Source organism: Artemia franciscana, chromosome 1 (assembly GCF_032884065.1).
Source record: "Artemia franciscana chromosome 1, ASM3288406v1, whole genome shotgun sequence".
Lineage (NCBI taxonomy): Eukaryota > Metazoa > Arthropoda > Branchiopoda > Anostraca > Artemiidae > Artemia > Artemia franciscana.
The window spans coordinates 39828075-40404790 of NC_088863.1; the positions used below are offsets into that span (position 1 = coordinate 39828075).

Genomic DNA, 576716 nt, shown 5'->3' on the forward strand with positions numbered 1-576716 from the left:
CCAGTGGCTCACACGAGTAGAGATACCCAAAGTCTATCACTGTCTTTAATCCTGTGTATAGTAGTTTGCTGAGGACGTCAATATTGAGCAATGCCATGGCACTGTTTACTAAGTCTAGAAGGTGGGAAGAATGATATGCAGGACATCTCGTTAGGTTTAGTTCCCTCAACCGTTGTTTATCTTTGTGGATTGAGATCTTCCTTTCACTTGAGCAGGTACACAAAACGAGCCCTTTTTTTTTCCTATAACACAATTCACGTTGCTAGACTCATCAGAAATACCCAATATGCCAAAAATTGTTTACCAAGCTCCCTCTTTAGAGCTACTTTACATTTGTTTATTTTTTCTCAAATATTTGCAGAGACAATTTCACATGAATTTGGTTTTGCGAGATCTTCTCGCAAAATCTTAGCTTTTTAAAAGAACATCAATTTCTGAAAAACATATTTGAAACAGAAGTTCTATAAAAACTCAATAGGAAAAAAGTATTATCACAAAATTAGTGTTCCCTATGGGTTATTCAAGGACATATTTGGCATTGTTAAAAAGTATTTGCATCCATTCACACGGCGTCAATTTACATAAATTTACCGGCTGGGGCAACAATGTACTTTTTCATAATCTAGGAGACAAGGCAGTTTTGATGGTTTTCCCCTTTTTTATATGAATATGCCAAAAAAAGTTAATTTTCAAGGTAAATAAAGAAAAAAATTTCAAAGTCAAGGGAGGGACAAATACTCTCTTCCCACAATTGATGCCAGTGAGGAGAAGACGAAGAGCCATTTTTTCTGAATGTTCAGCGTATTTCTGTAGGGACTTACCCAGAAGATCCAAAAGGAACAAAGTTTTCAACCAAATACCCGCACTGATTATAATAGATTATAAAAACCTTTTGGTTTTGCAACTAAATCTTATCTGACAAAGTGTAAATGGAAAACAGCGTAAGCTGAATATATCAGCTGAACCTCTGTTTGAGAAATTGAAAAATAGCCTTGACGGAACAGCCCCCCTCAGAGAGAATATTCCCAATAGATGGATATCTTCAAACTAAGCTAAACACGCGGCCTTAAACTTTTCTCAAATGGGTAGTCAGAACAGGGTATTTTCCAAAACATTGGTATTATCATCTTGGAAAACGGTGACACACAGTTATATACATAAAAGATGCCTGACAAATTTAGCACTCAAATAAAAGCATTACATAAAAAATAATACGAGTAAAAGCACAGGAATAACAAATAGCCTATTGAAACCACTAAATTATAGTCCGAACATAAAACTTTACATTAGATACTCTATTCTGTGGATATGTAGATTTTCACTAGAAAAAAAAATGCAAGATCGTAAAAACCTAAGATTGGGTACGCATAAGTCAAGGCAGGAATATAATTTAGTTTCGCGGCAAGATTTAAGTCTAATGGCGAGTAGGCCGTCCTGCTTAAACAGCTTATATTATAATATTCTTTAATTCAATAAAATATGTGAAGCAGAATAGACACATAAAAAACGCACTCAACAGCAGGATTGTAATACTAAATGCAAGATATTTAGCGAATAAAGTCATTTAATAAATTGACAATGAGGCACTTCTTACACTTAGTGCAAACAAAATAAAAGAAATTGCTAATGAAATAAAACAATTATAGTCCTGAATTAACGTAAGGTTCTAGGCGATATAGAAAAAAAGTTAACAGAGACTTAATTTTTAACAGCTATAAGCTTGACTTTTATCATTTTCACTGTGTAATACTGTTAGTTACTATTCTGGAATTTTCGATAGATCTTGCTAAATCTTGCTTTCATTCACGTACAAAGTATTTAAAATTCCTATCCCAAAATGTTACTAAGGCAAACATCATCCACCAGAACAATTCTTTAAAAAACAGAGTGGAAAAACATAGTAATTATCTAATATAGATTTTTAAACAATTAATAAATACTGGTTCTGTTCCTTTGGTATGTCCTAAGTATAACGCAAAATAAATAAAATGCCGAAGTACAAATCCCCCTTCACCTCCCTCACATCCTAAAGCAAATTAGCTTATCCGGCGAAATTAAATTCCATAATTTACATTCATTTTTTTTTTTTATAAAAATAGAGAAAAGGTAACTGAATATAAACCATGGACGTTCAACTAGCTAAATATTCTATAGCTAGATATTATATATATATATATATATATATATATATATATATATATATATATATATATATATATATATATATATATATATATATATACATGTAATGTATATATGTAAAATTAGAAGCGACAAATCAAATAATAATATACGATTAAACACAATCTTAAGGATAGGTGCACACAGTACATAAATACAGCCATTATACAAATTAAACCCCATCTATAGTCTCTGGATGACAGATCCAGCTACGGTAGAGACGAAAGAATTGGTGTTGACTAAATAGCTGAACCATATTCAGAAATTGGAGTGTAGCCTCGTCTTCGTATTGCTCTGAGTCTTCCCCATGCGACCAAGCACGCGATCAAAGCGACAACTAGCAGAACAAACAGCATGCCAGAAACAAGAACAGCTGAAAAAGAAGGTGCTAATAGTAACTAGAATCAAGCCTAGACACCGGAAGTGTTTACTGCCAGTACTGCAATCGAAAAACCAATCAGCATACAAAGTCAAAATTAGAATCAATTAAGAAAAAAAAGGTGCAGAGTCAAAAATATTCCAATGATTGCTGATTCTGCAACAATTCTTGTTTGACTCAAACATGAATAAAGGGGGGGGGGTAGAGATGGTTTAAGGTACCCAATCTCTGTATTCGACTTTTTAACGCTTTCTCTCAAACAGTAAAAATTGTATCGCTTTTTATGTTCCATCATTACTCCCGTTTGTTTATATTTTTCCCCCCTTTTTTTGAGGGAGTGATGCTATTGAACTTACTTTTGGAAGTCTCAGGAAATTTGGAAGAGAACACATTTAAAAGAACCTTTTTAGACTTAATAGCCTTCCATCCTGAAGTAGCAAAAGACATCCTACCATGACACTGTCGTTTTCCATGATTTTGTGCATGGAAACAGCATTTCTGGCTTAAAAAGTACCGAATTGACATTCGAAACAACAAACATAATATGAAATCAAATTAGATTTTCTAGGGCCGTTTTCAATTGTTTCACAATTCAGACAGCAAGCAACCAAATGGTAGCATTTTTTATCCTTAAAATTAAAACAGGAATCTATCAAAAGGATGAGTTGACAAGCCTAAAACTGGAAAGCTTATATTTAGAATTTAGACACGTAAAGATTAAGGCGAGGAGGATTGGCAACACTTCCGCAGCAGAAAAATCTGTTCTTTCACTACTGTGACAGAGTCTCTGATAAATGTTCATAAATGTGTGCCATACTGATTGAACAAGAAAAGAATTCGTTCCTCTTTGGCCCGAAAAGGAACTTTTATAGGGCAAAGACTTGCATGCATTTTTGTGATATAGAAAGAAAAAACCTTTTACGTTGGAATTATGAAAAATACAAAAAATATACAAAAATATACATACAAAATGTGTATACAATTTATATACAAAATACAAAGCAATTGAAGGTAATACGAGGAAAAATTCTCTAATGTTAAAGGAGGCTGTAGACCTCCAGCCCTTCAGAAGTAAAATAGAATACAACTATGTCCTCTTTTCAAAACACCGCCATGAACAAGAACACAAAGACAAATAGCGGCACTTGAATCATAAATAAGCCTTTGGTAAATGGTGATCTAGTGTATACTCCCAGGCATTATATTTGCCTGGTGTGGCAGCCCCCACTTTATTATTTAGTATATTTTGCTCGCTGAAGTTTTAAGCACACTTTACTTGTTTAAAATATAAACATTATTATATTTTCAAATTCAATTGTCAAAAAGAACGTTCAGATTCAAATTTGGTTGAAAAAAAAATGTGATCATATATAAAAACAATTTATTATAAACATCGAATGAAACACAAATATTTAACAAAAAGCCTCAAGAGTGTAAGTTACTGTCAAAGCAAATATCATTAAGATTATTATTTCAAACTTGTTGTTATTCCGAGCACACACATAAAAAAAAAAAAAAAAAAAAAAAAAAAAGAACTAACAAATCTTTGCTTTTTCAATTTTAAAAGTTTTGTTTTCTCAACTACAAATTTTTCAAAGTTTTCAATACTGCCGATATTCCTTCGCTGACAATGCCCAATCTATAAAGCAATTTTTAACGAAAATAAAAGACAAAGGTAAAAAAAAGACAAAGGAGATCAAAAAGGTAATAATTTAGAGGCGAACAATTTAGCTGCTGATCCATTCATGAAAGTTGTAACTTATCTAGCTTGACAGCTTTTGATCTCAATGAAGAGCTATTATGCTGCCATTCTACAACACACTCCTTCATCATCACGGCCTAGCAACAAAGAAAAAGTCAAATAAAAGTCAACCTAGATCAACAGAGGATCAGTCAAAAATCTTTACCGACCTTTAGCGAGAGAAAGAGGGAAGAGAGAGAGAGAGAGAGAGAGAGAGAGAGAGAGAGAGAGAGAGAGAGAGAGAGAGAGAGAGAGAGAGAGAGAGAGAGAGAGAGAGAGAGAGAGAGAGAGAGAGAGAGGGAGGGAGAGAGAGAGAGAGAGAAAGCAAGAAAGTTCTTCACTCAAAATACTGGAGTTCAAAGGCAACCTTAGAAGTTTAGCAGCAAACTGGTAAGCAATTATTTATTGAAACTTTGAAACGTAGGAGATGGACGTGTTTTGGCCATGTCCTTCACATGTCCGAGGATCGACTCACGACTGCAGCTTAGCTCTGAGACGTCTGGCGAGATTTTGTAAACACAATATGCGCCGTTCATGGCACTGGAGGGTCAAAGGTAAGGATTATAGAGTTCCAAATCATTTCAATTTGAGACTTTGTTTCTATACGCACTTAAAATATCTTAAAAATACATCTTACCGATAAATTCTATCTTGGATAAAGCCGGAAACAAAGGTGTCGGTGTGGGTGCAGTCTTACAAAATTCGACATAATCATCAATCACAACACCTTGGGTCAAACGGAGAAAGTCGTCAACGGGACAAAGCGGGCGACATCCAGGTAGAATCAGAGTGTACATTTCCCTCGTCTCCCGTGTATGATTCTTGTAGACGATCTACATGATAATTTATGTTATTACAGAGGAAAAACAGTCCTGGCATTTATTTAAATGAGATAATGAGAGACTAGTACAAGTAGTGAGATAGAGAGACACTTACAAGGTTTACGGACATTCAAACAACCTTTTCACGGTTCAATAAAGAGTTTCTACCAATAAACTCTTCCTACGCAGCAATTTTATTCTCAAATATTAACGATTCTTTTGTATTTGTCGTCCGATTTTTTTTCTTTGCCATACGCATAGTTGAACTTTGCCAAAATTTGAAAGGCAGAACGAAAGTCTGTTTAACGGAATATATTTAGAGGACATGAGAAAATTTGGAATATAACAGGCCCACATTTTGATAAGCACAAAGGTGTAATTTTAACTGAAAATAGTAAATCATCGTTCGTGCAAAACAACAAATATTGACTTTTTCTTTCTACTGAGTACCTACGCCATTTACTCTCAGTCGGGCGACCGGATCATTATGCAGGATTTCAGTTCAAAGGAATATGGTGTTCAAGTTTGAAACTAACTGAAACATGTTGTACACAGCAAAAACCAAGGAAATTAAGAATTGAGAAGTCGCGTGACTATATCCTAATCAAAGAGTGGCTGACCTTTTTTGATTTTGGTTTTGAATTTTTTCTTACCTGTTAGTTTTTTCCGTGCTGTAGCTTTTAAATTCTTCCAATATCGGTTTCAAATTGATGTCAAAGTTGTTTGTTTTCTTATTTATTTTATCCTCTTTTTTTCTTGTCTGAATCGTTCCCATTTTCACTCATAAAAAGTAAACTAGGTTTTTTGAGACTTTCTCTAATAATGCCGAAGAAGGGAAGCAGTAGTTTCCTCGAAACATTTGCTTTTGTTGCATCCAGTATTTTTGCTGATCTTATAAAAGTCTATTTTCGCTTTTCTTCTCTTTTGTTTTTTTAGTTAAAATTATATCTTACAATATACTTACATCTTACAATATACAATAAATCTATATTGGTAAAAATCTATATACATAAATCTTCATTGGTATAAATCTAAATCTATGGGGTATGGAGGCCTGATGGAGTAAATAGCACTTCCGTTAAACATGGTTTGGTTATAACAGAGAAGTTTAGCTAAACTACTAACTTGAAATGTGACAGCTAGTAGAACCGTACTATCGCTAGAGTACCAACTGCTCCAGATTGGGTCTTTCCAACAGAGCTAGGAGCAAGAAGGCTCCAATAGTCAACTTTCTTAGTGTCCTTCTTTCTTTTTTTAAGTGAGAAGGTTGCCCTTACTTTATTACTACCCCATGTGACGTATTTAAGTTACGATAACAACTATTTCTTGAATAATTAAATTTTAATAATTAGATTCTTGAATTTCTTGAGTAATAATACCCAAATATTTCTCGAGCATTATAATAAAAAGCTTATTCCTATCTATATCTTTAAAGAACAAAAGAAGAAAATTTATATGACAAGAGTTTTTAAGTAATAAGAGGAGAGTAAATATTTATTTTGCATCATGAATCTTAAATATACTAATGGTTTGCAAGTTAAAAAACGTGGGAAATATAATCATCCAGGGATTTCAGGTAGACAAAGCAAACGAAAAGTCGTCACAAGAAAGGTCTAGTGGTACGTGAAATTTAGCACGAACCAAGTTTGATACTATTAACCCCATTTAATTCATTGTGCGATTTAAATCATTTTCCTAATTGATGTGGTACTGTACGACAAGCCCGAAGCTCATTAAAAATAAAGAATAGAAGAAAAAGGAACTGATACTTAGTGAAATACCAAGATTACAAACCATATAGCTCTTATACATAAATTGGCCAATTTCCATAAGACATTCCACGCAAAGACAGATTACAATATTTGACCATCAATTATATTTGATACAAATATAATTGATCATCATATTGAGCATCAAATGTATGGAACAAGAAAGACTGAAGCCAGAAGAATCAAGAGGGGCACAGCAGAAAGTCAAAGATCAGTAACAAGCATGCGATACCAATCTTTAATTTTGTTTAGAGCATCAGGATTATAAATTACGTATAGCTTCACTGTAACATGTTCCTAGACAGATGTTAGCATTGGATGAAAAAAAAAAAAAAATAAAAAAAAGCCATCATGATCTACGGAAAATTTAAAATTGTAAAATCAGATCGGCACTAGGGAAACGAGAGGAATTCAAGTAACTTATCCACATAAAACAGGACCAAAGCGAATTACAAGCATCTAGAAAAAAAAATACTAGTTGTATTTGCTTATTTATCGACTTATTTACTTTTGTCTTACATTAAGTGGAAGACAAAAGATTCAATTGTTCAAAAGACCACAATAATTATTCTTGCGTACATTAAAAAGGCTATGTTCTGCAGACTAAGCTAGCCCTATCTATTTATAATCCAAAAAGACTTGAAAATAGACGAACATGCTCATATTCAGGACATATTCAGCAGAAGTTAGGCCTTTGATTAATAGATTTTCGGAGAATTTAGATCGAACTCAGTCTAAGCTTGTCATAGACGTTTCATAATTTGCTGGCTAGTGTTTCATAATATGTTACTTCTTTTGAACACAGGCACAGTTACAATTTACCATATCCACTTTTCAAATCATGTGAGTTGTAATTCAAAAATTGATTTGAACTCATAATTGCAACATAAATTAGTCTTGCCGTATTGACTATTAATGCGAACACATTAAGGCTTCTAAATAAACTTAATAATTAAGACTTGTGTCTCCAGTAACGGCAGATTCACAATGAGATTTTACGAATGCTGAGATTTTGCTACCACTAATTTGAACCAATCAAATTTTTTCATTGGATTTTTAACCAATCAGAGAATCATACGGAAATTCTGATTGGCTCAAACTAGCCCAACCTTAGTCTCGGTATTAATAAAATATCATTGTGAATGGACCTTAAGCAGGTCCAACCAGGAGGTGATTAATTACAATGGACAAAAATAAATAGTCCTCATAGATATATCCAAGGTTTATTTTGTATATTGTGGGAGAAACTATTGTGCTATAAAACCGAAAATTGACTGTTCAAGATTAGATCTTAGTTGGAAATCCCACTATTTTTAGCTGAATTTCCTCGAATTAAGCGTCATTCTCCAATTACAGTCACAGACAAATCATCGCAGACGACGGTTACTTACTCAAAAGAAACATGCATATTCATGCTAGTCATAGGTTAAATAGTCTTTAATGGATTTCCGCAACTGAAAAACCTTTAATAGCCAAAAACAAAATGCAAAAGTCTCAGTTAAATTTTAGCAGCAATGAAAGTGATACTAGTTCTATTTTTCTTCTACAGTGCATCTTTAGCATTTCCACGCTTTAGAATTTGTCCCACGGAAACACAGGAAACGTCCAAGTACTCAACTACCAGTGAGGAATCTTTTGTCGTAGAAGAATCAAAAACAACAGACGAGCCAGATATTAGCTATGAACTTATAGAGGCAAGCAAAGAACAGACAGAACATCTTGTTACAAAAATACCAATTAATGTCAGTCATATAAATAACTTCCCAGTGATAGCCTGTCCAGCAGGGCAATTTCGCGATAAAAATGGTGTGTGTAGAATAAAATTTAACGGATAAATATTATCCGAAGAGGACAAAGTATTTCATGACACAGATTTTTACCAAGAATTCAAAGACTAGTATTCATCACTAACAGTGAAGATGTGAACATAAGTCGGTCACGCGCTGCGAGTTTTGAAAGGTGGTTGGTACTTTATGTGTTTCGCTTATTTTATTAAAGCTTAATTCATTAAAATTATATTATATCTTTGTAATAGAAGCGCAAATATATATTATATTGCATACTCGAATAGTCATAATTTACCACCGATAGGGTGAAGCAACTCAGACTATTGTCAGGGGACACTCTCTTTTATGAGGAGTCTAACACGTTTCAGGAGAAGGAGGATTTCACCAATGGAAACGATAGATATTAGCTATTATATAACAAAACCTACATATATTAAATATCTCGAGAGATCTTTTTTTCTATACCTTTAAAGGCAAAAAAATACATCATTTGAAATATACAAAGATCATTTCATTTTACTGGTTGAATAGGAAAAAATGGCCACCCGTACTGTCCCAATCTATGAGAGAAATTCACTGCCACCTACAATCCGACGATAATGTCTACCAGGACGTAAGTTCACCAAGAATTTATCAATTTTAAACAAAAAATTAATTGAGTAAGAAAGAGTTAGGCATACAAAAGAACAGCCATGATATGTGGCAATCAGTGTTAACAGGAACTCGAAACATCGGAAATTTTTATCGAAAAAGCTCCAATCTTTGAACTGCTATAATTTCAGCCTACTGAAAAATAAATCAAGACATAGTTAGGGCTGTTACAGAAAGACTGAAATTTTCTGGAACTTCCCGTCTACAAACCTTGACCATGAGTCAGGGGAAATTTATCGAATAAGATTTGAAACTAGGACAAAGCTTGATGTTGGCATGAGGGAAAACGTGACTTTTTTTTTTTCAAGTGATGGAACCTGAGATAAAATATAAAGTTCTTAGGCCCTTTTTTCCTACAAATACTTCAAATCAGAAATGAGAGTTAATATAGAAAAAATTCTTTTTTTTGTACAGAGAAATCGGAAACCTAAAAAAAAAAAATATCTTCCCACCTAAATATACGAATATCCATTTTTTGTGTGTGTGGAGATTCCTTGAATAATCAAAGCAATTTATTAGTTGAGTTAGCACAAAAAAAATATATATATACGTAACTCTCTAGAGATTCCGACTTTGAAACCTGAACAGTATGAGAGGAGGCAAAAATTCAACTCCGAGACTTTTTGTTACTTTTATTTCAGTACACGGCACACACGAAGAGTCAACATAAGCAAATTTTTAGCTTTGGCTCCTATCCCTTAATGCTACTTCTTTGAGTATATACTCGACACGAAGTTGAACAACCCAAAAGAAGATATAGATAATATTTTTCTTGCAAAATTCGTTTAACATCGAGGACGTCTTTCAGCATTCATCACCCAGGACTAAAAATCTAGAGCACACTTCAAGTTGAAATCCGTGATCATTGTGATAAACGACTCTTTATGAAGTTGTTAAAACATTATCTGAAGCTTCAATCTGTGGGAGATTATATTTGAATGTTCTTTACTTTGTGTGTGTGACTTTTTTTTTCTTTTTTTGTAAGATGAATTTAGTTAAAGGCCGTTTTTTTCTCCGTTTGTGTAATATTTGCGGCGCTGAAGTATGCCAGCAGGCACGGGTATTACTGTCTGTGAAGCTTGTATGTTATATGCTAGAATTTAATTAAAAAATGTTCTTCGTTCTACTCCATCTCTCTTTGTTTAAAGCTTTTTTTCGGACACACCCAAGAAAATCCCAATTTTTTGGTTTTCTTTTATCACAATATTTCTAGGCCGGCCTATTCTTATGGGCTACTTAGTAAAGCTACACTTAATATTTTGCTACCCTAAGAAGTGCTTTCATGATGCATACACTCGGGTACATCAACAAGCCAAACCCCTCGGTATGGAGTTTTCCCGGCAGAGCAGATGGGGTTATATGTAAAAAAGGGATAAATTACATTTTTAGGATGTAATGTTTCTGAAGGGAGGAGGAGGGGATTCAAAAGAGTCTCATGGCATCGCCCTCTCCATGTGTGAATTTGAGAGCATAGTAAGGGGATTTAAAATTTTGGAACAATTATCAATGGCATTTAAGAACACGTTTCCATACATGATTCGTATCCAAGATCAATACTGGCTGATTTCGTATCCAAGATAAAAATCTGGCTAAACCTATATTAATATACATTTATTTTTCAAATGTTTCTAAAAGGTATCTAACATCTTTGTGCCACTACAGCATTATTGTATATTATGGCGGTAAAAAACTTGCCTCATCCGTCTCTTCACATTCAAAATTAAACATCGCCATCTACAAGAATGTAGTGTCACAGATGGCTACTTTTATTACTATCATAGGCTGTAATTTTTATTAAAAATGATGGATTTGGCATGGAAATTCCTGTCAAGTCGGCAAAGCATAAAAGCTGTTTAAAAAAAGAAATATTACGTACAAATAATGAATGATTTTTGGCAATCAAAATATCTGAATTTACTGGATTTGACATTACAAACAGAAACTTAGTTCATACTGTTTGATCACATCTGTGCGATGCTGGAGCTGCATTGTCAATTTGGAGAAGCCCTTGAAGATTGCAGTATATAAGAATATGATGAAAGCGTAGTCTGGGGTACCTGACCTTTCTCTTATCCCCTTGTTGCCTATTTAATAAAATTATGCTAGGGATAAGGGCTTGAGTATTCTGAGGAATTTTATTGTCAATTCACTTTTTCTGGGCGAAAATATTGGGAAGCCTCGAGATAATTCATCAGCGGATAAATGAGATAAAATAAATAGTCAGTATCCCCATTTTATTAGGACCTACTTTCACAAAATGCCTCTCCAGTTCATCCTTATGAAGTTCGAGCATCACTAAACTTGCATACGGAGGCTGAATCCCATTAAAAATGTCTAAGGACTGCAGAAACATCGCAATCGTAACGTCATGAGCAGAGTACATGAAGAAACGTCGTTTCTTTGGAAATAACTTCCCTTGAATCTTCATTTTAATATGTTCTCTAATTTCACGAACAAGTGGACCTAAAAAAACAGAAAATAATTTTATATGTACGAGGTATGTCCAAATGAAAAGGTTAGCCTCCACGCAGCCCTGATTTATCAGTCTTTTTGTTTTGCTATTTTGGTTAAAGAGGTTCTCAATATGTGTTGACACGGATTGCCTTTTGCATTTTTAGTTTGTCCGTGACATATAAAGGGTTGACCTACTCTTGCGTTCTTGGCAACTATTCGATTAAAAAAAAAAAAAAAAAAAAAAAAAAAAATTCAAGGATCCTTATTAAATTTTATGCAGAAAATAAAATTCAGTAATCTAGTGTGTTTATAAATGAAGAAGACTCTTCACAGAAGGTTGAGAAGATGTTAATAATCACGCCCATCCTGCATGCACCAGTAATAAAATACTAAGAATAATTATCACAAAAAAAAACTTTTAAAGCGATGGTGACAACCTAGCGTAAGCGGAGCATCCTTTACGAGCTTCGCACAAAGCCAGTCTAAATCAGCAATAACAGCAGTAGCAAAATACTCCGGACGAATGCTAGGACGTCGACTCTCATTGATAGAAGAGTATCGCCAAGTATTGAAACCATGTTGTGACTAAGATGGACCCAGGATTACACAAAGCCTCCATTCAACTGGATGTCCCATTTACTTCTTGCTGCCTGGTTATAAGCCGGCTTAAGGGCTTTATGTAGACCTGAGAAGTAGTAATTAGGTTCTAACTCAAACTGATGGGACCCATTGTTTTTCTTGAGGCCAAGACAATCTCAATGATTTAAATAATACGAAAATTACAACTTGGAGCGCTACAGCATTACAAGAGGCTATTCACGTTTTAATGCACTATCCAGGAATTGTGTATTATATTATCTTCTGTAGGATAAAAAAGGATAAAGATCCTCCAGAGCCACGGCTGGCGCATAGGGCGTAAAATCGACGTTTCAGTTGCTGGGTGTTTTTTACAGGGACAAGTAGCAAGCTTGTCGCCCAACCTTGCTGTGGCGGGGATCGAACCCTGGGCCCCGTATTCCCAAGGAGAACATCAAATCTCCTGTAGGAAGATTCAATATTTGTAAAGATTTTCAATTTTAATATTATGTTTTGTTACTTACAATTTCAGATTGCAGCGGTCGCTAGCACCCTAGTAAGAGTTTCTTACAAGAGGCAATTGATATTACAATTATCTTCCAAACGAGTCCTTACACATATCTCCATGATTATTCAGTCCTCCACTAGTGGTAATGAAAACAAAAGAAGTGACAAAAGTAGACACGTCACTATTTCTCATGCGAAAAATTGAATTTTCTTGTTGCTTAAGGTGGGGAACTGTAATTCTACTAAACAGGATTTTCAGCTATGATGATTCAAATCGTGCAGTTTTTATTTCGATCCGCATCATTTTTGATGGTTTTCTGGCTATTTTTCTAAATTCGCATAAGTTTGGCTTCACTATAAACTTTTATCATTAAGATAAATTGAAATAATAGATACCACTCCTGAAACAGATACAGATGGCGACCTACTAACTTGGCAGTTTTTTTTCAAACAGGACTTTAAATTTCCATTTACTGAGGGCTGAACTTTGCTCTTTACTAGGTTGCAGCAAATGCTTCAACGACGATGGTATATCATTGAAAATTCTTTTGTATTTTATCCCCCCATTCGCTGCTTTACCTCCAGATATGAAAAAAAACCTTTGTCCCTTTCATTACAGACAAAAAACAAACAGAATATCCCAGTAATTTCTCTTTTCTTATTGGATGGCAGTGCTGCCCAGGTTTGTGTATTTATTCGTCTGTTTTGCTCTCCCCCCTTTTTTTAGTGTCTTTTTTAACTTTTTTATATATATTTATTAATTTTTGTTTAGTTTGACCAGTTTTATCCTTTTGACTTTTTAATTGACGTTTTTCAGTTAAATTATTGACTGACGAATTATTTATTCATTCTGATTTTTCTTTTTTCGGTCTAGGTTTGGGATTCTTTGCCGGTTTTCCGGTTTTTTAATGATATTTTAAACTCAAAATTCAAGTTCGGCCCTTCAAGGATCCTTCTTGCATTGAGGTAAACTTTTCCATGCAGGAAATTACAGGAAAGATATTGTTGGACTAGCGAACAACACATAGAGATGGGGCTCTCAAGACAAAAAAGTGATAACGAAGACACATTACTTGACGTAGAAATGCTTGAAAAGTCAAATTTATTCGAAAATAGAGAAAAACTGAGATACATAGCAGAAGGAATTATGGTTCCTATGGAATCAAACACGGAAGAAGCTATAAAAGTGTTAAAAGTGACTCTTGATGATATGGTCGAAAAGCCAGTAAAAGATTATGTTATCAAATAAAAATCACAAGTAAACCTCTTGATACCCAAGAGGGCTGATTCGCCGGACATCAAGTAAACAGAACGTGGCTTGATCTTCCAGAGGTTCTTGGTTAATACAAAACGTTCGATCATACCAGAAAGAGAATGCTTCAAATACGAATCATGTACTGTTCCTTCGTCACTTTTTGACGACGATGGGCTCATGAGGAAACTAAACAACCCTGATCTTGCGAAAACTTTATTTGAAGCTTGTAAAGACGAAGATAGCCTGTGCTCAAATACGAAAGAACTAACAAAACCCCACCTCCACGTTTAAGACGGTGGAGCTCTTCTTCATAGATTTTAATAGAAGATTAGAACCAGCTTTTCAATGATAATGAACCAGTACTTGTCATTTATCGAAACGTAGCACTCATACCCTACAGTGGTTTTCGACAGATATGATGGAGGACCTGCAACAAAAGACCAGACACCTGAAATTTAACGGAAGATAACTGCTGTTTACTGCAGATACAGATCTTCAAATGCACAAAATTCTATTCAATAGAAAAAAAATAATAAGGCGAGGTTCATCCGCACGCTCCGTGAAAGCTTATAGGAAAGGGTGATATTCACGCAGAAGACGAAGTGGATGATAAGATCGTAGAACTGCTGTTGACAAGTAATATATTCTTCCTACTGTGCTAGTTGATGATGATACAGACTTACTCGCTCTTTTAATGTTTCATGCAACTTACGATTTCAAATAGATATATCATTATCATCAGATATATCATCAAAGCGAAACAAGGCGGTATAAGTGTTGTGTGGGGTGTACAGATAATGGAAACTAGCTTGGGAATAGAACTCTGCTATTCCAAATATTTCTATCTTGGCTGCAATACCACTTTCTATACTTGGCTGCAATACCACTTCCTAAATACATAGTGTTGGAAAAGGGAAGGCTGTAAGCCTATTTAAGGAAGACGAGGCGTTCTGAAGAAGTTCTCAAGTTTTCCTGAAGGTCAGCACAAAGGGGGAGATGGTTAGTGCTGGAAAACGTGCTTTATTTTCGATCTATGGATACAAAAGTGATGAAGACCTAAACAAAATCCTCAAATTTGAGCATCTTAAGAGTCTTACCACCCACACGTCCATCTGCGAAGTTTTACTTGCTGCGCTTCCATCATCAGGTCCAAAATTGGAGTGAAAATAACAGTCTCGAGCCTCTTCAGTAGGAGGCTCAGGAGCAGATAAACTGTCTTTATTCCTGCAATGACTGATTTATCCCCCACTCAAATGCAGCTTCTGAAAGTTGTGAAGTGCTCCTGTAAGTCGAATTACTGTGATTCAGAAAAACACTTTTGCAAGAAGTTGGATCTGGATTGCTCGATTGCTTGCAAATAGTGCAGAGAATCCCTTGCGAGAATCCCATGGAAGCTTAAGACAATGAGACTGCCTTAAATAACAATGACTTTTTTAAAGTTCTATCTTTTTATATTTGACAAAGTGAAACTAATTGAAAACAAAATTACCTAGTTCATTCCATAGTCTTTATATGAATAGATTTTGCTATATTGTTAATAAACCATATTTTATATATCTTGAAGCCTTGGAAATTTTTTTAAGCAAGATATTCGATTAGGTTATGTTTTATACCTTAGTTCCGTCTATTCAATCTTAAAAAAAGACTTTCCTCAAATTAGGGTTTCAGCAAAAGTTATCCAACTCTACAGAAGAAGCATATATATATATATATATATATATATATATATATATATATATATATATATATATATATATATATATATATATATATATGTATATGTATATCGTATGTATATGGTAAAAATATCATTTTGTTAAGAATACATTATTTTGAACTACTGCCATCTACCTGGACACAAACAACCGCACAGTATACTGATTTACTATTGATAGCAAAAAAAAAAAAAAAAAACTTTTTTTCTTTCACCTTTCGAAAACTGAGAGACAGAACAAGCAAAAAGCTCAAACATAGGACCGAACGGTACCGAAAAAAAACAAAAAAAAAACAGCAATAGATAGAGATTTCCTTTCAAAATCTGAAAATAAGATTTTTTTCAAGAAGAACAGGAATTAATTGATTTTAACCAATTGCATGACCGACAAACGACATGTCATTATAGACGAACGAACTTACCTCCTCGTATTTTCTTCATTTCGTTTGTGTACGCTTTCATACCAAAACTAAAATCTGAAACCTCCTTTAATGGTTCTGGGTAAACACTGTCCGTCCAATTGGGAAGTGTAAGGTTGAAACGTGTCTAAGGCAAAAGAAAAACATCAAAATAAAAACATTTAAAGATAACTAGCTATAATAAAATTGAGCAACCACAGAGAAAGTATCACAAACATAATTAATGAAAAAAAAAGGAATTTGAAATATTCTACCAATATTCCAAAATATAGGCAGAATATATGATGCAGAATGTCTTATAGTATTTTTTTTTACATTTTTATTTTATTCTTATTCTTTTTTTATATTGTGAAGGTTGAGTTATCATAGCAGGGTAAGATCAAGTTTGACATTGAAGCTGTTGGAGTGATATAAACCCTAAAGGCAAACTTATTAGACATTCCAAAGTTTTGAACAAAACAGACGTATCAAAATTTGATTCGATATCATAGGGGTTAGAGGAGGGCCAAAAAGCAGAAAAGGAACCAAGAGGGAGGCCGATTGCCCTCCAGTAGATTCCGACCTCTAAAAAGAATACAAGAGCTTTCAATTTTCAACCGAATGATCCCCCCAAGTTTCTAAAATAGCCCCTTCCATTTGAACTGGGAAGCAAAAGAATTTTGGAACTTTTCTCGTCGTTTTATGGGCAACATTTTTAGGGGCAGGGATTTATTTTAATTTTTCTTCTGCCTTGTGGTCTCCAAGGCGAAAATTTCATATAAGTTTCAGGACAATCGGAAAGATTTGTCAAATGAAAGACCAATCTTCTGAATAACTTTTCTACATTAGCCCCCTTGGCCCAAGGACTTACGGCTGAAAGTTTCAAATTGATAATAAAAAAGTTTTTCTGGCTCATTTCAGGGTCCCTAGCCCTTCCGTTTTCCCACAGCAAAATGTTGATGGTTTTTTTTTACAAAGACAATAGTCAATGAAACTTTCACGCCACTAGACTCCCAAGATCCAACACGTTTCCCCCTTTTTTACAATAAAATGTATCTGCAAAAAACTGATAGTTCACAAAATTTGCGACCCTTATCCCTGGGTATCTGGGTTATGTCATCCTTACATGGAAATTTATTGTTATTTTCAACTATTCTGAGCAAAATGGGCACCTCAAAATGTTGATCAGATTCCCTAAGGAATTACAAAAAGACGAAATATAAAAAAGTCTAGGAATTTACCCTCCCCCCCCGCACCACGGAAAATACCCTGGATATGGCCCCCGGGATTATATACTAATTTCTACCTCAACACTCCCCTTGTCTCTTAGAACTAATTTTGTACTTATGTAAATTAAAAAAAAAACTTTACAATAAGCTTCCTCTAGGGATGATCGTATCAAAACAAGGGTCTTAAAGACCGGGAGAGGGCTCACTCGAACAAAAAATTAAAAACTTAAGTGCCTTTTTAAGTGACCAAACATAATGAAAAAAACAGCCCCTTTCCCTTTTTCGGGGGGGGGGGGTTAAACGCCAGCTCCCCCCCCCAAAAAAAAAAGGTTCATGGACAGTAAATTGTTGCTCTTCGAACATTTTTTACTTTTAAAAGGCGCAAAAATTATCAATTTGCGATCGAATGAATTTTCTCCGAAGTTTCTATGGTCGCAAAGGGGATGATAAGGGGGAGTCCCCTCCTATACGGAATATACTTTGCTAATACTAGAATTGAATATTACGCTTTACTTTCATAACAAAGGCATACACAAGAAATATTCTCGGAATTCAAGAGAAATTAGATATCATTGTCTACCCCCCCCCCTTCCCTAGAACTTTTAAGGAAAGGGATTTCTATATTTATCTGAAAGCTTAATGATAGTTAGGGTGTTTTGGAATTAGAACACACTCTTTGAAGCAACTCCCCTGTCCCACCTATAAAATGATCCTCCACCTCTGCTTCATACGCACTTACACATCATTGCATATAATTTTGTGAAAGATGAAAAAAATTAGCTTAGTTAAATGAAGCTTTTCTTAAACACGGTTTTGCATACTGGAATTTTGGACTCAATATCAAGTAAATAAGTTCAAATATCAAACAGTTAGTGGTAACGAACTGTAATAAGGAGCGACCCGGCTCAATAGTAACCGAAACTCTAAAAAATGAAATTTTGATACCAGTATTTACATCAAAACAATCGCTGATTTTAAATATATAAGTTTCATCAAGTTTAATTTTGCCCATCAAAAGTTACGAGCCTGAGAAAATTTGTCTTATTTTAGAAAATAGGGGGAAATACCCCTTAAAAGTCGAAGAATCTTAACGAAAATCACACCATCCGATTCAGCGTATCAGAGAACTCTACTGTAGACGTTTCAAGCTCCTATCTACAGAAATATGGGATTTTGTGTTTTTTTTTCCGAAGACGCATCACGGATGCGTGTTTATTGGTTTTTTTTCTTTTCCCCAGGAGTGATCGTATCGATCCATTGGTCCTAGAATGTCACAAGAGGGAAATTAAAAGTTCTAGTGCCCTTTTTAAGTGACCAAAAAATTCGAGGGCACCTAGGCCCCCTCCCACGCTCATTTTTTTCCCAAAATCACTGGATCACAATTTTGAGATAGCCATTTTGTTCAGCATAGTCGAAAAACCTAATCATTATGGCTTTCGGGACGACTTAATCCCAGACAGTCCCCGGGGGAGGGGTTGCAAGTTACAAACTTTGATAGTTGTTTACATACAGTAATGATTATTGGGACGTTTACAGACATTTTCAGTGGGACTTTTTCACGTTAAAGAGGGGTCAGGGGGAGGGGGTTACGTGGGAGGATCTTTCCATGGAGGAATTTATCATGAGGGTAGAAAATTTCCTTGAAGGGGCCGCAGGATTTTCTAGCATTATTAAAAAAACAATGAGAAAAAAAAGTTTTATCAGGCGGAAGTAAGGAGCAGCATTAGAACCTAAAACGAAAAGAAGCTATAGCGCATATAAGGGGGTTCGTCGCCTCCACAATACCTCACTCTTTACATTAAAGTATTTTTAGTAATTTCAACTATTTATTCTACGGCCTTTGTGATTCACGGGTTATTCTTAAAGAATTGGGACCTAATTGAAGCTTTAGTGTAAAGAGCGAGGTATTTGACGAGGGGAAGAACCCCCTCATATGCGTAATAAAAATATACAAAAAGTTCTAGTTGCCTTTTTAATTAAAAAAAATTGGAGTGCAACTAGGCCTCCTCCCCCACCCCCTTTTTTATCAAAATCGCCCGATCAAAACTATAATAAAGTCATTTAGCAAAAAAAAAAATTAAAATGCAAATTTCAATTTAATTATTCATATACGGTGAGCCAAAATCAAAACATACATTAATTTAAAAACGTTCAGAAATTAAATTAAAAAAACAAACAAGTTTTATAACTGCATTGTTTAAAAATTCAATTATGCTTTAAATCAACGGTAACCTATACAGGCAAGGGCATATCCAAGATTTTTGTTCGAGGGAGGGGTTACAAAAAACTTTAAAAACGCATCCTTTTCTTTTTTAATTCACTCAGGGAAATCAGTTCAAAAAATAGGGTTCCATAGCTTCGGAACCCTATTTCCAGCACACTGTTTGAACACTACTTTATTAACATCTAATTTCAGCCGAAGCTCCATGAAGATTCTCTACTGAAAAAAAAAGAATGGGAGGGAGAGTGTCCTCTAAATAAAACCTTGTATCCATTCAAGCAAACCATGGCTCTTTCAACTGATGAAGGAATATCTGGTTCGTAAATATTACAGTAATTATTTTAGTTGAATGTTTGTATCAGATAAGTTTTTGAGCTTTTTTTGCATAAAACTTCCTACCCGTAACACAATTTATGCTGATGGCCTAGTTTCGCAAGATGGAAAAATCAGTTCCGAGTTTAATTTAAAACACATAGGAAACTAATTTTCAATTCTTTTCCTCAGAGGATAGGTAACAATATTAATCTGTCAATTTTCTTTATAATATACAGGTCATTATTAGGGGAATGTGAAAAGTAGTTGGAATATTCGTACTCCCGCTGTTTTATTGGTTATCTTTGCTTTTATAATTAGAAGCTTGTTAGCCAAATATTAATAATTTTCAATTTAATTTTATGGGTAAAGTTACAATTGTAGCACACAGTCATGCCATTTCGAGTGCGCTATTTTTTCGAATTTTTATAGCGTTTATTATACTTCCAAGTATACAAAGTTTCGGCTACTACTTCTACTCTTAAGAAAAGCAGCTGATGTTCTTTTTTACAACCAGAAACTCCAGGAAGTGAAAGATAGCAAACGATCTCCCCCTTTCTTATTTTTTACATTTGTCCAAGGCTAAAATACGCCTTCACAGGCGTAATACATTCACAGGCTAAAATACGATCTTCTCGGGCTCTTAGAATGGGGGGGGATTAAAACCTCGATGAAGAGTTTTCGAACGTAGTGGTTCCAATGATTTTCATATCAGTTTTTTAACTTTTCGCTACTATTGGCTCTTTGGTACGTTCTTTATCAGGTTGCCCCTAAGAGGCAACCAGGACCACCGCTAATTTTGAGATTTCAAGCTCTTTATGGTAAAATGTTCTCACTGCACAGTTTCTTTTTTTCAAAACGCCTTTTTAAAAATCTCGGCGTCCACGGGCCATGGCTCGCTCTTTACTAGGTTGCCGAACTCATAATTTGATGAGATTAAGCGATTAGCCTGGTGTAGGGTTTATTTAAAGAGCATAAAACGAGTCCTACCTCAATAAAAAGCGTATCATAAATATATTCAGCATCCCTTGCATTATTAACTTGTTTCCCTGATTGTTCCGTTAGATATCTATACAATTCCATATGCTCTTCATTGAATCTCTTGATTTCAGGTAAATTGTCCAATTCAATAAGCATCTGATTGTAGCGAGGGCAAAATGATTCTGGACTTAACAACTGAAAAGAAACAACATAATATACCTGGTGCAGTAGATTTATTTTATTATATAGCAAGCAAGACAATAGGGATTTTTCTGCCGTCCAACTGTTGGCTGCCAATGTTAGCTAAAAGGTATTTGTTTGGATGGCGAAAACAAAATTGGTACCTAACAAAAACAAATTCTTCAAGAATTTTCTGAAACAAGTATTCGATTTGTTAAAGATATTCTCTAACAATGTTAGCTAACAGATTTTAGTTGGACAGCGGAAATAGTGCATGAAAGGACTTTAAAACATTTTATGAAACAAATAGGCATCAGCATTTGGGACTAAACAGATTTATGTTCCAATTAACCGTAATGTATGCTTTTTTGTTCTGAGAACGGCAATGTTATTTACAAAAAAAAAAATACAAGGAAAACACTAAGGCCAAAGTTGCAAACTGTTTTAGCACGATGTATTCACTTTAATTCGTACAAGGACAATTCTACAGTCTATTTCCTAAAAAAAAAAACATTTAAAAGTCGAAGCTTGAAACCATTTGAAACTCTACTTGTCAAGTTGTTTGACAATTAATTTTACGATTTTTTCTACTCTAGTCAGTAAAAAATGGAGGAAGGCCAATAGAACAAGCACTTCGAAGTGGCAGACAAAAAAAAGAAGAAGATGTGTTTCTGTTGGAAGTAAATAGGAAGATCAAAGCTTAAAATGAAAAAAAGGTACCGATTTTCAGATTATGCAGAGGCTTGAAATTTACATCTGTAAGTTCCAGGGACTCAACTGAACAACCAATACCAGCTTGATACATGAGCCTACAAAACAACGGCCAAATTATTTCCCAGGAGGCCATGAAACTTATATCTATGAGACAAAGGGCCAGGGAGGGTCCCACATGCGCGAAACGACTGACAAAACTATTTGCTTCTGATCTCATCAAAACTTTGATTTGTGAGACTGTAGGACAAGGGGGACTGAGTGTGTCATAAATATTTTAGATTGTGGCACGGGTCCTCCAAATAATAGATCATAAAAACATTTTTGTTAGCCACTTTGACCTAATATTGTGAACTCCTCGTACCAAGGGAACCCTAATACACACAAAAAAAAGAAAACCGTCACCAAGTTCCTGGTCCAAAGAAGCCCCAATGCACAAACAAAACTCAGATTAAGGACCCACGAGTCCCTTGAAAATGGTCCGAAAACCCCTGGTCAGCCTGTAACTAGGCCTATTACCTAGAAGCCCTTTTTCAGCAGCTTTTTTTAATTGGCTTGGAACTTATATTCTTAAGTCCCTGAGCTAAAGGGAGTCAAACGGGGGAAAATATTGTGAATATTGATTTGCCCCAAATTAGGCCCAAGAAAACGGTATTTTACTGAACAGTTTGATTCACCCAGAACTCACGATATTTTGAATAAGCCCAGACCAAAAGGATTTAATTAACTCAGATGTTTTTGATGATTCCAGATCAAAAGACTAATTTTAAAACAGATTTCCTTAGAGGAGTAAAGAGTAAAGTTGAAACTTAAAACTAACAAAAATTATTGCTTCGCAGGTTATGCAAAATATTTCTACAAAATTAGCTGACTCATAATATTTTCTAATACCTATAAAATTATCTGGGCCAGCGCTTTACAGAAACAGATAACAACGGGTAGAAATTGATTTATAATTCCCAGGGCCGTATTCAGGACTTTTGTTTGGGGGGTTAGAAATTTTTGCCCCTCCCGTGGGGAGGGGCAAAATAAATAAAAAAACCATCAAGATTGGAGGGCAACTAGGCCTCCTCCCACGCCCTTTTTTCCAAAATCTTTCGATCAAATTTTTAGACAGCCATTTTGTTCAGCACAGTTGAAAAACCCAATAACTATCCTTTTGGAGTTAACATGACCCCCGCAGCCCCTGGGGAAAGGTATTTAATCTACAAAATTTGTCCATTATTTACGTATAGTATTTGTTATTGGGAAGTATGCATACATTTTTCGGGTGATGGACGAATTTTCTGCCGGGGGGATTTTCCATAGGGAGAATTTTTCATGGGGAGGAAAAATTTCAGGGGGAGAACGTTTCACTGGAGGAATCTGCCACAGTTGCTATACAAAACTATTTTTATATGTCTTGATTTCTCTTTGCCGACTTAATTTTACACGTGGAGATGTTAGGGATAATCGTCCGGGGTATATCTTCACCGGGATCGAATTGTATAGAGGATATTTTCACGGGGGGATTTTCGCGGACGTGGAGACAGATTTCCTGGCATCAATTAAAAAACGTTCAGAAATTAAATAAATAAGACACGTTTTTTCAACTGAAAGTAAGGAGCAACGTCAAAACTCAAAAGGAACAGAAATTATTACATATATGAGGAGTGTTACCCCCTCTTCAACACCTCGCTATTTACGCTAAAGTTTGAGTTTGTCCGAATTCTTTAAGAACGACTCCTAAAACACAAAGGGTCGTTTAGTTAGAACAATGGGAAGCTTTTTTAAAAGTACTAAAAAACTTTAGCATGTAAAGCGAGGTGTTGAGGAGAGGGCAACACCCTTTATATATGTAATAATTTCTGCTCGTGCTAAGTTTTGATGTTGCTCTTTACTTTCACATGAAAAAAACTTGTTTCTTTATTTAATAAATAAAAGAAAAATACTATTTTCAAGTCTTTAAGACCTTTAAAATAAAATTATTTGCTGACAATATATATCTAGGGGACGTTAATTTAAAGATCCCTAGCAGCTGCTCATCAATACACCGTAGCATCTATTTTTACAATTTTATTTCATTTCTTTTACCGTGTTTCTGAGGGTTAACTTGTCACAACAGAATAAGATAAAGGTTAACAGTGGGGTTGTGGAATTTTTTTTTTTAAATTAATATTTGAAAAAAAAAGAATTTGCAAACGGTGTAGAATTACATACGGCTAATTTATAGGCTATATACACAATAGGCTATTGTGTTTGAGTGGCATTGGGGAAGACTTCAATGGGAGTTGACTTAAGAAATAGAACAAAACAAAGTTTTTTTTACCATGCACTCCAAATGTAATGGGCTATCTTACAAACTTAGGATGGAGCTATTTCGATCGGAAACTGAAAGTTCCAGTGCACTTTTTAAAGATTGGAAGCTATTGAAAATCAATTAGACTCCTTCTCGGTTGGTTTTTTTGCTATCTGGCCCTCCTCTAGCCACCATGATGTCGAATCAAAATTTTGATAAATCTATTTTGCTCAAAACTTCGATATCACCCCTACAGCCCCAGAGTTAACCTTTATCTTAAATTGGTATTATAACTCACGCCCCACTAAAAACACGAACAAAAAAACAATCAAGATACAATAAAAGGTGCAAATAAATACTATATAACACAAAGGTTCGCCAATTTTTCTTGGCTACGGGTCAACATCACCACAAGGTGAATATTAAAGGGATTTCATTTTAAAATGCACTGGGTGCATTTAAAAATTCACCCTTTGAGGCATATGTCCCATCCTTACCTACAAAACGATCAGGAAACACTATTGTGGAGGTTTCATGCTCTCATCTACAAAAATTTGAAATTTTGTATTTTTTGCCAAAAAAGGATCACAAATGTATGTTGTTTGTTGTTTTTATTTCTTTCTTCCTGGGATGATCGTATCGGATCAAGATTAAACAGTTCGTGGTAACGAACTGTAGTAAGGAGCGACCCGGCTCTCTAAAAGTACCGACCGAAACTCTAAAAGATGGAACTTTGATACCAATAGTTACATCAAAACAATCGAATTTTTACGCTGATTCTAAATATATAGGTTTCACAAAGTTTAGTTTTACCCATCAAAAGTTAAGAGCCTGAGAAAATTTGCCTTATTTTACAAAATACACCCCCTAAAAGTCAAAGAATCTTAACGAAAATCACACCATCAGACTCAACGTATCAGAGAACCCTGCTGTAGAAGTTTCAAGCTCATATCTACAAAAATGTGGTATTTGGTATTTTTTCCCAGATGACAGATCACGGATGCGTGTTTATTTGTTTTTTTTTTGTTTTTTCCCCAAATCGTAACGACCCAGTGGTCCTAGAATGTCGCGATAGAGCTCATTCTAACAGAAATTAAAAGTTCTAGTGCCCTTTTTAAGTGACCCAAAAAATTGGAGGGCACCTAGGCCCCCTCCCACGCTCATTTCTTTGCCAAAGTCACAGGATCAAAATTTTGAGATGGCCATTTTGTTCAACATAGTCGAAAATCCCAACAATTATGTCTTTCGGGACGATTTAATCCCCCACAGTCCCCGGGGGAGGTGCTGCAAGTTACAAACTTTGACCATTGTTTACATAAAGTAATGGTTATTGGGACGTACACAGACGATTTCAGGGGGACTTTTTCACGTTAAAGAGGGGTCGGGGGGAGGTGGTTACGTGGGAGGATCTTCCCATGGAGGAATTTATCATGAAGAGAGAAAATTTCTAAGGGGCCGCAGGATTTTCTAGCATTATTTGGAAAGAACAATGAGAAAATAAATAAAAAAAGTTTTTTTTCAGGTGGAAGTAAGGAGCCGCATTAGAACCTAAAACGAACAGAAATTGTTACGTATATAAGGGGTTTTGTCTCCTCCACAATACCTCACTCTTTACGCTAAAGTATTTTTAGTATTTTTAATTATTTATTATATGGCCTTTGTGATTCAGGGGTCATTCTTAACGAATCGGGACCAAATTGAAACTTTATTGTAAAGAGCGAGGTATTCACAAGGGGGAGAATCCCCTCCCCCGTAATAAACGTAATAAACATATACAAATATAGAATTTCGTTAATTCATGAATTAACGAAAGTTAATTCATAAGTTACGTATATTTATTACTAATAAATACGTTCGTAAAAAAAAAGTTCTAATCGCCTTTTTAAGTAACCAAAAATTTTGGGTGCAACTAGGCCTCCTCCCCCACTCCTTTTTTTATCAAAATCGTCCAATCAAAACTATTAGAAAGCCATTTAGCCAAAAAACAATTAATAGGCAAATTTCGTTTTAAGTATTCATGTGCGGTGTGCCAAAATTAAAACATGCATTAATTAACAAATGTTCATTAATTAAATAAAAAAAAAACAAGTTTCTTAACTACAAGTAAGGAACGACATTAAAACTTAAAACAAACACAAATTATTCCGTATATGAAAGGGGTTGTCCCCTCCTCAACACCTCGCTCTTTACACTAAAGTGTTTTTTTATTGTTTAAAAAAAAAAGTAGTGAGAAAGAGTCACACTTTAGCGTAAAGAGCGAGGCGTTGAGGAGGGGACAACGCCTTTCATATACGGAATAATTTCTGTTCGTTTTAAGTTTTAATGTCACTCCGGGAAAGGACTCACTCGAACAAAAATTAAAAGTTTTAGGGGCATTTTAAGTGATCAAACAGACTGGAGAGAAACTAGCCCCCTTCCAAAGTCCTTTTTCCCCCAAAGACATCCGATGGGAATTTTGAGACAGCCGTTTGGTTCAGCATGATTGAAAGGTCCGGTCCAATGAATATGCTTCTGGGAATAACATGACCCCCCCCCCCCAACACATAGGGAAAGGGCTGCAAGTTTTGCAATTTGTACATTGTTTACACATAGCATTCATGCCATTCATTTTATCTGTTATTTTGTTTTTACACACTTTTAGCTTTTTAATTTTTCCATTTTGGGTTTTTGTTTCTTTTTACTTTCCGTGTTGTCTTTTTATTTTTATCTGATTTGTTTCGTTGTTGTTTTCGCTCGGGAAATGTGAACATTCCTTTTCCTTCTTAAGGAGACTTTTAGTTTTTTTTTTTTAATCTTTATAATTTGGGTTTTACTTCTGTTTGCTTTCCGCGTTGTCTGTTATATTTTCTTTTATTTTATTTGGGTTTTATTGTTTGTATTTTTGCTCAAAAAAAAAGTGATGAACGGTTTGATTCCATTCATTTTTTTTTTCACTTGTGTTACTGAAAAAGGCATGTTAAATTTCATTGAAAAGGCAGACATCTGGCCCTTTTGTTACCCCTTAAGACGTCTGATCGGCATTCCATTTTGTACTTTCTTTGTGGCTACTCAATTTTGCATGGAGGTAGGGAATTTTCCGTAGAGGCAGGGGATGTATTCAGGTGGAATTTTAGCGGAGGTAGGGCGTTCCGTGGGTATTTTTCTGAGGTGGGACGCCTAGCACCCAGAAATGGATAGTACTATATGGTACTCTGTCTAATATCTTCTGCATGGTTATAATATCTCGCCGTGCGGATTAAATAAAAGAGCTAGAGCACATTAGTAAAAAAGTAGATATGGGCTAGAAAGTATTGAAGGAAACAAAACGAGAATGAAAACAAAAGAAAAACTGTATTTTTTTCGGCATTCTACTTTTCTATGCTTTATTGCTTGCACATTGTCTCCTCAAAATCAAAATTCCAATACTAATTGTATTCTGGATAAAGAGTTTATGTGCTTTTTTCATTGAATATTTGCTCTATTTTTGCAATTCTTAGAAAAAATCACTATATTTTTTCAAAAACAACAAAAAATCACTAGAAAAAAATAAAATCCATCGCAAACAAAACCAGTCGTAGCGATAGTTCACTAGTGCTGGCAGCCAAGGCTTATCCAGTGACATAGTTGGCAGTCATGGTTTTGGTTAGGCAGACTCATTCAGAGAGGAAATTATCTGGGGAGAGTGAGCCCACCACCACCTTATTATTGTTATTATCATTAATACCATGTGATATTAGGCTAATAACAATAACAACGATAACAACGTACAGTGCACCTAAATCATCAAGACAAATATTGATAACAATGGTATTAAACAAATATCATGGTTGCAGCGGGAGCCAGCTTTACTCCCCTAAAAATACCCCCCCCCCCTCCTCCCCAAGGAAAATAACCCACCCCACGGCTGGTTGGTCTCCAATCACTTTCAACTTATAAAAAAAAGAATAACTCTAAATGTCTGACGTATTGGGCACCCTCCGAAGTTTCTACGACCATAAGATGGAAATGGGGGTGAGGAAGGGGTAAATCTCCCTCCTATGCGGATTAAATTCTTCTCATTTTGGGGTTTAATGTTACTCTTTACTTTCATAATAACAGCGTAAACCAGAAATATTCCCAGAAATCAAGGGGGAATAAAATTCAATTTCACAGTTTGACATATTTTTAAAAGTTTTCTTTGTACCCCCCCCCCTCCTAAAAAACAACCCCCCCCAAAAAAATGACGGATACAACCCTGGGAATTATATATCTATTTATACCTCCACCCCCCCTCGTCTCTCTCTTGGAATTAATTCTGTATTTGTCTGAAGGCTCAATGGAAGTTGGGATGTTTTGGTATTAAAATGCAATCTTCGAGACATTCCTTGCCTCCCTAACTACAAAACAATCAGAGAACCCCATTGTAGAGGTTTAAAACCCTTATATGCAAATTCTTGACATTGTAAAACAACAGGAAATTTACCTAAGACAGGGACACTTGTTTGGACATTAAAAATATTCCGTAAATAAATGGAATTGCCCCTTCCTCATCCCATCTCCACCTCATGGTCGTAGAAACTTCGGAGGATGCTCATTCGATCAGAAATTGAGAGTTCTGGTTTTTTTTTTTAATTCAAAAGTGACTGGACTAACCAGCCGCGAGGGGTATTTTCGATGGGTAAGCGTCAAGCCCCGGTTGCAGCAACGTAGTAAAGAGCAAACTCTAACCCATGGTCACCAAAAATTCAAAAACTGAAAATTAAAACCCCATTTATGGGAATTACAGTCCCCATTATTGAACAACAAGGAAAGTTTCTTTTTCAAATGGAAAGCAACGATGTTTCTCCCTTTTCGTCTTCTTCTTTCCCTGGTAGTGGGGCACTGAAACGTCATAAAGAGATGTTTAAGAGCTCATTTAAAAGCTAACTTTTAAACCCAAGTGCTCAAGCGCTCATTAAGATAAATGCTAATTAAAGATTATCAAATAATTAACGAAGACTCAGTGCGACTAACAAAGCGTAAAAACTAATTAATCTAATTTTTGACAACTTACAAAATCCTGGGAAACAGGAATGGTATGGACAGGGATTGGTTGCCAGGTCAAATTTGCCCATATCTGATCCCCTATAGGTAGGTACAATCCAGCCAAATTAGATTCTGCACTCATCAATGTCCTGTCAACATCTGTGCTCCTAACGACAATCTCATCCAAGTTATAGGACGAATTCAGAAAATTTGAATATCTCTCCCTTAGAAACTGTCCAAGGCGGTAGTGTCTTCTTTTGCCTTCCTGAAACGAAAACTTTGGGTCACTACAGAAAGATGACCCCCTGCTACATCAGCAAGCATTGGGTAAGTTATGACAACAACAAAAAAACCGCATCAGTTCCAAAGATATAATTATTATTTCACCGAGAATGGCTAAAAATCACTTATTTTGAATGGACTCCTAGAGATATTTGATTGAGTTGCTTTTCAAGGTAGAAAATGTTCCCTAAGGTGCAAGAAAGAACAGTTCTCCAATACAGCCATCTATAAAAAAAAGAGTCCGGTTCTCACGAAAGTAGTCTCGGTTACATTCCTGCATTCTCAAATTCCTGTCTTAAGACAGTTATTTCAAGTCAGTGGAAAGGTTAGATTGACAATATATGCAAAAATACCCCCAACAATATTTCATGACCTAAATAACACTCTTACAATCTTATAAATTACATTCGGATAAGAATATTGGCAAATAATACAAAAACTTCTTCATTGAGAAGTCCTCAAAGACTTGACCGGTAACACCTAATACTAGTGTTTACATGCGATGGCTAGCTTTTCATCAAATAAAATATGTCTAATACTAAAAAAAGAGAATGCTTTCAGGTCATCCCTGAAATATCACGAATTTTACATTTAGTTGAATATTTCTATACATTTTTACCAACTTTTACTGTTTTCGAGTATTTGAGCCCCCTCTTCCCAGAAAAACTCTTGCATTCCTACCCATTTGGAATTGAACAATCCTAAGTTCAAGATAATCTAAAAATAACTTACAATTCTACTATGAGATTTCTTTTGAAAAATGCCCCCAAATTCAATTTGAGGATTCAAACTTAAATTCATTTAATTTAGAAACCCATTGATGAATTCCACCTTCAATAAAAAGTTTCTTGTTTTAAAAACAAAAAAAATAGGTAAATTTTTACGTATTAGCTACCCCCCCCCTTCAGCCCCAAAATAATGTTTATGGTTTAATGATTTACGGTCACGCGTAGAATAGCAATAAATTCAAAAGCTTAACTGACAACCATGAGAGAAATTTCCGTTCTGACAATATATTTCAATAAATATGTATTTTAGAAGTCGCCACAAAAAAAAGCAGGAGTAGGAAAACCGCACTTTTAGCAACAGAATATATATTAGTAAATAGTATTAACTATTTGCTAAAAAGTAAGTAGTATTTAATTGTACAAAGCAATAAAAAATTCTGTAACTATGAACATGGAGAGTTATTTTTCCCGTCTACAGACGAGAGATTTATTGTTGCATGAATTAAATAAATTGTTTTCATTATTACACAATCTAAAAATTGTTTAAATGACCGCCCATGACATGATAAGAATAGAAAATATGCTTACATTTGTTAACTGGCCCCATCCCATAGGCCAATAAACTGGATCTTTGTATGGATCATTTGGATATGGATTTATAGGTGTTCTGTCACCATGTCTGAAAAGCTGAAAGAAAAAGAAAAGGTTATCTACTAGTCAACGAATACGCCAGTAAAATTGTTCTTTCCTGATTTTTTTCTATTAAATTAAATTAAAAAAAAACAAGATTTTTTAACTGGAAGTAAGGAGCGAAATTAAAACTTAAAACGAACAGAAATAGCTCCGTATATGAAAGGGGCTTTTCCTCCTCAACACCCTGCTCTTCACGCTAAAATTTGACTCTTTCTCTTAAATCTACTTTTTAAAACAGTAAAAAACTTTAGCGGAAAGAGCGGGGCCTTGAGGAGGAAAAGCCCCTTTCATAAACGGATTAATTTATGTTCGTTCTAAGTTTTAATGTCGCTCCTTACTTTCAGTTAAAAGAAACTTGTTTTTTTTAATTTAATTTCTGAACGTTTTTGAATTAATGCATGTTTTGATTTTGGTTTTCCGCACATAAATAATTAAAACGAAATTTGCATATAATTTTTTTGGCTAAATGGCTTTCTCATAGTTTTAATCGGAAGATTTTCAGAAAAAAGGAGCGAGAGAGGAGGCCTAGTTGCCCTCCAATTTTCTGATTACTTAAAAAGGCAATTATAACTTTGATTTTTTACGAACGTTTTCATTAGTACAAAATATACGTAATTTACGAATTAACTTACGTAACAAACTTCTATATTCGTATGTTTTTATTACGTATATGAGGGGGTTCAACCCCTCGTCAATACCTTGCTCTTTACACTAAAGCTTAAATTTTCTCCCATTCCTTAAGAATGACCCCTGAATCACAAAGGCCTTAGAATAAGCAGTTGAAACTACTAAAAATACTTTAGTGTAAAGAGCAAGGTAGTACGAGGAGGTGAATCCCTCATTATGCGTAATAATTTCTATTCATTTTAAGTTTTAATGCTGCTTACTTTCAGTTGAAAAAAATTTTCATATTAATTTTCCATCGTCTTTTTAAATAATGCTAGAAATTCCTGTGCCCTTTTCATTGAAACGAGAAATTCCTCTATGGAAAGATCCTCTCACGTAACCCTCCCTCAACTTCTCTCCCCTACCCAAACCAAAAAAATTCCCCTGAAAACGTCTACACTTCCCAATAACCATTACTATATGTAAACAATGGTCAAAGTTCGTGACATGCAGCCCCTCCCACGGGGACTTTGGGGGAGTAAGTCGTCCCCAAAGACATAGTTACTAGGTTTTTCGACTATGCTGAATAAAATGGCTATCTCAGAATTTTGATCCGGTGACTTTGGGGAAAAATGAGCGTGGGAGGGGGCCTAGGTGTCCTCCAATTTTTTCGGTCACTTATAAAGGCACTAGAACTTTTAATATCCGTGAGAATGAGCCCTGTCGCGACATTCTAGGAAAACTGAGTAGATATGGTCAACTCTGGGAAAAAAACAACAAAAAACAAATTAACACGCATCCGTGATCTGTCTTCTAGCAAAAAATGTGAAATTCCACATTTTTGTAGATAGGAGCTTGAAACTTCAACATTTGAGTTCTGTAATATGCTGAATCTGATGATGCCATTTTAGTTAAGATTGTATTACTTTCAGGGGTGTTTCCCCTCATTCTCTAAAATAAGGCAAATTTTATCAAGCTCGTAACTTTTGATGGGTAAGATTAAACTTGATGAAACTTATATATTTAAAATCAGCAATAAAAAGCGATTCTTTTTATGTACCTACTGGTATCAAAATTCCGTTTTTTAGAGTTTCGGTTACTTTTGAGCCGGGTCGCTCCTTACTACAGTTCGTTACCACGAACTGTTTGATAACTTATAACAAAAATTATAGTAAAGTAAAATCCTATAGCAATGCAATAGGGGAGCGGAAAATGGGGGGGGGGGAGTCAGTTCCTCCTAAATATATACAATAGTTTTTTTTTTATATTCTAATTTAAAAATCGTAAGAACCTTTGCTCCCTCCCCTAAATTTTCGTGGATTAGCATCACTGGTAAATAGGCACGAATGGTAAGGGACAATTACGTACTCATCTCGTCGTATCTGGGCCTAGAGTAGTTGGTGAAAAATCTGTCTATGTCTCTATGTCTGTCAGTCTCTCTCTCTTTTGAGGTCTTCTGACCTTTATTTACTTTATCAAACAGTTCGTGGTAACAAACTGTAAGTAAGGAGCAATGCGGTTCAAAAGTAACTGAAACTCTTACAAGAATCTAATGTTGAAGCTGATTCATAATATATAAAATTCATCAAGTATAATGTTACCCAGCGGCTGATCCAGGGGGCTCGGACACCCCCCCCCCCCCAAAGATTTTTTCCGGCCTTCTCATTCCATGTTTTTTTTTTCTTTCTTTACACTCTTTTTTTTAGAATAAATTTGTCAATTTGGTCAATTATTGTCACCTTTGCCACATTAGGCTTCCCAACATTTTGCTCATTGGCGCTCTTGTGACATCGGGCATCCCCTAAGATTTTGCTCTGGATCCGCCCCTGATGCTACCCATTATAATTTACGAGCCCGAGAATATTCGCCCAATTTTCGAAAAAGGGAAAAACACCCCCAAAACATCAATTAATCTTAATGAAAGTCACACCAACGAAATAGCATATCAGAGTAGTATACTATATATGTAGTGGTTTCAAGCTCCTATATACAAAAATTTGGAAAATTTACCTCTTTTGCCAGAAGAAAAATCACAGATGCGTGTTTATTTGTCATTAATTTTTTTATTCCATATTAAAAGAAATGGTGTTCAATTGAATGTTATTTACTTAGTACTAGTGAATTTGAATGTTTTTTTTCTAGCTAATGCTTTAATTAAAGTATAAAGCTTATCATTATTATTACAAAAGAGCAACTAAGTTTAGAAATCCAGGCAATTTGCTACTGACAGAAACAGTAAATGCAGTGGTTACCATAAAAGCAATAAAATAGAACAAATTGAGAACTGTGTTGCTTTTAAAATTACATTTCACTCCTAAATTTCAAACAGCAGCCCCTATAAAATGCTAAACATTTTAAATGTTTGGAGAAAAGATCCTGGTTTTGCAAGATATTTTTTTATATGACAAAATAATTGTGAAAAATGAACGTTTGGACAAAGTATACTGTTTGCGAATTTGTGCAAATCTGAGGTTTTGGATAAACTTACGTCAAATTTTGATGAACACCTTCAAAAATTAAGCAGCGCAACATAAAAAGTCACTTTACTGTTATTTCAAGAACGAAGTACCTTTAGCCATCAAACACCTAATCAAAAAATAATATATATATATATATATATATATATATATATATATATATATATATATATATATATATATAATCTATGACCAAACTGAGTCCTTGACACCTTCCCAAATACCGAGATGGATCTATAATTTCTTATATATTTCTTATAATTCACCATTTTGGAAAGTTGTTCTCCCTCCCTTGAGAAAAAAAATTACACGAGTATGCGGGAAATTTATCAAACAGTTCATGATAGCAAAGTGTAAGTAAGGAGTGGCAAAGGCTAATAGTAGCCCAGAACTTAAGAAAAAAAGTTTTGATAACAATGCTCAGACAAAAATTGTATTTAATGGTGATTCCAAATATATAAAATTAATCTAGTTTAAGTTAGCCATAAAAAAGAGCTAACAGCTCATATGATCTTGTGACGAGGCCAGAAAAGCCAAGAGCTCATATGGTGTGAGCTCTAACAATATTCTAAGTATCAATAGGCTATATATTGACTTAAAAGGAAAATCAGAGGCTTAATGCCAGTCAGGATTTAAAATAAGAGCTCTGAGTCACGATTTCCTTTTAAATATCAAAATTCATTAAGATCCGATCACCCACTCGTATGTTATAAATACCTCATTTTTTCTAATTTTTCCTCTCCTTTCAGCCCCCCCCCAGATGGTCGAATCAGGGAAAACGACTTTATCAAGTCAATTTGTGCAGCTCCCTGACACGCCTACCAATTTTCATCTTCCTAGCATCGTCCAGAAGCACCAAACTCGCCAAAGCACTAAGACCCACCCCCTAACTCCCCCAAAGAGAGCGAGTGCAGTACGGCTACGTCAATCACGTATCTACGATATTTGCTTATTCTACCCACCGACCTTCATCCTGATTCCTCCACTCTAAGCGTTTTTCTAAGATTTCCGATTTCCCCCTTTAACTCCCCCCCCAAAGACAACAGATCTGGTCGGGATCTGAAATAAGAGCTCTGAGACATGAGTTACTTCTAAATACCAAATTTCATTAAGATCCGATCACTCATTCTTAAGTTGAAAATACCTCAATTTTTCTAATTTTTCCAAATTAACGCCCCCCAGCACCTCCAAACAGAACGGATCCGTTCCAATTAAATCAATCCCGTATCTAGAACTTGTGATTATTTTTCCCATCAACTTTCATCCCGATCGCTCCACTCTAAAGGTTTTCCAGGATTTCTGTTTCCCCCTCCAACCCCCCATGTCCCCAGATCCGATTCGAGTCGAAAATGGAGTATCTGAGACATAAGATCCTTCTATACATCAAAGATCCCATCACTTATTCGTAAGATAAAGATACCCCAATCTTCACGTTTTCCAAGAATTCTGGTTTCCCCCTCCAACTCCCCCCCGCCAATCTCACAGAATCTGGTCGGAATTTAAAATAAGAGCTCTAAAGCACAAGATCATTCTAAATATCCAATTTCATTAAGATCTGATCGCCCGTTCGTAAGTTACAAGTACCTCATTTTTTCTACTTTTTCCGAATTATCCCCTCCCCCAACTCTACCAAAGAGAGCGGATCCGGTCCAGTTATGTCAGTCACATATCTTTGACTTGTTTTTATTCTTCCCACCCAGTTTCATCCTGATCTCTCCGCTTTAAGCATTTTCCAAGATTTCCGATCCCCCCAACTGTCCCCCCAATGACACTGGATCCGGCCGGGATCTAAAATAAGTTATCTGAGTTACGAGGTCCTTCTAAATACGAAGTTTCATGAAGATCCGATCACTCCTTCGTAAGTTAAAAATAAGATATTTTTTCTAAATTGTCAGAATTACCCCCCCCCAACTCCCCCAAACAGAGCAGATGCATTCCAGTTATATCAATACGTATCTAGGACTTCTGATTATTCTCCTCACCAAGTTTCATCCCGATCCCTCCACTCTAAGCGTTTTCCAAGATTTTAGGTTCCCCCTCCAACTCCCCCCCCAATGTCACCAGATCTGGTCGGGATTTAAAACAAGGGCTCTGAGAAACGATATCCTTCCAAACGTCAAATTTCATTAAGATCCCATCACCCGTTCGTAAGTTAAAAATACTTAATTTTTTCTGGTCCGGTCCCTGATGCGCCTGCCAAATTTCATCGTCCTAGCCTACCTTGAAGTGCCTAAAGTAGCAAAACCAGGACAGACCGACAGACAGACAGACTATATGTTACTTGGTTAATACCAAGTGCCATAAAAAACTACAACCCTAAGAAGATTTGGCTGATTTTTGAAAAGGGGGAAAACATCTTCCAGAAGTGATATTGACGAAAATCACAGTTTGAAATTCAGCCGATTAAAAAAAAACTTATTTTATAGGTTTGAAGCAGATCCAGATTTTTCTTTAGGGGGGGGGGAATAATAGGCTGTTAGGATACCCGCAATTTAAAGGGAACCTCGACAATTATGCGTCGTAGGTAGGTAGTGGAAACGGTCGTAAATTTAATTTAAAATCTGGTGAGGGCTAGAGTTCTAATAAATCATTTGAAATTAAAATGGTATAAAAAATACTGATACAAAAAATAGTAAGTTATAAAAAGCATCCCACAACAAAAAAAAAATACAAAGCTGTTGACCATCTATAAAAAATGATATTCAATTTTTTCCGCATAATTTTTTGCCTTTGCACTTCTGACTACTACAGCGAGTCAGTTAAGCTTTTTACTGTAAAAAAAAAGAAAATGTCTTGAACCATCTTATGAGGTCCAGTTCTTTTAGGAATGTAACAAGAAAAACAGAACGAAGAGATAGAAATGCATACAAGACATTTAAAACGAGAGTTTTAAGTATAAACAAAAAAGTATTAACTAATCACTGTTTCTTTTTAAAAATAGTGTTTTAATAAACAGTGTCAACTGTGATGAAATCTCAAAAATTTACAAATCAAAATTTTACTTTTCATAACAACGTAGCGTATCTTTCCACGTTTTAAAGTTCGATATATTTCGCTTAAATTATAAAATTGATAATTTTATAAGAAAAAGTCTATTTCTGTATTTCCACTCGCGCCATATCTATTTATTACACGGTCAATGTCTACTCATAAATATTTTGGTGAATATTTATAATGGCTAGTCCTGACAGTCTATTTGGATATGTCAATGGCGAGTCCTGTTAATTTAGAGCTCTTAGCTAGTATTTACTCTTCTATTCATCCTGAAATATTTAAAAAAAAGACCAAAATCGTCAGAAAAATATGAACTCTTTGTTTTTGTGCATTTGATAGGTAAAGATTGGTTATTTAAATTCTCAGGATTTCAAGCTGTGGTAGATTTCTAATTATTATTATTTTTTTTTAATCTTGAGATTTTCAGATATTCATTTCAAGCGTTTAAATCTCGATACGTCTTTCGAGCAAAAAAATAAAAATTTGAAGTTTGACTCAGGTTTAGCATTGATTAAGAAAATTGTACTGAAAAAATTTTGATTTATAAACAACTAATCGTGGAAATATGATTGGATGGTAAGTATTAAAATAAATATAAAAATCTTCAGCAGTATATGTGGCAGTTTAGACAATTTTATGGACAAATATATGTAAACCCTATACAAAAACATAAATATATTTTATGGCTGGCTGGTATTGAAAAAGTGAAAAATTCTGAAGTAATATTGTAGTTGCATTCCGTTACCGTGGTTAACTCAAGTTTTGGGAATTTCCACTTTTTATCAACATTTTATTAGTAAATATTTGAAAAAAATCGATGCCATTCCACTGATTTAAACTGAGAACTTAGAGACCCATCGATACCAGCTAGATAAAAAAAATAAACACATAATTTTTTGGCTTCTTTTATAAACAATTTTTCGAAAATTTATTTTTCTTAAATGATTGTTCCGACCTTGGAAGAAATATTTCGACTCGTATACTTAGTTTTAAGTATATACTTATACGAAGTTTTATTAAAGTTTTAAAGAGTTTGGCCTTTATTTTAATGTTTTAGGATGAACAGAGGAGGTGATATGTCATATAATGCAGAACTTTAATTAGATGAAAATAGGCAGTAAAGTGGCCATCATTTCCTCACCAAAATCCAAAACTTAACTAAATAATTTTTGCACTTCTCATACATTTACTTTCTATTATACAGATCCCCTAAAAAAACAAAAATGTTGTAAAAACCATCCAGCTTCGCACAGAAAGCAATCCTCCCCCCCCCCAAAAAAAAAACAGACACCACCGAAATACGATTTTTCTCCAAGGAGGCCCAAGTTGCTAGAGATTGAAAATTCTGAGACAGTCAATCGGTTTAAAAGTATCGGGAAACTATGTAGTATAGACCTTCCCAGTTTCAAAGGATATGTGCTGAATAGTGGCGCATTCTTTCCTAAAATGTCCTGTAGTCCAGACAAGATAAATGGTTAATATACACAATTATTTTGAAGATTCAATTACTAAGCCGATTCACACAATACTTCATAAAATTGCATGCGATGATTTATAATTGGGCATCAGCTATTATGAAAAGGGTCGTGGGTGTATTATTCTCTAATTTCTACTAATTTGCACTAAGCCTGAATAAGGGTGCTGCGGAGTGTTAGTTCTCTTGCTGATCAAAACTTATGAGTCGAAGAAAAAATCCCCAATTTTCAAAAAAAGGGGGAAAAGCAGCTCAGAAGGTGAGTGATTTTGATGGTAATTACTCCCTTAAATTCAGCATATATGACGACTCTACTCTAGAAGCTTCAAGCCCTTCTCTATAAAAATATAAAATTTTGTGTTTTCCCCTGAGAAGGATGGTCACGAATGCGTGTTTATTTGTTGGTGTACCTTTTTTGGGGGGATGATCATATCGAGCCAATAGACATATAATATCGAAAAGAGGCTAATAAGAAAAAAAATAATGTTCTACATATCTTTTTAATTACAAAAACATTGTGAGGAGACAAAGTGGTATTCTCCACCATTTTGTGGCGCAAAACACTATACTAGTCCTAACGGTGCTAGAAAGCTATCAAGTGGAGATGCTGAGATAAATTATCGATTTAATTTTACCCAAAAATTGTATATTGAGCTTTCTCGCCTCAGAGACAGTAATCCCTCGCGCTGCCGTATTCTTTCCTACGCACTCCCACGAAATAAATGTTTAACACAAACATTTCTTTTAAAGTTTGAGTTTGTCGAAAAAAGACAAAACAAGAAATGCATCGCTGAATACCAAAATCACCGGTAAATTACACATAAAAATAACAAACACTTCAATATATTCTGCCCCGCAAGGTTCTTTGGCCAGGAAAAACAGGGGAGAAACAAAACTAAAAAAATATAAACAAATACATTCATTAAACATTTTCTAAATAACAAATTCACATCACCAAACCAAACAACATCCGCCCCACCAAAAAAAAACTATCTAAGCTAGACAAGGGAGTAATACATGAATCCACCCACAAAAATGAAGTACAAAACCAATCAGGAGACATCAACCCGTCGGAGAGCCGGGGAAAAAATTAATTATTTGCAAGAAAATCTCTAACATACTAATAAAAGTCGATTGCTCGGGAATAAGAAATATATTATTCATAGCACAGCAGGAAGCTGGCCATGTAACCACAAAAAAATAGAAGAAGCACAAGACAGAAAATAGAGAGATCTAAAATCAAGCAAGGGTTTAAGTAGGAACAGTTAGTATACTGTATAAGAGTCATTGCTTTATCAAATAGTTTTGAAAGTGGCTTCAGTGACGAGGGAAAAGTTGTCATCCAAATAATATAACAGTATGAAACATAAGGCTGAATTAGGCTCTAGAATACGAACATAAGAATTGACCCTGGAAAAATGTGTTTCAATTCTTTAAGGATCCCGAGGCTTCTGGAGACTTCCATTTTAATGAGGTCAATATGAGACTTGAAAGACAGATTTTCATCAAGCAAGATGTCTAGGAATCAAACGCAATGATCCTTCGGCCTGTTAAGGGAACCCCTCGATACATGTATTAAATTTAAACTAGAACAAGCTCTTGAAACTCTTGAAAAAAATAAGAAAACATGAATTTCCAACATTTAAGGCAAAATAATTAACATCAAACCACTAAGCAACTCTTTCAAAAAGGGCAATCATGTTTGAACAGAGATTGGACTCAGTTCTAACGGCTGTGCCAAGAGTACTGTCATCCACGAAAGCTATAAGTGTATCAAACAGTTCGTGGTAACGAACTGTAGTAAGGAGCGACTCGGCTCAATAGTAAACGAAACTCTAAAAACTAGAATTTTGATACCAATAGTTACATCAAAAGAATCACATTTTAATGCTGATTTTAAATATATAAGTTTCATCAAGATTAGTCTTACCCATCAAAATTTACGAGCCTGAAAAAATTTGCCTCATTTTATAAAATAGGGGACGACTTACTCCCCCGCAGTCCCCGTGGGAGGGGCTGCAAGTTACAAACTTTGACCAGTGTTAACATATAGTAATGGTTACTGGGAAGTGTATAGACGTTTTCAGGGGGATTTTTTTGGTTAGGGCCGGAGAGTTGAGGGGAGGGGTTACGTGGGAGGATCTTTCCATGGAGGAAGAGACTTTCAATGGTGGGGGCGCAGGATTTTCTAGTATTTTTTAAAAAACAATGAAAAAATAAATATGAAAAGTTTTTTCTACTGAAAGTGAGGAGCAGCAGTAAAACTGAAAACGAACAGACATTATAACACATATGAGGGGTTTACCTCCTCGTAATACCTCGCTCTTTACGCTAAAGTATTTTAGTAATTACAACTACTTACTCTACGGCCTTTGTGATTCAGGGGTCATTCTTAAGGAATTTGAACAAAATTTAAACTTTAGTGTAAAGAGCGAGGTACCGACGAGGGGCGAGCCCCCTCATATACGCAATAAAAACATACGAATACATAAGTTCGCTACGTAAGTTAATTCGCAAGTTACTTATATTTTTTACTTATGAAAACGTTCGTAAAAAATTTAAAGTTAATGCCTATTTAAGTAATCAAAAAATTGAAGGGCAACTAGGCCTCCTCCCTCGCTCCTTTTTTCTCAAAATCTTCCGATTAAAACTATGAAAAAACCATTTAGCCAAAAAAAATTAATATGCAAATTTCGTTTTAATTATTTATGTGCGGAGAGCCAAGATCAAAACATGCATTAATTCAAAAACGTTCAGAAATTAAACAAAAAAACAAGTTTTTTAAATGTAAGTAAGGAGCGACATTAAAACTTAAAACGAACAGAAATAACTCCGTATGTGAAATGGGTTGTCCCCTCCGCAATCCCTCGCTCTTTACGCCAAAGTTTTTAATTGTTTTAAAAAGTAGAATTGTGGCAAAGAGTCAAACTTTAGCGTAAAGAGCGAAGGATTGCGGAGGGGACAGCCCATTTCATATACGGAGTAATTTCTGTTCGTTTTAAGTTTTAATGTCGCTCCTTACTTACATTTAAAAAACTTGTTTTTTTTTGTTTAATCAGAGAAGGACGAACTCCTGTCACAATTAGTGATAGTTGCAGGTTGACAAAGGCGACAGCAAGTTTGATATAACTAAATTTATTTATTTTAGGCTTGATAGAATTATGTAAAATGCTATATATTTGTGCTTCAGCCACTATGAAGAAGGGCCAGTGAAACTTGTTGTAGACAGAGGGAGTGTGTCTAAACCCTCAAAAATAGGCCTTTACGCCCAAGATTCCTCTCACCAAGCCTTCATATAAATATAAAACGAGTTTTAGGGAAGGGGTTTTAGAAATTGATCTCTCATCCCTCTTGATTCCCAAGAATATTTTTGGTCCACCCCTTTAATATTGGTGCTTATGGTGGTAGCACCCCTCCCACTGCGAAAATCTTTTTCTATCTAGCAAAAAAGACTATATTCACATCCCCACCAGCACAAAGGTGAAAAGTGAGGGCTGGACATAATAAGCATTACTAGGAAATACCTTGGGGGGGTGAGGGTCGACATGTACAAGTAGGAGTTTAGTTTTAACCTAGTGTGAAAGTGAATATTTCTTATTTCCTATTTATATAAAAGATTTAAGGTTTTCTAGCTTCCCGCGGGGTGTCTCTTCCCTACTGGAGTCCCTAGGAATATCCCCACAGAAGAGGTTAGATCAAAGAAATCCCCTTTGAAGCCATGGGAATGACTACCTTATCAATAATTTTTAATATTCCAAACTCCGCCCTCCTAATAAAATTGAAGGGGTATTTTTGTCCACTGAAGATAGAAATTCTCCAAGAAATGTTTTACATGAATGTAAAAAATGGGAGTTGAAGGAGGGAGTATTAGCTCTCCTTTACTTTTAAGAAAGCCATTGGTCAAACAGCTCATGGTAACACACTCTAAGAAAAGAGCCAATCTCGTCTATAAAATCCGAAACTCTTAAACATGTCTCAATTAATAACATATGCAGCTAAACAATTTATTATTCATGCTAATTCTGAATACATAATAGGCCAATGTGTTAATTTTTAAGTTACTCATTAAAAGGTAATAAAACATGAAAATACGCACAATTTTAGAAACAGGAAATAAGCTCTCCAGAAAGGGTAGGATAAAAACTATGCAATGATATTCAACATTAGTCAGAGACCCTAAAGGCACTATCTGCAGTATCGGAATTTTTTCTTTTTTCTTATTAAGTCAATGAATATGTGAATGAATAGCATTTAAAGTTCACACATATACATATATATATATATATATATATATATATATATATATATATATATATATATATATATATATATATATATATATATATATATATATGAAGCCTATTGCTGACTCTAGGTGGGAAGACGGGGCAAGTTAAGCCTGGAAATTTCTGCGGCGATGGTAGAGTTATACAAAGCGAAACTAGAAAGCGTCCTAGGTAGCATAGTAAATCCGTCAGGACACCTGAACGTGGTGAAGGGATGTAAACATTACTAAGGTTCACGCCGAGCAAGGTGACGGTCAACACGCTTCAGGATGATGTTGAAGAGTGGTGTTTTTTGAGGAAGTTAAAGCCTAGTAAACAACATGGAATTTGTACTGAATTTTGACTTACGGATTATTCTTTCTGAATTGGTATATTTTGGTGGACATTTTCCGGCTGAAAAACTTCTTCCTAGAACCTATTTAAAAAACCTATTTATCTACTATTTGAAAAACCTATTTATCTACTATGGGTTGTCTCCCTGTAGTAGCGTAACATGTGTAGGCATGAGAATATAATGAGTCAGAAGTAGTAGGTTCCAAATTTTCTGTACAGGATTTCGACTGCTGTTGATAGAAGAGCATCGCTAAGTGCTGAAAACCATGTTATGACCGAGATGTGCGAAGAATTGCACAAAGCCTCTATTCGACTGGAGGTTCCAAAGACTTCTTGTTGTCCGGTTCTATGCTCGCTTAAGCGCTCTGTGGGGACTCGAGAAGATGTGTTAGTCCAGATCCTGCAATGGTTCTGGGACCGTTGCTTATCCGGAAGCCAAAATAATTTCATTGGTTTAAAGAATACGAAAATTGCAACTTGAAATGTTTCAACTTTGAAAAATACCTATCGTACCAACATTTGACTGACGAATTCAGACGCTTCAAAATGGATCCCAGGACTAGGAAACATAAATTTAGGATATATATCTATACATATATATATAAAATATATATATATATATATATATATATATATATATATATATATATATATATATATATATATATATATATATATATATATATATATATAAAATTTATTTACTCATGCAAGAAGATGCGGTGTTAATTGTGTGTTAAATGTTAATTAAATGCGGTAATTAACAAAACCACTATGGACAAGCAAAGCCGTATTCATGAAGAGGGTTTAAGAGGCATAAACGCCGAATTTTTGTCCAACTTTTTATTGTAAGAACGTAATAAAAAAACACATTTTTAATGAGTTTCAAAGTTTTTTGTACCCCTCCCCCAACCGAAAATCCTGGATATGGCCGTGCATACAGGAGTTTGGCTACTGCCTCCTTCCCCCTCCCCAAACTGTAAAAGTCTAAGTCTATTGCGTCATTTGTTTTCAACTGAAAGCTATGTGTCTTCAAAAGTCCACGGAAAGAACTAATAAAAATAAACTAAACATCCAATACATAATGATAATAATTGGTGAAAACTCGAAATTCAAGGCTTTATTTAATCGTAATTTTTATTTTTCAATGTTGTCAATATAAAAGAAAATATTTGTGATATTTTGGAACATTAAAAATAATTTGTAAATATTTAGTAAGCACAAATAGCACAATAGGCTTTAAACTTTTATGTTTGGGGGAGGGGGGGGGAGAGAATAACTGAGTAAGATAGCGTAGTTGGGGGGGGAGGCTGGATGCACTTCTAATACTGTTGACTCGTAACAAGAGGACTAAAACTGTCTATTTTCGATCAAATGAGCCTCCTCCAAAGTTTATTCAGCCACCCCTTCTGTAAAAACCTTATATGTTAAAAATCAACAGCTTACATAGGCTACAGTCTTTGGCCTGCAGGCTTGGGGGGTGTCAAACCTGAAGGCATAATTATTCAACCTTTGGCTTATTCTGAACAAAATGTTTATCTTAAATTTAATCATATTTATTTGGGGTAAAGGGCATAGGAGGGGGGCTGGTTTGATTTCCACTCAAAAGAGCCCTACTTAAGTTTATACACCCCCCCCTTTCCATAAAAACTAATATGTTAGCAACACGCAACTTGTATAATTTACAGCCCTTGTCCTGGGGGCTGTGTGGGGTTTGTCAACTCAGGAGGCATAGTCATTTTCCCTCTGGACTATTTTGAAAAAAAATGGCTGTTTTGAAATTTGATTGTATGCATTTGACAAGAGAGTATGGGGGGGGGGTGCCCTCCAAACACTTGATTCTTATAAAGGGCACTAGAACCTCTGATTTCCGATGGAATGAGAACCCTCCAGACTTTATACAACCACCACTAAAAACCTTATCTGTTAACAATGAGCTACTTGCATCACTTACAGCCCTTCCCCTGTTGGGAGGGGTTATCAAACCTGAAACCACAGTTATTTGATGTTCAGATTATTTCAAACAAAATGGCTATCCAAAAATTTGGAATGAAAAAATTTGGGTAAAAAGGCAGAGGGGGGGGGGCTGGTTGCACTCCAATCACTTTCGACTCTTAAAAGGGGAGCTAGAACTTCCAATTTCATATCACAAGAGCTTCCTCCAAAGTTTATTCCATACAAATATTATATGTTTATTAACGGGCAATTTGCATTACTTATAGTCCTTGCCCTAGGGGATGTGGAGGGTTTTCACCCTCCACAGCCAAACCTTAAAACAAAACACAAACCTAAAATAAGATGACCCTTTCAGAGTAGCAGTGAAAGGGGAACCCTCTGTTATTGATCTTATTTTAGGTTTATGTTTTGTTTTAAGGTTTGGTTTTTATATTTTATCACTTTTATTCTGTACTGAGGACAGTCAAGCAGAAGTCTTGACCAAAATATTTGCATAATTTTGTAATTTTTTCACTGGCTGTTATTGTCTTCATTTCCTCTCTTCTTTGTAATTTTATGTTTTGTCATGATTAGCCAGTGTGGTCTCTGAAATTATTTAACAACAATGAAATAGTTTAAGACCACTGGTAGCTATATGCATTTATTCCCATTTGACCTATATAATAGGTTCCTTGAATAAGACTTACTTATATGTCAAGAAAAGTCATATTTGAGCAACACACAATATAGGTCAAACAATAATAAACTCCTGTAGCTACCAGTGGTCTTAAACAAACAATTTTACTGTTGTTTGTTGCCAATTTCCCATGCTCTACCATGGTAACATTGAAAAAAGGCTAATGTGTGCTCTTCATTTTTCTTAAAAGTATGCTGCAACTGTTGCTAGCTACAAAATCCTAGCTACAAATTTTATATCAAAGAAATAGGCTTCACTATTAGCTAATTTAAATTTTCTAACATTTGACCAGCTTAAGGCCATATTCTTAAAAAGTCATTCAAGGTACCCTGCCCTAGTGCTCACTAACTACACTAAAATTCAATTCTTGACAATGAATTTGTACAATATTTAAAAGATTATGTTACTAGAGCAAGAATTTAGGGGACAAAATATAGACAGGTCAATTCCATTTGCAGTTTGTTTGCTTTTTATCAGATGCAATGCTATAATGTGAAGAGTCAAAAGTCATCAGAGGGCAACTAGCCCCCTTCCCATGTGCTTTTCCCCAAATGCACATTTTCAAATTTTTGAGGTAGTCACTTCAGTCTAAATAGCCCAAGGGTCAAAGAAGTATGCCTCAGGGTTGACAAAACCCTTCACATCCTCTGGAGCAAAGGCTGGAAGTTATACAGATTGCCTATTGTTAACATTTAAGGTTTGTATAGAAGTGGTTTTGTATAAACTTCATAGGAAGCTCATTCAATTTTATATTGGAGGTTCTAGCTCCCTTTATGATAGTCAGAAGTGATTGGAGGACAACCAGTCCCCCCCCCTCACACATTTTTTCTCATATGCTTTCAATCAAAATTTTGTTAAAAATAGTCCACAAGTTGAATAACTATGGTTCTGGGCTTGACCACCACTTCTCCCCAGGACAAGGGCTTTGAGTTATGTAAGTAGATCATTGTTAACACATCTGGTTTTAATGGAAGTGGTGATTGTATAAACTTTGGAGGGGGCAGATTCTATTGGAAATCAAATGTTCTAGAGCCCTATATGAGAATCAAAATTAATCAGAGGGCAACCCCCCTCCCATACCTTTTTCCCAAATGTATAAGACCAAAGCTTTCAGATAGCAATTTTGTACAAAATAGTCTAAAGGGAAATTAACTATGCCTCCAGGGTTTGACAAACCTCCACAGGGCAAGGGCTGTAAATTAAGAAAGTTGTCCATTGCTGACATATTAGCTTTTTGTGGAAGGGGTGGTTGCATAAACTTTGGACAGGGCTCATTTGAGTGGAAACCAAAAGTTCTAGCTCCCTTTTTAAGAGTTAAAAGTGATAGAAGGGCCACCCCCCCCCTATGCAAAATCCTGTCAAATATATCCAATTGAAATATTTAGATAGCCATTTTGTTCAGAATAGTCCAAAGGTTGAATAATTATGCCTTCAGGTTTGACATCCCCCTAAGCCTGCATGGCAAGAACTATGACCTATGTAAGCTGTTGATTATTAACATATAAGGTTTTGATGGAAGGGGTGGATGGATAAACTTTGAAGGAGGCTCATTTAATTGGAGATTAAAAATTCTAATTCTATTTTTAAGAGTCAAAGGTGACTGGAGGGTAACCCCTAGGGCAAGGGTTGTAATTTATGCAAGTTTTTTTTATGTAGTGTATTTACCTTATTGATATGTCAGTTAGGAAATTTTGTACGTGTTTACTGTAAAAAAATGTTGTAAAGGTGGGTGAGTAGGCTATATACATGATTTGATAACTGACAGAGATAAACTAAATATACCACTCAATTCCTTTTGGTATGCTTTCTCCAAATAGAATAATCAATTCACTTACAAATAATCCTCCCTCCTGATTGTCCCTTAAATAGTCTAAGGGATATATAAGTACAAAAAAAAAACTATAAAACAACACAAATTTGGTAAATTAATACATATTCATATAATTCAGATAGGAAGAAAGTGAATGCATCACTCAATCCCTTTTTTATATCATTTCTTAATTCAACAGTTGTTTCAGGGGCAATTCCAACTTTGGGCTCTTCATAGGGCTCAAAACAGCCCATAGTAGCTAAGAGTTAAAAAGCATTTCTAAAACAAACTGTCTAGTGAGAAAAAATTGTCATTTGTAGCTGATTCAGTAATAGTATTTATTACTTCTGTTAGCCTTAACTGTATATAATGTTATTTTTTAAATAAATTTATGGGAAACAAGAAAAAAGCCTGAAACCACTTATATTAGGCACTAAAGACAATTCGTGCACTATTGGAACTAAAATTATTGAAAACACTATACAGAAAAATTACAGTCTTTACCTTAAACAACAAGGCCAACACATGGTAAAATTCTAGTTAATTGACTTTTCACTATCTTGGAAAAGGTTTTTTAAAGTACCCACCTCCACCCCTTCTCTCTCTAGAGGGCCCAGAAATTTGCCTACATGACAGGTAGGCAAAAACCTATTGAAATTTTAACAAAACAACATTTTACCTTAATTTTCAGACACTAGTTGCTTTTTCTCTGCCTTTAGTTCTGAAAATGCATTTCCTGTTATTTGAGTAGAATTTTGAGCCATATCAATGTTTTTTTTTAATTTAGGAAATGTATTTGCATATCTTTAAAACCTTATAAAATGGAATTGAGCAAAGATTTGAAGCTGAAAACAATTTTGTTGCACTTCATTCAAGCAAAAGATCTATTTTGCAAGGTTTCACTTTTATAACACACATATTTTTAAAGGTCAGCAAAGGTCAAGGCCCTCTAGAGGGAGGAGTGGAGGTAGGTACTTCAAAATACCTTCCCAGGACATACTTTAGCCTGTAAACCCATCCCTGAAAGTTTCATTTTCCTAACCTAAGCCCTTTCCAAGATAGCAAGAAGTCAATTAGCCTAACTAGAATTTTACTAAGTTATCTTTTGGGGCTCAAAAATGGAATGTATCTCAGATGTAATTAGCCTATTGAATTTGGAAAGAGCATCAAACAATTTATTTACTTGCTTTCTAACTTCCTATGTGAATATTAATAAAGTTAAGCTACTGATAATTCCTAGGCCTATTTTATAAAAGGTCAATCCAAGATGTTACAACTAATCAGATTATTATATTTCTATCTATTTTCATTTCAAATAATATTTTGCTAAATTATAAGGGCTACTCAATCACACAAGGAAATAAACTGCAGACAAAGGAGGTACCCAAATAAATGTAGGTCTAGCCTAGGATTTAGAAGATATGGCTGCATTGATGTAACAAAGAAAAAATTATTAAACCTCAGATTATGTATAGAACACTCTGGTGGGATAGGGTTGTGTTTGCAAGTGAATTGATTAATATATTTGGAAAGAGCAAACAAAAAGGAATCTAGTGGTAGGCTATGTCTACTTTGTCATTCACGAAATCTTGTGAATGTTGACCCCAGATAGCACCTACAAGGAATGAATGCACTTACAATATGAACTAATTCCAGCGTAGAAGTGTCATTTTTTTCATAGCAGCAGGCAGCACATAACATAAGAAATAGTATCAATATTCTTGAATTAGACATGGGATCCATTTTTAAGATCCGTAGCTCTTAAGTGCTACACTGTCAATGAGTTCCTATCTCTCACTATCAATAAACCAAACTCCGGCTCTTCAGCTGATTTTGATCAGCGTTGACGTCACCGGGTTTCTCAATGTTTTCATAGATTTGGCTAATTTTAATTTTCATTCTTTCTCCATTGATTGTTAATAGCAAATCGCCGATTTTTAATTGCAAAAAGAAAACACGTCTGGGAATTCAGCTGACAAGGAAACACCTTTTTGTTGACAAATAATATATTAAATAATAATAATAATGCTAATAATTTTATTTTTGCCCGCTCATACAAAAAAAGAGAAAAGGGGAGCAATACAAAAGAAGAAAAGGAAAAAACAAGAACATTCAGCAACAAAGAACAAGGTTAAGTAATAACATCTTCATTCGCACTCGTAGATCAGTTGTAGAGACGAAAACTCGAACGATTTTTCCAACGCCTTTCTTCTGTGCTTGTTTCAGTAAACGGCACAACAATAATTGGATCTGCCACATTTTGAGATCTTAGAACAAAGTTGTTTCTCTCGTGGAGCGGGTATCGAAGCAAAAACTTGAGGTATTTGCAGTATAAACATCGGATTTTCAGTTTGTCAGTTTATATGAACCAGTCCCATAGCGGAGATACATAAGGCAGGTGAGGGAGAGCAACTGCTGAGTAAAGCTTTGTGAGAATCTTCCTGTTTAAGCTAAATTTCAGAGAAACAATCTTCCCGTAGGTTGAAAAAACTCTCTTCGTAGTTTTCTCGATTATTAGTAAACGAGAACTTCTGAAATCATGACCGTACGTTATTCCCAGATATTTCTTGGGAAAATTTTTCATTTGTTCACCCGTCACATATATAGGGCCACTGTTTCGCTGCATGCTTGCTGAGGGACAAAATTCAACAAACTCCGTCTTTAGTGCGCTGACCCTTAGATTGTAACGCTTTAGATTTATTTGATCAGGAGGTCAATAGTTTCTTGTAGAGAAGTTAGGTTGCAGCTTAACATCAGCAGGTTGCCAGCATACGAAAGCAGGCTGGGGTCGCACAGATTGATTCTGAATCCTCCAGCAACGTTTTTTGTTATTCCGGAGGTTAAGGTATTAAACAGGATGGGGCTTAATACATATCCTTGACAAAGACCTCGAACAAGTCTAATCGGTCTTCTCAGGTGATCCCCTGTCAGTATAACTTTCACAAAACTGCCTGAGTACCAAAAAGATAAGAACGCTATGATATGAGCATTCACACCATACTCGAGTAATTTCAGGAGCACCTGAGACTGCACAGCTCAATCGAATCCATTTGAGATGTCTACGCTGCACATAAGAAGTGAGGATCTTATTCTGTGGGATTTATCATTATTTTTCTTTAAAAGCCTATATAAAAACGCGCAACTCAGGTTTCGATGGAATCCGAACTCATGATAATCCAATCTACACTTCCCCAAAATAGCTGGAAGAAGAAGTAGCTCGAGGACCTTCAAAGAACACTTGAAACGCTAACTGGTCTATATCATATGCACCGATTTTGGTTTTCCCTTTTTTGGAGATATTTAACACAGCACCAGCACAAAAAGAGATGCGGATCACACTTCAATCGACACAAATCTCAAACAGAATAATGATATGCTCAAATAAAAAGAGAAAACCTTCCAAAGTATTCTGTCAAAGGCCCCGATACTGAACAAAACTTAAGACAATCATGTATTTTTTTTTAGGGTGACTAACTAATGCTGACATAAATTTTAGAAGCCAAAATGATGACCATAGCCTATTTGATGAATATTTATACTATTATATTTATACTATTAGATATTTATACTATTCATAGAATATTTAGAATATTATATTTAGAATAGAATAGAATATTTATACTATTCATACAGTTACTCAGGAATCACCACTCGCGAAGACCAGAAATAATAATGTATTAAGAATCAATATGAGTTATTCTTGACAATTTCCTGGTACAATATTACAATAAAAATGTTTCTGTTATTTCTCACTTTACTTACAAAAAGAGTATTTCTAACGCTGAATTATGAAAAGCAGTTAAAACTACGTAGAACAAAACCCAAACATGAGATGATTTCCGCCTAAAGATGCATCAATTAAACCCCACTGCTCCCTTTGATATCTAAGCCATAAAAACTGAGAGGATATCGCAGTGCAAGAGAGTTAAGAGATAGTTTCTTGTATATATCAATATTTAGTCACTGTAGTAAATAAATATTGCTAATGTATAGTTCAGCAGCCATGACACAATGAATTGCGTTTCCTTCCGGCGCAGTCATACGTCAGTAATCAAAGAGAAAAGTAGCAGAAAAATATTATACGTATAATCATACCTCTAGCAAATACCAAGTAATTAGCTATTTTATAAAAGAATGTTCTTGTATTAACCGCCATAACACCATAATTAGAGGTCTAGTAATAATCTTTAAGATATCGCTGATTATGTATTATTTACCTATCTTATGTGCTATTTTTTTTAATGAGTATGTGATTCTGCCAAGAAATTTTTATTACAGAAAGTGGCATACTATGGCAACGACCGACCACCCATTATGGTCAAAAATCAAACAGTGAGTAACATCTATTGTCATGATTTATCAACCACCGAAGAATTGCCATAAAACAACACAAACGATATTTCCCAAGCCACAACGATCAACAAAGACGAGAACACATCGATAATCCCAGTCATAAAGCAGAAGATTCCAACTACGATTACTTCAATAATCACCTTCAATTCATATCCTTAATACCAATACAGCAAGACCGACTCAACATAAGAAGAAAACGTATACAGCTGAATACATGAGCTCGTGTCAAACTAAAAATTTCGGATAACACTTGAAGCAGTAACTCAGAGAAGCAAGACATCAACCACACACACGATAATGCTCAGACAAGAACAACCAACAGATCGCCTCTAACCCAAGCTACAAAGAAACCAAAAATTGCCAACATCATCAACAGGAATGAAGTTAAGAATTGCCCGACGTAAGCTGCAATATTATAACTTATGAATTGACATATCCATGTAAGGTTTTGATAACTTTCTGAATCAAACAACCTTTCAAAGATAAAAATTAGAAGATACTCTTTGAATAATTTAACGAATTTTGTAAGGATTATTATAAACTTTAACAAATCTAGGGATTAGTTTAAACAATAAAAGTAGTGCGAGGTGAAAGTGGGAAGGGGAAGAGCTAAGAACTTATATTAATAAGGATGAACAATAATTAACCCAATCAAAAAGTAAAATAGGCAAATGACACGATTAAAATTACGGTATAGATGTGAAAAAAAGAGACATAAAAAACTTTGTGATGAATTATAACAAGAATATGCCAGTTGTGATTTGCAAAATATTATAAAACAAACTTAATGAAGTAGTAATCAGAATATACCTGTTGTGATTTGCAGAATATTATGAAACTGACAATTGTTTTAATTGTTGATGTATATTCAAACCGACTATTATGCTTTAATACTTTTGAATACCTTGGATCAATTGGAAAGATAGTTGAATTAAAATCAACTTTAATAAAAATAAATAAGACTTAAAAAAAATTGAAACTAGGTATTCACAGTGTAAACCTGTATTATATTATCGTAAGGTTTAGGAGTATAAGCTTTATAGCGTTAAATTACGTCATTAATATTACTTTAATAATCACATTTCTAGGTGCAAGAATAAAAATAATAAACAAGAAAAATACAAAACTGAACATGTAAATCAATAACCATTCCGCGGTGAAGGAAATACAAAAATGAGTTTAAAAAAATTAATTAACGATAACAAATTTAAAAAAAAATCAAAATAAACTATTATATAAACGGGAGATTGGTCTAAAGGATGAAGACATCATTCTATGACGGAAAGGGGGATATGTAACGTAAAACACTAGGATTCCCTTTCAATCCATTATGGGTTTGAAAATTGTTATTTTGCAACCCAATTTCTAAATAGTCAAAATTAGCCAAAAATGATCCAAAATGTAATAAAGACAAAAAACATGATAAAAAAGTAGCCTTTGACTACTTCGTGACTCCAACAAAGTTCATAACCGATTTCAAAAACAAATGTTAATTACATGTTGAAAATTTGTTCAATAAATTTGAATATACGTCCGATAAATTTTGAAATTATCTCCCTTAAGTTCAAATATGAGTCCACCTAATTTCATGAGAACACAATATCTCATCAAGACAAAAAAAGTAATGTTTTGAAATTGCGAAGTCGCGAGATCCTGGTTTAGAGAAAGGTCAAACATCCCATAACCACGGAATATATACAGAAAAACTGATGGTCTATGGGACAGTCAGAGTTTAACTTTGAGAGGGTCAAGAACAGGGAAAATTTTATCTCTGAACCTGATTTTATGCTTTTCGTTTCTTTGTCTGGATACTCGATCTATTGATGTGTATTATCAGACAATTTGTATGTAAGTACCGAAATAAAGCTACTGTTTGTTATATTGTCTTTGCTTATGAACCCAGATACCAGGTATTATTCTGTGGCACGAATAATAATTCATTTCAAGTGACACGTGGCCGTATAAGTATTTGTTGTTATCTTTTAGGGGTTAGACCCAGATTAGTGGAAAAGTAATCGGGAAAAATGAGCACGGCCTAAATTGCCAACAAACATCTAAGAAGAAACAGAAGAACAAGATCAAAACTAAAAGCTGGGGTGTGTTCCAGCTGACGATTTTTCAGTAACTGCAGTAACTGCGCGGTAACTGCCCATTTCTAACTGCGGTAGAGCCAGTGGGAACGGCACAGTAAGCTGACTAGCAGTAGCGTCATTTTCGAATTAAACGCACGTGTTTAAATTTAAGCGACAGTTTAATGCTGATTAGTATAATTCTTTATTCCTTCTGTTTCAGAGCATTTAGAGAGGTTCTAAGCCAACCATGGGCATTTGGCTGTCACAAATGATTTTGCTCAAATGAGCTGGTGAAAAATAAATAGATCATATACTTTTTCTCTTTTTTATTATTTGAAGACAAGAATATCACATAACTAAGCATTCAAATAGCTTGATTGTATCTTAAGCATATACAATCCCTGATGGAGTTTTGTTGATACCTGTCTTAAATTGATTTGTCTAAATAAAATGGGCCTATAGCATTTACAGGATAGTAGTGGGACAACTATAGCAATTTTTTTTCAATATTCTACTTTTTTTAAAATAATTATTGTTCTCTGGTCAAATTTGTGTTCCTTGCTAAGTGGTAGGCACTTTGGGCTGGAATGCTTTGTCCAAGGGGTACAGGTTTAATTCCTGGCATTGTCAGTTTATTTTGTTTTGGATAGGGGTTGGTGATATGACTAACCTCAGCTAGAATTGGCCTAACTTTAAATGAGTACAGATGGAAATCTAGGGACAATAGGAAGGAAGGAAGGGCATGCAAGAGCATAGGCTGGCTGGTCCCTAGCTTCCTATTGCACTACCTGGCTAAAGGACCACCAGGTCCTTTACTGGCCTACTGACTTAGCCATAGAAACTTTCTTTCAAACCCATTAAATATAAGTAAAAATGAAGAATACCAGTATGATGGTCCTTCTATTTCCCTGAAATGTGGATGTATGGACAAGAGTGTGGGTCATGAGAGACAGCTTGTGAATATAATTGGGGTGAATGTTCTGCAAGATTAAAAAAATTTATGACTGTTGCTCAGGTTGGCAACTGAACACAGAAGTATAATTTTGTTATTTGTTTTTCTTTGTGACTATCATGCTTATTTAATGTCCAGTATTTTAAAGTTAATCTTCTTTAATTTGTCTTTAATTGCCATGGCCCTAGGGCTTAAATACAATAAAACCTACTTATATCCATTGATTTTCTTTAAATAGATAGTAGCTCTATGTTTCCTAGCTTCAGTAAATTTAAATGTAATTGTGAGACCAGGGATTACAAAGTAGGTGAAAACTTGCAAATGAACCTCTGGTATCAATAAAAATTTGTAAGAAATGGATATCAATTTAAAGATTAAAAAACTGTTAGAAAATAAAGAAGACAAATGAATAAACAAAAGTACCCCTTTGCAACCATTTAATGAATTGTCACAAATATAGGTCACCCTTAAGATTGAAATGAACAAAGCTTCAATTATGAATCCATTTTCCTTTAAACAGACTGAAGGGGCAAACCTCCAAGCTTTGACAAATTCAATCTCACTTTTGGGCATTCTCACCTTTCCTTTTCAAAGGAAACTTTCTTTGGATGTTTCCCATCCAACTAAAAACAACACGGATGGCATCAGGTACAAGTGACCTTCTACTTAGCCTACATACCAAAGGGAAAAGCATGCATCTCTATACTGTAATTTACCTCCAACCTGCCTAAGGTGCCAATATATAGCCAAAATTATGTAGTTCCAATGTATTCTGTCACCTGTTACCTTTTCCCCCATTCTTGCTTTGTTTACAGTTGCTTCAATTAACAGGGAGTTAAAGGTTGAGGGATAGATTGGCAGAATCAATGGGAAACATGTAACTTCTGCTATAAATATTTTTGAAGGTCATCAAAGATCAAGGCCCTCTAGAGCAAGAATGAGTAGAGATGTGTACCTTGAAATACCTTCCCAGGACATACTTTAGCCTGTAGACCCATCCCTGAAAGTTTCATTTTCCTAACCTAACCCATTTCAGTGATAGCAAGAAGTCAATCAACTAGAATTTTACTGGATAAAATTACCATCCTTTGGAATAGACTCTGAATAGTCTACCCTAGCCTACTTCTTCAATAGGATTAAAGACAGTCACAGAATAATGATTTGGCAGCCCATAAATCCTCAACTTATCTGTAATACTTCACCTAGGCCTGTTTACAGAGCCTAAAAGGAGTTAATGCTTAAAATGCTACCATGTGGCAATTTAATGGAGCCTCAATGTTACCTGGAAGAAGTCAATCCTTAGAATGATTCCAAATGGCAATTTAAGGTAATAATTTTGCCTGGATATGCCAGAAAACATTGAAAACTTAAATTAAATAATAAGTTTTTCATTAATTTAACCTACTTGCTAATAGATAGCCTACTACTCAGGGTGTCCTTTAATGTTGATCCCAAAATATGGTGATTTACTAACCTGGCTCAGATCCCTCTTTCTTTTGCAAAATCACTGTCCCACCTTCTTCCAAGCAAATAACTTCATATTCCATTACTTCATTCTTGTCCATATTTATTTTTTGTTGAATGAGATTTTTATTGAAGAAGGTGAATTATGTACTTACTGCGCTAACCATTCTTTTGAGCACGGTAAGAAAATCACTTACTGCGGTTACTGCCGGCAGTAACTATTCTCGTTCCCAGTGGGTTGGGCAGTAACCAATTTCTCGCTAGGAACGGAAATAGTAACCATTCGGTTACTACAGTAAGTCCCTGGAACACACCCCTGGTCTTCTTGGGAAAGCTGGGGAAGTGAAGACTGGTCTGTAGAAACTTCGGACAATGGAAGACTATGAAAGTATAATTTTAGTGAAAAATGAAGTGTTCGTTTTCAAAATTCCACCAAGGCAAACAAATAGAGGATATAGGTAAAATAAGCTAGGCATATTTCAGTTTTTTCTTAATCTCTTTCAGGGTAAAATTTTAGCTTAGGAGCTTATTGCTATCTGTAGTGAGCCAGGTGAATGAGACCTTCAGGAATAAATCCAAGCCTTAAAGTAACTTGGGAACTGGCACATGCTCAGGATTTTTTTTGGGGGGAGGGACCCCCTCCCAAAATACCTTGAAAGGTATTGTCAAGTTAGGCTACTAAATAGCCTGGCCTATATCCTATTTTTATTTAAAAGGCTGAGGATTGTATAAATAGCAGGTTTTTTAATAAATAGCAGACTTCTGTCTGAATTTGTACAAATACATTTTACTATAATTTTAGCTTTTAATCTTTTGATGCATGAATATTGAAAGAAAAGAGGAAAAAATTCTGTGCCTGTTTTTGTGCTTTATTTAAAGTCATTCCATGACAAAAATGTCAAGAGAAAGTTTTTGTAGATGAAAGTGAAGAAACTGCAAAATGGTTCCCAGAGGCAACATCTAGCACTAACAGCACATAGCTTAGTCCCATATTGCTTTGCTAGTTTGGTTAGATAGGAAACATTTTCTTTTTTGCATGAACCATAAAGCCATTTTCACTTCATACACTTCACCATGTAGTGAGTTTGAACACAAGCTTGGTACCTCTTTTTGTAGCCTGGCCAAGGCAAACACATAGAGGATTTAGGTAAAACAAACTAAGCATTTTTGGCTTTCAGATTTTTCTTAATCTTTCAAGGACAACAATTTTAGTTTTGGGGCTTCTTGCTATCTGTAAAAGTAGTTGAACTAGGTGAATAAAACCTTCAGGAATGAATCCAATCCTAAAAGTCTAACCTGGGAAGTTACTATGTAGCCTGACCTATATCCTATTTTTATTTTTGGGGCTGATGATTGCATAAATATCAGGTCTTACTTCTTATAACTGTCTGAATTCTTACAATTTGCCTACATTTTACCTTCATTTAAGGTTTTAACCCTTTGATGTCTAAATATTGAAAGAAGAGAGGAACAAATTCTGTGTGTTTTTTTTGTGCTTTATTTAAGGCTGTTCCACAACAAAAATGTCAAGAAAAATTTTTATTACAAAATTGAAGAAACTATAAAATGGTTCCCACAGGCAACATCAAGTACTAATAGCATTTAGTCACACATTGCCTTGCTAGTTTGGTAGCATAGGAAATGGTTTCTGTTTGGCATTAAACACAAAGCCACTGCACTTCATATCCTTCACCTTGTAGTGGGCTTGAACACAAGCTTGACACCTCTGTTTGATGTAAAGTTCTCCTGGCCAATCAAGTCTTGTTGAGCCTGATGAGTGGCAACTATACTATCTTTTGTTTTGGGATGGAGCTTTGTTGAGTGCTGCAGTAAGTTCAAGGGTTTCTTTCCAACAGGAAGGCATCTGCAATACAGGATCCATCAATTTACTATGGAAAGGCCAAACTAGAAAAAGAAAATTTGTATGTATGACTTGTTTTGAGACTTAAAATCAATTCTGTACAACTCTATCAGCATATTGGCAAGATCAATGCTGCCCATTAAGCTATTGTATTCCTTTACACAGTGTGGTCTCTTCATTTTTGTATACTTTTTTTGCATGCCATCCTACCTCTCACAGGTATCTTCAGGATCCACAGCTACATAGGTTGATATCAAGTGAACCAGCTTATTATCATACCACTTCACCACTACAACATTCAATTGCAGTTCCACCTGCCAGTCATACAAGCCTCTTCCTTTTGCTTTCATTTTCCTATCTAGTCCCAAAGCACAGTCTTTTAAACTGTTTACCCTAGCTATAGCCAGTGTAAGTATATCCTGGTCATTTAGGGTCTGCACCAGATCTAGTGATGAAAACCAGTTGTCCTAAAAGAGCTTGTGGTTCATGTGTTTGAGATTCCTCTTGCAAGTCAGAGGACAAATCAGAACCAACTTGCAAATATCTTGTATCAACTGATTACTTGCCAGCAAATATTTCTAAATCATACAAGTTTACTTATTCCTGCTCTGGAGATGAACTTGTATCCCCACTTATTTGTTTTTTTGGCAGGGGGATTATACTGCTTCAGTGATATTTGCTGCTTTGTTGGAACTATTTGCTCATCAGTGACCTTGCGTTTTTGTGCATATATCTTCATGAAAATGGCTCAAACCTTCTCTATCAAGGGACAAGTTTTATGAATCATGTGTCAACCAGGGCTATCTGGGGGCTTCTGTGACACATTATCATTGAAATGCAAATGTTTCTGTATCAGTTATCTGTCATGTGACATAGCATCAGCTATCATGGAGTAACAAGTTTCATTTGACCAGTAGCTACAATAGGAAGGCATTTTCACTATTTCTGTAAACAAAAGGAATCCTACAAGCTGCTCAATATCAGCCAAAGGATCACCTAACTGCTTGTCATTGTTCTGAAGTGATTCTGTATGTGGCTTATTACATAGTTGTCAAAAACAATCTGACTCATTTCTGTGTTGACTCAAAGCTGATCTTTTCAACAGAGTATCTTGTGGGATCAAACCTATTTTCTTCCTAGCAATGTCTTGTCATATCATTGGTTTGGCAGTAGGAATACTTGGAGATTGTTCTCAGATTTCATCACCTCCATTAGCTATATACTCATACTGACTGTCACACTTCTTGACTTCAATTCAGCTGGTTTCTATTTCAGATTTGAGCAGTTCTTCTAAAACTTCATCTGGAGGAACATACTGTGGATCAGATAGGTCTTCATCTTCACTTGGCAGGTCAGGAGTATTATCTGGACCAATTTTGTCTATAGAAAATTCAGTAATTTAGCAATAGAAAGTTTAGTATTTTACTATTGACAGTGGCAGCCAAGCTCAGGTTATTTTAGATGATTCCTCAGAGCTGCAGAGATACATTTATTTGGCAGAAAAGTTCCTGTTTCTGACAAATGGTTCCTCTAGGAACCATGATTCTTTGGTCCCCTCCCTTCCCTTGCTTTTTATACTATCAATGCAAACAACATTTCATTTGAACTGTCAGACCTTCCTCTATGTAAGGCCTGGAAATAAAAACTCTAGAAGAAATCATTATGTTGTCAATTACAAAAATACATGCCCACCTTTAAGAAAAATCCAAGGAGGCAAAAAGTACTTTGACTGTGATTATATCACCTTAAGGTGGACAATCATAAACTGAGAAAAAATACTGGGAATAGAGCTTGTTGACTATCACACAATGTTAGCAACCCCAAGGAGTTAGCTTGTTTAGATTTGATAATAAGATATTTGTGAACTTTGTGGTTCTTGAGGGAACCTTCAGGTATCAAAGGGTTACTCTCTTTTTCATTAAAACAAAGGCTATTCACACTTCTCCATCCCTATCTATTCTAAGCCTCCCTCTTTCCCACAAGAAGTTCCAATTTTCCATAAATTTTTCCAAGTCATAAATTACTGGCCAAAAAGGATGATTTTTGGCAATCTGAATATGCCAAACATATCTGAGCCATTTCAACCTTTCTCTCATTAATTTGATGTTTGGAATGATAGTGTGTCTCAGAGCTCTTATCTTAAATCCCGACCGGATCTGATGACATTGGGGGGAGTTGGAGGGGGGAAACCTAAAATCTTGGAAAACACTTAGAGTGGAGGGATTGGGATGAAACTTGATGGGAAAAATAAGCACAAGTCCCAGATACATGATTGACATAATCGGAACGGATCCGCTCTCTTTGGGGGGGGGGGGGGTAATTCTGAAAAATTAGAAAAAATGAGGTATTTTTAACTTGTGAACGGGTGATGAGATCTCAATGAAATTTGATGTTCAGAAGGATATCATGTCTTAGAGCTCTGATTTTAAATCCTGACCGGATCTGGTGACATTGGGGGGGGATTTGGGAGGGGGAAACCTAAAACTTGGAAAACACTTAGAGTGGAGGGATCAGGATGAAACTTGGTGGGAAAAATAAACACAAGTCCTAGATGCATGATTGACATAAACGGAACGGATCCGCTCTCTTTGGGGTAGTTGGGGGGGGGTTATTTCTGAAAAATTAGAAAAAATGAGGTATTTTTAACTTATGAACGGGTGATCGGATCTCAATGAAATTTGATATTTAGAAAGATATCGTGTCTCAGAGTCTTATTTTAAATCCCGACCGGATCTGGTGACACTGGGGGAAGCTTGGGGTGGGGGAACCTAAAATCATGGAAAATTCTTAGATTGGAGGGATTGGGATGAAACTTGGTGGGAAAAATAAGCAGAAGTCTTACATACGTGATTTACATAATTGAAACGGATCCGCTCTATCAGGGGGGGGGGGGTTAATTCTGAAAAATAAGAAATTTTTCTTATAAGAAAAGGATCTCAATGAAATTTGATATTTAGAAGGATATTATGTCTCAGAGCTCTTATTTTAAATCCTGACCGGATCTGGTGACATTGGGGGGGGGGTTGGGAGGGGGAAACCTAAAACTTGGAAAACACTTAGAGTGGAGGGATCGGGATGAAACTTGTGGGAAAAATAAGCACAAGTCCTAGATACATGATTGACATAACCGGAACGGATCCGCTCTCTTTGGGGGGGGGGGGTAATTCTGAAAAATTAGAAAAAATGAGGTATTTTTGACTTGCAAACGGGTGATCAGATCTCAATGAAATTTGATGTTTAGAAGGATATCATGTCTTAGAGCTCTTATTTTAAATCCTGACCGGATCTGGTGACATTGGGGGGGGGGATTTGGGAGGGGGAAACCTAAAACTTGGAAAACACTTAGAGTGGAGGGATCAGGATGAAACTTGTTGGGAAAAATAAACACAAGTCCTAGATACATGATTGGCATAAACGGAACGGATCCGATCTCTTTGGGGTAGTTGGGGGGGGGGGTTATTTCTGAAAAATTAGAAAAAATGAGGTATTCGTAACTTACGAAAGGGTGATCGGATCACAATGAAATTTGATATTTAGAAAGATATCGTGTCTCAGAGCTCTTATTTTAAATCCCGACCGGATCTGGTGACATTGGGGGAAGTTTGGGGTGGGGGAACCTAAAATCATGGAAAATGCTTAGATTGGAGGGATCGGGATGAAACTTGGTGGGAAAAATAAGCAGAAGTCTTAATACGTGATTTACATAATTGAAACGGATCCAGTCTATTGGGGGGGGGGGGGGTTAATTCTGAAAAATAAGAAATTTTTCTTATAAGAAAAGGATCTCAATGAAAATTGATATTTAGAAGGATATCGTGTCTCAGAGCTCTTATTTTAAATCCCGACCGGATCTGGTGACATTGGGGGTGGGGAGGTGGGAGGGGGAAACCTAAAACTTGGAAAACACTTAGAGTGGAGGGATCAGGATGAAACTTGGTGGGAAAAATAAGCACAAGTCCTAGATACATGATTGACATAACCGGAACGGATCCACTCTCTTTGGGGTAGTTGGGGGGGGGGGGTTAATTCTGAAAAATTAGAAAAAATGAGGTATTTTTAATTTACGAATGGGTGATCGGATCTCAATGAAATTTGATATTTAGAAGGATATCGTGTCTCGAAGCTCTTTTTTTAAATCCTGACCAGATCTGGTGACATTGGGGAAGTTTGGGGTGGGGGAACCTAAAATCATGGAAAACACTTAGATTGGAGGGATCGGGATGAAACTTGGTGGGAAAAATAAGCAGAAGTCTTACATACGTGAATTACATAATTGAAACGGATCCGCTCTATTGGGGGGGGGGGTTAATTCTGAAAAATAAGAAAAAATTACGTATTTTTAACTTACGAAGGAGTGATCGGATCTTCATGAAACTTCATATTTAGAAGGACCTCGTAACTCAGATATCTTATTTTAAATCTCAACCGGATCAAGCGTAATTGGGGGGGGGGGCAGTCGGGGGGACAGGAAATCTTAGAAAATACTTAAAGCGGTGAGATCAGGATGAAACTGGATGGGAAGAATAGAAACCTGTCTAAGATACGTGACTGACATAACCGGACCGGATCTGCTCTCTTTGGTGGAATTGGGGGGGGGGGTAATTTTGAAAATTGTGGTATTTGTAACCTACGAAAGGGTGACCAGATCTGAATGAAATTTGATACCTTGAAGGATCTTGTGCTTTAAAGTTCTAGTTTTAAATTCCGACCAGATCCTGTGACATTGGGGGGAGTTGGAGGGGGAAACCGGAATTCTTGGAAAACGTGAAAATTGGGGTATTTTTATCTTACGAATAGATGATCGGATCTTAATGGAATTTGATTTTTAGAAGGAATTCATGTCTCAGAGCTTTTATTTCAAATCCCAACCAGATCTTTTGACATTGGGGGAGTTGGAGGGGGAAATATTGGAAAAACACTTGGAGTGGAGGAATCGGGATGAAGCTTGGTGGATAGAATAAACAAATGTCCTTGATACGTGATTGACAGAATCATACTGGATTCGATCTCTTTGGAGGAGTTGGGGGGAGGGGTTCAGTAATTTGGCGAGTTTGGTGCTTCTGGACGTGCTAGGACGATGAAAATTGGTAGTCGTGTCAGGGAGCTGCACAATTTGACTTGATAAAGTCGTTTTCCCAGATTCGACCATCTGGGGGGCTAAAGGGAGAGGAAAAATTAGAAAAAATTAGGTATTTATAACTTACGAGTGGGTGATCGGATCTTAATGAATTTTGATATTTAGAAGGACATCGTGACTCAGAGCTCTTATTTTAAATCCTGACCGGCATCAAGCCTCTTATTTTCCTTTTTAAATCAATCTATTGATTCATAGAATTTTGTTAGAGCTCATACCATATGATCTCTTGGCTCTTAGCTCTTCTCGCCTCGTCAGAAGTGCCATATGAGCTCTTAGCTCTTGTTTCTGCTGAGCTTAACTTCAATTTGGCTTTTACTTTTTATGAAAAACTTATTTTTGCAAAATCTGAAAAATCAATTTCTGTTTGTTTTGGTTGCCAAAGTTTCAAGTTTTTCAATTTTTTTTTTTATACGTTAAAGTTTCAACAAATTATTAAAACTAGTATCAAAGTAGGAATATTGAAGCAACAAAGTATTAAAATAAAGAAACTATAAAAGTAAACAAAGCATCAAAGTAAAAAAAGTATCAATGTAAAAAAAGTATCAAAGTAACAATATGCAACTTGCATAACTTACAGCCCTTGCTACATAAATCCAAGTTGCCCTGTAAATCAGAACTAGATAAAACCATTCCCCCCCTGGTTGTGGAGAGTTTGTCAACCATGGGGCCAGTTATTTGGCCTCTGGATTACTCGAGCAAAATGACTATCTAAAATTTTTAATTGGATACATTTGGGAAAAGAGGGCATGGAGGGGGGTGGGTCTGGTTGCCTTCCAATCACTTTTTGCTCTTAATAAGAGATAACCAATAAAATCAAATGCAATAAAAACCAATATAAACCTTACATGTTAACAATGGGCAACTAGCATAACTGACAGCCCTTGACCAAGGAGCTGGGGAGGGGTTGTCAACCTCATAGGCATAGTTATTTGGCCTTTTGACTTTTTTGAACAAAATAAGAATCTCAAAACTTTAATTGGATGTTTTTGGCAGAAAAATTGGAAGGGTTGTGGGAGGGGGGCTATCTTAAAATTTGAATTGGATAATTTGGAAAAAAGAGGGCGTGGGAGGGATATTGCCCTCCAATCACTTTTAACTCTAGAAAAGGACCCTTAAACCTTATATGTAATCAATGGGAAACTTGCAGCCCTTGCCCTGGGTTTGTCAACCTGTGAGTTTTCTTTTTTTGGTTTGGTCGAATGCATTTGAGCGAGGAAGAGCGTGAGAGGGGGGGGGGCTGGTTGGTTACCCTTTGATCACTTTTGATCCTTAAAAACGGAGCTAGAACTTTCACTTTTCAGTCAATTGAGCCTTTTCCAAAGTTTATACAGCCACCTTTTTCATTAAAACTTTGCATGTTAACAATAAGCAATTAGCATAACTTATAGTTCTTGCTCCAGGGACTGGGGGTGTCAACCCTGGAGGCCTAATTATTTCAGCTTTGGACCATTTGAACAAAATGACTTATCTCGAAATTTTGATTGGATCAATTTGGGGGAAATGGATTCAGGGGGGATGGTCCTCTTATCACTTTTGATTCTTAAAAAGGGAATTATAACTTCCAGTTTCCAATCAAATGAGTCTCCTCCAAAGTTTATACAACCTCCCCTTCTATAAAAACTTTATATGTTAATACTGGGCAACTAGCATAACTTATATCCCTTGCCCCAGGGACCACGGGTGCGTCAACCCCAGAGTTATAAACATTTTGCCTTTAGACTATTTTGAATACAATGGCTATTAAAAATTTAGATCAGATCTATTTGGGGGAAAAGGGGGCTGATTACCCACCAATCACTTTTGACTCATAAAATGGAACTATAACTTTCAATATCTAATCAAATGAACCTCCCCAAAGTTCATACAACCACTCCTTTTATAAAAGCCATTAATGTCCCAGGGAATAAATTAAAACCTTAGCTCTCAGACTCTGAAGGGTTATGTCAACGCTGGAGCATTGTTATATGATCTTTGGACAATTTTTAACAAGATGGTTACCAGTATTTCAAAATTTTAATTGGATGCCTTTGGGGAAAAGAGGGCATGGGGGAGGATAATTGCCCTTCAATCACTTTTGACTTGTAGAATGGGAACTAGATCTTTCGGTTTCAAATTAAATGAGCCTCCTCCAAATTTTATATTACCAGCCCTTTCATAAAAGCCTAAATTTAGCCACTGTTGGCTACGGTATGATATTTGCTAGGCTCCAGCTATTGCTTTAACAATGTGAAATTCCACTTCCAGTGGCAATATCTCCCTTACTGTTCGTATGATAAAAATAAGTGCAGTGAACTCATTTGATGGGTAAGGCCACCCAAGAGTGAAATTCAATGCTAATGGCCCAGTCATGGCGAATTGGCGTTTTTTACGGACACATAGTTATGTGCCATATTTAATAACACAACTGTTGAACTGTTTACATCATTTCCAATCGCCACAATTTTTGTATGGAAATTTGCCTTGAAGGCCGGTGGTTATCCTTAAAACAAACTACAAATTATTCTTAGAATCTAAGCTAGAAATACCATTACTAATATAATATAATACAAGACAAGAATATAGTCCCTAGGCCATATTAAGAAGAAAACTTTTGTAGTAAGTGATTTTATCATTTATGTAATGACTGCCACCTTCTCAGTCAAAGCTAAGACTGCGGCTAGTACAGCCTTAAAAAAAAGGGATCAAGCACGTGTTGAAACCAAAGCACACTTTGATGATGGAATAAAGATACGCTTTTCTTATCTTGCGTGTTTTTGGAATAATGTGTTTTGGTGCATAACAGGCTAAAATAGGCAGAAAGAAAAATAGCACATTAAAAGTCCACATTTATTTTACATACGGTAAAATCCAGGACTGAAGTGCCCTGTTCACAGTCAAGGAAGATGAAAAAGGTGTAAGATACACATTAGCTAAGACAAGCTAAACGAACATTAGCTAAACGAACGCTCTCGAGAACAACTTGTGACAATCCTTTCTTTTTGGCCCCAAGCAAAAATTGTATACAGCTGTCCAAAATGCAATATTATTTTAATTAATACGACTAGAGTCCTAGATTTTGCGTGAGATATTAAAAAGTTAATTTTAGGCTTAGTGGTATCAAACACTTTGTGGTAATGAACTGTAAGTGAAAGTAACTCGTGCTAAGAGTTACCAATATTCTTAAAAATAAATTTTAATAACTATATATATATTATATATATATTACCACTGTTTATGGTAACCCTAAATATATGAAGTTCATTAAATTTAAAGCTGAGGTCAAGTCCATTTGAGGTCATTAAGACGCTTGAAGTCTTGGAAAATGTGCTGTGTTTTAGAAATAGGGGTGACCACAGAAGAGTAGTTTATCTTGATGAAAATTACAATGTATTGCGGAGGTTTCAAGCCTCTATCGACAAAAATGCAAATTTTCATTTTTCTAATACGAACAGTTTCTTTTTTTTTCTCAAGGGTGGTCGTATTGAATCAATGGTATTAGAACATCGAGAGAAGTCCCATATGAGCGGAAATTAGAAGTTCTACTGCCTTGTCTAAGTAGAGAAAAATATTGTGTCGCATCATTTCTGTATTTTGTCACACAAAGCATCAATTTTGCCAATCAAAAGAGCAAGAAGAAACTACATTAGATGTAAAATTCTGAGATAGTCAGGTGACTTAAAATTATCAAAAAGTTTTATGAAGAGCATTGCCCTGCGGTGGCGCATTCAATCCTAAAGATGCACACAGTCCATGAAAATGCTTAACGCGTTTATTTTATAGAGTCATTTCACTAAGTTGAATCTTTGGAGACTTGATAAAATCAAATACAATGGTGTATTCTTTCTTATCTGCTTTTGGGGAAGAGGGCTGGTGAATATCTGTGTCAATGTAGGAGTATGCATGCTTGAGGCCTCAAAAGTGCATTTTTATGCCCAGATTTTCCAACTTTCTGTTGGCCTTCATTTAAAAATAGAAGGATGTTTGGGGTGAAATTGATCTCTAACCCTATTTTATTCGTTGGAGTAATTTTTGATAAAGGAGTGTAACCTGTTTAACATTTTTTTTTGTGTAACATGAAATGTTGTATTAATTTGCTTGTAGGCACAAAATGGGGAGACATGGGGAGGACTGTCAGTGCCGCCTATGTATCTCACTGAGGAGAAGGATAAGTACTAGAAGGAGTTTCTTTTTAACAAGATTTAAACAGAAAATATTTCTATTATCCTTCTTACATAGTAAAAAGTAATATCCTGTCTCCCTTTATTCCTGGAAATAATTTTGGACTAAGCTTATAATATGGGTGCTGCAGGTTGATATCTCTCCTCCAATTGAAAACGAAAAAGTATTTGCAACATAAAAGGATTACATTACTGTGCTTACCGATACAAATGATGGAGAAGTCATCATAGACAATGCCTGAAAATTTCCCAGGAGGGTAGGGGGAAACTGGAACCTAGAGTGATGTTTTCACCAAAATTTAAATGTGAATATTTCTCATTGTTCTATTCATATATAGTTTGTAGTGTCTTCTTATGTCAACGGGGGTATTGACCACCTGATCCTCCTGATATTTATGGAGGACATCAATGTAAAAAAAAGTTCGTTTGAAGAAGCCAGAAGGAATTGTTGAGCAGGAAGGAATGTATCTTCAAACGTGGGTCCCCTCTCTGTATGCAATTTTTACAATTTTTCTGCAGTACTGTATCCTTATATTTCGTAAAATCCTTTATTTTTTTACGTTTTGCTCCTTTTTACTTTTACTTTCTTGTTCCTTAGCAATGATTTGAAATACGAAGGGAATTGTCTGAGCAGTATGTAGAAGCTACTAGTGTCTTTTTTTACATGTTAAAGATTAAACAAGTTGATTGTTGTTGTGTTTGCTATTATTTCTTCGTAATTACCCAGTAATTTGTTTTACATCACTAGGTAATTCTAATTTCATTGATATCTTTCAATTATGCTTACAGAGCAGCAGATTGGAATTTGGCTGGACCAGACTGGTCTGGAAGATTGAGGCTTGTTGCCAAAGGCCAGAGATGTGCACTAAAACTTGAAGACAAAAATAATGGTGAACTGTTTGGTCAGTGTCCTATAGATCAGTACCCAGGTCCTGCTATTGAAGCTGTCAGTGACTCTTCTCGATATTTTGTTATTAAAATTCAAGATGAGAATGGCAGTAAGTGATTGTCAATATTATTAGTATGTCCTCTCTGTCACTGCTTCCGTATGTTTCTATAGTACAGATGACAAAATATGCACCAAAATTAAAGCCTTTGTGGAAGAGAAAAAATAATCAATAGGTTTTAAGTGCCCATCCCTCCCTAATAATTGCCTTTTTTATTTACTTAAGCATCTATTGTAACTCTTTGTCTTACTAGAAATTCATTTCTCGCTATCACTTATCCAAAAGTAGGAATCAGTGTTATCACAATAGCAATGACATAATGAGAAGTGATATGTCTCCGATGTGTGATTGTTTTTGTCAATTTACAAAGAAGGAGTCCCTGTAAAAACCTGGAAGTTCCAGTATTCCTTAATTGCCCTTAGTCTCTCTTGTCACCCTCTTCCTCCCTATGTTATATTTGAAATTATTATTTTGCTCTGAATAATCGAGAAGTCTGATTCTTTCAGGAATGACATGATCTACACAGCCATAGGGCCTAAATTGTGCACATTAGTCTTTAGTCCAGAGATTGATTTTAATAAACGGGCGTCTTCGGTCTTAGCTATCCAATCTGCTTGAATAATTAGAAATCCTTCCGTTGGCTGAATCAACCTCAAATTTTGATAGGGGGGGGGGGGGGGGCTTTTAGGGGGTCCTGAGAAGAGTTGGATATTTTGACTTAGCATGTAAGTTTTGTCAAAAAATTTAGTTGCAATCCAGTATTTTAGTTCTTAAGAAGGAGAGCCGAAACAACATTACAAATATTTATACAATAAAACGAACAGAAAAGGATTTTTCAAAAAAATTTCTCAATTATATTTTTTAAGTAGTAAAGAATGACATTAAAACCTAAAAGTAAAATCAATTTCTTGAAACAAGTCAAACTTAAAAATTTCTGATGTCACCATTCATAAAATTGAACAATTTAAAATGAGTAATCGGTCAAACTTAAAGTGAATAAAAATTTTGAAAAGAGATTTTGAAATTCTGGCGCTAACACCCCTAAAATGTTCCAAAGTCTAGAGTTCCATTTGTGCATTAAGCAAACTAATGTGTATTATCTAAAATTTGTTTTTTATTTGTCAGAACATCCAACTACAAAAAAAGCAAAAAAAACAGACTCACTAAAAAACTTTACTGCAAAAAAAGAAACTTGCAGTAAATGCATTTCGACTTTCTATTTGTAAGTTTTTGATAGTATTTCTCATTTTCTTCTTTAGAAAATATAAATACAAGATGCCAAATCAATTCTTTTGAAATCCTAAACAATAATTTGAAAGTAATTGCTGAAGCAATATTTAAAATTGGGGACTCATCAAATGATTCGTCAGCCCGATGCGCATTTTTACATTACTGTAAATAATTTTATCGAGCCTCAAATGAAACATATTGTTTAAAGGAAGCTTTAAAATAAATATCTATTATGAACATTTATTTTACACGGAGTAATTACCTTTAGGACCAAATGTGCTGCCATGCTGCATTACTGCCTTTGCAACTGGTGAGCTCAGTATGTAATTTTAGATCAGTCGGCTATATCAGATTTTTCAGCCGATAGCTATTTTAATTGGACCATTGGTTCCATACGATCACGCCTGGAAATTTATTTTCATGGATTTTGGATGTTTAACAGGGTCTTATCTGTTCTCCTGTCTATATGCTCATCTGGGGACCGTTTATATGATTTCATTAGTGTATTTCCAGAGCCAAAACCGGCATCATTGGAACAATAGACATGAATATGAAAATGCCTTTTTTTTAACGAGACCAAAGTTTAAACTTAAAAAGAAACAACAAAAAACTAAAACATGTGTTTTTACGTGGATTTTACAATGTAAGAGAATTGCCATTTTACAAAGATTCACTAATGTTGACTATTATCTATGTTAAGCCGAAAATTAAAAGTAATGATGATAATTAAATGTGGCAATGGATCGAAACAAAAATCTACCATTGAATTCACCATTTTGAAATATTTGATGCAATCGAATTATTATAACCGGAGGTGTTCAGCTTTCCATCTTAACGATTGAAATCCTATTTTTAGGTTGGGTTCGACTAACTTGTTCTTTTCGTCCTTTTTTTGTTAGGGCGTTTTGCAGGGAATTGTAGCATTTTAGAGATTGCTTAAGGGCTCATTTAGCTACGTACGCTATAAAAAAATTTCCTTGATAGTATTCGAGTAAAATGCAATGTCCCGTGAAAATGCGAACTTTTTGGTGTCATTTCCACAGTAACTCTTGGAAATGACGATGAATCACCGTAAAAAGTGCAACATTGGGATTACCATGATCAGGAACCCACGGATGGAGTTTTTCAGCTCCTCCTGCCCCTTGAAAACCTTTGAAGATCAAGTTTCAGCCTATGTATTATTGACGTGTCTCCTTTTTTCCGGTACTAGTCTTAGTAAAGAGCAATAGATTAAGTAAAGTGGTTCGCTCTTTACTAGGCTCTAGCTAAGAAAAGGCCAAAGACTTTTCTCGTGTCTTATATATTGATAAGTAAAAACGGCTGCGATAATTCTCGTAACATCTATCGCTCTAAAATTTTTTATACACAATTTCCCTTCCTTCTACCAAGCTTAAAGGCTTTTGAAAACGTTCCTAACTTCGTTTGTAACTTTCCTCCCTATGCCATCTCCCAGTGCTTGGCATACTATCTTCTTAAGGTCAGTCTACCCATCTTCTACATTACCAAGTTCTAGACCTTCTAGTTTCGTATCCTTTGCTCTTTGGAGTCTCCTCTCAGTGTCTCATCCATGAGTCTATTAACGAAATAACTACCTATTAGGTACTTACTCTGTACATTGCATTCATTGTTTTTACATTAACGTGCCAAAAAATATATGGCATAAATTGAACCCTTAGGTTGGTACAATCATTCGTGGGTATGGTTTTCTAGAATTAATTTGAAGAAACTTTCCCCTGCAAAGACAATGATAAAGCGACCATACGAATATTTTTGCTTTGCATTACGATGTTTTTATATTGCTTTGTTATGTAATACAATGTAAGATAAATTATGTAATACGATGTGTAACCGCTTTTTATTTAAATACGAAAAGGTTTGGCGTGTAACCAGTAGCCGCCCTTGGCAGAAAAAAAAATCAATGAAAACTATTAAATTTATAACGCACAATTATTGTGCAATTATCAATGGTAAGGTTCATTTTTTATATGGCCTTTAGTTAATTTTATTTTTTTTTTAACTTGGCTACAGCTTAAACAGCCGAACTATTTTTATAAACTAGTTTCTTTGTTGCTGCTTTGGTAGAATAAAATGGTTAATTTCTTGCAACTGCTTTGTTTAAGTATGATGAGAATGCTGCATATTCTTTGTGATTAGTTAGGTTCATCAACGTTATGACCCAGAGATATTGCTTTCAAAGAAAAACACATCCACAAATGATTGCATCCACCTCTGGTTACAGTTCCCAGATGGCAAAGAGAAATTTTTTTCCAAAATAAAAACATCCTTAGAAGTAAGTCGTTAAATACCGGAAAAAACTGAGAATATCTATGAAATATGCTGTTGTAAAGGATTACTTTATTATAGTTGCACATATGGATTATTATAAAACTTCTGATTAATAATAGTGCACTTTTTTTGACGTACTAAACTATTAAAAAAAAGGAAGAAACAAGCTGATTTTGTATTTAGCTATGGATCACGTTTGAATATCTGAAAAAGGTTGTTCTCTTTAGAAGAAACAGTTCGGCTTTGTTTATTTTTTTAGCTTCCAAATAAAAGATAATAAACATAATTTTATTTCTTTAAATTTAGTACACAGTTGTCTTGTTTAAGTTTTTTATCTGTTTTATTCTATAGAAGAGAAATATAATTTTTTCGATCATTGGTACCAAAAATAGCACTTTTATCCCCCCCCCTCCCTCGAACGTTATCCGATGTACCTACCCCAAAATGCTTGTTTGAATATTTTTATTTAATACGAAAAATAGAAGACCGGATATCTGAACTTCCTGGATATTTTGGAACCAAAATTTTTGTCGTATCGATGCTGACCTTCAATTCCCCTAGAGCCAATTTAACTATTTTCAGCACCCTACAGTTTCTTTTCTTTTAAGGTCGATCAGCGTTTATTGGTATTGGTTTTTCTGACAGATCCGATAGTTTTGATTTAAATGTAGCTTTGCAAGATCATTTCAAGTGGCTGAAAAAGTCAGATGAACCACAAGATTTGCAGCCCAAACTGGACTTGGGCTTTAAAGATGGACAAACTATCAAAATCAATATGAACATAGCTGTAAGTAACAAAACGTTTAAAAAGATATTGACTATTCCTGCACAAGGGTAAATAGAGGAAGCTCCCCAATTTGATATGAGTAAGGACTGCCTGTCTCCTCCAGAGACAAACATTGGAAAGAATTGGGCTACTCGAACCTGAGAATGTATTTTATTTTAAGGTTCTAACTGACTGAAATAACCCCTCCTCTCGGAATGCTGATTGATGTTGATGTATATTTTCTGCCGAGTGTTTTTCACTAAGCTATGTAGTCAAGTAAAAAAAAAAAAAAAATAGTGCGCGCCATTGCTGAATAGGCTGTAGCTTCTAATGAAAAGTTTCTTTTTAAAGTTGCACAGATCTTTGTTAATATAAAGCTATTTTATTATTGATTTTTGTAGGAGCCCTACTGGCTTTGTCGATTTATCTATTTCCTGCTTTCATGATCAGTGGTTTTTAGCTCGGAAACTGTAAGAGGTAAAGAATTGAAAATTTTCCCTGATTTTTGGATCTCGTAACGGAGAACAACGATTGACTGAAGTTTAAAGATATTAAATTTAAAAAAATAAGTTTTTTCAATTGAAAGTAAGGAGCAACATTCCATCTTAAAACGAACAGAAATTATTGCGTATATGAAGGGGATTGCCCCCTCCTCAACACCTCGCTCCATGCGCTAAATTTTTGTTTTGTACTTTTAAAAAAACTTATTGTTCTAATTAAACGACCCTTGTTTTTCAGGAGTCGTTCTTAAAGAACCGGGACAAAATTCAAACTTTAGCGTGAAGAGCGAGGTGTTGAGAAGGGGACATCCCCTTCATATACGTAATAATTTCTGCTCGTTTTTCGTTGGAATGCTGCTCCTTACTTTCAGTTATACAAACTTTTTTTTTTAATTTCTGATCGTTTTTTAAAAAATGCCAGGGATTCTGGCCCCACTTCCACGGGGAAATCCTCCTCCCCACGGAAATTTCCTCTCGACAATTCAATACCAGTGAAAAATTACCCTTGACAATCACCCTTAACAAATTTCGTGCGTAAAATTGAGACGGAAAAGAGAAAGCAAGACATATAAAAAGAATTTTGTTTAGGAATTCTGGCAAATTCCCTCAGTGTATAATTTTCTCTCATAGGTTTAACCCCTGAAAACATCCCTTCCCGTTGGAAACTCCCCCGTGGGGAAACACCCAGTGGAAAATTCGTCTCCCCACACGAAAATGTATACATACTTCCCCATAACAAATAATATGCACAAATACTGGAGAAATTTTTTAACTTAAAGACCTTCCCCCTGGGGCTGCAGGGGGGTCATGTTATATCCAAAGGCATAATTGTTGGGCCTTTCAATTATCATGAACAAAATGACTATCTCAAAATTTTGATTGGACAATTTTGGAAAAAAGGGGAGGGGGAGGAAGCCTAGTTGCCCTCCAATCTTTTTAGTCACGTAAAAAGGGCACTAGAACTTTTTAATTTCCGATCGAATGAGTCCTTTCACGATATTCTCGGACCACTGGCTCAATACGATCACCCCTGGGGAAAAAAAACAACAAAAAATAAGAAATAAACAAGCATCCTTGATCTTTCTCTTTTTTCGAAAATCCAGCAAATTTTCTCAGGCTCGTAGCCTTTAATAATTGAGACTAACTTTAATGAAACTTATATATTTGAAATCAGCATTATAAACAAATTCTTTTGATATATGTATTAGTAACGAAATTCCGGTTATTAGAGTTTTGGTTTGTATTGAGCCGGATCGCTTCTTACTTAAAGCTCGTTACCACGAATTGTTTGATTTCTGCAATTTTAGGAAAATGGGAAACATTTTTATTTTATCCTAAATGAAGTAACTGGTACTATTTATACATTTTAGGTGTTAATAACCGGTTCAATCCAGGTGGAGGTAAAATGTCTCTAAATTTATGTCGTAAACAACTACGGTCTAGTTGTGCCTTTACGGAGACTTGGTTCCAATCTGTTTGCTTATTCAGAATGTGCTAACAGAAGCAAAAGTAATGTGTGACCTTATTGGTCTTTATTACAATCCTATTAAAATTAAGGCGCGTTTCACACACGCAAGATTGCCGTTTTACAGACGGTCTATAACATACAAAATTGTATTGGACTCTCATATTAGCAATCAAAAAATACTTTTTTGGATACGAATAAATTAAAAGTAGATCTCAGTGTTCCTATCTTGTAGTTGCTTCGTGCATGAAAGTTTGATGTCACGTTAATAACGTGGAATAAGATCATGGAAGTTTTCTTCCTTTTTAGGTATTTTTCTAGCCCTTATATCACACAAGAACGTGTATTTAAAAGGTCGCAATTACTTCACTTTTAGGTCTTCTTCTAGCCGTCTTCTTCTTCTAGAATGTTTATTTAAATGCAGTTTCTCGCAATTTTTTTGAATGAGGGAGGGGGGGGGTGAATACCCCGACTCCCCTCCTGTATTCAATTGTTTGCCAATCAAAAAGGGTATGCTGTTTTTCGATTATTGAATTATTAACGAGAAAAGAAGAGAAAAGAATATTTATTGAGCTTTTTGTTTTGTATGGTTCAGATATTGTCTTGAAATTTGTGTTTTGTTTGGTAGTTGAAATACATTACTCACGTAATATTTTTGTCTTTAATTTATAAAAAAAATCATGCTCCAACTTAAATTAATGTGTAAAGTTTCCTTTGTAATTATGAACCAAAAGAATGAAAATTGTACCATAAATTCATTTAATAGAAGAAATTTGATTTTTTTGTGTATTTTTCTCGCATAGAAAAGAAGGAAAAATTGAGCTATTCTGCTGGGCGATGTATCTTCAATCAAACTTTGATCTACCTGATCTGCCGATCCTCCCTTTGCGAACAATGTAGCAAACGGGTTTTGGCAATTATCTTGGAAATTTGAAAATGTGAAATCTATCCTTTAGGCATGACAACGATGATACGACATTTCCACGAATTGCAGCGAAGGCTTTACAACAAAGCGTCAACTTTTTGCTCTTTTTCAATTTGGATTTACTTCAGTATCCCCAGGTTGTTCGCTCTATTAAATTTGTAAAAAAGATTTCTACTAGTAAAAAACACACACATGACTATTTTTACGATACGTTAAAATAGTTTTTAAGACTTTGGCCTTTCGGCCGTCATATTCCATTTTGTTTTTCTGGCTATTTTGAACAGATAGCTCATAATTATAACATATAAGGTGAAATTTCTTCCAAAGCCGATCCTTCAAAGAAGAAAGGTAATGAAAACGCTTTGAACCGTTTTAGAGTGTCTAAAGAGTAGTTTTCATCAGTTGAGAGTTTCACCATTTATGGATTTTCCTAAGAGTCTGCTTAACACTTTTTTTTTAACATGCTATGATTGACTATTACGAGAATGATTAGCTTATATATATACATATAAAGATTGGGATTTACTTAGCGTCTTTTTTTAGTGTATATTTGTAACCCATGCTCTTAGATAACAAGAAAAAAATTGGAAAAACAAAACTGAAGTAAGTTTTTTGTCTTCTAGAAAAAAGAGGGCACTTCTGATAGCCCATCTCGTGCACGGACCAAGCCCGTTGGCACAGGATTTCTACCCCCGCCTCCCTCTGTCGGATCTCGGATCCAATCTTCGACAAAAGCTATCAGAACTAGTAAGTAACTTCTAGCTGACCAAAATTATTTATGAACCCCCTAGTAGCAAAAGGGCAACATATCTTTAAATTCATAATTTACTAGGGAAAGAAAATAGTTTTTTATTGACAATTTAAATTTTGCAATTCAGCCAGTCAAATCTCAGGTGTTGCTTGCTTAAGGTCCTGTTTTATTTCTCGTTTTATAAACAAAACGAAAAAATGGATTGAGTCATGGAAAGCCCAATGTTCTTGCCCTTTTATTTGCCGACTTACTTGCAGTTTTATCTGTCAAACGGGACTTCTACATAAATGGACCAAATTTTATTTAGTGAAGGAACAAATAAAAAAAAATTCAGAATAAAAATGTTGCTTGTGATATGAAATGATATGCACGCAACAATTGAAGCAGTCACGTGGCATCATGGTCTATTTGGATGTAGTTTTTCCAATTTGCTAAATTGGCTAATTTGCTAAAGCCTTTAGTGGGCCAATCTCAATCAATTTATTTAAAGTTAAATGCTCACTAGAATAGGTCAATAGCTTTGAAGATCGATTGCCAAGAGCAAACTAGCCTTTTGTCGCTATTTCCGTATTTACAATATATGGAGCAGAGTTAAATGAAGTGATTGTGTAAAGTAACGGGTTAGATTTTGGTTCAGAAAGGCAGAAACCTTATTTCACGACTATTCAAGGGGGCTAATTTGCTGGTGTAGTTTAATGAATTTAAAGAAAAACATTCTGAAGAATGTGATAAACTCTTGGGTATTACTTTTCGAAATACGTCATTGTTCGTTTGTGAGGACGTATTTTTATTTAAATCATTATAATCTGTTCTCTGGAAGGGAAAGTTATTTTGGCTGAAACCGAAAATGGAAGGAAATCCTTTTTTTACTGTTCAAAGCTTGTGAAATTATTCTGGAATAATTAAAAGGTATTGTTTTCTTTGTATTGGGCTCTTGGACACGCGCCACCACTGTCCTTGCTTTATTTTATCTTTTCTTGTCTTTTTGAGGATTTTTTTTTTTTTTTTTTTTTTTTTTATCAAATCTGTTTCTTTTTAACCTGCTGAACAACAGGAATAAAATTTAAAGCTGCACTGGAAATAATCATATCTGAAAGGTCCTGTGGTGGCGCAGTGGATTTGGCCTTAGCTTGGTAATATGGGACCCAGAGATCGAATCATGCTGCAGCAACGCACTGCAGGGCCGACGCAGGGACCTTAGTAGTCAAGAAGTGTCGTTAATCTGATACAATACAGTACAATATCTGAAAGTTAATGACGCAGTTAACTACTTTACACAATGATAAACTACAGTTTATGGGTTGTTAGTCGGTCAGTCAAAAAGTGCTTAAGGCTCTAAAGTATTACTGTGTATTACTTTCCTAGTTTTCACTACTGCAAAAGCATTTGTTTTCTCTTAAAAAAACTGCAATTTTCTGTTTCTTGAAACAAAAAAGAAAAAAGTTAACTCCTTGTATCCCAGCTGCTATCTCCTTTTTCTGTTTCTCCAAAGAAGCAGAAAACAGAAACTGACTACTTGTCTGTCCCGTTTGTTTTAGTTTTCTTTTATGTTTTTCAGAAAACGAGAAAAATCGGTGTTGTTTAATTTCAATCCAAAGTTGGAAGTCATAGTGATTAATACAGGGTTCTTCTCTAGTGTGAATGATTCCGAATATTCTTTTCTCGTTATTGTAAAATCGACTTTGTACATTTTTGTTCAATAGTTTTTATAAGTACTTTTAAGTACAAAAGTAAGATTCATAATCACACCACAAGGAAAAGCCCCTATTTCCCAGCAGACACTTCTAGGAAGTAGAAAATTGTATCTAATGTTTTTATGAAAAAGTAAAGTGAAGATCTGATTTTTGTACTCTTTGTATTGTGATTTATTTTTTATTGGGGCATTAGCCACTCTGGTCCATTGGGTGTGGCGTTACTACTCTTTTCAGCAATCTAGTTAATCGGGAATTCAAATGAATTGTTTTGGTAAAGTTACTCATAATTATAGTTTAATTTAGGATTAGTACAATGATTGATTTATATTTGATTTTTTCTTCTATTCGAGCAAAAGATAACAAATTTAACTTTATTTAAAAATAAAAAGGGAGAAAAAATGTACAACAGTAATACAGTTCTCTAAGCATTGATCTTGATTTGGACTTGTCATTTTCTTTCGGAAAATCTGATAAAAAGACATTCAATTTCATCAAGATCCGGTTAAATATTAAGAAAGATTAATTAAATTTCAATCTGCCTTGTCGCGAAGAGAATGGTTCATGCCTAGTGTATCACTGACTGATACAGTGAAATATCACAAAAAATAGTTCATTAACGATGATTGGTAGGAGAAAGTTACGTACTTACTTTCACTCAAAGTTCTACTGTTTTTCCGTGGGGAAGAATAAACAGTCAAAAGCCAGGATTATGATAGGTTCGAAAATATAACCGTAGCTTGGCTTGGAGCTTCGTTTTACTATGTAATGTTATTGAGCTCTATCAGCATTTATTTGTTTGTTGATTTGTTTTTAGGTCCAGATGAATCTTCCTTATTTGACGTTGGGGTTGACAATGGTGTATCTCAGGGTAGCTCAGATTGGGGTGATTTCACTGGTATAACTACTTCTTCAACACGGTAAGACATTAATAGACTTTTCTCGAGAAAGTAACTAATTTTTATAATTTTATCGGGTAAATAAAATGAGTAAGAAGTTTCTTTGTGGCAAAATGTAAACTTAAGGTGTTTATCATTACAATCACGTTCTTTGTCATCATCTTTACTCTAGATGCGCCATTTTTTCTTTCTTTTCCACATCATAAATCGTGACAACCCGATGTGCCTCTAATATTGTCCCAGTTTTAAGGCTTAACTGGGAGGAGTTTTTTCTGAATGTTTGGTATTGCCCGTACTGCAGTCTAGTTGTGTAGTAACTTCTATTTGGACTAGTGAGCATTGGCTAAATATAAAGTTCAAATGATTATGATATTGAGGATTTTCCAACATCATGGCTGGGAATATTGATTGTTACCAATGAACCCTACTTTAGATTCGACTGCATAGTCACTAATTTAATTATTCCTGCATATAGTTTAGTTATCTAAGTTTTGCTTTACTCATATACAGTGCTTAAACATTAAGCTAGTTCAAATGGTAAGCACATTTAAAATTGTGCGCGGGTATGTCAATGATCTGGAATGCATATGTCCAGCTAATTAGGACTTATTGCATGTTATATCCCGAATAGTGAGGAGGAAAGAGAAGAAGAATAATAGAAGCTTGAGTACCAAAAGGGTTCAAAACACAGCAAGAACAATGTGAAGAGAATGACAAATACATACAGTTTTGTATTTGTTTTTGGGGCTATATTATATATATATATATATATATATATATATATATATATATATATATATATATATATATATATATATATATATATATATACATATATATATATATATATATATATATATATATATATATATATATATATATATATATATATATATATATATATATATATATATATATATATATATATATATATATATATATATATATATATATTGATTTTACTGATTAGACTATGTTTTTTTTTGCAGTAAAATAATATTTACAACAGACAAAATCAAGATAGCTAGAGCTCATTGGCAATGGTGATATACTGATGACATAATAAGGGGCCTTTAAGCCTAAGCAGCCGCTCTCTCATCTTGAAATACCCCAGTAATTCCGCATTTTCCTGTAATTTCTGACATTTTTCTTATAATAATGTCTGTTTTTTTTTTTTTTTTTAACACATCTACAAGAAATATTGAATTAAGACATTTGGGTGACAAATGTGACGCACCAATTCTGCTTGTTGCCTAGGGTTTTTAGAAAATGATATATAACTGAAAATTATATAAATATATAAATGAAAATTGGGATTTGGCTAATTATCATTTTGTCAGAAATCAGTTTGGCTAATGACAACATTGATTGTACATGAACATTTTAGTTTATGTTAACGAAGAAAATAACTGAAAACGGCTAATTAATGAATATTTTTCGCAGTTGAATTCACTGCTCTCTAGTAAACGCTATCAAATAGCTTCGTAATGACCGGCAATTTTATCGGTGAGAACGACGAGCAAGAGGTGGTGATATATTAAATGCACTCTTTCGCCACACCAAAGTCCTGAAACATCAGTTTAGAGTTGTTGTTTTGTTATTATCGAAGAGTTCGTGGTGACGAAGTTCAAGCATCTGAAACTCTAAAAACAGAATTTTATATCAATAGATCTATCAAAAGAATTGTCTTATTATGATGATTTTAAACATATAAGATACATTAAGTTTAGTTTTACCGATCAAAGGCTATGAGCATGGGAAAATTTGTCTGATTTTCGAAAAAAAGGGAACCATCCACTAAAAGTTAAGGAATCTTAATGAAAATCACACCATCAGATTTAGCATATCAGAGAACCCTTCTGTAGAGGTTTCAAGTTCCCGTCTTCAAAAGTGTTGAATTTGGATTTTTTTTTGCCAAAAAGAAAGATCACGGATGTGCGTTTATCCACAGATGATCGTATCGAACCAGTCGTTCTACAATACCAGGAGAGGGCTCATTTGAACGGAAATTAAAAGCTCTAGTGTCCTTTTTAAGTGACCAAAAAGATACGGCAGCTAGCCCCACTTCCACCCTCCTTCTTTGCTAAAATCTTCCGATCAATTTGAGATAGCCACATTGTTCGGCAATGTTGAAAGGTCCAATAACTATGGCTTCGGAGATAACATGACCCCCCAGCCCCTTGGGAAAGGTCTTTAAGTTATAAAATGCGCCCGTTGTTTATGTATAGCATTTCTGATTGGTAAGTGTGCATACTTTTTTCGAGTGGGGGAGTGGGAGGGGTGGTTTGAATTTTCTGATAGCGGGGGGGGGGGTTCCACTAGATAATTTTCCATGAGGAGCGAAGGAAGTTTTTTTGGAAAGGGGGGGGATTAAATTTTCAGGGGAAATTGGCACTGGGGAACTTTTCCAGGATTCTTATAGGAAATCCTTTTATTTCTCTTACTTTCTCTTCGCCGACTCAATTTTATATGTGGAGATGCTAAATGGTGATTGTCCGGGGTAAATTTTCACCGGAATTGAATTGTCTAGAGAATCCTTCTGTAGAGGAGCCGGACTTCCTGGCATTATTTAAAAAATGATCAAAAATTAAATATAAATAAAACAAGTTCCTTTCAACTGAAAATAAGCAGCAACATTGAAACTTCCAACGAACAGAAATTATTACGTATATGAAGGGAGTTGCCCCCTCCTCAACACTCCGCCCTTTACGCTAAAGTTTGACTTTTTGTGCTAACTCTTCAAAAACTCCTGAAACAAAAGGGTCGGTTACTTAGAACAATAAGAAGAGTTTTTATAAAGACTAAACACTTTAGCGCGAAGATTGAGGTATCGAGGAGCGTGCAACCCCCCTCATATCTGCAATAATTTCTATTCGTTTCAAGCTTTAATATTGCTCCCTACTTTCGGATGAAAAAATTGTAAGTTGCAATCCAGAACTTGTAGAAACCAAATCCTCAGTCCAATTTATAAGAGTTTCAGCGTTAAAAAGTTGATTTGCAGCCTGTAGATTGAACTGTGACGATAAGTAGTTCAGTTTTGGATATAAAACAAATTTGCTTAAAAAGGAAAAAAAAAATATAATCAGCTAACCTACATAATTTCTTTTTTTTTAGGGTTCCTACAAGCACTTCCTCCAACACTAATTGGGTTCAGTTTTAACGCACTTTTGGATCTGCTATTGGTTGTTTACTTATTAACTTATAGAAGTTTGGAATACATTCCCCAGTAACTTAGATTGTATGTGTAAGGATGGTGTTTTTTTTATATATACTTCAATCACGTGTTGTTCAATTAAGACTGCGTTCAAATAAATGCTGCTAGTGTAATTTTCTTTGAAGTATTTTCTTTTGATTTGGTGCTATCTTATTTGCTTTATCCGATTTATTTTACCTAGTAACTGTAAAGTGGATAAACAATAATTATGAGGGAGGTTCAATATTAATGAGAGGGCAGAGCAAATTAAAAATGAATGTTTTGTGACATTTTCAGTTTAAAATTATTAAACGAAAGTTAAAAGTAAAATCAAGAAAATAACTTTCAAGGAATTAGTCCCCAATTTGACTAAAACTAATTTACTTCCTTTTGCTTACAATTGTAAAATTTATTTATTTAAAAAACGTCACACACAAAAAAAATAGGACAGAGCAATAATAGAAAAGAGAAGAACAAAAGGTGAACACATTAAAAGCAAAAATTAAACATTTCATAATATATAAAAACTTCAACTGATTACTTAGTCAGTACCAATGTTTAAAGACAGTTCAGTTTTGATAGACGAAGATTATACGTAGAGACTTGATTTTCCATGGGAGTAATGTGGTCCATTATGTTAAATTTTCTTAACATGATGAGAATTGCGGATCCTCGAGGGGAAATATAAAATATGGCGGGGGGCGAAGGGATTGAAAAGTTTCGAAAGAAGACAGTTGTTGAAGTTCCGTCATTTGATAGTCCGAATCAGTGATCAATGTTAGAAGTTGTCCTGTAAGCTTTATAGACGAACCAATTGAGAGATCAAGATTAAGTTATGTGATCAGCTGTCTTGATCTTACGAGGGATGCACACTGGTGGCTTTTGCTTTTAGTTAAAAAAAAAAAACTTCAGACTTTTGGGCATTGGACTCGAGGCTAAGCTTCACCCACCCAGATTATAGTGACGTAAAAACCACGCTAATGTGCTGAATAGTACGATTCAAATTAAGAATATCGTCAGCATAGCAGATGAGCGACAAATTAATACCGGCAAGGATGATGAAGGAGCAGCTAACTTCGCATCGAAAACTGCTTTGTCAAAGAGGTAAGGGGAAGAAATATCACCTTGACGGGTACCTTCCTCGACATCGATAAAAATATTAGAAGTGGTTGGGTAACGAGAAACAGTATAAAACATGTGAAGACCGTTAGCTTTAGATAAAGGGTGAATTATAAAACAAACTTTAAGACGAGAGTACATTTTCGTATCTCGAAGGACTTTAATGTAGTAAGGGCCTACCACACGTTTATGGCTTGAAGTAACATAGTGGCGTGAATTGCCACTATTCTTACGCACATCATGACCGTCCGGCACGTGACTTTTGCCTGACACGTCAGGGTCAATCATTACGTTTGCGACAGCAAGCAAAGTGTGGTAACAGCCAAAGCGAGGTTGGAATTTGAATCGAAAGGATGCAACATAACATCACGTATTCATATAGTTAATGAAAAGAAGTTGAAAAAGCTTGCAAAATGTAATAGCTACTGTTTTAGGGTGGAATGACGAGCATTCATAGGCGAGTTTGCCTTTTTTGGAATTGGGGTAAGATCTCCAGTTGTGACGGAAGAAGGCACATTCCTTTTGATATTAAGAATCTGCATTAGAAGACTGACTTGTTTTACTGGTAGCTTTCTACTATGGAAAATGCGAAGAGCACTTGCCCCATCAGTACCAGAAGACCCCTTCGTTTTAAGCGTAGGATCGTTTGCATTACGCAAAAGCTGACGCAACGAAGTAGTCGGAAGAACAACCAGATAGGAATGCAAGTTCTCGTCAAATTCAGCGTATTTAGAGGGAATAGTCAATCTGGACGTGTCCCAGTTAAAGATAGGACGGAATCGCTATTTGTCGCCACTAATAGTGATAAAGAAAAAGTTAAAGAGAGATGGGCAGAACATTTTGAGAATGTGCTTAACTGGAATAGAGGTACCGGAAAATATATAGAGGAAAAATTAAAGTTTGTGATACCTTAGATATGAAGGAAGGTTTATTTTGTGAGGAAGAATTAGTGACAGTACTAAAAGGATTAAAACATAATGAGGCCCCAGGTGCTGATACTGTGATGAATGAGTTTTTTAAATATGTTGGCTATGAGGTTAGGAATAAGTTACTGAAAATTTAAAAATAAATTAAAAAATAAAATTTTATAAATTAGAAATAGAATTTAGAAATAAGTTACTGAACAAGGGGAAGTACCTAGCTGTTTCAGGAAATTTCCAGTTAAACCCCTCTATAAGAAAGGTAATAAGAGTGAGTGTGGTAATTATAGAAGCATTAGCCTGGTTTCTGTAGGTAGCAAATTACTTAGTATGATGATGCTTTTTAGACTTAGAGATGATATAGATAAAGTTTTAAGAGAAGAAAAGTGCGGTTTTAGGATATGTTGACCGAGTTCTCGCTTTTAGATTAATAGTTGACAAGTGCCAGAGTTATGAAATACCCTTAGTCCTCAGTTTTGTAGATTACGAGCAAGCGTTTGATTCAGCTGATGTAAGAGCTTTAGCAAAGGCCTTATCCTTGTATGGAAGACCAGACAAATACATTAAAGTGATTAGTGTTATGTACGAAAATAACATTGCTGTGGTTAAGGTAGGAAATGTGGTTAGTAGCTGGTTTCATATTAAATCAGGAGTTAAGCAGAGTTGCGTTCTATCCCCGTTTACATGAATTATTTTGATGGACCTTGTCGTAGGGAACACAGTAAAGGCAATGCGAGAACACGGAATCAAATGGGAAATTAAAATTCTACTGGACTTAAATTATGCTAATGATTTAAACATCCTAGATGAAGGTGTTGGCAAAATGATTGAAATTTCAGAAGTTTTGCGAGTTCAGTGAGCGAGAATAGTTTTTGAAAATTACTGTTAAGAAGATGATGTCGCTAAGACTGGGAATAATTAAAGATGAAAAATTGATGTTGGGTAACGAGAAGATCGATCAAGTGGACACCTTAACTTACTTAGGTAGTACTATTAGCAAAGACGATGGGTGCAGTAAAGATGTTAAAAGTAGAATAGCCAAGGCCCTAGCATGTTTTTTGCAGTTGAAAAAAGTTTGGAAGAATAGTGAGATAAGCCTGCAAACTGAGATTGGAATATTGGAAGCTACAGTAATGACAGTGGTGTGAAGTATGGTTCTAATGCATGGGTGCTCCGAGAAACGGAGGAAGATTTGTTAGATGTTTCCCAGAGAAATTGCCTACGGATTGTTCTGGATACCAGACTGAGTGACCGTATCACAGGCAGTAGGCTGTATGAAAAGTTCGGTTCAATCTTGCTTTCTAAGGTTATAATGAGAGAAAGGTTGAGATGGCTAGGGCACGTTCAGCGGATAAAGGATGAAAGATTGCCAAAGATTGTCCTTTTCGGTCAACAGTCTGGAGCCCAACGGAAATCAAGTTGTCCCCAGTGGATTGGGAGGATGTCATAAAGAAAGATTTCAAAGAAATGGGAACTTTCTGGGAGGGCGTTGATAGATTGGGATCGAGGAGGAGTAGGCAGATCTATGTTGTTCTCAGGCGGCTTGGTGCTGCACTGAGTTGTTAGTAGAATTAGTTTTCCATAATTTTTATTTCTTTTCTTTAAAGGAACTCCACGAATGATCAAAAATACCCAAGGAGACATGGTATCACTAAAAGTTACTTCTGTCGATGATTCAGTTTTCTGTGAAGAAAAGGTGTTCAAGAGTTAGAATTGCTTCGAAATGGGTTAAGATTAGTTCAATGAGACCACGGAGATGACTGGTTGTCTACATGTAGCGATTGTACTAAAACATTTTTCTAAAACAAAGCAGAAATACCAAGATTGAGATTCCGATATTTTCACATTAAAATATAGTATAAGATAAGTCTTACTTCTGTTTCTAAAATAAGAAGCAACAATCACTTTAAGGAAATGTCTCTTTATTTAATGTCTAAGACGGTATATTCCTGGAATTATAGTAATGTCAGTTGGACTGTTTGAAAAATGTTTTTTGCTTAATGATATCATTAAACTCAATTCTGTTATTAAACTTGTCATGTTAAACTTTCTGACTAATAGTAGCTGTTGTGCTTCTTCTAACAAAGAAGTGCTGAAGTAATAGTCTTTATACTAATCTTTTTTTTGTCGTTTTTTCATAAGCCCTCTTTTTCATATTATCTTCAACTGGTGACCAATTCGGCTGTCATTAAACTAACAAGGCCTTACTTCTCTTATAAAACATAACTCCTTACTTTTTAACTACCTGCAGTTAGGCTTTTGCTCTAAGGCAAGAATAGAAAAACTGAAAGAAAGAGCTATTATCTTCAACTGGTGATCAGTTCGTATGGGTTAATGGGTTAAAGAAGAAATCAGGTGGTTGATTCCACCAGTCAGGGAGAAGAATGGCCATTTCCTTCGCACCAGAGAAGGGACGTTTTCGGTGAAGCCAAATAACGATTATCATTTAACACGTTTGTAGTTAAGCAATCCTATCCGTCGTTTTTACCACGTTTCACTTAATTTGCTGATTTTGTCCTCAAAATGCTTATTTCTACCCCTTCCTCTTATCTGATTTGGCTCAAAATTTGTTTACAGCTTTATTTTACTTAACATTTTAATATTCTGATATACTCAAAAACATCTCAAACATTCATTGGGCAAGCATTCTTGTCTTTAAGCTATTTTTACGTAGGAGCAGTGTGCCCGGATAGTCAAATACTAAATATAGTATGTATTGAAGAACTAAGTAGGTTCAGTTTACACAATTGAAGAATAAAAAGGGTCAAATAAATACATTATAAAATAAAATAATAAAAAAACACGGTTTACAAATGGCTAAAAAAGGGAAAACATTTTTTTTTTTTTAAAGAATACATTTGATGTACAAACTTTAAGCATAATTTAAACGTGGTGCGCATTTTAATTAAATCAACAACTGTGAATAGTTAGAATATCAATAGATAGTTGACTGAAAATGCGCGACACGTTTAAAGTATTTATATCAAAATTGTTCTCTAGAATCGAAAAAATCAAGAAAGAAGTTACTCAATGGTAGTTTGATAGATAAACATGGTCAAATGATTGGATCAAATGTTTTATTGAACCTATTTTGTTGGATTATATTCCTTTTAAATTTGAAGTACAAACATTTTTGTTTGGTGTCTTCTATTTTCTGTCTTTCATCATACTTTCAGACTGCAATTTTTGTCTATTGAATTATGTTTTTTTTCTTTTGTATATGCCGTGGTAATGATCCTCAGTAAAGAGCATCGTTTAGCAATAATTTATTAAGGAAAAGTAATTTATAGGGTGGTAGAAAGTGAGGATAATTTTTTCTATTCATCGCCCAAATTTTTCAATTCTGTCATGATTATCAATAGTCTGCTGAAACGAAAGTACAATTTCTAGAACAAAGAAGAAAACTGGATACCAAAAAATAAAGAAATTAAGTTGTTATCCCTGTGACTCTTTGGGGAGGGTTTGAGAGGGGGTAGTGGATCAAATGAAAATTTTGAGAATCCAAGTTCAGTTTAACTATCCTTGGAAACTTTTCTCTTGCATGCACAGTTCCCAAGTCCCTTTGATATCGACACCTGTAAAATCACAAAATACAGGCTATAACCCAAACATGCACAATACAGAAAAGCATAAGGGATAATTTTAAAGTCTGAATTTTAAGAGGTGAAACTATTTTAAAAAATTGTAACCAGGTATGATTTAGGAAAAGACGAAAAAAACAGTTAGCCTGCAGACACAATACAAAAACCTCCTAAACGATTATATTTAGGTTTTCATTTATTTAATTGTTTATTTTTCATTATAGAAAATTCTAGCCAGATACGATTTAGAAAAAGAGGAAAATAACAATTAGCCTGCAGGTACAATAAGAAAACCTATACAATTAAAACATGGGACTCGCAATCGTGCAAAATCTCATTTATGAAGAAGCCGTTATGAAATATCACAACAAAGAAATGAAATCTCACTCGCAAATAGGTCTTGTTTTTTTTATTATTAGTGGATGGACAAATGGTATAGTTTTCCTTCGAAGAAATAGGCTCAAAAGGTCCCAGAATTTGACTAAAATGCCGACATGAGCAAAAACATTCGCAAAAATCGTTGTTCTGCATTTAAGATTCAAAAGTAAAACAACGCGCACAAGAAATTTCAAACTTTCTTGAAAACAATCTCCAAGAAACTGTCTTATAAACACAGAATTATACACGAACTTTGCCGAGCGAAAGTGTTATAAGTGACAATTGAGCACACAATTTCCCCTTATTCAAAAGCTAAAAATGTTTTCTCCAAAAACGCGAATCTTCCTGATCCACCTTTAAAAACAAAGAGGAAAAAAAGGATCTGCACACTCTTAGCGTATCTAAGCGATATTTAATAACTAAAACTTGTATTTTAGGGAACAAACCTTTAAAAACCTAAATAATGCATTATCTCGTTACCTAGCATTACTATTGGAAAAATAAATGTTTATTTATTTGATTTTTAATTACAGATTAGTAAAACAAGAACTTAGAAGCTGTGAATCCGGGTCTAGGGTGTTGAGTGTTCGATTACAGACTGTATTTTGAGTATGCTTCACGATGTGAATAATTCCCTTCTTTTTTCACAATGTGAATAGCCCTTCTTTTTTAAGATACATATTTCATTTTTGAGAGTTCACAATTTCCTTTAGAGTTTCACTGTGAGTAGACGTCTAGTTTCTGGTTACTTGAAAAAAAGCTACTACTTGTTAAAATCTCATCCTCTCTCTTCAGCAACTATTTAGCACATTCGAACACTGACTCTACTTTATTTTTTATGGTACTAACTATGAAGGGGAACTATCATTCCTTTATCTTTGAAAATGCTGGTTTTCTTTTTATGAATTCACAATTTTCGATAGAATATCACTGTCAGTATAATGAAACCTTACACGACCGGTTTTTCTGACATCTCTGGGAAGGGTGTATGGCCTTGGGGACACTTCCCTTTCATTCATTTCTAAAAATGTAGGATAAAGCAAATCATGGAAAAACACAATAGAGTTGTCTTGAAAAAGATTCGTTTCACTCTTGCACTTTTTATGAGGTTGTAAACCATTATTTACTGTAGTCAATTCGTCACTGTGACGTGAAAGTTTTTTATGGCAGCGACGTGGTAATATTGAAGAAGATGGTGTGCACTTGGGAGGTCTTTTGACGAACATTGGTGATGGTCTTGTCTGTAATGGTGGCTTGGGAGGGGGTAAACGGGGCATTGCACTGGGTTTGGGCTTGCATGCTGTTACTTCAACTTCTGAAGAATGCTCCCAATCTGGTAGTCTATCCTCTTCACAAGTTGTTTCTTTTGACATTGGACCTGCAACGCGTAACAAACTCAAGAATTTTTTAATGCTACCCTTGGCTTCTTGTAAAGATTTTTTAGGTTTTCGTCCTAGTGTAGCTAAATGACTTTCGGTGTGATTCTTTTTTGGAAGCGGCCGTTCTAATGTCATACAGAATCGGTTATGCATATGTTCTTCTACATCTTTCTGAAGATCAAGTGCTGACTGATATAGCAAGAAGTCACGGGAACATGCTCTACTCAGTTTCCTAAGGGTGGAACATAAGACAAATAATAAGAGAAAGCGAAAATATAATAGAAAAGCCAAAAAACAGAAATAAAAAGATCATTATCAAATGCTTTTTCGCATGCAAAATTAAGCGAAAAAAAGAAAGCGAAAAACAAATATAACCGCTAAGGTTAAGAAAAAGGAAGAATTTGGATTTTAATGCTTATTGCACAAAATAATAAAGATAAAAAGGGTTTAATTTTGAAAATGCGAAGAAAATAATTATTAAAATTTCAAAAATTTAATGAACTTTTGGCCACCTCCAATTTGAAAAATTGCCCTATTCCAGTGTTTACTGCCATTATTTAAGAAGCAAAGCAAAGACTTCTACGCCAGTTTAGTAAAAAAAAAACGAAAAAAAAAAAAAAAAAACATAAGAAATTTAAAAGGCAAAAAAAGCAAATGCATTCATCGGTTGAAGTTGTTCTGTCCGTCTGTTTGGCCCTATACTGTTATAATACAGCTAGTGTGTCAAACATTTTGTATAATACTTATTGTACTTCTGAAATATTATATAGAAATAATATTCTTGGATATTACTTGTGAATAAAATGTGAATTATCATATGTGAGAGATTATTTGCGAATAATATCGTGTAAAACGAATATTTGAAGTAAGATGTTTTCAAATGATTTCTTTCTTTCTTTTTTATGAATTTCTTTTTTATGGAGCTTGCCGACTGGGCTAACAAAGACAGTATCTATGCCTATGAGGATTATTTATGAAGCACAGAGAAGTTAAAAAAAAAGAACATCTCAAAAAAATTAAAATAAGAAGATATATTAGTTTATGACGTTTTTTTCATAATTTCTCGTTTTCCACAATAATTTTGAAGACCTATCGTCAAATATTTTCTAACATGAAATGTCCAAGGTTTTTAAACAGAGCAACAACAGTATAACACAAATCATAATCAAGTAATTGGGAGATATTTTGGACCTACTTCCATGCCATCTTATGTGCCGAAACCGGAAATAAAGGGAAAACTAAATCAAAGCAAACTATAGAAAAAGGAACTGATGAACGTGAGGACCTAATGATGAATACTAAAAACAAAAAAAGATTACTTAACTTTACCATTGAAACTATAATTGAATTTTATATAACCGTAATTGGATATTTTCTTAGCTTTTGAATTCATTTCTTTTATTACTTGGGTTTTTGAAGTGAGTTAAGAAAGGAAACATAAACTTTAGAAATTTCGCTGGAAGATTAAAGATCAGAGCGCATAGCTAAGTAACATAGGTAATTCTTTTGTACAGTTTGCGAAATTATTTGAGGTATTTGTCGACTTACTTAGAGGCTGTCTTGGAATCAGATATTATAAAGTGAATCAGACATGTGACTAGTGGCTAAATATTCACTAGTAGCATCTTCCCAACTTTCTTACTAATTGCCTTGGGATCGTAGACTAGATTCTTTAAGCAATACTAAAACTGTTAATAATAACAGGTCATCGCAGTCCCAATCCCCTTAGGCCAAATCTTCTGTGCACAATCCTCCCACACTCCAATATTTTGGAAGTTTTTGGTAGTTCTGGAATGGTACCATCTAGTTGTCTTATGCTTATCGATAGCTCTTTGACGCAAGTTTTCCCCCTTTACAATCCATAATGGAATTAGCTAGATTTTCCATTTTCCTTTTTGTTGCTGTTTTTTTTCATACCTAATTGTTGTGATATAATTTGTTTTTTGATATAAGCATTGATACCCAAAAAAATTATTTGCGAACGTTAAAAAAAGGCTACATTTCAGCATGACGTTTTTGAAAAATTTTTCAGTTTTACCCTTTAATGAGTCCCTAAATTAACAACAACAAAATTAGTAACACTGAAAATGAATTTGGAGCCTCATTTGCAAGGTATTAGGATATACCAAATTCTATTCCATTTTTATATTGCCTGAGATAGATGAAAAAGCTTAGGAGCTAGCTCTTTCATTTCAAGGGTTTGCACATACTATTTGAAAGTGTCATGCCATAACAATGATTCTTTTGAATCTTCTCTCGGTCTTTATATATTTAAATTTCTGACAATTCAATAAAACTACTTTCCAACTTACTTTCCTATTTCATCGTTATTAGCATAATCTACTTCTGTCTGGGGAACATGACCATCTAAGCTAAAACCACTATCGTCACTGTTATTGAGGCTTGAAGGAGGAGGAGTTGGGTCTGGTGGCAATATCAGACTTCTACCTTCAGGTTCCGCCAAACTTCCATCCTGAGAAACAAAGTAAATGAGCGAAAAAAAAAGGCAGAAAGGAACTCGTTGGTAATAATGATTGGTTTTGTGTGTTTGTTTATTTAGAAGCTGAGTATTTAACTGTGATTTCTGAGGGTGAATACTGGTTGGAAGTAGGCCCTTACACAGGGAGGGTGAGATCTTCGGGCCAGGACTCAGATGTGAAATCTAAAGCTTTACTATCATTTATTTTATAATTGCGTGTTTCTTCACACTATTCTTTTGCTGATTATTTTTTTAATTTTCTCCGTCAAATATTTTTATTAATGTATAGTCCATTTTAATAGACCCTAGAAGAAAGGGATCCCAGTAGCCGTAGAACCTTATTTTAAAATAAATTGCCGTACCAACTGGCTTTCCAAATGTTTAGTATCTTCCAAAATCTTCGTCAACATTTCAACTTTAAAAAGTCCCTTAAATCTGTCAACTTAGTTTCGAAGGAGCATTCTAATAAAAAGTAGAGAGACAGGTGGGTATGAAAGTAGAGTGGGTATGAATGAAAAGTAGAGTATGAAAGTAGAGAGAAAGGTGAGATATCTCCTGAATTCAATTGTCAAACCTGTTGTAAGTAGACTTTGTGCTCTATACCACAGGAAAACACAAGCTATTGCGTATTATAGTCTTTTTAAACTATTTCGCTTGTTTGCTATCTGTGCACGTTTCGGTTGATTTCTACAAAGTTAAAATCGTCAACCAATATAAAAAGTAAACCCTCTCAAGTTCTCTACAGTATAGTGTTATATCAACAAATTATAGGAATATTGCAGCAAGGTCCACCAAAATCAGTACTTTTGTACCCTCTCAGTTTCTTATTATTAGCAAAATTAGATGGCCCATCCTCTTCATAGGTCAGTCAACATTATTTTTATAGTATAAACAGCTCCAAAACGCAATGATCGATTGATTTAAAAAAAACGCAGTGCCTACTTGTGAGGAAACAGTTGCGCGTGCAAGGAATGTTGGGGGACTTTGAGTCCCTACCCCTTCAGAAATTTCAATAGACATATTCTTACAATCGTTCACTTTTTTAGATTCCCCTTCACCTCCCAAATAAATTATTGCGTACTATATGCCTCCACTTACTAATTCTTATAAATGCTATAGCTCTTTATGAATATTCAAAAGTCAGTTGGAATTGCATTAATTTTAAGCTTTCCTTCTGTTAGAGTCGAACACAAAACTTTTTCAGCGGCACAGATTTCTTTGTCTTTCCCCCTTTTTTACGAATTGTAATGTAAAAAAAAAATCCTACATCCCTCCGGTTCCCTCCAAAGAAACTTTGGTATATTTTCTTTTCTTTTCTGTAACTTGTGACATTTTAACGAAAATTCAGAACTACTACGTTATGCTTTTTTTTTAATTGATATCTTTGTTCAACAACTAAGTTAATGTATTTTTCTTAGCAATGGAGAGTAATTACAAGTTGTTCAAATTTCCTAGCCGTATTTTATTCTATAACCTAACTCACTGATTTATTAACAGGTTTTGGCTTGCAAGAAGCTACGAGGATCACATCACGGAAAATAAAATTAGACGAATCAATAGACTTGAAGCCTTATAATAGAAGCCAAAACTGAACTATTGCCTGAGTTATAAAAAAAAAAAAAAAAAAAAGATCCGAAGGGAAACAAATGAAGAGAGCTAAGATTTCCTTGTTTGATCACTAAGTAACATCGAGGGGAAAATGTTTTATAATATGGATCATAATGGATTAAAATGTATCACAAAATGGTAACTTGAACAATGCGATGTCAAAAGAAGAAATCAGGCAAGAAACTATTTTATTCATAACACAAAATAAACAAAGCAGAGAGTTTTATTGAACTCTTCCCAAAAGTAAAATCACTACTTTATCCCCAAAACAAGATATAAACCTAATTTCTTTATTAAATAAAAAAAAAACAGTTTTTTCAACTGAAAGTAAGAAGCAGCATTAAAACTTAAAACAAACAGGAATTATTACGCACATGAGAGGGGTTGCTCCTCCGCAAAACCTCGCTCTTTACGCTAAAGTTTTTTAGTACTTTTAAAAAAAGCTTCTTATTTCTTACTAAAGAAAGAGTTTTCGGGACTCATTCTTGAGGAATTGAGACATAACTTAAACTTTAGCTTAAAGAGCGAGGTGTTGAGGAGGAGTAACCCCCTCATATACGTAATAATTTATTTGTTTTAAGTTTTGATGTTGCCCTTACTTTCAGTTGAAAAACCTTTTTTTCATTTAATTTATGATTTTTTTTAAGCAATGCCAGGAAATCTGGCTACACCTCCACGGATAAATCCCTTCTCCCTATGAATTTATTCTTCTTTTAATTCAATCCTGGTCAAAATTTACCCCGAACAATTACCCTTTTTCACTCCACGCGTAAAATTGAGTCGGCAATGAGAAAGCAAGACACAAGAACAATTTCGTAAAGGAATTCTGGCGAATTCCCCTAGTGTAAAATTTCTCTTGAAAAATTCACCCCCTGGAAATTTCCCTCCTCTTGGAAAATCCCCGCCCCCTGTAAAATGTATGCATACTTCCTAATAACAAATACTACACGTAAACAATGGGCAAATTTTGTAACTTAAAAACCTTTCTCCACGAGATGTAGGGAATCATGATATCTCCAAAGGCATACTTATTCGGCATTTCAGCTATGTTGAACAAAATAGCTATCTCGAAATTTTGATCGAACAACTTGGAGAAAAAAAGGGGCGTGAGAGGGGGCCTAGTTGGCCTCCAATTTTTTTGGTCACTTAAAAAGGCACTAGAACTTTAAATTTTCTTTGAGCCCTCTCACGATGTTCTAGGATCACGGGGTCGATACAATCACCCGAAAAAAACAACGAACAAACACGCATCCGTGATCTTTCTGCTCGCAAAAATACAAAACTCCACATTTTTTCAGATAGGAAATCGAAACCTCTGCTGTGGGTTTTTCTGATATGCTGGATCTGATGGCGTGGTTTTCATTAAGATTCAGGGACTTGTAGGGGGTTCTCCTCCCTTTTTCTAAAATCAGGCTCGTAACTTTTGATGGTAAGACTAAATCTAACGAAACTTAGATATTTGAAATTCGGATAAATTTTTATGGCACTTGTTTTTTTTTTATATATATTTACTGGTATCAAAACTCCGTTGTTAAAGTTTCGGTTACTATTGAACCAGGTCGCTCCTGACTAACAGTTCGTTACCACGAACTATTTGAAATGAGCAATAAATATAAATTTATGTATGCACACATATACATATTGGTCATTATGATCATAACGAGCTATATAGGTCAGAAGTTTCAGAAAATTCATTAAGAGCCTTAATTTTCGAAAAAGAGATTCATGTTCGAGATGTCATATTTATTTATACATGCGAAAAGCATACATACGTCATATTTGCCTAAGTAGAGGGTGTATTGTTTTCAGTGTCTATGATACAGGCACAATTACACAAGTAACATATGATTGATGGATAAGTATCGTCCATCCGTCCATACATCATTAGTAGGGCAAAACTGAGGTAGACAGTCTGACTTGGCTTTTTACAATTAGCTTGAATTGATGCCCGCAACTACTTGATTTAATTAAAATCAAGTAGTTGTGGGCATCAAGCCATGGCTGATTGTAGAAAAAGTTAAGAGAGATAGTGCGGGTGAGAGGTCGAGGCCGAAGGCCAAGACCGAGTAAGTTGATTTTTAATTAAAATCAGGTAGTTGCAGGCATCAAATCATGGCTAATTGTAGAAAAAGTCAAAACAGATAGTCCGGGTGATAGGGTGAGATAGTCCGTTGATTTTTAATTAAAATCAAATAGTTGCGGGTATCAAGCCATGGCTGATTGAAGAAAAAGCCAAGATCGATAGTTCGGGTGTGAGGCAAATTTGGCATAAGCCCTTTTTAGGACTGTATAAAAATGATGTCATTTCACTCGTTGATAGATGCGTCTATCATCCATTCGTCCATACATCATTCCTTGGGCAGAACGAAGGTTATGTTAATTAAAATCAAGTAGTTACGGCACGCTGTTTTGAGAATTCTTTGTCTAAGCGGAACGGGTTCGATCCCTGGCATAGCCAGTTATTTGGTTTGGGACGGGGGTCAGTGGCGTGACTCTGTAAGCTCAGCAAGAGTCGACCCAGCTTTAAATGGGTACCTGGAGATATGGGGGGAAGGTAAGCAGGAAGGGTGTGCGAAAGCACAGGATTACTGGCCCCCAGCCCCCTCCCCATTTCCCTTCCTGGCTGAAGGGCCACAAATGGAGATCAGCGCCTTTGGTTTGGACCTTGAGGATCTAGTGCCGTCATACTTACTTACTTACTTACTAGTTGCAAACACCAGGCCATGGCTGATTGTAGAAAAAGCCAAGACAGATAGTGCGGGTGAGAGGCAAATCTCGAATTAGCCCTTTTAAGGATTGTATAAAACTGATGTCATTTCACTTGTTGATAGTAGGTATATCATCCATCCGTCCATTCATCATTCCTAGGGCAGAACTAAGGTAGATAGTAATAGAACTAAGGGCTAAAAGATCGGATTGATTTTGGGTTGACGCGTGACGGAAAATGACAACCGGACTTGTATGCAAAAGGGGGGTACATAATATAACAAAGGAATATAAAGATGAATTGATTAAAAAAAAAAAACCTTTAAACGGTATTAGTACCATCGACAGTTTATGAACAGATACAGGCAATGAACCCAATAATACCAACGATGAAATTCGTGATGAGATTGTGGCTGGAACCATGTTAATAGTCGTCTGTGACACCGAAATGGAATAAGTTTTCTTCTCAAGAGAAAACATGATGAAATTTTTTGTGGAACGATTTCCAAAGCATTCATTTCTTTATGATGATATTCTACATGCCACTATTTCAATAAAAATAATTTATTGCATTACTTTGTTATGTTGCCATTATTTTTCTAGGGTACGCTTGCAATTCCAACGTTCAGAATGTTTATTCAAAAGTCGGATAATCTTCGACTAATCTTCAATATGACATCATGTATGCAGCCTTTTTTGTTGTAGCAGGACGTCTTTACAATACTGATGATGAATATGACGTCGTTTAAATAAAAAAAAAAAATGTTAAAGAAACTAAAGCTCTAAACAAATTTTTTCGAATTTGTGGATCATCTTGATCATAGATCGGACCCTGGCACTTGGCACGCGGCAGGCTTGTATGTATTGATTCTTGTTGTCGCTTGTCTTCTAACTTAAGATAATGCGAACTTATTCCTGATATCACGGATTCGGGTTAGATTCAACGTAACCCTCTGGGAAAAATACTAAAAAGGCATGTAATTCTAATAAAACAGATGTTTTAAATAAATACACAGTTGCTCGTTTAAAGGGAGTAAATGTGTTCGTTATTCTTTTGTTTTAAGATATGAGGTGTTAACTTTCTTTAGCTGTTCAGAATCATTCGTCTTTTTGTGTGATTTTGCTCGTGATGTGTATGCTTCATCGCTTTTTCCGGTTTATTCTATATATATATATATATATATATATATATATATATATATATATATATATATATATATATATATATATATATATATATATATATATATATATATATATATATATATATATATATATATATATATATATATATATATATATATATATCTATATATATAAAAATAAGTTGTCTGTGTGTGGATCTGTGTGTGGATCAGGTGACGTCATGTTTGTCCGCATATGACGTCTGAATTATTTCACACTAATACAAAAGAAGAAAAAAACTAAAAAAGGTAAAAACTACAAAAAAAACTAAAAAGAAAAAAAAACTAAAAAAGCTAAAAAACTAAAAAAAACTAAAAAAAGGTAAAAATCTAATAACTAAAAAAAAACTGAAAAAAATAAAAAAAGGCAAAAACTACAAAAAAAATAAAAACTAATAAAAAAACTAAAAAAGCTAAAAAACTAAAAAAACTAAAAAAAACTAAAAAAAGGTAAAAAAAAAAAAAACTAAAAACTAAAAAAGAAAAAAACTAAAAAAAAGGAAAAAACTGAAAAATAAAAGAGAAAAAGAAAACTAAAAAAATATGAATAAATATATATAAAAATAAGTTGTTTGTGGGTTATGTCTGTCTGTCTGTCTGTCGAGTGACGTCGTGTTTGTCCGCATATGACGTCTGAATTATTTCACACTAATACAAAAGAAGAAAAAAAACTAAAAAAGGTAAAAACTACAAAAAAAACTAAAAAGAAAAAAAACTAAAAAAGCTAAAAAACTAAAAAAAGGTAAAAAACTAAAAACTAAAAAAAAATGAAAAACTAAAAAAAGGCAAAAACTAAAAAAAACTAAAAACTAATAAAAAAACTAAAAAAGCTAAAAAACTAAAAAAACTAAAAAAACTAAAAAAAGGTAAAAAACAAAAAAAAACTAAAAACTAAAAAAGAAAAAACTAAAAAAAAGGAAAAAACTGAAAAATAAGAGAAAAAGAAAACTAAAAAAATATTAATAAATATAAAAAATATAAATATAAATCTATATATATAAAAATAAGTTGTCTGTCTGTCTGTGGATGGATCAGGTGACGTCACCTGAAAAAACTGGATCAGGTGACGTCAAAACTGAAAAAACTAAAAAAAGGCAAAAACTACAAAAAAAACTAAAAACTAATAAAAAAAATAAAAAAGCTAAAAAACTAAAAAAACTAAAAAAAGGCAAAAACTACAAAAAAACTAAAAACTAATAAAAAAGCTAAAAAACTAAAAAAACTAAAAAAAGGCAAAAACTACAAAAAAAACTAAAAACTAATAAAAAAAATAAAAAAGCTAAAAAACTAAAAAAACTAAAAAAACTAAAAAAAGGTAAAAAACTAAAAAAACTAAAAACTAAAAAAAACTAAAAAAAAGGAAAAAACTGAAAAATAAGCTAAAATAAAGGTAAAAACCAATAAAAAACTAAAAAAAAAAACTGAAAAAACTAAAAAAAGGCAAAAACTACAAAAAAAAACTAAAAACTAATAAAAAAAGTAAAAAAGCTAAAAAACTAAAAAAACTAAAAAAACTAAAAAAAGGTAAAAAACTAAAAAAAATAAAAAATAAAAAAAAACTAAAAAAAAGGAAAAAACTGAAAAATAAGCTAAAATAAAGGTAAAAACCAATAAAAAACTAAAAAGAAAAAAAGGAAAAAACTAAAAAAAATTTTCATCTAAAAAACTAAAAAAAACTAAAAAAGGTAAAAACTAAAAGAACTAAAAAAGAAAAAAATAAATGACGACACTCAAAGAGAAAGCGACCAGGACAAAAGGAATGTTCGATTAGCAATCAACAAAGCACCGGGACACAGGGAGTATAAATGACGACCAGGACATAAGTAAAAAAAAAAAACTATCTATATATATAAAAATAAGTTGTCTGTGGATCTGTGGATCGTGGATCAGGTGACGTCACCTGAAAAAACTGGATCAGGTGACGTCAAAACTGAAAAAACTAAAAAAAGGCAAAAACTACAAAAAAAACTAAAAACTAATAAAAAAAATAAAAAAGCTAAAAAACTAAAAAAACTAAAAAAAGGCAAAAACTACAAAAAAAACTAAAAACTAATAAAAAAGCTAAAAAACTAAAAAAACTAAAAAAAAGGCAAAAACTACAAAAAAACTAAAAACAAATAAAAAAAATAAAAAAGCTAAAAAACTAAAAAAACTAAAACAACTAAAAAAAGGTAAAAAACTAAAAAAACTAAAAACTAAAAAAAACTAAAAAAAGGAAAAAACTGAAAAATAAGCTAAAATAAAGGTAAAAACCAATAAAAAACTAAAAAAAAAACTGAAAAAACTAAAAAAAGGCAAAAACTACAAAAAAACTAAAAACTAATAAAAAAAGTAAAAAGCTAAAAAACTAAAAAAACTAAAAAAACTAAAAAAAGGTAAAAAACTAAAAAAAATAAAAAATAAAAAAAACTAAAAAAAAGGAAAAACTGAAAAATAAGCTAACATAAAGGTAAAAACCAATAAAAAACTAAAAAGAAAAAAAGGAAAAAACTAAAAAAAATTTTCATCTAAAAAACTAAAAAAGGTAAAAACTAAAAGAACTAAAAAAGAAAAAAATAAATGACGACACTCAAAGAGAAAGCGACCAGGACAAAAGGAATGTTCGATTAGCAATCAACAAAGCACCGGGACACAGGGAGTATAAATGACGACCAGGACATAAGTAAAAAAAAAATTAACAAAACTAAAAAGAAGGTAAAAACTACAAAAAAACTAAAAAGAAAAAAAAACTAAAAACTAATAAAAAAACTAAAAAATCTAAAAATCTAAATAAACTAAAAAAGAAAAAAAAAGGAAAAAAATAAAGGAGAAGAACAAAACTAAAAAACGAATGTATATACAGACCGGTACACCGGGATACAAATGACGACCGGGACACAGGGAATATAAATGACGACCGGGACACAGGGACACAACTACAACGGGGACACCGGGGGAAACAGGGGGATATAAATGACGACCGGGACAAAAAAACTAAAAAGAAAAAAAAACTAAAAACTAATAAAAAAACTAAAAAATCTAAAAATCTAAATAAGCTAAAAAAGAAAAAAAAAGGAAAAAAATAAAGGAGAAAAACAAAACTAAAAAACGAATGTATATACAGACCGGGACACCGGGATACAAATGACGACCGGGACACAGGGAATATAAATGACGACCGGGACACAGGGACACAACTACAACGGGGACACCGGGGGAAACAGGGGGATGTAAATGACGACCGGGACACCGGGACAGGGAATGGTCGATTAGCAATCACCATCAACAAAGCTCAAGGGCAATCATTAGAATCATGAGGTATAGATCTGAATACAGATTGTTTTCCCATGGACCATTATATGTTGCATGTTCAAGAGTCGGTAAACCTGACAATCTATTTATATGCAAAGACAATGGGACAGCAAAGAATGTTGTATATTCGCAAGTTTTACGTAGTTAAAACAAAAATAAAGGAGAAAAACAAAACTAAAAAACGAATGTATATACAGACCGGGACACCGGGATACAAATGACGACCGGGACACAGGGAATATAAATGACGACCGGGACACAGGGACACAACTACAATGGGGACGCCGGGGGGCACAGGGGGATATAAATGACGACCGGGACACAAGGAATATAAATGACGCCCGGGACACTCAAAGAGAAATCACAGACTGGAACACCGGGACACAAATGACGACCGGGACACAGGGACATAACTACAAAGGGGACGCCGGGGTGCACAGGGGGATATATAAATGACGATGGCGACTGAGGGAATGGTCGATTAGCAATCACCATCAACAAAGCTCAAGGGCAATCATTAGAATCATGAGGTATAGATCTGAATACGGATTGTTTTCCCATGGACCATTATATGTTGCATGTTCAAGAGTCGGTAAACCTGACAATCTATTTATATGCACAGACAATGGGACAGCAAAGAATGTTGTATATTCGCAAGTTTTACGTAGTTAAAAACATATATATATATATATATATATATATATATATATATATATATATATATCTATATTCACAGGTGGGACATAGGGACACAACTACAATGGCGCGTAACTAATATGGCGCGTAACGACTTACGCGCGCGGGGGGGCTTGGGGGGGCGCGAAGCGCCCCCACCAACTAGGTGTTGGGGTGGCGCGAAGCGCCACCCCAACAGCTAGTATATATATATATATATATATATATATATATATATATATATATATATATATATATATATATATATATATATATATATATATATATATATATATATATATATATATATATATATATATATATATATATATATATATAAATAAGTTGTTTGTGTACTGACGTCATGTTTGTCGATTGTCGACTGACGTCATATTTGTTTATCGACTGTCGTGATGTTTGTCGACTGTATATGACGTCATTATAAGTATATAAGAAGGCCTTTCAAAGAGAAATTTTTATAGGCTTTCTATATGACGTCATTATAAGTATATAAGAAGGCCTTTCAAAGAGAAATTTTTAATATAGATCTTAAAATGACAGAAGAACCTATAATGGCAGAAGAAACAGCCGAGGAAGCCGCTCAAAGAGCTAATGCCAAAAGGCTTGCGGCTAATAGAGAAAGTAAGAAAAGAAAGCGTGCCGAGGAATCACAACAACAGCGTGAAAACAGGCTTGCGGCTAATAGAGAAAGTATGAAAAGAAAGCGTGCCGAGGAATCACAACATCAAAGAGAAACTTTTAATATAGATCTTAAAATGACAGAAGAACCTACAATAAAAAAATAGGTAAAGGATACGGCATTAGACTTTACAGTCCTTACCGGCGCTGCTGATCTCCGTTTCTTGGCCCTTCAGCCAGGAAGTGCAATGGGGGGTTGGGGGCCAGCCATCCTGTGCTTTCACACACCCTTCCTGTTTACCTTCCCCAGATTTCTCCAGGTACCCATTTAGAGCTGGGTCGACTCTGGCTAAGCTTACAGAGTCACGCCACTGACCCCCGTCCCAAACTGAAGAATTGGGTAGACTGGGATTCGAACCCGCGTCCTCTCAGACAAGGGATCCCGAATCCAGCAGGACGGCTTGATAGGTTCTGGACGGCCAGAACCTACAATGGCAGAAGAAAAAGCCGCGGAAGCTGCTCAAAGAGCTAATGCCAAAAGGCTTGCGGCTAATAGAGAAAGTAGGAAAAGAAAGCGTGCCGAGGAATCACAACAACAGCGTGAAAACAGGCTTGCGGCTAATAGAGAAAGTATGAAAAGAAAGCGTGCCGAGGAATCACAACAACAGCGTGAAAACAGGCTTGCGTCTCAAAGAGAAATCACCAAAAGAAAGTGAGCCAAGGAATCACAAGAGCAACCTGGACAGCGAGAGTCAAAACGCATCAAAACTGGAAATGATGGCGATGATGATTGGGTTTGGGATTTTGACTTGGATAAGGTCATCAATGCCTACCAGATTTTAGTTAAAAAAAACAAAGGTTTGGCGATATGTATTTCATAGTAACGAAAGACAAATCGGGGTAAAACAAACCAAACAACTTGAAAGTGATACCGATGATAAGAAAAAAACGATGTTGAAAGGACTATCGTTTCCCAATTGCAACATCTTTTCCACATAAATAATAATTTAGTGCTTCTGTTCAAAACAGCAATTGAATTGATGCCTACTGATACGCAACTATCAACGAAGTGGCAATCGTTATGGTCGGTGATTTGTATATGACGTCAAAGGCTTTGTATATAACGTCATTATAAGTATATAAGAAGGCGTTTCAAAGAGAAGTTTTTATTAAACTCATCGATGCTACGATGCTCTACAATATCCTATCATTTTTTGGGATGGAGCTGACGGCTATCACTTTAATATTAAATTGATAAATCCAGCCACTAACAAAGAAATGGATAAGAAATGCAGCGCAATGAAATATTATGCCTATAGATTAATGATTCGTCATTTATTACATTTATATATAATCCATTTTGGGATTAGATACAACAGCTTTTACATCCTGGACAATCGCCGGTTCATAGACATGACATTACGACCCGTGTCTTCTGGCAAAAGTTGCTCTCCTTCATCTCCTAAAGAGGTATGGGAGAAATACAAATCGCAAATGACCGATAATATACTCCACCGAATACGGCTAGAAAGGTTAGATATGACCTTGGACTTTACAACAGAAATTTATAACTGCACTTTTGTTATGATTGAAGATTTGTGCTTATCTATTGCAAAGAAACTTCTTAAGCATTTGGGAATGCCTTCACCTAATCGTACTGCTTCTATTTCTACATGTGTAGAATGGGATCGTGAACATAGTTACAACACAATTGATCTATTGTCGTATGTTACAGACCGGGATACCGGGACACAAGGAATATAAATGACGACCGGGACAGTCAAAGAGAAATTACAGACCGGGACACCGGGACACAAATGACAAGCGGGACACAGGGAATATAAATGACGACCGGGACACTCAAAGAGAAATTACAGACAGAGACATCGGGACACAAATGACGACCGGGACACAGGGAATATAAATGACGACCGGCACACAGGGACACAACTACAACGGGGACGCCGAAAGGGCACATGGGAGATATATAAATGGCGACGGGGACACAGGGAATATTCGATTAGCAATTACCATCAACAAAGCCCAAGGGCAATCATTAGAAAAATGCGGTATAGATCTGAATACGGATTGTTTTCCCATGGACAATTATATGTTGTATGTTTAAGAGTCGGTAAACCTGACAATATATTTATATGCACAGACAATGGGACAGCGAAGAATATTGTATATTCGCAAGTTTTACGTAGTGAAAAACATATATATTTCTATCTATATTCACAGGTGGGACACAGGGACACAACTACAATGGCGCGTAACTAATATGGCGCGTAACGACTTACGCACGGGGGAGGGCTTGGGGAGGGCGCGAAGCGCCACACCAACAGCTAGTTTTCAATGGATTTACTATTTAATTACATGCAATAAAAGATCAGATATAGATAATAGTTCAGTTTCTTATAAGACAGAAAACCATATTAGTAAGTACACGCTCGCATAATGATTTAAGCATGCTTATTAAGTTTTTAATATTACTCTTTCACGTAATAAACTATTTGTAGTTTGAGAACGGGCGAAATTTTATACTATTAAATTATACAGATGAGTCGTCACCATTAGTATGACACTGCCCACGGAGACTAATTTTTTGCCAAAGCCAGTGACAACTAAGCTGTTTTTGGGTTGCCTAGGGATTAATAGATATTTGCTTAAATAGGGCATCGAACGGCATCTTAATGTCATTTGATCCAAAATTCCTTCAAAAGTGCCTTAAAAGTAATTTCATGTGCATTTCCTACAGTAAATTCACTTATTAGAAAGAGAATGATTAGCCTCTTCTAAAGTTCAGAAAATGACACTAACGACAGTTATTGGCATCATAAAACTTCAGAATATGAAAACTGGAAAATAACAAAATGTAGATGTAACATTTACGACCCTGAAAAAAGTTTTGAACTTAAGCTCTTTTGTGTTCTTATTTGGACGATTCAGCATTGACTACTACTACTACTAGTAACTCACTGCAGCACCAAGCCGCCTGGCCGCCTGAGGCCAACAGCTACGCTTGCTCCTCCTCCAACCTAATCTATTTAAGACCTGCCTCTTTACACTCTCCCAGGAAGTTCCCATTTCCTTTGAATCTTTATTTATGACATCCTCCCAGCCCAGACAAGGACGACCTGCTTTCCGTGTAGCCCCGAACAGTTGGTCAAAAAGGACAATCTTCGGCAATCTGTCATCCTTCATCCGCAGAACGTGGCCTAGCCATCTCAACCTTTCTTTCATTATAGCCCTAGAAAGCGGAATTGAACCACATTTTTCGTACAACCTACTCTTTGAAATACGTACAGTCAGACCCAGAACAATCTGTAGGCAATTTCTGTAGAAAATATCTAGTAAATTTCCATCTGCTTTTCGGAGCGCCCATACTTCAGACCCATATTTGACCACTGTCATCACTGTAGCGTCCAATATTCTAATCATGGTTTGTAGACTTATCTTTCTATTCTTCCAAATTTTTTTTTACTGTGAAAAAACACCCTCAGCCTTAGCTATTCTACTTTTAACATCTTCACTGCTTCCACCGTCTTTACTAATAATACTACCAAGGTAAGTGAAGCTGCCAGCACGATCAATCTTTTCGGTATCCAACGTCACCTTTTTATCTTCACTTATTCCTAGTCTTAGCAACTTAGTCTTCTTCACATTACTTTTCAAGCCTATTCTAGCACCCTGAACTCGCAAAACCTCTAAAAATTCATTCATTTTGCTCACACTTTCATCTAATAGGCTTAAATCATGAGCATAATCTAAGTCCAGGAGCGTTTTTCCTCCCCATTTGATCCCGTGGTCTCCAATTGCCTTTCCTGTGCTCTTAAGACGAAGTCCATCAAAATGATCAATATAAAAGGGAATAGAACACAACCCTGCTTAACTCCTGATCTATTACAAAACCAGTTGCTAACCTCATTTCCTTCCTTAACCGCAGCAATATTATTCTCGTACATAGCACAAATCACTTTAATGTATTTTTCTGGTATACCATATAAGGATAAGACTTGCTAACGCTCTTCTATCAACAGAATCGAAAGCTTGCTCATAATCGGTACAACTGAGGACCATAGGTGTTTGACAGCGAAGAGACTTCTCAATTGTTAACCTAAGAGTGAAAACGTGGTCGACACATCCTCTATCTTTTCTAAAACCGCACTATTCTTCCCTTAAAACTTTGTTTACAGCATCTCTCAGTCTAAAAAGTATCATATTACTCAGTAATTTGCTACCTACAGAGACCAGACTAATGCCTCGATAATTACGACACTCACTCTTGTCACCTTTCTTATACAGTGATTTAATTAAGGTTTTCCTAAAATCATTAGGTACTTCCCCTTTTTCAAAAATCATGTTCATAATCTTCAGTAGCTTATTCCTAACCTTAGAGCCACCATATTCAAGAAACTCATTTATCACACTATCAGAACCTGGAGCCTTATTATTTTTTAGTCCTTTTAGTACCTTTTAGTTGCTAATTATTCCTCACCAGACAAATCTTCCTTCAAATCCAAGGTATCACACACTTTTTCATTTTCATCTATATCTTTTCCTGCAACTGTATCTCGGTTTAGCACATTCTCAAAATGTTCCACCCATCTTTCTTTGACCTTTTCCTTATTACTAATTGTGGCCCCATTTCTATTTTTAACTGGGACTATCCGGATTGACTACTCCCTTTCAATTTATTAACATGCTAGTATAATACTTTACTATTATGCCGTCTATCCGCATCTTCCAGATCCTCAGCAATTTTATCCATCGCCTCCACTTCACATCTCCTTAGTTCATATTTTAATGCTTTCTCCACTTTCTTTACATTCCATCAGCAACTTCATAAATTGTTTTTCTAAAATTATTCCATTCATCTTCAACAATGTCAAATTTTAAATTCTAAAGCTTAGTATTCAACTGTTCCTGGAAGTTTTTTCTCAAATTTTCATCCTGGAGTCTACCAATATCATAACTTTTGGGGAAGTAGTTACCCTTTCGAAATTTCAGCTTTAAATTAACCTTAGACACTACTAGATGTTGATCTTTACTTTTAACATCAATAACAGCACTCCTATACACCCTAGTATTTTGTATTGATCCTGCTAGTCTTCGGTTTACAATAACATAATCAATAAGGTTTGTTGTCTTACCATCACATGAATACCATGTCAACTTATGGGCCATTTTGTGACCAAACACCGGATTGGTTATAACTAGGTTGTTATACCAACAAAATTGCAAAAGTCTGTAGCCATTTCTGTTTTCTTTTCCTACATCAAATTTACCTAGGCTAGGATACCATCCATCTCTATTTCTACCAACCTGGACATTAAAATCTCCTAGCAAAAACACCCTATTTCTACCTAGTACCCTGTCTATTTGCTCCTGTAACTGTAAGTAAAATTCTACCTGTTGAACCATCAGTTGGGTCAACAGGGGCATATACTACTATAACTGATACCCTGGACTTTTTAGTCATAAAATGACCAATTAATATTCTATACCTTCCCAGCCTAAACAAGACTTAGCCGCTTCCTTATTCATCATGAGCCCTACTTCCTGTTTATGTACCCCATCCTTCATGCCTGAGTAAACAAATTCTATGTCACCTAATTTCATGCTTCCTACTCCTGGGATATGAGTTTCTGAAACTCCTAGTAAATCCAGTTCAAACTGCCTGAATTCGTCAGTCAAAATGTTGATGCGATAGTCATTTTTTAACGTTTTAACATTCCAAGTTTTAATTTTCATGTTCTTTAAATCTTTGAAATTATTTTGGCTCAGGAAAAGCAATGATCCCAGATACCAGTGCAGGACGGTGACCAACATATCTTTTCAAGTCTACACTGAAGCACTTAAGTTGGCTTAGATTCGGACAGCAAGAAGTCCCTGGGACCTCCAGTAAGTTGGAGGCTTTGTACAATCCTGGGCCGATCTTGGTCACAACATGGTTTTCAGCACTTGGCGATGCTCTTCTATCAACAAGAGTCGAAATCCTGCACAGACAGTCCCAAGCCTATTACCTCCGACTCATTATATATTCATGCCTACAAATATTGTTCTACTACGGGGAGGGAACCCATAGTAGATAAATAAGCTAGGAAGAGGTTTTTCAGCCCAAAACGCACATCAAGACAAACCAAGCCCAGAAAAATATCCAATAATCAGAATCCCATGCGAGTGCTGTGCTGCTTACTAGGCTATAATTTCCTCAAGAGGCGCCACTCCTCAAGTGGGAAAAGTTAACCGCAAGTTTCCCAATTTTGCAGGTACCCCGAAAGGATCTAGGCAGCCGTTTACAGAGGCCGTTGTCCATAAATCTGGATCTTACGCCCTGTCGCAGTTGTCCTCCTATAGAGGATCCTCCCACGATGGTGTTCCGCATCACCATGCAATTTAACCCATTACTGGGAGAAGGTTTGTAACTCATGTGACGCGTGGACATGCCAGTGGACCCTGTTGAGTGTACATTTGAGGGGACTTCTTCCTCCTCCACCTGTATTTATCACCCCAGGAGAGGGTGCCCCAGTTTCTATTATGGACCCCCAGGGACAAGGTCCTTCTAAGTCTGTGCCTCCTATGGAGGCACTCTGCATATCTGTAGGGTATTCCCCGATCTGTCCTCCTCTATCAAAACCTAGCATGATTATCTAATAATTGACTAACTAATTCAACTAATGAATAGTTTCAGTAAATTGCAACCTTACTTTTAATTTAGACTATAAAGTAAAGGATAAAGATAACACATACAATCTCTGTTGTCCTCTGCTAAAACCTAGCACGCAAACTAATAATTAAATAACTAATGCAACTAATTCATAGTTGTAATAAACTTCAACTTTCCTTTTAATTTGTACCCTAAAATAAAGAAAAAAAGAAAACACAAAAAAGCTTTATTGTCCTATATCAAAACCTAGCATGCTAACCAATAATTAACTAATAAAAAGCCAATTTGGCCTGTTTCAAACATCTCACAAGCCACACATTATAGAAAACACCTTAGAGAATTCAAATTAAGTAGAATACTTATTAAAAACAATGCTAGTAATACAGAAGTAGATCTAAATAGCCAATTTGGCTTGTTCGGAACATCTCACAAGCCACACCTTATTGAAAACACCTTAGAGAATTTTAATTAAGAAGAATTCTTAGCCTATTAGAAACAATGCTAGTAATACAGAAGTAGACCTAAATAGCCAATTTGGCCTCTTTGAAACATCTCTCAAACCAAACCTTATAGAAAACACCTTGGAGAATTTAAATTAAGAAGAATACTTATTAGAAATAATGCTGGTAATACAGAAGTAGACCTAAATAACCAATTCGGCCTGTTTCACAAGCCACACCTAGTAGAAAACAGCTTAGAGAATCTGAATTCTGTGGTCAGCATTGAAGTGGTAATTTTAAGACACACTCACTGTTAGAAGTGTGATAAGTCACTCAACAAAGAATAACAAAAGTACGAGGCTAAATGAATTTCCTTTGGAATTAAGGAATTATATTATTTCATAGCAACTGCTTGAACGTCGCTACTATAGCAAATACTACAATTTAAATCCATAAACCCACTCAAACTATTGGTTTTTGCCGGGCACGCACGTTGTGGGCATGGGTTCAGATCTGTGCCAAAAATCTTGTGGTATTTACTGCTTTTCATGTATTTCTATCTATATATAATTCACATGTAGTTTTGTGTTTTTCAAAGTTGAGCGTCCCCCCTTCTCTCTTCAATCTTAGGCTGCTCTAATACATGGCCCTGTAAACGTGCCTGAAATCTTCAATGTCTGGGCATCCAAAGTACCTATTTCAGCCCTAGAACAGAAACTTTATTTTTTCCAAACAATATTTTACAAAATTGAGAACGAATAAAGTGGACATTGCGAAACAATAATTTTCTACATAATTTCAAACTAAAGTGAGATAGTCATTTTCTGTAGTATTTCAATATTAAGTAGTGTTGATTATGTCTTGAACATATATTCTTAAATATATAATACATATAATTTTAAATTAAAATTATATTCTTGAAAATATATACCAGTATATATGTAGCACAATAAGATTTTTATGCACCAAAAACTATATTTTGTTTAAAAAATCTGTAGAAACTTGACTTATTAATCTTTTATCAAGCAGGTTATTACAATTATAGGAATATATTTCTGCATATTTAGACGTCATATTTATGAGAATATTTCAAGAGCGTAAATTACATCATTTCCATCCCACGAGTGGTCGCATTGTTTTTGTATTTATGAGACACCAGTGCTACTCAGGCACGTTCTCGGGCCGATGACGCTTTGGTCCTAATTCGAGTCAATATAGTTTGTCCTAAATTGTTCTGATAATGCAGAAAATTTCTGCGATACCACCCCCTTTCTGGTAAAATTCATTGCCTCCCCTTAAAGAGGTTCTGATGTACTGGCTTGGTATTATTCTAGTAAATTTGAACTTTGGATGGGCTCAAGTCTTTAGCTTTGCCTTTTTAAGCATTGCAATTTCTTAGCTGCATAATCAAGGGGTCTTCAAAGTTAGAAATATCAATTTTAGAAATATAATTACCTATTCCCGAAAATTTTCTAACTTGAACACAAATCGTTTTCTCTATTCCCAAATTTCACACAAAAATACGTAAGAAAACGAACAACTTTTTTGGTTTGATTTTGATGTGTTGGTTTTTCTAAACTGTTAAAAGATTTTTCCTTTAACAAGAATCCATTTATATTCTATCATACTACATTTTATTTATTTTTTTACAATGAGAGAGACTTAATAGGTTCCGCTGATTGTGGCTGTACGAGTTTGCCCCATTTGGAGTTCCCAATTTCAAACAATATCCAGTAAAATACATCCTTTATAAAGGGGCTTTTCCCAGACAAATCATCCTTGCGTAAATTTTCGCAAGGAAAATGTATTTTTATTATTATTGAGAGAGAGAGAGAGAGAGAGAGAGAGAGAGAGAGAGAGAGAGAGAGAGAGAGAGAGAGAGAGAGAGAGAGAGAGAGAGAGAGAGAGAGAGAGAGAGAGAGAGAGAGAGAGAGAGAGAGAGAACAGAAATCAAGATTGAAAAAATTACCCTTTTAGGTCAGGACTGAAGCTCTTGAAACTCTCAATTTTTTTTTTCAGTTGGCCCAAATTCAGTAGAAAGTGCTGAACAACTTTTCGTGAAGTTTTTCATTTTTATACATCCAAATCCCTCGCTTACCCCTATTTACCTGATGTATATTTTGGTAAAACGACAGTTTTATTCTTGGATTATATTATCCCTCTAAAACATTCCAAAGACAGTAAGATTTGATTTTGGAAAGTTCCTTCAGACTACATACCTTATTTTTCACCCATTCTCTATCCAGTATTAGTTTGGCCGGACTTTCTGAGGACGATAAGGAATTGTACTTGCTTCCACCATCTACGTTACCAGGTGTCGGAAGAGGAACGGGTTTTGGCGCTTTTGGGGATCTGGAAGAGGTTAGGGGAAGGGTACACGTTCTCTGACATATTAAAAGACTAGGTACTGGGGTAATGGGGGAGGCGGGGGTGGTTTTTCCCTCCGTGGAGCTGGGGTGCCGAAGCTCCGATAAGAAACAGTGCTCCTTGCTGGACTGCAAAGAATGCGACTCACGAAGCTAGAATTGAGAAAAAAGGGTTGATTTAAGAAAAACAGGTTATGAAATATATGCTCTTCACTTGTGAAATTGCTTAGCTTAACAGAACTAACTGTACAAACTGATTATGCGAAAAATACATTCAAATCAAATAATTCAGTCAAGAGACACTTTTGGTGCAGGCTAGTGTGTTTAGTGCGAAAAAAATGTTTACGCCCACTAGTAGATGAGGTTCGTGAATAGGATTTTGTAAAAAAATCAAAAAAAATCAATAAATATCGTTAAACGGCAGACATTTCAAGGGTGAGGCATGTGCTTGTATACGACAAGCTAAAACATAATAAAAATAAAATGTGAAGCTTTGTGAATGGCTAATGTGCATTTGCAAATGACAATTTACTATATGTTATGTTTTAAATTGTTTTTGACATGTTTTGGTCGATCGCCTGTGATTATTCAACGAAGAATGGAAGGAATATTAACGGAAGACGAACTCAAAAATATATTTTATTTTTTAAATAGGAAGGAACCTTCTGTTATGTGGCAACTGACCACTATCTCGTCAACAAACTTTGCCAATTTATTCAGCACGTTTAGTGTGTTGATAAAACTGCTATTTCATCTTTTTATTCAAAATTAAAACTGCTATTCCCTCCTTTTCTGCCCGATTACCAGCCTAGAAGAAACAGAAGTCACCAAAACCACTGTTAACTGCCTCGTTGGCAATCAATCTTGGACTAACACTTACGTTATCTTCCAAGGTTGTTGGGTTGCTCATTAAATACTATAAACAGACATAAAACCTTGGTATGTGTTGGATTCAAAAACTCCATACTGTAAATTATGATGTCTGATCCCAGTGTCAAGGATAGGGGATAAGATATACAAAGATTTCGGAATTACTATAAGCACACTTTACTTTTCAGCAGCCTTATAACAGTTTATAAGTTACCCCTTCCAACCCTCCATCCTACCCCGAAAAAAATGATTTTTAACAATGTACATTCCTCCCATAAAATATTTCAACGTAGCCTAGAATTGCAAAAGTTATATCGCTGGCATCGTTGCTTTTTCGCGTGTAAAATAAAAAATTAACACCTGAAACAACATAAAAAACTATGCTGCTTATTATTGTAAAAGATTCTACAAGAAATTGCAGAGTTAAAAAAAAGTCATATGAAAAATATAGCCAGTTGCTTAGATTAAGACAGCATCTATCCTCGTTCAAAAATCAAAAGGAGAATCTTAAATTGTCATAATATGAGGGGAAGTTATACTTTCCTCGAAAAATTCAAGATCACCACGTGTAGCTAGATAGAGTAGTTTTATTTTGGTATCTGATAAAATAAGAGTGCGGCTGTCCTCTGCCAAAACAAGTATTCGTATTTTTTTTTGTTTTGAAAAAATTGCGAAAGAACGATTTTTTTTCGGTTTTGGACTTGACGAAGAAGATGAAAACATAGAACTTCATCTGCCGTTTTTTTAAAGTTGGTTTTTTCTCTGTCTTTGCCACATCTTTTTTGCTGGACTTAGATACAAGGTCTTGCTGACCCAGTCGTGACGAGTTTTCCCAATGTCTCATGAATGAAAAGCACCTCATCAATAGTGGGGGGTAGATGGGTCCAACAAATACAACAATTGTATGTTCCAACAGATACGCCTGAGTTACCAAAGTCTATATCCTAAACCCTATTGCATATACCGTAAACCTCGTTAACATGTTACAAACGGGAGATCTGATTAGCATATTCTGAAAGATACAAAATTTGAGTATCCCAACAGATACACCTGAGGCTCTAAAGATTATACCGTAGACCTAATTGGCATATTACAGACGGGACATCTCATTATCATATTCCTGTCAGAAGAAGATTAAATTCACTGAATAAGAAGAATGACCAGTTTGAATATTCAGGTCATGCTACTCAAAAGATGCAGATAATACGAACCGAATTCTAATGAATCAAAAAGCGAAAGGTTTGTTGACCTGAGCTTATTGTAGTCAAGAGTGCTTTTATTAAAATTTTAATACTCAGTCAGCAACTAAGACACTGAGTTTACCTGCTAGCCAAGATTGTTGTATGCAAAAGTGTTATTTATTAGTTTTTTATATTCAGTAACCAGTTTAAAGACTGGAAATTTATTAAGCAGCTGAGTTTGTTGTCTAAAGTGCTTTTATAATTTTTTTTGTTCTCAGCCAGCAAGTAAAACACTCGGGAAATATCGACTACCTGAGTTTATTGTAGTCGACAGTGGTTCCATTAGTTTTTTATGCTCAGTCAGCAACTATGACACTTGGAATTTGCCTAGTAGCTGAGTTTGTTGTTTGTAAAAGGGCACTTTTTTAATAATTCTTTTTTTTGGTACCCAGCGAACAACTAACACTCGAAATTTATTAGCTACCTGAGTTTATTGTAGTAAAAAGTGCTTATATTACATTTTTTATACTCAGTTAGCAACTAAGACACTCTTTTTTTTAATTTGTTTTGATACTCAGTCATCAATTAAAAGACTCGAGAACCACCAAGTAGCTGAGTTCATTGTAGTCAAAAGAGCGGTTGTTTGCTTATCTTTCTCACTCTCTGTGTGTCCGTGTGTCTGAGCGGGTGTTTCCTAGTCTCTGTGTCTGTCTTTGTGTGTCTGACTCTTTGGGTTTGTATCTGTTTTTATCTCTCTCTCTGTGCCTGTGTTTTTGCTCAAGCGGTTGTTTGCTTGTCTCTCTCTATCTCTCTCTCTATCTGTTTGTGTATCTAAGCGAGTGGTTGCTAGCCTCTCTCTCTCTCTCTCTCTCTCTCTCTCTCTCTCTCTCTCTCTTTCGCTCTCTAAAAGACATAGTAGTACCTAAGTCTTTGAAAATTCCTTTTCTTACATTACTGACTTTTTAATAAAGATTCCAAACGTTCGAATCGCTGGTGTACCCCAAAATAATGGAAACATTACAAAGTAATACGTAGATTGTTTTTATTGCAATAATGTCATGTTGAATATCATCATAAAAATGAATGCTTTGAAACCATTCCATAAAAAAACTTCATTTGGTTTTCTCTTGACAAGGTACTTAATCCATTTTGGAATCTTTTATAAGTTGTTGAAAAAGTCACGAAAGCGTTGTTTCTGTTTGATTCGTTCGTATTATAAAATACACCTCTTAAGTAGCACGACCTGAATATATAAACTGGTCTTCCTCTTATTCAGTGAAAGTTGAATAATATGTTAATCATGTTCTGACAGAAATATACTAATGAGATGTCCCGTCTTTAATATACTAAAGGGTTTATGGTATAATCTTTAGAGCCTTAGGTGTTTCCGTTGGAACATGCAAAGGTTGTATATGCTGGAATATGCTAATGAGATGTCCCATCTGTAATATGCTAATGAATTTTAGGGTATATTCTATGAGGTTTAGGCTATAATCCTTAGAACCCTAGGCATATCTGACGGAAATATTGTATCTGTTGGATCCATCTACACCCACAACTTTCATCAAGTACAATATAGCAGTCGAACTTTTAGAGGACCCTAACTCAATTACGAAAAGAGTTCCAGATATTAATCTTTTAGGCTTGACAATACGCATACTCTTTCTATTCACTGGGTGACAAAAAACATAATAATTATATAAAAGAGACGTTAAGGATCCTTACCTTCCTCGACTTTTGTGAATTTTTTGAATTTCCATTGAAACTCAGAGTCTCTAGTCGATTCACAAACGGAGAAGAGCCATCAGTAGGGACACAAAGGGCTTCAGAATTACTTGGGTGCCCAATCCTAACAAACAGGTTATTTATCATTACCAAAGGGGGCAATCCTACCAAACAGGACACACACAAAGTCTGAAGAACTAAAGGTATTACAATAAAGGGTAATTCACAAAAACTAGCAATTTAAAGTAAAAAAAATTCTCACTTTTATGTTGGTTTTCGTTAGATAGTGCTGTAAAGATTATTGTTCGAATGACAAAATAAAAAGTCCAGGACGATATCAGATAAGTTGACGGGGAAAATTTTAAATTGTTAATTTTTAACCAAGATGAAAAGTTTTGTATTTCTATTTTAATCATCGAATTGTTTCTGGATATTAAGCGACATCGTCTTTAACCTGTCTGCTGTCATCTCCCAGGCTCCCTTCTACCAAAAATATGTGTAGTAATGCTCAATACTATCTTGATATTAACATAAGTGCCCTAACCAATACTTTGGGGCTAACCCTTTACTTTAGGTATTGGCTTGATAACGAATATTCTTTGAAATTGAACACAGAAAGGCAAGCACTGTAGTTTATAAAATATTTGATTTTGTTTAATTTCCATGTATAAAATTTGAAAGGAAACTGACTGTAATAATTGCTAAATTTCTATTTTAAGATGATGAGTTTGTAAGGTTGCACAAAATGTGGAAAAGACAGACCAGGTGAATATAGACCTTGATTTCGACATTTGTCTCAATTTGATAACATAGGAACAAATATTCTATGATTTTAAATTAATGCTTTACTGACTTAACATTTTTTAGAGGAACATGAACTTACGATGATAGAGCATGTCAGTGAACGTGCCCAACATGTACACCCCTATTTCTTCGGATTGCGATGTATTTGGGTATTAAAGTCTGACACAAAGAGCACGGAAAGAGATGAAGCATAGAGTGAAGATATGAAACTGAGGATCTTCCTCAGCAAAAGAAGAAACAATATACTCCTTCTAGCATTACTTGCAAAGATTATGAAGCTAATTATGAGAACCCAAAGAAAAGTAATAACTGTAATTATTTTGTAATATTAGTAATAACTAATTTCACAAAAAAGTTTAGACCAAAAGATCTGCCTACTTTCAAAAAATCACAAGTTGGATTTACAGCAATATAGACTTCAAATTAAAACCCGAGTTTTAACCGGTAAAAAAAATCTAGACTTGTTTCGAAATTTTCAAAAAATGCTGGGTAATGCTGCATTTTCTATAGCTTTAGAACTTTTTAATTACCGTCGCGTCCCTAGCCAAAAAATCTTTCTATTAACTTTCATATTTTATTTGACTTATTCCACTCATACCTGGGCCTCTTCTTTTAGTAGGACCCACATTTTAACTGACATCTCTCTGGTTCAAAATTTTATGTTATAAAGGAAAAGTCTGCAGTAATAGTAAGGACAACTCAAGTGGTAGAAGCGTAGCAATAGAGGACTCTTACCCAGAATCCATGTCGTCAGTTTCAAGGACTTCAATGTATGCAACAGGAAACCATCCTCTTCTTCCTGTTCGTGTATTTTCACCATATTGCCAACCTTTGTTACGATCTCCTAAATAGTTTACTTATTACTTTGGGATTTCAAATTTAAAAGAGAAAAAAAGAACACTTAAACTGTCTGGAAAACAGGGTGGAGTGGTGAGTGTACTGATCTTTCCAAATGCTTTTGTAAATTTCCTCAAATTTCAAACTGTATAAATTGATGCCAAAATTTATTTTGCCAGAATTGTTGGCAGTAATTTCGCAAAAGAAATACTTCATACATGCAGATCTTAAGGGTGTGTTGTGTGCTCCTGTTTATCCTTCATATGGTGAGTGTTGACAAAATTAGTACATGTGCTCAATAGTAGTTGGGAATCAAAATTATATTTCAACTCTACTAATCTTGCTTATCGCTTATAATCGTTCATATAATCGGTGTTTTCAAGTGCCCAGGGTTTTGTAGGCTATTTATTACAAGTTCCAATTAGGTTCCAATTAGTAACTAACTAATAAAAAAAGAGAAAGAAGCTGAAAAACACTGCCAAATATTAATTTTCACCTGAAATCTTTACGCTTATTGAAGGTGGTTAAAGAAGTGTACCATGAATAAATACAGGCTAAATGAACCGCAATTTTTTTCACAGTAAATCTCTTTGTTTCCTTTTCCTTTTTTTATAATAGAGTTCTTATCGGTTGGTAACCAAATTATAAGTAGTAACCTGGGAAACAAGGACTTGAGGCTGTTAAATGTTAATCCGAATTATGAACTCGGTAAAATATTAGTTATCACAGAGTTTATTGTAGTCATCATATATAATTACCATAGTTGTCAAACAACATTTATCATAAGTAGTATACCCGCTGTGACTTTAAGCGGGTCCATATCCCCTACTCTTTTCTTCCTTTGAGGTTTAAGAACATGAAAAAGGTTAACTATAGTTACAGATGATGTCAAGTTTTTCTTTTCTAACGACAGGTTTTTTAACTTTTAAGCAGTTTTCCAATGATTGTATGAAATTTATGTGTGATATATGAATCGAACGTGAGGCAAATTATTTCTTATGTTAAAAGAACGACACATTACACGACTTAGCTAACAAGTCATTGTAGATATTATCTTCTTAGAAAACATTCTAGGCAATCAATGTATTGTTTCTGCAGCGCTGCAACAAGTACTCCAAATTTTTACTTAAGTAACAAGTATCAAGTACTCATTATTTTTTTTACTTAAATATCAAGTAATAAGCACTTTCCAAATTCTTACTTAAGTATCAAATATCAACTACTTGCCAAAATTGTACTTAAGTATTACTTCAAGTATTTATTCTATATATATATATATATATATATATATATATATATATATATATATATATATATATATATATATATATATATATATATATATATATATATATATATATATATATAAATATATTTCTGATATAAAGCCCATGCTACCTTTTTTAAAGCCATTGTGAAGGCTTCTTAGCCCCTTCCCTTGCATATAAAATGTCCCCTGCCATTTCTCTCTCTTGGAAATCTTAATCAAGAACCAGAATTTCCGTTTTATCGTTGTTAACCGTTTCCCCTGTTCAGCTGGTACACACCCAATGAAGTCCAAGAAAATAATCTTAACCAATTTTCTACACAACGGCTTGAAAGGAAAAGACTATCAAAACAATCAAGTGCAGTCAAAAAACTGTTCATTAGATCAGACATATCACATGAAAGGATTAACAGAGTGCAGGTAGAGTTGAACTTCTGGCGATTAGTGTTCAATCAAATCTGGCACGTTTGAAAAAATACAGAGTTATTCTGGAACATGTGGGAATGATGGAAAAAATATTCAAAGTATTGTTTTCCATTGTTTGGCTGGTACACACCCAACGAAGTCAAAAAATAATATGAGCCGATTTTCAACACAACGGCTTGAAAGAAAAAGACTATCAAAACAATTAAGCGCAGTCAAAAACTTCTGATTGGATCAGACAGATCACATGACAGGATTAATACAGTGCACATAGAGCTGAAATTCTGGCTATTAGTGTTCAGTCAAATCTGGCAAGTTTGAAAAAATACAGGGTTATTCTGAAACATGTCGGAATGGTGGAAAAAATATTGACAATAGAAAAATAAACTTTGGATTGGCTTCAAAACGGATAAAAGGTAATAAAGCAGTTCATTCTCTGAATCAATAAGTAAAAACCTTAGCAACAAAAAACTCAAATTTAAAAGTAAGGAGCCAAGTGAGTCAGTTGCAGACTTTTTAATAAGCGAAATCAAAGCTCTTTAAAAAGGAGTAGCAAAAATCCACACTCTTAGCAGCTAGCTGAAGGTCGCTGGTTCTCAGCGTGCTGAAAGAAAAGAAGAGTATGAAAATAAAATCTTAATTCAAACTTTGATGTCATGTCTCAACCTCGGCACCTTTACAAGGAAACTGCCTAAAGTTTTCAAGTTAAATTTCAGAAACGCAATGAAAATGCATGCCATCTATATCCTTTGGTTGGTTTTCACTCAAGCAAGCCGCATGCTGTGTAGTCAATTCAGATGGTCGGTAAAACTCCCTGCAAACATATATTATAAAATTAAGGGCCTGCAGCAAGCCCGTTGATTCAGACGCATTCCATACGGCTGGTCAAACTGCAGAATGAATAAATGAATCAATGAATGAACTTTATTATCCATAAAAGTATTGAAAAACCACAAAGTACGGAGTATTATAAATAATAAAACCAAAAATGATAAACAGAAAGAAAAAACTCAAACTAACAAAAGACAACGTGGATTAATTAACCAATATCAATATAGAAAAAAGGCTGCAGAGGGTCGTAAACGTGAATAAAGTAGATAGTCTTTTTACATAAATCATCACTGGAAGACCGAATCCAAGAGGGCATATCCACTAAACCAACTCGAGCAATTATTTTTCTGTTTTGGTGCCATCTAGGAAGCCGGAGAAGGAATTTGCAATACCTGAAATAAGCCGCACGTAGAGTATGGCGATTTTTCTTACGAAATAGATGAGCCATGCCTGATAAAAACAAAAGCACAGGGGCGCAATAAGCGTTATCAATCATGCACAAACCGTTGCGGTTGTAAGGGCTTTTGTTTGGGGATATTTTTCCGTAAGCGACGCGTAGGTTTCTCACGGCTTGATTCATTAGGGATGAAAAGGTAGTGGAAAATGTTGGACCGAAACACAGACCAAGCCAACTAACTAAAGAAGAACATTGCAGAATTGCAATCCAAGCAACAAATGGAGCGACCACATAAGGGCTATTAAAACAAATAAACTTGCATTTAGACGCATTAATTGACAGTAAAATCTTAAATAGTTCATTGATTAATATAGTAAAATTGGAAAGCAATCCACGGCGAGTCCGAGGAACAAGAAGAACGTCGTCTGCATATGCAACAGAAGACAAACCAATATTACCGTGAAAAAGAGAACTTTTAAGGGGACGCAGGCACGCTCCAAGCGCACATTAAATATACTAGAAGACAATACGACGGAAGTTGCAACCTATCTATTTCTAACAGCAGTTTTCACACCATGAAGTGGCAAAAACCATGAGATTAAGTCGAAAATCTATTATTGTAATTGTACTATACACATGCGCTATAGTATTGCGTCAGACCCAGGTTTGCGCAATACCGTCTTGAGAGGTTAGTACCTCCAATAGTTTACCCCCTATGGCTCTGCTTGAAACCAGTGAGACATCACTACTTATAAAATTTGGCAAACTGATAATTTAGGTTTTCTATATGCGCACCTCGTGATCTAATTGTGCATTGATCGTGACGAGATGATAAAATTAATGTCACACTAATGACTGTCCAAAATACATAGCCTAATTTTTCGAAAATTCTGGGTTGGGGCAAGGTATTTTTTATTGCTCAGGATAATGTTTGACACCCTTCAGCTGTGTTTTCGACAATGTGGAAGTATATCTGCCTCCTTGCCTCAATGAACTAGCAACCTTATATAATCCCTTAGCGACAAGTTTTCTCTATTGAACTTACACTTTGCTATGCCAAATAATGCTCTTATTTACGCAAAAATTAAACAAAAAAAACAAGTTTTTTTCTACTGAAAGTAAGGAGCGATATTAAAACATAAAACGAACAGAAATTACTTCGTATATGAAAGGGGCTGCTTCCTCATCAAAGCCCCGCTCTTTACGCTAAAGTTTGACTATTTCTCTCGACTCTTGTTTAAAGCAGTAAAAACTTTAGCGTAACGAGCGGGGCATTGATGAGGAAGCAGCCCCTTTAATATACGAAGTAATTTCTGTTCGTTTTTCAGTAGAAAAAACTTGTTGTTTTTTTTATTTAATTTCTGAACGTTTTTGAATCAATGCGTGTTTTGATTTTGGCTCTCCGCAGAGGAATAATTAAAACGAAATTTGCATATTTTTTTTGCTAAATGGCTTTCTCATAATTTTGATCGAATGATTTTGAGAAAAAAAGAGCGGGGGAGAAAGCCTAGTTGCCCTCCAATTTTTTGGTTAATTAAAAAGGCAACTAGAACTTTTAATTTTTTACGAATCTTTTAATTAGTAAAAGATATACGTAACTTATAAATTAGCTTACGTAAAGAACTTTTTATTCTTAAGTTTTTATTACATATATGAGAGGGTTCGCCCCCTCGTTAGTACGTCTCTATTTACACTAAATCTTAAATTTTGTCCCAATTCATTAAGAATGACCCCTGAATCACAAAAGCCGTAGAATAAATAGTTGACATTACTGAAAATACTTTAGCGCAAAGAGCGAGGTATTAGGAGGAGGTGAGCCCCTCATATGGGTAATAATTTCTGTTTGTTTTAAGTTTTAATGCTGCTCCTTACTTCCAGCTAGAAACACTTTTTCATATTTATTTTTTCATTGTTTTTTTTTTTAAATAATGCAAGTAAATCCTGCGCTCCCTTCATGGAAATTTTCTTCCCCCATGACAAATTCCTCGATGGAAAGTTCCCCAAGCATTTCTGACTCTTCTCAAACCCTCCCTCGAACCAAAAAATCCTCCTGAAAACGCCTGTACACTTCCCAATAACCATTACTATATGTAAGCACTGGTCAAAGTTTGTAACATATAGCCCTTCCCATGGGAACTGTGGGGGAGTAAGTCATCCCTAAAGACATAGTTATAAGGTTTTTCGACTACGCTGAATAAAATGGCTATCTCAGAATTTTGATCCGTTGACTTTGGGAAAATAATTAGCGTGGGAGGGGGCCTAGGTGCCCTCCAATATTTTTGGTCACTTAAAAAGGCACTAGAACTTTTCATTTCCGTTAGAATGAGCCCTATAGTAACATTCTAGGACAACTGGGTCGATACGATCACCCCTGGAAAAAAAACAAATAAACACGCATCCGTGATCTGCCTTCTGGCAAAAAAATACAAAATTCCACATTTTTGTAGATATGAGCTTGAAACATCTACAGTTGGGTTCTCTGATACGCTGAATCTGATGGTGTAATTTTCTTTAAGATTCTGTGACTTTTAGGGGGTGTTTCCCGCTATTTTCTAAAATAACGCGAATTTTCTCAGGCTCGTAACAATTGATGGGTAGGACTAATCTTGATGAAACTTATATATTTAAAATCAGCATTAAAATTAGATTCTTTTGATGTAGCTATTTGTATCATATCTATTAGATATTGATATCTAAAAAATTCCATTTTTTAGAGTTTTGTTTACTATTAAGCCTGATCGCTCCTTACTACAGTTCGTTACCACGAAGTGTTTGAAAAGAAAAAAGAAAAAAAACCACCCAACTGACATCGTTTTCTGCGCCTAGTAACTAAGTTTTCATTTTTTCCTTAATGAAGAATTGAGTAATTGTTTTAAGAGTCTCAAAAAGTAATTGGGGTTGAAGTGAATTTATTAGTAAATAAAACATTTTTGAGGAATGGAAAAATACCATTCCTCGTTGAGAAGAAAGTCAAAAGTATTGCATATCAAATTCATTAAAACAGTATACTTCCAATACGCTTTACAATCAAAGCATCTTAATTGACCCTAAATTTATGTATTTGTAGGGACCTAGTAAGAAAAAAAAAAGGTTTAACACCCTGCACCTGATTGATCAATAAATTCTTAAGTATTTAATACTTAATAGACGTGCAGTATTTATTATTGGTCAGTAATACTGACCAATACATTCTATTTAAAAACAATTTTGAAATAGCCTTTTTCTTAAAAATAGTTCAAACATCAGATAATGAAACTTCGAGGTCGACGCATACCCCCAAATCGACACAAACGCTTTTCTTTCTTAGGTAAATCGGAAAGCGGATGTAGTAAAAAAAAGGTTTATACCCTGCACCAGAAAAAGAGAGCTGAGTGACCAATAAATTCTTAAGATTCAATTTGAGTAACCGGGCTTTAAATCGCCTCCCCAGAAAATTTTTCTCCGGCTCATAAAAACGATAACAGAAATGCGTAAAAACAAATTTTGGTGCATTTTATAACCTCAAACGAAAATCCTCGGTTCACCTTAGGGCACAAGGTGTGTTTTGAGCATTACCCTAGGGCACAAGGTGTGTTTTGAGCCTTATTCTTTTGAGGGGATTGGATACCATAAAGAATCAGCCTATTTCGTTCATTATAAACTTTTTAGTTTGTTTTGCCAAACTGTTTAGAATTGATTGAACGGTCTTGGCGCAACTTGGAAGAGCTTGGATAAGCAACCCGAATAAACGGTAGAAAACTAAAAGTCGACATCTAATTTTCCTGAAATCTTATAAAAATCTTGTAACTTCTCCTGTTTTGTGCCAGAGATAAAAGTTCTAGTATACCAGCTAGGAAAAATGTCAAAAGTCATTTCAAAAGAAATGTCATTTGATCAATTTGAGGGCTCCTCGAATTTTATGTGGTGCAATCCGCTTCGATTGAAAACTTTGGCGACACAATGGCTTTGTCTTTTCGATCAAATGTCATAGTCAAATCTCAAATTCTCAATAGGTTTCAACGATAAGTGTTCTCTTGGAAAAATTCGCTAATGGTCCCTTTGCCTTTGAGACAGTCAGCCGACGTTGAGGCTCACAAAATGATTTTTAAGGTACTGAATCCTCTTAAGAAGTGTTAGAGATTCGAAAATATATTTCTTGAATCTAGGAAACAGGCTTTAACATATTATGTCCCAGAATTAAATGTATGCATATTCCCAAAATTAAAAGATGGTAGAAGAAGGAAACCACCGGGTTTGTGCTATGAAATCGAGGCTGACAATATATTTGTCTAGTCACCTTCCTCCATTTTTGTGTAGCTAATGAACTTAAAATTTAACTCATCAGACGTACATGGAAGGTATACAATTTGTAGTAAACAATTTCAAGAATTGAGTATTTGCTGATGAAGTTTACAGGTTGCTCTTTGCAGGTTGCTCCCGCCGGTCCACACAAGTAACAACCATGGCATGTGGATCATGCTCAAACGAGAATGCTTTTAAATCCATATTTTTTGGTATAGAAACAAGCAGCGTGGGGAGAATGTTATGCCTTCTACCAAAGAATTGGAAACATGCATGATAAATCAGTTTCCCGGATGTCCTCCATTTACTATTCTATCTTTTAAAGGTGAGTTAAATTTAAAGAATAGACACGCTATAATGTAGGCGTCGATGTAAGTTTTCAACGTACATCTTTTCATATTAAGTTCAGAAGACTTTTTTTTTTCAAACTTCTAAACCTCAATAAACGAATTTATGCTGGTACTTGTATGATGAACCCACTACCGCTCTCAAGTTGTTTATTCATTGACGCATTATAGAACCGGTTTTTTTTTTGTTAGTTTCTTTCAGCTTAGCGTGAGACAAGACAAAGAAAAGTGCCAGAAAAAATGGAAAATATATAATTTGGGGTATATATTTGCACATTAAGGGTGGGGTTGGGGTAAATTATTTAGACAGTGTGAAGTTAGAAAACAGTTTTTACTACATAATATGTAGAATAATTGTATCTAACACAATAGGCATGTAGGTCCGTTATACTTTACCCCCACTCCCGTAATGTCCAGATATATAGCCCAAATTTGTTTCTAAAGTATTATATTTTTATCTTACTTTGGTATATTTCATTAGGATTGAGCGTCAGAGAAACATATTAGAAGAATATTAGGTAGGTGGTATATCATACAAAGTACCTTTATGCATTTTAATACGACGTAAATTATTCAAAACATGTTCGGTTTTTTTGAGGTCAATTTTACTTAACCCTCTTGTATTTTTTTTTAATTATTGTATGTGTTTCAGTATGTAATATATTTAGACTGCCTATGTTTCCGCATAAGACCGAAGGCTGGTGAAGTCCACCATTTCTAAGAAACTACCACTAAATTCTACGGTTTCCTGTTGAATCTATGTTTGAAATTATATAGAGCTTATGATAAACCTTTCTATGGTCTAACACTGACCACAGCGAGGGGCTGATGCACAAGAAATAGTTTATCTGCTGGCCGATGATGGCCGAGGCGCAAGATTAGCAAATCATTTTACTAGTGTACATACCCACTGCACATGCCTACTTGCTCAGTAATAGCTTCCCTAAGTTATACATGTGTAGAGTATGTGCGCGGACAAAAGCATTTCTCGTTTTGAATTTTACTGATAAAAGATAGAAGCGTGATTATTTACCATTTGTATCAAATTTAATGTCAAAAATCCCCAATCTGACTAAAATATTCTATTCGTGTGGTTGGTATCTTTTAATGTAATTTTCTCTGCTCAACCTTCATATGCAAAAAGTCCTTGTATGCAAGATGTAAACCACTTTAACCACTTAACTGGTTAAGTGAACCACTTAAAACTTAGATTTATTTTATTTATTTATTTTTTTAATGTCGGTCCGTAGTATGGACCATAAGCCTTCAAACATGTAAGCTTTAATCATTGATGCTTTTAGGTGGTTTTCATGGAAGAACACTTGGAGTACTATCAACAACCCACTCAAAACCTATTCATAAATTGGATGTCCCCTCCTTTGATTGGCCTATAGCTTCTTTCCCTAAATATAAGTATCCTCTTGATGATTTATTGAGAGAAAATGAAGAAGAAGATAGACGATGCTTGGCTGAGAAAATTCTCTTTGAGGAATTCATTTTCTTGTCACAAAGTCTTATTATTACACCACCATATACTTGTCTTGTCTAGGGGCTAAGACAAGACAAGAACACTGAAAGGTCTATTCTGCCAGGTCTAAGAACAAGTTTAATACAAGGAACCAAAAAAAAAGCTACTAAGTTATAAGAAACAAACACCTGGTGGGCTTTGCTGTAGGAAAATGGATGTGAATTAGAATTTTTCGGCGCAGGAGTATGCGCATGGAGGGGGTACATTTTTTTCTCTTGTACTAAATATTCCTTATAGGTTTTCAGAGGATATTTAATTAAAATAGGGATTATTCTACTTGTTGTTCTTTGTTTTAAATAGAGATTGTATCTAAGTAAGAAAACCGTAATGTATACTATCTCCCAGAGTGAACAAGCAAACGCAACTCATCAATATCATATTTTCCTTGAAAATCTTATTTTGTATCCAGGGCAGCTGAAAAATCAACAAAGCAAGAGGTGTCGCGCTCTTCACGTAATTAAATTACATGTTATGAATAAATGGAGAGCCAGAAGTTGACGAAAAATAACGCTATCATCTATGCACACTTTTCTTTCATTATTTGTTTTAAGTTTCAAAGACAAAAACGAGAGGAGAAAACCCAGAAGCTCAAAAATATTAAAGAATCCTAGTGAATGTTATACCAGGTGATTTTTTAACAAAAATTTATCAAGTTACATATAAAGAATTAATATTGACGTTTCTTCTGTGTTTAAGAGTGTCATGTTTAAAAGTTCCTAGATAGAATACCATACCATACTAACCATAATGTGTTTTTTTTTTTTTTGCTTTTTCTCCAACTCTTGAAAATTGTAGTTGTATGGGAGTAAATGCCTCTTTCATCAATTAAGGGAATTTTCGCAGTTCGGTGTCTTGTGCTGCAATCTTAAGGTATTGAGCTACTATAAAATACTTGAATATTAGATTTATCAGAGGGTTAAAGGATTCGAAAAGGATTCTTTATGGAATTATGAGTCACCTAGATAGTTACCTATAGAGGAATAGCTTCTCCATAGGTGCAATTTCCAAACAATTAATCCTCTCTCTTATTATAGTAAGTACGTGTTCAATATGTGTCCTGGCAGCAGAAAAAAATTAGATGTGATAAATAATGATTTGCTCTCTGAGTGTAATGAAGCAGCGTCTTAAGTGTACAATGATCTTTATTGCACAGTGAGAGCACGGGGGGGGGCATAAAAGGTGAGATTAGTTGAAATTCACTGATTCCATCTTATAAAACCGAGAAAAAAAGGACAGTTTAGTGCTACCCTTGCAAAAAAACATTTCCCTTGTGGTTCAAGGTGGGGGGCTGTAATTTTTTTTTCATATTAGGTTTCCGGCAATGGCGATTCCAGTGGTGAAATTTTCGTTTTGATGTTCAAACCATTTTTGAAAGGTTTCTGGCTATTTCTCGAAATTTCCATAAATTTGTTTTCAGCATTACATTTCACCATTAAGACTAATCTTTTTAATAGATGTCACTCCAGAATCAGTTACAAAGGCAATTTGTTCTAACTAAAAATTTGTTCTCATTCACAATCACCAAGCACATTTTGACTCACGAAAAAAAGCAAGCAAAAAAGTATTTTTCTTTTTAGACGATCTAAGAAACAATTAAGATAGAAAGTGAATTTATGTCCCAATCACTAAAATCAGCATCGACTGCATGCTTAATATCTGGTTCATTGGTTTAGGAGCATTATTGCCTACGTCGTGACTATAATATTAGAAAATATTAATATTAGAAAACTAGCTGTTGGGGTGGCGCTTCGCGCCCCCAAGCCCCGCACGCGCGTAAGTCGTTACGCGCCATTGTAGTTGTGTTCCTGCGTCCCACCTGTGATATATATATATATATATATATATATATATATATATATATATATATATATATATATATATATATATATATATATATATATATATATATATATATATATATAAAAATAAGTTGTCTGTGTGTGGATCTGTGGATCAGGTGACGTCATGTTTGTTCGCATATGACGTCTGAATTATTTCACACTAATACAAAAGAAGAAAAAAACTAAAAAAGGTAAAAACTACAAAAAAAACTAAAAAGAAAAAAAAAACTAAAAAAGCTAAAAAACTAAAAAAAACTAAAAAAGGTAAAAATCTAATAACCAAAAAAAACTGAAAAAAATAAAAAAAGGCAAAAACTACAAAAAAAATAAAAACTAATAAAAAAAACTAAAAAAGCTAAAAAACTAAAAAAACTAAAAAAAACTAAAAAAAGGTAAAAAATTAAAAAAAACTAAAAACTAAAAAAGAAAAAAACTAAAAAAAGGAAAAAACTGAAAAATAAAAGAGAAAAAGAAAACTAAAAAAATATGAATAAATATATATAAAAATAAGTTGTTTGTGGGTTATGTCTGTCTGTCTGTCTGTCGAGTGACGTCGTGTTTGTCCGCATATGACGTCTGAATTATTTCACACTAATACAAAAGAAGAAAAAAAACTAAAAAAGGTAAAAACTACAAAAAAAACTAAAAAGAAAAAAAACTAAAAAAGCTAAAAAACTAAAAAAAACTAAAAAAAGGTAAAAAACTAAAAACTAAAAAAAACTGAAAAAACTAAAAAAAGGCAAAAACTAAAAAAAAAACTAAAAACTAATAAAAAAACTAAAAAAGCTAAAAAACTAAAAAAACTAAAAAAACTAAAAAAAGGTAAAAAACAAAAAAAAACTAAAAACTAAAAAAGAAAAAACTAAAAAAAAGGAAAAAACTGAAAAATAAGAGAAAAAGAAAACTAAAAAAATATTAATAAATATAAAAAATATAAATATAAATATAATATAAATTAGCAATCAACAAAGCACCGAGACACAAATGACGACCGGGACACAGGGAGTATAAATGACGACCAGGACATAAGTAAAAAAAAAAAACTAAAAAAACTAAAAAAATGGTAAAAACTACAAAAAAACTAAAAACTAATAAAAAAACTAAAAAATCTAAAAATCTAAATAAACTAAAAAAGAAAAAAAAAAGGAAAAAAATAAAGGAGAAAAACAAAACTAAAAAACGAATGTATATACAGACCGGGACACCGGGATACAAATGACGACCGGGACACAGGGAATATAAATGACGACCGGGACACAGGGACACAACTACAATGGGGACGCCGGGGGGCACAGGGGGATATAAATGACGACCGGGACACCGGGACACAAGGAATATAAATGACGCCCGGGACACTCAAAGAGAAATCACAGACTGGAACACCGGGACACAAATGACGACCGGGACACAGGGAATATAAATGACGACCGGGACACAGGGACATAACTACAAAGGGGACGCCGGGGTGCACAGGGTGATATATAAATGGCGATGGCGACTCAGGGAATGGTCGATTAGCAATCACCATCAACAAAGCTCAAGGGCAATCATTAGAATCATGAGGTATAGATCTGAATACGGATTGTTTTCCCATGGACCATTATATGTTGCATGTTCAAGAGTCGGTAAACCTGACAATCTATTTATATGCACAGACAATGGGACAGCAAAGAATGTTGTATATTCGCAAGTTTTACGTAGTTAAAAACATATATATATATATATATATATATATATATATATATATATATATATATATATATATATATATATATATATATATATATATATATATATATATATATATATATATATATATATATATATATATATATATATCTATATTCACAGGTGGGGCATAGGGACACAACTACAATGGCGCGTAACTAATATGGCGCGTAACGACTTACGCGCGCGGGGGGGGCTTGGGGGGGGCGCGAAGCGCCCCCACCAACTAGGTGTTGGGGTGGCGCGAAGCGCCACCCCAACAGCTAGTATATATATATATATATATATATATATATATATATATATATATATATATATATATATATATATATATATATATATATATATTTTTAACTACGTAAAACTTGCGAATATACATCATTCTTTGTTGTCATTTTGTCTGTCCATATAAATAGATTGTCAGGCTTACCAACTCTTGAACATGCAACATAATAATTGTCCATGGGGAAACAATCCGTATTCAGATCTATACCGCATTTTTCTAACGATTGCCCTTGAGCTTTGTTGATGGTGATTGCTAATCGAACATTACCTATGTCCCAGTCGTCATTTATATATCCCCCTGTGCCCCCGGCGTCCCTGTTGTAGTTGTGTCCCTGTGTCCTGGTCGTCATTTATATTCCTTGTGTCCCGGTCGTCATTTGTGTCCCAGTATCCCAGTCTGTAATATCTCTTTGAGTGTCCCTATCGTCATTTATATTCCCTCTGTCCCGATCGTCATTTGTGTCCCGGTTCTGTAATTTCTTTTTGAGTGTTTTTTCTTTTTATTTTTTTTTTAGTTTTTTACCTTTTTTCTTTTTTCAGTTTTCTTTTTCTTCTTTATTTTTCAGCGTCAATATGAAATACATATCGCCGAACCTTTGTTTTTTAAACTAAAATCTGGTAGGCATTGATGACCTTATACAAGTCAAAATCACAAACCCAATCATCATCGCTATCATTTTTAGTTTTAATATGTTTGGACTCTCGCTGTCCAGGAGGATTTTCATCTAACTGCGCAGTTTTGCGTTCTTTAGCCGCAAGCCAGTTTTCATGCTGTTCTTGTGATTCCTCGGCACGCTTTCTTTTCTTACTTTCTCTATCAGCCGCAAGCCTGTTTTCATGCTGTTCTTGTGATTCCTCGGCACGCTTTCTTTTCTTACTATCTCTATCAGCCGCAAGTCTGTTGGCATAGACTCTTTGAGCACCTTCCTCGGCTGTTGCCATTGTAGGTTCTTCAGTCATTTTACAATTAGAAATTTCTCTTTCAACAATCTTCTTACAATTAAAAATTTGCCTTTGAACGATTTTCTTAAATACCTGTGTCCTGGTCGTCATTTATATTCCCTGTATCCCGGTCGTCATTTGTGTCCCGGTATCCCAGTCTGTAATTTCTCTTTGAGTGTCCCGGTCGTCATTTATATTCCCTCTGTCCCGGTCTTCGTTTGTGTCCCAGTCTGTAATTTCTCTTTGAGTGTTTTTTTCTTTTTAGTTTTGTTTAGTTTTTTACCTTTTTTCTTTTTTCAGTTTTCTTTTTCTTCTTTATTTTTCAGCGTCACTATGAAATACATATCGCCGAACCTTTGTTTTTTTAACTAAAATCTGGTAGGCATTGATGACCTTATCCAAGTCAAAATCCCAAACCCAATCATCATCGCTATCATTTTCAGTTTTGATATGTTTTGACTCTCGCTGTCCAGGTGGATTTTCATTTAACTGCGCGGTTTTGCATTCTTTAGCTGCAAGCCTGTTTTCTTGCTGTTCTTATGATTCCTCGGCACGCTTTCTTCGTCATAACAAACATGACGACAACTACCTTCATGACGACATGATGACATGACGTCACTCGACAGACCCACAGACTACTTATTTATATATATACATATATATATATATATATATATATATATATATATATGTATATATATATATATATATATATATATATATATATATATAGATAGATATTACCTCTAAACATTAGAGGTGGCAAATAATTGCCACCTCTAGTAATTGTAAAAAAAAAAAAAATGTTATTAATGTCTCAGCCATCTGGAAAGAAATGACAGACGCACTAAAATTTTTTAAAATAACTTGTTTTATTTCAATTGTATACTAGAGCTACAAATTGAAATCTATTGGGTTTTGGATCAATGGCTTATATTTTATAAGAATAATTGCCAAGGAATAAAACAAGAGCTAAGAGCTCATATGGCATGAGCTCTAGCAAAATTATAAGAATCAATAGATTAATTTTAAAGAAAAATCAGAGGCTTAATGCTGGTCGGCATTTAAAATAAGAGCTCTGAGACACAAGGTCCTTGTAAATATCAAAATTCATTTAAGAAAAATCCGATCACCCACTCGCAAGTTAAAAATACCTATTTTTTCTCATTTTTCCTCTCCCTTCAGCCCCCCCTCAGATGGTTGAATCGGGAAATCAACTTTATCAAGTCAATTTGTGCAGGTCCATGACACGCCTACCAATTTTCATTGTCCTAGCAGGTCCAGAAGTACCGAACTCGCCAAAGCACTGAACCCCCTAACTACCCCAAAGAGAGTGGATCCAGTCCGGTTTCGTCAATCACATATCTACGACATTTGCTTATTCTACCCACCAAGTTTCATCCCGATCTCTCCAATCTAAGCTTTTCCCAAGATTTCCGGTTTCCCCCTCCCACTCTCCCCCAATGTCACCAGAACTGGTCGGGGTTAAAATAAGAGATCTGGACATGAGTTCCTTCTTCATATAATATTCAAAAATACCTCACGAACGGTCACCCTCTCTCAAGTAAAAAATACCTCAAATTTTGTGATTTTTCCGAATTAACACCCCTTCCAACTCCCCCAAAGAGAGCAAATCCATTTCGGTTATGTCAATCACGTATCTAGGACTTGTGTTTATTCTTCCCACCAAGTTTCATCCTGATCACTCCACTCTAAGCGTTTTCCAAGATTTCCCCCTACCCCCTCGCAAATCCCCCACAATGAAACTGGATCCGGTCGGGATTTGAAACATGAGATCTGAGTTACGAGATCCTTCTAAATATGAACTTTCATCCGTTGAAATTCAGGGTCCGATCAAATGAAAGTTCTTAAGCCGAACTGGCCAGACATGACAATAAACAACCAAGAGAGATAAAACTCTACAAAAAGAAAACTTCAAACGAGACGACGGCCAGTAGAATTGAAAGACTAAAACAACACGGATATTTCGCCTGAATCCAAACAAGGCGTCTTCAGAAAACGCCTTGTTTGGATACAGGCGAAATATCCGCGTTGTTTTAGTCTTTCAATTCTGCTGGCCGTCGTCTCGTTTGAAGTTTTCTTTTTGTAGAGTTTTATCTCTCTTGGTTGTTTAAGGTCCGATCACTCCTTCGTATGTTAAAAATACCTCATTTTTTCTAATTTTTCAGAATTAACCCTCCCCCCAACTCCCCAAAAGAAAGCGAATTTGTTCTGTTTATGTCAATCACGTATCTAGGACTTGTGCTTATTTTTCCCTCTAAGTTTCATCCCGATTTCTCCACTCTAAGCATTTTCCAAGATTTTAGGTTTCCCCCTCCATTGTCACCTGATCCGGACGGAATTTAAAGTAAGAGCTCTGAGAAATGATATCCTTCTAAATATCAAATTTAATCAAGATCTGATCTATTTTTCCAAATTAACTGTCCTCCCACTCCCCCACCCCCCAAATGGTCGAATCGGGGAAACAACAATTTCAAATTTAATCTGGTCTGGTCCCCGATACCCCTGCCAAATTTCATCGTCCAAGCTTATCTGGAAGTGTCTAAACTAGCAAGACCGGGACTGACAAGACAGACAGACCTACAGAATATATGATCACTGTATGCCTCTTGGTAAATACCAAGTGCCATACAAAGTAATTTTTCTCTGGGGATGGAATATTTGGTTGAAGGTTGGCTTCAGTATGACTTATTTTGGAAAAGGGTTATTTCCAGGCTTTGGGCAAGCCATGAGTGGAAGTAGTTATAGGCCCTACTAAACTTAAGGAAAACTCGACTTTCTTAAAACTTGAAACCTCCTCCCTCTCGCCCTATTTTAAATAAGGCTTGTGATATCAGAGCTCGATTTGAGCCCTGATCCTAGTCATCTTTGGCCTAGCTTTCATTTGGGTCCGTTGCTCCATTCGCAATTTATACTAAATTAAACCAAAAGTTTGACTTTTTCAGCACTTAAAACCCACTCCCCCTTGTTCTATTTGAGCCAGGGTTTTCATCTCAAAACTTGATGCCTGTCGCGGTCTTAGGCACCTTTGGTTCAATCTTCACTGAGATCCATCAATCTCTCGCAAGCTACACTGAATTAAATGAAAAACTCAACTTTTAATTAAGCTTGGGTCTCCATCCCAAAACTCAATGCATATCATACTCTTGGGCATCTTTATTCAATTTTCATCGAGATTCATCTCTATGTGCAAGTTGCAGTGAATTAAATGAAAAACTTGAATTTTTTTTAACACTTAAAGCCCCATCGCTCTAATTAAGCTCAATTTTAATCTAAATAGTTCAATTTTAATACAAATCTGACTGGCGGTTCTATACTCGATTGCACAGACGGGCGGGCAGACAGACAGATCTCAAAAACCTATATTTTCCACTATCCAAATAGGTGATGATATCTGGATGATGATATGCCATTGTTTCCCTTTTTGGATCCAATTAGCCAACATGGCTACCTAAGACCTTGCAAAGTCCGTCCGTCCGTCTGTCTGTCTGTCCGTACGTCTGTGTAATCATGTATAGGGGGAGAAACGCTGGTATGATTTGGATGAAAATTTTGATGGCCAGATTTGGTGCCAAGGATCATGAGACACATCAAGTTGAAATATGAAGACCCTAGCTCAAATAAAACAGGGGGGAGAGGGCTTTACCTGCTAAAAACAGTTTTTCGTTTAATTCAGAGTAACTTGCGACTGGGGTGATGGATCTGAATGAAAATTGAACCAAAGAGGCCTAAGACCATGACACATATCAAGTTTTGAGATAAAGACCCTAGCTCAAATTTAACAAGGGGAGTGGGTTTTAATTCCTGAAAAATTTAAGTTTTCTGTTTAATTTAGTATAGATTGGAAATGGAGTAACGGATCCGAATGAAAACTAGACCAAAGATGCCTAAGATCAAGGCTTATATCAAGTTTTGGTATCACAAACCCTACCTCAAATAGGGCGAGGGGGGAAGGTTTCAACTCTTAAGAGAATTGAGTTTTCCTTTAATTTAGTAGGGCCTTTAACTTATGAATGGAGTGACAAATCTGAAGTCAAATTCGTCTGAATACCTGAATTTGCTGGAATGAATTTGACAAAATACCACTGCATTGTATCCAGCTAGAATTCCCTAGACTTGTTTATTGCAGACAGCATTTAGATGGGCAGAGATTCATAGCTTCATTAGTTTTACCAATAATATGGTCCTGAAGAGGAGGAAATGGTAGAAATCTGGTTCAGTTGACGAGATGACAAAACTTAAACATTAATATCAGAAATATAAGCCCAAATGGACTACAGTATGCAACATTTAGCACAAAACAAGGATTTTAGCTCACTGTCGACCAGTGAACTGTGAAATAATTTCAATTTTCTTTGTTATACAACTTTTAAGAAAAAATTAAACCAAGTGTTAATCATACTATAATTTTTTTTCGTCATAAACAAATACCTTATTTCATATCAAAATATAGGGCATGGAGCTATATCTGAATTTACTCTAAATCTAAAGGGTGATGTTTTCTTGTACACTGCCAAAGCACACACACACAAAAGCTATATCTGAGTTTGCTCTAAATCTAAAGGTGATTTTTACTTGTACATTGCCAAAGCATACACACACAAAATGTTCGTGTCAAAGGTAAATTATTTGAAAAAGAAGTACATTAAAAGTATCTTAAGTAATAAGTATTTCGTAATCTTACTTAAGTATCAAGTAATAAGTACACCCTAGAGTTTTTACTTAAGTACAAGTACATGTAATGGGAAATTTTACTCAAGTAGTACTTCAAGTAAAAGTACTTCAAGTAAGTGACAGCACTGTGTTTCTGGGATGATGGCCAACTGATGCGGAGCGTCACAATATCGTAACAAGTTAATTGCGCCATCAATCTGACAATTGGATTTGAATTTTTGGTAAATGCCATCAGTGATTTGTTTCCAGGCACCTTTTTTGCGATCATTCTGAGAATATGCATACCATTGAGATTTGAGAGACATATTCTACTGATAGTTAGTGAAAGTTGTTTCGATCTCCAAAAATTGAAATGGCTACAACCAAGTACGTGTCATTTTTGTAATGTAATGGCCCTGAGACCATCTGTTTTGCATTACCAGGGCTTGTGCACGAGTTCGGGTCCATAGATTTCCCTACAGGACCCCAGGTCCCCCTCTAGGCTCTAAGTCCCCATTTAGGGCCCCTTGTCCTCCTTCAGGACCTAAGACCCCCCCATGGCCGCACGGCTGCCTCCAGGGCCCAAGTCCTCCTCCAGGGTCCCAATGCCTTCTCCTCCAATTTTTTTCAACTTTGAGATTGTTTCAACTTTTTCCTCAACAAAATTTTCTTTTACATAATTTCTTGGGATCAGAGTGCATCAGTCTTAGCAACTCGAATAGTACATCTGAGTATGGGCTGCCAGAATATCTGTGTCTCAAAAGACTAGATGTGGGGGCTGTCACATGATGTATTGAATTTTAAGTCCCCAATGAAAAACTGTAAATTTCATAAATCAAAGGAAAACTGCTAAGAAGCTAAAAACGCTGTTGACTCAATTGTTACTTAAGCAGACCACATGTGAGGGCTGTTACAAGATGTATTGTGTTGTTTCACTGACAATATGAATGATTACGCAATACTAGTTAACGCATCATTCTTGAAATCCTCGAAATTATACCAAGAAATTCTAGGTGTCCCAAAATAATTCTCCCAAAAAATTTTAAGTAAAAAAATGAAAAAAAGTCCCGTAAAAAATCATATATTTCATTAAATCAGGGGAAAACTGCATCATTCTTATGCGTCATAATGCATATATTGCATCATTCTTGAAATTCTAGGAAACTTCACATAACATTCTTGAAAACTAGGATGAATATTCTTGGAAAGATGCCAAAAAGGTACTAGCAGCTCCATTAGTACTTCAGAGTATTGGCTTCCACGGTATCCATGTCTCGTATGACCAGATGTGAGGGCTGTCACAGGATGTGTTGTTTTATTTCACTGACAACATGAATAATTACACCATATCATAGAACGCATCATTCTTGAATTTCTTGGAAACACAACAGGAAATTCTCAGTGTCCCAAAACAATTTTAAGTCCCCAAAAATTATAGGTAAAAAAGTCCCGAAAACCTATAAGTTTCATAAAATCAATGGAATACTGTTTAGAATGTAAAATGTGGTTGACTCGGCTATTATCTCAGAAGACAAGATGTAAGAGCTGTCAAGAAGACAGGATGTATTGTATTCTTAAACTGACAACATGAATGATTACGCAATACCAGATAACGCATCATTCTTGAAATTCTCTGAAACATACAAAGAAATTGTCAGAAGCCAGGATGCATATTCTTGGAATGATGTCAAAAAGGTATTAGCAACTCCAATGATACATCGGAACATGAACTTTAACATTATCTGTGTCTGAGAAGACCAGATATGAGGGCTGTCACAGGACTATTGCTTCAATGACAATATTAATAACTGTGCAATACCGGGTAGCGCATCATTCTTGAAATTATCGGAAACGTATCAAGAAATTATCGACGTCCCGAAAGTTCCTATAAAATTCTAAGTTTAAAAATTATATGTTCCAAAATAATTAATCCCAAAATGTTGTCCCAAGTTGAAAAAATTTCAAAGTTTGAAAAAATAGGGGGGGGGGGAAACTTCGGGGGGAGGGTATTGGGGTCATGGAGGGAGACATGGAGCCCTTTATGGGGACTCGGGGCTCTATAGGAGGAAATGGAACCCTGGAGGGGAATCTGTGGACCCAAACTCATGGACAAGCACCGGTAATGGAAAATAGATATGCTCAGGACCATTACATTACAAAAATGATTCCTACTTGGTTGTAGTCATTAACATTTTTGGAGATCGAAACTAAGTTCATAACTTACAAAAGAATATTTCTGTCCGCGAGCATCTAAAACCACCATCGTATGCATATTCTATGAACGATGCCGAAAAAGGTGCCCAGAAGCAAGCTACTAATTGCAATTACCAGAAATGGAACTCCAATTGAGAGATCGACTGCGCAATTAACTTGTTATGATATTGTGATGCTTAAATTCAGTTGGCCAGCGTCCTAGAAACAATACATTAATTGCCTAGAACACATTTCTAAGAATATAATATCATCAAGGATTTGTTAGATCAGTCGAGCAACGTATCGTTTTTTTACTATAGGAAATAATAGGTTTCAAGTTCGGTTCATACATCAGACATAAATTCCATAAATCAATGGAAAACTGCTTACAAGCTAAAACATGTGCCATTTGAAAAGAAAACATGTAGCCATCTATAACTGTAGTTAATAACAACCCCATCTATAGTTTTGTAGATGGCAGTATTGGGACAACTGCCGTTAAACCTTCGTCATGATCTTAAGCCACTAAGAAAGAAAAGAGTTGGGGATATTGACCCGCTTAAAGTCACAGAAGGGATATTACTATCAAAGTGTTTATTTTAGCTATCATAGTTTTTTAGAGCATGTTCTTTGGATTTTACCTAAGGTGGTGAATATGTTGAATATATATTCTTGAATATGTCGTGTCTTATTCATTTCCCGATAGCTCACCCTTAACTGTTTTAGAGATGATTTGTTTTCCCAGCACATTTTCTTTATATTTGAAACACATTTAGTAAAATCAAACTTATCAAACTTAGTAAAATTAAACTAGATCTATGTTTAGTAATTCGATTTATTTATAGTATACATCACTATATGAAAAAGTTTGTATCTAATCCTTTTGAGGAGAGTGTTTTCTTATAAAATATAATTATGTTTGATTTGATGGAAGGTTAAGACTGCTTTAAGATAAGATTTTCAGGACTAGCAGTAACATCAAATATGAAAATATAGAAACGAGGGAGTCTATAAAGGCTTGTGCGATGTCTAGAAGTCTTTTTTCATATCATAATGTCGTATAAGCAAGTATTTTGGGATTATTCGTAGTTAGATTGATAAATCTTCCTTAGGGGCTGGGGGGCTGCTCCAACAACATTGCTCAGAATAATCCGACTTTTAATTAGTTTTATTTTTTCGTCAATTTTTTTCTCATGCTTCCTCAAACATCAAGTTTAAATTGTGCAATCTTTTGCTTGTCTCTGATAACCTAAATTAAGTCGCATCAACTGTGTTATATGTATTACTTGGTGTTGCTGTGGTGTAATTATTTTTGAATAAGAGCTATCCACTTTTATTTTTCAGTTTATTGTATCATAATTATTCTCTTTTATTACAGCTGTTGTTATGCTTTTTTTTTAAGTATACAACTTTACTATCTGTCTTTCATTGAATAACATCATATAAAACATTTGTGTTTTTTAGAGAAAACATCCACGTAACTGTGAATATTTTTAGTCGTTGACATATCTCGACACCATGCTGATTGCATAAGGCAGAAAACGGAAATCGTTAAAGACACACGTGCTCCTAGTAGTCTTTTCGGTTATTTGGAGAAAAGCTTGTTTTCATCTGCTTTATTGACCTTTTTTACTAATTGATTCCAACTTACTATTTGATATTTAGTTAAAATGCACCTTTATAAGGCCTTGAAACCCCAAAATGACTTTCATATGTTTATTATTATAATTTGGTCTCTATATAGACTAACGTAAACAAACTCAAAACTTGCTTCTGCTACAGTCTGCTATCATAACGCTATTCATATAGACAGAATCCCTATCAATATGTTTAGTTTTTAGGCCACAAGAGTGAAGAAAACAGCTGGCAAGTGCAGAAAGGTTGAATCTATAAATAAAATAGAACTGTATTTAATAACAAATACAGCCTTTTGTAACAAAAGCCAAAGGCTGAATATCTCAGCTTAACTCTTTATATTTTACTTTTATCAACAAACCCGGTTAAACAGCTAAAAGACAAATAAGAATAGCATAAGCAGACAAAAAAAAAAAAATATAAAACAAAAAGACAAAAGGAAAAAACAAAACAAAAATGGTTTTAAATGTGAATTTCCTTTTGCTATTTCACATTACTAGTGTTATTACTGTTTAACATCACATGGGAGCCTTTGAATGAAAAAAAGATTATACTTATTATGATAACTTTAAATCAATAATGATTGATTATCATTTCTTCGATTTTAACTGGAGAACATCTTCTCGACTCTAGTAAACTGCATGACACTAGTGGAAAGTGGGGTTATAAATATTGATATAAATTATACGTGTTCGATATTAGGTATGTCAGGGCGAGTCAACACTGCGAATTTAAAGAGTCATTACAATCATGGATATAGATTACCTAGTAAAAATATCGTATCGTTTTCGAGAAAGCTTAGCTGATTTTCACCACTGGATAGATAGGCGTAGAGAGCACGAGCAAGTCCTTTACCTCCGGGATCTAATGCCAAAGACCTTGGTCGAGGATGTCGAACTGTGCTCTCTGTTCCTGAAAAAAAAAGAGGAAACTCTCATCATATATCACTTAATTTTCTTACAATACTACAAATCTAAGAAAGGAACAGTTATCATACAAATACATTTTTTCTGCACATTATCAAAGCAAGATAGTCTAGTTTAGGATTTTAGGCGAATAAGCAAGGAACAGTATTATTTTGAACTATATCTCTCCGAAAAAAACAAGGATCTTCCATATAAAAAAAGAGCCAAGAGCTCATATGGCACTCGTGACGAAGATGGAACCTAAAATTAGACTCGGTACAAGAGTAATCGACTTTGCTATTCGTCGAGAAGGACTGAACTCACAAAAACACTGGAAATCTCCCCCTCCCAACTCCCCCAAATAGATCGGATCTGGTATGGATCTGATCTATTGGATCGATCCATCACGTATCTAGAACTTGTGCTTATTCTTCCCAACAAGTTTCATTAAGATCTCACCACTCAAAGCGTTTTCCAAGATTTCTGGTTTCCAAGATTTCCGCTTCCCCCCACCACCCCCCAATGTCTCCGGATCTGATCTGAATTGAAAATGGAGCATCTGAGACATAAGATCTTTCCATATATCAAGTTACGACTGTGTTACCACGTGTTACCAAGTGACGACTGTTATCAAGTCAGTTTATGCAGGTCCCTGGCACGCCTACCAATTTTCATCGTCCTAGCACGTCCAGAAGCACTGAATTCGCCAAAGCACTGGAAATCCCCCCCCACAACTCCCCAAAAGAGAGTGGATGCGGGCCAACATATCTAGGACTCCTGCTTATTCTTCCCACCACGTTTCATCCCAATCTCTCCATTCTAAGCATTTTCCAAGATTTCTGGTTTTCCCCGCCAACTCCCCTTAGTGTCACCATATCCGATCGGGATTTAAGTAAGAGCACTGAGACACGAGGTCCTTCTAAATATCAAATTTCAATAAGATCCGACCACCGGTTCGAAAGTTAAAAATACCTCATTTTGTTTTACTTTTCCGCATTAATCGTCCCTCTACTCCCCCCCCTCCAGATGGTCGAATCGACGAAGCGACTATTTCTTATTTAACCTGTTCTGCTCTCTGATACTCCTGTCAACTTTTAGCGATCGCTATATCGATCGCGTATCTAGTTTCAGATCTTCTTCTTGTAAAAATTGAAACCATCCAGGATTCGAACCCAGGACCTCTCCCAACCAAAGAGAAAATCGTACCACCAGACCAACGAGACAAACGTATGAACAACAATCATTCGTTTCATCGCAAATAAAAATTGCTGCTCAATTATCTCGTTTGCTCGCCCCCCCCAGATGGTCGAACCGGGGAAGCGACTATTTGCAATTTAATCTGGTCTGCACCCTGATACGCCTGCCAACTTCCATCGTCCTGGCCTATCTGTAAGTGCCTGAACTAGAAAAACCTAAACCGACAGACAGACAGACCGACGGACAGAAATTGCGATCGCGATATGTCACTTGGTAAATACCAATTGCCATAGAAAGAAAGCTGGAGGAAACCCGAAAGTAAAAATACCCAAAGGACTCTTTATCCTCTCTTTATCCTTTATTGCTCTTTATCCTCTCTATTCTCTCTCTCTCTCTCTCTCCCTCTCTCTCACTCTCTCTCTCACTCTCTCTTATCGCTTATTGTCTTTCTATACGAAATAAACAAAAACAGAACGTTTTCAAACAAAAGTCGAGAGTGATATTCAATTTAAAACAAACAGAAATCATCTGGTACATACCCCCTCCACTTTCGTATATATCACAGTATATACACGGTATGATTTTTGTGCTCGTTTTAAATTTAAATTTTAGTTTGTCTTTGAAAAAAGATGAAGAAAGTTCTTCAAAAAATTCTTTTTTATAAGAGATGTCCCCCCGTCTTCTATAAACACCACAGGTATTCATATGAATTTAATCTTCTATGTTGCAAAATTAGTTGAGCAATAAGAAGGGAGCCGCCAAGGTTGAGTTCAAATTCCTCAGAATGAAAGAACATAATCGTTCCCACGAAGGTTTGATAAAATGACATCATAACATCATATCTGAAATATCTTGAGCATATGAGATAAATGGGTACATACCGGAGGACGAAAGTAAATTATAATCTGAACGAGCTCTAGACATTCCAGTATATGTTGTTGGATTCGAGGTTTCCAAGATAAGTCTTTCTTCTTCATGGTCATCTAGACAAGAACTGGCATCTAATGAGCGACTCTGAAAAAGAGAAAAAAAATGCAACATATATGTCTGATATTAACTTCGAATAAGTAAGGTTTTTATGTTTCAAATTACCGGATGAAAAGTTGTTTCCTTCGAAGGAAACGCCTCTAAAAGGTAATTTAATCTCGGTGAACGTCTCATCATCAAATATGAAATGATCAAAACTCAAGAATAAAACCACCAGCCGCATATCTACAAAAATAATCCAAAAGTAATAAGGACATAAGGACGATCACGGGGGAGAGCTTTTCCTTCCCTTTTCCTCCAAAGCTGACCGCTTTGAAGAAATTATCATATATTTTTGCGGGAGTCTTTCTTCAGAGACCATTTTAAGCAACGAAGGAAATTGTGTAACAACAAGGTGGAAAACACAAGTTTTCCACCTTACATCACTGAAATAATACTGAGTGTGGATCCTAAAATAGTTAATTGGCTTAGAACTATTAAAAGTTGTGATATTTTTCCTCATCTTCTTGAAATATTTGGGACAATCAAATTTATAGATTGTTCAAACTCCCCCAAACATTCCTTTTGGGGTGCATCTTTTTTCGGCAGTGGTCATACCAAGGGAGTTAATAGAAAATACTATTACTAAACGAAAACGAAACGAAAAGTACCAAAAGTATAGTTCTTTTGCATTATTTCCAGATAACAACAAAGATTGCGACTAAAAGAAAGAAAATAAATGCAAGAAAAAAAGAAAACAATAGATGTGATAGCTCAGCCTTTCGAACTTAACTTTTACAGTATTCCTATTCAAGCTCCGTTTCTATGAAATGTTTCAGACAGCCTCCATTACTTTCTTTTGACAGCAACTGCTATATACCCTAAGCTTCATAAAATGCGGAAGTTATTCCAAATTACATACAGCACTCTTTCATAACAAAAGAAGTTACAAAAGAACAAATAACGGCAGCAAAGCTTTGGTGCTCACGACGGAAGAATATCTTATCCGAAGTTTAACAGTTATCCTTTGTTTTTTAGTCAAAATCGATTTCTCGTAAAGGATGAGGAATATTATTTATGTAAGCATCAAGAGTCATTTTCATGAGAGAAGGGAGCTAAGTAGAAAACTAATTATTTCCCATGATAGAAATTTAGGACCAAAGCAACAGCACAGTTATAATATTTCCCAACGGATGTTACGAAAAAGTGTCAAATAACCATTTTCAAGCAGTTTGATTTCCTGATGGTGAATAGTCACTAGCTGTACAATGTTCCTAGTCTTAGCGACTTAGTTTTCTTAACATTAATTCATATCTCTTCTTGCACCATGAGCTCGCAAAACTTCTAAAAGTTCGTTTATTTTGCTAAACAGGCCTGGCATAACCTAAATCAGCATAATCTAAGTGTGAGAGAGTTTTACTTCCTCTTTGATTCCATGTTCTCTCCCAAGGTCTTTACTGTGCTCCTTAGAGCAAAATCCATCAAAATAACCCAAATAAATGGGGATAGGACGCAACCCTGCTTAACTTCTGATTTGATAAGAAATCAGCTACTAGCCTAATTTCCTATCTTGACCGCAGCAATGTTATTCCCGTACACAGCACTAATCACATCGATGCGTGCTGATTAGTGTTAATAATCGATGTATTGATAAATTTATAATACATTTTTTAATAAATTTATTTTTTAAGGAGAATTTAATAAATTATCTTTTAATAAATTTATCTGGTATTTATCTGGTTATCTGGTATAAACCCGGATAGGACCTTTGCTAAAGCTGTTTGATCAGCTGAATCAAACGCTCACTAATCTTGCTTTGATGATTCAGTGCTTGCAAACGAAGACTGTTTGCACACCTTCTTGCAAACGATGACTGCATAAAAAAAGATTCACCACAGCGTGAATTTTTTTCTGTTACGAATTTACACGTAAATATGCACAAAAACATGACCAATACATAAATTTTAACATCTGAATTATTTTGGAAATGCATGCATCGATATTTTAGTCTTTAAAAATTAGAACTGACTGAACGAAAAAGAAATTATGTGTTATGACGTATCGGAGCTATAATAATGATGGAAGAAAGAAAATGTAATTTAAATAAGTTTAGCCTAGCTATTTAAGCATAGATTAATTAAACCATAAAACCAAAAATCACTAGTAAAACTACTTCAAAGCTTATAGATTTACTCGTAATGATGTTTTTTTTTATTCAAAACTTGTCGTACTTGAAGCCTTTAATTTTGTTATGGCTTTGTATGGAATATTTAAATAAAAAGTCGTCAATGTAATGATGCGAAGAAAAACTAAAAGTGCCATTACATTCCTATGATTCTGGTCTATTATTTATTGGCTGAGTTTGAGATTAGTGCTCAAGAATCCCCTTCTAAAACAAACAAGGTAAATAGTGTCGTTTTGTTCACTAATGACCGTTTATTACATTTTACTTAATTGCTTTTTTCCAAGAAAAAGTAGAATGTGAGGCGTTTAAATTTGCTGAAACAAGTTGAAAAGGTAATGTTTTTTCTAATTACTTGGCTGTCACTGAAGTCCCATCACCCCCAAAACAACTTTGCTTCATTTTTGTTATGAAAACAGCTCCGGAGTAAATAATTGATGCACAATACTAGTTATAAATCATAAGAAGATCTACAATTTTTGGGACAAAAAGTGATAATCATTGTTGACATGCCTTATTGGAGATCCAGTCACATAGAAGAAAAAGAACTAGTTTGTCAGAGTTCCTTTATCTATATTAGTAATACTTGATTACTCTTGATGCTGTGGGAATTTCATTGCTCCTTGGGGTAAGGGTTTAAATAGAAAATGGAATAGAAGTCCGTATCTAAACTAACTCTTCATGGGACATGCGTCGGAAAGGATTATTTATTTACCCATTGATAATATATTGAATTAATTTTTTGTTTTTCTTCCTATTGTTTTAGTGGCTTTATTTGGAGAAGGGGTGAACTTAAACTAAATTAATATTAATTAATTTCAACAAAAGTGCTAGAGTTAGAAATTCTGTACTGCACTACTTCGTATATTAAAAGACGGATATTCTTCATAAAGATGGCTTGCATTGAAGTTAAAATGAGGGAACCGTGCTTTGATCGGTGAAAAGAAAGACAGTTTTGCTTAAGAATTTTAATTTCATTTCATTATATTCGGCAAACTTTTTGCATATTTGCACCGATAAATTGCTAATACTGTCGACAGTAAAATTAAGTTGTAATGTGTTTTGTAAAATATTTAGAACAGATATTAATCTTCAGTAAAATTTATTTTGACTATTTGTGGATTCCTTCATATAAGAGATTTTGGAAAAATTTGAATGCGGAAAACGTTCCAATGAAAAATTCTACTGCTGTAAGAATCGATCATTCGGTCTTCTGGAAGTCCACATCACAATCTATTTCACTAACACTAAGCAGGCTTGTAAACAGTAATAAAAGAAACAAAATGAATGTAACATCATTCATATGAATAATGTTTTCCGAAAACTAAGGTGCTAAATCTTGACCTATCTAGATCGTTTTTACACCGGAAAATAAACACTGCAGAAGTAGCAATTGCCCTACAAAAGTATCGTCAAAATAATCTAATGTGTGAACATTAGATCTGATCACGTCTGAATATCATAAATGTCTGAAGATCTCTATTTCCAAAAGACGTTTTAAGCAGTTTCATTAATGCCTATAGAACAAATAAACAGCCTAGACCAAGAAAATTGACAAGACCAGTCAAAGCATCTAAGCAGCTAAAAATGTCTAAAGTAACAATAGACGAAAGTGAAGAACAATAAACAAAAGTGAAGAACAGTGAAGTATGCGGTTACAAAATATGCCACGACGACAACAAAGAAATATGTGACTTTAAGATAAGTGGCAGTGAGAATTACAAGGGATACCGAGTAAGCGAGCATCAGAACGAGTTACAAACGAAAGTAAAGAGGAAAGAACATTATATCAGAAGAACAACGCTGTCACAATCTTCGACACCAATCTTCGATCTTTAATGCACATCTTCGACGCCAATCTTTCATACACAATCTTCGACGCCAACAAAATGTGGCACAAAACCCAGTTCAAACCTACAAAGATGCCATTAACTACGCAACAGTTGATTACACTAAAAGCACTAAAACTGACAGACTTAGAAATCCTTCACAAACTGTGATCCTAAGAAAACAAATGCATTAATTATTCTTATATAATTGGAGTAGATCGGAAGTCTAAATAATAAAAGAATGAGAAATTCTGATCTGAATAGAGGAACTAAGAGATCTTCACTGAAACTATTACTAATAACTCAGCACAGCACTAAGCGACCTGAGGCCAACACAGCTATATACGCTCCTCCTCCAACCCAAAGTACTCAAGGCCTCCCTCTTTGCACCCTACCAGGAAGTTCCCATTTCCTTTAAATCTTCGACAATATGTCACCCTTGATCCGCAGAACGTGGCCTAGCAATCTCAACCTTTCTTTCATTATAACCCTAGAAAACGGGACTGAACAACATTTTTCGTACAACCTACTGTTTGAAATACGGTCTGTTAGCCGGGATCCCAGAACCATCCGTAGGCAATTTCTCTGGAAAACATCTAGTAAATTTTCATCCGCTTTTCGGAGCGCCCATGCTTCATTCGATCACTGCCATTACTGTGGCTTCCAATATTCTAATCTAGGTTTGCAGACCTACCTTCCTACTTTTCCAAACTTTTTTTTAACTGTGAAAAAAAAACCTGAGCCTTGGCTATTCTACTTCAAACATCTTCACTGCTCCCACCGTCTTTATTATTAATACTACCAAGGAAAGTGAAGATGACCATCTGATCCATCCTTTCGTTACCCAACGCACTCTTTTCGTCTTCTCTTTTTCCTAGCCTTAGTGACATAGTCTTCTTAAAATTAATTTTCAAACCTATTCTACACCCTAAGCTCACAAAACTTCTAAAATTTTATTCATTTTGCTCAGACTTTCATCTAATATGCTTAAATCATCAGCATAAACGGCGTCCAGGAGAGTTTTTCCTCCACATTTGATTCCGTGGTCTCGAATTGCCTTTCCTGTGCTCCTTAAGACAAAGTCCAACAAAATGAGCCATATAAAGGGGAATAGAGCACAACCCAGCTTAACTCCTGACTTAATTAAAAACCAGCTGCTAACCTCATTTCCTACCTTTACCGCAACAATATTAATCTCGTACATAGCACAAATCACTTTAATCTATTTGTCTGGTATACCATATAAGGATAAGACCTTTGCTAAAGCTGTTCTATCAACAGAATCGAACGCTTGCTCATAATCTATAAAACAGAGGACCAAAGTTGTTTGACAACGAAGGCACTTCTCAATTATTAACCTAAGAGTGAAAATTTGGTCAACACATCCTCTACTTTTTCTAAAACCGCACTGTTCTTCTCTTAAAACTTTCTCTACAGCATCTCTCAGTCTAAAAAGTATCATATTACTAAGTAATTTTCTATCTACAGAGACCAGACTAATGCCTCGACAATTACGACACTCACTCTTGTCACCTTTCTTATACAGCGGTTTCATAAAGGTTTTCCTAAAAATCATTAGGTACTTCCCCTTTTTCAAAAATCATATTCATAATCTCCAGTAGCTTATTTCTAACCTCAGAGCTACCATATTTAAGGAGCTCATTTTCCACACTATCAGCACCTGGAGTCTTAGTATTTTTTAATCCTTTTAGTACTGTCAATAATTCTTCTTCGCAAAACAAATCTTTCTTCACATCCAAGGAATCACAAACTTTTTCATTTTCATCTATATCTTTTCCTGCAACTGTACCTCAGTTTAGCACATTCTCAAAATATTCCACACAGATATCTTTAACTCTTTCCTTATCACTTATTGTGGCCCATTCCTTTCTTTAACTGGAACTAGTCCGGACTGACTACTCCCTCTCAATTTATTAGTATGCCAGTATAATATTTTACTATTTTGCCGTCTAGCTGCATCTTCCAGATTTTCGACAATTTGATCCATGGCCTCTACTTCATACCTCCTTAGTTCATATTTTAATACCTTCTCCACTTTGTTTATATTCCTTTTGTGCTCATATGATCTATCACTAAGATAATTCTTTTACAAACCCCTTCTACTCTGTATTAAACATAAAGCTTTTTCACTAATATTCCTAGCTACAGTCTTATCTTTTTTCCCTAAGACACCATCAGCAAGTTCAGAAATTATTTTTCTAAAATTATGCCATCCATCTTCCACATTGTATAATTTTAAACTCTCAAGTTTAGCATTCAACAGTTCCTGGAAAGTTTCTCTCAAATTTCCAAACTGGAGTCTACCTACATCATAACTTCCCGGGAGGTAGTTACTCTTCCAAAATTTCAGCTTTGAATTAACCTTAGACACTACCAGATGGTGATCTGTACTTTTAATTTCAATAACAGCACTTCTATATACGCTAGTATCTTGTATTCTTGTATCTAGTATCCTGTTAGTCTTTGGTTTACAATAACATAATCAATAAGGGTTGCTGTCTTACCATCACGTGAATACCATGTCAACTTATGGGCCATTTTATGACCAAACACCGTATTAGTTATAACTAGGTTGTTATGCCTACAAAATTGCAAAAGTCTGTAGCTATTACTGCTTTCTTTCCCTACACAAAATTTACCTAGGCTAGGATACCCTCTATCCCTATTTATACCAGCCTGGGCGTTAAAATCTCCAAGTAAAAACACCACATTTTACTTGGTACCCTGTCTATTTGCTCTTGTATCTGCAAGTAATATTCAGCTGAGTCACTAGTATCTTCGTCAGTTGGTTCAAGATGGTCATATACTAGTATAACTGATACCCTGAACTTTTTATTCGTAAAATGAGCAATTAGTTTTCTAATATTAATACCTTCCCAGCCTAAACAAGACGGAACAGCATCCTTATTCATCATGAGCTCTACTCCCTGCCTATGTATCCCATCCTTCCTGCCTGAGTAAACAAATTCCTTGTCACCTAATTTCATTCTTCCAACCCCTTCTGAAAATTCTAATAAGTCCAGTTCAAACCGTCTGAATTCTCAAGTCAAAATGTCGATACGATAGTTATTTTTAGCTTCGTAACATTCCAAGTTCCAATTTTCATGTTCTTTAAATTATTGAAATCATTTTGGCCTCAGGAAAAGCAATGATCCCGGATACCAGTACAGGACGGAGACCAACATATCTTGTCAAGTCTGCACCAAAGCGCTTAAGCCGCCTTAGAACCGAACAGCAAGAAGTCCCTGGGACATCCAGCACGGTTGGAGACTTTGTGCAATCCTGGGCCCATCTTGGTCACAATATAGTTTTCAGCACTTGGCGATGCTCTTTTATCAACAAGAGTCGAAATCCTGCTCGGGCAGTCCCGAGCCTATTACCTCCAACTCATTATATATTCATGCCTACAAATATTATGCTACTACGGGGAGGCAGCCCAGAGTAGATTAATTAGCTAGGAAGAGGTTTTTCGACCCAAAAACACACATCAAACAAACCAAGCCCAGAAAAATATCCAATAATCAGAATCCCGTGCAAATGCTATGTTGTTTACAAGGCTATAATTTCCTCGAGGGGCGCCACTCCTCAACTGGGAAAAGTTGACCGCAAGATCCTCAGTCTTGCAGATACCCCGAAGGAGTTGAGGCAGCCTTTTACAGAGGCCCTTGTCCATAAATCTTGATCTTACGCCCTGCCACAATTGCCCTCCTATAGAAGATCCTCCCATGATGGCGTTCTGCATCACCACACAATTTGACCCATTACTGGGAGAAAGTTTGTACCTCATTGGACGCGTGGACACGTCAGCGGGCCCTGTTGAGTGTAAATTTTAGGGACCTTCTTCCTCCTTCACCTGTATTTATGGCCCCGGACGAGCCTGCCCCAATTTCTATTATGGACTCAAAGGGACAAGGTTTCCCTTGGTCTGTGCCTCCTATGGAAGTACTCTACATATCTCTAGGGTGTTCTCCTATTTGTAGTCCTTTACCAAAACCTAGCACAATTATCTAATAATTAACTAACTAATGCAACTAATTAATAGTTGCAGTAAATTGCAACTTTACTTTTAATTTAGACTGTAAATTAAAGGAAAAAGATAACATATACAATCTCTGCTGTCCTCTGCCAAAACCTAGCAAGTAAACTAATCATTAACTAACTAATGCAACTAATTAGAAGTTGTAACAAATTGCAACTTTCCTTTTGATTTAGATTCTAAAATAAAGAAAAATGATTTTGTTTGAATACAAACAAGCTCTATTATCCTCTGCCAAAACCTAGCATGTTATTAATAATGAACTAACTAATGTAACTCATGAATAATTGTAGTAAATTGCAACTTTCCTTTTAATTTAGACTGTAAAATAAAGAAAAAAGATAACACACACAAGCTCTTTTGTCCTCTGCCAAAACCAAGCATGTTAACTAAAAATCAACTAACTAGTGCAACTAATTAATATTTGTGATAAATTGTAACTCCTTTTAATTTACACTGTAAAATAAGAAACAAAGAAAGCATATACAAGTTCGGTTGTCCTCTGTCAAAACCTAGCATTTTAAATAATAATTAACTAATTAATGCAACTAATTAATAGTTGTAGTAATTGCAAGTTCTGTTTTAATTTAGACTGTAAAACAAAGAAAAAAGATAACACGTAAAAATTCTGTTGTCTTCTGCCAAAACCTAGCATGTTAACAAATAATAAAATAAACTAATGTGACTAATTAATAGTTGTATTAAATTACAACTTTAATTTTAAATTACATTGTCAAATAAAGAAAAAAATAACGCATTCAAGCTCTGTTGTCCTCTGTCAAAACATATTTCTAGTATTTCATGCCTACATCTATTACGAAGCCTAAATCTACTTTGTCAATCTTATTATCTAAATCTTAAATCTATTATATCATGCCTGAATCTACTATTTCAGACATAAGTCTAATATTCCAAGCCTACATCTATTATGTTAAGCCTAAATCTACTTTGACCATCCTATTATTTAAATCTTAAATCTATTATATCATGCCTGAATCTACTATTTCAGACATAAGACTAATATTCTAAGCGTATATCTATGATTTTCAGCCTAAATCTACGTTGTCAATCATATTCTCTAAATCTTAAGTCGATTATATCATTCCTTGATCTACTATTTCAGACATAAGAATAATATTCTAAGCCTACATCTATTATGTTAAGCCTAAATCTACTTTGTCAATCATATTCTCTAAATCTTGAATATATTATATCATACCTGAATCTACTATTTCAGATAGGAAAATAGTCCTTCTTAAAGAAATTTTAGAGATTTATTCTTAGAGAAAATATAAACTTGTTCAAAATATAGAAAATTTGTTAGAGATGTTGCCCTAGAGAATGATACAAAATTGTTCAAAACATAGAAAATATTCTTCTTAGAGCTTTTTATTAGAGATATTTTCTTGGAGAATGATAAAACTTGTTCAAAATATGGGAAAAATTTCCTTCTTGGAGAATTTTAGAGATGTTTTCTTACAGAAAGATATAAACTTGTTCAAAACATAGAAAAACAATTCTTCTTAGAGAATTTTTAGAGATGTTTTAAATAGAATAATATGAACTTGATGAAAACATAGAAAAATCATCCTTCTTAGGGAATTTTTAGAGATGTTTTCTTAGAAAAATACTATAAAATTGTTAAAACATTGAAAAATAATCGGTTTTAAAGGAGTATTAGAGATGTTTCTTAGAGAATGATACAAACTTGTTAAAAACATAGGAAAAATAATCCTTCTTATTAAAGATTTTTTCTTAGAGAATGATATAAACTTGTTCAAAACATAGGAAAATAGTCATCTTTAGAGAATTTTCAGAGTTGTTTTCTTAGAGAATGATATAAACTTATTCAGAACATTAGAAAATAGTCCTTATTATAGAATTACAGATGCATTTTCTTAGAGAATAAGATAAACTTGTTCAAAACGTTGAAAAAAAGTCTTTCTTAGAAAAATTTTAGAGAGAAAAATTCTCTTGGAGAATGATATGAACTTGTGCAAAACATAGGAAAATAATCCTTCTTAGAGAATATTTAGAGATTTTTCTTAGAGAATTATATAAACTTGTTCAAAACATAGGAAAATAATATTTCTTAGAGAATTTTTAGAGATGTTTTCCCAAAGAATGATATAAACTTGCTCAAAGCATAGGAACAAGATCCTCTTTAGAGAATTTTTAGAGATGTTTTCTTAGAGAATGATATAAACCTGTTCAGAACATTAGAAAATAGTCTTTCTTAAAGAATTTTAGAAATATTCTCTCAGAGAATGACATGAACTTGTTCTAAACATGGGAAACTAGTCTTCTTAAAGAATTTTTAGAAATGTTTTCTTAGAAAATGATATAAACTTGTTCAAACCATAGGAAAATAATGCTTCTTAGAGAGTTTTTAGAGATGTATTCTTAGAGAACGATACAAACCTGTTCAGAACATTAGAAAATAGTCTTTCTTAGAGAAATTTAGAGGTATTCTCTTAGAGGATGATATGAACTTGTTTGAGACATAGGAAAATAGTCCTTCTTAAAGAATATTTAGAATTGTTTTCTTAGAAAATAATATAAACTTGTTCAAAACATAGGAAGCTAATGCTTCTTAGAAAGTTTTTAGAGATGTTTTCTTAGAGAATGATACAATCCTGTTCAAATCATAGGAAAATAATCTTTCTTAGTGAATTTTTTTGAGGTGTTTTCTTAGAGAATGATACAAGTTAGAAGTTAGAAGACAAGTGACAACGAGAATCGGTATATACAAGCCAGTCATGTAGCCGTGCTGGGGCCGTACCGTGTCTTGGGGGATAGGTCTGTGGACCGTGGAAAAATATTTGCTGTACTCTGTTTACACATTTCTTTTCTCAGTTTTTATGATATTAGTTATTTTACCAGAGTTAATGTTATTTTAATTTCCCACATTTAAAGCATATAATTTAATTTGAACACTTAGTATGAATTAAATTACATGCCTTAAGTATGGGAAATATAACTGTCACCAATAGATTCTTGCAGTTACGATTGAAAGCAGTTGAACTCCTTTACAAAAGAAAGGCCATTACCAAATCAATAGATGGGTCATACGTCCGAGATAGACGTGGACAAAACTCTGTGTTTACGGTACTGTATATGACTTTAGGATCAGCAGCAAAACTCTTTGAAATCCTGAGTAATATATCAAGTACAAATTAAGTACAGTAACATGTGAGAGCAGAAGCTAAGATAGCCAAGTGATTGCTACAAGTTAAATTTTTGGTGCATGCAGACCCAATATACCAATTAAGTCAACCGGTGCTTAACCATGTATCAAGTTCATAACAAAATCGCGATATAAAGGGAAGAAAATAATTTTCCTGACAAGCACCACTTGGTAAAAAAAAATATTTGGTTGTGGACCTGTACAAACCGTAATGCACTTTGTCCTAAAACAAAATAAAGGACAGTAAGGTGGGAAAGGCCATAACGAATGTTTAGAATACCAAACAACTTAAGATGATCGAAACAGTTAAACATAGCAACAACAAACGCATAGACAAAAGTCGACAGTAATTCTCAGTACCAACACGCATAACAAAAGGAGTGCGGATAACTCAACACGTGTTTAAATAAACCTAAACTCTAGGCTTGTTCTTCCTAACCCCCCACTAAAATAAACTCCTGCTAAATTCAACCCTCGTATTGCTCAACTCCCGCTTAATTCAATACTATTTAACCTGACCTCTCTTGTTAGACAGGTTGAACTGAATTAGGATTTAGTTGAAAAGGAGCTGAATTGAATACGTGTTGAGCTAAAAGGAGCCTGGATAACCAGGGGTGAGTTAAACGAGGGTTGAGAGTAGCATGAAAGTTGAGTTAAATGAGGTTTAAATAACATGGGGATACGGTGGTTGAATGAAGATAGAGCTGCCTGGGCATTAGTTAAACGGGATTTGGATTCAATGGGGTTCATTTGAATGAGAGTCAAACCAAGCAAGAGTTGAGTTCAATGGTCATACTTTAAAGGGGCTGGGTTAAACAGCAGTTGAGGTATATGAAACAAAAATAAAAGTTTCTAATTCTACTGAAAGGCTTTTTTAGCAAACTGATTACTATTGGCATGTAAAAGAGATTCCAGAGGAACTAGTAATACATGTTGAATTAGTTTTGATGCAGCCAAAGCCAAAGCTATCGAACACAAATTTTATGCCTTGCAAGTATCCTGGTTGCCCTTTTCTGCATGAGAATCAGAGTAGACACCATTGACAGAATAAGTATCCCGCAAGCATGGAACCAACAATCGTGTAAAGGCCAGAAACCACATCAAGCAGTTTGAAGATAAACTGTCAAAGCTTGAAGCCATGCTTGGCTTCAGCTTACGAATTTGAAGTAGAATATCTGAGGCGGAGAATTACATCAAGTTATAAATAGCTTTAACTCTATTACAATCAATGCAGTACTTAAGAGTTAATTGACCATTAAGTTTACATGGTAGTTAAATAATGGTAGAATCCTAACGTTGTTGTCTATGTTATTTCGAATTGATAAATCAAAAACTGTCAGGATCAATACCGGACACCAGGGTAAGTAAGAATTCTTCTATTGGTCAAAATTAAAAAGCAAAAACGTAAAAAATAGCAATAAAATAAAATACACATAAAGATTTTTCTATAATATACCTTTCTAAGATGAGAGACCATACTAAATCTCTCTTCCATATCCAATTCCTCTGCTGTTGACCTGGAAGATGATCGCTCAATTCCTCCATAAAGACTTTGGTCCTCAGCCTGCAATACAAGAACCAAAACTTTTGAAAAGAGATCGTCTTGATTTGATTATTTAATGCTTGATTTTCCTCTTTTGTTCGATGTTTGAACAGTTGAATAACAAAAAAAACTTAACATAGGAAAGGATTCATAAAAAAATAACATTTGTTCACTTTCACCATTAGATGTGAGTAGTATTGCTATAATGACAACGTACAGAACACCTTATTTGGGAACTAAATCTTGCCTTTATTACAGCAATACAGACCTTTATTTGGGCTCTAAATTTTACTTATACTTGAGTCGTTAACCTACTTACAAGACCAGTCGCCCAGAAAGGTATCCAACGCTTTTGGGTGAGTGACCTCCCTTGTCTTTGGACCTAAATTTTTTATGGACTTGGAATTTTTTCCCTCAGAATTTTCGGACTTAGGATTTTTTTAGGCTCATAATTTTTGGATTTCGAATTTTGAATAAGTGCTATGTCAAGAATAAACATCATGAAGTATTTTATGAAACGAATTAAAACCGTTTTTTTATGATGTTATTTGACATGTCGTTATTTCAATAAAAATATTTTATGCATTACTTTGTTATGTTTTCATTATTTTTAGGTATACTAGTAAGTCGAACGTTTAGAATGCATACAAAAAGTATGAGATAAAAGAAAAGGAATTTTCAGAGAAAAAGATACAACTAGCGGGCTAATAGGGGATTTATTTAAATCTGAGATAGGTTAACAGGGCTTTTGACAGAGTTGCAAACACATACGCAAAAACAGGCACACAGAGAGGGAGACAGAGAGAAAGAGACAGAGAGAGAGAGAAAGAGAGAGAGAAAGAAAGAAAGAGAGACAAGCAAACAACCGCAGCTGCTCTGACACACAAGAGAGAGAGAGAGAGAAAGAGAGAGAGAGAGAGAGAGAGAGAGAAACAAACACAAAGAGTCAAACACATAAATACACAAAGACAGACACGGAAACATGCAAACACCCGCTAAAATACACAGGCATATCGAGAGAAACACCCAAACAGCGGCTCAGACACCCAGGCATACCTAGAGAGAGATAGAGAGAGGGAGAGAAAGAGAGAGACAAAAACGAAATATTTTTATGCATTACTTTGTTATGCTTTCATCATTTTTGGGGTACGCTAGCAAGTCGAACATTTAGAATGCTTTTTGAAAAGTCGGAGATGTAAGAAAAGGAATTTTCAGAGACATAAATACTAGTAGTAAGCTCGTAGGAAGAATAATAGAATCTGAGAATAGTTAACAGGGCTTTTACCAAAGTTTCAAACACTCAGTAAGACACACAAACACGTAAAGACAGGGACATGGAGAAAAAGAGATAGAGAGAGAGAGAAAGAGAAGCAAATATCCGCAGCCACTCAGACACACGGGCACAGTGAGAGACAGCGACAAAAACTCACAGAGTCAGACAAGCAAACGCACAAAGATAGACACAGAAACAGGCAAACACCAACTCAGACACACAGGCATAATGAGAGAGACAAGTAAACAGCCGCTCTGACACATAGGCATAGTGAGAGAGACAAAAAATACCAACAAACACACAGAGTCAGACACACAAAAACTCAAAGATACACACAGAAACATACACACACCCACTCAGACACACAGGCATAGTTAGACATACAAGTAAACAGCTGCTCAAACACACAGGCGCAGTGAGAGAGAGGGAGGGAGACAAAAACACCTACAGACACATAGGGTCAGACACACAAAGACAGACACGGAAACATACAAAAACCAACCTGACACCTTCTCAGATACCTACACAGGCATGAGTGTGTGTCAAAAATACAGACATGGAAGAATCCAAAAACCTGCTTAGATACGCAGGTATAGTGATAGACAAACAAACAGCCACTCAGGCACAGATCCATAGTGAGAAAGAAAGACAAAACACCTACAAACACACAGAGTCAGACATACAAACACACAAGGACAGACACTGAAAAAATAACACCCGCTCTCATACACAGGTAGAGTTAGCGAGGCAAGCAAATAGCCACTCAGACACACAGGCATATGAGAGAGAGAGGGAGAGAGAGAGAGAAAGAGAGAGAGAGAGAGAGAGAGAGAGAGAGAGAGAGAGAGAGAGCTGGTGTGTCTGAGCGTGTGTTTGAATGTTTCCTTGCTTGTCTTTGTGTCTTTGTGCGTATGACTCCGTGTTTGTTAGTGTTTCTCTCTCTTTCTCTCTCTCTCTCTTTCTCTCTCCCACTATGCCTGTGTTTCTAAGCGGAAGTTTGTTTTTTTTTCTCTCACTGTGCCTGTTTCTCTGAGTGGGTGTTTGTCCTTGTGTGTTTCTGTGCCTGTCTCTGTCTGTTTGTAAGTGTTTTGTCTCTCTTTCTCAGTGCGCCTTTGTGTCTGTTTGGCTGTTTGCTTGTCTCTCTCACCATGCATGTGCATCTGAGCGGGTTTTTGCACGTTTCAGTGTCTTTCTGTGTGTTTTTGCGGTTGAATCTGTGTTTTTTGTAGGTGTTTCTGTCTCTCTCTTTCTCTCTCTCTCTCTCTCTCTCTCTCTCTCGCTATCTCTCTCACTATGCATGTGTGTCTGAGTATGTGTTTAGGAAGGGTGTGCGAAAGCACAGGATGGCTGGCCCCCAACCCCCCATTGCACTTCCTGGCTGAAGGGCCAAGAAACGGAGATCAGCACCGCCGGTAAGGACTGTAAAGTCTAATGCCGTATCCTTTACCTTTACCTTTTTACCTCTCTCTATCACTATGCCAGTGTGTCCGAGTGGCTGATTTCTTGTCTCTATAACTATGCCTGTTTGTCTGAGCGGGTGTTTGCATGTTTCCGTGTCTGTTTTCGTGTGTCTGACTCTGTGCGTTTGTAGTTGTTTTTTTCTCTCTCTCACTATGCCTGTGTGTCTGAGTGGATGTTTGTTTGTCTCTCTCACTATACCTGTGTGTCTGAGTGGGTGTTTGCCCATTTCCATTTCTGTCTGTATGTTTTTGTGCGTCTGACTCTGTGTGCTTGTAGGTGTTTTTAATCTCTCTCTCTCTCTCTCTCTCTCTCTTCTCTCTCTCGCCCACTAGTAGTATTAATGTTTCTGAAAATTCCTGGTCTTACATCTCCGACTTTTTAAACGTTGTATTTACTAGCGTACCCTAACTATAACAGAAGCATAACAGAGTAATACATAAAATATTTTTATCGAAATAACGATATTTAGAATACCATCATAAAAACAAAAATGAATGCTTTGAGTCCATTCCATATGAAACTTCAATGTGTTTTTTCTCAAGATAGCACTCAAAAATTTTACTTTCAAAAAATTGTGAGTGCAAAAAATTATAAGTACAAAAAAGGGGCGACAAAAGCTGGGGAGGAGACATTGGGATCCTTTGAAGATGAATCATGGATGACCAAGAGCTGTCCTAGCATTAATTCAAATAAATACGACTTTATTAATTTCGACTTCATGTATATCCCCAGTACTAAGTAATACTTTCAAAAAAGACAAAAAATGTATTGATATATTTATCATGACTTGAATATTAGTATTATAATAACTGGTCACTCGCTTTTATTCAGTGAAGATCTAATATTTGTTACTCATGTCCTGACAGGAATATATAGGTCATTCACCCAAAAGCGTTGGATACCTGTCAGGGCGGCTGGCTGTATAAGTAAGCCAATGACCCAAATATAAGCAATCTTTAGAGCCGAAATAAGGGTGTATATTCTGTAGTATAGGCAAGATTTAGTACCCAAATAAGATTTTCTGTCTGTATTTATTATGACAATACTACTAATGTAACATTATTTTATAGCTGCAAAGAAACCCACCTGCTATAAGTAAGGCAACACTTTTTCTTATGCTATCACAAGACTTTTTTCAAAATTTAAAACTAATTTATTCTAACTAATAGCTAGTCTTTTGAAAACGGCATGTACATCGATGAAAAAGTCACTTCGAAAAGGTCTACTTCGAAGTTTGAGTCAAATTGATATCTACAGCGGCCAAGAATAGTGTCATTGTCGTTTATTTTAGAAGTCTTCATTCCAATAGGCATAATAAATTGGTTCTTTTTTACAGCCTGGATGCATAAAGTGTCTTTTGATTTATTTTATTTTTTCCTAAGCACTCCCTAATAATTTCCAATTGGCGTATTTAGCTTTTCCTGAGATATTGCAAATAAACTAATTTACCAACCATTATGAGCTTTTTAGTCTCTCGATTTAGTTCAATATCCCTCTTGACATTTTCTGCAAATTTCAACTTAATACCCTTAGCCGTTCCTGAGATATTTCAAATGCACGTCTTTTGATTTGTTCAGCAACTTTCTCACTACTCCTGATAGTTTCAACTTAATACCCTTAAAAGTTTAATTTATCCTGAGATATTGCATATATATAATTGGATCTGGATAAGCACTGAAAGTTTCAAATTGATGCCTTTCATACCCTGATGTTATGCGGATACATCAATTTCACTACTCGAATTCAGAGAGTGTCTTTTGCTTTAATTCAAGATTCCGCTGGCATTCCCTGAAAGTTTCAACTAAATGTCCCAAGCCATTCTTGAGATATTGCAGATACGCCTATTTGACAAGCTGGATGCACATGTTGTGTTCTGATCAGATACAACATTTCCTAAGCATTCCCTGAAAATTTCCAACTGATATCTATGGCATTTTTTGAGATAAAGTAGATAAACCCTTTTGACAACCAGGATTCACATGGAATATTATAAAGTATTCCAATATTCTCCCTCAACATTTTGTAAAAGTTCCAGTTCCTTCAAGTATTCCTGAGATACTGTAGTTAGGTAGTTTTGGCCATCCTAATGCGCATAGAGTCTTTTTCTTCAGTTTAACATCCCGCTCAACGTTCATTAAAGTTTCACCTTAATACCTTGAGTCATTTCTGAGATATGGCAGGCATGCTCCTATGACAAGCTGGATTCACATAGTGTCCTTTGATTTCATTCAAACCGCCTTAAGGTTTCCGCCCTTAGCTGTTCGTGTGATTTTGCAGATATGCCATTTCCAAAATATGGACCCATCAAATGTTACTAGCCTTAGAAAATTTTCTTGATTTTCGAAAAAAGGGGGAAACACCCCTTAATAGCCAAGTAATCTTAATAAAAATTTTACCATCAGATTTAGCACATCAGAGAACCCTACTGTATGAGTTTCAAACTCCCACCCATAAAAATGTGGAATTTTGTATATTTTTTTTGCCAGAAAAAAGATCACCGGATGCGTGTTTATTGGTTTGTATGTGTTTTTTCCAGGAGTCATTGCATCATCCCAGCGGTCCTAGAATATTGTAATAGGGCTCATTCGATCGAAGTAAAAAATTCTAGCACCCTTTTTCAATGACCAAATATTGGAAGGCAACCAGGCCCCCTACTCCGCTCTCTTTTTCCCAAAATCGTCCGATCAAAATTTTAAGATAGCCATTTTGTTCATAATAGTTGAAAGGCCCAACAACTATACCTTTGGGTATAACACGACTCCTCCCCCAGAGCCCCAGGGAAAAGGTGTTTAATTTATAAAAATTTTCCCATTATTTACGTATAGTATTTGTTATTCGGATGTATGCGTATATTTTCGGGTGGGGGGAAGTTTTCGGCTGGGGTTTTTCCATGGGGGAACTTTGTTTGGGGTGGGAAGTTTCCGGGCAGAGAACTTGTCAGGGGAATTATGCACTGCGGGAATTTTCCAGAATTCTTATACAAAATCCTTTTTATATTTCATGCTTTCTCTTTCCTGTCTCAGTTTTACGCACGGAGTGGTTAAGAGTAATTGTCCCTGGTAAGTTACCACCGGGATTCAATTATCTAGAGGATGTTTTCATGGAGAAGGGGTTTCTTTGTGGAGGTTCGCCCAGATTTCCTGGCATTACTTGAAAACAATCAGAAATTAAATAAAAAAAAGTTTTTTTTAGCTAAAGCAAGGAGCAACATGAAAACTTAAAACGAACAGAAATTATTACTTATATGAACACTCCTCAACACTTCGCTCTTTACGCTAAAGTTTGAATTTTGTCCGAGTTCCTTAAGAATGACTCCTAAAACATAAGAGGAGTTTAATTAGAACAATAAGACGCTTTTTTAAAAGTACTAAAAAAAAAACTTTAGCGTAAAGAGTGAGTTTTTGACAACCTCCTCAATAGACGTAATAATTTTTGTTCATTTTAAGTTTAATGTTGCTCCTGCTTTCAGTTGAAAAAAATTGTTTTGTTTTATTTAATCATCCCAAAGAGAGACAAGATATCATCGATTGAAATTCTAAGATAGCCATTTGGTTTAAGGTAGAAAAACTGTATACTGATATACGCTTATATACACTTCAAATATACAGTGATATCAGTGTATATTTCAGAGGTAGTAATACTGGGTGGTGGCGCATTTAAATAGGTTAATTTACATAGTGCTCGATCAAACTATGTACAGTGATGTATAATTGCAAACTAGCCATTATGCACACTAGCTATCAAATGCCCTTAGGGGGAGTATGCTTTAGAGCCCCAAAAATTCTGCCTTTATATCTGAATTTCCTAACTCCGTGGGTTTTAGATAAACATAGACTGCGTTTTGGGAGTAAAAATTAATTTATAACCCACATCAACTCCTGGGATTGGTTTTGGACTAGCGTGATTTTTGCGGGTGGGGTAGGGGTAATAGTGCTTCTTTTATTGCTGACAATATTTTTCTATTTGTCATAAAATATTATATTACATTCGCATGCCTACCGACACAAGGCTGGAGAGGGAGGTCTCAAGAGTAGGGACGCATCGCCAGCATTTTATTGGGGGGGAGGGGATGCAATAACTTTATTCGAGCGCTACTGAAGAAAAGTTAACGTATACCGAAGGCGCTACTAGGTTTAATTCAAAATGTTACACAATACATAATAAACAATAAACACACATTAAATAAACATAAAATTAAGTGATCAAGCTTTTACTAAGATTATCAACAATGAGTTGCTGCAGGCAGAAGTAGTACAGTTTTAAAAAACTTTTACGTAGGCTAAGGTGGATCTCAAATAAATTCGGCTTTTTTTCAGCAGATTTCAGCACTAATGTTGCAGAACCTATTCCTTAGCCTCTCATCCTAGCACTGTTTTATATTTGAACCAACCACCATTCTAACAGCCCCATGTATTGTGCTATTCAGTTGCACGCAATTTTCAACAGATTTTCAACAGAGACTCTGTCAGATTAAATTTATTGTGCTAAATTTCTACTATGCTTGATTCATTAAAATATTATTCATGACTTCTTTTTTAAATTGATGTGATAGTATGTTCGCTGCTTTATATTAATAAACTAGCTGTTGGGGTGGCGCTTCGCGCCACCCCAACACCTAGTTGGTGGGGGCACTTCGCGCCCCCCAAGCCCCCCCCCGCGCGTTAGTCGTTACGCGCCATTGTAGTTGTGTCCCCGTGTCCGACCTGTGATATATATATATATATATATATATATATATATATATATATATATATATATATATTAACTACGTAAAACTTGCGAATATACAACATTCTTTGCTGTCACATTGTCTGTCCATATAAATAGATTGTCAGGTTTACCAACTCTTGAACTCACAACATAATAATTGTCCATGGGAAAACAATCCGTATTCAGGTCTATACCGCATTTTTCTAAAGATTGTCCTTGAGCTTTGTTGATGGTGATTGCTATTCGAACATTCCCTGTGTCCCCGTCGTCATTTATATATCCCCCTGTGCCACCGGCGTCCCCGTTGTAGTTGTGTCCCTGTGTCCTGGTCGTCATTTATATTCCCTGCGTCCCGGTCGTCATTTGTGTCCCGCTATCCCAGTCTGTAATTTCTCTTTGATTGTCCCGTTCATCATTTATATTCCCTCTGTCCCGGTCGTCATTTGTGTCCCGGTCTGTAATTTCTCTTTGAGTGTTTTTTCTTTTTAGTTTTTTACCTTTTTTCTTTTTTCAGTTTTCTTTTTCTTCTTTGATTTTCAGCGTCACTATGAAATACATATCACCGAACCTTTGTTTTTTTTAACTAAAATCTGGTAACCATTGATGACCTTATCCAAGTCAAAATCCCAAACCCAATCATCATCGCTATCATTTTCAGTTTTGATATGTTTTGACTCTCGCTGTCCAGGTGGATTTTCATCTAACTGCGCGGTTTTGCGTTCTCGTCATTTATATTCCCTGTGTCCCGGTCGTCATTTGTGTCCCGGTATCCCAGTCTGTAATTTCTCTTTGAGTGTCCCGGTCGTCATTTATATTCCCTCTGTCCCGGTCGTCATTTGTGGCCCGGTCTGTAATTTCTCTTTGAGTGTTTTTTCTTTTTAGTTTTTTACCTTTTTTCAGTTTTCTTTTTCTTCTTTATTTTTCAGCGTCACTATGAAATACATATCGCCGAACCTTTGTTTTTTTAACTAAAATCTGGTAGGCATTGATGACCTTATCCAAGTCAAAATCCCCAACCCAATCATCATCGCTATCATTTTCAGTTTTGATATGTTTTGACTCTCGCTGTCCAGGTGGATTTTCATCTAACTGCGCGGTTTTGCGTTCTTTAGCCGCAAGCCTGTTTTCTTGCTGCTCTTGTGATTCCTCGGCACACTTTCTTTTCTTACTTTCTGTATCAGCCGCAAGCCTGTTTTCTTGCTGTTCTTGTGATTCCTCGGCACGCTTTCTTTTCTTATATATATAGATAGTATTGAAACATGCGGGCCACATAAAGGAAAAAGCAGAAATACAGGATAATTCCAAGTTTTATTATAAATTATTCGAAGTCTAATATTACATTGTAACCCAAATCTTATGATATTTCAAAACTAGACGAATGTCCATATAAAATAAACCTACAATACACACAGATTTGTAACGAAAATTGTAGTCGCGTATGTTTTCTCTTTCAATTGCCAACAGTGCAAGTGAAGATAATCTTTCTTGTGCCGTGGTGTTGCAGCAGTACGTCTTCAACCATCCAAGGTAAGAAAAAGGTCTCTCATACGACGCAAAATTTATAGGAATAATGACGTTCTGTTTAAAAAGATCAAATATAAGAGGAAACACACATTTCAAGTGTTCAGATGCTCATTCTAGAATGTTTTTGTTTTTTGTATCATCAACTCCGTAAAAACACTGTAGCTCAGACATACAGCGTTCAAAATCGAGCTTATAGTATTTACACACAAAGCTTACACTGTCTTTGTCCATTTCGTTTGCACCTAGCATTACAATTAAGTTATTCAAAACGTCCAAACTGTCCTCTTCTGGCCTACTTTCAATCTCTGTAGTTAGAACATTAAGAACAGGATACAACAATGTATTTTTGAAAAACTTTCGCTGTCTCACATGGAACTATTGTACCCCTACCTAGTTTCACTGAAACTTCACGTTTCCGAGGCAATTCAGGACCTCTAAAATCACATTTATTAGCTAATTCTGAGCTGTGAAGGTAATCATAAAGTGTGATATGACGACACCAATAACATGTAGTTTGGTTTATAAAAACTCGGTTTTTTATTTATCTTTAATATCCTATATATTTATTATCTTTTTTATTTAATTTCATGGGTTGAAACAAGAATGACCCTTGGCAAAATTGGCAAAGTGGGAGTATATAATTTGGGTTATATACTTTCAGTCCAGGGGGAGGGGGGAGTAAACTAAAGTACAGCTGCAGTCAAAATGTGTTAACGACAATTATTCTAAAAATTATGAAGTAGGTCGAAGAATTGTTTTTTAATATATTTCCTTTTCAACCGCCTCAATCATATACTTCTAAAAAAATTAAGGAGGGGGCAATTTTTTCTTCTTTTTTCCATTAAAATACCAATTAAAAATTTATTTTTGAAATCAAGGGATGGGGGGAAATCCAGGAGGCAAATACCCCCCCCCCCCCACAGTGATTGGCACCACTTGAATTACTTTCGATATCAACAAACGCGTAATAACATTCAATACTCGATGTTTTCGGTTCTTAGATATCTGTAGGTCTGAATTCCTTCGTCCCTGTCCCATGGGATTGCCTAGACTAAGTATCAAATAATTGCTTAATCTAGCTTAAAATGCAAAACTAAAATACCACAGTCTGATTCAGATACTGAAAACAGTCGAACTTGTTTCTCACTATACTGTATTTCAAGCACTAGACCTGCCACCAAGAGCGAAATCCTCCCTGGTTTATGTTACGCTGAGCTTACATAAGAAGTAGATGACCCATTTCCTTGAAGATAAGACTTCAAAGGTGGAATATTTGTATAAATATTAATGAGGAAGCGGAATGAACCACTATTTTTCGCGTGTTTACATTAAAAATTACCTGGGATTAACTAAATTAAAATATCTGGTCGAAGTAAAGAGTGAATTTGAAGCTTAAAACGAGCAACAGTTTTAAAGTTACTTCATGAATTATAGTTTTTTCTCCAGGGGGGACAACTACCCCCTTGTCCCCCCAAACGACGGCGCTGCTCAAGAGCACCACCAGGAAGTTTTGTAGAGAGAGGAACAGCTCATCATAATAAAAGAGTTTCATCTTTATTACAATAAATTCACTTAGAAGTTACCCGATTGGCTATTCATTATTCATTTCAGGAAAATTACCATCCTGTGAATGACAGTCTCTGGAAGGTTCTTGCGAACAACACTTAGCCGCCCTACTTCAGTCAATACCAACCGCTTAGATGCAAAGCAATGAATTAGGCTATGAGAAAAATGTTAATTTTTAAAGCATTTTACTTTACTAATTACTACCTTTGTTCCCTTTATTCGAGTCTTTTCTGGAAAAGAATCACATGAATAACTACATTCTAGAAAAGCACCATGATAAACCAAAAATAAACTTCTTATGTAGTCAAATGCCTCTTTATGCATACAATAAACGAAAATATGTGGAATAGTAGTTAACTGAGAATATATAGCAATATCAAATGCAAATAGTGGAGCTGAAGAGGGGAAGGGTATAACCTCCAAGTCCTTGGTGGCTTCATTGTACGTAAACAAGGTAGAGCCTTCAACCCCTCCCCCCAATCATATATCGTAGTTTTTCAGTTATTTTTTAATATCCATATAATTTGTCAAGTTTACATATTTTTTTCAAAGTTACTACATCATTTAAGTGTTTACCTTCTCTTCAGAGACAACATAATTGGTAATCCCTATTCGATATCTAATATTTGAGCTTCAGATGACCTAAAATATGGAAAATGAACCAAACATATTTTCAAGGATGTTTTGTTTCTTCTGTTATTTTGATAGGGAAAAATCGGACTGAAAAGCTAAGTATGGTCTTTTCTTTGCAAATTCTATTTAGAGACTATAAAGTCGAATGGCAGAAAAATTCAACTTTATGTAAGAAATTAGCCTTATTATCGTGGTAAACTGTTTTCTAGCAAATGGGAACAAGTATTTTGCTGATAAGTTAATACCAACCTTCTTGTCAGCTCCTCATAATAAAAGAGTTTCATCTTAATTACAACAAATTTGCTTAGATATTATCCGATTGGTTATTGATTATTCATTTCACAAAAATTACCTTCATGTGAATGATAGTCTCCGGAGTATTCCTGTGAACAATGCTTAGCCATCCTACTTCAGTCAATGCCAAACGCTTGGTTGCAAACAATGCATCAAGTTACAAGACAAAATGTCAAATTTTTAAAGTAATTTACATAATTAATTACTACCTTTGTTCTATTTATCAGAGTCTTTTCTGGAAAAGTATCACGTGAATTAGCAGACTCCAGCCAAGTACCAAGATCTCTATCATAAAGAGCAGATGCCCTTGAATGCATTGACAGCCAGTGTCGAGCTAGAGAGCACTGTCGCTCCAGAATAAAACCATACCGTCTTCTTTCCTGATACATTGCCTGAAAAAGTAAACGTTTGGATTTCATGTATCAAGTTAACACCTGGACGAAATAAAGGATGTTCAAATGCTCTTGTTACTAAATCCATAAAACCTAGGCGCCTGCTATCCCTTTGTCTCCTCTATAGGGTTCTCCCCATAAAATAGGGCTTTTTGAAGTCTTTCAGAGGTGAAAATTTTCAGTTTGCGGTTTGGGATTTTTAGAATTGTTCTGGATTTCCTAGGGATTTTTAGGATTTATTTTTTTGAATTCTTTAAGATTTTCTCCTCGTAATTTATTATTCAGTCTTTGCTTCGACGGTGTTCTCAGTACAAGGTTGAGTGAAAAGCAATCGTGTCCTTACTATTCTTAAACGTTCTGAATCTGTGTTAATGAAATCTGTATGCAGCGATTATTTACTAATTAGCCCCCTTGCTTAGTGCTGTGCAGCAGGCCAGGTCAAAATTAACTTTGACTGACAAAAGCAAGAGAGTAATCAGTTAGAACTTTAACATTTAGACATATAGAATTCAGCATATTGCTATTTTGGACTGGAGTTTCAGTTGAATAAATTGGTTTCTTCAATGTTGTTTTCGGGGGCACCAATTCACTAAAATATGTCGGGAGGAAGGACATTTTTTTATTTCTGAGTGAGCAAACAAATAACGTATTTCGATGGTGAACGGGAAACCACTGTCTAGTCTCTTAAGCGAGGTGAAGCTGAAAGAGGTGAAGAATTTTTGTGTCTCTTCCAAATGTTAACATTAATATAATAGCTTAGAGTGAGAAGAGAAAAATATTGGTATTTCTGATATGTGTGAAGCTGAATGTTCGTTTGTGTTTGAAAGTAAAAATTATAAGATTTTATTTTAGAAAGAACACTTTTTTAGCAGTCTCATGGTGTTTGAGCTTTTAACTATTTAATTGGCTGGTAGGCTGGGGCTCATTTTAGTGTTTAAGATGAGGGAAAGGAAGAACAAGAAGAAAGACTTTTTTTTGTTGATTTTTGTTCGTTTTAGAAGGAATAATTACAATTATTATGACATGGGAAATGGTTAGTTACAGTTACATAACAAACTCTTATACAAGTTTTGTTCCAGTAAAGATATTCGAATGGATGTTTAATGTGGATGTCGTAGATTTTGAGTTAAAAAAGGAGCCCATTTAGGGTTTACACTTATTGACACACTTATTGATGCAACAGGCTTTGCCTACTGATTATGTTGGTCGCTTTTCTTCCTGATACAACGAGACCCAACATCGTGACTTACACACAGGAAAATATTTACTGTCAGTAAAAACAAGAATAATGAAATATTTGCTATGTCTTTTTGTGACCTAATGAGGATATTTGACAGGGTAAATCCACTTACATTGCCTAAATGTAGATGATTAGGTTTCTTGAAATCTCTCTTAAATGACTGAAAAACTCATAGGAATATAAATACTCATATGAAAAAACTCATATGCATAGGGAATCCAAATTATTATTGAATTTTCAGTATGACTCTATTTTTTCCATGCTTGTAGTTCTAAAACTTTTTTCATAAAGGGATAGTCTTTGATGCATTTGATTTTGTTAAGTTTTCAGTTATCCACGAAATAATTGGTTCGCTCTCTCTCAAACATCTTATACATCGGGTGGCACGTTATGTGCAGTGCCAAGTGTTTTGGGGAGTCAGCCAAGCGTGGAGAAACTGACCCAAGCGTGGCAGTGTTGTGCGGCAAGCGTTTTGAGCTGTACACTTGGTGACGGGAAGTCACCCCTTTCGGGATTTCCTGTTACGTTTTTTTTTAATTAGAACAGCTTTGCAAATACTTCAGTTATTCTATCATAAAATAAACCAAATATCTCATTTGTGGATGCATTTTTTTCCCTTTATAGCCGTAAATCCATCAATCTCCAGTTCAGCATTAATTTTTGAAGCACCTTATTGTCAATTACTGCTACTGTTCAACCTTTAACATACTGCCTTAGACAACCGTCATCTTGCCTTTGGATTTGAACTGATATCATCATGCCAAAGAGGTTTAAACCATCGTTAATTATAACTTCTGAGGCATCACTCGTCTAAAACCGCAAACTAGCATGTTGTCAAGAAACTACATTTTTTTACAGACGCACTCAAAGTCTTGGCAATGATTTGATTCCTAAAGTGCCCTTTTTTTCTCAGGTAACTGACTAAATCGAGCACTCTGGTAACTCCTAACATGGCTACAACGTATGCCAAGACATGTGCAAAATAAAAATCTTGCAACGAAACTTATTAAAACATATGTAATCCAATGTGTAAAGGAAAAACCTCCTCCTATTTCTTAGCTAAAGTTTAACTTTTTCATATCAATGCTTCAAGTATAAATGTTCTTATCCAAGAGTAATGTTATAAAAGTTTTTTTTTTCTTTTTTAAATCACAATGGTTTGAGATCCATGAGTCTTGTTTAGTTTGACTTTACACAGTAAACTGTCAGTTCTAATGTTTTAAAAGGGAATTGGTACATACAATAATTTGGATAACAGATCTTGGACGTCCTAAAGTCAAAATAAACATTTTAATTTGGACATTTTAAAATGCTTTCAGGCAATCATTAGTCATACTTGGACGTCAGGGTTGGGGGAGTAGAAGAGAGGGGATGGGAAAATCGGAAACCTTATTGGCTATCATTCAAAAGTGATAGAATAGTAAGTTGTCTTAACATAGTCTATATACATATAAATAAGTTGTCTGTGTGTTATGTCTGTTACGCCGGATTATATCTTCTATCTATATAAAAATAAGTTGTATGTATTTTTGTGTTGAGGGTTTAAATGTAAAAACTGGGAATTGCATAAATATTTCGAAATATTTTGAAAATAGATTAATGTAATTTGAAAACCTTAAAAAAGATACTTAAAATTATGAGGTTTATTACAAATTGTTGAGGTTTAGCAAGCTTGGCACGTGGATATTTCTCAAACTGTCAATGTTATAGAATGTTACCAAAAAGCAAAACCAGGCTTGGAGTTCAAAGAGAAAGGGCCAAATTAGGAATGTGCAATTTACGTCAACGAAGGCGTGTCGAGGAACTACCAGAGCAACGCGAAACCAGACTTTCTGCTGAAAGAGAAAGTAAAAAAAGAAGGCGTGTCGAGGAATCACAAGAGCAACGTGAAAACAGGCTTGCGGCTTCAAGAGATAATGCTAGATTAGGAATGTGCAATTTACGTCAACGAAGGCGTGTCGAGGAACTACCAGAGCAACGCGAAACCAGACTTGCTGCTAAAAGAGCAAGTGAAAAAAGAAGGCGTGTCGAGGAATCCCAAGAGCAACGTGAAAACAGGCTTGCGGCTTCAAGAGATAATGCCAAAAGAAAGCGTGCCGAGGAATCACAAGAGCAACGTGAAAATTATCGCATGGCATTCAGGTACAGCCCAGTCGATGATTATAGTAGATGTGTTCAAATCGGGACTATGTCTAAAATTTGTCCCTACTGCAAGGCCTTGAAATTTAATGGTGAAACAATGGGAATGTGTTACGCCTCAGGGAAAGTTAAACTTCCTCTACTGGCTGCACCCCCAGAGCCATTGAAGACTTTGCTTCCTGGAACTACGTCAGAATTTAAGTGTTTTTTATCAAACATCAGAAAATATAACTCATGTTTCCAAATGACGTCGTTTGGTGCCCAAATCGAAAATCAAGATCAATGTATGCCTACTTTCAAGGTAAAAGGGCAAATTTATCATAGAGCAGGGTCCCTTCTACCTTTCTCAGGCGAGAATCATAATTTTTTACAATTGTACTTCATCAGTGATAGAAATTCTGAATTGAATACACGTTGCGAAATTTCTACCAACGTTGAAAGGACAATCGTTTCCCAATTGCAACATCTTTTCCACGAAAATAATAATTTAGTGCGTCTCTTCAAAACAGCCATCGATTTGATGCCTACTGATACGCATAAAATTGCTATTTCCGCTGACAAAACGCCTCCTGGCCAACATGTGCGTAGATACAATGCTCGAACTATCGACGAAGTGGCAATCGTTATGGTCGGTGATCAGTTTTTACCTCGAGATATTATTCTTCATAAGCGAAACGCTCAGTTGGTAAGAATTGCTGAAACTCATCGGTGCTACGATGCCCTACAATATCCTATCATTTTTTGGGATGGAGCCGACAGCTATCACTTTAATATTAAATTGATTAATCCAGCCACTAACAAAGAAATGAATAAGAAATGCAGTGCAATGCATTATTATTCCTATAGACTAATGATTCGGCAGGATGAACACAATTATATTTTAAAATGCCGTCAATTGTTTCACCAATGCGTCGTTGATATGTATGCAAAAATTGAATCAGAACGTTTGCTATATATCCGTCTGAATCAGACCAAGCTCCGCTCTGAACAATACATTCATTTGCGAGATGCAGTTGTAAATGACGGTAATACCACAAACGTTGGAAGATTGACGATTTTGCCTTCGTCATATGCTGGCAGTCCCCGTCATATGCATGAATATGCTCAAGATGCTATTGCGTATGTTCGTCTCTATGGTCGTCCAGATTTATTTATTACATTTACATGTAATCAATCTTAGGACGAGATACAGCAGCTTTTACTTCAAGGACAATATGCGGTTCATAGACATGACATTACGGCCCGTGTCTTCCGGCAAAAGTTGAGATCACTGATAAACTACATAGTAAAACTTGAAGTGTTTGGGTCAGTGCGATGCTGGATGTACTCAGTGGAATGGCAAAAACGGGGTTTGCCACACGCACATATACTAATCAGGCTACATAATAAAATTACTTCTAACGAAATTGATGATGTGATTTCCGCTGAAATACCTGATGAAAATGTCGATAAGGGGTTATATGATATTGTTGTAAAAATATGATACATGGACCTTGCCGTGCACTGAACAAAAATTCACCATGCTTGGCCAAAGGAAGGTGCACGAAGCAATATCCTAGACTTTTAGTATCCAACACAATCACTGGCAATGATGGTTACCCACAATATAGAAGAAGATCTACTGAAGATGGCGGTAAAACAGCAATAATAAAAAAGCGTAACGGTACCACCATCGAAGTAGATAACCAGTGGGTTGTTCCATATTCCCCATTATTATCAAAAAAATTTAATGCACACATAAACGTTGAATACTGTAACTCCGTAAAGGCAATTAAATACATATGTAAATAAGTCAACAAAGGCAGTGACATGGCAGTTTTTGGCTTGCAGTCCGAAATCAAAGATATCGACGAAATCGTACAATATCAGGCTGGAAGGTGCATAAGCAGTAATGAAGCTGTTTGGCAAATTCTTTCATTTCCGATACATGAACGTAGTCCAGCTGCTGTTCACTTAGCGGTACATTTACAGAATGGTCAACGTGTTTATTTTTCGGAATCCAACGTGTAACAAAGAGCCCTGAATCCACCGGATACAAAGTTAACTGCTTTCTTTTCGCTATGCAAAAATGATTCTTTAGCAAAAAACTGCTGTATACTGAAGTGCCTTCGTATTACACGTGGAATACTAAAAATAAAGTATTTGAACGTCGAAAACACGGTAAGTCAGTCGACGGCCAACCTACCATCTTCATATATACCACGATAGGAAGACTCTACACCATTCACCCCAATAAACATGAATGCTTCTTTTTACGCCTGCTTTTGGTGAATGTACCCGGTCCAACGTCCTTTGAGTATTTGAGAACTGTAAACGGTACTATACATGACACTTACCGTAGTGCATGCCAAGCTCTGAATTTATTGGAGAATGACCAACACTGGGATAACTGCATAAATGACGCGTGCGAAACGTAAACCCCAAGTCAAATTCGTGCATTGTTTGGCATCATACTAACAACTTGCTCTCCATCAGCTCCTACAGAGTTATGGGAAAAATATAAATCAAAAATGTCCGAAGATATACTCCATCGAAAACGGTTAGAGACGTCAGATATGGCTTTTGGTTTTACATCAGAAATTTATAACTACACTTTAGTTATTATAGAAGATTTGTGCGTATGTATGGCAAACAAACCTCTTCAGGATTTGGGAATGCCTTCACCTAATCGTACCGCTGCTGTTTCGACATGTGTAGAATTGGATCGTGAACAAAGTTACAGTACGAGTGATCTATTGTCTTATGTACAAAATAACATTTCCAAGTTAACGTCGGAACAAAAAGACATTTATGATACGATAATGCATTGTGTCGATAACAACGTTGGAGAAATTTTCTTTTTGGATGTGCCAGGAGGTACTGGTAAAACGTTTGTGGTAAGACTGATTCTGGTATCAATTCGATCAAAAAATGATATAGCATTGGCAATTGCGTCGTCCGGAATAGCCGCAACGTTGCTGCCTGGTGGAAGAACTGCTCATTCCGCTTTGAAATTGCCTCTGAATTTGCATTCTACAGAAACTCCCACGTGCAATATTTCCAAATCATCTGAGATGGGTAAAGTATTGCAGCAATGCAAACTTATTATTTGGGACGAGTGCACAATGGCACACAAAAAATCGCTTGAGGCTCTGGATCAATGTTTGAAAGATTTGCGAGGGAATTCGAAACCCTTTGGCAGCACATTAATATTGCTTGCGGGAGATTTCAGGCAAACATTACCTATAATACCTAGATCAACCCCTGCAGACGAAATGAATGCTTGCCTGGAAAATTCTAATTTATGGGCACACGTAAAAACATTAAAATTAACTACAAATATGCGTGTCCGATTGCAAAATGATGACTTCAATTGCTGGCAATTGGAAACGGAAAGCTCCCAGTAGACTCAATTTCAGGACGTATACAACTACCTGCTGAATTCTGTAATTTAGTGACGTTCAAAAATGAATTGATTGAAAAAGTATTTCCGAATATTCTAAACAATTATAAAAATAATAAATGGCTAAGTGAAAGAGCGATTCTTGCACCCAAAAATATAGACGTCCACGAAATCAACAATATTGTTTTGACCAAGATTCGAGACCAGGCAGTCCTTTACAAGTCAGTCGACACAGTTTTGGAACCAAATGAGGCGGTTAATTATCCATCTGAATTTTTAAATTCCGTGGATCTTTCAGGGTTTCCACCACACGTGCTACAACTAAAAATAGGCGCACCAATAATACTGTTAAGAAATATCTTTGTTAATACTGTTAAGCAAACCCACCAAAGCTTTGCAATGTCACGCGACTTGCCGTAAAAAAAACAATGGAAAACGTAATAGAGGCCACAATCTTGACAGGGCCTTTCGAGGGTGAGGCTGTTCTTATTCCTCGCATTCCCATGATTCCAACGGATCTGCCTTTTCAATTTAAAAGATTGCAATTCCCAATTCGATTAGCATTTGCAATCACCATCAACAAAGCTCAAGGTCAATCATCAGAAAAATGTGGTATAGATCTTAATACTGATTGTTTTTCCCATGGACAATTGTACGTTGCATGTTCGAGGGTCGGTAAACCTGACAATCTATTTATATGCAGCGACAATTGGACAGCGAAGAATGTTGTATATTCGCAAGTTTTACGCAGTTAATTTGTATTGTATCTATCTATCTATCTATCTATATAAAAACGAGTTGTGTGTATGCATGTTTGTTTGTTTGTAAAAAGAGCGTTTGCATATGACGTCATCATTAGTACATAAGGCTTTGTATATGCACAGACAATGGGAAAGCCAAGAATGTTGTATATTCGCAAGTTTTACGTAGTTCAAAACACATATATAAATCTATCTATATTCATAGGTGGTACACAGGGACACAACTACAATGGCGCGTAACTAATATGGTGCGTAACGACTTACGCGCGCGGGGGGGCTTTGGGGGGGGGGGCGAAGCGCCCCCCAACAGCTAGTTCGTTTATATTAATAAAGAAAAGAAAAAGCAAAAGCAAAACATTAATTTTGAAGATTATGTGATCAAAATTCCGTTTATCTGTTTGTTTATTAAAATCTCTGACTACCCGCACACTCATGGGAACACCATTTAACAAACCTTTCGGTTAATTTATATGAGTTTAGGAACAGGCTTGAAAATTGATGAAACTTAATCTGAATGAACGGAAATCCTCCTTATAAAGTCACAAGTGCCGTTAAAATTCTTCTGGTGTATTGGAGAATGAAAGGTATCTGACATTTGACTAGACTTTGTTCAAGGAAAAAGTCTTTCCAAAAACATAAAACCCAACATCCAAATTCTATATATATAAATCCCTCTTTAGTCTCCAAAAATATTTTGTTTAGTGTTATAAAACCTTTCAATTCTGCTTGGAAATTGTTTAAAATGTAAAACTTCTTGCTGTACTTACGGTCTTCTTGCTTTGTTCACAAAAGCCCTCAAGTCTTTCTTTCTCCTCCTCAAGTCTTTGAAGCTCCTGAAATAAAATACACATTTGTTTGTACAAGTCAAATCAAAGTAAAATGAGAAACAAGTCTTTTCATCTTTCCTTCATGAAAAGTATTACCTCAGGGGTCCTAAAGAAAATGAGAATTATTCATGTCTTTCAGGATTTTTTTCTTGTTGGTCTTTAGTTTGAAGAAAGATATAGGCTATGAAAAAAACTAGGGCGTGGAGATTTGGAAAGGAATTACCATTTTAGAAGGTATTTTCTCTTTTGCAGAAAATACCTTTTCTTAGAAAATACCATTATGCAGAAATAAAGCAGAGTAAAAGCTCTACTAAAGGTAAAAGACATGTCTCAGTTTGTATGTTCTGTTGTAGGTGTTTTCCTTCATCTTGTAATGTCAAAGGGTCTTTACTATTTTAGAGGTGCTAAGTTGTGGAAATCATTATATGGGGATATGCTTTGTGTTGTAAGTGAATTTGAAAGGCTGTTGAAAGGCTCTTCTGAGGTTAATGCAAATTATTTTTATTTTTTGTATTTGTTTGAGTACCGTCATCCTTCATATCATGCCGTACAATTTGGAGGGGATTTGGTTAAGTAAAGATTTTTGTTAATAATTGATATTAAATAAATTGATTTAAAAATTTAATTTACAATCTAACCTATAAAATAGAGCATAAAAAACAAGAAATCTGAAAAAAGACACATAGCACCAAGAAATACAAAAAAAAAACGAAACAGGCAAAATCCACTAAATTGTAGGTACGTAAAAAAGCCTGAAAGAAAAGAAAAGGGGAGAAAAAATTACTTTTAATAGAAACTTATAATATAGAATCTTTTCGTTTCATTCAAATATGCTAAAACTGCGTGCCAAGCGTCTTTAATTTACCAGAAACCTAATATTAAATACATTAGGATGCAAAAACTTTTGTAATTTGATCTGTAGCCCAATACTTTTGTTTTTGAATGATAACGGCTCTAAATCGTTCTAAAAAAACAAAAAACAAAAAAAAACAACTTGTTTTACTTACAAGATCCAGGGACGATTTATAAATAAGGTTTTTATCATTTGAAAAGATCAGTGTGATCATTAAAAAAATTAAGGTCCATGACTTAACAGCTTGTGAGAATAACTCATACCTCTTCATATATATGTTTTTGTGTAAAATTTTACTGATTTTGTTTAGATTATTTGGAGCAGAAAAAAATTACCGAATATATTATTTATTTGAGAATCTATATGATATGTCAACTCATTTAATTTACGATAATTTAAATTTATTAAGGGTGGCCAGTAATTAGGCTTTCCTTTCATTAGATGTCTGATGAGAGCTATCTCTTTGGCTCTAAAATCAATAGGAAGGCAACCTGCTAAAGCCGTTATTGTCTCATTTTTAGCAGATTGAAAGGCTTTAGTAACTAAAACCATTGGAATTTGTTGGAACGTAAACGAACTTATTTTATAACCTTATTTTGCTCAGGATTGACAAAATGGTGGATTCAGTTGCAGTTTTGTACAAATTTCCCACGGCAAATGTTTCGAGACCCCCAACGCTTTGGCTTCACATAAAAGTTTTGTTGAAAAGTTTTGTTGCCAGACTGCTTTCACTTCATTTTCAACACGGGGATTCCAAGGTAATTTTCTATCCATAGTTCAGTCAAAGTATCTTACTTTACTACTTATTTGTATTCTATTATTTAAAACCTAAGACTACTTTAGGGGATAGCTTGTTCGTAAAGAGAATAGCTTCGCATTTATTTATGTCAAAATTTAATTTATCATCTTCAACCCATTTTTCATAGTAGTTGCAATATTATTTGGGAGTATAATCCAGGTTTTTCATATCTTCATTAGATATTATTACACATTTATCACCAGTACACGCTTATTCTCAACAGTATCTAAGCAAATCTGATCGAAGCCAAACTTTCACATAAATAGACCAAATATAAACGGGAGATGTATACTGCGGTGTGGGCATGATTTTGGAAAGACACATGTTGTATTTACCAAAATTTTACCTTAAGAAATCGATCAATCAGATAGATAATAAATGAAAAAACGTATTTTTCAACTGAAAGTAGGGAGGAAAATTAAAACTTAAAACAAACAGAAATTGTTACGCATATGAAGGGTGTCGCCCTCGTCAATACCTCACTCTTTGCGCTAAATAGAATAGGCCTTAACGAAAAATGTGGTTCCATCCCACTTTCCAGGGCTATAATGAAAGAAAGGTTGAGATGGCTAGCGTACGCTATGCGGATGAAGGCTGACAGATTACCTAATATTGTCCTTTTCGGTCAACCGTGTAGGGCTAAACGGAAAGCAGGTCGTCCTCGTATGGAGGACAGGACATCATAAAGAAAGATTTAAAGGAAATGGGAACTTCCTGGGAGGGTTTAAAAAATTTTTTTTTGAATAGATTGGGATGGAGAAGGAGCGTGCGTAGCTGTGTTGGCCTCAGGCAGATTGGCACTGCGGTGAGTTGGTAGTAGTAGTAGTAGTTAGGCTAAAGTTCGAATTTTGTCCAAATTCTTTAAGAATGACTCCCGAATCACAAAGTTCGTTTAATTAGAATAAATAGGTCTTTTAAAAGTACTTAAAAAAACTTTAGCGTAAAGAGCAAGGTATTGACGAGGGGGCGACCCCACTTATATATGTAATAATTTCTGTTCGCTTACCCACCCCCACAAGAAAAACTGCCCCTGAAAACGTCTGTATTCTTCCCAATAACCAATGCTATTTATAAACAATGGGCAAAATTCGCAACTTATAGTCCTTCCCCAGGAGATTGTGGGTGGGGGAGGGGGGTTAAATCGTCCTCAAAGAAATAGTTTTATAGGTTTTTCGATTATACTGAGCAAATTAGCTATCTCAAGATTTTGACCGGGTGATTTTGGAGAAAAAATGAGCGTGGAAGCGGGTCTATCTGCTCTTCAATATTTTTGGTCACTCAAAAAGGGCCCCAGAACTTTCGATTTCCGATAAAATGAGCACTCTCCCGATCTTTTACGATGACAGGTTCGATATGATCACCCCTGGGAAAAAAACACGCATCCGTATCCTTTTTGTCTGGCAAAAAATGCAAAATTCCATTTGTTTGTAAATACAAGCCCAAAACCTTAACAGTAGGGTTCTCTGGTATGCTGTATATGTTTTCATAAAATTGGTCACTCCAAATATTTTTGGTCATTTAAGATGGGCACTATAACTTTTGATTTCCGATCAAATGTGCCCTCTCCCGATCTTCTAGGATCACTGGTTTAATATTATCACCCCTGGGGGAGAAAATAAACAACAGCAACAACAAAAAAACAAGTAAACACGCATTCGTTATTTCTTCTGGCAAAACTGCAAAATTGCCCATTTTTGTACATAGGAGCTTGAAACCACTACACTACGGTTTTCATGTATGCTGAATCTGATAGAGTGATATTCATTAAGATCACTGATGTTTTGGGGGTGTTTTTCCCCTTTTCCAAAAATTGGGCAAATTTTCTTAGGCTCGTAACTTTTCATGGGCACCATCAGGAGCGTCCCAAGCCTCATTTTATCGGGGGGGGGGATCCTTCGTAAATGTTACCGAATTACAACCTGATTGATACCAAATTTTCCGCAGAAATAAGGAATATTGCTAAATTTCTGGTGAACCTTTCATCTTAGGTAAAAATTCTACCGAATGCCAAAAAAGTTTGGTGGGGGTCAGTGCACTCCTCCCCAGCCCTCCCACCTCAAGACGCACCTGGGTACCATTAAATTTGATGAGTTTGACATATCTTGAATAAGCATCAAAATTCGATTTTTTTTTTTTTTTATGCATCTTTTGCTATCAAGACTGTTTCTTAGAGTTTTGGTTACAACCGAACTGCATTACCCCTTACTCACAGTTCCTTACCACGAACTGTTTGAAACTTTTAATCAACATAACTAAGGAAACGGACAACCCAGATTTGGTATCTTTTTAAAATTCTGGGGGGTCATACATTGTCAAAAGCAACTTCGATATCAAAGAGTAGAACGAGCGTAAACTTTTTAGTCGTGTATTTTTCTTCCACTATTGTGACGACTTGGCTGAGAGCATCCATCGTTGACTTACTTTTAACAAATCCCAACTGATCTTTAGAAATCTGACAACCGCTATTATTACTTAAATCCTTCAAGATATAAAATTCTTTCGAATATCATTTTAAAGACTGGGATCAAGCTGATGGGTCAAAATGAAGACGGTAAACCGTTGTAAATATCCTTCGCTTTGGAGTTAAGCCTACTATAAATAATACGTGCATTTTTTTCCAATTCTTTGGAAAATACTCGACATTCAAACATGCATCACGAATATTAAGCAAAGTGAAACACATGTTTCACTAATCAAAGTAAAAAAAAAACATGAAAGTTTTTTTTTTTTAATAACTACCTTGAAATTGCCGTCTAAGTGAATAGCATCTATGAAATTTGAGAGGATTAACTCGTTCTTAAAATGTATCGAGGGCTATTGGCAACAATCTATCTCGTTTGTTATCTAACACGGATTTGATTTGTTATCTAACACGGATATTATCTGGTGATATACAAAAGTTTCAGTGAGCCATTGCCAGAAGTAAAACATATGTCGGATAACACTTTCCCCACTTTCTTGGTACGGTTCTGTGTAAATACCATCGTCTTTTATGATTTGAATTTGAGAAAGAAAGAAAAGGCAGTTGGAGCAGATTATATGCATTGTCCGGCCATGATCTAAACTACATTTATCTTTTCGATTATTTTTTTTTATAAGAATCCATAGTGGCTTTTTATTCGTATGTCGGAGAAACTTTTTCAACAATTCTTAAATCCTTACACAAAATGTGTTGTTTAATTTAGTTATATACCTCCTCAAGATGACCTGAAAAATAAAACTTAGCACCATTGCCAAGAAATTCTATACATGCACTTTGACAACCTCGATACTCATACATTCTTTAGATTTAGTTAAACTGTAAGAGCAGAAGTTTTAATCGTAATAGCCCTGAAAGTTTCAACTTAATAACCACAGTCTTTCTTAAGATATTGCTAAGATGTCTTATTGGTAAGCAGGATACACACAGTGCCTTTTGATTTAGTTTTGAAACAACATTAAGTTCTAAAGTAAAATTTAGGCTTTGAAGTTTCTACGACAACTTCTTCTATACGAAGTTCCCTGGTCTGAAAAAAATACATTGTACCCACATCGCTCTTTACTTAGGCAATACTTTTGCGCTGTCTACGATAGATCCTGCATTTAAGAAATGGACAAATTGTATAATTCACATTCTTTGCCTCGAAGGCTGCGGAGGGATCGAATCCCAAGAGGCAAAGGTATTAAATCTCGTGACAATTTTGAATAAAATGGCGGTTTAAGGTTTCTATCAGTGTTAAGTTTGGCGCCCAAATGGGCAAGAGTGGAATGGGGCTGGTTCCCCCCCTCAACATGCCTTTGAAGTTTAAACTTAAAACCCTTAGCCATTTCATAACTATTACTGTTGCGTCCTTTGTCCAACCCCACGTGTATACAGTGTGTTTTTATTTTATTTGACGTCCCCTCAATATTTTCTAAAGGTTCTACCTTAACATCCTTAGCCTTTTTGGAGCTGAGAATCAAAAACGCCCCTTTTTCCCAATTAAATAAAAAAACATTTTTTTTAACTGAAAGTAAGCAGCAACATTAAAACTTGAAACGAACAGAAATTATTCCACATCTGAAAGGGGCTGTCCACTCCTCAACACCCCGCTCTTTACGCTAAAGTCTGACTCTTTTTAACACCTCTACTTTATAAAACCATAAAAAGTTTAGCCTAAAGAGCGGGGCGTTGAGGAGGGGATCTTTCATGCAAGGAATAATTTCTGTTCGTTTTAAGTTTTAGTGTCGCTCCTTACTTTCAGTTAAAAAATCTTGTTTTTTTTTAGTTTAATTTCTGAACGTCTTTGAATTAATGCAGGTTTTGAATTTGGCTCACCGTGTATGAATAATTAAAACGAAATTTGCATATTAATTTTACTTTTTTTTTAACCAATAATAACCTTATATTGTTTAAGAATGCCTCCTGAATCACAAAGGCTGTTTAATTAGAATAATAACCTCTTTTAAAAGTTGAAAAAGAAACTTTAGCGTAAGAGCGAGCTATTGAAGAGAGGCAACTCCCCCTATATACGTAATATTTTCTGTTCGTTTAAGTTTTAATGTTGCTTCTTATTTTCAGTTGAAAAAACTTTTTTTCTTTCATTGCTGATCATTTTCTAAATATCGTCGGGAAATCCATCTCCCCCCCCCCTATGGAAAATTCCCTTCCCCCACGAGAAATTTCTCCATGGAAAGATTCTCCCACGTAACTTAAATTAGCGATATTTGCGGAACTGGTTTTGTAGCAGAACGGCTAAAGTGGTCAAAACTATTATTATGAAAATGAAAGTCACAAGTTGATGAATTCTCAAATGACTGAAATAAATGAAAGAAAAGATCTTTAAAAGATATACATAATAATTTATGCTCGTTTTAAGTTTTGATGTTATTCCTTACTTTCAGTTGGAGAAAAACTTTTTTTTTATTTAATGACAATCACAAGCCGAAGAAATACAATATCTTTGGTTTATTATGACATAAAAATCATAGTTATGAAGCTGCTTAAGATAAAGTTAAATGCTAAAGTTGGCCAGAAAACAACACAAACAAATTATTGCTTATATCGACCATTATTTGACAAAATTCGAACTTTAGCGTAAGAGCGAGGTATTGACGAGGGGGCGAACTTCCTCATATTCGTAATTTGAGGGGGTTTGCCCTATCAACCAATCCCTCACTCTTTACGCTAAATTTCAAATTCTGTTCCAATTCCTTAAGAATGACTCCTGAATGACAAAGGTGGTTTAAATAGAACAATTAGCTCTTTGGAAACTACTAAAAATACTTTAGCATAAAGAGGGAGGTATTGACGAGGGGACGAACACCCTCATATACGTAATAATTTCTGTGCAATTTAAGTTTTAATGTTACTCCTTACCTTCAGTTGAAAAAACTTGTTTTTGTTTAAATTTAATTTCTGATTGTTTTTAAATAGTGCTGGGAAATCCAGCACCCATTTCATGGAAATTATCTTCCCCTTGAAAATTCCTCCATGGAAAGATTCTCCCACTTAACCAGATCCCCCAGACCCCCCATCATAAAAAAATCCCCTGAAAACATCTGTAAACTTACCAATAATCAATACTATATGTAAACAATGGGCAAAGTTGAAAACTTGCAGCCCTTTCTCCGGGGACTGTGGGGGATTAAGTCGTCCTCATGGACAAAGTTATTAAATATTTCGACTATACTGAACAAAATCGATATATCAAAATTTTGATCCGGTAACTTTGAAAAAATATGTGCGTGGGAGGGGGCCTAGTTGACCTTTAATTTTTTTGGTCACTTAAAAAGGGCACTAGAACTTCTAATTTCCATTCCAATGAGCCCTCTCGCGAAATTCTAGGACCACTGGGGCGACCATCCCTGGGGAAAACACACAAAAAAAACACAAACAAATAAACACGCATCCGGGATCTTCCTTCTGGCAAAAAAATACAAAACTTCTACAACAGGGTTCTCGAATTGGCCAAATCTGTTGGTGTGATTTTCATTAAGATTCTATGACTTTAGGGGGTTATTTCCTCCTTTTAAAAAAAGAGACATTTTCATAGGCTCGTAACTTTTGATGAGTAGGACTAAAGTTGATGAAACCTTTTTATTTCAAATCGTCGTACAAATCCTACTCTTTTGATGTATCTATTGGTATCAAATTCCGTTTTTTTTTAGATTTCTTATTACTATTGAACCGGGTCTCTCCTTACTATAGTTCGTTACCACGAACTATTTGATAATAAGAGAAAAGTTGAGATGGCTAGGGCACGGTCTGTGAATGAAGGATTAAAACTTGCCAAAGATTGTCCTTTTCCTTAAACCATCTAGGGCTAAGCGAAAAGCAGGTCGTCCTCAGTTTGGGTGGGAGGATGTCACAAGAAAAGATTTGAGGGAAATGGGAACTTCCTAGGAGGGTGTAAAGAGGGAGGCTTTGAAAAGATTGGGATAAAATATTCAGTAATTAGTCCCACCTAATTCAGGTTTGTTAGGTGTTTACTATTTTTTTTTATTAACTTAAAGTTTTTGGTTTTAAGCTTCTCTTCTTGTGTCATACTTTTCATCTACTTTTTCTTGCTTTTGCATGTTTCCAATTCTTTAGTTTCCATCTATACAAAAGACGCCTAGTTTGGCAAAACAAAAAATTCTAATTTTTTTACGATTTTCTCGTCTTTTCCTCTGCCTTAAACATGCTCCTTTGCTAGAATTTTTCTTCTATTATTTGGTATTACTGGTCATTTGGCTTCTGATTTGAATGTGCATCTTAATTAAAGAATGAAAGATGAAATAAAGCTGACAAGAAATTTGCTTCTACCAGCAAATATTGTATATCATATCTGGTAAGACAATTGCCCCTCCCCTCCTCGGATTGGTGCCCCTAAAATTATGGAAAACTGAAACCATAGCTAAAGCTGCTGGTACAAATCAGTAATTAGGCTGATGATAAAAGTGTTTGGAAATTAAATACCCCAAATAGGGCTGGAAAAGGAGGAAACCCTAAAGAGGCACAATATCGAGCCTAGCTCTTAATTCCCACCGAGTTTAGTTTGGATCTATCGTCTCTTTTGGGAAGACGGGCTAATGACAAAAATTTAGCAGTCGTTTTATCGTTTTGTTATACGAGGAGACTTTAACCAAACCAAGAAGAGTTGGTTATCATCTTATTTGTCTTTAAAACAAGTAGTACACATACCCACCCACTCTTTGGGGGGCATATTGGACCTTATACTCACAAATTGTGATGATTTTGACTCCCCTCCCTTTTCTCTTGGTCCCGTTGGCATGACAGACCACAACACAATTCTTTGGAAAGCAAGAGAGTCTTTACCAATCGGCCATCTGTGAATACGGTCGATGGATTGGCACATATGACTTCCCCGAAGTGTACAATACCGTGCTCTTGGAAACCAAGGTATCCGATTTCAATGCCACGTTATACAGTCAATACTTAAAGATCTTTACAACAAAATCATTTGTTGTTAGTGAATACGACAAACCATGGATATCTCCAGCTATTAAATCACTAATAAAAGAGAGGTCTCGCCTCGAAATCAAATAGTCTGTTTGGTAAAGAAAGCCAAAGCTCACTATGGTCGTGAAACCATGCCCTCCCAATTACTTTCTTCAGACCCCAAAAAGTGGCACAACGCTGTGAAAAAAGTGGTCGGCCAAGCTTTTGACAGCAGTGTAAAGATCAGCAATGATGGTGGGTCCTTAATCAGTGCAGAAGAGGTGAGTGAATTCTTCACCAAGATCTGCACTACCTATCCAACTATTACGGCTCATGAAAATTCCACCATACTTGAAAAATGTGAGCCTGAGGACAACACAATAGTCAGTGAATTAACGTTTACACGGAATTACGGAAGATCAAACCGAATACATCTTCATACCCTGGTGAATTACCTGCCAAACTGCTACGTGAATATTCAGCATTCATAGCATTACCACTGTCCAGTATCATTAACGAGTGTTTTGCTTCTGGCTATTTCCCGTCACAGTGGAAAAGGGCCTATATTAGAATTATTCCAAAAAAGCGCGCCCCTAGTGCATGCGACGATTTCCGCCTGATCTCACTTACACCTTGTTTGGAAAAAGTAACTGAGGCCTTTATACCCAAGTTCCTTCTGAAACAAATTCATGGGCGTATTGATAAATTCCAGTACGGTGGACTCCCCAAGTGTAGTACTACAATCAACCTAGTACGGATGTTTGACTGTGTCCTCCAATGGCTTGAAAAAGGTAGTTGTTTTGTTGACATTTGCGTAGTGGATTTCCGAAAGGCCTTTGACCTAATCCACCACCTGACTGCAGGCATGAATCTCCAGGAAATGGGGGCCAAACGACGCACCCTTGGCCTTGTACTTGATTTCTTAACTGGCTGAAAACAAAAAGTCTTTGCACTCCACGAAAACGATTCGGATTCATCATGGTCAGATACTTCTTGCGGGGCCCCACAAGGCACGAAATTAGCTGGAATAATTTTCCTGGCTGTAATTAATTCCCTGCTTAATCATCACGACGACCGTTACAAGTTTTTAGATAATCTTTCCATAGTGCTCGCTTACCTGGTCGAAAACACAATCATAACAAAGCGGTTGTCAGACCAGTTATTTGATTAGCTAAAGACCAAATGCTCAAGTCATGATCTTACCATTAACGTAGCCAAGTCGAAGATAATTCGTTTCAACCCTCTGAAGCGGAATATAGATATGCCTCTAGTCCCTTTCCCGATTGTGAACGAAATAAAAATCTTGGGAGTAACTTTCACTAGTGACTGTAGTTTCAGTGCCCTTATTAATTTAACCGTCCATAAAGCTAATGCAAGCCTTCAGATACTTACCAAAATGAGGCGTTTTGGGTGTGATACTGAAAGTCTTCTCCATGCGTACATGTGTTATGTTCGCCCGTTGCTCGAGTACGCGTGCCCGGTGTGAGGTCCATCTGCTATCCACACAGCGTACCTATTACGCAACATAGAGTGCGTCCAGAAAAGAGCAACAAGGATTATACTCCGAAACCGTGACATACCCTATGATCAAGCCCTCGCTAATTAAATTTATCTCCACTTAAGGTCCGGCTTGAACACCTTATTCAGCAATTTGGAAAATCCGTCCTAGCCAATAAGAGCCACCGATCAATAGTACCCGAACCAGCCCCTCCCAATAGCCGAACTTGGTTACAAAATAAACTTGTACCCCCTAAAGTACGAACTAGTCGTTACGCCAACTCATTTGTGCCTTTCTTCACATCAATTTTTAATGCTGAGTTGTAGTGTGTGATTTTTGTTTAAATGTATAATTTTTGTGAGAAAACTGAACTTAGCTATGCTACGATAGTTTTTAAACATACCGATCTCTCTCTCTCTCTCTTTCTCTCTCTCTCTCTCTCTCTCTCTCTCTCTCTCTCTCTCTCTCTCTCTCTCTCTCTCTCTCTCCTTTAAAGAAGTCGGATCAAAACAGGACTCAGAAAATGCATTACTATATCGAACTCATTCCCACTACAAAGATGTGATTAAGTCTTATTCCTGAAAAGGCTTTGCTTGGAGATACTCTCTGACTCTACGTCAAGCATTGTTAAAATTTGCCGGCCCTCTCTCTCTCTCTCTTTCTCTCTCTCTCTCTCTCTCTCTCTCTCTCTCTCTCTCTCTCTCTCTCTCTCTCTCTCTGTCTCTCTCTCTCTCTCTCTCTCTCTCTCTCCTTTAAAGAAGTTGGATCAAAACAGGACTCAGAAAATGCATTACTATATCGAACTCATTCCCACTACAAAGATGTGATTAAGTCTTATTCCTGAAAAGGCTTTGCTTGGAGATACTCTCTGACTCTACGTCAAGCATTGTTAAAATTTGCCGGCCAGTTTTGGTAAAGTTCTGATTACAAGAATTAAGAGAATCTGCCACCACCTCCCGCTGCATAAGTCAGACCGTGCCTGGCCACCCAAAAGCCGCACTTAGGACATTAGTTGATGGCAAAATTATAGCAAATGCCCTTTCTCTACTTCATCTGTCTGTTGAATCAGAACCGTTTTGTATTAGTTTATATCTGGCCAAAAGCTTTACATGCATTTCATCTTCAAAGAGTTGAATCAAATGATAACTTAAAAGGCAAAAGAGGGGAAATTGCGCCTCTGATTTGGGACTATGGCAATTGAGAATCCGCGGACACAAAACATCTTCTACGCTAAATGAAGTTCCTTTTCCTGAAAGTAAAAACCTTTTATATCTAAACTGGAACACGTCTTGACCAAATCTCAAAGGTGTCAAAAGAGTTTTACTACATCCTTATCTATGTTTCGGTTTAAAAATTCATTCCAGTGACACCGCTATTAGTTAGGGTAAACACAAAACTCTATTAATTCAAATTCCGTGCAATGTACTTAGTTTTTACTTTATTTTTCCAGAAGCTTAAAGGCCCTTTCCTTGTATTGGGTACCAGGGGAAGATTTGTTGTGCAAAAAAGGGGCATGCTTGGGAAGTACAACCTAGCGTGCATGTACCCAACCGAAAGATTGGCTGCTATGGCTGCAAGATCAGTTGTAAAGATATGTTTTTAACCGCAGTTTGACTTATGAACTAAAAAAAAAAATGCTACGTTATATCAATGGCTAAATTACAAGACCAATAATTTCCTGAGAATTTTGTAAATAGTGATGAGTTGAGGCCGCTTGGTTGTACTAAATCGGTAAATTTAAAAACTTACCTTTATTTCCTTGTCAATGTTGGTGCGGTTTCTGCTTGCCTTTGAATGTTTCTTGCTGAATTTTTTCACCACTGTTGCTGCACGCTGATATGATTCATGGTACTGACGGTATGACTGAACAAATTTTTTCTGTTCGACCTTACGGAAGAAAAAAAAGTTAAAGAAAATCAAATGATCAAAAAATCAAATAGGACAACAAATAAGCTATTCAGATCCCTAAATTATAGCTGATAGAACACAATCTAGGAAACAGAAAACTGAAACGGAGTCAGAACTATAGACCTTTCACTGATCAGAATTTATTCTATAGTGTTGGTTTCATAATTGAGGATGAACGCCAATAACATCATGAGTGAAGCAAGGACACCACAAGCGAGGTTCAAATTTTCCAACGTAAGTGAAATGACAACCATGTCAGCGCGGCCTTGCTGGGCCCAATGTCTTCTTTAATTTGGTATCTTTTTTTTAATAAAGAAAAGGATTGAAACCCATCCAAGCATCATTCCTATAGCAAGAAGAAACACCACAAGTTTATTATAAATAACTATATGCCTACTTAATAAAAATTACCATTTTCAAAAAAGCCCCATCCTTGAACCAGTTTACTTCGATCAACTTTTAAATTTATGAATAAGAATTAGACTATAAATAAACCACCAATGACCACTTCAAATATATATAGCAAAAAGCATAGCAATATTACTTTATATGAAAAAGAAAATCCTTAGTAAACATTTCCGTTTCTGCCCTGCAATAAAGTCACATTAAGATGTCACATAACTTTTATTTGTGGGTAACCTCGAGGCATATAAGTGAGGTTTCATTGACACATAAAAAGACAAATGTAAATTAACTCCTTTCAATAAAACTTATATGTGTATAAAAACTCTTTTGAATAGTATGTTTCTTTAGGTAGAAAACGAGAAATTGAAGGTTATCAAATTTTAAACAAATAATAATAGAAGTGAAATAAACATAAAAGCTCGCATAAGTAAACTAAGAAAATTGAGCTAAATGTATTCTAATGTCTTAAAAATTAATACGAAAGAATTGACATGGTAATCAAAACCTCAAGTTAGTTACTAGTCGTTAGAAATTAAGTTTAATATTGTCACCGTCATTGCTAAGCCGAAAGGACATCTTTCATTATCATAATCAAACAGTTCGTGGTAACGAACTGTAGTAAGGAGCAACCCGGCTCAATAGTAACCAAAACACTAAAAAATGGAATTTTGATACCAATAGCTACATCAAAAGAATGGCATTTTAATACTGATTTTAAATATATAAGTTTATGAGTTGATGAGGGCTGCTTCCTCATCAACACCTCGGTCTTTACGCTAAATTTTTTTACTGTTTTAAAAAATAGAGTTGAGAGAAATTGTCAAACTTTAGCGTAAAGAGCGGGGCGTTGATGAGGAAGCAGCTGTTTTCATATACGAAGTAATTTCTGTTTGTTTTAAGTTTTAATGTCGCTCCTTACTTTCAGTTAAAAAAAAACTTGTTTTTTTATTATTTAATTCTAAAGGAGAATGATAATAAGCTTTGTAAACTCTATTGGAGAGATTTTTGGAGATTTTTATAAGAAAAATTTTGCTAGTAAGTTTTTAAGAACAGCTAAGCAATGTTTCTTCATTTAATTATGCTTAAGTGTATACTTTAGCTATTATGCTTAAACTAGCAATGCACAGATTGTCTGTGATTCTGTTCTCTCCTTGATGCCGTCTGTCTCTGATGCCGGTCTACAAAAGACTGACTAGAAGTCTTGGATTATAGAGGAGATCAGTCAGCTCTGCGTTGAAAAGCGTAATCTCACCAAAAAGTAAGATAGGGAAAGCAGAGGATGACTTGAAAAACTCAAACGGGCTGTAAAGAAAGCCATGCACCTTGCTCACTGTGCCTTTATAAAAGAAAAATATGAAGGGGAAACAAGCCGTATAGGAAGGAAAGAGGGCCAGATGATACTAAGAAAGAAGAGAGACAGGATTGTAAATAACGGAAAATAGAGTCGTATACTTCGAAATGAGGGCCAAATTCGACCAAGAAATCCGAAAAGAACTAAAGGACGTTGGGTGTCGGTAAAGACTATAAAGTCAAAAGGCGTGATAGATGACTTAAAAGAACCAAACAACGTAGGATGGTTACAAAGGACTATAGGAAGTCAAAAGGGGCTGAAGGAACTAGTAAGGGACTATAATTGTCAGAAGGGATCGAGGAAGGTCAAAGAAATAAAAAAAAGTTTAGGAGAAATTAAGTAAAGTCCAAGCGGATTACATAAAGCCAAAATAAACTAAAAAAGTTAGAAAAGACTAGCGGAGTCTTAAGGAGACCAAACGAACTTGGAGGGTAAGAAAGGACTAAAGAAAGTTGAAGGCAGTAAAGGTAAATGAAAGGGACCAAAGGAGCTCAGAAGAAACTAAATCAAGTCGGTAAAACTATGAATAGCGCGCGGAGAACAATGTGCTCGTAGACATCCGGTCACCATTATGTGGGAATGTTTTTTAGTTTATTAACGTAACTTTTCTTTTGTAGTATTTACCATTTGTCACTCTAGTAAAAGCAAGCGTATATAAGGCTGGACTTGATGGATATTTAACCGTGGTTTAAAAAAGAATGTGTCTTCGTCGAAACTCAAAGAAGCAAAATTCCGTTTCTTGACGAAATTTCCATTAGACGAGAAATTTTTCCCACTCAATCGCAAATGCATGTTTCCATACTCTTATATGGATGCATTTCATTGTGATGAAGAAAAAACACTGCCAGGCAAAGAAGCTTTTTACAGTCATTTGATAGAAACGGTGATTCAAGACAAAGACTAAGAATTGGATCATAAAGTTTGTAATAAGTTGAATTGCAGCGAACTATAGAATTACACTCAAACTTATCTCGCCTCAGATTTGCTATGCCTCGCGGATGTTTTCAACAGGGCTTCCACTTTTCGGTTTCAATTTTCCCTATTTTTATATCAATTTTCCCTAAAATTCTTCGTCTTAGGTATGATTTCTCCCTATTTGTCTCCCTAGAAAAAAGAAATATTTTGTCTTAGATTTCCATACAATCTACACGAAAAACGTAACATAGATTCAAAGTGTTATTTTTTACTTTAGATAATGATAAACATAAAATCTTTTACACCATCGAGAGCACATAATAAAGTTCAAGTAAGTGTCATCTCCAGCACTTCATCACCCGTAGTGTTTGCTTTCGTCTTGAAGCCAGCAACAGCTTTTGGTATGCTGACTGTTGATGAAGTTTTATCTTCGTTATTCAACCAGTAACTGACTCGAATAAATAAGACTAGTGTGACATTCTCGAAACTATTTTGGATGTCTGTTTTGATTAATTTCATGAGACTAAACAAACGTTCAGCTGGTACTCCGTTTTTTGGACGCAACACCTTTCTGTTAGAACAGGAAATCTCGCAAATAGTGGCCTTAGAGATTTTGGCTTCAAATTTCTTGCATTCTTTGGTTCAACCAATGCCATAATGTCTAAAATTTCGTCTTCAAACTTGAAACGGTCTTGAATCTGCTTGATTAGGACTATATAATAATTTCGACAAGATCGGTAAAAGAGATCAACATTATCATTGGCTCTCGATCATCTACGAGTTTTTGCATTGGATCGATTGCAGCTATTTCCACATGTGTCTGGTTTAAAGGCAAGGACTCACTTGAAAGGTAAGGATTCAGTTCGGTAAACAAACCAAAACTGCAAATATAGTCTAGTTCCATGAAGTTAGACGCCACATCATTCACAAGTTTGATGACACTTGCCTTTAAGGAATAAAAAAGTGGAAGCTCGGATTGAAAAACTGTGTTGAAATCATTAGAGAGGCCAAAAAAGTAGTCCATAAATTCAAGGTATGGCTTTGTAAACTCGCTTTGTAATGTCGGCAAGATAAGGTCATTGGTTATAGTTGGGTCGTCAAACGTGGTTTCTATGAAATAATGAATAGGAGCAATCCGGTGCTAAATAAGCCTCTTTATGCAGGCCTGAAGGGACATCCAACGGGTCTGTCCTGGTGCAAGAATTGAGAGTGCTTTGCATCAAAGAACTTCTTAAATTTGGCATACTTATATCGCCTAGAAGCACTCCTGGAAAAGTAGGCATAGATATTTCGTGCCTAGTCTTCTAGTGTCTTGGGAAGTGACAAGCATGTATAGGATGAACATAAGCGAATAAGATGGCACGATCATCTCACATTCAAGATATGAGGCACCATGGCTTTCATTAGCGTTGAAGCTGATCTATTGGCTCCTAACATGACTTTAGTAGTATCTGCATTAAATCCAACAATATTTCGCCAGGGAATCGAGTTTTTTTTTAATGACTTGTTTGTTGAAGTTAGTCAGACCCTCGGCTGATCCATCACTACACTTAACCATGTCAAACTGTGCACTTAACCTTTCAGTGAAATCAAACTTTCACTGAAAATCCTTACTTTACCCCAGATTTTCCTGAAAACCCTTACTTTACTCCAGATTTCCTTTTGTCCCTGTATTCAAATAAGCGTCCCTAAAAGAAGTGAATCCTCCCTAAATATGGGTAATCTCCCTACAAGTGGAAGCCCTGGTTTTCTTGGAATTTAGTAACACCCTCTTGGAGTTGTACCAACTGCAGCGTATTTACTGCTTGAGTAAACCTTCTTTAGCGTACAGTATCAGAACGGAAATGATAGAACCCATCGTAATTAGAGTAATTATGAATTAGGACAACTAAACCTTCATAGAAAGAGCTATTTAATGTGGGTTAGTATTCTGCAACAAGCGCTATACAAAATGCAATCCAGATAGCCCTAAAATGCTAGACACGACCTCTGCATCGATGCAATTGTCCTCTATATTCAATGTATAACCGCTTATCCTATTACCAAACACTACACTACAAGAAACATGTCATTCTCCCTCATTTAAACTTGAAGTGGATCATTAAACCACGATTTCGGAGCGGATATTATAGACGAGACAGGAATTTTACATGAAGACCTACATAGAACATTTTATAGAAAAGAAGCTCAAACAACTTCAAAACGAATAGCGAGCTTTATCCAGAATGTTCAAAAATCAATTTTTGGCTAATTTGAAGAGAAAGAATGGAAACGTATAACGTATATTGCGACAATTAGCCTCAACAAACTGCATTGTATGACCTCAGGTTCAAATTATACCATATTCTCGAAAAATGGCGCTAATATGAAAATAAGACGCATCTTTCGCAGGGAAAATACAGCGTCCGATGCTTCAGTTCTTTCGGTATCTAAGAAGATTATGAGGGAACCTTTACTGGTTCGCTTAGCTGCACATTTTGAGAAAGCGGGTGGTACGATATGAACAAAGTTAGGGTACATGGACACACATAGACCTAGTTTAAAGATACACTAAGACAATCTACTAGCAGACTAGACCTCACCCAAATTTCAACTTATCACGAACTTTTCCAGTTGGGATCGAGAAAAGTGTTTCTGCTGGTCAACAGTAAAAATGAAAATAAATTACTTATGTTTAAGAATGAACTTGGCAGCGACTACTTTACTGATTTTTTCCTTGGAGCCCAAAATCCTTCAGTCTCTCTAGCTGTCTCTAAACTGAACAGCGATAGGTCCCACTAGATTAAGAAAGTTTTGACCGCTGGCAAATTTGAGGATGCAATTTTTAGAAGTCATATCCTGAGTAAATATCAATCCGAACAAGAAAGAACAAATACGTTTCATACAGGCATATATATGAAATTATAATAATCATTTACAAATGAAAATTACGATAGAACTTTACAAATATAAGTGCGAAAAGGTACCAGAAGCTGTCATAAATGTAGTTACTTTTGTAGCCACTTTTAGAGACCCAGAAAAAATAAAGCAAATTTGGGAGAATGTTCATTAGTTCCAAAAAAAGGATTATGATTAGTAATCCCTGACTTTATTTTAAGCCTTTACTTTATTTTAAGTTTTTCCAAGTTGATCGTGTTGTCTTTCCATGAAAATTTTCTAAAAAATATTGGTTTTCTTACCTGAATGGCCTTTCCATCCTTTTCCAAATTTGCTTCAAGAGGGACTAGTAGATCCAAGTAAAAGGCTTTCAGCTATAAATAAAAAGTGAGATAACCAAATCCTTAAAAAGGTGTATGCAAGGAAAACAGCAAAATGGCCCCAAATATTTTTTTCTAAAAGTGAAAGCTTGAGAGAAAGCAGTCTTTAGTAACATCGTAAAGATGTTTCAAGGTTGTAATAATTTAATCACTACTGAGTCTTTTATTCATTCACGAAGATTTCACAAATATATGGTTTCACAAGAGTTTGCTTTTCTTATTGGACATTACACGACTAATGAGCAAACGGTTTGTAGTAACAAATTGTAAGTAAATAGTAAGTGATGCTAATAGTAACTGAAACTCAAAACAAAGTTTTGATAGTAATATATCATAGTTCCACCGGCATCTGCAGCCTAGTAAAGAAGCAACCACGGCTCAAGGTAGAAAAAACTTAAAAAACGCATTAAAAAAAAAATAACTAGTGAAAAAGATTGTCATTTGCAGCTGATTCAAAAATGGTGTGGTAACTATTAAATCGATTAGTCTTGACAGTAAAATGTTATTTCAAAAATGAATTTATGTTGAATTTTGAAAAAAATAACCTAAAACGGCTAGAAAATGGTTTCAGATCGAAACAGAAAGTCCACCATTGAAATGCCATGGGCTGAAAAGCCAATGCAGGAAATTGACCTTGCCCTGGCACGAACAACAAGGGAAATAACTTCTTTGAATTGGTAGCACTGTTGTGTCCTCTTTGTTTTTCTTTTGCCCCAGTGCTAGCGTAGCACTGGAACACCCAAGAGAGCTTTTTAAGCGCTCATTTGAAAAGAATCTATATCTACATATATAAAAATAAGTTGTCTGTCTGTGGATCTGTGGATCAGGTGACGTCATGTTTCTGTGTAGACTGACGTCATGAAATTAGTTGTCGTCATTTTTGTTATGACGATGCTTAGTATATTGTAAAACACATTAATTTGGTTAATTATATACCATTTAAAACACCAAAATGAACATGCTGGAGTAGTCACTCGGTGAGAGAGGGTGTCAGAACGGAGAATGAAGGTCCCAGGTTCAAATCCTGGTTAGGCTAAAAAAGGTAAAAAACTAAAAACTAAAAAAAAACTGAAAAAACTAAAAAAAGGCAAAAACTACAAAAAAAACTAAAAACTAATAAAAAAAAATAAAAAAGCCGAAAAACTAAAAAAACTAAAGAAACTAAAAAAAGGAAAAAAACTTAAAAAACTAAAAAAAAACTAAAAAAAAGAAAAAACTGAAAAATAGAAGAGAAAAAGAAAACTAATAAAATTAAAAAAAAAAATAAAAAAAATAAAATAGATAAAAACTAAAAAAAAAGTAAAAAGAAAAAACGAAAAAAAAAATAAAAAAGCTAAAAAAAGATAAAAACCAATAAAAAACTAAAAAGAAAAAAAGGTAAAAAACTAAAAAAAAATTTCATCTAAAAAACTAAAAAAAAATAAAAAAGGTAAAAACTAAAAGAACTAAAAAAGAAAAAAAAACTAAAAAAAGGAAAAAAACTGAAAAATAAAGGAGAAAAAGAAAACTAAAAAAATATAAATAAAAATAAAAAAACTAAAAAGATAAAAACTTCAAAAAAAAACTAAAAAGAAAAAAGAAAAAAACTAAAAAACCTAAAAAAGGTCAAAACCAATAAAAAAAAACTAAAAGGAAAAAAAGGGAAAAAATTAAAAATTTATTTCATCATATACCAATTCAAAAACGAATGTGTACCGGGATGACGACCGGGACACAGGGAATATAAATGACACAACTACAACGGGGACGCCAGGGGCACAGGGGGATATAAATGACGACCGGGACACCGGGACACAAGGAATATAAATGACGCCCGGGACGCTCAAAGAGAAATCACAGACTGGGACACCGGGACACAAATGACGACCGGGACACAGGGAATATAAATGACGACCGGGACACATGGACATAACTACAAAGGGGACGCCGGGGTGCACAGGGGGATATATAAATGACGATGGCGACTCAGGGAATGGTCGATTAGCAATCACCATCAACAAAGCTCAAGGGCAATCATTAGAATCATGAGGTATAGATCTGAATACGGATTGTTTTCCCATGGACCATTATATGTTGCATGTTCAAGAGTCGGTAAACCTGACAATCTATTTATATGCACAGACAATGGGACAGCAAAGAATGTTGTATATTCGCAAGTTTTACGTAGTTAAAAACATATATATATATATATATATATATATATATATATATATTCACAGGTGGGACATAGGGACACAACTACAATGGCGCGTAACTAATATGGCGCGTAACGACTTACGCGCTTGGGCGCGAAGCGCCCCCACCAACTAGGTGTTGGGGTGGCGCGAAGCGCCACCCCAACAGCTACTATATATATAAAAATAAGTTGTTGGTTGACTGACGTCATGTTTGTCCACTGACGTCATTATAAGGATTGAGCATTATGACGTCATGTATGTATTTTGTATGTTTGTATATGACGTCAAAGGCTTTGTATATGACGTCATTATAAGTATATAAGAAGGCATTTCAAAGATAAATTTTTAGTATAGATCTTAAAAATGACAGAAGAAACAGCCAAGGAAGCTGCTCAAATAGTTAATTCAAAGAGAAATTTTAGTATAAATCCTACAATGGCAGAAGAAACAGCCGAGGAAGCTGCTCAAAGTGTTCATGCCAAAAGGCTTGCGGCTAAAGAACGCAAAACCGCGCAGTTAGATGAAAATCAACCTGGACAGCGAGAGTCAAAACGTATCAAAACTGAAAATGATAGCGATGATGATTGGGTTTGGGATTTTGATTTGGATAAGGTCATCAATGCCTACCAGATTTTAGTTAAAAAAACAAAGATTCGGCGATATGTTTTTCATAGTGACGAAAGACAAGCCAAGGTAAAACAAACCAAACAACTTGAAAGTGATACCGATGATAAAAAAAAAACGTTGAAAGGACTATCGTTTCCCAGTTGCAACATATTTTCCACAAAAATAATAATTTAGTGCTTCTGTTCAAAACAGCAATCGAATTGATGCCTACTGATACGCAACTATCAACGAAGTGGCAATCGTTATGGTCGGCGATCAGTTCTTACCTCGAGATAATATTCTTTATAAGCTAGGGTAGGCTGGGATGGAGCCGACGGCTATCACTTTAATATTAAATTGATAAATACAGCCGCTAACAAAGAAATGGATTAGAAATGCAGCGCAATGAAATATTATGCCTATAGATTAATGATTCGTCATTTATTACATTTACATATAATCCATCTTGGGATTAGATACAACAACTTTTACATCCTGGACAATCGCCGGTTCATAGACATGACATTACGGCTCGTGTCTTCCGGCAAAAGTTGCTCTCCTTCATCTCCTACAGAGTTATGGGGGAAATAAAAATCGAAAATGGAAGAGAATATGCTCCATCGAATACGGCTAGAAAGGTCAGATATGACCTTGGAATTTTCAACAGAAATTTATAACTGCACTTTAGTTATGATTGAAGATTTTCTGGTCACGGGACGCCGGAAGGACACATTGGGGATATATAAATGACGACGGGGACACAGGGAATATTCGATTAGCAACTATCACCAACAAAGCCCAAAGGCAATCATTAGAAAAATGCGGTATAGATCTGAATACGGATTGTTTTCCCATGGAAAATTATATTTTGCATGTTCAAGAGTCGGTAAACCTGACAATCTATTTATATGCACAGACAATGGGACAGCGAAGAATATTGTATATTCGCAAGTTTTACGTAATTAAAAACATATATATCTATATATATAAAAATAAGTTGTCTGTCTGTGTGTCTGTCTGTGGATCAGGTGACGTCATGTTTCTGTGTTGACTGACGTCATGAAATTAGTTGTCGTCATTTTTGCTTTGACGGTGACGTCATTCAAGATATTTAAGACATATGTTCACGTAGAAATCTATTAATGTTTAAGTTTACAATGACTGATGAACTTACCATGGCAAAAGCCGATGAAGATGCTCAAAGAGTCTATGCCAAAAAACTTGCTGCTGATAGAGAAAGTCAGAAAAGAAAGCGTGCCGAGGAATCAAAAGAACAGCAAGGAAACAGGCTTGAGGCTGATAGAGAAAGAAAGAACAGAAAGCGTGCTGAGGAATCAAAAGAACAGCAAGGAAACAGGCTTGAGGCTGATAGAGAAAGAAAGAACAGAAAGCGTGCCGAGGAATCAAAAGAACAGCAAGGAAACAGGCTTGAGGCTGATAGAGAAAAAAAGAACGGAAAGCGTGCCGAGGAACTACCAGAGCAACGCGGAAGCAGACTTGCTGCTAAAAGAGAAAGTGAAAAAAGAAGGCGTGCCGAGGAATTACAAGAACAGCAAGAAATCAGGCTTGCTGCTGATAGAGAAAGTAAGAAAAGAAAGCGTGCCGAGGAATCAGAGCAACCTGAAAGTTATCGCCTGGCATTCAGGTACAGCCCAGTCGATGATTATAGCTTGAGTAGATGTGTTCAAATCGGGACTATGTCTAAAATTTGTCCCTATTGCAAGGCCTTGAAATTCAATGGTGAAACAATGGGAATGTGTTGCGCCTCAGGAAAAGTTAAACTTCCTCTATTGGCTGCATCAAGGGAGCCATTGAAGACTTTGCTTACTGGAACTACGTCAGAGTCTAAGCGTTTTTTATCACAGATCAGAAAATATAACTCATGTTTCCAAATGACGTCGTTTGGAGCCCAAATCGAAAATCCGGATCAATTTATGTCTACTTTCAAAGTAAAAGGGCAAATTTATCATAGAGCAGGGTCCCTCGTACCATTCTCAGGCGAGAATAATAAATTTTTACAATTGTACTTCATCAGTGATAGAAATTCTGAATTGAATGCACGTTGCGAAATTTCTCCCAACGTTGAAAGGACAATCGTTTCCCAATTGCAACATCTTTTCCACGAAAATAATAATTTAGTGCGTCTGTTCAAAACAGCCATCGATTTGATGCCTACTGATACGCATAAAATTGTTATTTCCGCTGACAAAACGCCTCCTGGCCAACATGTGCGTAGATACAATGCTCCAACTATCGACGAAGTGGCAATCGTCATGGTCGGTGATCAGTTTTTACCTCGAGATATTATTCTTCATAAGCGAAACGCTCAGTTGTTAAGAATTGCTGAAACTCATCGATGCTACGATGCCCTTCAATATCCTATCATTTTTTGGGATGGAGCCGACGGCTATCACTTTAATATTAAATTGATGAATCCAGCCACTAACAAAGAAATGAATAAGAAATGCAGTGCAATGCATTATTATTCCTATAGACTAATGATTCGGCAGGATGAAGTCAATTATATTTTAAAATGCCGTCAATTGTTTCACCAATATGTCGTTGATATGTATGCTAAAATTGAATCAGAACGTTTGCTATATATCCGCCTGAATCAGACCAAGCTCCGCTCTGAACAATACATTCATTTGCGAGATGCAGTTGTAAATGACGGTAATACCACAAACGTTGGAAAATTAACGATTTTACCTTCGTCATATGCTGGCAGTCCCCGTCATATGCATGAATATGCTCAAGATGCTATTGCGTATGTTCGTCTCTATGGTCGTCCAGATTTATTTATTACATTTACATGTAATCAATCTTGGGACGAGATACAGCAGCTTTTACTTCAAGGACAATCGGCGGTTCATAGACATGACATTACGGCCCGTGTCGTCGGGCAAAAGTTGAAATCACTAATAAACTACGCAGTAAAACTTGAAGTGTTTGGGTCAGTGCGATGCTGGATGTACTCAGTGGAATGGCAAAAACGAGGTTTGCCACACGCACATATACTAATCTGGCTACATAATAAAATTACTTCGAACAAAATTGATGATGTGATTTCCGCTGAAATACCTGATGAAAATGTCGATAAGGGGTTATATGATATTGTTGTAAAAAATATGATACATGGACCTTGCGGTTCACTGAATGAAAATTCACCATGCATGGCCAAAGGAAGGTGCACAAAGCAATATCCTCGACTTTCAGTACCCAACACAATTACTGGCAATTATGGTTGCCAACAATATAGAAGAAGATCTACTGAAGATGGCGATAAAACAACAATAATAAAGAAGCGTAACGGTACCACCATCGAAGTAGATAACCAGTGGGTTGTTCAATATTCCCCATTATTATCAAAAACATTTAATGCAAACATAAACGTTGAATAATGTAACTCCGTAAAGGCAATCAAATACATATGTAAATACGTCAACAAAGGCAGTGATAGGCAGTTTTTGGCTTGCAGTCCGAAATCAAAGATATCGACGAAATCGTACAATATCAGGCTAAAAGATACATAAGCAGTAATGGAGCTGCTTGGCGAATTCTTTCATTTCCGATACATGAACGTAGTCCAGCTGTTGTTCACTTAGCGGTACATTTACAGAATGGTCAACGTGTTTATTTTTCGGAATCCAACGTGTAACAAAGAGCCCTGAATCCACCGGATACAAAGTTAACTGCTTTCTTTTCGCTATGCAAAAATGATTCTTTTGCAAAAAAACTGCTGTATACTGAAGTACCTTCGTATTACACGTGGAATACTAAAAATAAAGTATTTGAACGTCGAAAACAGGGTAAGTCAGTCGACGGCCAACCTACCATCTTCAAAGATACCACAATAGGAAGACTCTACACCGTTCACCCCAATCAACATGAATGCTTCTTTCTACGCCTGCTTTTGGTGAATGTACACGGTCCGACGTCCTTTGAGTATTTGAGAACTGTAAACGGTAATATACATGACACTTACCGTAGTGCATGCCAAGCTCTGAATTTATTGGAGAATGACCAACACTGGGATAACTGCATCAATGACGCGTGCGAAACGTCAACTCCAAGTCAAATTCGTGCATTGTTTGGAATCATTCTAACAACTTGCTCTCCTTCAGCTCCTACAGAGTTATGGGGAAAATATAAATCAAAAATGTCCGAAGATATACTCCATCGAAAATGGTTAGAGGCGTCAGATATGACTTTTGATTTTACATCAGAAATTTATAACTACACTTTAGTTATTATAGAAGATTTGTGCGTATGTATGGCAAACAAACCTCTTCAGCATTTGGGAATGCCTTCACCTAAGTGTACCGCTGCTGTTTCGACATGTGTAGAATTGGATCGTGAACCAAGTTACAGTACGAGTGATCTATTGTCGTATGTACAAGATAACATTTCCAAGTTAACGTCGGAACAAAAAGACATTTATGATACGATAGTGCATTGTGTCGATAACAACGTTGGAGAAATTTTCTTTTTGGATGCGCCAGGAGGTACTGGTAAAACGTTTGTGATTGATATAACCGGAACGGATCCACTCTCCTTGGGGCAGTTGGGGGGGGGGGTTAGTTCTGAAAAATTAGAAAAATGAGGTACTTTTAACTTACGAATGGGTGATCGGATCTCAATGAAATTTGTTATTTAGAAGGATATAGTATTCCAAAGCTCTTATTTAAAATCCCGACCGGATCTGGTGACATTGGGGGAGTTTGGGGTGGGGGAGCCTGAAATCATGGAAAACGCTTAGATTGGAGGGATCGGGATGAAACTTGGTGGGAAAAATAAGCCGAAGTCTTAGATACGTGATTTACATAATTGGAATGGATCTGCTGTATTGGGGGGGGGGGGGGTTAATTCTGAAAAATTAGAAAAAATGACGTATTTTTAACTAACGAAGGAGTGATCGGATCTTCATGAAACTTCATATTAGAAGGACCTCGTAACTCAGATCTCTTATTTTAAATCTCAACTGGATCCGGCGTCATTGGGGGGGGGGCGGAAATCTTAGAAAATACTTAAAGCGGTGAGATCAGGATGAAACGGGATGGGAAGAATAAAAAACCTGTTTAAGATACGTGACTGACAAAACCGGACCGGATTTGCTCTCTTTGGTGGAGTTGGGGGGGGGGGCTAGTTTTGAAAACTGAGGTATTTGTAACTTACGAAAGGGTGACCAGGTCTTAATGAAATCTGATATTTAGAAGGATCTTGTGCTTCAAAGCTCTAATTTTAAATTCCGACCAGATCCTGTGACATTGGGGAAGTTGGAGGGGGAAACCGAAATTCTTGGAAAACGTGAAAATTGGGCTATTTATTTGAAATTTTTATTTAGAAGGAATCCATGTCTCAGAGCTCTTATTTCAAATCCCGATCAGATCTTTTGATATTGGGGGGAGTTGGAGGGGGAAATCTTGGAAAACACTTGGAGTGGAGGAATCGGGATGAAGCTTGGTGGATAGAATAAGCAAATGTCCTTGATACGTGATTGACGTAACCGTACTGGAATCGCTCTCTTTGGGGGAGTTGGGCGGAGGGGTTCAGTGATTTGGCGAGTTTGGTGCTTCTGGACGTGCTAGGGCGATGAAAATTGGTAGGCGTGTCAGGGAGCTGCACAAATTGACTTGATAAAGTCGTTTTCCCAGATTCGACCATTTGGGGGGATAAAGGGAGAGGAAAAATTAGAAAAAATTAGGTATTTATAAATTACGAGTGGGTGATCGGATCTTAGTGAATTTTTATATTAAGATGGACATCGTGACTCAGAGCTCTTATTTTAAATCCTGACCGGCATTAGGCCCCTGATTTACCTTTTAAATCAATCTATTGATTCTTAGGATTTTGTTTGAGCTCATACCATATGAGCTCTTGGTTCTTAGCTCTTCTTGCCTCGTCACAAGTGCCATATGAGCTCTTAGCTCTTGTTTTTTTATAAGGGAGCGGCCTGATATAAATATGAGCTCTTAGCTCTTGTTTTTTTATAAGGGAGCGGCCTGATATAAATAGGGCCTCAGAATTATATTTTCAGTCTCATTTTTATGGCACTTGGTATTAACCAAGTGACCTATATCAATCGCAAATTCTGTCGGTCTGTCGGTCGGTCTGTCTGTCGGTCCCGGTTTTGCTACTTTAGGCACTTCCAGGTAAGCTAGGACGATGAAATTTGGCAGCCGTATCAGGGACCAGACCAGATTAAATTAGAAATAGGCGTTTTCCCGATTTGACCAGATGTGGGGAGTGGGGCCGGTTACTTCGGAAAAAATAGAAAAAATGAAGTATTTTTTAGCTTACGGACGGTTGATCAGATCTTAATAAAATTTGATGTTTGGAAGAATATCGTGTATCAGAGGGGCTATTTTAAATCCTGACCTCACTGGTGACATTGGGGGTATAGTTGGGAGGGGAAAACCTAAAATCTTGGAAAATACTTAGAGTGGAGGTATGGGGATGAAACTAGGCGAGAAAAATAAGCCCAAGTCCTAGATATATGATTGACATAACCGGAAAGGATCCGCTCTCTTTGGGGTATTTGGGGGGGGGGCTAATTCTGAAAAAGTAGAAAAAAATGAGGTATTTTTAACTTACGAACGGGTGATCGGATCTCAATGAAATTTGATGTTTAGAAGGATATTGTGTCGTGAAGGATATTTAGAAGATACGTGATTGACATAATTGGAACGGATCCGTTCTCTTTGGAGGAGCTGGGGGGTGCTAATTTGGAAAAATTAGAAAAATTGAGGTATTTTTAACTTAAGAACGGGAGACCGAATCTTAATGAAATTTGATATTTTGAAGGAATTCATGTCTCAGAGCTTTTATTTCAAATCCCGACCAGATCTGTTGACATAGGAGGGAGTTGGAGGGGGGAATCTTGGAAAACGCTTGGAGTGGAGGAATCAGAATGAAGCTTGGTGGATAAAATAAGCAAATGTGCTTGATACGTGATTGACGTAACCGTACTGGATTCGCTCTCTTTGGGGGAGTTGGGGGAGGGTTCAGTGATTTGGCAAGTTTGGTGCTTCTGGACGGGCTAGAACGATGAAAATTGGTCGGCGTGTCAGGGAGCTGCACAAATTGACTTGATAAAGTCGTTTTCCCAGATTCGACCATCTGGGGGGCTAAAGGGAGAGGAAAAATTAAAAGAAATGAGGTATTTATAACTTACGAGTGGGTGATCGGATCTTAATGAATTTTGATATTTAGAAAGATATCGTGACTCAGAGCTCTTATTTTAAATCCTGACCGGCATTAAGCCTCTGATTTTCCTTTTAAATCAATCTATTGATTCTTAGAATTTTGTTAGACCTCATGCCATATGAGCTCTTGGCTCTTAGCTCTTCTTGCCTCGTCAAAGGTGCCATATGAGCTCTTAGCTCTTGTTTTTCATAAATTTTGTGAGAAGGAGTTCACATGAACATAATAAATACTAAGATTGATGAGGATTTAATGCATGAATTACATTCGTATGGAAGACTATTTATGTATATATATGGATGAACATAAGATGAAGAATGCAATAAAGGCGCTGAGAAATTAAAGCTGTTAAACAAACATCAGCTTTCAATGGTAATTTTATTTTTCTCAGTACATAGAGGTGGAAAGTTGAGCTTGAGTGTGAAGTGCAAAGTCTGAAGTGTGAAGTTTTCGGCAATGGGTATTTCAATGGTATACTTTTGTTACGATCCACTGTCATTTATAAGGAACTCCAGCAAGGCCATATCCAGCGGGTGGGCGAGAGATTTGACCCAAAGTTCCGGTAATTCTTTTTCTCCGACTCGTAAAACCGTAACAGACTGCACATAATAAAAGATAGTATCAAAATAAAATGCATTTTTTTTTTACAAAAAATGCATCTTCATACACAAGATAATGTAACACGATATTTTCTGTTTAAAAGAATATTTGAGGGATATATTCTAAATCAATTAGAAAAAGGTAGCATAGTAAATAGCAAATTTACATTAAGTAAATAAAACCTCTTTTAAATGAATGGGCAAGAAAAGTAAACTTACAACATTAAGCTGAAGAGCCTGTATCTCCTTTTGAACTTCGACGACCTCTTGAAGATGTGTTCCTGCAAAATAATCAATCAAACAATAAAAGGCTACAGAAACAAAGGATTTGCCAAGGAAACACAAACGGAGAGAGAATCTTTTCATCCTTGAATGATGCCAGTTTCTGATTTGATTTAAGACAAGAAGACACAACAAAACTTGTGACAAGGGCAAGAATTAAGTTGGGGGTCAGATTTGCCTTGGGATGACGGAAATGCATACAAAGTACGAACATTTTGAACAAAATATTTTTTTTTTAACAAAAAGAAAATCTGAAGCATTCTGTCATAAATACTATTATTACTACTACTAAAAACTCACTGTATCATCCAGCCGCCTGAGGCCGGCACAGCCACGCACGCTGCTCCGCTATCCCAATCTATTTTAACTCTCCCTCTTTACACCCTCCCAAAAAGTTCCCATTTCCCTGAACTTATTCCTTACGATTTTCTCGCCTCCCATTCGGGGACAAATCGATTTTTGTTGGTCCCTAGACCAGTGGTTCTCAAAAGATTTTTGGCCATGCCTAACCGAGGCATTTCTAAAACCCTGATGCCTTTCTCGTGATATATAAATTGTTTTATTCAATAAATTAGGTGTATTCACCTGAAGAAGGCTTAAAAATATTAACTTAGTACCCTTTTTCGGTTCGTCCTCTAGGTATATCATAGCAAGTATATCATAGGTATATCATTACATGTACTTAATTTCCGAAGAAAAACTTTGTTTTTTAAATGATTAATTTCAGTGTTGACATACACACAAAGTTAGTTTCTTTTCTGTCATCTCAGAGGACTTCATGTCGAAAAATTGTAACAAGGGGGTAGTGACAAAACCAACGGGTATAGCTCATACTTTTTCCGAAACCAAATTCTAGTGCTTATAGTGACCTTGCTTCCCAGAAAATTCAGAGTGGCCCTCTAATCAAGGAAACTGATCGCGTGTCACAAATTTCCATGGTACACAGGAAAAAGTCTAACTATTTAAAGTATTGGAGAGAAAAAGTTTGCTGCTGAATCATTCAATTCCAAACTTCTTCTTAAGTTAGCTGTATAAGACGTTTTACCCAGAAAAAATGTTTGTCGAGGAAAACAAAAAGGCAATATTATAAGCTAAATTTAGCATCAAATAAGTTAGATCATAAGTAAAACTTTAAACAACCAGAAAATACTGTGAGTGAATATAACTGACCCAGAACAAAAAATAAAAATAATCAATTCAAACTTAAAACTAACAGAGATTCCTATAAATGAATAAATGACTCCTTAAGCGAACATAAATTAAAACTAGATTTAAGCAAGCAAAGCAAAGTGAAGTGTTGTAGCAACCCTTTATCAGCTTTACCAACAAAGCATTACAAGAGCAACTTTTTGGTCAGGATTCTAAGAAAGGAATTTAAAAAAGTTATTATTGACTTTGCAGATAGTTGAATCTTAAAAGCAAATTACATTAAAAAAAACTAGTTTTTTTAACTGAAAGTAAGGAGCGACATTAAAACTTAAAACGAACAGAAATCACTCCGTATATGAAATGGATTGTCCCCTCCGCAATCCCTTGCTCTTTACGCTAAAGTTTTTAACTGTTTTAAAAAGCAGAATTTTGGCAAAGAGTCAAACTTTAGCGTAAAGAGCAAGGGATTGCGGAGGGGACAATCCATTTCATTTACGGAGTGATTTCTGTTCGTTTTAAGTTTTAATGTCGCTCCTTACTTTCAGTTAAAAAAACTAGTTTTTTTTTTAATGTAATTCCTGAACGTTTTTGAATTAATGCATGTTTGATTTTGGCTCTCCACACATAAATTATTAAAATGAAATTTGCATATTAATTCCTTTTTTGGCTAAATGGCTTTCTCTTAGTTTTGATCAAAAGATTTTGAGAAATAATTTTGAGAACTTTCAATTTTTAACGAACGTTTTTATTAGTAAAAAATATACGTAACTTAAGAATTAACTTACGTAACAAACTTTCATAACCTTATATTTTTATTATGTATACGAGGGGGTTTGTACCCTCGTTAATACCTCGCTCTTTGCAATAAATTGTAAGTTTTGTCCCAATTCTTTAAGAATGACCCCTGAATCTGAGAGGCCGTAGAGTAAATAGTTGAAATTACTAAAAATACTATAGCATAAAGAGCGAGGTATTTATCTCCTCCTAAATACCTCGCTCTTTATGCTAAAGTATTTTTAGAACCCCTCATATTCGTATATAATCTCTGTTCGTTTTAAGTTTCAATGCTACTCCTTGCTTTCAATTGAAAAAACTTTTCCATGTTTATTTTTTCATTGTTTTTTTATAGTAATTTTAGAAAATCCTGCGCCCTTTTCATTGAATTTCTTGTCCCTCATGACATATTTCTCCAAGGAAAGATCCTCCCACATAGCTCCCTTCCCTCAACCCCACCCCCAAAACCAAAAAAAATTCCCTGAAAACGCTGTACACTTCCCAGTAACCATTATTATATGTAAACACTGGCCGAAGTTTGTAACTTGCAGCCCCTCCCCCCGGGACTGTGGGGGAGTAAGTCATTTCCAAAGACATATTTATTGTGGTCTTTGACTATGCAGAACAAAATGACCAGCTCAAAATTTTGATCCGTTTGGAGAAAAATGAGCGTGGGAGGGGGCCTAGGTGCCCTCCAGTTTTTCGGGTCACTTAAAAAGGGCACTAGAACTTTTCATTTTGGTTAGAACGAGCCCTCTTGCGACATTCTAGCACCACTTGGTCGATACGATGACCCCTTGGAAAAAAACAAAAAAAAACAAAAAACAAATAAACACGCACCCGTGATTTGTCTTCTGGCAAAAAATACAAAATTCCACATTTTTGTCGATAGGAGCTCGAAACTTCTTCGCTCCTACTACAGTTCGTTGCCACGAACTGTTTGAAAGAAAATAATTCGGTATTTTGGGGCTTCTGACATTATTACTCCTTTGCGGAAGTTAGGCTCAAAATTGGAAAAGGATCATATTTTTTCTCTGGGCCCCTTCCACCTCTTAGTTCGTTTATTTTCCCGTTAGTTTTCACCTGTTTTCGCTTTATAGTTGTGTTATCTCTTAGCAGTTCTTTCGTTAGTTGAGTTATGGTTGTGGTATATATGCTTTATCGCTCGTATAGTTGTGTTATTTTCAAATTATACTCCATAATAGAGAGGCTCCGAACACCCAGCATTGTATATTAAGTTATGAATTTGACATTTTTTTCTAACGTGACCAGATTCGTCCTGCGCCCTTTTCATTGAATTTTTCTTCCCCCATGACATATTTCTCCAAGGAAAGATCCTCCCACATAGCCCCCTCCCCTCAACCCTACCCCCAAAACCAAAAAAAAAATCCCCCTGAAAACGTCTGTACACTTCCCAATAACCATTATTATATGTAAACACTGGTCGAAGTTTGTAACTTGCAGCCCCTCCCCCAGGGACTGTGGGGGAGTAAGTCATCCTCAAAGACATAGTTATTATGGTTTTCGACTATGCTGAACAAAATGGCTATCTCAAAATTTTGATCCGTTAACTTTGGGAAAAAATGAGCGTGGGAGGGGGCCTAAATGCCCTCCAATTTTTCGGTCAATTAAAAAGGGCACTAGAACTTTTCATTTCCGTTAGAATGATCCCTCTTGCGACATTCTAGGACCACTTGGTTGATACGATGACCCCTGGGGAAAAGAAAAAAAAAAAAAAAAAAAAACAAATAAACACGCACCCGTGATTTGTTTTCTGGCAAAAAAAAACAACAAAATTCCACATTTTTATAAATAGGAGCTTGCAACTTCTACAATAGGGTTCTCTGATACGCTGAATCTGATGGTGTCATTTTCGTTAAGATTCTATTAATTTTCCTAAATAAGGCAAATTTTCTCAGGCTCCTAACTTTTGATGGGTAAAACTAAACTTGATAAAACTTATATATTTAAAATCAGCATTAAAATGCAATTCTTTTGATGTAGCTATTGATATCAAAATTCAATTTTTTAGAGTTTTGGTTACTATTGAGCCGGATCGCTCCTTACTACAGTTCGTTACCACGAACTGTTTGATCAAGCAGACTACGGCAAATTGTGATGTTTTAAAAGTTTTATATACGCTTCAATACTTTGTAGTTTTCGATCAAATGCATGCAAAGGACAAACAGTGAACCAAAAAATTTCCTTTAAAAACCTAAAAATGAACTGAAAGTAAAAAACGCACTTGTTCAAAGTAACTATTTGTTTGTTTCTTGTTAATTCGATGTACATTTAGATATTATTATGCTAAGATAAAAAAAAAAAAAACTGGTGAAAACATCAGTAAAATTAGACTTGGATACTAAGCTAATCACCTTCATTAAAATGCAAATGAAACTCTAGCGTTTGGGTTTTTGAAAGGGTGGTAGTCATATTTTTTGTAATATTTTCTGTTCGTTTTATGTTTTACCTGTCATATAGCTCAGTTTCATCTCGTTTGAAGTCTTATTTTTCTTACTTTGGTTTGGCAAACCTTGTTTTGAAAACGTTTTTCAATTATAAAATAATAAAAACAATTAGCTGTTTTTGCATAAAATATTAGTCTCTTTGTGTTTATAACCCACACTATTGCGTTGATTACATAAACTCAGAAACTAATTCTAACTTGAATATCTTCAAGACATGATCGAAATACTTCGGCTAGACAGCTGATTTTGAAACCTAACCTTTAGAATAATTATTCTGATAAGCACACTCAAAAAAAGTGCTTCCAGACTGAATGGATCTGACAACTCTTAACATTCACCGTAATCACCGATGAAAAGAATAAAAATACGAAAGTCACATATTGCGTTTGACAAAGTAGTGGGAAATCAGATTGCTGGGAAACTAGTGGTAAATTAGAAAGATACTGAACTGAAGCAATTAAACTTAGCCCAAAAAGTAAAACAAAAAATAAGGCTGAAACCAGCAAATTGATACTCAGTCGCATTAAACTGCAAAAGTTCAACCAGATACGAAATTTTCGAGCAGTAGCATTATAACAACATAAAATGATGAGAGCCTAGTTCTGGGCTGTTTCGTTTTTCTAGATAGGGCTATTTTGTTTTCCCCTGTGACGTTACATTAGAGTCTTATTAAATTTAAAGAGTCCTTTATTTGAATTTCACTAAAATATAGCTAGGTTGTGTATTGTTCTCTTCAAATTACTGGGGCCATTGCTGTTCCCGAGGCCAAAATAATTTCATTCATTTAAATAATATGAAAATTGCAAATTTAAATGTTACAACGCTAAAATAAAATCGCTTTCCGATGCCTTGACTGGACTAATCAGGAGTTTCACAAACTAATATACCAGGTTTAGGAATCAGGAAATTAGGTGGCATCGAACTTTTTTACTCAGGCAGGAAGGATGGGGTGCATAAGTAGAGAGTAAGGTTAATGAGGAACAAGAAGCTGCTAAGTCTTGTTTAGGTTGGGAAGGTATTAATAATTGAATGCTAATAGCTCATTTTGTAATTAAAAAGTGCAGAGTGTTAGAGGCAACACTATAGTGTTTCCTATAGTAATGGCCATAAGGCTTCAATGTTTTATTATTTACTTATAAGTTTTTTCCCTTAGGCATTTCAAATGGAAGGAATAGTCCTAAAACTTGGAGGTGGCACATTCCATTGTAAATTAGAAGTTCTACTGCCCTTTTTAAGTCAAAAGCGATCGGAGGGCAACTAGCCTCCCCACGCCTTTTTCCCTAAATGTATCCGATAAAAATTTTGAGATAACTATGTTTTTAAAAAAAAAATTCTTCAAAGGCCAAATAGCAAAAACTCCGAGGTCGAAAAACCCAGAGATCCCGGGGGCAAATGTTGTAAATGATGCCGTGGGGGCATATTTGGTTTCTTATGGAAAGGGCGCTCGTATAAACTTTAAAGGGGGCTCATTCGATTGGGAATCGGAAGTTCTTGTGCCCTTTTTAAGAGTCAAAAGCGATTGGAGAGTAATTAGCCTCCCCCGAACCCCTTTTCCTCTAGTGGATCTGATCAAATTTTAAGATAGCTGTTTTGTTAGAAATAGTCCAATGAACAGATAACAAAAATTTCAGGCTCGACAAAACCCCCTGAAGCCCGGGGACAAGGGTTATGCCCCGGAGGAATATAGTGTTTTGTGTAAGGGGTGGTCATATACACTTTGGAGGGGCTCAAATGATTAGAAATTGGAAGTTCTAGTTCCATTTTTAAGAGTCAAAAGTGATCAAATACAGGGCCAGATTTAGAGCTTTGACGCTTCTATTCTCAAGACTTTTCATTTTATTTTCAATGTTGCAACAAGTTCAAAAGAAAATGTTTGGAATATCATATGTTCTCAGTGAAGCACCAATGACGCAGTAGGTTTTGGACTTTGTCAGCAAGGGAAGGAGGCAGTATCCAAACTCCTGTTTGTAGTGATTCTTGGTCGTTTTAAGCTTGATTTGCATATTAAATTTAAGTTTTGCTCGTTTTAAGATTTATTTATTCATTTATATTAGTACCTGTTTTAAGTTTGTTTGCAATGATTATTTATTTGAATATTGTTCGTTTTGGGTTTTATTTATTCTTTAATAGTAAAAGATTTTTTGTTCGCTTAAAGCTTGATTTGCATATTCAATCTAAGTTTTACTCGTTTTATGATTTATTTGCACATTTATATGGTGTCTGTTGTATGTTTGGTTGCTATGATTGATTATTTAATTTCTGTCCGTTTTGGGTTTCATTTATTTTTTAATAGTAATTTCTGGTCGTCTTGAATTTGAACTGTGTGCATTTTATTTTTGCTGATCTTAAGTTTAATATGACCATTGCTTTTCTTTGAAAAAATTTTTTTTCCGGAAAGTTTTTCAATTTATCAGACATAGCAGTTTATGCCCGTGAAAAACCAGCTGATGGAGACCATAGCCACTCAGATGAATTTTACTCACAGCATAGAAACAAATAGAGAGGTTTCCACGTAGAAATATGGTGTTTTTACAACAACAACGGGGCCATAACCAGTGAAACAGAAAGAGTTAAAGGGAGATAGGCAGGTTATTTTGAAAACATGCTAAACTGTGAAAAAGTTACAGAAGGTCCTATCCTTGTATGGCATACTAGATAAATTTATTAAAGTGATTAGTGCTATATACGAGAATGACATTGCTGCGGTTAAAGAAAGAAAGATTTGCAGCTGGTATCCTATTGAATTAGAAGCTAAGCAGGTTTGCATTCTACCCCCATTTATATGGATCATATTGATGGATTTTATCCTAAGAATCACAGAAACGTCTTTGGGAGAGTATGGGACCAGGTGGGGAAGTAAGACTCTATTAAATTTTGGTTACACTAATGATTTGAGCGTCCTAGGTGAAAATCTTAGCAAAATAATAAGACTAAGCCATTGAGACTAGTAATAAATGAATGCGAAGATGTGATTTTGGGTAACGAGAAGAACTAAAAAGTGGACAGCTTTACCTACCAAGGTAGTACGATTTCTAAAGACTGTGTGTGTAGTGAATATGTCAAAAGTTGAAATTGTTGGCAACAAAAGTTGCCAAGGGTGTTTTTTCCCAGCCGAAAAAAGAGTTTCAAAGAATAGTAACCTGGGAACCAAGAATAAAATATTGAAAGCTGGTCAAGTAAGTTTCTGAAGTGGGGGCGCTCCAAAAGTCTGAGGATAAGTTATCTAGAAAAATTGTCTAAACATTGTTTTGGATACTTTTTCTGACTGGCCGTATTTCAAACAATAAGCTCGACGAAGATTGTGGTTCAGTATGCGTTCTAGGGCTATAGAATTGTTTAGTAGTTGTCCAGCATTCTGAGATAGTTCAAAAAATCTTCAAAATGAAAAAAATTCGAAATTTTGTAAACTAAAATCATTTTCTGAAGTGAGTGAAAAACAGATTAACCGAAAGAAAAATTATGACAATCAGACAATAAAAAAAAAGTGAAAGCACTTGAGCACACGAAAACACTGGCTTTAGTTGAGTGCACTGGTCGTGAATTATTCCTTTTTGTCAAAGATTTTGACAAAATTCCTAATAAACGTGCTAGCTCAAATGAACCTCGAAGAAGTAATAATAACAGAATTATTTCTTGTTACTGTTCTATAATTTGTCAGACCAGGAGTAAACGGCTCAGGAAGCTTGAAAATAAGCGATCTCTTCCCTCAGTAATTGACATTCAAGTGCAACAAAGGAAGTAAAACACCAAACATATATTATTTAATACTGCAATTTAAAGAACGATACTGACACTAAAAACTAATTAATCATCATTACGACTACACCTATTAGACGAGTAACAAATGATGGCAAATTCATACCTGTTTCAGTACTAAATTGTTTTTTTTGACAAGGTATTGTCCAAGCAAGTTGTTATTATAAAATAACTGACGGGTCTAAATCTAAAGGAAAGCGTTACAGCACTTGAGGTCAACTAAGGAGTTTACTTTTTTCTTATTTCTTATGTTTTATTTTGTTCTAGTATAAAACAAATCTTCTCAAAAACTTTTTTGCATAACAATCAGACCCAATTTTTCCTTTTCGGTGGAGAAATACTTTAGAATAAGTATTGATATGCAACGAAGTTATTTTTAGTTTATGAGCACAGTTAGTGAAAACGCGGTGAGTTAGTGCTTCTTTAACTTCCAGTAATTCGTTGTGTTTCTATCAGTAAATTTGTAACAATAAATTAAAGCTAACACGTGATAAAGTTTCATCAATAGTCTCATCTTTAAAAAAAAAAGTCTTTTAAATGTATTGAAAACACCTGACTGAATTAAAATCTCATAGTAAACCTATTAATTTAGTTTTCAGTATGACACCAAGGACATCCTATACTTTCGGTTGATAAGGGGAACGGCAACATCACGCTTATATGTGGCAAGTTTCTCAACATAAATACTTGTGTCAATTCATTTAGATTTACCGTTTAAAAATGACCATATTTTCGTTTATGTTTTTCTTTTGAATCGCTTTCTTGTAAAGGCACAGAAAAACCATTGGCTAAACAAAAACTTGAAGCAATCTATTCAGCTTTCAGCTAAGCGTAAATGTTAAATGGATATAGATCGACGATACAGCTGCTCCAAAAGTTTCTAGGAAAACACAGAAAGTTCTGCATTTGAGATTCTTGATAGAATCACCTCCCAAGGGAGGAATGGAAAAAGGTCCCTATTGCTATTCTGATTTGGTGCAAGACGGAATGACGTAGGAATGTTTTTCTACAATCTTTTTACAATTTTAATGTTTAACTCAACTTCAAATTGTTTCATTCCGTTTGAACCTCAACTCATCTCTTTTTGATTTGTTTTTTATCTTTGACAATTTTTTTCCTTTTACTGAATATTTAGGTTTTTATGTTGTTTATTTTGTATTTCTTAGTTTGTTTCTGTTCTTTTTTTCTTTTTCTTGTATTGATTTTAATGGACATACATTGGTTTTTATTCACTTTTAAGCTTGTAATTTTTTTTAAATTGAGGGGCTGGGGGCTGGAAGTTCCTTCATATGTGTAATAGGTTTCAATGCTGCTCTGTACTTTTTTTGTACTCACACTATTGAGCTCGGTCTTAACTGACGAACAATTTCTGATAAGCTAAGAAGGAAATAAATCCATTCACTCATTGAAAGCCACTGGAGGAGGAGGAGGCAGGCGGTAACAAACATTTTATACACATTACGGATATTTGCAAAAAAATTTATGATTTAAAGCTGCAGTTAATTTTGGAGCCACATTCAAAACTTAAATTCACAATTTTGAATTATAAAAATTTTTCATTTGATAAGAACTAGCTGCAAAAAATATTTACCTTGTTTAGTTTTGTAAAACCTAAGCCTTATCTATCTATCTATATATATAAAAATAAGTTGTCTGTGGATCTGTGGATCTGTGGATCAGGTGACGTCATGTTTGTCCGCATATGACGTCTGAATTATTTCACACTAATACAAAAGAAGAAAAAAACTAAAAAAGGTAAAAACTACAAAAAAAACTAAAAAGAAAAAAAACTAAAAAAGCTAAAAAACTAAAAAAAACTAAAAAAAGGTAAAAATCTAATAACTAAAAAAAAACTGAAAAAAATAAAAAAAGGCAAAAACTACAAAAAAAATAAAAACTAATAAAAAAACTAAAAAAGCTAAAAAACTAAAAAAACTAAAAAAACTAAAAAAAGGTAAAAAACTAAAAAAAACTAAAAACTAAAAAAGAAAAAAACTAAAAAAAAGGAAAAAACTGAAAAATAAAAGAGAAAAAGAAAACTAAAAAAATATGAATAACTATATATAAAAATAAGTTGTTTGTGGGTTATGTCTGTCTGTCTGTCTGTCGAGTGACGTCGTGTTTGTCCGCATATGACGTCTGAATTATTTCACACTAATACAAAAGAAGAAAAAAAACTAAAAAAGGTAAAAACTACAAAAAAAACTAAAAAGAAAAAAAACTAAAAAAGCTAAAAAACTAAAAAAAACTAAAAAAAGGTAAAAAACTAAAAACTAGAAATAAGAGAAAAAGAAAACTAAAAAAATATTAATAAATATAAAAAATATAAATATAAATATAATATAAATTAGCAATCAACAAAGCACCGAGACACAAATGACGACCGGGACACAGGGAGTATAAATGACGACCAGGACATAAGTAAAAAAAAAAACTAAAAAAACTAAAAAAATGGTAAAAACTACAAAAAAAACTAAAAACTAATAAAAAAACTAAAAAATCTAAAAATCTAAATAAACTAAAAAAGAAAAAAAAGAAAAAAGGAAAAAAATAAAGGAGAAAAACAAAACTAAAAAACGAATGTATATACAGACCGGGACACCGGGATACAAATGACGACCGGGACACAGGGAATATAAATGACGACCGGGACACAGGGACACAACTACAATGGGGACGCCGGGGGGCACAGGGGGATATAAATGACGACCGGGACACCGGGACACAAGGAATATAAATGACGCCCGGGACACTCAAAGAGAAATCACAGACTGGAACACCGGGACACAAATGACGACCGGGACACAGGGAATATAAATGACGACCGGGACACAGGGACATAACTACAAAGGGGACGCCGGGGTGCACAGGGGGATATATAAATGACGATGGCGACTCAGGGAATGGTCGATTAGCAATCACCATCAACAAAGCTCAAGGGCAATCATTAGAATCATGAGGTATAGATCTGAATACGGATTGTTTTCCCATGGACCATTATATGTTGCATGTTCAAGAGTCGGTAAACCTGAAAATCTATTTATATGCACAGACAATGGGACAGCAAAGAATGTTGTATATTCGCAAGTTTTACGTAGTTAAAAACATATATATATATATATATATATATATATATATATATATATATATATATCTATATTCACAGGTGGGACATAGGGACACAACTACAATGGCGCGTAACTAATATGGCGCGTAACGACTTACGCGCGCGGGGGGGCTTGGGGGGGGCGCGAAGCGCCCCCACCAACTAGGTGTTGGGGTGGCGCGAAGCGCCACCCCAACAGCTAGTTTAATATAAAACAGAAACACTTTGATGAGAAAAGAAAATTATAATTCATTTCCTTATGAAAAGTCCATCAACTCACTTTCCGAAAAAGTTTTAACTTCCCTTGCTTTTATGGGAAACTAAACTTTTCCTTGATTTTCTGGTTTGGCAATTTTAAACTTGCAAGATCAAATGCAACTATTTATTTCATATCCATTTGTAAAAAGTAAGTTGATGAAGATTGTCACAGGATTAATCCAGTTGCAGTCATCCAGCAACTCCTACTTTTTCTAGACTAAAACGAAGAATAATTTCTATAAAACTAGTGCCATATTTGTACCAAGGTTAGTATAATTTTCAGCGGTCGATGATGTGTTGATATGTACAAAGTTATTGTTACTGAACACAGGTCATATGTGACGTATCACGTTTCTAATATAAAAACCTTTCTTACTGCTTTTCTTATAGGTGAGATAAGCAGAACAACGCATGATCAATTACTTTTTGACGCCCCTGATTTACCTTGCCTGACTAATCTTTCAATGAGGGCAGCTTAGCAAATATTTTTTGTTAATAATCCTCGGAGTGTTCAAACGTTGGATACGGCTTTTTTTTACACGTCACTAAGGAAATGGATTCAGACTTGGTACATCATAAGAAACTTACTAGTCGTCAAAGACGCTTTAAGTGGGCTGGTTCTTTACAGATTAGCAACACCAATAAAGAAATTGTATTTCTGTAAAATCGTCACATTGATTGTGACATTAGCTGTCCCCTTTAGATATTTTTGGCTCGTATGTTGGGAGGTCTTATCCTGAAACCTAATCGATAGAAGTCATAAAAATGCCAATAAAAGAGTAAACTACGAATGTTACAAATTGGCACAATCCCAGTGGTTTTTATTTGGCAAAGATTTTCACTATAAAAACTTCTTTAACAAGATGAAAGCCGGGATTCTACTTCTGAATATATAATCATTGCTTAGTTCATTATTTCTTAAGACTTCCCTCATCCAAAGAACAAAATGAACAGAATTTGGCTTATAAATGTCTTTGATTTGAGAAATTTCCTCAAATTTGCGAAGGAAATTTTCTGTTATGTTTGGAAGAATCTGCTAAATTCCTTCGAAGATCTTTAGTTTCCACTTCTTAATTAAAAATAGAAAGTGACATGTGAATTTTATTTCAACCACCACTGTCCTCTGCAACAACACTGGGAAAAAATACTAAAAAAGTATTTAACAAAAAGATGCTTTAAATAAATACACAGTTGCTCTTTGAAAGGGAGTACTATATGTATATTCGTTATTCTTTTGTTTTAATTCATGAGGTGTCAAATTAGCAATTACAATTAAGTTAAGAAAGACTGCTGTGAATTCAATTTCTCCTTCCTTTTAATGAATGAAAGACCCATCCATTTTATAGAATTTATTTTCTTCTGGAACTCGCTGTGATTCTCTCTGTTGCTTCTCTTCTAGCCGCAGATTTCATTTATGATTCGATGTATTCATTGTGATACTGATTGTCAAACTTATTCAAGCAGGAGGATGGCTTGAGCTTCATTTTCGTGCATCATCACCCCATACTTTTTTCCATGCCTTTTACTTTAGCTGTTCAGATTTATTCAGAATCATGTGTTCCCATGCCTATACCCTTTTGAAATATCCCACATAACCTTAAGGACGAAATCTGAATTTTGAGGAACAATTTGAACCACAATGAACCCCATGGTGGTTGTATCAAACCTATGTTGACAAATTTTACGTAAGCTTTCATAATCGAAACATTATTAGGCACTAAAATAGAAAAAAAAAGTGGAGTTACCAATGTTAGATGATGACTGGCTGGTGGTGCAAGTTTGAGACTCCTTTGCAATCTTCTTTAAGGCCTCCAAGTACAAAGTCTGAGCGGCTGAAGCTCCTAGAAAATAGAGAAAGCTGTAGACATTTAACAGTGAAATTTATTACAAGACGAATACATAATGAGGTAGTTAGAAAAGGTTACACTTCGATCGCCAAGAAATATTAAGAAGTGTTAAGTACATTCTTGTGAAGATTTTACGCATAAAAGGTTCCACCTCCCTCCCCTTCAAAGCCCTCTTAGTAAATTTTCACGCTGTCTGAAATTAGAAAACCCTCAACGCAAGTCCTTGGCAGTTTCTTCTGATCCCATTATCTAAATTTTCTGGATACTTGATTACAGGGTTAGTTAATTAATAATTCTATCATACAAATACTTATAAAACTATAAATTTCTTTTTCACAAATTCTTTTAATTCGATGTTCATCAGTCTCAATGATTTGGTGTTCAACCCAATTTTTCCATTAAATTTTGAATTAAAAAAAAAACTATCACTATTTTACATCTGGGGAATATTTTCCAGGAGGAAATTGTTGGTCAATTTTTCGGTTTTCTCCCCCCCCCCCAAAAAAAAAAAATATAGGATTCTCCATATTTAAATGAATTCAATGTGCATATCTTTTCCAGCTTTTTGCATTAGTAATCAAAATAAATTAATTAGGTAATTTGTATAAGTTTAGAGTAAAGGAAACTTTATTAAGTCTCGTATTAACTCTATTGTGGAAAGCGTGCAATTGAAAAAACTCGATGCACGTCTTTGTTAATTCAGTTTATTGTCATATTTTTGGGCTCGATTTTCCAATGAAGGAGAATTGTAGAGGGAGGGATTTCCACAGAAGAGTCTTCCCCAGAAGGGGGGGAAGCTCTGGATGGCGGGAACTTCTCTCTTAACTATACATCTTAAATATATACAGAACTTGCTGTTGGGGTGGCGCCACCCCAACACCTAGTTGGTGGGGCGCTTCGCGCCCCCCAAGCCCCCCCGCGCGCGTAAGTCGTTACGCGCCATATTAGTTACGCGCCATTGTAGTTGTGTCCCTGTGTCCCTCCTCTGAATAGAGATAGATATAAATATATGTTTTTAAATACGTAAAACATGCGAATATACAACATTCTTCGCTGTCCCATTGTCTGTGCATATAAATAGATTGTCAGGTTTACTGACTCTTGAACATGCAACATCTAATTGTCCATGGGAAAAACAATCCGTATTCAGATCTATACCTCATTATTCTAATGATGTGTGCCTGTGTCCCGGTCGTCATTTATATTCCCTGCGTCCCTGTCGTCATTTGTGTCCCGGTGTCCCAGTTTGTAATTTCTCTTTGAGTGTCCCGGTGGTCAGTTATATTCCCTGTGTCCCGGTCGTCATTTGTGTCCCGGTGTCCCGGTCTGTAATGTCTATTCGAACAATCCCTGTGTCCCGGTCGTCATTTATATATCCCGCCTGTGCCCCCGGGGTCCCCGTTGTAGTTGTTTCCATGTGTCCCGGTCGTCATTTTTATTCCCTGTGTCCCGGTCGTGATTTGTGTCCGGGCGTCCCAGTCTGTAATTTCTCTTTGAGGTTCCCGGTCGTCATTTATATTCCCTCTGTCTCGGTCGTCATTTGTGTCCCGGTCTGTAATTTCTCTTTGAGTGTTTTTTCTTTTTAGTTTTTTTTTAAGTTTTTTACCTTTTTTCTTTTTTCAGTTTTCTTTTTCTTGACCTTATCCAAGTCAAAATCCCAAACCCAATCATCATCGCTATCATTTTCAGTTTTGATATGTTTTGACTCTCGCTGTCCAGGTGGATTTTCATCTAACTGCGCGGTTTTGCGTTCTTTTGATTCCTCGGCACGCTTTCTTTTCTTACTTTATCAGCAGCAAGTTTTTTGGCATAGAGTCTTTGAGCAGCTTCCTCGGCTGTTGCCATTGTAGGTTCTTCAGTCATTTTACAATTAAACATTTTTCCGTGAACGAATGTCTTAAATACCTTTAATGACGTCATCGTCAGACAACTTATTTTTAAGACAGACAGCTTATTTTTATATATATATAGATTTTTGATAACACTTTTTAGTATGACGCGTCATTGCAACGACAGCATAATCATCATTTGAAAATTGGATAGCCGGAACTGGACGACATTATGTATTTATTTCTTGAGGGGATAAGTAATTATTATTAAAATAATTACACTCATCAGTTCTTATAGCAGGGGCATGATACGAGCAATTCTGAGAAGGGAGCCTATACCCCTCCAAAAAGAGGACAAACTTAGTAAAAAATCGTTTTTGTAGGAATTATTTTGGTACTTATGTCCTATAGCGGCCGCGCTCAAGTTCTGTTGAGAAGCGAAGTTTGGTTATGGCTAATGAAGTAAAACAAATATGATAAAAACATAATGCTTTATCAATGAAATTATGAAAACTGCAACAAAAATTGTGGAATGGGGGCTAACCAGACCGTATTATATTAAATACGTAACCTAAACAGACCAAACCTAACCAAAATACACACTAATTATTTAATTAAAATATAGCTAAAATGTAGTTTCCCACCGACCCGAAGCTAATATTGTCTAGTATAAAGACCATGAAAGCCGGTTATTGTCTCAAGTTCGCGATACAAGATCATGAGGGTGGTAGCTATAAGACAAAAGTACCATTCTTTTATTCAAAAACTTGTATGTGCGGGCTTTTAAACCCCGAAGCCAAAAACTATCGAAAATGATATTTTAATCGGGAATGTTTACACAGAACATCCTTTTGAATATCTTGTTTTTATAAATCGAGAAAGAGCTAACGCAACTGAAAGTATTGTGTTCTGCAAAGTTTTGAGACGAAAAATGCATGCACGTTGTGATGCCATTGCGAAGAAAGTAGTTCTTTTCAGAAATCGATAGAGCTAGAGAATCGAATATTAAGTAATCAGATTAAGAATGCTAAAAATTGGGCCATTTAAAAGGAAGTCTTCTGTAGGCCTATAACAAACTTTTGCCGAAAACAAAATGAAAATGATAGTTGGACGTGTCGACGCTATCATTGTAAAACAGTTCAACCAGAAATGGCTAAACCGTTAAAAGATCTAATGCTAAATTTAGGCCATATAAAAACCCTAGAATGAAAAGAACCTCCACTCTTTTACTTACAGATTAGGTTAATATAGCCCCTCATTCCTTCAACTTTTCCGCCCATCACAGGACAGTTATTGTGCGCTTTTTTGGCTTAAGACCAGATAACAAAAAATTAGAAAAGTGGTAACTCAAAAGTCATCAAATTTTGTGACAAAAATTTGAGAGTGGCCAGCTGCATTTTCACTTCGATAAAAACTAAATTTGCAAAACTGGTTGAGCTAGAAAATTAGATGCTTTGTTATTATTCTTGATTGTATTGTTATTTGATATTCCTAAAATATTCAAAGGGTAGACATACAGCCTCTACGTTCGGTTTCATGACTTAGGCCTTGAGTTCCGTTGACAACACAACCTCGTGAATACTCGTATCTTTCACAGTAACTCCCCATAAAGTAGTTGTGTTCGGAATATTACAAGAAAACAGACTGTTGCATTAGAGAATCTGAAGGTAATACGAAGGTACTTTAGGATCACTAAAGAGGTAGATCTATTTCAACAATCCTTCCTAACACAGTTCTTGTTCAATAGTAGTGGTGCCTTATTGGATCCGGCCACTGCGCCTTCGAGTACCCACAGCCAACTGGCCGCTGTGCCCCTCACTCATTTTTCCAAGACGCAGGTGTTTGAGATTATTGGTCTATTACGCACAAGTGATTTTTACGTAATAGTTTAGGAGATATTATTGTCTAATTATACTAATTTATTCAGAGTGACGTAATATTGAGGGTCTACGACACTTTTTTTTGCTAGAGCTTACGCAAATCTTGCTAGAGTTTTGGTCCACTTACCTCAGTATTCGAAAATATTTCAGAGCGTCAACATTGTGAATATTGATTTTTGTTTATAGAAAAGCCTATTTTTTATCATTGGATATGAATGGTTTTACTATGTTGGAAGATGGAATTGCTAGCAGCAGTGACATGAAACCAAGAGTACCCAATGTTGCAGCAGAAATTATAAGGGGTTCTCAGATAGCCATTGAATGGGATGAGATGGTTGCATGATATGTGATATTATTGAGCAAATTCAAGTTGGAGGAAGAGTTATGTTTTGCAGCAAAAGTGAATATAATGCATATACATAGACTACAAGATACTTTGAATACATTACTTAAATATATTGAAGACAATGATTTGATTCACTATAGGAAAAACGTGCAACATTGTTACTATTCTGTTTTGAAAACAAAAATGTTTCGAAATCATAAAAGTTTTTTCTTGTTAGATATTTTACTAGGCTACCACTCCTCTTTCTAGGGAACCAGTATCAGTCGAGGGGGTAATCGTGATAGAAATAATCTTCATAAGATGTTGGGCTTCGAGCCTCCTCCTGCAAAGCGAAGACGTAGGTCCTACAAGACCTGAAACCCCCAAGCAAGGCGACAATGCGGAGATAATCAGTCCTATCAAAAGTAAAACTGCAACTATTTGAGACTCACAGATAAAAAAAATTAACGAGTTATGCCTTAAAAAAGTTTGGGCCCTTTTTTAACCAGGACTGCGTGGTATTATATTTTAAAATCCTCAATTTTATGGTGTTCTACTCTTTTCAACACGCTTCAAGACACACATAAAGACGTTTCACGATTATTTTTCAGACCTTTTTCTCCAAAAATTTTTCCAAGACGCTAGTCAAGTGGGGTATAGTATTATCTGAGATAGATGAACAGGTTTTTTTTCTGACGATGGAAATGAGTAAACTGAATTTTTCCAAAGTCAGAGACATGTCATATGGAATTGAAACACACTTCTTTTGCTGGTCAAAGACGTGTAAATAGGAATTATAAGAAACATAGTCACTACTATTGGGCCCACAGGGGGATCTAATAGAGTATTTTCAGAAGGATTTTGATGAACGAACTGAATTTTTTCAAAGTCAGAGACATGTCTATTGGAATTGAAACAAACTTTTTCTAATGGTCAGAGACGTATAAACAGGAATTTGATAAGACATAGCCACTACTATCGGGTCCACAAAGAGATCTGTTGGACTCTAAGATAGGTAAGCCGGGCTTTTTTTTACTCAAGTCGGACATGAGCAGAGTGAATTTTTCCGAACTCAGAGTAATGTCTTTTGGAATTGAAATATGCTTTTTCTAATAGTCCGAGACGTATGAAAAAAATACCAAAGGTAAAGTCAAGGAAGACGTAAATATATTTTAGCAACACAACTGGCTTAGCAACGGGACTTAGACTTTTAATTGAAAATTATGTTATAGGTAAATCTAAGCAAATTCATTTACAGAAAGGAAGACAGAAATGTCATTTATCTAAACAAAAGAAAAGAAATAGGGGTGAAACCTCAACAGTCTTATTTTGCAGCAAAAGTGAATAAAATACATTTACGTTAGCTACAAGATACTTTAAATGTATTAGACAATGATTTGATTCAGTATGTGAAAAAAAATTTAAAAATAAAGATGTTTCTAAACCGAAATGCTTTTTCTTATTAGATTCTTTACTATTCAAAAGTGTTTGATTTTGAAGCTCTCATTTATAGGATTGGCTAAGGTCAACTTAGGGTCCGCCTCTACACAAAGTTCTTTCACAGAAATGGTGATTTTGTCTTAGCCCATTTTCAGAATTTGTTTAGTTCGTGCCTAGACTGCAAAGTCTGTTTTCAGAGTTTATTGATATATGGTGTTTGTTAGAGTGACCTATGGAAGAATACAAGTGAGTTATTTTCTAAAACCGTGATTATTTTCCCAGAGGCCAGGCAGTGTAGAAAAAGTGTCCGTGAGAAATACCGTCATCAGTATATCGGTAGGGGGTGGAAGTTCGTTTACTCTCCAATGAAATAGCTAGAGATATTAGTGGTATCACAGGTTGTGGCATCCTTGGCCAAGAGTTTTGTCCTTTTGAGCATTCAATCACTTTAGCATACCCTAACGAAACCACCAACGGTGCTGGTTTGGCGTTTGAGCACAAATAGTGGTGCCAGTGTTGGTCCCATACAAAATTGTAGTGCAAGCGGTGGATCCCATATATTATTTTCCCAGATTTTCCATGATTATTTTCCCAGAGGCCAGGCAGTGTAGAAAAAGTGTCCGTGAGAAATACCGTCATCAGTATATCGGTAGGGGGTGGGAGTTCGTTTACTCTCCAATGAAATAGCTAGAGATATTAGTGGTATCACAGGTTGTGGCATCCTTGGCCAAGAGTTTTGTACTTTTGAGCATTCAATCACTTTAGTATACCCTAACGAAACCACCAACGGTGCTGGTTTGGCGTTTGAGCACAAATAGTGGTGCCAGTGTTGGTCCCATACAAAATTGTAGTGCAAGCGGTGGATCCCATATAACAATGACTGTTCCTCCAACTTGAATTTGCTTAATGACATCACATATCTTGCAAACATCTCATCCCATTCAAGGGTTAGCCAAGAACCCATTTCAATTTCTAATGCAACATTGGGTACTCTTGGTTACATTTCACTACTGCTAGCACCTTCAACTTCCAACAAAGTAAAAACACAAAAATTGATATTTACATTGTTGACGCCCTGAACTCTTTTACAATTGAGTTAAGTAGACCAAAACAAGTCTTGTGTAAGCTCTAGCAAAACAAGTGTCTTCACCCTCAAAATTATGTCATCTATGTATATAAAAATAAGTTGCTTGTGTGTTGGGTGTTGACTGAAGTCATGCATGTTTGTCGACCGACGTCATTATAAGGATTGAGCATTATGCCGTCATGAAATTGTTTGTCGACTCACGTCATGTTTGTTATGACGTCAAAGGCTTTGTATATGTTGCCATTAAAAGTATATAAGAAGGCCTTTAAAAGAAAAATCTATATATAAAAAAATAAGTGGTTTGTGTGTTGACTGACGTCATGCATGTTTGTCGACTGACGTCATTATAAGGATTGAGCATTATGCGGTCATGAAGTTATTTGTCGACTCACGTCATGTTTGTTATGACGTCAAAAGCTTTGTATATGACTTCATTATAAGTATATAAGAAGGTCTTTCAAAGAAAAATTTTAATGTAGATTTTAACATGACAGAAGAACCTACAATGGCAACAGCCGAGGAAGCTGCCCAAACAGTCTATGCCAAAAGGCTTGCGGCTAATAGAGAAAGTATGAAAAGAAAGCGTGCCGAGAAGGCTTGTTGGCTAATAGAGAAAGTATGAAAAGAAAGCGTGCCGAGAAATCACAGGCTAATAGAGAAAGTATGAAAAGAAAGCGTGCCGAGGAATCATAATAAGAGCGTGAAAACAGGCTTCCGGCTAATAGAGAAAGTATGAAAAGAGAGCTTGCCGAGAAATCACAACATCAGCGTGAAAACAGGCTTGTGTCTCAAAGAGAAATACCAAAAGAAAGCGTGCTGAGGAATCACAAGAGCAACCTGAAATTTTCGCCTAGCATTCAGGTACAGCCCAACGTCGTTTGGTGTCCAAATCGAAAATCAAGATCAATTTATGCCTACGTTCAAAGTAAAAGGGCAAATTTATCATAGAGCAGGGTACAACTGTACTTCATCAATGATAGAAATTCTGAATTGAATGCATGTTGCGAAATTTCTCCCGACGTTGAAAGGACTATCGTTTCCCAATTGCAACATCTTTTCCACGAAAATAATAATTTAATGCGTCTGTTCAAAACACCCATCCTTTTGATGCCTACTGTACGCATAAAATTGTTATTTCCGCTGACAAAACGACTACTGGCCAACATGTGCGTAGATACAATGCTCCAACTATTGACGAAGTGGCAATCGTTATGGTCGGTGATCAGTTTTTACCTCGAGATATTATTCTTCATAAGCGAAACGCTCAGTAGGTAGGAATTGCTGAAACTCATCGATGCTACGATGCCCTAAAATGTCCTATCATTTTTTAGGATGGAGCCGACGGCTATCACTTTAATAATAAATTGCAAGATCCATCCACTAACAAACAAACGGAACTAACAAACAAACATATATATATATATATATATATATATATATATATATATATATATATATATATATATATATATATATATATATATATATATATATGTATATATATATATATATATATATATATATATATATATATATATATATATATATATATATATATATATATGTATTATATATATATATATATATATGTTTTTAACTACGTAAAACTTGCGAATATACAACATTCTTGGCTGTCCCATTGTCTGTGCATATACAAAGCCTTATATACTTATAATGACGTCATATGCAAACGCTCTTTTTACAAACAAACAAACATGCATACATACAACTTATTTTTATATAGATAGATATATAGATAGATATACATATACAATACAAATTAACTACGTAAAACTTGTGAATATACAACATTCTTCGCTGTCCCATTGTCAGTGCATATGAATAGATTGCCAGGCTTACCGACCCTCGAATATGCATTAACTTAATTAACTTTTTAATTAACTTAAATTAACTTTTTTCATGGGAAAAACAATCTGTATTAAGATATATACCGCATTTTTCTAATGATTGCCCTTGAGCTTTGTTGATGGTGATTGCAAATGCTAATCGAATTGGGAATTGAAAAGGAAGATCCGTTGGAATCATGGGAATGCGAGGAATAAGAACAGCCTCACCCTCAAAAGGCCCTGTCAAGATTGTTCAACAATATCATAAAACCCCTTATTGACATTTTCATCTGGAATTTCAGCGGAAATCACATCGTCAATTTCATTAGAAGTAATTTTATCATGTAGCCAGATCAAAATATGTGCGTCTGGCAATCCTCATTTTTGCCATTCCACTGAGTACATCCAGCATCGCTCTGACCCAAACACTTTAAGTTTTACTATGTAGTTTATCAGTGATTTCAACTTTTGCCAGAAGACACGGGCCTTAATGTCGTGTCTATGAACCGCCGATTGTCCTTGAAGTAAAAGCTGCCGTATCTCGTCCCAAGATTGATTACATGTAAATGTAATAACAAATCTGGACAACCATAGAGACGAAAATACGCAATAGCATCTTGAGCATATTCATGCATATGACGGGGACTACCAACATGTGACGAAGGTAAAATCGTTAATCTTCCAACGTTTGTGGTATTACCGTCATTTACAACTACATCTCGCAAATGAATGTATTGTTCAGAGTGGAGCTTGGTCTGATTCAGACGGATAAATAGCAAACGTTCTGATTCAATTTTTGATTACATATCAACGATGTATTGGTGAAACAATTGACGGCATTTTAAAATATAATTGTCTTCATCCTGCCGAATCATTAGTCTATCGGAATAATAATGCATTGCGCTGCATTTCTTATCCGTTTGTTTGTTAGTGGATGGATCTTGCAATTTATTATTAAAGTAATAGCCGTCGGCTCCATCCTAAAAAATGATAGGACATTTTAGGGCATCATAGCATCGATGAGTTTCAGCAATTCCTACCTACTGAGCGTTTCGCTTATGAAGAATAATATCTCGAGGTAAAAACTGATCACCGACCATAACGATTGCCACTTCGTCAATAGTTGGAGCATTGTATCTACGCACATGTTGGCCAGTAGTCGTTTTGTCAGCGGAAATAACAATTTTATGCGTACAGTAGGCATCAAAAGGATGGGTGTTTTGAACAGACGCATTAAATTATTATTTTCGTGGAAAAGATGTTGCAATTGGGAAACGATAGTCCTTTCAACGTCGGGAGAAATTTCGCAACATGCATTCAATTCAGAATTTCTATCATTGATGAAGTACAGTTGTAAAAATTTATGATTCTCGCCTCAGAATGGTAGAAGGGACCCTGCTCTATGATAAATTTGCCCTTTTACTTTGAACGTAGGCATAAATTGATCTTGATTTTCGATTTGGACACCAAACGACGTTGGGCTGTACCTGAATGCTAGGCGAAAATTTCAGGTTGCTCTTGTGATTCCTCGGCACACTTTCTTTTGGTATTTCTCTTTGAGACACAAGCCTGTTTTCACGCTGATGTTGTGATTTCTCGGCAAGCTCTCTTTTCATACTTTCTCTATTAGCCGGAAGCCTGTTTTAACGCTCTTATTATGATTCCTCGGCACGCTTTCTTTTCATACTTTCTCTATTAGCCTGTGATTTCTCGGCACGCTTTCTTTTCATACTTTCTCTATTAGCCCCAAGCCTTCTCGGCACGCTTTCTTTTCATACTTTCTCTATTAGCCGCAAGCCTTTTGGCATAGACTGTTTGGGCAGCTTCCTCGGCTGTTGCCATTGTAGGTTCTTCTGTCATGTTAAAATCTACATTAAAATTTTTCTTTGAAAGACCTTCTTATATACTTATAATGAAGTCATATACAAAGCTTTTGACGTCATAACAAACATGACGTGAGTCGACAAATAACTTCATGACCGCATAATATGGTAGGGCAGCGACCCTTCTCTGGCTCCAAGTACTGTTTTCCATAGTATTTCGTACAGAATTGATTCCAAAAGACTGGCGAGCGGGCATCATTCTGCCTCTCTGGAAACGGAAAGGAAGTCGCAGAATCTGCTCCAACTATCGTGGCATCACACTCCTCTCTGTGCCCGGTAAGCTCTTCGTTATGACCCTCCTGGGCCGCTGTACCACTTTCCTCAGAAGCCAACGAAGAATTCAACAGGCTGGCTTCATGCCAGGAAGGTCCACCGTGGAGCAAATATTCATAATGCGGCGGCTGATAGAAAAGACTCGAGAATTTCAACAAAAAGCATATGTTGCCTTTGTGGATTTCAAGGCTGCTTTCGATTCTGTCGACCGGCAATCACTCTGGCTCATACTGAAAACAACGGGACTACCAGTGAAGTACTGCAACCTGTTCGAGCGGCTCCACGAAGGGACTGAGATCTGCGTGCAAGTCAATGGCAGACGCAGCTCATCTTTTAAAATCAATACTTGAGTCCGCCAGGGTTGTGCTGCTGCCCCAGAATTATTTAATTGTGTCATCGACTACATTATGACTCGGACCATAAACCGCCTCCAGTTTGGGTTGCATTACGGTGATAGAGTACTTTCAGACGCTGACTATGCCGATGACCTTGCTCTTGTCTCCGATTCACCGTCGAAGCTCATAGAAGCCCTACAAATCCTTGCTAATGAAGCCTTAAAGATAGGGCTGTTGATTAATTGGCAGAAGACAAAAGTGATGTTTGTTGAACCCCGTAACTCGCCGAGTCCCCTGCCAGTCCTAATGGTCGGTGACAAACTAGCTGAGATTGTTGATGAATTTACATACCTTGGCTCTATCCTCTCAAATGACGGATCAATCCTTAAAGATCTAATGCACCGAATTGATAAAAGCCTCATCAGTAGTGGGGAGACTAAGTGCCATTTGGAGGAAACCTTCTATCAGCCGTAGGACCAAGATGCGTATATACAATGCTTCGGTGGGATTCATGATTCTTTACGGAGCCGAAACTTGGCCAGCCACTCAGTCTGTTCTTAGCACCGTAAATATAGCCCAAACAAAACATCTTCGCCACATTGAAGGACTACGCTGGCACGATTTTGTTAGCAACGAGAACCTCCTGGCGTTAACTGCTCAAACGCCCTTTTCAGTCTAACTCGCCCAACAAACACTACGCTGGTACGGGCATCTCCTTCGCATAAACCCTGACACTCCCACACGAACGATTTTTGACTTTGATCCCGTGCTGCACGGTGGGAAACGCCCAAGAGGTCGTCCCCCAACCAGATGGAAAAACACGACAGGTGCCTTCTTAGTCGTGGCAAATATTCAGGAGGATGTCCACATCCTTGCAAGAGACCGGTCCAAATGGAGGCACCATGTAGCGTCACTCTCGACGCCGGAAGCATTTCGGCAGGAGCATTAAGTCAAGTAAGTCAAACTACACAAAACTTCGGTAATTTTAAAATGTTTGCTTGTCATGCTCGCAAAAGTACGCATATTTTTTTTTTTGGGGGGGGGGGGTTAGTTTCAAACCTTGGCTTGTTCATTAGCTCCTCATGTACTTTGGGAAGCACACAGGGTATTTCACCAGAATAATATTCGACATTCGTCGGTGACTTTTTTTTCTTTCTTTTTGTGCGGATTGATGTACTTGTGTTACTTGTTTGTAGGTTTGAGACATACATTTTCGTACTGTAGACCGAAGAGGGTATTACTTCGGAACAATCGAAGGTTTTCACTAATATTGGATGTTCGGTACGCACGCCGGGGCTCTTTGGGATCTAACTAAGATAGTAGCTTGCTAGTTTCATGACAAAAGTATATAAAAAAGCTGGGATGACAGCTTGTAAAGTCTGGCCACCTGGTAAATCCAATAAATAAATTAGATCGTGTGGTTGAATTTCATCGATGTATGGAGCTCTGTTTACTCCTTGGGGACTAAATCAATTAAATAATTTTTCAATTACGGCTTGGTTTTGAACTTCGTGCTGAGGGATAGAGCCTCTAAAAAACTTCTTCCTGTATTCTTTTTTAGTTACGGCAACACTGAATAGTTTATTGCAAACAAAAAAGTGACTTTCTTTCATTATTTATTTTTTTAGGGGGAAAGGGTGGAGTAAGTAATACATAAACTTATATTTGCTCCCTGTTTCCTTCCATCTATATTGCTGAATTGTGTTCCTCTATAAAAACGGCTTTTGCGAGTAATTATCTATTTAGTACCCTTGACATACGGTTATATTACTGCAGTTTTCAGACTGATTTTAGTTATACATCGTAGTACCAGCATTAGAAATTGGCACCCTCCCCTTTAAACAGCTTAAAATTTCTTGTGTGCCAAAATTAATGATCTACAGCCTCAGCTTTTGATATATAGAAGTACTATCCCGGGCGTCGAAGAACTGACTTGTAGTTTCATCTCAACCTCATCTGAATCCTAACTGATCTCTACAATAGTCGAAGCTAATAAAACACTTGACTCGCTAAGGCTATAAGTGTATGCTGCTCTTAGAATATCTTTTGCACGTTATTGTACTCCCAAAAATATCCAAGGAAATTTTCTATGCTTTATCCCGTAGCATAATGTTCACAGTTGAGCTTGTGATTGGTGTGGCTTTGGTTTTAGTATTATCTATAAGCTACAGGATGGTTGGCCCCCAACCCCCCATTGCACTTCCTGGCTGAAGGGCCAAGCAACGGAGATCAGCACCGCCGGTAGGGACTGTAAAGTCTAATGCCGTATCCTTTGCCTTTTTTTGCTTTTTATGTAGCTAGAACTACTTGTTCCGCCAGCTAGCCCATGAAAAAATGCTTGGAGTTTATTTTGTGACATCTAGCAGACCAATGCGATCTACAGGGTACAAGTCCTGTTTTACTGGGGGATATAAATGACGACCGGGACACCGGGACATAAGGAATATAAATGAATCAGAAAATACAACTCATGTTTCCAAATGACGTCGTTTGGAGCCCAAATTGAAAATCCAGATCAATTTATGTCTACTTTCAAAGTAAAAGGGCAAATTTATCATAGAGCAGGGTCTCTTCTACCATTCTCAGGCGAGAATCCTAAATTTTTACAATTGTACTTCATCAGAGATAGAAATTCTGAATTGAATGCACGTTGCGAAATTTCTCCCAACATTGAAAGGACAATCGTTTCCCAATTACAACATCTTTTCCACGAAAATAATAATTTAGTGCGTCTGTTCAAAACAGCCATCGATTTGATGCCTACTTATACGCATAAAATTGTTATTTCCGCTGACAAAACGCCTCCTGGCCAACATGTGCGTAGATACAATGCTCCAACTATCGACGAAGTGGCAATCGTCATGGTCGGTGATCAGTTTTTACCTCGAGACATTATTCTTCATAAGCGAAACGCTCAGTTGTTGCGTTTGTTTGTTAGTAGTGAATATAGATAGATTTATATATGTGTTTCAAACTACGCAAAAATTGCGAATAAACAACATTCTTGGCTTTCCCATTGTCTGTGCATATGCAAAGCCGTATGTACTAATAATGACGTCATATACAAACGCTCTTTTTACAAACAAACAAACATGCATCCACATAACTCGTTTTTATATAGATAGATACAATACAAATTAACTGCGTAAAACTTGCGAATAAACAACATTCTTCGCTGTCCAATTGTCGCTGCATATAAATACATTGTCAGGTTTAACGACCCTCGAACATGCAACGTACAATTGTCCATGGGAAAAACAATCAGGATTAAGATCTATACCACATTTTTGTAATGATTGACCTTGAGCTTTGTTAATGGTGATTGCAAATACTAATCGAATTGGGAATTGCAATCTTTTAAATTGAAAAAGCAGATCCATTGGAATCATGGGAATGCGAGGAATAAGAACAGCCTCACCCTCATAAGGCCCTGTCAAGATTGTGGCCTCTATTAGGTTTTCCATTGTTTTTTTTTTACGGCAAGTCGCGTGCCATTGCAAAGCTTTGGTGGGTTGATATTTCTTAAAAGTATTATTGGTACGCCTATTTTTAGTTGTAGCACGTGTGGTGGAAACCCTGAAGGATCTATGGAATTTAAAAATTCAGATGGATAATTAACCGCTTCATTTGGTTCCAAAACTGTGTCGACTGACTTGTAAAGGACTGCCTGGTCTCGAATCTTGTTCAAAACAATATTGTTGATTTCGTGGCTGTCTATATTTTTGGGTGCGAGAATCGCTCTTTCACTTAGCCATTTATTATTTTTATAATTTTTTAGAATATTCGGAAATACTTTTTCAATCAATTCATTTTTGGACGTCACTAAATTACAGAAATCAGCAGGTAGTTGTATACGTCCTGAAATTGAGTCTACTGTTTGACCAGAGTCATCGTTTTGCAATCGGACACGCATATTTGTAGTTAATTTTAATATTTTTACGTGTGCCTATAAATTAGAATTTTTAGGCAAGCATTCATTTCGTCTGCAGGAGTTAAACTACGTAAAAATTGCGAATATACAACATTCTTGGCTTTCCCATTGTCTCTGCATATACAAAGCCGTATGGACTAATAATGACATCATATGCAAACACTCTTTTTACAAACAAACAAACATGCATACATACAACTCGTTTTTATATAGATAGATAGATAGATAGATAGATAAAATACAAATTAACTGCGTAAAACTTGCAAATATACAACATTCTTCGCTGTCCAATTGTCGCTGCATATAAATAGATTGTCAGGTTTACCGACCCTCGAACATGCAACGTACAATTGTCAATGGGAAAAACAATCAGTATTAAGATCTATACCACATTTTTCTAATGATTGACCTTGAGCTTTGTTAATGGTGATTGCAAATGCTAATCGAATTGGGAATTGCAATCTTTTAAATTGAAAAGGCAGATCCGTTGGAATCTTGGGAATGCGAGGAATAAGAACAGCCTCACCCTCAAAAGGCCCTGTCAAGATTGTGGCCTCTATTAGGTTTTCCATTTCTTAAAAGTATTATTGGTAGGCCTATTTTTAGTTGTAGCACGTGTGGTGGAAACCCTGAGAATAATATCTCGAGGTAAAAACTGATCACCGACCATAACGATGGCCACTTCGTCGATAGTTGGAGCATTGTATCTACGCACATGTTGGCCAGGAGGCGTTTTGTCAGCGGAAATAACAATTTTATACGTATAAGTAGGCATCAAATCGATGGCTGTTTTGAACATCCTTTCAATGTTGGGAGAAATTTCGCAACGTGCATTCAATTCAGAATTTCTATCACTGATGAAGTACAATTGTAAAAATTTATGATTCTCGCCTGAGAATGGTAGAAGAGACCCTGCTCTATGATAAATTTGCCCTTTTACTTTGAAAGTAGACATAAATTGATCTGGATTTTCAATTTGGGCTCCAAACGACGTCATTTGGAAACATGAGTTGTATTTTCTGATTCATTTATATTCCTTATGTCCCGGTGTCCCGGTCGTCATTTATGTCCCCCAGTAAAACAGGACTTGTACCCTGTAGATCGCATTGGTCTGCTAGATGTCACAAAATAAACTCCAAGCATTTTTTCATGGGCTAGCTGGCGGAACAAGTAGTTCTAGCTACATAAAAAGCAAAAAAAGGCAAAGGATACGGCATTAGACTTTACAGTCCCTACCGGCGGTGCTGATCTCCGTTGCTTGGCCCTTCAGCCAGGAAGTGCAATGGGGGGTTGGGGGCCAACCATCCTGTAGCTTATAGATAATACTAAAACCAAAGCCACACCAATCACAAGCTCAACTGTGAACATTATGCTACGGGATAAAGCATAGAAAATTTCCTTGGATATTTTTGGGAGTACAATAACGTGCAAAAGATATTCTAAGAGCAGCATACACTTATAGCCTTAGCGAGTCAAGTGTTTTATTAGCTTCGACTATTGTAGAGATCAGTTAGGATTCAGATGAGGTTGAGATGAAACTACAAGTCAGTTCTTCGACGCCCGGGATAGTACTTCTATATATCAAAAGCTGAGGCTGTAGATCATTAATTTTGGCACACAAGAAATTTTAAGCTGTTTAAAGGGGAGGGTGCCAATTTCTAATGCTGGTACTACGATGTATAACTAAAATCAGTCTGAAAACTGCAGTAATATAACCGTATGTCAAGGGTACTAAATAGATAATTACTCGCAAAAGCCGTTTTTATAGAGGAACACAATTCAGCAATATAGATGGAAGGAAACAGGGAGCAAATATAAGTTTATGTATTACTTACTCCACCCTTTCCCCCTAAAAAAATAAATAATGAAAGAAAGTCACTTTTTTGTTTGCAATAAACTATTCAGTGTTGCCGTAACTAAAAAAGAATACAGGAAGAAGTTTTTTAGAGGCTCTATCCCTCAGCACGAAGTTCAAAACCAAGCCGTAATTGAAAAATTATTTAATTGATTTAGTCCCCAAGGAGTAAACAGAGCTCCATACATCGATGAAATTCAACCACACGATCTAATTTATTTATTGGATTTACCAGGTGGCCAGACTTTACAAGCTGTCATCCCAGCTTTTTTATATACTTTTGTCATGAAACTAGCAAGCTACTATCTTAGTTAGATCCCAAAGAGCCCCGGCGTGCGTACCGAACATCCAATATTAGTGAAAACCTTCGATTGTTCCGAAGTAATACCCTCTTCGGTCTACAGTACGAAAATGTATGTCTCAAACCTACAAACAAGTAACACAAGTACATCAATCCGCACAAAAAGAAAGAAAAAAAAGTCACCGACGAATGTCGAATATTATTCTGGTGAAATACCCTGTGTGCTTCCCAAAGTACATGAGGAGCTAATGAACAAGCCAAGGTTTGAAACTAACCCCCCCCCCCAAAAAAAAAATATGCGTACTTTTGCGAGCATGACAAGCAAACATTTTAAAATTACCGAAGTTTTGTGTAGTTTGACTTACTTGACTTAATGCTCCTGCCGAAATGCTTCCGGCGTCGAGAGTGACGCTACATGGTGCCTCCATTTGGACCGGTCTCTTGCAAGGATGTGGACATCCTCCTGAATATTTGCCACGACTAAGAAGGCACCTGTCGTGTTTTTCCATCTGGTTGGGGGACGACCTCTTGGGCGTTTCCCACCGTGCAGCACGGGATCAAAGTCAAAAATCGTTCGTGTGGGAGTGTCGGGGTTTATGCGAAGGAGATGCCCGTACCAGCGTAGTGTTTGTTGGGCGAGTTAGACTGAAAAGGGCGTTTGAGCAGTTAACGCCAGGAGGTTCTCGTTGCTAACAAAATCGTGCCAGCGTAGTCCTTCAATGCGGCGAAGATGTTTTGTTTGGGCTATATTTACGGTGCTAAGAACAGACTGAGTGGCTGGCCAAGTTTCGGCTCCGTAAAGAATCATGAATCCCACCGAAGCATTGTATATGCGCATCTTGGTCCTACGGCTGATAGAAGGTTTCCTCCAAAGGGCACTTAGTCTCCCCACTACTGATGAGGCTTTTATCAATTCGGTGCATTAGATCTTTAAGGATTGATCCGTCATTTGAGAGGATAGAGCCAAGGTATGTAAATTCATCAACAATCTCAGCTAGTTTGTCACCGACCATTAGGACTGGCAGGGGACTCGGCGAGTTACGGGGTTCAACAAACATCACTTTTGTCTTCTGCCAATTAATCAACAGCCCTATCTTTAAGGCTTCATTAGCAAGGATTTGTAGGGCTTCTATGAGCTTCGACGGTGAATCGGAGACAAGAGCAAGGTCATCGGCATAGTCAGCGTCTGAAAGTACTCTATCACCGTAATGCAACCCAAACTGGAGGCGGTTTATGGTCCGAGTCATAATGTAGTCGATGACACAATTAAATAATTCTGGGGCAGCAGCACAACCCTGGCGGACTCAAGTATTGATTTTAAAAGATGAGCTGCGTCTGCCATTGACTTGCACGCAGATCTCAGTCCCTTCGTGGAGCCGCTCGAACAGGTTGCAGTACTTCACTGGTAGTCCCGTTGTTTTCAGTATGAGCCAGAGTGATTGCCGGTCGACAGAATCGAAAGCAGCCTTGAAATCCACAAAGGCAACATATGCTTTTTGTTGAAATTCTCGAGTCTTTTCTATCAGCCGCCGCATTGTGAATATTTGCTCCACGGTGGACCTTCCTGGCATGAAGCCAGCCTGTTGAATTCTTCGTTGGCTTCTGAGGAAAGTGGTACAGCGGCCCAGGAGGGTCATAACGAAGAGCTTACCGGGCACAGAGAGGAGTGTGATGCCACGATAGTTGGAGCAGATTCTGCGATTTCCTTTCCGTTTCCAGAGAGGCAGAATGATGCCCGCTCGCCAGTCTTTTGGAATCAATTCTGTACGAAATACTATGGAAAACAGTACTTGGAGCCAGAGAAGGGTCGCTGCCCTACCATATTTCAGCAGTTCTGCAGGGATACCACAGACTCCTGGGGCTCGGTTGTTTTTCATCCGTTTCAGAGATTTCAAGATTGCTGTAGAGGTGAAAGACACAATTGCACACGGGACCTCAGGGGTGTTGGATGCAACTTGAAGAAGGTCAGGGTCGGGCTGGCTATCACAGCCCAGGGTTAGAAGTGAAGAGAAGTGTTCCTTCCAGTCAGAAAATTAAATAATTGGTGTTTGCTAAAACACATTTTCTTAAAACAAATTTACACCTAGAACATGAATAAAATACTAATTAGGAATATCTGGAAAGAGTTAAGTAATGACAACTCAAATTGTAGATTTCTGCTATTTCCCAAATACATTTAAATATCCTATCTTAGAATTGTAGATTTCTGCTATCTGCCAAATATATTTAAATATCCTATCTTAGAATGCTGATTTTAAATATATAAGTTTCATCAAGTTTATTCTTACCCATCAAAAGTTGCGAGTTACCAAATACTTGGAAAGGTGAATTTTCTCATGAATACTTACCATTCTCGAAGGAATGTTATATAAATATTAACCCTGAATGTGAAAAACGGGGGTTGCCGGAGGGACTAGTGGCCTCTCTCATAGCTAAGAAAGCCTTGGATCAAACGACTCGTAATAACAGACTATAAGTGAAGAATGGCCCTCTGTCAATAGAAACAAAAACTCTGAAAACAAATTTGTATGTGCAGTGACAAAATCTATTTTTCAAGTTGATTTTAAATATGCAAATTTGGAAGGGAGATAGTTTAGTCTTTTTCGAATTTAGGAGAACCCTGGGTACACTGTAAAATGTATACATAAAGTAAATGGAAAGTCTTCCAAATGAAATTAAAGAGAAACATTAAAACTAAAATAAATCATTCCGTAAATAGGGGACCTCCTTCCTCAAACCCACGCTCTTTTATAAGTTTGACTTTGTGTCCCAAATCTTTCAGGAACGGTTGCTCAAACTCAAGTGTTAGTGAATAGGGATATGAGTAATTTTTAAAGCATTATAAAATTTTACCGATAAGAGTAAGGGTTGAGAAGGGGGCAGCCCCCTCATATACCAAATAATATAGGTTATCTTAAGCTTTATTTCCACTCTTCAGTTTAAATAAATTAAAGAAAACTTTTTTTTTATATTTAACTCGGAATAAGACCGAAAATGATACATAATAGTTACATGAATGTTTATTATCATTTATTAAGAAAAGTTTTTTTATTGCTACAGATTGTGAAGGACTCTTTCCAAAACTATTATTAATGTTCAAAAATTTAAACCGAACGATTTTTTTTTTCAATCAATCACGAAAATCTCAAAAATGAAAGCCATATTTATAATTTCACGGCTGTATGCGAAAGATTTGACCTTTCACAGTAGGTAATTCCGCGAGTGTTTCCGTAACATCTCAATCTCAATTAGTAAACTCTGAGGTCAAACCTAATGATACCCTGAGGGATGGGCTCAAAAATTCTAATATTTACAATGTGCCGAGATTATACCTGATTGATGACTAAACTAATGATCTCGTCAAGTGAGGAAAACAAAGATTTGTGATAATATAATTGTTTGATTTCTTGCGACTTGAAGGGCACAAGTTGAAATTTGGTTTAGCAGACATCAAATTGGCCCATTTCTTCAGGCATCCTTGTTGTGCGGCTAAAATACATACAAAACAGTGTGAGACTAAGTCTCAAGCTATTTTTCGTTCATCATCTAGAAATAAACCAACACTAAAAAGCTCCTCGGTTTCAAAAAGTAAGGATTAAGAGCTCAGTAAGAAATTTGAGCTTTTTGGTGTACCAAGGTAAAAACGAAGAAATGGAAAAAGACTAAATTCATTCTTTCTTCTTCAGATAGATGAAGCAACACGGTAAAATTAAGAAATCTAAAGGCAAACTGACCTGCCATGTTAAAATTACAAAACATTTTTTTAACTTAATTTTAATCTTCTTTTTGAATTTTCGGCTTTCATCTTCTTGATGTATTTCATTTCTTTTAATTATGCACCGTCTTTTTTTTGTTTTTTTTTTCTTCTGTGAATTCAACTAACATCAAACCCACATTTTAATTTTTTTTTTGTTTAAGCTTAGTGAAATTACTTGACTATCCGAAAGTATTCTGATGTTCATAATATGCATAAACTACACGGAATATTGGATACTATCAGCAATGTTTTTGTCAACAATGAAAGATATATACTACTAGTGAATTATTCGGTCACCTTTCTGGGATTTCGAAAAGTTCTAGTTAGATCAAAGCGATTTTTAAATGTTCACTTTTAATCATTTGGGGACAGTCCTTAAATACTTACAGCATTTTGAGTGGAGAAACGATACCGCTGGCAATTCTTATAGTTTTTTTTTTTTTTTTTATTAGTGTTATTGTAAACACAAGCTGCTTCAGAGTAAATCCTTGGAGTTAGGCGGGAGTGCTTATTGTCACCACTGCTATCTATCCTTATAGTCGACTACATACCCCAAACTATAGTAATCATGGCATTCAAAAAGGAAACAAGAATTAGGAACAAGGGCCTTGTTTGATGACATTGGGTAGCTTGAGTCATGCAAGGAAAAGCTCAAATAATATAGGAATTGCATAGAGAAGCCTGCAGAACAGTTTGACCTGGGAATAAACGTTGACAGAACAAAGAGTATTGCGATCACTGGCTTAACCCTGTACGACAATTAAGGCTTTAAAATCGTTGCACAGGTTGCTGGATTCAAGTAGTCTGCTTAGGAAGCATCATTCAAAATGCCTAGGACTTTGAAGACAATGTAAGGGACACTGTATTTAAAGCCATTTTTCAGGCCGACTACAAATATATACAACAACAAACAAACTGAAACATGTAACACCCGACTTTCGAATAATAAGACCATTCCGCACAAGATTTCCAACTGCTACTATATTTACTTTTGACGTCAACTTCAAAATTCCAAGAAGGGGCTCACAACCACTCAACCCAAGAAAGCTCCTTCTTACCTCTTTTAGCCCCTGATACCTGAAAAGACAATGGTCAAGTCCATCAAAATCACCGCATATCGGGCAAGTATGCCGCATTTCGGGGTAACACCTTTTTTTCCCCAAACACTATAAAGAGGGAGACAGTTTGTTTGCATTTGCACCCATGACCTCAGGGATTCTTTTGGCGATATGTGTTGCACTTTATATTGTTTTAAATAAAGCAGTATTGAAAGTTTCATATAAAGAGCTGAAACCGTTTCATAGACAGGATAATTTCTGTTCTCTTAACGCCCCTTGTTAATTCAATCTAACGCAAATTAGTTTTAAACTTTATCTGGTGCAAGTTCTTATCAGGTTTTTCAAAATGTCTAGAATGTTTTGGAATTACCTTTTTGCTGCATAGACTTCCCTATGACTCAAAATTTGTACCTTTTCGTGAAAGACTAATGATAATAACAAACTGACAAGGAAAAGGAGTCAACTAGGCTAAGCTTCGGAAAAGTTATTTTAAATGTGTAAAATAGCAAATGGAATGGGCAAATTGATAAAAAGATAAGTCAATAAATCAAATTTGCCAAACATTTATCGTCCATTTTCCACAAGCACGAAAGAAAAATAATCAAAACACAAAATCTATGGCCCACCCTTGATATACCTTAGACTGAATATCAACCTTTCACAAAAGGAAAAAATAGGTTGCGACAACAGATCTACAATATTGCGTACCTTATACATAGGAATGCTAATATTAAATTTTCTCTAACACATATGCGTTTATAGACAAAAGTTTGTTTTGTTTTACATATGAGGGGAACCACGACAAATATTTGGTTATTAACTCTTTCAAAAGAAATTTATTTGACATTCCTTTAGAGCCAAACATTTTTCATTAGATACTTGGTAATACTGTAGAGGATAAAAAATCCGCCTATTAAAATCTTCTGTTGTAAACGTATTAACAAAACTTGTCTTTAAAGCAATCTCAAAATATTGGGGATATGTCCAAGCTGAAACCTTATTTCCCCTTTTACGTAGTTAGAGCAATTTATTTCTTTTATTATATCTATTCTATGTTACTGTACCTCCACTTTGACGTGTAATTTCCCAAGTTTCTATAACCTTTACAAAACCTACAAACAATAGAAATTAAAGTTATTTTCAATTTATCTTGAATCTCCATCCTATTTGAAATATTTAAAAAGTTGTGTGTTCTAAATGTAACACAAATCCCGCATCTTGCAATTTCTTGTTTTTGTTGCAATAAGCGGTCCTAAGGATCGACAATGAGGCTCCCTTACTGGCTGGATTTTTTCATATTCCAAAATGTTGAAAAAAATATCACGATAAGGGTCTATAATAAAGTTAGCTAAAATTTTAGCACTAGCTAAATTTTTACAAAATTCTTAAACATCGAAGGTTCGAAGGATGCTTACAATCCTTAATAGACGGCAACAAAACTTTTCTTCTTTCTTTTTTTTTTCACACAGAACAGCCAAGACCAATGAAATATCCGCCTTTTAAATGACTGTAGCATATGGCAGGTGGTCAATAGCATCTTTTCTTTATTTATTTTGACATGATAAGATTGTTCTACACTTATAAGTGAAATATTTTACAAATGTTTCAAACAGTTCGTAGTAAAAAACTGTAAGTAAGGAGCAACGCGGCTCAATAGTAGGCTAACCGAAACTCTAAAAAATTGAATTTTGATGCCGACAGATATATCAACAGATTCAGCTTATTATGCTAATTCCGAATATATAAGCTTCATTACGTTTAATTTTACACATCGAACGCAGCGAGCCTGATAAAATTTGCCTGATTTTCCAAAAAGGTGAGAAACACCCACTAAGAGTAAAAGAATCTTGCTCAAATTACACCACCAGATTCAGTGTATCAGAAAATCCTGTTTCAGAGCTCTCAGCCTCCACTGAAAAAATGTGCAATTTTATATTTTTGCCGAGAGGAAGATTACGGATGCGGATTCATTTCTTTGCTTTTTTCTTTTTTGTTTGTATTTCCCAGGGGTGATCCTATCGACTCAGTGGTCCTAGAATATCGCTAGAGGGCTCTTTCAGATATAAATTAAAAGTTCTAGTGCCCTTTTATGGCACTTGGTTTTTATCAAGTGACATACAGCGATCGCAAAATCTGAAGGTCTGTTTGTCCCGGTTTTGCTAGTTTAGGCACTTCCAGATAAGCTAGGACGATATCGACCATCTGGAGGGGAGTGGGGGACGGCTAATTCGGAAAAATTTGAAAAAATGAGGTATTTTCAACTTACGAACTGGTGATCGGATCTTAAAGAAATATCACATTTCAAAGGATATCTTGTCTCATAGATCTTATTTTAAATCCCGACCGGATCCGGTGACATTGGGGGGAGTTGAAGAAGGAAACCTAAAACTTGGAAAACTCTTAGAAACCCTTGGAAAACTCTTAGAGTGGAGGAATCGGGATGAAACGTGCTGTGAAAAATAATCACAAGCCCTAGATACGTGATAAACATAACCGGAACGGATACTCTCTGTCGTGGGAGTTGATGGGGGGGGGTTAATTCTAAAAATTAGAAAAAATGAGGTATTTTTAACTTACGAAGGAGTGATCGGATCTTAATACAATTCCATATTTAGAAGGACCTCGTAACTCAGATTTCTTATTTTAAAACCCAACCGGATCCGGATTGGGAGTGGGGGACGGTAAATTCGGAAAAATTAGAAAAAATGAGGTATTTTTTAACTTACAAACTGGTGATCAGATCTTAGTGAAAGTTCATATTTAGAAGGATATCGTGTCTCAGAGCTCTTATTTTCAATCCCGCCTGGATCCAGTGTAATTGGGGGGAGGAGTTGGAGGAGGGAACCGGACATCTTGGAAAACGCTTAGAGTGGAGAGATCAGGACGAAACTTGGTGGGAAGAATAAGCAAAAGTCCGTGATACGTGATTGACATACCCAGAAATGATCCTCTCTCATTGGAGGAGCTGGAAGAGGGGGGTTGGGTAATTCGGAAAAAATTGAAAAAATTATGGTATTTGTAACTTACGAATGGGTGATCAGATCCTAATGAAATTTGACATTTAGGAGGATTTGTGGTTCAGAGCTGTTATTTTAAATCTCGACCAGATCCGGTGACACTGGGGGGAGTTGGAGAGGAAAGCCGGAAATCATGGAAACCGGAAACAGAAATATTGGAAACTGGAAATCTTGGAAAACACTCAGAGTGGAGAGATCGGGATGAAACTTGATGGGAAGAATAAGCACAAGTTCTAGATACTTGATTGACATATTTGGAACAGATCAACTCTCTTTGGGAGAGTTGGGGGGGGGGGGAGGTTCCAGTAGTTTGGCGAGTTCGGTGCTTCTGGAGGTGCTAGGACGATGAAAATTGGCAGGCGTGTCGAGGATCTGCACAAACTGACATTGACAAACTGAGGCATTTTTAACTTACGAATAGGTGATCAGATCTTAATGAAATTTGATATTTAGAAGGACCTCCTGTCTCAGAGCTCTTATTTTAAATCCCGACCGTATCCGGTGATATTGAGAGAGTTGGAGGGGGAAACGGTAAATCTCGGAAAACACTTAGAGTGGAGAGATCGGGATTAAACTTGGTGGGAAAAATAAAAAAATAGTCCTAGAAACGTGATTGGCATAACCGGACTAAATCACCTCTCTTTGTGGGAGTTGGGGGGTTGTAAATTCGGAACAATTAGACTCATTGAAAATTGAGATATTTTTAACTTAAAAAGAGGTGGCCGGATCTTAATGAAATTTGATATTTGTAAGGAACTCATGTCTCAGAGTTCTTATTTTAAATCTCAACCAGATCTGGTGATATTGGGGGAGTTCGATGGGGAAACCAGAAATCTTGGAAAACGCATAGAGTGGGAAGATCGGGATGAAACTCGGTGGGTAGAATCAGCCAATGTCGTAGATACATGATTGACGTAACCGGACTGGATCCGCTCTCTTTGGGGGAGTTAGGGGGGTCTAGTGCTTTGGCGAGTTCGGTGCTTTTGGACGTGCTAGGACGATGAAAATTAATAGGCGCGTCAGGAACCTGCACAAAATGACTTGATAAAGTCGTTTTCCCCTTTCGACCATCTGGGGATAGAAGGGAGAAGAAAAATTAGAAAAAATTAGGTGTTTTTAACTTACGAGTGGGTGATCGGATCTTAATGAATTTTGATATTTAGAAGGATCTCGTTTCTCAGAGCTCTCATTTTAACTCCCAACAGGGATTGAGCCTCTGATTTTCCTTTTAAATCAACCTACTGATTCTTAGAATTTTGCTAGAGCACATGCCATATGAGCTGTTGGCTCTTCGGACCTGGTCACAAGTGCCATATGACCTCTTAGCTCTTGTTTAGCGACCAAAAGTGTTGGAGGTCGACTAGGCCCACGCCCCTTTCTCCAATACCGTCCGATCAAAATTTTAAGATATCCATTTTCTTCATCTTAGTTTAAACGTCCAATAACTAAGCCTTTGGATATAACATAACCCCCCACAGCCGCAGAGGAAAGGTCTATCTATATATATATATATATATATATATATATATATATATATATATATATATATATATATATATATATATATATATATCTATATATATAAAAATAAGTTGTCTGTCTGTGGATGGATGGATGGATGTGTCAGGTGACGTCACCTGAAAAAACTGGATTAGGTGACGTCAAAACTGAAAAAACTAAAAAAAGGCAAAAACTACAAAAAAAACTAAAAACTAATAAAAAAAATAAAAAAGCTAAAAAACTAAAAAAACTATAAAGGTAAAAACCAATAAAAAACTAAAAAAAAAACTGAAAAAACTAAAAAAAGGCAAAAACTACAAAAAAAAACTAAAAACTAATAAAAAAAGTAAAAAAGCTAAAAAACTAAAAAAACTAAAAAAACTAAAAAAAGGTAAAAAACTAAAAAAAATAAAAAATAAAAAAAAACTAAAAAAAAGGAAAAAACTAATAAATGACGACACTCAAAGAGAAAGCGACCAGGACAAAAGGAATGTTCGATTAGCAATCAACAAAGCACCGGGACACAGGGAGTATAAATGACGACCAGGACATAAGTAAAAAAAAAAAACTATCTATATATATAAAAATAAGTTGTCTGTGGATCTGTGGATCGTGGATCAGGTGACGTCACCTGAAAAAACTGGATCAGGTGACGTCAAAACTGAAAAAACTAAAAAAAGGCAAAAACTACAAAAAAAACTAAAAACTAATAAAAAAAATAAAAAAGCTAAAAAACTAAAAAAACTAAAAAAAGGCAAAAACTACAAAAAAAACTAAAAACTAATAAAAAAGCTAAAAAACTAAAAAAACTAAAAAAAAGGCAAAAACTACAAAAAAACTAAAAACTAATAAAAAAAATAAAAAAGCTAAAAAACTAAAAAAACTAAAAAAACTAAAAAAAGGTAAAAAACTAAAAAAACTAAAAACTAAAAAAAAACTAAAAAAGGTAAAAACTAAAAGAACTAAAAAAGAAAAAAATAAATGACGACACTCAAAGAGAAAGCGACCAGGACAAAAGGAATGTTCGATTAGCAATCAACAAAGCACCGGGACACAACAAAGCACCGGGACACAGGGAGTATAAATGACGACCAGGACACAAGTAAAAAAAAAAATTAACAAAACTAAAAAGAAGGTAAAAACTACAAAAAAACTAAAAAGAAAAAAAAACTAAAAACTAATAAAAAAACTAAAAAATCTAAAAATCTAAATAAACTAAAAAAGAAAAAAAAAGGAAAAAAATAAAGGAGAAAAACAAAACTAAAAAACGAATGTATATACAGACCGGTACACCGGGATACAAATGACGACCGGGACACAGGGAATATAAATAACGACCGGGACACAGGGACACAACTACAACGGGGACACCGGGGGAAACAGGGGGATATAAATGACGACCGGGACAAAAAAACTAAAAAGAAATAAAAACTAAAAACTAATAAAAAAAACTAAAAAATCTAAAAATCTAAATAAGCTAAAAAAGAAAAAAAAAGGAAAAAAATAAAGGAGAAAAACAAAACTAAAAAACGAATGTATATACAGACCGGGACACCGGGATACAAATGATGACCGGGACCCGGGACACAGGGAATATAAATGACGACCGGGACACAGGGACACAACTACAACGGGGACACCGGGGGAAACAGGGGGATGTAAATGACGACCGGGACACCGGGACAGGGAATGGTCGATTAGCAATCACCATCAACAAAGCTCAAGGGCAATCATTAGAATCATGAGGTATAGATCTGAATACAGATTGTTTTCCCATGGACCATTATATGTTGCATGTTCAAGAGTCGGTAAACCTGACAATCTATTTATATGCAAAGACAATGGGACAGCAAAGAATGTTGTATATTCGCAAGTTTTACGTAGTTAAAACCATATATATATATCTATATTCACAGGTGGGACATAGGGACACAACTACAATGGCGCGTAACTATTATGGCGCGTAACGACTTACGCGCGCGGGGGGGCTTGGGGGGGGCGCGAAGCGCCACCCCAACAGCTAGTATATATATATATATAAATAAGTTGTCTGTGTGTGTGTGTGTGTGTCGAGTGACGTCAAGTTTGTGTGTCGACTGACGTCATGTTTGTCGACTGATGTCATTATAAGGATTGAGCTGTATGCGTCATGAAGTTGTTTGTCGACTGACGTCATGTTTGTTAACTGATGAAATTACATACCGGGACACCGGGACACAAATGACGACCGGGACACAGGGAATATAAATGACGACCGGGAACCTCAAAGAGAAATTAAAGACTGGGACACCCGGACGCAAATCACGACCGGGACACAGGGAATATAAATGACGACCGGGACATAGGGACACAACTACAACGGGGACGCCGGGGGCACAGGCGGGATATATAAATGACGACCGGGACACAGGGATTGTTCGAATAGAAATTACAGACCGGGACACAAATGACGACCGGGACACAGGGAATATAAATGACGACCGGGACACTCAAAGAGAAATTACAAACTGGGATACCGGGACACAAATGACGACCGGGACACAGGGAATATAAATGACGACCGGGACACAGGGACACATCATTAGAATAATGAGGTATAGATCTGAATACGGATAGTTTTTCCCATGGACAATTATATGTTGCATGTTCAAGAGTCAGTAAACCTGACAATCTATTTATATGCACAGACAATGGGGCAGCGAAGAATGTTGTATATTCGCATGTTTTACGTAGTTAAAAACATATATATATATATATATATATATATATATATATATATATATATATATATATATATATATATATATATATATATATATATATATATCTATCTCTATTCACAGGTGTGACACAGGGACACAACTACAATGGCACGTAACTAATATGGCGCGTAACGACTTACGCGCGCGGGGTGGCTTGGGGGGGGCGCGAAGCGCCCCACCAACTAGGTGTTGGGGTGGACACAAATGATGACCGCTACACAGGGAAACAACAACAACGGGGACGCCGGGGGGCACAGGGGGATATATAAATGACGACAGGGACACAGGGAATGTTCGATTAGCAATCACCATCAACAAAGCTCAAGGGCAATCATTAGAATAATGAGGTATAGATCTGAATACAGATTGTTTTTCCCATGGACAATTATATGTTGCATGTTCAAGAGTCGGTAAACCTGACAATCTATTTATATGCACAGACAATGGGACAGCCAAGAATGTTGTACATTCGCAAGTTTTACGTAGTTAAAAATATATACATATCTATCTATATTCACAGGTGGGACACAGGGACACAACTACAATGGCGCGTAACTAATATGGCGCGTAAAGACTTGCGCGCGCCCGGGGGGGCTTGGGGGGGGGGCGCGAAGCGCCCCCACCAACTAGGTGTTGGGGTGGCGCGAAACGCCACCCCAACAGGTAGTATTTTATAAAATTTGCCCATTGTTCACGCATAGTATTTGTTATTGGGGAGTATTCATACATTTTTGGGTGGGGAGAGAGAGAATTTTCTGCTGTTTTTTTTTTCAAGGGGAGTTTTCCATGGGGAGGTAAGTTTCCAGGTGGTGAACTTGCCAGGGGAAATTTTACACTGAGGGAATTTTCCAGAAATCCTAAACAAAAATTATTTTTGTATATCTTGCTTTCTCTTTTCCATCTCAAATTTACGCGTAGAGTTGTTACGGGTAAGTGTCCGGGATAAATTTTTTACCAGGATTGAATTGTCTAGATGATATATCCCTGGGGAGGCGGATTTGTCCTTTTTAAAAAAAAATGTTGAGAAATGAAATACGACAAACAAGTTCCTTCAACTGAAAGTAAAGAGCTACATTAAAACTTACAACTAACAGAAATTATTATGTATATGAAGGAGGTTGTCCCCTCCTCAACGCCATACTCTTAACGCTAAAGTTTGAATTTTATGATTCTTTCAGAACGAGTCCTGAAATAATGGGTCCTTTAATTACAACAATAAGAAGCTCTTTTAAAAGAACTAAAAACAACTTTAGCGTAAAAAGCGAGGTGTTGAGGAGGGGGCAACCGTTTTCCTATTCGTAATAATTTCTGTTCGTTTTAAGTTTTAATATTGCTCCTTACTTTCAGTTGAAAGAACATGTTTCTTTTATTTAACTTACACTTAAGGTTCGCCATATTCACCCGCACGCTCACCGCTGGGACGATTTAGGGACCACAGATGTTTCTTTCACCTCAATCTATTATTTAACGACGATTTACGGATCATAGACGTTCGTTTCAGCTCAACCAACTATTTATGAATCATGGAAGTTCATCTCAGCTTAGTCAGAAGAAAGAAAAAAAAAACACATAAAAGACATGGTTTTGTGATATTGGTATTGCTGCGAGTAATTGAAGACACCAGCCTTTTATATTATGAAATTAAAGAAAAAAAAAAACAGTTTTTTTACTGAAAGCAAGGAGCGACATTAAAACCCAAAACGAAAAGCATTTATTCTAATAACTTTTTTGTTGTTTCAAAAAGTAGAGTAGTGATAAAGAGTCAAACTTTGGCGTAAAGAGCGAGGCATTGAGGAGGAGACAGCCCTTTTCATATAAGAAATAATTTCTGTTCGTTTAAAATTTTTAATGCCGTTCCTTACTTTCAGTTAAAAAACCTCTTTTTTTATTTTCTGAACGTTTTTGAATAAATATAGGTTTTGAATTTGGCTCACCGTGCATGAATAATTAAAACGAAATTCTAATTTTAATTTCATCTTTATTGCCTGAATGGCTTTCTAAAAATTCTGATCGGACGATTTTGGGAAAAAAAGGACAATAGAACTTTTAATTTATGAACGTTTTTATTAGTAATAAACAAACGGAACTTACGAATTAACTTTCGGAACGAACTTCTATATTCGTATGTTTTTATTACGTATATAAGGGGGTTCACCCCTCGTTAATACCTCGCTCTTTACGCTAAAGTTCGAATTTTGTTCCAGTTCTTTATGAATGATCTCTGAATCACAAAAGGTTTAATTAGAATAAATAGCTCTTATGAAAGCTCTAAGAAAACTTTAGCGTAAAGAGCGAGGTATTGATGAGGGGGCGAACCCCTTCATATACTTAACAATTTCTGTTCGTTTTAAATTTTGGAGTTACTCCTTATTTCTAGTTGAAAAAAAACTTTTTTTTTCTATTTAATTTCTGATCGTTCTTTCAATAATACTGGGAAATCCGGCTACCTCTACATGGAAAATTCCCTTCCCCATAAAAAATTCTTCCATGAAAAGATCATCCCACGTAACCTTCTCTCCAGACCCTCCCCCCCAACCAACAGAAAAATCCCCCTGGAAACGTCTGTATACTTCTCAATAACTAATACTATATATAAACAGTGGACAAAGTTCACAACTTGCAGCCCCGGGGACTACGGGGGGTTAAGTCATCCTCGAAGACATAGTTATTCGATTTTAACTATGCTGAGAAAACTGGCCATCTCAAAATTTTGATCGGGTTACTTCGGGAAAAAATTAACATGGGAGGGGGCCTAGGTTCCCTCCAACTTTTTGACCGCTAAAAAAGGGCACTAGAACTTTTAATTTTCGTTAGAATGAGCCCTTTTGCAATATTCTAGGACCACTGTGTTGATACGATTACCCCTAGACAAAAAAAAATTAACACGCATCCGTGATCTCTTTTATGGCAAAAAACACAAAATTCCCCATTTTGTAGATAAGAGCTTGAAACCTCTACAGTAGGGTTCTCTGATACGTTGAATCTGATGGTGATGATGAATTCTTCTTTCTCCAGTTATGCGAATGCCTGCAGCACATTAAAGACTCTCACATCTAGTATTGAGCATCTGGCATACTAGTGGGTGCTTATAGGTGACCTAAACTGTGACATTAACGTTTCGCGACACATGTGGAAGCGCTTTTTCAGTGTCTACTCTCAGTATTTAAGGTCCTAACGACAGACCTCAGTTTTACATATATCCACTGTAGTGGTTCTGTCTCAAATTTGTACCACTGTATCTGCTCTCCTTCATTATTAGCTTCAGCAGTACATTTCGATGAAGATGAGAGATATTATGATCATTTATTACTCGAACCAACCATCACTGTCGCAAAAGAGCTTTGAAAAACGTGATTGGTCTAGTGCGAACATACCTCTTTACCTTGCTACAATTGGAGCTCTACTGTCCACCGTGTGTGTCCCTTTCCATCTTCTTTGCACAGACGCGTACCCCACTATTGACAATGCTCGTGCTGATTTGAATTACTATTACGGTGACATTATCTCATGTATAAAGCAAGCCGACTGCTCGTAAAGTGTTTGCAGCAAAAAGTAAGTTGGCAAAGTCAGGTGTATTTGTTTTAGAAAACGTAACTAAAAAGCGTCGGGATCTATTAAACGCGGCTCGCAGCACCTTTGGCCCAAGAAGTGTTTGGTCTGATCATGGTCAAATTCTAGCCAAAGTTACTGGTGAAACTCGTATACGCAAAATAAATTATTTGCATGAATGTATTAGTATGTGACTGGTTAATATTTTCTTGATGCGTATCCTTTCCTAAGTCATTCTTTTTTACAGTTTCTTTTTATTTCGTTTCATTTATTTATTTATTTTTTTTTATTTTTTTTTTTTCATGCTCATGGTTCATCCCAATAGTACCTTCTGTGCTATTAATTTTTTGTGTGTTTATAATCCTTTGACAGGTTTTTCTTTCGTAATAGATTTAGGTAAAGATTCTTTTTTGTTCATCTGGTGATTTAAATGGACTCCAAGTAAAACCTGCTTTTGTCAATATTTTAAGTCGTGAGAGACGCCTTTGCGAGCTTGAAAATAATCCTTTTGATCTAATTAGTATTGTGAATAATTCTGCGGGTCAGGTTAATCAAAACCTGACTAATACAAACCCTGTTTGTAATAGTAAATATGTTTCGGAATTGGGGGGAGAGGAGGTTACCAAAGGAAATTATTCTCTGACTGCACTTCAGCTTAACATTCAGGGTCTTTCCTCGTCAACAGATAATTTAAGACAAATAGTTTCGGATGGACAGCCTGATGTTGTTGGTTTGTGCGAGACATTTTTGGATTCTGGCAATGAAATGCTATTGGATATCCATGGCTACAAAATGGAACATATAAACCGCTGCAAGATGGCTAAAGGAGGTCTTGCCATGTATATATCTAGTAATTTGCATTATTGCTTACGGGATAACTTATCAAGGAATTTTGAAGGTATCTTTGAGTCACAATTTATAGAAATTAGAGTTAATGGTATTGATCTAATCATAGGCAATATTTATCGTTCTCCTAGTGGCGCGGTTTCGTTGTTTCTTCGGAATCTTGAGGAAATACTTGACATAATATTGAAACGTCCGTGTCAGTTAATCATAATGGGTGACTATAATATAAATTTGATGGATTCAAATTCTTCGGCTTCAGTTGATTTTCTTTCAACCATACTTGCCGCAAGAACTCTACCAACTACATCCATCCCCACACGAGTAACTAATGTTACAGCTTCTTTGATTGACAATATCTTCTCTACGCTTTGCTTGAAGGAAAACTCAATTTTAGTTACTGATATCTCCGATCATTTTCCCATAGTATTGGTAATAGTATCGCTTCCACAGCTACTTTATCTCGGTCTAAGTCGGACTTTAGATCTTACCTCGGGCCGTCTTGTGTTAAGTCTATGTTTCTAGAGCCAGTAACCGAAATTGAAATTACTAAAATTGTTAATGGCTTGAAAGACTCATCTTCATCTGGGCCAGATTCTATTCCTACTAAGGTAGTTAAATCTATTCTTCCTTCAATAGTTGTGCCTCTTACAAAACTTGTTAATCTTTCATTTAAATATGGGGTTTTTCCAGATCCTCTTAAGCGTGCTCGGATTATTGTTCTGTATCAAGGTGGACCAAGAAATGATCCAGCAAATTATCGACCAATTTCAATTTTATCAGTATTTAGCAAAATCTTCGAAAAGGCTATGCTTTCTCGTCTGCTTAAATTTCTAAAATCTAAAGAGTTTCTTCATGATTTTCAATTTGGTTTCCGAATGAAGCACTCCACTGAGCATGCCTGTATGACCCTTTTGAATTTTATACATTCTGAATTGGATTCGGGATTAATTCCGGCTGCTATATTCCTGGATATTCGCAAGGCATTCGATTCCTTAACCCATGAAATTCTTCTATCGAAGATGTCTCATTTTGGCATTAGGGGTAATGTATTTTCTTGGTTTCAATCTTATTTGAATGATAGGTTAATTTCTGTCAATCCACAATTTAATTTCTGTCAATCACAAGTGAATTTTGGCGCCCTCAGGGATCAGTTTTAGGGCCAGTGCTATTTTTGATTTATATAAACGATCTTTTTTACGCAGTAAAAAAGCAGAAACCTATTCATTGCTGTAGACTCTGTCATCCTAAACCTTCCCTTGCCCATAGTGCCAGCTATAGTTCGCCATCTTCTGATGTCCTTGTTTGTTTTGCTGATGATAGCACACTCGGCACTTCGGGGAACTGTGAATCCGAGCTTCGATTAAACTTGGAATACTTGTTTGAGAGAGTAATTTCATGGCTTGATGCTAACTTTCTTACCCTAAATTATTCAAAATCCAATTTTTTGATATTTTCGCATGTTTCACAGATTTATCCCAAGTTATCAGAAATTCATCAGCCAAATGGGATAATTCACAGATCTAAAGATCGATATGTTCGTTTTTTGGGCATTCTTGTTGATGAAAACTTGTCTTTCAAGCGTCACATTGATTTGATTAAAATGAAGATATGCAGGAGTCTCGGTATTTTAAAGAAACTCAAACATATTTTCCCTGGATCAATTTTGGAAATCCTTTTTCACTCCTTGATCCGATCTTACGTTTCCTACTGTCCAATAGTATGGATGTCAACCTTTCCTTCACTGTTAAAACCACTTTCTGAGGTTTATAATAAATCTAGAAACCTCATTGAGGAAACTAACCGTTCAAGAGTTATCCCATTACTTGATCTCGAGTCACTGTATATTCTTTCGTGTGCATGTTTTACTTTTTCTCAGCTTCATGGTGACCTCCCCCGTCCCCTAAGTGTTCAGCCATCTTTCACCTCTGATCAGAATAATTATAATCTTCGCAATACCGAAAATCATATTCAAGTTCCTTTTACTCCTTGTGTAAGGTCAGACTTTAATCCTTTAATTGCGAGTTATATTGTACGGAATAAGTTGCCCGAATCAGCTCGAAGGTGCCACTCATTCGGTTTGTTCAAAAAAAATTATTAAAAATTCATTGGCTTCTTAGAAATTATTTTATCTCTTTTTATATGTGTATTTGCGTGTATGTATGCATATATATATTTCCTTATTATTTCATTGGAGTCTATTTTATCTACAGATCTACACAATTAATTTAGTCTATTCAATCTATTAGTCTATTTAGTTTTGTTTTCTATACTTTTTCATTTTATTTATATTTTCCTCTCTTCTCCTTTTTGCTCTTCTCTCTGTGAGTAAGTGATTATTTTTTTTTCTTCTCTGAGTAAGTGGCTCGTTCATTTTCCCCTTTTTTACAGGTCAAAGAGCGTTTGGGGAAATAGTAAAATGTAATATTGTATGTGTGTTTCGTGATGAATAAATCTTATCTTATCTTGATCCTATGCTGAAAAAAAAAATCAAGAATAAGGCCAAATTCTGGTTAAGAATCTGGTCTGCCTGTGGTTGACCTTCTCGGGGTACTGTGTTCGATCTAAAACAAAAGACGAAACTCGAATATAAGCGCCATCTTCGCGCCGTTCGTTACTCCGGTGAAACTTTTCCGAAAAGTAATAGTGAGTGGCGAAAAGTGATAAATTCTGCCAAGTTTCTGGATACAAGTTCTAGTGATGTTATACCTCGTCCATCATGGATCGAACATTTCACGTTTGCGCGAAAAAAATTTGCCGTCACGTTTAGGTCAGAGACATGTGATTCCAGTTGAAAAGTCGGCTATTGTTAAAGGTATTAAGGGATTAAAATCAAAATCTTTGGATCTTGATGAGATTAGTGTTTTGAATTTTGTTCCTAATTCTTTTGGACTGGTATCTCATCTCCAACTTCTTTTTTTTCAAATGTGTTTTAGTAGTTCTTGTGTCTCCAATTCGTTCTTATGCGGTAGTGTCACGTCACTTCTAAAAAAAGGAAAAAAACCGGTATCTTGCAGTTCTTAAAGGCCCATAACGGTAGCATGAACTCTTAGCAAGCTTTTTGAATGCCTCCGGCTACCTTATATCACTGAGCTTGCTCTAAATGATGATAATCAATTTAGTTTTAGATCTGGCGGTAGGCTGTCAGCATGCTCCGTGCTTTGACTTCTTTGGTAAAAGATGTCATTCGCACTCGTCGCGTACTTCATTTCGCAACCCTAGACTTGTCTAAAGCATTTGACAGAGTTTGTCATACTCAAGCATGGACAGCGTTATGCCAGAGAGGAATAAATCTGTCAGTAATTCACGGGCTTCGTTTTTGGTACTCCCATTCTTACCTTCGCCTTAAGTCATTAGATAATTCTTATTTTGGTCATACCCCTATTCGTTACGGAGTAACAAAAGCGGGAGTTCTTTCTCCAAATAGTTTCAATGCTTGTATTGAAGATGGGCTATCAAAAACATCAACTACGTACCTACTGGGACCATCTGATAGCTCGTATCTGGCTTATGCGGATAAACTTCTTCTGATTAGTCAAACTGAGTCTGGTCTTGCCCGTTCAGTGAAGTCAGTTACTTCTGCTTTCCGCGATATCGGCCTGTACCTAAATATTGACAAGTGCAAGTTTCTTGTTTTCAACGGTAACAATTGTTCAGAATCACTTTACTGCGGTGGTTTTAGTATCCCCCTGTTAAATCGTTTCGCTGGCTTGGCATAACAGTTTGCGATTTTATGAATGCTCTCCCATCTCGTGTTGTCAAAGACATTAGTGATAAGCTGATGCTCGGTTACTCTAAGATTGTAGCAAATCGTGAACACTATAAGAGATTAAATAAAAAAAAGTTTTTCTTAACTGAAAGTAAGGGGCGTTGAGTTTCCTCCTCAACGCCCCGCTCTTTACGCTAAAGTTTGACTCTTTCTATTAACTCTACTTTTTAAAACAGGAAAAAACTTTAGCGTAAAGAGTGGGGCGTTGAGGAGGAAAAGCCCCTTTCATATACGAAGTAATTTCTGTTCGTTTTCAGTTTTAATGTCGCTCCTTACTTTCAGTTAAGAAAAACTTGTTTTTTTTCTTTAATTTCTGGACGTTTTTGAATTAATGCATGTTTTGATCTTGGCTCTCCACACATAAATAATTATGACGAAATTTGCATAGTAATTTTTTTTTGGCTAAATGGCTTCTTCATAGCTTTAATCGGAAAATTTTGAGAAAAAAAAAGCGAGGGAGGAGGCCTAGTTACCCTCCAATTTATCGATTACTTAAAAAGGCAACTAGAACTTCTGATTTTTACGAACGTTTTCATTAGTAAAAAATATACGTAACTTACGAATTAACTTACGTAACGAACTTCTATATTTGTATGTTTTTATTGCGCATATGAGGGGGTTTGTCCCCTCGTCAATACCTCGCTCTTTACACTAAAGCTTAAACTTTGTCCCAATTCCTTAAGAGTGGGAGAATTAAGGAGTTCGTTACGTAAGTTAGCTTGTAAGTTACGTATATTTATTACAAATAAAAAAGTTCGTAAAGTTCTAGTTACCTTTTTAAGTAGCCAAAAATTGGGTGGCAACAAGGCCTCCTCCCCCACCCCTTTTTTTTATCAGAATCTCCGATCAAAACAATGAGAAAGCCATTTAGCCAACAAAAAATCAATATGCACAAATAAGAAACAAGTTTTTTTTAACTATAAGTAAGGAGCGACATTAAAACTTATAACGAACAGAAATTATTCCGTATATGAAAGGGGTTGTCCACTCCTCAACGACTCGCTCTTTAAACTAAGGTTTTTTATTGTTTTAAAAAGTAGAGTTGTGAGAAAGAGTCAAACTTTAGCGTAAAGAGCGGTGCTTTGAGGAGGGGACAACCCCTTTCATATACGGAATAATTTTTGTTCGTTTTAAGTTTTAATGTCGATCCTTACTTGCAGTTAAAAAATCTTGTTTTTTTTATTTAAAACTTTATATAAAACTTGTTTATAAGGGTGTCTTAGAGCCATTTGTGTCAGTTCTAAGATTTTGCATGGTTGAAGGAAAACTTTTTACTCAAAAGTATTAAATTAAAAAACTATTATTCAAAGAAATTTTAACTTCCTTAAAGAACATAAAAAATTTGATGATATTCCCTCTTTCCCACCAGATTTTCAAACAAAAAATGAAACTTCAATAAAGGGAATAAACTAAATCTTGACATGATTTGAAGACTGCGGGGGAATATATTTGCAGTTCATAACAATCAATAGGGATAAGAAGAAAAAATATTGTCCCTTTTTGAGAATATTCTTCCTGGTGTTATTTGCATAAAACTTTTAAGATCCCTATTCAAAAGGAAACATAACTTTGTTATATAGGTCGATAGTTTCTACGACTCTTAGTAAAAGCTAGAAAAACCTTTTCTCGTAAGAAAATAAATGCAGATGAATGAGAAGCTATTGGAAAGGGAGCTGGAAACGCTATGCAAATAGTGAAAAGCTTACCATGAAGTGCTTTCAAATACGCTTTTCCAGCCGAAATCAACTGCTTTGCTCCGGGGTTAAACTTATCCAATATGTTCTGGAATAAAAATAAAAAAATCAGGCGTAAAAATAGAAAAATAAATTAGACATTTTTTAATTTTTATGAACAGGTTACATGTTTTTGAATCATATCCATCATGCATGGAGATCAACGTCAAAAGTAGGGGCATCAACGAACTTGAAATTAAGTGTTCTTGCCAATACTCATTTTCCCCTTAATTAAGAATCACACCTTTTCTCTACAGGAACATATTGAAGGTTTTTGTTTGTTAGTTAAAAGATGTTGATTTTAAAAGACCCTATTGCAAGATTTATTTTTTAACCTAGGTTGACGCGGAAAACAAGAAAGAGGTAGAATCAAGAGAAAATGAGTAAAGTAGGTAGCAGAATTGAAGTTGCATGAAGGGTCAAATGACAAGAAATCAGAGGCAACGCTATAGTGTTGCCTATATACAGGCCATACGGCGCCAACGTTTTGTCATTTAGTTATAATTTTCCCCAGAGGTAATCTACATGGAAGGGTTCGTCGAATAAACTTTGGAGGGGACCCATTCGATTGGAAATCGTAAATTTTAGTGCTCTTTTTAAGAGTCAAAGGTGATAGAAGGGCCACTAGGCCCTCCTACGCCCTTTTTCCCAAAAGTATCCGATGAAAATTTTGAGAAAATCATTTTGTTAAAAATAATTGAAGGGTCAGATAACAAAGACTCCGGTGTCGAGACAACCACCCTAGGCCCAGGGGCAGGCGTTGTAAGATATGCCCTGGTGCCATTTATGGTTCATATGGAAGGGATACTCGTAAAAACTTCAGAGAGGGCTCATTTGATTGGAAATTGAAAGCTGTAATTTAGTTTTTGAGATTCAAAAGAGATTGGAGGTAGCCCCCCCCCACACTTATTTTTCCCCAAATGCATCCAATGAAAATTTTGAGAAGGCCATTTTGTTAAAGATAGTGGAACGGTCAGATAACAAAACTCAGGTGTCGACACAACCCCCTAAGGCCCGGTGGCAGGAGTTATGTCCTGCGAGTATTTATGGTTCTTATGGAAAGGGTGCTCGTATAAACTTCAGAGAGGGCTCATTTGATTGGAATTTGAAAACTCTATTGCAGTTTTTGAGATTTAAAGAGATTGGAGGGTAAATAGACCCCCCCCCCTCCACACCCCTGTTCCCCCCAAATGCATCTGATAAAAATTTTGAGAAGGCCATTTTGTTAAAAATAGTTGAAAGGTCACATAACAAAACCCAGGTGTCGACACAACCCCCCTCCCCCCAAGGCCCAGGGAAGGCGTTATAAGTTATGTTCTGGGAGCATATATGGTTCTTATAAAAGGCATATATGGTTCTTTTGAAAGTTTCTTATGAAACTTCAGAGAAGGGTCATTTGATTAGGAATTGGAAGATCTAGTTCCCTTTTTAAGAGTCAAAAGAGATCCAAAGGTAAATAGCCCCCCCCCCTAAGCCCTTTTCCCCAAACCCGTCCGATAAAAATTTAGAGATAGACATTTTGTTAAAAATAGTTCAATGGTCAGATCAGAAAAACTCCGGTTGCGATACAGCCCCCCATGGCCTGGGAGCAGGCGTTGTAAGTTATGCCCTCGGGATTTGTACGATTCTTATGGAAGGGACGCTCGTAAAAAGTTCAGGGAGGGCTCATTTGAGTGGAAATTGAAAGCTTTAGTTCACTTTTTTAGAGTCAAAAGAAATCGAAAAGGAACTAGTCCTCCCATGCCTTTTTTCATATCTATCCGATACAAATTTTGCGATAGCCATCTTTTTAAACAGTTCAAAGGTCAGATAAAAAAATCTCCCGTGTCGACACAATCCTCCAGGGTCAGGGCTAGCCGTTGTAAGTTATATCCATGGGGCATATAGTTCTTATGAAAGAGATGCTCGTATAAACTTCAGAGAGGGCTTATTTGATTGGACAATAAAAGTTCTAGTTCACTTTTTAAGAGTCAAAAGAGATCTAAGGGCAACTAGCCCCTCCACGCCCTTTTCCCCAAAGCCCATCATATAAAAAAATTTGAGATCACAATTTTGTTAAAAATAGTTCAGAGGTAAGATAAGAAAATCTCCGGTGTCGATGCAACACCCCCCCCCCCAGAACCGGGGACAGGCGTTGTAAATTATGCTCTGGGGGCATATATGGTTATTATGAAGGGATGCTCGTATAAAATTCGGTGAGGGCTCATTTGATTGGAAATTGAAAGTTCTAATTCATTTTTAAGAGTCAAAAGAGATCCAAGGGCAACTAGCCCCCTAGCCCTTTTCCCCCAAACCCATCCGATACAAATTTTGAGATATCCATTTTTTCAAATAGTTCAAACATCAGATAACGAAAACTCCGAGGTTGACACAGCCCCCTAGAGCCCGGTGCAGGTGTTTGAAGTTATGCCCCGGAGGCGTATAAGGTTTTTGTGTACGGGGTGTAAGTCGTGTAAGGGGTCGTCATATAAACTTCAAAGGTGTCTCATTTGATTGGAGATTGAAAGTTCAAATTACCTTTTTGTGAGTCAAAAGTTAATGGAAGGCATCTACCCCCCCCCCCCCCACCTGACACAAACACCCTCTTTTCTTCAAATCCATCAAATGAAAGTTTTGAGGTAGTTAGTTCGTTTGAAATAGTCCAACGATAAGATAACAAAAACTTCGGGATCAAGTTTTCCCCCGAGTCCGGAAGCAAGTATTTTAAGCTATGCCCGACGACATATAAGGTTTTATGTAAGGGGTTGTCGAACAAACTTCAGAAATGGCTCGTTTGATTGGAAAGGGAAATTGCTAGTTACTTTTTAAGAGTCATAAAGATTCATCGGAGGGTATCTACTCCCCCAAGACCTTTTTCTCAAATGCTTCCGATAAAAATTTTGAGATAGCTATTTTTTCAAAATAGTCCAAAATTCAAGTTAATATAAATTAGGGGTTAAGACATCCTCCATAGCACCCGGGATAAGAATTGTAACTTATGCATGTTGTAAGTTTTTAAGAATGGAAAGTGACCAAAAAGTAACAAGCCCCACACCCTTGTGCCTTTTTTCTCCAAATAAAATCTTCCCTAGCCTCTGGGGCAAGGATTGTAACTTACTTAAGCTATCCATTATTAGAATATAAGGTTCTGTGGAAGGGGTGGTCGCATTAACTTCGGAGGGGGCTCATTCGATCGGAAACTGAAACTTCTAGCCTTTTTTTAAAAGTCAAAAGTAATTAATGACCATCTAGTCCATGCCCCACTCTCCCAGAGGGCATCCGGTAAAATTTGGAGATGGCCATTTTGTTCAAAACAGTTCAAAGGCGAAATGACTATGCTTCCAGGGTTGACCCCACCCAGCCCCGGGGAAATGGCTCTGAGCTATGGAACTTGATTATTGTTACTTTCATACTTTTTTTTACTTTGATGCTTGGATTTAATGATTAACGGGGTAACTTCGATTTACGGTGCAAGGGCTGTAAGTTGTGCAAGTTGCTTATTGTTACTTTGATACCTTGTTAGCTTTGATCCTTTCTTTACTTTGATGCTTTGATATTGTTGCTTTGATGCTACTATTGATACTTTGATGAAAGTTTGATGTTGAAAAAAAATCTTATTTTGAAATAAGAAGTTTTTTTAAAAGCTTGAAACTTTTTGCAATCGAGAAACGAACAAAAATTAATGAAAAAAACTTTCGAAAGTCATTTCCCCAATTTCTTCCGAAAGAATTGGGGTTATGCACTTCTTATGGTTGGTGTCTTCACTACAAACAATAGTATGGCTATTGCCTGTTTCCCAAACTGTAAAAGTATCATTATCTTACTTAACTGGCTGCAAGGTTAGTTTACCTTTTTTTTATTGTAATAATTGGGAAAACAGAATTCAAAGACAAATGAGAATTGGATTAAGGATTGGTTGTTAGACCACGGTCGTCTTCAGGGAGTAAGGGTTATGTACTTCTAATGAATAGTGTTGAATTAAGGATTGGTTATTAGACCGCAGTTGTTTCCAGGGAGTGGAGGTTTTGTACTTCTACTGAATGGTGTCTTCACTACAAACAAGAGTACAAGAGTATTTGAACAAGAGTGTTTGTTGCCCGTTACTCTAAGGGTAAAAGTATAAGGCCTGCTATGTATTTGACGCTTTACTAAAGGAACTATTTTGCAAATATTTTCTTTTGTTCTTATTAAAACAGTGAAAATAAAATGAAAATTACAGTGAAACCAGACCAGAATTTACCAAAGGCCCCCTAGGCCCTGTGGCTTTCACTATTCCTGAACTTTTCGGGATTTTCCCTAAAATATCGCAAAAACGCTTGAGTATAAAGGCGTTAAAGCTTAAAAACAGACCCAGGCGAAACAAAATCTTGATCTGGTGACCATTCATCAATTAATTTTATTATATATCCAACATTCAGTTTAATTTATTAATTCATACCAAAACTGTTAATTTATTTTGGAATTAAAAGAAATGTTTTGAAATAGGGAATTTTGCAAAGCTTGAAACTTTGGCAACCAAAGACAAACAGAAATTAATTAAGAAAAAACTTCCCGAAAAAGAAGTTTTCTAAAGAAAAGTAAAGGATATTAAACTTAAGATCAGAAACCCACAATAACTCAAACTCAAAACAACCGGAAGTAACTATTAAAAAATAAATGAAACCCAAAATGAACAGATATTAAATAAACAATCATAGCAAAAAAAACAACATGCAACAGGTAGGCAACTAATATAAATGAATAAATAAATTTCAAAACGAGCAAAGCTTAAGTTGAATATGCAAATCAAGCTCAAAACAAACACAATTTTTTTTTTTATTGAGGCATAAATGAAACCCAAAACGAACAGAAATTAAATAGACAATCATAGCAAACAAGCACACAATAGTTATTAATATAAACGAGTAAATAAATCTTAAAACAAGCATTGAATATGCAAATCAAGCTTGAAACAAACAAAAATCTCTACAAGGAAGAGTTTGGGTTTTGCCTCCTCCTTTCACTATAAAAGCCTAACACCTACTACGCCATTAGCACTTTATTGAAAACGAATTATATTACGATTACTTTCTTTTGTACTTGTTACAATATTGAAAATGAACATAAAAATTACAGTAAGATTAAATTTTGAACTGATGAGCATTCAGCAATTAATATCATTATATATCACATATTTAGTTTAATTTCACTAGTTCTTTTCAAGACTGTTCAAGATAAATATAGCTTCACTGCAAACAAGAGTTTGCCTACTGCCCCCTTCACTAGCTGTAAAAATCTAAAGCCTGCTACGTCATTGGCGCTTCACTTAAAACGAATTATATTACAAATATTTTATTTTCCAGTTATTGCAGCATTGAAAATGAAAATAAATTACAGTGAAATAAAATCTTGAACTGATGATCCTTCAACAATTATTAGCATTATATATTAAACATTCAGTTTGATTTTATTTGTATTTTTCAAGACTGTTCAAGACACATATAGTTTTCAGTAAAGCGAAAATGACGCAGTAAGTTTTGGACTTTTACAGTGAAAGAAGGAAGTAAAACCCAAACTCTTCTTTGTAGAGATTTGTTTACGTTTCAAACTGGATTTGCATATTAAATTTAAGTTTCACTCATTTTAAGATTTATTTACTTATTTATATTAATACCCATTGTTTGTATGTTTGCTATGATTGTTTATTTAGTTTCTGTTCGTTTTGGGTTTCACTTATGCCTTAATAGCAAAATCCTTCTGTTTGTTTTAAGCTTGATTTGAACATTTAACTTACTCGTTTCGAGATTTATTTATTCATTTATATTAGCATCTGTTGTATGTTTTTTTCCTATGATTGTTTATTTAATTTCTGTTCGTTTTGGGTTTAATTTATTCCTTAATAGTTAGTCCTGGTTGTTTTGAGTTTGAACTATTGCAGGTTTCTATTTCTTCCTATAATAAGTTTAATACGGCCTTTACTTTAAAAAAAAAAACCTTCTTTTTCGGAAAGTTTATTTTAAATTAATAAAGCAAAGACACTTCGAAATGAGAGTACTGACTTAACCTCTATATTTGATTAAATAAAAAAAAAAGTTTTTTTTTTAACTGAAACTAAGGAGCGACATTAAAACTTAAAACGAACAGCAATTACTTCGTATATCAAAGGGGCTGCCTCCTCATCTTGACTCTTTCTCTTCACTCTACTTTTTAAAACAGTAAAAAACTTTAGCGTAAAGAGCGGGGCGTTGATGAGGAGGCAATGTTATATACAGAAGGAGTGATTTGTAATAATTCTGGAATGGTCTTATTTGATTGGAAATCAGATGTTCTAGTGCCCTTTTTAAGATTTAGTGAGATCGGAGGATAAATACCCCCCTTTACATCTCGTATTTTCCCGAAATGTATCTGATAGAAATTTTGAGATGACCATTTGCCGTCGTAGAAAATTCGAAAAAAAAATCTTAATGGATTGGAAACTGAAAGGGCTAGTGCTCTTTTAATAGTCAAAAGTGATTGGAGGGCAGCTAACCCCCCTCCCACGCCCACCATTTGCCTAAACACGTCCAATCAAAATTTTTGGATAGTCATTTTGTTCAACTTAGTTGAAAGGTCCAAAAATTATGTATTTGAGGATGACGCCCCGCCCCACACCCCTCAGGCCAAGGGTTGTAAGATATGTCCTGGGGGCATATAAGGTATATACAAAAAGGAGGATCGTATAAATTTCGGAAGAGGCTCATTGGATTGTTAATCGTAAGTTCTAGTGCCATTTTTAAGATTCAAAGCGATCGGAGGGTGGATGCCTCCCCTCCCAAAGGAATCTGATAGTCAAAAGGGATTGAAGGACAACTAACTCCCTCTCAGACACTTTTCCAGTAAAGCGCAGATTGTGTTCTGGTCTTGAGAAGGCATGGGGGTGATCCGTCCTACTCATCCTAATTTTGTTCGTTTTGAGTTTGACTCGGCTATTTATTGCAATTTCTATTTGTTTTAAGTTTCATTTATTTATTGGTAGTGATTTGTAGTAGTTTTACGCTTGGAAGATTATTTGACTTAATTTTTGCTCATTCTTGGGTTAATGGAGCTCTTTACTTTCTTTGGAAAACTTGTCTGGTCTAATTTTTTTTTTTAATTACTTATTGAAAAGAACCAACTTTGTCAGCAACAAACGAAACTTGCATTACATCACACGGTCAATGCCACTATTGAAAGTGCAGTAAAAATCCTAATTAAAACTCTTGAACTAAAGAAAGACTTTTTTTCCTTTGTGCAAGCGGTCCCAAGTAAATATGAAAAAACTATAAAGGATTCTTGAAAGTTTTTGTTACTGTCTCTTAAGGGCTGTCCATCAACTTATCATTCTAACGAAAAAATAGGAAACAGAATAATTTTATTCTTTTCTCTAACAACTGTAATTGTGTACCCTCCATTCTTTGGTCTGATGGGAAAACTTTCCTTTACTCTTCGGCAACAAAAACAAAGAGGAAAACTAAACTCGGAAACAGAAAGGAAAATAGAATGAGATGGCTACGTTATTCATCATTATTCAGAGTGTTATTAAACTAACAGTCGAAAATATGTCGCTCAGTTTCTGTTTGACTTCTATTTAGGATTTTTAGGTAATGTGCTGACGATTTTGAGCCAGACAAAACTTAAGCCTATAATATTCATACTTGCAAAACCAAAATTGTAAAAGCGGCTTTTACTACAATATACGTTTTATTTTTAAAGATTAAGTTATAGCTGGGCTACCTTAGTTACACTCGCAATTGTAGCTAACCGGCAGTTGCATCTTATGCAAATGCCAGGTATGTTTAACCTTTTCCTTGTAGAATACACCCCTTTCTTAAAGGTTGGTGTGGCAAACTATTATTGTTCACATAATATGCAGGAGTAAGTTCAACGCTTCACTTCAATGTGATATTTTAGATATTAAATTGAATAAATTGAGGTAAGTTAGCTTTTTGAGAGTTAGCTTTTTAAACTTTTTAAAGTTTAGCTTTTTAAACGAAGTACTACCAAAAAGAAAATTTGAACAGTCATAAGGTAGACTAAATCTTTAAAGTTTCATAGAAATAATTGAGAGGCATATCTCCTAACACTAAATTGTATTGAACGTAAACTACACATTTCGAATAAATATTTCTAAAGTATGATATTTTTACTTTATAACTTCAAGTTAAGTCTGTTACAAAAATAGCGCTTCAAGTAACTTGGGAATTATCTAATTCATATAGTTGATTTTGTTCTTTAAGGTATGGAACAAACTTTTATTCCTCCATGGCTTCCTTGCATCAATCAGGAGAGTCGTAAAGTAACTTTAAAAGCAAATCCCAAAGGTTTCTGCAAAAGTTCCGTCAAACTTGACAAAAGAGATTAACCAGGAAAACTAACAAATGAAAAGAATTTCTATAGCTTACTGTAAGCAGAAATTGTACGAAGTTGTTTTAGCAGGACACGTTTACCCTTGGATAACAAAGACACTTTAAGGATTTTTTGCATGTGCCGGAGGTTAAACACTCTTCTTTGACGCCCTGGGTGCCTCTAAAGGTACAGGAGGATCAAGTCCTAAGATAATGCCAGTGTAGCGCGCGTTGAAATATGTAACTGTTAGTGCTTTACCGAAGAATTCAAGACTAAAATATCACATTGATACCAGATTTTCGCTTAAGAAACAATAACAAAATATTCAATATGCTTGATTTGTTGCGCTCAAAAACATTACCTTTTTTATGTTCTTACCACTTCATAGACTAAAACACAGATTAAATTACGTTTAATAATTCCAGGATGTTAAAAGCCTCAATTGGGGGGGGGGCTATGGAGAATGCTTGGAATGCTACCACTCCTCAATACCTCGCTTTTTATGTTTAAGTTTTTGCTACTTTAAAAAGCTTCTTATCGTAATTAAGCGGCCCCTGTGTTTCAGGAGTCGTTCTTAAACAACTGGGACAAAAAGTCAAACTTTAGCGTAAAGCAAGGTATTAAGGAGGGAATAGTCTCCTCATTTACAAAATAAGTTCCGTTCGTTTTCAGTTTTGATATTGCTCCTTAATTTCAGTTAAAAAAACTTGCTTTTTTAGTTCAATCTCTGATAGTTTTCCAAGTAATGCTGGGAAATCCGCCACCTTCCTCCACGGAAAATCCCCCGAAAAAATTCTCCTTGTAAAGTTACTTCCATGTAAAACACCCCCTGGAAAATTCCATCCTCGCTAAAAATTCCCCTCCCCCGCCCGAAAACTTCCAGCGGACAATCCTGCTTGAAAAATACACTTTAGCCTATTTTCATTTGAAAAAATGTTTTATTTTTATTTTACTTCTGATAGTTTTTCGATTTATGCCGGAAATCCCCTCCATGGAAATTTGTTCCCAGAATCACCCCCACCCCCAGTGGAAATTTTCGCTCACGGAAAAGTCTCCTATAATTTCTCTTGCTGATAATTCCTCTGTGAATAATTTCTCCTCAGGAAAATCCCCTCTCCACCAGAAAAATCTCACAGACAGTTTCAACCATGCTACAAATTTCTCCCAGATAATTTCCCGGAGTATCTCCAATGTAAAATTCAATTGCCAAAGAAAAAGTAAGACAAATTAAAATAATTTTGTATTTGAATTATTGCTAATTTACCCTGGAAAGTTCATTTTCTCAGGGTTGTTGCTTTGGACAGGGGCACCGTTTTGGGGGGAGGGGGAATTTGGAAACAGTATAAGAATCCAATTCTTGTGATTTATCCATTTTTATCAAAATCCCGTTTTTTTAGAGTTTCAGTTACTTTTGGCTGGGTCACGCCTTACAGTTCCTTACCACAAACTGTAAAATATACAAAAAATTGTAATTAACACATTTTGAAGGCACTTTACTGTGCTTCACAGTTCCCTCCCCTAATATGCAACTATATAGCCCAAATTACATATTTGATAAGTGTTTTTTCCGTTTCTTGATTTTGTCAGTGTCGATACACCGGTACACCGGTTGAAATATGAGCGACCCATGGAAAAATACTTGGAAAATATATAAACAGGGCTATTTATTTGCGCATTAGGGGGGGGGAGTTGGTGTTAGTGCTAAAGTATGGTGGAAATGCCTTCAAAGTGTAATAACTAAACTTGTTTGCGTATAATGAAGTAAGAATCGTTTTCTTAACACTTTTTCTTCACAATAGCCGCCAATTGTAGGCTGACACTTGTTATTTATTTGCTTAGAAAGCTGCACTTTTGTGTACTTTGCGATTTGCAGGGAGGGAGGACTGAATCCCGGTCATATGGACACCATTGCATCGATTCACTAAAGAAAGAAAAATAAGTATAGGAAAAGAAGGAAAAATTCACCTTATAAACGGCGTCTACAAATTTGAAATCTTCCTCACTTTCCATCTTCCAGTTATTTCAAACTAATATAAGACACTGACTCTTGTCAACTGTTCAGAAAATACTTTCCTTTTTTAGGTTGGAGTCTTGCGCTAAGAGAGAATCGGAAGCGGTCCGTAAAACAGACAAATATCGAATGAGCATTTGATATATTGTCATGTTCTTCTGCAAAAGATTGATTTGATTCAAGGCTAGTTATCGAAGCACGAGGGCGGATAAATAATATTTAGACGGTATTGACAAATATTAGGCCTGACTTAAATTGTGAAGCTGTAGTCTAATTACGTGGATGACTTTGATTACTTTATGACTATTATGAATTCAGGTATGAGCATTGTATTTTTCGAGCGATTATTGAAAAATAACAGGAATAAACACGACCTTGCGCTAATTTTTCATCCTGTATAATTAAATTCACAAAAATAATAGATGTAAATTAAAAAGGTTCATATCAGTAGATATCCTTGGGTTTTTGCGGAGACTATCACGATACCTCGTTAGAAAAAGCGGAGCAAGTTTTCATTCACCAAAAGGAGCAAAGAATGAATAGTGCTAATTATTGTTGCCTTTAGATGATTAAATAAAATACAGTTCGTTACCATTAAATACAGTTCGTTACCACGAACTGTTTGATCGCATATCAATAACCCTGTTCAATTTTCAAACAGTTCACAAATCCAAACAATGAAGAGCGTTTTATTTAATTTAACAATTGTGAAATTAAATAAAAAAACAAGCTTTTATCACTGTAAGTAAGGCGAGACATTAAAACTTAAAATGAACAGAAATTATTCTGTATATGAAAGGGGTTGTCCCCTCCTGAACGCCCCGCTCTTTACGCTAAAGTTTGACTCTCTCACAATTCTATTTTTTAAAACAATAAAAAACTTTAGCGTAAAGGGCGAAGCGTTGAGAAAGGGACAACCCCTTTCATATATGGAATAATTTCTGTTCGTTTTAAGTTTTAATTTCGCTCCTTACTTGCACTTAAAAAAACTTTTATTTTGTTTAATTTCTGAACGTTTTTGAATTAATATACGTTTTGATTTTAACTCACAGCACACGAATAATTAACAAAATTTGCATATTAATTTTTTTTCGGCTAAATGGCTTTCTCTTAGTTTTGATCGGACGATTTTGATAAAAAAGAGGGGGTGGGAGAGGATTTCCAATTTTCGGTTACTTAAAAAGGCAACTAGAACTTTTATTTTTTTGCGAAAGTTTTTATTAGGAATAAATACACATAACTTACGAATTATCCTATGTAACGAACTTCTATATTTGTCTATTTTTATTACGTATATGAGGGGGTTCACCCCCTCGTCAATACCTCACTCTTTAAACTAAAGCTTTAATTTTGTCCCATTTATTTAAGAATGACCCCTGAATCACAAAGGCCGTAGAATAAATAGTTGAAATTACTAAAAATACTTCAGCTTAAAGAGCAAGGAATTGTGGAAGAGAAGAACCCTCTTATATGCGTAATAATTTCTGTTCGTTTTAGGTTTTAATGCTGCTCCTTATTTCCAGCTAAAAAAAAAATCTCATTGTTTTTTTTTTAGCAATGCTAGAAAATCCAGCGACCCCTTCACGGAAATTCGCTTCCCTTATTATAAATTCCTCCATGGAAAGATCCTCCGACGTAACCCCCAATACCCCTCCCTCAACGCGAAAAACCCCTGAAAATGTCTGGAGACTTCCCAATAACCATTACTATATGTAAACAATTGTCAAGATTTGTAACTTGCAGCCCCTCCCCTGGGGACTGTGGGGGATTAAGTCGTCCCAAAAACACATAATTATTAGGTTTTTCGACTATGCTGAACAAAATGGCTATCTCATAATTTTGATCCCGTGAATTTGAGAAAAAAAATGATGGTGGGAGGGAGCCTAGGTGGCCTCCAATTTTTTGGTCACCTAAAAAGGGCACTAGAACTTTTAATTTCCGTTAGAATGAGCCCTTTCGTGATACTCTAGGACCACTGGGTCGATACGATCATCCCTGGGAAAAAAGAAAAAGAAAAAAAAATAAACATGCTTCAGTGATCTGTATTCTGGCAAAAATACACAATTCCACATTTTTGTAGATAGAAGCTTGAAACTTCTACAGTAGGGTTCTCTGATACGCTAAATCCGATGGTAAGATTTTCGTTAAGATTCTATTACTTTTAGGGGATGTCACCATCTATTTCTAAAATGAGGTAAATTTTTTCAGGCTCGTAACTTTTGATGGGTAATATTATACTTGATGACGCTTATATATTTGAAATTAGCATAAGAATTCAAGTCCTTTGACGTAACCATTGATACCAAAATTTCATTTTTTTAGATTTTCGGTTACTATTGAGCCGGGCTACTCCTTACTATAGTTCGTTACCACGAAATGTTTGATAGGTAAAGTAGAAATTACGTTACAGATTTTTCTTTTGTTTTATATAAATCTCGTGGTGTCGTTTGTGTTAAAAAAAATATAATACACATATTTTGACCGCAATGTTTTCTTTGCTCTTTACTCTTATATTTTTTCGCCAAAGAAATTGAATTTTATAATCCCAGTCATAATAATCATCGTGTTCCAATGGGTCAACAATTTAATGTGTATTTACGATTTACGGGAGACTATTTGCTGCTGTCAAAATCTTTATAATTTCTAAGGAGAGGTGTAGGTAGTTTTCTGTCCACAATACACGACTGCAGGTTTTACTTACAAAGAAGAAGGCAAAACACATCGCCATACAACTGATATTGAGCACAATTGACTGCATGATAGTTCGTCAGTCTGTTGACTCACAACTCTTCATTCCTACAACCATTTTAAAAAGGTTATAGTGAATATTGCCTTTTACACAATTAATTTAAAAAAAAACTTTTTCCGCAAAAGAAGTTTTCCAAAGGAATGAAATGGCCTACATTAAACAAAAGATGAGCAGCAAGGTGAGTCAAATAACATTTCAAGCGTAAAACAACTCTTAACCACTATCAATAAATAAATAAAACCCAAAACGAGCAGAAACTAGGAAGAGTAGGGCAGACATCCCCCAACTTTTTAAGACGAAAACATAATTTGTACTTTACTGCAAAGAATCATTACTCATGAGCTCATCTCATGAGCTCAAGCATAAGTCATAAAAACAAAGAAACAAAATTCTTGTCATAACCAAATTACTGAGAAAACAAATGAACGTGGATTGACAGTTTAATATATATACCGATATTCATTCCTGAAAAGTCTTGATAATTTTTAATTTATTGAAGTTAAAAAAGAGAAAATAATTAACATATATTGGTTTTCAGTAAAGGGCAAATTATATTCTCGTCTTTAAAAGGAAAGGGGCGTCCGCCTTGCTACTCTTAGTTTCTGCTCATTTGGAGTTTGACTCGGTTATTTATTGTAAATTCTGTTTGATTTGGGTTTCATTTATTTATCGATGGTGATTTACGGTAGCTTTACGCATGAAAATTATTTGATTTAATAATGCTCATCTTTGGTTTAATATTTGGTTTAGGGTAGTTGCCAAACTCTTGTTTATATTATTTCTATGCAATTTAAGCTTATTTTAGTATACACTTGAAGGTCTACTCGTTTTAGGATTTATCTATTAACCAATTTAAGTATCTGTTATCTTCATGTTTGATGTTACTGTTTATTTTAATTTCTGTACCATTTTGGATTTCATTTATTTATTTTTTGATTGTAATTTCTGACCATTCTAAGTTTGAATTATTATAGGACTTTATTTTTGCTACTCTTAAGCTTTAATATGAATCTTTACTTTTCTTTGAATAACTTTTTTGCGGCGTTTTTTCTTAAATTAATTAATAAAAATTTACCTAAAACAATTTTTCAAAGAAAAGTAAAGAGCCATATTGAGCTTGAGACCAGCAGAAATAAAAGCCTGTAATAATTAAAACTCAAAACTACCAGAAGTTACTACAAAAGAATAAATGAAACCTAAAATGAAGAGAAACTAGACCTCCGTTGCCTGTGCAACGGGAAGTGTTGCAGCAACTGTGCCCTGTTCCTTAGGGCACAGTTGCGGAGCAACACGTGCAACTGTGCCCTACGGGACACAGTTGCTATTTCCGGGAAATCTGAAAGAGATACGGAAATAACGTCTTATAGTTTTCTGCTTAACTTTTGATGGTCTAAACTAGGAAAATATAAAACAAACCAAATTCACCAAAAAATTTAAATTGCCCCGAGGGCATGACAAAACTTCCAAATAGAAAAAACCAAAGAAGGAATTTTATTTCGGAGAAACTATTGTAAGCTCCAATTGTTAGGAGATCGAGACCTGTCGAACCGCGTTGGAAAAAAAAATTCTAGCTGGTCGAGAACAGAAGTTACCTCTAGAACGTCGAAACTTCGGAAATTATTTCTTAGAGAACGAAGCAACTTGGTATATAGAACACTTCACTTCTTCTTGCATACTTTTCATAGCACTACTCGATAAAAATATAAGAAACATCAAAATCGAAAATTTGAGAAAATTCCAAAAAAAATCGGAACGAGATGGACTTTTCCGGAATTATTTCCGGGAAATCTGTAAGAGCTACGGAATTTTGTGCTCCGGTTCTCGAAGAGACAAATGAAAGTTCTACATGAGTTCAGCATAACTGTATTTCTAACAAGTTTATTTCCGAAGCTAGGGTCGTCTTAACTTGACGCCAAACATCGAACGCACAGTTTCTAAGAAAAAAACCGTTTTATTTTTTTTTATGGAAAACTGTTAGAAATTTTAGGAACTTCTCTGGAACTTTTTTACTCTGTTTCACGTTTCCCTTCCCTCTGAAAAATCTCAAATTTTTAACTCTTACCACTTCGGAGCTACACGGTGAAAAAAAAAAAAAAAAAAAACTACGAAAGCAGTAGTGTTGCTCCGCAACACAATTAAAAGAAACAATCGTATCAGCCATAAAGATAACATATGCTTATATATATGAATAAATATAAAATTCATTTTTTATTGTACAGGAACTTGAAAATTCTGCTCCAAGCTTCTAAGATAGCTTGAATCTGGGGGGGGGGGGGGGGTATTTATCACCGTCCCCCACTTGTTTTCCGACTTTTGCATAGATTATGCGAAAAATCTTCTTATATATTTTTATGGGTAACTTTAACATTAATAAATTTCACTTATTTAAAATCATAAAAGAAAGATTCTAGAATTGTTTTAAATCCATATAGATCTTGATATATTCACACAGAAATTGTATTTAATAAAGTTTTAGATACTTATTTCATGTAGAATTCAAGCAGCCTTTTTTTTTCATAGACACTGTCAGGAATTTTTCCCAGAGGGTCAAGAGCTACGAGGATTTTTTTTAGCTTTTTTTTAACAGTTCTGCATTAAAGGAATGGTCAAGAATGCATACAAGTAATGTTAATGCCACAAATACTGATACTTAAATACATTTTTGTTTTTTATCGAGTGTAAAGACAAGGCTTTGGCTCCGAGAAGAATGACTGGAGACAACCAATATTTAATGACGCTACCCTTTCATACAATATAGATTAACCCTTTTTAAGTATTCTTTGATAACAAATTCCATCTTTCGCTTCGTCTTCTTAATTAATTATCTCGAATAACCCAGATAGATTTTTCTGAAGTATTTCCGAGGACGAGGCAAAATTGAAACAAAGTTAGTTAAATCACGTTAACAATTTTGTCCAAAAAATAATGAGAACTGTCAAAATGCAAACAAAACGATTTCTAGGTTGAAGTGACCCTGTCTTTTGGCATCGTTGGGGTTAGCCTTCTCTATATAATCCATGAATGCCCTTCCCTGATACAGTATTTAATATAACTCATTAGAGAGGAAATACTAAAATAATGCAGATATTTCGCCTGTATCCAAACTAGGCGTCCTCGGCACAAGATAAAAAAAAAACACTAAACTAAAAACAAATATAACCACCAGCAATAATAATAAATACAATTGTCGCTACTGATCCACGTAGGGAAAAGAAGCTATTAGAGTTACTTCAATAAGAACATCAAAACAACTGAAGTTGCTTTGACAAGCAACTGAAGTTGCTTGAAGTTACCTTCGAAGCACTTACACGTGGAGACTTGAACATTAAAGGCTCACCGAAGGCATTTTGGGTCTTATTGCTGTTTAGTGTCACAGATATACGTACATCCCTTAAACTAAAAAATAACATATTTTATTAAGCTTTCAGGTGAGCTTTTACTTTCTATTGGCGGCAACCATTTAAAAGTAATTACCTTCCCCGATAGAATATGACAATACAAAAACAGCAAAATATCAAATGATTTCAAAATGAAAACAGATTCAGGTGATAAAATACAATATCAAAAACTTAATCTACAGGCTTTTAACTATTATTCTGACTTTTTAGGGTGCTTTTAGTCCTCAGTAATTTAGTCTGAAATTCCATTGTATGCAACTAGATCAGAAACTACACAAAACGATAGTATATGTTAATGCGTCTTTAGTGACATTACAAAAAAAATCTAGAGGGAATGTTTATGAAATTATTGAGCAAAAGCTTCAACTATTTAACAGAAAACAGTTTTACCACCTCTAGTTTCCATTTTCCCAAGACCCAAATACTCTTAGCGAGCCTTTAGATCCGTGATTCCCAGCGTGGGGCACAGGCCCTACCGGTGAAACATGGTAATATTTTGTTGGGTCATGGGCGAGACGTACACCCTTTTGCTGACTATACTTTAGAGCCTTAATTTTGAAGAAAAGATTTTTCAAATGAATGACATCATATCCATATGTCACATTCAATGTTATCTTTTTTAAAGTGGGTTCAAATACAAAGGAAATAAAGCTATTAATTGAAATGAAGGCTCATATTTTGCCACTGGGCCAAAGAAGTAAGATTATTGGGAGGGAAAGGTCTAAGGCTGGTCCATATTTTTGTCTTACGCGTGGAGGTTTCAATGAAAGTGTCTTTCACTTGATGGGTGAATGTGAAGAACTGAATGATTGGAGGATTAAAGTGTCTGATAAGGAACATTTTGATTTTGAGTCGCTGCTGATAGTGAGTGTGGATGTAGGATTTAACAGTGCAAGAATTTTGGCACGATTCTTCCGTCTCGCGATGGATCATATAGCTAGGTTTCTGTAGGATTATGTTTGGATTTTTGCAATTTCTGTGTAATTGCTGTTTGTTTTATACACTTTTACATGGCCTATGGTGTTTAAGCGCAAATAAATTCTATTCTATTATACATTTAAATAGCAAAAAATATACATAATAGCATTGCAATACAGTGATGCATTGTATAAAAGGCGTTTTATGCAAACAATACGTTTCATTAACATTCAGTATGCTTTGAGGACGACCAAAAAAAAGAAAAAACACACAAAGTTTATGCCCTTTTAAAGGTTCCTTCAGATGAATACATGTACGATTTTGAACAACAAAACTCAAATATCACTGGGAGTGGGGCATCAGGATTTTTGAAATGCCTACGTAGGGTAGGGCCTGAAATTGGTTGAGGGCCACTACTTTAAAGCGATAATTTCAAATTTCAATAAACAAGCTATAAACGTGTAACTACAACAAGAAAATCCAGGATTCACCGAATCGCTCTAATTCCTTACATGGCAGCAGCCTACTTCCATGAGTTTTTTGTTTATTGTCTTAACAGATAATTATCGAGTTTTTCATCAACTGGTCTCTGAACCGTCTCGTACCAAAAATAAAAGTATTACCGACAATGTATAGTTCAACCTTAGTTTCGATTAAATAAAAAAAACTAATTTTTTTAGCTGAAAGTAAGGAGCGACATTAAAACTTAAAACGAACAGAAATTACTCCATATATGAAATGGGTTGTCCCCTCCGCAATCCCTCGCTCTTTACGCTAAAGCTTTTAATTGTTTTAAAAAGTAGAATTGTGGCAAAGAGTCAAACTTTAGCGTAAAGAGCGAGGGAGTGCGGAGGGGACAATCCATTTCATATACGGAGTAATTTCTGTTCGTTTTAAGTTTTAATGTCGCTCCTTACTTTCAGCTAAAAAAATTAGTTTTTTTTATTTAACTTCTGAACGTTTTTGAATTAATGCATGTTTGGTTTTGGCTCTCCGCACATAAATTATTAAAATAGAATTTGTATATTAATTCTTTTTTGGCTAAATGGCTTTCTCTTAGTTTTGATCAGACGATTTTGAGAAATAAGGGGTGGAGAAGGAGGCCTAGTTGCCCTCCAATTTTTCGGTTACTTAAAAAGGCAACTAGAACTTTTAATTTTTAACGAACGTTTTTATTAGTAAAAAATATACGTAACTTAAGAATTAACTTACGTAACAAACTTTCATAACCTTATATTTTTATTATGTATACGAGGGGGTTTGTACCCTCGTTAATGCCCCGCTCTTTACACATAAATCGTAAGTTTTGTCCCAATTCTTTAAGAATGACCCCTGAATCAGAAAGGCCGTAGAATAAATAGTTGAAATTACTAAAAATACTTTAGCATAAAGAACAAGGTATTTATCTCCTCCTAAATACCTCGCTCTTTATGCTAAAGTATTATTAGAACCCCTCATATTCGTAATAATATCTGTTCGTTTTAAGTTTCAATGCTACTCCTTCCTTTCATTTGAAAAAAGTTTTCATGTTTATTTTTCATTGTTTTCTTATAGAATGCTAGAAAATCCTGCGCCCTTTTCATTGAATTTTTCTTCCCCCATGACAGATTCCTCCAAGGAAAGATCCTCCAACATAGCCCCCTCTCCTCAGCCCCACCCTCCAAACAAAATAAAATCCCCCTGAAAACGTCTGTACACTTCCCAATAACCATTACTATATGTAAACACTGGTCAAAGTTTGTAACTTGCAGCCCCTCCCCCAGGGATTGTGGGGGAGTAAGTCATCCCCAAAGACATAGTTATTATGGTTTTCGACTATGCTGAACAAAATGGCTATCTCAAAATTTTGATCCGTTGACTTTGGGAAAAAATGAGCGTGGGAGGGGGCCTATATGCCCTCCAGGTTTTTGGTCACTTAAAAAGGGCACTAGAACTTTTCATTTCCGTTAGAATGAGCCCTCTTGTGACATTCTAGGACCACTTGGTCGATACGATGTCCCCTGGGAACAAGAAAAAAAAACAAAAAAACAAACAAATAAACACGCACCCGTGATTTGTCTTCTGGCAAAAAATACAAAATTCTACATTTTTGTAGATAAGAGCTTGAAACTTCTACAGTAGGGTTCTCTGACACGCTGAATCTGATGGTGTCATTTTCGTTAAGATCCTAAGACTTTTAGGGGGTGTTTTTCCCTATTTTCTTAAATAAGGCAAATTTCTTCAGGCTCGTAACTTTTGATGGGTAAGACTAAACTTGATGAAACTTATATATTTAAAATCAGCATTAAAATGCGATTCTTTTGATGTAGCTATTGATAGCAAAATTCAATTTTTTAGAGTTTTGGTTACTATTGAGACGGGTCGCTCCTTAGTTCGTTACCAAGAACTGTTTGAAAGCTCACACATCTCGCAAGTTTACTTTCTTCGATTTTTTTTTTACTTGATTCATATAAACGCTGAAATGGCCAGACAGAACCGGGAAAAATACGTCATATAAAATGAGTGAAGGAAGCAGGGTTCGGACAGGTCGGTTCGTTTCAAATTATAGGCTCTGTCCTATTTTTATAGGATTTCCCAGGCCCAAATATAGGCTAAATATAGGATTCGCTAAAAATATCTGTGGTAGATGGCGTGGGATGCCTGATCACATAAATTACCAAGTTTCATCCCGATCCCTCCAATCTAAGCGTTTTCCATGATTTCAGTCCCCCCAAATTCCCCTCAATGTCAACAGATCCGGTCGGGATTTAAAATAAGAGCTTTGAGACCCGATATCCTTCTAAATATCAAATCTCATTGAGATCCGATCACCCGTTCGTAAGTTCAAAATACCTAATTTTTTCTAATTTTTCAGAATCAACCCCCTCCTCCCAACTACCCCAAAGAGAGTAAATACGTTCTGGTTATGTCAATCATGTATCTAGGACTTGTGCTTATTTTTCCCATCAAGTTTCAGCCCAATCCCTCCACTCTAAGTGTTTTCCAAGATTTTTGGTTCCCCCCTCCAAACTCCCAATGTCACCAGATCCAGTCGGTATTTGAAATAACAGCTCTGAGACACGATATCCTCCCAAGCATCAAATTTCATTAAGATCTGATCAACCGTTCGTAAATTAAAAATACTTCTTTTTTCTTTTTTTTCTGAATTAACGGGCCCCAAACTCCCCCCCAGATGGTCAAATCGGGAAAATGACTATTTCTAATTTGATCTGGTCCAATTCTTGATACGCCTGCCAAATTTCATCGTCCTAGCTTACCTGGAAGTGCCTAAAGTAGCAAAACCAGGACCAAGAGACAGACAGACCGACAGAATTTGCGATTGCTATATGTCACTTGGTTAATACCAAGTGCCATAAAAACACTATGCTACAATGAGATTAACCGAACAGAAGGGCCAAAGGATGATGAGGCGATAAACGATAAAAAGCTGATTCCGACAATCTTCCATACAGGAGGGCCAACTTTGCACTTATATCAGGGATATCAAATTTACGAATTATCTTACCATTGCTATACCAAGGGGGGAGATAAAGTAAAAATTTACAATATCAGAAATAAAAAGTCCGAATCTGATTAACATCATTTTTCTTTAGAAGGTATAAAGACCAGATAGATAAAGGACAGGTTGATCACAGAATGTAGCATATAGCCTACCCAGTGCACGTCTATTATACTTCCCTCGATTAGCAACTATCTTAGAATAGCCCATTTGAATAACTGGGCCGTATTCACATCAGCCAGCCAGCGTTCACCCAGGAAACACATAAGTCGCAAGAACTCCAGTCTCATTAAGCAGAGACTGCTAGCCTATATACTGATCTTTGCTCATTTCGGACAGGCCCAACATGACAAAAAACAAAACATAGGCTACTAAGTCAACACAACAGCATAGCCCAGGCAGAAGCAGCTTACTAAGCCCTACACAAAGCATTAGTTAAGTTCAAAAAGTTCAACAGTTGTGATTAATTATCAATCTACACCAAAAGGCAGAAAATTGCAAATCATGAGCAATGTTCTTAGTGCTCTTCAGCCGAAAATATAGGAATGATAGGATTTTAGCCACGATTTATGTCGGTTTTACAGAAAAGAATCGCTAATGTTCACTATAAAAAATGATCTGAAATCCCTCGTTACCGAAGTTAAACCACGGATTATAAATCCACAATTTGCCCAAACTTCATCTAGTGGATTAGTTGTTAACCAAATGTATATAAGCTATTTTCAGTCGTCAAGAGAAATATATCAAAATCCCATAGAATATCGAATAACTGCAATGGTTCAAAAGGCGGAAGATAGAGGCAGTAAATAATTTTTATTTAATTACATTAAAATATGACAAACAAACCCAACTAAAACAAACTACAATGACCGAATTTCAAAGAAAAGCATTTCAAATAAGATATACTTAGACCAGGGAAAACTACAAAATAACATAGTGCTGCCGTTACAAACGGATTTTAATCTCATCCAAGATTCCGTATATAGCTTTTGCATTAAAACGAACAGTACAAACAAAAAAGATATAGTTGTGGTAAGAGATTATGGCCAAAAGGAATATTCCGCTTTATAATCTGAAAGGTGTTCAGTCACTCGAAAAGTCTTTAGGACCTTTATAGCGAGGTTTTTGAATTTTTTATGTTTTAAAATTATTTAGCACCAATAGGAAAAAAGGTTAATTAGTTTTGTCGCTTCGGAAAATCTGATGTTTCCTAACATACGGCGTGCGCGCAACAACGGATATAAATACAAATCAGTGATAATCGGAAATTTATGACACTGACAGATATATCTTTTCAATTTGGTTTCCACTAATGTACGTAAATTGATACCAAGAAAGCAATCAAATAAACTAGTCGGAACACATAGCCTAGAGATACAGATTCTAAATTGGACACAAAAATAAAGCAAACACTCAACATTACAGTAAAGTAACAGCACAAATGAAATCATAGCCTGTCTGAATCATTACCTTACGAATAAAATCATAGCGAAAATCGTTCCTAGTCGAATTATTAACACCGGTATCATAAGACAGTTTGGGTCTTAATAGTAACACCAATATTTGTGGTTAAGGAAGTGTGAGGGCTAGGGGTTCCTTAGAACCATACCAAAAGTAAAAAAAACTGCAAAAAAAACTATAAAACTGGAATATATATATATATATATATATATATATATATATATATATATATATATATATATATGCGCTTATAAACAGTTAGGATAAAAATACCCCACTCAAAGAAAAACTGAAAACCCTTGAAGTTTTGATTTTGTAGGGGTTAGGGGTTGGCATCTTAGTGACCATCCAAGAGCCCCACAAAAACTGTTAAAATAAAAGTAATGGTGAAATGTGGAAACATTTTTACTACCTAAAAGCACAATTATATATAAAATAGCAGATACCTCCCTCCTAAAGTAAAAATAAAGACAATTCCGGAGGTTTTGACTTTGCGCATCAGCATGCGTCATTAGGAGAAGTATTAGAGCAACCTTCCACAATCTGGTCAAGAATAAATCGACTACTCAAAATAAAAATAGCATTCGGAACGCCATCACAAATTTAAGTCAAATTCGTTAGCAATGCTTACTAGCCCTGATGGCTCAATTGGTCAAATATTTGAAAGTTCTATATTATCATTTTCCATTATTCTGTGGTGGCGCAGTGGGTTTGACCTTAGCTTGGTAATACGGGACCCAGAGATCGAATCATGCTGCAGTAATGCACTTCAGGGCCGACACAGGGACCTGAGTAGTCAAGAAGCGTCGTTAATCTGATACAATACAATCATTTTCCGTTTATTCCATTTCAAAGACAGATTTTGGTTTCACATCAAAGGATCCACAAAGCTTCAAGCCACTTCTTTTATAACTTGAAGTAATTATCGGAGTATTTTCACAGCTTCATTTCTTCCACTAGGAAATACTGGCGGTAAGAATCAGAAAGACTTTAATAGAAAAAAAAACCCCTTGAAATTCTTATTTGGCAATGCCACTATTTCGCAGGGAATATAATTTTGATTTTAAGAAAATCACCTCAGTAACAATATTAAAATGTTTTATTGAGCTTCATGTTTATCTGTAATTTTTATGTTAATCATTCTAAAACAGAAAATACTTCAGAGATATTTGTAAAGACCAGAATTATTCACAGAAACGTAACTACTTGAGATAATGGAAAAGTGACAACATATCTATTCACTAACCGAATCCGCTGTCCCCTTTCAAAAAGCCCACTTCAGGGTCTTTTTGAAAACGCCAAGAAAGAGAAATAAAATATTGATGAAAAAAAGGTGGCTAAAAATTTTATACAATTCCTAGTTTTCAATTTGCCTTTGAAGAGTAGCTGGTCACATTAATTTTTAAATCGAAAATGCAACAAGAGATAGATACGGAAAAAATCATCAATGTATATGCTACACATGGAAGTTTGTAGCACTTTAATACAAAACTGAAACCACTAAAATATTAAAAAGCAATGTACCCCAAAAACAATTTAAATATTGATTATTCAACAGCAAAAGCTCATAGAAAAATCGTATCCATTAGCCTTAAGCAGACACATTATGGAAATATGATGTTGTTTTCACAATATTATACTATGGCTACAGCCAAAATTATATAGAATATATGAATGTTTCTTTTTTCATAACAACAAAGAAGAGAGAAAAAGAAACTTATCCCTTCATTTCTTTTAAAACTATATTCAACTTGTCAAGGAAAATATCAGCATGCTCCGGTCTAAAAATAAGCGCCGGTCGGAGACGTACAGACTTTTCACCACATCCGCCTGAATGAACACCTAAAATATGATTCCATAATTAAAAGAAAATCAGAGAACATTATGGATGTTTGCCCTATTCTTTGACTTTTTCTCAAGACAAACCACAGAAAAGGATTCAGAATAACATAAACTACATTTATTTTAATACTGTACAGAACAAGTTACTTATTTACTATCACGTAAGAAATTCCGTTCTTACTGTTCTATGATGCTTTATCCAGCTTTCTGATTTCAACTTTGGGAACTTTGGCATAGCACTCATCATTCCCGAACACAGGAAGGGTGAGACATAAAGACAAAATTTTTGTTTGTGTGTTTTTATTCTCCTCTTCGCAAACCATTGACTACCAAGACTCATAACTATAGACCAAAGGCAGATATGATTATCAAACTAGAGCTCTGAATTACTAAAAAACAACTCTGGGTTTAAAAAAAATATTATTCAAACAGATATATATACACAAAGAAAAGCTACGAAAAATAGGGGACAGATCGAATACCATATTGTGAAACGACATCTAATCATACAGAAAAAAAACCCAGAAAGCTGGGTTTGATCAAATAGTTGCAAAGAGAAATAATTTTACCTATGCTGCTTTGTTTTTAAGCCCATTTAATTTTGTATGGATCAAAAAATTAAAATAAATCCATTATGGAATAACCAAGACATTCTAAATTCCTAACAACTATATTGCTTAATAATAGTTGTTTAAAAAAATGTTGCTTATAAAAAGCTTTAACAAGATTATCTTGGTTTTCTTCTAAGTTAGATACCACATAGTCACATTTGTATATATTATTCATTTTGTGATGCTCATCGATCTGCTATGGCACCCATAAAGATATGTGTAGAACTTCAATCTATATTTCAAGAGAAAAAAAGAATAAAAACTTCTTTTAGTGGGAGAGTAGGGTTGATCTTTGCTTACCCAGAGTTTGAACTCACCGGCAGCAACCTAACGTGGGGCTCTGAATTTAATTCCTATGATGGGACTATGCAAAAGTGTCTCCACACTAATCCAATCACAAAAAAAGAAGAAGGAAAAAAAGTGCTACCAGACTGAACATTCCTAGCCAATGGACTTAAAGGCATATACAGAATGAGATAACAAAAAGCCATGTAGACGCATGCAACTGACTATTGCTCAAGTGCGGGGAGAAAGAGACACCCAACGATAGTATTATTAGATTATAAACACCTGTAATTTCGGGCAATTTCAAATTGCCATGTAGCCTCGAAAAGAAAAGGAGCAGGAAATTGCACTGCCTCAGCAAAATAAAGCAACAATCTGTCGTACGTATGGATTGGAAATCCATGAAAAATCAGGGACTGGAGTAGTGACACACTAGAAGACCTTTTATTTGGATGGAAAGATAAAAGTTATCTCTTAAGTAAACTTACAGCGATCTTTCAGGCTGAAATACTAGGAATAGAAAAGGTAGTAGGAGACTAGAGCAGTTGAAAAGCACAGGTAGGGAATGTATTTTACCTGATTACCTGACGTGTCTTAAGGCTGTTGAGAACATCAAGAGACTGTAAAATGTGAATTGGAATATTACGAAGCATTGAACAGACCGGCATCCAAACGTAACGGTACAGCACCGATGTGAATCCCAAGACATTCTGAGATAACAGGTAACGAATCGACAGACGAAATAGAATTAGTACGTACCAGAACCTTTCATTATCATGTCTCAGAATTGCTGGAAACCAGATATAGGGACTACTACTACTACTACGATCACTAAACTACTGATATTACGACTATCACTACTAATAGTAAAAAAAAAGACCAATAAAACAATTTGTAAATTAAAAACGAGTAACAAACAATCACGCAAACTTTTTACACAAAAAAAAGTTTTCTCAAAGAAAATTAAAGAGCTACATTAATTCTTCAGATGAGAAGAAAAAACTCAAGCGTAAAACGAGCTTAAATCACTATCAATAAATAAACAAAACGCAAACAAATAGGAGTTACAAGAAGTAGTCAAGAGAAACTTGAAACGAAGAAAAATTACTATAAACAGGCTTGTCGTTACTCGTAACGAAATTTCGGCGGAATTACTTACCGTCGCAGTCTCGTCTAGCCTGCCTAACATTCAAGCAAAGATTATAGGCTAGAAAGAGCTTAGAGTTACTTGAGGTATTCCCAATGGTGTCTCAAGTGATAACCTTAAATCAGTATTTGTCAGGGTTTCTTATAGTGACTCACATTGAGCTATCTTGGGCTTTCTGGTTACAGTCACTTAACTTTGTTGCCCTTGATGTCGCTATTACTTCTGGTTTTCGTCATGTATTTGAGATTCTTTGAGTAGTACGTACAAAGAAATACCAAGCCGTTGTCTCCAACGCCAATCTGCTGCTCACTTGTTTGCTAGTTGCCCTCTAAAGCCCCCCAAAATAAGGTGCTCCAGACGTTCTTGCCCCCCGTACGAACACTAAGGACAATCCAAGTACCGCTTGTCAAAATATTGAAACTGCGGGAAAGACCAGGTGTCCTACAGCTTTAGATGTGAAATGCTAAAGATAGCAATGTCCAGTGCCTCAAAGTGATTCACCCTACGCATGCAAGCTTTGTGTATTTGAACTCAAACGGTATTAAGGAAAAAGATCTGTTGCTTGACGAACTGTTATCTCACGATATTATTTTTCCGCAAGCACACCTTCAAACGAAGGTCAATATCGCTAGTCTTAAGCAATCTCTTTCCCCCATTATATTGCTCACGAGGTAAGTGAAAGAAATAGCTTTCCATCCAATGATCTAGCAATTTTCTTCCGCGGATTGTTAAAGCCATATATGTTACATTCCAACAATTAAAATATATTAAATACATACATCACTTAAGATTCGCTTCTCAGTGGATATCATACTGCGGTGGAAAAACAATCATTCACAGATATTCACGATAGAGGTGGATACAAGCCTAGTCTTGATCACAGGATCGAATGAAGTGCGTTATTGATCGGCTCAGTCGTCAACGCCAATGAAGAAATAATTAATGATGACTATCTGTTTCTGAACCGTGTTTTGTTCTGTCCGACAACAGTCCAACCTCTTTGATCAAAGCTAGAGTGGTTCAAAAAGTATGACTGGAGACGTGTTGATATCCTGGTATATTTTGCCACTCTTAATGCATTGCTATTGGCAATTAAAGTACCTTACCAATTGCTTCAAGTTTGTGCTCCTGTTCAAGCTAGTCGTATCGATTTAAAGACTTATTATTACTAGATATCTGCTCATATAAATGCTGCTGTGCCTGTTGGGAGAATTTGGTCTGGTCCCAGAAAGCCTTTATGGAGTACTAAGCCTGAGGTATAACCTCTGAAGTCTAAAGCAATGTTTTGGTAGTGTCTTTGAATCGCCTGGTCATTCGCTTTCTATTGCTGTCTTTAGAATTGAACAGAAATCTAAGTGCAAACATAAAAGTAGGTTGTAACGTTAACCCCGTAGGACACAAAAAATAAAGCTTCTTGGGGGATATAATTAATAATGAAAACTACACATCAGTCGCTGATTCTGATTTGAACTTACTTGATGTTCTTAATTACTATAAATCCGTTTTTAGTGTTGTGAAGAAGACCCCCCCCCAAGCAGCATTTATTGCAAAATTACGACCATTTTTACCAAATCATATACGGCAATCTGATGTTCTACACGTCTCACTGGATGATATCTGGTTTGTACTCAAAACTCAAACAACCCACTAATCTGGACAATAATGGTATTTGTTTAAGCCATTTTTCATTCAATTAACCTAATTTTTTTAGTCTTTTGCAACCGCTATTCCAAGAGTGTCTAGCTTAATCTATTATACCAGATACGCGTTTAATCGATAATTATAGCTCTATTCTAAAGCGTGGAAAGGATCCTGAAAATCGCAGTTGTTACCAGCCAATTTTTAGCTTTTTAGCTTTTTAGGTTTTTTTTTTTTTTTAGCGAAGTATTTAAACATAAATTTCTACCAGAAACTAATTCTAAACGAGACTGTACATCTTTGCAGGTTGGTTAAGATGGTGCTTTTTCCTACTCGCAGGTTCGTCATATTCTCACGTACTTTATGAAACATGCGGTTAAAACCAAGGATCCATTTTATTGCCTAACAGCGGATATCTCTGGAGCGTTGGATTATGCTGTTCACCATAATGCCCTACATTGCCTTGCTTTATCCGGAGTAAATAATTTACTCCTGGCAGTTTTGAGGTAAGGGGAGCTTTTAAACTCCATTCCCATTTGTAAAAGAATTCTTCAAAACACTGTTTTGTCTCCCAGTATACGTAAATGTGTATTAGTTTAATGCCTACGATCTCGCCAAGTTTCGGTGTTTTATGGTAAAGTTGATTTGTCATACATTGTATATGCTGAGGAGCCTAGATCAGAATTTTTCTATACTTAACTCAACCTTGCTTCAGTTAATCTGTCAATTAACGCTTATCAATGTGAGTTTATTTGTTCGCAAATTTAGATTTTTTCACATTAGATATGGAAAATTACTTCTCTTCCTTGCTTTAATTCAGTGCATTCATTGCCGGAAATTTCGTTTGGCGGCTTTCTTTTTTCTATGCGTTCAATCCTGACAAATATAGCAGTTAAGAGCCTAAGGGTAGGCTATGGGAAAATTTCTCCCAACAAAGGAAGATATAATCGAAAGGGTTTTTGTAGTTTGTACTCCAGTTTTAGTTCCCCAAGTGTGGCATATTTCGGACACTGTAATTTTTTGCAACATTTACCATGATGGTACCGAAACAGTGAATTAATGGACAAAATGAACCTTACTGATATACCATCTAAAAGAAATGGTCTTAATGAAGCTCTATGTGTGAGAACTTTGAATTTCGTTTCTGAGCATGACCTTCTTTTGCATTTTTCCAAAAGGAGATTTTTTTTTATAGCGTTTGCAGTCATTTTTATGTTAATTTCTGTTCATTCTATTGTCATTTGTGCTCCACATTGCTGTTTTGATTTTTGTTAGAGAAAAAATAAATAGCCAAATAAACAACCTGTTCTTTCAAACAGGCTAAGTGTGAAGCTTGCAAAGGTTGCTACACTTAAGCTAAGGTGCGACGATTGCCTTATAAGTCTTTTGGCGTAATTGCTCTTAGTATTTTATTGGTTGATGTTTATTTTTTTGTGTTTAGTTTCGTTGCTGGTACTTTTTTTTCTTTCTTCGAATAATTCCACGAGTGTCATATATTTTTTTAGGATGTGGGTTATAAAAAATTATTATTATTATCGTTTCTGAGGTATTACATACACGTCCTCTTGACCAACTGGCTGCGAACAGTATCCTTTTAGTTAGTTCAAAATCCACATCAACATTCCCTGAAAGTTTCAACTAAATAGCCAAAGCCATTCATGAGGTATTGCTAATATGCCCTTTTGACAACCTGGATGCAAATAGCGTCTTTTCATCTATTCCAATATTCCCCTGAACATGCCCTGAAAGTATCAACTTAATACCCTACAGTATTCATGGCATTATTAGCAGAGGATTTAAGAATGAACACGGAGCTCACTAAAAAAATTGCACTTTAGAGTTTGATCCCCATACTATAAAACTGTTTTCAATATGTGGGACTCTAAACATCATGGTTTAGGTCTTAGACTATACAAAACGATTCTTCATTTTAAAATTTCCATTCCCCGGCATTTTGACCCTCGTTGAAGTATACAAACACAAAAAAAGTAGTTTTTTTGTAAAATATCACATTTTACTTTAATCCAATCATTTTTGAATCACTTGAACAACCTTGATACGATTAAAGATTATTTATTCAATCTCCAGAACATATCAGATGTCAGAGAATAAGGTCATATTTCACAATGATATTAACCTATCTCGCCAATTATGACTTTACAGAAACAATACGATAAAAATAAGGTTAAACCATTTAGAATCAAGATGGTTCCTAATAAGTAATAATTTCGGATTAGATGGGGGAGGGAACTGTCTCTGGAAAAAGAGGGTCATGCACTAAATTTTGACATGTTTTCTTCACATTATAATAAAAATCATCCTGAAAATTAGGTACAACAAGTTGTCTAATCGTGTATGTTAGTTATGTAAAGGGAAAAATACAAGGATTTATTTTCTTGACATTTCAAAGCGTTGATAATACTGAGCAGATTGAAGTAAATAACAACCCTTGCCAACAAACATAAGAGACAAAACCTCACGTAAACGGCGCTATGATAACGAGAATCTGCTTTCATCCCCACTTTAAAGATATAAAATACAGTTGAGTTGTCGATCAAACCTATTGACAAAAGAAAATTAACGTAAATTCTGGATAAATAGGTAACTACTCCTACAAGACTCTGGAATCTTGATGGAAGATTCCTCAATCATATTCAACATGTCTTTAAACCTTTCAGAAGAAGTTTTTCCAACTCCAGATTGATACAAAAATTTATGTATTTATATCCTTGAGGATATATAACTGTTCAAACTGCTAATGATAATAAACGGTAAGTAAAGAGCAGTCGTTCTGAAACTGTATAAAACAGAATTTTGAGTAAAATACATATATCAAAAGATTCTATTCCTTATGGGGATTCTAAATACGCATAAATTAATTTATTAGCAACAGAACATTTGAATGGTTTTAAAACAAGAGGGAAAACAATCCCGAAAAGCAACTTCACTATATATAACAAACTAAAATCCTTAGCTTTAGTTTTTTCACTGGAATCTGTTAATTAAGTGCTCTTGTGCAAACATCATTAGCTAAAAACTAACGTATCAGGCACTGCATAAATAATACCCGCTATGATTTATCAGTAATAAAAAAAGAAAAAAAAAAGGCGCATATGAATAAAACCAAGAAAAAAGAAGTTAAAATTAATAATCTCATCAAATATAAAGATGGCCGATACTGCTACAGATTAATAGATGAGAGCTAAAACGAACAGACATTGAAATGAGCAAACAAGGCACCCTCTAAAGGCCAGAGCGTCATTCATGCTTTACTGAAAACCGTATGGATTTTTAACAGTGTGTTTTTTCTTTGTCAAAATATCAAAAGCATAAAAAACTACGATCATAATTAAGATTATAAGAAAGAAAAAATACAGCTTAGAAAAATTACATTTGCGAATTTCAATTTGATTTCATTATTCTGAAAAGACACTTTTCTCAAAGCTTTCTTTTTATTCTATTTTTTACAAATAAATATAAAATTGAGGCCTAAACAAAACTTTTCAAATGAGTATCTGCCAGTCTCGAAGCAATGTATTTAGTTTCTGAAAGCAATAGTTTGAGTTTACAAATTAATGAATGACTTTTCAATATTATAATGGTAGAAGAGGAACTGTTTAAGATACGTTTTATTGTAAGTATTCTGCAAATGAACCTATGGCCTTCAGAGGGTTAAAGGGTGGTGGCCCCCTAAAATTCTTATTCATATGGATCGAAAATCTACGTTGTTTCTGGTCTTTTATGGGTCTGAAGTCACCCTTCAGATTGACTTGAAAACATATTTATATTGATCCTCTATTTTATTAAAACAGTCTGTACATGTGCTAGATAACTTCGTTTTGAGTTTTACTGCTGATGATGAACACTGTATATGTGTTCGAAATATCCAGTTAAAATTTTTTTTTTTCTGTTCACTGTCAATTAAAAGGTTTCATCCCTATCTTGAACTGTTATACTTTCGTACATGTTCTATCTTGTTGTAATAGCTTGTTTGTTTAAATAAATAACAGGCGTCACGAATCAGTACAACTCGATTTGTTTTCTTATTTTTGTTTTGTCTTAATGGTGGTTCCCTTGTCACTGGGTACTTGTCGTGTAAAAGGATGCAAACAGCCAGAGAGGAAACAAATTTGACACCCATTTTCAGTCATCACTAATCGATACGGCCAGAATGATCTCAAGTTATTATCTGAATTCTGTCTCAAACACCCTTTTTTATTGCTTTTTCTCAGTATTTAAGACTTGAGAGGATTTATTTCAGACTTGACAAGATTAAGCTTAGTTTTGCATCTTTAGTAGATTCAAATAATCGCAGCTTGAACTTGCGTCATTTTTGAACCGACGAAGAATTTTAGAGCTTTCATTCAAGTATACCTAATATAAATCATATTTTGAGAACAGGCCACATTCCACTACATACGGAATCAAATATTTCAGGTTCCAAACCAATGAGGGACAAATAGTTTTATGGCCCATTTCCAGGCCCCATACACTCTCACCTTTCAAACATAATTTGCGGCCCCTTAACCCAGGCAACAATCCTTGACAGATGCAAGCCAATCGGGAGACAAAGATTTCGGCTTTATTGCTGCACAACTTACGAAATAGAGACGGGGGTGGATCATCAAATTAAAATTTGTCTTGTACATAAGGTTAATCTTAGGTCTAGCCCTTACGGCTATATGTTTCAACCTGCAAGTTTTTTGGCCCATTTTCAGACCTCTGTATGCCCTCCACTCTCCCTGAACAAAATGCTTGATCTTCTTGGCTCAGAGTTTCGAGCTTTGACAGTTTCGAGCCAATTGAACGCGCAAAATAAAAAATCCTCCATCTTCCCGTTATAAACCTATCTGTAAAGAATCAATGACTAGTATAATTCACGTCCTACATCCTTTAGAGGATGTGGGGATCATGTCACCCCAGAGGCATTTTTATCGGGCCTTTCAACAATTCTGGAAAACTGGTTATCCCAAATTTTGACCGGATGTCTGGAGGGATTTCGATGGAAGAACTAACTGTCCCTTAGCAAAAGAGGCACGGAAACCGGCACTAGAACTTTCAGTTTCCAGATGAATGAGCCTCCTCCCAAGATTCTACTATCACCTGTTCCCTACAAAGTGCCCAGGTAAAAAATAAAGATTGAAGACAAATGGCTCTTTTTTATAGGTAATGTTAAACCACTGTCTCTTATCATGCAATCAGAAATCACTTTGTTTTCTCACAGTTTATTTGGCCCTTTCTTTCCTTTTTCTTTTTAAATAGAAATAATCAAACAACTGGAGGAAACTAATAATTACCTTGCATGCGCAGATTGGCGCAAATATTATCCCTCTTTTCAGGTGAAGAGGCGTCAAAAGCACAGAATGTTCCCAAGCCACGAATAGATGAAATATGTTGAGGATAAATCTTTCCCAAGTCGCTTAACCCGGCCATTAGCTTTTCACCACATGCCTACAAAAAAACAAAAACAAAAAAACTCTATAATCTTCAGAAATCCTCGAAACACATTTGTGGACCTTGTAAAATGTTGGAATAAAAATTAAATACAGCGGCCTTAGTATTGAATTTCTAAATGCCCTAATTAGTAATCCCAAGAAACGACTAACCAAAATGCGGCACGAAAAACATGGCAAACAGCCTCGACTAATTTATCCACTTAATTGGTATACACACATAAAAATGATTACACGATACAAAATAATATAACGAAACAGCCCACACCATAGCTGCTTTGTGCATACTTGTTATAATATAAAAACTGAACACTTCAGAAGGGGATAAAGTTGGCAAACATAACTGGGTAGATTTCCAGATCTTTATTAGATTAAATAAAAAAACAAGTTTTTTGAAATGAAAGTAAGGAGCGACATTAAAACTTAAAACGAACAGAAATTACTCCGTACATGCAAGGGGCTTTTCCTCCTCGACACCCCGGTCTTTACGCTAAACTTTTTTATTGTTTTAAAAAGTAGAGTTGCGAGAAAGAATCAAACTTTAGCGCAAGGAGCGGGGTGTATTAGCATAAAGAGCGAAGCATTTATCTCCTCCTAAATACCTCTCTCTTTATGCTAAAGTATTTTTAGAACCCCTCATATGCGTAATAATCCCTGTTCGTTTTAAGTTTTAATGCCTCTCCTTACTTTCAATTGAAAAAACTTTTTCATGTTTATATTTTCATTGTTTTTTTTTTTTTAATAGTAATGCCAGAAAATCCTGCACCCTTTTCATTGAATTTCTCTTCCCCCATGAAATATTCCTCCAAGGAAAGATCCTCCCATATAGCCCCCTCCCCTGAACCCCACACCCAAACCAAAAAAATCCCCCTGATAACGTCGGTACACTTCCCAGTAACCATTACTGTATGTAAACATTGGTCAAAGTTTGTAACTTGCAGCCCCTCCCCCAGAGACTGTGGGGGGGTAAGTCATCCCCAAAGACATAGTTATCATGGTTTTCAACTATGCGGAACAAAATGGCTATCTCAAAATTTTGATCCGTTGACTTTGGGAAAAAAATGAGCGTGGGAGGGGGGCTAGGTGCCCTCCAATTTTTTGGTCACTTAAAAAGGGCACTAGAACTTTTCATTTCCGTCCCCAGAGACTGTGGGGGGGTAAGTCATCCCCAAAGACATAGTTATCATGGTTTTCGACCATGCGGAACAAAATGGCTATCTCAAAATTTTGATCCGTTGACTTTGGGAAAAAAATGAGCGTGGGAGGGGGGCTAGGTGCCCTCCAATTTTTTGGTCACTTAAAAAGGGCACTAGAACTTTTCATTTCCGTTAGATTGAGCCCTCTTGCAACACTCTAGGGCCACTTGGTCGATACGATGACCCCTGGGAAAAAAACAAAACAAAAAAACAAACAAATAAACACGCACCCGTGATTTGTCTTCTGGCAAAACATACGAAATTCCACATTTTTGTAGATTGGACCTTGAAGTTTTTTCTATAGGGTTCTCTGCTACGCTGAATGCGATGGTGCGATTGTCGTAAAGATCCTGTGACTTTTAGGGGTGTTACCCCCTATTTTCCAAAATAAGGCAAATTTTCTCAGGCTCGTAACTTTTGATAACAAAGACTAAATTTGATGAAACTTATATATTTAAAATCAGCATAAAAGTCCAATTCTTTTGATATATCTTTTAGCATCGAAATTCCGTTTTTTAGAGTTTCGTTTACTATTGAGCCGGGTCGCTCCTTACTACAGTTCATTACCACGAACTGTTTGAAAATAGATACAAGTAACAAAGCAAAAAACTCTGGCCCACATTGCCGCCCACAAGACTTAATGGCTGGCAAATAGGGCAGGAGTCAAAAAAAGGAAGGCCAACATTTCATAACAACAATAAAGATTTAAGAATACTTAATAAAGGAAACTAAAGGAAACATAAAACTTAATAAAAAGAGCATCAGAACAAAACAAGGAAAGGCGCAAAACTAATAGCAATAATAATGAATAAAAATCACACGTAAACCAAAAGTTTAACATTTTTTGAGTGTTTCCAAATGAGTGACGTTTTCAAACCAACCCCAGTAGAGTGTTCCTAAAAACTCGACAGGTATTCAAAGGATGAATACCTGACGAAAGTATGAGGATTTTAAAATTATTTGAATTATAAACATGGTAAGTAGGCTGATCAGATATAAGAAACTGAGTTCACCTAAGGGCCTCAGGAAGATCATGGGAATATGGATGTGAGAGAATATGAAGGGATTCTAGATGAGCGTTGCTCAAACTTTTCAAAATGTGTTCTCATAGCGGTCCGTTTAAAGTTATTTGACGGATTAGGATCCTTTCAGTGAAAATCAGCATTGTTTTATAAAAACCGAGGCCACGAACTAGTTTCCAAAGAGTAACCACATAACTAAAGTACGGCACGAAACACATTTAAAGAAGTTGTATATGTAAAATATTCTTGGTGAAAATTTGATTGCAAAAAAATTATTGATTCAATAAATACTAAAAAAAAAATATTGAAACTCTTTTATGGGATAGACTGAGGCTTTGCCTGATTTTATATGTTTAGTTTTTGTTGTTGTTTTTTTGCCAATGCAGCTCGTGCGTCTTTTGTTGTGACTGATCAGTCTAAGGCTTTATTTTGAAAGTAAGTAGCACGGAAGGAATCCATCCCATTTATAGGTGGTTTAAAAGAGATCCATCGCTCACAGGACTTTTTTAAACCATCAGAATAGGACTGTGCCAGTTTGATCAATCCTACAAAATTCTTTTAAGAAAAAACATATTTGCATCTCAAATTTTAATCAAATCATTGAAATATTCATGGAGTAAATTATACTCCAAAGTCAGATAACTAATGGAGTACAAATGGGCAATTTAATCAAACGATATACCAAGAGACAGATATCGCAAGAAATGTTTCCTGCAGTAATTACAATAGCACTAAAACAATAGTAAAAGCATGTGTTATTTTACAGTCCCAGTAAAAGCACACTGTGGTCCTAGAACCACTTTAATTTGAAAACCACTGTTCCAGAACAATTGATGGTTTAATGGTCAAACGATTGGTTTCCGTGGTAAGATGTTTTACTTCACCACAAACCTTTGAAAGATTTAAAAAAAGAAAAAACTTGACATTCATCAGACAATAAGAGTTGAGCAATAAGAAACTGATGACAGAATTAAACAGAGATATAGAATTCTCGGAATTGACCCAGAACAACAAAAAATTAAGCTTCCTTATTATACCAAGACTTTGGAATTCCTTCAGTTTGCTCAATCAATGTTTTCCCAAAAGACAAAATTTCCAGATTACAATGCCAAATAATCATACATAATGGAAAAGGGACTTGTAAGCATGGCTTTAGGCCAGGATGACAGTCCCTCCAAAGAATGGAGAAATAGTAAGGCCTCATTGAAGAACAGTCTCACTAAAAAAAAGAAAAAATTAATATGAACTTTGGAGGTACCCTAAATTGTAGTACCCAGTAATTTCGCGCATTAATCGATACCTCAGAGTGTATAGGAAGACTGAAAGATGACAATCAAATTCTCATTTGATTCAGAAACATAAAGTTACTGATCATATCTCTAAGAGTGATACTTGGACACTGTTCTTCCAGAATTGCGTAGCGAGCTGTTATCAGCAAAAGAGACAAAAGCATCCAATGAAGGTAAAATATTGTTAAAAGCTTTAAAGGATGACTACAGTCAAATATATCTTTCTCTTTTCCCTAAGATTGCACCTTTTGAGACACTATAGTCAACTACTGACGGTGAATGGAAAGTCAGAACAACAAAAGTTATTCTACCAAATAAATAATAATTAAAACAAGACAACGGACTTGTTCTTGGGCCAAAGTGCGTGAACTTTGATAAAAAAAAGTTACGTTAGACAAGAATCGGTAATCTTTAAGAAATCACATGAATAAAGCAGAAGGGATCGATCCTGACCTTATATCTGAATCCAGAAATTTCAAAAAAGGTTGAACAAGTATGCTCTGTTTTGTGTTTCACAGGAAAACCCAACTAAAAATCATTTTACAAAAATTTAGTACCCCAGAAATGCAAGAAAACGAAGAAGTAGAGTCTTAAAAAAATGAGAAGATTGCCAAACACAGACAACAGGGATCATTCGATGAACCACCATTTCATAAAGCAATAACTGAGTCATGTTTAAAATTGGCGTAGGAAAAATACTTGAATCAATGTCAACGCAGTAGCGTTAGCCACTGTGTACAGAATGGATAAGGGTAAAAACTTGAAAGGGGAATAATTCGATAAGAAACAGAATATTCTACTGCTCTAACAAGGGCAAACCTGATCAGAGGGCAACCAGCCCTCAACATTGGATCAGACCGAAATCCACAGAGACATTGCACTAAGAATGGTAGAAAACTGCAAAATGTTATTTTTCAGGGGAGGGGGAGATCAAGCACACAGCCCCAGGCGCAAGAGCCCCAGGTTATGCAAGGATTAAGTCATCACAGCTATTTTATTTTAAAAAAATGGGGAAGTTATACCTTGTTAAAACCAGAATAATACATCCTTTCCTTTTATTAAGGGTAGGCATGTTGCACATAGTTTGAACTAGAATGATACAGATATTTTCAATTTTGCAGTGGAAGGACAAATGGTGACCTGTAGAAACTTGGTACAAAAAAGAATATTATTTTTAAATTGTTGCCAAGAAAATGTAGCTTTTAGCTGCAGACTAAATCCATTGAAAAAACGGGCTGAGTTGAAACATGGAAATTTTACTGTACTGCTGCACACCGAATCAGAGTAAAAATGAATTAAGTCTTGTCACCATGCAGAAGAATAAGAAGTTAAGTTTAGAATCAAATTAGAAAAGAGCCGACTCTTTGCAAAAACTAGGCGGGTCCAGGCTCGGTGTCGACGCGTACTAGGTCCAAAACATTCACTCAGTTTTTCCTAGTAAACAACTAGAACTAAGCTTCAATCAACAAGCGGTACAAAGGAATTATCAGGCGAATACAGAGGCAAGACAATACAGAAAAATGATTACATTACGTACCAACGAATTGGAGAAAACAGAAATATTTACAGTACAAGCACCACAAGCGGCAATGCAGTCGCGTGATAAAGCAGAGTGACAAAAAAGGCTGAAGAAAGACACCTCCAAAATATTTACTGGTGTCATGAAAGAAAAAGTATATAGAGCTCACAAAACTCATTCTGTATGTAACCTATTATAAATCACACGGTGGTAACTCACCGAAACATTTATCTCCAAAGTTGGAGCGTTAGGTAGCCAATGGCTCTTACTCACATTGTGATTACTTTCATAGCATGCCTTCTTTTATTATCCTCCTCCATTCCCTTTTGAGGCAATGTTAGAAGCAGAATAAATTTATTTCAGATAAACCAACCAAAATACAAGACTCAGAATAAGATAAAGGAATTGTTAAAAATTGAAGTCTATCACAACTTTTATCAAGACAACATTCTAGAACTTAAATCTTGCAAATAGTATGTTTTTTTTGAAAATAAAAACATTAGTTTTTAACGCGACTATGACTAGATGCAAAAACTAAAATATGATACACAGCAAAAGAAAAGGGGGGGGGGGGGGACAAAAAAAGAAAGATAATACAGAGACAGAATAACATTGGGTGTAACAACGAAAATGGTATCCGTTTTTAAACTTGTCTATAATAAACTGTAACTAGACTGTAAAAGTTAATGAAAAAATAGAAATCAAGAAATAGTTTCAACCCGTTCTTACCTGGACATTCTGCAGAAGATTATCCCTTTTAATAATGGCAATAATTTTTTCGAGGAGTAGAATCTTCGACGGTTCACCCATCCAAGTGTTGAAAACTCTGTAGGCTTGTGGTGCTCTATCACAAAATGAAGCAAATATTAACTTCTTTTAAAGCGCTTAATTTCCATAACAATTAAGAGCTAGTAATGTCTTAACATATACCTTATTCGTGTGCGGCAGGTTGATGGTTGAATATTATCAGATTTAGAAACAAAATTGTATATAAAGTGACGATGGTATTCTCATATGAATGCCTCATGTTCTAGTATTTATCTACTTTTACGTCTATCTGCAAGATTCAGGGTTTTATAATCCTGATTCAGGTTAAGCGTCATATCGTGACTAGCACGCCAATGGTACTTATTTTAATGGCACCAGGGAGCTCCACCAAGCCGGACTGAGAAGTCAAATGTTCATTTTCAAAGGAAATAGAAGTAGTCAAAGGAATTTAAAATAAAAAAAGGTAAAATGTGTTTACCCTGCAATGCTAGGCCTCCCAACTTATAAGCCAGCTGGGCGGAAAGAAAAATGAAATAAAAAAGTGGTGCAATTAGGGCTCATATTGAATAATTATTGCAAAAAAAAGAAGATGAATTTTTTACTTTTGATTCTATTGCCCTTTTTATTTGATGTCCACGATAGATATCTTTGTCTGAATTAGTCTGGAAAGTGCATCTGTGTGTAGTTAGCACCCACTGACACGCACAATTCAGTGCTTTACCTGAAATAACAAATCTCAATAAATGTTTAATCATCGAAATAGGCTTTACCATCTCAAATCTAGTGACCAAACTCTAGGTAGGTTATTTTGAGTCATTACAGGCAAATATAGAGCCATCTGTACAATTTTAAGTATAAAACTACGTTTTTTCATAAGTAGGTAGCACTGCCATCAAAACGGTGCACTAAGCCTTATATAATCTACCACAAACTACCGGCGGTGATATAAAAAATGGCTAAAAGATACCTCGAACTAAAACAAAATTAAAAAGTTTCAAAATTTCAGTTTATTAGTTTAATATCCAAATTAACGAGTGACAGAAACAGGAAAAAAGGAATGAAGAAAAAGTCCTAAAAGAACAGTGAGGAGAAAAAATAAAGTTAAAAGAGTTGACTACTGAATGATATAAAATAGTGCAGTAGTAGAAATAAAAATGAAAAATGAAACGAAATATTAATAGTTATTTCGAAAGAACAAGGTTTACAAACAACAGAGCAGCCATAAGCCATCTCTAAAGATTAATGTTGAAGTTAAATCCTCTATAAAATTGGTAAAATATTCATCTAGCACAAGGATAAATAAACTGGTCCTTCTTCTATATCTTTCAAAATCTTTAGCAATAGCTATAACAGGCATCATTAGCTAAGGTCACCTGATTAAATACCAATTTTTTACCGGAAGGATAAAAGTAAAAAAAAAAACTGCGTGCTTGTAAGAAAAGTGCCACTATTTTTTTAATATTCAAAATTATAAAGCTCGTGCATTTTGATCTTACATGGCATGGACAGCTGCTCCCACGATATTTCTTTTGGGCATCCTTAATAGTAATACAGACCACTTGAGAATTCGGTCAAAATTCACAGTCAATGAAGGATTTCTTATTACTTCAGCTAATATGTTTCCGGTCTTTGTAGATTCTAGGTCAAACAAACTTACTTTTGATATTGCTCTGTATTTGTAAAATTTTGAAACAATAGGCTTTACTCAGAACAGAAAATCCACCCAAAAAATTGGATGCTGTTTTAGGAGTAGAAAAGTACATAAATTGTCTGCGAAAATGAAATACCAATTTCTAAATTTTTCAAGAGTTTTTTTTACCAGGCATGATATACAACTGTTAAAATACAACTAAAATTCTATGAGAAACTAAAGTAATTTGGTACTTTTATTCACTTACAAATCTCTTTGCACAACTGACACTTTTTTTTCAGGCTTGTAGACACGGGACCCTGTAAACACAACGACTGAAGTAATTCATAAGGTGTTATGTGCTATTTTTTCAAAGACGTGTTCACAACCCATCTTTTTGAACGAAACGCCCCTGATCGATTAGTGAAATTTGCGTTTATATATCCTATTCAGATTTTGAGATACATGGAAGTTTCCAGATTTTCTCCCGATAGCAAGAACTAGATAGAAGCCCATACATATCTCACAATTTAAATGATATTTTTTCTTGCAGAAATTGAAATAATTTATTTATTTTTTTTTTATTTTTTTTTTGGAAGAACAATCCCGGAACTATTTTTGGTGCAGCCGACAGAAATTATTATTGGCTTAAATACCATTGTAGCTGACAATGGTCACTAGGGTGGATGTGAATTGCATGAGAGATGAAGCCAAACAGTAACGATTAAGTAAGCTTGGAACAATGGTAGCAACTAAGCACCGGATATACAGATAAACTAGAACGTTATTATTATATATGTAGTCCCCACTGATTTTTCAGCAAGACTGATAGTATGTGTAGATAGTATGTGTTTTTTATGTTATCAAGCAAATAAATGAAAGGCAACAAATATACAAAATGTTGAAGTAAGGAGATAGAACAAACCTGAACTCCGGGAGATTATAGAAGCCTCCTGTTTGCATTTTTTTACTGAAAGTGACAAGATCTGCAGGATAGTCAAGATTAAAATGTTCATGGCACCACATTTTCCCAGTAGGGCCACCTCCGGTTTGCACCTCATCGATTAACAGTGCTGAGCCGTACTGCAAAATTAGTGGTACATTCAGTGTTGTAAAAAAAAAAAAAAAAAAAAAAAAAAAAAAAAAAAAAAAAAAAAAAAAAAAAAAAAAGTTGAAATTGTTTAGTTGTGAGGTCGTGGTCCAGATTAGGATGTGTAACTCGCATCAGTTCTCTTATTATTTACTTTGTCTTGTATTATTTCAGTGTATTTTTGTCCCCCCACCTCACCCCTAGGAAATTTCGAAGACCAGCCACACTGTCTATTACGATAGATAAAAGTTCGAATAGGGATAAATCCTTTTATTAGGCAGTGATAATTCAAAAAATACTGCATCATAAATATTGAAATACCGAATCATCCAGTATTTTTTGTGAATTATCACTGTCTAGTAAAAGGATTTATCCCTATTCGAACTTTAATTGAAGTTATCCCTTAATTACAATATCACATTAACCTTAATCAGTTGATAGCAGTATGGGACAAAAACATTATGCTTCAACTTCCAACTCATAACTATACGATTCCAATTCATTGCATATAAACCTAATTGGAATTCATTTTCTTTAGAGTATACAAGTGCGTTTTAAAGCATCCTCTGTTGATATTTATGAGGCCGTTGATGTGAATAGCAGCGCTCCCACCAAAATTTTAAGGACCAAAAATATAGAGACAATGTAAATTTCTCATCCTCCAAATAAACATGGTTCTTTTGTTGGGAAAAGACCTATTTTGAAATCCTTCCCCTGGTAAAATTCTAAAGACCTGACTATCTCTAATAGAACTTATGTTAATCTCTTCGCGTCTTCTATCCTATCATTATTGTTGGTCTTATTTCAGAATCAAGAGAATTAATAATTTTCTTATTACACTAAGTACTTGAGCTGCTCAGTTAGATTCAAAATATTTTCCACACAGTCTCAGCAGGTGATACATCAAGCTTAAAACTTTTATGACTGGCTGACATAACCTTAATGAAATTACAACAGTATTTGCGAATATGCATTTTACACAGCTTGTCTTTATCAATATTTTACGTTCAATTTGTTTTATATTACTCGAGGCGATGAATATGGCCCAAAAGTTTCCATTGCGTAGCCTCCCGGTCTTGCTATAATAGGTCAGTGCATTTGCGCCCTGTGAAGATTTTAGGAACTGTACCAAACACCCCAAAATTGTAAATTCTGTTATCTTCTATGATCAATAAACATTCATTTTCTTACTTTTTATTCTTAAGCTCTACATGTTTTCTATAGGGTTTCAGGATTTAGATAGAAAGAAAGCTTGACTTTTCACAGATATACTAACTTTGACTATAAGTTTATCAACTTCTCTGTTATTAAGGGACAAGAATAGATATGTGTATTTACATTTAACGAAAAAGAAACATATTTTTTACGCTCCTCTTCAATTACCGCAAAGTTTTCAACGGGCACCAGGCTTCATATTGAATGAAAATATGGCTTTTCTAATGTGTATACAATTTTTGACTACAGGTTGCCTCTCCCTCTTCTCGATGGATAAAACGCAACAAAAATGTCAGATTCAAAAACAAAAAGATACACCTTATGGGAATCAAACGCTAGCCACACCCGAAGCAGTTGAGCATTACCACAGGACTAGGGGTGATTAAACGTAAAATGGCTGTTTCTAAATACTGTGCGATCAACTGAACTTGTCGTAGATTTTGACATTTTTCCTATTTTATTTTATTCATCAAGGAGAAGGGGTGGAGGGCTTATATCCACATTTTCACACATGAAAAGTCGCAATCTACCTGAAGTGTGACACCCATTAAAAACCATTAAGTAACTTGAAAGGAAAGTAAGAAAAAGAAGATTGACTACCAAAAACATCAGGAATTCACTGGACGTTTGTTTAGACCCTGAGATGTTGGAAAGTTTCTAAAGTCTTCACAGTGCACAAGCACACTGTTCAGGGCCGTACCCAGGATTTTTCTTCAGGGAGGGGGGCTTACAAAAAAATTCATTAAGAAACGCATAAAAAAATTGTTTATATTCACTTTTGTTATCTTTTTACGAGTCAGACAAACACTTCAGGAGTGACACCCTTCCCTTTCCCGGATATACCCGAAACTGGTCAAAAATAGCTGAACCGGGTGGTTACTTCGTCAAAATGACTGTGGGACACGTGGACCACATTCATCACTCTTTAACTGTAAAGGACTGTACTGAAAACGTGTATTATATATTACCACTATTACTGACAACTCACTGCCGCAACGTACCCCCTGAGGTTAATACAGCTACATACGCTATCTCCCATCTCAATCTATTCAAAATCTCCCTCTTTACGCTCTCCCAAGAAGTCTCATCTTCCATAAATCTTTCCTTACAACCTCCTCCAGCCCCATTCGGGGATAACAAGTTTCGTTTGACCCTAGACGGTTGGCCAACAAGGACAGTCTTTGGCAATCTGCCATCTTTCATTGGCAGAACGTGTCCTGGCGATCTCAACGGTGCTAAAATGACAACCAACAAACTTGTAAAGAGCGTTAAATCGAGAGAATCAAAGAAAATTAAACATTAAGAGAACTCAATCAGTATTCTTTAATATATTATAACTAAATCCGAGTCAATGGGCACTCTTTTTCTATCGATCCAACCGTTTTCAACCTTGAACTCTGTAAAATATTCGAGCTGGGGATAACTTTTTGGTACAACTTAAAGAGTAAATGGCAGGTTCAAACAACGCCTAGAGAAGATTTTATTTCACCTGTTGAAACCTTGTGCCTTACCAGAGTATAATTAGTTTGTTAACCTCTTCGTATACAAAATGGTTAGACAAGAATTAGCCCTGAATGCAGATTAAGAGTGTTTTCTAATTCAGTTAAATGAGGAAGGTGCAACTTTTTTCATTCTGGAGCTGAAAAGTATGCTCAAATTAACGCTCCAATGAAAATTAAATTAAAGTGCTGAAATCAAATCAATATAGTAAAATTGAATGAAAATTGGTCGTGTCTCAACTGTTCTTCTAAGGATACTTCTAGCATGCAGGTAAACCCCTTAGAGTCACCTGTTTTTATCTTCTCTTCGCACCCATCCGTCTATGGATCCAAGATTTAGGATGCTCAGTACCATCATGGGGATTAATACCGAATCCCCACTGACCCTCTTTTCATAGAGGTTGAATTCATTTCCCCCAACCTCCATTACTAAGAAACATTCCCCCCCTTTGCAAGTGACATGTCAGACACAAAGCATAAATCCAATTTTCGTAGACCCCTTTTTTACTCTCAGCAACCCCAATGATAACTTTCACCCCACTTCACAAGGGGTGTCAGTTCAGACAAAATTAAACCCGCCTGCCTACGATGCAACATGTCAGAATGAGAGATTCAACATGAGATTCGCCCTCTAAGAGCCAGCTCCCCCTAGGGCTAGTTAAGGCATGCCAGACGGAATTTACCACGATAAAATCTTAAAATCTCACACAAGTTGTCGTGGCTTTAGGAATTAATTATCCAGACTTATCCTTTTTAATCATTAATCCCAACGACATTCCCCCTCCCTTCCCGGCAAGCAATGGCGTCCCCTCAGTGGATGCTAATAATTCAGCAGTAACTAATCTGGCTGAGCAAATAACCCAGTCCAATTCATCCAAAGAACTAAAAAATTCAACCAGTGTCCAGTCAGGTTAGTGAGAAGGTTACCGATAGTCTTGTCTAAATCATAACGATGATGAAAAATCAATTATTTATGCATCCATTAAAAGCTTACAAAAAAGAAAACATTGCTAATAATGACGAAAAGTTGCTGAGCCCTGGCCTTTCCGAAGTGACATTTCCTTCAAAGTTTATAAAACAATTCTTAACTGATAATTGTAGATATAATCACAACAGTCTGTTGAATGCATGTACATATTTTATCTTTGACAAAATATAGTCAGCTCGAGTGCAATTTCAATCATGTAAATATTTGTAGTTTTTTTTCCTGTGGTCGCTGTTTTGGTTGCGCTGACACTCATGTTAAGGTGTCTCCTTCTTTTTGTCTACCCCCAGTAAGAGAATCACACCAGTTTGTAAAAGACGAAAATTGTAAGAATCATTCCTCCCTCTTTACTCAGTGCACCGTATCTGTGAAAAAATCTCCCATCGAAGGTCTTCAAACACTAATCAGTAATTAACAAAACCATCATTAATTTTTCCAAAATTTTTTAACCAGCTCCCACCCTCCACGCTTCGACAGAAGGTATCCTTCTTCTTTGGAAATTATACCCAGATTCTTAAAAACATCAGTCCTACCCATCCTTCCCTAATTAAATAAAAAAACAAGTTTTTTAAATGAAAGTAAGGAGCGACATTAAAACTGAAAATGAACAGAAATTACTCCGTATATGAAAGAGACTTTTCCTCCTCAACGCCCCGCTCTTTACGCTAAAGTTTGATTCTTTCTCTTAACTCTACTTTTTAAAACAGTAAAAAACTTTAGCGTAAAGAGCGGGCCGTTGAGGAGGAAAAGCCCCTTTCATATACGGAGTAATTTCTGTTCGTTTTCAGTTTTAATGCCGCTCCTTACTTTCATTTAAAAAAACTAGTTTTTTTATTTAATTTCTGGACGTTTTTGAATGAATGCATGTTTTGATCTTGGCTCTCCGCACATAAATAATTAAAACGAAATTTGCATATTAATTTTTTTTTTTTGGCTAAATGGCTTTCTCATAGCTTTAATCGGAAGATTTTGAGAAAAAAGGAGCGAGGGAGGAGGCCTAGTCGCCCACCAATTTTTACGTAACTTACGAATTAACTTACGTAACGAACTTCTACATTCGTATGTTTTTATTGCGTATTTGAGGGGGTTCACCCCTCGTCGATACCTCGCTCTTTACACTAAAGCTTAAATTTGGTCCCAATTCCTTAAGAAAGACCCCTGAATCATAAAGGCCGTAGAATAAATAGTTGAAATTACTAAAAATACTTTAGCGTAAAGAGCGAGGTATTACTAGGAGGTAAACCACTCATAGCGCAATAATTTCTGTTCGTTTTATGTTTTAATGCTGCTCCTAACTTTCAGTAGAAAAAACTTTTCATATTTATTTTTTGATTGTTTTTTTTTAATAACGCTATAAAATTCTGCGCCCCCTTCATTGAAAGTCTCTTTCCCCATGAGAAGCTCCTCCATGGAAAGATCCTCCCACGTACTCCCCCCCCCAAACCAAAAAATCCCCCTGAAAACGTCTGTACACTTCCCAGTAACCATTACTGTATGTAAACACAGGTCAAAGTTTGTGACTTGCAGCCCCTCCCACGAGACTGCGGGGGAGTAAGTCGTCCCCAAAAATATAGTTATTAGGTTTTTCGACTATGGTGAAGAAAATGGCTATCTCAGAATTTTGATCCGGTGACTTTGGGGAAAAATGAGCTTTGGAGGGGGCCTAGGTGCCCTCCAATTTTTATGGTCATTTAAAAAGGGCACTAGAACTTTCAATTTCCGTTAGAATGAGCCCTCTTGCGACATTCTAGGACTACTGAGTGACACAATCACCCCTGGGAAAACAAACAAACAAACAAAAAAACAAATAAACACACATCCGTGATTTGTCTTCTGGCAAAAAATGCGGAATTCCACATTTTTGTAGATAGGAGCTTGAAACTTCAACAATCAGGTTCTCTGATACGCTGAATCTGATGGTGTGATTTTCGTTAAGATTGTATGACTTTTAGGGGGTGTTTCTCCCTATTTTCTAAAATGAGATAAATTTTCTCAGGCTCGTAACTTTTGATTGGTATTATCAAATATTATATTTTTATTTAAAATCAGCATTAAAATGCGATTCTTTTGATGTAACTATTGGTACCAAAACTCCATTTTTTTAAAATTTCGGTTACTATTGAGCCGGGTCGCTCCTTACTACAGTTCGCTACCACGAACTGTTTGATTATGGCAAACCATTCACCTTCTTACCACATACTTCCTGCCACATACATAGAAGGTCCTTATACCGTCCACACTCTCCCCAAAACCAACGATTTCTTGAGAGACCTGAATCATCATTCCCGCAATAGCAGTACCAAGTATCGGCCATTTAGTAGATTATCCCCATGCCGCTACAGTTCCCTGCCAAATTAACAGTACCTCAGAACACGTCCCTCTTAAACCGCCACCATATTCCTGCTTCAAAAACGGAACCCGGCTTTCATCCCCAAAAGATGGCTCTTCCCTCATAGTTTTAATTTCCTCTTGTTGCCTTCTGGCTCCCACATCTAAGAAAAAGAAAAAAAGTGATCGTTTTTGCAATCACTTTACTTTCCCAAAGTTCCTTGTTACAAATGACGGTAGCTTGAATTTTGACCAATTTAATGAACATGAGGCTCGGTCTCAGGTACAGAAAATTGATGTAAATGCCATAACAGAGGTCCAAGCACAGAATCCTGACCTATAAGAAAATTTGCAACCAGCCACAATTTATAACAATTCATCTTCATGATCACCCCCTAGACAAAGAGGGAGGCGAAATATTATTATTTTTCCCAAATTAATTCATACCCCCAACCTTTAAGATTATGATTAAATCATATGTGCAAGTGTAAGACCCAAAATTTTACCATGTTCTTTCAAATTGATTGTGTTTTGGTTGTTTTGCTACCCCCAAAATTAAAACACTGCACAAAGACAGCAATTCTACCAGCAACTACATAGTAGTGCTGACTTTGACTTTGTCTACTATATTCCCGAACGCTGTTTTTTTTTCTAGTAGGTGATGTTAATGAACTAAAATTTAATTTCGTTTTGTAATTCCCTTAATTTACAACAAATAATGAAAAAACCAACAACCCAAGGAAATTCTAACCTAAATTGGATTTGCAGAAATATGCATACTTTTTGTTGCCCAACAGCCCCACTACCTCCTTTAGGGGAAGTCTATAATCTTTGTTTATTAATGAAACCCCAGTTTTAACCAAAAATTTTCTATTACTGAATTCTTATATCAGCCAGTTTCCAATATTTGCCTTGGCAATTTTGGATCTTGGATCACATATAAAAACTGGCTCTCTCTTATGGGAAACAACGATGTTAATGATTAATTCGAAATACATAGACTCCTTCCCTGAGAAAAAAGAAAAAATATGTTCTAATGACAAACCGTACAATAAAGCTAATTGAAAAATTAATTAAAATTAAACTGAATCTCCATAACCATGGGAAAACGTCCGAAGCAAAATCACTGCGCAAACATATTAAAAATCAAATGCGTAATAATGCCTCTAAATATTATAAGTATCAAATAAAAGGTTTGCTTTCTACAAACCAAAAACAATTGCGTAAATCCCTAAGAAAAATTGTTGGAAAACAAAAAATAATACTCATTTTCATCTCCAAGAAGAGCCCTTAGATACAGCCAATAACCTGAACAAATCCTTTTACTCCCTCCGCTCACTTTCGACACTCCTTATAATTTCCTCAATTTCCCTTTTATTTTGCTCTTAGATTTGGAGACAAAAATTAAAAACGTAATAACAGCGTTTATAATATTTATATTAATATTTATAATATTTTATATAAAAATATATTAAAATATTTTAATATATTTGTATTTATATTAAAATATTTTAATATAAATACCTTATAATATTTATATTAAATATAATAATATTTAATATAAATATTATAATATTTATATTACATTTTTCCGCTTGATACTCCCTAGCTTCCTAACTGTTACAAATTCAGTTTTATTATTCCCATGAAAAAAAATGTAACAAGCAAGATCTCATGGTGTCCAAGCCATTACACTTACTACCGTTTATCCCAAATTACATGAAAGTTCTTGCTAGCTAAGTGGTTGAAAGTAAAGACAATCCCAAATATTAGCCGGAAGCACTTCAACAACCCATGCTCTAGGTTCTCAAGACCGAGAACTTAGAGCAAACCGTGTTAACCAAGAACCTATGCTATGCTACCTGGCTCGATATGATAGCAGTGGACTTATAAAGAGCTTTTGATTTAATTAGCCACAATACACCGGTAGAAGATCATTAAATGAATTTCATGTTGACCGCTTTTTAATTTGAATAATTGCGTCTTTCCTCACAAATAGAAAACGAGTTGTCGAAAACCTTAGTGTATAGTTTGATGTCCTTCCAATTTACAACAGTGTGCTACAGGGTTTTCTCTTAGACCAGTTTTGATTCCTCGCAAAGATAAATAGCCTCAGTGTCGATTTCTCGGATAGACGGAGGTTTGTTGATCATCTAACTAACTTAGAGACATGTTTCAAAAGTTTAAAACATAGCCCAATGGATATCCTGGAGTAGATATCAGATGACGGTGTTACTAACGAAATGACAGTCAGCCTTTTGAAGTCAGATTAATTATATTTCGTGAAAATTGTCCCATACAGGCATTGGCGCTGACCACGATACAAACTATTTTTATGTTTTGGGGTTAATACAGCAGTTTCCAAAAATTAGGGATTTTTCTCTGGTTAAAATATCGACAAATTATCTGTTATATCTGATACACATAGATGAGTCAAAGTGGGAGAAAGCAAAAAAAAAGGAAAAAAAAATTTTACGACTTAAGCTCTTCTCAATTATTTGCCTTTACTATTTTTTTCGTCATGAGTGCCAAGGGAGAGAAAGTCTTTCTATGAAGTATTCTCCGCTTCGATATGCAAAAATGTGCAGAATATGTATGTTCGAGAACAATGAAGTTAGAGAGAATAAAAAAATAATCAAATTGAGTAGACAAATTAAGGATAAAATTGAAGAGCAAAATGGAACCTTTTTAGCAATTCTTTGCAGATTTCTGAAAAACTCGGGCGAAGCATGATTATCTCCACCTTCAGCTTGGATTGGTTCCACGATGATTCCTGCTACTGGCTTATCGTTTTTGTTATATTTCACAATTGATTCCTCAACCTATCAGAAATAAACGAAAAAACACATTAAAAAAAACAAGGATTAAAAAAAAAAAAATAAAAAATACCAACAAAGAGCAATGCCTACCCACAAAGAGAATATAGTAGATATTCAAAACCTTATAATACTATTGACGCTAAACATAGTTATTTTAAACAATTTTAGTGTGTCTGTCATTTCTTTCCAGATGGCAGAGACATTAATGACATTTTATTTATTATTATTATTTTTTTACAAATATAAGAGGTGGCAATTATTTCCCTTCTTACATAGCTTTCTGAACTACAAACAGAAGCAGGTCCTTGTTCAACTTTATCAGAAGCAAGCACCGGAGCACGGGCACTGGAATTACCAAACGTCAAGACTATTTCACTAAACTTAAGAATTACATGAAAAATACAATATTAGAGCCAAACGTAACACAATGTAGCGCATTAACTCGCTATAAGCTATTTTGCCATTCCTTTTCAATTATAGAAATGTAATCCTCAAGGGACCATGCATTAAAAAATACACCCCCCCCCTCTAATATTGTAAAACAAATTATTCAAATAGACTCCTTGAAGGGCAATTATTCTTATAAAATGTAAGTCATTGATGCCAATCCAACTAGATTTCATTTCGGAGGTCTAGTATACCCACCAAATATTAAGTATCCATTCGATGCTGTTTTTACCGATTGGGACCTAAATTCACTTTCTATCTACACTGTTTGTTAAATCGTCTAAAAAGAAAAATATTTGTTTGCTTGTTTTTTTAGGGTGTCAAAATGTGCTTGCTGTTTCTCTCATGTTTAAAATAATACTACGACCTATAATCATGGTATCCCCAACAGGGGCAACCTAGTAAAGAACGAACCACGGCCCATAGTAAAAAAAAACAAAAAAAAAACACATGTTAGAAAGAAACTTTGTAGTGAGGACAAATTGTCTTTGTAACTGATTCTGGAGTGACACCTATTAAAAAGGTTAGTCTTATTGGTAAAATGTTTTGCTGAAAAAAAAAATTCATGGAAATTTCGAGAAATAGCCAGAAACCTTTCAAAAATGGCTTGGACATCAAAACGAAAATTACACCACTGGAATCGCCATTGCCGAAAACCCAATAGATAAAAATAATTACAGCCCCCCACAAACCGCATGGAAAATGTTTTTGTGTATGGGTAGCACTAAAATGTCCTTTTTTCTTGGTTTTATAAGATGGAGTCAGTGAATTTTGAATAATTTCACCTTTTATACCCCCACCCGTGCTCTCACTGTGCAATAAAGATCATTGTAGGCTAAAGACGCTGCTTCATTACACTCGGAAAGCATATCAAAATTTTATCACATCTAATTTCGTTTCTGCTGCCAGAACACATATTGAACATGTATTTACAATAATAAGAGAAAGGATTAATTGTATGGAAATTGCACCTATGGAGAACCTATTCCTCTATAGATAACTATCTAGGTGACTCATAGTTCCATAAATAATCCTTTTCGAATCCCTTAACCCTCCGATAAGTCTAATATTCAAGTATTTCATAGTAGCTCCAATACCCTAATATTGCAGTACAAGACACCGAACTGCGAAAACTCCCTTGATTGATGAAAGAGGCATTTACTCCCATACAGCTACAATTTTCAAGGGTTGGAAGAAAAAAAAACACATTATGGTTGGTATGGTATGGTATTCTATCTGGTATTAAACATGCCACTCTTAAACGTCAATATTCATTCTTTACATGTAACTTGATAAATTTTTGTAAAAAATTACCGGGTATAACCGTCACTAGGATTCAATATTATTTCTGAGCTTTAGGGTTTTCTCCTGTCGTTTTTGTCTTTGAAACTTAAAAACAAGTAATGAAAGAAAAGTGTGCATAGATGATAGCGTTATTTTTCGTCAACTTCTGGCTCCCCATTTATTCATAACATGTAATTTAATTACGTCAAGAGCGCGCCACCTCTTGCTCTGTCGATTTTTCAGCTGTCCTGGATACAAAAAAAGATCTTCAAGGAAAATATCATATTGATGAGTTGCGTTTGCTTGTTCACTTTGAGAAATAATATATGCTACGGTTTTCTTATTTAGATACAATCTCTATCAAAAAGTTCGTGGTAACGAACTGTAGTAAGAAGCGACCCGGCTCAATAGTAACCAAAACTCTAAAAAATTGAATTTTGATATCAATAGCTACACCAAAAGAATCGCATTTTAATGCTGATTTTAAATAAATAAGTTTATCAAGTTTAGTCTTACCCATCAAAAGTTACGAGCCTGAGAAAATCTGCCTTATTTAAGAAAATAGGGGGAAACACCCCAACTGACTGGCTCCCCATTTATTCATAACATGTAATTTAATTACGTCAAGAGCGCGCCACCTCTTGCTCTGTCGATTTTTCAGCTGTCCTGGATACAAAAAAAGATCTTCAAGGAAAATATCATATTGATGAGTTGCGTTTGCTTGTTCACTTTGAGAAATAATATATGCTACGGTTTTCTTATTTAGATACAATCTCTATCAAAAAGTTCGTGGTAACGAACTGTAGTAAGAAGCGACCCGGCTCAATAGTAACCAAAACTCTAAAAAATTGAATTTTGATATCAATAGCTACACCAAAAGAATCGCATTTTAATGCTGATTTTAAATAAATAAGTTTATCAAGTTTAGTCTTACCCATCAAAAGTTACGAGCCTGAGAAAATCTGCCTTATTTAAGAAAATAGGGGGAAACACCCCCTAAAAGTCATATAATCTTAACGAAAATCACACCATCAGATTCAGCGTATCAGAGAACCCTACTGTAGAAGTTTCAAGCTCCCATCTACAAAAATGTGGAATTTTATATTTTTTGCCAGAAGACAAATCACGGGTGCGTGTTTATTTGTTTGTTTTTTTTTTCCCAGGGGTCATCGTATCGACCAAGTGGTCCTAGAATGTCGCAAGAGGGCTCATTCTAACGGAAATGAAAAGTTCTGGTGCCCTTTTTAAGTGACCAAAAAAATTGGAGGGCATAGGCCCCCTCCCAAGCTCATTTTTTTCCCAAAGTCAACGGATCAAAATTTTGAGATAGCCATTTTGTTCAGCATAGTCGAAAACCATAATAACTATGTATTTGGGGATGATTTACTCCCCCACAATCCCTGGGGGAGGGGCTGCAAGTTACAAACTTTGACCAGTGTTTACATATAGTAATGGTTATTGGGAAGTGTACAGACGTTTTCAGGGGGATTTTATTTTGTTTGGGGGGTGGGGCTGAGGGGAGGGGGCTATGTTGGAGGATCTTTCCTTGGAGGAATCTGTCATGGGAGAAGAAAAATTCAAGGAAAAGGGCGCATGATTTTCTAGCATTACTATAAGAAAACAATGAAAAATTAACATGAAAACGTTTTTTTTTAAATGAAAGGAAGGAGTAGCATTGAAACTTAAAACGAACAGAGATTATTACGCATATGAGGGGTTCCAAAAATACTTTAGCTTAAAGAGCGAGGTATTTAGGAGGAGATAAATACCTCGCTCTTTATGCTAAAGTATTTTTAGTAATTTCAACTATTTATTCTACGGCCTTTCTGATTCAGGGGTCATTCTTAAAGAATTGAGACAAAACTTAAGATTTAGTGTAAAAAGCGAGGTATTAACGAGGATACAAACCCCCTTGCATACATAATAAAAATATAAGATTATGAAAGTTTGTTACGTAAGTTGCTAATTTATAAGTTACTTATATTTTTTACTAATAAAAACGTTCGTTAAAAATTAAAAGTTCTAGTTGCCTTTTTAAGCAACCGAAAAATTGGAGGGCAACTAGGCCTCCTTCTCCACCCCTTATTTCTCAAAATCGTCTGATCAAAACTAAGAGAAAGCCATTTAGTCAAAAAAAAGAATTAATATACAAATTTCATTTTAACAATTTATGTGCGGAGAGCCAAAATCAAACATGCATTAATTCAAAAACGTTCAGAAATTAAATAAAAAAACTAATTTTTTTAGCTGAAAGTAAGGAGCGGCATTGAAACTTAAAACGAACAGAAATTACTCCGTATATAAAATGGGTTGTCCCCTCCGCAATCCCTCGCTCTTTACGCTAAAGTTTGACTCTTTGCCACAATTCTACTTTTTAAAACAATTAAAAGCTTTAGCGTAAAGAGCGAAGGATTGCGGAGGGGACAACCTATTTTATATACGGAGTAATTTCTGTTCGTTTTAAGTTTTAATGCCGCTCCTTACTTTCAGCTAAAAAAATTAGTTTTTTTTATTTAATTAAAAACAAAGAAAAACAAGTAGAATAATCCCTATTTTAATTAAATATCCTTTAAAAACCTATAAGGAATATTTAGTGCAAGACAAAAACAAGTATCCCCCTCTTTGCGCATACTCATGCGCCGAAAAATTTCTAATTCACATCCATTTTCCTTCAGGAAAGCCCAAAGGGCGTTTGTTTCTTATAACTTAGTAGCTGTTTTTTGTTTACGCAATCAAATTTGGGTTCCTTGCATTAAACTTGTGCTTAGACCTGGCAGAAAAGACTTTTCAGTGTTCTTGTCTTGTCTTAGCCCGAGACAAGACAAGAATATGGTGGTGTAATAATAACACTTTGTGACAAGAAAATGAATTTCTCAAACAGAATTACCTCAGCCAAGCATCGTCTATCTTCTTCTTCATTTTCTCTCAAAAACTCATCAAGAGGATACTTATATTTAGGGAAAGAAGCTATAGGCCAATCAAAGGAGGGGACATCCAATTTATGAATAGGTTTTGAGTGGGTTGTTGATAGTACTCCAAGTGTTCTTCCATGAAAACCACCTAAAAGCATCAATAGTTAAAGCTTTCATGTTTGAAGGCTTATGGTCCGTATACTAGGGACCGACATTAAAAAAAAAAAAAAAAAAAAAAAAAAAAAAAAAAAAAAAAAAAAAAAAAAAAAAAAAATCTACGTTTTAAGTGGTTCACTAAACCAGTTAAGTGGTTAAAGTGGTTCAATCTGGCATACAAGGACTTTTTGCATATGAACGTTGGGCAGAGAAAGTTACATTAAAAGATATCAACCACACGAATAGAATGTTTTAGTCAGATTTCGGATTTTTCACATTAAATTTGATACAAATGGTAAGTAATCACGCTTCTACCTTTTATCAGTAAAATTCAAAACGAGAAATGCTTTTGTCAGCGCACATACAATACACACGTATAACTTAGGTAAGATATTACTGAGCAAGTAGGCATGTGCAGTGGGTATGTACACTAGTAAAATGGTTTGCTAATCTTGCACCTTGGCCATCATCGGCCAGCAGATAAACCATCTCTTGTGTATCAGTCCCTCACTGTGGTCAGTGTTAGACGAAAGTAAGGTTTATCATAAGTTCTATATAATTTCAAACATGGATTCAACAGGAATCCACAGAATTTAGTGGTGGTCTCTTAGAAATCGTGGACTTCACCAGCCTTTGGCCTTATGCCAAAATATAGGCAGTCTAAATAAATTACATACTGAAACACAGACACTAATAATAATAATAATAATAATAATAAAGATACAAGTGAGTTAATTAAAATTGACCTCAATAAAATCGAACATGTTCTGAACAATTTCTCCGTGGTATTAAAATGCATAAAGGTACTTTGTATGATATACCACCAACCTGATGTTCTTCTAATATGTCTCTGACGCTCAATCCTAATGACTGCTCAAAATATAATACTTTAGAAACAGATTTGGGCTATAGCCTATATCCGCACATTACGGGGGTGGGGGTAAAGTATAGCGGGTCTACATGTCTGACGTGTTAGGCACAATTATTCTGCATATTACGTAGTAAAAACTGTTGTCTAACTTCAAACTGTCTAAATACTTTACCCCCACCCCTAATGTGCAAATATATAGCCCAAATTATATATTGTCCATCTATTCTGTCACTTTTCTTTGTCTTGTCTCGCGCTAAGGTGAAAGAAACAAACGAAAAAAAACAAAAACGGTTCTATAATGCGTCAATGAATAAACAACTTGAGACCGGTAGTGGATTTATCGTACAAGCACTAGCATAAATTCTTTTATTGAGGTTTAGAATGTTTGAAAAAAAAAGCCTGATAAAGCGGAAAAGGCAGGAGGTTTACAGTAAACTATAGCTATAAACTATTCAAGGTAGTGGGTCGATGGTTTTAACTCTTCGTGGGGGAAGGAGTTTACATTACAAATGTTAAATTGATAGATAATTATTGAGAAAGTGTTTTTTTTTTTTTTGTCTTTTCAGAGTTGCACAGGACTCATCAATTCAGATGCTAAATGTGTAAGCTGTTGCAAAGCCCGATATTTTCTTCTTTTTTTACTCTCTTTCTTATCAAACCCATCTTTATCTGTCTCTATTTTCTATCTCCCTAAAAATAGTGTACTAAGATATCAAGTCGCTACCTTTTGGAAAACAACGAGAGGAAGACGGAGAGCTAGAGAGAAAAGGGGAGGGGTTTGGGGGGGAGGAAGGTAGAAGAGATCGAATAAGTTCCATAGCTTTTTTTCTGGATGCTCTGGAGGGGTTTATTTAGGGAAATGATCACAGATTAGAGCCCCATTCTGATACACAGAAGAAAAATATGTATTAACGATGAAAAAAATACGATATTCTTAAAATATATCCCACGAAAAAGAAAACGTTTAAACGAGACAATACACTCATATTACCAGAAACTTATACACAGGAAGCGTTAATATGGTCTTTTAATGAAAGACTATGATTCATATAGTCTTAAGATGCAGTTCAGCTAAAATTTTGCGACAAATGAGATTGGTAGCCAAAACTATAAGTATTCGTCACGGAGCTTAAAGCCAATCCAGGAACAAAATGGTTATTACAACTTGAATTGGTTTAAAACTAGCATGCTTTTGTGTACTAGTATGAAATTATATTTAAGCTTTAACTCATATTTACAAAAATCTTATAAAAATTTCAAACAGAAAAATATACTCCTATTTAACGACGATAACATCGTCAACAAATATAATAATGTTGTTATTAAAAAACAGAAAAAAGAAAAAAGAGGGAGCCAATAATCGGCCATGCATCAAGAGTAAAACGGGGCCCAATACAAACCCAGAGGAGCGACTTCAAACTGACATGAGCAATATTAGAAATAAAATTATTAACCAAACAGTAGTGATCGATTAAATAGAAAAAATTGCATTTGCTGATTATTGTAATCACATTTCCTAAGTAAATTTAGGAAAAGCTGCCGATGAATGCAATGAAATTCTATTGCTACATCCAAGACAACAGATTAAGTATTCTGATTATTATCAAAACTAAAATTTAAAGCGAATAAGAAATCCTCTAAATCCTGGCTCTAAAAGCTTAAATCTTGAAAAAAATTTAAGTTGGAAACAGTGACCAAATCCTAAAAGGAATTGTCAAAATCCTTTGCGTCTGAACTTAGCATGAAAAGATGTACATTGAAAACTTACATAGACGCATACATTACAGCGTGCCTATTCTTTAAATTTAACTCACCTTTAAACGATAGGATAGTAAATGGAGGACATCCGGGAAACTGGTTTATCATGCATGATTCCAATTCTTTGGTAGAAGGCGTAACATTCTCCCCACGCTGCTTGTCTCTATACCAAAAAAATATGGATTTAAAAGCATTCTCGTTTGAGCATGATCCACATGCCATGGTTGTTACTTGTGTGTGACCGGCGGGAGCAACCTGCAAGAAGTAACCTGTAAACTTCATCAGCAAATACTCAATCCTTGAAATTCTTTACTACAAATTGTATACCTTCCATATATACCCGATAGACTAAATTTTAAATTCATTAGCAACACAAAAATGGAGGAAGGTGACTAGGCAAACATATTGCCAGCCTCGATTTCATAGCATAAACCCAAAGGTTTCCTTCTTCTACCATCTTTTAATTTTGGGGATATACATACATTTAATTCTGGGACATAATATGTCTAAGCCTGTTTCCTAGATTCAAGAAATATATTTTAGAATCTCTAACACGTTTTAAGAAGATCCGGTACCTTAAACATCATTTTGTGAGCCTCAACGTCGGCTGACCGTCTCAAAGGCAAAGGGACCATTAGCGAATTCTTCCAAGGGAATACTTACCTTTGAAACCTATTGAGAATTTTTGATTTGATTATGACATTTGATTGAAAAGACAAAGCAATAGTGTCGGCAAAGTTTTCAATCAAAGTGGATTGCACCACTTAAAATTCGGGGACTGTCAAACTGTTCAAATGACATTTCTTTTGAAGCGACTTCTGGCATTTTTCATAGCTAGTTTACTAAAACGTTTATCTCCAAAACAAAACAGGAGAAGTTACAAGCTTTTTCTAATATTTCAGGAAAATTAGATGTCGACTTCTAGTTGTTTACCGTTTATTCAGACTGCTTATCCAAGCTCTACCAAGTTGTGGCAAGAACATTCAATGAAGTCTAAATAGTTTGGCAAAACAAACTAAAAAGTTTATAATGAACGAGACAGGCTGATTCCTTATTGTATCAAATCCCCTCAAAAGAATAAAGCAAAAAACACACCTTGTGCCTTAGGGTAAGGCTCAAAACACACCTTGTGCCCTAAGATGAATCCAGGATTTTCGTTTGAGGTTACAAAATGCACCAAAATTTGTTTGAACGCATTTCTGTTTCGCTTTTATGAGTCAGACAAAAATTTCCTGGGGAGGCGATTTAAAGCCCTGTCACTCAAATTGAATCTTAAGAATTTATTGATCACTCAGCTGTCTTTTTCTGGTGCAGGGTGTTAAACCTTTTTTTCTTTACTACATCCGCTTTCCAGTTTATCTAAGAAAGAAAAGGGTTTGTGTCGATCTGCGGGTCTGTGTTGACCTCGAAGTATCTATTACCTGATGTTTGAACTATTTTTAAGAAAAAGGCTATTTCTAAATTGTTTTGAAATAGAATTTATTGGTCAGTATTACTGACCAATAATAAATACTGCATGTTTATTAAGTATTAAATACTTAAGAATTTATTGGTCAATCAGCTCTCTTTCTGATGCACGGTGTTAAACTTTTTTTTTTCTTTTTTTTAACTAGATCTTTGCAAATATATAAATTTAAGGTCAATTAAAGTGCTTTGATTGTAAAGCGTCGTGGAAGTATATTGATTTAATCAATTTGGTATGCAATACTTTTGACTTTCTTCTCAACGAGGAATGCGATTTTCCCATTCTACAAACTGTTTTATTTTCTGAACAAATTCACTTCAAGTCCAATTACTTTTTGAGACTCTTAAAACAATGGCTCAATTCGTTACTAAGGAAAAAACAAAACCTTAGTTACTACGCGCAGAAAACAAAGTCAGTTGGGTGGTTTTTTTCTTTTTCTTTTTTGCGTAAATAAGAGCATTATTTGCCATAGCAAAGTGTAAGTTCAATAGAGAAAAGTTGTCGCTAAGGGATTATATAAGGTTACTAGTTCACTGGGGCAAGGAAGCAGAGATACTTCCACATTTTCGAAAACACAGCTGGAGTGTGTCAAACAATATCCTGGGCAACAAAAATACCTTGCCCCAACCCAAGATTTCCGAAAAATTACGCTGAATATTTTGGACAGTCATTAATGAGACATTAATTTTATCATCTCGTCACGATCAATGTGCAATTAGACCACGAGGTGCGCATTTAGAAAACCTAAATTATCAGTTTGCCAAATTTTATAAGTAGTTATAGCAGACCCATAGGGGGTAAACTATTGGAGCTACTAACCCCTCAAGACGTTATTACACACAGCTGGGTCTGAAACAATACTGTAGCGCACGCGTATAGTACACCTACGTAATAGGGAATGTTTTCTAAGAGACGCAGGTGTCTCTTACGTCATAGGGAATGTTTACTCAGCTTGTTAGGTAATAGGTTTTCGGGTGTTACATAATAGAACTTGTTAGAGTCTGTTAGTCAGGTGGAGAGGCCCCGGATGTAACGGAGGGGGGCACACAAGTGGCTGTTGCGTAATAACGGTACACAAGTGGGATGTGAGGCAATCTGTGACCAAATCTTTAAGGAAAAATATCTAGTATTACTTAAAAATCAAAGAAAAAACACTCCATACAGTATTACGTAACAAACAGGTGCGCGTAATGAACAGGCTTGAGGGAATCGTCGTTAAACTTCATCGTGACTAACGGTGAAGAGTAAAAGAGTAGCGGCTATCAGTGCCTTTAAATAGACTAGGCCTCCACTACTGACATCCTACTTCTTTGGTAATTACGTTCTCTTCATTTCTTTCGTCGTTACGTTCACTTCGTTTACGCTAGCTCTAGGAAGGGATCCGAACTGGAGAATACGACCAAGAAGAAACTTACTTAAAATTTCTGAATGTGAATAATAATTTGCCAATCCATCGGTCATAAAAGTCGGGGAGAGGGCTCTTTCCAACGGAAAAAATAGACGCTTTAGTGCCTTTTTATAAGTAACAAAAACGAATTGAGGACAGCTGGCCCCCTCTCACGCCCTTTTTCCCAAAGAGATCTGATAAAATTTTGAGATAGCTTTTTGATTCAGCATAGTTGAAAGGTTTAATAATTATACGTCTGAGGATGACATAGCCCCCCACAGGCTCGGGGAAAAGGGCTGTAAGTTATAAAATTTCCCCATTGTTTATGGAAATTTTTAGGGAAATTATTACAGGGGGAATTTCCACGGGGAGAATTTTCTGTGAAGAGGAAAATTTCCGGATGTAATTTTCCATGTTTTTTTTTTAACAGGACAGAATTTTTCGAAGAGGTGAAGTAAATTGCGTGGCATGATTTAAAAATTCGTCAGAAATATTTTTCTCGTTAAATATTTAAAAATAAGGGGTGAAAATAAGGAGCAACATTGAAACTTAAAAACGAACAGGAATTATTATATGTTTGAGTTGGCCTACCCGTTCCTCAAACCTTGCTCTTTGCGCTAAAATTCGACTTTCTGAAACAAAATCTTAAGAAAATCTGTTCAAACACAAGGGCTGTTGAATTTGAATGAAATGTATTTGTACAGAACTTTAAGACTTTAGCGTAACGAGTGAGGATTGAGGAAGGGAAAGCCCCCTCAAATACGAATAATTTCTAATTGTTTTAAATTTCAAAGTTGCCCCTTACATTCAGCTGAAACTTCTTTTTTTCTTAATTTTTTTTTTTTATTCTGAACGCTCTCAATTTTTTTTTGTGCAGCTACCGAGGAATCTTCCGGATATTCAGCTATGAAATTCTCCTCTTTGCTAATTGCATTTCCAGCGAATGTAGACTAAAAGCGTGTCAAAGCCCTTTCTGAGGCAAAACATATTAAGGATTTATTGTTTCCAGGCAATACAGAAATTCCACATATAATATTTCGCATGGGTTACCCCAGTTTTGAAAAGTATTCTAACTGAAAAGAGCAAAAAAATTATAATAAAAATATTCAGCCCCTGTTTTCATTTGTTGACGTTATTTAAAGTAGACTTTATATTATTTAATGTGTTTTTTCCTTGTCTAAGAAAATACTGTATATTTTTCTTTTCTCTTTTCAAGTTGTGTTTATTTTTGTTATTATTATAATGACAATAATAGTATTAAAGTACATTCAATCATAGAAAAGAAGCGTTACAAAAATACTTAAGAAAATGTTATTTTATAATTTTGATAAGCGAAGGATAATAGTAAAAGTAACGAGAAGGTAATACCCAATACTACTTTTCAGATTTTTTAAATTTTAAAACAAACTTTATTTATCTAGAGAATTTTGTTTGTAAAAAAATAAAACGTGGGATGTTTTTGTTGACATAATACATTTCTGTTTTTTTAAACAAATTCAATTCCCAAACTTTAAAGTTCTTAAAATCATTTTAAAGAAGAAAATGTCAGTCGCAAGTACTGCTGAGCCATCTTCATTGCATCAGTAATAAAAATATATGAGAACTGGTTCAAGATCCTTATCCATTGCAACAAGAACTGGATTTATGTACCCTTGGCAATGCGAAGTGTTGCAGCATGTTTTTGCCGGCTTAGCCAACAAAAGTGTTAAGGGATCAGCACTTATTGAATTAAGAGAACTAGCACTACGTCTCTATGCTTAAAGATTTCAGAATTATGTAGCTGCAGCTACTCTACTATAACAATTGAGAAATTACGTCATTGTGATGAACTTTTATTTATAATTGCTGTGTAACCGCATGGCGATACATTTTCATTCCCTAAAATGCTTATCAGGAACCATTAATTGGTACAATAACTAAGGAAAGCAGCGAGCCCCTTATCATCAAAGTCGGTACTCGTTGTATCCTAGTTGGTAGTATAAAGCTATCGATCGCTTGTCATAATCACTCTGCAAAAGATAAACACTATTAAAAATAAAAGAAACCTACACTAGTCAGTAGAATTAAATGACTTCTTATCCCTGAAGACGACCGTGATCTTCACGGTCTATCCCTGATACTGCTCCGTCACTTGGCTTTGCATTCTCTGCTTCCCATTCTTTTTATCAAACAAAATTGATATACTCATTCGCAGTATTTTCAACCCCCTTGAACCACGAAGCTACCCGTGCTTTAATAAAACAGTCTTGCTTGCACTCCCACTCCGTAGCGAACATCTAACTGAATTTGTAGTGCCTTCAAATACATCGGAAGAAAATATTATGTAGGCCTACACCAAGTAGCAAAAGATGTACACCAAAGATGATAAGCATAGATGAACAAGGCGTAACACCAAAATATTTTTTAACAAGTCCCTCCTTGGTCTTAAAACTTGAAGCATATTTTTTGTTTTCTAATGTGTACCACTCTACTAAAGTTGTCAATTCCTCGAAGCTTTTAAAATGATGCATCACATGATGGAATGTTTGAACGGCAAAACAGATTTCATATGCTTCTATCAGCTCATTGATCGGCATTAAAGAAAAAGGGCTATCTGGCTGATTTCTTAGACCGCACTACCTTTTCATCAAAGATCCGAAACACACTCGGCGTTTTTTTTTTTTTTTTTTTTTTTTTTTTTTTTTTTTTTTTTTTTTTTTTTTTTTTTTTTTTTTTTAACGAGTGCTTGTTTCACAAAGATTGTTTTTGTCGTGCTGCTCTGGCGCTAAAACACTGGGCGATAAACATTCTACAGACGCAACAGCAGTCCATCAGAGATGTGACCATAAAATCAATTTTAATTGACATTAACGTTAATTAATTACTGAACAAAGAAAAAATCTTTATATTATGGCTGAGATACAAAAGACAAGTTAAATTTAATAGTTCATAACATTTTTTTTACTAGCATTTCCTTTGTAATTTAAATAGAGATGTACTGAAGAAGGAGGCACCTGAAGTAAGATGAAATAACTTTGCTACCTCCTGCGTAGCAGAATCCGGGGTTCTTCTTCAATTGATGTAATTGTTGAGGTAAGTTTTATTTTCGAAGCAGTTGCCTGTTAAGCAGGTGCAAGTTCAAGCAGGTACAACCTAGAAGCTATTTGGAAAACTAATTGGTAGTAATTTTCTTAGTGTAAATGAGTTTAAATTTTGTGAAAATAGTATTTGATTTAGGGTACATAAATTAAATTAACACTCATTTTTTATTATTTATGATTAGTAGGTTTTGATTTGTATAAGATCGAAGATAGGGGTTAAATTGGTACCAACCCTCTGCCATTTTCTTGGTACTTCCTAATCAATTTCTTGGAACTTCCTTATCCAATTTTTTTTTACCAGCTCTTTTACAGTCAGCGTGTTTTACTGAGTTTTTTACCGCCCGATTTATAAGTCGCAATATTATCCTATATACCTCTAAGAAACGCTCGGTAAAAAATGCCGAGTGTATTTCGGGTCAAACAGTATGGGGTAACAAACTGTAAGGAAGCAGATATTTCCACTTAATAGTAACCGAAACTCAAACGAGGTAACCGAAATACCAGAATTTTTATACTGATTCCATATATATATATATATATATATATATATATATATATATATATATATATATATATATATATATATATATATATATATATATATATATATATATATATATATATATATATATATATATATAAATATATAGTTCATGAAGTTTAATGTTACCTATCAGAAGCTAGAATCCTGATAAGATTTGTCAAGATTTCGAAAACCACCGATTTCAAAAACCCACAAAAGATCTTAATAAAAATTGCATCGCCAGGTTCAGCATCTTAGAAAACCCTATTTCAGAGATTTCAAGCTTTGATATTTAAAAATAGTGAACTTTACGAAAGATAAAGGGTGCGTTTATTTGTTTTTCTTTTTTCCTAAGGGTGATCGTATCGGGTCTGTAATCTAAAAAGATTAGGATAGAGCTCATTCGATCAGAAATCAAAGTTCTAGTGCCCTTTTTAACTGACCAAAAACATTTGAGGCATCTAGCCCCACGTCCTGCTTTCCCAAAAAGGCATACAATCAAAGTTTTGAGATAACCAATTGATTCAGCATAGTTGAAAGGTCAGTAACTATGCCTTTGGGTATGACATAACACTTCATAGTTGATAAGCAAATAAGGTTGACATCACCAAAATACATAAATAATAAACGCATTTTCCTTAAAGATATTTCAATTGGGAATGAGTACACGGAAAAGATGATCTTTCAAACTAGAAAATAAAGAGCGAAAAAATTTGGCGAACCCAAACTAAAAACTGAAGGTCAATTATAAAAAAATACAATAAATTTACGTTTTGATTCTCTACTAATCCAAATATTCAAAATTTTCCGCAAGCCGTAACCAACATGATTCACCATCCTCCCACACTATGACTGATCCTATGACACCCTTTATCATTCCCAATACACTTTCCAGGTATTTTCTTGTTAAAAATCATGCATTAAGTCCATTGGTACATTTTCTTACAGCCCAAACCTCTGGGATACACCGTGTCAATTTCACACCACCCTTCCACATTATGACTGGCCATCCGGCAACATTATAATAAATATGGCATTTTTCGGACATTTTCCTCCAAAAATAACTATTTACACTAGGATCGATCGTTTAAACTTTATGAAAAATCTACAATAACATTTTTTCTGATGACTCCTGGCAATTGACGCCAGCGTGACCATTTACCTGCCTGATGGTACCCTCTGGCACACATCATCACACCTATGGCAGTTTCAACCTTTTTCCCACATAAATAAGTTTTTAAACTAAAAATAACCATTGTATTTATTTCAACAGCGAGAACTTGCCAATTCGTCGTTAGATTGCGATGTTTCTTGGCATTTCACACCCCCCTCTCCTTATATCGGGTGATTATGTAAAATTTTCCCATTTATAGTTAAAAAAGAGCAAAGAATTTTAAATATTTTCTTGAATAAGCCTTTTACTCATTCCCACTACATGTAGAAACCCAGACGAAACCGTAGACATCAAGAACAATACATAAAAATCAATACCAAACTGTAGAATACATGGACAACCTCTATAATCGAGACCAACCTGAAAAAATCAAGAAGTATGGTCAGGATTTCTACATAATAATATCTTTGTATCTTCGGATTGCTGTTGATTTTAGAGTTTGGTCTTGACTTCTACAGTATGGTCTTGGTTTTCATGAATTCATCGGGGTTTCTATGAATCGGTCATGATTTTAAAGGTTGGCCATGTTTTTTACACTTTGGGATTAATTTTTATTTTTTGGTCTTGATTTCTATGCATTGATCTTGATTTCTAAGAATTTTCTCGATTTCTACATGCTGAGCTCTTGATTTTTGCGATTACGCATTAATTATGAATTTTATGAGGTTCTTCTTGATTTCTACATATTGACCTGTTTATTCCTTCTGATTGGTCTTGATTTTAGAGATTGTCTTTGGTTTCTACAGCTTGATCTTGCTTTTTATGAATTCGTCGGGATTTCTGTGTAGTGGTCTTGGTGTCTATGGTTTGGTCCGGGTTTCTATATGTTGTGGGAATAAGGAAAAGGCTTATTCGAGAAAATGTTTTAAATTCTGTGTCCTTTTTAGCAATAAATTGGAATTTCATATTTTGTTACGTTAGCGTCAATTGCCAGTAGACATCAAAAGAAACGTTGTTGGGTGTTATTCATTAAGTTTAAACGATCGATTCACGACGTGTCATGAAATGACACGGTGTATCATGGAAGGTTGGGTTGTGTAAACATGAGCCAATAGTTTTAATGCATGATTTTTAACAAGAAAATACCTGGGAAATGTCTTAGGAATGGTGAGGGGTGCCAGAAAGCCAGTCATAATGTGGCACGGTGGTTTGGATTGACATGGTGTATCACGTCGGGGTTGGTTTGCTAAAAAGATTAACCAATTAATTTAACGCATGATTCTAAATGATTCATGTGCTAGAGAAGGCAGTGATAGTGTGGTATGGAGGGGTGCACTGACATGGTACATCACGGAGTGTTGAGTTGCAAAAACATGAACTGTTGGGTTTAATGCATGATTTAATCCTGAAAATACCTGGAAAATGTCTTAAGAACGATGAAGGGATGTAAGGAGGTGCCAGGGGACCATTCATAGTGTGGCACGGTGGTGTGATTTGACATGGTGTATAACGTTGGGGAAGGCTTGCGAAAACATAAACCATCAAATGCAAGATTTGATCATGGAAGTATAAAGAATTTGACTTAAGAATGATGAAGGGGTGTAAGAGGGTGTCAGGGGGCCATTCATAGTGTGGCACGGTGGTGTGATTTCACATGGTGTATCAAGTTGGGGGTGAATTGCGAAAAAATGAAGCATCAAATGCATGATTTGATCAAAGAAAAATATGGAAAATGCCTTAGGAATGACGAAGAGGTGTTAAGAGGGCGCCGGGTACCAGTCATAGCGTGACACAGTGGTGTAAATTGATATGAAGTATCACGTTGGGTTGGGTACCGAAAACATGAGCTGATGGATTAAAAGCATACAGGGTAGTCAGAAGGTGCTAGAGGGGGAAGTGATAGTGTGGTGTGTGTGTTAGTTGACACAGTGTAACGTTGAGTTGGGTTGCGAAAACACAAACCGTTGGGTTGAATACATGAATTTATCATGAAAATATCAGGAAAATGTCTAAGATATGATGAAGAGGTGCCAGAGGGTGCAAGATGGTACTCAGGATATGAGCTTTGTCTGACTGGGCACAGTGCGTTTAGAGTGTACATTTGCCGAGGCATTGACAGAGAGAACAGAATTAATCTCGCTAAATCAATTTGAAACCTATTGGGACATTACACCGAAAGGCAGTGTTCTATTTGATTTGCACCATGACCACAAATCCAACACTCAATGTGTTCAATTTAAATCCATGCGTCTCCAAATACAAAACGTATTCAATACCCTTGGATTTCCTTGAACATATTCAACGGGTTAAGAATACCATTATCATTTTCAATAGTAGCCCGTCAACTGTAAAGACGGGTCATTGGCTATGCATGTTTCAAACAGCGACGAATATAGAATTTTTCGATGCATTCTACACGCCTAAATTCAAACAAATTTCTTGAGCAAAGTGGGAAATCTATTATTTAAAATCGGATGCGAGTACAAGATTTATCGACCAAAGGCTGTGGTTTTCATGCACTACTATTTTTTATTTTCGATGTTGTGGCAATAATTACATTGAATCTCTCATCATTTATGCAGACAATCCTCGATTGAATGACTTTATAGTTAAAACACCCTTCCTACCTATACAATATATACTTTGATTCCCTAAGATAAAAGAGCCTTAGAAATTTTTCAAACTTTGTTTAAATGCATGTACAATAAGTCTTCATTTTTTATAATTCTTCGTTGACGTATAGGTAATGTCGATAATAAACAACGATATGTGGCAGGAATTCGGCATGATTCTACTTGAACTTACCCCGGCATGCAAAACCAGGGCAAAATTTTCAACAATCCAATGTAACTTCATTTTTTTATATCTCTTTGTAAATTAAAAAATACTATTCTGATTCATATCATAAAATTTAAGTGATTCAATTTGCTTATTTGGAACAATTTCACACATGATATTCTCATATGAAGAATCACCTTCTGAAACATTCAAATAAAAATCTAACAACGACGATATGTCTCGTAAAAATACTCTGAAATCAATCTTAGGATTTCTTCTAATCATACCAGGGTAAGTATTTTCCCATTGATCACACTTATCAGTGACAATCGGAAAGTAAGAAAACTCCAGTCTGAGTGTCACAAACATATTCAAGGCAGGAATTAGAGTCTTTAATTTGCACTGAATTTCCTCTGTACAATTTACATGGATTTTTTCTATACACTTTTATTCATAATCATTAACAATAGTGCAATTCTCACTGGATGATTAGCTACCCAATGTATACAAACATAGTGCTTAAGTGTAGAACGTATTTTCACTGTTGACTCTCTCACTTTCAAAAAGAAACTGGCTTGCGGTAAATAAAATGAATATCCCTTTTAATTCTAGGAGTAGTAATCGAGTGACGTCAAAAAACCTATTTGGTTAGGATTTTTCGACTTATTCGTTGTTTGAATAGGATCTAGGTAGTGTTCAAAAGCAAATTCACTCGTATTGTTTCGATTAGTATGTCAAGAAATCAAGAAAACGTATCTGGCCCGCGACGTAAAAGTCTCACAGAATAATCCAAAGATGGACGACGTACTGTTCACTGTATCGTCAAACATTCTTTGGGAGAATATTTTCCTTTGAACTGATAAAACTTGAAAAAATTAATCAAGATTCAAATATTTTTCCACAGTCACAAGATTCCGTACGATTTTTGGTTTCTCAAATCCAATCATTTTTAATCTTGACACTCTCACTGCCGATTATAGAACAACAAATCCAAAGGATGAATATTCTTTCTGGCTTCTCGTCGCCAGTAAAATTTCCAAAAGAAAAACCATTTTCAAAAATGCAATAGTAACAAACTCACTCCTTTTTATATATTGATTCAGATTATTGTCTTCAATATATTTCACTAATACATTTAATCCGTATTGCAGTCTTTGTACATGCATTATATTCATTTCAGCTTCAAAACATAACTGTTCCTCTAGCTTGAATTTACTCAATGATATCACATATCTTGTAAACATCTCATCCCATTCAAGGGTCAGCTGACAGCCCCTTGTAGTTTCTACTGCAACACTGGGTACTCTAGGTTTCATTTCACCGCCGTAAGATCTGACAAAACAAGTGTTGCTGATATTAAAAACCCGTTTTGACTGGATTATAGACCCAAAACAAGCCATGCGAGGTTAGGTCCTACATAAGTAAACATTGGACTAGGGTCATTTTTATAACTGGGGATTTTCACTTGAATGGCGGGCCCTGGAGTTTTTTTCTTGGACCTTTAAGTTTTAAACATTTAAATAACAGCCAAAGAAATCTTGGAGAAAAACATCTAGTATTACTTTACAATCAAAGAAAAAACAATCCATATAGTATTACGTAACAATCAGGTGCGCGCAATCAATAATATCAGCGTCTTGAAAAAATAGCCGTTAAAGTTCATACTGATTAACAGCGATGAAAAAAAGATTAGCAGCTATGTGCGCCTTTAAATAGACTGGGCCTCCACTACTGATGTATTTGCCAGTGGTTTTATATCTATTTATCTGTACTCGATTAGAAGTACTCGAGTACAAGGGGAAACAAAACAGATGAAAAGATGCTTGACATCAAAAATTAAACGCATATAATTCATTAACAGAAAAAGTTGAGTCAGCTGTAAGTTGTAAAGTTTCTTGGATCGTCTTGTGACACTCCATTCTAAATCAATCGCCTTGAGAGGTAGATCGAGGATTCCTTATATTTATGCTATTTCTGTGTTAAAAAACATTGTTTTATTCCGAGCAAAAATTTTGCAAACCTTAGCATGTGATTCGTATTTTTCAACTCTCATTGAGAGGCAAAATTTCTCACAAGGGTAAATCGTACCAGATGGAGGGAGAAACGACGGCACTCAATAGTTTGAAACATAGTAAATCGATTGAATGACTTTTTGCATTTGACAGCTTTTCCATATGCTGAGCAGAAAGACTTTATTACCGATTGATTAGTCAACGAGCCTCAATCTGACCAAGGCGTCAGACTGTACCCGATACCAAATATTTCAGAGACTGAGTGTGCTGGATTTAGCTATCATCAAGCGCAAGATTTGAATTGGTCGAGTTACAGCCGCTAGAAACGATAAAATTCTGTTTTCTCTTTGTTGATCTGAAGTCATATTCTTCCGTACAGGGTCACTATAACACAAACTTCTTTATTTGCACATTTCTTTTTTATATTTGAAAATATTTCAATAATACCATTGTCATATAATAACAAAAAATAAACACAACTTGAAAAAAAAATTATACAGTATTTTCTTAGACAGGGAAAATACACATTAAGTAAAATACAGTCTACTTTAAATAACAGCAACAAATGAAAACAGGGGCCGAATTTTTTATTTTCTGTCGCTATTATCAGTTAAGATACTTTTCAAAATTCGGGTAACACATGTGAAATATTATAACTAGAATTTCTGTACTGCCTGGAAACAATAAATCCTTAGTATGTTTTGCCCAAGAGAGGATTTTGAAACGCTTTTAGTCCACGTTCACCGAGAATGCAGTTAGCAACGAGGAGGAATTTCATAGTGGAATACCTGAAAAATTTATCGGTAGCCTCCAGAAAAAAAAACAACAACAGAAAACATTGAGAGCGATCGAAATAAAACGAAAAGAAAAAGATTTTTTTCCACTGAGTGTAACGGGCAAAAGCAAAATTTAAAACAAATCAAAATTACTTCGTATATGAGGAGACTACCCCTTCCTCGGTCCTCGCTCTTTACGCTGAAGACTTAAAGTTGTGTAACAACCCACCTGAGACCACCTGAGACTCCCCTCATGTACAGAATAATTCCTGTTCGTTTTAAGTCTTAATGTTGATCCATACTTTCTGTTGATTTTATTAATATATATATATATATATATATATATATATATATATATATATATATATATATATATATATATATATATATATATATATATATATATATATATATATATATATATATATATATATATATATATATATATATATATATATATATATTTAATTTCTGACGGGTTTTCAAATTATGCCAGGCAATTCACTTAACCTCATATAAAAGTTATTTCCCGTTAAAAACCAAATCCCTGGAAAATTATATCCAGGAACTTTCCTCCCACAGAAAAATCTCCCAGTGGAAATTCCCCCTGCAGATAATTCCCACCAAAAATTTCCATAAACAATGGGCAATTTTCAAAACTTAAAGCCCTTTCCCTCAAGCCTATGGTGGGTTATGTCATCCTCAGAGGTATAATATTGGACATTTCAATTACGCTGAATCAAAAGGCTATCTCGATCTTTTTTTTATCACCTCTGTTTGGAAAAAAGGGTGAGGAAGGGGGGTTTAGTTGCCCTCAATTTGTTTTAGTTACTTAAAAAAGACACTAAAGCTTTTATTTTTTGGAAAGAGCCCTCTCCGTTACTTTTATGACCATTGGTTGTGAAAATTATTATTAAGATTCAGAACCTTTATGTAAGTTTCATCTTGGTCATATTCTCCAGTTCGGATCCCTTCCTGGAGCGTAAACGAAGTGAACATAACGACCAAAGAAAAGAAGTGAACATAATGACCAAAGAAATTGGATGTCTTCGCTAGTGGTTTAATATCTAATTACCTGCATCTGCTTGCAATGAACAAATGGTAAAAAAAAAAACTTAGTACAAGATGAAACAAAAAAGGCGAAAAACACGTTTGACATTAAAATTAAATGCATATAATTCATTCACAGAAAAAAGTTGAGACAGTGGTGAGTCGTAAAGTTTCTTGGATCTTCTTGAGGCTCTCCATTCTAAATCAATCACCTTGAGTGGTAGATCAAGAATCCCATACATTTATGTAATATCTATGTTAGAAAACATATAATTCATTCACAGAAAAAAGTTGAGACAGTGGTGAGTCGTAAAGTTTCTTGGATCTTCTTGAGGCTCTCCATTCTAAATCAATCACCTTGAGTGGTAGATCAAGAATCCCATACATTTATGTAATATCTATGTTAGAAAACCATTGTTTTAGTCCGAGCAAAAAAAAATTGCATACCTGTAGTATGTGGTTCGTATTTATCAACAATCGTTTAGAAATAACATTTCTCACAAGGGTGAGAAATGGCGGGAAACCGTACCAGATGGCGGGAGAGACGGAAACACTAAATAGTTAGAACATAATAAATCAACTGAACGGCTTCTTGTATTTGACAGCTTTTCCATATGCTGATTGGATAGACTTGATTACAGACCGATTAGTCATCAAGCATTCAGTTGACCAAGTCGTCTGACTGTACGCAACGCCAAGCATTACGGAGACTAAGTCTGCTGGATTTGGCTACCATCAAGGGCAAGATTAGCATTGGTCGAGTTAATGCCATGAAAACGATAAAATTCGGTTTTCTTTATGTTGACCTGTAGTCATATTCTTATGTACACGGTCACTAGCACACGAATTGTTTTTGCACACTTCTGTTTTATGATTGAAAATATTCCAATACTATTACTGTCATTACAACAACAAAACTAGACCTACGTTGCCTGGACAGCGTGAAGTGTTGCGGCAGCCTTTGTCCGGCTTCGTCAGCTAAAGTGTTGCGAGAGCAACACTTTGGGTTTGTTTCATCACTATCGATCACTAATCACATGATCAAAGGCTATTCCTCAGCGTTGAAAAAACAACAGCAAAAAAGTATCGAAAGAAGGGACTAAATTGACTTTGCAGCCAGTTGAACTTTATCCTTTTCAATCGTAGACATCGTGACGGTTGAAAACCCGGAACAATATCTTATATAATCTAGTTGGTATTATAAAGCTATCCCTAACTTTTCACGATCAAAATACCATAGGTGACCTTCTATTAATTATTACGAAACTATCTCATTGTTTTACATTCTCGCTTGCGCTTGTTTCTTCACTATCGGTTAAATGATGGAGTTGTCAGCCTATCGAAGTTTTTAAACGGTATGTTCAAACAAGAACGCAATCAGTTATCACATGACCAAAGCTATTCCTCAGCGTTGAAAAAACAACAACTACAAAATAATATCGAAAGAAGGGACTAAATTGACTTTGCAGCCAGTTGAAGTTTATCCTTTTCAACCGTAGACATCGTGACGGATGAAAACTTGGAAGTTGGAACAGAGTTGTCAGCCTATCGAAGTTTTTAAAAAGGTATGTTCAAACAAGAACGCAATCAGTTATCACATGACCAAAGCTATTCCTCAGCGTTGAAAAAACAACAACTACAAAATAATATCGAAAGAAGGGACTAAATTGACTTTGCAGCCAGTTGAAGTTTATCCTTTTCAACCGTAGACATCGTGACGGATGAAAACTTGGAAGTTGGAACAATATCTTAAATAATATAGTTGGTATTATAAAGCTATCCGTAACTTTTCAGGATCAAAATACCATAGGTGACACTAATTATTGCGAAACTATCTAATTGTTTTACGTTAGCGTTTGTACCCGTTGCGTAAACACTTAATTCTGTCAGATTTAATGAGATGAAATACAATGTGCACCAATTTACACAAATTTCTAGCCCAAAGTGAACAGATTCTTACTTACAAGTCCCATTCCCGTGATAGACATCAGGTTCACCGGAAACAAATAAATGGGTACACCAACTAGCAAAAGTTGCAAACCCCTCATCGCTGAAGATGATTGTAGCTCAACAGCCGATTATTACTTATATTTATTACACTGAAACCAAATTGGTTTAACCATCAAATACACCGGAAACAAATAATTGGTACACCAAATAGCAGAAGTAGCAAACCCCTCAATGCCGAAGATGATTGTGAGCTAACAGCCGTTTCTCGCCCAAAGTGAACCGATTCTTCCTTATAAGTCCCTCTCCCGTGATAGGCATCAAGTTCACCGGACACAAATAAATGGGTACACGAACTAGCATAGTTGCAAACCCCTCACTGCTGAAGTTGATTGTAGCCTAACAACAGATTATTACTTACAAGTCCCCTACATGTCTTACCACTGAAACCAAATTGGCTTTACCATCAAATACACTGGAAACAAATAATAGATACACCAACCAGCAAAAGTTGCTAACCCCTCATTGCCTAAGGTGATTATTACCTAACAGCCAACTGTTGCTTAGAAGTCCTCTATATGTCTCACAATTTGTAATGGCCTAGATTTCGTTTCAGTGTGTACCTTACTACTGAAGTTGTCAACCCCTTGAAACTTTCAAACTGGTATACCTCATGAGAGAATTTTTGTACCAAAAAATGGATGTCATATACTTTTATCAGCTCATCAAGAGCTATCGATTGCCGTCGAAAAAAAATTATATCCGTCTTAGTTCAAAAGTTGATTTTTTTTGGCCTCAGGCCAACTTTCTAACGTCACCACTTAGAAAGTAGCAAAGGATAAGCTCCAATTTCTTTAGCAATGAGAGAACTTTTAAATTTTATTAGGTACATCTGATACCATTTCTCTATCGCAATTCCAAGACCGAAAATCCGAATGATAAACTCAGCTGAAATCACGAACGGAAATGGATAGAAACAATAGATGGCAGCACTTTCGGACCCGTGGGAAAATGCCACATTTTGCTTTTGTAAATTTTTCTATTTATCACTCAAAGAAGATATATTGGCTGTAGGGCCGGGTAACTACCGCATATATTTAACACTTATAGATTTTAGTCCATCTTCAATTTGAAAATGGTGCCTGCCTGCTTGCCTGCCAGAACGGAGCTTTCCCCTCCAAAGTAGAAACATGCTTTGATGAAACAAAAGCTTGGATACACAACTTCAGATACTCCTCTCTGACATAGGGTATATAACTCCACTTCATTTCGCACACCATAGGCTCTGGCTCGTGGACAAGCAAAAACCATCCTTTTTGGCCCCAGGCAAGAGTTCTGCGGAGCTTTCCAAAATGTAATGTCATATTCATCAATCCGGTCTGAGGTCCACACTTTCCGCAAAACGCAAAGGTTAGACCCTTCCCAGTTTTCAGGAATAATCTGAGATCGGACACATGGGAAAAAAAAAACAAAACAAAAATAACAAAAAAACGGGACAAAACCAATGCGTTCCTCTCGCAACACAATAAACACAACTTGAAAAGAGAAATGAAAAATATACTATATTTTCTTAGACAAGGAAAATACACATTAAGTAAAATAAAGTTTACTTCAAATAACGTCAACAAATGAAAACAGGAGCTGAATATTTTTTTTTTCTGTCGCTATTATCAGTTAAAATACTTTTCAAAGCTCGGGTAAAACACACAAAATATTGTATCTGGAAATTCTGTACTGCCTGGAAACAATAAATCCTTAGTATGTTTTGCCCAAGAAAGGACTTTGAAACGCTTTTAGTCCACGTGCGCCGAGAATGCAGTTAGCAACGAGGAGAATTTCATAGTCAAATCTCTGAAAGATTCGTTGGTAGCCTCCAGAAAAAAAGAAACAACAGAAAAACATTAAGAGCGTTGGGAATAAGTTTTTTCAACTGAATGTAAGGGGGAAAAGCGAAATTTAAAACAAACAGAAATTACTTTGTGTATGAGGGGGCTGGCCCTTCCTAAATCCTCCCTGATTACGCTAGTCTAGAAGTTCTGTAAAAATACATTTCATTCAAATTCAACAGCCCTTGTGTTTGAACAATTTTTCTTAAGAGATGGTGTCAGAAAGTCGAATTTTTACACAAAGAGCGAAGGCTTAGGAAGGGGCAGCTCCCTCATATACGGAATAATTCCTGTTCATTGTAAGTGTTAACGTTGCTCCCTACCTTCAGTTGAAAAAAAAAAATTATATTTAATTTCTGACGGGCTTTCAAAACATGCCAGGCAATTCAATTAACCTCAAGTAAAAATTCTATCCCGTTAAAAACAAGATCTCTGGAAAATTAAATCCGGGAACTTTCCTCCCACACAAAATTCTCCCAGTGGAAATTGCTCCTGCAGAAAATTTCCATATGCAATGGGCAAATTTCACAACTTACAGCCCTTTCCCCAAGCGTGTGGGGATTATGTCATCCTCAGAGGTATGATTATTGGATCTCTGGACTATGCTAAATCAAAAGGCTTTGTCAATTTTTTTCGGATCTCTTCGAAAAAAAGGCGTGGAAGGGAGGCTAGTTGCCCTCAATTAATTTTAATTACTTAAAATAGACACTAAAATTTTTATTTTTTCCGTTGGAAAGAGCCCTCTCCCTGACTTTTATGGCCATTGGTTATGCAAATTATTATTAAGATTCAGAAACTTTACGTAAGTTTTATCTTGGTCGTATTATCCAGTTCAGATTCCTTCCTGGAGCGTAAACGAAGTGAACATAATGACCAAAGAAATAGGAGGTTTTTTTTCGAGTGGTTTGATATCCATTTATCTGAACCCGCTTACAATGAACAAATGGTAAAAAAGAAACTTAGTACAAGATGAAACAAAATAAAAAGACGAAAAACATGCTTGACATTAATATTAAATGCATATAATTCATTCACTGAAAAAGTTGAGTCAGTGGTGAGTCGTAAAGTTTCTTGGATTGTCTTGAGGCTCTCCATTCCAAAATCTATCATCTTGAGTAAGTGGATCAAGGATTCCATATATTTATGTCATTTCTGTCGTAAGAAAACCTTTGTTTCAATCCGAGTAAAAATTGCGTAAACCTGTAGTATGTGCCTCGTATTCTCTAGCACTCGCTGAGAGACAAAATTTCTCACAAGCGTGAAACCTACCAGATGGCGGGAAAGACGGCGGCACTGAGTCGTTGGAACGTGAACATGACTACCTGCATTTGACAGCTTTACCATATATTGAGCAGACAGACTTGACTACAGTCTGATTAGTCGACAAGCCTCAAGTCGACCAAGGCTGTAAGCGACACCAAGTATTTCAGAGACTGAGTCTGCTGGGTTTGGCTACAATCAGGGACAAGATTAGAATTGGTCGAGTTAGTGTCTCTAAAAACGATAAAATTCCGTTTTCTCTATGTTGACAAATATTCCTATTCTTCTGAGCATGGTCACTAGGACACGAAGATTCTCTTGTACACGGAGAACAGGGACAGTCTGAGGGACAAATTACGAATCTAAGAGGCACCACAGTGCTTGCGAGTGGACGGCAAAATCAAACGCTGCAGACAAACAGTGCAAAGGATCTCGATTCTTTTTCAATATATTGGATGTGCGGTAACCGTGGCAGTTGGCAGGCATGAGTCCCGGCTCAATACACATTTGGAATAACTAATGTAGAAGTTCTGTGTCGTGCTGTAAGTGACTTGGAGCAATTCTGTTGAGCCCTGCAGACTTCTTTCAATTAATCACGTAAAAGAAGCACCACCAGAAATTTATAAATCCTGTCACCTTCATAGTTTCAAGTAATCCTAGTCATAGCCGCAAGTAGTCACAGTCAGAAAATGTCGCAATCACAAGTAGTCGCAGTCTTAGGTAGTCGCTGTCGCAAGTAGTCGAAATCGCAATAGTGTTAGTCGTAGTAACCTTGAAAGTTTCAAGTTAACTCCCTTAGCTGTTCTTAAGAAATTGCAAAATCTGCCATATTTGTAACCAGATTGAACATTGTGTCTTCTGATTTAATTCAACATTCTCTGAAGTCTCAGCTTAATTCCTCTAACAATTTCAGAAACACCCAGAAACAAACAGTCCACTATTTCAGAATAATAAATCCTAGGGGTAAAACATGAGCAAATGACATAAATTACAGTCCTCGCCCTAGGAGGCTATGGAGGATGCCCACAGGCTATAAGGGGTCTTGTCATCCCCAGAAATAAAGTTATGGAACTTTTTTCGATTCTGAAAACATAGCTATCTCAAAAAGCTTATCAATGTTGAGTGAGATCTAAAAAAAACAAGGGAGGCTGGGTTGCTTTCCGGTCACTTTTCAGGATTCTCCTTTAACATGCCCAGAAAATTTCAACTGGGATATTGCTCATACGTGCTTTTGACAATCAGCATGCACTTAGTGTGTTTTGTTTTTATATCCCATCTAAGATTTTCACCAAGATTCACCTGAATACCCTAAGCCTTTTTGGAGACCCGTGATGAAATATGCCACTCTTTCCCACAAAAACATCCCTATATGTAAGAAACGGGCAACTTAAACAACAGACAGCGCCTGCTCCAGGGGCTGTGAGGTGTCATGTCTTCTAGTAGGTTAAAGGTAGGGCACTCTTCTTATGTTTAATGTTGCTCTTTTCTTTGGAAAACTGCTGTTGTGAAAAAACTGTTTTAAATCAGTCTCTATAAGTAGTTCCATTTTGAAATAAATAAAGGGAAACTTTTACACTAACTTTTATTTTTAATTATTGCTACAAAGAGCTTTTCTCTTCGATCAATTATTATCCGACGTTGAAGATGAGATTGTGATTAAAAATAAATTTGACTTTCCTATATATCCACTTGTCTAATGCAGTTTTTCATGTTAAATAGCAATGCAACGCTCCTTCAGTTTTATCGATTAGAACGCCAATAAAGTTATATAATGATACTTAAAACGGAAGCCGGAGCATCTTTTAAATAAATGCTGCTGAAAGAAAATGATGGATACCAATTTTAGCAAGCTTTTCAGTTGGGAGAAATCTGTATGTACAAAGAACTTTTATGCACAAGAATACTGCTAAAAGAAAATGATGGATACCAATTTAAACAAGCTTTTCAATTTGAAGAAATCAGTATGTACAAAGAATTTTTATGCACAAGACAGAAACACTGGAATCAAATAAATTATAAAACTTGTATTTCGAATATTAGACGGCCAAATTTCGAGAAGTAAACACGACCAAGTACTATTACGATTAAATTCAATAAGATGACTGCAATAATGAGCAAAACGCTCCAAAAAAGGAATTCAAGGCCTAAAATGAACATGAATTCGACAACGGAACTGTTCAGAGCCATACGCGAGACCCCAAATGAGGACACAATAAATAAAGATTTTCCAAATGTCTGTTTATCAATTTTCTTCTTTTTTCAGATCAGCACGACGTTGAGTAGACGTTATTTATTACTTCAAGCAATTATATCAAGAAGTCATAGTGGTTAGCGGCAAGTCGTCACGGTTACGGTGCGTGTTTTATTAGAAATGGATAAAAATAATATTAAGCATAATGCAGGGGTGGTTCTTCATAAAACTGTTTGAATATCGATTAAAATTTGGCAAGGATTGTAAATGTTTATGGTGACTTTCCTTACTTATTTACAACTATAAAGGAATGGTTGGCTCATTAGTTTCTAAAATTCAGAATTTCTCTCACTGGTCAACGTTATTCGTGACATCTGTCTGTGACAAAACCTGTACACGAGTATTTTGGACCACAACGGAGACGAGACACTGACACTCAACTTTTGACACTACAGACACTTATTTACCTATTGACACTCAACACCAATAGATAAAATATATTTAGCCTTAAATGTGAGTACGCTGTAAAATAATCCTTTTTTGAAAATCTTAGATTTAACAAATCAACTAACATCATTTTTATACAATCCTAATAAGGGGGGTGAGATTAATGCCAGAATTGCCTCTCACTCAATTGGAGTATCTGTCTTGGCTTTTTCTACAATTAGCCATAACCTGATGCCCACAACTATTCCATTTTAATTCAAAAATCAACGGACTTGAAGTAAAATGGAATATTTGTGGGCATCAAGTCATGGCTATTTATAGAAAAAGTCAAGACAGATAGCCCAATTGAGTGAGAGGCAATTCTGGCATTAATCCCCCCTTATTAGGATTGTATACAAATGATGTTAGTTGATTTGTTAATAGATATGTCTACCTATTATCCGTCCATGTCCATGCGTCATTCCCAGGGCAGTAGAACTAAGGTAGATAGTCATAGAGCTAAGATAGAGATAGAACCTATAGATTTCCAAGTGTTTGGTTAAATAGAACCGGTAAACTGCGAGAGTAAGTGTGCCTCTCTTATTGGACCCATATTTGTTTGTTATCTTTTAGCAAGTCTCGCCTGCCAAGAGTCTCAGGCAGGTTGACCAAGAATATAAAATTGACACATGACCATTAGATTGCCTAGATTGCCTGTCATTCCCCTCATCAGACCAAGGAATTTTCTGATCAGTCACGTATAAATGTCACGATTTCGCAGCTTTCACAGTTCAAAACCTAAAAAGTGGCTAACAACATATTTTTTTAACCAAATAAAACTAATCGTCCTTCCCAAAAACCTAACTGAGGAATTGTTCTTTCCATCAGAGAACGACAATCCAAGAAAATAAAGGAGACGAAGTTAAAAAAAAACATTTCTAAAATTTTTTTTAAAAAGACAATCTCTTTTTCAATAAGAATATAAAAAAGGTTGGATTCAAAATCTAAGGGGCCAGGAAGACAAAAATAAAGGGGGAGTCCTCCCTACTGACGTCATTGTCGTCCATAGATGTTATAAAATTACATAACTCTATCCCTTTTTGGTGTTTTGTTAATATGCGAAGCCACCAAGAACTATCTCGGACGGGTTGCATGCATTTACACAGATTAAAAAAAAAGTAAATCTTTGATGTTCAAAAATTGAATTATTTAGAGATTAAGATCTTTTTGGTCCGTAGGCCGAGTCTAAGATAGACTCCCTTATTTCGGCGATTCTGTCCGGAATTCAGAAAAAAACTGGGGAAAGGAGGAAGTTACAAAAAAGAAGAAAAGGAAAATAAAAGAGACCACAAAAGACTGAGTGAAACAAGTGTTAAAGAAACGGTACTTACTGCGAGCAGCGTGTCTTTTAGCTTGTTTGGCCATGCCTCGCCAGGATAAACGCCAAGAGCAGGACGATTGATGAAAGTACGCTGAAAAGAAAAGATAAACAATAACGAATAACAAATTGTAAATTCTAAACATAAAAAGTTAAAACTATTATAGCCTAAGTTAAACAAAAGCCATACGCCTTGTAGAAAATGAAAGCTATCACATCCATTAACTCTGTATACAAATAGTAGGGAATTCTGTATTAAATATACGGTTAGTTTGGATTAAGTTGATTAAGTTGAACAAATCCAACCATGCGTTAAACTACATTTAGCTTAAGATTAATAAAATTGCCAAAAATTTAAAACATTATTTAGCCCTCAATTACTGTTTTTCATTTCAATGTATTTATGTGTAGTTTCAGGGTGTATTTATGCTTAGTTTAAATTTTCGCTCCTTAAGAGTGAGAATTTAAAAACGTTATTTAGCCTTCAATTAACTTTTTTTCATTTCAATGCATTTGTACTTAGTTACAGGGAATGTCCTTAAGAGCGAAAATTTAAAAACGTTATTTAGCCTTATTTCAGGGAATGTCTTTAAGAGCGAAAATGCCCCCAAGAAATTTCCTGAAATAATTTCAACACACGTAAATACCTATATAAAGTATATACTGCACGATTTCACAGTAGGCTAAATGTCAATTAGCCACAATTGACACCGCAGAAAAGATTCTAACAAGAAATTCTTTGGAACTATCGAGCAAACTCTAAAATCTCGATGTATTTGGAGACAAATATTATCTGTTTTGCTTAAAAATTGCTCATAAACCGAAGGAAAACAAAACAAAACAGGAAATGAAATAGGCCGAGCAAAGTGAGACTAACAGTCATCCCAAAGATAATTACGTTTTCCAAGAGTATAAAGAAGTGCCATAGGCAATAAGTATTACAAGCACACATTTACAACTTGACTCGGACACTCACCACACAGAGGCATTAAAAAAAAAAAAAAAAAAAAAAAAACAAATGAATAAGAAATCAAAAATATTTTACGATTTTTCTGAAACCATCGTACAAGTTCAGGCAGGGTATTCCCCGTCATTTGTGAGGAACTAAAAGGGATGGTATTAAAACCTAATTGATGGATTCAATGGTATTCAAATGTAGCAAGAACTACGAAAAAGATACGTACAATGATCAAATGATCAGAGACAAGAGAAACACTACTTCTGAGGGCCGCAGGAACACCATCGTATAGTTGAAGAAAAACAAAAGCCAAACACAGAAGAATATAAAGAGGGTTCAAATGAAGTAACACATAATCAACAGAGTTATTTTTCAAAGGGATAAGATTCATCACATCGTCACATACGTTAGAGAATGGTACTCGGAACGAAGAAAAAGTTGGCATTCATATGTAAGGCAATAAGAGACGCTAGAATCAAATTAACTAAGAAAGGAATTTTTTAGAATCAGCCCAGGGGAAACAGCTTTGAAATTCGTAAGAATTTAAAGGCTCATCAATACCTTCACTTCTTTAGACTAATACGATATCTGAAGGATATATTCATCAAGAAGAATAAGAAGGAAGAGGAATTCTTAGATTTACGGAGAGAACCCTTTGAAAGATGAATTTAATAAAAATTATCAAGAAAAATCAAGAAACTCGGCAGCACTTAGGGCTACTCAATTAATTTCTGACTATAGAATTATTCTCTATTTTTTTTTTTTTTTTTTTTTTTTTTAGGTAACTCAAGCTCCGTTCTGACAGCAGTGCCGAGGGTGCGGTCACCATCGAAAGAAAATAGTGTTCTTATTTTATTGAATTACCAAGCATAGAAAGATTCAAGATAATATAGAAAACAAAAAAGTAAAGGTTTTTAGTTCACATCCACAACAATAAGATTATTAACACGAAGTAACAACAGAACTGGCTGTTCAACTTAATCTTGCGTGACGACCTCCCTAAATTGAGAAGATGAGCGAAACAAAGTATCCGCACTGCACTCCTTCTCGATAAATCGTCAATCCATTGACTAGCATTCTTTTTTATGCCTTAGTGACTATATTTTGAGGTTAGAAGTCGGTGGGTCAACTAATCGAAAGCCTTTCGAATGTCCAAAATATAGCGACCAGAATCGGACCAGAACTAAGATGCAAAGGCGATTAATTTAAAAGAATAGTACAAGCAAGCTCCGTTGACAGCTTAGCTGGGAAGCCATAAACCATCTCATGAAAAAAGTAAACAGGAAAGCAGTCTTTTCAGGTTTTTGTTTTATAATTTGGTCCTCCTTTAAGCAATTGCTCAAGCTAACTTGTGTGAACTGTGGAAAATTCCGTTTTCGAAAGGCATATTTAAAATTGTAAAAGAAAAGATACTTGAAGGAAGCCCTACCCATGCAAAATTGAGCAGCCAAATAGAAGTATGACAAACAAAATAGTAATAAAGGCAGAATGTACGCTGTAGAATGTCTTACAGTATCTATTTTTCATTTTATATCAATTATTTTTCCTGTTTTGTGGGTTGAGTGATCATAGCAGGATAAGATAAAGGTTAAACAAAATAATTTGAAAATATGAAATGTTGTCAGAACTATAGAAGAGTTCCCCTATGACGGAAGTGCAATAGAGATGACGGACTAGGACTAAGAAGTACGAGTAAATACTTTCCGTGGACTTGGTCAGGTAACGACACAGAGGCTTCACCATTTAAAATGTTTGGAGAGGGGGGCATTGGATTTTACCGACTGGCTGGTCATTTTCATTTACTGATTTGGATGATAATACTATTAAAGTTACTTTATTTTTTGTTCTGTACCGACTGAGACTGACCTTCTTACATATGATTTTCTTCGTAGTCTACTGGACATTTTGGTTGGTGACTCTCAAGTATTCTTGGGTACTTGTAGGCTTCAAGTACCCAGTTATTTAACTTAAGCATTAAGTACTTTGGAAAAGTTGTGCTTAAGTAAAATCCAAGTACTAAAATTGCGTGCTTGAAATACTTACCAACACTGTATGTAATATTGTATAAGCATTAATATTACTGAAAAACGGTTTATACAACCGTTAAATTTATTACTGCCTTATACATTTTTAGGCACAATACGCCATTTCTCGATACCATGTTTTCTGAAACTGGGAGGTTACAAAACTAGCTTTTTGATAGTTTTAAACGAATTAGCTATCTCGTAAGTGTCGTTCTGTTGTACTTTGGTTTGATTTGGGCCATATTTCCGTTGTGCGGAGGCAAATGACATAGATCGGCTCTTTTATCTGGAAAGATGTAATCTCTTTTATTACTTCAATAGGCAGTAAAAAAATTAATTTACCAAATAATTAGCCCTTTCCAATTTTCTAGAGCCAATGATTTGATAAGATGTTCATTGAAAAAAAAGAGCTAAGGGGCTCATATGGCACTTGTGACGAGGTCGGAAGAGCCAAGAGCCTAGAGCTCTTATGGTATGAGCTCTAGCAAAATTCTAAGAATCAATTGATTGCTTTAAAAGGAAAATCAGAGGCTCAATGCCAGTCGGTATTTAAAATAAGAGCTCTGAGTCACGAGGTCCTTCTAAATATTAAAATTCATTAAGATCCGATCACCCACTCGCAAGTTAAAATACCTCAATTTTTCTAATTTTTCCTCTCCCTTCAGCCTCCCAGATGGTCGAATCGGGGAAAACGACTTTATCAAGTCAATTTGTGCAGCTCCCTGACACGCCTACCAATTTCCATCGTCCTAGCATGTCCAGAAGCACCAAACTCGCCAAAGCACTGAACCCCACCACCTAACTCCACCAAAGAGAGCGGATCAAGTCCGGTTACGTCAATCACATATATACGACATTTATGAGCGTTTTCCAAGATTTCTAGTTTCCACCTCAAACTTCCCCCAATGTCAAAGGATCTGGTCGGGATTTGAAATAAGAACTCTGAGACAGGAGTTTCTTCTAAATATCAAATTTAATCAAGATCCGGTCACCCGTTCTTATGTTAAAAATACCTCAATTTTTCAGATTTTTCCAAATTAGCAACCCCCTGCTCCCTCAAAGAGAATGGATCCGTACCAATTATGTCAAGATCGTATCTATAACTTGTGCTTATTCTTCCCATCAAGTTTCCCCCCCCCCTCCAACCCTCTATGTCCCCGGATCCGATTCGAATTGAAAATAGACCGGTTTCCCCCTCAAACTCTCTTCAATGTTACCGGATCTGGTCGAGATTTCAAATGAGAGTTCTAAAGCACAAGATCCTTCTAGATATCAAATTTCATTAAGATCTGATTACCCGTTCGTAAGTTACAAATACCTCATTTTTTCTAATTGTTCTTAATTACTCCCCCCTCCCCAACTCCACCAAAGAGAGCAGATCTGGTCCGGTTATGCCAGTCACCTATCTTGGACTTGGGCTTATTCTTTCCACCAAGTTTCATCCTGATCTCTCCGCTTTAAGCGTTTTCCAAGATTTCCCCCCCCCCCTAATGACACAGGATCTGGTCGGGATTTAAAATAAGAGATCTGAGTTTCGAGGTCCTTCTAAATATGAAATTTCATTAAGATACGATCACTCTTTCGTAAGTCAAAAATACCTCATTTTTCCTATGTTTTAGAATTAACCCTCCCCCTGAACTCCCCCAAGGAGATCAGATCCGTTCCGGTTATGTCAATCCCGTATCTGGGACTTAGGCGTATTTTTACCACCAAGTTTCATCCCGATCCCTCGACTCTAAGCGTTTTCCAAGATTTCGGGTCCCCCCCCCAAATTCACCTTCATCGGATCCGATCAGGATTTAAGATTAGGGCTCTGAGACACGATATCCTTCTAAACATCAAATTTCATTAAGATCCGATCACTCCTTCGCAAGTTAAAAATACCTCATTTTTTTAATTTTTCAGAATTAACCATCCTCCCCCAAATCCACCAAAGAGAACAGAACCGTTCCGGTTATTTCAATCACGTTTCAAGGACTTATGATTATTTTTACCACCAAGTTTGTTCCCGATCCCTCCACTCTAGGCGTTTTCCAAGATTTTACGTCCTCCCTGAACTCCCCCCAATGTCACCAGATCCGATCGGGATTTAAAATAAGAGCTCTGAGACACGATATCCTTCCAAAAATCAAATTTCATAAAGATCCGATCACTCCTTCGTAAGTAAAAAATACCTCATTTTTTCTAATTTTCCAGAATTAACCCTCCCCCCCCCCAACTCCCACAAAGAGAGCGGATCCGTTCTGGTTATAGCAATCACGTATCTAGGACTTTTTCCTTTATTTTTTCCACACAGTTTCATCCCGATCCCTCAATTCCCCCCCCCAAATATCACCGGATCCAGTCGGGATTTAAAATAAGAGCTCTAAGACACGATATTCTTCCAAAATTCAAATTACATTAAGATCCGATCACTCATTCGTAAGTTAAAAATACCTCATTTTTTCTAATTTTCAGAATTATTCCCCCCCCCTCCAACTCCCCCAAACAGAGCAGATCTGTTCCAGTTATGTCAATTACACGTCTAGGACTTCTGCTTATTTTTTCCACCAAGTTTCTTCCCGATCCCCCCATTCTAAGCGTTTTCCAAGATTTTAGGTCCCCCCAACTCCCCCCAATTTAACCGGATCTGGTCGGGATTTAAACTAAGAGCTCTGAGACACGATATTCTTCCAAACGTCAAATTTAATTAAGATCCCATTACCCGTTCGTAAGTTAAAAATACTTCATTTTTTCTATTTTTTTCGAATTATCCATGACCATTTATAGAATAGAATGGTTTTATTTAAAAGCAATCGTAGCTTAGTATAAAATTAAAACTAAATGGTGCCAGTACTAAACGAAAACAAGAAAAAGAAAAAAGATACGAGACTAAAACTTATTAAACGCTGACATGTAAAAAGGAACGATCGGATTGGCCAAACGGTTTGTTATAGGAGTAGACAATTCTGTTATCTGACCTTGTGTTTATTTTATTCCAATAATCTCTCAATGTTTTTCACTGCTAAGAAGAAATTAGCCAAATTTGCAGATCAAACCGAAACGATGTTCGTAAAGGAACAATAGTTGTACGACAGATAACGCCGATTCATAACTTACATGTGCGCCTGGAAGAATAACTTTAAAGGTTCTTTTTTGTATTGACTCAAGATGATCGCTTAAGTAACGTGTGTTGTTGATTTGAGGGCCTCATACAGCACAAGCATATTCAAGAATTGTTCGGATGTATATAAGATAGGCTGTCCTAAGTTGAGACACAGAAGAACCGAAACGACGTAGTTAGATAAGGGTACGCATCGCACTAATTGCCTTTTTAGTGATTGTATCAACATGAGTACTAAACAAACAGTCAACACTAAATGCAACACCGATAATTACAGCCGAAGATTCACTAGGATACGGTGGAGGAGGGCTGACAAAGTCCTTCTTAAGAGGATTAAAGCGAAGGATTTGGGGTTTTTATTCGTTGATTTAAAGCTGTTGATAGTACGTTGATCTTTAAAGTTGCTCATTCTCGCATCACTGAATTGAGGAACTGCCTCGGACTTTTCAATGAAATATTTCAGAAGAACTAACAAGTCGTCTACTACGTATTTAAACCTATCCTCAAAATTAGAAAGGAAAAAGTTTATAGCTCAAGCCACTCGACAATAAGGTGATACATTATTACTATGTAAACAGTTGTGCTGCTTTCGTTCAAGCATCCGTAGTGACATGAGTCAAGAGAAGGAAAAACCCGTGACATCAGCTGGCGGTATATAAACAGTTCTAACACCTTAAACAGGTTCGGGGTTATTAAGATAGGCCGGAGTTGGTCGCATGATTTGGGGACCTTCACTTTCGGTATGACCCGAACGTATGGTCTCTTACAAGCACTAGGGAATACTTGTTCTTGGAAACCCTGGTTAATAATGGAGGAGAGTGGCTTGGCAAGAAAAATAGCGAATTCACGTGATAACTTTAAAGGGAGCTCGCCAGGATAGAATGCACAGTTCCTATTCAGCTTCTTAAGTTCCTTGTAAACGCCAAACTCGGAAACTTCGCTCACATTAATCTCTGCTTCATTTATGACAGCCAAGATTTCTGAACTGATGATTGACGGAAAGGTGGTACGGATACCAACAAAAAAGGAGTTCACTTCCATAGCCGATAACAAAGTACCATCCTCTTTGAACACCATGAAGTCACTAGATCTCGCTTTACCAGCAAGTATATTTACTGACGAATGCCATTCGTGTGTGTCCGTCGTAAGTAAGGGCATGATTTTGTCCTTAGCATATTGTCTGTTCGCTCTTCGGTTCAGTTTTGACAACATAGATCAGCAACTTGGCTGAAGCAACTGAATCGTCATTGCTGTGAAGGCGGCAGTGAGTCTTAATTAGGTCCTTGAGGTCGCTTGTGATTCATGGTTGATCGGTAGCTGTAGCGGTAATGACTTTAGTCACAAAAAAGCATTGAGCTTCTCTTGAAGTAGGCTATTTAGCTTACTGACTTTGACGTTGATGTCCGGTTCGGAGAAAATATCATCAAATTCATATTTTCCAATCCAGCGACCGAACATAGAAATTGAATCTCTTGTTAGTGGTCGTATGGTAGTTTTGACTCGTTTGGTTTTGGGGAATGCTGAATCTACTTCCCTGAAAATTATGAAACGACAGGGATTCTGGAGGGATCCTAGGGACTGCGGTGCATCATAGAAGTCTGTAATGTTCGTTAAGATCAAGTCAAGAATGCTACCACTCTGATTGGTCGTTATTGCGACAACTTGTTGCAAATCCAAGACACTGGAAACCCACTGTTTGTTTGTTTGGTTAAAGTCACCAGCAATCACAAAGGCAGGAGAGGCATACTTTTGGCACATTTTTTCTACAAAAAACTATATGTGCTCAATAAGTTCTTTCCTGTTTCTGGCACTCTCTGGGTGATAGACCTAAGCAATTGTCAAACACGACAATCTTCTAGATAAATGTGTCGGTTTACATTCCGTCCACAATATCTCACGGTCAGAGTCAATTGGATTGCATAACAGCTTTGACGGTAGATCGTCCTGAAAGTGAAGTCACGCCACCTCCACAACGATTCAGGCACCGCTCGCGACAAGTATTAGAGTGGCCAATGTAGCCTTTAATGCGCGGTGACTCAGAAGTAATATCCAAGCATTCACTTATTATTGCTTGGCGTATTCCCCCTGAAAGTTTCCTAGAATACCAGACTGAGCGGCCAAAGGGAAAGTATGACAAATAAAAACAATTGAGAAATGAAGTAATTTTGGAATATTCTACCCATGTTAAGAAGAATATACGGAGTAAAATATCTAATAATTTTTTATATTTTTATTTCTTACAAATCTATTTTCGTGTTTTAGGGGTTTTATTTATCATAGTAGAGCAAATTAAAGGTTAAAGAAAATATTTTGAAAATATGAAATTAGTGACAACTACAGAAAAGTTGCCCGAATATGGAAAGGAACGGACATAGCAGCCTGGGACTAAAAAGCACAAGTTATTAAGTGACTTTCCATGGACTAGTCTGGTACCAATAACTATTTTACCGGTTCACCCCTTGCGATTGAGAACGTGTCCACTAGGTGTACATCAGAAGGATTCACTTGCTAGATATTGATGTGTAATCCCTCTTGATTCCCAGGAATAGCTTTGGTCTACGCATTAAATTATTTACACTGCGAGAGGGGTGGTAATATTGACCCCCGAAATTGTGTCTCAAAAATAGCGTCGAATAGAAATTAAAAGTACACACCTTGAAAAATAAGAAAAAATGCTTTTTTCTACTGATAGCACTGATGTGTTTGACTTTCCTTCTTTTTTCCACGATGATCTTAGTTCTCTTCAAATGTCAAAATCAAAGAAGCAAAAACAACGACAGTATATTTTGTCATGAGAAGCTAAAGTTTTTGCCAGCAGTGCATCAGAAACATTGCAACATTAATGGCATGAATTTTTATAAACTATATCAAATACACATCCAAAGCAGAATCCCTTCCTTCCTTCATTCTTTCTATTTGTCTTAATTTCCTTTTGGCTGCTAAATTTTAACTATGGGGTGAATTTTCTAGGGAGTGGGGGGAGGGGTATGTCCGACTGAGATTTTCCGCGGGGAGATACGCCAAACCCTAAAATAACCAGACACCACACTTCAAATGTAGTAAGCTGACCAATTAAGTCAGAATTTGATTTTAATAAAACCAACACACAAACTATAAGTTATAAAGATGTTTGGAAATAATGGATTCTAGATAATAAGTTTTGAAATTGAACACCAAACTAAGAGCGGACGTAATTATTTTGGAGATACGGCATTTTATAACAACCACTTCCTTGTTTTAAACAGGACGTGTGGTCAGGGTATTAAGTATGTATATGCCTTTTTTTTGCGATAACGCAGTTGTAGTCTTTGAACTATTTTTATTACCTCTGGATTTTGGATCGTTTTGAGATTGTAAGTGCTATGTGATTTATTATTATTTGTATGTGTTTCTTTATTATTATCTATAGAACTAAAGTCAAATCCTGTACCGTTGTCTGCTCTGTAGTTAAATTAGAGTAATCGTATTATACCAAACCTTTCTACAACGATATTTAAGCTTCTCAATTATACAAGTAAGAGGCCCATACAATTAGTCAGGCTGACCCTAAGGAAACGCTACCCAAGTTTTAATCACCTTAGGACCGCACCCCATACCCCCTCGGAGGGCAAGGTCAATAACCATAGTTTCACAACAAAATCTATTTTACTACAACTGGTGGCTTGCGAAAAAACTGGGTCGAGAAGACTAAATAAAGTTGTAGATTAAATCGAAAATGATTTTACCACAAGACAAATTGACTTCACTAAAAAAGGTACTCGAAATTCCCGAAATCATACCCGAATAAGGGGAAAGTTCCGATGTCGATGAATTCATCGACAATTTTAGAATTTTTGACGATTTAACAGAAACATTTGACAATAAAGTCAAAGAACAAAGCGTAGCAGCTATATTAAGAGGAAGTGCGCTAAAATATTTTATATCAGTTAAAGAAAAAGGAACAGAGAGCACTCTAATTGAATCCTTTAAAACAAGGTTCATAGAAACAAGTGTTTCCGAGAGACTAAGAACAGAGGTAGTTACGTTTAACGCCTCAACTTGTACAGACAAGATGTGTCCGTCGGTATGCTTACAGTTAGGCAAAAGCGGAAGTGACGCAACAATACAAAAAATACAATTGTATATCGTTACACAAGGGTTACCGATAAAACTGCCAAGACTAATATTATCGCGTAAGCCTGAAAATATTGAGCAGGCCATAACCCTGGTAAAACGTGGGTAAAAACTGATGAAGCGATACAAAATTTTGACCGGTTGTCAATGTTAAACATGGAAGAGGGCAAAATCGTGTGAGATTAGGGGAGGCACAAAGGGGGCCAAGGATCGTGTTCTATGGAATTAGCCGACCGATTCCATGACCTCGAGTCCTTAGCGGCTGGAATTATAGAAAATATGGGCACCCACCATCACCTAATACAGACAGTATGGGAATCAACAACGATAGATGAAAAAAATATAGAAAAAATGACACGCCCCGTAGAAGCAAAGAAACTAACGGACAATATAGGGAACGATTCCGACACCATTTTTGTGACAAACCGAATCACTATGCGGCCGACTGTTGGCATAGAATATAAAGGAAGGGCCAACATAGAAAACAGGGCATGAGTTCAGAACACAGGGTGCAAGAAATTTAAAAAGGCAGGGAACCAATAATACTTGGCAAACATCAAGTAATATTCCTGAATTTATACCTAGAAATGAAACGGCAAACAAAACCCAAGGTCAAAATAGTAACACGGCAGAGAACTAGGAAAGCCCCCAAAACTTTTGGACAATTAACAGTGGATTAAACGGAATTAAACGGAAAAACCAGCCAATAAGGGTCGCCAGAGCTGCTCCTTTTCAAAGACGCCTATATAGTTTAGAATGTTAAATAGTGATTTACCAATTTTACGTTGTTTTAAAATTGAGTTTTTTTTTCAAAATTTACCATGTTTACTTGATGTGCGCCGAAACCCTTAATTAGAGAGGGAGTTTTTAAGAGCTATCCTCCTAGTGTACAAAATCGTGTTAGCAGATGTCAGAATACCCTGACCACTGTAAAAGGCCAAGCACGGGGAACAATGAAATAATGGTAACAGTCAGCTCCCAATCCCTTGTATTCTAGGAGTGGACGCTATTAGAAAATATGGAATCGTGTGGGAGCCACCCACCAATAATGTTACCATAACAAAGCCAAACAAAACTGATAGACAAGTTTGAGTAACAGCGGATAATAATGTGACAACACGGAATATAACTTAAATTAAACTGAAAAATAACAATGGAAGGAGCAATGACGTCTCAGGTTTTAGCGCCGTCAGATGCAAAGGAGGGTAATAACAAAACAATTGACGCCGTAATAGAGGATACACCCTAGAGCAGTATCCCTCAATTTTCGTGGCAATCAAATCGTTAAAATTGAGACAGGTATCACATATTTGGAATTATCAAATCTAAACAGTAATAAGGTAAAGCTAAATAAAGCAATATTAGGAACGGCAGAAAATATTTCAAATAAAGATATGAAATCATTCAGCAGTCCAGAATTAAGCATAAATTTTGCAATTCAAGAACATATTTTACTGAAACCACAACCACAAGAAAACTACGGAATGACAAAAACTAATTTTTTAAAACAATTTATATCAGAAAACCTACCAGGAAATATTCAAACCCAGGTGGGAAATATTTTATGGGACTATAAATGGATTTTTACAAGACGCGAAACTGATTAAGGCTTAACCTACCTGATAACACATAAAATACTAACGAAAGGACCTCCAATGAAAAACTCCCCAAATAAGATCCCTTGCCATTTAAAATCATGGCTTGATGACCAAATTAAAGAAATGGAAGAACAAGGAGTCATTAAAGAAGGTGTTAACGAGCGCTTTCCACTAGAAACAGTCAGAAAGAAAGACAATACATGGAGATGCTTTGTAGACTTTAGGGCGCTGAATGCTGTTACAATGAAAGATATTATGAAATTACCACGAATAGATAAGATATTAGATTCGCTTGGAGGATCCAAATAGTACACTAGTTTTGACCCGATAGTGACGCCTAGATAATCCACCAAATAAGGCAAATTTGAATCCTCAACGAGAGGTATAGAGGCCTTAGAGGCACTCAAAAAGGAATTACTGAAAGTTCAAGTTATAAAATTACCAGACCTCTCTCGAGAATTCTGTTTACAAACTGACAAATTAGCCTACGGAATTGGAGCGGTATTACTGAATATAAATTCTGAGAGGGACGAATCAATAGTCCAATACGCCCGCCGCTCTCTAAAAGAGTAAGAAAGAAAATATTCAACGGTTGAGAGAGAATGCTTGGCAGTTAGTAGTTTTCACCGAATTTTCTCGTCAACTTAAATTTACCTTGCTCGCAAAAAAATTACCTTACATATAGATCAAAACCCGCTAGTTTGGCAACATACTATGCAAAATATTTCAGCGAGACTGACAAGATGGGTTCTCCGCTTGCAAGTGTATTGCTATAATCCTGTATATATATATATATATATATATATATATATATATATATATATATATATATATATATATATATATATATATATATATATATATATATATATATATATATATATATATATATATATATATATATATATATATATATATATATATATATATATATATATATATATATATATATATATATATATATATATATATATATATATATATATATATATATATATATATATATATATATATATATATATATATATATATATATATATATATATATATATATATATATATATATATATATATATATATATATATATATATATATATATATATATATATATATATATATATATATATATATATATATATATATATATATATATATATATATATATATATATATATATATATATAAAAGGCCTTACCAATATCTTACCAAATTATCAGTTAAGAGACCCAGGAGATGAGAAATTAAATATAGTAACTACCATAGACAGCGGCCTTGTCGATACGAACATTATCCAATTATAACATGTCCTTACATCAAGACAACGACGAATTCTGTGTAGGCATTAAATCCTTTTCACACAACGAGAAATAACTGCCAGAACATTTCAAACACTTTCTGAAAGAGCTAGATTACTTTGATTTAGATGGGGGCAAAAATCTTTTAATAAGATATTATAGAGCACCCCAGGAGTACAGAAAAAATGAATTAAAAGTATTCCCGTAATTCCAAAGTCACTAGAGGGAAAAATATAAAAAATGTCACACGCAATAAACGGTTGCATACAAGGATGCCAATAGTGTGCCAAGCGAAAATCGCCATCAAAAATACCTTAAGCAGAGTTAAGACAATACCCTACCCCAAGCGGAGTAGGAAAATTAATTTCTATAGATATATGGGGTTTAGAAGGGGCCTGTCAGTTTCAAAGAAATGAAATGGCTATTTGTTATCAGTAAATTGTGTTGCGAGAGCAACACTTTGGTTTTGTCGTGTTTTTTTTTGTTCCTAGCACCCCGATTTCAGCTTATTCCTAGAAAGTGGTAAGGGTCTAACCTCTGCGGTTTTTACGGAAAGTGTGGACCTTAGGCCGGATTGATGAATATGACTTTACATTTTGGAAAGCTACGTAGAACTCTTGCCTGGGGCCAAAAAGGATGGTTTTTGCTTGTCCTTGAGCCAGAGCCTATAGTGTGTGAAGTGAAGAGGAGTTGTATAGCCTATGTCAGAGAGGACTATCTGAAGTTATGCTGCCAAGCTTTCGTTTCATCAAACCATGTTTCTGCTTTCGAGTGGAAAGCTCCGTTCTAGCAGGCACGCAGGCAGGCACCAGTTTCAAATTGAAGATGGACTAAAATCTATAGGTGTTAAATATATGCGACAGTTACCCTGTCCCACAGCCAATATATCTTCTTTAAGTGATAAATAGAAAAATTTAGAGAAGCAAAAAAGCGGCATTTTCCCACGGGTCCGAAAGTGCTGCCATCTATTGTTTCTACCCATTTCTGTTCGTGATTTCAGCTGAGTTTATCATTCGGTTTTTCGCACTTGGGATTGCGGTAGAGAAATGGTATCAGATGTGCCTCTTTAACTTTAAAAGTTCTCTCATTGCTAAAGAAATTAGAGTTTATCCTTTGCTCTTTTCTAAGTGATGACGTTAGAAAGTTGGCCTACGGCAAAAAAGTCAACTTTTGAACTAAGACAGATAGATTTTTTTTTCGACGGCAGTCGATAGCTTTTGATGAGCTGATCAAAGTATATGTCATCCATTTTTTTGTACAAAAATTCCTTCATGAGATATACCAGTTTGAAAGTTTAAAGGGGTTGACAACTTCAGTAGTAAGGTACACACTGAAACCAAAAATAGGCCGATACCAATTGTGAGACATATAGGGGAGTTGTAAGCAACAGTCGGCTGTTAGCTCATAATCATCCTCGGCAATGAGGGGTTCGCAACTCTTACTAGTTGGTGTACCTATTTTTTGTTTCCATTGTATTTGATGGTAAGACCAATTTGGTTCCAGTGGTAAGACATGTAGGGGACTTGTAAGTAATAATCGGCTGTAAGGCTACAATCATCTTTAGCAATGAGGAGTTTGCAACTTTTGCGAGTTGGTGTACCTAGTATGTATTTTAGCATCCTTACAGATTAACAACTTCAGCGTTTAGTCGCAGCGAGGAAACAAAACCAAAGTGTTGCTCTCGCAACACTTTACTCGGCGAAGCCGAGCAAAGGTTGCCGCAACACCTCACGTTGCCCATGCAACGTAGATCTAATTTCAATTCATATCTGTAGGCTTTTTATATTTCTAGAACCCTAGTCAGTGATAATGGCCCATGTTTTAGAGTAAGAATGTTAGACGAAATAATGGAGTGTTTGGGAATAAACGCTGGAATACCTCAGCTTACATGGCATCTACCAACGGAAAAATCGAACGTAAGCACAGAAAACTCGCATATATGCTGGGCATACAAGCAAGGCAGGAACCCAACAACTGGTTTGACCATTACCTTCTGTCGTTTTTGTAATAAATGCAACATATTCACGTCTTTTCGACGAAACCCCATTTTTCTTACAACTTTTTAGAGATCAAGAATTTGCATAGTCAATAGAAAATGATAGAACGTATTAAAACTTGAATCTCTTTAAACAGGAAATGATTATGGGCTTAAAAAGAGCTATGGATCAAGTTAAGCAGAATTTGGAAAGTCCAAACGCTTTAAAAAAAATGGTGAGAAAAGCAAGAATAAGACACAGTACTCCCTTGGAAATCCTGTATATGTACAATAAACAAATCTGGAGGGAACGAAGAAGTTAAAACCGGAATGGGACGGACCATTTAGAATAATAAAACAACGACCTAATAGCTTAACATATGTTTTAAAGCACACCGAAAAACAGACCGAAGAAATCGTAAATCATAGCCGAATGAAGAAAGGATTTTTCTCAAAACCATGGAAATCGAAACCTCTTTCTTCAGAAGAAGAAGAAACAAAAGTAAAACAGTTCAAAATAGGGATGATACCTTTTTATTGACAGTGAAATATAAAATTATTTAACCGGATATTTCGAACCAGGTGTAATTAATTTTTCATCAAGGACCTTGACGTTACAAGAAAAGTCCGCATTAGAAAAAGGTCCAAAATTTTGTTTTAAAACTAATAGAGTCCCAGTAGAAGAAATTATCTCTTCAATAGAAACATCTTTACATAGAAACCCCATCCTAATTAAAGATGTTAGCCTAGTAAGAGCTTCTACTGTTAAAGCCCTGTCAGAGTTTGCTTTAAAACCAGAAATCCCTAACAATTCTATCAAAGACATAAAGATTCTTAATAAAATAAGAAGGGATGAATCTATTATTATTACAAAAGCAGACAAGGGTAACACTTTAGTGGTAATGGACACCAAGGACTACGATTCAAAATTAAATGCTTTACTGAAAGATGAAAAAACGTACAAACAACTTTCTTTTGACCCGACGGACTCATACACAAAGAAGTTTAAGAACGAGTTAAAGAGTTTTAAGGAAGAAGGGAAGATTACACCTCAACTTTTCTACAAATTCTTACCAAGAGGTTCTTTGTGCCCTAAATTATATGGACTTCCAAAGATACATAAGCCAAATCTGCCATTACGACCAATTGTTGCGAGTAACAAGTCACCAACAAGTGCTCTGAGTAAGTGGCTAGTGTCATTTTGTAAACCACTCATGTCTACACAAATTTCTTACATTAAGAATTCGTCAGGACTTGTAAAAAAACTAAAAGAAGTTGAGATTTCTTCAAATTCTATAATTTCAAGTTTCGACATAGTGTCAATGTATACGAGTATTGATGTAAAAGCCGCAGAATTTCTTCTTGAGAGAAAGATACTAAGAAATTTGGACTTAATTGGTGGTGAAACAGTTTTGGAGGTCGGTGTAATAATGAGTTTAGTTAGGTTGTGCAATATGTTCTCTTATTTTTTTTTCAATTCAGAGGGGGTTTTTTCGAACAAGTAAATGGTTTACCTATGGGGGCCCCTTTAAGTCCTTTATTAGCAAATTGTTTTGTAGAAAATATTGAAATAATAGCGTTAGATTCATATTTTTTAAAACATAAATTTTGGGGGAGATTTATGGATGACATACTTTCAGTATGGAATTATGGGGTGGAGGAATTAAAAAGTTTTTTAGAACATCTTAATTTTTGGGGAGGGGATTTAAAATTTACAATAGAATTAGAAGAGGATAATAAACTTCCTTTTCTGGACGTCCTTCTTTTAAAAAATGAAAATAGTCTGAATTTTAAGATTTACAGAAAACCTACTAACAATAACAGATTTTTATCATTTTTCTCCGGTCATGCCCGCCAAGTAATAATTGGTTTAATCATATCTTTAACTGACCGCATTTTTAGAATTTGTTCTCCAAAATTCATTGAGGAGGAATTATTATTGCTAAAATACATTTTAATAAGTAACCATTATCCGGGTTGGTTAATTGACCAGACTTTTTCAAAAAGAAGGAAAAAATTTCTAGAATGTTCTGACGATATTCTGGAAACAACAGAAAAGAAAGATATCTTTTGTTCTCTACCATATGTTCCAGGTTTGAGTGAAAAACTTAAAAGAATTTTACAAAATAATGGTTTAAAGGTAGATTTAAGAGGTAGTAATACTTTGGCTAGTTTTTTAAATTCTGGAAAAGATCGGACTTCCGTAGAGCAACAAAGTGGGGTTTATAAAATTCCATGTACTTGTGGAAGCTCTTATGTGGGACGTACTAACCAGAATTTAAGAACGAGATTGCTACAACATCATAATTCCATTTCATCGTCTTTAAAGCAAAATACCAAACCTAAAGATTTCACGTCGGCCCTCTCGGAGCATATCTTTAATTTTCCAAATCATTTTATTTTGTTTGAAAATGTTTCTTTGATTTCTAGGGACCAAGGTTTAAAGCAAACTTTCAGGGAAACAATCGAAATTAAAAAAATTTTATTCAAGAATAATTCCATAAACAGAGATACAGGTGAATTTGGATTGAACTCAATTTATGATAATTTATTGAGGTCAAATAAAGTAAATATCACTTCACCTAAGAGCTATGACCTCTGTCCACGTAATACGTCAGTTAAATCTAATGAACCGGAACCGAAAAGGTCAAGGAGATTTGCCTCGGCTGTTGCATTGAAAAAAATAAGAGCAATAAACTATATGTAATTAGTTTATTAGGTATAAATTTTGTTTATTTTTATTCGTGTCTTTTAGTTTTACTGCTGATGATGAACACTGTATATGTGTTCGAAAAATCCAGTTAAATAATTTTATATTTCACTGTCAATAAAAAGGTATCATCCCTATTTTGAACTGTTTTACTTTCGTCATGGAAAGGCAGTGTGGTCTTCGAAGTTATCTAAGAAGAAACAGAAGCAATTGAACCCATATACATAAGAAAACAATGTCAATTTTTTGACCTTTTTAACGACCAAAATAGTTGGGAAGAATGGAAAGAATATTTGGCCCACTCTTGGATACAATCTTTCCACACACAACAAGAGAGGAAATAAATAAGGTCAAATTCCCATCTGATACTGGTGATGACATAGACGACGAAGAACCCCAAAGACAACCTAGCTTTTCAAGAAAGCCTCAAGAAACAAACCAAGATGTTCACTTGTCGAAAATGTGGAAAAGAGAAACTCACTAATTGTGAGAAACATGATAATAAACAAGAGGATAAACCAAACGAAAAATAAAAATTGGAAGAAGAACAAGACTTCTCCAAATTTCACACGTTAGAATCATCAGCAGTGTCAACACAGAAATGGTTAGCTGAACAAACGACAAAAACAAGGAGACAGCTGACAGCCAGTGAAACAGACAGCTCTTCTACAGAAACAAACTCAAAGAAAATGAGTTTAAGAGACAAGCTGAGGAGAAAGATTAGAAATCCAAAAACTCAGGAACCAGTCCCGAGTTCGGTTGCTCGAGTCACTAAGTCACTTATGCAGAAAGCAAAACTTCAAGAAGCACAAAGATTACAAAGTTTTGATGAGACCACGAAACCGAAGTCAAATTCAGAACCGACTAGTTCACTCTAAATCTGGAGCCATAGAAAGACTTGTCAATATTATAAGGAAGAAACAAAAAGAATTAGGAATTTCAAAATCGAAAATATTCAGTTTAACTTAGAAAACGTTTCTACACTAATATCTTAATAATCTTAGTTTTCTTAACCTTGCGTGTTAATAACGTCAAAGTATTCTTTAAATGTTTCTTTAATAAAAATCATATAGAAGAAAGTGAATAGCCCATGCATGTTAAAAATAACCTACAAGTAAATTGTCTCCGGAACCCAGACATTTGTCGCGGGAAAAAACACACAGTGATATCACGTTTCGTTGCAGTGGTTAGTAATTAGGCTCGTAACTTTTGAAGCGTTTGAAGAGAATTTGTTTGATATGTACATTGGAAAAACATTTTACATCACTCTGACCAAACAAAATGTGGAAATGGAGATAGGCTATATAATAGTTTCGATTAACATTTAAGAAGAAACATGGATAAATAGGTTTAATTGGGACAAACTTTTTCGAAATAGTAAAAAAACACTTTGGACACGAATTAAAAAATTATAATAATGAAAAATTCGGCAAGGGTTCACATTAAATGCGTGCTATGTGTACAGCCTGGCTGAAATTATAATATAAGCAGTTACAAGGTAACAACTTAGTTTAAAAAGAATAAGTGAAACAGGGGCCAAGAGCTCATATGGCACTTGTAACGAGGTCGGAAGAGCCAAGAGCTTCTTCCCACTAAGTTTGATTAAGATCTCTCCACTCTAGGCGTTTTCCAAGATTCTAGGTTTCCCCCTAACCCCCCCCCCCCCCCAATGTAACCGGATCCAGTCGGGATTTAAAATAAGAGCTCTGAGACACGAGACCTTCTAAATTTTCAAATTTCATTAAGATCCAATAAACCCATTCGTAAGTTAAAAATACCTCATTTTTTCTAATTTTTCCGAATTAACCGTCCTTCCACTCCCCCCAGATAGGCAAATCGGGGGACTGACTATTTCTAATTTAATCTGGTCAGGTCCCTGATATGCCAGCCAACTTCCAGCGATCGCTGTATTGATCACGTATCTAATTTCGGATCTTCTTTATGTAAAAATTCGGGTGGTCCGGGATTAAAACCTGATACCTCTTGCACCCTAAGCAAGAAATATACCCCTAGACCACGAGCCATACTTAAGAAGAGTAATCGTTTATTTTATTGGCGAATAAAATTCTTCTCAACTACCTTGTTCGCTCACATCCCCCCCCCCAGATGGTCGAATCGGTGAAGAGACTATTTATAATTTAATCTAGTCTGGTCCCTGATACGCCTGCCAACTTTCATCGTCATAGTTTATCTGGAAGTGCCCAAACTAGTAAATCCCCCCAACTCCCCCAAAGAGAGTGGATCCGGTCCAGTTATATAAATAACATATCTAGGACATGTGCTTATCCTTCCCACCAAGCTTCATCCCAATCTACACTTTAAACGTTTTCCAAGATTTCCGGTTTCTCCCTCCAAATCCTCCTAATGTCACCGGATCAGGTAGGAATTAAAAATCAGAGCTCTGAGACATGAGATATTTCTAAATATCAAATTTCATTGAGATCTGATCACTCATTTGTAAGTTAAAAATACATCATTTTTTTTCCGAATTCTACCCCCCCCCCCGAAACCCCCCAAAGAGAGCAAACCCAGTCTAGTTATGTCAATGATCTATCTAGGACTTGTGCTTATTCTTCCCACCAAGTATCATCACGATCTCTCCACTCTAAGGGTTTTCCAAGATTTCCGGTTTCCTCCTCCAACTCCCCCCAATGTCACCGGATCCGGTCAGGATTTAAAATACGAGGTCTAAGACACAAGGTCCTTCTCATTATTAAAGTTCATCAAGATCCAATCACCGGTTCGTAAGTTAAAAATACTTCATTTTTTCTAATTTTTCCAAATTACTGAATTAGGTGCCCCCCCAACTCTCCCAAATAGATCGGATCTGGTCCGGTCATGGCAATCACGTATCTAAGACTTGTGCTTGTTCTTCCCACCAAGTCTCATCCCGATCTCTCCACTCTAAGCGTTTTCCAAGATTTCCGGTCCCCTCCAACTCCCTCCTATGACAATGGATCCGGTCGTGAATTAAAATAAGAGATTTGAGCTACGAGGTCCTTCTAAATATCAAATCTCATTGAGATTCGATGACTCTTTCGTAAGTTAAAAATACCTCATTATGTCAATCATGTATCTAGGACTTGTGCTTATTCTTCCCACCAAGTTTCTTCCCGATTCCCCCACTCTAAGGGTTTTCTAAGATTTCGGATTTCCCCCTTCAACTCCCCAAATGTCACCGGATCCGATCAGGATTTAAAACAAGAGCTCTGAGATACGACATCCTTCTGAATATCAAATTTCCTTCAGATCCGATAGCCCGTTCGTAAGTTAACAATACCTCATTTTTTCTAAATTTTTCGAATTAACTGTCCCCCCAGACGGTCGAATCGGGGAAACAACTATTTCTAACTTAATCTGGTCTGGTCCCTGATACGCCTGCCAAATCTCATCGTCCTTGCGTATCGGGAAATGCACAAACTAGCAAAATCGGGACCGACTGACCGACAGAAACTGCGATCACTATATGTCACTTGGTGAATACCAAGTGCCATAAAAAAGCTAGGATATGTGCTTATCTAATAAGGACAGTAGACTTAAATAAAATCCTCAAATAAAATTAGTCACAAATTTACTAAAACCAGTATAGCACAGATCATGTTTTGATAGATAACTGGGTCATCACAGGGGACCTCTAGTTAAATATATTGAGATCATCTGTGACAGCCTACTACTCAACCCCCCAACGATAAATAATTTCATAGCACACCGTTAAAATATCCACCACATTCGATGAAGTAGAGGTGAAAGGCACCAAATGGAAATGAAAACGGGTAAGATATATACACCTACCCATTTCCGTTGACACTGGAAAAATCCACCACGTTAAAAAAAAAAAACTTATTTAGCAAATTTATATCAGAAATTAGTGTCAAATTATCAAGCGGACTTTTAGGACTGGACACTCGTGACAGCGTCAGAGATGGCTAGAGTAAATAATTAGACATCTCCAACGTTGTCCCAAACACTCAGCCCCTAAGCCTTTAGGTCGAAAGTGATAGTCAATATATCAAAGTAGATACTTGGGACAGGGCAAAGATGATAGCAATGAGGTGGCCAGAGTGAAAAATCAGACACCCTTATCACCACTCTAAAAGAGCAATCCCTAATCAAATTAGTTATTATGCACAAGTTCATTCTATTACATTAGACGAGACGATGAACAGAGGTGATGTTGTGGTGAATAACCACAGTAATGTCAGATAGAATGCATACCACGTGGTACAAATTAAAAATAGAATCAACTCTTCCTTTACACACATATAACAAGTTGAGTAACAAACCAAGGCGGAATACAAACTGACATATTAATGACAGGTGCAAAGCATAAAAAAGAATATCGACGTTGTGCCACCTAAAGGTCGTAACTGACATTTTTTTCAAAAACGAGATGGCAGCAGCTTCCTATCTGTTTTTTTTTTCTTTTTCATATTCTGTGCCCAGAGTACGTAAATATAAAAGTGAAAGGTCCCAACTAAGAACGTTGAAAAGAAGTATGTGAAAACCTTGTCCCACCTAAAGGTCGGAAGTGGTAATTACGACCTTTAGGTGGATCAGTTTTTTCAATAAATTCTGGGCTAGCAGAAAGAAATCCGAGGTAAGAGGTGCTATAGTATTTATTTTATCTTGAATAACCTAACTATGCAAACTCAGTTTTCTACAAGAAAAGGTTGGGTAACACCAGATAATGCCTGACTGGTAACCTCTGTTTTGTCCAATTATTTTGCATTTTATCCAGAAAATATGTGCAAATGCAAGATCAGGAGTACCTACAAATGTTTTCGAATGCGTGTTAGGTAGCCTAGCAAAATCTCTATAGGCTGTGAGCAAAAATACCTTTGATTTTACCCTTGCTAAACTGGAACCTTATCTCTTGCTTAACAAGGTCTACTACCTACAGTAAGGGAGAGCTCCTGCCAGTAGTCTGAGTCAGTATTCAGAAAACTGGCCTGGCTTATGTGTGTACTCACATCAAGTAACAAAGGAAGAAGTGCCTGTCCCCCACTCACTTCATTATGCACAAAAGCCAACCCAGTTTTCGAAATATTGAGACTCTCCCTTAATTTATATTAAGTAAATGGAAACGAAGTATTAAATTTCCAGCGTTTCTTTTCAAATTGACCTAAATTTGCCATTCCAGGGAAATTTCCATGATTCGCCGAGTGTTATCAACCAAAGACATTTTGGACCATCTCGATGACATATCAGATGAAGACCTGTCAGGTGGCAGTGATGGTGATGATGATTGGCGTCCTGAGCTCGAGCCTGAGCCTGAAAGCGATGATTCTAGTCAAGAAGAAGCTATAGAAATATCTGCTAGAGACCCAGATGCTCCTTCTGGATCAGTAAGAAATGAGACAGAAGCAGGGACTATCGCGGAAAGTATACGTATACCCCCTGCAGTACTTGTAACAGAAAATGCATCTTCAAGCCATGGTAGCTGTCCCTTAGTTTTTGACGCTGAAGAACAAGTGATTGAGGTCGTGGTGGTCTCTTCCACTTCAAAAGAAACTAACCTTACAAGGAAGAGGAAGAGGGCTGCAGGGGAAGAATACTCGTCATAGAAAACTAACAAAACTGTGGAAAAACGTCAGTGGAAGAAAATTACCTGCAAATGCAGGTTTTTTTCATGTAGAAGCATAAGCGAGGAAGAAATTCAGAAATCTTTCAGCGATTATTGGGAGCTTGGAAGACTACATGGGAATATGCATACACAAAAACAGTTCATACTGCAGCATGTTGTGAAACGCTCAACTAAGAGAAAGACAGGAGAGACAAATAGGCGAACAAGTACATTCGATTATTTTCTAACAGTCACAGGTGAAAAGAAAAGGGTGTGCAAAGCCTTTTTTCTTGGTGCCCTAGGGCTCGGAGAAAAGTTTGTCAGAAACTGTATTATGAATACCTCTGGGGCAGGCACTGCTTCTTCAGATAAGAGGGCTGAGACAAGCCCCCAGAACTTCAAAAAAAAAGGGTAACTCACGAACAAATTGATTTTATCAGAAAGCACATTGAAAGTTCCCTGCAGTCGATTCCCATTACTATCGAGCAAATTCAACCAGGCTGTATTTGGATGCGCAACTTAACTTGTCTAAGCTGTACAGACTGTATCTCGAAAAGTGTGTCGAAGAAAGAAGAAGACCAGCATCAAGAAAAGTGTACATTAAAGTGTTCAAAACAATGAACAGATCTTTTCATGTTCCCAAGAAAGATCAGTGTCCAGTTTGCACTAGGTGGAACTTTTTGCTGCCTGCAGAAAAAGAAGGTGAAAAAGCAAATTATGATGCACATCTTCTTAGGGCTAAAAGGGCAAGAGAATTGAAAAATGAAATAAAGGAAAAAATAAATCAGTGTGAAGAAGGCTTTGAGTCAGCAAAGCTTTACAATGTTGACTTGCAGAAAGTGCTTGAGACACCGAAGTCGGAGGCTGGACCAATTTTCTATAAGCGCAAACTGGCCATCTACAATCTAACTGTGTACGACCTCAACTCAAGGGAAGGTATTTGCAATTTGTGGGACCAGACCTATGGCAAGTGGGGTTCAAATGAAACTTGTACAGTTCTGTTCAACCTAATGAAAACAAATGGTGACGTGAGAAAGTTCTATTTTGTGACCGATTGTTGTGGGGGACAGTTTAGGAACCAGCTCATGGTCGCTATGTATGTGTTTTCGATAATGACCCTGCCAAATGTCCAGGAAATAAACCATATTTTTCTAGAATCTGGGCATACGTAGCAAGAGGGAGATACAATGCACGCTTGCATTGAACGGGCTGCCAAGAACCTGCCAGTTTTTACCATCGAGGGTTGGCGAACCATCTGCCTTCTAGCACGGATCAACCCTTTTCCGTACATTGTGAATGTTATTGACGATCATAAGTACTGGTCGGACTTTCACCAGCTTGGAGAAGATCTGATAAAGAACAAGAAAAAGTCAACCGACCGTAACTTTCACCAGCTTGGAGAAGATCTGATAAAGAACAAGAAAAAGTCAACCGACCGTACTACTGTTCTTTGGAACAAGATCAAGTACATTCGTGTCTGCAAAGACGCTCCCAGCTTGGTTTATTTCAAGTATGATTTTGAATCGAACTTTAAGTCGTTTGATATTAGAATGGGAAGTGGAAAGCCCTCTGAGTCCGAACTGCAGCTCAAGAAAGCTTATCCAAAGCGTCTGCCTCTTGCTGCTGCCAAGTACAAGGATTTGCAGGATCTTTGCAAGTCATTAGTTATTCCTCGAATCCATCATGACCTCTACAAAAATCTGCCATATTCCAAAGTGGTGAGAGATGCTCTAGAAGAGCCTGATGTTGAAGACGTGAATCAACAGGTTGTTGACGATGAAGCAGAGTACTAATTTGTGCACATTACAGCGTATTTTGATTAAAATTAGATATCCGATTGAGGGTCTTAAGTGACTATAGGCACATATTCTTGTCCCAGCTAAAGGTCGTAAATAGCAGTAGCCTATAAAGCGAGGGGCTAGAGATTTTTTTTACAATGGTGCTGTATGTTTGCTATTTTCATTGGATGTACGAAAATATTAATAATATCAAGCAAGCTTGCAACTTTGAAGGTTAAAATTTCTGTCCCCTGTAAAATTATAATATTGTCAATTACGACCTTTAGGTGGCACAGCGTCGATATAGAGGGACTGCATTATCCCATTGATAAACCCCAGCAGCGTGGAACCTTAATCTGGCGCAAAATTTATGTCTTTTTTCTTTTTTTGCAAAGCTGTCAGTCACGTAGTCATATGATAAATGTGTAATGTTATCTTAGAAACGGAAACCACATAAATTCGCTGAAATCAACAAGAACCAAGAGCTCATATGGCACTTGTCATGAGGTCGGAACCTAAAATTAGACTCGGTAATTGAGTTATCAATTTTGAAAATGGGGCATCTAAGACTCAACACCTTTCAATCTATCAAGTTTCAGTAAGATCCGACCACCCATTCGTAAGATAATTATTCCTCAATTTTCATAATTTCCTCTCCCTCTAAACCCCCAGATGGTCTAATCGTGCAAACGACAATTCTAAAGTCAATTTGTGCAGGTCCCTTATACACCTGCCAATTTTCATCGTCCTTGCACGTCAAGAAGCACCGAACTCGCCAAAGCACTAGAAATCCCTCCAGCTCCCCAAAAGGGATCGTATCCGGTCCAGTTATGTCAATCACGCATCTAGAACTTGCGCTTATTCTCGAACTCACCAAGGCACTAGAAATCCCCCCAAACTACTCCAAAAAGATGGGATCCGGTCCGGTTATGTCAATGACGTATTTAGAACTTGTGCTTATTCTTCCCATCAAGTTTTATCCCGATCTCTCCACTCTCAGCGTTTTCCAAGATTTCCGGTTTCCAAGGTTTCCGTTTCCCTCCTCCGACCCCCAGTGTCCCCGGATCCAATGTGAATTCAAAAACGAGCATCAGGGACATATGATCTTTCTATATATCAAGTTTCATTAAGATCCGATCACGCATTCGTAAGATAAACATACTTCAATTTTCACGATTTCCCCTCCCTCCAGCCCCCCCCAGATGGTCAAATCGGAGAAACGACTATTATCAAGCCAATTTGTACAGGTCCCTAACACGCCAATCAATTTTCATCGTCCTAGCACGTCCAGAAGAACCGAACTCGCCAAAGCACTGGAAATCCACCCAACTCCACCAAAGAGAGCAGCTCCGGTCCGGTTATGTCAATCACTTATCTAAGACTTGTGCTTATTCTTCTCATCAAGTTTCATCCCGATCTCTCAACCCTAAGCGTTTTCTAAGATTTCCGGCCTCCCCCTCCAACTCCCCATAATGTCACTGGATCCGGTCAGGATTTGAAATAAGAGCTCCGAGACACAAGGTCCCTCTAAATATAAAATTTAATTAAGATCCAATCACCCCTTCATAAGTTAAAAATACCTAATTTTTTTCTAATTTTCCCAAATTAAGCGTCCTTCCACTCCCTCCCCCCAGATTGTCAAATCGGGGACGCGACTATTTCTGATTTAATCTGCTCTGGTCCCTGATACGCCGCCCAACTTTCATTGTCCTGGCTTATCGAGAAGTGACCGAACTAGCAAAACCAGGACCGAAAGACACCGACAGAAATTGCGATCACAATATGGCACTGGCCAAGGGGCAAGTGCCATAAAAATTGAATAGAAATGTCAAACCTTATTAGAGAATTTCATAGGGTATGGAGCAAGAATTCGCAACACAAATAAGTGACAAACAGGGCTTAGTCAGGTTCTGTGAAGACAACAAGCGCCACCCAGTGGTAACCGAAGATTTTTCAAAAGAATGTATGTTAACACAATTAACACAAATCCTCTCAGAGGTAGGAACATACCCTGATAGCAGATTTCTGCAAAAATCAAAAGTAGTAGTAGAAAATAACGCAAGGATAACAAAAGAAACCAAATTTGTTATCCGTATTAAGGGAACAGACAGATTCAAAAAAACTTATAGAGTTGTTTCACAAAAGTAAACTGAAATGGATAATTAGACTCAAATTACTCCTCCGAAGTAGTACACAGCATTGACTCATTAAATAAAACCTTGTACAAGATTAACGGGGAAATAACGACCAATGAACTCCCAGGATTACACATATATTTTCCAAATTTTTGTTTAAAACTACTAATATGCTGGAAGGCCCTAATGTAACAAAATAAATGGAAGGAGAGCAGTATATTGTGCGGAGCGATACCTTAATGGTCATAGGGTGGATCCCTATCTTAATATCTTTTTATTTAGACTATGTGGAAATTATACTTCAGGGCTGTGGTTTGGCTAATTTTTTGGGAAAAATACAAACATGACAGACACACGATAAGAGGGCCTACGGTAGAAGTGGTCGATGGAAAATAACAATGAAATTACGCCAGGAAAACTACTGGCAACTCTCATTTGAAGTGGATTTGGAACACTCACAAAAGATGCTAGATACCTTGAGGTTAAAAATTGACGCTTATCACCAAATAATCGAAACCCTTTTTTGGAAAAAAAAACACCCTAGGGATAAAGGGATAGCCATTAGAACCTATAAAAAAAAATATTGCTTCATGTGTTTGTCTGAGATATAATCTATATCAGTACTTTATTAATCGTTATATGTAACAATTTGAGCTTTATTCCTGGGTTTAATATTCAATTTTTTTTTCACATATAGATTTTTGTTGGCATAATCAACACAAAATTTGATCTGAGCGATTATACACAACCTCAATCTCCAAGGCCGGTTCATTGGTACCGTAGGACCAAAGGTTCACGCCATTTAATCTGTTTATTACAAAATTTGTTATTTAGTCAAAATTGTACAATTTATCAGTTTTTTATTAATCGTGAATATGTTGTTTATTAATCGTAAAAGCATAATTTTTCATTATTTATAAAAATGTATTTTAATTTCATATCAAAACGGTTGAGAACTTAAAAGTAAAGAAGCATCACAATAAAATTGTTCTGCATATTCCGTCAAAGTTCAACTAACAGGAAATAAAAACTATACTAAGAATTAATCCTTAAAAAATTACTGTAATTATAAAAATAACTTTAATCTTATTTTGGTTACACACTTGATCTTTCGTCATAGTTTTTTCTTCCATAATTATAAGGATCGTCACAGAGTAGAAATAAAATAAAAAAAAAATGAGTAAATATGTGTTCTCTTCCAATGTTATAAATAAATAAAAAAAAAGCCATCGGTGCACATGCAAATTATTGAAAAAAAAAATTGACCAAAAACAGAACACATCATTAGAGGTACCTTTAAATAAATCAAAGTAAAACTTTTCTCTACGAAAATGATCCTGACAGAGCGTGACTAAAAGTTAAGATGAATTATTGAAGTGAGTGAATCAAAATTGTCCTTTGAACCTAGAAATCGTATTCGTATTATAGAATCGTATTATCACACTACACCAAACGTCTCTACAACGTTGTTTAAGCTTCTCAACTATACCAGTAGGACGCCCATAGAATTAGTCAGGCCGACCCTAAGGAAACGCTACCCGAGTTTTATCACCTTAGAACCGTACCGCATACCCCATCCAAGGGCAAGGTTAATAACCATAGTACCACAACAAAATCTACTTTACCACGAAAACAACTATGCATACACCTTAACCCCCGCCCAGCCCAATAAATGTGCATCAAATATATTGATAGCATTATCAAATGAATTTTGTTAAAACTTACAGTTGCGGAATCGTAGTGGAATTGGAAAGGGTTGAATCAGAGCTAATATCTACTACTACTACTACTACTAATACACTGCAGCACCAAGCCGCCTAAGGCCAACACAGCTACGCACACTCCTCCATCCTAATCTATTAAAGGCCTCCCTCTTCACACCGTCCCAGGAAGTTCCCATTTCCTTAAAATCCTTATTTATGACATCGTCCCAACCCAGACAAGGATGACCTGCTTTCCGTGTAGCCCCAGACGGTTGGCCAAAAAGGAGGATTTTCGGAAATCTGTCATCTTTCATCAGCAGAACGTGGCCTAGCCATCTCCACCTTTCTTTCATTATAGCCCTAGAAAGCGAAATTTTACCACATTTTTCGTATAACCTACTGTTTGAAATATAGTCAGTCAGACGGGTACCAAGAACAATCCGTAGGCAATCTCTCTGGAAAAGATCTAGTAAATTTTCGTCCGCTTTTCGGAGCGCCCATGCTTCAGAGCCATATCTGACCACTGTTGTCACTGTAGCTTCCAACATCGGAATCGAAGAAAACTTTGATATCGTCCCAACACTAGAATACACTACCCCCCCCCCCCTCTGCCTTGTATAATGATAGATTTAGTTACGGTTATTAAACGAGAAATGTCTTTGTTACAAAAAGGTGAAATTACATTAAGATGAAAACTCTTAGATTGTTCATGTTTACTCCTGGAAAGCAAACAAAATTTGAAAACATAGATATAACTACAAAAAAACATCCATGGAATGATGAGCCTACTGTCCACAATTATTACACTGGAAACGTAGACATTTTTAAACTTGAATTGAATAGTGAGAATAGAGTAGTGCACTGTTATTTTGAATTTGGAAAAAATTACATAAAAGTTTCTAATGTTTCACATCAAAGCTGGCCAATGGGTTAAATTAAACGGGCGAAACAAATCATATTTCGACACTAAACTAGAAAATAAACAATAAATTTCAATTGATTACGCAAAAGTAACTTACGACATTAGATGGATCATCAAGTATTTCTAGAAGTGCAGGATGATTGTATCCGAGGGGAATTGACGATATTTGAGTATAGATATCAAGCAAAACGTTGCCATCAACGTCAACTACGTAATTACCAAAACTTTTATCGTAGTCAACAAAGAATTGAACTGATCCACATTGCTGAAAAACAAGGATGTACGATCAGTCATAGATTCTGACTCTAACACTTATCCACAGAACGAAGAGCAAAGTAAACATTACTGGAATACCATAACATATGGGCTACCAGATCACTACAGAAGGCATACCCCTAGACCCACCTAGGAGATTCATGAGCCTACTGGTAAATCTCTAAGGGGACCTATTTATTAACATAAGTCATTTTTCTCAATTTAATTGTGTTTTTTGTTATTATAGTTGTATTAATATTTTCAATAAAAATAATAACATTTTGTTCTTTATCAATTTGCATGTCTTTTTTTTCTCGATCCGACGTCTGTTCAACATTTACAATTATGAGCTGCAGTTAATCTCTGGTCTTCGATTGATACCGTATTTGCCATACTGCAGGATCACCACTTTTTTTCCTCTATTTGTCGATTTAATATTATGTGCACGAAAGTAGTAAGGGTTTAGCTATCACCGTGATAGAGAGCCATGGCTTCAATGTGTTATTATAGTTTGTTTTCCAAAAGGAAATTCATATGGAAGGCAAGATTGTCTAAGCTTCGAATAGAAGTCGAAAGTTCTAGTGCCCTCTTGAAGAGTCAAAATTGACTGGAGGGCAACTAGCCTACAACCCCCCCCCCCACCCGGAACGTCCTATTTTCCCAAAATACATCACAACAAAATTGTGAGATAATTGACAAAACCCTCACATCCCGATAGCAAGGGTTGTCAGTTATGCAAGTTGACTATTGCTAACATATATGGCTTTTATGAAAGGGATGGTCGTATAAACTTGGAAGGGACTCATTCGAACGGATATCGGAAGTTCTAACTCCCTTCCCTTTCGGGAAGTTCTAACATCCCAATCAAAAGTGATTGGTGGGTAACCAGTCATGACCCCTCTCCACCCTTCCCCTCCCCCCAAATGAATCTGATCAAAATTTTGAGATAGGCATTTTGCTCAAAATAATCCAAAAGCCAAATAACTATGCCTTCGGAATTGAAAACCCCCTAGCCCCCAGAGAAAGAGTTGAAAGTTATGTTAATTACCCATTGTTAACATATACATTTTTCATGAAAGGGGTGGTCATATAAACTTTTGAGGGGGCTCATTGACCTGGAAATCAAAATTTCTAGTGCCCTTTTGGAGAGTCAGAAGTGGTAGGAGGGCAACCCCCCCCCAGAAAAAAACACCCTGTTTGCCGACATATATATGTTATAACTTTGAAATGGCCATTTTATTTGTTTTGAAATGGCCATTAGTCCAAAAATGGAACAATACAACTCAGGGGGGACAACCCCACAACCTTGGGCAAGATCTGTATATTATGCAAGTTATCCCTTGTTAACGTAGAAGGAATTTTGTAAGGAAAAGAGACCAGGTCTGATCCTTGATCTCCAAAGAAGCTTAGAATATTAAGGTGAAACTTTAATGAATGTTGAGAGGCATGCCGAAAACAATCAGAACAAACTATGTGCTTGCTGGCTGTGAAAAGAGAATATCATCAATATCTAAGGAACAACTGAGGGTATTGGGTTTAAATTTTCAAGGTATGTTGAGGAAAGATTGGAGAGCAGCCAGTCCCCCACACTCCACTTCTTGAATTTTTAGGTGCTTCTTTCTCCTCTATAATGCAATTTTGCCTCCGGAGCTATGCCTCCAGAGATGCCATGCCCCCCCCCCCCTAATAGCTCTTGGACAAGGACTGTAAATTTAGATAATTGTTACATTTGCCGCGAACAGACGTATATTCATTTCACTCTGCCGTAACGTAACAAGCAGAGTGTATAGCTGCAGTGTTAACTAATTCTGAATATTGAAAAACCACAATATTTCGAGTGGGAGTATATATAGATAAATCTTTAATAAGAAGAAAAAGTTTTATATGATTAATTTCTTTTGTAGTTAGATTAGGTACTTTTTGCGTTGAATTCTGTTTTTTTTTTTTTGTGCGTGTTCGTACTGTTATTAATTTCCTTGCTTGTTTGTTATTTATTTATATTTTTGTGTGTATATGGCCCACGGGTTTTTGAAATACACCAATCTATCAATCTATCTATCTATTGAACATTCTGTTTGGATAAATAATTAGATAAACTGTGCGTTAACGTGCACTGTTTAGTGCAGCCCAGGAAAGATAGGTGGGCCGACCTTACAGGGTTTGGATTGGATATTCACTTGGGTGCATTAGTGAGTCTCGGCTTTCACTCAAACATAAGTTCTATTTTGTTTATATTCTGTTTGCTTTTTTGGTATTATGCCGCATTTCAAACAGTTTGATGCTGCCCTTGCGAAGTTTCAGAATTGCCCTCTGTGGCCAGTGAGGATCATTCAAATCGTGAAAGAGAATAGAGGAAAATTAGCCTACTTGGTTTTTGCTACGGATGGCATGAATAGTATAGACTTACCGAAGCAAATTTATAAGCTTATGACTAGAACGCTATTAGGGATTTGTTCACTTTGCGCAGTGACGTTAAAAAGACTTATGGTTCATTTAGACATTGCGGAAATCCGTCCGGATTCAGCCATCCGTTTAGAGATTCCGTCCGTTTTCGTGCTTGGAAAACTCTCAAGCTTTCCCTCAACGAATTGACCAAATCGTTGCAGAAAGCTAGAGAGTTTTTCAAGCACGAGAATGAACAAAATCTCCAAACGCATTGCAAAATCTGGGCAGATTTCGGCAATGTGTAAATTAACCATCAACACTGAACTGTTAACTATGCCGGAAACGTACCAAAATCTGTCTAAGTCATTTCTCACTCTGAAAGCAAAAGATAAGGGAAAAAAGCAAATTCTGTCAACTTCAACTGTGAAGGATTCGATTTTAGAACACCTAGAGCAACCCAAACTGAATTAGAAAAAAAATAACTGATGGTGAGCATTAGCAAGAAAGTGACAGAAAAAATAACGGACATGTCTTCTCTCAGAGAGTCAACTGAAACTATTGTTAGTAAAGTTTATGATGCAAATAGCTATTGGGGTGGCGCTTCGCGCCACCCCAACACCTAGTTGGTGGGGGCGCTTCCCCCCAATCCTCCCCGGGTACGTAAGTCGTTACGCGCCATTGTAGTTGTGTCCCTGTGTCCCACCTGTGAATATAGATATATATATATATATATATATATATATATATATATATATATATATATATATATATATATATATATATATATATATATATATATATATATATGTTTTTAACTATGTAAAACTTGCGAATATACAACATTCGTCGCTGTCCCATTGTCTGTGCATATAAATAGATTGTCAGGTTTACGGACTCTTGAACATGCAACATATAATTGTCCATGGGAAAAACAATCCGTATTCAGATCTATACCTCATTATTCTAATGATTGCCCTTAAGCTTTGTTGATGGTGATTGCTAATCAAACATTCCTGTGTCCCCGTCGTCATTTATATATCCCCCCTGTGCCCCCCAGCGTCCCCGTTGTAGTTGTGTCCCGGTCGTCATTTATATTCCCTGTGTCCCGGACGTCATTTGCGTCCCGGTGTCCCAGTCTGTAATTTCTCTTTGAGTGTCCCGGTCGTCATTTATATTCCCTGTGTCCCGGTCGTCATTTGTGTCCCGGTGTCCCGTCTGTAGTTTCCATCATTATTCTAATGATCGCCCTTGAGCTTTGTTGATGGTGATTGCTAATCGAACATTCCCTGTGTCCCGGTCGTCATTTATATATCCCCCTTGTGCCCCCGTTGTAGTTGTGTCCCTGTGTCCCGGTCGTCATTTATATTCCCTGTGTCCTGGTCGTTATTTGTGTCCCGGTGTCCCAGTCCGTAATTTCTCTTTGAGTGTCCCGGTCGTCGTTTATATTCCCTGTGTCCCGGTCGTCATTTGTCCATGGGAAAAACAATCCGTATTAAGATCTATACCTCATCATTCTTATGATTGCCAAGGAGCTTTGTTGATGTTGATCGCTAATCGAACATTCCCTGTGTCCCCGTCGTCATTTATATATCCCTCCTGTGCCCCCGGCGTCCCCGTTGTAGTTGTGTCCCTCTGTCCCGGTCGTCATTTATATTTCCTGTGTCCGGTCGTCATTTGTGTCCCAGTCTGTAATTTTTCTTCGAGTGTCCCGGTCGTCATTTATATTTCCTGTGTCCCGGTCGTCATTTGTGTCCCGGTCTGTAATTTCGTCAGTCGACAAACATGACGTCAGTCGACAAACAGCTTCATAACGACATAATGCTCAATCCTTACAATGACGTCAGTCAACATACAAACATGACGTCAGTCAACACACAAAAACAAACAACTTATTTTTATATATATAGACTAGCTGTTGGAGGTGGCGCTTCGCGCCATATTAGTTACGCGCCATTGTAGTGTCCCTGTGTCCCACCTGTGAATATAAATAGATATAAATATGTTTTTAACTACGTAAAACTTGCGAATATACAACATTCGTCGCTGTCCCATTGTCTGTGCATATAAATAGATTGTCGGGTTTACCGACTCTTGAACATGCAATATATAGAATTGTCCATGGGAAAAACAATCCGTATTCAGATCTAGACCTCATTATTCTAATGATTGCCCTTGAGCTTTGTTGATGGTGATTGCTAATCGAACATTCCCTGTGTCCTCGTCGTCATTTATATATTCCCCTGTGCCCCCGGCGTCCCCGTTGTAGTTGTGTCCGTGTCCGGGTCGTCATTTATATTCCCTCTGTCCCGGTGTTTTTTTTTCTTTTTAGTTTTTACCTTTTTTATTTTTTTCCTTTTTTTAAGTTTTTTTCTTTTAAGGTTTTTTTCTTTTTTTAGCTTTTTTCGCGCCATATCGTTACGCGCCATTGTAGTTGTGTCCCTGTGTCCCACCTGTGAATATAGATAGATATAAATATGTTTTTAACTACGTAAAACTTGCGAATATACAACATTCTTCGCTGTCCCATTGTCTGTGCATATAAACAGATTGTCAGGTTTACCGACTCTTGAATATGCAACATATAATTGTCCATGGGAAAAACAATCGTATTCAGATCTATACCTCATTATTATAATGATTGCCCTTGAGCTTTGTTGCTAATTGCAAATCGAACATTCCCTGTGTCCCGGTCGTCATTTATATTCCCTGTGTCCCGTCCGTTATTTGCGTCCCGGTGTCCCAGTCTGTAATTTCTCTTTGAGTGTCCCGGTCTGTAATTTCGTCAGTCGACAAACAACTTCATGACGACATACAGCTAAATCCTTATAATGACGTCAGTCGACAAACATGACGTCAGTCAACAGACATATATATATATATATATATATATATATATATATATATATATATATATATATATATATATATATATATATATAGATTGCTTGAATACACAAGCTTGATCAGGAAGGATAACTTGACAGTTTTGGTGTTCGACGGAGTTAAACAGCAGTCGGGGGTGGACCTCCGAGCAGCGGTACTACATACCTTAAATCACAAAATATCCTTGCACGAGATTACTGCGTCCCAAGTCATTAATGTGACCGATTGCGTCTTACTAGGCCTGACAGAGAACCTTCAACTAGAGTTGCTCTGATTATTGTGAAATATTCTAGTCGATATATTGCGAGAGCTGTATACAAAGCCAAATCTCGGGTGGCTTCAAGTGGTATATTTGTAGCTGAATGTCTCGCGAAAAGACGCAGAGATATTCTCAACGCAGGTAAAGATAACTTTGGTCAGCGAAATGCATGGTCGGATCGTGGTCAAAAATTGGTTAAGCCGAGAGAAGGGATTGCAATAAAAAATAAAATAAAAAATACAGTTCTTGCTGAGTGCGTCTAGTATTTATAGTGTTTTCTTTAATGTTGCGCAAATGTTTAAGTTACGATTTTTATGTTGCAAACAAATGTCATGAGTGCATTAGGGATTCATGTTTTCTTAAGAAAATTTCCACCTTTTTTCTTATTTTTTTCCGTGATTCAAATTACCTTTTTCATTTATCTTTTTTTTTATTATTGTTATGTTCATTAGTGTAGGATTAGGTAGAAAAGTTATTAATGGTTTACCGCAATGAAATGATTTCTGCTGAATTGAATCGATTTAGCCTAGAAGAGTATCTGTCAGACGATACTGCTTGTGATGATAATCTACTGACGATTGAACTCAAGTCGTTAAGAGATAGTGGATACAACCGGTTTCCTTATGGATCGGATTCACCAGTAAATTTAAAGAGTCTTCGGTTATGCTCGTGGAACGTCTATGTAACAACAGGTTATCATGAATTATTGCAATTATTAGATGATTTTGGGTCAAATTTAGATGTTATAGGTTTATGTGAAACGTTTCTCACTTCATATCAGTTCTCTCGTCTTATTCATTTCCAGGTTATTAACTGATGGTGAAGAATAAAATGTCGTTAAACCGTGGAGGGGTCGGGTTCCTGATTAAGGAATATCTTAAGTATGAGGTTAGAGAGGACCTGATAATTTGGATAGAAGGTAAGGTAGAAAGTTTTTTTATTGACTAATGGTAGAAAGAATTTCATAAGTATGGTGTATAAGCCGCCTAGGGCTCACTGGGAAGAGTTTGTTGAAGGGCATGAATGAACTCTTTAGTAAAGAATCTGATAATATGAGCCATGTGGTGATGGGGGTTTTTAGTTTTAACCTTCTCGATCTAACAGGTCATAATGTTGATTTTTTGAATTTTATGATTTCAAATATTTATTCCCTCTGGTGAGTATTCCTACCCACATCACAGCTAAGACTGCAACCTGATTGACAACATTTTTGTTCGATGGAAAGACCTAAGTGTAAGCTGTGCAGATGCGGTTTCTTACGCCGGCAAAGACCAAACTATGAAAAAACACATTTTGCAAAAAAGAAAATCTGAGAAAGTTCGGTGAGGAGACTAGTGTTCTATTGGAGCTTATACGGGACTATTGGAGACCCAATAAGAAAAAGTGCCCAATGGAAGCACTGAACCAATTATTATTTGTTCTTATGCCTATTTACGATAAGACGTTCCCCACAAAGGTCGTTAAATAAAGAAAAAAACAACAACCACGTAAGCCATGGATTACCATTGAAATAATTAATCAACTGAAGCTAAGAAATTGACTTTACGTAAAGTTCCTGGATGAACAGTGACGAATCATTTAATTCATTCAAAATACAGCGGAATTTTGTAAACAAGCTGCGTCGCATAGCCATGCCTAAGTATTATAACAGGAAGCTTCAAGAAAAAAAGGTGATCAGTTCGCATTTCAGTTCGCATTCAGCAGTCAATGGATAAACTTGTCTGACTGCTTTTGCCCGGATACAACGGTTGCTATGCCATGTTGTAGACTTATGTGAATAATAGCGTGATAATTGCTTAAATTAATTGTTACAATATAATCTTGGATATAAAGGAGTGAGTTCTACGTTCGAGCTAGTTCCTGAGGAATCCTGATGTGGTGTTAGCCGTGCCCTTTTAACGGTTTATGCAAATTGCACGCTGTAAACTAGCGTGGGTAAAAAATAAGTTTTTGTAAAGGTAGGTGACATATTATTTTGATAAAGTCAGGATGGGAAAGAAAGCCAGACCCAAACGCAACCGGACAGAAGCTGAGCTATCGGATCCGGTTATGAATTCTACTAGTAATTCGGATACGAGTGTTAATGCGGACTGCCAGAAAACGAATGCAGAGAATATCATTAAAATTTTGGAAATGGTCCAATCTATAAATGTGAACATGGAAACCCTAAAGCAGAGTTTATTTGAAATTCAGAACGATTTGGGTACAGTTAAAAGTCGTGTTATGGTGCTTGAAAATAAAAGTAATGCAACGGACAATGAAATTGCAACAGTGAAGTCGGAATTTCTAACTCTACAAAGTATTGCAAAAGCCCAGTCACAGCTGATTAAGAAATGCAATGAGGAAATGAATGTGGTTGTGTCCCAGTCTCTTGTTGATGAAAATCGGGACAAGTTGCATAATTTGTTGTTTTGGGGCCTTAATGATGTACCCTTGAATGAGGCTGCATCTCGGGTTTCTGAGGTGATTGTAGCTGGTTTGTCACTCCCACCTGACAAGTTGCCACCATTCACTGTGGTTCACTGTTCCAAGAATTTTGTTAAAATTAGGGTGGACAGTGTCCAGGCACGTTTTTTGATTCTAAGTAATGCGAAAAAATTAAAAGGGAAAGAGTTCGGTGTTTATAAGTCTGTTTTTATTAGTGATGATGTCTCACCGCGTGTGCGGGTTTTGCGGAAAGAATTACTTGGGTTACGTAAGCGTTTGGCGGATAAAGGTGTGGAATGCTGGGTACCTCCTACCCTACCACCCAGCATCTCTGTTAAAAAGGACAACCGTGTTATTAAAGTGCCTTGGTACAATGCTAAGAGTTTGTTGGATTCTTAATTTTTTTTTAATTTTTCTTTTTTGCAGTTGTTAGAATTAGTGAGTGTTTATTTGTTATTGAAAAGAATAATTAAAAAAAAATAATAACAAAATTTAATAAAAAAAATAAAACTTACTATTTTGTCGCAATAATTATGGTTGTGTGATTGTAGGAATTCGTAGCCGTTGTATTTGGTAACTTGTACATGGATTCGTTACGGGTTAACGAAATACGGCCTGTTTCTTTTTGTGTTTGTTTTTTTCTAAGATGGAAAGTGTCTTTCTTTTGTTGTTTCTTATATTCTATTTTGTTCTTGTTTAGTTCTTTTTCTTTTCTTTTTTGTTTTGTTGTGGAGATGAGGCCAAATTACTTTGTTGTAAAAGTGTATAAATATGGTTGATGATGATTGTGGCACCCCGGGCAACAGCCGTCTTAAAATTTTGGAAGCTTCATTTGTGGATTTTGGTAGTATGTTTACGGAGCAGCTCCACCGGAATTATGATATTGGGATTGCTGGTCAATATGTTTCTTGTAATTCAAAGTACTTATTTAAGGATGGTTTGAGGTCCGTGAATGGTGGTGGTGATTCTGAAGATCTCAGAGTTTTCCATCTTAACTGCCAGGGTTTGAACTCATCTTTTAATTTTATAAGCGAGATATGTGAACTTTCCATTTTTCAGGTTATTGGTCTCACAGAAACATAGCTAAATGAGCATAACTCTGCTCTCTTGGATATTCCAGGGTATACATTTTATCATAGGAATCGTCAATTTCGTCAACATGGAGGTATTGGAGCTTATATACGGAGCGATATCGAGGTTTTGGTAAGAAGTGATCTAGTGCTGTTTCACGAGATGTTATTTGAGCCACTTATCCTTCAGCTCAGGCTTAAGCCAAAAGATGTTTATGTTGTTGTACTATATAGACCACCATCTGGGTATATACCGGCCTTTTTTGATATTTTGGAGGAACAGTTGGATAAACTACCTACTGGTTCGCACCCATTCTTCATGCTTGGGGACTTTAATATTGACCTTAATGATATGAATTCGAATACTCCTATAGATTTCCTACAGCTTTGCATGTCATATAGTTTATTTCCCACTATCAATATTTGTACGCGTGTTACCACTTTAACGGCAAAGCTACTTGATAATATTCTTTCTAATTCTAAATTTACAGATCCAGGGGTTATTGTTACTGATGTTTCTGACCATTTTGGGATTTCGGCAAGTTTTAAAGTTTGTTTTCCGAGGCTGCAAGGTTCTAGACTGAAAATGAGTATGTTACCTGTGCTCAACCAGGGTAACTTAGAAAAGTTTAAACAAGAGAATTCTAATGTTGATTGGAATAATAAAGTTGAAAATCTAGATGATATAAATATAAGTTTTCAAAGATTTTATGATACATTGATCTCTATTTTGAGTAAAACTTGTGTAGTGAATCGGACAAGGTCAAGGAAAAAGATGCCCAAAAAGCCGTGGGTGTCACCTAGTCTTCTGCGGTGCATAAATAAGAAAGACCAGTTATATAGGGATTCAATAAGGAATGAAAATGATCCAGTTTGCACAAGAATTTATAAAAATTATAGAAATGCTCTTAATAAACTTTTGAGAAACGCGAAGAAAAAATATTTTGAGTGTAAATTTAAAGATACTAGTGGTAACCCAGCTAAAACTTGGAAAATTATTAAAAGTTTTATATCTTCAACAGATCCGGTTCTGCCTGACGAAGTTACTACAAGTGATGGGTTAAAATCGAATGAGCCTGCTGTAATCTGTAATGCCCTTTCGGAACATTTTGCAACTGTTGGGGCTCGATTTTCTCGTGCTACAGTAGCTTCTGATAATGATCCTCCGCTTGAGACTTTTATGGGTACTTCTGTCGATGTATCAATGTATCTGAGACCTGTCACTCATGATGAAGTTCGTAAAATTATTTTTGAGATGAAAAGTTCTTCGGCTGGGAGTGATTCCATTAACCTTCTTGTTTTAAAAGCCGTGTTTCCAAGCATTTCACATATATTAACGTCCCTTATTAATGCTTGCTTTAAGCAAGGGAAGTTCCCCAATTGTCTTAAAATTGCAAGAATAACTCCTGTGTTTAAGGGTGGTAATAAGAATGATCTGGGGAATTATAGACCAATTTCATTATTACCTGTTGTTTCACGGGTTTTAGAAAAATGTATTAATATTAGAATTTATGAGCATTTGGAGCGTCATAAACTTCTACATACCAATCAATTTGGTTTCAGGAAGGGCAGAACAACTGAAATGGCGATTTCATTTATTACTACTATAATTAATGATGCTCTTGATAAAAAGCTTAGGGTAGCTGGTGTTTTTTTGGACTTAATTAAGGCGTTTGACACTGTTGACCATCGAATATTATTAAAAAAAATGTGAATTTTATGGATTAAGGGGTGCTACATTGAGTTTGTTGTGCAGTTATCTTCAAAATAGACAGCAGTATGTCAATTTACAAGGATTTTTGTCTAGTAAAAATGTTGTTAATTGGGGGGTTCCCCAAGGATCCGTACTGGGTCCGACTCTGTTTTTAATTTTTATTAATGATCTACCGCATGTTGTGAAAGCCTTGCCCAGAATTGACGACTTTGTTGACAATGGTATGAGTAAGACCCAGCTTACTATGCCCTTATTTGCTGATGATACAACCTTGGTGTGTGTTGCCCCTACAGAAGAACTGCTCATGTCAACGATAAATGCAGCAATGAGCAGGATATGTACATGGCTTAAAATAAACCACCTTGACCTGAATATAGATAAGTCAAATTTTGTTATTTTCTCTCGATCTCCGAATTTTTACCCTTGGTTTACGGAAATAGTTACGGAGCGGGGAATTATTAAACGAACAAGATTCACCAAATACCTCGGAATCAATGTTGATGAAACCCTATCATTTAAAGATCATGTGAAGTCAGTTTCGAAAATATTGTCACGTAACTTAGGTATGATGCGCAAATTAAAACATATTTTCCCCCCAGATGTTCTACGATTGTTATATTTTTCCCTGATTCACCCGTACATTTTGTATTGCTCGTCGATTTGGCTTGGTACTTTCCCTTCGATAGTTCATCCAATCCGTGTGATCCAGAATAATGCTGTCCGAGTTTTTTGTGGTGTTGGGAATCAGGAGTCTTTGAGGTCTATGTATAGTGATTTAAATATAATGCCTGCAGCTGGATTACGTGATTTTTATACGTTGATTTTTATATATAGGTATTACAGAGGTAGCCTTCCCGATTGTTTTACAGGAATATTTTGTGAGAGGTCTGATGTTCACCACCACAATACTCGGATACGAGGTAATACTGAGGTTCCTCGATTAGTTTCAAGAAGGTCTTCTTTTTTTACAGAGCTTCAAAACTCATTTACAGAGCTTCAAAACTTTGGAATAAACTGAGTATAGATATCAAGGAAATAGGTAGCCATGACCAGTTTAAGTCTGATTTACGTGTGGAGTTGCTCGGTAGGTATGCTTTTGAAACTGATTAATTAATATAAATTTTACATAGCTTATTCATTTGTAATATTTATGTATTTTTTTTTGTTTTTTTGCTGTTGTCTTGGGGTCACGCAAGGGAGTGTATTGTTTATGTTTTTTGTTTTTTGTTGATCTTGGTATATGGTCTCATTCTCCATAACTTCTTATTCTCCATATTGTCTCTTTTTTTCTTTGAATTTAGCACAGCCTCGCAAGCTTCGCTTATGTTGTGCTATTGATTAAGAAATGTTTTTTTCTAATGAAATTGTTCTACTACTAAAAAAAAAAAAAAAAAAAAAGAAAAAAAAAAGAAAAAAGATATAAAGGAAACATGGAATGTTGTACGTGAATGAATTGGTGGAAATGAATAAATCCAACTTGATGGTTGTGATAGATATGATGAAGGAGAAAATTGTAAATAAATACGGTGATTTTTTTCTAATATTGGTTTAAAAGTACAAAATAGTGTAAAGGAGAGATGTAAAAAGCCTGATGATTCTGGAACTGATGACCGATACAAACCACTTGATTTTAAATTTGAGCCCTGTACTAGTGATGAGCTTGTGAAAATTATTATATCTTTGAAATCAAATTATGCTGGAGATGATAGATTGTCTCTTAGTGCATTCAAAGCTGTTCCTGGATATATACTTCTTTGTCTACTTTTTATTACTAATCTGTCACTAGAAACAGGAAAATTTCCAGAGCAACTAAAGAGAACAACGATAATACCCCTTTATAAAGGTGGTTGCGAAAAAGAAATTGAAAACTGGAGGCCGATATCTATTCTTCCCTTACTCTCAAAGCTTCTGGAGAAAGTAGTACACAGTCGGCTTTATACTTTCCTACAGAATAATGAATTATTAAGTGAAACTCAGTCTGGCCTCCGTAAAGGACATTCTACAACGCATACTTTGCAACACCTTGTTGATTTTGCGAGTAATGTGCTTGAGAGAGGGGATATACCAAGGTCTATTTTTATTGATGTCCGTTAAGCGTTTGATACTGTCGATTTTAAAACGTTGATCAAAAGGTTGGAATCACTAGGTATTCGTGGAAATTGTTAGGAATGGTTTAAAAGCTACCTAACAGGGAGATCGCTTAAAGCTGTAATTAATACTGTTATGTCTTCGGCGTTTTCGGTTAGGTGCGGGGTACCTCAAGGGTCAGCGCTCGGTCCATTATTATATTTAGTGTATGTTGATTCAATGCGTTTTTACCTGAAGGAAGCCTGCACTATATCGTTTGCTGATGACACTGCTTTGAATTTATTTGATAATTCTATAGAGGAGTTAGTAAGTAAAGCAAATCGTGTACTGGAAATACTCGAAGTTTTCATGAATGTAAGCTTTCGACGTGTTAATGTGGGGAAGACATTTTTGATGACTTACAGGAGAGTGGGTTCTCCTGTTGATTTAAATGGCCTGGTCACACTGTACGAAAAGCCTGTTCAGCAGGTTGGTAAACTGCGTTACCTAGTATTCATAGTGGATTGTCATCTGTCGTGGAGAAATCATAGTGAAGCTATTTCTGCTAACATTGCCCCTGGTATAAGCATACTTCGGCGTTTTAAACATTTTCTGCCACAGAAGATTATCTTACACTCTATTATTGATTAATTTAACTGTATATAGCTTATGGTTGATTTATCTGGAGTAGCAATTTTTACTAATTAAAAGCGAGTGCAAGTTCTTCAGAATAAAGCGATTAGGATTATTGGCAAATATGTGAAAGAGGTCCATAAAAGTAGTGCTTCTTATAAATCCCTGAATCTGTTAAATGTTGGACAAATTAGAGATATATTTGTTTATCAGTGTATGAATGATCTAGTTCCTGCAGTTTTTAAGAAGTTTTATTGTTTGAATAGCCAAGTACATGATTATGAAACGAGAAACAGTGATGGTATAACTGTTGAGTCAACAGGTACAGTTAGATCAGCACTTACGGTAAGATATATGAGTCCGCTTATTTGGAATAAGTTGCAGTGAGTTAAAGGATGGCTGAACACCTGCTAATATTTAAGAAAAGATTAAAAAGATCATTTGTTAGAAAGTAATTAAAGATTTTTAAGGGGGGGGGCAGGGTAGGAGTCTTTGGAGTGTGGTATAGGGCGATCTGTTTTTTTTGGGGGGGGAGGTGAATGATTTTTTGCTACGGGAGTGAACATTGTTTTGATTGTTTAATTGAGAGAGATTGATTTGAAGTTTGGGTTGATTATGATTATGTTGTGATTTGTAATGAAATATAAATCATTACTTGTTACATGTTTTTCTTAGCGGGGCAGCATTTTGTAGAAGATGCGTTTTGTTTTTGTATGTAAATAAAAATAAAATAAAAACAAAAAACAAAAGAAAACACAGTTTGCCCGTTGTTTATATGCAGGGTTTGTCATTAGGAAAATGGGAAATGTTTTCTGGATGTATCCGAAAAGTAAAACGCATTAAGGTGAAACTTTGATGAATGTTGAGGGGTATGCTACATGAAATCAAAAGGCATAATATACATCCAGTTTATCAAAATGAGGATCTACAATATATCAAGAACAGCTGAGGGTAATGAATTGAAACTTTCAAAAGCATGTTGAGGGACATTTTGAAAAGGGATTAGAGGATTTCCAGCCCCCTCTCATGCTCTTTTTAGTTGCCCTCTCTTCAAACATTTAATCAAAATGCATCTGACCAAAATTCTGAGACACCAATTTTGTTCAAAATAGTCCAAAGGTCAAATAACAATGCTTCTGGATTTGACATTCCTCCCAGCCCCGGGGCAAGGGGTGTAAGTTAGGCAAGTTGTCCATTGTTAACATGAAAGGTTTTTAGGAAGGGGTGACCGTGTAAAATTTGGAAGGGACTGATTCGATTGGAATTAAAAGTTCTAGAACACCTTTAAGAATCAAACGTGATCAGATAGAAACCAGCCCCCACAGCACCCTTTTCCCCCAAATGCATTCGATAAAAAATTTGAGATAGCCATCTGCTCAAAATTGTTCAAAAGTAAAATTGCTACAGCTTTGGGGCTTCAACAAACCGAATTGAGGACGCTAAGTTAATGGAGATGCCCATTGTTAATATATAAGGTTATTATGGAAGGGTGATCGTAAAAATTTCGAAGGGACCTCATACAATCAAATATAAAAAGTTGAAGTGCCCTTTTTATAAGTCAAAATTTATCAGAAGACGACCAGCCCCTTTCCCCCACAGCCTTCTCCCCCAAATGAATCTGATCGAAATTCTGAGATAGCCCAGCCCTTTCGTTCGATATTATCCAAAAGTTAAGTAGTTACAACTCGAGGGTTGACAATTAAGATCAGAAGTTGAAGTGCACTTTCAAAATTGATCAGAGGGTAACCAGCCCCCTTCCCCCACAGCCTTTTCCCCCAAATGAATTGGATTGAAATTCTGAGATAGCCCTTTTGCTCAATATTGTCCAAAAGTTAAGTAGCTTTAACTCGAGGGTTGACTGAAACCCCCCAAATCCTCTGGGGCAAGGACTTTGAGTTATACTAATTGCCCACTGTTAATATATAAGTTTTTTATTAAGAAAAGAGGGAATGTTGGACACAAACAAAACACACTTTGTCCTTCCTGGTTATGAAAAGGAAATATCAATAATATCCAATAAATGGCGGAGGGCATTATAGATTGAAACTTTCAAGGTATGTTAAGGGATGTTGAACAAAGATGGAAAGGCAACCGAACCCCCCCCCCCCTCTCTCTCTCTTTCTTTGCCCTATTTAAGGTGTCCCCTCTCCTGTACAATAATAAAATTTGGTAGTTGTCATTTCATTCTATCTAGTCAAAAGTTATAATGGCTATGCCTCTAAAAATACCATGCTCCCCACAGCTCTGGAGAGAGAATTGTAAATTATGCAATTTGATCATTGTTTACATGCAGGACTTCTCGTCAGCAAAAGGAAAAATTTTTGAACTTGGATGTATCGGAAAAAGCCTAATGGTATTAAGATTAAACTTTGAAGAATGTTGAGCAGTATCTTATACTAAACGAAAAGACACATTTTGCATCCAGTTTATCAAAAAAGAGGATCTGCAATATTTTAAGAACGGCTGACAATATTAAGTTCAAGCTTTCTGGAAATGTTAAGGGTACAATTGAAAAGTGGTTGGAGGGCTGCCATCCACCTTTCATGCCCTTAATAGTCGCCCTACCACCAAAAATATTTGGTGAAAATTTCGACACAGACTTAATTTTCAAAATAGTCTAAGAGCTCATATGACACTTGAGACGAGTGATCGGATCCGGTCCGGTTATGTCAATCACGCATCTAGAACTAGTGCTTATTCTAGAACTCGCAAAAGTACTAGAAATTCCCCAACTCCCCCAAGGAGACCGAATCTCGTCCGGTTATGTAAATCACGTACCTAAAACTTGTGCTTAGTCTTCTCGTTAAGTTTCATTCTCATCTCTTCACTTTAAGCGTTTTCAAAGATTTCTGTTTCCCTCCTCCATCCTCCAATGTCCCAGATCCGATCCAAATTGAAAATGGAACATCTGAGATATGACATCTTTCTATATATCAAGCTTCATTAAGATCCAATTACATATTCGTGAGATAAACATACCTCAATTTTCACGATTTCCTCTCCCTCCTCCCTCCAGATGGTCTAATTGGGGAAATGACTGTTACCAAGCCAATTTGTGCAGGTCCCTGACACGCCTACCAGTTTCCACCGTCCTGGCACGTCTAGAAGTACTGAACTCACCAAAGCACTGGAAATCCCCCCACCTCCCCCAAAGAGAGCGGATCCGGTCCGGTTATGAAAATAACGTATCTAGGACTTGTTTATTCAATTTCCACCAAGTTTCATCCCGATCTCTTCACTCTAAGCGTTTTCCAAGATTTCCGGTTTTCCCCTCCAACTTCCCCCAATGTCACCGCATCCGGTCAGGATTTAAAATAACAGCTCTGAGACACAAGGTCATTCTAAATATCAAATTTCATTAAAATCCGATCACCCGTTCGTAAGTTAAAAATATCTTATTTTTTCTATTTTTTCCGAATTAACCGTCCTTCCACTCCCCCCCCCCCACCCCCCAGTTGGTCGAATGAGGGAAGCGACTATTTCTAGTTTAACCTGGTCCGGTCCTTGATACGCCTGCCAACTTTCAGCGATCGCTATGTTGATCACGTATCTAGTTTCGGATCTTCTTCATTTAAAAATTAGGGTTGTCCGGGATTCGAACCCGAAACCTCTCGCACTCTAAGTGAGAATCATACCACTAGATCAGCAAGCCACACATTTGTTTTATCGGCAAATAAAATTCTTCTCAACTATCTCCTTCGCTTGATCCCCCCCCAGCTGGTCGAATCGGGGAAGCGACTATTTCTAATTTAATCTGGTCTGGTCCCTGATACACCTACAAACTTTCATCGTCCTAGCTAATCTGGAAGTGCCAGAACTAGCAAAACCGGGACTGACAGACAAACCGACGGACAGAAATTGCGATCGCTATATGTCAGTAGGTAAATACCAAGTGCCATAAAAAACACACTGCGCGCATGCTGGTTGTCAGAAGGCCGTATCATCAATATCTAAAACGGCTGATGGTCTTAAGTTGAAAATTTCAGGTGATTTCGGGGCATCCGAAAATTTTACGATACCCCTCGCCTCAGCACTGATAAAATTTTGATAAAGTGACTTTGTTTAAAGCAGGAACAGGTTCTAGTAGCAAAACCTCCAGGAATGTGATACCCTCCACAGTCCTAAGGGGAAGGATTGTGAACCATGGAATTCACTCTTCTTAAATGCAGGATTTTTCGTTAGGAAAAGGGGGAATGTTTGATTTTAGGTGTGTTCAAAAATTATAAGCGTATTAAGGCGCAACTTCAATGAATGCTGAGGGATATGTTAAACTAAAAAAAGAAAACACTGTGTGCACCCAGTTTATCAAAAAAGCCTATCTGCAACATCTTGCGAACGGCTGAGAGTATTGTTTATACCTGACACTGTGAGAGAGGTGTCTCAAAAAGGTTCGAGGGTAACCAGTATCCTTCCCGTGCCCCATTTGCCGCAATCACACCAAAGAGAGGTGATCAAGATGTCGGAATAGCCAATTTGTTTAAAATAGTCGGATAACCAAATAGCTATGCCCCCATGGATGACAAAACCCCCCACAGCCAATGAAAAGAGTGTTGTATGTTATATAAGCTGCCCACTGCTTATATATAAGGTTAGTTTTCAGGAAAAAGGGGCCTCTTTCATCTTAAAAAGACTATGTATATTAAGGTAAAAGTTCTAGAAAATGAAAGGGGTGTCAAACAAAATCACAACATAACATGTGCAGGAAAACCGTCAAAAGGGCAGGATCTAAGCAACAGCTAACGGTACTAAGTTGAAACTTTAAAATTATGTTTAGAAGAAGGTTGAAAAGGAACGGATAGTAACGAGCTCCCCCATACTATACCGTTTTTCGGTTACCCCTTTCACACTTAAAGAAATTTTAAAATACCACTTCATTCAAAATATTCACAAGGTCTGATAGCTATGCTTCCAGGGAAGCCACGCCCCCAGGGCTAGGATTGTAAATTATTCAATTTGTCCATTTTTACATAGCTGGATTTATCATTGAGAAAGGGACGAATGTTTCATCCTGAGTGTGTCCAAAAAGGTTAAGGATATCGAGGTGAAATTTCAGGGAATGTTGAGTTAAATCAAAAGACTCTACCTGCAATCAAGCAATCAAAATGGTATACTTTCCATATCTTTGGAAAGGGTAGGGGTATTAGCTAGAAACATTCAGAGCCACTACCACTACTTCTACTGAAAATGCACATGCGACTCGTTGTGATTGTGACTGAGACTAATTTCGACTGCAACAAATTGCAACTGTGACTGCGAGTGCTTGCAACGGCTACTATATCTCTTTGTGGTTACTTTCCCAGAATTTTGAGTTGGATGTTGAAAACACTTTCCAGAAAAGAAGTTTTTCAAAAAAGAAAAGTAAAGAGCCAAATTATACCGAGAACCGGCAGAAATAAATTTCTATAATAAAGCGAACTTAAAACAGCCAGGAACACTAATAGATAATGAATAAAACCTAAAACGCACAGAAATTAGAATAAACAATAATAGAAAATATAGAGATAACAGGTACTAATATAGATGCATAAATAGATCTTAAAACGAGTAAATATTAAATTGAATATTTAAGTCAAACTTAAAAGGAAGAGATATTAGTGGAAATACTAATTTGGTTACTACCCTATTCTCACTTCACTAATCTTAAAAGTCAAAAGACTGTTGCATCATTTACGCTTCATGAAAAACTATACATATTAAAAATATTTTCTTTCATGTTTACAGCAGTGAAAAAGAAAAATGAAAATTCTAGTGGAATAAAATCTTGAATTGCTGAGTTTCCAAAAATTAACGTAAAAATATAATGATTATACAGATTATTTTCAATAGTTCTTTCCAGTCATCTTGATTATTTTAGTGATTTTCTATTTATTTTTCGTTAAATGTTCTGAGAACGAAATAGTGTTCAAGATACATACAGTTTTCAAAAAATTTACTAGGACCAATGGTTTGATATGACCACCCCTCACCCTGGGAAAAATAAAATAGAAAGTAAACACACCTCCGTGATTTTCCTTCTAAAAAAAAAAAAAAGAACAAAAAGAATTCTTATTTAAAAAAAAGAGAAATCTTTTTTGGCTCGTAGTTTCTGGCGGGTAACATTAAATTTTATTAGATTTATATATTTGGACTCAGCGTAAAAAGCCAATTCTTTTTGTGGATTAATTGTTGTAAACTCCTCTTTTTAGATTTTCAGTTATTATTGGGCTGAGTCACTTCTTACTTACAGTTCATCACCATGAATAGTTTGAAAAAAAAGCCAAGGCGTGCCTACCCCTTTACGGCTAACTAAGGTTTACCATCGTTACTTAATAAAAGCTCCCGAACGTGACGCCGAAATATTCAGACGCTTATTATTATTGTTAAAATTTGTTGTTCTGTTTACTGTCTTTTTTTATGTTATACTCGTTTTATTATATTTCCTTCTGTTGTATTTGCATATGGAAAGGCAGTAAGACCTAAGAAATTATTTATATCTTTAACTATTGAATTTGAGCTGCAGGGATTAACTTCTTTTTACCACCATCATCTAACAGTTATTAATGGATGACAAAGTGAAAACACAAAGTAATATCAAATTAATACTTACGTAACTGCAAAAAAGTATAAAAATTAACACAACTTTCAACTAGATGTTAAATGGCTTTTTATGTACATGTTCAAATCCGACCACATTGCACCTCAGCTACGCTGACACTCCTTTTAGCGTTTTCTGAGGGGGGAATCAACCGTCAGTGTGTCTATGGCAACTCTAGCTCGTTTCCATTCAAGATTGAACTGAATCGTAGAAGCCATTTCCAAACGGTTACTATGTCTTACTTCCTTGAACAGAACAAACAGTCTTTCTGCAGCGTAGATCCAAAATGGCCGGAGGAAGAAGTATTGTACAAACTTAACTAAGCTTGGAATCAAAGTTTGTTTTCCGATTATCCCTCGCACTCAAAGCCTTTTTTTAATTTCCAATGGCTGTCAATGTCACTGTTTCATTGTCGATGAACTCCTCTGATGGCTCTCGCAATTATTGGTCAATAGTGCTTTTCAACCACCCTGGCAATGAGTAACGTCTTGGAAGGGGGCAAGCGTTGATGTGTTTAATGACTAAGTGTATTTAATTAAAAAACAAAAGCAAAACTAGCCATCAGATTGACATCTCCATTTAAACTGAATCTGTTCTGTACAAATAATTTTTGTACAGATGACAAATAATATTTTTGTAATGACAAATAATTTTTTCGGTCTCATATTTGACTCATCTTTTCACTATTTTTCGTGTCGCTGGTCAACTTGCCAATTTCTTGTATATCTAAGCCTAAGTACATATTTTTAAGAGGTGAGTGCTTGAACCGAAGAAACTGCAAAGGATTGGACAAAAAATACTCTCGTCAAAATATTCCAAAAAGTCAACGCTGCAAAGTGCAAAAAATGGAGAGGTATCAGCCTTGTAACTGTACCTAACCAACTTTTGGCGACTATACTCCTTAAAAGAATCCAACCAGCGTCGAACGAACATCTCCAAGAGGAGCAGCATAGATTCCGGCCAAACCGATCCTGTGCTAATCTTGTATTTAATCTTAAAATACTGCTAGAAAAAGCGAATGAATGGCGCAATAAGCTTTACTTGGTCTTTATAGACTTCGAGAAAACTTTCGATTCAGTAGATCTCCAAATGCTTTGAAAGGTTCTCCAATACTATGGTATTCCTCATAAGTACATTCAAATCATTGATGCCTTCTTCAAAGACACAGAATGCTGCGTGAAGACAAGTGACGGGAGTACCCGTTATCTCCTTATCATGACAGGGGTGAAAAAAAGGCTGTGCACTATCACCACTGCTATTTATTCGTATCAATGACTATATTCTCCAGACCTGCAACGGACATGGGATCCAGTTAGATAATAAAAGATTCGGAGATGTTGATTAAGCTGACGATATCAGCCTCCTAGAGTCCTGCAAACAAAAGCTCCACCATTATCTTAACCAAGCTCCAGCATTACCCTAACTAAGTTAGGAACGTTGCAGAACCTTTTGCTCTTAAGAACAATGTGGACCTGCAGTCCCTTTAACACCGCCCCAACAATCTAATTTTTTTGCCAACCAGCTTAATTTTTTGGGGTACATATCTTGAACCAAAGGGACATGAGAATATGATGTTCACATCCATTATGTTCTTTTCGAAACTTTGAAAAAAGCATGGTAACATGCAATTTTGCACCTATGGGTAAAGTACATTGGTCTAAAAAGGGGGTGCTTCCTGGAAGCACTGCATACAGATCAGATATTGGGCGAAACCAAGACTGTAGAATAGATTTTAGCTTTATTAACTTTAGTGAATGTTTTGGAGAAAGGCATAACATACAGAATAAGACACAGCACGAGAGCGTTGTTGAGACTGGCGAGGTAAAAGCGATTCAAGTGAGGTAAGCATATATTTCATGGAAAGATTTTCAATATCTGTAATAGAGGCATAAAATGCAAATCTTTTAGAAGAACAAGAGGCACGCTGCAGGCTATTAGAACCAGAATAAGTAAGGATTTTTCAACCTGTATGATGGGATAACGAGAGTGGCCAATGGTCCTCCAACAACCTCTTTCCCTCCTACTGTATGATTTGAGGCACAGATTACACAAATTGTTTCTCCACCATCCTCTCTTTCCCCCTGCGAACATTTTAGCAGAAACTTAGGCGGTTTGTACCTTGTCTTAAACAGAATTAAACAGTAATCTTTAATCATTATGATTGGAGGAACAATGCTTGGGGTAGGCATGTTGTCCCTTCAACATTACCTCCGCCATTGTTTGTTTTTGCCGACTACTTTCATTTTTGGGGGCAAATATATTGGACCAATGGGACAAAAATTGATGACTTTCAGATCCATACACTCCTTTTTCAAACTTTGCACAAGCATGATGTCGTGATATTGAGAATTATGAAGAAGACAGGGAGGCTGGGTTTCAGAGTTGTATAGCACTCCTCAACCTTATCTACTTTCCGTACAAAAGCGTCTAGATAATAAATTGGGGGAGGGGGGGGGGTAAGTACCTTCACCCACAGGTGCTTTAATCAAGACATGGTAGATCATTTACTTTTTCAGCCAAGATGCTATACAGGGTTCACAATTTTATTGGTAGAAGATTTGTCATCTATCACGGAGGACAATTCTAAGCAAGTATTGTAAAGCTTACTTATCTTCAGGGATGTAGTGTTACATACATGGGATAACTTCTGTAAGTCTTATTCATTCTCGACGTATTCTAGGGTTATATAAATGATTAGGTTAAAATCATAAATAATAATAAAATGCAGTGACAAATTTTACCCTCATTAGTACATTATTTAGGCCTCTATGGCAATCAGCTAGTGATAGACATAGAATTGAATAGATTTTACCACCAAATAGAGGTCTATGAAATCGTGCTTTCGGAGCGAATTCTTGTTCCCATTTTGCCCCAAGAACGTTAGTTCTGTTTCTCAGCTCAACTGTTAGAAAGTTTGCAAGTTGTTTTATATAGTTGTTTTTATATAGTTATATAAATACACATAATTTATTTTTAAGTGCTACTTTCCTGAAAGAAGAGAAATATGCAGCCTTCACGAAAAAACGAGTTAGTGCAAAAGATTTACAAAGGTCAGCTCAACAGAAAACTTTTTTTCCAAGCGAGGGCAAAAACATTTTATTACTATTAAGTCTGAACACAACTTGTTTTTACACCGAGTCAGTTCGCAGGTTAGACTTCGCTCATTTTCGTACGAGTAAGGATACAGCTTGTGTTTTCACAGATTGAGCACTTCGCTTCTTTTTGCAACAAATCAGGAAATAACTTGCTCCAACATCAAACCAGGACTTAGCTAGTTTTGGCAACAAATCAGGACCTAGCCAGTTTGGCTAACCGGCCCGGTACTGAGTCCAGACTTGGCTAGCCTTAGCGCTCAATATTTAAACAACTTGGGTTCAGCTTCTTTTAGCAATAAGTCAGGACTTAGCCTGTTTTTAAGCTGTTAGTCCACAGCTGGGATCTGGCTTGTTTTCCCAGTGAGTCAGTGGCAGGATTGTTTTCTTGGTCAGAACTGTTGCAGCCCAGAGCCAGTTAACAGCTTGGACCAAGCTTGTTTTGACACCAAATAAGGACTTGCCTTGTCCTGGTACTCAGCCAAGAATTTGTTTTCTTTTTGCACCAAGTTAGGCATCCTTGTTTAGGTACCAAGCCAATCTGCAGCTACGACTCAGTTTAGACTCGATTTACTTTTGTATACTGAAAGTACTTGTCAGGTTCCGATTTGAACAATTTGCAGCATGTCTACCTTGCTACTACAAATTTGACTGTTGGGAAGAAGGATTTAATATTCTTTAATTTACCTCACACTGCTCTCTCTTAGCTAAGTCTTCCCTGTTGCGTTAAGCTTAATTTTGAAATTTCAAGTCATTTCAAATATAGTAAGAAGTACAATCTACCTGAATTGCATTTAATTCTTGAAATAAGTCCCTAGATTTAGGTCCTGGAATAGCTGTAGAGACTAAAGGGGCAGAAGGCTCACTCTTTGCAAATGATTCAGAAGCCAATGCTGAAGCAGCTCTTGTGTTCTGTCTTATGGCTGAAAGTGAAAAAAAAGAAAATGCAAAATGATCAAGAAATCAGGTTTTTTTTATTCCTGGTACAAGAGATAAAGGCTAGAATTTACATAAAGCAAATATAAAGATTAGACATCTAAGTTTTGATAATAATGTGAAGATATTCTTCTGTTCAAACCAAGTAATAATGAGTACAGTACAACAGTTGCTTCTCTTTTCAAAAAATCTCACCCTGTTTTTCAACATCGTTTCGATTCCCATCAAAGAATTGTAACAAATACACTCCATAAAACATTAAACTGTTTTTTAAATGTTAAAATGCTTCTAAATATGTCAGAGAAGAAGTTTCACTAACACATATGGTTATGCAAACAAAAAGATCAAAAGATTAAAAATTCTCTCAAAACCAAGTAAAATCTCGCTTTAATTTAAAAACTAAGAAAAAGTTTGATCATTTATGGTTTAAAAGAAATGATAAAATCTTGAACTGAAAACAGCAAAATATCGGATTTGTGCATTCTTAATAATGATCTATTTTTCTAAACTACCCAATACAACTAAATTTCTCTCTAAGAGTACGAAAACCTGAAAGGAGCAAATTAAAACTATTTTTCGTTTTCCTGGTTTGCAACTTAGAGATTTTCCATCCAATTCCTAAAGGGACAGCTTCAACATTAAATGAGAGAGAGAGAGATACTTTTATTTTAAAACTTACTTTCACAGCGCGTGGCGCCGAATTAGCGCTTTACGTAGGGCATTACAGTCAGATAAATCTTGTCAAATAAAAAAGGAAAAAACACAGACACAGACACACAGTGTCAGGCAGACACTTGTCAGATTAAAAAAAAAATCATCAATTAAAACATTAAGTCAATACAACAAATTCGCTAATTAATAATGTTTAAAAATGCAGGAATGAAACTTACCCTGTATTTCCAGTGGATTAATGGGAGAGGTTGAAGGGTGGGGAATTTCTGGGAGTTGGGTCTTTGAGGTCTGGATCTTAAAGGTTGAAAGGGAGGGGGGAATAAATCTTGGAATTATTATTTCCATTATTATTCAATTGGCTATTATTCTAACAAGGTTTGGGTTAACATGAAATTCTTTTAAGAGTTTTTCAACTAAACCACTGTGGTTAATCAGATCAAAAGCTTTTTGGAGGTCTATGCGAAGTAGATATAGCCAAATATCAGTATTTCCCGAATTTTTATATATTGTATCCTGTAAACTTACAAAATAATGAGCAGTTGAAAGGCCACGTTGATAACCAAATTACTTTGGGTCAATATGTTCTTTAGTTTTTGATTCGAGCCAATCAGTCAGAAAGCTTTCATATAATTTTGAAAAAAACTGAGGTGAGCGTAATTGGTTGAACCCCATTGAAACCCTCCTCAGCGCCCTTCTACTGAATTGCCGTCACAAATCCCTGCTTCGAGGTTTCAGGGTAGCATCCACTTTCAGTGATCGTGCGGAAAATATCTGCCACAGGTGACTTTACCTTTGTAATACCACCTTACACAATACAAATGTACTGACAAATGTGACATTACAAATGTACTAACATTACTTTTTCCAACAGTTGCCTTATGTACAGAAAATGTTCTAGTTCTAATTTCTAATGAATGATTAAGCAAATATTAAAATATGTGTTAGAAAACAACTTTCAGTAGTTTTAGTCTCACACTTCCTTTTCCTAAGAAGGAACATTGTAACCTCTTCCTAGCTAAGATACCTAATATTGGCTGCCTTCCCATAGTAGTAAAATATTTGAAGTTATGAATATATAATGAGTCAGAAGTAATTGGATTGATACTGCCTGTGCAGGAATTTCACTCTTGATGATAGAAGACCATCAACAAGCATAGAAAACCATGCTGTGACCAAGATGAACCCAGGATTGCAAAATGCCTCCATTCATAATGGAAGTCTGAGTAAGTTCTTTCTGTCCAGTTCTAAGCTGTGTTAAGCACTTCGCGTAGATTCGAAATGATGTGTTAGTCCCTATGCTGAACTGATTCTGGGACTATTGTTTTTCCTGGGGCCATCATAATTTCGAGGATTTAATAATATGAAAATTTTAACTTTGGACTTTACCATATTAAAAAAAGAACTTAGCTTCGACATTTCGGCTTACAAAATCCGACGTTATGAACTGGACTTATTATGAGTTTCAAAATATCATATTCTTGGGATAGTAAACATGAAATTAGGTGGTGTAGAATTCGTTCACTCAGGCACGAAGGATGGGGTGCATAAACAGGGGGTAGGGCTCGTGATGAAAAAGGAAGCTGCTAAGTTGTCCTTGGGTTAGGAAGGTATTAATTATAGAATGCTAGTTCTTCATTTTAGAACTGTGTAACTTAAAGGGTCCCAAGTGAGATAAATAGCAGAAATTATTACATTTGAAAGCGGCGTTGAATGGGAAAACGGAAGATAATGTTTATCTTTCAGCCAAAAAATTCAGCAGTCATTCAACAAATTTACCTCTCATTCTTTAGAGCAAGCAAAATTTTACAGAACAAAGATTGGAATGATTTTTTTTATTCTGGCTTAATAGCCAGAATAAAAAAAAATCAATGCCATAAACAAGATTTAAAACAAAACCATTATAGTAGTATAATTAATGGGGTTACTGTCCCACCTAACTCATCCATTCAATTTACATCATTTTCAGTCCATTTTACAACATTCTAACATCAAATATTGCACATTTAAAAAAATTTCTATCCAAATATAAAAAATGAAAACAGGTCCTTGAAAATCAAATTTGGTCCTATTTTCACAATTTTTCAAAATGTAAACACGGGTTCTAGACCCCACCTAGCTCACCCCATCATTTCGCCCCCTTTTCAATTGAATTCATGACGTTTTAAATTAAAATTCTGACATTTTTACAATTTTGCATCCTAAGCTTTAAGACCAAAAAAAGGTCTAGTGAAATAAGAATTTTATATGTAATTTTAAAAAATAGTTTAATTAAATTCCATTCTTTCAATACTATCGATAAAATGTGATAATTTAATATTCAGTGGATAGTTTGATGTCAATATCTAAATAATTTGTATTATCTTCATTTTTTCTTTCAATAACCTTTAGAATCATACCTTTATCTAATCTTTTTAATTTCTTTCCAAAGTCGACTGCTTTAAAATCAAAACGCTTAGGTGCAAATAGATCAACCATTCTACCACGATAATGATAATAATTTTTTCCATATTTAGTTCTAACACATTTCATTCCTGTGTTTTTCATTCCAATGTCTAAACTTTCTGCATTAGGACATGTGAAGGGTGGCCTGCACTTGACAATAGAAAATTTTTAAATGTTTTTCTGCTTGGTATCAGTGTACAATTAGGCCTGTTGATGAACCCAATGCTGCACTGATTTTCTTATTGGTGGCAAATAGCTGATCTTTAGAGAAAATGGCAGTGCATTGCCAGCTAACACACAATTTTTTCTTATTAGGAAAGAGTTTCAAATCTGTTCAAAACACCCTCAATGATGTATCATCCAAATCCAAATAAACAGGCAAGTCTGTTAAGGCCCTCTAGAACTCTGAAGGTACATACTAAATAATAACATACAGATTCAAGGAAAATGAGACACAAGCAACAACACTCAAAAATCTGTATGATGAAGAGTCTTCTTTTAAGACTTTTTAATCTTATGCAATTCAATAATTGGTAGTTGTTTGCTTCCCTCTGTGTCTGTGGTATCATGATACATGTCATTGTACTTAATGAAATCCAGCAATAATAGCATCATATATTTCAACCTAGTCAGTGTCATAAAAGTGAAGCAGCTATTCTCCTTTGGGTACAACAGAAGACAGAAGGAGCTAAGTAATTTAGTTTGTTTGCTGACTTTTTTCTGTACATTGGCATGTGTTTCATTGGTGGCATGCCATGAATTAATTAGTGTAGTGTAAAACTGTTGAGAAGGAAATAAATTAAGAAAATCATTCTTACTTCATGCAACAAAAATGTAGATAATCATCCCTAAATGTAATTTATTTTACCTTATCTCCCTCCCCAATGTGCAAATACCTTTATACTACTGATAATAATAATTCACCATAACACCAAGCCAAATGAGGCCAACACAGGCTCCTCCTCCATCCCACAAGCTATTCACAGCCTCCTTCTTTACACCCTCTCAGGAAGTTCCCATTTCCTATAAATCTTTCTTTATGATATCTTCCAACCCCAGACAAGGACAGCCTGCTTTCCATTTGATGGTTGGCCAAAAAGGACCATTTTTGGCAATCTGTCACCCATTCATCTGCTGAACATAACCTAGCCATCTCAACCTTTTTTTCATTATAGCCCTAAAAAGTAGGATTGGACCACATTTTTTGCACAGCCTGAAGTTTGAAATACAGTCAAAGGCTTCATGGAAAGGCTCGAGTTGAAGGCTTCATGGAAAACTAACCAAGAAATGAAGGAAATCTTACTTTATAACATACAGCAAGTACAAGTGAATTATATTTCCTTCCTTTTTTGGTAAATTCTCCAATTACCTCACAAATAGCTAAGATATAGTTCTACCAGTTATACCTAACCTCTTTCCAAAATAGCAAAAAGTAGCTAAAGTAGAATTTTACAAAATTAAATAAAATAGTTAATACACTGAATTGTATATTTTTATGATATATTTCCTTCAAATTCATTTAACAGTTTATCAAGATAATGGAAAAGTCACTGCATATATTCAATTCAGGGTATGTATTTGCTAACTAGGAGGGGTAAGGGTTGAGCTTATTTCTATCTGAAACAAATGTTGTATTTGGATTAGGATAAAATTCTCATTCTAATGGTAGAACTATATTTTAGCTATTAGTGAGTTAATTCGAGAATTTACCAAAAAACCGAAGGAAATATTATTCATTCAAACTACTTCTCCCTCTAGAGGACCCTGGCCTTTGATTACCTTTAAAATTTTTATGTTATAAAAGTGAAACCTTGCAAAATAGATCTTTTGCTTAAATCAAGTACAACATTTTTTTTTTTCACAACTTAGCTCAATCCCAATTAATGAGGTTTCAAAGATCTGCAAATACATTTCCTAAATTTAGAAAAAAAATCCATCGATATGGCTTAAAATTTGGTAAATGTTTAGTTTTGTCAAGAGCTGTCTAAACTGGAAACTATGCTGCAAAGCAGCATAGTTTCCAGTTTATAGCACTTAGAAATGCTAAATCTAGAAGCACATCTATTTTTTAACTTTCTAAAATTTCCCTTCAACAAACTAAAAATGCCTAAAGTGGGGAGTATTTTGAAGCCAAGGGAAATGTTGGGGTTGTGTAATATGAATGAATCATATTTTAAATACTATTTCTAGTCATCAATGGTAATTTCTGTATAATAGTAAGTCAAAACATAATTGAAAAACTTGCACATCCATTAACGCTAATTATCCAATTTCACTTTCAAGTTTATACTAACTGGTGAACCGGTGAATCAGAGTGATTAGTTAAATATTACATTTATGTTTTGTTGATGATAAGAAAAGCCTTCTGACAGAATGGAGATGATACAGTTTTTCAGTTCAATATGAAACTTGTTTTAAAAGATTCTTTGGATATGGGAAGGCCTCAGTGAAAGAAATTTGGTTGAACAGTGATTGTTGCAAGTGAATATTGCCTATAGAGCAAAGCAAATTAATCCATGAGCCCTACAGGCAGCAGGGCAAGGTCTGTATTCTATATTTATTGAACAATTATTTGGCCTGAAGCCTGAAAGAGCAAAAAATAGGTCATAAAGATGAACTAACAATTCAACCAATCAGAATACAGACCTTGCCCTGCTGCCTGTGGGGCTTGTGGACTAATTTGCTTTGCTCTATAGGTAAAATTGACTTGCAAGAATCACTATTCAACCAAATTTGTTTCACCAAGGCCTTCTGACAGCCAAAGAATCTTTTAAAACAAATTTCATCTCAAACTGAAAAGCTGTATAATCTCCATTCCATCAGAGGGCATTTCTTCAAATCAACAGAACATAAATGTAATATTTAACTAATTACTCTGATTCACTGGCTAGTTTAAGCTCATAAGTGACAGTGAACAATTAGCATTAATGGATGCAAAAGTATTTTAAATATCTTTATACTTCCTACTATACAGATATTATAGGTGATGACTGGAAATAGAATTTAAAATATAATTTCATTCATATTGCACAACCCCAAGTTTTCCCTTGGTTTCAAAATCCTGCCCACTTTATACATTTTTAGTTTGCCTCATGGAGGAGGAGGGTCAACCAGAAATGGATGCACTTCTAGAATTAGCATTTCTAAGTACTATAGTACAGAAACTATGCTGCTTTGCAGAATAGTTTCCACTTTAGACAGCTTGTGATGAAACTAAATTACCTAAAATTCTACTCAAATAACAGAAATTGCATTTTTCAATAACTCAAATAACAGGAATTGCAATTTTCAGAACTAAAACTTGAGGTAAAAACTGATAGCTAAAAATTAAGGTAAAACACTGTTGTTTTTTTCAAAATTTCAATAGGTCTGTCAAGCTGGCAAATTTTGAACAATTAGAAATCAAAAGAGGGTTAACATAGAAACTTGGGAATACCTGCAGAGAGCATGTTTGTGGCCCTAAATTTGTTATTGAAAGTTTCATTTTTTCTAACCTAGCCCCTTTCCAAGATAGTAAAATTTAGCTAAATTAGAATTCTGCCATTTAATTCACTTAAAGAATTGGTAAAATTCTAGTTTATTGACTTTTGGCTATCTCAGAAAGGGGTTAGGTTAGGAAAATGAAACTTTCAGGGATGGGTCTACAGACTAAAGTATACCCTGGGATGGTATTTTGAAGTACCCACCTCCACTCCTTCTCCCTCTAGAGGGCCCTGAAATTTGCCTACATGACAGGTCTACACCTATTGAAATTTTGACAAAACAACATTTTACCTTAATTTTCAGTTACCAGTTGCTTTTTCTCTGCCTTTAGTTCTGAAAATGCAATTCCTATTATTGGAGTAGAATTCTGAGCCATATCAAGGTTTTTTTTTCAAAATTTAGGAAATGTATTTGCATATCTTTAAGACCTTATAAATTGGGATTGAGCAAAGTTGTGAAGCTGAAAACAATTTGTTGTGCTTTATTCAAACAGAAGATCTATTTTGTGAGGTTTCACTTTTATAAAACACATGTTTTTAAAGGTCAGAACCCTCTAGAGGGAGAAGGAGTGAAGTTAGGTACTACAAAACATGGTAAAATTCTAGTTAATTGACTTCTTGCTATCTCAGAAAGGGTTTAGGTTAGGAAAATGAAACTTTCATGGATGAAAGTTTCATTTTCCTAGCCTAAACCCTTTCCAAGATAGCAAGAAGTCAATTAACTAGAATTTTACCCAAAATACCTTCCCAGGTTATACTTTAGTTTTTAGAACCATCCCTGGAAGCTTCATTTTCCTATCCTAACCCCTTTCCAAGGTAGCCAAAAGTAACTAAACTAGAATTTTACCAAAGAATTAAATACGATTTATTTGAACATTATGGCTAGGTCTTTCCCTTTGAAAGAGCATAAACCTACAATAGCCTATTGAATCTAATGGCAGTCTAGGCTACTAGGCCTAGCCTACTTCTAATAGAATGTTTCCTTCCAGAGAACAACTAAAATCAAATTTTCTACATTTTTTATCCAAACACTCAGTTATAACTAATATACTTTTTCCAATATAGGCAACACATCTTTGCATGCTCATTTTAGCCCAATTCCGTAGTTAAGACTAGCTTTCTTTTCAAATTTCCCTTAAAGAAATTTATCACTGTTGCCGCAAAAGTGAAACAGGTACCAGCGCTGCCGACATGGTGCAATTGAACCTTTTTGATACGATTTAAAGATCCGGGCACAATGCGGTGCATCTGAAAATTTTTGGGTACAATCCAAATTTTCCGGCATATTTTGGTTACACTCGCTTTGTATATATGTAGTACATGTTCTATATGTGGATTTTCTTGATTATAGTTTAACAGAAAATAAGTAACATCAACTGCATCAAGCATTGAGAAAGTCTACAAGGAATGTTAGATTAGGCAAAATAGGCCTATTTTATCATTATAGGAGGATCTATATTAAACTGGTTTTCTCTTAAAACTGGTATAAATTAATATTTATGGTATAAATCAATAATATAAATGTATTTTTTTAGTCGCTTTCAGACTTTTATAGCGTTTCCTTTTGGAAAGGTTTACCCTTAAAGTTTATTCTTTCTTCCAGGCCAGAATAAACTAGACTTAGAATAAAAGCCTATTAATGCTAATTAAGCTTTTGCCTCTAAGTGCATGCCCAACGATTCTAGTAAGAATGACCACCCATTAGCTAAGCTTTGAGTAATTCTTTACTAATTTGGTTTTAATAACCGAGCAAGTTACACTAACAAAGCTTTTAAATCGCCGTCAGAAACAAAAAAATCAGTTTCCAGTTTTTTCATTCTATATGGATTTCTTACATGTAGACGGCCATAATTTAGTAGCTAGCAAAAAGATGATAAAAGTTAATAGCTCATTTAAATCGCACGTTTTCTTGACATAAAAAGATGGTTATGTCCTCTGTTGTGAGTTGAGCAGGCTCTCCAGTATAATGTATCAGCTAATTTCTTTTTGACTCAATGTATAAGATGAGTTCACAAGGTCCCCAGTCTTGCAGTTACCAAGAAAGGGTCAAGACGGCCTTTTGCAGAGGCCGCTACTCTAGATCTTGATCTTACGCCCTGCCGCAGTTGTCCTCCTATAGAGTAACCTCCCACGATGATTTTTTGCGTCACCTTGCAATTTAAGCCATTACTAAGGTAGGGTTTGTAACTCACGGGACTTACTGCCACGCTGATGGGCCGTTTTGAGTGTAAATTTTAGGGTCTTTTTCCTTCCTGCCTGAATTTATGGTCCCGGGCAAGGGTATCTCAGTTTTTATTATGGACCCCCCGGGACAGGGTTCCCACTTAGTCCGTGTCTCCTATTGAGGTACTTTACATATTTGAAGGATGTTCCCCTATCACCACCTGGGGACACTCTGAGTGGCCTGGGAGGCCATTAAGCAGTAGTAGGTTCATAAAGCTTTCTTTATAATCCTTTAAAATATGGGGAATTCCAAAAGTTACTTATCATTAATTTCAATTATTTGGCATTATCCTCATTCCAAAATAGTTGATTGCAACAAATTTAACCAACAGTATACTCACGAATCGAAAAAGAGGTTTAATTGTAGTTCTGTATGTCAGTGGCTCCATTTGGGGAGGGTAAAGGGGGTCATGCCCCCTCTGATTTCTGGAGGGGATCAATTTCAACCACGTAATTCTTTGTTTATTCGTCTTTGTTCTACTTGTTTCTTTATTTTACCGTATGTCAATTGTGAAGTATTACTAAATAGCAAAGTCAAGATACTCGACGACTATTGCATTTCAAGAAAGTATCCTGTTTTTGCCGTTCTTCCTAATTAATTTATGGTCATCCTTTTGGCAGGGTTTGTAAAGTCCTCTCTGGGCTCGGAGACATTGAAATATCTCCAGTAATTAATGAATCCCGTCAGTCGGTATATTTATGTGCAGGCTAACATCGGGAAAAGAGGGGTATCCAGACCAAAGTGTCATTCCAGTTTCGTATTTAGTTTATCGTTACCCTTCATCAAATAAAGAACCATGAAACAGTGTTGAGTTGTGTTCAAGTTCAAATCAGATTACTGAAACATGAGTTCATCTGGTGCGAGTGGTGCAAAAAGAGGAAAATAAAAGCCCAAAGGAAAGAAGAAGAATAAAGATGCAACGGTGATTGGCTTCGTGTGTCAAACCGACTGTAAGTAAATCTATCACATTTTACGGGGGTGACTCGTCAGCAACCGAAGATTTACAGACAAACGAGCAGACCTCGAACGTGAGAGAACTTTCTGAGGTGACAAATCTGCGCGAACCACAAACAGAGGAAACGGCTTCCAGAACAATTAGTGCTGATTAATCCGTGAACCCGTATAAAAAACCCTGCCAACGAGTTTTGACTGACTATCCCGCCACCACCATTGGGAATCACAAACAAAAATTTAGCAGCTCCTATTTCTTGGCATACCCATGGCTCGAATATTCAATAGAACTGGACTCGATGATCAGTTTCACTTGCCGACATTTCAGTGATCCTCACTAAGATCAGATCTACTTGACGTAGGATTTAGAAAGAGGAAAGACATCTCTGAACTGGTAAGGCAGCACGAACACAGCGACCGATACAAGGCAAGTACCATTTCTTTGACTTAGCTTAAAGCTATTGAGACGGAGGTGGCCGAATCTGTTGTGTCATGCCTCTCCAAAGAACGCGAAAAGGAAATACTAGAGAATAGACATTAAGTAAAAGATCTACTAAAACCTAGAGCATTACTTGGACGGCAAGTTCTCGCGTTTAGTGGCCATGATGAAGGGGAGTCTAGTGCCAATCAAGGGAATTTCGTAGTTAGAGTATATCTTTTAACGGAAATCAGGCCGGACTTGATGTAAAACTCTCGTAAGGTCTATGGCCATTACATGTTACATGAGTTCCAAGACGACTACATTGAGGTCATAGGATGAAATCAAAAGTTCTATCACGAAAAAAGTCAGAGAAGCAAAATATTTTGCCGTTCTTGCTGACGACACAAAAGACCTCTAGAAAAAAGAACAATTCGCGATGTTAGTACACTATGTTCATGACCTGAAAATGAAAGAAGGGGAAATAGGTTGCTACCTCATGCGCAAGGTCGACTTTGAGAGTGTTGCCGACTTCATTTACAACAAAATAAAGGGTATCGGTCTTGACTGGTCAAAGTGTGTTGGACAGTGCTAAGACGAGGCCGCTGTAATGAGTGGACACTTTTCAGGAGTACAGTCCCGTCTCCGAGAAAAAGCACCACAAGCGGTGTACGCACACTGTCATTCCTATAGACTTAATCTTGTCATTGGTGATTATATGCAAAAAAATACGAAGAATTTCATCAATATTTTCAGTTTTGCAAACAGTTTAGAGCTTCGTCTCCAACAGCAATACTAAATACCAGTTGGTCGTCAAAGCCCAAAAAACTGCCAATGTGCCTGGATTAACACCTGGAAGGAAAGTAGTGACACGTTGGTCATACTGTATAGATCAGTGGCTAACATCCTGGTTAGTTATGACTGCAGTTCTGTTAGTAGTTCAAGAATCTTCTGACAGGGAGGCAACAGCAGAAGCTACGAGCGTTAAGAACCATATAGAGTTGTTTCCCTTCATATTCAGTTTGGATGTCATTCATGAAGTTCTTGCAGTGATAAACCCTATTTCTGAACAACTACAGGCAGAAGATGAAGTCATCTCAGAAGCTTGCACTTTAATCAGTGCGACACAGAACGAACAGAGGAAAATGCGTGATGACGAGTATTTTCACATCTTAAACGGCAAGTCTAAAGAGATGGCCATTAATGTCGGAGCTGATCTGTCGGAAACAGGTGCTCTCTCTTCAGCCAAACCTGCTAAATCAAAATGAGTTCAGAAGATATCCGGAAGACCAAGAGACTACTTGACGACAACAACAATTGGAAACCATAACAGTGACTACGAAAGCAAAGCAACGGAAGACAAAATATGGAGAGAGTTCTACGAGGTTTTGGACAGAGCGTTAGGTGAGTTTGAAGAATGTTTTTCAATCCAGCTGCCAGTGCTAGAAGCCACACGTTGCCTTAACCCCAAATCCAAAGATTTTATGGACTCTGATTTACTTCTCGTGATCGCGACATACATCGATCAGGCGGGAATCGTGACTATGCAGCTGATGTTTCAAGCTTAAATAGCTCGTGCATTTTTGTCGCAGCTTCCACAGAAACCGACAAACGCTTTAGCGCTATTATTATATATTTTTGGAACGAAAATAATACCAAATGATTAATTATAAGGCTTCTGGACAGCATAATGTAGGAGCCATAGCTTATAAGTATAAAAGATCCGTCCCGGCTGTTCGATAAGCTATTTATATTGATTATTGAGATTACTGTTAAGATTAGCGATTAGCTATGATACAAATTAAATATTAGCTGGAATGGTTGAAGAAAGTATTGCATTGCATAAACAAAGGTTTTAAATGATATATTTACAGATATGCTGGTTTTCTGTAATTACAGGCTCTAATATGAGGCGAAATAGATGCAAAAAGAGAGCGCTGTACCAATTTCTTGGTTTTTTTTTTCCGAATTTTCGACATTGCACTTTGAATTTGGAAACACGTGTAAACATACGCATAAACTTCCAAGACCTAAATCTTTCAGTGAATGGAATTTGGATGCATCCATTTCTAATGCTGTGATAAAATTTTCGAATAATATAAAGTTGGTTTACTACAACGTCTATCACAAAGATACACAAGGAGATATTAGAGAAGTTAAGTATTTGCATTGGATTGGGACATTCTACCTCAAGAGCAGGAACGTTAAAAATAAAGGTAAAAAAAGCCACAGTAGCATAAAGACATTCCTAGGATATTAAGTACTCAGTCAATGATCGAAGGTGGCTTAAAGCCGTGTTATCGGTAGTCTTAAAAGACTTTTCCATTGTAAAATGGACTTTGTATGTATGCTAGTCCTGAAAATGTTTTTGGTGACTTAGAACTGGACAGAGGACTCAATCTGGTTGAAAAAAAAAATTGACTGTTAAATGTCAGTGCTCTTACAAAAAGACAGATGCATACTAGTGAGCTGAAAAGCTGTATTTTTATCTTGATAGTCATTGAGCCTACTAATATAGTTTTGTAGTAAGTCTTGGTTCTTATAAATTAGCATAAGACTCTTAAATATAGTACAAAAGGATGTTGTCAGGCTTTTTCTAGTTACTCATGCCAGTTCACAAAGGCTCCCATTCTTGAGAATGTTACCACTGCTGGAATATATTTAAAAGTTCATTTGGCACTATCTTTTGCAATGGCAATTTAATACTGAACAGCACAAAGAAGCTGGTCTACTATTGAGCGAGCATGTTCAAGCTTTGCGTCTGCTTGGTTTTACTAGCATTTCCCTAGGTTTTTGTTTTGCATGTGCAGCTAAAATGTTGCGAGAAGAATGGGTGCTTTTGTATGCGATGTAGTAGGATCTGTGGCATGCATTCTGACGACCCATGTTGAAACAAAAGAATATAATGCTTTTTTTCAGGAGAAACCCCGAGCTACTCAATGCCAAAGGTATTTGACTGCTTTCTTTAGTAATATCTGTTAAGATAACTCTAAAGCAACAGAACCTACATATTTTGGTGAGACCCACACTAATTTTTTGCTATTAATAGTATAAATTCTAGGCCAAATTATCTTTGTCACATAAAAGATTACAGAAAACAATCTTATTGATTGTTTAGCAGGTTCAGTGAATCAAAGTAAGCAGTCCATTTTTTTACAATTGTACTTAGAAATGAGCAAGAGGATATGCCGAGATCACGGGATGTTAACACTCTTAAATATTTGAACTTAATATGATGCCCTATCTAAAGTAATAAAAAAATACCTATCTAAATACCTATCTAAAATAAGTAATACCTTTATTCTTCAGCGGTCTGCAAATTTGTTAGGTTATACTGAGGTCAAGAATGACAAGATGGACAGTCCGATATAAAATGAGCAGTCCATGATTTCAAAAATAAAAAAATGCATTTTTATGATTAAAAGAGAAGAATATTTGGAGGAAATATCAGATTTTGAACATTAGAAAAAAATCACAAAAACAAAGAGACAGTGTTTGACAAGTTTTTTTTTACTTTGTCCTTAATTTGTGTGCTTTGTCGCAGTCAAACAAAAGTGTCAAACAGATTTTTTTTAGTTCAAGGGGAAACTTCTGAATAAAAAAGTGCAGGTATTCCAAGCTGGACAATGTGTCGACTTATCGGTGACATGCCCCCGATTAAAGACGCACCGATGTGCAGAAAGTACTGTCAGCACGGCATCATGCCACAGGTCTGTCTGTATTTAGGCTTGTGTTTTTGCAGTGATTTCTTGATTTCAGTTTAGTTATGTGAGCTAGCGTGCTAAGTAACTTTGTAAAAGTCTTTAAGTATTAGTTCCTTACCAGAGACTGAGAATAAGAGCTTTTAGGCAGAGTAGACAGAGGTGTATTTAAGGGTGGTGGTGGCCTGGACCTCCCAGGAACTTCCCAAGATTTTCTGAAACAGCTTATTCTGCTCTTATTGCTATTCTTTAAAATGTTTTTTGAAATGTATTCACATTTCTCATTGGAACCCATTCTTTGCGTTCCTTATGTGCTACTATATGGCAATCTTTACATCATTTGGGGATAGCAGCCACTTCTCTAGTGAAATTTTTCACCAAAAGCTTTGGAGGATTCCATTTGTTCTATGGTGAGAACCATGACTACCTACCATTGTGTTCGAGTGAACTAAACAATATTTATATACTAGTTGAAAGTGTCTTATCATAGTCTTTCGAGAAAAGTTTCTATGTGGTAGTACAAAATAGTTTTGTATAAGCTATTAATATCTGTTTTGGGGAAATCAAAATATGACATTTTTTTTGAATTGAATAAAAAATTAACAGCAATGAAAAATAGTGCAAGCGTGAACATTAGGACCAATGTTTGCAAAAAGTGGTTATTGCATTGTTATTTTTGTTGAAATAGGTGGAATTACTTACAGAAACTCCAAGTAAACTCGCTTGTGCTCAAGGCAAAAATATTCTCTGGTGATCGAAGAAAGAAGTGGTAATTATAGTACTTGGGAACGCCAATGAAACGATATTGTAAGGGCTATAAGTCAATATACCTTTAGAAAGGGGGAGCAATTTATTAAGTACAATAGTGTGGACACTCAACAGTGGTTTTGCTCAAGGAGGTGAGTGGTGTAACCACAATTCTTATCCTGTTGAGGATGGCAACCTGAGCAAAGCTTGCAAAATCAGATGCAGTTTAATTGATGATCAGAAAAACGGAGGCACGATAATATGCCTATGAAAGGGCCTTTTTTCTTATGAAAAGGACCTCCGAGTAAATCTTGGGAACTAGGCACAACAACTTCAAGAAAAAGTGCAGGCAATTGAACTTTTCAAGAAAAGTCCAGGGTAGGATTTAAAGCCCCGGCCATTTCTTGCTCATATAAATTTAAAGTAAACACAGCATTAGGAAACTGTTGTGCTTGCCTCTAAGCCTTAGAAAATATTCTAGTCCTTGGCAAGCTATGGGTAATATCATCAGAGCTTAAGATCTATGTCAGTGAGTCCATTGATTGTTTTTTTTCATAGCATTAATGTTGTACACACGGATGATTTGTGGTGTCCTTTAGACAACAGAACACGAAACCTGATGTTAAGTTTGAATTAGTTTGGGCTTTGGAAGAGCGCAGTTGAGGGAGGCTTTGGCTGGGATTGAGGCTGAAAGGCTTTGTAAAATAAAGTTGAAGTTGACTTTGGTTGGGCTTCAGACTGAGGTGTTTGGAAGCACCAAGAAGAAGGTGACTTGAGTTGAGATGGAGGCAGAGGATTTCGAAAAGGTAATGGTGAGGCTAACTTAGGTTAAGATAAACACTGAGGGGTCTGGAAAAATGAAGGTGATGGTAGATTGGGGGAGGCTGAGGAGTCTGGTAAATGAAGGCAAGGATTTAAAAAGTGGGCTTGTAAAGAGGGTTTTACAGAGTTTTTAAAGGTGAACATGGGGAATGCATGCACTGAAAGGCCTGAAAAACAGAAGGATAGAGCGAATTAAGTTGAACGAAATTCTGAATAAATTGGCCCTTCAAATGCACAGGAAACATTTTTCAGTGACTGTTATAGCAAACTTGGTAGTCTTTATGATTTCCGAAATGTTCTTTTATTCATCATTATTTTCTTTCAATTTTTTAATACTTACGCTACTTTTCTTTGATCTTTAAATGACAGATGCCAGTTTTTTTTTTTTTTTTTTTTTTTTTTTTTTTTTTTTTTTTTTTTTATTATGCCATTTTCCCTGGAATTGGCAGAGACAAAACTTCGAGAGCAGTAAACAAGCACTTCAATAGATAATTTTATCTCTTCGTCTGCTCTTTTGTAATACATTAACTGAGAAAACCCGACTTGTAGCTTAAAAAAAATCGTAAAGATTGCCTTGGAGAGAAAATAATTAAATATCAAATAATAATTATGACTCTCACTTGCTATTTATTAAAATCAGTCTGTTCCCAAATAGTAAATTAAAAAAAGTGTGAAAACAGAAAGTAAAGAATGACGATAAAACTCGACGAATGACCGTAATTATCAAAATTGTACAATATAATAGGGTGACTGCCACCCATCACAGTCCTCTGCTCTTTCTTTTAAAGTTTAATTTGTGCAATCCTGAAAGCAATAAACGAATAGCATACACTTAGTATATATAAACCACCCAAGTCTCTTTTACTTACTCATCTTATTTTTTCTTGCTGATTAACTTCAAATTTTGTACTTGCACCAAAAATTCTCATAGTTACATGCTGGCAATACTTCTTTCTTTATATTGATTTATAGGATCTGTCATAGAAACCTGTAAAATTTGAAAAGCCGTTCTTTTTGAGGCCTCTATCACATTCCCCATTATACCACCATCTCAGAGAAAAAAAATTCTACCTAAGAAATTCTACCTTAGTTTTTCTAGACTCGACTCCCTTACTTAAAAGGCCAGCAGTATCTTTGTTAATGTCTTCAGTAGTTGAGCTACCCGCAGCAAAGCGAATTTTGTCAGATATATCATAAAAGTACAGTCTACATTGTGTACAGTGCATAACCAAATTTCAAAATTGTGTCTGTGATCTTAATATAAGACGTTTGTGATCATCTTGAACTGTTTACTTGTTGTAAGGCAAATAGCACAGTATAAGAGATGCGGTATTTCATTTCAAGACAAAGTATCAGCTATTGGAAGCAGAAAAAAACAAGTTAATTCCCATAAACTAAAAATTAAAGTTCTTTTTGTACCTTATCTTTAGCGGTTTTTCAGACAAGATTAAACATGTCGAGAATAGACACTTGTGTTGTTCTTCAAACATGAAAGAAACATTAGTCAGTATTTACTAAGTGACAAAAGAATTGTAAAGACTGGTATACTTAAGAAAAATCTTACAGAAGGGTATGAACAGTCACAATAGTAATGTTAAGATTGACATACTTTAAAAAATCTTAGAGAAAGGTACAAACAAACTCTTGGTGACATATTGCTCGTAATGCATCAATAATAAGCTAAAATAAATGAAAAACTTCAAAAAAAAGGAAGTGTCTATGACTTGAATTCAAAAAGAGTAAAACAGTGGGTTTATAAGAATCAGAAACTGCAAGACCACCTTTTTGCTTATTTTTTGTTATTGTCAAAATTATCATTCCTAGGAGAGAAAACCTTGATGCGAAACAGCAAAAAGAGTTTCAGTGAGCTGTAAGAATAGAACAAAACTCAGTAATTTAAAAAAGTAAATTCTAACCTTACACCTGAAACTTGTGAGAGACCGACAATAGGTCTGAGAAATCCATTCCCATAGTCACAAGCTGATGCATCAATGAGGCTACTAACGGAACTAAAATCAATGCATATTAAAGAGGGAGGCAAAATTTCTTGTGTATTTGACAGCGTTGGTGGACTGATATACAGTGAAAAATCTACATTCTTCGAAACATGATTCATTTGGAGCTTTTGACGGCAACCTAACCTAACCTACGGCAGGCTTTTCCCCATAGTTTTGGCAGCAGGTCTTTTTTTTAATTTCAGACCAATTTCAATTTTGGTATTGTATTGTTACACGACTTTTATCTGGGATTGACTTTTGAAACTTGAGAGCACCATACCAAGCGAGTTCGAAAAAAATTCTGAGAAGATTGGGAGGTAGGTAGCGGTAACTTTAACCATTAAAAAAAGAACCTAAACTCAGTAATCTAAATACATTGTTCGAAGCACGAAGAAAATATGTCAATGTGTCGTTCAAAATTTGTCTATGTTCGAAACAAGATAAAAATATGCAAATGTCTGCTTCAAAAAATGCTGATCCTGTTCTAAACACGATGAAAATACGTAGATTTGTGCTTCAAAAAACGTAGTTTTGCTGGAAACAGGAATAAAATATGGAGATGTTTATTATTTCGTCCGTTTCATTCCTTTTAAACTGACTTTCACACAGCTGTTTACAAAAAATAGCAGTTCAAAAATTATATTTATCTCATGCTAAAAAACGATGAAAACATGTAATATGTGTTTCAAAATGTGTTTTTACTCAAAAAAAGAAGAAAAATATGCAAATGTTTTTTTTTGTCTGCTTCATTCATTTTAAACTGACTCTCACACGGTTGATTACAAACAAACTAAAATTGAAAAAATGCTCCATTCATCTTTCACAAAAAATAAAAATCGTGAGTAACTTGCGTATACCCATTTTAATAACAAAGAAATTCCATTACAAAAGTTGTTTTTTTTTTACGAAAAAAAATCATAACTAACATTACCGCGGCATTAACATTGCCGAGGAACTACCAGAGCAACGCGAAAGCAGACTTGCTGCTAAAAGAGAAAGTGAAAAAAGAAGGCGTGCCGAGGAATCAAAAGAACAGCAAGGAAACAGGCTTGAGGCTGATAGAGAAAGAAAGAACAGAAAGCGTGCCGAGGAATCAAAAGAAAAGCAAGGAAACAGGCTTGAGGCTGATAGAGAAAGAAAGAACAGAAAGCGTGCCGAGGAACTACCAGAGCAACGCGGAAGCAGACTTGCTGCTAAAAGAGAAAGTGAAAAAAGAAGGCGTGCCGAGGAATTACAAGAACAGCAAGAAATCAGGCTTGCTGCTGATAGAGAAAGTAAGAAAAGAAAGCGTGCCGAGGAATCACAAGAACAGCAAGAAATGAGGCTTGCTGCTGATAGAGAAAGTAAGAAAAGAAAGCGTGCCGAGGAATCAGAGCAACCTGAAAGTTATCGCCTGGCATTCAGGTACAACCCAGTCGATGATTATAGCTTGAGTAGATGTGTTCAAATCGGGACAATGTCTAAAATTTGTCCCTATTGCAAGGCCTTGAAATTCAATGGTGAAACAATGGGAATGTGTTGCGCCTCAGGAAAAGTTAAACTTCCTCTATTGGCTGCACCACCAGAGCCATTGAAGACTTTCCTTACTGGAACTACGTCAGAATCTAAGCGTTTTTTGTCAAAAATCAGAAAATACAACTCATGTTTCCAAATGACGTCGTTTGGAGCCCAAATCGAAAATCCAGATCAATTTATGTCTACTTTCAAAGTAAAAGGGCAAATTTATCATAGAGCAGGGTCCCTTCTACCATTCTCAGGCGAGAATCATAAATTTTTACAATTGTACTTCATCAGTGATAGAAATTCTGAATTGAATGCACGTTGCGAAATTTCTCCCAACGTTGAAAGGACAATCGTTTCCCAATTGCAACATCTTTTCCACGAAAATAATAATTTAGTGCGTCTGTTCAAAACAGCCATCGATTTGATGCCTACTGATACGCATAAAATTGTTATTTCCGCTGACAAAACGCCTCCTGGCCAACATGTGCGTAGATACAATGCTCCAACTATCGACGAAGTGGCAATCGTTATGGTCGGTGATCAGTTTTTACCTCGAGATATTATTCTTCATAAGCGAAACGTTCAGTTGTTAAGAATTGCTGAAACTCATCGATGCTACGATGCCCTACAATATCCTATCATTTTTTGGGATGGAGCCGACGGCTATCACTTTAATATTAAATTGATGAATCCAGCCACTAACAAAGAAATGAATAAGAAATGCAGTGCAATGCATTATTATTCCTATAGACTAATGATTCGGCAGGATGAAGAAAATTATATTTTAAAATGCCGTGAATTGTTTCACCAATTCGTCGTTGATATGTATGCTAAAATTGAATCAGAAAGTTTACTATATATCCGCCTGAATCAGACCAAGCTCCGCTCTGAACAATACATTCATTTGCGAGATGCAGTTATAAATGACGGTAATAACACAAACGGAAGATTAACAATTTTACCTTCGTCATATGCTGGCAGTCCCCGTCATATGCATGAATATGCTCAAGATGCTATTGCGTATGTTCGTCTCTATGGTCGTCCAGATTTATTTATTACATTTACATGTAATCAATCTTGGGACGAGATACTGCAGCTTTTACTTCAAGGACAATCGGCGGTTCATAGGCATGACATTACGGCCCGTGTCTTCCGGCAAAAGTTGAAATCACTGATAAACTACATTGTAAAACTTGAAGTGTTTGGGTCAGTGCGATGCTGGATGTACTCAGTGGAATGGCAAAAACGAGGTTTGCCACACGCACATATACTAATCTGGCTACATAAAAAAATTACTTCGAACGAAATTGATGATGTGATTTCCGCTGAAATACCTGATAAAAATGTCGATAAGGGGTTACATGATATTATTGTAAAAAATATGATACATGGACCTTGCGGTGCACTGAACGAAAATTCACCATGCATGGCCAAAGGAAGGTGCACAAAGCAATATCCTCGACTTTTAGTATCAAACACAATTACTGGCAATGATGGTTACCCACAATATAGAAGAAGATCTACTGAAGATGCCGGTAAAACAGCAATAATAAAGAAGCGTAACGGTACCACCATCGAAGTAGATAACCAGTGGGTTGTTCCATATTCCCCATTATTATCAAAAACATTTAATGCACACATAAACGTTGAATACTGTAACTCCGTAAAGGCAATCAAATACATATGTAAATACGTCAACAAAGGCAGTGACATGGCAGTTTTTGGCTTGCAGCCCGAAATCAAAGATTTCGATGAAATCGTACAATATCAGGCTGGAAGATACATAAGCAGTAATGAAGCTGTTTGGCGAATTCTTTCATTTCCGATACATGAACGTAGTCCAGCTGTTGTTCACTTAGCGGTACATTTACAGAATGGTCAACGTGTTTATTTCACGGAAACCAACGTGCAACAAAGAGTCCTGAATCCACCGGATACAACATTAACAGCTTTTTTTTCGCTTTGCAAAAATGATTCTTTTGCAAAAAAACTGCTGTATACTGAAGTGCCTTCGTATTACACGTGGAATACTAAAAATAAAGTATTTGAACGTCGAAAACAGGGTAAGTCAGTCGACGGCCATTTGGGAATGCCTTCACCTAACCGTATCGCTGCTGTTTCGACATGTGTAGAATTGGATCGTGAACAAAGTTACAGTACGAGTGATCTATTGTCGTATGAACGAAATAACATTTCCAAGTTAACGTCGGAACAAAAAGACATTTATGATACGATAATGCATTGTGTCGATAACAACGTTGGAGAAATTTTCTTTTTGGATGCGCCAGGAAGTACTGGTAAAACGTTTGTGATAAAACTGATTCTGGCATCAATTCGATCAAAAATGATATAGCGTTGGCAATTGCGTCGTCCGGAATAGCCGCAACATTGCTGCCTGGTGGAAGAACTGCTCATTCCGCTTTGAAATTGCCTCTGAACTTGCATTCTACAGAAACTCCCACGTGCAATATTTCCAAATCATCTGGGATGGGTAAAGTATTGCAGCAATGCAAACTTATTATTTGGGATGAGTGCACAATGGCACACAAAAAATCGCTCGAGGCTCTGGATCAATGCTTGAAAGATTTGCGAGGGAAGTCGAAACCCTTTGGCAGCACATTAATATTGCTTGCGGGAGATTTCAGGCAAACATTACCTATAATACCTAGATCAACTCCTGCAGACGAAATGAATGCTTGCCTAAAAATTCTAATTTATGGGCACACGTAAAAACATTAAAATTAACTACAAATATGCGTGTCCGATTGCAAAACGATGACTCTGGTCAAACATTTTCAGATCAATTGCTGGCAATGGGAAACGGAAAGCTCCCAGTAGACTCAATTTCAGGACGTATACAACTACCTGCTGATTTCTGTAATTTAGTGACGTCCAAAAATGAATTGATTGAAAAAGTATTTCCGAATATTCTAAAAAATTATAAAAATAATAAATGGCTAAGTGAAAGAGCGATTCTCGCACCCAAAAATATAGACGTCCACGAAATCAACAATATTGTTTTGACCAAGATTCGAGACCAGGCAGTCCTTTACAAGTCAGTCGACACAGTTTTGGAACCAAATGAAGCGGTTAATTATCCATCTGAATTTTTAAATTCCATAGATCTTTCAGGGTTTCCACCACACGTGCTACAACTAAAAATAGGCGTACCAATAATACTTTTAAGAAATATAAACCCACCAAAGCTTTGCAATGGCACTCGACTTGCCGTAAAAAAAAACAATGGAAAACCTAATAGAGGCCACAATCTTGACAGGGCCTTTTGAGGGTGAGGCTGTTCTTATTCCTCGCATTCCCATGATTCCAACGGATCTGCCTTTTCAATTTAAAAGATTGCAATTCCCAATTCGATTAGCATTTGCAATCACCATTAACAAAGCTCAAAGTCAATCATTAGAAAAATGTGGTATAGATCTTAATACTGATTGTTTTTCCCATGGACAATTGTACGTTGCATGTTCGAGGGTCGGTAAACCTGACAATCTATTTATATGCAGCGACAATTGGACAGCGAAGAATGTTGTATATTCGCAAGTTTTACACAGTTAATTTGTATTTTGGAACCAAATGAAGCGGTTAATTATCCATCTGAATTTTTAAATTCCATAGATCCTTCAGGGTTTCCACCACACGTGCTACAACTAAAAATAGGCGTACCAATAATACTTTTAAGAAATATCAACCCACCAAAGCTTTGCAATGGCACGCGACTTGCCGTAAAAAAAACAATGGAAAACCTAATAGAGGCCACAATCTTGACAGGGCCTTATGAGGGTGAGGCTGTTCTTATTCCTCGCATTCCCATGATTCCAACGGATCTGCTTTTTCAATTTAAAAGATTGCAATTCCAAATTCGATTAGCATTTGCAACCACCATCAACAAAGCTCAAGGGCAATCACTAGAAAAATGCGGTATAGATCTTAATATAGATTGCTTTACCAATGTACAATTGTATGTTGCATCTTTGAGGGTCGGTAAACCTGACAATCTATTTATACGCACAGACAATGGGACAGCGAAGACTGTTGTATATTCACAAGTTTTACGTAGTTAATTTGTATTGTATCTATCTATCTATCTATCTATATAAAAACGAGTTGTGTGTATGCATGTTTATTTGTTTGTAAAAAGAGCGTTTGCATATGACGTCATTATTAGTACATACGGCTTTGTATATGGACAGACAATGGGAAAGCCAAGAATGTTGTATATTCGCAATTTTTACGTAGTTTGAAACACATATATAAATCTATCTATATTCACAGGTGGGACACAGGGACACAACTACAATGGCGCGTAAGTAATATGGCGCGTAACGACTTACGCGCGCGGGGGGGCTTGGGGGGGCGCGAAGCGCCCCACCAACTAGGTGTTGGGGTGGCGCGAAGCGCCACCCCAACAGCTAGTACTGTCATAATTTAAAAAGAATAAACATCTCATAATTAGAGCTCATAAACATAGCTTAATTGTTCTAATGGACAATTGTGATTATGAACAGAAAAGGAAAGCCATAATTCCAGATAGAACCAAATATAGAAACACTCGATTTTGATCCAACTAAAAATACAAAAAGGCAAGAACTGAAATTCAGGTATTGAAAAAGAATTTACATGTAACCTTACAATTTTACGGTAAGTTTTATCCAAGTGGTTGTTACGTATCCAAAATGTATGGCTAACCTGAAATTCATAAGAATGGTGCCCCGCTCCTTCCCATTGTATCAACTTTTCAGTCACCTGTTTCAAATTAGGAAAATGGTTGTCAGTGACTTTCCGTCCACTTTTAGGACCTAAGAAATCTTATCTAAAAATTCCACTAGCCTCATTAAAAAATTAATTACTTTGCATTGGAGGAGAATCTGATTCTCTGCAGTTTTGATATTATATCCATGTATTCCAATTGTGATGTAAAAAATGAAAATAAATATTAAAGAATAAAATGCAAAAACACTTTGATTTGTTACAGGATGTAACCTTAGCGAGCTTGGATATTGATGTTTTAATGAAATTGGTTACTTCGGTTAATAAATACTCTTTTTACTCCAGTTTCAGAGGAGATAAATAGGTATACAGGGATAAATATCCCTGTAGTAGCATAATATTTGTAGGCATGAATATATAATGAGTCGGAGGTAATAGGCTTGGGACTGTCCGTGTGGGATTTTGACTCTTGTTGATAGAAGAGCATCGCCAAGTGCTGAAAACCGTGTTGTGACCAAGATGGGCCCAGGATTGCACAAAACCTCCAACTTATTGGAGGTCCCTGGGACTTCTTGCTTTCTGGTTCTAAGCCAGCTTAAGCGCTTCGGTGTAGACTTGAGAAGATATGCTGGGCCCCGTCCTGCACTGGTATTTGGTATCATTGGTTTTCCTGAGGCCAAAATAATTTCAATGATTTAAAGAACATGAAAATTCGAACTTGGAATGATACAACGCTAAAAGATGGTTACCGTATTGACATTTTGACTGATGAATTCATACGGTTTGAACTGGATTTATTAGGAGTTTCCGAAACTCACATCCCAGGGGTAGGAATTATGAAATTAGGTGACATAGAATTTATTTACTCAGGTGGGAAAGATGGGGTCCATAGGCAGGGAGTAGGGCTCATGATGAATAAGGGAGCTGCTGAGTCTTGTTTAGGCTGGGAAGGTATTAATAATAGTATACTAATTGCTCATTTTATGACTAAAATTTAAGGATATCAGTTGTAGTGGTATATGCCCCTGTTGAACCAACTGACTGAGACACTAGTGACTCAGATGAATTTTGCTTACAGTTTACAGAAGCAAATAGACAGGGTACCAGGTAGAATAGTGGTGTTTATACTTGGAGATTTTAACGCCCAGGTTGGTAGAAATAGGGATAGGTGGTATCCTATCCTAGATAAATTTGGTGAAGGAAAAGAAAACAGTAATGACTACAGACTTTTGTAATTTTGTATGTATATCAACCTAGTTATAACCAATACGGTGTTTGGTCATAAAATGGCCCAAAAATTGACATGGTTCTCACGTGGTGGTAAGATAGGAAACCTTATTGATTATGTTATTGTAAACCAAAGACTAGCAGGATCAACACAAGGCACTAGGGTATGTAGGAGTGCTGTTACTGATGTTAAAAGTAATGTTAAAGATCTAGTAGTGTCTAAGATTAATTTAAATCTGAAATTTCGGAAGGGTAACTACCTCCCGGAAAATCATGATGTTGGTAGACTCCTAGATGAAAATTTTATAGAAACCTTCCAAGAACAGTTGAATACTAAACTTGAGAGTTTAAAATTTGATAATAAGTAAGATGAAAGGAATTATTTTAGACAAACGATTTATGAAGTTACTGTTGGCGTCTTAGGGAAGACTACAACTAGGTATATTAGTAAAAAACCTTTATGTTTAATAGAAAGTAGAAGGGGTTTTTGCAAGGATTATCCGAGTGATAGATCATATGAAAACAAAAGGAATGTAAGGAAAGTGAAGATAGCATTAAAATATAAACTAGGAGAAATGAAATAGAGGCCATGGATAAAACTGCTCAAGATCTGGAAGATGCAGCTTGACGACATAATAGTAAAATATTTTACTGGCATGTTAATAAATTGAGAAAGAATAGTCAACCCGAACTAGTCCCACTTAAAGATAGGAATGGGGTCACAATTAGTGATAAGGAAAAAGTTAAAGAGAGATGAGTGGAACATTTTGAGAATGTGCTAAATCGAGATGCAGTCGCTAGAAAAGATATAGATGAAAATGAAAAACTTTGTGATACCTTGGCCGTGAAGGAAGATTTGATTTGTGTGGAAGAATTAGCAACAGTACTAAAAGAATTGAAGAATAATAAGGCTCCAGGTGCTGATAGTGTGATAAATGAGTTTCTTAAATATGATGTCTCTGAGGTTAGAAATAAGCTACTGAAGATTATGAATATGATTTTTGAAAAAGAGGAAGTACCTAATAATTTTAGGAAGCCCTTAATTAAACCACTGTACAAGAAAGGTGACAAGAGTGAGTGTCGTAATTATCGAGGCATTAGTCTGGCCTCTGTAGGTAGTAAATTACTTAGCAATATGATACTTTTTAGAGTGAGAGATACTGTGGACAAAGTTTTTGGAGAAGAACAATGCAGTTTTAGAAAAGGTAGAGGATGTGTCAACCAAGTTTTCACTTTTAGGTTAATAATTGAGAAGTTCCTTATTGGCAAACAACTTTGGTCCTCAGCTTTATCAATTTTGAGCAAGTGTTCGATTCTGTTGATAGGAGAGCTTTAGAAAAGGTCTTATCCTTATATGGTATGCCAGACAAATATATTAAAGTGATTTGTGCTATGTACGAGAATAATACTGCTGCGGTTAAGGTAGAAAAAGAGGTTAGCAACTGGTTTTGTATTGAATCAGGAGTTAAGCAGGGTTTTTGTTCTGCCTGCTTTATATAAATGATTTTGATGGACTTCGGCTTAAGGAACACAGGAAAGGCAATTGCAGGCCAAAGAATCAAATGGGGATTAAAAACTCTTCTGAACTTAGATTATGCTGAGAATTTAAGCATATTAGATGAAAGTTTGAGCAAAATGAATGAATTCTTAGAGGTTTTGCGAGTTCAGGGTGCTAGAATAGGTTTGAAAATTAATGTTGTGAAGACCAAGTCTTTAAGGCTAGGAATAAGTGAATCTGAAAAGGTGACGTTGAGTAACGAAAATATTGATCCAATTTGCACCTTCACTTACCTTGGTAGCATCAGTAGTAAAGACATTGGGAGCAGTGAAGATGTTAAAAGTAGAATAGCTAAGGCTCAGGGTGTTTTTTCACAGTTAAAAAAATGTTTGGAAGAATAGGAAGATAAGTCTGCAAATTTTGGAAGTAATAGTGATGACAGCGTTCAAATATGGCTCTGAAGCATGAGTGCTCTTAAAAGCAGAAGAAAATTTATTAGATGTTTTCCAGAGAAATCGCCTACGGAGTGTTCTGGATACCCGGCAGACTGACCGTATTTCAAACTGTAGGTTGTTCAAAAATGTGGATCAATCCCGCTTTCTAGGCCCGCAGGCCACGTTCTGCGGAAGAAGGGTGACAAATTGCCGAAGACTGTCCTTTTTGGCCATCCGTCTGGGGCTACACGGAAAGCAGGTTTTTTCCGTCTGGGGTGGGAGGATGTCATAAAGAAAGATTTAAAGGAAATGAGAACTCCCCGGGAGGGTATAAAGAGGGAGGCCTTGAATATATTAGGTTGGAGGAGGAGCGTGCGTGGCTGTGTTGGCCTCAGGTGGCTTGGTGTTGCCGTGAGTTATTAGTAGTAGTAGTAGTAATAGTAGTAGTAGCAGTAGTAGTAGTAGTAGTAGTAGTAGTAGTAGTAGTAGTAGTGGTAGTAGTAGTAGTAGTAGTAGTAGTAGTAGTAGTAGTAGTAGTAATAGTAGTAGTAGTAGTAGTAGTAGTAGTAGTGGTAGTTGTAATAGTAGTAGTAGTAGTAGTAGTAGTAGTAGTGGTAGTAGTAGTAGTAGTAGTAGTATAAATAGGTGTATGGTACACCGATAGGAGCACCTTTTAGCCCTCTGCTGATAAATCTTTCCATGTATTTTACTGAAACGTCGGCTAAAGAGAATTTTAGAGACTCCCCTTGTTTCTGGGATAGATTAAATAAAAAAAATAAGTTTTTTTAACTGAAAGTAAGGAGCGACATTAAAACTTAAAACGAACAGAAATTACTTCGTATATGAAAGAGGCTGCTTCCTCATCTACGCCCCGCTCTTTACGCTAAAGTTTGACTCTGTCTCTCAATTCTTCTTTTTAAAACAGTAAAAAACTTTAGCGTAAAGAGCGGGGCTTTGATGAGGAAGCAGCCTCTTTCATATACGAAGTAATTTCTGTTCGTTTTAAGTTTTAATGTCGCTCCTTACTTTCAGTTAAAAAAAACTTGTTTTTTTTATTTAATTTCTGAACGTTTTTGAATCAATGCATGTTTTGATTTTGGCTCTCCGCAGAGGAATAATTAAAACGAAATTTGAATTTTTTTTTTTTGGCTAAATGGCTTTCTCATAATTTTGATCGAATGATTTTGAGAAAAAAAGAGCGGGGGAGGAAGCCTAGTTGCCCTCCGATTTTTTGGTCAATTAAAAAGGCAACTAGAACTTTTAATTTTTTACGAATATTTTTATTAGTAAAAGATTTACGTAACTTATAAATTAGCTTACGTAAAGAACTTTTGTATTCTCATATTTTTATTACATATATGAGGGGGTTCGCCCCCTTGTCAGATCCTCGCTCTTTACACTAAAGCTTAAATTTTGTACCAATTCATTAAGAATGACCCCAGAATCACAAAAGCCGTAGAATAAATAGTTGAAATTACTAAAAATACTTTAACGTAAAGAGCGAGGTATTAGGAGTAGGGTGAGCCCCTCAAATGGGTAATAGTTTCTGTTTGTTTTAAGTTTTAATGCTGTTCCTTACTTCCAGCTGAAATAACTTTTTCATATTTATTTTTTCATTGTGTTTTTAAATAATGCTATTAAATCCTGCGATCCCTTCATGGAGATTTTCTTCCCCCATGACAAATTATCGATGGAAAGTCCCCCAGCATATCCCCCTCTTCTCAACCCCTCCCCCAACCAAAAAAATCCTCCTGAAAACGCCTGTACACTTCCCAATAACCATTACTATATGTAAGCATTGGTCAAAGTTTGTAACTTGTTGCCCCTCCCATGGGGACTGTGGGGGAGTAAGTCGTCCCCAAAGACATAGTTATAAGGTTTTTCGACTACGCTAAATAAAATGGCTATCTCAGAATTTTGATCCGTTGACTTTGGTAAAATAATTAGCGTGGGAGGGGGCCTAGGTGCCCTCCAATTTTTTTGGTCACTTAAAAAGGGCACTAGAACTTTTCATTTCCGTTAGAATGAGCCCTCTTGCAACATTCTAGGACAACTGGGTCGATACGATCACCCCTGGGAAAAAGAAAAAAAAACAACAAAAAAACAAAAAAACAAATAAACACGTATCCGTGATCTGCCTTCTGGCAAAAAATACAAAATTCCACATTTTTGTAGATAGGAGCTTGAAACTTCTACAGTAGGGTTCTCTGATACGCGGAATCTGATGGTGTGATTTTCGTTAAGATTCTAAGACTTCTAGGGGGCGTTTCCCCCTATTTTCTAAAATAACGCAAATTTTCTCAGGCTCGTAACTTTTGATGGGTAAGACTAAACTTGATTAAACTTATATATTTAAACTCAGCATTAAAATGCAATTTTTTTGATGTAGGTATTGGTATCAAAATTCCATTTTTTAGAGTTTTGGTTACTACAGAGCCGGGTCGCTCCTTACTACAGTTCGTTACCACGAACTGTTTGATTCATGGATGATGTAGTCTGTATTTGAAAGCATGGATTTGAATCTTTAAACCTTTTTCTTGCACATTTTAATAGCTGTGATAAAAAAAGCTTATAGTTCTCACTATACTAGAAGTGTCCTACACCTTGCTTATGTCAATATATAGCAAACCATCGAACAGTGACAGATATTTAAATTTTCACTCATGCCACCAGCTTTAGTAATTGGCTTTAATTCATTAGTTGACAGGATTCTTAAAATTTTTTCCCAGGAATCTCGTGATTCAGAATTATTGTATTCAAAAAACATTTTATTTTGTAATAGTTATCCAACTAAATTTATAAACGAAATAATATAAAATAGACATATTAAAAATAATAAAAAAGTAAATGCAGTTTCACAGTCTTCCAAATTTCATTTGACAAAAATTTATATTTCTTTACCGTATGTACCTGGTCTATGGGAAAAACTTAACAGGTTTAATACAATGAAGCAGTTTTCTGAAATCTGGGAAGGACTTGACATTTGGAAAATTGGGTATTGGTGTATAAAGTATTTCTTGTTGACGTGGAAAGTTTATACTGGGCGAACTCACCAACAGTTTGATGAACCATTTATTGAGCTCAATAGACAAAGCTCTGAAATTTATGAAGCAGTTTTCTGAAATCTGGGAAGGACTTGACATTTGGAAAATTGGGTATTGGTGTATAAAGTATTTCTTGTTCATGTGGAAAGTTTATACTGGGCGAACTCACCAACAGTTTGATGAACCATTTATTGAGCTCAATAGACAAAGCTCTGAAATTTAGTAAGCCTACTGAAACTTTTGCTTTGGTTTTGGTGGAACACATTTGATTTTGACTATTTTGAAGAGTATAACATTCTCAAAGTTTCAATTTGATGCAATTGGGAAATGAGGGTTTAGTTGTCCTTAGGTCACTTTGGAATCTTAACAAGGGAACTTGAGCTTTCAATTTTCAATCAAATGACCCTTCTCCAAAGTTTATGCCACCACCCCTTCCATAAAATCCAATTATACCCCCGGGACATAACTTACAGCACCTGGCTCCGGGCCTTGGGAGGGTTGTCTTGCCCAGGAGTTTTTGTTATCTGACCTTTTGACTATTTTGAACAAATTCATTATCTGCAAATTTTGATCGGATGCATTTGAGGAAAAGAGGGCTCGGGAGAGGGGGGCTTGTTGCCCTCCAACCACTTTTGACTCTTAAAAGGGAACTAGAATTTCTAATTTCCAATCGAAAGAGCCCCTTCCAAAGTTTATGCGACCATCCCTTCCATATGAAGTGCCCCTGGGAAAAAATAATAAAAAATTGAAGCCTTTTACTATGCTTTTACTATATATCTTTCACTATAGGCAACGCTATAGCGTTACTACTGATGATATTTGGTTTGTTTCGTTGTTACCAAGGAAAGACAATTCTTGAATTAATATAAAGCTATCGCAATAACTTGATTCCAAACAACTGAAACATTAAAGGTAATAAAATATTACAGACATATGTCAGTAAAAAAAATTGGCCACATTTGACAAAATCAGTCATAATTTCTAGGAGATGAAAGCTATTATCAGTCTTCTGGTAAGAAAATATTTAGTAGTGATAATCTTTCTATATTTCAAAACTTGTAAGCAAAAGGGGCTTTAAATGCTATTAGATCTGCAGATTTTTTTTAAGCAAATAATATTTTTGAACTGTGTAGATAAGAGGGTATTCAAAATTTAGTAAGTTCTAACGAGAAATAGAGCTCGCAAGCTCAAGAATCCTAACTTAAGTTCTTGGATGTCATGTAGTAGATTCAACCAACAATTCATATGTTGATTGCCCCGGATAAGTTTCCACATTATGGTTAGCTCTGTTTTCCTAGATTTTAAGTTTTTGCTTAATTTTTTAATATTTGCATACTGACATACCTGGCAAGATTTTCAGAAGTTTACTATGGTATATCCTAGCTTTTTCTAAAACCAATAAAACCGCATCTTTTTCAAGAATCTATAGTCCTTGATAAACTCCCTTAGCCCTCCCATGTCACGATTTAAAATTTGTTTGACCTCCCACCCCCGACACAACGCGGTCTTTAAGATTCAACTGTATCATTTCATCCGTTAATTTCCTTCCTTGAGGAATCGCAGATGTATTTTGATACCCTTGATGAATATAGTGTCTTTTGATTTAGCTCTGCTCTTTTCTCCAAGCCACAACTCAGTATCCACTCCCCTTTTAATCATTCTTTAAAAGTTTCAACTTAATATCTTAGACCATCCTTGGGATACATAAGTTTGTGAAAATCAAAAAAAAAGAAAAGAAGAAGAAATAAAAGAAACAAAACGAGAATGGTTGGAGCCAGTGAAGACAAAACGAAAAATCATAAGTATATATTTCGGCAAAGATCTCCACAAAACCGTCCTCAGATATGACGGTTTAATTTGTATTTAGACGGCTAATTGATCTTGTTAAAAAATGGCAACGAATGTAAGTCGACGTCATCTAATTAAAATTTTCCTAAATGAACTAGCTGTTGGGGTGGCGCTTCATGCCACCCCAACACCTAGTTGGTGGGGGCGCTTCGTGCCACCAACCCCCCAAGCCCCCCCGCGCGCGTAAGTCGTTACGCGCCATATTAGTTACGCGCCATTGTAGTTGTGTCCCTGTGTCCCACCTGTGAATATAGATAGATATATATATGTTTTTAGCTACGTAAAACTTGCAAATATACAACATTCTTCGCTGTCCCATTGTCTTTACATATAAATAGATTGTCAGGTTTACCGACTCTTGAACATGCAACATATAATTGTCCATGGCAAAAACAACTCGTATTCAGGTCTATACCTCATTATTCTAATGATTGCCCTTGAGCTTTGTTGATGGTGATTGCTAATCAAATATTCCCTGTGTCCTCATCGTCATTTATATATCCCCCTGTGCCCCCTGGCGTCCCCGTTGTAGTTGTGTCCTAGTCGTCATTTATAGTCGACAAACATGACGTCAGTCAACACACAAACATAACGTCAGTCGACAAACACGTCCCAGTAGTCATTTGTGTCACGGTGTCCCAATCTGTCATTTCTCTTTGAGTGTCCCGGTCGTCATTTATATTCCCTGTGTCCCGGTCTGTATATACATTCGTTTTTGAATTGGTATATGGTGAAATAAATTTTTTGTTTTTTTCTTTTTTTTCATTTTAGTTTTTTTTTGGTTGTTACCTGTTTTTTAGCTTTTTTTTCTTTTTAGTTTTTTTTGTAGTTTTTACCTTTTTTAGTTTTTTTTATTTTTATTTTATTTTTTTAAGTTTTCTTTTTCTCCTTTATTTTTTAGTTTTTTCCTTTTTTTATTTTTTTCTTTTTTTCTTTTTTAGTTTTTTACCTTTTTTTAGTTTTTTTTTAGTTTTTTAGCTTTTTTAGTTTTTTTAGTATTTTCTTTTTAGTTTTTTTGTAGTTTTTACCTTTTTTAGTTTTTTTTTCTTCTTTTGTATTAATGCTAAAGAATGACGACCAGGACGCTCAAAGAGAAATTACAGACTAGGACACTAGGAAACAAATGACGACCGGGATGCTGGGAATATAAATGAAGACTGGGACACAGGGATACAGCTACAAAGGGGATGCCGGGGGCACAGGGGGATATAGAAATGACGACGGGGACACAGGGAATGTTCGATTTGCAATCACCATCAACAAAGCTCAAGGGCAATCATTAGAATAATCAGGTATAGATCTGAATACAGATAGTTTTTCCCATGGACAATTTTATGTTGCATGTTCAAGAGTTGGTAAACCTGACAATCTATTTATATGCACAGACAATGGGACATCGAAGAATGTTGTATATTCGCAAGTTTTACGTAGTTAAAAACATATATATATATATATATATATATATATATATATATATATATATATATATATATATATCTTTCTATATTCACAGGTGGAACACAGGGACACAACTACAATGGCGCTTAACTAATATGGCGCGTAACAACTTACGCGCGCGGGGGGGGGGGCTTGAGGGGGCGCGAAGGGCCCCTACCAATTAGGTGTTGGGCGTCATCAACACGACTGACGTCATGTTTGTGTGTTGACTTATGTCATATTTGTCGACTGACGTCATTATAAGGATTGAGCTGTATGTCGTCATGAAGTTGTTTGTCGACTGACGTCATGTTGGTCAACTTATGAAATTACAGACCGGGACACCGGGACACAAATGACGACCGGGAGGCAGGGAATATAAATGACGACCAGGACACTCAAAGAGAAAAACTACAACGGGGACGCCCGGGGCACAGGGGGGATATATAAATGACGACCGGGACACAGGGAATGTTCGAAGAGAAATTACAGACCGGGACACCGGGACACAAATGACGACCGGGACACAGGGAATATAAATGACGACCGGGACATTGGGACACAACTACAACGGGGATGTCGGGGGGCACAGGGGGATATATAAACGACGACGGAGACACAGGGAATATTCGATTAGCAGTCACCATCAACAAAGCTCAAGGGCAATCATTAGAATAGTGAGGTATAGATTTGAATACGGATTATTTTTCCCATGGACAATTATATGTTGCATGTTCAAGAGTCGGTAAACCTGACAATCTATTTATATGCACAGACAATGGGACAGCGAAGAATGTTGTATATCCGCAAGTTTTTCAACCATAAATAATAATCCATGGACAGGCAGTCATGTCGTCAATAAGTCGTCATTTACCAAACAATACAAACAATAAAGACAAATAAATTAGAGGCAACAACCCAACACAAGGGCTCAACAGGAGAATACACTTGCCTATAGGGTTTCGCCACATTAAATTCTCTACCCAGTCAAGTGTTGTGGCTACCACAGAATATCCATGGCATCCCCGTGTCAGGTATCACCCCCAAAATACATGCCTATGAAAAAAAAACCCAGCAAATGTAAAACAACCAAGTAACACCAAAATAAGCTTATCCTGTTAATATATCCCTCTTTTTAGCAAAAATAGGTAAACTAAATACGATAAATTTTACCAAATCCCAAATATTAACACATTGCAAAAAACCTGAGTGAACTAAACAATTATAGAATTCATCTTTACCATGTGGCTATTTTTAAAAAAAAAAATCCGCTCTATTAGAAACACAATTCAAAATAAATGGCGCTGCATCATCATTCCTCGAACCTCCGAAATTTGTTGAAAATTTCTTTAAGTATTTCCAGATAATTCTTTTGATATTTATTTAAAAGTTTGTTATAATGAAAACTAAATTTTTTAAATTGCCAAGTTAATTTATTTGCAGAAAAACCTCTTGATATTAATAAAACCTCTTGATAATCAATATAATTACTACAAATCCTTGCATAACGAAGTAATTGTGAGAAAAACGCCGAATATGTGATATTTGAGTGTATATAACTTTCAGGGAATGGGAAACTAATCACTTGAAAATCAAAATCATCCGTTTTATTATACATTTTAAAACTTAATTTATTATTATCACAAATATTAATATTTAAATCTAAGAAATGATCTTCATGACCAACGCCATGACTAGGTTCAAGAGTAAGCTCTGACGGATATATATTTTTAGAAATATCAATGATATATATATATATATATATATATATATATATATATATATATATATATATATATATATATATATATATATATATATATATATATATATATATACTAGCTGTTGGGTTGGCGCTTCGCGCCACCCCAACACCTAGTTGGTGGGGGTGCTTCGCGCCCCCCCCCAAGCCCCCCCGCGCGCGTAAGTCGTTACGCGCCATATTAGTTACGCGCCATTGTAGTTGTGTCCCTATGTCCCACCTGTGAATATAGATATATATATATATATATATATATATATATATATATATATATATATATATATATATATATATATATATATATATATATATATATATATATATATATATATATATATATATATATATATGTTTTTAACTACGTAAAACTTGCGAATATACAACATTCTTTGCTGTCCCATTGTCTGTGCATATAAATAGATTGTCAGGTTTACCGACTCTTGAACATGCAACATATAATGGTCCATGGGAAAACAATCCGTATTCAGATCTATACCTCATGATTCTAATGATTGCCCTTGAGCTTTGTTGATGGTGATTGCTAATCGACCATTCCCTGAGTCGCCATCGTCATTTATATATCCCCCTGTGCACCCCGGCGTCCCCTTTGTAGTTATGTCCCTGTGTCCCGGTCGTCATTTATATTCCCTGTGTCCCGGTCGTCATTTGTGTCCCGGTGTTCCAGTCTGTGATTTCTCTTTGAGTGTCCCGGGCGTCATTTATATTCCTTGTGTCCCGAAGTCCCGGTCGTCATTTATATCCCCCTGTGCCCCCCGGCGTCCCCATTGTAGTTGTGTCCCTGTGTCCCGGTCGTCATTTATATTCCCTGTGTCCCGGTCGTCATTTGTATCCCGGTGTCCCGGTCTGTATATACATTCGTTTTTTAGTTTTGTTTTTCTCCTTTATTTTTTTCCTTTTTTCTTTTTTTCTTTTTTAGTTTATTTAGATTTTTAGATTTTTTAGTTTTTTTATTAGTTTTTAGTTTTTTTGTAGTTTTTACCATTTTTTTAGTTTTTTTAGTTTTTTTTTTACTTATGTCCTGGTCGTCATTTATACTCCCTGTGTCCCGGTCGTCATTTGTGTCTGGGTGCTTTGTTGATTGCTAATTTATATTATATTTATATTTATATTTTTTATATTTATTAATATTTTTTTAGTTTTCTTTTTCTCTTATTTTTCAGTTTTTTCCTTTTTTTTAGTTTTTCCTTTTTTAGTTTTTAGTTTTTTTTTGTTTTTTACCTTTTTTTAGTTTTTTTAGTCTTTTTAGTTTTTTAGCTTTTTTAGTTTTTTTATTAGTTTTTAGTTTTTTTTTAGTTTTTGCCTTTTTTTAGTTTTTTCAGTTTTTTTTAGTTTTTAGTTTTTTACCTTTTTTTAGTTTTTTTTTAGTTTTTTAGCTTTTTTAGTTTTTTTCTTTTTAGTTTTTTTTGTAGTTTTTACCTTTTTTAGTTTTTTTTCTTCTTTTGTATTAGTGTGAAATAATTCAGACGTCATATGCGGACAAACACGACGTCACTCGACAGACAGACAGACAGACATAACCCACAAACAACTTATTTTTATATATATTTATTCATATTTTTTTAGTTTTCTTTTTCTCTTTTATTTTTCAGTTTTTTCCTTTTTTTTAGTTTTTTTCTTTTTTAGTTTTTAGTTTTTTTTAGTTTTTTACCTTTTTTTAGTTTTTTTTTAGTTTTTTTAGTTTTTTAGCTTTTTTAGTTTTTTTATTAGTTTTTGTTTTTTTTTTGTAGTTTTTGCCTTTTTTTATTTTTTTCAGTTTTTTTTTAGTTATTAGATTTTTACCTTTTTTTAGTTTTTTTAGTTTTTTAGCTTTTTTAGTTTTTTTTTCTTTTTAGTTTTTTTTGTAGTTTTTACCTTTTTTAGTTTTTTTCTTCTTTTGTATTAGTGCGAAATAATTCAGACGTCATATGCGAACAAACATGACGTCACCTGATCCACAGATCCACAGATCCACACACAGACAACTTATTTTTATATATATAGATAGATATATATATATATATATTCACAGGTGGGACACAGGGACACAACTACAATGGCGCGTAACTAATATGGCGCGTAACGACTTACGCGTGCGGGGGGGGGGGGGGGGGTGCGAAGCGCCCCCACCATCTAGGTGATGGGGGGCGCGAAGCACCACCCCACCAGCTAGTTTAGTAAAAAAGCAAAAATAGTGATTCAGTGCAGTTACTAATATGTTTCAGATTAGCATTTTTGCTAATAAACCGCCTATGAAACTTCCTATTTTACAGTATTTGGTCAGGTCGAATTTTTGTCTTCATATTTATTTTTTTTTTTCTCTATATAATTTATCAGTTCTAAATTAGATTTTCTTCTGTTAAAACATTTGGAAGTGGAGTGAATGGTGGATATGAATGTACCTCTACATCTGAAAATTTAACGGAAATGGAGCCATTGAAAAATAAGAAAGCAAGTATACATTTAAATATAATTCTCTAAATAAAAAAGAAATCATTGAAGAAGAGAATAGGACATAGTGCTTTTCATAACAGGATTTGTAATATAACTATACAGATTAAATCGATTGAAGTTTGATAATTAAAGTCAGTTGAAAGTAAGGGGGGTATTTATTCTGGGAATTATCTAATGGTTTTAATTTTTACTTCTAATACCTAGGGAATTATCTAATTCTACGAAATACACTATTAGAATCGCCTTGTCCAAAAATCCTATATAGGAAACTTACAGTCTCTTGGATTAAATTAAATAAAAAAAAACTAATTTTTTTAGCTGAAAGTAAGGAGCGACATTAAAACTCAACACGAACAGAAATTACTCCGTATATGAAATGGGTTGTCCCCTCCGCAATCCCTCGCTCTTTACGCTAAAGCTTTTAATTGTTTTAAAAAATAGAATTGTGACAAACAGTCAAACTTTAGCGTAAACAGCGAGGGATTGCGGAGGGGACAACCCATTTCATATGCGGAGTAATTTCTGTTCGTTTTAAGTTTTAATCTCACTCCTTACTTTCAGCTAAAAAAATTGTTTTTTTTTTATTTAATTTCTGAACGTTTTTGAATTAATGCATGTTTGGTTTTGGCTCTCCGCACATAAATTATTAAAATGAAATTTGTATATTAAATCTTTTTTTGGCTAAATGGCTTTCTCTTAGTTTCGATCAGACGATTTTGAGAAATAAGGGGTGGAGAAGGAGGTCTAGTTGCCCTCCAATTTTTCGGCTACTTAAAAATGTAACTAGAACTTTAATTTTTAACGTATGTTTTTATTAGTAAAAAATGTACGTAACTTAAGAATTAACTTACGTAACAAACTTTCATAATCTAATATTTTTATTATGTATTCGAGGGGGTTTGTACCCTCGTTAATACCTCGCTCTTTACACTAAATCGTAAGTTTTGTCCCAATTCTTTAAGAATGACCCCTGAATCCGAAAGGCCGTAGAATAAATAGTTGAAATTACTAAAAATACTTTAGCATAAAGAGCGAGGTATTTATCTCCTCCTAAATACCGGCTCTTTATGCTAAAGTATTTTTAGAACCCCTCATATGCGTAATAATCTCTGTTCGTTTGAAGTTTCAATGCTACTCCTTCCTTTCATTTGAAAAAAACGCTTTCATGTTTATTTTTCATTGTTTTCTTATAGTAATGCTAGAAAATCCTGCGCTCTTTTCATTGAATTTTTCTTCCCCCATGACAGATTCCTCCAAGGAAAGATTCTCCAAAATATCCCCCTCCCCTCAGCTCCACCCCCAAACAAAATAAAATCCCCTTGAAAACGTCTGTACACTTCCCAATAACCATTAGAATATGTAAACACTGGTCAAAGTTTGTAACTTGCAGCCCCTTCCCCAGGGATTGTGGGGGAGTAAGTCATCCCCAAAGACATAGTTATTATGATTTTCGACTATGCTGAACAAAATGGCTATCTAAAAATTTTGATTCGTTGACTTTGGGAAAAAAATGAGCGTGGGAGGGGGCCTAGATACCCTCCAATTTTTTTGGTCACTTAAAAAGGGCACAAGAACTTTTCATTTCCGTTAGAATGAGCCCTCTTGCGAAATTCTAGGACCACTTGGTCGATACGATGACCCCTGGGAAAAAGAAGAAAAAAAAAAACAACAAACACGTACCCGTGATTTGTCTTCTGGCAAAAAATACAAAATTCCACATTTTTGTAGATAGGAGCTTGAAACTTCTACAGTAGGGTTCTCTAATACGCGGAATCTGATGGTGTCATTTTCGTTAAGATTCTATGACTTTTAGGGGGTGTTTCCCCCTATTTTCTTAAATAAGGCAAATTTTCTCAGGCTCGTAACTTTTGATGGGTAGGACTAAACTTGATAAAACTTATACATTTAAAATCAGCATTAAAATGCAATTCTTTTGATGTAGCTATTGATATCAAAATTCAATTTTTTAGAGTTTTGGTTACTATTGAGCCGGGTCGCTCCTTACTACAGTTCGTTACCACGAACTGTTTGATAACAAAGAAAACATGCTGGCTTGAAAACCATGAAAAATGGCTCTACCCACGAACATTTGCATCGACAGTATCTTTTACGATAATTTGTATCGACGGTATCTTTTTTTTTTTGTTTTTTCTCCCCAGCTAGCTGGGCACTGTAAAATTGTAGAGACCTGTTTAATGGCTCATTTTAAAACATATTGCTATATTTAGTGCCTGTTGTAATTAAAATATACATAGTTTTTAAAATAGAAGCACTTTTTCTACAAAAAAACTGCATTTTCATGTACAAGCTTGATGAATGACATCATAATCGTAGGCTGTAACCATCTATAACGTAATAAGTGAATTTAATATCTATACAGATTTATTTTGTTACAAGATAAAATAGGAAATACGTAATGGATCGAAAGGGTTTATTTTAAATGAAGACTATGTAATTTTCATCTGATATAGCTGAAACCTAGTAAACCACTGCACATAGTACCTAAAAGTCATGATAATACAAGCATTTTTTGAAAAGTTGCTTATCTGGGGTATTGTGCCATACTGAGGATTGTCTCTTAACATTCCAGTTAAGAAAAAGCCAATGGCTTTTTCTTGTTTGTAATTCGGGTTGCAGCGGTTGCTAGCCACGTAGCAAGATAAGCTCACGTTCCATAAGAAAATGCAATGGCCCAACGCAAAAGCTGCAATGCAAAAGCTTACAGTCTCTTGGCTTAAATAACAAAGACAATATGTGTTTGATAAACAAGAAAAGTGGCTTGAACTAAGAATATCAGGTTTGTAGCGGTAGCTAGCAACCTAGTAAAATACGATCACGTCCAATACCGAAAAATTTAACAACCCTTAACTCCTGAAAATAGTGTCAGATCAAAAAAAAAGTACACTATTAGAACTGCTTTGTCTGAAACCTCTTACATAGGAAACTTACTTTACCTTGGATTGATTAACGAGGAAAACCAATTGGCTAGAAACACAAGATAAGTTGCCTGAACTACGATATTCTGCATATAAGGCGTCTGTTTCTTCTTTCCTTTTCCTTCTCAAATAGTTATTAATAAAGCCCAATCGCTGTAAAGCAAAAAAACTGCATAAAAAAAAGGAGTCTTGGAACATCTTTAATATAAACCAATAAGAAAAAAAAGCTGTGCTGAGTGTTTCATGCAACAAAACTACTAAAGAGAAGCAGTATATGATACGCAACCCCTCACTTTTTTTTATGACAAGCATTTTGGGTCCTATGCTTTTGATATACACTGATCTGTCTCTACATCTATAGTACTTGTCAAGGTCTTGAGTAATATCTAAAATATAGGTCGGAAACCTTAGCGCATTCCTTGGTTTTACCAGAACCTCCATTTTACTCAGACAAGCTACAATCCAGTAGGTAAAATTGATTGTCTCCTCTCCCGTGAATTTTTTGGCTTGCTAATTTTATTAACCAGAATAGGGGATGCACGCAAACCTTTTGGGACAAGTGGTTCCCACTAGAAAGTTCACGAAAAATTGTCTTAGAACAGTAAAGATAATTACAAAACAATTTTCATCAGATACATGTTACACGATTTTTTCTTCTAGAGTTTATACTTTGTTTTCCATCTGAGTCTACAGAAGGCCTCTGAGTTCAGTAATGAAGAACTGAGGAGAAGAGACGAGCAATGCAAGGATAAGGAGGAAACAAAGTCATTGAATGAGTTATTCCAACCTATAGGTAAGGTATTTTGCTAATTCCGTATTTATCGTGGGTGCAAACTAGGAAACAGACCCCTGCCCTTCCCCATGAAACCTTAGACACCATGCGCATTTTCAACCATTATGATCAAATGATTAAAGAATTTCCTTGCTCAGGCTCCTTTCCGCCCCTCAGTTCTATCAAAGTTTATTGTCTTAGTGCAAAGTTTAATATGTTATTATGTTTTCAATTCGTTCTAATCATAAGAACATTTGTGGTATTGCGTTCAATCTCTTTTGGTACAGCTATGAGAAACGATGGATAGCAAATTTAGGTTAAGTTTCATACTTACAGAGTGTTAGGTTGCCAAAAACAAGACTTCTTAGTATTCCCACTAGGGCCAAAATAAAAAATAGAGGACATGTTCCAAAGATGGATGGAAAAGACTATAATGTAAAATTTGAATGAAAAAAGAGTTCCATAGGAGGAAGCAAAGGTCTTAGCAGAATGGAAAAGAGGAGCATGTGAAGATGAGTTGGCCTAAGGTGGCTTGGTGTGATGACTTGGTGTCGGTAGTAGTAGTTTCATTTTAGTTTATTGTTGGCGATGAATTCAAATACCTAACATGTTTCTTACACTGTTATCCCAGAATTCTTATTGAAAACTATAGAAATTATGATTTAATGCACTCTTTCACAAATAGAAAAATATTTCTAAGGATATTTTGTCAATTTTATCATTACGACGAAGTTCCTTTTTATTTTAATTAAATAAAAAAAGTTTTTTTTTAAACAAAAGTAAAGAGCGAAGCTATGTCTTGAAAAGAGTAAAAATCAATTACAGAGATTAAAATAGACAATGAATTAAATGTTAAAAAACAAAAAACATTAGACTTAACAAAAATGAAACCAATAATAAACTTATGATATACCAAAAATAAAACTGATATTCACCTCAAAATTAAAATGAACAGAAATTACTAAATATATGAACTCCTTGTACCCCAATTATAGTAAAAACAAAACAAAACAGATCTTAAAAGACAACTATTAAAGTTAAAAGAAACAGACATTAGACTTAATAAAAAATTAAACCAACAATAAACTTGTCATGTACCAAAAACCGATACTCAGCTCAACTCAAGACGAACACAAATTACTGGATATTTGAACTGTGAAATTGGCTCCCTTCTATCCCCACATAGCGTAAGTAACCTTCACACTTCACCTTCACAAGTAATTTCGAGCGAGCGAGGCTAGGAGAGGGGTTTACTGGGTCTGAATCTCCCCCATCCCACATAGTTAAGTCTGTCTCAAGAAAAAAGAAACGAAAATAAATATAAGAAAATTTTTATGTCTTTTGAATAGTTTCTTTTTCCAAGCACTCCTTGCCCCCTTTTGCATGACTGACTGCTTGACAGGTCGATTCTAGGTTCAGGTAATTTCTCTGTTTTTTAGGTTTGACTTCATCAAGCATTAGTTTTTTGTCCATTTAGTTTAGATTTGTTTAAATTTGACTTTCAGCGAAAAGGCCGAACAATATTGTCCTACCAAATTCTGTCATACATTTCTTGCGCAGCAAGGTGGCGAGATAAATAAAAAAACACCTTGCTCCGACATATTAAGAATGTTTTTCATACTTGAAAGCATTCTCAAGAAAAACATTTTGGGAGGATAATGTTTGGTTAGTTTAAAACAAGATAAATATAATGTAGAGATTGGATTACAAAACTGCCAGCATCCCCCTCATGATATCCCGGAAGTTTAATTTTAATAAGCTATGCCGTTCCAAAAGTATTGCTGAGACGCCCTTTTGACAAACTGTAGGCACACAGTCTGTTTTGAATTCATTCAACTTTCTCCTCAACATTCCTTCAAATTTTCACTTCAATAGTCTCAGCCTTGATGGGACTCGCTAAAGAAACAGTAGATGTAGTGGTAGAAGTCGTAGTATTGATAATGGTTTGTATTATAAAATATAATCGCATATAACCGCATGGCTACCCTAACAAAAGTCAATTACAAATTAGCCAAAGCAACTAAGAAGAACCCATGAGAACCCTTGAATAGAGTCTTGAATAGACTTCATTCTACTATTTAGACAAAAAAAAAAAAACAAAAAACATTTAGATCTTTCAAATCAAATTAACGAAGTGCCTAAATAACCATAATAAGCTTGAAAAGCCGTGAAAATGTTAAAATGAAATGTATAAGCTGTCCTGACAGTCCAGAGGCACAATATGACTTTTCTCAAAGTCATGTGCCCAAAGATATTCAAATTCTGTGCCTTTTCTTGATTTAGTAGATGCTTTAAAAAGCTATTTTCTGGCTATTGACTTTGATAACTCTTCCTGTTTCATTATTATTAAGTGAAACAAGGCAAGGTTAGAATGAAGTAATCTTGTTTGAAAATAAAAATATGAAATATAAACATTAAATTGAGTCATTTTGACATAAAACGTGTCATTTTGGTAGCCCTGGTAGTGTATGTTATTGGGCCTATCAGAGAACGTTGAGGGAGTGTTGAGGGTGTGTTTCAACTAAAATTCGAAACACATTAAGTATATACGGGTTGTAAAAAAGGCATAACTCAGGAATGACTAAGTATATTAATTTGGAACTTTCAGGAAATGACCAATTAATCAAAAAGGTAATTTTTGCAACTACTAATACTACTATTACTACGATTACTACTACTAGTGCCGCTGTCACTGCCACTACTACTACTACTACTACCAATACATCTGCTGTTTCGATAACGAGTACTACCAAGGCTGAGGATATTGAAATGAACATCTTAGGAAATGCTTTGGGGAAAGTTGAACTAAATCAAAATATGCTATGACCATACATATTGTAAAAATAACGTATAAAGAATACCTTTGGAACGCTTATTGTACCATATTCACACTTTCCCATCTAACTCACTTGCTGGGGCTCTCCATGCACCCAAACTAGCTCAAAACCACAAAGTTTCTTAGAATTTCATTGAAGCACATAGTTCTAATTTGGCTACTAGATGGACATAACCCTAAAGTCAACAGTTGAACACAGGCATTTCCTTCTGTAAAATATTGTTTTCTGAAAAAGTTCCTATTTCTTTTTGATTTGGAAAAGATTATATATTCAAAACTCTAAATATACATTTGACAATTAAATATGATACCATTTGTAGCGGAAAATATGACACATTTTTTGAAACAATATGGAACCTGGGATGACACAAAAAGCACATTTTCGGAAAAAATATGACACACTCCTTAAAAAAAAAATTGGGAGCCCTGTATGTATACTACATCAGAATAAAAGCTATAGCGTCGCCTATAATAAGGGCCTGGTTCATGCTCCCAGAAACCCGGAGCAAGTGTCTAAAATCATGCACTGGGGGCATACATGGTTTTTATTGAAGGGGTAGTCGTATAAACTTTGGAAGGGGTTTATTTGATTGAAAATTGAAAGATCTAGTTCCTTTTTTGAGAGTCAAAAGTGGCCAGAGGGCAATTGGACCCCCGCTCACGCCCTATTTTACCAAAATATATCCAATCAAAATTTTAAGATCGCTGTTTTGTTCAAAATACTGCTAAGATCAGGTAATAAAAACTAAGGAGTCAAAATATCCCCCCTAGAGCCCAGGGTCAAGTGTCAAAAGCTATGTCCCGGGGTCATACTAGGTTTTTATGGAGGGGATGGTCGTATAAATTTTGGAGAGGGGTCATTTGATTGAAAAGTGAAAGTTCTAATTCCCTTTGAGTTAAAAACTGACCCCCCCCGCACCTTATCTTTTACAAATACATCCGATCGAGTTTTCTCAGAAAGCCATTTTGTTCAAAATAAACCAAAGATCATGTAGTAAAAACTCAGGGTTTGACCCAGTCCCTTAGAGCCCCAGGGGAAGGGTTTCAAGTCATGCCCTAGGGGTGTTTGAGGTTTCTATAAAAGGGATGAACATATAAACTTTGAAGTAGGTTCATTTGATTGGAAATCGAAAGTCCTAGTTCCCATTTTAAGAGTCAAAAGCAATCAAAGTGCAACAGCCCCCCCCCCAACCGAGATCTCTTTTCCCCAAAATGCACCAAATCAAAATTTTGAGATAGCTATTTTGTTCAAAATAGTTCATGTATCATATAGCAATGTGTCCGGGGTTAACATAACCCCCAGAGCCCAGGAGCAAGGGTTGTGAGGTACACCCTGGAGGCATATAAGGTTTTTATAGAAAAGGTGGCTGTACAAACTTTGGAGGAGGCTCGTTTGATTGGAAGCCCAAAATTTTATTTCCCTTTTGATGTTGTAAAAATGATCGAACTGTAACTAGCTATTTCCAATGCGCTCTTTTCTCCAAATGCATGTGACCGATTTTTTAAGACGAAAATTTTGTTCAAAATAGTCTAAAGACCATGTAAAATGCCTTTGGGTTGACACAATCCCCACAGCCGGGGCGCATGGGCTATAATTTGTGCTGCAGGGTCAAATTATATGTTTATGGAAGGGGTGGCTGTATAGTCTATGGATAAGGCTCATTTGAGCAGAAATTGAAAGCTACAGTTTCATTTTAAGAGTCGAAAGTGATTGGTGGGCAGATAGCCTCACCCATTTCCCCCAAATTCATTCGATCAAAATTTTGAGATAGTCATTTTGTTGGTAAGACCCCTAAGGGCCAGGGGGGTATGGGTTGTTAGTTATAACCCGGGGGCATATAAGGTTTTTATGGAAGGGGTGGTAGTATAAACTTTGAAGGAGGCTTATTTCATTGGAAATTAGAAGTTCCAGTTCACTTTTAAGAGTCAAAAATGATTGGAGGACAACTAGCCCTCCCCATACGTCCTCTTTTCCTCAAATGCATCCGATTGAGATTTTGAGAGATCTAATCTGTTCAAAATAGCCCAAAGATCATATAACAATACCTTCAGGATTAATAACAAACCCCAGATTTGGGAAGGGCAAGGGTTGTAAGCTATACCTCGGGGAATGTGTGTTTTCTTTTGAAGGGGTGGTTGTATAAAATTTTGGCCTATTTGATTGGAAAATGAAAGTTCTAGCTCCATTTTAAGAGTCAAAAATGAAGGGAGGGCAATCAGCACCCTACCCCCTTAAACTCTTTTTCCCCAAGCGGATTCGATCAAAATTTTGAGATAATTGCATACTATTTATCAAATTGCTATAAATAGTGCCAATGATAAAGCAGGGATTAGCCTTTTAGGGTTAGAGAAAAGGGCAGTAACCAAACTCTCGTTTGCAGGGATTTTTATTCGTTTTGAGCTTGACTTGTACGTTCAATTAAGGTTTTACTTGTTTTAAGATTTATTTATTCATTTATATTAGTACCAGTTGTATGTTTTTTTGTTTCCTATGATTCTTTATTTTATTTCAGTTAGTTTTGGCTTTCATTTATTCTTTACAAGAAATTTTGATCGTTTTCAGTTCGAATTATCTATATATAAAAATAAGTTGTATGTATGTTTGTTTTTTGTATGTTTTTTTTGGTAAAAAGAGGGTTTGCATATGAGGTCATTATAAGTATATAAGGCGTCATTATAAGATGGGACACCGGGACACAGGGAATATAAATGACGACCGGGAAACTCAAAGAGAAATTACAGACCGGGACACAAATGACCACCGGGACACTGGGACACAGGGAATATAAATGACGACCGGGACACTCAAAGAGAAATTACAGACCGGGACACAAATGACGACCGGGACACAAATGACGACCGGGACACCGGGACACAGGGAATATAAATGACAACCGGGACACAGGGACACAACTACAACGGGGACGCCGGGGGTACACAGGGGGGACATATAAATGACGACGGGGACAAAGGAAATATTCGATTAGCAATCACCATCAACAAAGCTAAAAGGCATCATTAGAAAAATGCAGTATAGATCTGAATACGGATTGTTTTTCCCATGCACAATTATATGTTGCATGTTCAAGAGTCGGTAAACCTGAAAATCTATTTATATGCACAGACAATGGGACAGCGAAGAATGTTGTATATTCGCTAGCTTTACGTAGTTAAAAACATATATATAACTGACTTCATTATAAGGATTGAGCATTATGTCGTCATGAAGTTGTTTGTCGACTCACATCATGTTTATCAACTGACGAAATTACAGACCGGGACACAAATGACGACCGGGACACAGGGAATATAAATGACGACCGGGACACTCAAAGAGAAATTACAAACTGGGACACCGGGACACAAATAACGACCGGGACACAGGGAATATAAATGACGACCGGGACACAGGGACACAATCACAACGGGGACGACGGGGGTACAGGGGGATATATAAATGACGACCCAGACACAGGGAATATAAATGAAGACTGGGACACTCAAAGAGAAATTACAGACTGGGACACCGGGACACAAATGACGACCGGGACACCGGGACACAGGGAATATAAATGACGACCGGGACACTCAAAGAGAAATTACAGACTGGGACACCGGGACACAAATGACGACCGGGACACAGGGAATATAAATGACGACCGGGACACAGGGACACAACTAAAACGGGGACGTCGGGGCACAGGGGGTATATATAAATGACGACGGGACACAGGGAATGTTCGATTAGCAATCACCATCAACAAAGCTCAAGGACAATCATTAGAATAATGAGGTATGGATCTGAATACGGATTGTTTTTCCCATGGACAATTATATGTTGCATGTTCAAGAGTCGGTAAACCTGACAATCTATTTATATGCACAGACAATGGGACAGCGAAGAATGTTGTATATTCGCAAGTTTTACGTAGTATATATATATATATATATATATATATATATATATATATATATATATATATATATATATATATATATATATATATATATTTACACACACACACATATATATATATATATATATATATATATATATATATATATATATATATATATATATATATATATATATATATATATGTGTGTGTGTATATATATATATATATATATATATATATATATATATATATATATATATATATATATATATATATATATATATATATATATATATATATATATTTACACACACACATATATATATATATATATATATATATATATATATATATATATATATATATATATATATATATACATATATATATTTTAACTACATGTGAATATCTATATTCACAGGTGGGACACAGGGACACAACTACAATGGCGCGTAACTAATACGGCGCGTAACAACTTTCACGCGTGGGGGGGGGCACGAAGTGCCCCCACCAACTAGGTGTTGGTGTAACAGCTAGTTATACATCTTTATTTCTGCTGATCTTACGTTTAATACGGCCTTTAATTTTATTTAAAAAAATCTTTTTCAGAAAGATTTTTTAAACTAATTATAAATGATTGACGAATTCCCTAATTTACAGCCCTTGCCGCGAGGGCTTTGGTTTGATACCCCCAAAGACATAAGTACTGGACCTTTCAACTGTGCTGAGCAAAATGAATATCTCAAAATTTTGATTGGACATGTTTGGGAAAATGATGGTCGTGGGGTGGGGACTGGGTACTCTTGAATCATTTTTTACTTTTAAAAAGACACTAGAGCTTTTAACTTCCAGTCAAATGAGCTCTTTTTATGAAGTTTCTACGACAGCTCCTTCTGTACTAAATGCATTGGTCAGGAAAAAATAATAAATTGTGTCCACTTTATTCTTTACTTAGGAAGCGCCTTTACGCAATTGGGAGAAAAGGGGTGAGAGGAGATGGCGGCGCTGGGCACCCCCTGAAAACTTTTGACTCTTAAAAAGAGAACTAGAACTTGGGATTTTAAATCGAATGAGCCTCCTCCAAAGTTTATACGACCACCCCTTCTATAGAAACCTTATACGTTAATAATGGGAAACTTGCATAACTCACAGCCCTTACCCTTGGGGTTCTAGGGGCAAACCAGAAGGCATAGTTTTTTTTTATATTTGGAATATTTTAAACAAAATTGCCATCTAAAAATTTTGATGGAATGCATTTGGTGAAAAAGGGCGATTAGGGAGGGGCCAGTTGCCCTCCTATCACTTTAGACTCTTGAAAAGGGAACTAGAACTTCCAATTTCCAATCAGATAAACCTTTTCCCAAATTTATATGACTACACCTTTCTCAAAAGCTTTATATGCCTCCAGGGTATAACTTATAACCATCGCCCCCAGGCACTGGTGGGTTGTGTCAACATCAGAGGCACTGTTGTATGATTTCTGACCTATTTTGAACAAAATTGCCATCTAAAAATTTCTATTGGATGTATCTGTGGAAACGAGTGCGTGAGAAGGGCTAGTTTCTTCCGATCCCTTTTGACTCTTAAAAGGGGCACTATAACTCTAATTGAATGAGTCCCCTCCAAAGTTGATACGACCGCTCATTCCCTTGTAATCTTCCATGTTAACAACGGGCAACTAACACAACCTAGAGCCCTTGAATTGAGGACTGTGGGGTGGATTAATATCCTAGGGGGGAGAGGGTTAGTATCCTAAAAAAACATTATTACTGAACCTTTCAACTATGCTGAACAAAATTGCTATGTCAAAATTTTGATAGAATACGTTTGGGGATATGAAGGACGTTGGTGGGGGTTTGTTCTGCAATCACTATTGACTCTGAAAAAGGCACTAGAACCTTCAATTTCCAATCGAATGATCTACTTTCGAAGTTTCTTCAAAAACTCCTTCTATAAGAAGTGCCCTGGTCCGAAAAATAACAAAAAAAAACAAATAAATGAATAATACATTGTGTCTACTTCGCTCTTTACCTAGGTAGTGCTGTTGTGCTGCCTACGATACTATTAGTTAAGTATTAATTTGGCTGTCTTGAAGAAAGTGTTGCGCCTTATTAGGTTAAATCCAATGAATTAATGCCTGTAATTGCAACTAAACAGAGTAACTTCTACGAAAGGGGCCTTATTGCACGTTACTGGATTAAAAAACAAGGAACTACAGGCTACAGAGAATAAGAGAACAGAAAATAGGAGACAAGATGGTGGAGAAAAATCACAAATTTATATTTGTTTGTATTTGAACTAAACTGAATTTCAAATTTGAACTTTGTACTAAAGATAATAAATACGACATAATTTACTTTTAGGAATGTTAAGATTTCGTCCCTTTCAAAATTTAAAAAGAAAAACAACACGGAAGAAAAACTGTCCAGCTTCTACTGAAGTAGAGCCAGCACAACTACCAACAATGGAATCTACAGAGGAAACAGGAGAGGTGTCAACAGAAGAAGCAAGCACTATAGCTTCAGTTGTAGGACCTAGCCTATCTTTAGGAAGGCCGACTACACCCTCACCAATGAGTCCGTCAACTACTGAACCTTCAACAAAGCCATATATAATACCAATGATGCTCCTAATACCTCCTAATTATCTATCTGAAGGAGTTTCTCTATGTTGTTCACCTTGTCAACAAAAGCCAGATTCCCAACCTTCAAAAATACCACTAAGTTCTAAAATAAGATCTAGTGAAATACCAAATTATTTTTACCAAAAACGAATACCAACTCCACGAACCAAACAACAGCGGCATTGGCCAACATGAAATTTTTTTAAGAAAGCTAAGCATCCAGCTATTAATAGTATTCTATGAAGTTTTATCACTATGTTGTTCTTTAAAAAAATATATATGTTCCAATATAAGGGTCTTCTAGAGAGGGCATTAAGAAGTAATTTTAGTTTTTAGTTCTTAGTTGTACTTTAGTGCTTTTTTGGTTGCAGTTTAGTATTTTAAACTTTAGTCTTAGAACAAGGACTTCCTATCCTGTATTTTACAATTTGAAAAAGAATGCCGGCAAGTGGTTGAACAGTTGTTAATTAAGTGTGAAACACATCCTCAATTAGTAAAGCAGCGCATAGATCAGTGAACACAAAATAATTAAGTGGTAGAGGGTTCTAATACTCTAGTTTTCACTACAAACAATGCTAACAATGGGAAACCACCTTTCGCGGTTTGATTGTAAAAAAAAAACTCAGTACGAAATTTTCGTTTATATGAAAGACTTGTTTGACGTGAGGTTAAATTGTATTGGGAGGAGGAACATAGCTCGCGTCTATATTTATTGAATAAAATTATCCCTGTGAAGACACTGACTATTTCAAGTGTAACCCATCGGATCTTTATGGAATTCAACAATTCGTGATAATGAACTGTAAGTATGGAGCGACCTGGGTTAGCAGTAACCGACAAACTATAAAAAGGAACTTTTATTACATCAAAGAATGTTTTTTTTATACTGATTCATAAAAATTAAACTTCATTAAGTTTGAAGTTCTTTATCAGGAGCTAAGAACCTGAGAAAGTTTGCCTGATTTTGAAAAAAGAAGGAAATACTTCCAAAAGCACCAGTAATCTAGATGAAAATTACGCCATCAAATTGCGCAACAATAAAACCATATCTGAGGGGTTTCGCACTCTTTTCTACAAAAATGAGGAACTTTTAAGTCAGAAGTGATTGGGTTTAAATAGAATGCAATTTTTCAGAAACACTGCGTGTTTCGGTTTTGTCTTGGATCAGAACAAATCCAGCGGGCAGCTTTCCCCTCCGTTGTTTTTGAATGGTACACAAACAACGTAAAGTTTCGCACTAAACTTCTACTGAGATCGAAAGACAGCTGCCAAATCACTTGCTGTACAGATGCACAATAACCACAGCGGCTTATTGTGAAACCTCACGTCGTTTGGTTAGCGCAATTTGAAACAAACTAAGAGGAAAGCTTCATCTTCAAGTTACGCTCGGGCCTATTCAAGATACTATGAAGCTACCACCCTTTAAAAACTAGTCCCTACTTGGTGTGAAAGTGTATAGATTAATACTTTTAAATTGATATCATGACAATTATGGTTGCCCATTGTAACAGATAATACAAAACATGCTGTAAGTAAAACTATCAAGTGTCAAAAGCCGTCAAAACTTTCAATTATCATTTGAACCAGATTCAGGAATGGCTTCTTTTATTTTGATTAACCTTAAAGACGAAAATTCGTTTTGAAAATAAAATTTTGAAGAATTTCAGGAAATAACCTGAAACTGCACACACCTGAAGTCAAAATAAACTGCACTATTGCAATTACCACAGCTAAAACCCTCGTTTAGGAGAATCATAGCCCCTCATCTCGACCAACAAGAAAAACCACTTTTTTTGCATGGGAAGCATCGATGCGTCTCCTTTTCAATGTCATTTTTTATTCTGTCGGCAATAGTAGGACCCTTATTAAATCAGGAGTTAAGCAGGTTGTGTTCAATCCCCTTTATATGGATCATTTTAATGGACTTTGTCTTAAGGAGCACACGAAAGGCAATGTGTGACCACGGAATCAAATGGGGAGGAAAAACTCTCCTGGACTTTATGCTGATGATTTAAGCGTCCTAGATGAAAGTACGAGCAAACTGAATGAACTTTTAGGGGTAATACAAGTTCAGGATGCCAGGTTAGGTTTGAAAATTAACGATAAGGAGACTAAGTCACTAAGGCTAGGAGTATGTGAAGATGAAAAGGTGACGTTGGGTAACGAAAAGGTTGATCCGATGGGTAGCTTCACTTGCTTTGGTAGTATTATAAGTAAAGACATTGGAAACAGTGAAGATGTTTAAAGTAGAATAGCTAAGGGTCAGGGTGTTTTCTCTCAGTTAAAAAAAGTATGGAAGAATAGCAAGATACGTCTGCATACCAAGATTAGAATACTGGAAGCTACAGTGATGACGGTGGTCAAATATGGCTCTCAAGCATGGGCGCTCCGAAAAGCGGAAGAGGATTTCCTAGACGAATTCCAAATAAATTGCCTAGGGATTGTACCGGGTGCCCGGCTGACCGACCGTATTTCAAACAGTAGGCTCTACGAAAAATGTGGTTCAATCCTGCTTTCTAGAGCTATTATGAAAGAAAGGTTAAGATGGCTAGGGCACGATCTGCGAATGAAGGAAGGCAGATTGACGAAGATTGTCCTTTTCGGCCAACTCTCTAGGGCTAATCGAAAAGCAGGCCCTCATCTTCTGGGGGTGGGAGGATGTCATAAAGAAAAATTTGAAGGAAATGGGAACTTCCTGGGAGGGTGTAAAGAGGGGTGCTTTGAATAGACTGGGGTGGAGGAGGAGCATGCGTAACTGTGTTGGCCTCAGGTGGTTGGTGCTGCGGTGAGTTGTTAGTAGTAGTAGTAGTATTAGTTTTAGCAGGACATCATTTATGGTTTTAATCTACCATTTTTGACGTCATTTGAAAAGTATGATCTTAGTCTGACTAACAAGAAGAAATAGAAAAAGAAAAGATTCCACAAGAAAAATGCTTGAAACTCACATGGTTAAAATTTAATCACAGTGCGAGGAAAATGATGACATTTGAGGGAATTAGGTAACAGAATCATCGAATATGACACCATGCCTCGGAGAACCAACTTTTAAAATATACATATGTTGTTTTATCTTTTCTAAAGATACATGTACTATACCATCTTGGACATGAAGATGCATTTCACATAGAAAATAAGAAGGCAGCTATTGCCTCGCAGCACATATGTTCATGCTTAATCCGACTGAAAGGAGATTCATCCCCCACCCTCAGACCTTTGGCTATATTAAACCAAATACTCGCGGAAAGTTAGAAATAAAAATACAGTTTCGAGGCATCAGGCACTTCCCCGTCATCTGTGCATTGACCCACAGTCCCCACTACGTAAAAGTTTATAAGAAATTATACATCACTATATATTATTTTATCAAACATAAAGTTAATAGTAACCACTTTATTCTCTTCGGGTATTGCTTTTCTTGACTAAGCTGCCGTGTTTGAGTGATTTCACTGCCCAATTCCCTGTTATTCGTTCTTTGCTAGGTTCCAGCCAGTGGTTCAAGCTCAGAGAACACTAAATATTACAGTTTGCCAAATGAAATTGCTTTATCTACCAACGTACTCTACATACTTGAATTAAAATCAAGTAGTTGTGGGCATCTAGCCATGGCTAATTGTAGAAAAAGCCGAGACAGATAGTCCGACTGAGCGAGAGACAAATCTGGCATCAATGTTGAACAAAGTCCTTATTAGCTTGAGAAGCTTAAAAACGCCATTATGGCTCTTTGTAAACTCGTGGTATCACCCTTACGTCTTTAAGCAGACAATACTGCAGCTCGTTGTTAGAAAGACTAAAATTAATATTTTATATTCAAATTGAATAAGTGTGTAGAATTATGTGATGACATTAAAATATGCTGTGAAAATTTAGACACAATTTTCGATCCTGAACTGAAGTTAAAATTTTTCACCTTTTTTTCATCTTAAAAAGAAATTGCTTATACTTATGAGAAAAGAAATTCAGTATTGATGTTCTAGCAACGATTTCTACCAAGCTTCAAACTTTTGTTTTTTTTAAAGGTTTCTGAATTGTTGTAATACCTTGTTAAAATATAAACAAATATTTTTGAAATTACCATTTTTTGTTTTTACGCAATTTAATTTCTTTTCTTAATAAGTTCTATTCAAAGATATTTGATTATTACGGCGAGTCCGATTTCTAACAACAATTTTAATCCCTTATCAAAATATATGCAACTATTTTTGCAATTACAAGTTTTTTGATCTTTAAACATTATTATATATAAAAAATAACTGTTGGGGTGGCGCTTCGCGCCACCCCAACACCTAGTTGGTGGGGGCGCTTCGCGCCCCCCAAGCCTCCCCGCGCGCGTAAGTTGTTACGCGCCATATTAGTTATGCGCCATTGTAGTTGTGTCCCTGTGTCCCACCTGTGATATATATATATATATATATATATATATATATATATATATATATATATATATATATATATATATATATATATATATATATATATATATATATATATATATATATATATATGCGAATATACAGCATTCTTCGCTGTCCCATTGTCTGTGCATATAAATAGATTGTCAGGTTTACCGACTCTTGAACATGCAACATATAATTGTCCATGGGGATAACAATCCGTATTTAGATCTATACCTCATGATTCTAATGATTGCCCTTGAGCTTTGTTGATGGTGATTGCTAATCGACCATTCCCTGTGTCGCCGTCGTCATTTATATATCCCCCTGTACCTCCCGGCGTCCCCGTTGTAGTTGTGTCCCTGTGTCCTGGTTGTCATTTATATTCCCTGTGTCCCGGTCGTCATTTGTGTCCCGATGTCCCACTCTGTAATTTCTCTTTCAGTGTCCCGGTCGTCATTTATATTCCTTGTGTCCCGGTGTTCCGGTCGTCATTTGTGTCCCGGTGTCCCGGTCTGTATATACATTCGTTTTTGAATTGGTCTTTTTTTCAGTTTTTAGTTTTTTTTACCGTTTTTTTTAGTTATACCTCATGATTCTAATGATTGCCCTTGAGCTTTGTTGATGGTGATTGCTAATCGAAAATTCCCTGTGCCCCCGTCGTCATTTATATATCCCCCTGTACCCCCGGCGTCCCCGTTGTGGTTATGTCCCGGTCGTCATTTATATTCCCTGTGTCCCGGTCGTCATTTGTGTCCCGGTGTCCCGGTCTGTATATACATTCGTTTTTGAATTGGTATATGATGAAATAAATTTTTGTGTTTTTCCCCTTTTTTTCTTTTTAGTTTTTTTTTTGGTTTTTACCTTTTTTTAGTTTTTTTTAGTTTTTTTTTCTTTTTTCTATTTATTTTTTTTTGTAGTTTTTACCTTTTTAGTTTTTTTTATTTTTTTTTAGTTTTGTTTTTCTCCTTTATTTTTCAGTTTTTTTTTCTTTTTTTTTCTTTTTTAGTTTTTTAGCCTTTTTAGTTTTTTTTTATTAGTTTTTATTGTTTTTTCTTTTTAGTTTTTTTGTAGTGTTTACACTTTTTTAGTTTTTTAGTTTTCTTTTTACTTTTTAGTTTTTTCTTTTTAGTTTTTTTATTAGTTTTTATTTTTTTTTCTTTTTAGTTTTTTTTTGTAGTTTTTACCTTTTTTTAGTTTTTTTTTTCTTATGTCCTGGTTGTCATTTATATTCCCTGTGTCCCGGTCGTCATTTGTGTCCCGGTGCTTTGTTGATGGTGATTGCTAATCGAACATTCCTTGTGTCCCGGTCGCTTTCTCTTTGAGTGTCCCGGTCGTCATTTATATTCCCTATCTCTTCGAGCGTCCCGGTCGTCATTTATATTCCCTATCTCTTTGAGTGTCCCGGTCGTCATTTATATTCCCTATGTCTCGGTGTCCCGGTCGTCATTTGTGTCCCGATGTCCCGGTCTGTAATTTCGTCAGTCGACAAACATGACGTCAGTCGACACACAAACATGACGTCAATCGACACACAGACAAATTATTTTTATGTATATAGATGTCCCGGTGTCCCGGTCGTCATTTGTGTCCCGATGTCCCGGTCTGTAATTTCGTCAGCTGACAGACATGACGTCAGTCGACACACACACATGACGTCACTCGACACACACAGACAGACAACTTATTTTTATATATATAGATAGATGACGTCACTCACATAAATATTTTTTTTTTCTCAAAATTAAGGCTCTTAACGAATTTTCTCGAACTTTTACTTATCTAGATTGTTTTTTTAGAGAAGAATATCCCGGGATGCCAACTTTCCTGAAAAAATAAATACAAACACAAATTCATACATGAAAACAGAACTATTTCTTAATTATAAAGATAGTATATACACTAGTGGGTAAGTATTTTGGTATTTCAGCAAAAACAATATTAGAAATATCCAGGTAATCTAGCACTTGGTTTGAAGTAAATTAAAATCAAGTTGCCATCAATCCATGGCTAATTGGAGAAAAATCCAAAATCCAAGATCAGTTTTTGGGTATTTCAGCAAAAAAAGAATTAGAAATATCCATGTAATCTGGCACTAGGCTTAAAGTAAAGGCACAAGCATTTTTTTCCAATGAAAAATAAAGCTTTGTCTATTGCTAGAGATTAAAAAAGTAAGCTCCGCTACGAGTCGGATTCAGACAGTTTTCCGACAAATTCGACGCTATTGTTAGTCGACGGCAAAGTTTGGAATCGCACAATTTAACGCTATTTTTAGTCGACTCTATTTGGAAGATACACTCTTAAATTGAAACAGTAGAAAAAGTTTATATTTGAGTAGCCTAAGAAATGACATTTGAATTGTTATAAATAAGTATTTTTGGAATATATTACTCTTGAACAACTTATTTGTAAACCACTTTTTATGTTGTTTTTACCACTTCAAAGCTACCACTTAAAAGCACCATGTTTTGAACCACTTTTCAAAAACTTAACTAGTGTTGATAACTTCTTTGTGTGATCACAAAAATGAAATGCCTTCGGGACTCCTTTAAGGGCTCAAGATGCAATTAGCACCAGAAGCGACTATTCAATTATGAAAGAGCATAAAAAAGACATCAAATGACATTTTCACTTTCATCTTAGCTAAATTATATAGCCGACTGCAAATCTACCCATTTTTCTATTATCTATCCTCATATTTTGCATTGTTCGTCTGTATGGATTGGAAAATTTTCCTTACACTTATATTCTATTGTTTATCTAAAGTGAAGAATTTCAACAACTGTCTGGCATGTCTGATAAAGATTCTTTACAAAATGTTCTTGAATGAATTCTACCAGGACCCGGCCTTAAAATTTTTACACATTAACAATTATATTTAAACATTACGAACATGCAATTACTTTTCGGGCCAATTTTGTCTTAAATCAATTTTACCCACGAATGATACCTACCAATAGTTTTCATCCATTCGGGTAGTCAGAATCAAATCAAAATTTCATTTTATTTGGAGAGGCGTTAACAGCTGAAATAATTTAGAAGAACAAACCAAAACTATATTAATGTACCTCGTTTCAAGAAAACGATTTTAGATATATTTTATTAACAATACGAATTTTAGTTATGTTGGGTCTCTTGGAACGTTACTATTATTTTTTTTCTGTGCATTTAAGAATAGGTTTTGCGTCTGGGCAGTAAGAAGCTCTCCGTTTCTCTATCTTTTTTATTAAGTTATCCTAAATAAGGATTAACCGCCATATAGACAGGCTCTGCTCTTGGGTAGATAAAGATCCTCCAGCGTCAGTGATAGCAGATAGGGTGTAGAATACGATTATTACTAGTACTAACAACTCACCTCACCACCAAGCCGTCTGAGGCCAACATAGCTACGCACACTCCTCCTCTATTCCAAGTCTCCCTCTTTATACCCTCCCAGGAAGTCCCCATTTCCTTTAAATATTTCTTTATGACATCCTCCCACCCCAGACGAGGACGACCTACTTTCCGTTTAGCCCTACACGGTTGGCCGAAAAAGACAATGTTCGGCAATCTGTCATCCTTCAGCCGAAGAATGTGCCCTAGCCTTCTCAAACTTTCTTTTATTATAGCCTTAGAAAGTGGGGTTGAACCACATTTTTCGTACAGCCTACTGTTTGAAAAACGGTCATTCAGCCGGTTACCCAGAACGATCCATAATAGATTCATGTGGGAAACAAGTAGTAAATCTTCATCCGCTTTTTGGAGCGCCCATGCTTCAGAGTCATATTTACCACTGTCATCACTGTACCTTCCATATTCTAATCTTGGTTTTCAGACTCATCTTCTTATTCTTCCAAATTTTTTTTAACTGTGAAAAAAAAAACACCTTGAGCCTTGGCTCAAGGTGTCTTGGTTTAACATCTTCACTGCTCCCACCGTCTTTACTAATAATACTACCAAGGTAAGTGAAGCTCCCCCCCTGATCAATCTTTTCGTTACCCAATGCCATATTTTCATCTTCTCTTACTCCTAGCCTTAGTGACTCAGTATTTTTAACATTATTTTTCAAACCTATTCTAGCAACCTGAACTCGCAAAACCTTTAAAAACTCATTCATGTTGCTCACACTTTCATTTATGATGCTTAAATATCAGCATAATCTAAGTCCAGGAGTTTTTCCTCCCCATTTAATTCCGTAGTCTTCCACTGCCTTTCCTCTGCTCCTTAAGACTAAGTCCATTAAAATGATCCATATAAAAGGGGATAGAACACAACCCTGCTTAACTCCTGATTTAATACAAAGCCAGCTGCTAACCTCATTTCCTACCTTAACTACAGCAGTATTATTTTCGTATTTGCACTAATCGCTTTAATGTATTTGTCTGGTATACGATATAAGGATAATACCATTGGTAAATCTCTTCTATCAACAGAATTGAACGCTTGCTCATAATCTATAAAACTGAGGACTAAAGGTGTTTGACATCTAAGGCACTTCTCAATTACTAAAATAAGAGTATAAAATTGGTCGACACATCCAATATCTTTTCAAAAATCGCACTTTTCTTCTCTGAAAACGCGAGCCTTATTATTTTTTAATCCTTTTAGTATTGTCGCTAATTCTTCCTCACAAAACAAATCTTGCTTCACATCCAAGGTATCACTAACTTTCTCATTTTCCACTATATCTTTTCCTGCAACTGTATCTCGGTTTAGCACATTCTCAAAATGTTCCGCCCATCTCTCCTTAACGCTTTCCTTATCACTAATTGTTGCCCTGTTCCTATCTTTAACTGGGACAAGTCTGGATCGACTACTCCCTCTCAATTTATTAAAATACCAGTACAACATTTTACTATTATGCCGTCTAGTTGCATCTTCCAAATCCTCGACAATTTTATCCATGGCCTCCACTTCACACCTCCTTAGTTCGTAATTTATTGCTTTCTCCTACCTTAACCGCAGCAGTATTATTCTCGTACATTCCATCAGTCACTTTAATGTACTTTTCTGGTAAACCATATAAGGATAACATCTTTGGTAAAACTCTTCTAACAACAGAATCGAATGCTTGCCCATAATCTATAAGACTGAGAACCAAAGATGTTCGACAACAAAGGCCCTTCTCAATTATTAACCTAAGAGTAAAAATTTGGTCAACACATCCTCTATCTTTTCTAAAACCGCACTCTTCTTCTATGAAAACTTTGTGTACAGCATCTCTCAGTCTAAAAAGTGTCATATTAAGAAGTAATTTGCTGCCTACAGAGACCAGACTAATACCTCGATAATTAAGACACTCACTCGTATCACCTTTCTTGAACAGTGGTTTACTTAAGGTTCTCCTAAAATCGTTAGGTACTTCCCCTTATTCAAAAATAATATTCATAATCTTCAGTAACTTATTTCTAACCTCAGAGCCACCATATTTATGAAACTCATTTACCGCACTATCAGCACCTGGAGCCCTATCGTTTTTAATCCGTTTAGTGCTGTCACTAATTCTTCCTCACTAAACAAATCTTCCTTCACATCCAAGGTATCACAAACTTCTTCATTTTCCTCTATATCTTTTCCTCTAACTATTTTGGTTTAGCACATTCTCAAAATGTTCCGCCCATCTCTCTTTAACTCTCTACTTATCATTAATTGTGACCCTATTCCTATCTTTAACTGGGTAAGTCTGGATTGACTACTCCCTCTCAATTTATTAACATGCTAGTACAGTATTTTACTATTATGCCGTCTATCTGCATCTTCCAGATCCTCGGAAATTCCTGGAACGTTTCTCTCAAATTCTCATCATGGAGTCTACCAACATCATAACTTCCCGTGAGATAGTTGCCCTTCCGAAATTTCAGCTTTAAATTAACCATAGATACTGCTAGATGGTGATCTTCACTTTTAACATCAATAACAGCACTCCTATATACCTTAGTTTCTTTTATTGATCATGCCAGTCTATACATAATCTATGAGGTTTGCTGTCTTACCATCACGCGAATACCATGTCAACTTATGGACCATTTTGTGACCAAAGACCATATTGGTTATAACTAGATTGTTATGCCTACATAATTACAAAAGTCTATAGCCATTACTGTTTTCTTTTCCTTCGTCAAATTTACCTAGGCTAGGATACCATCTATACCTTTTTCTACTGACCTGGGTATTAAAATCTCCAACTAAAAACACCATATTTCTACCTGAGACCCAGTCTTTTGGCTTGTGTAACTGTAAGTTAAAATAAGCTGAGTCACTAGTATCTCCGCCAGTCGGTTCAACCGGGGCATATACTACTATAACTGATACCCTGAACTTTTTAGTCATAAAATGAGCAATTAGTATTCTATTATCAATACCTTCCCAGATTGAACAAGACTTAGCAGCTTCCTTGTTCATCATGAGCCCTAATCCCTGTCATGCATCTCATCCTTTCTGCCTGAGTAAACAAATTCTATATCATCTAGTTTCATGCTTCCTACCCCTGGGATAAGAGTTTCAGAAACTCCTAATAAGTCCAGTTCGAATCGTCTGTCAAAATGTCGATGCAATAGTCATTTTTTCGACGTCGGAAAATTCCAAGTTCCAATTTTCATGTCCTTTAAATTATTGCAATTATTTTGGCCTCAAGAAAAGCAATGATTCCAGATATCATTGCAGGACGGGGATCAAAAATCTTCTCAAGTCTAAACCGAAGCGATTAAGCCGGCTTAGAAGGGACAGCAAGAAGTCCATGGGACCTCCAGTATGGGATCAAGGCTCTGTGTAATCCTGGGCGCATCTTGGTCACAACATGGCTTTCAACACTTTGCGATGCTCTTCTATCAACAAGAGTCAAAATCCTGCTTAGACAGCCCCAAGTCTATTATCTCAGACTCATTATATATTCATGCCTGCAAATATTATGCTACTACGGGGAGGTAGCCCATAGTAGACAAATTAAATAGGAAGAGGCTTTTCAGCCCAAAAACGCCGTCAAAATAGACCAAGCCCAGAAGAATTAGCCATTAATCAGAATCCCGTGCGTATGCTGTGTCGTTTGAACATTTCAAATGCTGTTTTTTTTTTATTGGGAGAAATAGCAAAAAAAAACGATGACATTGTCAATTATGACCCAGCTTCAATTTCTCTGATTCCTCTCTTAAGTTTCTACAACCACTCCAGCATGGTATCAGGATATCACAATACACAGAAGATACTAAAAATACAGTTCATGTGAAAAATCACATTTTACATTAATCCATTCACTTTTGACTCTAAAATGGCACTGGGACATTATATTTCCAATTAAATGACCCTTCTTTTCAGTTTCTACAGCCACCCCTTCTGTAAGAGGTGGCCAGAAGAAAATACATAGAGGCCAAATCAATCTTTACTAAGTACCCGATTTCAGTTTATTTGCGGCTTCGTTACCTCCTTCATAGTGCTTTTGTTCTATGATGTTTTACACCTAATATAAGTTAATTTTTGTTCATTTTAAGTGTAAAAGACGCACTTAACTTTTCTTCAAGAAAACTATGTTTTTTAGTTAAATTCTCGGAAATCCAGTCAAACCGTAGATATATTTTATACCAAATTCAAGCAAAGTGCACAAAACGCTAGGAAACGTAGAAAAAAAATCCTGAAATCTTTTGCCTTAACATAATTACAAGTGGTTAAAAAACATTTTACGCTTCAACAACAGCCTTTGGAACAAGTGATTTAAACACCAAGAACAAAAAGTGACCTTACTTTATGATTGCCTTCATTCAGCTTGCAATAATAAACCATTGTCCGGTCAAGGGCTGAGCAATACACGAAGAATTATTCTAATCCTTTGCCAATTCCATCTAAAACTATTTCATAAAATGACAGCCATCAGTCAAATCAGCAAAACCAGGCATATACAGAAAAGAATGCATGTGAAAAGGAACCGAGGGGAAATACTTTAAAACAGCACAAAATTCACAAATAGTAGGAGAATCATAAAGAACTAAAATGGAAATCGTTGTAGCGACAAAATCTCGAGGAAGAGGGCATATCTCTCTAGCAAATTATTTCTAGGCCCACAAGGAATACATCTTCCACCTACGTCACTATATCAATACCAACATTTTTTAATCTTAAAAGGACGAAGGCCACAATGAAGAGTAGTTGCACATAATGTACCTTTATATTTTAGCTGGTAACCAAGATTTATACCTCAACAAAAAAGAGTGAAACACATTTGAATCGTTACTTTAATCAATATTCTCAGCAATAAAATTGTAATAAAAAGCAACGATAGCTATCACAACTCCCAAGCGCTATCAACAACAGAGCAATCAACGCAAATAATAAAAACTGAAAATACAAAAATAGAATATACGATTCTCGTTTATTATATACTCGCTATAGAAAACCTATTGCAGCTTCTTTCAAGATGCGATACCCCAGTGTGCCAGGGAATCTAAATAAGATCACCAACACCGTTGAAGGCCACAGCGTGCTGTTTTCTAAAATAGCTCAAAGTAAGACACTGATTAAAGGGAACGAATAAGCAGGGGTATCAGCAATGTGTCACAATTGATACATCTACAGTTTTTTGTAAACGATCCGTGTTTGAAGTTTTGTAAAATGATCAAGCAAAGCTTATGACTTAAGAAAAAAAAAAAATTACGGTTCAACTTATAGAAATCTTCCAGCATGAAGAATTATTTGCAACACTGCATGAAAAACTCATCTATAAATACTAATCAAAAGCCAAAATGATATTAAAAAAAAATGGCGAGTTTTAGGATAAAACAATAGAATTGAATTTCGTTACTCTACCAAAAACGAAATATTAAGCTGAAGAATAATTTTACCAACAAAACAAGATACTAAAAAAAAGCAAATCCCAAGAAGATATTTGAGATATTCCAGTTTCGAATACTTCTTCCGGCATCTGGGTTCTCTGTCTTGCATGATGATAATTGATAAGCATAAAACTAATACATATGAAATATAGACTACTATTCAGATATCTACATTGTCATTCACAAAGTCTTTAGAGACTATAAAAAGAAATAACACGAAACTGTGTTGGATATACGCTAAGTCACAAAAAAAGAAAAAATCGACAATATATACTGTGAATCGACATCGACTATTTGGAACAGCCATAAAAAATAAACAAAAAAAAAGAATAAATGAAGAATGAACTAAACACTTTATGAAAACATTTATCGAGTCATTAATTGCAAAATTGTGGTATATTAAAAAAGAGAGAGATAAAAATGAAAAAAGAAGGAACCCCCAGCTAATAAAAACTTACTGGCATTGTTAGTTGCTAAAAGGAAATTTAAAGGAATCCTTTGGAGAAAACAAATTTTCTCTAACTCAAATCAATATGTGTTTAAGGTATTGGATCTCAAGTATGGGTTTCCATATAGATTAATAAAGCATTGATAGAGAATGAGGCTAATGGTGCCCCTCAGTTTGATCGAAAATTTAGCTATACAAGCAAAATAAGAAACCCAATACGTATTAACACTAGTGGCGTGGATTCACAGATATGTAGAGGGGGGGGGTTCAAAACGAATTTCCAATGAAAATACAAAAAAAAAACTTTTCAAAACCCAGGAAGGGGCAAACAGCCCCCCTATTATTACAAATCTGACAGGAACATTGTTGAGCACACTACTAGTTCGTCATGGCGTTAACCTGCTGAGAATGACATACTGGTGCATACTTCTCCTCTGTTCCACCCGGTTAAAATCATTTGTCCCAAAAATCCTAATTTAGATTTTATATACTATGCAGAAATTCCTACTACATTTAGGTTTGAGAATCCACGACTATTATTACTTATCAAAAATGAAAGGAAAAATCACATACAAATAATGCTGACTATATTCTAGCTAGTAAATTGAAAGATAGTTCCCTAGTTCTTCATCACACTTCAAGTAGTTTAAAGAAATATAATAAATTCCGAATATTCAAAATCACATTTGAATAAAATATACACATATACAGAATCCACTTTAGAACCATTTAAAAAATGGTCCCTTATACTGAAATCTCTGTGTAAATGAATCGCCATAGCTTCGAAAGCCGTCATTCCCCAGTTGAATTTTTGACCTACAAAACAATTAAATCGTTACAACAGTAATGACTTATGGTGTCAATCCAAAATCAAACAGCAATATGATGAGAACAGTATGAGCCCCGATTTCCGACTATCATGACATCCAAAAATGTTGCTCTTGAAATCTGCTAGAGGTGATTATGATTTACAACGGATTCTTTTTTTATTACAGAAAAAATATAGGTGTTCTCAAATAAAAGCAAAGCGCGTAATCAAAAATTAAAACGGAAGAAAACTATTCAGTACATCACAGGGCTGTCTCCTCCTTAACCAAATTCTCTTTAAGCTATATCTTTTATACGACTTTAAAAATACTTATTATCCCAATTCAAAGACCCTTGTGGTTGAGTGATCTTTTTTAAAGAATTGGGGCAAAAGTCAAACTTAGCGTGAAGATCGGAGTGTTGAGGAGTAATTCCAGTCCGTTTCAAGTTTTAATGTCGCTCTTTACCTTGATTTCAGAAAACTCATATTTTTATTTAATTATTGTTCGTTTTTTCATATTTTGCCCTGAGTTACGAAAAATGCGAGGAGAGCTACCACCTCTAAGCCCCAGAATTTGAACCCAAATATAATTCTGGTTAGCAATACTTCGAGAAAAAGAGCTCATTTAGTGTATTTGCTCTTTGAAATTAATATATTTTAAAAAATAAACTATCATCATCACAATACGAGAGGAGATTTGAGCGGTAATGAATAAGAAAATTAATTAAGACAAAATACAAACATGGTGCAAACAGAGAGTAAAAAGAAAGAAAAAAGAACAGACAAAACAAAAAGAAAACATCATCAACTCACACAGCTGCAAAAATGAAAACAAAACATCCCCGGGTATTAAAGTACAGAAAAGCATTAAACAAACTAATCTTTGATTCCATCGACTTTTAAAAGGGCAATCCCCGTTCCGCTATGCCTTTGGTATAAAATATGACCACATAAAGAAAAACCAAGCGCCGGTTTCTCGCCAACAGAGGCATTCTTAGTAAGAACTTGGCATACACATAAAACAATGATCACCTCGTCATCTTATCGGAAATAGTGACTACACTCCATTCCCTTCTTCACACCGTAAAAGTTTCAACTAAATACCCTAAGGAGTTCCTGGTATGTTACTGATACGCCCTGCTGACAACCTGCATGCATATAGTGCGTCTTGATTTCCAACATCACCTGAACATTCCCTGAAATTTTCTGCTTCATACTCTTAGTCTTAGTAATAGAAGTAACATGTAACGTTACTAGTAGCATTAGCAGTGGTAGTAGTAATATGCACTAAGTGTCTTTCGGTTAGTTCAACATCCCTCCAACATACCCTGTAAGACTCAAATTAATATTCTAAGCTGTTCTTGCGATATTACTGACACGAACTTTTGACAACCAGCATTGGGAGACAAAGAATAAGATCTGCGTTTTTAATTAGCACGATATCCCTATGTACATTCCCTGCAATTTTCATTTTAATGCCCTTAGTCTTACCAGCAGAAGTAGTGACAATATGCACGTATTACCTTTTGGTCAGTTAAGCACCCCCCCTCTCATCTTACCCTGAGAGTTTCTACTTGATGCCCAAGGCTGTCATAATATCTATCTATATATATACAAAATAAGTTGTCTGTCTGTCTGTCAAGTGACGTCATGTTTGTGTGTCGACTGATGTCATGTTTCTCGACTGACGTCATTATAAGGATTGAGCTGTATGTCGTCATGAAGTTGTTTGTCGACTGACGTCATGTTTTTCAACTGATGAAATTACAGACCGGGACATCGGGACGCAAATGACAACCGGGACACCGAGACAGAGGGAATATAAATGACGACTGGGACACTCTAAGAGAAATTACAGACTGGGACACCGGGACACAAATGACGACCAGGACAAAGGGACATAACTACAAAGGGGACGCCGGGGGGCACAGGGGGATATATAAATGACGACGGGGACATAGGGAACGTTCGATTAGCAATCACCATCAACAAAGCTCAAGGGCAATCATTAGAATAATGAGGTATAGATCTGAAAACTGATTGTTTTTCCCATGGACAATTATATGTTGCATGTTCAAGAGTCGGTAAACCTGACAATCTATTTGTATGCACAGACAATGGGACAGTGAAGAATATTGTATATTTGCAAGTTTTACGTAGTTAAAAACATATATATATATATATATATATATATATATATATATATATATATATATATATATAAATATACTAGCTGTTGGGGTGGCGCTTCGCGCAACCCCAACACCTAGTTGGTGGGGACGCTTCGCGCCCCCCCCCAAGCCCCCCCGCGCGCGTAAGCCGTTACGCGCCATATTAGTTACGCGCCATTGTAGTTGTGTCCCTATGTCCCATCTGTGAATATATATATATATATATATATATATATATATATATATATATATATATATATATATATATATATATATATATATATATATATATATATATATATATATATATATATACTAGCTGTTGTTGTTGTTATACTAGCTGTAACACCTAGTTGGTGGGGCACTTCGAGCCCCCCCAAGCCCCCCCGCGCGCGTAAGTCGTTACGCGCCATATTAGTTACGCGCCATTGTAGTTGTGTCCCTGTGTCCCACCTGTGAATATAGATAGATTTATATATGTGTTTCAAACTACGTAAAAATTGCGAATATACAACATTTTTGGCTTTCCCACTACTGGGAGCTTTCCGTTTCCAATTGCCAGCAATTGATCTGAAAATGTTTGACCATGTACTAATAATGACGTCATATGCAAACGCTCTTTTTACAAACAAACAAACATGCATACACACAACTCGTTTTTATATAGACAGATAGATAGGTAGATACAATACAAATTAACTGCGTAAAACTTGCGAATATACAACATTTTTCGCTGTCCAATATTCGCTGCATATAAATAGATTGTCAGGTTTACCGACCCTCGAACATCCAACGCACAATTGTCCATGGGAAAAACAATCAGTATTAAGATCTATACCACATTTTTCTAATGATTGACCTTGAGCTTTGTTAATGGTGATTGCAAATGCTAATCGAATTGGGAATTGCAATCTTTTAAATTGAAAAGGCAGATCCGTTGGAATCATGGGAATGCGAGGAATAAGAACAGCCTCACTCTCAAAAGGCCCTGTCAAGATTGTGGCCTCTATTAGGTTTTCCATTGTTTTTTTTTATGGCAAGTCGCGTGCCATTGCATAGCTTTGGTGGGTTGATATTTCTTAAAAGTATTATTGGTACGCCTATTTTTAGTTGTAGCACGTGTGGTGGAAACCCTGAAAGATCTATGGAATTTAAAAATTCAGATGGATAATTAACCGCTTCATTTGGTTCCAAAACTGTGTCGACTGACTTGTAAAGGACTGCCTGGTCACGAATCTTGGTCAAAACAATATTGTTGATTTCGTGGACGTCTATATTTTTGGGTGCGAGAATCGCTCTTTCACTTAGCCATTTATTATTTTTATAATTTTTTAGAATATTCGGAAATACTTTTTCAATCAATTCATTTTTGGACGTCACTAAATTACAGAAATCAGCAGGTAGTTGTATACGTCCTGAAATTTAGTCTATCGTATCATAAATGTCTTTTTGTTCCGATGTTAACTTGGAAATGTTATTTTGTACATACGACAATAGATCATTCGTACTGTAACTTTTTTCACGATCCAATTCTACACATGTCGAAACAGCAGCGATACGGTTAGGTGAAGGCATTCCCAAATCCTGAAGAGGTTTGTTTGCCATACGTACGCACAAATCTTCTATAATAACTAAAGTGTAGTTATAAATTTCTGATGTAAAATCAAAAGTCATATCTGACGTCTCTAACTGTTTTCGATGGAGTATATCTTCGGACATTTTTGACTTATATTTTTCCCATAACTCTGTAGGAGCTGATGGAGAGCAAGTTGTTAAAATGATGCCAAACAATGCACGAATTTGACTTGGGGTTGACGTTTCGCACTAATGGGGAATATGGAACAACCCACTGGTTATCTACTTCGATGGTGGACCGTTGCCATTGTAGGTTCTTCAGTCATTTTACAATTAGAAATTTCTCTTTCAACGGTCTTCTTACAATTAAAAATTTGTCTTTGAACGATATTCTTAAATACCTGTGTCCTGGTCGTCATTTATATTCCCTGTGTCCCGGTCGTCATTTGTGTCCCGGTATCCCAGTCTGTAATTTCTCTTTGAGTGTCCCGGTCGTTATTTATATTCCCTCTGTCCCGGTCGTCATTCGTGTCCCGGTCTGTAATTTCTCTTTGAGTGTTTTTTCTTTTTAGTATCTTTTAGTTTTTTACATTTTTTCTTTTTTCAGTTTTCTTTTTCTTCTTTATTTTTCAGCTTCACTATGAAATACATATCGCCGAACCTTTGTTTTTTTAACTAAAATCTGGTAGGCATTGATGACCTTATCCGAGTCAAAATCCCAAACCCAATCATCATCGCTATCATTTTCAGTTTTGATATGTTTTGACTCTCGCTGTCCAGGTGGATCTTCATCTAACTGCGCGGTTTTGCGTTCTTTAGCCTCAAGCCTGTTTCCTTGCTGTTCTTTTGATTCCTCGGCACGCTTTCTTTTCCGACTTTCTCTATCAGCAGCAAGTTTTTTGGCATAGACTCTTTGAGCATCTTCATCGGCTTTTGCCATTGTAAGTTCATCAGTCATTTTAAACTTAAACATTAATAGATTTCTACGTGAACATGTATGTCTTAAATATCTTTAATGACGTCACCGTCATAGCAAAAATGACGAAAACTAACTTCATGACGTCAGCCGACACAGAAACATGACGTCACCTGATCCACAGACAGACACACAGACAGACAACTTATTTTTATATATATAGATATATATATATATATATATATATATATATATATATATGTATATATATATATATATATATATATATATATATATATATATATATATATATATATATCTATATATATATATATATATATATATGTTTTTAACTACGTAAAACTTGCGAATATACAACATTCTTTGCTGTCCCATTGTCTGTGCATATAAATAGCCTTATAAATAATAAATATAAATAACTATATAAATAACCTTTTTTAGTTTTTTTCTTCTTTTGTATTAATGCTAAAGCCAAGGTTCAAACCTGGAGCCTCTCGGACCTAGAACCTGAAACATAACGCTTTACCAACTCAGCTACTTCGGCGTGAATATATTCGTTTTGAGCAGCTTCCTCGGGTGTTGCCATTGTAGGTTCTTCAGTCATTTTACAATTAGAAATTTCTCTTTCAACGGTCTTCTTACAATTAAAAATTTGTCTTTGAACGATATTCTTAAATACCTGTGTCCTGGTCGTCATTTATATTGCATGTGTCCCGGTCGTCATTTGTGTCCCGGTATCCCAGTCTGTAATTTCTCCTTGAGTGTCCCGGTCGTTATTTATATTCCCTCTGTCCCGGTCGTCATTTGTGTCTCGGTCTGTAATTTCTCTTTGAGTGTTTTTTCTTTTTAGTATTTTTTCTTTTTTCAGTTTTCTTTTTCTTCTTTATTTTTCAGCTTCACTATGAAATACATATCGCCAAACCTTTGTTTTTTTAACTAAAATCTGGTAGGCATTGATGACCTTATCCAAGTCAAGATCCCAAACCCAATCATCATCGCTATCATTTTCAGTTTTGATATGTTTTGACTCTCGCTGTCCAGGTGGATCTTCATCTAACTGCGCGGTTTTGCGTTCTTTAGCCTCAAGCCTGTTTCCTTGCTGTTCTTTTGATTCCTCGGCACGCTTTCTTTTCGTCATTTATATATCCCCCTGTGCCCCCCGGCGTCCCCGTTGTAGTTGTGTCCCTGTGTCCGGGTCGTCATTTATATTCCCTGTGTCCCCGTCGTCATTTGTGTCCCGGTGTCCCAGTCTGTGATTTCTATTTGAGTGTCCCGGGCGTCATTTATATTCGTCAGGATATTGTAGGGCATCGTAGCATCGATGAGTTTAAGCAATTCTTGTCAACTGATTGTTTCGCCTATAAAGAATATTATCTCGAGGTAAGAACTGATCACCGACCACGATTGCCACTTTGTTGGTAGTTGCGTATCAGGAGGCATCAATTCGATTGCTGTTTTTAAGCAGAAGCACTAAATTATTATTTTTGTGGAAAAGATGATATATATAAATATATATATATATATATATTTTCTTTTTAGTTTTTTTGTAGTATTTACCTTTTTTAGTTTTTTTCTTCTTTTGTATTAATGCTAAAGCCAAGGTTCAAACCTGGAGCCTCTCGGACCTAGAACCTGAAACATAACGCTTTACCAACTCAGCTACTTCGGCGTGAATACATTCGTTTTGAGCAGCTTCCTCGGGTGCTGCCATTGTAGGTTCTTCAGTCATTTTACAATTAGAAATTTCTCTTTCAACGGTCTTCTTACAATTAAAAATTTGTCTTTGAACGATATTCATAAATACCTGTGTCCTGGTCGTCATTTATATTGCCTGTGTCCCGGTCGTCATTTGTGTCCCGGTATCCGAGTCTGTAATTTCTCCTTGAGTGTCCCGGTCGTTATTTATATTCCCTCTGTCCCGGTCGTCATTTGTGTCCCGGTCTGTAATTTCTCTTTGAGTGTTTTTTCTTTTTAGTATTTTTTAGTTTTTTACATTTTTTCTTTTTTCAGTTTTCTTTTTCTTCTTTATTTTTCAGCTTCACTATGAAATACATATCGCCGAACCTTTGTTTTTTTAACTAAAATCTGGTAGGCATTGATGACCTTATCCAAGTCAAGATCCCAAACCCAATCATCATCGCTATCATTTTCAGTTTTGATATGTTTTGACTCTCGCTGTCCAGGTGGATCTTCATCTAACTGCGCGGTTTTGCGTTCTTTAGCCTCAAGCCTGTTTCCTTGCTGTTCTTTTGATTCCTCGGCACGCTTTCTTTAGAAATAAAAACTAAAAATTATTGCTCAGACAACATAAATATTTTTGATATTTACATAATAGCTTTAGTGGTTCTGGACTGAAAACTAAATATGCTAATCAAATTGGGAATTGCAATCTTTTAGGTTGAAAAGGCAGATTTATTGGAATCATGAGAATGCGTGGAATAAGAAAAGCCTCACCCTCAAAAGGCCCTGTCAAGATTGTTGCCTCTATTACGTTATAACAGACATAACACGTCATTTGTGTCCCGGTCTGTAGTTTCGTTAGTCGACAAACATGACGTCAGACGACAAACAACTTCATGACGACATACAGCTCAATCCTTATAATGACGTAGTCGACAAACATGACGTCAGTCGACACACAAACATGACGTCAGCCGACAGACAGACAAACAACTTATTTTTTTATATATATATAAATATATATATATATATATATATATATATATATATATATATATATATATATATATATATATATATATATATATATATATATATATATATATATATATATATATATATACTAGCTGTTGGGGTGGCGCTTCGCGCCACCCCAACACCTAGTTGGTGGGGCGCTTCGCGCCCCCCCGCGCGCGTAAGTCGTTACGCGCCATATTAGTTACGCGCCATTGTAGCTGTGTCCCTGTGTCCCACCTGTGAATAGATATAGATATAAATATATATTTTTAACTATATAAAACATGCGAATATACAACATTCTTCGCTTTCCCATTGTCTGTGCATATAAATAGCATTTATATTTATATGTCTGTGCATATACAAAGCCTTATGTACTAATAATGACGTCATATGCAAACGCTCTTTTTACAAACAAACAAACATGCATACACTCAACTCGCTTCGCGCCACCCCAACACCTAGTTGGTGGGGCGCTTCGCGCCCCCCCCAGGCCCCCCCGCGCGCGTAAGTCGTTACGTGCCATATTAGTTACGCGCCATTGTAGCTGTGTCCCACCTGTGAATAGAGATATATATAAATATATATTTTTAACTACGTAAAACATGCGAATATACAACATTCTTCGCTGTCCCATTGTCTGTGCATATAAATAGCATTTATATTCCCTGTGTCCCGGTCGTCATTTGTGTCCTAGTGTCCCAGTTTGTATTTTCTCTTTGATTGTCCCGGTCGTCATTTATATTCCCTGTGTCCCAGTGTCCCGGTTGTTATTTGTGTCCCGGTCTGTAATTTCTATTCAAACAATCCCTGTGTCTCAATCGTCAATTATATATCCCGCCTGTGCCCCCGGCGTCCCCGTTGTAGTTGTTTCCCTGCGTCCCGGTCGTCATTTATATTCCCGGTCGTGATTTGTGTCCGGGTGTCCCAATCTGTAATTTTTCTTTGAGGTTCCTGTTCCCTCTGTGTCGGTCGTCATTTGTGTCCCGGTCTGTAATTTATCTTTGAGTGTTTTTTCTTTTTAGTTTTTTTAGTTTTAAATGTTTTTGATAATAAAGGGGAATATGGAACAACCCACTGGTTATCTACTTCGATGGTGGTACCGTTACGCTTCTTTATTATTGCTGTTTTACCGCCATCTTCAGTAGATCTTCTTCTATATTGTGGGTAACCATCATTGCCAGTAATTGTTTTGGGTACTAAAAGTCGAGGATATTGCTTTGTGCACCTTCCTTTGGCCATGCATGGTGAATTTTCGTTCAGTGCACCGCAAGGTCCATGTATCATATTTTTTACAATAATATCATGTAACCCCTTATCGACATTTTTATCAGGTATTTCAGCGGAAATCACATCATCAATTTCGTTTGAAGTAATTTTTTTATGTAGCCAGATTAGTATATGTGCGTGTGGCAAACCTCGTTTTTGCCATTCCACTGAGTACATCCAGCATCGCACTGACCCAAACACTTCATGTTTTACAAGGTAGTTTATCAGTGATTTCAACTTTTGCCGGAAGACACGTGCCGTAATGTCATGCCTATGAACCGCCGATTGTCCTTGAAGTAAAAGCTGCAGTATCTCGTCCCAAGATTGATTACATGTAAATGTAATAAATAAATCTGGACGACCATAGAGACGAACATACGCAATAGCATCTTGAGCATATTCATGCATATGACGGGGACTGCCAGCATATGACGAAGGTAAAATTGTTAATCTTCCAACGTTTGTGGTATTACCGTCATTTATAACTGCATCTCGCAAATGAATGTATTGTTCAGAGCGGAGCTTGGTCTGATTCAGGCGGATATATAGCAAACGTTCTGATTCAATTTTAGCATACATATCCACGACAAATTGGTGAAACAATTCACGGCATTTTAAAATATAATTTTCTTCATCCTGCCCAATGTTAGAAAAAAATTTTACGTACCAAGCATGCAAACACTCGACAATTTATAATAAAACTCAAAATTATAAATATCTGTTATAAGGTTTTCGAATTACTTTAATCTATTGTCAAAATATATAGAAATATTTATGCAATTACCAGTTTCTACATTTTTAGTTTCAGTTTGCTTTTCAGTTTAGTTTCATTTTTATATATATTTAAGATATAATCTGGCGTAACGGACAGACAACTTATTTTTATATATATAGAAGATAGATTTTTATATATATAGATACAGTTTCTTCTTTAGTTTTTTTTCTTTTTTAGTTTTTTCTTTTTTTAGTTTCTTCTTTTTATTGATTTGTTTTCTTCAATTTCTCAATGTTCATTCTAACATTGACACTTGGAAAAATCTTTACGTGCCAAGCATGCTAAAGCTCCAACAATTTAATTTAAACCTCAAATTTGGGGTATCTGTTTTAAGGTTTTCGAATTACTTTAATCTATTGTCAAAATATATTGAAATATTTGTGCAATTCCCAGTTTTTTTTTTAGTTTTTTCTTTTTTTAGTTTTTAGCTTTTTTAGTTTTTTTTAGTTTTTTATCTTTTTTATTTTTTTACGTTTTTTCTTTTTAGGTTTTTTCTTTTTTTAATTTTTTTAATTTTTAATTTTTTTTTTTTAGTTTTTTCTCTTAGTTTTTTTTTAGTTTTTTACCATTTTTCTTTTTCGAATTACTTTTATCTATTGTCAAAATATTTCGAAATATTTATGCAATTTCCAGTTTTTACATTCTAGTTTGTTTTCTTTTATATATATAGAAGATATAATCTAGCGTAACGGACAGACAACTTATTTTTATATATATAGATATATATATATTCACAGGTGGGACACAGGGACACAACTACAATGGTGCGTAACTAATATGGCAAGTAACGATATATATAAAAATAAGTTGTCTGTGGGTCTGTCGAGTGACGTCATGTCATCATGTCGTCATGTTTGTTATGACGATGACGTCATTAAAGGTATTTAAGAAAATCGTTCAAAGACAAATTTTTAATTGTAAGAAGATCGTGGACGGAAAAATGTTTAATTGTAAAATGACTGAAGAACCTACAATGGCAACAGCCAAGGAAGCTGCTCAAAGAGTCTATGCCAAAAAAATTGCGGCTGATAGAGAAAGTAAGAAAAGAAAGCGTGCCGAGGAATCACAAGAACATGAAAATAAGTCGTCTGTCTGTCTGTAAAGTGACGTCATGTTTGTGTGTCGACTGACGTCATGTTTGTCAACTGATGAAATTACAGACCGGGACACAGGGACACAAATGACGACCGGGACACAGGGAATATAAATGACGACCGGGACACTCAAAGAGAAATTGCAAACTGGGACACAGGAACACAAATGACGACCGGGAGAAAGGGAATATAAATGACGACCGTGACACAGGGACACAACTACAACGGGGACGCTGGGGGGCACAGGGGGATATATAAATGACGACGGGGACACAGGGAATGTTCGATTAGCAATCACCGTCAAGAAAGCTCAAGGGCAATCATTAGAATAATGAGGTATAGATCTGAATACGGATTCTTTTTCCCATGGACAATAATATGTTGCATGTTCAAGAGTCAGTAAACCTGACAATCTATTTATATGCACAGACAATGGGATAGCGAAGAATGTTGTATATTCGCAAGTTTTACGTAGTTAAAAACACACATATAAAAAATAAAACAAAATTATTGTTAACAAGATGGTCCAAGGCTTGCACAAAGCCTCCATTCAACTGGATGTACCAGGGACTTCTTGCTGCCCGGTTCTAAGCCGACTTAAGAGCTTCACTGTACGAAATGGTTATAGTACTAAAATGGTTAGGTGTGTCGGGGATAAAATATCTTCTTTCCTTCTCTGAAACCCAAATAAATGTCACTTCGCCGCACCTCAACCCCCATCTTTTATTTTGATGACCGGAATAAGCATTGTACATTTGATTTCCTTCTGCTTTTCTGTCTGAATGAGAATTTGAAGTATATATTAAGTCGGCTTAGAACCGGGCATATATATATATATATATATATATATATATATATATATATATATATATATATATATATATATATATATATATATATATATATATATATATATATATATATATATATATATATATATATATATATATATATATATATATATATATATATATATATATATATATATATATATGTATATACCACGAATTGTTTGATTAGTCAATAAATTTAGTTAAATCACAAAAAAATAACATAAGAAAAGCAGTTATGTCACCGTCCCCCGCAAAACGAAAAAAAGCTTCAAATACAAAAAAAATTACTTTATCTAACCCCCGTTTTGAACGTTTGTACGTTCTGAAGAGCAAAAAATACAAAACAGAAAGAAAGCAAGGTCCAATGAGAAAGAGTTTTACCTTTCAACAACCATTTGAGGCAACTGCACAAGCTCTTCAGGTGTTTTCCCTTGTTTCAAGGCTTGGTTGAGGTTCAATATCTGGCCTCGCAAGACGCTCATTTGCCTTTCAAACAAGATACCATCAAACCCTTTATCCGTCTAAAAGAAAATAAAAGATCAAACGAAACTGATTCCATTTTTGGGTGCGATTTTCATTTAGATTCATGAACTTTTAGGGGGTGTTTCTCCCCTTTTTCAAAGGTAAGGCAAATTTTCTCAGGCTCATTGCTTTTGGTAGGTAACACTAAACTTAATATGTCTTTTATATTTGGAATCAGCATAAAAAGCCAATTCCTTTATTATAAAGCCAATTGTATCTATTGATGTAAAAACTGATTTTTTTTAGAGTTTCAGTTACTATTGAGCCGAGTCACCCATTACTTACAGCGTGACACTAAATGCTAGTGAATTTTTAATATGGTTAAACTTGGTCCATTCAATTTACTGCTTCCCTGATTGGCGTACTCACCCTTGGCCCACGAAGGACGACGAGTTTGCTTATTATGTGTGTACATGTTTTGAGTTTATTTAATAGCGAGTTCATAGTATGTTGAAGTTCAGTTCTTATCAAGCTTAAATTTGAAGTCTGTATGGCGATCGGGTAAATAAAAGTAAGTTATTTTTTTTTATTCCGCTTTTGGTTTATCCTTAGTCCAAGTTAGGTCGAGAAAAGGAATTAGACACCATCTTACTTTAAGTTTAGGTGCGGTACCCACACATGCAAATCTTGTTTAATAGCGACCCCACTCCTCTCAAGGTTGGTGGTAGCAAAAGAAACTGCCCCCGTTTCCAATGATAGCCTGTAAAAACAGTATCTTACAGACTATACTAACAAAAACATCTACGATTTTAAACTATTTTTCGTTCGGATATTTATGGTGAAACCACTATTTACTAGAACAATTACATCGGGAAAAATTCGGGGGGTGTGCCTCATTATAATTATGAGTTAAAAGAGACACAGAATTGCAAAGAGGTTCCGGTATTATGCAACATAAATTGTTCTTGCACGGGCGGACTAAAAACTTAGAGATTTATTGACTGTAAGATTTGGCAGAAAAAGGTAACTTGTATGACCGTTTAATTTGTCCCGTTTCGATGTTTGTCCATTGTAACTTCGACTCTTTCGAATTTTTATGCTAGTAGCAGCACAGCGCCAAATTTGCTGGGGGTTACGGACACTTACCAATATACATAGTAAGATAATTGTAAAAGGATATTTTAGGATTTTGAGTGTTGTCTCTGTTTTATCTCAAATTTAAACTCTGGCTGACACATATAATAATCAGCTTCAAAGTGGTTCAAATATACTGTCATGAGTATACCAACCACATACTCTTATAACTCCCCATTAAACTGTAGGTAAGTATCGAAGAATACTAACTCTAATAAATTAAGCACCACATTTAAACTATAATATTTTGAACTTGGTGTACTTTAAAATGTATATTTTTCCGATTACTTTTTGATTATGTTACTCTTTACGAACCTCTTGTGGACCACGGGAAAGGATTCTGAATTTTTATATATTTCTTTAGGCAGTAAAAAAAAAGAGAAGTGAAACCAAACGAAGTTTCAATATTTTCAAATTAACCAGCTATCTCGGAGTTTTTGTCCAACCCCGGAATTTATGTTCGCCCAAGTCCAACTTACTTGTGCTTCTATATCTCAAAATGTCTTCATTTTTATGTACTGTCTTGTCTGAGGTGTTTGGTTGCTGTTTTTTGTTTGTTTAATGCTCATTTGTATCAATCACGACCTGGCCTATTTCCCGGTATTTTATGGTTTATAGCACTTTGGGATTTTCCCCCCTGATGCTAGGCTTTCCTGCGATAAGTACAAACCTTTACTAAAGCACAAATCGCTTTTCTATCAATAAAGAAAGCAGTTATATTCTTTCTATGAATCTTGAAACTGTCTAATTCTTTTTAAGAGAACAGTGGAAGGACGAAATCATTTCTTTTCGTCGTGCCTCGATAATCACCTTCTAATTGACGCATCTAAGTGGCCTTGCCAACTCTTCCTGATGAAGGGCTGGCATATCTCTAATTAGAGAGCGGAGAGGGAGATTCACCCCAAAAACGCACCCGAAGAGCACTTTAAAGATGATTTATTCTTTTCTTTACCCCCCTCCTATTTACCTCCTGTAAAGCATGGAATGCTATTCACCCACCGATACAAATTTATTTCAGAGACATTTGGTCTTTAGCGCATGACATTTTTACATACAGTATATAGCCTACTGCATTATGAATACGAATTTTTGTGTCCTTTAAACTGTATTAGATTCAATCATTTACAATTAATTTAGGATAGGACTGTATACAGATAACAATATCATAACATTAATCAATATTAATAAGCTCACAACTCAAAAATCAACTGAAACAGTATCCCCGTAAGGCTCCATAGTCAGGAAAGAACAAAGGAGAAAAAAAAAGAAATACACTAAATCAAATAATTTACAAAATACCAAAATACAACCAAAATCCAATAACCACCTCAAAAATCTCCAACATTCCTAGAAAATTCCAAAGACTCTTTTTAAAGATACCAAAGGTGTTGCAGACTCTGGAAGCGTGTTCCAGATCTTATTATAGGCTATCAGGGGGTTGAAGTCAAACCGAACTCATGAAGTAGGAGGACTCTGTAGATTGTTGGAAGCGCGGAAATGACAAGATAGTATATTAGAAATAAACGATATATTCTTGCATGGGGCAGCAGTAAGGTGAACATAAGAATGTAGAAACGTCAAAGAAGCACGCAACAAAAACAAAGAGATTTCAATTCAAGCAAGAATTTAAATGAATAACGGTTGTTTTCTTGAATAATAGTCCTTGCATTATCATAAACGTTTTAAAAGTGGCTTCAGTGACGAAGGAATTATTGACATTAAAAAAACAGGACAATATGAAACATAAGACTGAACTAGGCTGAAGAAAAGGATTCAAAAATTGACCCTAGAATAATGTACTTTAGTCTTCTAAGAATTCCGATACTCCTAGACAATTACATCTTGATGAAGTCAATACGATACTTAAATGAAAAATTTCATCAAGCGAGATAAGTAGGATTCGAACATAACGGTCCTAAGGCCTACTTAGAGAGCCTCTTAATAGTTTTATTTTATTTAAGCCAGGGCAAGCCTATGACACTCTTGAAAAATTGAGAAAACATGACTTCCTTATATTTAAAGCAAGGTAGTTTACAAAAAACAACTGGATAATTATTTCAAAAAGGGCTGACGTCTTTGACCGCACGAAGAAAATTTTCTATAGTAAAATGGGGACTTGGGCTTTCAGCAAATCGAATGGTAAACTCTTCTATAAACTTTGAACAATTTAAATCGAGAATCACCTAAAGAAGGCTTAGAGGACCTGTAAGCCTTCCAACAAAGATTATTTTTCTTCTTCCCCGTCTTAAGGAGTCTAGGAGTCATCGAAGGATTTAATGAGGCTCTTCTTTTCGATGCTGGGTTGAACTGGGACGCATAACATGAACTAAAGATAAATTATTTCAATGAATCGTAGAACAAATTGAACACAGAATTTAAATCCTATTCAATTTCAATGGTATTCCACAAATGATGGGTCAACCGCGACCTAAGAAGAGCCAATTCCTGACAGATAAATTTTAAGGAAGAAATTTAAGGTCTGAAATAACACTCGTCACCCTACGATTTTGCACCAACGTCAACAACGAAAAATATTATCAAGCAAAGAATCAGTAGTGTCAGTTACCCGAGTTGGAATACATGCATAAGGCAATGGTCCACAAGTGCGCAAAGCTGAAAGAAAATCCGAAGAAAAGGATGATATCGGTCACACATACTATGAATAGAATCAATAATACGAAAGAAAGAGGGAATAGACCCACTAGAATACTGGCATATATTACCAAGAATTAAAGTTTTAGCTTGGGCTTGAACATCAATAAACATAGATTGAAGGTCCCCTCTTCGTCTATTGACAGGTTATGTCTTACAGAATACAGAAGATATCCCGAAACAGAGAGCAAAGCCATTTTTAACCAACCAATTACTTACCAATTTACTTACTTCATGTTACAAACAGTGAGATACAAAAGAATTCGGTTTGTGAATCAAGGAAAGTCTCATAAAAAACAATAAAATACAGGTAGCCACTACCAACTATAAGTTTCCACTAACCAAACGAAAAACAAAGACCCTGAACATTGAGCTGAAGCACAGATTATCCACCACATCGTTCGGATACTCAATCTAAATCTGAAACTTACTTAATAACAACTAAAAAATTGGGATTTGATAGTAATTTATTAGACTTACCTAATGAATTATTTATCATACTAATAATATCAATTGGGCTATTTCGGAGCTGAAGTAGTCACTAAGTCCAAAGAAAATGGATTTTTTAATGTTTTGCTAGAGCTTGATTTTCCCATTTCATCATGGATCCTAAGTATCTTCATGCATACAAGCATGCACGACGATTACAAAATAATACAGTAAAATAGTAATGAAAATAAAGCGATAGCAATACGCAAAAAATCTTTCTATTAATCCATGAATAATCGAAAAAAAGAAAAAAAAAGAAGAAGAATAAGCAGAAAAAAAAACCAGCATCTGATGTTGCCTTATTTCACAAAGACAATATACAAACCTTAAAAAGCCTATAAAGTTCATCACATAGGTCTTGCACACAGTTCATATCAGATATAAATGGGAGTATCGCATCTCGTGTAGCTTGACTAAATGGAATTTTGGCATAAGGAAGCCAAGCCCAGTAGAAAGGATACGTCCGCCAGGAATCTGGATGTTTGAAAGGAAACGCCAGACCATTATCTATTGCTGCTATCCTTATCACAGCCGGTTTAACCTCTCTGTAATCCTAAAATACAAAGCATGTACAGGGATCTTGTGTTTCGGCAAAGTAGAGAAGTAGCAAGAAGGAGGTTAATCGGGCAAATGACAAGGCAGAGTTTATTAGACCTAGCTTCCGTGGAACCTGAAGATTTCTAGTTCTCATATATATATATATATATATATATATATATATATATATATATATATATATATATATATATATATATATATATATATATATATATATATATATATATATATATATATATATATATATATATATATATATATATATAAATATATGTATATGTCCAAATAGTAAAAAAAAAGAAAAAATATAGCAATATATATTTTTGAACAATATAAAGGCGAAAGTTCGACAATCTAAACCGTAGCACATTGCGCACTTTTTCTTTATTTAAATGTAGAGAATCGCGTTGGCAGATATGGTGCTGGATGTCTCTGACTCCACGAAATACCCGATTTGCACCATCGTCCATCTACTTTTTGAAAATTTTTACCTATTTCTCTTGTCTGTCCCCATTTTCATCAAACAAGTCCATCCATCCCCATAAAAAGAAAAAAGGCATGGAGTCTGAGAATTTCTAAGATATATTTAATTTTTTTTTATAATAACAGCAAAAGGTATATAACAAATACTATTACAAAGTACATGATAGTCCAGTGGTTAGGATACGAAATTGTGGTTGTTATAACTCAGAGTCGAGTCTTTTATATAGCATTATAATTATTTTTTATAATATGTGTTCGCTTCCCAGTGCCCAGAAAAAAGTAGAGGACGAAAAGATAAGCGATTTTTTTATTGTTTGAAGTGGGGGATTGTAATTATCATGTATACAGTTTTTAACCAATATGATTGCAATGGTGCAGTTTTAGCGTGGTGTGGTGTACAACGGTACACGCTAAATCACAATTTCTACTTCAAGGAAGAATAAAGCAATCAATTACCCCAGGTCGTAGCATATTGCTGTAAGAAGCAGCCGATGAAATCTGTGACCACTTTAGTATCACGTAGTGATTATTTGTCGCTTAAAGTCTTGGAAAACATGCTTTCAATCATCAGATCATCTGCTGTACTTATTCATTCAGTGTACAAAGTATGAAATTTTTTTTTACTGTTCCAAGGTCGCTAGAGTTATACCATCATTCAAAGGTGGTGATAAGAATTCCATATCTACCTATTAACCTACTTGTCTTCTTCCAGTGTTAAGTAGAGTGTTTGAGAAGATAATTAGTGCTAGACTGGATGAGTTTCTTGAGATTTGGGGACTTCTAAGCTCTACCCAGCTAGGGACCAGACAGAGCTGTTTTTGGTGATGGCTGTAAATAATACTCTGGCTGCTGGATGAAAAGTGGCTTCAATTTTCTCGATATTACGAGAGCCTTGATTGAGGTAATCATGGCATTTTGTTTACAAAACTGGATAAGTGGGGAATCGAAGTGCTTTTTCGAACCCTTTAGAGGCTTTGCCTTGCAAGCAATTTTTATATGCGAGTATCGGTGGTGCTATGTTAGGTACAAACAAGCTTGAAAGTTGTGTTTCACAAGGGTTTTTGCTCGGACAAAAACCATTTTTAATATCTGTTGATGACCTATATGGACCTATGGGTTGTTTATCGTTTGACCAGACTTTTCCTGTCAGTAAATTTATAGAGTAAATTATTACACTATTTGTGGACGCTGTGCATTTTAAAGTAGCAGCGAAGACAGGAGCAACAATCCATGAAAAGCTTATTATGGCTAAGAGCCCAAGAGAGAAATGGATAAGAGCTAAAATACACGGGTCAAAGATACCAAACCAAAATTTCTAGTATAGGGAAGAAGGCCCAATTACTATCGATAAATTAATAAGTAAGACTTGGCGATACTTAAATTGAACGAATAGAGCTTGTTAAACACTTTAAAGTCCTAATGGATTAATGCCTAAATCATAACAGAGGAGTTATGAAGTAAAGTTGCAGGGAATATTGGAGTTTTATGAGAAAATTTTCCCCAGTAATGTAATACAGTCTATACATTTCTCAACTATTCACCTATTGTACAGTAATGTTGTCTGGTCAGATATTTTCCCACCCCAATAGCTTCCTTTTGGCAAAATCCAGAACTCAGCCGTCAGATAGCTTTGTGGAGATCAAAAAGCTTTATCAGTGAGACCCAGATATGTTAAACGACATATTCTGCCTTATTGGAATTTCTAATTACTACTTAGTGTCATTCATATTTAAATAACAGCTTTTATTTGTGGCTAGTAGGGGTCTCCACGAACCCTTAACCTGTCCAGACACGAAAAAAGGATGCTCCCATGATGTAACTAAAACTTTTTTTTCCCTACTTGTCATGTCAGGCTCGGACTGTATAATAGGTTACCAAGTGATTTTAACAGAGAACAATGTGGCAAGTTGTGAAAACACGTCAACACCTCTGTGTTTTGGTTATTATAAGGTTTATTAGCGTTTTTTTCTCTCAAGTGAGATCAAGCATTTTTTTTTTTTGGAGATGGTAGTGACAGAACAGCAATTGTGAAGTTTTTAGTGTTTTTTGAAGCAATATACCAAGTTGGGTGACGCTAAGCCGCGTCACTCGGCTGTAAATAATATCCTTATTATTATTATGAAAATATTTCGGTCAGTTACATGTATCCCAGATGTGTCAACATGAACAGGAAACTAGTTACTTTTGAGTAGATAAAATGTGACTCCGGATAAAGGTATGTATTATCATCCTATTGATACAACCTCTTCGTTTAAATATAATCTACTAATTTGTACGTAGCTTTTAACATATGTCATATGCCGTACGTTAGCGTAGAACGCGAAATTTTACATATTTGCAGGAATACTGATTTTAAAAGCTTCAACGCATTTGACTGCGATTCCTATCAACACTATAATAAGAAACAAAATTTATTGCATTATTATTTCTTAGGAATTAAAAGGTACGTCTGAACGATATATATTCCTTTAAAGAAAAGGCATGGCAGAGGATTATCCGACAGAAATCGTAAAAAAACAACTTACATTTTCAGAAGTTTTCTCTGTTTCAGCTTTTACATACTGTATTAACCAGTTATCATTCCCTCTATCAGTGTTTCTTATAATATAATCCAAAACCACCAAACGCTCAAACTGCTGCTGAAATTCTTCCTTAACTGAATCCGAAAGTGGCTCCGTTTCAAACTTCCTAATCCAATATTCAGCATCTTTGTATCCTTCAACGAATAGTTGAAATGAACCAACCTAAAAAATTTAACACTAGAGCGTTATTCGTGTGTTACAGGAGGCTAAATTATTCCAATGCTTACCCATCCTCTTACATTTTTAAATGTGAGAAAACAAACAACAACACATTAATCATTTATTGAGAAGCATCCTAAAACGACTATCCCAGTCGCACAGTAAATTTACACTAGTAAAACAATTAGTTAGTGAACATTCTGGTAGTAAACAGAGATTCGAGGAAAAAAGAAAACAACATTGACTGACAGAGGAACAGAAATCATAGTTAGTATTTTCATCGCTTACTATTACAATATTCTAAATAGCTAACTCGTGTTGTCTCTACTCTTCTTCGTCTCTACTCTACAAAATTCTCCTTTCGTACAGCGAGAAACTGATCATTTCCGAATGTAAACTTTTGGGATACGATTAATTCATTCACAGTATTTTCTTTCAGTTTTAAGTCTGAAGTATTATATGACTTAATATCTACTCGTCTTCATGGCATTTGGTATTAACCAAGTGACATATAGCAATCGCAAATTCTGTCGGTCTGTCGGTCCCGGTTTTGCTACTTTAGGCACTTCCAGGTAAGCTAGGACGATGAAATTTGGCAGGTGTATCAGTAACCAGACCAGATTAAATTAGAAATAGTCGTTTTCCCGATTTGACCATCTGGGGGAGAGTGGGGGGCCCGTTAATTCGGAAAAATAGAAAAAATGAAGTATTTTTAACTTACGAACGGTTGATCAGATCTTAATGAAATTTGATGTTTGGAAGGATATCGTGTCTCAGAGCTGTTATTTTAAATCCCGACCAAGTCTGATGACATTGGAGAGGAGTTGGGAAACCTAAAATCTTGGAAAACACTTAGAGTGGAGGGATCGGGATGAAACTTAAGGATCTGAAAAATTAGAAAAAATGAGGTATTTTTAACTTACGAACGGGTGATCGGATCTCAATGAAATTTGATATTTAGAAGGATATCGTGTCTCAAAGCTCTTATTTTAAATCCTGACCGGATCTGAATACATTGGGGGGAGTTTGGGGGCAGGGGACCCTAAAATCATGGAAAACACTTAGATTGGAGAGATCGGGATGAAACTTGGTGGGAAAAATAAGCAGAAGTCTTAGATACGTGATATACATAATTGGAACGGATTCATTCTATCGGAGGGGGGGGGGGAAGGTTAATTCTGGAAAATTAGAAAAAAATGACGTATTTTTAACTTACGAAGGAGCGACCGGATCTTCATGAAACTTCATAATTAGAAGGACCTCGTAACTCAGATCTCTTATTTTAAATCTAAACCGGATCCAGCGTCATTGGCGGTGGGGGGCAGTTGGGGGGGGGACCCGAAATCTTAGAAAATACTTAAATCGGAGAGATCAGGATGAAACTGGATGTGAAGAATAAAAACCTGTCTAAGATACTTGACTGACATAACCGGACCGGATCTGCTCTCTTTGGTGGAGTTGGGGAGGGGATTAGGAAAAATGAGTTATATGTAACTTACGAAAGGGTGACCAGATCTTAATGAAATTTGATATTTAGAATGATCTTGGGCTTTGAAGCTCTAATTTTCAATTCCGACCAGATCCTGTGACATTGGGGGGAGTTGGAGGGGGAAACCGGAATTCTTGGAAAACGTGAAAATTGCTTCTGGACGTGCTAGGACGATGAAAATTCGTAGGCGTGTCAGGGACCTGCACAAATTGACTTGATAAAGTCGTTTTCCCAAATTCGACCATCTGGGGGGCTAAAGGGTGAGGAGAAATTAGAAAAAATGAGGTATTTATAACTTACGAGTGGGTGATCGATCGGATCTTAATGAATTTTGATATTTAGAAGGACATCGTGACTCGGAGCTCTTATTTTAAATCCTGACCGGCATTAAGCCTCTGATTTTCCTTTTAAATCAATCTATTGATTCTTAGAATTTTGTTAGAGCTCATACCATATGAGCTCCCGGCTCTTCTTGCCTCGTCACAAGTGCCATATGAGCTATTAGCTCTTGTTGATTTTAATATGGCTCTTTACTTTTAGTTGAAAACTTCCTTTTGGAAAGTGTTTGGCGTTTCTCATTATCTTATTTCTGTTTTTTAATTGACACAGTTTTATAAATGGTTAGGGTTTTCCAGTTTTTCTGCTTAATAAATAAAATTTTGGACCAAAATTAGATATTACCGGTAAAAGTTGTATATTAGTGAAAATATTTGATCAGCCGTAGATTTGTGCAACAGTTCTGAATAATATTTATACTATGGATTGAAAATATGACAAATTTCTAGTATTCTGTAGAGCCAAGGCCATCCACTTGAATTTACACACATGTTAACCTATCACTTTATTAAAAAAAACTTTTCATGTTCTTTTTCTTTAACTGATTGTTAGTTCAAATAATTAAATCTCAAGGTCATTTATAAAAGAATTTTGATTTATTATCTTAAAAAAAAATAAAAATCCGACGTCACAAATTAATATAACTACATTTATTTCCTTAAATTTTTTAGTCTTTATGGAGGTTCCTTTGACATATACTCTGAACTATTCAAGCAGACTGGCAAAAATATCCTGTGATTTTAAGCCATTCCTAGAAAGCAAAATTTGTAGGCCTAATTTCAGGCATTGCATTTCAATACAGATGAACAAAATGCTTAGTCTTCACTGAAGTCTACCAGGCCCTCCCTATATGCCCAGGGAATATGAATCGATGGATAAAAAACTGTTTTTTTTTTAACAATTACTTTGTAAGTTATGGTTGCTTTCTTTAAATAAAATGCTGGCTCAAGTACTCACTGTATTGCTTTTTACTACAGTCGTAGTAACTTAAAAACAGAGAATCCAGAATAAATCAGGTTTTCCATCATCAATAGATTCAAATTACCGCAGCTTGAACTTATTTCATTTTTGCACTAAGGGAGAATTTTAGAGTTTTTAATTAAGCAAAGCTAATCTAAAGCATACTTTAAGAACAAGTTAGATTTGATCATACCCAAAGAAATACACTATGCCCGGTGATAAGACTATAGGAGGGACAAATAAAAACATGATTACTATTTTCTGAAGATTCGAATCGATACAGCTTATTTTTTTCAAAAAATTCTAACTTTACTGAAATTTTCTTGCCTTGTCTATATCTAACTTTACAACTGATGGGGGAATGTCTATCCGCAGTTTTCCAATTCTGTGTTTAGGAGAAAAAAGTTGTTTGACCTTTCTGGGCAACAACTGGCCCAAATAAATTCTTTTGTCACAAATGGTTTCGTTAAGTCTCAGTCTACAAGTTCTGAAAACACTTTCTAAGCTTGAAACTGTTCCAAGACAACAAGGCATCGGCCCATTCCCTGGCTTTAGGGACTTCTTGGCCTGGGAACTGACGGTTGTTAATTTCGAACCGTGGACTTTATGGCACTTTTTTTTTCGGAAGATTCAATATTTTCCTTTCAATTTTTTCTTGTGCGCTGGGATTTTTTCGGCCCAAGCACTTAAAGATTTAAGTTTTGAGCTGATCAAAGATACAAGTGTTTGGTCTCTATTTTTGGGGTTATAGCCCCATAGCCCAAAGTATCTTTTATATTATGTATCTCTTGTCCCAAAGACTTGCGACTAAAAGTTTAAAGCGGATCAGCGACAATGGGATTTGGTCCGCTTCCAAACGCCCAGGCACTCCCCTAGATACAAAATATGGGGTCTTCTTAGACCTGGCAACAATCCTTGAAGGTTTCAAGTCATTCTGGAAAAGATTTGGTTATTTTTGGGCCACAATCTTAAGCGGCACATGCCTCAAAACTAAATTTTGTTCTTGATCATTTAGGTCTATTTGGCCAGGAACCTGTGGTTTTAGGTTTAATGTTGTTATTCGCCTTTTTAGGGCAGCATTTTCAGGCGAATCAATGTTTATTTTCCATTTATTATTATTATTATTTTTTTTTTAATTGGTGCAGCCTTAACTCCAGAACTTTGAGATATAAGTGCCGAGACAATTAGAACAACACATGTTCTGCCCCAAGTTTTTAGAGACCCATGCCCCCAATTGAAATTTTTAACTCCTTTAAATAGAAACTTATAGATGTAATTTCAAGTCCTTCAAAAATAAGGAGTTTTTGGTCATTTATGGGAATTACCCATATTTTTTCTTCTGCGATGAAATCCTCCCGAATCAAGGACTGAAGGATATGAGTTTTGGACCATTTAGAAGAAAATTTCTGCCCTTTTCAGACAAGGGCCATGCCTCAAAATATTGTTTTTTTAATACTAGGTTCCGCCTGATCTAGGGACTTAAATTCTGTAAGTTTCAGACTGATTAAAAGTCACCAGTTTTTCGCCCCCTTTCAGAGCCCTCTAACATTCTTACCCTCACAAAAAATGCTTTGGTACCCTTAGCTCATTAGCAGATTCTTCATATTTTCAAGCCAATCGGTAAAGTTTTCTGGATAATGTTCGAGTCCAAAAAAAAAAAATTTTCTTGTGCATTGGTTCCCTATAGCCCAGGTACTTGCATTTCCAGGTCCCCCAACATCTTCCTGATCTTAAACCAGAGATCCATCCTTGATAGTTTCAAAATAACACACCCATGATCAAACATGCCCCTTTTCCTCCTAAAAGCCTAGTCGTACACAATCGCCCTAAAAGAGGGCAGGGTAGGGGGTTGGGGGGGGGGGCTAGTTGTCCTCCAGTCACTTTAGCTTTGAAAAGGGACACTAAATCGTTCTAAAATAACATTATGTTTATGTTGATTAAGTGTATCACCCTAGGGTTATAGGAGCCCATCAAGAGCCTAAGAGCTCACCCAATAGTAACTAAAACTCTAGAAAACAAAAACTTGAAATCAACAGACATATAAAAAAATTGGCTTATTTTCTGATTCCAATATATAAAATTCGTTAAATTTTTACCCATCAAAAGCTACGGTCCTAAGAAAATTTGCCAAAGTTTCAAAAAAGGGGAGGGGAAGGGGGAGTTAATACTCCCAAAAAGTCAAGAAATCCAAATTAAAATCACCCTATCATATCTGACGCATCAGAGAGCTCTGGTGTGGAGGCTTCAAACTCCCATCTGCGAAAATGTGGATTTGTATTTTCTGCCAGCCGAAAGATCACGGATACATGTTAGTTTTTTCCTCCAGGGGGTGATCGTGTCAAACCAATGGTCTTGGAAGACCATGGGAGGGCTCATTCAAAGGGAAATTAAAATTTCTAGTGCCTTTTTTAAGCGACAAAAAAGATTGGAGGGTAACTAGCTCCCCTCCCACGCTCCCTTTTCCCAAAGCTGGATTTCGAGATAGCCATCCGATCTAAATTTTTCATTTGTTGGCAAAATTTTGCCACTTTGTTCAACATAGATGAAAGACCCAACAACTTATGGCTCTGGGGATGAAAGAACCCTCACGGCTACTAGGGAAAGGATGTAAGTTATGAAATTTACCCATTACTTACATATAGTGTTTGTTATTGGTAAGTATAGGTCTTACTTTCTCTTCGGCAGCTCAATGTCGCATGTGTAAATGATCCTGGGGGATTGTCCGAAGAAAATTTTCAGTAGGGTTGGAATTATCTGGGGAATTTTCAGTTACGACGGGGGGGGGGGGGGGTTCAATGGGTATTTTCACCGAAGATAGAATAGTCTCGGTAGGAGTTTATCTGAGAGATACTTTAGATAGAGGAATTTTCGTGGTGGGCGGGGACTTTCAATGGACGGAAACACGGATTTCCTGGCTTTACTTGAAAAACAATCAGATATTAACTATAAAAAAAAAGAATTTTTTTCAGCTGAAAATAAGGAGTAAAAACTCAATACGAACAGAGATCGTTCTGTATATGATGGGGCTACTCCTTCCCCAAATTTTTTAAGAATTCCTCCTGAAAGGCAAGGACCGTTTATCAGAATAAAAAGCTTTCTTTGAGTACAAATCCTTTTTTATCGTAATGAGCAAGGTATTAAGGAACAGGGGCGGATCCAGGGGGCGAGGGGGGCGATCGCCCCCCCCCTAGAGGGCTGTAATTTTGTTTTTACTGCACTTACGGAAGTCTGCATTAACGCATGTTCTAATTACTGTAACTAGACTATAAAACCTTTTTACATTACGTTCATTCCACAGCTTTTCCACTATCAAGCTAGCCTCGAGTAATTTTTGTCACCTCATAGCATAGCAACAGTTTACCCGGAAAATTTTAGCTAGTTCTCGCCTCCCTGTTCGATGTAAACATTGGAAGCGGGTGGGGTTGCAACCGGACCTGAAGTGTCAAAACAAACATTTTGTTCCAGTGTATAATGAAATTTGAATGTGCCTGTGTCACGAGGATTTTCGTCGTTTAAGCGATATTGATGTCGGGAAAAAACGGACAAAAGACGATTGACAGCTTTGTCATTTCAAAGTCTCGCAGAATGGAAAGTGTAACTGTAACTACAAGTAGCTCTTCAATTAGTTCTGTTAGAAATGGCGAACACGGGCAAATTCCTAATACTTTGCAATCTTCTGTTAACCCCGTTAGCGTTCAGAGTGATCATCCAGCAACACCCCCACCCCCTACCCTGTTTCCGGAAAACGATATTGGGATCCACAATACATCGGTACAATACATGCCATTGACGACCGAATAAAGTGCGAGCTTCCGGAGAGGCCATGGAAACTCCCGATTGGATGCCAAATGCCGTATTCTGTTCATTTAAAGCGGGGGAGACGAAAAAGGGTAGGGGAGACCGGGGCGCCTTCGGTCACGGGGTGCCTCCGGTCACCCCCAATAACTCATTTTGAGTTTACGTATTTTTATGCTAGATGGCACTGGGGAGGTTGTTTATCCAAGGCGGATGTCCGAAGAAAATTTCCCTCAGTTAGCTTCAGCCAGTTTAGCTGGAGAGAGTTTCGTACCATTTTTTTGCGAAAAGTAAGTTTCTCTACTTCTGTTTGAACCTAGCCTTCCCCTTCTGTTTGGCATGGATTTCGATGATTAAATTTGTATACACATAGAAATGATAGGACTAGAAGATAGTGGTATTTCTAAGGAGAAATCTTTCTCTGTTTTCGGGTCAGAAAATAAGTTTGACAAAATGGCGGCTGGGGCACCTTCGGTCAGTCCACGACGGGGCACCTTCGGTCGCTGACCGGAGGCACCCCAACCTGATGAATAACGTAACCTTACCAGTTTTAAGTTAAAGATAGGTCTCTCTACAATTCAATTGTGGTTAACATTGATGCTCCCAGCATAGAACTAAAGTGAGGTGTACCAAAAGAGTTTGTTACTTTCAGAACGAGAGAAGGGCAGTGATATTCCGCTGCATCAGCGAGTGTGTCCAAAAGAAATGAAGCCTGTAAATGACGCGCTCGGGCCACAGTGCATTTTCTTTGACGCTTGTTGGGTCGTGCTATTAAGTTCCACGAACTTATTACGCCGGAAATAAGTTCGTTTGTGTCTTCTCTTTTACTGTAGGTCATTTTTACACTGCCCAATTCGGTAAGTCTTAATTTCATTGTTTCTTCCAGATCATTGGTTATGGTTCGGAACAGAGTTCCAAAACGCCCGAAGGGTGTGTCAGATGAGGCTATGAACATTGCTGTTTCCAAAGTTTTGATGGACAAAGCTTCAATTCGTAGTACTGCAACAGCTTTCGGAATACCGAAATCAACCCTTATCGACAACGTTCGCCGAGCAAAAGAACTACGCGAGCAAGAGCAAGGGGGCATACCAGTGCCTATTCAAGCTGGGGTCTCTAATTCTGGAACCTCTAGTGGTGGCACATTCAATAGTGCTTTTCTTCCGACAAGAAAAGAGAGACTGTCAACTGCAAAAGTTTTCACGGCCAATGAAGAGGGCCAGCTTGCTGTTTATTTGAAACATTGTTCGAAAGTCCATTATGGTATGACCCTGATGCAAACACGAAAGTTTGCATATGATTATGCAAAAAGACTAGATACGAAAGTTCCTCACAACTGGGAAGAAGCACAGATGGCTGGGCCAGACTGGATGAAGGGCTTTATGATAAGGCAAGGTGATTTGTCTCTCAGAAAGCCAGAGAAAACTAGCTTAGCTCGCAGCTCGAGCTTCAATCGTGCTAATGTTGACAGATTCCTTGACAACTTGGAGGCTGTCCTGCACAAATACAAATTCACAGGAGAAAGCATTTGGAACTGTGACGAAACGGGGGTCACAACTGTACTTGACAGCCCCAAGGTGATAGCACAAACCGGTACCAAGCAGGTTGGTCAGGTTACCACAGCTGAAAGGGGTGAACTTGTTACTGTTTGTTGCTTTGTCAATGCTATTGGTGGAACCGTGCCACCAGTCTTCGTATTCCCCAGAGCAAAGTTCAAGGATCATATGATGTTTGGGGCCCCTGCAGGAAGTCTCGGCCTAGCCCAAACAACTGGTTGGATGACTGCAACATTGTTTTACGAGGCGATACAGCATTTCAAGAAACAAGTTCGATATCCCAAGGACAGCCCGGTCCTCTTATTGCTCGATAACCATGAGAGCCACATCGGTCTTGACGTTATCATGTACGCCCGTGCAAATGGCATTGTTTTACTATCCTTCCCACCCCACTGCAGTCATCGTCTTCAGCCTCTAGATATTACTATCTATGGACCACTGAAGTCTGCTTTGAAAAGAGCATTTCATGATTGGATGACTTCAAATCCGTTTCAGAGGATCCAGATCACCCATATTGCCCAGCTTGTAGGAAATGCTTATCCAAATGCACTGACCATGAACAACATCATTTCTGGGTTTTCGAAGCCTGGCATTTGGCCCTTCAACCGCAATGCTTTTTCTGATGAGGATTTTTATGCTGCGTCTGTCAGCGACCGTCCTAAGGCAGAGCCGTGCCCATCAGCAACAGAGAGAAAACCACCAGTATCGGATCTACTAGATCCTTGCCCGTCACCGTCAACTGCACCGGCAACACCAGCTGCAGAGATTCGTTACTCTAATGCTTTGACCCCCGAAGATGTCCGACCGTATCCAAAGGCATTGCTAAGGAAACAGAGCAATAGGGGCGGAAGGAAAAAGGGTGCATCGAGAGTTTTGACAGACACACCAGAGAAAGATAAAATTGAAGCTGCTATGATGGCTAAGAAAGCAAAGCAAGATGAGAAAGATGCAAAAGCAAAAGCAAGATTGCTGAAAAAAAATATGAAGAAGCCAACAAGTCAAACGAAAAGCAAGGGTCAGAAGAGGAAGCAGCAAACGTCTTTGTGCGATCAGTCGACTGATGAAGAATCTGTTGTTTCAGTTCATCTGGATGATGACACGGATGATAGTCTACATATCGGTGATGACGAGCTAACTGAGCCACTTGCACTGGGGACCCTTAGTATTGGCGACTATGTGTTGGTGGAGTTCGAAGGCAAGAACAGTTCACTGCACTACGTTGGATTCGTCAAAGAAAAAGATAACAGTGAAGTTTTTGTAAGTTTCCTTCGCAGAAAGGACAGTGATTCTAGCAAGTTTTTTTTCCCACAAGTAGTGGATGAAAGCTATGTCAATTTGGCGGATGTTAAGATGAAATTGCCCATTCCTAGCAGAAGTGGGGGTACGGCACGTGTCGCAGAGATGATTGAGTTCAGCGACGTCGATTTTTCACTTTTTCCAAGTCTCCGCTGAAAAGTGAAGTCGCTGAACTCAACCATCTCTGCCTCTGTATCAAAAGTGATGTCGAAAATTTCCTTCCGACAGTAATAAATGATGTGATTTTGTTACTTTGGCTTATTTTTACAAACAATAAACGAAGACATAAGTAAGCTTTGTATATTTAGCCATCTAAAGACAGGACAACGGAGGTAATTCGTATAATTGCAAGGCTGACCGAAGGTGCCCCAAGCCCGACCGAAGGTGCCCCGGGTTGGGGGCACCTCCGGTCAAAATGGGGCTTCAGCGGGATCACTTTTTTCTTACAATCCGGTTGAGTTCTAAGAAAACTACAAAATAGATTTGGTAGATCAAACGTTGCTCTTCCCTGCGTTCAGCAAGATTTTTCAAAATAACGAACGTAAAATTCTTGGTGGCTGGTAATCGAAAAAGTGACCGAAGGCGCCCCGGTCTCCCCTACTTGAACGAATCTCATTTGCAGAGTTTCCACTGGCTTGTATATTCTGCTGCCCAGAAAAGCCTTTTTTTGCAAATACTGCCCTCTTTTTGTAAATGGGGCTAGCGGGGTTTTAAACAGACAGGTTCCCCTACAAAAGCTGGTGACAAAGCCTGTCACAAAATTTGCTAAGTTACTGGGAAAAGATGGAGACCTGACAGTACATGATACTTCCCAGTACCATCATGACGCAGTAAAGGGTGGAAAGTCATTTCTAAGAGCCTACCATTCTCCGCACGAATCTGTAAATAATCGCGTCAATGAACAGCGAATGAAGCAAGTAACAGAAAACCGAGAGAGGCTTAAGCCGATTCTGGAATCAATCATATTTCTAGGAAGGCAGAATATTCCAGTGAGAAGCCATCGGGATGATGGCAGCTTAAACTTGGATGACATGCCGCTTTCCAATGAAGGAAACTTCCAAGAACTACTACATTATCGTGCTGAAAGTGGCAACAGTAAATTAAAGGAACAACTGAAAACATCAGGAAAAATCTACCTACATCAGCAAAACAACTCAAAACCAGTTGATTGACTGTTGTGCGAAAGAAGGTATAGGTGTCATTCTAGAAAGAGTAAAGTCAGCAAGGTATTACAGCATCATTTTCGATGAGACAACAGATGTGTCCATTCATCGCAACTTAGTTTAGCTCTCTGTTATGCCTCCGATAACCATAGACGCGGGGACTTCATAGGTTTTGTTGACGTTCATCATGCCACCTTTGAACCTTCCACTGCAGACAAAGAGCCAACTGTCAAAGGAAAAGTGATTGGCCAGCTAGTTCTAAGCCTTTTAGAAGAAATGGGTTTGAATTTACTCGACTGTGTTGGAATCAGTACGGATGGGTGTGCAATGATGGTATCAAATAACTGTGGTGCTGTAGTTGAAATTCAGAAAAAAGCTAAAAATGCGTCTCGTTGTCCCTGCTTTAACCACGTTCTGAACCTTTCTTTGTCAAGAAGCTCAGTTGTGTCGAGCATCAGAAATGCCATAGGCATTATAAAAGAAGTTGCTGCATTTTTAATGCATCTGCGAAGAGAAATTACGTCTTGAATAAGATTCTAAAAGCTCAGCTCACGGGAATCGGCGAGACGAGGTGGATCGAGCGACACGGGTCACTTATGCAGTTTGTGTCCGAACTTCCAAAAATCTTCCAGGCTTTGGAACACATTAGTCACTGGAGTGAATCAGTGACCGCTCCGAAGGCAAAGACGCTTGTCACAGCGTTACACAGTGCGAAATTCGTGGTTTCCCTTCAATGTCTACACAGTATTTGCGCTCTAAGCTTGCCTCTTAGTCGGCTATTCCAGAAGAAGACTTTGGACTTGGGCGCTGCCGATGGCCACGTTTCCGGTGTTTTGGATGTTCTAGCAAAGCGATGGGAAACGTATGACGAAGAGTTCGCATTAGTATTCGAGCAAGTAAAAGAATTGTCAGATAAAATCCAATTGGCTGTTGAAGTTCCAAGGATTACACAAAGACAGGCTTATCGAAATAATTCTCCTCATACTACGCCTGAAGAATATTATCGACGTGTTGTTTTTATACCTACGCCCGACTCAGTTATAAGTGACTTAAAGAGCCGATTCTCAAGAGACACGCTGAAATCTTTCCGGTTAACCGTACTGCTGCCATCAAATATTGTGAATTGTACTGATGATTTGCTGCAATCTTCTGTCAAAGAGATCTCTAGCATGTACGGTCAACTTATTGGCTTAACCGTGTCGTCTACCAGGGCAACACTTATTTTGGCAGAGGTGCATGTGTGGAGAAGTAGATGGCTTCGAGTTAAGAGAGAAGGAGGAATTTTTCCTAGTTCAGTGGAAGAAACTGCCAAGGAATGTGACAGACACCTATATCCTTATGTCAGCTCACTTCTTGATATTTCTATATCTCTCGGCATGTGCCGAGCGTAGCTTCTCAACTTTACGCAAACTGAAAACCTGGCTCAGGGCACAGATGGGGCAAACTAGACTCAGTGGTTTGGCCCTCCTTAATGTGCACCGCAACATCGATATCAGCATTGACAGAGTAATCGACAGGTTTGCGAACAGTGGAGCCAGGAAGCTTGAATTTTGCTTGTAAACAGTTGTCAGTTGATCAAGTACAGTTTTTGTAATCATTATTGTAATATATGAAAACCACATTTTCGTTAAACAAGAGACCACCAGGGAAACTTAAAACGTGAAAAATAAAGACAGCCTTGTGGCCGACAAAAAGGACACTATCCCCACTCTTTTCGGTAAGAATCGCCCCCCCCTAGAACGAGAGGCTGGATCCGCCCCTGTTGAGGGAGGAGCGCATATTCAAATATACGGCAAGATCGCCAAAGTGACCTAGCAATTTTTAAGTGTGGAAAGAGAAGAAATTGAAATGATCAAGTTTGATGATACTATTAAAAAATTTACTTCATCAAAAGCAAAGAAAATTTATTAACAGTAATTACTTTTATTAATGTATCATCAACAAATTATTATTAAATATATGTCTCTCCTTAGAGATAATAAATATTTACTTTTTTATTGTTTTAAAACTGCGTCTTTTTTAAATATTTCTTTATACATGCCTAAAATAAATAATTCATATATTTTGAACTAGTTCTAGATGATCATGTACATTTCAAAACCTAGTCTTGTTTTCTCAATTATATTTTTTATCAAAATTTAAAGCCTAGCTTGAGGCTATGACTTTAATTAGTTCACTTTATTTATTAATTTGCAAGCATATTTAACATATAATATTATGTGGTTTGTGGGAAGGGGACTAAAAAGCTATTTTACTATGGGCACGAGTTGAGCTCGTTAGGTCACTGCTACAGAGTCTAGAGAAGAGTTATTACCAGAATATGAGCAAGAGCCAACAGAATAAACTACAATAGAGGAAACAGTAAAACCTAAAACAGCGCTAAAAACCAAACCCATAGAAGAGCCAAATATTATTTCCCCCGTTGAATGATCTATCATAGATTTTGGAGTGCCCAGTCCCCCTTAAACCGACACTTCTTCAACTGCCGGTAGCTCAACAGCCCCATCTATAAAGCCCGTTACTCTCTTCATATATCCTAATTTTTTATGTCAAATTAGTTCATTATGTTATCCACCATGCAATTAGACGAATAAATTCAATCTTTCGCACACACGGATTAGTTCTAGAACAAAACCTGTCATTGGCTAGACTTTCCTTTCAGACGGCAAACATGATTTTCTCAAAAATGGAAATGAAGTAAAGAGGGAAATCAGAAAAGTCCACAAGAAAGATCAAAAACTGATGCTTAGATATAAAATATATTTTATGGTCTCACACCGAGTTCATTCAACATTTCACGTTTGAAAACATAAAGCTTAATTATCAGAACTTCTGAAAAATACAGCGACGAGAATTCAAGTTTTGAAACAAAATAAAAATCCAAAGTTTAACAACTTAGAAAATCAAAACTTTTAACAATTGCGGGCTTTAATAACTCATTCCCACATATACTTATAAAATTCCATCGGTGGCTGCCGTTCATCCTGCACAATTCAACCTGATATCCGTTTAAGGCATGAGAACCAAATACTAGGGACACGAAACTTAATCTTTGGTATTTAATCTTATTTCTTTGTGAGTATGTAATTGGTAGTAGTATTTAACTCGATCCGTTGTTTCTTCTTTGGGTAGTGCTTAAAGCGATCATTTGCAAAGTTTTAACTTGACAGTCAGGTCACGGAAGAAATGGGGTGTTCTGGAATTATTTGGAAATTAAAAAAGTTGCCTGGATTACTAAAAAAAATTTCGAGCCCCGTGTTTAAAATATACCTGATCAAAAATTAACTTAATGTTTGGAAGACAAAAGGATTAAAATATGAGAAAAAATTGAGCACTTGATTAAGCAAATGTATATCCTACAACTTTTACCTTAGGTGGAAGCGTCAGTCGGTTGAATCGTCTACCAATAGCAGGGAACTTGTCATAAATAGCTTGTTTTGCATGAGCCTTCTCTCTAATTATTCGAGAATAATGAAATGTTTCGCTAATTAACTTCACAACCTAAAGCAAAAGATAGATAGAGTGACTGGAGTTGGCGGCTTCTTCACTTGCAACACATCATAAAAACTAATTTGAAGACTTTTTTGTCAAAACAAAAACAAATTCAAAGGGGTTCCTTACACCTTTAATAGCGATAGAGGATTAAGTGCGCTCCTAAAGATTTGTATTCCCTTTCAATACCCTTTTTGTTTTAAATGAAGAATGAAAAGAAAAAAAGAATTAACACTAAAAGGTTTCCTATAGTAAAGAGCCATTAGGCTCCAATGTTTTATTATTTTTTCCAAAGGCACTTCAAATGGAAAGGGTGGTCGTATAAACTTCAGAGAAGGCTCATTCAATTGGAAAATGGAAGTTCTTATGCTCTTTTTAAGAGTCAAAAGTGACCAGAGAGAAATTCCCCCCCCCCCACACCCTCTTTTCCCCAAATGCACCTGATTATAGTTTTGAGATAATCATTTTGTTCAAAATAGTTCAAAGATTATATAACTATGTTAATAGGGTTAACAAAACCCCTTACAACCCAGGGCAAGGGTTGTAAGTTATGCAGAAGTGTCCGTTGTTATGTAAAGTTTTTATGGATGAGGGGGCCGTACGAAGTTTGGAGGAGGCTCGTTCGATTGAAAATCGAAATTCTGGGATGACAGCAACCCCCCCCCCCCACACTTTTTTCCCCAAATGCATCAAATCAAAATTTTGAGACGAAATATTTTTATTTTGAAAATGCTTCAAAGGTCAAATAGCTATGCCTCCAAACACACCCTCCCCTCTGGGGCAAGAACTACAGGGTGACCCAAAAAGATCCGTACCCATATTTTATTTGATAAAAATCCATTTTTTTTTCAAATATCCTTTCTGTTGCAGGACATGAAAGGTGAACCTTGGACGATCGTTTGCAGCTATAGTTGCCCAATAATGTCTTGGACCAATCAGCAGGAGATGTTCTCCCTGGAGATCTTTTTTGCGACAAAATCATACCAGAGTGTACAAATTCAGATTCGAAAACTTCCATTGTCTCAACTTTCCACCAAAATCACGATTATTACTTGGGTTATGAAATTCAGTGAGCATGGGACGGTAGTGGACTTATTTCTAAAGCCACAGGGGGAACTTATTCAGGCAGGAAAGAGAGTGCAAGGAAAGAAGAAAACATTGCTGTAGTGAAGGACTACACTGTCCAATTAAACGTGAGAACACGCCACAGTGACTCCCTTGTCATTCCGAGTTCTTGGCTGTGTCTACGTACTGCTTTTCTAGGGTTGCATCCTACTGAGTCCCTCACTGCAGCAATATTTTCCTCTTTTTCCAGTCTGAATAAGTTCCTCCTGTGGCTTTAGAACATAAGTCCACAACTATTTTGGAAAAATTCGTCGCAAAATAAGTTGCGACAATTGAAAAGTTTTCCAAACTGAATTTGTACACTCTGTATGATTTTGTCACAAATAGGTCTCCAGGGAGATATCTTCTGCTGATTGGTCCAAGACATATTTGGGGCAACTATATCTGCAAACGATCATCCAAAGGTTCACCTTTTATGTCCTGCAACAGAAAGGATATTTGTTAAAAAATGGATTTTTTATCGAATAAAATATGGGTTCGAATCTTTTTGGGTGACCCTGTATATGCAAGTTGCCCATTCTTAACATATAAGAATTTATATTAGAAAAGAAGGGATTTTGATCCTGGGTCTACAAAAAAGCTTAGGGTATCAAGGTGAAACTTCAAGGAAATGTTGAGAGGGATGCTGAACACAATCAGAACAAACTATGTGCTTGCTGGTTGTAAAAGGGAATATCAGCAATATCTAGAGAACGACTGAGGGTATAAAGTTTTATCTTTCGAGGTATAAGAAAGATTAGAGGGCAACCAGCCCCTCTTTTTATTGCCTTTTTTAGGTGTCTCCCTGCTGAATACTGATCGACATTTAGGAATAATCATTTTATTAGAACTAGTCAAAAGGTCTAATAGCTATACTTCCATGGATGCCCAGCCCTCTCCGCTCGAGAGGGCTCTATAAAACTAGGGCCGACAAAACTATAACTGAAAATCTCAGGGGATGTTGAAGAGCTATTGGAGAGCGACCGGCCCTCCTAACCCTTTTTAGAAGCTCCTTTCTCTCATCACTGATCAAAATTTACTTATGCCTCCGGGGATGCAATGTCCCCATAGCCCCCGAGAGAGAGAGAGAGAGAGAGAGAGAGAGAGAGAGAGAGAGAGAGAGAGAGAGAGAGAGAGAGAGAGAGAGAGAGAGAGAGAGAGAGAGAGGAGAGAGAGAGAGGAGAGAGGAGAGACAGAGAGAGAGAGAAAGAGAGAGAGAGATTTTTTTATTATGCTAATGTCAAAGGTATTGCTTATGTGTGAAAGGTTACACTAAGCGTAGTTAAACTTAACCATTTAACCATAGAAAATTATGTACGTAGTGTAAAAGTCACTCAAGCTGCTTTACTTTACAGAAAAAAAAATGATTTTTCTATTTGATGTGAAATATGACAAAAATTGCTTTCCATAAATTCCTAGAAAACTCGATTTAAACGACTAAACTGAGGACATCGATCATTCTAAATTCATAATTTGGCTTCAAAAAGAGGGAAAAAATGGAAGAAGAAAAAAGCCTTACCCTAGTTTTTGGTACAACACCTAGTCTTAGTTTTTGGTCCACTATGTATGCCCCAGCTTCCGACAAGTAACCTTGATTGGGGACGAGACAGTTGCGACCGAAAAAACAAGGACAACAGAGTCTGTGTAACCACTTTGTCCACTTTGGGTTCAGACTACCATAGGGTTCTTCGTCTTTGGGTTTGAAAACGGCTATAGTTTTCTGAAATACAAGAAAGTTTAGTTAGCTGACTCATTTAATAATCAAAGTCCAACACATTTAACAGTTTATTCATTCATGATTTAGACATCTGACCATATAGCTGACTCATTTAATAATAAAAGTCCAACATATTTAGAAGGCTTCCAAATGGATAGGATAGAGTGATCACCTCTTTAAACACTTTTTCATAAAACATGTATTTTTCATAAATTTCAGTTCCCCACTTGTGCTGTGTTTGTTTTTCAAACATACAGTATATTCATTCACGATTTAGACATCTGACCAATATCTTTGGCACTGAAAAGCAAATTTTTAATGCTCAAGTAGCTCACCAGTTCTTTAAAAAAAAAATCAGTTCATTACAAGGATCAATTAGAAAAAAAGAAAACTTGCCGACTTTGGTTTAGTGGAGCTCAATTGCCAGGTGGAAAAACACACAGCATCTTCGAGTTTTACTTTCATGCGTGAGCATTCAGAATGCAATTTAGTGCATTTTACTATAGACATAGGTACTTGTTAATTATACAGAACACTCTTTAAGACGTTAAGTTAAGTTGATTCTAATGAAATATACCAAAATATGATGGAAATATAATACTTTAGAAACAAAAATATGGGAACTACAGCCCAAATTATGGAAAGCAGGCCGCCTAGAAAGCACTATATTAGATACCCATCCTAACCAAAATACCAAAAATATACATTAAATATTTAATTAAAATATACCTACAACGTAGTTTTTCCATTGAGCCTAAGCTAATTGTCTCCCAATACAGATAGCTGAACCGGTTTTTCTCATATCTTGCAGCTGAAAATTCTTGAGTGCGTTCTGAATAATTAACAATTACCCATAATTAAACTGATTTTCTGAAAAATTCACATAGTATTATTTCATTTTTCTGTATTAATTTTTGTTTTTTGAAAATGACCTTGACAAAATAAAAAGTGGAGTCAATTAAGTGCTTTGACATTAAAGTCTACGAAAAATAATGTCAGAGCCTCCCAAATATCCTCGAAGACTAGAGTTTGAAATACAGTTTCTGTTTAGATTTTTCCACGCGATAAAATGCGAAACACATTTTAAGTTTAAGTTAAGAGTGATATTTTACAATTTATTGGTCTGTTTCATGCATATATTACTTTATTGGATAGAAACGAATCCCAGATATGTTTTCTTTGATTATTATTTTACGTTAGAATAGATCAAAAATGGAATTTGAACGTCTTTCAAACACTTTCGAACAAATAATTTTAATATTATTGTCATCTTTTTAAAATCCATTCTACAAAGAATTTGGTAGCCACAGAGGCATCTAATATCTCAATTTTCCATTCAGAGCAGTGTCGCATTCGAACCCCAAAGCCAACGGAAAAGTTTACTCTGTATTTGCTTCAGACTAATATTTTGTTTTGTTTCTCTCTCTTTGTGTATGAAATTTATAGTAACCAGATAAATACACTACAACGTAAAGCCAAAGCTGATTAATATCGTAATCAAGTTAAATCTCGTGAAGGTAACCCTAGAAAAACACGGCAAATTATAAAATCCATTATAAGTCCTAATTATGATGGTATATTTCTGGATGGTGATAATACAATTACTGGTAGAATGTGCTGTCATTTTAATAATGTGGGGAAGGATTTGGTACAAAGTATAGTCATTTCTGAGCAAGAACGTAGTTTCAAAAATATTTAGTGAATGCAAGTGATGTTACAACATATTTGAAGCCAATCAGTGCTTCGGCGCTTTCTGGAACAATGAAAAATATGAAAAATGGACCTTCAGGCTCTGATTTTGTAACAGTTAAAACTTTTAAGTATATTTACCCTGTTTTTTGCGGTCATTTAGTGTATTTAATTAATGAATGTTTTAGGACTGGAGTGTTTCCAAGTTGTCTTAAAATTGCAAAAGTTATTACTCTGTATTAAGGCGGGGATACAAATGTACTAGAAAATTATAGGCACATTTCTGTATTACCAGTATTATCCAGATTGTTTGAAAAATTAATAGTTAAAAGAATGGTTGAATTGTTTATCTACTGAGCTGTTTTATTTTTGACAACTTTAGTGAGTGATGCGTTGTATAATGGTATGAAAGTTGCTTCTGTTTTTCTTGATATTATAAAAGCTTTTAACTGCGTCGACCATTTTATACTCATTGCCAAATTAGAAAATTGTGGTTTTAGAGGACCATTTCTTGAATTACTGTCCTCGTTTTTAAAAGAAAGAACTCAATACGTGCAATTAGGGGATGTCATTTCTTCAGTCGGTAATGTTAAATTTGGAGTATCGCAAGGATCTGTTTTTGGTCCCGTGTTATTTCTAGTTTTCATAAATGATTTTTGCAGAGTTTTTTAATATGATTTCGAATGATCTTGAATTTGGATGTGACGGAGAAAAAGTAATTGTTCCCAGCTTTGCCGATGACACTAATTTAGCTGTAGCTGCACAAACAGGAATTCAGCTGCTGAGTCATATTAGTTCTTGTCTGGAGTTTGTTCAAAAGTGGACGAAGCTTAATAAGTTAATTTTGAATTATAGTAAGATTATATTAGTCTTGAAAACGCTAGGAATGTTGGTATTTTAAGAAAGTGGAAGCACATTTTCCCAAGAGATATTTTGATAACACGGTATTATTCCTTAATTCATTCTTATCTGCTATATTGTTGTTCTGTTTGGGGTAGTACATGTTTTTCTCATCTCTATCACATTCGAGTTTTGCATAATAAAGCGCTTCGACTGTTACGCGGTGTTGGTTTTAAAGACTCGGTACAAAAGAGATATATAGATTGCAAAATCTTGCCTTTAGCGGGACTTATTACTTTTATTGAAGCCTGTTTATATATAAATATTTTCAAAATTGTTAACCAATATGTTTTAAAAGTATGTTTGAATTAGGAAGTGATATTCATACACATTTTACGAGACAGTTTAATGTAATTCGTTGTCCGCTTGCTATTACCCGTTGATCTCAATTTTCTATTTGGCATCTAGGACCACATGCATGGAATTGTTTACAAACGATTTTGAGAAACATGGATAATTCTCGTGAATTCTGGCGAGAATTAAAGCTATTTTGCCTAGATATTCATGATTTTGATAGTTGAGTGGACCACAAGTGGACCCAAGATGTTGATTTTGTTTAAGCGATACTGGTCAGGTGGTTTTAGTTTCTTTTTGTTTTGTCTTTTTTGAAATGTAATCCTGAATCGATCGAAATGCAGGGTGATTGAGTATTTTTTTTCTTTTTCTTTTCTTTTTCCTCTCCTTTTTCGTATTGTTTTTATTTGTACGTGTACTGGGGTTGTAAGCCCAAACAAGCTCTGCTTCGAACCATTTTTATTTATTTATATTAATAAACCCATCTTCTCTCTCTCTCTCTCTCTCTCTTTCTCTCTCTCTCTCTCTCTCTCCCTTTGTCTAACCATTATGCTAAAAATGATTTTCTACAAGGTTTCTGGTTTCAATTAACACACATACGATGTTTTATGTTGATTTATTAAGCAGAGCTCTTAACAGGGTTTCTGGGAGTTGTCAGGTCCGATTAGGCAATTGAAATGGTGAAGTCCAGGCCAGAAACTTGGAAACAAATACTTTAATTCGAACAAAATTTTCAAAAAACTTTCGTTTCGATACTAATACTACTCCAACTACAAACTCATCCAGCACCAATCCACCCGAGGCCAATACATTAATATTTGCTTCTCCTCCGTCTCAATCTGTTCAGGGATTTACAGTTAAGCCACTCCAATAAATACCACTCTAATAATAAGTGGTATGAAATCACTTTTATGTATAATTGATTGCATGAGATACGATCATTTTAACGAGTTACTACAAAAATCTTTAGGAATTTCTTCTGGAATGCATCTAGCATATCATTCTCAATATTTTGAAAATATCCATATTTCAGAGTCAGATATGACGGTTGTTATTGCATTGCTTCTAGTATCCCATTCTTACTTAGAAGACCTAATTTCCTATTCTTCCAAACTTTCTAAACTGCCAAAAAAAATACTCCTTGCTAACCTAATCCTTAAATATCTCTGCATCCCCCGTTCAGAAAAATTAATGCTACATAAGTCAGTGAAGCTATTTACCTTGTCTGTCTTTTCGTTCTATAATGTCATTTTTCATCTTCATTTAATCCTAATTTAAAAGACTAACCTTTTTTTTATCGTTAATTTCAAAATCTATTTTCTCATCGCGAACTCTGAGGACCTTCAAAAATGCATGAATTTGGCAAAAAAACAATTGTCTAAGAATTTCAAATTCATCTGTATATCACGAGACAAGGGAGTTTTACAACTCCCATGTTTACAATATTCTCCGATTGCCTTTGCTGTTTTCCTTAGGATATTGTCCATCAAAATAATGCATATAAATGGGGACAAAAAATAACCCCGCTTAGCTGCCAATTGCACGCCAAACATATTACTTCTCTTACTTCCTGCATTTTTTCGGCGACGTTGTTCTCGTGTATGGGACTAATCCCTTTAACATATTAATCTGATATGTCCTAAACTTTCCTAGAACCACCACTAAAGCTTCTCTACACCTGAATATAATACATGTTCATAGTCTCTACAACTTAGAACCATAGGAGTCGAATAATTGACACATTTCTCTATTATTAATCTAAGCATGGAAATTTGGATAATGCAATCTTTTGCCCTTCCTAAAACCACACAGTTCTTCTCTCAAAAGTGAATCTGTAGCATATCTCAGTTTAATAAATATCATCATGCAACAAGCAACTTCCTTCTAAGGAAAATCACTCTAATCTATCACTGATTACTGCACTGAACTATTATGATATTTTGAATAAAGGGAATTAATTTGCTTCCTAAAATGACAAGGTGGTTCTTTCAACATTCCATTCCCAATTATCAGCATTTTTTTCGCTAGTTTCTATTCTAATCCCACGGCTCTATGCTAATTTAACACATTTTCAATATTTCTGCTCGCCTCTTTTTAATACTTTCTATAAGATAAGATTTATTTGCATTAAAGCCTGCAGGCCATAGCAAAACACACACAACTTTAAACAAACACCTAATTACAAACAACTTAAACAAGCAAACAAACTTGCAAACAACTTAAACAAGCAAACAAACTTGCAAACACTTTATGAATTCAGAAACACCCGTAAATAAACTCTTACCAAGCTAACTCCTCAAACATGATTCCCTATACTTAATCCCTAAACGAAGAAACTTACACAACTGTTTAATAGCATATCCATTCCTCTCAGCCATTCGCTCCTTTAACCGGCATTCACTCCCCAACACTCGTCCAAAACATTCCTTCCGCAACTCAGACAGCTCTTCACACTCGGATACAAAATGAACTAAATTTTCATTCCCCCCGCCACACATAGGGCAAAAGTAGGGGCCTGCCTAAACTTTCCCAAATATTTCCTTCTGATACCTAAATCTAAACTATCTCCTCTTAGCAACACCAAATTCTTCAAGTCCTCCCTACTCAACCCAAATTTAAAATGAACTTCCTCTCCCCAACACTCTTTAGCTTGGGAGTAAAACCTCAAAGACATCGATTGGTCCTGTTGAGTTTGCCACTCTTGGATTTCTTGGTCCTTTAGGATTCGCTGAACTTCCTTCCATACTGAAACGCTTCCATCCACTGGTCCTTTACCTTCATTCCACATCTCAGAAAGGCCCGAAATGTCCAGTATATTCTTGACCTGATTTGCCCATGAATCCCGTCTACCGTCCTTCAAACTCTCCAAGTAGGCTGACTTAAGAAGCCGAACTCTAGGTAGTCTAATTATTTTCTCCCAATATTTCACCATTTTAACCAATCTACCACTCCTTGTGAAAAGCCCCAAATCTCTATTCAATACCACTGAACTAAATGAATCCTTCAAGCCTAACATTCTCTTAAAATATCTTAGTTGAACTACTTCTAACTTAGCGGCTTTAGGAAAACCCCAAACCTCCGACCCCCAATGTAGACTAGTAACTAATTTTGTCTGGAACACCCTTTTCTGAATTCGCATGTCAGCTAGCTGACCTAAATTACTTCTCAACAGCATATTTGTTAACCTTTTACCCCTTAAATTACAATCTTCCGCATGCCTAGACATCCCCTTTAGTGCACTAAACTTAACACCCGGATAAACAAACTCCTCTTTAACCTCCAGTATCACTCTTCCAAAATTAAAAACAACCTCAGAATCAACCTCTCCTTTGCTCCTAAATACTAGTACTACTGACTTCTTAGCATTTAACTCCAAATCCTTCTTTTCTAAATAAACTTTTATTAAATTATAATTGCTTCTGAAGATTCTCCCTATTATCCACCACTACTACTATATCATCCGCAAATAACATACATGATAGCCTGAACCAATCCAAAGATACAAATGGGGCACCATTATTTTTCATAAAACTTTCTAAATCATTAACAAACAAGGAGAAAAGCTTTGGGGATAAAGTACATTTGCTTCACACCCAAATGAGACGTAACCAGTCTAGAAACTTTCCCCATCATCTTCACAACAAACTTCACCCTCCGATACATAGTTGCTATTATCGCTACAAAACAAGACAGCAAGCCTATTTCTAACATATATAACTATTTCAGGCTAATAGTCACTGATAAGAATCAGGATGGATACTTTTCTTAACACGCCAATTCAACTCCTTACCATTATGCCGTCTGGCTGTGCCAAGGTCAATAGCAATCATACGCAATGCTGCCGTTCCACGTGTCTTTAATTTCTTCTTTAATGCTTTTTCTCTTTTTCTACTTACCTTACTTTCCTACTATTATTATAAGATATATCAATCAAAAAATATTTACACAAAACTCTTCTCTCCTCTACCAAGTCTAAAGCTTCTCTGCTAATATTCTTATCTTGATTTTTATTTTTCCTCTCAATGATATCTTATCACTACTTCGCAAATTTTTTTTCTTATAACCATTTTATCTATCTCCAAACGTTAGAGAATTCTAAATTCTCCAGTTCAATATCAGCCTATTCCTGAATCATTCCTTTCAAAATCCCACCCTGGAGTCGATCCACGTCACGTCTATTTGGTAAGTAGAAGACCTAGAGGAGGGGGTGTTTCAGCTTTGCATTCTTCATATTTATGATTGTTTCTGTTCATATTCAATTTTAACGTTGCTCTTTGCTAATTTGAAAAATAGCATTTTTTAATTACGACAAAGAAAAAACATAAAATTAATGATGTTTGGCACGAAAAAGCGGATATTTATTGGACATTATATTCGTCTTAACTATGCTATTCTAGTCTCTTTAGAATAGCAGATCCAACGAAGTGCGTTCTAATTAATCCGAAAGTCTTTAAGGATCAAAATTTTAGACGTTATCACTTTCTGAAGATTATGCGTTTCGGGCAATTTTTCCTTGCTAGTCCCTTAACATCGAGATCTTCATCTTCTTCCGACTCAGTAGTTAATACTAGGAACAAGAGCCAATAAATGCCACTACCTACCAAAAGGGTTTAACAATTCAATCAGGCCGTTTTCTACAAGTGACCTCAACAAAATACCTTAGCACTTGAATTGTACAAGATAACACCATTCAAGACTATGAAATCTGTTTTGCAATAAGTTACACAGATTCTGACAACTATTGTAAACTTCAAAGGAATCTGAATAATGTAGACTTTCTCCCGCAACTATCAAATTAAACATGGATACTGTTAACATCAGTCTGTCAGACACTTGGTGTAAATACCATTATTTGCCATAGCCTTCCTGTTTTTAAATTGGCAACTTGTATCATGCTGTTGCAAACGAGCCCATACCTGTGGTTGAGAGAGTGAACGAGAAGCAGTGAAAAAAAGTTAGGACAATTTTGGCATATATTTAAACGTTCAATTATTTACTAATTTTATACAATTACCCCCGAAAAGAATACATTTGTTTTCACAGAGTTATTTTCAATCAAACATTAAAATTCAGAGCTTTGTTGTAACAACATTGTTACACAACATTTAAAAAAGCCAAGAGGAAGAAAGAATCCGTAGAAATCTCACGTGTGAAGTATTCTTAACAAAATAACTTCCGCTAGATCCTTGATAGATTCTTTCAGGATATATTCCTTGATCTATGGCTTCTTCTGCTTCCAATACAAGTGTACTAAAGTGAGGATCATCTAAAATAAGAAACAGACACTTGATTAGGTATAAAGCGCAAAAAAAATTGACAAAAGATGAACATTCTAAATGCTCGATGAATGATTTTCCCATTTTATATCTACAGTCGATACTGCTCAAGACAACACATTCAAAGTAAAGGGGAGGATGACAGGTTATAAAAAAAAAAAAAAAAAAAAAAAAAAAAAAAAAAAAAAAAAAAAAAAAAAAAAAAAAAAAAAAAAAAAAAAAAAAAAAAAAAAAACTGTGAACATGGAACTAGGAACATCTCATATTCCTTTCCAATATTCGTTCGACCTCTGTAACAATATTTAAATATCAAACTGCACAGTCAAACCCGAAAATAAAAACAAAAATAAATAAATCATCACTTGGTTCCACATGTTAATCTAACAACTTACGAATAAAGACTTGGTTTTGACTTCGTCCCTCAAATCTACATTTTTGGCATATCAGTAAAAAAAAAGTCAACTAAAGATAGCAGGCGAAAGGGGCTGTCTTAAACCAAAGGAAATGCCCAACATACAAAATCTACTGTAGTGAAAATAGCTCAATTTGGTCTGCTATACTTCCCTCACTTACTGCTATGAATTTCATAAATATTTTGGTGCAGTAGAGGCCAATAATAAGGATTCCTTTGTAATTGTTTATTTATCCGAAAAAGATGAATCGATACTAGAATAACTGGCATGTACATTTACACTCAAATGAAAAAGAATAAGTAACTACAAGGAAAGAAGCATACTAGCTAATAAGCCTCACGTGCCAGGGGGGGGGGGGCTTCCTCTTAAATATTGAGATTTCCTTCGATATTTCTTATGTTTGCCATGTACCCCTCCCCCCGAAAACAACAATAACAATAAAAAAATCTATGCGTTTGCCTGTAGCTAATACTCAATCAATTAGATGTGTAGACATTAAACTAACGTAATAAATTGTATCAGAAAGTAAAAAGGAATTTATAGCCTACCTAAAAAACTCTTAAACAACTAAAATGATGTCAATACTTAGGCAAGCTTGAACAGTATAAACAAACAACATTTAAAATAAAGAACAAAATAGAAAAAAAAATCTAATATACTAAAAGAATAAAAAGAAGATGAAAAACATTCACTTAGTGACAAGGATAAAATTTCCACATTCCAAAGAACTATTCTACTTATTGTGTAGGGTTTATAAACGTAAACACAGATCAAACTAAACTCAAGAGAAAAACTACATTAACTCAAAGACTTAAAAAAAAACAGCTATGTGATCATTAATTTGCTCGTTTAATTCAGTAACGTTTTCTAAATAATTATATGAACAATTTTGGAGATTAGTGCTGGCGTTTTGCTTTTCATACCACCTCTGTTTTTCTTTATGGAATTATCCTCAAATAATATAAATGATTACAATTACAAATTGCATGATTAGTTTTGCTTTTAAAAGATTCCATAATATTTGAAATAAAATCGGAACAGCTTACACATCAATCGTTTAGGCTTGAAAAGTATGCTAAAAGAGGCTTTGAAGCCCAATCCCTCCCCAATCGCAGAACCCTAAACTCTGTGATTTGTGTACTTTTCCAGGTTATATCTTAGATTATCCATACGATTTCACAACTGTTTGTTTTTAATCAAAATTGTGCATGCTCCCCCCTCAAACAACTTCCCACACTTACATGCATTCACACACATGAAGCCATGGACCCTCCCCCCCCCCCACATCCTCTGTTATATCAACAATAACAGGACTTCATTTTATTTTTCATATAATTAACCTTTTTTTTTTCTTTTTGAAATTCCAAGCCCTTTCAAAATGTGATTCCCCTCAAATAAATTCCTGTATTTGTGTCTTATCCCAACAGTTAAAAGAGTTTACTTCACAGAGACAGCGGGTGAGACAGATATACCCCCTATCATCTACTATCTTTTTCAAAGTTAGTCCTTGTTACTTATTTTGGGAATATATTGTTGCATTTATTGTTTCCGCATGTCGATTACAAATATAGTAACTTGTCTCTCTTTTTACAGAATCTACCCGGGGTCTCCATGACAAGCACTTACTGAGATCACCTACTATGCGAGTTAGATAGGGTTCGCCACTTCACAAAGCTTCGAAAGAGGTTGGTTTGCCACAGATCCCCGTTTGAAGAGCAGTTGCAAGACTGGACGCAGCAGATGATCCCGAATCAGTGGAAGTAGCAACTACCTTCAACTTTGAAAGTGTGTCCTCAGCAAACGAAAAGACAATTCTGAAATATGATCACGGCATAGCAAATGTATCATAGACTTAAAAAAAAGAAGCAGGTCAGCTTGCATATGAATATACCCAGGCCAAAGGAAAGAAAATGTTGAAGAACTGGACTGAAGACAAGTGCAGGAAAAGACTGGATGAATAGCTTTATGAGTCGTATTAGGCTTTCCCAAGGTTCTCCGAAGCGAGAGGCATTGCCAGAGCCACCAGCCTTAAAAGGACGAATGTCAGCAAATTCTTCAATAATTTAGAAGAGCTGCTACTAAAGCTCAAGTACCCACCAAAAGAATGCATAATCTTGATGGAACTGGAGTAACCACCGTTCAGGAGTCTAAAGGTGCTTGTAGCAAAGGGATCAAAGCAAGTTGGACGCATTACTTCGGCTGAGCGAGGGACACTGGTGCATCACGCGCATACAAGGTGCATCAACGCAGGTGGCCAGTCTATTGACCCTTTCTTTGTCTTTCCACGAGTGAACTGGCTACAAAATTTCCTCAATAGCACGCCACCTGGGAGTACAGGAAAATGCCAGCCGTCTGGATGGATGACAGCCAAAATCTCCCCGGACATGATACACCATCTGATCTCCAGCACCAGTTGTTCAACGACAAATCGTCTACTATTGACTATGGATAACAATGATTCGCACGTATCATTGAACGAGGTTAATCTTTGCAGAGAAAACAGCATTGACGTCTTAACCCTTCTGTCGTATTGCAGTCACGAGCGGCAGCCTCCTCCATTGTTGCTGTTTATGGGCCATTCAAGCGATACTACAATTAAGCCGCTAACTCGTGAATGATTTTGAACTCCAACAGGAGAATTACCATTTATGAAATTGGAATATTCATCAGCATCGCTTTCCAGTATTCTACTAGTATTTTAAGTATTTGAAATAAAATTGTCTAGAGACAATCAATATTTTTGAGCAGTTGGTCCGGCATGCCCAAAGGGCTCGTCGGTCTTATACTATGGGATGGGCAAGACGGAACTTCTGACCAACCTCAATTTTTTTTTTTTTTTTTTTTTTTTTTTTTTTTTTTTTTTTTTTTTTTTTTTTTTTTTTTTTTTTATACGGCGCCTGATACTACGTCTGAATTATGTGTGAAGAAGGTTTCTTTACGTGTTACACATTTTATGAAAATTGACGGTTTTATCACCTCACAATTTATTTTCAGTATTTTGAAAGAAACATAATACTATAGATTTTCAATAAAGACTTCACTCTCTCAAACATAGCCTGAAGCCTAAATCTAATAAAATGGTAGTGGGTTAGATTAATCGAATATAAAGCGTAACATTCATGAAATATATATTTACAAAGTAGCCTATAATTATCAAACAGTTCGTCGTAACAAACTGTATGTCACGAGCGACTCGGCATAATAGTAACCGTAATTATGAAAAATGGAACTTCGACAACAATAGATACGTCGAAAGAATTGGGCTTTTTATGTTGATTCCAAATATGTAATTTCCATGAAGTTTCATGCTAGCCACCAAAAGCTAAGAGCTGGAAAACATTTGCCTGTTTTTCAAAAAAGGAGGAAACACGATGAAAAAGTCAAGGGGTCTTTAATGAAAATCACACCATCACATTCAGCATATTAAAAACCTAATTAGGTTTCAGGGCCCTATCAACGAAATATAAAATTTTGGTGTTTTTGCCAGAAGAACACGGATTTATTTTTTGTTTCGTTTTTCCCCAGAGGTGATGGTATAAAAAAAAATGGTTAGAGAAGATCGGGAGAAGCCTCATTCAACCGAAAATTAAAAGTTTTAGTGCCCTTTTCAAGCGACTAAAAGTATTGTAGGGCAAGTAGACCCTTTCCACGCCCAAATATTAGAAGTTTAGAGGAAGTTAGAAAAGAATTGACAGAAGTTTACTTACGGGGAAAAATGACTGGAAAGAAATTTAGAGATATGGCTGAATTAAGGCAAAACTGTATACCAGTTTTATAGGAGTGCCAATGTGGCCGTAATTTAAATCAGTCAGGGATATGGTAGTTTAGGATGTTTTCTTGATAGTATAGGTCGGGGTTATTTTTATTGAAGGGTCGAAGATAAGTTTCACGATATATCTATAAGAACATCAGGATGATTATGCTTCCCTTTCTAAGGCATATGAAGTAACGCAGCATTTTGAGGACATTGAGAACTCGCTGTATGGAAAAAGAATGGGTTATTGCCAGCAGCCGTAGATTCAGATTTTGGTTTATCAGGACATGATGAGGGATTTCTAGGGAGTTTATATTTCGAGAAAATAAAAGGTTGGAAGGTATCCACCCTTCGATCACTTTTAATCTTAAAAAGAACACTAGAACTTCTGATTACCAATCCAATGAGCCCCCTACGAAGTTTATATGATTATGCTTTCTACATAAACCTTATTAGCCACAAGGGAAAAACTTATAACCCTTGCCCTAAGGGCTCTGGGGGGTGGACATACTCAAAGACATATACATATATATATATATATATATATATATATATATATATATATATATATATATATATATATATATATATATATATATATATATATATATATATATATATATATATATATATATACTAGCTGTTGGGGGAGCTTCGCGCCCCCCCCAAGCCCCCCGCGCGAGTAAGTCGTTACGCGCCATATTAGTTACGCGCCATTGCAGTTGTGTCCCTATGTCCCACCTGTGAATATATATATATATATATATATATATATATATATATATATATATATATATATATATATATATATATATATATATATATATATATATATATATATATATATATATATATATATATATATATATATATACGTTTTTAACTACGTAAAGCTTGCGAATATACAACATTCTTCGCTGTCCCATTGTCTGTGCATATGAATAGATTGTCATGTTTACCGACTCTTGAACATGCAACATATAATGTTCCATGGGAAAACAATCCGTATTCAGATCTATATCTCATGATTCTAATGATTGCCCTTGAGCTTTGTTGATGGTGATTGCTAATCGACCATTCCCTGTGTCACCGTCGCCATTTATATATCCCCCTGTGCCCCCCGGCGTCCCCGTTGTAGTTGTGTCCCAGTGTCCCGGTCGTCATTTATACTCCCTGTGTCTCGGTCGTCATTTGTGTCCCGGTGTCCCAGTCTGTGATTTCTCTTCGAGTGTCCCGGGCGTCATTTATATTCCTTGTGTCCCGTTGTCCCGGTCGTCATTTGTGTCCCGGTGTCCTGGTCTGTATATACATTCGTTTTTGAATTGGTCTTTTTTTTTTTTGTTTTTTACCTTTTTTTAGTTTTTTTAGTTATACCTCATGATTCTAATGATTGCCCTTGAGCTTTGTTGATGGTGATTGCTAATCGAACATTCCCTGTGTCCCCGTCGTCATTTATATATCCCCCTGTGCCCCCCGGCGTCCCCGTTGTAGCTGTGTCCCTGTGTCCCGGTCGTCATTTATATTTCCTGTGTCCCGGTCGTCATTTGTATCCCGGTGTCCCGGTCTGTATATACATTCGTTTTTGAAATGGTATATGATGAAATAGATTTTTGTATTTTCCCCTTTTTTTCTTTTTAGTTTTTTTTTTTGGTTTTTACTTCTTTTTAGTTTTTTAGTTTTTTTTCTTTTTCTTTTCAGTTTTTTTCTTTTTATTTTTTTTTTTTAGTTTTGTTTTTCTCCTTTATTTTTCTGTTTTTTTCCTTTTTTTATTTTTTTCTTTTTTAGTTTTTTTAGCTTTTTTAGTTTTTTCATTAGTTTTTATTTTTTTTCTTTTTAGTTTTTTTGTAGTTTTACCTTTTTTTTAAAGTTTTTTTAGCTTTTTTTTTACTTATGTCCTGGTCGTCATTTATACTCCCTGTGTCCCGGTCCCTTGTGTCCCGGTGCTTTGTTGATGGTGATTGCTAATCGAACATTCCTTGTGTCCCGGTCGCTTTCTCTTTGAGTGTCCCGGTCGTCATTTGTGTCCCGATGTCCCGGTCTGTAATTTCGTCAATCAACAAACATGACGTCAGTCGACACACAAACATGACGTCACTCGACACACACACACACACAGACAACTTATTTATATATATACTAGCTGTTGGGGTGGCACTTCGCGCCACCCCAACACCTAGTTGGTGGGGGCGCTTCGCGCCCCCCCCCAAGCCCCCCCGCGCGCGTAAGTCGTTACGCGCCATAATAGTTACGCGCCATTGTAGTTGTGTCCCTATGTCCCACCTGTGAATATAGATATATATATATATATATATATATATATATATATATATATATATATATATATATATATATATATATATATATATATATATATATGGTTTTAACTACGTAAAACTTGCGAATATACAACATTCTTTGCTGTCCCATTGTCTTTGCATATAAATAGATTGTCAGGTTTACCGACTCTTGAACATGCAACATATAATGGTCCATGGGAAAACAATCTGTATTCAGATCCATACCTCATGATTCTAATGATTGCCCTTGAGCTTTGTTGATGGTGATTGCTAATCGACCATTCCCTGTCCCGGTGTCCCGGTCGTCATTTATATCCCCCTGTTTCCCCCGGTGTCCCCGTTGTAGTTGTGTCCCTGTGTCCCGGTCGTCATTTATATTCTCTGTGTCCCGGTCGTCATTTGTATCCCGGTGTCCCGGTCTGTAAATACATTCGTTTTTTAGTTTTGTTTTTCTCCTTTATTTTTTTCCTTTTTTTTCTTTTTTAGTTTATTTAGATTTTTAGATTTTTTAGTTTTTTTATTAGTTTTTAGTTTTTTTTTTCTTTTTAGTTTTTTTGTAGTTTTTACCTTCTTTTTAGTTTTGTTAGTTCTTTTTTTTTTACTTATGTCCTGGTCGTCATTTATACTCCCTGTGTCCCGGTGCTTTGTTGATTGCTAATCGAACATTTCTTTTGTCCTGGTCGCTTTCTCTTTGAGTGTCGTCATTTATTTTTTTCTTTTTTAGTTCTTTTAGTTTTTACCTTTTTTAGTTTTGTTTAGTTTTTTAGATGAATTTTTTTTTTTAGTTTTTTCCTTTTTTTCTTTTTAGTTTTTTATTGGTTTTTACCTTTATTTTAGATTATTTTTCAGTTTTTTCCTTTTTTTTAGTTTTTTTTTTATTTTTTATTTTTTTTAGTTTTTTACCTTTTTTAGTTTTTTTAGTTTTTTTAGTTTTTTAGCTTTTTTACTTTTTTTATTAGTTTTTAGTTTTTTTTTGTAGTTTTTGCCTTTTTTTAGTTTTTTCAGTTTTTTTTTAGTTTTTTATTGGTTTTTACCTTTATTTTAGCTTATTTTTCAGTTTTTTCCTTTTTTTTAGTTTTTTTTAGTTTTTAGTTTTTTTTAGTTTTTAGTTTTTTAGTTTTTTACCTTTTTTAGTTTTTTTAGTTTTTTTAGTTTTTTAGCTTTTTTATTTTTTTTATTAGTTTTTAGTTTTTTTTGTAGTTTTTGCCTTTTTTTAGTTTTTTTAGTTTTTTAGCTTTTTTATTAGTTTTTGGTTTTTTTGTAGTTTTTGCCTTTTTTTAGTTTTTTTTCTTTTTAGTTTTTTTGTAGTTTTTACCTTCTTTTTAGTTTTGTTAGTTTTTTTTTTTACTTATGTCCTGGTCGTCATTTATACTCCCTGTGTCCCGGTGCTTTGTTGATTGCTAATCGAACATTCCTTTTGTCCTGGTCGCTTTCTCTTTGAGTGTCGTCATTTATTTTTTTCTTTTTTAGTTCTTTTAGTTTTTACCTTTTTTAGTTTTTTTTTAGTTTTTTCCTTTTTTTCTTTTTAGTTTTTTATTGGTTTTTACCTTTATTTTAGCTTATTTTTCAGTTTTTTCCTTTTTTTTATTTTTTTTTATTTTTTATTTTTTTTTAGTTTTTTACCTTTTTTTAGTTTTTTTAGTTTTTTTAGTTTTTTAGCTTTTTTACTTTTTTTATTAGTTTTTAGTTTTTTTTGTAGTTTTTGCCTTTTTTTAGTTTTTTCAGTTTTTTTTTTAGTTTTTTATTGGTTTTTACCTTTATTTTAGCTTATTTTTCAGTTTTTTCCTTTTTTTTAGTTTTTTTTAGTTTTTAGTTTTTTACCTTTTTTTAGTTTTTTTAGTTTCTTAGCTTTTTTATTTTTTTATTAGTTTTTAGTTTTTTTGTAGTTTTTGCCTTTTTTTAGTTTTTTTAGTTTTTTAGCTTTTTTATTAGTTTTTAGTTTTTTTTGTAGTTTTTGCCTTTTTTTAGTTTTTTAGCTTTTTTATTTTTTTTATTAGTTTTTAGTTTTTTTTGTAGTTTTTGCCTTTTTTTAGTTTTTTCAGTTTTGACGTCATCTGATCCAGTTTTTTCAGGTGACGTCACCTGATCCATCCACAGACAGACAGACAACTTATTTTTATATATATAGATACTAGCTGTTGGGGTGGCGCTTCGCGCCACCCCAACACCTAGTTGGTGGGGCGCTTTGCGCCCCCCCAAGCCCCCCGCGCGCGTAAGTCGTTACGCGCCATATTAGTTACGCGCCATTGTAGTTGTGTCCCTGTGTCCCACCTGTGAATATAGATAGATTTATATATGTGTTTCAAACTACGTAAAAATTGCGAATATACAACATTTTTGGCTTTCCCACTACTGGGAGCTTTCCGTTTCTAATTGCCAGCAATTGATCTGAAAATGTCTGACCAGAGTCATCGTTTTGCAATCGGACACGCATATTTGTAGTTAATTTTAATATTTTTACATGTGCCCATAAATTAGAATTTTTCAGGCAAGCATTCATTTCGTCTGCAGGAGTTAAACTACGTAAAAATTGTGAATATACAACATTCTTGGCTTTCCCATTGTCTGTGCATATACAAAGCCGTATGCACTAATAATGACGTCTTATGCAAACGCTCTTTTTACAAACAAACAAACATGCATACACACAACTCGTTTTTATATAGATAGATAGATACAATACAAGTTAACTGCGTAAAACTTGCGAATATACAACATTCTTCGCTGTCCAATTGTCGCTGCATATAAATAAATTGTCAGGTTTACCGACCCTCGAACATGCAACCTACAATTGTCCATGGGAAAAACAATCAGCATTAAGATCTATACCACATTTTTCTAATGATTGACCTTGAGCTTTGTTAATGGTGATTGCAAATGCTAATCGAATTGGGAATTGCAATCTTTTAAATTGAAAAGGCAGATCCGTTGGAATCATGGGAATGCGAGGAATAAGAACAGCCTCACCCTCAAAAGGCCCTGTCAAGATTGTGGCCTCTATTAGGTTTTCCATTGTTTTTTTTTTACGGCAAGTCGCGTGCCATTGCAAGGCTTTGGTGGGTTGATATTTCTTAAAAGTATTATTGGTACGCTTATTTTTAGTTGCAGCACGTGTGGTGGAAACCCTGAAAGATCTATGGAATTTAAAAATTCAGATGGATAATTAACCGCTTTATTTGGTTCCAAAACTGTGTCGACTGACTTGCAAAGGACTGCCTGGTCTCGAATCTTGGTCAAAACAATATTGTTGATTTCGTGGACGTCTATATTTTTGGGTGCGAGAATCGCTCTTTCACTTAGCCATTTATTATTTTTATAATTTTTAGAATATTCGGAAACACTTTTTCAATCAATTCATTTTTGGACGTCACTAAATTACAGAAATCAGCAGGTAGTTGTATACGTCCTGAAATTGAGTCTATCGTATCATAAATGTCTTTTTGTTCCGACGTTAACTTGGAAATGTCATTTTGTACATACGACAATAGATCACTCGTATTGTAACTTTGTTCACGATCCAATTCTACACATGTCGAAACAGCAGCGATACGGTTAGGTGAAGGCATTCCCAAATCCTGAAGAGGTTTGTTTGCCATACGTACGCACAAATCTTCTATAATAACTAAAGTGTAGTTATAAATTTCTGATGTAAAATCAAAAGTCATATCTGACGTCTCTAACTGTATTCGATGGAGTATATCTTCGGACATTTTTGACTTATATTTTTCCCATAACTCTGTAGGAGCTGATGGAGAGCAAGTGCACGAATTTGACTTGGGGTTGACGTTTCGCACGCGTCATTGATGCAGTTATCCCAGTGTTGGTCATTCTCCAATAAATTCGGACATTTTTGACTTATATTTTTCCCATAACTCTGTAGGAGCTGATGGAGAGCAAGTGCACGAATTTGACTTGGGGTTGACGTTTCGCACGCGTCATTGATGCAGTTATCCCAGTGTTGGTCATTCTCTAATAAATTCAGAGCTCGGCATGCGCTACGGTAAGTGTCATGCATAGTACTGTTTACAGTTCTCAAATACTCAAAGGATGTCGGACCGGGTACATTCACCAAAAGCAGGCGTAGAAAGAAGCATTCATGTTGATTGGGGTGAACGGTGTAGAGTCTTCCTATCGTGGTATCTTTGAAGATGACAGGTTGGCCGTAAACCCACTGGTTATCTACTTCGATGGTGGTACCGTTGCCATTGTAGGTTCTTCAGTCATTTTACAATTAGAAATTTCTCTTTCAACGGTTTGCTTACAATTAAAAATTTGTCTTTGAACGATATTCTTAAATACCTGTGTCCTGGTCGTCATTTATATTCCCTGTGTCCCGGTATCCCAGTCTGTAATTTCTCTTTGAGTGTCCCGGTCGTTATTTATATTCCCTCTGTCCCGGTCGTCATTTGTGTCCCGGTCTGTAATTTCTCTTTGAGTGTTTTTTCTTTTTAGTATTTTTTAGTTTTTTACATTTTTTCTTTTTTCAGTTTTCTTTTTCTTCTTTATTTTTCAGCTTCACTATGAAGTACATATCGCCGAACCTTTGTTTTTTTAACTAAAATCTGGTAGGCATTGATGACCTTATCCAAGTCAAAATCCCAAACCCAATCATCATCGCTATCATTTTCAGTTTTGATATGTTTTGACTCTCGCTGTCCAGGTGGATCTTCATCTAACTGCGCGGTTTTGCGTTCTTTAGCCTCAAGCCTGTTTCCTTGCTGTTCTTTTGATTCCTCGGCACGCTTTCTTTTCTTACTTTCTCTATCAGCAGCAAGTTTTTTGGCATAGACTCTTTGAGCATCTTCATCGGCTTTTGCCATGGTAAGTTCATCAGTCATTGTAAACTTAAACATTAATAGATTTCTACGTGAACATATGTCTTAAATATCTTGAATGACGGCACCGTCAAAGCAAAAATGACGACAACTAATTTCATGACGTCAGCCGACACAGAAACATGACGTCACCTGATCCACAGATCCACAGACAGACAACTTATTTTTATATATATAGATATATATACTAGCTGTTGGGGTGGCGCTTCACGCCACCCCGAAACCTAGTTGGTGGGGCGCTTCGCGCCCCCCAAGCCCCCCCACGCGCGTAAGTCGTTACGCGCCATATTAGTTATGCGCCATTGTAGTTGTGTCCCTGTGTCCCACCTCTGAATATAGATAGATTTATATATGTGTTTCAAACTACGTAAAACTTGCGAATATACAACATTCTTGGCTTTCCCATTGTCTGTGCATATACAAAGCCTTATGAACTAATAGTGACGTCATATGCAAACGCTCTTTTTACAAACAAACAAACATGCATACACACAACTCGTTTTTATATAGATAGATAGATAGATAGATACAATACAAATTAACTGCGTAAAACTTGCGAATATACAACATTCTTCGCTGTCCAATTGTCGCTGCATATAAATAGATTGTCAGGTTTACCGACCCTCGAACATGCAACGTACAATTGTCCATGGGAAAAACAATCAGTATTAAGATCTATACTACATTTTTCTAATGATTGACCTTGAGCCTTGTTAATGGTGATTGCAAATGCTAATCGAATTGGGAATTGCAATCTTTTAAATTGAAAAGGCAGATCCGTTGGAATCATGGGAATGCGAGGAATAAGAACAGCCTCACCCTCAAAAGGCCCTGTCAAGATTGTGGCCTTTATTAGGTTTTCCATTGTTTTGTTTTTTTACGGCAAGTCGCGTGCCATTGCAAAGCTTTGTTGGGTTGATATTTCTCAAAAGTATTATTGGTACGCCTATTTTTAGTTGTAGCACGTGTGGTGGAAACCCTGAAAGATCAACGGAATTTAAAAATTCAGATGGATAATTAACCGCTTCATTTGGTTCCAAAACTGTGTCGACTGACTTGTAAAGGACTGCCTGGTCTCGAATCTTGGCCAAAACAATATTGTTGATTTCGTGGACCTCTATATTTTTGGGTGCAAGAATCGCTCTTTCACTTAGCCATTTATTATTTTTATAATTGTTTAGAATATTCGGAAATACTTTTTCAATCAATTCATTCTTGGACGTCACTAAATTACAGAAATCAGCAGGTAGTTGTATACGTCCTGAAATTGAGTCTACTGGGAGCTTTCCGTTTCCAATTGCCAGCAATTGATCTGAAAATGTTTGACCAGAGTCATCGTTTTGCAATCGGACACGCATATTTGTATAAAAAGGGTACTAGCCCTTTCCACCTTCAATCGAATGAGCCCTTTTCAAAGTTTCTGTGACAACAAACGGCCATTTCAAAATTTCTATCAGATACGTTTCGGGAAAATCCGGGGTGTAGGGAGAGTATCCACCATCCCATTCCTCTGAGTCTCGAAAGCACTAAAACTTCTGATTAGCAATCCAATAAGCCCCCTCTGAAGTTTATACGATCACCCTTTCTATATAAACCTTATATGGCCCCGAGGCATAACTTACAACCCTTGCCCTGAAGGCTGTTGGGGGGAGTGTCATCCTCAAAAACATAATTTCCTGGCCTTTTAACTACTTTGAACAAAATGGCTATTCAACATTTTGATTGGATGTGTTTGAGGAAATGGTTGGCGTGGGAGGGGGGTTAATTGCTCTCCAATCACTTTTGACTATTAAAAAGGGCACTAGCCGTTTTAATTTCCAATCGAATGAGCACTTTTTGAAATTTCAACGACAAATCCTACAATATGAAGTGCCCTGGTCTAAAAAAAAGAAAAGAAAAAGTAACACATTGCGCCGACGTCGCTCTTTACTTAGGCAGCGCTACAGCGCTGCCTGTGATATATGTTATATGAAATTGAATAGTCTATTACCCTGAAAGTTATTTTGAGTATTATATGGTGTCATGGCTTTGTTAGATCCTGATTGTCATAAAATATCGTTAAATGAACAAATTCTTGAGGCGCTTGATAAGCGAAAAGTTAAGGTAAAGGCACCTCGAGGCACTGGTCGAGATTCAAATGCTATTTCTGTCCCACTAAAGGTAGTTTCACATATAAGAATTTTTGCAGCACATAGTTCACAGAAAATGTTTTGGAAATTCTTAGTGGTCCTGCCTTAGGCTATGTTATCCTTGGTTGGGATACACTCCAAAACATAGACTTAAATGTTTGCATCTGAACCAATACGTTGACTTCCTCGAGTTATGAGAATGAGAAATCGATTAGTCTGCTATTTCTGAAAATTATAGTGATTCCCAAGAAAATAGTTGTAGACCCCTTTTCAATCAAAACGGTAGAGGTTCTTATTGGGTTGAAAGAAGGCCTTGGCCCAAGAAGTGACGGTCGTCACAGCAACTGCTGGCAAGTACTCTGAATTTATGCATGCTGCTTCTGTTTATGCTGTGGATGATAAGCGTTTAATTTCCATTTTTAAAGATGGTGTTCTCTGAGGTCAAACTGGCGAGAGGTAATTGGTAGTTTTACAGCACACGACGTAATTTTAGCCTGCAAAGCTTAAAATGTCAATAATGAGGGGAAAATCAGTGAATTGGTAGATAGCAAATGTATTGAAAACTATATTTGATTTAAGCTATTTAATAAAAAAAAACTGATACATGTAAAACAATATGCAAATAAAAAAGAAAATAAAAGGTATGCGTCTGAAATATCAAGATGAACTACAAAGAGAATCGAGGAATAATTAGAAGGCTTTGACGTACGATGGCGCAGAGTCCACAAGGGTAAAACTGGTGAATGGGCGGACTGTATTTGATCGGAGGACCAGGAGCCTTCCAAATGGATCTAGAAACATCAGGAAAGAGAAACTAAAGGGTTCAGGTGATCCTGGGTCAGTAGGGTTAGAGCTCACAGAAGCAAAGAAAGATTTAGGTTGCAGATCCGCAAATTGAAAAGCCTGCAGGTTTCGTGTCATGGACAATGAGAGGAAAAGAAACGGATAAAGGGAATTCCAAAGCATGGAGGAAAAAAAATATTTGTTTTGGCTTATTAAAGTCTTCGAAAGCCCGTATCTTGAGGGTAGCGTCCTTTATCCTTATCCATCAGGAAGCGTTGGCAAAGACAAAGGATTCCATAGAACATATAACAACATCTTTTAAAGTGTCCTGGTAGACACGATTATAAAACCAGCACTTGACAACTTGCTCAATAGTGACCGCATGTCTAACTGGGGCAAGTGTGTCGTATTTGTTTTTTTTTTTTTTTTTTTTTTTTTTTATCTTTGATAAAGGTGAGACACAGATTGAAGGAGATCCGAGAGAAGAGCAAAAAAGAAGAAACTGTTTTATAAAAAGTAGAAAAGAAGAGCTTCTCAGCCTCAAGGTTATTATACAGATTACTAAAAAAAAAAAAACGCTAATGAATTAGAAAGGGTAGTCTTAATTAGAATGAAGATGATAATAAGTTTTGTGTTGATAAGTTTGACAGAAGAAACGATTTCTTTGAATGTGTAATAACAGGAAGATAAATAAGTTAAGCGGAATCTATGTAGCAAGTTGTCTCAAACGGTGAATTTACTTCTTAATGATATTTTATGAAAACTGAAAGATTCAACTGTGTTGTTTGGGTGGAAAGAGAAAAAAAGGAAAACACCGGAAAATATATCCTTGCAGTTGTTTAGATTGAAGGGTACTATTTTTGGCCGGTTTATGTTTAGTTTCTGGGATTTTTGTGTTCCAAGTTTGTTATGAAGGATATTTTGATAATATTCAGAGTGTTTTTTATTTGTTTACTGGGTGTAAATTTATGTGAATTCTATGCGAACTAAGCCTGGCAATATAAAGTAGTGAAATGAACTAAAGATGTGAATCTGTCAATGTTCAGGACAATTTCTTAGTACTGGTTTTTATAGCTTACGATATAGTTTTAGTGCCAGTATTTTCTTTGATGTTCTTATTAAGTGTGCCTACTTTTGTGAGTATAGATTTTTTTTTTGAAAAACCAAGGGTAAATCTGTAAGCTGTGATGATAATAGTTTTACTATCATATACGGATTATCCTTTCATATACGGAGTAATTTCTGTTCGTGTTAAGTTTTAATGTCGCTCCTTACTTTCATTTCAAAAAACTTGTTTTTTTTTAATTTAATTTCGGAAAGTTTTTGAATTAATGCATGTCTGATTTTAGCTCCTGTACATAAATTATTAAAATGAAATTTACATATTAATTCTTCTTTTGGCTAAATGGCTTTCTGTTAGTTTTGATTAGACGATTTTGAGAAAAAAGGGGTGGGGAAGGAGGCCTATTGCCCTCCAATTTTTCGGTTACTTAAAAAGGCAACTAGATCTTTTAATTTTTAACGAATGTTTTTATTAGTAAAAAATATACGTAACTTAAGAATTAACTTACGTAACAAACTTTCATAACCTTATATTTTTATTATGTATACGAGGGGGTTTGTACCCTTGTTAATACCTCGCTCTTTACACTAAATCGTAAGTTTTGTCCCAATTCTTTAAGAATGACCCCTGAATCAGGAAAGGCCGTAGAATAAATAGTTGAAATTACTAAAAATACTTTAGCATAAAGAGCAAGGTATTTATCTCCTCCTAAATACCTCGCTCTTTATGCTAAAGTATTTTTAAAACCCCTCATATGCGTAATAATCTCTGTTCGTTTTAAGTTTCAATGCTATTTCTTCCTATCATTTGAAAAAACATTTTCATGTTTATTTTTCATTGTTTTCTTATAGTAATGCAATCCTGCACCCTTGTCATTGAATTTTTCTTCCCCCATGACAGATTCCTCCAAGGAAAGATCCTCCAACATAGCCCCCTCTCCTCAGCCCCACCCACAAACAAAATAAAATCCCCTTGAAAACGTCTGTACACTTCCCAATAACCATTACTATATGTAAACACTGGTCAAAGTTTGTAACTTGCAGCCCCTCCCCCAGGGAGTGTGGGGGAGTAAGTCATCCCCAAAGACATAGTTATTATGGTTTTCGACTATGCTGAACAAAATGGCTATCTCAAAATTTTGATCCGTTGACTCTGGGAAAAAAATGAGCGTGGCAGGGGGCCTAGATGCCCTCCAATTTTTTTGGTCACTTAAAAATGGCACTAGAACTTTTCATTTCCGTTAGAATGAGCCCTCTTGCGACATTCTAGGACCACTTGGTCGATACGATGACCCCTGGGGAAAAAAAAACAACAAACAAACAAATAAACACGCACCCGTGATTTGTCTTCTGGCAAAAAAAACAAAATTCCACAATTTTGTAGATAGGAGCTTGAAACTTCTACAGTAGGGTTCTCTGATACGCTGAATCTGATGGTGTCATTTTTGTTAAGATCCTACAACTTTTAGGGGTGTTTTCCCCTATTTTCCTAAATAAGGGAAATTTTCTCAGGCTCGTAACTTTTGATGGGTAAGACTAAACTTGATGAAACTTATATATTTAAAATCAGCATTAAAATGCAATTCTTTTGATGTAGCTATTGATATCAAAATTCAATTTTTTTAGAGTTTTGGTTACTATTGAGCCGGGTCGCTCCTTACTACAGTTCGTTACCACGAACTGTTGGAAAAAAAAATTGATCAAAAAATGAAAATTATTGCTATCACTGAAATTAGAAAGATCCTAAAAAACTAAAAATATGACAACTAAAGCTAGCTAATACGCAGTGCAGCTGAAATAAAGTTTTTGGCACATACTGAGTTAAATAAAACAAAGCTTCTACGACCTGTGCCCTCCCCCAACTAAAATTAGCTGTAGGGTGGATTTCACTACAGTTAGAGTAAAAAAATAAGTTATGACATCGCAAACAAACAACCATATTACTGAATCTACAAAAGCGTTAGTATCAAAATGAAAATATACCTTTTAGTAGTACAATAAGCCAATATTACAGCCAGTTGACTATTTGCTACTCCCCCTAGTTGTTTCTTACCTATAAATCTATTAACAGATTCAATTCTAGCATGTCCTAACAATGGTTGGTGTTCCCTTGTTTTCGGCAAATTCTTACCAATGCCATCAAATCCGATATCCGGCAAGATGGAAGACTCTTTACTTTCCGGAGAGACGGTGTTTAGCTTCCGCGTTCCCCTGAAAAAAGAAATAATACACTCACCAATATCCCGCTCATTTAAGACAAAAAAATCTATTGTCGAAAGTCTAGTATTATTGGAAGGTTCCAATTCTGTCGATAGTTTCACAGTACCATACATTTCTGTTATCTTATTACACGGCTGATTAAATGAATGGTGAGAGAAAAGGCAGATAAGGTATAATCACTTTGTCAGCTAAAATAATCACATGCGCTGGGACAAATCTCATTATGGAATGTTTTCAAATACACTGAACTACTAGAATCACCCCATCTGTTAATTTTCTAAGTAGCTCTTTAAATAAAAAAAAAAAAAATCTAATTTTACAATTTAAAACAAAATTAGTAATTAAAAGTCAGCCACTTTCCCCCCTAATGTTCAAAAAGAACTTATAATGTCAAGCTGGCAACCCCAACAAAAGCAGAAATACTCAAAGTGATTAAGGCCCTGAAGGACAAAAAGCCCCAGGCCAAGATGGTCTCAACCCCGGAAATATACAAACAGTGTCTCGAGATCACTATGAAACAGCTCCATGGTATCTTTGAAGAGGTATGGAGGACGCACACTTTCCCAAAGGATTACAAGACATCAGTTATTCTTCCATTTTACGAGAAAACTGATAAAATTGAGTGCAATAATTACCAGGGAATAAGTCTAATTGACATTGCAGTAAGATTTTTGGGGCTGTTTTTTTCTTAACCGCTTCAAGGGGGCAAGGGAGAAAAGAACCCGTGAAAACCAAGCAGGTTTCCATCCTGGTATAGACTGGCCTGACAATATTTTTGCACTCGAAAAGTTCGAAAAGTATAATATGCCTCTGATTCTGATATTTTGGGACTTCGTTTCCACATTCGACTCGATCACTCGCGAAAAACTTCGGAAAATTCTAGAAAATGAAGGAGTGCCCCTGAAATTCGTCGAACTGATTAAAGCATACTACAAGGGATCTGCGAGCCAAGTTCGAGTTCACGGAGAGGAGACTGAAGAATTCCCGGTTGAGTTTGGAGTAAAACAAGGCTGCGCCCTGTCTCCAACTCTGTTTAACTACTGCATTGATTAGGTGCTTGAAAAGAGCTCATCCAAGAGTTCAAATTGCACAGGATCTTTCACTTAACGATCTTGAATACACTGATGATGTCAAAATTCTCTCAGGCCCTGTAAAAGCTCAAATTATGCTCGATGATGTGATTAATTGGGCAGATCATATTGGCTTGAAAGTCAGTAAAGGGAAGACAAAATTTATGGCAATAAATCACACGTATCTATTACCGTTAACTATCTATCACGTACAATTGGATCAGGTCGACAGCTTCGGCTTAGCTCTCAGCTTGGTACTGATGGATCTTCAGACAACGATATTAAACAGCGATTGCAGAAAGCATAGATGGTCTTTGCTTCCTTTAGAAAACCACTGTGGAGCAGGCGTGAATTTAATGCACGAATTAAAGTTTGAGACTATCCGTCTTTGGTTCAAACAATCCTTCTTGCGAAACTTTAGTGAAGAGACTACATGAAAAATGCACTGAAGAGGTTTGAGCATAACTGTGTGTGTAGCATCCTTCGGATAAACGTGAATGATCGAATACCAAACGTGGATATACGATAAATAAGTGGTATCAAGAGATGCATTGCCATCACAATCAAGGAGTGTCGACTGCAATGGTTGAGCCATGTCTTACGAAGGTCAAAAGAGTACTTGCCTCGCCAAACCCTTCTAGCTGAGCCCCTCAGCTCATGGAAGAGACGCCAAGGAGGACAGCGGAAAAACTGGAACTTGCTTGAATTAAATTTTGAGCCTATTAGGGAAGGGAGGAGGTTAAGAATGTTCGGTCACAGATGGAAAATCCAATGGCTCCCACTTGCAAAGCAGCTGGCAACAGACCGCACTACAAAAACAAAACTTTCAAAAATTCACCAGGCTAAAACATTCTTTCATAACTCGTTTACTTTTATCCCTGTGATTTTGGAAAGTTGCTTCATCCAATCAGAAATGTACAAGCAAAAATCATTCAAATAATCGTTAAATTAACGTACAAAGACAAAATTCATTAGCGTTCCACATAAAGGCTATGGCATGAGTCAAAGGGACACAAGAAAAACACATCTGCAAACGAAAACATGTTGCAAAAATATAAGATATACAAGTTGTCAAAATAAATATGTGACAAGTCGGCATCTCAAAAGTCATATACTAAAACAATAAAAAAAGTTTAAATGATTTTCGTCTGAAAAAGAAAAACAAATTCACCACTTGACAGGGGTACATGCTCTCTGAGAGGGGGGTGAGCGAACCTGGGGGAATATCCAAAATTTCGCAAATTTACCTCCGACACAATGTTTCTAACTTAAAACGATCAGAAGCTACCACACATAAGTAAAGTGATGCTGCCCCCTACGAAGTTTCAAAAATGCCCCACCGGCGTGTCCACATGTCCCATGAGTTACAAACCTTCTACCAGTAATGAGTTAAATTGCATGGTGACACAGAACAACTTCATAGGAGAATCATCTATAGGAGGACAACTGCGACAGGGCATAAGACCAGATCTATGGACAACGGCCTCTGCAAAGGGCCGCCTCGACCCTTTCGAGGTACCTGCAAGACTGGGGACCTTGCGGTCAACTCAATTTCCACTTGAAGAGTGGAGCCCCTAGAGGAAATTATAGCCTAGTAAACGACACAGCATTCACAAGGGATTCTGATTAATGGATAATTCTTCTGGGCTTGGTCTGTTTTGAAGGGCGTTTTCGGGCTGAAAAACCTTGTCCTAGCTAATTTATCTACTATGTATTGCCTCCCAATAGTAGAATAATATTTGTAAGCATGAATATATAATGAGTCGGAGGTAATAAGATTGGGACTGTCTGTGCAGGATTTCGATTCTTGTTGATAGAAGAGCATCGCCAAGTGCTGAAACCATGTTGTGACCAAGATGAACCACGGATCGCAAACAGCCTCCATTCATATTGGAGGTCCCAGGGACTTCTTGCTGTCCGGTTCTAAGTCGGCTTAATCGCTTCGGTGTAGACTTGAGAAGCTATGTCCCCATCCTGCACTGGTATCTGGGATCATTGCTTTCCCTGAGGCCAAAATAATTTCGATGAATTAAAGAACATGAAAATTGGAACTTGGAATGTCTCGACGTTTAAAAATGACTAGCGTAATGACATTCTGACTGACGAATTCAGACGATTCGAACTGGACTTATTAAAGAGTTTCAGAAAAACTCATATCCCAGGGGTAGGAAGCATGAAATTAGGTGATATAGAGTTTGTTCACCCAGGCAGGAAGGATGGGGACTAAGAATTCAGGGTATCAGTTATAGTAGTATATGCCCCTGTTGAACCGACTGACGGAGATACAGGTGACCCAGATAAATTTTACTTACAGTTACGGGAGTAAAAAGACAGGGTCCCAGGTAGATATTTGGTGTTTTCACAAGGAGATTTCAACGAACTGGTAGGTAAAAATAGGAATAGATGGTATCCTAGCCTAGGTAAATTAGGAGTAGGAAAATAAACAGTAATGGCTACAGAGTTTTGCAATTTTGTAGGTATAATAATCTAATTATAACCAACAGGGTGTTTGGTAATACAATGGCCCATAAGCTGACAAGGTATTCACGTGATGCTAGAACAGCAAACCTTATAGATTACTAGCTGTTGGGGAGGCACTTCGCGCCCCCCAAGCCCCCTCGTGCGCGTAAGTCGTTACACGCCATATTAGTTACGCGCCATTGTAGTTGTGTCCCTGTGTCCCACCTGTGAATATATATATATGTATATATATATATATATATATATATATATATATATATATATATTTAACTACGCAAAATTTGCAAATATACAACATTCTTCGCTGTCCCATTGTCTGTACATATAAATAGATTGTCAGGTTTACCGACTCTTGAACATGCAACATATAATTTTCCATGGGAAAAACAATCCGTATTCAGATCTATACCTCATGATTCTAATGATTGCCCTTGATCTTTGTTGATGGTGATTGCTAATCGAACATTCCCCGTGTCCCCGTCGTCATTTATATATCCCCCTGTGCCCCCCGGCGTCCCCGTTGTAGTTGTGTCCCTGTGTCCCGGTCGTCATTTATATTCCCTGTGTCCCGGTCGTCATTTATATTCCCTGTGTCCCGGTCGTCATTTATATTCCCTATGTCCCGGTCGTCATTTGTGTCCCGGTGTCCCAGTCTGTAATTTCTCTTTGAGTGTCCCGGTCGTCAATTTATATTCCCTGTGTCCCGGTCGTTATTTGTGTCCCGGTGTCCCGCTCTGTATATACATTCGTTTTTGAATTGGTAAATGATGAAATAAATTTTTAGTTTCTTTCCTTTTTTTCTTTTTAGTTTTTTTTAGCTTTTTTAGTTTTTTTTCTTTTTTCTTTTTTAGTTTTTTTTGTAGTTTTTCCCTTTTTTTAGTTTTTTTATTTTTATTTATATTTTTTTAGTTTTCTTTTTCTCCTTTATTTTTCAGTTTTTTTCCTTTTTTTAGTTTTTTTCTTTTTAGTTTTTAGTTTTATTAGTTTTTTACCTTTTTTATTTTTTTTAGTTTTTTAGTTTTTTTAGTTTTTTTTATTAGTTGTTAGTTTTTTTTTGTAGTTTTTACCTTTTTTAAGCCAAGGTTCGAACCTGGAACCTCTTGAACTTAGAACCTGGAACATGACGCCTTACCAACTCAGCTACATCAGCTTGAATACATTCGTTTTTGAATTGGTATATGATGAAATAATTCTGACGTCATATGCGGACAAATACGACGTCACTCGACAGACAGACAGACAACTTATTTTTATATATATAGATATAGATTTTTAACCACGTAAAACTTGCGAATATACAACATTCTTTGCTGTCACATTGTCTGTCCATATAAATAGACTGTCAGGTTTTCATTTATATTCCCTCTGTCCCGGTCGTCATTTGTGTCCCGGTCTGTAATTTCTCTTTGAGTGTTTTTTCTTTTTATTTTTTTTTAGTTTTTTACCTTTTTTCTTTTTTCAGTTTTCTTTTTCTTCTTTATTTTTCAGCGTCACTATGAAATACATATCGCCGAACCTTTGTTTTTTTAACTAAAATCTGGTAGGCATTGATGACCTTATCCAAGTCAAAATCCCAAACCCAATCATCATCGCTATCATTTTCAGTTTTGATATGTTTTGACTCTCGCTGTCCAGGTGGATTTTCATCTAACTGCGCGGTTTTGCGTTCTTTAGCCGCAAGCCTGTTTTCTTGCTGTTCTTGTGATTCCTCGGCACGCTTTCTTTTCTTACTTTCTCTATCAGCCGCAAGCCTGTTTTCTTGTTGTTCTTGTGATTCCTCGGCACGCTTTCTTTTCTTACTTTCTCTACCAGCCGGAAGTTTTTGGCATAGACTCTTTGAGCAGCTTCCTCGGCTGTTGCTTTTGTAGGTTCTTCAGTCATTTTACAATTAAACATTTTTCCGTCCACGATCTTCTTACAATTAAAAATTTGTCTTTGAACGATCTTCTTAAATACTTTTAATGACGTCATCGTCATAACAAACATGACGACAACTAACTTCATGAAGAAATAATGACATGACGTCACTCGACAGACATAACACACATACAATCTATCTATATATATAAAAATAAGTTGTCTGTGAGTGGATCTGTGGATCAGGTGACGTCATGTTTGTCCGCATATGACGTCTGAATTATTTCACACTACAAACAAAATAACATACAAAATAAGAAAAAAAACTAAAAAAGGTAAAAACTACAAAAAAACTAAAAAGAAAAAAAAACTAAAAAAGCTAAAAAACTAAAAAAAAACTAAAAAAAAAGGTAAAAAACTAAAAACTAAAAAAAAACTGAAAAAACTAAAAAAAAGGCAAAAACTACAAAAAAAACTAAAAACTAATAAAAAATCTAAAAAACTAAAAAAAATAAAAAAACTAAAAAAAAAGGTAAAAAAACTAAAAAAAAACTAAAAACTAAAAAAGAAAAAAACTAAAAAAAGGAAAAGACTGAAAAATAAAAGAGAAAAAGAAAACTAAAAAAATATGAATAAAAATACAAAAAAATAAAAAAGATAAAAACTACAAAAAAACTAAAAAGAAAAAACGAAAAAAACTAAAAAAGCTAAAAAAATAAAAGAAGCAAAAATCTAAAGAAGGTAAAAACTACAAAAAAAAAGAAAACAAAATAAAAAAATCTAAAAAAGCTTAAAAACTAAAAAAAAACTAAAAAAAGATAAAAAACTAAAAAAAAAAACTAAAAAAAGGAAAAAACCATAAAATAAACTAAAAACTAATAAAAAATAAAAGTAAAAAAAGCTAAAAAACTAAAAAAACTAAAAAAAACTAAAAAAGGTAAAAACTAAAAGAACTAAAAAAGAAAAAAACTAAAAAAAGGAAAAAACTGAAAAATAAAGGAGAAAAAGAAAACTAAAAAAATATAAATAAAAATAAAAAAACTAAAAAGATAAAAACTTCAAAAAAAACTAAAAAGAAAAAAGAAAAAAACTAAAAAACCTAAAAAAAGGTAAAAATCAATAAAAAAAAACTAAAAACAAAAAAAGGGAAAAAATTAAAAATTTATTTCATCATAAGTATTCAACTGACGAAATTACAGACCGGGACAAGGGGACACAAATGACGACCGGGACACCGGCACATAGGGAATATGAATGACGACACTCAAAGAGAAAGCGACCGGGACAAAAGGAATGTTCGATTAGCAATCAACAAAGCACCGGGACACAAATGACGACCGGGACACAGGGAGTATAAATGACGACCAGGATATAAGTAAAAAAAACTAAAAAAAAAAAACTAAAAAAAGGTAAAAACTACAAAAAAACTAAAAAGAAAAAAAAATAAAAACTAATAAAAAAACTAAAAAATCTAAAAATCTAAATAAACTAAAAAAGAAAAAAAATAAAAAAAGGAAAAAAATAAAGGAGAAAAACAAAACTAAAAAACGAATGTATATACAGACCGGAACACCGGGATACAAATGACGACCGGGACACAGGGAATATAAATGACGACCGGGACACATGGACACAACTACAACGGGGACGCCGGGGGGCACAGGGGGATATAAATGACGACCGAGACACCGGTACACATGGAATATAAATGACGCCCGGACACTCAAAGAGAAATCACAGACTGGGACACAGGGACACAAATGACGACCTGGACACAGGGACAAAATTACAAAGGGGATGCCGGGGGGCACAAGGGGATATATAAATGACGATGGCGACACAGGGAATGGTAGATTAGCAATCACCATCAACAAAGCTCAAGGGCAATCATTAGAATCATGAGGTATAGATCTGAATACGGATTGTTTTCCCATGGACCATTATATGTTGCATTTTCAAGAGTCGGTAAACAATCTATTTATATGCACAGACAATGGGACAGCAAAGAATGTTGTATATTCGCAAGTTTTACGTAGTTAAAAACATATATATATATATATCTATATTCACAGGTGGGACATAGGGACACAACTACAATGGCGCGTAACTAATATGGCGCGTAACGACTTACGCGCGCGGGGGGGCTTGGGGGGGGCGCGAAGCGCCCCCACCAACTAGGTGTTGGGGTGGCGCGAAGCGCCACCCCAACAGCTAGTCTTTATATATAAAAATAAGTTTTCTGTCTGTGTGTCTGTCTGTCTGTCAGGTGACGTCATGTTTCTGTGTTGACTGACGTCATGAAATTAGTTGTCGTCATTTTTACTTTGACGGTGACGTCATTCAAGATATTTAAGACATATGTTCACGTAGAAATCTATTAATGTTTAAGTTTAAAATGACTGATGAACTTACAATGGCAAAAGCCGATGAAGATGCTCAAAGATTCTATGCCAAAAAACTTGCTGCTGATAGAGAAAGTCAGAAAAGAAAGCGTGCCGAGGAATCAAAAGAACAGCAAGGAAACAGGCTTGAGGCTGATAGAGAAAGAAAGAACAGAAAGCGTGCCGAGGAATCAAAAGAACAGCAAGGAAACAGGCTTGAGGCTGATAGAGAAAGAAAGAACAGAAAGCGTGCCGAGGAATCAAAAGAACAGCAAGGAAACAGGCTTGAGGCTGATAGAGAAAGAAAGAACAGAAAGCGTGCCGAGGAACTACCAGAGCAACGCGGAAGCAGACTTGCTGCTAAGAGAGAAAGTGAAAAAAGAAGGCGTGCCGAGGAATTACAAGAACAGCAAGAAATCAGGCTTGCTGCTGATAGAGAAAGTAAGAAAAGAAAGCGTGCCGAGGAATCACAAGAACAGCAAGAAATCAGGCTTGCTGCTGATAGAGAAAGTAAGAAAAGAAAGCGTGCCGAGGAATCAGAGCAACCTGAAAGTTATCGCCTGGCATTCAGGTACAACCCAGTCGATGATTATAGCTTGAGTAGATGTGTTCAAATCGGGACAATGTCTAAAATTTGTCCCTATTGCAAGGCCTTGAAATTCAATGGTGAAACAATGGGAATGTGTTGCGCCTCAGGAAAAGTTAAACTTCCTCTATTGGCTGCACCACCAGAGCCATTGAAGACTTCCTTGCTGGAACTACGTCAGAATCTAAGCGTTTTTTGTCACAAATCAGAAAATACAACTCATGTTTCCAAATGACGTCGTTTGGAGCCCAAATCGAAAATCCAGATCAATTTATGTCTACTTTCAAAGTAAAAGGGCAAATTTATCATAGAGCAGGGCCCCTTCTACCATTCTCAGGCGAGAATAATAAATTTTTACAATTGTACTTCATCAGTGGTAGAAATTCTGAATTGAATGCACGTTGCGAAATTTCTCCCAAAGTTGAAAGGACAATCGTTTCCCAATTGCAACATCTTTTCCACGAAAATAATAATTTTGTGCGTCTGTTCAAAACAGCCATCGATTTGATGCCTACTGATACGCATAAAATTGTTATTTCCGCTGACAAAACGCCCCCTGGCCAACAAGTGCGTAGATACAATGCTCCAACTATCGACGAAGTGGCAATTGTTATGGTCGGTGATCAGTTTTTACTTCAAGATATTATTCTTCATAAGCGAAACGTTCAGTTGGTAAGAATTGCTGAAACTCATCGATGCCCTACAATATCCTATCATTTTTTGGGATGGAGCCGACGGCTATCACTTTAATATTGAATTGATAAATCCAGCCACTAACAAAGAAATGAATAAGAAATGCAGTGCAATGCATTATTATTCCTATAGACTAATGATTCGGCAGGGTGAAGAAAATTATATTTTAAAATGCCGTGAATTGTTTCACCAATTTGTCGTTGATATGTATGCTAAAATTGAATCAGAACGTTTGCTATATATCCGCCTGAATCAGACCAAGCTCCGCTCTGAACAATACATTCATTTGCGAGATGCAGTTATAAATGACGGTAATACCACAAACGTTGGAAGATTAACAATTTTACCTTCGTCATATGCTGGCAGTCCCCGTCATATGCATGAATATGCTCAAGATGCTATTGCGTATGTTCGTCTCTATGGTCGTCCAGATTTATTTATTACATTTACATGTAATCAATCTTGGGACGAGATACTGCAGCTTTTACTTCAAGGACAATCGGCGGTTCATAGGCATGACATTACGGCCCGTGTCTTCCGGCAAAAGTTGAAATCACTGATAAACTACATAGTAAAACTTGAAGTGTTTGGGTCAGTGCGATGCTGGATGTACTCAGTGGAATGGCAAAAACGAGGTTTGCCACACGCACATATACTAATCTGGCTACATAAAAAAATTACTTCGAACGAAATTGATGATGTGATTTCCGCTGAAATACCTGATAAAAATGTCGATAAGGGGTTACATGATATTATTGTAAAAAATATGATACATGGACCTTGCGGTGCACTGAACGAAAATTCACAATGCATGGCCAAAGGAAGGTGCACAAAGCAATATCCTCGACTTTTAGTATCAAACACAATTACTGGCAATGATGGTTACCCACAATATAGAAGAAGATCTACTGAAGATGGCGGTAAAACAGCAATAATAAAGAAGCGTAACGGTACCACCATCGAAGTAGATAACCAGTGGGTTGTTCCATATTCCCCATTATTATCAAAAACATTTAATGCACACATAAACGTTGAATACTGTAACTCCGTAAAGGCAATCAAATACATATGTAAATACGTCAACAAAGGCAGTGACATGGCAGTTTTTGGCTTGCAGCCCGAAATCAAAGATTTCGACGAAATCGTACAATATCAGGCTGGAAGATACATAAGCAGTAATGAAGCTGTTTGGCGAATTCTTTCATTTCCGATACATGAACGTAGTCCAGCTGTTGTTCACTTAGCGGTACATTTACAGAATGGTCAACGTGTTTATTTCACGGAAACCAACGTGCAACAAAGAGTCCTGAATCCACCAGATACAACATTAACAGCTTTTTTTTCGCTTTGCAAAAATGATTCTTTTGCAAAAAAAACTGCTGTATACTGAAGTGCCTTCGTATTACACGTGGAATACTAAAAATAAAGTATTTGAACGTCGAAAACAGGGTAAGTCAGTCGACGGCCAACCTACCATCTTCAAAGATACTACGATAGGAAGACTCTACACCGTTCACCCCAATCAACATGAATGCTTCTTTCTACGCCTGCTTTTGGTGAATGTACCCGGTCTGACATCCTTTGAGTATTTGAGAACTGTAAACGGTACTATACATGACACTTACCGTAGTGCATGCCAAGCTCTGGATTTATTGGAGAATGACCAACACTGGGATAACTACATCAATGACGCGTGCGAAACGTCAACCCCAAGTCAAATTCGTGCATTGTTTGGCATCATTTTAACAACTTGCTCTCCATCAGCTCCTACAGAGTTATGGGAAAAATATAAGTCAAAAATGTCCGAAGATATACTCCATCGAAAACAGTTAGAGACGTCAGATATGACTTTTGATTTTACATCAGAAATTTATAACTACACTTTAGTTATTATAGAAGATTTGTGCGTACGTATGGCGAACAAACCTCTTCAGGATTTGGGAATGCCTTCACCTAACCGTATCGCTGCTGTTTCGACATGTGTAGAATTGGATCGTGAATAAAGTTACAGTACGAGTGATCTATTGTCGTATGTACAAAATAACATTTCCAAGTTAACGTCGGAACAAAAAGACATTTATGATACGATAATGCATTGTGTCGATAACAACGTTGGAGAAATTTTCTTTTTGGATGCGCCAGGAGGTACTGGTAAAACATTTGTGATAAAACTGATTATGGCATCAATTCGATCAAAAAATGATATAGCGTTGGCAATTGCGTCGTCCGGAATAGCCGCAACATTGCTGCCTGGTGGAAGAACTGCTCATTCCGCTTTGAAATTGCCTCTGAATTTGCATTCTACAGAAACTCCCACGTGCAATATTTCCAAATCATCTGGGATGGGTAAAGTATTGCAGCAATGCAAACTTATTATTTGGGATGAATGCACAATGGCACATAAAAAATCGCTCGAGGCTCTGGATCAATGCTTGAAAGATTTGAGAGGGAAGTCGAAACCCTTTGGCAGCACATTAATATTGCTTGCGGGAGATTTCAGGCAAACATTACCTATAATACCTAGATCAACTCCTGCAGACGAAATGAATGCTTGCCTGAAAAATTCTAATTTATGGGCACACGTAAAAATATTAAAATTAACTACAAATATGCGTGTCCGATTGCAAAACGATGACTCTGGTCAAACATTTTCAGATCAATTGCTGGCAATTGGAAACGGAAAGCTCCCAGTAGACTCAATTTCAGAACGTATACAACTACCTGCTGATTTCTGTAATTTAGTGACGTCCAAAAATGAATTGATTGAAAAAGTATTTCCGAATATTTTAAAAAATTATAAAAATAATAAATGGCTAAGTGAAAGAGCGATTCTCGCACCCAAAAATATAGACGTCCACGAAATCAACAATATTGTTTTGACCAAGATTCGAGACCAGGCAGTCCTTTACAAGTCAGTCGACACAGTTTTGGAACCAAATGAAGCGGTTAATTATCCATCTGAATTTTTAAATTCCATAGATCTTTCAGGGTTTCCACCACACGTGCTACAACTAAAAATAGGCGTACCAATAATACTTTTAAGAAATATAAACCCACCAAAGCTTTGCAATGGCACTCGACTTGCCGTAAAAAAAAACAATGGAAAACCTAATAGAGGCCACAATCTTGACAGGGCCTTTTGAGGGTGAGGCTGTTCTTATTCCTCGCATTCCCATGATTCCAACGGATCTGCCTTTTCAATTTAAAAGATTGCAATTCCCAATTCGATTAGCATTTGCAATCACCATTAACAAAGCTCAAGGTCAATCATTAGAAAAATGTGGTATAGATCTTAATACTGATTGTTTTTCCCATGGACAATTGTACGTTGCATGTTCGAGGATCGGTAAACCTGACAATCTATTTATATGCAACGACAATTGGACAGCGAAGAATGTTGTATATTCGCAAGTTTTACGCAGTTAATTTGTATTGCATCTATCTATCTATCTATTTATATAAAAACGAGTTGTGTGTATGCATGTTTGTTTGTTTGTAAAAACAACGTTTGCATGTGACGTCATTATTAGTACATACGGCTTTGTATATGCTCAGACAATGGGAAAGCCAAGAATGTTGTATATTCGCTATTTTTACGTAGTTTGAAACACATATATAAATCTATCTATATTCACAGGTGGGACACAGGGACACAACTACAATGGCGCGTAACTAATATGGCGCGTAACGACTTACGCGCGCGGGGGGGCCTGGAGGGCGCGAAGAGCCCCACCAACTAGGTGTTGGGGTGGCGCGAAGCGCCACCCCAACAGCTAGTTTATTTATATATATATAGATTATGTTATAGTAAACCGAAGACTGGCAGGATGAATACAAGATACTATGGTATACAGGAGTGCTGTTATTGATGTGAAAAGTAAAGATCACCATGTAGTAGTGTCTATGGTTAATTTAAAACTGAAATCTCGGAAGGGTAACTACCTCCCGGGAAGTTATGATGTTAGTAGACTCCAGGATGAGAATTTGAGAGAAACTTTCCAGGAACAATTGAATACTAAACTTGAGGGTTTAAAATTTGACAACGTGGAAGATGGTTGGAATAATTTTAGAAAAACAATTTGTGAAGTTGCTGATGGTGTCTTGGGGAAGAAAGTTAAGACTGCAGCGGAAATATAAGTGAAAAAGCCTCATATTTAATAGAGAGGAGAAGGAATTTGTACAACAATTATCTGAGTGATAGATCATAAGAAAACAAAAGGAATGTAAAGAAAGGAGAGACAGCAGTAGAATATGAACTGAGCAGGTGCGGAGTGGAGGCCATGGATAAAATTGCCGAGGATCTGGAAGATGCAACTAGACGGCATAATAGTAAAATATTATACTGGCATGTTAATAAATTGAGATGGAGTAGTCAATCCGGACTTGTCCCAGTTAAAGATAGGAACTGGGCCACAATTAGTGATACGGATAGAGTTAAAGAGAGATGGGCGGAACATTTTGAGAATGTGCTAAACCAAGATACAGTTGCAGAAAAAGAAATAGATAAAAACGAAAAAGTTTGTGATACCTTGGATGTGAAGCAAGATTGTTTTATGAAGAAAAATTAGCGACAGTACTAAAAGGATTAAAAATAATAAGGCTCCAGGCGCTGATAGTGTGGTAAACGAGTTTCTTAAATATAGTGGCTCCGAGGTTAGACATAAGTTATTGAAGATTAGGAATATGATTTTTGAAATGGAGGAAGTACCTAACGACTTTAGGAAAACCTTAATGAAACCACTGTTTTAAAAAAGGTCACTTTTATCATCTTATATTACATTCCTAACCCCCTCCCTTCCCCAATAGGCTCAAAATTTAATTCAAGCAAGTTCCAGTTTTTTCGCTGTCCTCTTTGGCGTCTCTTCCATGAGCTGAGGGGCTCAGCTAGAAGGATTCGGCGATGCAAGTACTCTTTTGACCTTCGTAAGACATGGCTAAACCATTTCAGTCGACACTCCTTGATCGTGATGGCAACGGATATCTTGATACTACTTATTTTTCTATATCCACACTAGCTGCTGTTTCATTATTGGACTTGAGACCGGTTTTATTTCCTTTTAAAATTTGTGGCGCAAAATAAGTCACCAGCTTAGGCTGAAAAAGTAACAAAACAAACTACAAGGGCCCTTTCTGAGGTTTTTGTGATGAGGTGGGAACTTTCCTATTTAAATTATAAGCCTCTTCCCACCTCTAATATATTGCACGGTTTGTTTTTACTGTTTTTTACCACCTAAATCAGAAACCATGACACCTAGAATGAGCAGAAATAAAGGCATATAATGAGTAAAACCTCAAAAGAACAGAAATTGCAATGAACAAATGAGATATCAGACAATGAGCCATTTAAATGTTCAATCAAGTCAAAGTTAACGGAAACAGAAACTACCATAAATTCAGACAAGTCAAAACTTCGTTTAGTATTCTTCCATTTTCTACAATGGACCCCTCATTTTTATCGTGCGAGGTTGTACTGCACTGCTGGTAGAAAAAAACAGTATCTGTTTAGAGGTAGCTAAGCCATTATTTGCATCCAGAAGTATTCCAGGCAGCTCTATTTTTTTCCTTCTCGTTTATCTTATTTTGCAATGATTTTATTATCTTTACTAGTATCACTGTCTTCTTTTATTTTTTTATTATAAAGTGTGTGTTTTTTTTTTCTTTTGTTCTTTTCTATCTGTTCCCTTCGTCTGTTTTGTACGATGAGTTTTTAAAACAAATGATAATACTAAAAACTCTTACAAGCAAGATTCTCATTAATACTCTACTGAAAAATGTATTTCACAGAATTAAAAAAAAAAACGTTTTTGTTAGAAGAAATATATTTATGACTTTCAATTTGTTTTATATCTTAAGAAGACACCTTTTTATCAATATTTTTCTTTCTGATTCCATTCCATTTAAACGTAGCATACAGAAAAGTAATGACTACCTAAAACTTTACAAATTTCAATTGTTAATTTTTGAATCTATGTTTTTAACTTGCCGAAGAAATATTTTCAACAGGGAAATCCAAAATCTTATGAATCGTATCCTGATTTTCTACACATCTGGAAGGATTATCAGAGGACCTTTAATAAAGAGCTATAAGGGTTCAATGTTTTATTATTTGTTACTTACGATTTTTTCCCAGAGGTGCTCAACATGGAAGGGGTGGACATATAAACTTCAGAGGAGTCTGGTTGGATTGAAATCAGAAGTTCTAGCGCACTTTTTAGGAGTCATAAATCATTGAAGAACAACTAGCCCCCTCCCTCCACGCCCTCGTTCCCCCAAATGCATCCAATTAAAGTTTTTGTAAAGCCATTTTGCTCAAAATAGTCTAAAGGTCGTATATCTATACTTTCAGGGTGAGACAACCTGACAACCCCCCTAGCCCCTGGGCAAGGGTTATAAGTTGTGCAAGTAGCTCATTGTTAGTATTTAAGGTTTTAAGGACTGGGTGGTCATGTAAACTTCAGAGAGGGATTATTTAATTGGATATCAGTAGTTCTAGTTCTCTTTTAAGATTCAAAGTGATCTCAGAGGACAACCATCCCCCCACCACCTAAGCCCAATTTTCCCAAAACGCACAATATCAAAATTTTGAGATATTCATTTTGTCCAAAAAAGTCAAAAGGGAAATAACAATGCCAAGGGGATTGACAAAATCCCCACAGCCCCTGGGGCAAGGGTTGTAAGTTATGCAAGTTGTATATTGTTAAAATACAAAGTTTTCATGGAAGGACTAGTCCTATAAACTTTGGAGGATACTCATTTAATTTGAAACCGAAAGCTATAGTGTCCCTTTTAAGTTGAAAGTCACCGGAGGGTAGCCAGCCCCCCCCCCCCACGCCGTTTTCCGCAAACAGATCCGGTCAAAATTTTTAGATTGCCACTTTCTTCAAAATAATCAAATAAAAAAATGACAAGAACTCTGGGGTCAACCCCCTCCCCCAAACACACACAACCCATGGTGCAAGGACCATAAGTTATGCAAGTTGACAATTATTGACATATAAAGTTTTGTGGAAGAGGTGGCCGTATAGACTTTGGAAAGATCATTCGATAGGAAGTCTATAGTTCTAGTTCCCTTTTCAAGAGTCAAATGTGATCGTAGAAGAACAAGCCTCTAGCCCCCCTCCCCACAAACACCTTTTTCCAAGATGCATCGGATCAAAATTCTGAGATAGGCATTTTGTTCAAAATAGTTCAAAAATCAAAGAATTATTCTTCCAAGTTTGACAACTTCCCCCCAAGCATGCAGGGCAAAGACTGTAAGTTATGCAAGCTGCCCAGTGTTTACGTATAAGGTTCTTGTGGAATGGCTGGTAGCACAAAATTAGAAGGAGACTCATTCAATCTAAAACTGAAAGTTCCAGTTACCCTCTTAAGAGTAAAAACTGATCGGAGGGCAACCACCCACCCGACCATTTAAAACGAACAGAAATTACTCCGTATATGAAAGGGGCTTTTCTCCTCAACGCCCCGCTTTTTACGCTAAAGTTTGACTCTTTCTCTTAACTCTACTTTTTAAAACAGTAAAAAACATTAGCGTAAAGAACAGGGCGTTGAGGAGGAAAAGACCCTTTCATATACGGAGTAATTTCTGTTCGTTTTATGTTTTAATGTCGCTCCTTACTTTCAGTTAAAAAACTTGTTTTTTATTTATTTAATTTCTGAACGTTTTTGAATTAATGCATGTTTTGATTTTGGCTCTCCGTACATAAATAATTAAAACGAAATTTGCATATTAATTCTTTTTTTTTGGCTACATGTCTTTCTCGTAGTTTTAATCGGAAGATTTTGAGAAAAAATTTGTTTTTTTTTATTTTGAAAAATTAAATTTTTCGCGGCTACCCATTTTTTCAGTCAGTTTTTGAAATAGGCGGGCTTGTAAGGGTTTTATTTTAACATAATTTACAATTTTCACATCTGTATAAAGTACTGTTTTGAAACCATCGGTCAATGCTTTGGAAACCAGTGCTTCTCTACGAAGGCTACAGTGTGTTCACAAAGCAGACGGACCTTGTTCAAGAATTAAATTTAGAAAAAACAAGCTTTTTTAAATGAAAGTAAGGAACAATATCAAAACTTAAAAAGAACAGAAATTATTCTGTATATGAAAGGTCTGTCCCTCCTCCACGCCTCGCTCTTTACGCTAATGTTTGACTCTTTGTCACAACTCTACTTTTCAACACAGTTATTGATGAATCTTATATATTTGGAGTCAGCATAAGCTGATTCTTTTTATGTACCTATTGATATTCAAACTCCGTTTTTCAGTTCGTTACCACAAACTGTTTGAAACTTTCGCAACCACACTGCTATTTTTCCTCCACAAAGCCCACGCACCGTCAGTGCATATACAAGCACAGTTCTTCCACTATAAAGTTTTCTTTTCTTTTATATGGAAAACAATTGTCCTAAAATTATCTCAGCATTTCCACGACTTATTGGCTGGCTGAACAAGGTATTTTTATGCACATCGTTTTGCCATATATGACAAACAAGCAGTTGAAATAGACCTTGCGCGTCGGTAAACTCATCTAGTTGTAGAGTAAACTATTTACTACCTCGTTTCTCTAAGACAGCAAAAAGGTGGATCCCAAGATTGGAAACTTTCGTTAGATGGTTCGGAGCCCAGTCTACTATAAAACCACAGCTCTAAGGAATAGCTAAGCGTGTTAAGGTAGAACTTTAAATCATGCTGATAGGGGACTTGGAAAAGGAACGGAAGGCAGCCAACCCCTCATCCTCCCTTTTCAGATGTTTCCCCATAGGGGGGGGGGGGGGCGGTGTTTGATCCTGAGTGCATCCAAAAGACTAAGGACAATGAGGTGAAACGTTGGGGAATATTCAGGGACATACTGAGCTAAATCAAAAGACACGATCTGCCTCTAAGCTGTCAAAAAAGGATAAGCTGTCGAGTCAACTAACTCGAATTTAGTGCCCCAGATCCCAGTGTAGCAAGGCCATATATCGAGCAACTTGAATCTGTGTTATCAAATTCGAGTTTTCCGGACTTTACCGTAACTGTTTCAGATGTAACTGCAAATGTCTTTAAATTGAAAAAGAAAAAATCGCGCGGAGTTGACGGTTTGTGTGCACTTCACCTTGTGAATGGTGCTCATCTTTTATATGAAATGTTAACATTATTGTACCAGATCATATTCGTAGTCGGTATTGTGCCCGATGTTTTCTGTAGGGGAAAACTTACGCCCGTCCTGAAAAAAGGGAAGCCAGCTAATATATGCTCCTCCTATCGCCCAATTACTGTGTCGCCAGTTTTATGTAAGCTTTTTGAAATGCTTATATTGCCGAATGTTAGACATTGTTGCCAAATGCCAAACTACCAGTTTGGCTTTACGGTAGGTCTTGGTTGCGCTGATGCTCTGTTCGCCCTTGCTACTATTTTGTCTGATTCTGAGGCAACGGGTGACCCATTAGTTATTGGCTCTTTTGATGTAAGCCGGGCGTTTGACTCGTCGGTGCATGCGCAGATCCTTTTAGCAGCGTATAAACAAGGGCTAAATCTGTGTATTGTCAGAGCTATGTATTATATGTACAATAACCTTAGAGCGCAAATTAAAATACCCTCATGTCCGACTGAATCCGTTGTTGTACCAGTTTGTAAAGGGGTCAGGCAAGGCTCAGTTGTGTCTCCGACTTTGTATAACAATAGCGTTCTGCCGGCACAAGCCCAGGTAGCTACGTCTTGTGTTTCAAGAGGGATTGATGTTTCGCTCATGACGTATGCTGACGACCTACTTAATTTGAACAGGTCTGCCGATCGACTATCGAAGAATTTTGATGTTTTGAGTAGGGAATATAATAAAATAGGTTTATCATTTAATGTGTCTAAATCGGCCGTATTGTTCTTCAACGCGGGTTATTATGAGAATGAAATTCCTTTAGGTGATGCAGCTGTTAAGCCATGTGAGAGCATTACCTACCTTGGTTTACCAATCGGTAGAAGCCTCTACTCGACAGGAACGTTGCTTTTACGACACGTAGAGGCGAAAATCCGGATTGCTTACAGATCAATCATTGGTAACAGACATCGATTCTGCCGTAGATTTCTTGCGTCGCTGTATAATGCCATTGCCCTCCCACATGTACTGTATATAGCACCTTTTTGGAATTATTTGTCTTCCGCCCAATGTACAAAAGTAAGAGTTCTGTTTTTTCGATTCGCGAAGTTCCTTCTGAGACTTCCTCCGTGGACGAAGAACTCGTATATCATGCGTAAATACGGAGTGTCCGATCCAACAGCTTGCATTAACCGGGTCGTAGAGAATTTCCTGGAAAAGGCTAAGGGAAGGACGAACCCGTGGCTTGCTGTCATGTGTCAGTAGTTTTGTTAGTGTACATAGTATGTGTTTACTTATGGTTATGTTCGTAGTGTGATTTTCTTTTTTTTTCCCATTCGTACTCCGATGTAATTCTAGTGAATTTTCGGGTAATAAAAGTACTTACTTACTTACTTATATCTGAAATATCTTAGGAGGGGCCAAGGGTCCAAATATTCAATCAAAATATCTTATGTGTAGATGCTATTTTGGTTGTCAGAAGGGCGAATCTGAAATATCCCAGGAACGGCTAATGGCAATTCGTTGAAACTTTCAGAGAATTTTGAGGGACTTTGAAATAAATAAAAAGCCGCTAATTAAAACTACTAACTAATTAAAACGGAACTCAGACAGGCTGTCGGACCAATGTTTCTTCGGTCGTCCACGAGGTCGCTTTCAATCTGCTTTGATAGGGCCGAAGTCGTAGATCATCTTTGCGGGTAGATGTGGTGGTATTCAAAGCCGGTGCCCGAACCATCGCAAGGTTCGCTCGGCTGCTTTAGTCCAAAACCGAAACTGCTTTGTGAGCTGCAGAAGCTTCTCAGTGCTGACAAAGTCGGACCATCGTAGACGCTTTATCCTCTTCAGGCTCTTCGACTGAAGCACTTCGATTTCCTCGAAGGTTGCAGCTGATACTTGCCATGTCTCAGCTCCGTAAAGCAAAACAGGGCTGACTAGGGCGTTGAAGATCCACAGTTCCGTTGTACGATTGATGTTCGGATTTCGCCAGAGGTGAAAGTTCCGTTTGCCCATGGCATAATAAGCCGTGGATAATTTCGCTTGCAGCTCGGGGAGAAGCGAGCCATCTGAAGAAATTATGGAGCCCAGGTAGGTGAACTCTTGAACAACTTCGATGCCAGTGGTGCTGTCCAGGCTAACTGGAGAGTTAACAGTAGGAGAAGACGGGTCTATGGCCATAATTTTAGTTTTATTCCAGTTTATATGCAGTCCTACCTTAGGAGCCTCTTCTCGTAGAATTTGGAGCGCTTCCACCAGTTGCTCCATGGAGCCCGCCAGAATGGCCAAGTTATCAACAAAATCAGCATCTGTGATGGCACGATCTCCGAATTTGAGCCCGAAGCTGAGACGTGAAGTGGTTTTTGTCATAATGTAATATACGATGACATTGAAGAGCTCTGGGGTCACTGCACATCCTTGGCGTACTCCTGTCATGATTTGAAAGAACGGGCTGCGCCGGCCGTTTACTTGTACACAGCTCTCCGTCCAATGGTGCAGCGGCTTGAGAAGTCTCCAATATTTCTCGGGGAAACCAGTCAACTCTAAAGTCCGCCAAAGAGCTTCTTGATCGACTGAGTAAAATGCAGCACAGGAATCGACAAAGGCAATAAACGCTTTCTATCGGAACTCTGTGGTCTTCTCTACTATTTGTCGAATCGTGAAAATCTGCTCGATGGTTGAACGGTCCGACATAAAACCAGCTTTCTCCTTTTGCAGGAATTTTCAGATGATATTTCGACATCGATCCATCAGGACAATTGAAAACAGTTTGCCAGGGGGTTGACAGTAGGGTTATTCCCCGGTAGTTGGAGCAGTGGCTTACTGAGCCTTTCCTCTTACATAAAGGGATGATGACACCCTTCCGCCACTCCTCGGGAGTTATCTCTGTGGAATTGCCAGATTGTAGAGAACAGGGTTTGGAGAAGCAGGAGCATTGCAGGACCTCCATATTTTAGCAACTCTGAGCTTAAGCCGTAGATATCAGCAGCTTTATTATTCATGAGCCTTTTTACTGCAGATTCGATTTGAGGGGCTGAGAGACTCTCCTGGAGGAGCATCTGTTTCAGGTCTTTGACTGCTAGGTTGGCTTGGACTATCATTAGGAAGGCAAAAACGGGCTGGTATTGTTGAGGAGCAAACAAAAGTGGTCCTTTCGCCACTTCATCAGAAAAAGTATCCCATCCCTAGACAAGACGAGACCCAAGGTGGAAGTTTTATGTTCCATGAGGTCTCGAAGTTACTTGAATAGGCTACCCATGTCTTTCTTTTTTGCAGCTAGTTTGATTTCATCAGCTTTCCTTTCAAAAAAACTGGGTTCTGTCCCGGTGAATAAGTCTGTTCCACACTCCATTGAGCCTTCAATATTCGATCATGTCCCCAAGAAGTCTCGCCTTCCGTCTTTGTTCTAGGACTTGCAATGTCTCATTAGCCACGATTGGGTAACTCCTCTTGCCAAGCACTAGTTGTGCTGCTTCGCTGGTCTGTGATTTTAAATGATTCCAGAAATTTTCGCTGCTATTAAGTGAGCCAAGCGGCTGGAAGCGATTCGTTATCTCAACACTTTACTTCTGGCGAGTATATGGCTCCTTTAGTTTCCCAATATCTGCAGTGACGGGTTTTCTTTCCGATCGTTGCGCATGGAGGCGAAGCCGAAAATCGGCGCACACAAGCACGTGGTCTGTGTTTCCAGGCTTTGCTGATCGTTAAGTTCAGCAGCTCTTCGCCGATGATCGCCAGGCGCTTGGAAATAACGACGCAGTCTATCATCTTCTTTGGGCGACCGTCGTTGTGATACCACGTGTACTTGTGGATAGTTTTACGTTGGAAGTAGGTGTTTGCGATGCAAAGGTTGTGAGATAGGCACAGTTCAAGCAGGCGAAGCCCATTGTCGTTACGTGGGTTGGGGGATACAGGACCAATTAGTTCACGCCATACACCCATATCATCGCGCACTGTTGCATTAAAGTTGCCGAGGAGAACAGTTATATCATGGGGGCGCTGTCGCAAGGCATCTGGACAAAGCAGAGATCCTCCTTAGTCACATCATGAGAATCGTTGGTCGGGGCATAGCATACCATGACAGTCATTTTGCCATGCTTGTATCTAAGGCGGACCTCCATTTATCTGTCATATACGGCTTTGTGTAAAAGTAAGGCCTTTCTTGCAAGGCTGTTTAGCGCAAGGCCAATGGCATTCTTTCTCGTACTTCCTCCTGACCAGAGCAACGAGTCACTGTTACCTATTCGCTCTTCTCTTCTTCCGGTAAGACAGGTTTATTTAACACCCATAATCGACACTTTGTCCTTGCGAAGTTCTTCAGAGAGTAGGCTCTTTGACGCAGGTGCATTCAGAGTCAAGACATTCAAGGTGGCTGTTTCGTAGCCCCCTTTGGTCCATAAGGTTTAGTCTATCAGTCTTTCTGAAGTCGTCAGCATGTCCGTTAACGCGCGATGATCGAGATCTTAAAAGGGAGTCCGGGTCGTTAGCTATCTTGTCACTTTTCGTAGCACTGAATATTCGGGTGGAACGTCGCTAGCCCACCGACCCTAGGTCTGGAATCTAATTAGAGCTAGATTAAACCTAGGTACTGAGATTCCCGGAGTAAGCTCCACTGCCTCAAGAGATTGCTGCAACCCTGATTGTTTAGTTATAGATGCAGTTGTCCGTTACGTAATAGGGGTTTGTTTACTAGTGCAAATGATTTCTTTGGTTTTTACGTAACAGGACTTGTTAATTAAGCGGAGGAGTCCGTTAATTAAGCGGGGAAAAACCGGTAGTAGAAACTATGATCATAGTCCAGCATTTACAGGTGAAGATGACGCAGTCTTAGGTGGTTCGTTTTGGTTCTGGCGGACCTTTATAATCCGGCAAAACTGGTTTTGAAGGTCAACAACACGTGATTTTCTCAGTATTGAAAAAGAATTCGGTGTGTCATCATCGAGGATATTATTCTTTAGTAATGGGTGCTTTTACTCTATTGGATATCGAAGGTGCTATCAGTGGCGAAATAAGAGCTAGAGTGCATAACATAGCAGTAGAAATTACAATGGGTTGCCGGCTAACCCTAGATGGGACGAGATGTTCACACGATGTATAATATCATTAAGCAAATTCAAGTCGAAAGAACAGTTATGTTTTGCAGCAACCGTGAATATAATGCATGTACAAAGATGACATGACAGATTGCATGCATTAGTTAAATATATTGAATATAGTGATCAGCATCAACCAATAACAAAAGGAGTGAGTTTGTTGCTAGTGAGAAAAACTCTTCATTCACTGTTAATCTATAATCCGTAATGAGAGTGTCAAAATTAAAAATGCTTGGATTTAAGAAACAAAAATCATAGGGAATCTAGTGACTTTGGAAAAATGGCTACTAGATGATGATTCTCAAAGATTGTCAATGCAGAAGAATCTTCACTAAGAGAATGATTGACGGTATAATGAGAAATGATTTTCTGTCTTTGGTCCAGATGCATTTACTCAATTTATTGATATATTAATTGAAACAAAACAAAAGGATATTGTGGATTTACTTTTGAGCACTAATTAGAATTCGTTTCAGACGGCCATTTTGCAAGGCAACAAGAAATGACTCGAAAAATCGTATCTGAACATGTTTTGTGACGCCATTCGATTACTCCTTCTCATAGGAGACACTCAGTTCATTGATCCTGACTCAGTTTCTTTTCAGAAGTAAGACAGTCAGCATTGAAAATATGTTTTACACATATCCATTATGTTTGTATACACTGAGCAGCTAGTTATCCTGTGAGAATGGTGCTATAATTGATGATTATAATGAAAACTGTAGATTAGGCAATCCGTGTGAAATGCATAGCGGATAACAGAGTGCAAATAATTCCTGTCCTGAAGAAATTTGTGACACATACCCTAGAGATTTCCTATGCTCTAATTGTCACTATGATAACGCTTTGGTTTGCTTCAAATAAGCAAGTTGAAGTTACATCATACTTAAAGGAATTTCATTTTCTCTCAATGAGTTTTTCTATTTTCAGGAAACCTTTATAATCTAAAGATTTTTGTCCGCATTACGATTCGAAAGAGATTTCCCCACAACAAAACGGAGCACTAGACGCCTGGACCAAGAAACCCTTTCTAATATTATTATTCCAGACATTTTTTGTACGTGATAACCTACCACACATACGAGAATTCCCTGTCCCGCTTTCTAGAACGATTAAATGGATCGCAAGTTTCCAACCCTTTCCATATGAGAGCACGCAGGTACGCCAACTCTATTGATTTTTTATTTATTAAGGGCACCTACCTGATACAGCGTTATTAATTTTCTAGCGTGATCAAGACAGACTAAGTTAGCACTTGAATCAGTGATATGTTACATAGGATTGGCTTTAGATATTGCAGCTTTTAATAAAAAGGCCCCCGTTTCTTTGCTGAGTTTTAGATTTCCGCCCCCTCTGTCGAAAAAACTCTTTTAACCCCCCTGCATAATCTTAAGCTCTAGAACATGTTAGTCCAAGCAATTCCTGTCACCATGACAAATACGGATAACCTACGGCACCCTCTGGCACCCTTCATCGCTCCAAAGGCATTTTCAGACATTTTCATGGTAAAAATATGCTTCAAGTCCATTGGTTCGGGTTTTTGCAATCCAACTTAAACGTAATACACCATAGCAATTCACGCCAATATGGCAAACTAAGGATGGCACACGAAACCCTCTGGCACCCCTCATCATTCCTAAGACATTCTTTTTCAGGTATTTTCCGGTTGATACATGCTTATGCATACCAACCCTCCGTGAAACAACAAGTCATTTCACGTCACCGTACCATACTATGACTGAACCTCTGGCAGCTGGGAAAAGGCTGGGGAAAAAAAGGTAACTACAATTATTTTTTCCTTGGGCACACATCGTCTTCGCTGTGCACCCTGGAAGCACATCTTTAAATTATTCTGAGTAAAATGGCTATCTCAAAATTTTGATTTAATGCCTTGGGAGGTTACGGAGATACTAGAGGCAAAAAAGGTCATGGGAGAAGGCTTATGTAACCCTCCAATCGCTTTTGGCCATTAAACTTCCAAGTTCTGACTGACTGAACAATCTTTTAAATTTCCACGATCACCCTTCATACAAAGTGGCCTGGAAAGAAAAACATATAGCAATTCATTTAGTCTACATACTTTGATATGATCTTGTTTCTCAATTAAATTATTCTTATAAATCGACAATAAATAAATAAACCTCTTTCCTTTTTTCAGGCACCAGATTATATCCCAATTCCCCTTCCTCTCATAGATCTAGAATTTGTGCAGTTATTGAAAAACTGGCTTTTCATGAGACTCGTGGAAACCCTGTGTTACTAGAGGACTGATGAAGGCAATGACAAATCGATGACTGCTTTGTAAATATTCTGTAATGTCTCCTGAGGTGAAGGTGAGATATAAAAAATATAATTGTGAAAAATAAATTTGAAAAAAAGAGTGTAGGTAATCCCAGGCAAATGTGGAGAGTAATTCAGTCTGTTGTGAGCCCTTCCGAGAACACTTGCGTGTGACAACCTTGACCTATAAAGACGTCTTATTCATACTTACCCATCAGAATTTTGATATGATTCACCACTTCCTTCAAGAAAAGGAAGAACGCTCTGATTTCCAGATGTAATAGGTGTATCCAGGTCTATCAACTGGTCATCTTCAAAATGTGTTGTACCATTCACTTTGGTATATTCCTTTTTATTCGGAGTTCCTTTTTTAGGGGAAGCTGACATGACTGCCAAAACTTCGAGTTCCCTTTCCGGAGCACTAACATCACTAGCTACATCCACTAACTGTACAACATGTGTATTCATTATCTGAAAAAAAAATGGCAGAATCAACATCTACAACCCTTAAAGCACAAAACAGATCTAAAGATATACAACAAACAAATTTTGAAAAGCGTATATTTTGCATGCATCCAAATGTGAGGGTGAGAGAGCCGTTACCTTTCCTTGGCCTGTTTAGAGCAAATGAAATAAGTAGTTTATACCTCTTCAGCACGAGTGAGTCTGAGCCAACGGGAAGCGTGTTAAGCTCCTCCTTCCTAAATCAAATAGGTTAGCCCAATTAGTAAAAAAAAAGAACAGTCACTAAAATGGTTCCCTACGGTTTCACCAGTTTTGCTTATTACCTCAAGATTGCAAAGCACTGACAATCTTTGTCAGTAAAAATGGCTAACTAGTTAATAAATTTCGTCACCACCTCAACTTTCAGACATTTTGGCAAGTAACACCTCAGCTGGGAAGACATATAAGACAGGTAAACGAGCAAGCAAGATTTGTTTCAGTTGTTTTGGATCTTTTGCAATAAAAGCAAGAAGTTATAAATTGTTTGCGCACCAAATAAATGACAGTCTATATAAAATAAGATATTTCAGGATAAGAATCTCTCATCTTGTTTACTTTTTTACACATTCAACAGTATTTTTTCAGCAGGATTGCAATCTCACAGAGAAGGGGTTATGCTTGTCTAAAATGATAGATTCATTTAAAAAAAAAACATTTATTATTTAACTGATTTACATAGGCAGCAATGGAAAATAATAACAATAAAACTGAAAAAGCATGTACCAATCAATTACTAGTTAAATAATTAGGCTCTGTGGATAAAAAAGATAAGAAGATAAAAAATTATATTGACTAATATTCGCTTGTGAGATGACTAACTTTGCTTTTGTTTTCTTCCCTATTTGGGGGGGGGGTTCAAGACACTAAAACTGCAGAGAAAAGACGGGCTGATGTATATTACAATACCTTTTTGCGCTTTCCACTTTTTTACTGCATTGCCACCATGTTGTCTCTATTAGACCCTGCAAGCATAGGTCTAGTTTGTGCACGAAACTACTAGAATGCCATTTCAATCCACTCTACTGGTGGAACATTTGATCGAAATCGAGAATCCTAACAACTATGGTTTTCCAAAGTATCAGCATCGTACCGAGAATCAAGTAAATTTTTCCGATTGTTAATCGGAACAAGTACTGTGCCTTTTTACTTGTCATAACAACAACAATAAAACAAAAATAGTACCAAAAGGTAATAAATATGTTTAACTAAGAGTATTAGTACCCTCCTTCGCCTGACACCATCTAAACAGCTTAAGTGGCACTTGTGTTGTACTAAAAATTATATTTATTGCAAGGTATTCAACTAGGCCTTGCGCTTTGGTTCAACTTTTCCAATATCATTCATAGGCCTTTACAATGAATCTAACCTCTGAAAAGAACCTGGCTCCTGCAAAATTGCAATCCAGTGTTTGGTGAGCAAGTGCGCCAATCGTTTAGTGACCATTACATTGATTAGCAGCAATCACCCCTCCGGCGATGCACAATTCTAGGCTGGAAGTGATGCACACCAAAATATTTAGCACAAATGTTGATGCAGGCTACAATGGCGATCTTGTTGTTGGTTAGGTTATCAATTATGACCGCATACTTCGAGTGTACTAAGCTCTTGTATATTTTCATGCACCTACTTCATTTCTTCTGTCTAGGATGCTAACTCTTCAGGAATATTGTAAAATTTTATATCGCACAATGTAAAGTTTAAAAATTTCTATAAAAGATGTGTCCATACTTTAAGCACAGTTGATATTGTGTCAGATTTTTTTTTTATCCTTTAAACTACCATGATAAAACCAGAAATTTGTAAGAAACAGATTATAGGCTAAACTTAGCTGAGACAGCAAAAATGGAAAGGAGGCAGGACCTAAAAAAAAGCCTTTGTCTGCCTTAATTTGGGACGTAGATGTGTTCCTGAAAGTTTCATTTGCCTAGATCATAGCATAGGTACTCTACAGTAACAATCACATCACAGCACCTCAAAGGCACTGTGGTCATGGTACATAACTATTAATCAATTTCGTAATAGCTTCAATCGCTACTTGGCATTAAGTTAGATCAGATCACAGCATAGGTACTATAGTCGTAAAAGCGCTAAAAAAAAAACAAAAAAAAAAAAACAGGTATCCTCTATTCCCTCCGCAATTTATGACAAGCCAACGCTAAAGATTCGTCATTGTGCACGCGTGAAGGCGGAATCACGATGAAATGCGCGAGAAACGTTGTGTCTCAAAAATCTGTAATGGAGAATGGAGAATTGTTTTTACTATATAGTGCTTATACAGTGGCCTAGATCAATAGCCTTCAAGACAGCTAAAAAGCCACTTTACCAGAGCATTTCTATACTGGGTCATATGAATCAATAGCGAATCATATATGAATCATATAATCAATAGCGTTCAAGACAGCTAAAAAGCCACTTTACCAGAGCATTCCTATACTGGGTCATATGAATGCCTACTCTAAAATGAAGAAGCAAAGCTCTTACTTTACTTTTCAATAACATCAACACCACTTAGATGCGGAATATGTCCTTTTTTGCGCATCCCAAAATTGTTAAATAGCTACTAAACGTTTCTTGTCCATTAATTTTAAAAGCTTTTTCCACAAGACAGGTTTTTCAAAGCAGAGGGGGGGGGTAGTTACCCTCCAATCATATTTAACTAATAAAAAGGGCACTAGCCCTTTCAATTTCCAATCGAATGAGGTCTTTTTGAAGTTTCTACGATAGCAAATGGTCATTTCAAAATTTCTATCAGATGCATTTTGCAAAAATACGAGGTGTGTTGAGGGGGGGAGGTATCTACCCTTTGATTACTCTGAATCTCTAAAAGGGCACTAAACTTCTAATTAGCAATCCAATAAGCCCCCTCCGAAGCTTATATGATCATTCTTTTTATATAAACCTTATATTCTCCCAGAACATAACTTACAACCCTTGCCCTGAGGGAGAAATGTTATGTCCCAAAATCTTTAATGGAAAAGGTAGAAAATTTTGTTACTGGATAGTACTTGTACTGTAGCCTAGATCAATAGTTTTCGAGACAGCTAAAAAGCCAGTTTACCAGAACATTCCTAGATTGGGTCATATGAATGCCTACTCTAAAATGAAGAAGCAAAGCTCTTACATTACTTTTCAATAACATCAACACCATTTGGATGCCAAATATGTCCTTTTTTGCACATCCCAAAATTGTTAAATAGCTACTGAACGTTTCTTGTACATTAATTTTAAAAACTTTTTCCACAAGACAGGTTTTTCAAAGCAAAAGTAAAGAGCTCCTTCAAGCCAAGAATGAGCAAAAAATAAGTCAAATAATCTTCCAAGCGTAAAACAACCACAAATCACTATCAATAAATAAAGGAAACTCAAAAAGAGCAAAAGTTAACATGAGTAGGGCTGATAACCCCCATCCCTTCTAAAGACCAGAACACAATTTGCACTTTGCTGAAAAAAAAAACAACAAGCAAATACGATCACCCTTTCCATATGTACCTTATATGCCCCAGGGCATAACTTACAGCTCTTGTCCTGAGGGCTCTGGGGGGTTTTCATTTTCAAATACATAGTTTCCAGACCTTTAACTACGTTGAACAAAATAGCTATCTTATAATTTGATTAAATGTGTTTGGGGAAATGGTGGGCATGGGAGGGGGACTAGTTGCCCTCCAATCACTTTAATCTATTAAAAAGGGCACTAGCCCTTTCAATATCCAATCGAATGAGCTCTTTTCAAAGCTACTACGACAGCACGTGGCCATCTCAAAATTTCTAGGATATGCATTTTGGAAAAATACGAGGTGTGTGCGTGTGGGGGAGGGCGGTATCCCCCCTCCGATCACTATGAATCTCAACAAGAGCTAAGCGCTCATTTGGCACTTGTGACGAGGTTGGAAGAGCCAAGAGCTCATATGGTATGAGATCTAGCAAAATTCTAAGTCTCAATAGATTGCTTTAATGCCAGGAAAATCAGAGGTTTAATGCCGTTCAGGATTTAAAATAAGAGCTCTGAGTCACGAGGTCCTTCTAAATATCAAAATTCATTAACATCCGATCACCCACTCGTAAGTTAAAAATACATCAATTTTTCTAGTTTTTCCTCTCCCTTCAGTCCCTCAGATGGTCGAATCGGGGAAAACGACTTTATCAAGTCAATTTGTGCAGCTCCCTGACACGCCTACCAAATTTCATCGTCCTAGCACGTCCAGAAGAACATAACTCGCTATAGCACTGAACCCCACCCCTTAACTCCTCCAAAGAGAGTAGGTCCAGTCCGGTTATGTCAATCACGTATCTACGACATTTATAAGTGTTTTCAAAGATTTCCGGTTTCCCCCTCCAACTCCCCCAATGTCAACAGATCTGGTCAGGATTTAAAATAAGAGCTCTGAGACATGAGTTCCTTCTAAATGTCAAATTTCATTAAGTTGTTTCTTAATCACCCGTTTTTTAAGTTGAAAATACCACAATATTTCTGATTTTTCCAAATTAAGAACCCCCAGCTCCCCCAAAGAGAACGGATCCGTTCCAATTATGTCAATTTCGTATCTACAACTTGAGCTGATTCTTCCCACAAAGTTTCATCCCGATCTCTCCACTCAAAGGGTTTTCCAAGATTTCTGGTTTCCAAGTTTTCTGGTTCCCTCCCTCCCCCAACCCTGTATATCCCCGGATCCGATTCGAATTGAAAATGGAGATCTGAGACATAAGATTCTTCTATATATCAAGTTTCATTAAGATCCGATCACTCATTCGTAAGATACCTCGATTTTCACGTTTTCCAAGAATTTCGGTTTCCCCCTCCAACTCCCTTCAATGTCACCAGATCTGGTCAAGATTTAAAATGAGAGCTCTAAAGCACAAGATCCTTCTAGATATCAAATTTCATTAAGATTTGATCACCCGATCATCCTCAAAAACATGATTTTCAAACCTTTCAATCAAATTGAACAAAAAGGCTGTCTCAAAATTTGATTGGATGTGTTTGGGGAAATGGTGGGCGTGGGAGGGGGGTTAGTTGCCCTTCGATCACTTTCAACTATTAAAAAGGGCACTAATCCTATCAATTTCCAATCATATGAGAGGATGCTAATGGATATAAAATAAAGAGAAGGGTCTTAGGTCTAAACTGTTTGGCAGAATAGTGATGGCTAATATTACATTCTTGAAGTGGTGAAATTCAGTTAATCTGAGCGACTACAATAAAATTACTGGAAAAAATATTATTCAAAAATTATTCGAAAATGTAGATAACAATGGAAGTAAACATGAGCACCTGATTAACAGAAACATGCTTCATTTTTAATGCTTAAATTTCAATGTATTAATGCTTTCTTTTAGCTATTTATGTATCCTCAATCTATATCTAGAGCTATGTGGGGAGGGTGGTCATCATCAGAAAAGTGACCAAAATTTTTGAAAAGAGCATAAAGTAAGGAATCTAATGGTACAACTTCATTTTAATATCATGTTTACTTTGAATGCAGTCAATGAATACAAATTTACCTGGTAAATATCTAGTGGTTAGCCTCTTCTGAAGCAAACATGCTATATAAATACAAGTAGGATCATTAGATCCCTTGTTTTATGCTATTTCCAAACATAATAGTCAGTTCTCTGCCAATGCAACCCTTCCACTGATGGTCCCAGATGTAGGCCTAATTATAAATTTCTTCTGTAATTTATCTCATGGTACAGTCATGAGTTTTTTGTTGAAATAGGACAAGCAGTTTTAACTTGACAAAATTTACTTTTTCCCAAGTGAGAACGATAAGATTGTGAGTATAAGCACAATTCGAAAGGATTTTGAAACATCAATCAAACAGTTCGTGGTAACGAACTGTAGTAAGGAGCGACCCGGCTCAACAGTAAACGAAACTATAAAAACGGAATTTTGATGCTAAAATATACATCAAAAGAATCAGAATTTCATGCTGATTTTAAATATATAAGTTCCATCAAATTTAGTCTTTGTCATCAAAAGTTACGAGCCTGAGAAAATTTGCCTTATTTTAGAAAATAGGGGGAAACACCCCCTAGAAGTCACAGAATCTTAACGAAAATCACACCATCGCATTCGGCGTATCAGAGAACCCTGTAGTAAAATTTTCAAGCTCCTATCTACAAAAATGTGGAATTTCGTATTTTTTGCCAGAAGACAAATCACGGGTGCGTGTTTATTTGTTTGTTTTTGTTTAGTTTTTTTCTTTTCCCCAGGGGTCATCGTATCGACCAAGTGGTCCTAGAATGTCGCAAGAGGGCTCATTCTAACGGAAATGAAAATTTCTAGTGCCCTTTTTAAGTGACCAAAAAAATTGGAGGGCACCTAGGCCCCCTCCCACGCTCATTTTTTCTCCAAAGTCAACAGATCAAAATTTTGAGATAGCCATTTTGTTCCGCATAGTCAAAAACCATAATAACTATGTCTTTGGGAATGACTTACTCCCCCACAGTCCCTGGGGGAGGGGCTGCAAGTTACAAACTTCGACCAGTGTTTACATATAATAATGGTTATTGGGAAGTGTACAGTCGTTTTCAGGGGATTTTTTTGGGGTTTTGGGGGTGGGGTTGAGGGGAGGGGGCTATGTGGGAGGATCTATCCATGGAGAAATATGTCATGGGGGAACAGAAATCCAATGAAAATGGCGCAGGATTTTCTGAAATTACTATAAAAAAACAATGAAAAAATAAACATGGAAAAGTTTTTTTCAATTGAAAGTAAAGAGTAGCATTGAAACTTAAAACAAACAGAGATTATACGCATATGAGGGGCTCTAAAAATACTTTAGCATAAAGAGCGAGGTATTTAGGAGGAGATAAATACCTCGCTCTTTATGCTATAGTATTTTTAGCAATTTCAACTATTTATTCTACGGCCTTTCTGATTCAGGGGTCATTCTTAAAGAATTTGGACAAAACTTACGATTTAGTTTAATGAACGAGGTATTAACGAGGGTACAAACCCTCTCATATACATAATAAAAATTAAAGAATATAAAAGTTTGTTACGTAAGATAATTCTTAAGTTACGTATATTTTTTACTAATAGAAAAATTCGTTAAAAATTAAAATTTATAGTTGCCTTTTTATGTAACCGAAAAATTGCATGGCAAATAGGCCTCCTTCCCCATCCCTTATTTCTCAAAATCGTCTGATCAAAACTAAGAGAAAGCCATTTAGCCAAAAAAGGAATTAATATGCAAATTTCATTTTAATAATTTATGCGTGGAGAGCCAAAATCAAACATGCATTAATTCAAAAACGTTCAGAAATTACATAAAAAAAACTAGTTTTTTTAACTGAAAGTAAGGAGCGACATTAAAACTTAAAACGAACAGAAATTACTCCGTATATGAAATGGGTTTTCCCCTCCGCAATCCATTGCTCTTTACGCTAAAGATTGACTTTTTGCCACAATTCTGCTTTTTAAAACAATTAAAAGCTTTAGCGTAAAGAGCAAGGGATTGCGGAGGGGACAACCCATTTCATATACGGAGTAATTTCTGTTCGTTTTAAGTTTTAATGTCGCTCCTTACTTTCAGTTAAAAAAACTAGTTTTTTTATGTAATAATAATATGAATCAGCAATGCCAAATAATAGACTATGTCTTGATGTTTGATATGGTCCTTGGCAAAGAATGTTGCAGCAATAAATACAGCCTAGTAAAGCTCAACCACAGCCCAAATTAGCCGAAAGTTTAAAAACACCTTTTGAAAAAAAAACTTTCAAGTGAGAAAATTGCTATTTGTAACTGATTCAGGATTGGTAAGTATCATTGCAATTAATTTTAAAGGTTTTGATCAAAATAAAAAGTACACCAATGGAATAATTTTTTTTAAAACTCCATTCATGAAATATGAAGCCTCTCACCTTAAACAGCAAGGAGTCACTTCTTGCATGGAAAGTAATGGTTTGTCATTTATTTATTTATTATTACGAATAGCGGTAAGCATCAATGCTTGTCGCAAAAACACAAAAACACAAACTCATAATACTAATCTAAAGTAAATTGGCAACGACAAACTAAACAGCAAAAACTTCTAAATAACACGACACTACACAACAAAAGCGTCTAAATAAATAGGCATATTTACTAATGCACTCTTAAAAATTCGAACACTCTCTGCCTCGACGACCTCCAAAGGCAAACCATTCCATGGTCCGGCAACTCTATTAACGAAAGATAATTGACCAATTTTTTTCAGTGGTTTTGGGAGATATAATTTATAATCATGCCGACAAGTAGAGTGATAATGGCTAAATTTCCTCCTTTAACACTCCTTTAATTATACGAAACACATTTACAAGGTCATTGCGACATCTACGAAACTTCAACGACGGGAGTTGAAGCCTAGAAAGTCTCTGCGGATAGGAAAGGCGCTGAAGATATGGGACCAATCTAGTGGCCCTTCTCTGAACCTTTTCTATCCTATGCTCATCTGTTAGACTTAATGGAAACCAAACAGAAGTATTATACTCAAGAAGAGGGCGGACCATTGATTTGTAGAGTAGTAAGAAATTACGAAGATTAAACCTACCAAAGCTTCTCCTTATAGACGATAAACGATAATTTGCATTCTTTACAATTTCCGAAACATGCTTATCAAATTTCAATTGGGTATCAAAGTAAACCCCAAGGTCACACACTATTTCGTTAGAAGGGATTCGTATGCCAGACAGCTGGTAAGTATGCACATGTGGGAGTTTACGAGCATAGTGTAGAACAACACACTTAAAAGGGTTTATGAACATGGAATTAGATTCCCACCAATAAGTTAGAGAGTTAAGATCCTTCTGTAAAAGTTGCACATCGTTTTGGTCTCGTACTGGTAGTTAAAGTTTTACATCATCTTGACAGTAGAATGCTGAACAGAGGAAGGCAGATCATTAATAAATAAACAAAATAAAATTGGACCCAGGCAGCTACCCTGGGGGCTCCACTTAACACATCAATTGAGGATGACATAGCTTCACCAACAACAACCTGCTGAGTTCGTCCATTTAGATAATCAGCAATAAATGCAATTGTTTTTTTACCCAATTTATAAGCTACACATTTTTTAAGAAGGGTAAGTATTGAGACTTTGTCGAATGACTTCGAGAAGTCGATGTAAATGCAGTCAAAGGGTATAGCTAAATAGGCAAAACGTTGAAAGTCCAAAATAACCTCAAGAAGCTGAGTATTACAAGACCTATTTTTTCGAAAACCATGCTGAGCAGGATTCCAAAGATGATTTCCGTCAAAATACTTTTGAACGCGTGAAACAATCAACTTTTCCATCACTCGGCAAAAAATAGACGTAATTGAAATTTGCCGATAGTTTTTAAAATCTGACCTGGAGCATTGGTTGTACATTTTTTCTGTCACTGTTACCAAGCTGCTGAAAAATCATAAAGAGCTGTTTAAGGGATCATTGGAATGCTAATTTTTATATATGCATGCTTTTTAAAATTTTGACACTGTAAAGTGATAGCAATAATGGTAAAGGCATTGGTAAAGTGACATATAGAACCAAAAAGGTGTATATTGGGTCCCATTTTCATAGTGAAAAGACAAGGAGGAATAAAAAAAAGGTAGCCTACCATCATAATCCAACTGGTTGAGAACCCTAAACCTTAGGTTACAATCCCTTTTTCTTGTATACCCCCCAGTCCCCTTCATTTTTCAAAATCAATCTGATGAATAACATAAATAGGATAGCCAGTGGCTAGGCTAGTGGTGATAATTAACACAATTTTGTGGATAGAGATGTATTTTAAGTATCTAGCAGGAGGTAAACTTGTTTTTTTTTAATGAACACACAAAAAAGGGACCTTTTTCATTAGAAATACTCCCAAAAAGGCATTTTTTTAATATCTTAGGCAGGGGCACCACTGATCCCCCTCCCCAATTGACATCACTGGAACAGGCAGGCAACTCAAACACTTTGGGGATTCAAAGCTATGGATAATTTCAGCATGCTTTATTGAAATTTGCAGTTGAAGAGCATAAAAAAGTTGCATCAAGCAGCAATAAAACTTAGTGGTCTAGGATATGTAATTGTCTTACATCTCTAGATAGAAATAAATGGGTGATTGGAGACAATAAAAAAGATAAAACAAAGTTTTCTACATAAGATTTTGTAGTCTGGCTATAATAGCTCTTTTAACATGGCCTTGGTAATCTAGGTTCAAATCTTGGATAAAACATTTTTTTTTAAACATACACTTTTTTAAGTGCTTATTTATTTCTAATGATCAGATCATAATATTGAACATATATTATACAATGAGAAGTTCAAATTCTTTCCAACATTAAAGGGAAAAAATTGCCTATTAAAAACATACATTTTCGAATATACACATTAAATTATTATAACATTTTTCAGGTTTCTAAAATCTGTATATATTCTATATAGAATAAAAACGCCTAGATAATTGAAATTTCTATTTCCAACCCCTCAAAGATGCTAAGGATGATATGCCCTATTGCCTCTATGTTGCAAATTTCAGATTGTTTTTAGAGAAAATTTAAAGACAGATACAAGGTTAAATATATACTTAATACCCTATTTGAGCAAAAAAAATCATGTTGACTTCATTAGTCCATTGACTGAAAAGGCGCCAAGATATTTGGAAAGAGCATAAAATAAAGAATCTAATGGTAGTACTTTTATTTTATGAGCATGTTTCCTTTAAATGCAGTCTTAGCCTCATTTGGAGCAAATATTCTGTATAAATAAAAGTAGTAGGATACCACTGGAATCCTTTTCTTGTGCTATTTTCAAGCATCATGGTCAGTTTTTTCACAATGCAACCTCTCCCCTTAATGGTCCCATGAATTTAGCCATAATTAAATATTCCTTCTTTGATAAATAATGTCTTTTTTTAATTTATTATATATTACCTTAATTTGCACTTCAGAGCAATAAGGTCCAATGGACCTGTGTTGCTCTGTGAGTGATGATGACTGACATCTGTTACTGATCTGGATCTTGCTAGCAGTATTTCCAGTTCCAGCATGACCACTCGCAATCCAATGACTTCTTGAAAGTTACAGGTGAAGTTGCTGACACTGTAGACTTGGAGAGGGAATTCTAGTCGTCCACAATTCTTTTGGAGAAGAAGTTTTTATGCATTCTTGTGTTCACATGGCATTTAGGAAGTTTCTTTGAATTGCCTCTTGTATGGGATTGGTAGGACTTATTCAGGTTGAGGAGACTAGATGTGTCATTGGAGAGTTTATGGGTAAGCAGCATGTCACCTCATCTGCAGTGGTACACCAGAGTGGGTAATTTGAGTTTTTTTAGTCTTTCATTATAGGGGAGGTTTTTCAGCCCATTTATAACCTTAGTGGCATGACTCTGCATGCCCTCAAGAAGTCTCATGTTGCCTTTATATTGGGGAGTGGCTATGCAGTTTCCAAAGTCAAGGTTGAGTCTTATGATGACCTTATAAAGTTTAAGAAAGACTTTGGGTGATCTGCTTGTAATAGATCTCTTGAGTAGGCCAAGTCCTGTGTTAGATTTAGAAACCACATTCCTTATGTGGGAGTAAAACTTGAGTTGATTATCAACAAGTACACCTAAGTCCCTTTCTTCATTGTGGATTTGAAGATCAATCCTTGTTTGCTTGTCAGGATCCCACATTGAGTACACTGCGTTTTCATTCTTTGGTCCAAAGTGCAAGATGCAGCATTTGCTGATGTTGAATGACAATAGCCACTCTTCAGCCCACTTGTTGATATGGTTGAGATTGGCTTGTAGGCTTGCACTGTGTGCTGGACCAAAAAGCTTAGAATCATCAGCAAATAGTGTGATATTGTTGCTGACCCTGGTGACTAAGTCAACAATGTAAATCAAGAAGAGGTTGGGGCCAAGGACTATACCTTATGGGACACCACTGATGATATTGCAAGGTTTGGAGTATATCTTCTGACCACCTGATCCAAACAGTCTGACCCCTTTGTGTGTGTTTAGTGAGAAAACACATGAGCTAATTGACCATCATCTGGTTCAGGTCTGCAGAGAGAAGCTTTATGCAGAGCCTTCTGTGGGGGACCTTGTCAAATGCTTTGGCTAGATCAAGGAGAATCAGGTCAACAGGTATACCAGTGTCAAGGAGGTTGGTGATGATGTTATAAGTTTCAAGTAGATTGGTTTCCACCAACTTTTTGCAATGGAATCTATGTTGGTTATTAGAAAGTATCATGTGGGTTGTAAGATGGTCATAGATTGCATCATTCACAATTCTCTTAAGAAGCTTGGCAACAACAGACGTTAGGCAGATTGGTCTGTAGTTCTCTGCTCTGGATTTGTCCCCTTTCTTGAAAATGGGGGCCACATGTGCCTCTTTCCAATCAGATAGAATAGTGCTGGAGTCAAGTGAAGACTGGAAGATGTTTTTAAGGGGTGCAGTGATGACGTTTGCAACTTCCTTCAGTAACCTCAGATAGATGTTGTCTGGTCCAGCAGATTTGTTGGCATCAAGGTTTGAAAGTTGCTTTAGTATGGCAGCTTCATCTACAATTATTTTGGTCATTTGACTAGTGGTGTTGGATAGAGGTGCTGGTGGTAGTTGGCCACCTGATTTGGATGTAAAGATGGAGGCAAACTGTTGGTTGAGCAGCTGTGCAATTTCTCTTGCTTCACTATTGTCTTCCCTTGCTATATGTTTGATGTTGTGGTGGTTATGATCTTTGATTCTAAAGATTATATCTGGAACCACTGGCAGGGGGAGGGTGTGTTATCAGAAAAATGACCAAAATGTTTGGACAAATCATAAAATAAAGAATATTAAGTTTGGGCCTATTATTTTTATTTGTATATCATGTTCCCTTTAGATAAGGCCAATGTACTTATTTGGGTAAATATATGACTGTTCATATTATTGACTTACCAATAAAGTAAATATACCACTCAATGCTTTTTTTATGCTCTTTACAAATATAATAATCACTTCTATCACAAATCCAAATTTAAGCACTTTTTGACCTAACCTAACTTAACCTTATTACATATAATTTTGGCACTGAGAAAATATAGTATTATTTTGGGTAAATATATGACTGTCCTTATTATTGACTTACCAATAAAGTGAACATACCACTCAATACCTTTTTTATGCTCTTTATAAATAAAATAATCACTTTATTGCAAAATTCATATTTAAGCACTTTTGAGCTCTTAAATATGATGAATTTTCAATTAAAGTATGAGTTATTGGTCATTTTTGAAAAAATAATACTACATTTTCTTAGTGCTGTTTTCTTGGTAATTTTTGACAAAATAATACTACACATTATCAGTGCTAAAATTACTTATAATAAGGTTAGTTTAGATTAGGTTAAAAAGAGCTTAAATTCAAATTTGCAATAGAAGCAATTATTACATTCCTAAAGAGCATAAAAAAGGCATCAAGTGGTATCTTCACTTTATTGGTAAGTCAATAATATGGACAATCATATATTTACCTTATTTTGTAGAAAACAACCAAGAAAGTAGTGCTAAGAAAACATGGTATTATTTTGGGTAAAATTCTAGTTAATTGACTTCTTGCTATCTCAGAAAGGGTTTAGGTTAGGAAAATGAAACTTTCAGGGATGAATCTACAGACTAAAGTATATCCTGGGAAGGGATTCTGAAGCAACTACCTCTACTCTTTCACCCTCTAGAGGGCCCTGGCCTTTGATGACCTTTATAAATATGTGTGTTATAAAAGTGAAACCTTGCAAAATAGATCTTCTGCTTAATTGAAGTACACAAAATTGTTTTCAGCTTCATAACTTTGCTCAATACCATTTTATAAGGTTTTAAAGATATGCAAATACATTTCCTAAATTTTGATAAAAAATTGATATGGCTCAAAATTCTACTTAAATAACATGATTTGCATTTTCAGAACTAAAGGCAGAGAAAAAGCAACTAGTAACTGAAAATTAGGGTAAAATGTTGTTTTGTCAAAATTTCAATAGGTTTCAGTCAATGTTGATATTACCTAAACAATTGTTTTGGATCATGAAACTATTGTTAATAGATGCATTTTGGATAGATGCATTGGAACATCTTTTCTCTCTTGCAAAACTACTGCAAACTCACCATTATGGATTTATTATATATTTGTACATTAGGGGGAGGGGGGAAAGCAAAGCATATATTAAATACAGCAATGGTTAGTTTATGTATTTAATATATACTATGTTTTACCCCCACCCCCCTAATGTGCAGATATATAGCCCAAATTTGTTTCTAAACTATTACAGATTTGCAATTTCAAATATCCAATCAACAGAAACAAAAATGATTGCAATTCTATAGGCTATGTGTAAATACAAGAATAATTGGGCTGGAATAACTCCATAACGGTGAGTTTGTGGTAGTTTTACAAGAGACAAAAGATGTTCCAAAAGTCAAAATGCATCTATTAACAATAGTTGTACCCAAAACAATTGTTCAGGTAATATCAACATTGACCAACCTGTCATGAAGCCAAGTTGAAGGGCCATCTAGAGGGAAAAGGAGAGGTGTGTACTTTAAAATACTTTCCCAGGACATACTTTATCCTGAAGACCTATCCCTGAAAGTTTCATTTCCCTAACCTAAACCCTTTCCAAGATAGCAAGAAGTTGATTAGCTAGAATTTTACCTTATTCTGTTGGAAACAGACTGGTAACTCATACTTTAATTGGAAATTTGTCATTTTTAAGAGCTCAAAAAGTGCTTAAATTTGAATTTGGAATAGAAGTAATTATTATATTTGTAAAGAGCATAAAAAAGGCATCAAGTGTATATTCACTTTATTGGTAAGACAATAATATGAAGTCATATATTAACCCTTATTTGTTATAGCACCAATGCTCAAATTCTTCCTCCATTGACATACTGCAAAAGTGTTTTGTTTTTTTGGTTCCTTTCAGCTTAATATGAGACAAGGCAAATTATAGCATGTGACTAAAGAAAACAATCCCTACTTCATAATATGCAGAATAATTACACCTGACACATTTTGTATGCAGACCTGCTATTCTTTACCCTCACCCTAATATACAAATCTATAGCCCAAATTTGTTTATAGTGTATGTATTTTTCTCATAATTAGGAATATTTCATTACGCTTAACTTCTTCAGTGTCAGCGCTAAAATAGATAAGTATCAGACCAACAAATATGTAATTTCCAAAATTTAGTTTACCTCAGCCCTTACAGATTATATAGAAGTTTTGTTTCAGGCTTGTTAACGTAGCTTAGCTGCAAAATATCTCTTTATGAATCTATAAGCGAAATGGTTTCATTTGTTTCTTCTATATAAAGAAATCGTCAAAATCAAAATGTAACGCTCTTAGATGGCCTTGGTAATTACTTTTGGCTCTTGTAAAAACGGCCGGATTTCGTGATCCATTAAATTTCGTCCGTTTTATGCTGCAGGTTGATGCGCCATAATGGTTCAACGGCTTAGCTGGTTCCCGGCGGCCTCGCCACCGGGCTCCAGCATGGCACGTGGCAGGCTTCTATATATTGATTCTCATTGTCCCTTATGTTCTGGGTCCCGGCAACAACGCTATGTCATTTCTGGATCGAATTGATGAAGTAATCAAACATTTGTTTCAATCAACACAACAATCAAACACACAGTTTCTTCAAACATTTCATCTTCACTTTTTTCAAATGATGTGAGGGTTTATCCATCCAATGCACAATTAATATTGATCGAAACATACAATAAATCATCTACTGCCGATGTCCAGCCACAAAGTACAACACGCGCGGCCACTTAAGAAAATTCTAACTTAAAATTTTTTTCCAAAAACAGCTGTGAGGGGGGGGGAGGTTGAATGGGGGCGATTAGGGCCCTGAAAGGGTAATCGGGACCCCAAAGGGGGACATGGGTCCTGGATGGGAATGCAGGGATGCAAACTCATGCGCCATCCCGGTAATGGAAAACCGATGTGATCAGGACCGTTACATTACATAAATGATACCTGACCGTTTGTAGTCATAATCAATTATTAATAGTCTATAACAGGCTATATACCATTAGAATACAAAAATATCTCTTCTAATTGTATATTACAATTCATATCAAAACTTCGCTTATAAGTCATCATGTCCCTTCAACATACTTGGCAAACGAAACTTAGATAATAATGCTTTTAAAATTCCCTTATCAACCAGAAGTAGTGGTAATGCCATATATGTATGGGCCCGCTTGTATCTATTGAATAGTGTCACCAATACATATATTGTGCACAAGAAACGTTCAGTCTCACCTAGAAGGTTTTAGCTGGATACAAGGGACTAGCAACTCCATTAGCAAATTGGGATAAAGGTCTGCTAGTACCCATTGAAGGGATTTGAAGGGTTAGCAACTAAAATCGTACAGTGGGATAAGGCTCTGCTAGTATTAAAAGAGGGGACACTACTAACATTTGATAATTTAAGCAAGTTCGATTTCTAACAACGATATCTACAAAGTTTCGAACTTTTAGTTTTCTTTATTAAGACTTTTAAATTGTTTCAATCCCTTGTTAAAATATATGCAGATGCACTTGGGTTCACTTAGCGTTGTGGTTCACTTAGCTTGATTCACTCGACTTTTACAAACCTAACTTGAAAGCAGTTAACTCAATGTAAGCTTTTGTCGTTAACTAAAAACTCGGGATTTATCAACTAGCTGATTTTATTGTAGTCAGCACTGCTTTTATTTGTAGTTTTTTATTGTAGTCAGTAAGCTGTATATGTGACTTGCCCCGTCCGGCTAGCAAAACATCTTACCATAGTTTAGCTTTATATTTGTGCGCAGAAGTTGATTCTTCATGGTGAAAATGATTTTGACTTAGGCAGTTTGGCTCTATTTTTGACTACCAGAATCACTCCTGGTGAAGCCGTCGCTGTGCCAAAAACTGACTTAATAAAGTTGCGTTTCCATTCCACCTTTTTGGCGCCATCTATCTTGACAACGCTAACTGATGTGCACTTACTGCCAGGAGTCCCAGGTAGCGCATCGTCCACCAATGGAAATAATCCGACAAGAAAGAAACGTGGATGCCGGGCAGGGAAAAATGAAAGGAGAAAACGTACGGGGTGTGCTATTTCGGTACTGGTGACAAGCCGTGACTATTGTCCTTCGCCAAATCAAGTGTTCGAGAGAAACCTGGTGAAAATCCAGATAGCCAAAACACCTAAAATACCGCGTCTGAAGAGATTTGACGAAACCCCCATGTGCCCCATCTAGGACAGTCCGCCCGTTCTCAAGCCCGAACGATCTTTAGATGAACGTAAGTTACCAAATATACTTGTATGTAGCTATTATCCTGAAAGCGCTAAAAACAGGAAAGATTTGGTTGAACACATCCAGTTTTTCGTAGACAAAATTTACCACAAGCATGTCTCTCCTGGCTTTGTTATTGCCGGAGACTTTAATCAAACTAATAGGCAATGGTTTCAAATATTTTAGATTTGTGACAAGTCGTTACAATGCCTACTCATCAAAGTGGCAGCGCACTTGACTTTATTTTTACAAACTTGACCGACTTTTATGACGCACCGAGGTCCTAGGACTCCTTCTGAATTCTAATCGCTTTATCATCTTCTGGGAAGATAGTTCGGCAGTTCCGAAGCCAAAACAAGTCAAATGTACAGTGCGACCACTGACTGAGGATTCGATACAGTATTGATTCAGAGTTCAAGGTGTGAGGACATATATCTGGATTGAACCTATCACTAGTATTTGGTACAGGATTATCGTCTCTACCTGACATATAGCCAATATTTTCATAATAATTAATTCAGTGTCCAAAGAATAATGCGGATTATTCTTTCCAAACATTCTTTCCAAATTTGGATTATATCCAAATAAGCGGATTATTTTCAGACTTAAGTGAAAATTCCCTTGGGAACAGTGATTTCTCTTATCGATTTTTTCATGAACTATATATGATATATACAAATCGCCAGAAGGTGGCGTACAAGCTGTTAGACGTGCGTGGGTATAGAGGAGCAGCCGCCCAGTCGGATCACATGCTCATGATCGCCCACTTACAGATCAAACTACCTGCCCAAAAAAAGACAGAGCAAGATCTGAAGAAACTGTACGACACGGACAAGCTACAGGATCAAAAAATCCACAGAGATTTCTGTATCTCTGTATGGAACAAATTTGATGCCTTGCCTGTTGAGGCAAATGACTCAGAAAGTGTCGAAGAGAAATGGGAGAAAATAAAAAGTGCATACACGACGATTGCCGCAGAAAAGCTAGGTTTCCGAAAGAAACCAAAGGAAAGGTGGATCTCTGCCATCACATGGAAACTGATTGACAAACGAAAGGCACTTAAGCAAGCCATGCTCATAGATACTACAAGGTATTCAGAGCTGGCAACAAAACAATTATACAAAGAAAAAGATAAAGAGGTAAAAAAGAGTGCAAGAAAGCACAAGAGACAGTTCCTTGAAAAGAAAGCAGCTTTAGCTGAAGAAGCTGCTAGGAAGGGTGACTCCAAGACTGTCTACCGATTGAAAAATGAGATGGTAGGAAAACAAAGCAGCCAAATCACCCTTGTCATGGACGAAAATGGATCAGTTATATCTGATCCGGAAAAAATTGACGAGAGATGGGCTTCCCATTTCGAAAAACTTCTGAACAGACCGAGAACTTGCGACCAAGCTAACGTACCTGATATCCCTTTTATGTATCTAGACATCAATACAGATCCTCCGAGTGCTGAGGAGATCATGCATGCAGCAAAGAAGTTAAAAAATGGACGAGCCCCGGGTATTGATGGCATCTCAGCAGAAATGCTGAAGTACTCAATTAGTACCTGCATATCCATTTGGCTTTCTCTCTTCACCAAAATATGGACCTTAGTGAAGGTCCCAAGAGATTGGAGCAGAGGCATTATAGTCAAACTCTTCAAAAAGGGAGACTTGATGAACTGCCATAACTGGAGAGGCATCAATCTTCTCCCTGTCTCATCCAAACTATTAGCCTCCATCATTTTGCAACGTCTGCGGAAAGCACTAGACGCAACTCTACGAGAAGAGCAGCATGGTTTCAGAACTGGGAGATCCTGTTCTGATCTAATATTTGTACTGAGAATGCTTGTCGAAGAATCAAATGAATGGAACAAGAAGCTCTACCTCCTATTCATTGACTTTGAAAAGGCATTTGACTCAATTGACTGAGATTGCTTGTGGAGAGTTTTGAAATACTACGGAATTCCCGAGAAAATAGTAGATATGATTATAGCGCTTTATGAAGAATCGGAATGTTGAGTAAAGACCGAAAACGGTACAACCAGATTTTTCAAGATCATGTCTGGTGTTCGTCAAGGATGTGTACTTTCCCCCTTGCTCTTTATAATTATAATTGATTATGCCCTGGGATTCACATCGGGCTACGGGGTAAAAGTAAGCAACAAACAACTGTTTGATCTGGACTTCACGGACGACGTTGTCCTTCTCGAAAAGTCTAAAGAACGGTTGCAGCAGCTGCTTGACACTATTACCGAGAATGCAGAGAATGTCGGGCTAAAGATAAACATTGATAAATCGAAGAGCATGGCCATCACAACCTCGCCACTTGTTCTCCATTGCAAAAACAAAGATCTAGAACAAGTCCAGGAGTTCAAGTACCTGGGTAGCTGTATTGATTGTGATGGAGAGATCTCGACCGAGATTAAACGTAAAATTGGACAAGCTACAGGTGCCTTCAATAGATTGAAGCCTATTTGGAGAAGTAATAAATATTCAATGCGACTGAAGCTTCGACTCTTCAATAGCAATGTACTCTCAATTCTCCTTTACGCAAGTGAATGTTGGAAAATAAACACCCAGCTTGAAAAAAGGATCCTTGCATTTGAAAATATGAGCCTCAGAAGAATGTTGAATACAAGTTGGCAACAAAAATTACAAATGCAGAAATACGCAGAAAAACAGGTCAACCTCCAGTCATTGAGTTGCTGAAAAGAAGGTGGTGGACATACCTGGGACACGTTCTTCGTATGGAAGAGAGCCGCCTTCCTCGAACAACCTATGAATGGAAGCCAGACGGTAGAAGAAAGAGAGGCCGCCCCAAAAATACATTGAGACGAACACATGACCGAGATCTGAGGACGGCCGGCACCTCACTAATACCTGAATGGGAAGACGTCATCGCTGCAGCACCAATGCGAGACGAATGGAGAGGCTTTGTCGACGCCCTATGCGCCACCGATGGCTCTGGAGGAACTAAGGTCTAAGGTAATATATGATATAGGTCAGGATTAAGCAGTTGCGAAAATAATTATAATTTCCGATATTATAGACGATTGCGTTACGATAAAGGTGAGAGGAGAAAAGTATGCAGAAGGGTGGAGGAGAGCTGTTTGCAAGAGCCGTGGTACCCGCCGGGCTTGTCCTTTAAATTGCGGGGACAAGGTAGGCAGCCTCCAACGCTTCCCTTACTTCTCTCGCAAGTGAACCTTCAATCTAGAGAAAATGGGAATTGGCAATTGGTGCAAAAATGAACTTTTCTACAATCCTATCCTGTGCTTTGTACAGAAAAATCTTGCTAAAGGAGTTTCGCCCGATACGATAAAAGAGCACTTGGCCGATTTCTTCGAGTCTTCTTCTCTTGGTGAGACCCGTAAATTGCTTTTTTTAAATCTTTTTCCGAATGAAGTCCCATCGAAGCGCGTAGGAGCCAATGCTGCATTAAACTATGCTTCGGACATTATTTCTTCGCTTGTAAAGTGCGATTCCCAGAACATAAAGCTTCCGGACTTTGTTATCAAATGTCCCAGCGAAGTGCCAATGATCCCTGTCGATGCCCTCAGTACCCTCAGTGCCAAGGTGAATTCTTGCCTTGAACAGCTGCGTAATATTGCGTCCAAGGTTACAGAGGGACAGTCTAAGCTTGTAGCCCCTACTCAAAATATGAAAAAACCGTCCTACGCTGTTGTTGTATGAAACCCACCCCCGGAACTCAGCGAACCTATCCTTCGCAAGAAGAAGCTCGAAATGTTGGATAGTCACGACGGAATCATAAGTCTAAAATCTAAGCCACATAGCAAAAGCTGGGTTGTGATGGTACGCGATAAGCGCTCAGCCGACTCGCTTTTCTGAAGCTGTTACTAGCTCCATCCCTAATGTTGGAGCCAGAGTGATTGATAAAAAGCCTTTAGCTGTGGTCTCGGATATACCCCATAATTATTCAAGAGCTGATTTGGAGGCTTCAGTGGAAGGACTTATTAGTGCTAGTCAAATCGGCGACTCTCGTACTTTTCGCCTCGAGTTCGTCGACAAAACCGCTCTGAATGCGATTCTGGAGTCGGGAATCCGTATTGGATATGAAATTTTTCGCGCTAAGCCCTTTCAATCCATTCCGCGTCGATGCTTTTGCTGTCAAAGTACTGATCACCTGATTGGAGCTTGTCCCAGCTCACCAGCACATCCCAAGTGTTCCAGATGTTCTGGCCCTCATGTGAATTCCAAGGAAAACCCTTGCCAAGCGTCACCAAAATGCGCAAATTGCACTATGGAACACGTAAGTTTTAGCCTGAAATGCAAAGTTCTCCGTTCGGCTCTCAACGACGCTAATAAATGAATGCTCAAACTCCGTTTAGCTTTGTTTCCCTTAATATTAATGGTACAAAAGACAAGGATCTACTGATAAGTGAACTACTTGAAAATGATATTGTGTTTCTACAGGAGCACCTTCTCTCTAAGGTGAATGTTGATAGCCTAAAGCGTTCTCGGACCCATTATACCTTCTTGAGAGCCGCCCAAAAAACCCGTGGAAGACCATCAGGAGGTCTGGCCATCTATTTCAGACACAAGACTCAGCCGATATTATTGCAAAGCGACGCTATCATCTTAGCGATAAAATGTGGTGATACCGCATTTATAAACATTTATTTCCCCTGTAATAAAAAGACTGTGCAGTCATTGTCTAGTTTTTCACAAGCATGTAATCGCCTACGAACACTACTTAGCGACCTTTCAAAACAAAATACCAAATGGGTTCTCGCCGGTGACATGAACACTGACTTATTATCTAATTCCGACCGATCTGAAATCTTTCTCGATTCACTACCTGGAGGATTCCATCTTGCTGATAAAGATCTTCAATTTACTTATATTCACAATCGTGGTGGTCTTACTTCCAACCTTGATCATGTAATTGTGTCAGATTCAACTCTACTTTCATCAATAGTTCATGTGGAAGACTCTAAAATCGACAACGATCATTTACCAATCACGTGCCAACTATCTTGCTCCATAGCAACCTCTGTGCAACGTAACTCTCCCAAGTGGTTCTCAAAGTTAAATTGGGAAAATACCAATGTTCCACTTTATGTATTCACATTGTCCCAGTTATTATCATCTATTAAAGTGCCTTTCCACTTATTGCAAACATCTGTATCTACAACTTCAACGCGGATAGATATCAACTCGTACTATCAGCAAATAGTGTTCTGTCTAAAGTCTGCCGCTAAAACAGCTGTACCCTCCGAGTGCGTTCGAACGGGTACTCGCAATACCTTTTGGAAAGTTGATCCTAAAATGAAGATAGCTATACAAAAAGCTAAGTTCTGGCTCCGTATGTGGATAGCCTGTAATCGTCCTTCTTCTGGTTCAGTACATCAAATAAAACAGAAAACCAAACGAGAGTACAAATATTCCCTGCGTAGAGCGAGACTGAATGCCTGGGATGGTCCTTGTGACAAGAAATCCTAGGATCGTGTTATAAACAGTGTTAAGTGTTCACCTCCAATTAATTCGTCTCTTCGGCTATGTGACTTCGTTTCTCATTATAAAAATATTTTGCTTTCGTTTAATATTAATCTCCAAAATCATTTTACAAAGCTTGTAAACTCAATCCTCCCAATTCGTATCAACCAATGTCAAGTGTTATCGGTGGAATCTGGTGTTATACTCCGAGCTCTTATGCAAGTGAATAAGTCTGAGTCTCTCGATAGTGATGGTCTTTGCTTCAAGTTTTTTGCTTATGATTGTCCTGAACTGCTGAAGCATTTGCAATTATTGTTTCAGATGTGTTTGGCACAGTCCGTTGTGCCAGATAGTTTTTTGTCCTGTTGTATATCTCCCATAGTCAAGAGGGGTAAGGACCCCAGTGCTTGCTCTAATTATCGTCCTATCACTGTGTCTTGTTTTGTTAGTAAGCTATTTGAATATGTACTGCTACCGGCCATTAACTCCAAGTGCAATTTTACGCCCTTCCAGCTTGGTTTTAGAAAAGGTAAAGGCTGTTTTCAAGCTCACCATATTGTGGGTCGGCTAATGAAACAAGCTGTTGCTCAAAAAAGTCCCCTGTATTGTTTGACTGTTGACATATCTAGTGCTTTTGATAATGTAATTCGTTCAAATGCTTTGTTTTCTCTAGCAGCCTCGGGTGTTAACCTTTCTATTGTTTCCGTGCTTAAGTATTGGTATGCTAATTCTTCAGTTAGGGTGAAGTGGAATGGTACGGTAGGGGAGTATATTCCTGTTAAAAAAGGCGTTAGGCAAGGTGCCGTGTTATCCCCGAGCATTTTTAAATGTGTTTTAGCTTCGTGTCTCCAACGTCTTCAACCGTCAATTTTTTACAATGATAATTTAGGCATTAGTCACGTTGCATATGCTGATGATGTTCTGCTTCTTAGCCGGACAAAAAATAGTCTAATTACCAACTTCTACCGGCTTTCAGCCGCACTATCCACAGTAGGCCTTTCAGTTAATGCCTCCAAATGTGAGTTTTTGTGTTTTGGGAGTCCTCCACCAGCATCACCTCTTTGCTTGGGTTCTTCAACTATACCACGTTCAGCAAGTACTAAACGGTCGGGTCTCTCTTTTTCCACGTCACTTTCGTCTACTTGCTCCGCTATTACGTCCAGCGTGCTGAAAAGTATGCGGGTTGGATACGCGAAAATTTCACCAAATCGTGGTCGGTATAACCGAAATGGACTATGCCGTCTTTATTCTAGTTTTTGTGCCCCTGCTGTTTTTTATCTTTCTGGTTTTGCTTTCCTCCTTCGGAAGAAGGATACAAAGAAAATACGCTCAGGATATTTTAAGTATTGCAAGTATTTGCTGCGTCTGCCTCGGTGGTATCGGAATCATACAGTCGTCTCTAAATTTGACAACGTTGATGCACCCTCGCGACTGAAACATTTATCTAAAGATATATGTTTTAAAACTCGGCAAATGGTCGGTGTTTTTGACCCTCTTTGGCCATTTTTTGATTGGAGGTAATTTATTTATGTTGTATGTCGTTATGCTGCTATGTTATTTATGTTGTTATGTTTTTTGTCTTGTTTTTTTCCTTTTTTTTGTGTGTTTACTCCACAGTTTAATGTACTTTGTGGGTTATAAATAAATTATTATTATTTATTATATTTGGTCGCTGGATCGGTAATTATCAGTTTGAGGACATTTGCTCTGAACAGGATATTAATATCAAAGTGAATAAACTGAATACTCTGCTTCAGGAGCAGTTTCAGACTTGTTTCCCCGTAAGAGTCATTCCTGTGAATGACACTGATAAACCGTGGATAACCAATGATCTAAAGAATTTAATAAAGACCTGTTGTCTTCTTCATATCGCTGGTGATGCCGTCACTTCAGCCAAGTTGCGTAATCATATTGTTAAACCGAACAAGCGCGCCAAGAGGCAGTATGTGAGGGATTAAACTACTCCCTTACTCACAATAGACCCCCACAAATGGCATTCATCAGTAAAAAGACTTGCCTTTAAGACAACACTCAGAGATCTAAGGCTGCTCAAAGAGGACGGTACCCTGACCTCAGCTAATGAACTCAATTCCTTTTTTGCTGACATTTTCCCCACATTTCCATCAATCACCAAATCAGAAATTGATGGTATCATTGCTTGTGCAGAGATTAATGACGTATGTAAAGTCTTTGAATTCACTGTTTATAAGAACCCCTAAGACTAAGAGTGAACTATGCGTCCTACCCCGGTGACCTTCCACTAAAGCTGTTACGCGAATTCACCATTTTTCTTGCTAAGCCACTCTCTTCTATAATCAGCCAATGTTTCTGTCAGCAAGTATTCCCTAGTGCTTGGAAAAGAGCATATGTTCGCGTTATTCCAAAAGTAAGGTGTCCAAAATCATGTGATCAACTCCGCACTATATCAATAACTCCGAACCATTCTAAAGGGGCAGAAACGTTTTTTTTACCACAAACTTATGTCACAGGTATCTGCATATCTAGACCCGTATCAGTATGGATGCTTAAGAGGCAGCAGCACAACTGTTTATTTAGTACGGATGTACCATCTCGTTGTCGAGTGGCTCGACCTAGGAAGTGCTATAGTCGACCTTCTCCTCGTAGACTACCGAAAGGCTTTTGATCTTATTCGCCCTCCGTTGCTATCACAAATCTACACTCCATGGGTGCGCACAAAGATATTCTCCTTTTAGTGATCAATTTTTTACAAGCCCACTATCAGAGCGTTGTGTCCCCTCCTCCTCCTAATCGTAGTAAATCTTCGGCAGTAGTGCTTGGTGTAAAGTTTAACATCGACTGCTCTTTCAGCCTTCATGTCTATACAATTATCAAAAAGGCAAATAGTGCGATACGTACACTTATACTAATGCGTCGATTTGGTTTCTCAGTGGCACAACGAAGGATAGCCTATCTCACTTACATCCAAACAATTTTAGAGTATTCATGCCCCGTATGGGGCCCAAAAGTCAATAACACTATTTACCTAAGTGACCAGCTTGAGTCAATACAAAAAAGAGCAGTCAAAGTAATATTTACTGCCGATTCGTCAGAAGCGTCCCAACATTCGCTTATTATTATTATTGAGGTGTAGTTCTGCCTGGCAATAACTTAAAGTGCATCAGTTTTGTTGTTCAAAGATCTAGCGTTACATACAAGTATATTTGGTAGCTTACGTTCATCTAAAGGACGTTCGGGCTTGAGAACGGGCGGACTGTCCTAGATGGGGCACATGGGGGTTTCGTCAAATCTCTTCAGACGCAGTATTTTAGGTGTTTTGGCTATCTGGATTTTCACCAGGTTTCTCTCGAACACTTGATTTGGCGATGGACAGTAGTCACGGCTTGTCACTATTACCGAAATAGCATACCCCGTACGTTTTCTCCTTTCATTTTTCCTTGCCCGGCATCCACGTTTCTTTCTTGTCGGATTGTTTCCATTGGTGGACGATGCGCCACCTGGGACTCTTTGCAGTAAGTGCACAGCAGTTAGCGTTGTCAAGATAGATGACACCAAAAAGGTGGAATGGAAACGCAACTTTATTAAGTCATTTTTTGGCACAGCGACGGCTTCACCAGGAGTGATTCTGGTACTCAAAAATAGAGCCAAACTGCGTAAGTCAATATCATTTTCACCATGAAGAATCAACTTCCGCGCACAAATATAAAGCTTAACTATGGTAAGATGTTTTGCTAGTCGGAAGGGGCAAGTGACATTTACGGCTTACTGACTACAATGAAAAAACTACAAATAAAATCAGTTTTGACTACAATAAACTCAGCTAGTTGATAAATCCCGAGTTTTTAGTTAACGACAAAAGCTTACATTTAGTTAACTGCTTTCAAGTTAGGTTTGAAAAAGTCGAGTGAATCAAGCTAAGTGAACCACAACGCTAAGTGAACCCAAGTGCATCTGCATATATTTTAACAAGGGATTGAAACAATTTAAAAGTCTTAATAAAGAAAACCAAAAGTTCGAAACTTTGTAGATATCGTTGTTAGAAATCGAACTTGCTTAAATTATCCCCCTCTTTTAATACTAGCAGAGCCTTATCCCACTGTACGATTTTAGTTACTAACCCTTCAAATCCCTTCAATGGGTACTAGCAGACCTTTATCCCAATGTGCTATTGGAGTTGCTAGTCCCTCGTATCCAGCTAAAACCTTCTAGGTGAGACTGAACGTTTCTTGGGCACAATATATGTATATATTTTCGGTGAGACTATTCAATGGATACAAGCGGGCCCACACACATATGGCATTACCACTACTTCTGGTTGATAAGGAAATTTTAAAAGCATTATTATCTAAGTTTCCTTTGCCAAGTATGTTGAAGTGACATGATGACTAATATACGAAGTTTTGATACGAATTGTAATATTCAATTAGAAGAGATATTTTTGTATTCTTATGGTATATAGCCTGTTATAGACTATTAATAATTGATTATGACTACAAACGGTCAGGTATCATTTATGTAATGTAACGGTCCTGAGCACATCGGTTTTCCATTACCGGGATGGCACATGAGTTTGCATCCCCGCATTTCCATCCAGGAACCATGTCCCTCTTAGGGTTCCCGATTACCCTATTCAGGGCCCTAATCACCCACATTCAACCCCCTCCACTCACAACTGTTTTTGGAAAAAAATTTGAACTTGGAATTTTTTTTATGTGGCCGCGCGCTTTGTACTCTGTGGTTGGACATCGGCAGTAGATGATTTATTGTATGTTTCAATCAATATTAATTGTGCACTGGATGGATAAACCCTCACTTCATTTGAAAAAAGTGAAGATGAAATGTTTGAAGAAACTGTGTGCACAAAATCAAGTTATCGTTGCGTTGACTGTTGACAAAGACAAACATTTGAACTATGAAACAACTACTAGTGGTAACACTATTGGAAATGTATGTGTGCGTTCTTATCATAGTGAAAGATTAGAATCCTTGGAGTGCCGAAAAGATTCAACTTTATGATGTTGGTGATGCGAGGGTAACTTTCCCAGAGTTATTAGTGCTCAAAGAGAATGCAAACATAAAACAATTAGTTGATGACGAAGGGCAGCTTCTTGCTACTGCTGGTAACATGTTACCTGTTGATAGATCCCATCGCCATCTTTCTGGTAATAGCATTAAAATAAATCAAAAAACGAAAAAAGGCCTAATGCTGCATTGATATCATAATGCATATCTTGTCTATGTGCCGAAACTGCAAACTATGTAAAAATAATGTGGTAATAGGCAGTGAAATCGAAAGCAAAATAAAAAGAGTAATGGTAGACAATATCACCAAGGAATATAAAGATGAATCGATGAAAAACAAAGCACTTATGAGCATTATTGCTACCATTGATCGTTTACCAACAGATACACTCAATGAACCCAATAATAGCAGTAGGTGGAACCATGTTAATACTCGTGTATGGCCCCAAAATGGAATATTGGCCATGTCAAGAGAAAAAAAATGAAGTGTTTAGTGAAATGGACTCAAAGCACTCATTCTTATTTTTACGATGATAATCAATATGTCCTTATTTCAATAAAAATATTTTATGCATTACTTTGTTGTTTTACTATGTTTTCATTATTTTTATGGCACGCTAGCAATTCGAATGTTTAGAATGTTTATTAAAAAGCCAGAGATGTAAGAAAAGGAATTTTAGACACACAAACACACACACACACACACAAACACACACACACACACACAAACACACACACACACACACAAACACACACACACACACACACACACACACACACACACACACACACACACACACACACACACACACACACACACACACACACACACACACACACACACACACACACACACCACACACACACAAACACACACACACACACACACACACACACACACACACACACACACACACACACACACACACACACACACACACACACACACACACACACACACACACACACACACACACACACACACACACACACACACACACACACACACACACACACACACACACACACACACACACACACACACACACACACACACACACACACACACACACACACACACACACACACACACACACACACACACACACACACACACACACACACACACACACACACACACACACACACACACACACACACACACACACACACACACACACACACACACACACACACACACACACACACACACACACACACACACACACACACACACACACACACACACACACACACACACACACACACACACACACACACACACACACACACAACGTCCTCTTTTTTCGAAAGACATCTGATCTAAACTGTGAGATAGACATTCTATTAAAAATAGTTGAAATTACATAAGAAATTGCCTCCAGGGTTGACAAAGCCCATCAAAGCCCTGGGACAAGGGTTGTATGCTATTTCACGGGGATATATAAAGCTTTTGCGGGGTGGGTGGTCGGATAAATTCATGATGGGGTTCATTTGATTGGAAATTGGTAGTAATAGATCCTTTTTCAATATGTCAAACGTGATTCAAGGGCAACCAGCCTCCCACCCCCTTCCACGCAAATCATTTCCCAAAATAAACATCCAAACAAAATATTGAGACATCTACTTTATTCAGCTTTGCTTAAAGGTCCAAAAATCATCCCTTCGGTGATTTTAACCCTTCCAGACCCCTCAGGACAAAGCCTGTAAGTTAAGGAATCGGTTCATGATTCACATATGATATGTTTCATTGAGAAAGGTTGACCTTCAGTTTTGAAAAAGACTTAGGGCATTCAGGCTAGCCTTTCAGAGAATATTGAGGAAAGAACTGAACTAAATCAATATAAGTTATGTTCATAAGGGATGTCAAAAGGACGCGACTCAGGTATAATTAAGTATATTAAATTGGAGCTTTTAGAAAAGGATAAAACAGATGATCAATTGACCAAAAAGACAATATTTGTGCTTCACCATAACTACCACTTCTACTACTACTACCAAAACTACCACTAAAACAACTGATTCTGTACCAATTACTACCAATGCTGACGACCTTGAAATAAACATCTAACGAAACTTTGGGGGGAAAGTTGAACTAAACCAAAACATGATATGTGCATACAAATTATTGATATGAGCGTATCAGCAATATTTTTGGAACGGCTAACCGTATAAAGAGGAAACCACTGGGAGAGCAGGAGTGGGATGTTCAATTGACCGATATACAACACAATTACTGCTGCTACTCTTCCTACTACTACTACCAATTTTACTATGATACAAGTACACCTAAGCCTATGCTTCTGAAGGTGAAAATTTGACAGAATATTGAGGGAGAATTTGGACTAAAACGAAACGCTTTATATGCATCCAGATTGTCGAAAGGGCGTATCTCAAGAATGGATTTGGATATTAAGTTGGAACTTTCAGAGAAGGTTTAAAGGAGAAAATCAATCGATGAAAAGGTAATATGTGCATGTCACTACTATCACTTTTACTTTTACTAATATTACAACTACTACTGCTGCTATTAATCTACTCCAGCTTTACTGTTAATACTATTGATAATGCTACTAGTACGAAAACTTAATTATCACTACTATTACAACTATGCTTAAGGGCATGAACTGAAACTTTCAGGAAATTTCTAGGGGGGTGTCAAACTGCATCGCAACACGTCATCCACATGCAGGTTGTCAAAAGAGCACATCAGAAATATTTGAGGAACAGTTTTGTGTACGAACTTAAAGCTTACAATGGCTTGTTATGGGAGATTTCGAATTAAGCAAAAGAGAATTTTTGCATCCTAATACAACTGCTTCTACTCATACTGCTATTATTATTACTGCTGCTTTTGATGGTTCTGCTACCAAAGCTAAGGTTACTACTACTAATCTGCCGCTACTACTACTAGTGCTTCTATTATGACTACAGGCGCAACTACTACTGCTATTAAAGGTAAGGTTATTAAGGTGACAGTAAAGCAAATATTGAAAATACATTGAACTAAATCGAAACATGCTATACGCACACAGGTTGTGAAGAGGACGTATCAGCAATGCTTCACGGAACAGTTGATGTTATTAAATTAAGAATTCCATCGTTGGTTGCAGAGGATGTTGAATCAAACCAAAGGTCCTAAGTACTTATTCCTGCTACTACTACTACAAT

At 36.0% G+C, this 576716-nt stretch overlaps 8 protein-coding genes and 1 long non-coding RNA gene across 14 annotated transcripts; 3 read left to right on the forward strand and 6 right to left on the reverse strand.

Annotated features, from left to right (window-relative positions):
• Positions 1–1100: 1100 nt before the first annotated feature.
• On the reverse strand, positions 1101–49257 carry LOC136029514 (prostatic acid phosphatase-like). Its single transcript, XM_065707964.1, has 8 exons — positions 49082–49257; positions 30727–30825; positions 29157–29393; positions 20986–21171; positions 16258–16381; positions 11578–11792; positions 4939–5134; positions 1101–2554 (listed from the first exon to the last, which is right to left on the reverse strand). Exons 1-8 carry the CDS (start codon positions 49184–49186, stop codon positions 2421–2423), a joined length of 1296 nt encoding a protein of 431 aa, XP_065564036.1. The 5' UTR covers positions 49187–49257; the 3' UTR covers positions 1101–2420.
• A 4524-nt stretch (positions 49258–53781) lies between these two features.
• LOC136029534 (NECAP-like protein CG9132) lies at positions 53782–82226 on the forward strand. Its single transcript, XM_065708008.1, has 7 exons — positions 53782–53887; positions 56601–56742; positions 68229–68437; positions 72511–72689; positions 76182–76305; positions 78818–78920; positions 82014–82226. Exons 2-7 carry the CDS (start codon positions 56657–56659, stop codon positions 82057–82059), a joined length of 747 nt encoding a protein of 248 aa, XP_065564080.1. The 5' UTR covers positions 53782–53887; positions 56601–56656; the 3' UTR covers positions 82060–82226.
• A 6356-nt stretch (positions 82227–88582) lies between these two features.
• LOC136029520 (BAR/IMD domain-containing adapter protein 2-like) lies at positions 88583–267418 on the reverse strand. 3 transcript variants are annotated; one of them, XM_065707976.1, is made up of 16 exons: positions 267259–267418; positions 256945–257020; positions 217896–217991; positions 204577–204638; positions 193695–193766; positions 187686–187823; positions 175325–175390; positions 166853–167035; positions 155096–155203; positions 142300–142432; positions 140082–140228; positions 116843–116951; positions 115304–115427; positions 111381–111680; positions 91782–91942; positions 88583–89701 (listed from the first exon to the last, which is right to left on the reverse strand). In XM_065707976.1, the coding sequence occupies exons 1-16, from the start codon at positions 267301–267303 to the stop codon at positions 88990–88992; spliced, it is 2532 nt and encodes an 843-aa protein (XP_065564048.1). In that variant the 5' UTR covers positions 267304–267418; the 3' UTR covers positions 88583–88989. The 3 variants fall into 3 exon arrangements, with proteins under 3 accessions (XP_065564048.1, XP_065564058.1, XP_065564067.1); XM_065707986.1 differs by having other exon boundaries at positions 88971–89468; XM_065707995.1 differs by lacking the exon at positions 91782–91942 and having other exon boundaries at positions 89186–89468.
• Positions 267419–278662: 11244 nt separating this feature from the next.
• LOC136029564 (4-aminobutyrate aminotransferase, mitochondrial-like) lies at positions 278663–400321 on the reverse strand. Its single transcript, XM_065708053.1, has 11 exons — positions 400187–400321; positions 392387–392526; positions 368342–368509; positions 338380–338460; positions 315150–315348; positions 312284–312456; positions 307531–307668; positions 298655–298812; positions 296061–296175; positions 290150–290303; positions 278663–281171 (listed from the first exon to the last, which is right to left on the reverse strand). The coding sequence occupies exons 1-11, from the start codon at positions 400221–400223 to the stop codon at positions 281047–281049; spliced, it is 1488 nt and encodes a 495-aa protein (XP_065564125.1). The 5' UTR covers positions 400224–400321; the 3' UTR covers positions 278663–281046.
• LOC136029575 (uncharacterized) lies at positions 347648–396438 on the forward strand. The gene is made up of 3 exons (XR_010618076.1): positions 347648–347804; positions 374832–374945; positions 395969–396438. It is a non-coding gene; the product is annotated as an uncharacterized LOC136029575 (long non-coding RNA).
• Positions 400322–423346: 23025 nt separating the features above from the next.
• On the forward strand, positions 423347–443280 carry LOC136029568 (uncharacterized). Its single transcript, XM_065708062.1, has 3 exons — positions 423347–423435; positions 433518–433650; positions 442728–443280. The coding sequence occupies exons 1-3, from the start codon at positions 423412–423414 to the stop codon at positions 443180–443182; spliced, it is 612 nt and encodes a 203-aa protein (XP_065564134.1). The 5' UTR covers positions 423347–423411; the 3' UTR covers positions 443183–443280.
• A 12281-nt stretch (positions 443281–455561) lies between these two features.
• LOC136029544 (phosphatidylinositol 4-kinase type 2-alpha-like) lies at positions 455562–561145 on the reverse strand. 4 transcript variants are annotated; one of them, XM_065708042.1, is made up of 10 exons: positions 561043–561145; positions 545577–545836; positions 519771–519850; positions 502238–502356; positions 494010–494210; positions 491264–491395; positions 477087–477305; positions 473846–474073; positions 469165–469304; positions 455562–457440 (listed from the first exon to the last, which is right to left on the reverse strand). In XM_065708042.1, the coding sequence occupies exons 2-10, from the start codon at positions 545831–545833 to the stop codon at positions 457344–457346; spliced, it is 1473 nt and encodes a 490-aa protein (XP_065564114.1). In that variant the 5' UTR covers positions 545834–545836; positions 561043–561145; the 3' UTR covers positions 455562–457343. The 4 variants fall into 4 exon arrangements, with proteins under 4 accessions (XP_065564114.1, XP_065564089.1, XP_065564106.1 ...); XM_065708017.1 differs by having other exon boundaries at positions 519693–519850; positions 561031–561145; XM_065708034.1 differs by having other exon boundaries at positions 561031–561143.
• Positions 554709–555218, reverse strand: LOC136030400 (uncharacterized). The gene has a single exon (XM_065709388.1). The coding sequence runs from the start codon at positions 555216–555218 to the stop codon at positions 554709–554711; it is 510 nt and encodes a 169-aa protein (XP_065565460.1).
• On the reverse strand, positions 557837–558382 carry LOC136030465 (uncharacterized). The gene has a single exon (XM_065709510.1). The coding sequence runs from the start codon at positions 558380–558382 to the stop codon at positions 557837–557839; it is 546 nt and encodes a 181-aa protein (XP_065565582.1).
• Positions 561146–576716: the final 15571 nt, after the last annotated feature.

Coding starts and splice junctions, on each gene's coding strand:
- LOC136030400 (XM_065709388.1), bottom strand. CDS start 555,218: ATGTACAACCAATGCTCCAGGTCAGATTTTAAAAACTATCGGCAAATT.
- LOC136029564 (XM_065708053.1), bottom strand. CDS start 400,223: ATGAGCATGCAAAGATGTGTTGCCTATATTGGAAAAA. Junction 298,813..307,530: donor TGCAAAGAATTGCTAAAAAG/GTTCCATTTTGC, acceptor CTAATTTTGCAG/TACGGCTCAGCACTGTTAAT. Junction 281,172..290,149: donor CGCCAATCTGCGCATGCAAG/GTAATTATTAGT, acceptor ATCATATTTTAG/GTGTTCATTCAGGCGGATGT.
- LOC136029544 (XM_065708017.1), bottom strand. CDS start 545,833: ATGAATACACATGTTGTACAGTTAGTGGATGTAGCTAGTGATGTTAGT. Junction 519,851..545,576: donor TCATATCAAAATTCTGATGG/GTAAGTATGAAT, acceptor TTCTTTTTTCAG/GGGAACGCGGAAGCTAAACA. Junction 457,441..469,164: donor CCTCAAATGGTTGTTGAAAG/GTAAAACTCTTT, acceptor ATTGTTTTGTAG/GTCAAAAATTCAACTGGGGA.
- LOC136029514 (XM_065707964.1), bottom strand. CDS start 49,186: ATGGATCCCATGTCTAATTCAAGAATATTGATACTATTTCTTATGTTA. Junction 30,826..49,081: donor CGCTGGAATTAGTTCATATT/GTAAGTGCATTC, acceptor TTTTTCTTTCAG/CTTTTCAGACATGGTGACAG. Junction 16,382..20,985: donor ATGATACGCTTTTTATTGAG/GTAGGACTCGTT, acceptor CTTTTGCCTTAG/ACACGTTTCAACCTTACACT.
- LOC136030465 (XM_065709510.1), bottom strand. CDS start 558,382: ATGACCAAAATAATTGTAGATGAAGCTGCCATACTAAAGCAACTTTCA.
- LOC136029534 (XM_065708008.1), top strand. CDS start 56,657: ATGGAAGACTATGAAAGTATAATTTTAGTGAAAAATGAAGTGTTCGTT. Junction 56,743..68,228: donor CAAACAAATAGAGGATATAG/GTAAAATAAGCT, acceptor TTATGCTTACAG/AGCAGCAGATTGGAATTTGG. Junction 78,921..82,013: donor ATAACTACTTCTTCAACACG/GTAAGACATTAA, acceptor CTTTTTTTTTAG/GGTTCCTACAAGCACTTCCT.
- LOC136029520 (XM_065707976.1), bottom strand. CDS start 267,303: ATGGAAAGTGAGGAAGATTTCAAATTTGTAGACGCCGTTTATAAG. Junction 187,824..193,694: donor AGGATGGAAAGGCCATTCAG/GTAAGAAAACCA, acceptor TTCTTCCGTAAG/GTCGAACAGAAAAAATTTGT. Junction 142,433..155,095: donor TGGTCTCTCATCTTAGAAAG/GTATATTATAGA, acceptor TCTCTTTTTCAG/AGTCGCTCATTAGATGCCAG.
- LOC136029568 (XM_065708062.1), top strand. CDS start 423,412: ATGAAAGCTATTATCAGTCTTCTG. Junction 423,436..433,517: donor AAGCTATTATCAGTCTTCTG/GTAAGAAAATAT, acceptor TTTTTCTTCTAG/AGTTTATACTTTGTTTTCCA. Junction 433,651..442,727: donor TGAGTTATTCCAACCTATAG/GTAAGGTATTTT, acceptor ATTTACTTTTAG/GAATGTTAAGATTTCGTCCC.